General features: G+C 47.7%; 5 protein-coding genes and 1 long non-coding RNA gene across 13 annotated transcripts; 3 read left to right on the top strand and 3 right to left on the bottom strand.

Moving 5' to 3' along the window:
• The first annotated feature begins 21,303 nt into the window (after positions 1-21,303).
• LOC141172951 (mucin-5B-like) lies at positions 21,304-23,872 on the top strand. Its single transcript, XM_073657566.1, has 4 exons — positions 21,304-21,397; positions 21,942-22,005; positions 22,192-22,230; positions 23,413-23,872. Exons 2-4 carry the CDS (start codon positions 21,969-21,971, stop codon positions 23,778-23,780), a joined length of 444 nt encoding a protein of 147 aa, XP_073513667.1. The 5' UTR covers positions 21,304-21,397; positions 21,942-21,968; the 3' UTR covers positions 23,781-23,872.
• A 77,793-nt stretch (positions 23,873-101,665) lies between these two features.
• On the top strand, positions 101,666-118,461 carry LOC141171959 (inducible metalloproteinase inhibitor protein-like). 2 transcript variants are annotated; one of them, XM_073655691.1, is made up of 5 exons: positions 101,666-101,737; positions 111,678-111,741; positions 112,335-112,373; positions 117,789-117,836; positions 117,915-118,461. In XM_073655691.1, exons 1-5 carry the CDS (start codon positions 101,669-101,671, stop codon positions 118,274-118,276), a joined length of 582 nt encoding a protein of 193 aa, XP_073511792.1. In that variant the 5' UTR covers positions 101,666-101,668; the 3' UTR covers positions 118,277-118,461. The 2 variants fall into 2 exon arrangements, with proteins under 2 accessions (XP_073511792.1, XP_073511793.1); XM_073655692.1 differs by lacking the exon at positions 112,335-112,373.
• A 9,976-nt stretch (positions 118,462-128,437) lies between these two features.
• On the bottom strand, positions 128,438-134,254 carry LOC141172949 (serine protease inhibitor swm-1-like). The gene is made up of 4 exons (XM_073657565.1): positions 134,172-134,254; positions 131,582-131,645; positions 131,348-131,386; positions 128,438-130,654 (listed from the first exon to the last, which is right to left on the bottom strand). The coding sequence occupies exons 2-4, from the start codon at positions 131,616-131,618 to the stop codon at positions 130,293-130,295; spliced, it is 438 nt and encodes a 145-aa protein (XP_073513666.1). The 5' UTR covers positions 131,619-131,645; positions 134,172-134,254; the 3' UTR covers positions 128,438-130,292.
• Positions 134,255-137,500: 3,246 nt separating this feature from the next.
• Positions 137,501-149,106, bottom strand: LOC141172948 (uncharacterized). The gene is made up of 4 exons (XR_012252557.1): positions 148,986-149,106; positions 147,097-147,158; positions 139,424-139,465; positions 137,501-137,843 (listed from the first exon to the last, which is right to left on the bottom strand). It is a non-coding gene; the product is annotated as an uncharacterized lncRNA (long non-coding RNA).
• Positions 149,107-170,988: 21,882 nt separating this feature from the next.
• On the top strand, positions 170,989-173,737 carry LOC141172947 (inducible metalloproteinase inhibitor protein-like). Its single transcript, XM_073657564.1, has 3 exons — positions 170,989-171,139; positions 171,288-171,329; positions 173,329-173,737. Exons 1-3 carry the CDS (start codon positions 171,103-171,105, stop codon positions 173,685-173,687), a joined length of 438 nt encoding a protein of 145 aa, XP_073513665.1. The 5' UTR covers positions 170,989-171,102; the 3' UTR covers positions 173,688-173,737.
• A 19,817-nt stretch (positions 173,738-193,554) lies between these two features.
• LOC141171957 (chymotrypsin inhibitor-like) lies at positions 193,555-543,205 on the bottom strand. 7 transcript variants are annotated; one of them, XM_073655688.1, is made up of 5 exons: positions 542,846-543,205; positions 468,355-468,505; positions 196,971-197,034; positions 195,841-195,879; positions 193,555-194,018 (listed from the first exon to the last, which is right to left on the bottom strand). In XM_073655688.1, the coding sequence occupies exons 3-5, from the start codon at positions 197,005-197,007 to the stop codon at positions 193,651-193,653; spliced, it is 444 nt and encodes a 147-aa protein (XP_073511789.1). In that variant the 5' UTR covers positions 197,008-197,034; positions 468,355-468,505; positions 542,846-543,205; the 3' UTR covers positions 193,555-193,650. The 7 variants fall into 7 exon arrangements, 5 of the variants coding, with proteins under 5 accessions (XP_073511789.1, XP_073511787.1, XP_073511788.1 ...); XM_073655686.1 differs by lacking the exon at positions 542,846-543,205 and adding an exon at positions 484,521-484,899; XM_073655687.1 differs by lacking the exons at positions 468,355-468,505; positions 542,846-543,205 and adding an exon at positions 197,584-197,725.
• Positions 543,206-576,716: the final 33,511 nt, after the last annotated feature.

The following is a 576,716-nucleotide window of genomic DNA, read 5'->3' as shown; positions in this document are numbered from 1 at the left end:
ACATACATTACATTACTGATCCTGAGTTACATCCTGTATTAAACTCCAGAGCTGCACTCACTATACTGCTGGTGCAGTCACTGTGTACATACATTACTGATCCTGAGTTACCTCCTGTATTATACTCCAGAGCTGCACTCACTATTCTGCTGGTGCAGTCACTGTGTACATACATTACATTACTGATCCTGAGTTACATCCTGTATTATACTCCAGAGCTGCACTCACTATTCTGCTGGTGCAGTCATTGTGTACATACATTACATTACTGATCCTGAGTTGCATCATGTATTATACTCCAGAGCTGCACTCACTATTCTGCTGGTGCAGTCACTGTGTACACACATTACATTACTGATCTTGAGTTACATCCTGTATTATACTCCAGAGCTGCACTCACTATTCTGCTGGTGCAGTCACTGTGTACATACATTACATTACTGATCCTGAGTTACATCCTGTATTATACCCCAGAGCTGCACTCACTATTCTGCTGGTGCAGTTACTGTGTACATCCATTACATTACTGATCCTGAGTTACATCCTGTATTATATTCCAGAGCTGCACTCACTATTCTGCTGGTGCAGTTACTGTGTACATCCATTACATTACTGATCCTGAGTTACATCCTGTATTATACTCCAGAGCTGCACTCACTATTCTGCTGGTGCAGTCACTGTGTACATACATTACATTACTGATCCTGAGTTACATCCTGTATTATACTCCAGAGCTGCACTCACTATTCTGCTGGTGCAGTCATTGTGTACATACATTACATTACTGATCCTGAGTTGCATCATGTATTATACTCCAGAGCTGCACTCACTATTCTGCTGGTGCAGTCATTGTTTACATACATTACATTACTGATCCTGAGTTACATCCTGTATTATACTCCAGAGCTGCACTCACTATTGTGCTTGTGCAGTCACTGTGTACATACATTACATTACTGATCCTGAGTTACATCCTGTATTATACTCCAGAGCTGCACTCACTATTCTGCTGGTGCAGTCACTGTGTACATACATTACATTACTGATCCTGAGTTACATCCTGTATTATACTCCAGAGCTGCACTCACTATTCTGCTGGTGCAGTCACTGTGTACATACATTACATTACTGATCCTGAGTTACATCCTGTATTATACTCCAGAGCTGCAATCACTGTTCTGCTGGTGCAGTCACTGTGTACATACATTACATTACTGATCCTGAGTTACATCCTGTATTATACTCCAGAGCTGCACTCACTATTCTGCTGGTGCAGTCACTGTGTACATACATTACATTACTGATCCTGAGTTACATCCTGTATTATACTCCAGAGCTGCACTCACTATTCTGCTGGTGCAGTCACTGTGTACATACATTACATTACTGATCCTGAGTTACAACCTATATTATACTCCAGAGCTGCACTCACTATTCTGCTGGTGCAGTCACTGTTTACATACATTACATTACTGATCCTGAGTTACATCCTGTATTATACTCCAGAGCTGCACTCACTATTCTGCTGGTGCAGTCACTGTGTACATACATTACATTACTGATCCTGAGTTACATCCTGTATTATACTCCAGAGCTGCACTCACTATTCTGCTGGTGCAGTCACTGTGTACATACATTACATTACTGATCCTGAGTTACATCCTGTATTATACTCCAGAGCTGCACTCACTATTCTGCTGGTGCAGTCACTGTGTACATATATTACATTACTGATCCTGAGTTACATCCTGTATTATACCCCAGAGCTGCGCTCACTATTCTGCTGGTGCAGTCACTGTTTACATACATTACATTACTGATCCTGAGTTACATCCTGTATTAAACTCCAGAGCTGCACTCACTATACTGCTGGTGCAGTCACTGTGTACATACATTACATTACTGATCCTGAGTTACCTCCTGTATTATACTCCAGAGCTGCACTCACTATTCTGCTGGTGCAGTCACTGTGTACATACATTACATTACTGATCCTGAGTTACATCCTGTATTATACTCCAGAGCTGCACTCACTATTCTGCTGGTGCAGTCACTGTGTACATACATTACATTACTGATCCTGAGTTACATCCTGTATTATACTCCAGAGCTGCACTCACTATTCTGCTGGTGCAGTCACTGTGTACATACATTACATTACTGATCCTGAGTTACATCCTGTATTATACTCCAGAGCTGCACTCACTATTCTGCTGGTGCAGTCACTGTTTACATACATTACATTACTGATCCTGAGTTACATCCTGTATTAAACTCCAGAGCTGCACTCACTATACTGCTGGTGCAGTCACTGTGTACATACATTACTGATCCTGAGTTACCTCCTGTATTATACTCCAGAGCTGCACTCACTATTCTGCTGGTGCAGTCACTGTGTACATACATTACTGATCCTGAGTTACATCCTGTATTATACTCCAGAGCTGCAGTCACTATTCTGCTGGTGCAGTCACTGTGTACATACATTACTGATCCTGAGTTACATCCTGTATTATACTCCAGAGCTGCACTCACTATTCTGCTGGTGCAGTCACTGTTTACATACATTACATTACTGATCCTGAGTTACATCCTGTATTATACTCCAGAGCTGCACTCACTATTCTGCTGGTGCAGTCACTGTCTACATACATTACATTACTGATCCTGAGTTACATCCTGTATTATACTCCAGAGCCGCACTCACTATTCTGCTGGTGCAGTCACTGTGTACATACATTACATTACTGATCCTGAGTTACATCCTGTATTATACTCCAGAGCTGCACTCACTATTCTGCTGGTGCAGTCACTGTTTACATACATTACATTACTGATCCTGAGTTACATCCTGTATTATACTCCAGAGCTGCACTCACTATTCTGCTAGTGCAGTCACTGTTTACATACATTACATTACTGATCCTGAGTTACATCCTGTATTATACTCCAGAGCTGCACTCACTATACTGCTGGTGCAGTCACTGTGTACAGTCATTACATTACTGATCCTGAGTTACATCCTGTATTATACTCCAGAGCTGCACTCACTATTCTGCTGGTGCAGTCACTGTGTACATACATTACATTACTGATCCTGAGTTACATCCTGTATTATACTCCAGAGCTGCACTCACTATATTGCTGGTGCAGTCACTGTGTACATACATTACATTACTGATCCTGAGTTACATCCTGTATTATACTCCAGAGCTGCACTCACTATTCTGCTGGTGCAGTCACTGTGTACATACATTACATTACTGATGCTAGGTTACCTCCTGTATTACACTCCAGAGCTGCAATCACTATTCTGCTGGTGCAGTCACTGTGTACATACATTACATTACTGATGCTGAGTTACATCCTGTATTATACCCCAGAGCTGCACTCACTATTCTGCTCTTACAGTCACTGTGTACATACATTACATTACTGATCCTGAGTTACATCCTGTATTATACTCCAGAGCTGCACTCACTATTCTGCTGGTGCAGTCACTGTGTACATACATTACATTACTGATCCTGAGTTACATCCGCTATTATACTCCAGAGCTGCGCTCACTATTCTGCTGGTGCAGTCACTGTGTACATACATTACATTACTGATCCTGAGTTACATCCTGTATTATACTCCAGAGCTGCACTCACTATTCTGCTGGTGCAGTCACTGTGTACATACATTACTGATCCTGAGTTACATCCTGTATTATACTCCAGAGCCGCACTCACTATTCTGCTGGTGCTGTCACTGTGTACATACATTACTGATCCTGAGTTACATCCTGTATTATACTCCAGAGCTGCACTCACTATTCTGCTGGTGCAGTCACTGTGTACATACATCACATTACTGATCCCGAGTTACATCCTGTATTATACTCCAGAGCTGCACTCACTCTTCTGCTGGTGCAGTCACTGTGTACATACATTACTGATCCGAGTTACCTCCTGTATTATACTCCAGAGCTGCACTCACTATTCTGCTGGTGCAGTCACTGTGTACATACATTACATTACAGATCCTGAGTTACATCCTGTATTATACTCCAGAGCTGCACGCACTATTCTGCTGGTGCAGTCACTGTGTACATACATTACATTACTGATCCTGAGTTACATCCTGTATTATACTCCAGAGCTGCACTCACTATTCTGCTGGTGCAGTCACTGTGTACATACATTACATTACTGATCCTGAGATACATCCTGTATTATACCCCAGAGCTGCACTCACTATTCTGCTGATGCAGTCACTGTGTACATACATTACATTACTGATTCTGAGTTACATCCTGTATTATACTCCAGAGCTGCACTCACTATTCTGCTGGTGCAGTCATTGTGTACATACATTACATTACTGATCCTGAGTTACATCCTGTACTATACTCCAGAGGTGCACTCACTATTCTGCTGGTGCAGTCACTGTGTACATACATTACATTACTGATCCTGAGTTACATCCTGTATTATTCTCCACAGCTGCACTCACTATTCTGCTGGTGCAGTCACTGTGTACATACATTACATTACTGATCCTGAGTCACATCCTGTATTATACTCCACAGCTGCACTCACTATTCTGCTGGTGCAGTCACTGTGTACATACATTACATTACTGATCCTGAGTTACATCCTGTATTATACTCCAGAGCTGCACTCACTATTCTGCTGGTGCAGTCACTGTGTACATACATTACATTACTGATCCTGAGTTACATCCTGTATTATACTCCAGAGCTGCACTCACTATTCTGCTGGTGCAGTCACTGTGTACATACATTTCATTACTGATCCTGAGATACATCCTGTATTATACCCCAGAGCTGCACTCACTATTCTGCTGATGCAGTCACTGTGTACATACATTACATTACTGATCCTGAGTTACATCCTGTATTATACTCCAGAGCTGCACTCACTAATCTGCTGGTGCAGTCATTGTGTACATACATTACATTACTGATCCTGAGTTACATCCTGTATTATAATCCAGAGCTGCACTCACTATTCTGCTAGTACAGTCACTGTGTACATACATTACATTACTGATCCTGAGTTACATCCTGTATTATACTCCAGACCTGCACTCACTATTCTGCTGGTGCAGTCACTGTGTACGTACATTACATTACTGATCCTGAGTTATATCCTGTATTATACTGCAGAGCTGCACTCACTATTCTGCTGGTGCAGTCACTGTGTACATACTTTACATTACTGATCCTGAGTTACATCCTGTATTATACTCCAGAGCTGCACCCACTAGTCTGCTGGTGCAGTCATTGTGTACATACATTACATTACTGATCCTGAGTTACATCCTGTATTATACTCCAGAGCTGCACTCACTATTCTGCTGGTGCAGTCATTGTGTACACACATTACATTACTGATCCTGAGTTACATCCTGTATTATACTCCAGAGCTGCACTCACTATTCTGCTGGTGCAGTCACTGTGTACATACATTACATTACTGATCCTGAGTTACATCCTGTATTATACTCCAGTGCTGCACTCACTATTCTGCTGGTGCAGTCACTGTGTACATACATTACATTACTGATCCTGAGTTACATCCTGTATTATACTTCAGAGCTGCACTCACTATTCTGCTGGTACAGTCACTGTGTACATACATTACATGACTGATCCTGAGTTACATCCTGTATTATACTCCTGAGCTGCACTCACTATTCTGCTGGTGCAGTCACTGTGTACATAATTTACATTACTGATCCTGAGTTACATCCTGTATTATACTCCAGAGCTGCACTCACTATTCTGCTGGTGCAGTCACTGTGTACATATATTGCATTACTGCTCCTGAGTTACATCCTGTATTATACTCCAGAGGTGCACTCACTATTCTGCTGGTGCAGTCACTGTGTACATACATTACATTACTGATCCTGAGTTACATCCTGTATTATACCCCAGAGCTGCAGTCACTATTCTGCTGGTGCAGTCACTGTGTACATACATTACATTACTGATCCTGAGTTACATCCTGTATTATACTCCAGAGCTGCACTCACTATTCTGCTGGTACAGTCACTGTGTACATACATTACATTACTGATCCTGAGTTACATCCTGTATTATACTCCAGAGCTGCACTCACTATTGTGCTTGTGCAGTCACTGTGTACATACATTACATTACTGATCCTGAGTTACATCCTGTATTATACTCCAGAGCTGCACTCACTATTCTGCTGGTGCAGTCACTGTGTACATACATCACTTTACTGATCCTGAGTTACATCCTGTATTATACTCCAGAGCTGCACTCACTATTCTGCTGGTGCAGTCACTGTGTACATACATTACAATACTGATCCTGAGTTATATCCTGTATTATACTCCAGAGCTGCACTCACTATTCTGCTGGTGCTGTCACTGTGTACATATATTACATTACTGCTCCTGAGTTACATCCTGTATTATACTCCAGAGCTGCACTCACTATTCTGCTGGTGCAGTCACTGTGTACATACATTACATTACTGATCCTGAGTTACATCCTGTATTATACTCCAGAGCTGCACTCACTATTCTGCTGGTGCAGTCACTGTGTACATACATTACATTACTGATCCTGAGTTACATTCTGTATTATACTCCAGAGCTGCACTCACTATTCTGCTGGTGCAGTCACTGTGTACATACATTACATTACTGATCCTGAGTTACATCCTGTATTATACTCCAGAGCTGCACTCACTATTCTGCTGGTGCAGTCACTGTGTACATACATTACATTACTGATCCTGAGCTACATCCTGTATTATACTCCAGAGCTGCACTCACCATTCTGCTGGTGCAGTCACTGTGTACATACATCACATTACTGATCCTGAGTTACATCCTGTATTATACTCCAGAGATGCACTCACTATTCTGCTGGTGCAGTCACTGTGTACATACATTGCATTACTGATCCTGAGTTACATCCTGTATTATACTCCAGAGCTGCACTCACTATTCTGCTGGTGCAGTCACTGTGTACATACATCACATTACTGATCCTGAGTTACATCCTGTATTATACTCCAGAGCTGCACTCACTATTCTGCTGGTGCAGTCACTGTGTACATACATTACATTACTGATCCTGAGTTACCTCCTGTATTATACTCCAGAGCTGCACTCACTATTCTGCTGGTGCAGTCACTGTGTACATACATTACATTACTGATCCTGAGTTATATCCTGTATTATACTCCAGAGCTGCACTCACTATTCTGCTGGTGCTGTCACTGTGTACTTATATTACATTACTGCTCCTGAGTTACATCCTGTATTATACTCCAGAGCTGCACTCACTATTCTGCTGGTGCAGTCACTGTGTACATAGATTACATTACTGATCCTGAGTTACATCCTGTATTATACTCCAGAGCTGCACTCACTGTTCTGCTGGTGCAGTCACTGTGTACATACATTACATTACTGATCCTGAGTTACATCCTGTATTATACTCCAGAGCTGCACTCACTATTCTGCTGGTGCAGTCACTGTGTACATACATTACATTACTGATCCTGAGTTACATCCTGTATTATACTCCAGAGCTGCACTCACTATTCTGCTGGTGCAGTCACTGTGTACATACATTACATTACTGATCCTGAGTTACAACCTGTATTATACTCCAGAGCTGCACTCACTATTCTGCTGGTGCAGTCACTGTTTACATACATTACATTACTGATCCTGAGTTACATCCTGTATTATACTCCAGAGCTGCACTCACGATTCTGCTGGTGCAGTCACTGTGTACATACATTACATTACTGATCCTGAGTTACATCCTGTATTATACTCCAGAGCTGCACTCACTATTCTGCTGGTGCAGTCACTGTGTACATACATTACATTACTGATCCTGAGTTACATCCTGTATTATACTCCAGAGCTGCACTCACTATTCAGCTGGTGCAGTCACTGTGTACATACATTACATTACTGATCCTGAGTTACATCCTGTATTATACTCCAGAGCTGCACTCACTATTCTGCTGGTGCAGTCACTGTTTACTTACATTACATTACTGATCCTGAGTTACATCCTGTATTAAACTCCAGAGCTGCACTCACTATACTGCTGGTGCAGTCACTGTGTACATACATTACATTACTGATCCTGAGTTACATCCTGTATTATACTCCAGAGCTGCACTCACTATTCTGCTGGTGCAGTCACTGTGTACATACATTACTGATCCTGAGTTACATCCTGTATTATACTCCAGAGCTGCACTCACTATTCTGCTGGTGCAGTCACTGTTTACATACATTACATTACTGATCCTGAGTTACATCCTGTATTATACTCCAGAGCTGCACTCACTATTCTGCTGGTGCAGTCACTGTTTACATACATTACATTACTGATCCTGAGTTAAATCCTGTGTTATACTCCAGAGCTGCACTCACTATTCTGCTGGTGCAGTCACTGTGTACATACATTACATTACTGATCCTGAGTTACATCCTGTATTATACTCCAGAGCTGCACTCACTATTCTGCTGGTGCAGTCACTGTTTACATACATTACATTACTGATCCTGAGTTACATCCTGTATTATACTCCAGAGCTGCACTCACTATTCTGCTGGTGCAGTCACTGTGTACATACATTACATTACTGATCCTGAGTTACATCCTGTATTATACTCCAGAGCTGCACTCACTATTCTGCTGGTGCAGTCACTGTTTACATACATTACATTACTGATCCTGAGTTACATCCTGTATTATACTCCAGAGCTGCACTCACTATTCTGCTGGTGCAGTCACTGTTTACATACATTACATTACTGATCCTGAGTTACATCCTGTATTATACTCCAGAGCTGCACTCACTATACTGCTGGTGCAGTCACTGTGTACAGTCATTACATTACTGATCCTGAGTTACATCTTGTATTATACTCCAGAGCTGCACTCACTATTCTGCTGGTGCAGTCACTGTGTACATACATTACTGATCCTGAGTTACATCCTGTATTATACTCCAGAGCTGCACTCACTATACTGCTGGTGCAGTCACTGTGTACATACATTACATTACTGATCCTGAGTTACATCCTGTATTATACTCCAGAGCTGCACTCACTATTCTGCTGGTGCAGTCACTGTGTACATACATTACATTACTGATGCTGAGTTACCTCCTGTATTACACTCCAGAGCTGCACTCACTATTCTGCTGGTGCAGTCACTGTGTACATACATTACATTACTGATCCTGAGTTACATCCTGTATTATATTCCAGAGCTGCACTCACTATTCTGCTGGTGCAGTCACTGTGTACATAGATTACATTACTGATCCTGAGTTACATCCTGTATTATACTCCAGAGCTGCACTTACTATTCTGCTGGTGCAGTCACTGTGTACATAGATTACATTACTGATCCTGAGTTACATCCTGTATTATACTCCAGAGCTGCACTCACTCTTCTGCTGGTGCAGTCACTGTGTACATACATTACATTACTGATCCTGAGTTACATCCTGTATTATACTCCAGAGCTGCAGTCACTATTCTGCTGGTGCAGTCACTGTGTACATACATTACTGATCCTGAGTAGTGTTGAGCCACCCCCGTAGTGTTCGAGTTCGGTTCGGTTCGTCGAACACCCGTGTGTTCGCCGAACTGTTCGTCGAACACCTTCGAACACCGTTAAAACCAATGGCAGGCAAACAAAAACACATAGAAACACATAGAAAACACCTTCAAAGGTGTCCAAAAGCTGACAAACTGCTCAGAAGACACAACTAACACATGGAAAAGTGACAAGTACATATAGTCATGCGAAAAGAAAAGAGGTGGAGGAGTAAAAGGAGGGGGAGACACAGATATAGGCATGTCATGCCCTTCTAAAATCCAAAAAGTGAGAAGCCGAGATGGCCAGTCCGCTCCTGCCCGTGCCACCTCCGTGTCGCCGGGTTTGTGCCAGAGCCGCGGTGAACCCTGACGGCCAGCCCCCCTCTCCCAATACTGGTGCCTGTCCGCTGGTGGGTCGAGAGAGCCCCCCTGTGGTGGAGGCAGCTCTAAGCTTTTTAATTTAAATTGTCTCTCTAATTTGAATGAATACACTTTAAATCCATTTACAAGGATCTATTGGAGGGCAAGTCTCATGCCAGCAGCCGCGTAATTCCAGCTCCAGTAGCGTCCACTAAAGCTGCTGCAGTTAAAAAGCTTTTATAAGGATCGAGCTCGGCTGTCCACCGCAAGGCATCCTAGTGCCAGTCCCAGCCCCTATGCCTTGGGGTGCCTCCTGATGCTCTTCACTAAGTATCCCGTGGTCCCGAAGCATTTCCTTTGAAAAAATTAAGTGTCCAAACTACAGGTGGTGTAGCTTGCTTAACAGCCGGGATAATCCGCTGACTAGCAGACACTGCTACTAGGCACAAAGTATTTCCTGGGCTAGATGCAGTTAAAAATTTGTAAGTAGATACTCTCGTTGGATGCTGAGAAAGCATTCCATAGAGTCTCCTGGCACGCCATATATGATTCTCTTAAAAAGCTTGGGGTAGGGGTCTAGGGGACCCTTTTATAGCCAAAATCACGGCCCTGTATCACAATACGTCACCTAGGCTGAAGATAAATGGAACTGTAGCACTGAGGGCTCGGTTGCTACAGACGTATTGCACCTCACCCAGAGGTGTGATATCTCACTCTCAGATAAGGATGGAGTGTGGATCAGGACCCGACACCTGCATGCATTACACCACATTGCCGTGGGGCAGGGCGACCAATATGCCCCTGAGATGGGCACGACAGTCCCTGTCCCTGGCTGGAGTGGGGGGAGGGAACACTGAGGAAGGGGAACCCTGCAGTGCAGGAGCAGGGAGGAAGCAGTTCCTGGGTGCATTGAGAAGGGAGTATAAAAGGTGGGCACCATCTTAGTTCAGTGCAGAGAAGTCTGAGCAGAAGTGGCAGGGAGCAGGGGCTCTGCATGAGCTCTGCTCCGGAGGCGGGCCTAGTAACAGAGGCCCAGGCCTGCAAGAGGGAGAAGGAAGGAAGAGGAGCGGAGAAGGCTCCAGGAACGAGGAATGAAGGGATCCCAGGGGTGCGGACGGGCGAGTCGCCACCGCACGCCCGAATCCACCTGCGTGGAGGGGTCAGGCCAAAGGGGGAGACCGGTCCCCGAACTAGTGGAGGCAGGAAACGACCCTCAGCTAGAAACCGGAGGCTCTGACATTTTATGTGGCGCAGCCCCTCGCTACACCCGCTAGGAATGCACCACATAGGGTCAGGGAAACTGGCGCCAAGTTTACCAAGAGGAGGCCCGAGGCAGCCGGACAGAAGTGTTGGTAAGAAAGGCCAGACAAAGGACACACAAAGGGGGTCCTGTGAAGCGCTCCAAAGTTATCTGGGAGTTGTCTGAGCCCCTCACCTGGTGAGCACAGTACGACGTGGGCAGCCGTTACCTGCAGACGTGGTCTGGATAATAAGAACTGTGAGTAAAGGCCCTGAACTGCATCACTGACTCCGTGTCGTTACTGCTGCTGCCCTGCACCATCACCCCCATCCTCCGCATACACTGCCCTGAGGCTATACTCCTCCCGTGGGGAGTTATGCTACGCTCTGCTGCACCCACAACACCAGCCTTAGCGGTCTGCCCTGTAGCGGCGGTTCACTCTGACCGCAATCCACGGGTGGCGTAGTCGGACATTTAAACATCAAAACCACATAAATAGTTCCGCCACTGGTTTGACCACCCTGAGCCACGGAAGCGGATCGCCGCCACGAAGACTACAACCACCAGCATCCACCAAAAAGGGTCCGGCTCCGGGTGTCCCAAGGCCCAGGGGGTGCGTCAGAACATTTTCATCACCTTTCACAATCACCAATGGGACAAGGCAGTGATGTCCTCTGTCCCCTCTCTTATACATCCTAGTGACGGAGCACCTGCTCTCATCAATTCGCCATAACCCCAATATTAGGTGGATTGAGGTGGGAGGCACCGAGTACAAGTGCTCTCTATTTGCTGATGATGTCCTAGTATATATCACTCAATCACATATATCCATCCCTGCTGTTATGGCTGAAATAGATCACTTTGTTACATGGTAAAATTTTAAAATCAATGCAGCGAAGTCTGAGGCCCTCGATGTCTCCCTCCCTAAATCCATATAGGATTCCATCCAGTCCAACTTTCCCTTTGCCTGGCCCTCACAGGGTATCAAATACTTAGGAATTCCTATTCATAGAGACCTCTCCCATCTATGTTATCTTAATTTTGGGCCCTTTATTGAACAATTCCATACAGACCACGGTTGGCAAGTTAGAACTGTAAGATTCACTACGTGAACCACTGGTGTTTTGTGGAAAAGCACATGTACACCGCGTTCCAAATTATTATGCAAAAAGTGTTTAGGAGTGATAAGGGAAGAATTTGTTTGTTTGTCAGTTAAACTCATTGATGGTGATGTGTGTCAGGGCTCTTTATATCACTGTAAGCAATTGCAGACACCTGTGCTAATTAGTTTGGCAGGTGTGTCCAATGAAAGGCAAGACTACTTAAGAAGGCTCTCTCACATTATTAAGCAGCCTACATTTTCTGCCAAAATGGGAAAGAAAAAGGATGTGTCGGCTGCTGAGAAGCAACAAATTGTGGAGTGTTTAGGTCAAGGCATGACTACAATCAACATTGTGCGATGATCAGGATGAAGTGTCTTGGCAATCAAGAAGTATGTAGCTGATTCACAGTACACACGTGTGCGTGCTGATAAGGGCAAATTGAGGACTCTTTCCTACAGGCAATTACGTCAGGTTGAAAGAGCAGCGGCAAAAAAGCCTTGTCATAGCAGCAGACAAGTTTTTGAAGCTGCTTGTGCCTCCAACGTCCCCCGAACAACAAGATGCAGGGTCCTTCAGAGGTTTGCAGCTGTGCATACACCATCCTGTCGACCTCCTCTATCCACTTCACACAAGCAGAAACGGCTCCAGTGGGCCAAACATTACATGAAGACTGATTTCAAAACTGTTTTGTTCACGGATGAGTGCCGTGCAGCGCTCGATCGTCCAGATGAATGGAGTGGAGGATGGCTGGTTGATGGACACCCCACGCAAACACGGCTACAGCGCCAACAAGGAGGAGGTGGAGTAATGTTTTGGGCTGGAATCATGGGGAGAGAGATTGTCGGCCCCTTTAGGATCCCTGAAGGCGCTAAAGATGAACTCCATAATGTATGTGGATTTTCTCAAACAGCACTTCCTGCCATGGTTCAAGAAGAAGAACCGTGTATTTCACAGCAAGATCATTTTTCTGCATGATAATGCACCATCTCATGCTGCACATAAAACATCTGCATCTCTGGCTGATATGGGCATAAAAGGGGACAAGCTTATGGTGTGACCCCCATGCTCCCCTGACCTCTACCCCATTCCGAACCTTTGGAGCATCATTAAAAGGAGTGTCTATGATGGCGGGAGGCAGTTCACATCTAAGCAACAGCTCTGGGAGGGTATTCTGTCCTCATGCAAAACAATTGAAGCAGAAACCATCCAAAACCTGACAAATTCAATGGACGAGAGAGTTCAGAAGCTCCTTTCGAACAAGGTGTCCTATGTGAAAATGTCACATCACCTAGAAAAAAGTTTTGAGTTGAAAACTGTTTGATTTCAGTTTCTAACAACCTGCTAATGCTTATAATTTCAAAAATGACCATTTTTTTGGTCTTTATTAAAATGAAAAGGTTGATCGAAAAGTTTGGGGGATCTAAGAGTGTGGCAACCCAGTAGTCATGATTACTTCGAATTCTGACAATATGAGGGTCATGCTGCAGGTAGTGCAGCAAGAAGGCACTTATGTGTCTTGCGCATCTCGGAGCCCCAAAATTATTTTCCGGGCTAGATGCAGCTAAAAATTATTTTTAATTTTAAATCTGGTGAAGCTTATTATAGATGGCCTAATAGGATCAGTGCTGCACACTGCTACAAAGCCCAAATTATTTTCCAGTCAAGATACAGATAAACATGATTAGTAATTTGAAAGCTTAAAACGGTTGGTAGGGTGATTTTAACCAATCATCAAGCTTTTACTCTCCCCAGGATGACACAGGGGTAGAAAAGTCGTTTCGGATCCATGATTTGTTCATCTTTATGAACGTGAGTCTGTCTACATTATCAGTGGAGAGCCGCGTGCGCTTATCTGTCAACACACCACCAGCAGCGCTGAACACACGTTCAGACAGAACGCTGGCTGCGGGGCATGACAAGATCTCCAAGGCGTAAGTGGCTAGCTCCGGCCATTTATCCAGATTGGAAGCCCAAAAAGAGCAAGGGTCCAGTGACACAGTCGTGGCTTCAATGTTTACTTGGAGATACTCCTGTACCATCGTCTCTAGGCGTTGACTATGTGTCAGACTTCTTGTCTCCTGTGGCCTTGCAAAGGATGGGCTAAAAAAGTGGTGAAATGATTCCGCAAAATTGATGTTACCAGCAGATACTGTGGTTCTGTTACGGTTTGAGTGCTGAACACTTGACGGTCCCACGGTTGGCAAGTTGGAACTGTGAGATTCACTACGTGCACCACTGGTATTTTGTGGAAAAGCACATGTAAGATTCTGCAACAGTCTCTGCTGATACTCCTGCATGCGTGCATCCCTTTCTATGGCAGGAATAATTTCTGCAAATTTACTTTTGTACCGGGGATCTAACAGTGTGGCAACCCAGTAGTCAGGATTATTTCTAATTCTCACAATTCGAGGGTCATGTTGCAGGTAGTGCAGCAAGAAGGCACTCATGTGTGTTGCGCATCCAGGAGCACCAAGTCCCTGTTGTGTTGGTGGCGAGGTAACAATCATGCTTCCTTCCTCTGTCCTCTCCCCCCAACCTCGCACAACAGAAATGTGATCAAGGTCTCCCTCATCTGATGAGTCTTCCATCAGTTCGTCCTCCACTTCTTCCTGGGCTCCTGCACCTTCCTCACTAGTTTGGCTGCTACCATGCGCCCTGGTAAAACCATCTCCCCCACCCTCACATGCCTGCCGCCTTGGTGCTGCCGACCGTCTGGACCTTGCAGATGTTAGCCCTTCCGCATACAACTCCTCCTCCTCTACTTCCTCCACCTCCTCTTGTGCCACCACCTGACTCCGAATTCTGTTTAACATGTGCTCCAGCATGTAAATCACCGGAATAGTCATGCTGATAATGGCATCGTCAGCACTAAACATCTTCGTCGCCATTTCAAAACTGTGCAGAAGGGTGCATAGGTCCCTGATCTGAGACCACTCCTCCAGCGTGATTTGCCCCACCTCTGAATCTCGTTGGCCCAGGCTATACGTCAGAACGTATTGCACCAGGGCTTGTCGGTGCTGCCACAGTCGCTGCAACATGTGCAGAGTTGAATTCCACCGGGTAGGCACATCGCATTTTAGCCGGTGAAGTGGCAGGCCCAACGACTTCTGTAGAGATGTAAGTCGCTGAGCTGTGGGATGCGAACGGCGGAAGTGAGCACACAGCGACCGTGCCCTCTGCAGAAGGCCATCTAGTCTGGGATAGTGGGCTAAAAATTGCTGGACAACCAGGTTCAACACGTGAGCCATACAAGGCACGTGTGTGACATTGCCCCGGCGAAGGGCCGCACCCAGGTTTGCAGCATTGTCGCACACGGCCTTCCCTGGTTTCAGGTCCAGTGGAGACAACCATTCATGAAATTGGTTCTCCAGAGCTGACCACAACTCCTCAGCTGTGTGACTCACATTTCCCAGACATTTCAATGTAAAAACCGCCTGATGACGTTGAGCCCTACTGCCAGCATAGTAAGGAGGTGTGCAGGATCCCTTCTGCGCAGTTAGAAAGCTTGTGGCATGACCAGACAGGCTTTGGGTGCAGGTGGAAGACCGAGAGGAGGTTGAGGAGGCAGAAGCAGTGGAGGAAAAATGACATAAAGAGGATTGACGCACAACTCGTGGGGACGGCAAGACTTGGACAGCAGCCCCTTGTCCTGCTGTCACCACAGTTACCCAGTGCCCAGTCAGCGACATGTAACGCCCCTGTCCATGCCTACTCGTCCAAGTGTCTGTGGTGAAATGCACCCTGTCACACACAGAGTTTCTCAAAGAAGCGGTGATGTTGTGTGCGACATGCTGGTGGAGCGCAGGCACACCTTTCTTTGAGAAGTAGTGCCGACTGGGCATCTGGTACTGGGGCACTGCGACGGACATAAGGTCTCGAAAATCCTCTGTGTCCACCAGGCGGAAAGGCAGCATTTCTGTAGCCAAGAGCTTGCAGATGGTGAAATTCAACCTCTTAGCTTTCTCATGGCTAGGAGGAAATGGTCTTTTACTTGTCCACATCTGAGGGACCGAGGGCTGGCTATTGTGCTTAGTCGGGGTTGATAAGGGTGTCCCCGGCAAACTGCCGGTCTGTGAGGAAGATGCAGGCGGACATGTTAGGTTGCCTTGATCCAAAGGTGGTGCTATCGATGTCGGACAGCGCTCAAGACCAGCTGGTGTTACCACCTCCAAAGAAAATGATGACCTGCCAATCACGCTGGCTGTTGCGGGTAAAGAGGTGGCAGGTCTGCGCCCCAAAACAGGTGTGACTGCTGTCCCCCCAGTCACAGAGGATGAAGAGGCCGCGGATGCACAAGATATGGCAGACGGTGGTTGGCCCGGCCGGCTAGACCGCATTGTAGCACACTGAGCTTCCCACTGCAACTTATGCTTCATGTCCATGTGCCGGTTCATGCATGAAGTACTCAAACTATGTATTTTTTGGCCTCTACTTAGCTTTTGCTGACAAATGTTACAGATAACACGAGTTGGGTCATCTTTATCGATCTGAAAAAATGCCCAGGCTATGCAAGGCTTAGCACCCATGCGACCTGAAGAGCCACCACGACTTGTGGTGAGAGGCAGAGTTGTGTTTGAGGATGCAGTTGTTGACGTGCTTCCAGTACTACGTCTCTGTCCAGGAAGGCGCAACCTGACCTCGTCGTCACTAGCATCTTCCTCCACCTCCTCTGCTGACCTCATCTCTTGGCTGACTGTGGGTTGACAGTAAGTGGGATCTCCGACCTCATCATCATCACCCTGTGCGTTATCACACCCGTCGTCCTCAGAGCCAACCTGTTCCTGCCCTGACAAAAAACTAAAGTTGTCGCTCCAATCAGGTATTTGAGTCTTATCATCGTCTTCCTCATTGTCTCCACCAACAGGAGTTACAGTTTGGGAATGAGGGTCTACATTATGGTCAGAACCTTCTGCGTCTGGTCCTGGATCCGACTCATAAAGATTCTGGGCATCAGTGCAGATCATTTCCTCGTCTGGATTCACAGAAGCGCTGGAGTCGACCTCTGATTCCCAGGCTATAGTATGAGTAAACAGCTCTGCAGACTCAACCATCTGTTCTACCTCATACTCAGACGGGCAGCTGGAGATTTGGGAGCTGTGAGGAAGCAAGTGCGATTTGGGTGACACCTTTGAGGACTGGAGTATTTGTGATGTTGAAGTTGATGTGGAGGAGAGCCCACTTAAAGGAGCACTTGATATCCGTTGAAGCACCTGCTGTTTTTGTGCCTCATCTGGAATTTGTAGCGATTGGCGTGGCCGTAAGAAAGGGATCTTATCACATTGTCCGCTAAAAGAAGTAGACATTTTAGTTTGGCTGGAAGATGGTCTTTCTTCTGCACCTACCCCACGGACACAACCTTTTTTCCCCTTCCCAACACGCCTATTCCCCTTTCCACCAGCAGCAGGCCTTTTTCCACTCATTTTGGTGGTTAACTAATTCACAACTCTGGAGTTGTTTGCACAAAAAAACAATGGATGGTAACCGAGCAGAGCTGAGTGGCCAAACTGTGGTATTAGGCCAAAACTATTGGCTGGGTTAGATGCAGAAAAAAATTATTTTTAATTTGCAACCTGATGGAGGTCAGTATAGATGGACTAATAGACCAAGTCCCACACACCGCTAGAAGCCCAAATATTTTTTCAGAGCTAGATGCAGAAAATTTTTTTATTCAATTTGCAACCTGATGGAGGTCAGTATAGATGGACTAATAGACCAAGTCCCACACACTGCTAGAAGCCCAAATATTTTTTCAGAGCTAGATGCAGAAAAAAATTATTTTTAATTTGCAACCTGATGGAGGTCAGTATAGATGGACTAATAGACCAAGTCCCACACACTGCTAGAAGCCCAAATATTTTTTCAGAGCTAGATGCAGAAAAAAATTATTTTTAATTTGCAACCTGATGGAGGTCAGTATAGATGGAATAATAGACCAAGTCCCACACACCGCTAGAAGCCCAAATATTTTTTCAGAGCTAGATGCAGAAAAAAATTATATTCAATTTGCAACCTGCTGGACGTCAGTATAGAAGGACTAATAGAACAAGTCCCACACACTGCTAGAAGCCCAAATATTTTTTCAGAGCTAAATGAAGAAAAAAATTATTTTTAATTTGCAACCTGATGGAGGTCAGTATAGATGGACTAATAGACCAAGTCCCACACACCGCTAGAAGCCCAAATATTTTTTCAGAGCTAGATGCAGAAATTTTTTTATTCAATTTGCAACCTGATGGAGGTCAGTATAGATGGACTAATAGACCAAGTCCCACACACTGCTAGAAGCCCAAATATTTTTTCAGAGCTAGATGCAGAAAAAAATTATTTTTAATTTGCAACCTGATGGAGGTCAGTATAGATGGACTAATAGACCAAGTCCCACACACTGCTAGAAGCCCAAATATTTTTTCAGAGCTAGATGCAGAAAAAAATTATTTTTAATTTGCAACCTGATGGAGGTCAGTATAGATGGACTAATAGACCAAGTCCCACACACCGCTAGAAGCCCAAATATTTTTTCAGAGCTAGATGCAGAAAAAAATTATATTCAGTTTGCAACCTGATGGAGGTCAGTATAGATGGACTAATAGAATGATGCTATGCCCAAAAGATTTTACTTCACTAGGTGCAGTAAAAAAATTGGTATTCTATACACAGGTGGTATATCTTGCAACACAGATAGGCTACTCCACTGACTAACACACTCTGCAATAGGCCAAAAAGGATTAGCTTTGCTAGATTCAGCCAAATGCTGTGAAAAAAACTTGCACAGCACTGGGACAGACCTGCCTGGCAAAAACTGATAGGAACTGATGTAACCTAGTCCTGAAAAGGACTCCAATTACAATTAGTCTTTACTCCCACAATCTATCTATTTAAGAGCACAGACCTGCCTGATAAAAGTCGTAGGAAATGCTGTAACCTAGTCCTTAAAAGGACTGCAATCACAACTATTCCCTACTCCCAAGCTATCTGTATATTTGTGCGAAAATTGGCTTGAAATTAACAAGGTATAGCGCACACAGCAACAGCGGTGCCGTCTAACACGCAGCTGCAGCAGTGAGAAAATGGTGGCGACGGGGAAAATGGCTTGGTCTTATAGGGCAAGGACATGTGACATACACTGCCAATCACACATGCCCTTGCTTGTGTGAAAAAAAGCACTTCGCTCCGTGTGTGCGCTGCTGATAGGCTGACAGATTGCACCTCCCCACTGCAAATGCGGGAAAGAGAAAAAAAAATGGAGATCTTCATTGTTCCTGCAGAGATCCATCCCCTGCCCCTCCCCCCGCCCCGCTGTACACTCAAACTGCGTATTAACATTAATTTTCATCATTACTGAGAAAAAATCCAGTTATGATTTTGGTGCACGAACAGTTATCGAACATAACCTCGAACAGCCGAATTTTTCTCAAATTGTTCGTGTTTGCCGACCGGCTCGAACACCGCCCAAAACAGCTCGAATTTGAGATTGGCGAACAGTTCGAGTAGAACAACGCTCATCTCTAATCCTGAGTTACATCCTGTATTATACTCCAGAGCTGCACTCACTATTCTGCTGGTGCTGTCACTGTGTACATACATTACTGATCCTGAGTTACATCCTGTATTATACTCCAGAGCTGCACTCACTATTCTGCTGGTGCAGTCACTGTGTACATACATCACATTACTGATCCTGAGTTACATCCTATATTATACTCCAGAGCTGCACACACTCTTCTGCTTGTGTAGTTACTGTGTACATACATTACTGATCCTGAGTTACCTCCTGTATTATACTCCAGAGCTGCACTGACTATTCTGCTTGTGCAGTCACTGTGTACATATATTACATTACTGATCCTGAGTTACATCCTGTATTATACTCCAGAGCTGCACTCACTCTTCTGCTGGTGCAGTCACTGTGTACATACATTACTGATCCTGAGTTACCTCCTGTATTATACTCCAGAGCTGCACTCACTATTCTGCTGGTGCAGTCACTGTGTACATACATTACATTACTTATCCTGAGTTACATCCTGTATTATACTCCAGAGCTGCACTCACTATTCTGCTGGTGCAGTCACTGTGTACATACATTACATTACTGATCCTGAGTTACCTCCTGTATTATACTCCAGAGCTGTGCTCACTATTCTGCTGGTGCAGTCACTGTGTACATACATTACATTACTGATCCTGAGTTACCTCCTGTATTATACTCCAGAGCTGCACTCACTATTCTGCTGGTGCAGTCACTGTGTACATACATTACATTACTGATCCTGAGTTACATCCTGTATTATACTCCAGAGCTGCACTCACTATTCTTCTGGTGCAGTCGCTGTGTACATACATTACATTACTGATCCTGAGTTACATCCTGTATTATACTCCAGAGCTGCACTCACTATTCTGCTGGTGCAGTCACTGTGTACATACATTACATTACTGACCCTGAGTTACATCCTGTATTATACTCCAGAGCTGCACTCACTATTCTGCTGGTGCAGTCACTTTGTACATACATTACATTACTGATCCTGAGTTACCTCCTGCATTATACTCCAGAGTTGCACTCACTATTCTGCTGGGGCAGTCACTGTGTACATACATTACATTACTGATCCTGAGTTACATCCTGTATTATACTCCAGAGCTGCACTCACTATTCTGCTGGTGCAGTCACTGTGTACATATATTACATTACTGATCCTGAGTTACCTCCTGTATTATACTCCAGAGCTGCACTCACTATTCTGCTGGTGCAGTCACTGTGTACATACATTACTGATCCTGTAGTATGGCCGCTCTCCTGTGTATTAGTCGGGGTGTACTCGGCCTTTGCTGCTCTCTCAGTATTAGGACACGTTATCTGTATGAAGTTGCAGAATGTTCTGATCCTTTCTGTAGTTTTTCTGGTTTGCTGTTGGCACAGTCACTAGTTGCACATTGTCAGGTGATGACACTGTACACAGCTCGCTGATCACACCCTGTGCACTCCTCCCCTCTTACTGTATATAAGATGCTGCACTTGTAGAATCCTCCATCTCCAGCAGACCGTGTGCTGCGCATCCTCCAGGTTTGTACCAAGACTGCTGCTCTTCTCCAGAGGAAAGATAGAATAATATTATCCCAATACAAGAGACCAGCGCTAAATCTATAGGATACCCGTCAGGAGATGGTGCTCTCCTATTATCCATAGCATCCACTGGGAACCACAGTGAGGATATCGGGGGCTGGAGATCCCCTTATAATGGATCTGTCTCTTATTTCCTCACTATATCAAAGGGTTTATCCCATAAAATGTATGGACACCATGGAGGAAGAGTCAGAAGCTGGAGGCCTCTGCAAAGATCTCCTCTTCCTTGGTGCTCTCCATTTATGTAATCAGCTGGCATGTAATACCACATTTCTCCTCTAGTGGCCGCTGTAGGGAATTGAATGGCTGCACCTCCATCAATCAGATGATTATAGTGATGGCTTCATTCTGAGACGGCTTTTGGCAAAATGAACGAGTCTCTAAGTCTTATCTCAAACATTTATTGATTTTCCCAATATAACAAGAGAAAAAACTCAATATCTGATGTTTTCTGTCTGTAATCCATGAAATTGATAATTTACAGAAAAACAGTGGAACATCATCGCTAAACATGGGGCGAACATCTGCCGTGCTGCTGGCATCCCTGAGTGAGTGGCATGCATTATATATCTGTATACTGTGCTGTTACATTGTATTATACGATATATATATATATTAGGAGGGGGCATACAGTTTATCTAGTTGGACTACTAACACTATCATCCCATTTTCCTTGGCTCTTTTCATTGTATATTTTGCACAATAAATTATTTTATTATTTATTCATTCTTCAGCTCTTCTCGTCATGGTGATCGCTGTACAATCTGCAGCCAGTAAGTATTTGATATTCTCTATGATATACATGATGTTCTACATTGTATCATGATGATTATTATATAAGGGTTTGATTTTGTCTAATCTTCCAGGGAGCTTCCCATTAGCCACAGTGACAACTCGTTCTTAGAGGTGTTGTCACTTCCCTTCCCCCACTTGTTCTCTTTTTTTGTAGGAAGGATTTAGATAAATCTCTTATCTACAAGTGGAATCTTGAAATGGAACACTGAAGAGAAAACTGATACATTGTGTCAAGTCCATTGTGAAGGGTGAAGTTTTTGCTTCCTTCTTTGTATCCTGTGCCAGGCTCCACCCTTCAGGCCATTAGGTGGCATAACACATTGTATCAGTTTTACTTGCAGTGTTATTTTTAATTTAAAATCATCATTCCTAAACAGATATTTTATTGCCAAAGGGGTTGTCAATATTTGGAGACAGTATATACTATACTTTTTACTTGAAATTAATTTTTGCAGTTAGGTTTTATTAAACATTTTGCACCATTTTGATTTTACAGCTTCTCCCATTAAAAGATTTATGGATTAAATATGTGTGAATGTATATGTGTTGTAGAGTAGGTGGGTTAATATACTCACTGACTGCCGTCTTCTCCGGTGTCCAGTGCCGCTCTGGTCGTCTTCTGAGTCGCGTAACTAAAGTTCCAGCTCCGGATCACACTGCGCTCCATGTATGAGCTGGAAGCCGTGAACGAGGCTCCATAGATTTACATTGTAATAGTGACCTCCGGGTCACACGTGGAGCCCTGTATGATCCGGCAAGTTGGAAAAGCGAAGAAGAATAGGACCAGAGCGGCAATAGATGCTGGAGAAGACTGTGATGGTGAGTATACCAATACACCTATACTGCACTACATGTCACATTCACGCAGGTTTAACCCATAAAACTATAAATAGGAGGGCTGCTTTAAGTTTAAAAAAGTTCCAAAAGTTGGAGGACCACTTTAATGACATCATAGTGATCGCAGTTCAGCCTCTTCTCCTGCAGAGCTGATCCTTATTCACAGACCCACAAATATTTATGTAACAATGTTTATTATTAGCAAAGAAAAGACAAAACTTCAACTTTTGGTTTAGGACTTATTATTGTTTTTGTTTCTGTAAGAAGAAGCACCGTACAATCACTAACATGCTCCTTATTGTTCACATCTCTTATTTTTTTAGTAATCAGATGTGTCGCCGGACGAGAATATAATGATTGTAGCCAAGCAATCTGTCAACAGACCTGTGATAACATGAATGCTGGATGTTCTGATAAGTGTGTGCCTGGATGTATCTGCAAGAAGGGAACTGTACAAAATGCCGAGGGTGAATGTGTGAAGAAGGAAGACTGCTGCAGTGGGAACACCGTGTACGACGATTGTGGCAATAATTATGGCAAGACCTGCGAGGATGCGGCACACCCCAACTCTCCAGCAATGTGCGCAGCTGTCTGTTCTTCCGGCTGCTTCTGCAAACCCGGTTACGTGCTCAATAACAGCGGGGAATGTGTCCTTCCTGAGGACTGCCCCAAAAGTAGCAACACTAATTAAATCTGCACCTTTATATCTTTGTAACAACTGATACATTTAAAGTGACTTTGATTTTTAAGGAGGCGTCTTATAAAAATAAAGTGATTGGCTAACGTCGTTGTATTTATCTGTATTATCAGGACCTAGACATACAGAGATCTCTGACCAATCTCTGACCAATCAGATCACTGTCAATCTAAACTGATGTATAAATTATCTATTGATCTGGTTATATTTCATGTCTCATTTAACACTTTGGGATGGCTTTGTAAGGTTTAGTAATCATTGCCTATAACACGAGCAGGGAGGAGTGCAGCTATAATCCGGGGGGCTTTAGATTTTGGGATTTCGGCTCACTTCTTATATCTTTCCTTGCTGTAGTAAAAGAGTGACATTGGTTGTACTCTATTATTAGCCAATCACACAGTCTCTGACAATGTCCTCCAAGAGGCCTTATGGTCCATAATGGGACCCAGCTACAGCACCCTCCAAAAGTCACCCAAGTGCCCCTCTGAAGAATCAACCACAGTTTCCACCTCAAGAGACAGTCATTATACCACACCAGAAAAGCCTGATATGGCGCTCCCAACAGGACCAAGTCACCGCGCCTCATTACAACCCAGTCATATTGTTTTCCATAGAAAGTAATCATATTAGTACTGGTTGTGCATAGAAAAGCCCAATAGATGGATAATTTCATGGGTGAACCTGCCTCACTTCAGGGTTTGTCCCTTGGTTGCATTTCAGGCGCCCACCTCCCGGCTTCTTGTTTGCTGAGTTGCAGTGCTTCTTGATTGACAGTTCACACAAACAGCATCATTGCACCACTGGCCCAAACTGTGCGCTCTCCGATACTTTGCCTCTACAGAGCGGTGCAGGGATTCTTGCTTACAATCTCAGTAGAGGAGAGCTTGTAAGCACTGCCAGTACTGGCCAGTATACTTGGTAATGAGGAGAAAACTATAAAAATTATCTTAACTATTCAATTAGACACATTTTTGAAGAAGGTAATAACCCTTTAAAGTTGGTGGTGGCAACAAACCCTCTCCAGACTTGATTTCCATTCCATAAAGCTGCCATGTTTGGGAAAAAGTTACAACAAACTTTCATGGTCCTCGGTCAACTGATTGGTCACATCTCCCCTATTATTGGCCAGTTACAATCACCAAATGGTCATCATGGACCATTTAGTTCTTGATGCCCCATGTGCCCTCCCTTTAATATGTCCCTGTATGAGTAATATTCATAACACTTTTCTGTAGATATGGGTGAGGGCAGGATGATCTGTTCTGCTTACTCTTCATTGCAAGTCATCCAGAGCCATGTGGAAGTCTGCGGAGCACCATGGTCCTAGAAGGTCCTGGTATGTGACGCCTCCACCTTTATTCCACTATTGCCTTGTGAGGCTTATTGAGCATTTTGGATGCTCAGTCGGTTCCACATTCACTGATGTGACAGATGATCTTGGCCATGTTTTTGGCACAACTATTGGTGATTATTTGTTTCTTGGCAATTTACATAGGACTGCTGTATAATCTGCTCGGCAGGGAGCAGGCTCTGTTCCTAAACTCGCTCCATACACCTGCACCTTGACACTAATGTACAATTGTACATGTATTTCAGGGTGCTTGAAGTGGTTAACATATGAGATTATTAACATTGAGACAAATGGATTCTGGAGGCGCTCCCGTGGAAGAAAGAGTAACCAAAAAAATTGTTGAATCTTCGAAATATGGTGGAATCAAATGGAGGATATTCCACAAGGGTTTAATACACATAAGGAACATGGATATACAAAAAAGGGGAGGGAGAAGGGGGTCTTTAAAAAAGGATCAGACAACATGTTTCTGTTCATAGAGCCTTCACCAGGTGTGTATGGGACCTTAGCTTTGACTGAACTCTTATACCCAGCATCTATACTTGAAGATGGGGTCACCCTCAGAGGTAACACCCAACTCACGTCTACTCCTTCTCTCTGTTATGGAGTCTGGAGTCTAGTTGATCAATATACAGTACAGACGAAAAGTTTGGACACCCCTTCTCATTTATAGATTTTTCTGTATTTTCATGACTATGAAAATTGTACATTTGACGCGCCCCCTGGGCCGTGTGGGGAACCTGGAACCGGGCCTTTTGTGGGATGCTGGGGGTTGTAGTCTCCGCGTGGCGGTAACCCGGTCCGTGGCTCAGGGTGGTCAAACCAAATGGCAGTCTATATGTTGAATGTCCGACTACGCCACCCGTGGATTGCTGTCAGAGTAAACCGCCGCTGCAGGGCAGACCGCTGAGGCTGGTGTTGTGGGTGCAGCAGAGTGTAGTACAACTCCCCACGGGAGGAGTATAGTCTCAGGGCAGAAAGTAGGGATGTTGGTGGTGATGGTGCGCGGGAGCAGCAGTAACCACATGGAGTTTGTCATGGAATTCTGGGTCTTTACTGTTGGTGGTATTAAAGGACCCGTCCAGAATACAGGTTAATAATGGAGGCCTGGTCAGTCTGAGAGCAACTGGGAAATCCCGCTGGTCAGGGGAAGTTTGTAGGCCTACCGTGCTGACTTCACTCTTTCTTGGCTATCCTGCTGTAGTGTAGTGGTAGCCCACGTCCCTGAGTGTACCGTGTTGTTCTCACCCGTATGACTGGCGACTCAGGCCTTCCGTGCTTCTCACCCCTCCAGGGCAGTAGTGGTCCCTTTCGTGTGGCTGAGCCTCCGTGCTTCCTTGGGCCAGAGGACCTGAAGTCCCCTGCATGGTGGTTTTCTGCTGCTGGCCTTATAACCCTCACAGCCTCGGACTCCAGTGTCCGGCTTAGTAAGTCTCTGGTCAGGATGAGCTCTTCTAGCTCCCCTCCTGGCCTCGTGTTCCTCCTCTGCCTACAGGGACTCCTCAGCCTGCTGCTGACCTGTCCCTATCTCTGGAACTAGACTGAAACTTGTCTCTGGCTTCACTGGACTGTCTAACCCCACCTCAGATCCAGTTTATAAAGGGCAGGTTTCTCCCCTCCCTGGACTGAGGCAGGAGGTGCTGCATGCTAATTGTCCCCAACCAGGGAACCTCCCACCTGCTCTCAGACATGACATTGCTGCCACTGTGGCAACCAGGCCTCGGGGTGCCACATTCCCCCCTAGTGAAATTTAGTACTCCGGGACTAAACATATTTTGAGAAAACACAAATACAGGGTATAAGCAATAACATAAACATATATACAAGTACATTTCATTTTTTTTATAGGTCACGGCGCTTCCATGACCGGGTGTCCATGTCACCCAACAAGGTGAAGTCTTGAACGATGCGGGGACCTGTCCCCACAAACCCCAAGTTCCTGGCCCTGGGCATGGTGGCAAGGCTGAAGCTATCTACTTTGGACCACAAGGGGGCTACGCCGGACAGGTTTTTCTTCTGTGGCCATCTTCACAAGAGGGCACCAGGTGCAACTATCTACAAGGTAGTTCCGGTTATTCACTGTCCATAACCTGTTAGTCCATGAACCCTGTCGGGTAACTAGAAAAACATAATTAGTAACCAGTCAACAAACATAAAACATTTTCATCTTTTGCATTAAACAGGTAAATACATTACATTTTAAATTCTCCAGCGAGCTGGTACTTGACTTCTAGTACTCCTGGTGGACCTACGTAACCCACTGTTTGGTGGTACTCTATTTGGGTCCCCTGACTCCACCATTTTGTACTGGGTGTGCTTGTGTCTGCACTAGAGGTGTTTGCAGATGTCACGGGTAGGTTGGGCAGCTTTCTGCGTACTCTTTGGCTCACCACGGGCATGGCAGGTTCACTACTAGCAGAGGGTTGATTCTCCTGAGCTGCTGGTCCGGAATCTTCTGCCTCCGGGGCCACTTGCTCTTCCAACACTACTGGCTCTTCTGCGGGCTCTTGAGGGGTTGGCTGGAGGAAGGTAAGGACAGGTACCACTATGGCGTTGTTGATTTGTGTCCAGGGCGGGGGAAATTCTCCGAGCACTGTACTGACCATTTCTTCCCTTTCCTCTGCGGGTTGAGGGCTACCTTGGTCTTCATCAGCACTTTGCAGCTGCTCGGGACACCTCTTCAGGTGGTCTCTGGAGACAGTGGCTGTGGTCTCTCCTCTATCCTTACTGATAACACACACTTTTGAGTTTTCATGGCTCGAGGGCAGTACGGTGTACGGGTCTTTCTCCCACTGGTCATCCAACTTGTGGAGCCATCTCTTCCTCTTCAAGACCTGCTCTCCAGGTGCCAGGGGAGCATCAGGAGCATACTGGTTGTAATTCCTCTCTTGCCTCTCTCTTGCCTGAGACAGACTTCGCTCCACACTCTCCTGTACTTTCCGGTACTGCTGCTGCCGTTCTGTGTCCCAGTCTGCTTCTGGTGAGGTGTCCTCAGGTGTCAGGACTCCCATCTCCAGGTCAATTGGCAGATTACCAGGTCTTGCTCTCATTAGGTAAGCTGGGGTGCAGTTGGTAGAACCCACTGGGATATGGTTGTACAAGTCCACTAGATCCGGTAGTTTCTCAGGCCACAGGCTGCGTTCCTCCAGGGGCAACGTCTTGAGCAGGTCCAGTACTACCTGGTTCATTTTCTCACACATCCAGTTGTTTTGGGGGTGGTAAGGTGTTGTCCTTATCTTCCTGCAGCCATACAGGTTGCAGAATTCCTGGAAGACTTCAGCCTCGAACGTTGGACCTTGATCAGTCAACACTTGCTCTGGATACCCGTGTGGGCGGCAGAAATGCTGCTGAAAGGCTCTGGTGGCCGTCTGAGCTGTTAAGTCTTTGACAGGGACCACCACTAGGAACCGGGAGTAGTGATCTACGATTGTGAGGGCGTAGACGTATCCCGATCTGTTTGGAGCCAGCTTTACGTGGTCCAGGGCCACCAGCTCAAGGGGCTGCTTTGTGATGATGGGCTGCAGTGGAGTCTTCTGGCTGGCGCGGTCCTTCCTCCTTAGGTTGCACGGGCCACAGTCTCTGCACCATCTCTCTATATCCCCTCTCATGCCTACCCAGAAGAACCGCTCACGCAACAGGAACTCCAGCTTCTTCCATCCAAAATGCCCGGCGCCGTCATGGTATGCTTCTAGGACCATAGCCGCATCCCGCCTTGGGACCACTACCTGCCAGATCAGCTCATGTGTTCGAGAGTTGACGGTTCTGCGGCACAGCCTCCCCTCGTAGAGAAACAGCTTGCTCCTCTCTTTCCACAGCTGTTTGGCATCTTCTGGAGCATCCGGATCAAGGTGAGCATCAGCCTGGGTCAGCATCTCTTTTACCAGGCGGACTGCGGGGTCACTATCTTATGTCTCTGCCCAGCCGTGGTGGGGTAAGGGATTGAACGTAGCGGTAGCAGAGAACCTCTCCTTTATGCAGTGGGAACACTGGTTGATCCCATGACGGTGGAATGCAGGGAGTTCAATTTCTTCCAGTTCTTCTGGATCCTCTCCCCCGTCCTGCAAGTGAGGCATTCTGAACAATGCATCTGCGTTGGCATTTGCACGCCCGGTCCGGTATTTGATGGTAAATTCATAATTGGACAGCCGGGCCATCCATCTCTGCTCCAGGGCACCAAGTCTTGCAGTGTCCAGGTGTGTCAACGGGTTGTTGTCCGTGTACACCATGAACTTAGAAGAAGCCAGGTAATGCTTGAAGCGTTCGGTGACTGCCCACACCACTGCCAGGAACTCTAGCTTGAAGGAGCTATAATTCTCAGGGTTTCTCTCTGTGGGTCTCAGCTTTCTGCTAGCATACGCAATTACCCTTTCTCTACCCTGCTGGATCTGGGACAGTACGGCTCCTAGCCCCACGTTACTGGCATCGGTGTGGAGGAAAAAAGGCTGGCCGTAATCAGGGTAGGCCAGGATCTCATCCCCTGTGAGGGCCATCTCCAGCTGGCGGAAAGACTCCTCCTCCCGCTTGTCCCACTTAAAGGGCGGCTTCTGACTTTTAGTCTTTGACTGACCTAACAGGAGGTCCTGCATAGGGGCTGCCATTTTGGTGAACCCGGAGATGAACCTTCGGTAGTAGCCTACCAACCCGAGGAACTGCCGCACTTCCTTTATGCTGGAGGGTCTTGGCCAGTCCTTAATCACCGTGATCTTGTCAGGGTCTGGGGCTACTCCGTCAGCACTCACCACGTGTCCCAGGTACTGTACTTTCGGCTTCAGTAGATGACACTTGGAGGGTTTTACCTTTAGGCCGAAGCCTGCCAGGGCATCGAACACCTCTGCCAGGTGCTTTAGATGGTCCTCATAGGTCTTGGAATACACGATGACATCGTCCAGGTAGAGTAGGACCGTCTCGAAATTTCTGTGCCCCAGACAGCACTCCATCAGCCTCTGGAAGGTCCCTGGTGAGTTGCAGAGTCCGAACGGCATACAGTTGAATTCACTGAGACCCATCGGGGTGGTGAAGGCGGTCTTCTCCTTGTCTGACTCTGCTACAGGAACCTGCCAGTACCCGCTAGTGAGATCCAAAGTAGAGAAGAAGTTAGCAGATTTTAATGCAGCCAAAGACTCCTCTATCCTAGGTAACGGGTACACATCTTTGTGTGTTATTCTGTTGACCTTTCTATAATCTACACACATCCTCATCGTGACATCTTTCTTTTTTACAAGAAATAGAGGAGCTGCCCAGGGGCTACAGCTATCCCTGATCACTCCAGCCTCCTTCATCTCTCGCAACATACCCTTGGCATTCTGATAGTGTGCAGGGGGTACAGGCCGGTATCTCTCTTTTATGGGTGGATGGTCTCCTGTGGGGATTTGGTGTTCTACCCCCTTTACTTGCCCAAAGTCTAGCGGGTGTTTACTAAAGACTCTTTCGTACTCCTGAATCACCCGGTAGACTCCCTGTTGGTGTGAGGGATTGGAGTCGGTGCCCACATGCAGTTTCTGACACCAGTCCTCCATTTGTTTCTTGGAGCCGTTAACCTCCTCTGGTTGAGATGGAGGCAAGGGTTCCACGGCCTTTACAGAGTTCTGGTTAATGGTGAACAATTGGGCTAGAGTGGCATACCGGGGCAAGTGTACTTCTCTTTCCCCAATATTTAGGATGCGGACTGGTACCCTCCAATGGCGGACATCAACCACCCCCCCGTGCTGTCAAAATGGTGGGCCTACTGTCTGAGTAAACGGGTTCTACCGTAGCTTGGTAGTCTCTACCTCTTAACCAGATTGCAGACCGGCCCCAGATCATCATTTCACTTTTTGGGGGCATGGCGATAGGGAATGGGTCACTCATCCTAACGCTTCCAATCTCACCACCAGACAGTTCTACCTGTTGCCGCTTCATCAGGGCTCTGAACTCCTTTTGTAAGACACGCTGCTGGCTGGAGCTGGCATTCATTGCAACCTGCTGTAATATAACAATTATCTCTGAAAGACAATTTTCAATTACGTTAGTACCCAAGGTTATTTTAGGGTGACTTTCACGACGGTTAATGTCCACAATTATCAGTCCTTGCGCCGGCAGTTCGACTTTACCAATTTTGATGGTCACTTCCTTGAACCCCACCTGCGGCATGGGCTGACCATTGCTGGCGCTGATGCTCAAATCACTATCTGGGTAGCGGGTAATATCCGTGTCATCCCAGTACTGCTTGAAAAGTACATAGGGGATGGTGGTTACCTGTGACCCGGTGTCCAACAGTGCACTCATGGGAATGCCATCCAGTACCACAGGCAAGACAGGTCATCCCCCCACATACTTGTCACGCCAGTTTGACGGGCCTGATGATCTTACACCTGGGGGTTGGCCCTCTGCCCCAGGTTTCGCCGGTTTAAATTATAGTACCTCGCAATATGTCCTGGCTGGCTGCAGCGGCGGCAGATGGCTGCAGCGGCGGCATCCTGGTCGTAGGAGTCCGTTGGCTTCCCTCTGGATGGCGGGATCCTCTTCTGTCGGCGCCACGGGACGTCCTCTGGACTGGTAGCCAGCTGGATCTTTCCTGGAGAGGATACCTGTAACGACTGCACAGTCCTGGTTAGTGCTGCAATGCTTTTAGTCAGTTCTTGGACCTGATGGTGTAGGTCTGTAGATGGGGTACTATTCTGTGCGTTGGCTCCTGCAGATTCTGTAGACTGGGGCGCCGCCTCTTGGTGATAAGTGATAGCAGGGCGCATGGAGGCTGCAACACCACCGGGTACGGGTTCTCGGAGTACCCGGATGGCTCTGTCCTTAAACTGTGCAAAGTCTAACCCAGGGTTCTTCAGGGCCATCAGGCGTAACTGAGTTCGGTGGGTGCTGGACAGCAGACCCTCAATGAATTGTTCAGTCAGCAGTTCATCTGCATTCCTCACACTATCAGGGTCTGCCTGCTTGATTGCTCTCAGGGCCTCTTGCAAGTTCAAAGCATAGTCTCTTATAGTGTCTTGGGCCCGCTGCTTGCACCCATAAAATCTCATTTTGATCTCTGCTGAGGTGCGGGTATCAAAAGTGTCCTTTAGACTGGCTAAAATCTCCTTCACGGTCCCCTTGTCCCTGAGTGACCAGGACTTTACTTCTCGTTGGGCAGCGCTGGTTAACTGGCCTATCAGTATGGTCACTGTTTGTTCCTCAGTCAGGGGGTACACCTTGAATAGGCTATATGGTCTCTCCTTAAAGTCGCTCAGGGTATGAGACTACCCTGAGTACTGGGGCAACCAGGCCGCTCCGGGGATATAAGGAATCGTGAACGGCATTACTGTGGCAGCGGCCGCGCTGGCGGTGACAGTTCCCTCCGCTTCCGTCATTCTCTTCCCCCCTAGTCAACCGTGGCCTACCTTCCGTTGCTTTTCTTCTGTAGGCCGCGGCTCAGCAGGCGATTGTCGGGGTTGAGGACCTTGCGTTGCGTCCTGGTGACGTCAGCGTCCGCTCGGCTCCTTTCAGGACCTCCGCAGCGTCCGTGCGTAAGGCGGGGCTCCAGTTCTCGCGCACTTTCGTCATCCACGCCCCTCTTCTTCCCGAGCGGCGTCCCAGAGATGGCGCCCGATGGCGGGAAAATGGCTGCGGATGGCGGGAAATGGCTGCGGATGGCGGGAAACTCCATGAAGGTAAGTTTTACAGTCTTTCCTCAGGCACGCAGTACCCGTTGGTGGCGGGCACGAAATCCTGCCGACTACGCCAAAGATGACGCGCCCCCTGGGCCGTGTGGGGAACCCGGAACCGGGCCTTTTGTGTGATGCTGGGGGTTGTAGTCTCCGTGTGGCGGTGACCCGGTCCGTGGCTCAGGGTGGTCAAACCAAATGCAGTCTATATGTTGAATGTCCGACTACGCCACCCGTGGATTGCGGTCAGAGTGAACCTCCGCTGCAGGGCAGACCGCTGAGGCTGGTGTTGTGGGTGCAGCAGAGTGTAGTACAACTCCCCACGGGAGGAGTATAGCCTCAGGGCAGAAAGTAGGGATGTTGGTGGTGATGGTGCGCGGGAGCAGCAGTAACCACACGGAGTCTGTCATGCAAGTCAGGGTCTTTACTGTTGGTGGTATTAAAGGACCCGTCTGGAATACAGGTTTACAATGGAGGCCTGGTCAGTCTGAGAGCAACTGGGAAATCCCGCTGGTCAGGGGGAGTTTGTAGGCCTACCGTGCTGACTTCACTCTTTCTTGGCTATCCTGCTGTAGTGTAGTGGTAGCCCACGTCCCTGAGTGTACCGTGTTGTTCTCACCCGTATGACTGGCGACTCGGGCCTTCCGTGCTTCTCACCCCTCCAGGGCAGTAGTGGTCCCTCTCGTGTGGCTGAGCCTCCGGGCTTCCTTGGGCCAGAGGACCTGAAGTCTCCTGCTTGGTGGTTTTCTGCTGCTGGGCTTGTAACCCTCACAGCCTCGGACTCCAGTGTCCGGCTTAGTAAGTCCCTGGTCAGGATGAGCTCTTCTAGCTCCCCTCCTGGCCTCGTGTTCCTCCTCTGCCTATAGGGACTCCTCAGCCTGCTGCTGACCTGTCCCTATCTCTGGAACTAGACTGGAACTTGTCTCTGGCTTCACTGGACTGTCTAACCCCGCCCCAGATCCAGTTTATAAAGGGCAGGTTTCTCCCCTCCCTGGACTGAGGCAGGAGGTGCTGCATGCTAATTGTCCCCAACCAGTGAACCTCCCACCTGCTCTCAGACATGACTTTGCTGCCACTGTGGCAACCAGACCTCGGGGTGCCACATATTCACACTGAAGGCATCAAAACTATGAATTAACACATGTGGAATTATATACTTAACAAAAAAGTGTGAAACAAATGAAAATATGTCTTATATTCTAGGTTCTTCATAGTAGCCACTAGTGTTGAGCGAGCACTAAAATGCTCGGTTGCTCGAAGCTCGGGCCGAGCTCGACGTGATACTCGGGTGCTTGACCCGAGCAACGAGCCCAATGTTAGTCTATGGGAGACCCGAGCAATTTTGCAGCGGCACTCCCGGCAGTCTGTAGAAAGCCTAAAAACTGCCCAAAACGATTGTGACAATGCTCAAAAGACATGGGGACAGCATGAGCATCGCCCCAGGAAGCATTTATGACCCCCAGGTCACTGCTGTCAACAACGTGGTCAGAGGTAGAGATGAGCGGTGTTCGAATCGAACTGTTCGCCAATCTCAAATTCAAGCTGTTTTGGGCGGTGTTCCAGCCGTTCGACGAACCCGAACGATTTGAAAAAAATCTGGCTGTTCGAGGTTATGTTCGATAACTGTTCGTGCACCCAAATCGTAACTGGATTTTTTCACAGTAATGCTGATAATCAATGTTAATACACAGTTTAAGTGTACAGCGGGGTGGGGGGAGGGGCATGGGATGGATCTCTGCAGAAATAATGAAGATCTCCATTTTTTTTTCTCTTTCCCGCATTTACAGTGGGGAGGTGCAGTCTGTCAGCCTATCAGCAGCGCACACACGGAGCGAAGTGCTTTTTTTCACACAAGCAAGGGCATTTGTCATTGGCTGTGTATGTCACATGTCCTTGCCCTATAAGACCCAGCCATTTTCCCCGTTGCCACCATTTTCTCACTGCTGCAGCTGAGTGTTAGACGGCACTGCTGTTGCTGTTAGTGCTATATTGTGTATCTGAATTGCAAGCGAATTTTCTCTTAAATAGACGGAAAGGTTTAGGGAGTAGGGACTAGTTTGTAATTGCAGCCCTTTTGAGGGCTAGGTTACAGCAGTTCCTAGCACTTTTAGCAGGCAGGTCGGTGCTCTTAAATCGACAGATAGGTTGGGAGTAGTGACTAGTTGTAATTCCAGCCCTTTTGAGGGCTAGGTTACATCAGTTCCTATCACTTTTTGCCAGGCAGGTCTGTTTTAGTGCTGTGCAAGTGTTTTCACAGCATTTGGCTAAATCTAGCTAAGCAAATCCTTTTGGGCCTCTTGCAGTGTGTGTTAGTCAGTGGAGTGGCCTATCTGTGTTGCAAGCTACACCAACTGTGTATGTAATACAAATTTTTTACTGCACCTAGCCAAGTAAAACCTTTTGGGCCTGTAGCAGTGTGTGGTACTCATTGTATTAGGCCATCTATACCAAGCTCCACCTGCTTTGAAATTAATAATAATTTTTAGATGCATCTTGCCTGTAAAATAATTTTGGGCATAGTAGCAGTGTGTGGTACTCAATCTATTAGGCCATCTATACCAAGCTCCACCAGCTTTGAAATTAATAATAATTTTTAGCTGCATCTTGCCTGTAAAATAATTTTGGGCATATTAGCAGTGTGTGGTACTCATTCTATTAGGCCATCTATACTAAGCTCCACCAGCTTTCAAATTACTAATAATTTTTAGCTGCATCTTGCCTGGAAAATAATTTTGGGCATAGTAGTAGTGTGTGGTACTCATTGTATTAGGCCATCTATACCAAGCTCCACCAGCTTTGAAATTAATAATAATTTTTAGCTGCATCTTGCCTGTAAAATAATTTTGGGCATATTAGCAGTGTGTGGTACTCATTGTATTAGGCCATTTATACCAAGCTCCACCAGTTTTGAAATTAATAATACTTTTTAGCTGCATCTTGCCTGGAAAATAATTTTGGGCATAGTAGTAGTGTGTGGTACTCATTGTATTAAGCCATCTATACCAAGCTCCACCAGTTTTGAAATTAATAATAATTTTTAGCTGCATCTTGCCTGTAAAATAATTTTGGGCATAGTAGTAGTGTGGAGTACTCATTGTATTAGGCCATCTATACCAAGCTCCACCAGCTTTCAAATTACTAATAATTTTTAGCTGCATCTTGCCTGAAAAATAATTTTGGGCATTGTAGCAGTGTGTGGTACTCATTCTATTAGGCCATCTATACCAAGCTCCACCAGCTTTCAAATTACTAATAATTTTTAGCTGCATCTTGCCTGGAAAATAATTTTGGGCATAGTAGTAGTGTGTGGTACTCATTGTATTAGGCCATCTATACCAAGCTCCACCAGTTTTGAAATTAATAATAATTTTTAGCTGCATCTTGCCTGGAAAATAATTTTGGGCATAGTAGTAGTGTGTGGTACTCATTGTATTAGGCCATCTATACCAAGCTCCACCAGCTTTGAAATTAATAATAATTTTTAGCTGCATCTTGCCTGGAAAATAATTTTGGGCATAGTAGTAGTGTGGAGTACTCATTGTATTAGGCCATCTATACCAAGCTCCACCAGCTTTCAAATTACTAATAATTTTTAGCTGCATCTTGCCTGGAAAATAATTTTGGGTATATTAGCAGTGTGTGGTACTCATTCTATTAGGCCATCTATACCAAGCTCCACCAGCTTTGAAATTAATAATAATTTTTAGCTGCATCTTGCCTGTAAAATAATTTTGGGCATATTAGCAGTGTGTGGTACTCATTCTATTAGGCCATCTATACCAAGCTCCACCAGCTTTGAAATTAATAATAATTTTTAGCTGCATCTAGCCCGGAAAATAATTTTTCTTCCCAATAGTGGTAGCAATAGAAATATGGGGCGCGCGCCTGGCTAACAAAAATATACGCTTCATAACAAAAAACACCAGCCTAGAGCACTGCATTAATAAGATGGCATCATCGTCTCTCCCAGTGCTAGGCCTACTACGCCAGCTAGCATTCCTGTGCCTAAAACACAATGTATGGGTCCGCGCTAGCCACGATGCTGAGGGGTCTAAAGCTGCTGCTAACGCTTTATAACAATACAATTGGCAGATTTTCACAGAGCTCCTCCCCAACGCCCACCCATCGGGCAACAGTTGCCCACCCTCCCTATGGGATCTAGTGGCGAATAGTTGATGCCATTAATCAGAGCGTCATTTGCCCCGTCGACGTGGCAAGCATACGGTAAGGCATGGGAAGAGTGGACACGACTAGTAGCAGGCAGACGGGTTTACCAATGTGAACAAGCCAGATTACAAGTCACCATAGAATTTCTCCACCAGCTAATGATGAGGGGCATATCAGGGGCGTCAGCGCAGCGGTGTCTGACCGGAGTAGCATTTCACTTCCAACTACTGAATTGGGGAGATGTGACAAAGAGATTCATCATCAGACAATACATAAAAGGGTGGAAAAGGGGTCAGCCAAGTCAGGAGTGTAGACGTCCCGTCCCGTGTTACTAAAACTGATTTCTCACATCATATCCCTAACACCATTAACATGACACTCACAATTTGAAGCAACACTACTGTCTACTGCATTTGCGATCGCCTTCTTCAGGGCGCTATGCATAAGCGAATTAGTCCCTCAATCCAAAATTACCACCAGTGGAGGCTTATTACACCAGGACGTAGTCATAGCCAATAATGCAATACGTCTACGCATACGCCAATCGAAAACGGTTCCAGGGGCACTTGGGTACTTCTACAACCCACAAACGGTACACTGAGTCGGGTAACAATAGCAAAAACATATATAATCATCAGATCACAAAGTAATTTCTTCCTATCACACATTGATGGAATGCCATTATCAAGATACCAGTTCCAAGCTATATTTAATAAATGCATAACATCGGCAGGGAACCACCCCAAAGATTACGGGACACACTCATTCCGCATAGGCGCGGCCACGGAAGCAGCAAGAGCAGGACTGTCAGAAACGGAAGTTCAGAGGATAGGGAGATGGCGATCCACGTGTTTGGCGAGATACATAAGACCGGACTTGTTATCCTATCGTGGTTTGTTTCTTTTACAGGTGACGATAAGCCAACAGTGTGGGTGATAGGCCACTCATATATATATTGGGCAGAAAAAAGGGCGAAAGTCCGCCCAGGTGGGAGGAAATTAGAGTTTCATAACAAATATTTCAACTGGAGAGGTAGTAGAGGCCTGCTATGGCCACAGGTACTAATGGAGGTAATCAAGGTAGGGAGAGAGGCAAGAGGTCCGGTCATCTTAGTTATAAAGGCCGGGGGAAATGATCTAGGTCATCACAAGAGTGCATAACTAATGGCAATAATGAAACTAGACTCTGAGCGCTTCAGAGAATTTTTCACAAAACTAACTATAGTATGGTCAGAGATTGTGCCGATAGTGGTATAGCAAGGTGCGCGACACATCACGGCCATCGAACGGACAAGGCGGGTAATAAATATTCGGATGGCAAAATTTAGAAGAGACAGAGGTGGTGTAGTGATACAACACCGACAACTGGAAGGAGATAAAGCAGGCCTCATACGGCCCGACGGTGTTCACTTAATGGATATTGGACTGGACATATTCCTGTCAGGATTCCAGGACGGAGTGGAAGAAGCGTTAAGAGTGATGGATGGGGGTCAGAGTCCTGCATACGAGTACGCAGGATCCTCCGTGGCCTGGAAATAGAAAGGACATGTTGGAGAGTTACACTTGTTGGCCAACTTGCCGGTGTGGAGACGCAGGGCATGCTGCAACAAGTTGAATTATTTTAGAAATAAAATGCCTTTCTAATGGAATGAGTATAAAGAGTTAATAAAGCTGTGACCGATCCTCACCCATCCAGTTGTAAGAGTTACATTACTGTATTGTCAAGGAAAGGGGTGCGGTAGGGGGGCTCAGCGTCTGGGTTTGGTTGGGGGTCCCCACAGTCTGCCTAGGCTATATGCATTTAAAAATTCTTATTAGATACACAGGCGGTGCAGCTTGCTTTGCAGCTGGGCTACTACGCCCAAAGTATTGCCTAGGCTAGATGCAGTTAAAAATTCTATGCTGACTAGCAGACACTGAAGCTCTGAGTAAACAGCTCTTCAGACTCAACCATCTGTGTTACCCCAAGCCATAGTGTATGTAGTTTCTTACAGTTAAAAGGGGGGGGGGGGGCGACCCAACCCACCTGGAATTAGAGATGCCAACGTCACGTAAAACACAGCAAGGGGACTCCAAAAAGAGTCTCCATTTTTTCCAAAAATTGTGGCACAGACACCACTTAAGTGGCATCAATTGCCCCAGAGTTGCTTAAAACGGTTGGTGAGGTGATTTTACCAAATCCTCAAGCTTTTAGTCTCCCCAGGATGACACAGGGGTAGAAAAGTCCTTGCGGATCCATGATTTGTTCATCTTTATGAACGTGAGTCTGTCTACATTCTCAGTGGACAGCCGCGTGCGCTTATCTATCAGCACACCACCAGCAGCGCTGAACACTAGTGTTGAGCGATACCTTCCGATATCGGGAAATATCGGATCGGATTGGATCGGACCGATACCGAAAAAGTATCGGATATCGCCGATTCCGATACCGGAAACCAATGCAAGTCAATGGCACAGAAATATCGGAATGAAAATAAATCCTTTCTTTCCTTGTAGGTTAATTCTACATGAAGGAAAACAACTAAGAATAATGTAGAATGTATTGGGGGAGGTGGGGGAGACAATAAAGGCATAGAGGTTTAGCCCAATCAAATGGAATAGCAGGAATTTATATTTTTTTTAAGACGTTCTGAGTTACGGAAATATTGACTATGTTAAGTATTTTTATATTTTGTCAGATATTTATGTTTCACTACTTCCATGCTCTTCACCTTCTTTTTTACTTCTCCCACACTTTCTCCTTCATCATCCTCAGCATCAGCATCTTTTTCATCCACTTCTTTTTCACCTTCTTCATCTTCTTCTTCTTCACCTTCTTCGTATTATTCTTTTTTTTTACATTCTTCATATTCTACTTCTTCATCTTCTTCATATTCTTCTTCTTCATCATATTCTTATTTGTGACAGGTATTCCTGTAGTTGTTATCTTTAAAAGTTTGGACATTACACCTTTCGTTCTGCCCGTCACAAAAGATTTACAACAGGATTTGTCCGCGTTCAGTTTGGCCTGCAGCAGCAGGTCTTTTCCAGGGGCACCACGAGGAGGAACGGACTCACCCCCATACACTGCTTAGTCATATTCTGCTTATAATTTAGATATTATCTTTTGCTCTGATTTTTAGTCTTATGCTTAATGTTCTTCCGCTTTTTGTTCAGCAGCTTCTTGTACTTCTGCTTCTTGGTTTTCTGTCTCTTGTTCTTCTGTATCTTGGTGGTTGTCTTCTCTTCTTTGTCCTCTTGGTCAATTTCTTCAGGGTCATCTTCTTGGTCTTCTTCGGGGTGGTCTTCAGGGTCGTCGTCTTCGGGGGTCCTCATCTTCGGGTCCTCGTCTTCTTCGGGGTCCTCGTCTTCTTCGGGTTGGTCTTCAGGGTCGTCGTCTTCGGGGGTCCTCGTCTTCGGGGTGCTCGTCTTCTTCGGTGTGGTCTTCAGAGTCCTCGTCTTCTTCGGGGTGGTCTTCAGGGTCCTCGTCTTCTTCGGGGTGGTCTTCAGGGTCCTCGTCTTCAGGGTCCTCGTCTTCGGGGTCCTCGTCTTCTTCGGGTTGGTCTTTAGGGTCCTCGTCTTCAGGGTCCTCGTCAGGGAGATCCAGAGTGATTACCAAGAACCATTTCAAAAAGCTTGAACTTGGAAATGTAGCAGAAGGTACAAGAAGGCTGAGGAAATACCGAGGACCAGCTGACGGTACTGGAACCCGGATGGGTAGCAGAAGGTACAAGAGCCAATGGAACTACCGAGGACCAGCTGATGGTACTGGAACTCGGTTACTAAGCAGGAGGTACCTGTGCCAGAAAGCACTACCAAGGACCAGCAGACGTTGGTGGAACTTGGATACCGAGAAGGAGGCACCTAATCCAAAGGCACTGCCGAGAACCAGCTGACGGTACTGGAACCTGGATGGGTAGCAGAAGGTACAAGAGCCAATGGAACTACCGAGGACCAGCTGATGGTACTGGAACTCGGTTACTAAGCAGGAGGTACCTGTGCCAGAAAGCACTACCAAGGACCAGCAGACGTTGGTGGAACTTGGATACCGAGAAGGAGTCACCTAATCCAAAGGCACTGCCGAGAACCAGCTGACGGTACTGTAACCCGGAGGGGTAGCAGAAGGTACCCATGTAAAAAAAAGTTTCAAGGCCACGAGCCGGCTGCAGTTACCAAAACCCACAGTCCTACAGGGGGTGCTTGTCCTATTGGCACTATGGAACCAGCCTTCATTGCCAGATCCCGCAGCCCACATAGGAGTCACCTAAACTTCAGGCACCATAGAGTCGGCTAACCCGACCGCAACACGACAGGACAACGCATTGGAGGCAAAGTGACATTGACACTACCCGGAAACAGCTGGCGTGCTGGAACCAGGCTGGGCAGGAGGGTGTACCCGTGAGAAAGACACTGCCGAGAACCAGCTGACGGTACTGGAACCAGGATGGGTAGTAGAAGGTACAAGAGCAAATCGAACTACCGAGGACCAGCTGACGGTACTGGAACCCGAATGGGTAGCAGAAGGTACAAGAGCCAATGGAACTACCGAGGACCAGCTGACGGTACTGGAACTCGGTTACTAAGCAGGAGGTACCTGTGCCAGAAAGCACTACCAAGGACCAGCAGACATTGGTGGAACTTGGATACCGAGAAGGAGGCACCTAATCCAAAGGCACTGCCGAGAACCAGCTGACGGTACTGGAACCCGGATGGGTAGCAGAAGGTACCAATGTAAAAAAAAGTTTCAAGGCCGCGAGCCGGCCGCAGTTACCAAAACCCACAGTCCTACAGGGGGTGCTTGTCCTATTGGCACTATGGAACCAGCCTTCATTGCCAGATCCCGCAGCCCACATAGGAGTCACCTAAACTGCAGGCACCATAGAGTCGGCTAACCCGACCGCAACACGACAGGACAACGCACTGGAGGCAAAGTGATGTTGACACTACCCGGAAACAGCTGGCGTGCTGGAACCAGGCTGGGCAGGAGGGAGTACCCGTGCGAAAGACACTGCTGGGAAACAGCTGGTGGTGCTGGAACCCAGGGTAAATACTAAAAACAGAGGAGCCAGAGGTGTATTTGGAGCAACTTTAAAATCTGTAGTAGTGAGAATGTGGACAGAGCAGGAGAAATTGCCATCCGCACAGCAGGGGACACACAGCTGGGGATCAGCTGACGTTACTGAACCCCAATATCACTGGAGCAAGTGTTGACTGTTCAGACGGCACTTCCGAGCGCCAACTGGCGGTGTTGGAGCTCAGGCATAATACTGAAAACAGAGGAGCCAGAGGTGTAATTGGAGCAACTTTAAAATCTGTAGTAGTGAGAATGTGGACAGAGCAGGAGAAATTGCCATCCGCACAGCAGGGGAACAGCTGACGTTACTGAACCCCAATAACACGGCAGCAAGTGTTGACTGTGCAGACGGCACTTCCGAGCGCCAACTGGCGGTGTTGGAGCTCAGGGATAATACTGAAAACAGAGGAGCCAGAGGTGTAATTGGAGCAACTTTAAAATCTGTAGTAGTGAGAAGGTGGACAGAGCAGGAGAAATTGCCGTCCGCACAGCAGGGGAACAGCTGACGTTACTGAACCCCAATAACACGGCAGCAAGTGTTGACTGTGCAGACGGCACTTCCGAGCGCCAACTGGCGGTGTTGGAGCTCAGGGATTACAGTTCAGGTGGTAGAAACATGAACACAACAGGAGACCTGGATACTGTTGCCAACCAATTATTTATTCTGGAAGAGGACTGGCAAATTCATGAGAGATCCAGGCCTTGTTCATTTTGAGAAAAGTAAGCCGGTCAACGTTATCGGAGGATAGTCGCATGCGACGGTCTGTTAGTACACCACCTGGGGCACTAAAGACGCGTTCCGATAATACACTAGCAGCAGGGCAAGCTAGCACCTCCAATGCATACTGACTAAGCTCTGGCCATGTATCCAGCTTACAGACCCAAAACTTGAAGGGAGAAGAGCCGTCTGGGAGCACACTAAGAGGGCAAGACATGTAGTCTGTCACCATCTGACGGAAACGTTGCCTCCTGCTGACTGGAGCCGTCTGTGATGGTGTAGACATTTGTGGCGGCGGGGACACAAAACTTTGCCACATTTCAGCCATACTGGTCTTGCCTTGTACTGAGGCGCTGCTTCTGCTCCCTCTTTGTGCAGAGCTTCCTCCACTGCCTCGACGCACTGAGCTGCTTTGTAAAGCACTAGCAGCACTGCTCTCGGTTGGAATGGAGAACATGATGGAATGCACCAGTGCGTCTTGGTACTCCCGCATTTTACGCTCCCGGTTCAACGGTGTTATGAGGCTTTGTAAGTTGTCCCGGTAGCGAGGATCTAGGAGGGTGGACACCCAATAATCAGCTGTGTTGAGAATGTGGGCGATGCGGCTGTCGTTTCTCAGGCACTGCAGCATGAAATCAACCATGTGCTGGAGACTGCCAACTGGCCAAGAAACGCTGTCCCCTGCTTGAGGCATGATCTCTGCCTGCTCTGCATCACCCCACCCTCGCTCTAGATACTGACTACTAGAGCATTGTGTACCTCCCTCCTCTGGACAGATGTCTTCCTCATCCATTGGCTCCTCCTCATCCTCCTCACAAAGTGTGCCCTGCCTAGGCCTTTGTGAGGAACCACGTTGCGCAGACTGTAGAGAAGCAGATGGCATTTGTGACTCCTCATCCTCCACCTCTTCCAAAACCTCGTCCCTTAGTGCTTGCAGTGTTTTTTCAAGCAGGCAGATAAGGGGGATAGTCATGCTGACTAGTGCATCATCTGCACTCGCCATCCGCGTGGAATAATCGAAGGCACGCAAAACATGGCAAATGCCCTTCATAGAGGCCCACTCAGTGGTGGTGAAGTGTGAATGGCGCGCACTGCGACTTGTTTGCGCCTGCTGCAGCTGGTACTTCATTACTGCTGCCTGCTGCTCACACAACCTCTCCAACATATGTAACGTTGAATTCCACCTGGTGGGTAGGTCACATATGATGCGATGTTCCGGAAGACATAATCGGCGCTACAGAGCTGCAATGCGTGATCTTGCGCTGCTGGAATGCCGCAAGTGAGCGCACTCTATGCAGACCTTGTGAAGCAGTTCATCAAGGTCCGGATAGTCCCTCAAAAAACTCTGCACGACCAAGTTGAGCACATGTGCTAGACATGGGATGTGAGTGAGGTTGCCTAGGCCCAGAGCTGCCACCAGATTTCGGCCATTGTCACACACTACCATGCCTGGCTGGAGATTCGCTGTCACAAACCACACGTCGCTCTGCTGCTTGATGGCATTCCAGAGCTCCTGCACTGTGTGGCTTCGATTCCCCAAATAAATTAATTTTAATACGGCCTGTTGACGTTTGGCCACGGCTGTGCTCATATCGGTCATCATAACAGGTAACCGTTCACGGGTCGATGTGGAGGTAGACCGTGATGGCTCCTGCAGTGCTGATTCAGAGGAACTGGAGTATGAGGAGGAGTCAATGTGTACAGACTGGATTCCTGCAATCCTTGGAGTTGGCAGAACACGTACAGCGCCACTCTCAAGATCTGTACCCGGCTCCACAACATTTACCCAATGGGCAGTGAGGGAAAGGTATCGTCCCTGTCCATGCTTACTGGTCCACGCATCGGTGGTCAGGTGGACCTTGCTACTGACGGCGTTTTGTAGCGCATGTTTAATTTTTCCCTCCACATGCTGTTGCAGGGCAGGGACGGCTTGCCTGCTGAAATAAAAGCGGCTGGGCACGTTGTATTGTGGGACTGCCAATGCCATAAAGTTACGGAAGGTGTCAGTCTCCACCAGCCTGAATGATAGCATTTCAAGGGCCAGTAGTTTAGCAATGCCAGCATTCAGAGCCTGTGCTCGGGCGTAGTTTGCCGAGTATGGGCGCCTTTTCTCCCATGCCTGTGCTAACGATGGCTGCAGACTGGCCTGGGAGTGTGGGGATGACTGGGAAAGTGGTGCTGTGGGTGGAATTACACTGTGTCTCTGTACAACAGTGCCAGAGATTCTTCCATGGCGATCCTGTGAGGAAGCCGAACCAGCTGTGTGTGAGCTGGAGGAAGAGGCTACAACACGAGCTGAAGAGGTGGTAGGTGGCGCTGTAGGTTGGCCTAGGTCTTCAGTGTGTTTTTGTAACTCCACCACGTGCTTGGTCCGCACATGTTTCCAAATATTTGTGGTATTGAGGTTGCTGACACTTTTCCCTCTTTTCACCTTCTGATTACACAGCTTGCATTTGACAAAGCAAATGTCATCTGCAACTGTGTCAAAAAAGGACCAGGCACTGCAAGTCTTCGGAGCGCCCGCTTTGGATTTTGGAAGAGCCATGCTCCTAATGGGTGCCGAAGTGGAGGCTACAGGCAAACAAGTCTGCCCCCTCCCTCTCCCTCCTTTTTGGGCTGTTCGGGGAATCTCTTCCTCAGAGCTGCTCCCACCACCTTCCTGTCCCTCACGCCATGATGGGTCAAGGACCTCATCATCTACACCACCCTCTTCAAACAACTGCTTCTCATGGGTAGTCTCAACAGCACAGTACGCACCAGAAAGTGGCACCCGAGTCTCATCATCAGATGCGTACTGAGGTGTGCTGCTGACCATAGGCACTGGCCCACCCGCCTCTTCAGATTCAGAGAGACAAAACGGTTGCGCATCACTGCATACTACCTCTTCTTCAAATTCTCGAATTCTGCTTGGCTGGCCCCCTCTTTCCAAGCCAAGAGAATCAGATAACAGAAGTAGAGATGGCTCCTGTCCAGGGCTCTCTGACTGCCTGGGCAATTTGGCAGGTGGTGAAGAAACAGATGGGTGCTCTTCAGTGCTCAGGACCTGAGAGGATCTGGAACTAATTGAAGTCGATGCGTTAGCTGCCATCCATCCGACAGCGGCTTCAATTTGGTCCTCCCGCAGCAGTGGGGTACGGCTAGCTCCTACAAAGCTGCGTATAAAGGACTGTTCCCTGGTAAAACTGGGGGATGCTGAGTCCCTGGTGCCCGCAGCAGGCACAGAATCCCCATGTCCTCTCCCTGCAGGCACAGAATCCTCATGTCCTCTCCCTGCAGAAACTCCACGCCCACGCCCACGACCACGACCACATGCCTTACTCCCTGCCTTCTTCATCTTGGTAGACTGATTAAGATAGGCAGAAAAGTACTAAGGGCTTAGTGTGCTTATTCCTGAACAGCTGCTAACAGGTATAAGAAACACTAATTTTATAAAGTGTGGACTAGACTTTAATATGAGCTAATGTGGCCTACACAACTGTAAAGTGGAGTGTTTGGTGAACTTTATTTAGGTTTTTTTTGTCACAAAAAGACACTGGATGTGCCCAAAGATGTAATACCGATAGTTTCACAAACTTTTTGTAGCTATTACAATGTAGGAAGGTAACCTACAATGCAATAGATGAGGCTACAAAAAATAGGCTAATACTAATCTGGCTGGGGCTGCAGGGCCCAATGCTGCAGAAAGGCTCCTCTAACTACTCCTATATAGTGTGTTTGGAACCAATTTAGCTGAATACGGATGGAACCACCACACTAATAGGAGAAATCAGGAAAAATTATGAATTGGCAAAAAAGGACAATGTATGAGGCAGTGACACACACTGAGTGCACTACAACCAGACGTGGCTGAAGCACACACTACAGGGTGAGCTGCACTCACACACCAGACCTTGCAGACATGCGTGAACAGGGCAGATGCAGAGCACTGTGCACTAGCGCTGCAAGACCAAAAAAAATTCTCTATCTACTCCTATATAGTGTGTTTGGAACCAATTTAGCTGAATACGGATGGAACCACCACACTAATAGGAGATATCAGGAAAAATTATTAATTGGCAAAAAAGGACAATGTATGAGGCAGTGACACACACTGAGTGCACTACAACAAGACGTGGCTGAAGCACACACTACAGGGTGAGCTGCACTCACACACCAGACCTTGCAGACAGCGGTGAACAGCTCAGAGAACTGTGCACTAGCGCTGCAAGGCACAGCGATTTATAAAGTAGCTTGGGTAAAGCAGAATAGACCAAATAGGTAGCTAAAACTGTCCGTCAGAACTACAGCGTCCTATCCCTAACTGAATTCACAGCAGAGTGAGCTCAAAATGGCGGCGGCGGCTTTTATAGTGCATCATGACATCATTTCAGCAGCCAATCACAGCCATGCCATTAGTTAAGATGACTACATGCCTAACAGGATATGCCCACACTTCTTAGGATCCTCATTGGCTGAATAAAATGAAAATGGCTCATTGCATTATGGGAACTTCCGATTCCGGTATACGATATTCCAAAAGTATCGGAATTCCGATACCGCGAATATCGGCCGATACCCGATATTTCAGTATCGGAATGCTCAACACTACTGAACACACATTCAGAGAGAACGCTGGCAGCAGGGCATGACAAGATCTCCAAGGCGTAAGTGGCTAGCTCCGGACATTTTTCCAGATTGGAAGCCCAAAAAGAGCAAGGGTCCAGTGACACAGTCATGGCTTCGATGTTCATTTGGAGATACTCCTGTACCATCCTCTCTAGGCGTTGACTATGTGTCAGACTTCTTGTCTCCTGTGGCCTTGCAAAAGATGGTCTAAAAAAGTGGTGAAACGATTCCACAAAATTGCTGTTACCAGCAGATACTGTGTTACTGTTACGGTTTGAGTGATGAAGACTCGACAGTCCCACGGTTTGCAAGTTAGAACTGTGAGACTCACTACGTGCACCACTGGTGTTTTGTGGAAAAGCACATGTAAGATTCTGCAACAGTCTCTGCTGATACTCCTGCATGTGTGAATCCCTTTCTATGGCAGGAATTTTTTCGGCAAATTTACTTTTGTACCGGGGATCTAAGAGTGTGGCAACCCAGTAGTCGGGATTACTTTGAATTCTGACAATCCAAGGGTCATGTTGCAGGTAGTGCAGCAAGAAGGCACTCATATGTCTTGCGCATCCAGGAGGACCAAGTCCTTGTTGTGTTGGTAGCGAGGTAAGAATCATGCTTCCTTCCTCTGCCCTCTCCCCCCAACCTCACACAACAGAAATGTGATCAAGGTCTCCCTCATCTGATGAGTCTTACATGCCCATCGCCAGTTCGTCCTCCACTTCTTCCTCAGCTCCTGCATCTTCCTCAACAGTTTGACTGTTACCATGCGCCCTGGTTAATCCTTCTCCCCCACCCTTCCATGCCTGCCGCCTTGGTGCTGCCGACCGTCTGGACCTTGGAGATGTTATCCCTTCCGCTTATGACTCCTCCTCTACTTCCTCCACCTCCTCTTGTGCCACCACCTGACTCTGAATTCTGTTTAACGTGTGCTCCAGCATGTAAATCACCTGAATAGTCATGCAGATAACTGGCATCGTCAGCACTAAACATCTTCGTCGCCATTTCAAAACTGTGCAGAAGGGTGTGTGGCTCCCCTGAGGGTTCAGTCGCCACAGAGGTATTGCATCTCACCCAGAGGTGTGGTATCTCACCCTCAGGTAAGGAAGGAGTATGGCTCGGGACCCACACCTGCATCCAACACATACCCGCAGTGGGGGTAGGGCGAGATTGCTCCTAAGGGAGAGCACAGTCCCAGGTCCCTAGCTGGCGGGAGGATCCTATGTAGTGGGTGTGGGTGGAGAAAACAGCTTAGGGGAGCACATGACAGGGAGAGTATAAATAGGAAGCCATTTTAGAAAGAGCAAGCCAGTCAGAGGAGGAAAAGTGACAGGAGCAGAGTCTCTGCATGAGCTCTGCTCCGGAGGCGGGCCTAGACTGGGAGGCCCAGGACTGAAGGAGAGAAGAGAGGAGTGGGAGCAGGAAGGCTCCCGGAACCAAAGTGACTCTAGGGGTACGGGCTGTGCAGAAGGCCACCCGTACGCCCGCTGCTACCAGGAGGTAGAGGGGTCAGGCCAGATAAGGGGAACCAGTCCCTCAACTAGTGGAGAAACAGCAAGGCTCAACTAGAAACCAGAGGCTGCAGCATTTCATGTACTGCAGGCCAAAGTCCACACCAGTCTCACTAAGAAGGTAGCCACATAGGACCCAGGGGACGGAACACACGTCGCCCGCCAAGGCCCGGGGATACCGGATAGAAGTGTCACTGGGTGTGAGGTGCAGGGAGAAGGCCAGAGAAAGGACACACAAAAGGGGGTCCTGCTAAGTACTCCGGAGCTATCTGGGGGTGGACTGAGCCCCTCACTTAGTACGCACAGCACGACGGGGGAGATTGCTCTGGTACCTGTAATCTGGACTGCAACAACTGTGAGTAAAGATCTTGGGACTGCATCACACGGACTCTGTGTTCATTACTGACTCCCTGCACTACAACCACCATCATCCACCCACACTGCCCTGAAGCTACACTCTTCCTGTGGGGAGTATTAATACCATTGCTGCAAAACCACCGGCTTCAGAGGACTGTTCCGCAGCGGCGGCCCCTTTGGCCGCACTCCATAGGTGGCATAGTCGGACATTATAATACCCATATATACAAATTACCCTTGGATTGACCGCTCTGGGTCACGGACCGGGTCACCGCCACAGTGACTACAACCCCCAGCGTCTACCGGCCCGGCTCCGGGTACCCCACGGCCCAGGGGGCGCGTCAACTTCATAGGTCCCTGATCTGAGACCACTCTTGCAGCGTGATTTGCCCCACCTCTGGATCTCGTTGGCCCAGGCTATACATCAGAACATATTGCACCAGGGCTTGTCGGTGCTGCCACAGTCGCTGCAACATGTGCAGAGTTGAATTCCACGGTGTCGCACATCACATTTCAGCCGGTGAACTGGCAGGCCCAACGACTTCTGTAGAGATGTAAGTCGTTGAGCTGTGGTATGCGAACGGCGGAAGTGAGCACACAGCAACCGTGCCCTCTGAAGAAGGCCATCTAGTCCGGGATAGTGGGCTAAAAATTGCTGGACAACCAGGTTCAACACGTGAGCCATACAAGACACGTGTGACATTGCGAAGGGCCGCACCCAGGTTTGCAGCATTGTCGCACACAGCCTTCCCTGGTTGCAGGTCCAGTGGAGACAACCATTCATGAAACTGGGTCTCCAGAGCTGACCACAACTTCTCAGCTGTGTGACTCACATTTCCCAGACATTTCAAAGTAAACACCGCCTGATGCCGTTGAGCCCTGCTGCCAGCATAGTAAGGAGGTGTGCAGGATTCCTTCTGCGCAGTTAGAAAGCGGGTGGCATTACCAGACAGGCTTTGGGTGCAGGTGGAGGACCGAGAGGAGGCAGAAGCAGTGGAGGAACTTCTAGATAAAGAGGATTGATGTACAACTCGTGGGGACGGCAAGACTTGGACAGCAGCCCCTTGTCCTGCTGTCACCATAGTTACCCAGTGCCCAGTCAGCGACATGTAACGCCCCTGTCCATGCCTACTCGTCCAAGTGTCTGTGGTGAAATGCACCCTGTCACACACAGAGTTTCTCAAAGAAGCGGTGATGTTGTGTGCGACATGCTGGTGTAGCGCAGGCACACCTTTCTTTGAGAAGTAGTGCCGACTGGATATCTGGTATTGGGGCACTGCGACGGACATAAGGTCTCGAAAATCCTCTGTGTCCACCAGGCGGAAAGGCAGCATTTCTGTAGCCAACAGCTTGCAGATGGTGAAATTCAACCTCTTAGCTTTGTCATGGCTAGGAGGAAATGGTCTTTTACTTGTCCACATCTGAGGGACCGAGGGCTGGCTGTTGTGCTTAGACGGGGTTGAGTAGGGTGTCCCCGGCAAACTGCCGGTCTATGAGGAAGATGCAGGCGGAAAAGTTAGGTTGCCTTGATCCAAAGGTGGTACTCTCGATGTCGGAGAGCACTCAACACCAGCTGGTGTTTCCACTTCCAAATGAAATGATGACCTGCCAATCACACTGGCTGTTGCGGGTAAAGAGGTGGCAGGTCTGCATCCAAAAACATGTGTGACTGCTGTCCCCCCAGTCACAGAGGATGAAGAGGCCGCGGATGCACAAGATGGGGCAGACGGTGGTTGGCCCTGCCCGCTAGGCCGCATTGTAGCACAATAAGCTTCCCACTGCAACTTATGCTTCATATCCATGTGACGGTTCATGCATGAAGTACTCAAACTATAGATTTTTGGGCCTCTACTTAGCTTTTGGTGACAAATATTACAGATAACACGAGTTGGATCATCCTTATCGATCTCAAAAAATGCCCAGGCTATGCAAGGCTTAGAGCCCATGCGACCTGAAGAGCCACTACGACTTGTGGTCAGAGGCAGAGTTGTGGTTGAGGATGCAGTTGTTGACATGCTTCCAGTACTCCGTCTCTGTCCAGGAAGGCGCAACCTAACTTCGTCGTCAATAGCATCTGTGACGCCCAGCTGCGCTTGGTATCACAGATCCTAGAAGAGTGCATTGATGGAATCCTCCACAAGAGGCCCCCATAAACATTCACACATCTCCACCTTCCACCTCAGACCAGCAGAGGGAGCCCGTTAGGGATATAAATAGGGAAGGTGGAGCTAGGCAGTTCAGTTCCTCTGAAGAGTTCCTGCAGTAGAGAAGCCTAAGAGAGGTCAGTCTGCAGTGGAGCTCAGTCTAATCTAGAGAACTCAGTTAATAGTTCAGCAGTGGAGCACGAGGATCCTGCTAGCTAGATTCAGGGAGTCCAGTTAGAGCTTAAGGTGTGCCGGTGCCATAAGATCATCATTGTCTCCACCAACAGGAGTTACAGTTTGGGAACGAGGGTCTACATTATGCTCAGAACCTTCTTCATCTGGTCCTGGATCCAACTCATAAAGATTCTGGGCATCAGTACAGATCATTTCCTCGTCTGGATTAACAGAAGCTCTGGAGCAGACCTCCGTTTCACAGGCTATAGTATGAGTAAACAGCTGTGCAGACTCAACCATCTGTGTTACCCCATACTCAGACGGGCAGCTGGAGACTTGGGAGCTGTGAGGAAGCAAGTGCGATTGTGGTGACACCTCTGAGGACTGGAGTATTTGTGATGTTGAAGTTTAGGTGGAGGAGAGCCCACTTGAAGAAGCACCTGCTGTTTTTGTGCCTCATCTGGAATTTGTAGCGATGGGCGTGTCCGTAAGAATGGGATTGTATCGCATTGTACACGAAAATAAGTAGACATCTTAGTTTGGCTGGAAGATGGTCTTTCTTCTGCAGATGTTACCCCCCCACCTCGGGGGGGCTTGACCCACCAGCGGACAGGCACCAGTATTGGGAGAGGGGGGCTGGCCGTCAGGGTCCACCGCGGCTCTGGCACAAACCCGGCGACACGGAGGTCACATGGGCAGGAACGGACTGGCCGTGTCGGCTTGGCACTCCAGCGTAGTCCCTCTGCCCGCTCGCACCCGTAACCTCAAAGGGATGCGCAAGTGGCTTTTCTTGCCAGGGCTGTTCCCCGCCCAGCAGGAACGTGGGGGAGCTCAGGTCGGCCTTCCACTGTACTCCCTTACCTCCCTCGCCCTCTTTCCTTCTTCCGTTCTCCATCTAACCCCTCGGCTCTGTGGTGTCCACTCTCTCTCCAGCTCTCTCCTTCTCACAGGTGGACTACCGCGTGTATTCACATTGTGGCGAATCTTTTGGGCCCAGGCATAAGAAGTTGTCGAGGTAATGGATAATATGTGCCCCCTTAGAAACGTCCATTACAACCCATTCGAGGAAGCAACTAAACGCCTCAAATAGTGAGCAGGATCTGGAGCACCCCATGGGCAAGCAGCGATCTATATATTATGCTCCTTCCCAGAAGCAGCCCAATAGGTGGACACTATTCGGAGGCACAGGTAGTAAGTAACCGGAATGCCACATCAATGTCTGTTTTGGCCATTAGGGTGACCCTTCCCAACTTCTTGATCCGCCTGATTGCCTTGTCAAAGGATGTACAGTATATACTACTGTACTTGGTTCCGCGTCGATGTTGTCGTTTACGGACCTGCCCCTTGGATATGACAAATGGTGGATTAGTCCGAATGTATTGGGTAAGTTTATGGCACAACTCACAATGGGGATACCACTACGTCTTGTAAGGAAAGTGTTCTGAATGGAACCGCCATTCTACCTAAAGATATTTCTTTTTTTAATTTTCTTGTCACGACGTCTGGGTGTTGGTAGGCTGATTTTAGATTTTTACTCCAGCCTTTCTTGATTTTAGAAGGGCATGACATGCCTATATCTGTGTCTCCCCCTCCTTTTACTCCTCCACCTCTTTTCTTTTCGCATGACTATATGTACTTGTCACTTTTCCATGTGTTAGTTGTGTCTTCTGAGCAGTTTTTCAGCTTTTGGACACCTTTGAAGTGTTTTCTATGTGTTTTCTATGTGTTTCTATGTGTTTTTGTTTGCCTGCCATTGGTTTTAACGGTATTCGAAGGTGTTCAACGAACAGTTCGACGAACAGTTCGGCGAACATATGGGTGTTCGACAAACCGAACCGAACTCGAACACTACGGGGGTGGCTCAACACTAGTCAGAGATATTAAGCCACTTTTACGGGCTCACAATAAAACGTTCAAAAACTAAACTGAAACGGTTTTCCTGTGAAATATGTTAAGGAACATCCTTTCCAGGGTAAAGACTTGTGTATAAGGTAAAATAAATAACCCCCCAAAAAAATACTCCTCCACACCTTGGGCTATGTTCACAAGTAGCATTTTTTATGCGTTTTTGCACTTTTGTTTTGCTGTGTGTGTGACACATGCATACAGTGCTGAAAAGACATGGAAACAGCATGGGGAAGACCCCTGGAAGCATCTCTGACACCCAGGTCACTGCCTAAAAGTGTTCCCATCAGAAGTGATCCTTGCCGCATCAGAAGATGTAGACTTGCAACTATCCCCGTGCAAGTCCTTGTCTCAGGGCTGTGTTCAATTGTACCTCCCCCATTCCTTGTGACGCGCCCCCTGGGCCGTGTGTGGGGGAATACCCAGAGCCGGGTCTCTGTGTAATGCTGGGGGTTGTAGTCTCCGTGGCGGCGACCCGGTCCCGTGGCTCAGGGTGGTCAAACCAGTGGCGGATCTGTTTATTTGGTTTTGCAATGTTTAAATGTCCGACTACGCCACCCGTGGATTGCGGTCACTGAGAACCGCCGCTGCGGGGCAGACCGCTGAGGCTGATGTTGTGTGCGCAGCAGAGGGTAGTATAACTCCCCATGGGAGCAGTATAGCCTCAGGGCAGTGTGTGTAGATGGTGAGGGTTGTGGTGCATAGGCGCAGCAGAAATGATCCAAAGTCCGTGCAGTGCTGTTCAGGGTCTTTACTGTTGGAAATGAAGAAGGCCCTGCCGGGAGTACTGGCTAACATTAGAGGCCTGGTCAGTCTGTGAGCGAACAAGAGTCCCCCTGGCCAGGTGGAGGTGTAGGCCTTCCCGTGTGACTGCACTCTTCGTGGCTACCCTGCTGTAGTCGTGTAGTAGCCCCACGTCCCTGAGTGTACCGTGTGGTGCTCACCCGTATGGCTGGTGAGTTGGGGCCTTTGGTTCCTTCCGCTCCTCGATGGCGGTGCCGGTCCCTTGCATGTGACTGAGCCTCCGGGCTTTCTATGGCCAGAGGACCTGAAATCCCCTGCCAGGTGGTTACTGCTGCTGGATGTAGAAATCCCCACAGCCTCGGACTCCGGTGTCCGGTTCTCTGCGTCTTTCTTCCAGGACGAGCTCTGCTCCAGTCCCTGGTCTTCAGCTCCTGGCTCCTACAGAGCTCCTTGCTGCTTCTCTGTCCCTTCCTCTGGAACTAACTCAACTAACCCCGCCCCAGATCCAGTTTATAAAGGGCAGGTTCCTCCCCTCCCTGGACTGGGGCAGGAGGTGTGGAAAGCAATATTGCTCCTGACAAGGAAAACCTATGCTCGCTCTCAGACATGGTATTTCTACCACTGTGGCAACCAGACCCCTGGAGTGCCACATTCCCCCTAGTAAATTTTAGTACTCCGGGACTAAACACATTTTATGAAAACATAACATAACAGGGTATAAGCAATAACACAACATATATACAAGTTAGTTAATTCAGGTTGCAGAATTCCTGGAAGACTTCAGCCTCGAACGCTGGACCTTGATCAGTCAACACTTGCTCTGGATACCCGTGTGGGCGGCAAAAATGCTGCTGAAAGGCTCTGGTGGCCGTCTGAGCTGTTAAGTCTTTGACAGGGACCACCACCAGCAACCGGGAGTAGTGGTCTATGATGGTGAGGGCGTAGACGTACCCGGACCTACTTGGAGCCAGCTTCACATGGTCCAGGGCTACCAGTTCTAGTGGCTGCTTGGTGATGATGGACTGCAGGGGAGTCTTCTGGCTGGCACGATCCTTTCTTCTCAGGTTGCACGGGCCGCAGTCTCTGCACCATCTCTCAATGGCCCCTCTCATGCCTACCCAGAAGAACCGTTCACGCAACAGGAACTCCAACTTCTTCCATCCAAAGTGCCATGCTTTGTCGTGGTATGCCTCCAGGACCATAGCCGCGTCTCATCTGGGGACCACTACCTGCCAGGTGAGCTCATGTGTCCGGGAGTTGACAATTCTCCGGCACAGCTTCCCCTTGTAGATAAACAGTTTACTCTTCTCCTTCCACAGCTGTTTAGTTTCTTCCGGAGTGTCTGGGTCAAGGCGGGCATCAGCCTGTGTCAGCATCTCTTTTACCAGGTGGACGGCTGGGTCACTGTCTTGCGTCTCCGCCCAGCTGTGGTGGGGTAAGGGATTGAACTTGGCAGAGTGCCTGTCCCTTACACGGTGGGAACATTGGGTAATCCCACAACGGTGGAACGAAGGGAGTTCGATCTCTTCCAGTTTTTCTGGATCTTCCCCTCCGTCCGGCAAGTTCGGCATCCTGGACAGGGCGTCTGCGTTGGCATTTGTGCGTCCCGCCCGGTATTTGATGGTGAACTCATAGTTGGATAGGCGGGACATCCATCTCTGCTCCAGGGCACCAAGATTTGCAGTGTCCAGGTGTGTCAACGGGTTGTTGTTGGTGTACACGGTGAACTTGGAAGAGGCAAGGTAATGTTAAAAGCGCTCGGTCACTGCCCATACCACCGCGAGGAACTCTAGCTTGAAGGAGCTGTAATTTTCAGGATTCCTTTCCGTGGGCCGGAGCTTCCTCCTGGCATAAGCGATTACCCGTTCTCTGCCCTGTTGGATCTGGGACAGCACTGCCCCTAGCCCGATGCTGCTCTCGTCTGTGTGGAGAATAAAAGGCTGGCCATAATCAGGGTACGCCAGGATTTCATCCCCCGTGAGGGCCATCTTCAGCTGGCGGAAAGACTCATCCTCCAGCTTGTCCCATTTGAAGGGCGGCTTCTGGTTTTTGGCCTTCCTGGACTGGCCTATCAGGAGGTCCTGCATAGGAGCTGCCATTTTGGTGAAACCGGGGATGAATCTTCGGTAGTAGCCTACCAACCCGAGGAACTGCCGCACTTCCTTTATGCTGGAGGGTCTTGGCCAGTCCTTAATCACTGTGATCTTATCAGGGTCTGGAGCTACTCCATCAGCACTCACCACATGTCCCAGGTACTGTACCTTTGGTTTCAGTAGATGACACTTGGAGGGTTTCACCTTTAGGCTGTAGCCTGCCAGGGCGTCAAACACCTCTGCCAGGTGTTTCAGATGGTCCTCGTATGTTTTGGAATACACGATGAAATCGTCCAGGTATAGCAGGACCGTCTCGAAATTCCTGTGCCCCAGACAGCACTCCATCAACCACTGGAAGGTTCCTAGCGCGTTGCAGAGCCCGAACGGCATACAGTTGAATTCGCTGAGACCCATCGAGGTGGTGAACGCGGTCTTCTCCTTGTCGGCCTCTGCTACAGGAACCTGCCAGTACCCGCTAGTAAGATCCAAAGTGGAGAAGAAGTTAGCAGACTTTAATGCAGCTAAAGATTCCTCTATCCTACGTAACGGGTACACATCTTTGTGTGTGATACGGTTGACCTTCCTGTAATCTACGCACATTCTCATAGTGCCATCTTTCTTTTTCACAAGAACTAGTGGAGCTGCCCAGGGGCTACAGCTGTCCCTGATTACCCCAGCCTCCTTTATGTCCCGCAACATTCCCTTGGCATTCTGATAGTGTGCAGGGGGTACAGGTTGGTATCTTTCCTTTATGGGTCGATGGTCTCCTGTGGGGATGTGGTGTTCTACCCCCTTTACTTGCCCAAAGTCTAGCGGGTGTTTGCTAAAGACTCTTTCGTACTCCTGCACCACCCGGCAGACTCCCTGTTTTTGGTGTGTCGGAGTGGAGTCGGTGCCCACATGCAGCTTCTGACACCAGTCCTCCATTTGTTTCTTGGAGCCGTCACCCTCCTCTGGTTGAGATGGAGGCAAGGGTTCCACGGCCTTTACAGAGTTTTGGTTAACGGTGAACAATTTGGCTAGAGTGGCATACCGGGGCAAGTACACTTCTCTTTCCCCAATGTTTAGGACGCGGACGGGTACCCTCCCATGGCATACATCGACCACCCCCCGTGCTGTCAAAATGGTGGGCCTACTGTCTGAGTAGACGGGTTCTACCATGGCTTGGTAGTCCTTTCCTCTTAACCCAATTGCAGTCCGGCACCAGATCATCATCTCACTTTTTGGGGGCATGGCGATAGGGAACGGGTCACTCATACTTTCACTACCAATCTCACCACCAGACAGTTCTACCTGTTGCCTTTTCATCAGGGCTCTGATCTCTTTTTGTAGGACACGCTGCTGGCTGGAGCTGGCATTCATCGCAACCTGCTGTAATATGAGAATTATCTCTGCAAGACAATTTTCAATAACATTAGAACCCAAGGTTATCTTAGGGTGGCTTTCACGACGATCAACGTCCACAATAATCAGTCCTTGCGCTGGCAGTTCAACTTTACCGATTTTGATGGTCACCTCCTTGAATCCCACCTGCGGCACGGGCTGACCATTGCTTGCGATGATGCTCAAATTATCATCTGGGTAGCGGATAATATCTGAGTCATTCCAATACCGCTTAAAGAGCACATAGGGGATGGTGGTTACCTGTGACCCGGTGTCCAGTAATGCACTCATAGGAATGCCATCCAGCACCACAGGCAAGACCGGTCGTCCCCCTACGTACTTATCACGCCAGCTCGATGGGCCTGATGGTCTTATGCCTGGGAGGTTGGCCCTCTTCCCGAGGTTCTGCCCGTTTGAATGACAGTACCTTGCCATATGTCCTGGCTGGTTGCAGCGGCGGCAGATGGGTTGTCCGTCCTGGTCATAGCGGTCGCTGGGCTTTCTTCTTGACGATGGAATCCTCCTCCGTCGGCTCCAAGGAACGTCCTCTGGACTGGAAGCCAGCTGTATCTTTCCTGGGGAAGACACCTGTAAAGACTGCACAGTTCTGGTTAGCGCGGCAACGCTTTTGGTCAGTTCTTGGACCTGATGGTGCAGGTCTGCAGCCGGGTCTTTATCCAAAGCCTGTGCATCAGCTCTCACAGGCTCTGCAGACAAGGGCGCCGCCTCCTTGTGATAGGTGATAGCAGGGCGCCTATGGGTTACAGCGCCACCTAGTGTCAGTTCTCGGAGCACCCGGATGGCCCTGTCTTTAAACTGCGCAAAGTCCAAATCAGGGTTCTGCAAGGCCATTACACGCAACTGGGTTCGGTGGGCGCTGGACTGTAGACCTTCAATGAACCGTTCAGTCAATAGCTTATCCTCATTCCGCACGCTGTCAGGGTCTGCCTGCTTAATGGCTCTCAGGGCTTCCTGCAAATTCAAAGCATAGTACCGTATACTATCTTGTGCCCGCTGCTTGCATCCATAAAATTTTAGTTTGATCTCTGCTGAGGTGCGGGTATCAAAAGTGTCCTTTAGATGGGCCAGTATTTCCTTTACAGTCCCCTTTTCCCTGGCTGACCAGGACTTCACTTCTCTTTGGGCTGCACCGATTAACTGGCCTGTCAGGATGCTCACTTTTTGTTCCTCGGACAGGGGGTATACATTGAATAGGCTATACAGTCTCTCTTTAAAGTCGCTCAGGGTATGCGACTCCCCTGAGTACTGGGGTAACCATGCCGCTCCGGGGATATACGGCATCGTGAACGGCATCACTGCGGCAGCAGCCGCGCTGGCGGTGGGAGCTCCCTCCATTCCTGGTGTCTTCCTCCCCCCTAGTTAACCGTGGCCTACCTTCCGTTGCTTCTTCTCCGTAGGCCGCGGCTCCGCCGGCGATCGTCGGGGTCGAGGAACTTGCGTCGCGTGCTGGTGACGTCGGCGTCCGCTGGGCTCCTTCCAGGACCTTGCGCAGCGTCAGTGCGTAAGGCGGGGCTTCAGCTCTCGCGCGCTTTTGGCGTCCACGCCCCTCTTCTTCCCGCGTGGCGTCCCAGAAATGGCGCCCAATGGCGAGAAAATGGCGGCGGATGGCGGGAAAACGGCTGTGGATGGCGGGAAACTTCACCATGGTAAATATCACAGTCTTTCTTCAGGCACGCGGTATCCGGTGGTTGCGGGCACGAAATCCTGCCGACTTCGCCAAAGTTGACGCGCCCCCTGGGCCCTGTGTGGGGGAATACCCAGAGCCGGGTCTCTGTGTAATGCTGGGGGTTGTAGTCTCCGTGGCGGCGACCCGGTCCCGTGGCTCAGGGTGGTCAAACCAGTGGCAGATCTGTTTATTTGGTTTTGCAATGTTTAAATGTCCGACTACGCCACCCGTGGATTGCGGTCACTGAGAACCGCCGCTGCGGAGCAGACCGCTGAGGCTGATGTTGTGTGCGCAGCAGAGGGTAGTATAACTCCCCATGGGATGAGTATAGCCTCAGGGCAGCGTGTGTAGATGGTGAAGGTTGTGGTGCATAGGCGCAGCAGAAATGACTCAAAGCCCGTGCAGTGCAGTTCAGGGTCTTTATTATTGGAAATGAAGAAGGCCCTGCCGGGAGTACTGGCTAACATTAGAGGCCTGGTCAGTCTGTGAGCGAACAAGAGTCCCCCTGGCCAGGTGGAGGTGTAGGCCTTCCCGTCTGACTGCACTCTTCGTGGCTACCCTGCTGTAGTCATGTAGTAGCCCCACGTCCCTGAGTGTACCGTGTGGTGCTCACCCGTATGGCTGGTGACTTGGGCCCTTTGGTTCCTTACGCTCCTCGATGGCGGTGCCGGTCCCTTGTGTGTGACTGAGCCTCCGGGCTTTCTATGGCCAGAGGACCTGAAATCCCCTGCCAGGTGATTTCTGCTGCTGGATGTAGATATCCCCACAGCCTCGGACTCTGGTGTCCGGTTCTCTGCGTCTTTCTGCCAGAACGAGCTCTGCTCCAGTCCCTGGTCTTCAGCTCCTGGCTCCTACAGAGCTCCTTGCTGCTTCTCTGTCCCTTCCTCTGGAACTAACTCGACTAACCCCGCCCCAGATCCAGTTTATAAAGGGCAGGTTCCTCCCCTCCCTGGACTGGGGCAGGAGGTGTGGCATGCAATATTGCTCCTGACTAGGAAAACTCATGCTCGCTCTCAGACATGGTATTTCTACCACTGTGGCAACCAGACCCCTGGGGTGCCACACTTGCATTGCAAGCGCAAATGTGCAGCCAACCACCCACCCGCAGGCTGCAATACTATACTGCTAGCTTGCACTTGAAATGGGGCCTTTTAGTTTGGAGGAGGCCGTAGCTGGCCACTACCTCATGGCTGCGTCGGCGGCACTTGAAATGGGGCCTTTTAGTTTGGAGGAGGCCGTAGCTGGCCACTACCTCATGGCTGCGTCGGCGGCAAGGTCTCCATACTCAATCCCCAGCCACCACTATTTGTCCCAGGAACCTTCCCCACACTTTTCTTAGCCTGGCCGGCTTTAGGGCAGCATTGGACGAACCCACCAGACAACCAGAGACTCCTCCGGTGGGCCCTGGCTTCTCCATCAGGGGAGTTGAGAGTGCCAAGGTGAGGAGCATGATGATGATGATAGAAGTTAGCATCTGCTTTGTTTTCTTGGAATGAAGCGTAAGTGTGCAGCCTGCCACCCACCCACCCCCAGGCTGCAATACCATACTGCTAGCTTGCACTTGAAATGGGGCCTTTTAGTTTGGAGGAGGCTGAAGCTGGCCACTAAGTCATGGCTGCTTCGGCGGCGAGGTCTCCATACTCAGTCCCCAGCCGCCACTATTTGTCTTGGGAACCTTCCCCACACTTTTCTTAGCCTGGCCTGCTTTAGGGCAGCATTGGACGAGCTCACCAGACAACCAGACTCCTCCGGTGGACCCTGGCTTCTCCATCAGGGGAGTTGAGAGTGCCAAGGTGAGGAGCATGATGATGATGATAGAAGTTAGCATCTGCTTTGTTTTCTTGGAATGCAAGCGTAAGTGCGCAGCCTGCCACCCACCCACCCCCAGGCTGCAATACCATACTGCTAGCTTGCTTGCACTTGAAATGAGGCCTTTTAGGCTTGTGGAGACAGATGCCGGCCACCATGTCATGGCTGCTTCGGCGGCCTGGTATCCATACTCAGTCCCGAGCCGCACCTATTTGTCCCGGTGCGCCTTATACACAAGCGCGCATACCAAAACATTACCTGTGCCCTCCCCAGTGCATTTAGTGGGAAGGACAGCCTATTCCGCTGTAGTGTGTGCACGCCAACCCCATGTTCATGGCACATGCGAAGACGCCTCCCGCCCTGCACCTGTCGTTGCAGACTTGCAACTATCCCCGTTCAAGTCCTTGTCCCAGGGCAGTGTTCAATTGTACCTCCCCCATTCCTTGCAATGCCAGCGCAAGTATGCAGCCTGCCACCCACCCACCCCCAGGCTTCAATACAATACTGCTTGTTTGATTGCACTTGAAATTGGGCCTTTTAGGCATGTGGAGGCGGAATCTGGCCACCACATCATGGCTGCGTCGGCGGCCTGGTATCCATGCTCATTAACCAGCCGCCTGGCGGCAGGGTGTCCACGCTTGGTCCCCAGCTGCCAGGGGGCGGCCGGGTGTCCATACTTGGTCCCCAGCCGCCCCACGGCCGGGTGCCCACACACGGTCCCCAGCCGCCTGGGGGCGGCCGGGTGTCAATAAACGGTCCCCAGCCACCCCTATTTGTCCCGGTGCGCCTTATACACAAGCGCGCATACCAAAACATTAACTGTGCCCTCCCCAATGCATTTAGTGGGAAGGACAGCCTAACCACAAACACGTGGACAAGTGAATGTTGCCAGGGATAGTCCACTGGGTTATTGTGGAAGCCGGGACACAGTTGGACACTGGGATGCAAGACGTCCTCCAGACATAGAGGATTGCGGGTCCTGGGTCAATCAGGCTTGAACACAGAGTTCAGAAGGTAGATAGCAGCAGTGGTCGGCCTCCTACACAACGAGTAAATTATTCATGATCATGAGGCCATCCATCTCCTTAGCTTTCTGTTCCTTGGAATGCAAGCGCATGTATGTAGTAGCGGCTAGGCCTGATGTGGTCAGCGTTTTGGTGCATATCCTACCTCCTCCGAGGATTGCTGGATGTTTTCCTGCTACTATCCCAGTTCTATGACTCCTGTTAAAACAAAGCTTCAGGAGATGAATGATGGATGAGGTGGTGGCAAAGGAGAAAGAGCAGGAGGAACAGGGACCATTCACATCAATATCAGGAAAGGCCACCACACATGTCTTGTAGGATATGTTTTTTACCAAAAGGAGCGGTTCGGCTACACAGTTATAGGGCATACAGTGAGTGCAATGCCTACCAAAAATTTCAAGGCACTCCAATGCCCCTTGGAAGTGACATGGAGGTCAGAGGGCCTTAACTAAACTGTTTTTTCCAATTATAGCAACTGGGTCTCCTGTACACAGTTGGCCTAAGCAGTGAATGAAAGGCTTTCCAAAAATTATGAGGAACTGCAATGCCCCTTGAAACAGAGGTTGATTACAGCGTGCTAAAAACCTTCTACCCATTATTGGGGAGTGGGTCTCCCTTAGTGTTCGCCTATGCATTGAAGAGCAAAAGCTGACTAAAATTAGGAGGAAATGCAATGCTCATTGGAAGAGTCGTGGAGGTTAGAGGAAATTAAAAACAACATTTCAATGGCCCCTTGGAAGAGCTGTGGAGTTCAGAGTGGTTTAACAATATGGGTTTAATGCCCCTTGGAAGAGATGTGGAGTTCAGAGTGGTTTAACAATATGGGTTTAATGCCCCTTGGAAGAGACGTGGAGGTCCCAGTGGAATAAAAAGACAATATCAATGCCCCTTGGAAGAGTGGTGGAGGTCCCAGTGGAATAAAAAGACAACATCAATGCCCCTTGGAAGAGTGGTGGAGGTTACAGTGGAATAAAAAGACAATATCAATGCTCCATGGAAGAGTGGTGGAGGTCGCAGTGGAATAAAAAGACAATATCAATGACCATTGGAAGAGACGTGGAAGTCACAGTAGCTTAACAAGACGGTTTTAATGCCCCTTGGAAGAGACGTGGTGGTCACAGTAGCTTAACAAGATGGTTTTAATGCCCCTTAGAAAAGACGTGGAGGCCTCAGTGGAATAAAAAGACAATATCAATGCCCATGGAAGAGACCTGGAGGTCCCAGTGGAATAAAAAGACAATATCAATGACCCTTGGAAGAGACGTGGAAGTAACAGTAGCTTAACAAGGCGATTTTAATGCATCTTACAAGAGCCATGCAGTACAGCATATTAAAAACATTATTCCCAATATTGGGGAGTGGGTCTCCCATAGTCTTTGCCTATGCCTTCGAAGCAAAAGCTGCCAAAAATTAGGACGGAGGAACTTGCTGCAATGCCCCTTACAAGAGCCATGCAGTACAGCATATTAAAAACATTATTCTTATTATTGGGGAGTGGGTCTCCCATAGTCTTTGCCTATGCCTTCCAAGCAAAAGCTGCCAAAAATTAGGATGGAGGAACTTGCAATGCCCCTTACAAGAGCCATGCAGTACAGCATATTAAAAACATTATTCCCATTATTGGGGAGTGGGTCTCCCATAGTCTTTGCCTATGCCTTCCAAGCAAAAGCTGCCAAAAATTAGGACGGAAGAACTTGCAATGCTGGCAACACGGACCACGGTCACCCTGGTGGTATAGTCGTGGTAGAGGCTGAGGATAAGGAGAAGAGCAAAAAACAGCCGAAATGAGGAAGCGTATTCCCATGTGTGGGTGTGAAGCGGTGCATGGGAATACACCTCCCGAAATAACACAGTGGATTTGACTTTATGTTACTCTGCTGTCATTTGGTGGTGATGAGAAGTCTGGCCCAATCCAGCTCTTGTTCATTTTGATAAGGGTCAGCTTGTCAGCATTGTCAGTTGACAGGCGAGTGCGCTTATCAGTTTTAATTCCCCCAGCGGCACTAAAAACATGCTCCGATAACACGCTATCGGCAGGGGAGGCCAGGACCTCCAAGGCGTACAGAGCAAGTTCATTCCAAGTGTCCAGCTTGGATACCCAATAATTAAAGGCACAGAGGAATCACGGAGGACGCTGGTACAGGCCTGTAAGCTGGGCGGGTCTCAGAAAACTGTCCCAGAACGTTGGCAGTGTTCCCCTGCCTCTGCTGGATTGGAGTTGCGTCTGTATCGCCTGTACGCCTTGGTTGGGCAACAAACTGTGACCTCTGCCGTTAGCGTGTTCAGATGGGAACTTTTTTAACAGTTCTGCAGCAAGGGCCTTCTGGTACTGCCCCATTTTTGTAGACCTCTCCACCTCAGAAATTAGAGAGTGAAAGTTCTCCTTGTAGCGGGGGTCTAAAAGTGTCACCAACCAGTAATGACTGTCACCCAACATTTTGACAACGTGAGGGTCACGGTTATGGCAGCGTAACATAAAGTCAGCCATGCGTGCCAGACTGGTAATGGGCAAGACTACCGTGTCCTCACCAAGATGACGACTGACCATACACTCCTCCTCCCCCCTGATCTCAGGCATCTCACGCAGAACCGACGGTATGACAGTTGTACAGGTACTACCGTCTACAGCGCATGATACCAGCTCCTGTTCTTCCTCCTCCTCCTCCTCTCCCTCATTGTCCCCCAATGCACGTTGGGATGAGATGAGGCTGGGCTGTGTGTAATCGCCCGCTACGGCTTCTTTATCCATCTCATCATACTCTGGCTGCAATGCCTCCTCTTTAATTCTCTGCAGAGAGCATTTTAAAAGACAGACAAGTGGGATGCTGATGCTAATGATGGCGTCATCACCACTCACCATCTTGGTGGACTCCTCAAAGTTTGTCAGGATGGTACATATGTCAGACATCCAGGTCCACTCCTGAGGTCTTATGTGTGGAGTCTGACCTGAATATTGACGGCCTTGTTGCAGCTGGTACTCCACAACTGCTCTCTTCTGCTCACAAATCCTTTGCAACATGTGGAGGGTAGAATTCCAACGTGTGGGGACATCACACACCAGTCGGTGTGCCAGAAGCTGCAAACGCTGCTGCAACACAGCAAGGGTGGCGGAAGCTGTAGCCGACTTCCGAAAATGAGCTGACAGGCGGAGTACTTTGACGAGCAGATCTGGCAACTCGGGGTACAATTTAAGAAACCGCTGAACCACGAGGTTAAGCACATGAGCCAGGCATGGTACGTGTGTGATCTCGCCTCGCCTCAGAGTCGCCATCAGGTTATGGCCATTGTCACACACGACCATTCCTGGATGTAGGTTCAGCGGTCTCAGCCACAGATCTGCCTGCTCTTTCACAGCTGTCCACAACTCACAAGCAGTGTGAGGTTTATCACCTAAGCTTATGATTTTCAGCACAGCCTGTTGCCACTTGGCTGAGAAAGTACTGCAGTACTTCCAGCTTGTAACTGATGTGGTGATATCTGAGATGGAGGCAGAACATGAAGAGGAGGAGGAGGATGATGCGCAGGAGCTGTACACTGTGGGGGCAACTTTGACTGACATAGGGCCCGCAATCCTCGGTGTGGGGAGGATGTGTGCCATTCCAAGGTCCGACTGGGACCCGGCTTCCACTATGTTTACCCAGTGTGCCGTCAGGGAGATGTACCGTCTCTGGCCACAAGCACTTGTCCACGTGTCCGTTGTCAGGTGGACTCTCCCAGTAACTGCGTTGCTGAGGTGACGGCAGATGTTTTGGGACACGTACTTGTGTAGTGCGGGGATGGCACACCAGGCAAAATAGTGTCGGCTGGGGACTGAGTACCGAGGGATGGGCAACGCTATTAGGTTGCAGAAGGATTCCGTCTCCACCTGCCTAAAAGGCAGCATTTCCAACTCAAGCAGTCATGAAATGTGCGAATCTAGGACTGTGGCCTGTGGGGCATTGGCTGCGAATTTGCACTTTCGTTCAAAGGTCTAGGATATGGACCATTGAGCGCTGCAGTGGGACGTGGACGTGGACGTTGATGCTGTTTCTTGAGAAACTGCCATAACAAGTGAAGACTGAGAGGAGGGGAAATCTTTGCATGCAGTATAGACAGGAGATTGCTTTGCACGCACAACAGGGGGTTCTCTTACATGCACAACAGCGGTAGAAGCAGTGGTGACACCCGCTGATACTGGTCGTGGACCCTGGGGTTCGCCCCACAAAGTCTGGTGCTTTGCTGACATGTGCCTGATCATGCTGGTGGTGGTCAGGCTGGTAGTTTTGTCACCCCTGCTGATGCTGGCCTGGCAGGTGCTACAAATGGCCTTTTTGGGGTTATCAGCAGAGTCTTTAAAAAAATTCCAGACTCTGGAAGACCTACCGATTGTACTGGCAACGTCCCTCGTGTTGGTGTTATGGGGAACAGTTGCCTGCCTTCTGTCTGCGACCACCACACTGCTTCTTCCTGCCTGTTGGGGTACTCTACCTCTCTCCCCCTGTGTGCTGCTGGCCTCGCTCTGCATGTCCTCCTGCCACGTTAGGTCAGTTACTAGATCATCCACCACCTCCTCCTCTTCCAGTTCCGCACCATGGTTCTCCTCCTCACTTCATGGCAATTGTGTCTCGTCATCGTCCACCTCTTGTGACAAATTGCCAGCATAGCCTTCCTGTGGCCGTGGCTGTTCAAATATTTGGCCATCGCTACATGGGATCTCCTCTTCCACCAAACAGATATATTTGTGTCTGAACAGTCAGCGAGACACTCAAACTGCTTTTTTTTATGGAAAAAAGACAAAAAGGTGGATAACACCCAGATTTGAACCGCGGAAGAGGAAAACCACAGTTCTATTTCTCTGGCCTACACCAGAATCTTTTAAACAGATATATTTGTGTCTGAACAGTCAGCGAGACACTCAAACTGTTTTTTTTTATGTAAAAAAGGCAAAAAGGTGGATTACACCCAGATTTGAACCGTGGAAGAGGAAAAACTGTTATGATCTGCAACATAAACTAGGGAAAGATGGGGAGAGCTGTCCCTACAATAAGACTAAGCTGAGTCCCTACGTTGTAGCGGGCAACCTGTTCCTTGGCTAGTCTGAACGGAGACCTATAGAGAAAGGGAGTGGTCCCTAAAAGAACTAAGGACAGGGACAAAAAAAATGACACCTCCTAACAGAAGTTGTTGCAGAGCAAAAGATAGACTGACAAAAGTACTAGAGGTCCCAGAGGACCAAGCAAACTAGAGATAGATAGGCACAAAAGCACCTGGCTAGAGAGACAGTCAAAACAACACTGAAGTCCAGCAAAGCCAGAAGGGCGGAGCTGGAATATATAGGAAGATGGTCACGTGACCACAAACACAAGAAAGAAACAAAAACAAACAGGAGGGTTCTAACAGTACCCCCTCTTTTATGAGGATCCTCCGGATCCTCCAGGCCCAGGACTATCAGGAAATCTCCTGTGGAAAGCTCTGACAAGTCTAGGGGCAGAGACATCATCCGCCTTTACCCAGGATTTATCCTCGGGACAGAAACCTTTCCAAGCGACGAGATACTGCAATCTCCCTCTATGCTCTCTGTAATTCAGGAAACGAGAAATTTCATATTCGCCGTCTTCCACCACAGGAGGAACTGTGACAGTGGCCTCCCTATCAGATACATCAGCCTTTTTCAACAAGGAAACATGAAACACAGGATTAATCTTACAGGAGGAGGGAACCTCCAACCTAACAGCAGACTGGTTAACCACCTGAAGCACCTTAAATGGCCCCACATACTTCGGACCCAATTTTTTAGAGGGAATCCTCAACCGCAGATTCTTTGAGGACAACCAAACCATGTCACCCACAGTAAACAAAACCTCTTTACGTTTCCTGTTAAAATACTTCTTGGACTTCTTGTTAGCCTCTTGAAGTTTACAACGTATATCAGTCCAAACTCTCTCCAAATCACCGGAAAAATTCTCCTCCTCCGGCACCGCCGACCCCAATTTGGAGAACGAACCAAAAGGCGGATGTCTCCCAGTACAACAAAAAAAAGGAGAACACCCAGCAGAGGAGGATGTATGGTTGTTAAGAGCAAATTCTGCGAGTGGCAGAAACTCAGACCACCCCTCTTGTCTGCCACAAAACAACGCAAAAACTGTTCAACATCATGGTTCTTTCTTTTAGTCTGTCCATTAGACTAAGGATGATAATCAGACGAAAATGACAAATGGACTCCCAACCTGTCACAAAAAGCACGCCAAAAGCGAGCCACAAACTGAGGTCCCCTATCAGAAACAATGTCGGTGGGAGCCTGACAATTTCCTTAACAAATGCCTTAGCGAGAGTCTTAGCGCACGGTAGCTTAATGAATGGAACCAAATGACACATCTTGCTAAAACGGTCCACGACCACCCAGATGACAGTGAAACCCTCGGATACAGGAAGATCAGTAATAAAATCCATTGCCAGATGCGTCCAAGATGCACTAGGAACCTCCAGAGGGCAAAGCAACCCCGCAGCAGGGGTATGTGAAGCCTTTGACCTAGCACACACAGTACATTGACGCACCCACTTGATGACTTCCTTCTGCCACCCAGGCCACCAAAAACTGCGACTTATAAGTCTCTTAGTCTCAGAAATTCCTGGATGACCTGCCAACCGATACTCATGATACTCCGCAAACAAATCTCTCCTAAAGGTTCTAGGCACAAACAACCTCCCATGAGGAGTGTTAGATGGGGCATCCTCTTAGGCTTTCAGAATCCCATCTTCCAAAACGGAGTCCAATGCTGCTACCACAACTCCTTCCTGTAAAATGCTCTCCTCCTCCTCGGCACCAACCATGGGAGAAAAGCTGCGAGATAAAGCATCAGCTTTAACATTCTTAGTACCAGGGATATAGGTAACAGAAAAATTAAACCGAGAAAAAAAAAGTGCCCACCTAGCTTGACGGGCATTCAAGCGTTTGGCAGCATCCAGATAGATCAAATTCTTATGATCTGTGAAAACCTGAATGGGAAATTTAGCAACTTCCAAGAAATGATGCCAATGTTCAAACGCGAGTTTAATAGCCAGCAATTCCCGATTACCAACATCGTAATTAAGTTCGGTTTCAGAAAATGTTTTAAAAAAAAAAAGCACAGGGATGTACTCCATCCTTGTTCTCCTGAGACAAAACTGCACCGACCCCCACCGAAGAAGCATCAACCTCGACCAAAAAAGGCTTGGTCTCATCAGGCTGCATAAGGATGGGGGCAGAACTGAACCTCTCCTTGAGATACACAAAAGCTTCAATGGCCTCAGTAGTCCACTGGACCGTATTCGCACCTTTCCTGGTGAGATCGGTCAGCGGCTTAATAATTATAGAAAAATTCTTAATGAATTTCCTGTAATAATTGGCGAAACCCAAAAATCTCTGTATCGATTTCAAACCAATAGGCCTAGGCCATTCCTGCACAGCCTGAACCTTCACCGGGTCCATCTCAAAGCCCTCGCTGGAGATAATGTAGCCCAAAAAACGAATTCTCTGCACAGCGAACTCACATTTCTCCAGCTTAGCAAAAAGTGAATTATCACTCAATAACTGCAACACCTCACGTACGCTCCGCCAATGGGACTCCAGATCTGGTGAATAAATCAGAATGTCATCCAAATACACAACCACGTTCTTACCAATCAAAGGTCTCAGGATGTCATTAATAAGGTTCTGAAAAAACGCGGGTGCATTGGTAAGACCAAAAGGCATCACCAGATTCTCAAAATGACCTACCGGAGTGTTAAAAGCAGTTTTCCATTCATCACCCTCCTTCATTCGTAACAAATTGTATGCCCCCCGGAGATCAATTTTAGAGAACCACTTGGCCCCCACTAACTGGTTAAACAAGTCAGGAATTAACGGCAATGGGTAGGAATTGCGTACGGTAATCTTGTTAATTTCACGAAAGTCCAGCATGGACGTAAACCGCCGTCTTTTTTTTAACAAAGAAAAATCCAACGCCCACAGGCGACTTAGAACGTCTAATGTGACCAGCAGCCAAGCTCATCTGTATATACTCCTCCAAGGCCTTTCTTTCAGAGATAGTCAGATTAAATAAGCGACTCTTGGGAAGAGTAGTTCCAGGAACAAACTCAATGGTGCAATCATAGTCCCTATGAGGAGGTAAAACTTGTGACTCCTCCTCTGAAAAAACCTTCCAAAAATCCTGAAAAGGTATAGGCAATTCCCCTTTTTCCACAGCCGCAATGCGACCATTACAACATTTATCATAGCACTTAGGACTCCAACACTTAATCTCATTAGTAGATCAGTCCAGTAAAGGATAGTGCAGTTTTAACCAAGGCAAACCCAAAATGACTGGAGAGGGCAAATTATTTAATACCGCCAAATCCAAATTTTCTTGGTGAATGCAATTGATAGTGAGGGGAAATGCAGCAACCTTGTGAGTAATACATTTCAAAGGAGTGTTATCAATTGCAATCACAGAAATAGGTGATGACAAAGGTTTGGATTCCAATTTAAGTTTTTCCAAAAAACCCTTATCAATCACATTAAGTGATGAACCACAATCCACAAATACCTGAAATTCAATCAAATCTTCCTGCAATGTGGTACTCCCTGAAAGAAATACTCCCTTAGAGCTCAAACAAGCAATACGGGCGTAACTGACCTTTTTTTTTTTTTTACTTAAACGAAGCTCACAGTTCTTAATCAAATGGTCAGGTTTACCACAATAAAAACACAATCCCTTGGAAAACCTGCAGTCTCTTTCCTGAGAGCGGAGTGACATCGCCTCTACCTCCATCGGTTCTCCGCCATCCGAGCAGACCCTCTGGGGACTAGGAGCTGCCATTGCAGGAATTTTTTCATCATTAACCCTGGCACACAGTCTCCTGTCCACACGTATGGCTAATTGCATGGCTTCTTGCAAGGTCTCAGGTGCAGGAAATGCAATCAGCAGATCTTTAACTCTTTCACTTAGACCAGCAAGAAAAAAACATTTTAACGCCGAATCATTCCATTTCACTTCTGAGGACGACCTTCTGAAGTGTCTACAATAATTTTCAACATCACCTGACCCCTGATTCAAACGCCTCAGTTCTGTCTCAGCAGATGAGACTCGATCAGGATCGTCATGCAATAGCCCCATAGCAGAAAAAAAATCCTCCACTGACCTAAAACACGGATCATTAGGTTGGAGAGAAAAGGCCCATCCCTGTGGTTCCTTGCGCAAAAGTGACATGATAAACCCAATGCGCTGTGATTCATTCCCAGTGGACCTTGGTCTCAAACGAAAATATAATAAACAAGCATTTTTAAATGAAAAAAAATCTTGTTGTTTACCATAAAAAATATCAGGGAGTCCTACCTTGGGTTCGACAAAATACGCTCCAGAACAGCTACTCACGTGTTGCCGGAGCTCGGACACCTCCAGAGACAATCCCTGGAGGCGTTGAGCCAAATCTTGAACAGAAACCATCCTGATCCCCGGATTTCTTTCCTTAAAGTTTTTGTTTTGCTTGGGCTGGACTTACTGTTATGATCTGCAACATAAACTAGGGAAAGATGGGGAGAGCTGTCCCTACAATAAGACTAAGCTGAGTCCCTACGTTGTAGCGGGCAACCTGTTCCTTGTGAACAGACCCGCCTTCGTTCTCGGCTAGTCTGAACGGAGACCTATAGAGAAAGGGAGGGGTCCCTAAAAGAACTAAGGACTGGGACAAAAAATGGGACACCTCCTAACAGAAGTTGTTGCAGAGCAAAAGATAGACTGACAAAAGTACTAGAGGTCCCAGAGGACCAAGCAAACTAGAGATAGATAGGCACAAAAGCACCTGGCTAGAGAGACAGTCAAAACAACACTGAAGTCCAGCAAAGCCAGAAGGGCGGAGCTGGAATATATAGGAAGATGGTCACGTGACCGTAAACACAAGAAAGAAACAAAAACAAACAGGAGGGTTCTAACAAAACCACAGTTCTAGTTCTCTGGCCTACACTAGAATCTTTAAACAGATATATTTGTGTCTGAACAGTCAGCAAGACACTCAAACTGTTTTTTTTTATGGAAAAAAGGCAAAAAGGTGGATAACACCCAGATTTGAACCGTGGAAGAGGAAAACCACAGTTCTAATTTCCTGGCATATACCAGACTTTTTTAAATAGATATATTTGTGTCTGAAAAGTCAGGGAGACACTCAAACAGTTTTTTTTTATGGAAAAAAGGCAAAAAAGTGGATAATACAGAGATTTGAACCATGGAACTGCAAAGCTACAGTTCTCGTTATCTGGCCGAAACCAGACTCTTTAAACAGATATATTTGTGTCTGAACACTCACAGACACTCAATTTTTTTTTTGGGGGGGGAAATACCAAAGGTTAATAAGACGGGTATTTGTACAGTCTGACTGAGGGAAAAAAAAAAAAGAGAATTTAGATGAAAAAAAAAGGATTTTTCCTGGCCCCTGAGACCGGGGGATAAGTCTAGCAATTTGAGCAGCAGCAGCACACAGGACTGCAATGCAGTGTTTGTTGGTATAACCACTGCATCTCCTATACAGCCTGCCTGCCTGCCTGATATCTGGCATGGATATTAGTCCTCAGAAGTACTGTCTGTTTGTTTGATTTTGCAGGCTTTAGAGACCCTACACTACCTATTTCACAGTATAAATCTCTCCCTAGCTCAGAAGCACTCTCCCTACACTGTCTGATCTGGAGCGACAGTGTCCAAGATGGCGGCGCCCGGTTTTAAATACTCAAGGTGACGCTGTCCGGCCAGCCAGACTTAGCCGCAGGTCTCAGGGGCCAGGAAAAATCCTTTTTTTTTCATCTAAATCCTCTTTTTTTTTTTTTCCTCAGTCAGACTGTACAAATACCCGTCTTATTTACCTTTTGATATCCCCCCCCCCAAAAAAAAAATTGAGTATGTCTGTGAGTGTTCAGACACAAATATATCTGTTTAAAATATTCTGGAGTAGGCTAGAGAAATAGAACTGTGGCTTTCCTTTTCCAAGGTTCAAATCTAGGGTGTTATAAAACTTTTTGCCTTTTTTCCATAAAAAAAAAACAGTTTGAGTGTCTCGCTGACAGTACAGACACAAATACAGTGGAGACCAAAAGTTTGGACACACTTTCTCATTTAATTTTTTTTCTGTATTTTTATGACTATGAAAATTGTACATTCACACTGAAGGCATCAAAACTATGAATTAACACATGTGGAATTATATACTTAACAAAAAAGTGTGAAACAACTGAAAATATGTCTTATATTCCAGGTAGCCACCTTTTGATTTGATGACTGCTTTGCACACTCTTGGCATTCTCTTGATGAGCTTCAAGAGGTAGTCACCGGAAATGGTGTTCCAACAATCTTGAAGGAGTTCCCAGAGATGCTTAGCACTTGCTGTCCCTTTTGCCTTCACTCTGCGGTCCAGCTCAACCTAAACCATCTCGATTGGGTTCAGGTCTGGTGACTGTGGAGGCCAGGTCATCTGGCGTAGCACCCAGTCGCTCTCCTTCTTGGTCAAATAGCCCTTACACAGCCTGGAGGTGTGTTTGGGGTCATTGTCCTGTTGAAAAATAAATGATGGTCCAACTAAACGCAAACCAGATGGAATAGCATGCCGATGCAAGATGCTGTGGTAGCCATGCTGGTTCAGTATGCCTTCACTTTTGAATAAATCCCCAACAGTGTCACCGCAAAGCACCCCCATACCATCACACCTCCCTCCTCCATGCTTCACGGTGGGAACCAGGCATGTAGAGTCCATCCGTTCACCTTTTCTGCGTCGCACAAAGACACGGTGGTTGGAACCAAAGATCTCAAATTTGGACTCATCAGACCAAAGCACAGATTTCCACTGGTCTAATGTTTATTCCTTGTGTTCTTTAGCCCAAAAACGTCTCTTCTGCTTGTTGCCTGTCCTTAGCAGTGGTTTCCTAGCAGCTATTTTACCATGAAGGCCTGCTGCACAAAGTCTCCTCTTAACAGTTGTTGAAGAGATGTGTCTGCTGCTAGAACTCTGTGTGGCATTGACCTGGTCTCTAATCTGAGCTGCTGTTAACCTGCTATTTCTGAGGCTGGTGACTCGGATGAACTTATCCTCAGAAGCAGAGCTGACTCTTGGTCTTACTTTCCTGGGGCGGTCCTCATGTGAGCCAGTTTGTTTGTAGCGCTTGATGGTTTTTGCAACTGCACTTGGGGACACTTTCAAAGTTTGCCCAATTTTTCGGACTGACAGACCTTCGTTTCTTAAAGTAATGATGGCCACTCGTTTTTCTATACTTAGCTGCTTTTTTCTTGCCATAATACAAATTCTAACAGTCTATTCAGTAGGACTATCAGCTGTGTATCCACCTGACTTCTGCACAACACAACTGATGGTCCCAACCCCATTTATAAGGCAAGAAATCCCACTTATTAAACCTGACAGGGCACACCTGTGAAGTGAAAACCATTTCCGGTGACTACCTCTTGAAGCTCATCAAGATAATGCCAACAGTGTGCAAAGCAGTCATCAAAGCAAAAGGTGGCTACTTTGAAGAACCTAGAATATAAGACATATTTTCAGTTGTTTCACACTTTTTTGCTAAGTATATAATTCCACATGTGGTAATTCATAGTTTTGATGCCTTCAGTGTGAATGTACAATTTTCATAGTCATGAAAATACAAAAATAATCTTTAAATGAGAAGGTGTGTCCAAACTTTTGGTCTGTACTGTATATCTGTTTAAAGATTCTGGTGTAGGCCAGAGAAATAGAACTGTGGTTTTCCTCTTCCACGGTTCTAATCTCCTTTTTATTACCCTTTTGCCATTGATAGTGCAAGTGTCAGCTATTTTACTTCATTTAAAATGGACATATTCTATTCAAAAAGCTGTTAAATTTATTAGTACATATTAGTAAAAAAGACAAGATATACATTAAAAAAGTAGCACAAATACATAAATAATGAGCCAAAGCAAGGATGCCAGCGCTGACACACAACAAATAGATATATACAAGAGATGGAAAAATCTGTATATATATATATATATATATATATATATATATATATATACATAAGTTGCAAACCTCAACCCACCCGTAACTCACTACGTTGCTGTGCTGTGCCTCTGGCTGGAGCTCCTCCCCCTGCTGCTCTGGCTGTGATGCTGTGGAGATTCCTGTCCACGTGATTCGTTGTGTGCGGCCTTCAGCTATGGGCTGCAGAGGGGTGGCTCATCTACTTTTGTTACGTGAGAGGTTTCCCCCTCACGTGACTTGGGAGGTGTGGGTCTGCGACTACGTGGTGCAAGGGGCGTTTTTTCTATGCCCCTGTGAGTTAGAAGAATCCCCAAACACATGACTTGAGGCGTGTGTTTCTACACCACGTGGGATAGGTCTCTCAGTGAAGGGGCTGTGGTACGTACTTCCTGGATGGGAGCGGCATCATAGAGGCACACGTGACCCAATGTATTTGTATTGTGGTGTCTGATTGGCCACTCGTGTAGCTGTGGTTTGTTTTGTCCTCATGTATTGGTCATTGGTTAATACTTAAGGAATACCAGTCTTAGATTCAGTATAACCCCCAAAAAAAGGCACAGCGCCGAAACGCGCGTAGGGTTGTGGATGCCTGCGCTGACATAACACTACAATAGGTGAGTCATGTGTGGCACCCCAGGGGTCTGGTTTCCACAGTAACAGCAATGTTATGTCTGAGAGCAGGTGGGAGGTCTCTTGGTCAGGGATCCTATGCATGCCACACCTCCTGCCCAGTCCTGGGAGGGGAAGAACTTCCCCTATATAAACCTGGGGCTGAGGCAGGGTTAGTGAGTAGAGAAGAAGTAGAGACAGAGAAGAGAAGCCGATATAGGAAAAGAACATCAGGAGCTCTGTGGGAGCAGTGCTACAAGGAGTCAGGGGCTGGCAGCTGCAGAGCTCGCCCTGACTGAGAAGTTATCACCGGACCCGGAGTCCGAGGCTGTGGGGACTAACTCCTATCCAGCAGCAGAAACCGACCGGCAGGGGATTTCAGGTCCCCTGGCCAAGAAACCCGAAGGCACGGTCACACGCGTGGGACCAGCACCGCCGTCGTGGAGCGGAAGCCACTAGAAGGCCCGGAGTCACCGGCCATACGGGTGAGCACCACACGGTACACTCAGGGACGTGGGCTACTTATACCCGCCTCTAGCAAGGTAGCCAGAAGAGTACAGTTAGTTGGGAGGCCTACAACTCCGCCTGGCCAGGGGAGATCCCATCTGCTCAAGGACTGACCAGGCCCCAATCGCTAGCCAGTACTCCGGGAGGGTCTATCTTTGTCACCAGTAAAGACCCTGAACTACACCGTACCATCTCCGAGTGGTTCCTGCTACCCCCATCATCCACGTCGGCTGCCCTGAGGCCATACCCCTCCCGTTGGGGGTTATACTATCACGCTGCACAATCCTACCACCGGCCTCAGCGGTCTGTCCTGCAGCAGCAGCTCCTTAGCTGCACTCAACGGGTGGCGTAGTCGTCCAACATCTACCGCTAATACAGCGCCACTTAGTCTGACTCCCTGGGCACGGACCGGGTCACCGCCACGAGACTACAACCCTCAACAGATCCGGCTCCAGGTAAGCTCCCGCGTGCGCAACGCTGCGCGACACAGGCCCAGGGGCGCGTCAACTTTTGGCGTAGTCGGCAGGATTTCGTGCCCGCAACCACCGGGTACTGCGTGCCTGAAAAAGACTGTTCAAACTTAACTGTGGTGAAGATTCCCGCCATCCGGCGCCATCTTCGGCCTTCTTCCCGCCATCCGTGGAGTTTTCCCGCCATTGGACGCCATCTTGAGGACGCCGCGCGGGAAGAAGAGGGGCGTGGACTCCGAAAGCGCGCGAGAACTGAAGCCCCGCCTCACGTCCGGACGTTGCGTAAGGTCCTGGAAGGAGCCCAGCAGACGCCGACGTCACAGGAGCGCGACGGAAGGTCCTCAACCCTGACGATCCACTGCGGAGCCGCGGCCTACGGAAGAGGATCATCGCAAGGTAGGCCACGGTCCACTAGGGGGGAGAAGGATGTCGGATACGGAGGAGAGCTTCACCGCTTCAACCCCCGCCAGCGCCACCGCTGTTGCGGTCATGCCTTTCACCATGCCCTATATCCCGGGGGCAGCCTGGCTACCCCAGTACAGCTTTTTTTAGAGAAAAGCTGGATAGCCTCTTCCAGGTGTACCCCCTCACAGAGGAGCAAAAAGTGAGCATCCTGGTGGCCCAATTAACCGGGGCAGCCCAAAGGGAGGTAAAGTCCTGGCCACCTGGGAGGAGGACTGTCGCAGAGATACTAACCCGGCTGAGGGACACCTTTGATACCCGCACCTCGGCCGAGATCAAGCTTAGATTCTACGGGTGCAAACAGCGGGCACATGAGAGTATAAGGGACTATGCCCTGAACCTACAAGAGGCCCTGAGAGCCATTAAGCAGACCGACCCTGACGGCGTGGGAGACGAGGACAGGCTGTTGACTGAACAATTTATAGAGGGTTTATATTGCAATGCCCACCGAACCCAGTTGCGGGCAATGGCCTTACAGGACCCTCATCTGGGATTTGCACAGTTCAAGGACAGAGCCATCCGGGTGTTCCGAGAACCGGCACCAGGTGGCGTTGTGACCCACAGACGCCCCACTACCACTTACCACCAGGAGGCGGCGCCCTTGTCGGCAGGGCCTGTGGGAGCTGATGCGCAGGCTTTGAACAATGACCCGGCTCCAGACCTGCACCATCAGGTCCAAGAGCTAGCTAAAAGCGTTGCTGCGCTAACCCGAACTGTGCAGTCTTTACAGGTTTCCACTCCAGGGAAGATCCAGCTGGCATCCGGACCGGAGGACATCCCGTGGCGTCGACCAAGGAGGACCCCACCGGCCAGAGGAAGACCCAGCGACCGATACAACGAGGACGGACGACCCATCTGCCGCCGCTGCAATCAACCCGGACATATGGCAAGGTACTGTCCTTTAAACTGGCACAACCTGGGGTAGAGGGCAAACCCCCAGGAAAAAGATCACCAGGCCCATCGAACTGGCGCGACAAATATGTGGGAGGACGTCCAGTCTTACCTGTGGTACTGGATGGCATTCCTATGAGTGCCCTACTGGACACCGGGTCACAGGTCACCACCATCCCGTACGTGCTCTTCAAGCAGTACTGGAATGACTCGGATATCACCCGCTACCCTGACGACGACTTGAGTATCATCGCCAGCAATGGTCAGCCCGTGCCACAGATTGGATTTAAAGAGGTGACCATTAAAATCGGTAGAGTCGAACTGGCAGCACAGGGACTGATCATTGTAGACATTGACAAACACGAGAGTCACCCAAAGATAACTCTAGGAACTAATGTAATTGAAAATTGTCTTGCAGAGGTGATTTTCCTTTTACAGCAGGTTGCCAAGAACGCCAGCTCCGGCCAGCAGCGAGTGCTCCAGAAAGAGATCCGGGCACTGATGCGACGGCAACAGATAGAACTCTCCGGTGGTGAGATTGGTAGCGTAAGAATGTGTGACCCTTTCCCTATTGCCATGCCCCCAAAAAGTGAAATGATTTGGTGCCGGGCAGCTATTGGTCTGAGAGGTAGAGATTACCAGGCAATGGTAGAACCAGTTTACTCAGACAGTAGGCCCACCATTTTGACAGCACGGGGGGTGGTCAATGTACGCCATGGGAGGGTGCCCGTTCGCATAATAAATATCGGGAAGAGGGAAGTGTACTTGCCCCGGTATGCCACGCTAGCCAAATTGTATACCATCAATCAAAATTCCATACAGTCCGTAGAACCCTTGCCTCCATCTTCTCCGGAGGAAGGTAACGGCTCTAAGAAAACAATGGAGGACTGGTGTCAGCAACTACATTTGGGTACTGACTCCACTCCCTCACACCAGAAACAGGGAGTCTATCGGGTGGTTCAAGAGTACGAGAGAGTGTTTAGTAAACACCCGTTGGACTTCGGGCGAGTCAAGGGGGTAGAACACCACATCCCCACGGGAGACCATCCTCCCATAAAAGAGAGGTATCGACCCGTACCCCCTGCACACTACCAACACGCCAAGGGGATGCTTAGAGACATGAAGGAGGCTGGGGTGATCAGGGATAGCTGTAGCCCCTGGGCAGCTCCACTAGTCTTAGTCAAAAAGAAAGACAACACCATGAGGATGTGTGTAGATTACCGGAAAATCAACCGTATCACACACAAGGATGCGTACCCCTTACCAAGGATAGAGGAGTCTTTGGCTGCTTTAAGATCTGCTAACTTCTTCTCTACCTTGGATCTCACTAGCGGGTACTGGCAGGTTCCTGTAGCAGAGGCGGACCGGGAGAAGACCGCATTCACCACCCCGATGGGACTTAGCGAGTTTACCTGCATGCCGTTCGGACTCTGCAACGCACCGGGAACCTTCCAACGATTAATGGAGTGCTGTCTGGGCCACAGAAACTTCGAGACAGTCCTGTTGTACCTGGACGATGTCATCGTATATTCCAAGACGTATGAGGACCACCTGAAACACCTGGCGGAAGTGTTCGAAGCTCTGGCAAGCTACGGCCTAAAGGTGAAACCCTCCAAGTATCACCTCCTGAAACCAAAGGTGCAGTACCTGGGACACGTGGTGAGCGCTGACGGAGTGGCTCCTGACCCTGATAAGATCACCGCAATTAAGGAATGGCCAAGTCCCTCCAGTGTAAAGGAAGTGCGGCAGTTCCTCGGGTTGGTAGGCTATTACCGCAGATTCATCCCCGGTTTCACCAAAAAGGCGGCTCCTATGCAGGACCTCCTGATAGGCCAGTCCCGGAAGGCCAAGAACCAGAAGCCGCCCTTCAAATGGGAGAAGTTAGAAGAAGAGTCCTTCCGCCAGTTGAAGATGGCCCTCACGGGGGATGAAATCCTGGCGTACCCTGATTACAGCCAGCCCTTTATCCTCTACACCGACGTAAGTAACATCGGGCTAGGAGCCGTACTGTCCCAGATCCAGCAGGGGAAAGAACGAGTAATCGCTTACGCCAGCCGAAAATTGCGACTCACCGAAAGAAACCCTGAGAATTACAGCTCATTTAAGCTAGAGTTCCTGGCAGTAGTGTGGGCAGTCACCGAACGCTTTAAGCACTACCTCGCTTCTTCCCGGTTCACCGTGTACACGGATAACAACCCGTTGACACACCTGGACACGGCAAGACTCGGTGCCCTAGAGCAGAGATGGATGGCCCGTCTGTCCAACTACGAGTTCACAATCAAATACCGGGCAGGACGCTCCAATACCAACGCGGACGCCCTGTCCAGGATGCCAAACCTACCGGATGTAGGAGAAGATCCAGAGGGACTGGAAGAAGTCGAACTCCCCGCGTTCCACCGTCATGGGACTATCCAGTATTCCCACCGGGTAAGGAGTAAGCAAGCCGCTACGTTTAACCCCTTGCCTCACTACAACTGGGCGGAAACGCAAGACAGCGACCCTGCCGTCCGACTGGTGAAGGAGATGCTGACTCGGCCAGAGGCTCACCTTGACCCAGACGCTCCGGAGGAAGCCAAGCAACTGTGGGCTGAGAAGAGTCGACTGTTCCTTTACAAGGGGAAGTTGTGCCGCAGAATGGTTAACTCCCGGACGCATGAACTAATCTGGCAAGTAGTGGTGCCACGAAGAGACGCAGCCATGGTGATGGAGGTATACCACGACGGGGCTGAACATTTCGGATGGAAGAAGCTGGAGTTTCTGCTGCGCGGGCGGTTCCACTGGGTAGGCATGAGGGGAACCATCGAGAGGTGGTGCAGAGACTGTGGCCCGTGCAACCTAAGAAGGAAGGACCGTGCCAGCCAGAAGACTCCCCTGCAGTCCATCGTCACCCGGCAGCCGTTGGAACTGGTAGCCTTGGATCATGTAAAACTGACCCCAAGCAGAAGTGGCTACGTCTACGCGTTAACCATCGTGGATCATTACTCCCGGTTCTTGGTTGTCGTCCCCGTCAAGGACTTAACGGCTCAAACAGCAGCTAGAGCCTTCCAGCAGCACTTCTGCCGTCCACACGGGTACCCGGACCAAGTGCTGATGGACCAGGGACCTGCCTTTGAAGCGGAGGTCTTCCAGGAATTCTGCAATCTGTATGGCTGCCGGAAGATAAGGACGACACCCTATCATCCGCAAACTAATGGACTTTGTGAGAAAATGAACCAGGTGGTAATGGATCTTCTGAAAACGTTGCCCCTGGAAGAACGCAGTCTGTGGCCTGAGAAGCTGCCCGATCTGGTGGACCTATACAACCACATCCCGGTAGGTTCCACCAACTGTACCCCGGCTTACCTAATGAGGGCGAGACCTGGTAAGTTACCTGTTGACCTGGAAATGGGAGTCCTGACACCCGAGGACACTTCACCAGAAGCAGACTGGGACACAGAGAGGCAGCAGCAGTACCGGAAAGTACAGGAGAGCGTGGAGCGAAGTCTCTGTCAGGCTAGGGAAAGACAAGAGAAAACTTACAACCAGTATGCTCCCGCTGTTCCCCTGGTACCCGGAGAGCAGGTCTTGAAGAGGAAAAGACGGCTCCACAAGTTGGACGACCAGTGGGAGAAGGACCCGTACACCGTACTGCCCTCAAGCCACGAGAACCCGAAGGTCTGTACCATCAGTAAAGACGGAGGGGAGACCATAGCCATTGTATCCCGGGATCACCTGAAGAAGTGTCCTGAACAGCTACGGAACCCTGAAGAGGAACAAGAAGACCATCGACCCGTAGAGGAAAGGGAAGACATGGTTAGTACTGTGCTCGGAGACTTCCCTCGGTCTTGGACTCAAGTCAATGGTGCAGTTGTGGTACCCGTACTCACCTTCCTCCAACCAGCATCCCAAGCACCTACGGAGCAACAGGTAGAGCTGGAAGAACAGCCGGTCCAGGAGGCAGAAGACCCCACACCAGCAGACCAGGAGGATCAACCCTCTGCTTATAGTGAGCCTGCCATACCCCTAGTGAGCCAAAGGGCCCGTAGACAGCTGCCCAGTTTACCCTTGACAGCTCCTACACCCTGTAGTTCAGGGCCAGACAGTCAGCTCCGTAGGTCCACTAGGGCCACTAGAGGCCAGTTACCCGCACGTTGGAGGATTTGAAGTGTATAAATTGTTTTATTTGTGGTTACCTGTTTTTCTTGTGGCTTGTGTATAATTATGTGTTTCTAGTTATTTATAGGAGTCTTTGGTGGATTTACCGGGAATCATTTGTACATAGTTGGAGCGTAACCCAGGACGGACTAAAGACTGTTAAGGACTCGGGGCAGGACAGACCCCTACCTGGTTATGTCTCCCTGTTTTGGTGAAATGGACACCTTGCTTTTCTTCAGAGACTGCACCCGGTTTCGGACATGCCGTGACCACCTTTATGTGTTTTTCTTATTGTATTATTTTTGTTATACCCTGTTATGTCTTTCTAAAAAAAAAAAAATATATATGTTTAGTCCCGGAGTACTAAATTTTACTAGGGGGGAATGTGGCACCCCAGGGGTCTGGTTTCCACAGTAACAGCAATGTTATGTCTGAGAGCAGGTGGGAGGTCTCTTGGTCAGGGATCCTATGCATGCCACACCTCCTGCCCAGTCCTGGGAGGGGAAGAACTTCCCCTATATAAACCTGGGGCTGAGGCAGGGTTAGTGAGTAGAGAAGAAGTAGAGACAGAGAAGAGAAGCCGATATAGGAAAAGAACATCAGGAGCTCTGTGGGAGCAGTGCTACAAGGAGTCAGGGGCTGGCAGCTGCAGAGCTCGCCCTGACTGAGAAGTTATCACCGGACCCGGAGTCCGAGGCTGTGGGGACTAACTCCTATCCAGCAGCAGAAACCGACCGGCAGGGGATTTCAGGTCCCCTGGCCAAGAAACCCGAAGGCACGGTCACACGCGTGGGACCAGCACCGCCGTCGTGGAGCGGAAGCCACTAGAAGGCCCCGAGTCACCGGCCATACGGGTGAGCACCACACGGTACACTCAGGGACGTGGGCTACTTATACCCGCCTCTAGCAAGGTAGCCAGAAGAGTACAGTTAGTTGGGAGGCCTACAACTCCGCCTGGCCAGGGGAGATCCCATCTGCTCAAGGACTGACCAGGCCCCAATCGCTAGCCAGTACTCCGGGAGGGTCTATCTTTGTCACCAGTAAAGACCCTGAACTACACCGTACCGTCTCCGAGTGGTTCCTGCTACCCCCATCATCCACGTCGGCTGCCCTGAGGCCATACCCCTCCCGTTGGGGGTTATACTATCACGCTGCACAATCCTACCACCGGCCTCAGCGGTCTGTCCTGCAGCAGCAGCTCCTTAGCTGCACTCAACGGGTGGCGTAGTCGTCCAACATCTACCGCTAATACAGCGCCACTTAGTCTGACTCCCTGGGCACGGACCGGGTCACCGCCACGAGACTACAACCCTCAACAGATCCGGCTCCGGGTAAGCTCCCGCGTGCGCAACGCTGCGCGACACAGGCCCAGGGGCGCGTCACATGCTCTACCCCCACCTAGTTATTACGTAGGACCTTAGGTGTCTAACAAATTTGACCTCTTTGCAGCGGTCTTCATATATTTTAGGGCTTAGTTTGAAGCCATTTGTTTTTTCTATTGGTAGTTGGATAGTTTGACGCCTTGGTATATATGCTCGTAGTTGGGATGGGGAGATGTGAGTTATATATTTATACCTATACCTACTTCCTTTATATTCTCTTTTTGGATGTGCACTGTGCACTTTTACATTGATAGCTCTAGCTTTGTGAATATACTGTACGGGTGGGTTGAGGTTTGCGACTTATATATATATATATATATATATATATATATATATATATATACATATTTTTCCATCTGTTGTATATATCTATTTGTTGTGTGTCAGCGCTGGCATCCTTGCTTTGGCTCATTATTTATGTATTTGTGCTACTTTTTTAATGTATATCTTGTCTTTTTTACTAATATGTACAAATAAATTTAACAGCTTTTTGAATAGAATATGTTCGTTTACGTCATCTTTGTCTATATGAATTGTCGCTTGAGACATTGAACAGAGTTTATGGTCATAATTTTGATTACCTGCTATTATATGACCTCAAAGGTCAATTAATCCGTTTCATTTAAAATGGGCAAGGTGCGTGGCAAGGGACATGGAACTGGACTTTCTGGTGATGGTGCGTGCAGAGGACGGGGCCGTGGCCAAGGTGAAAATGTGCCACAACCAACAGCCACATCTTCTCGCTTCCAGTTCTTGACCGAATTACTAGGGAAACACACAACAGCACCACTATTGCGAGCTGATCAGTGTGAACAGGTTATTAATTGGATAGCAGATAATACTTCCAGTCATCTGGGCACCACCACCTCCAGTCTGTCTTCCACACGGTCAAGTGTTAGTAGCCGTGAGTCTCGACCGCATACTCCTCTTCACCCTGATGCTCCTTCCTCCCACCATGCCGAGTGTTGTCAGACAGCAACTGATCCCACAGTTAGACACTCTGAAGAGCTGTTCACTGCTCCATTTCCATATTTGGGCCCCTCCCCTGCTCCGCTTGAAGTGGTGGAAGAGGAGATCCCATGTAGCGATGGCCAAATATTTGAACAGCCACGGCCACAGGAAGGCGACGCTGGCAACTTGTCACAAGAGGTGGACGATGACGAGACACAATTGCCACGAAGTGAGGAGGAGGACCGTGGTGCGGAAGTGGAAGAGGAGAAGGTGGTGAATGATCTAGTAACTGACCCAACGTGGCAGGAGGACACGCAGAGCGAGGCCAGCAGCACACAGGGGGAGGGAGGCAGAGAATCCCAACAGGTAGAAAGTAGCAGTGTGGTGGCCGCAGACAGAAGGTTGGCAACCGTTCCCCGTAACACCAACACGAGGGACGTTGCCAGTACAATCGGTAGGTCTTCCAGAGTCTGGAATTTTTTTAAAGACTCTGCTGATAACCCCAAAAAGGCCATTTGTAGCACCTGCCAGGCCAGCATCAGCAGGGGTGACAAAACTACCAGCCTGACCACCACCAGCATGATCAGGCACATGTCAGCAAAGCACCCGACTTTGTGGGGCGAACCCCAGGGTCCACGACCAGTATCAGCGGGTGTCACCACTGGTTCTTCTGCTGTTGTGCGTGTAAGAGAACCCCCTGTTGTGCGTGCAAGGCAATCCCCTGTCCATACTGCATGTAAAGATGCCCCCTCCTCTCAGTCTTCACTTGTTATGGCAGTTTCTCAAGAAACAGCATCAACGTCCACGTCCCACCGCAGCGTTCAATTGTCCATATCCCAGACCTTTAAATGAAAGCGCAAATTCGCAGCCAACACCCCACAGGCCACAGTCCTAAATTCGCACATTTCACGACTGCTTGCGTTGGAAATGCTGCCTTTTAGGCTGGTGGAGACGGAATCCTTCCGCAACCTTATGGTGGTGGCCGTCCCCCAGTACTCGGTCCCCAGCTGACACTATTTTGCCCAGTGTGCCATCCCCGCACTACACAAGCACGTGTCCCAAAACATCTGCCGTGCCCTCAACAACGCAGTTACTGGGAGAGTCCACCTGACAACGGACACTTGGACAAGTGCTTGTGGCCAGGGACGGTACATCTCCCTGACGGCACACTGGGTATACATAGTGGAAGCCGGGACCCAGTTGGACCTTGGGACGGAACACATCCTCCCCACACCGAGGATTTCGGGCCCTATGTCAGTCAAAGTTGCCCGCACAGTGTACAGCTCCTGCGCATCATCCTCCTCCTCATGTTCAACCTCCATCTCAGATATCACCACATCAGTTACAAGCTGGAAGTACTGCAGTACTGCCTCAGCCAAGCGGCAGCAGGCTGTGCTGAAACTCATAAGCTTAAGTGATAAACCTCACACTGCTTGTGAGTTGTGGACAGCTGTGAAAGAGCAGGCAGATCTGTGGCTGAGACCGCTGAACCTACATCCAGGCATGGTCGTGTGTGACAATGGCTGTAACCTGGTGGCGGCTCTGAGGCAAGGCGAGATCACACACATACCATGCCTGGCTTATGTGCTTAACCTCGTGGTTCCGCGGTTTCTTAAATCGTACCCCGAGTTGCCAGATCTGCTCGTCAAAGTACGCCGCCTGTCAGCTCTTTTTCGGAAGTCGGCTACAGCTTCTGCCGCCCTTGCTGTGTTGCAGCAGCGTTTGCAGCTTAAGGCACACCGACTGGTGTGTGATGTCCCCACACGTTGGAATTCTACCCTCCACATGTGGAAAAGGATTTGTGAGCAGAAGAGAGCAGTTGTGGAGTACCAGACCTCAGGAGTGGACCTGGATGTCTGACATATGTACCATCCTGACAAACTTTGAGGAGTCCACCAAGATGGTGAGTGGCGATGACGCCATCATTAGCGTCAGCATCCCACTTGTCTGTCTTTTGCAACGCTCTCTGCAGAGAATTAAAGAGGAGGCATTGCAGCCAGAGTATGATGAGATGGATCAAGAAGTCGTAGCGGGCAATTACACACAGCCCAGCCTCATCTCATCCCAATGTGCATTGGGGGACAATGAGGGAAAGGAGGAGGAAGAACAGGAGCTGGTATCATGCGCTGTAGACGGTAGTACCTGTACAACTGTCATACCGTCGGTCCAGCGTGGGTGGCCTGGGGACAGGGGGGAGGAGGAGGAGAGCATGGTCAGTCGTCATCTTGGTGAGGACACTTAAGTCTTGCCCGTTACCAGTCTGGCACGCATGGCTGACTTTATGTTACGCTGCCTTAACCGTGACCCTCACGTTGTCAAAATGTTGGGTGACAGTCATTACTGGTTGGTGACACTTTTAGACCCCCGCTACAAGAAGAACTTTCACTCTCTTATTCCTGAGATGGAGAGGTCTACAAAAATGGGGCAGTACCAGAAGGCCCTTGCTGCAGAACTGTTAAAAAAATTCCCATCTGAACAAGCTAGCGGCAGAGGTCACAGTTCAATGCCCAACCAAGGTGTACAGGCGAGAGAGACGCAACTCTAATCCAGCAGAGGCAGTGGAACACTGTAAACGTTCTGGGACAGTTTTCTGACACCTGGCCAGCTTAAAGGCCCTAAGGCGCGGGGTACTCTCACAAGGAGTGGAAAGTTTCAAAAGATGGTGAGGGAGTAACTTGCCGACCGTACCAGCGTCCTCCGTGATTCCTCTGTGCCTTTAAATTATTGGGTATCCAAGCTGGACACTTGGAATGAACTCGCTCTTTACGCCTTGGAGGTCCTGGCCTGCACTGCCGGTAGTGTCCTATCGGAGCGTGTTTTTAGTGCCGCTGGGGGAATTATAACTGATAAGTGCACTCGCCTGTCAACTGACAATGCTGACAAGCTGACCCTTATCAAAATCAACAAGGGCTGGATTCGGCCAGACTTCTCATCACCACCAAATGACAGCAGAGTTACATAAAGTCAAATCCACTGTGTTATTTCGGGAGGTGTATTCCCATGCACCGCTTCACACCCACACATGAGTATACGCTTCTTCATTTCGGCTGTTTTTTGCTTTTCTCCGTATCCTCAACCTCCACCACCACTATACCACCAGGGTGACCGTGGTCCGTGTTGCCAGCATTGCAAGTTCCTCCGTCCTAATTTTTGGCAGCTTTTGCCTGGAAGGCATAGGCAAAGACTATGGGAGACCCACTCCCCAATAATGGGAATAATGTTTTTAATATGCTGTACTGCATGGCTCTTGTAAGGGGCATTGCAAGTTCCTCCATCCTAATTTTTAGCAGCTTTTGCTTGGAAGGCATAGGCAAAGACTATGGGAGACCCACTCCCCAATAATGGGAATAATGTTTTTAATATGCTGTACTGCATGACTCTTGTAAGGGGCATTAAAATCGCCTTGTTAAGCTACTGTGACCTCCACGTCTCTTCCAAGGGTCATTGATATTGTCTTTTTATTCCACTAGGACCTCCACGTCTCTTCCAAGGGGCATTGATATTGTCTTTTTATTCCACTGTGACCTCCACGTCTCTTCCAAGGGGCATTAAAACCGTCTTGTTAAACCACTCTGAACTCCACATCTCTTCCAAGGGGCATTAACATTGTCTTGTTAAGCTACTGTGACCTCCACGTCTCTTCCAAGGGTCATTGATATTGTCTTTTTATTCCACTGTGACCTCCATGTCTCTTTCAAGGGGCATTTAAACCGTCTTGTTAAACCACTCTGAACTCCACGTCTCTTCCAAGGGACATTAAAACCGTCTTGTTAAGCTACTGTGACCTCCACGTCTCTTCCAATGGTCATTGATATCGTCTTTTTATTCCACTGGGACCTTCACGTCTCTTACAAGGGGCATTGATATTGTCTTTTTATTCCACTGTGACCTCCACGTCTCTTCCAAGGGGCATTAAAACCGTCTTGTTAAGCTACTGTGACCTCCACGTCTCATCCAAGGGGCATTAAAACCGTCTTGTTAAACCACTCTGAACTCCACATCTCTTCCAAGGGGCATTAAAATTGTCTTGTCAAGCTACTTTGACCTCCACGTCTCTTCCAAGGGTCATTGATATTGTCTTTTTATTCCACTGGGACCTCCACTACTCTTCCAAGGGGCATTGATATTGTCTTTTTATTCCACTGTGACCTCCACCACTCTTCCAAGGGGCATTGATATTGTCTTTTTTTTCCACTGTAACCTCCACCACTCTTCCAAGGGGCATTGATTTTGTCTTTTTATTCCACTGGGACCTCCACCACTATTCCAAGGGGTATTGATATTGTCTTTTTATTCCACTGGGACCTCCACGTCTCTTTCAAGGGGCATTTAAACCGTCTTGTTAAACCACTCTGAACTTCACGTCTCTTCCAAGGGGCATTAAAACCGTCTTGTTAAGCTACTGTGACCTCCACGTCTCTTCCAAGGGTCATTGACATTGTCTTTTTATTCCACTGGGACCTCCACCACTCTTCCAAGGGGCATTGATATTGTCTTTTCATTCCACTGCGACCTCCACCACTCTTCCAAGGGGCATTGATATTGTTTTTTTATTCCACTGTAACCTCCACCACTCTTCCAAGGGGCATTGATATTGTCTTTTTATTCCACTGGGACCTCCACCACTCTTCCAAGGGGCATTGATATTGTCTTTTTATTCCACTGGGACTTCCATGTCTCTTCCAAGGGGCATTAAAACCGTCTTGTTAAACCACTCTGAACTCCACGACTATTCCAAGGGGCATTAATACCATCTTGTTAAGCTACTGTGACCTCCATGTCTCTTCCAAGGGTCATTGATATCGTCTTTTTATTCCACTGGGACCTCCACGTCTCTTCGAAGGGGCATTGATATTGTCTTTTTATTCAACTGTGACCTCCACGTCTCTTCCAAGGGGCATTAAAACCGTCTTGTTAAGCTACTGTGACCTCCACGTCTCTTCCAAGGGGCATTAAACTGTTTTGTTAAACCACTCTGAACTCCACGTCTTTTCCAAGGGGCATTAAAACCGTCTTGTTAAGCTACTTTGACCACCACGTCTCTTTCAACGGGCAATAAAACCATCTTTTTAAACCACCCTGAACTCCACAGCTCTTCCAAGGGGCATTGAAATGTTGTTTTTAATTACCTCTAACCTCCACGACTCTTCCAACGGGCATTGCATTTCCTCCTAATTTTAGTCAGGTTTTGCTTTTCAATGCATAGGCGAACACTAAGGGAGACCCTCTCCCCAATAATGGGTAGAAGGTTTTTAGTACGCTGTAATCCACGTCTGTTTCAAGGGGCATTGCAGTTCCTCATAATTTTTGGAAAGCCTTCCATTCACTGCTTAGGCCAACAGTGTACAGGAGACCCAGTTGCTATAAATGGAAAAAACGGTTTAGTTAAGGCCCTCTGACCTCCATGTCACTTCCAAGGGGCATTGGAGTGCCTCTAAATTTTTGGTAGGCATTGCACTCACTGTATGCCCTATAACTGTGTAGCCGAACTGTCCCTGGCCACATTCACTTGTCCACGTGTTTCTGGTTAGGCTGTACTTCCCACTAAATGCACTGGGGAGGGCACAGGTAATGTTTTTGTATGCGCGCTTGTGTGTAAGGTGCACCGGCACAAATAGGGGCGATTGGGGACCGTTTATTGACACCCGGCCGCCCCCAGGCGGCTGGGGACCGTGTGTGGGCTCCCTGCCGCGAGGCGGCTGGGCACCGAGTATGGATACCAGGCCGCCGACGCAGCCATGACGTGGTGGCCAGATTCCGCCTCCACATGCGTAAAAGGCCCAATTCAAGTGCAAGCAAGCAAGCAGTATGGTATTGCAGCCTGGGGGTGGGTGGGTGGCAGGCTGCATACTTGCGCTTGCATTGCAAGGAATGGGGGAGGTACAATTAAACACTGCCATGCGACAAGGACTTGAATGGGGATAGTTGCAAGACTGCAACGACAGGTGCAGGGCGGGAGGCATCTTCGCATGTGTCATGAACATGGGGTTGGCGTGCACACACTACAGCAGAATAGGCTGTCCTTCCCACTAAATGCACTGGGGAGGGCACAGGTAATGTTTTGGTATGCGCGCTTGTGTATAAGGCGCACCGGGACAAATAGGGGTGGCTGGGGACCGAATATGGAGACCCGGTTGAGGACTTAGTATGGATACCAGGCCGCCGACGCAGCCATGACATGGTGGCCGGCGTCTGCCTCCACAATCCTAAAAGGCCTCATTTCAAGTGCAAGCAAGCTAGCAGTATGGTATTGCAGCCTGGGGGTGGATGGGTGGCAGGCTGCACACTTACGCTTGCATTCCAAGAAAACAAAGCAGATGCTAACTTCTATCATCATCATCATGCTCCTCACCTTGGCACTCTCAACTCCCCTGATGGAGAAGCCAGGGCCCATCGGAGGAGTCTCTGGTTGTGGTGTGCTCGTCCAATGCTGCACTAAACCAGGCCAGGCTAAGAAAAGTGTGGGAAAGGTTCCCGGGACAAATAGTGGTGGCTGGGGACTGAGTATGGAGACCTTGCCGCCGACGCAGCCATGAGGTAGTGGCCAACTTTGGCCTCCTCCAAATTAAAAGGCCCCATTTCAATTGCAAGCCAGCAGTATAGTATTGCAGCCTGCGGGCTGGTGGGTGGTTGGCTGCATATTTGCGGTTGCATTGCAAGGAATGGGGAAGGTACAATTGATCACTGCCCTGGGACAAGGACTTGCACGGGGATAGTTGCAGATCTGCATCTTCTGATGCGGCAAGTATCACTTCTGATGGGCACACTTTTAGGCAGTGACCTGGGTGTGAGAGATGCTTCCAGGGGTCTTTCCCATGCTGTTCCCATGTCTTTTCAGCACTGTATGCATGTGTCAAACAGCACATGGCCAGATAAGGTAGTAAAATGTTAAAATGACATTTCCCGGTGAATGCATTTGTCACGGTTGAAAGCAATACAAAAGTGCAAAAACGCATAAAAATGATACTTGTGAACATAGTCCAAGGTGTGGAGGAGTATTTTTGTTTTTGTTCATTTATTTTACCTTATACACAAGTCTTTACCCTGGAAAGGAAGTTCCTTAACATATTTCACAGGAAAACAGTTTCAGTTTAGTTTTTGAACGTTTTATTGTGAGTCCGTAAAAAGTGGCTTAATACGCTGACCACGTTGGTGACAGCAGTGACCTGGGGGTCATAAATGCTTCTTGGGGTGATCCCCATGCTGTCCCCATGTCATTTGAGCACTGTCACTATCGTTTTGGGCACTTTTTAGGCTTTCTACAGACTGCCGGGGGTGCCGCCGCAAAAATGCTCGGGTCTCCCATAGACTAACATTGGGATCATTGCTCGGGTCGAGTATCACGGTGAGCTCGGCCCGAGCTTCGAGCACCCGAGCATTTTAGTGCTCACTCAACACTAGTAGCCACCTTTTGCTTTGATGACTGCTTTGCACACTCTTGGCATTCTCTTGATGAGCTTCAAGAGGTAGTCACCGGAAATGGTCTTCCAACAATCTTGAAGGAGTTCCAAGAGATGCTTAGCACTTGTTGGCCCTTTTGCCTTCACTCTGCGGTCCAGCTCACCCTAAACCATCTCGATTGGGTTCAGGTCTGGTGACTGTGGAGGCCAGGTCATCTGGCATAGCACCCCATCACTCTCATTCTTGGTTAAATAGCCCTTATACAGCCTGGAGGTGTGTTTGGGGTCATGGTCCTGTTGAAAAATAAATGATGGTCCAGCTAAACGCAAACCGGATGGAATAGCATGCCGATGCAAGTTGCTGTGGTAGCCATGCTGGTTCAGTATGCCTTCAATTTTGAATAAATCCCCAACAGTGTCACCAGCAAAGCACCCACACACCATCACATCTCCTCCATGCTTCACGGTGGGAACCAGGCATGTAGAGTCCATCCATTCACCTTTTCTGTGTCGCACAAAGACACGGTGGTTGGAACCAAAGATCTCAAATTTGGACTCATCAGACCAAAGCACAGATTTCCACTGGTCTAATGTCCATTCCTTGTGTTTTTTAGCCCAAACAAGTCTCCTCTTAACAGTTGTTGAAGAGATGTGTCTGCTGCTAGAACTCTGTGTGGAATTGACCTGGTCTCTAATCTGAGCTGCTGTTAACCTGCGATTTCTGAGGCTGGTGACTCGGATAAACTTATCCTCAGAAGCAGAGGTGACTCTTGGTCTTCCTTTCCTGGGGCGGTCCTCATGTGAGCCAGTTTCTTTGTAGCGCTTGATGGTTTTTGCAACTGCACTTGAGGACACTTTCAAAGTTTTCCCAATTTTTCGGACTGACTGACCTTCACTTCTTGAAGTAATGATGGCCACTCATTTTTCTTTACTTAGCTGCTTTTTTCTTGCCATAATACAAATTCTAACAGTCTATTCAGTAGGACTATCAGCTGTGTATCCACCAGACTTGTGCACACCACAACTGATGGTGCCAACCCCATTTATAAGGCAAGAAATCCCACTTATTAAACCTGACAGGGCACACCTGTGAAGTGAAAACCATTTCCGGTGACTACCTCTTGAAGCTCATCAAGAGAATGCCAAGAGTGTGCAAAGCAGTCATCAAAGCAAAAGGTGGCTACTTTGAAGAACCTAGAATATAAGACATATTTTCAGTTGTTTCACACTTTTTTGTTAAGTATATAATTCCACATGTGTTAATTCATAGTTTTGATGCCTTCAGTGTGAATGTACAATTTTCATAGTCAAGAAAATACAGAAAAATCTTTAAATGAGAAGGTGTGTCCAAACCTTTGGTCTGTACTGTATGTGGACTTCTATATACATATATTTCTTACCAATAAGGTCAGATGCCTTTGTTCAAATTTTAAAAATCATCACCTAGATGTGAGCTGGAAGCCTATGTTAACAAAATGACTATTTTGTCAAAATCTGTGATTATCTACTATGTGGAGTTTCTACCAGAAATCTAAAAATCAATTTAGAGAGGTATTAAATTAATGTGATGGGGAGCAACAAAAAAAAAGTTTGGGAAAAAAATAAATAAAAAAAAATTTGGAAAAAAAAGATAAAAAAAAAAAACAAAAAACAAAACAAGTCCCAGACCAGACACAGATGCTCCTAAAGTGCTCTGGTTTGGGGGCCGTTCATATGTGCAAATCATTCCATCTGAGAATTAACATTATCATTGTAGTGGCAAGTAACATTAATACAACGATTATTGGTTTTTATCCCCCCCTACAATTTACCCATTTACATACAATTCATCACCAGTACATACAAATATTTTAATCAATGTAGATCCAAAATTCATGAGACAATCGAAATTACACCATCAAATCACTTAACTTCATTTTTATTAACACATGCCCCAATTATTATACAGCAGATGCTCCTGCATCATATTATATACGAGATACAATACATACATATATATATATATATATATATATATACAGTACAGACCAAAAGTTTGGACACACCTTCTCATTTAAAGATTTTTCTGTATTTTCATGACTATGCAAATTGTACATTCACACTGAAGTCATCAAAACTATGAATTAACACATGTGGAATTATATACTTAACAAAAAAGTGTGAAACAACTGAAAATATGTCTTATATTCTAGGTTCTTCAAAGTAGCCACCGTTTGCTTTGATGACTGCTTTGTACACTCTTGGCATTCTCTTGATGAGCTTCAAGAGGTAGTCACCGGAAATGGTTTTCACTTCACAGGTGTGCCCGGTCAGGTTTAATAAGTGGGATTTCTTGCCTTATATATGGGTTTGGGACGATCAGTTGTGTCGTGTAGAAATCTGGTGGATACACAGCTGATAGTCCTACTGAATAGACTGTTAGAATTTGTATTATGGCAAGAAAAAAGCAACTAAGTAAAGAAAAACGAGTGGCCATCATTACTGTAAGAAATGAAGGTCAGTCAGTCCGAAAAATTGGGCAAACTTTGAAAGTGTCCCCAAGTGCAGTTGCAAAAACCATCAAGCGCTACAAAGAAACTGGCTCACATGAGGACCGCCCCAGGATAGGAAGACCAAGAGTCACCTCTGCTTCTGAGGATAAGTTTCTCCGAGTCCACAGCCTCAGAAATCGTAGGTTAACAGCAGCTCAGATTAGAGACCAGGTCAATGCCACACAGAGTTCTAGCAGCAGACACATCTCTACAACAACTGTTAAGAGGAGACTTTGTGCAGCAGGCCTTCCTGGTAAAATAGCTGCTAGGAAACCACTGCTAAGGACAGGCAACAAGCAGAAGAGACTTGTTTGGGCTAAAGAACACAAGGAATGGACATTAGACCAGAGGAAATCTGTGCCTTGGTCTGATGAGTCCAAGTTTGAGATCTTTGGTTCCAACCACCGTGTCTTTGTGCGACGCAGAAAAGGTGAATGGATGGACTCTACATGCCTGGTTCCCACCGTGAAGCATGGAGGAGGAGGTGTGATGGTGTGGGGGTGCTTTGCTGGTGACACTGTTGGGGATTTATTCAAAATTGAAGGCATACTGAACCAGCATGGCTACCACAGCATCTTGCAGCGGCATGCTATTCCATCCGGTTTGCGTTTAGTTGGACCATCATTTATTTTTCAACAGGACAATGACCCCAAACACACCTCCAGGCTGTGTAAGGGCTATTTGACCAAGAAGGAGAGTGATGGGGTGCTACGCCAGATGACCTGGCCTCCACAGTTACCAGACCTGAACCCAATCGAGATGGATTGGGGTGAGCTGGACCACAGAGTGAAGGCAAAAGGGCAAACAAATGCTAAGCATCTCTGGGAACTCCTTCAAGATTGTTGGAAGACCATTTCCGGTGACGACCTCTTGAAGCTCATCAAGAGAATGCCAAGAGTGTAGAAAGCAGTCATCAAAGCAAAAGGTGGCTACTTTGAAGAACCTAGAATATAAGACATATTTTCAGTTGCTTCACACTTTTTTGTTAAGTATATAATTCCACATGTGTTAATTCATAGTTTTGATGCCTTCAGTGTGAATGTACAATTTTCATAGTCATGAAAATACAGAAAAATCTTTAAATGAGAAGGTGTGTCCAAACTTTTGGTCTGTACTGTATATATATATATATATATATATATATATATATATATAGAGAGAGAGAGAGAGAGAGAGAGAGAGAGAGGGAAAAACCCAAAGAAAAAATATAAGCAATTTAACAAATCACACTACAATTTGTATCACAATAACACTCACCGCTCCGGTTTGGGTTCGTTCCATGAACTGCGGAGGAGGGGTGAGACTTCAGGAGCGTGCATGCTTCCATGTGTCTGGTCTGGGACTTTATTTGTTTGTTGTTTTTTTAAAAAAAAAAAATTCTCCAAAAATTTTTCTTTCTTGCTCCCCATCACATCAATTAAATGCCTCCCTAAATCAATCCATGACTTTGATATTGATGACATCAACAGTCAATTCAGGAACTCAACAACTAGCAACAAATCTCATGCAGACAATGTTAGGAAAGTTTTAATAAGTTCCTGAAAAGTTCCAAAGTTGCTTCTGTATCATCCACGCAATGTTAGGAAAGTTCCAAAAAGTTTCTGAAAAGTTCCAATGTTGCTTCTGTATCACCAGCGCAATGTTAGGAAAGTTCCAATAAGTTCCAATGTTGCTTCTGTATCACCAGCGTAATGTTAGGAAAGTTCCAATAAGTTCCTGAAAAGTTCCAATGTTGCTTCTGTATCACCATAGCAATGTTAGGAAAGTTCCAATAAGTTCCAATGTTGCTTCTGTATCACCAGCGCAATGTTAGGAAAGTTCTAATAAGTTCCTGAAAAGTTCCAATGTTGCTTCTGTATTACCAGAGCAATGTTAGGAAAGTTCCAATAAGTTCCAATGTTGCTTCTGTATCATCAGCGTAATGTTAGGAAAGTTCTAATAAGTTCCTGAAAAGTTCCAATGTTGCTTCTGTATCACCAGTGCAATGTTAGGAAAGTTCTAATAAGTTTCTGAAAAGTTCCAATGTTGTTTCTGTTTTACCAGCGCAATGTTTTGAAAGTTCCAATAAGTTTCTGAAAAGTTCCAATGTTGCTTCTGTATCACCAGCGCAATGTTAGGAAAGTGCCATTAAGTTTCTGAAAAGTTCCAATGTTGCTTCTGTATCCACCAGCAACCGGAAGCTGACATTTTTTTGGCAAATGGAGCAATTCCATAGTGACTCGCTCTTCCTGAGCGATGGGGTTACTCGGAGTTGGGTCAGTGTAGATGTTGCGGGGGATGCAGTCGTGGCCTCGACCCGTTCCGTGCCCTGGGCTGTCACATTAAAATAATGGGCTTTTTGGATGAGTGGTTGTTCGACTACGCCACCTGTGGTTTCTGGTGAAGGCCACCAGCGCTGCAACTGTCCTCTGAGGCTGGTGTTCTGGCAGCACAGTTGGTACTACTCCCCACAGGCGGAGTAGGCCTCAAGGCAGTGTTTGGTAAACTAAGTGGAAGTATGGTGGGTGCAGTGCCACGCAGGAATAAACAAGCGGAGGCGGTGAATGAAGTCATCTGGGTCTTTACTCACTTTAGATGAATTTTCAGGCGCAAAGCTTCTCTCTGCTACACACGGCGTACTGCGGCCTGCGGGAAGGGGGTTCAGCACTTCCCAGGTAGATCAGGAGCACCTGTCGAGACCCCGCTGGTGTGTGTTCCTCTTCTTGGTAAGTTCTGCCACTGAGTCTTCTCCTGACTGTGTGTGGTATGAACGTGGTGTAAGGCCGGGTCCCACTGGATAAACGCAGTTTAAGAGATACAGGTGGCAACTCCGCTCCGTCCGTATCCCCTTGGGATCCACTAAGCCTCCAGGCTTTTCTGACTGTGACATGAAGTGACAAAGTCAGATATCGGGGGCAGGTTACCCCTTTTGCAGCAGGAATCCCTCTGACTAGGCCAGAGTGAAGAATACAGGTGGCGACTCCACTCCATCCGTATCCCCCTGGGATCCTTTTGCCTGTGGAGCCTATCTCCTCTGCTCCCCTCCTAGGCCTTCTTAGAACGGGACCCTGACCGGGCAGAGACACTGGTTAACTCTGACCCGCTCCTCATCTCAAGGCCTGAGAACGAGGACCGTGAATCTTCAGCCAGCTACAGACTCTTGCTGGACCCTGACAGAAGACCACAATCAAAAGACCTTGAACTTAAGATGGCCGTAGATTAAATATGAATCAATAAGTGCTTCCTAAAAGTGTGTCCTCCACCCTCACCCACTACATGGTTCCCCCTATCTTTGGTTCCCCCCATCTCCTCTATCCCCGACCGAGGCAGCACCCTGGTGCCTTTAGGCCCCCTACAGGACAGGAGTGGTGTAGTGTTGAGTGTGAAGTGGGGCCCTGAGTGATGCTCCAGAGGAGATACCACACCTCTATCTGAGGTGCAGTACCCCTGTGGCGACTGAACCCTCAGGGGCGCCACATTCCCGCCCTGTGAAACACAGCACATCCGCGGGCTGCAATAGAGTAAAGAGTGGTACGGACATTCAAATTTTTAAAGTTTTTGTGAACATGAAACAATATTCCCTTTATGGGAGGTTTGGATACTTTATCATTGCATGATATATATATATAGTATAAATATAGAAAACATCAAAGAGACATTATGCATGTAGACAGGTCGGTAGAAAACATTGAAGAAAAGTGTCAGTTCAGCAGCATGAGGTAAGCATGAGGGACCTGTCCCAAACCCCCATCGTAGGCCCTGGCTGCAGGGCATGAAGATCCTGGGTTGGACTTCCAGTAGAGCCACACCAGACAGGTTTTGCTTCTGAGGTCTGAGGTAGAAGTGGTTTTGCATAAAACCAATAGGGAGCACCTAAATATGTGCAATATATACAAAGTTAGTCTGTCTACTGCTTAGCGTCCGCAGGGACAAATGTCTCTTTCAACTGAATCCGGGTGTAAAAAGGAACATAACATCAAATATCAGTTCAAACAAAAGTTCACACAACAGGGAGATGCATCTCCCGGGGCTGCTCAAAAGTGGTATCCCCACCGGGGAAATGGCTCATCCTTACCCACGGAGCTTGACCGGTCCTCTACAGCTAGGTGCGTGGGGGCATCCTCCTTGAACACCCTGTGGACGTCCAGGGCATACCACACACGCTCCCCGTGGTGGCGGGTGTAGGAAACCAAATCGCCCGGGTAGAAGTTCCGGCCAGGGTGGCCCTGCTCCAGCTGCGGCTCGACGTCCCGCCGGTTGACGAACATGTCCCGTTTGAACTGTGGGTTGCGGATGAAGCCCCATCCTGCCATCTGGTGGAAGCGCACGAAAATGCCTTCTTCCCAGGGGCTTGGACGGGTGGCCTACGCCTGCCGGGCCTGTGTTTTGGCAGCCTTGGCACGCACCTCCAAGCGCTCACAGTGGATCCTCCTGTCTCGCCGCTCCATCTCGAACTGGAGGAGCTCTTTTCTGCAAGTCTCCTCCCGCCCTACGTGCTTCGGCCTGGGTCTCCCGGGGGAAGCCCATCAGGTCGCCTTCCCGGTTGTTCCAGGCAAACTCTTGACATGTGACCGGAGGTGCGGGTAGCGGCAGTAACAGGGGCTTCTGCAGGCCCTCTGTTGGTGCGGACCAGTCCGGGTTGGGGCAGGTTTTCACCCAGGTAAGCGCAGGGTTCCCCGGATCGGGAGTCGGGAGGCATAGCAGGTCTCCGACAGTGGCGGTGGCTCGGGTCTCGGCCTCCGGAGCCAGGAGTTGCTCCCATACGATGGCGCCCGGGGATAGGGGTGCCGGCAGGATATCTAGGAGGGCTTCGTTGCGTCCCGCGCCCGGGATAGGGGTTTCAGCCTTACCCGCACTTGGGCTGCACGTGGCCTCCTGGGCTTCCTCCACCTGGGCTGGTGCCTCACTTGTCAGGTGTGACGAGCTCCGGCGGCGGGCCTTGATCCTCCGGAACACCTTTTCTCTCCACTCTGCGGCGGCCAGTCGCTGGGCCTCTTCGACCCTCCGGGTCAATTCCTGCGTTTCACCACGGAGGAACTTGGCCTCCTCCGCGGTCAGGTGGATTCCCTCCATAGTGAGGGAGGTAGCAGCAGGTGGGCCAGCGACGGAGGACATCTCCTTTGCTGCTTCCATCTTTGCTGCTGGGTGCAGTCTGTTTCTCCTCCTTCTTTTGGGGCGGCTCCAGGGCAGCTGGCTGACGGGCACTCCTTGGGACGTCCCATCCATCTTGACTGACACTACTATGCGGACTGTCTCTGCTGGAGGGGGCGGTCGGCACTTTTGGCGCCATTGGGGAGCCAGGCCCACGATGGGAGGACTTTGGTTGCTGTTGTTTTTGCACATAATGGCGTCCGTTCTTCTTGGGCGGGCGCCACATTGAGTGTGTAACGACAGTCTTTTGTGAAAAAGGCGCGCAGTACCCGACGGCAATGGGGATTATCTTCTTCCGTTGCTGCGGGCACGCAATCCTGCCGATTACGCCAAGTTGGTGACTTGCCCTCCCTGAGCGATGGGGTTACTCGGAGCCGGGTCAGTGTAGATGTTGCGGGGGATGCAGTCGTGGCCTCTACCCGTTCCGTGCCCAGGGCTGTCACATTAAAATAATGGGCTTTTTGGATGAGTGGTTGTTCGACTACGCCACCTGTGGTTTCTGGTGAAGGCCACCAGTGCTGCAACAGTCCTCTGAGGCTGGTGTTCTGGCAGCACAGTTGGTACTACTCCCCACAGGCGGAGTAGGCCTCAGGGCAGTGTTTGGTAAACTAAGTGGAAGTATGGTGGGTGCAGTGCCGCGCAGGAATAAACAAGCGGAGGCGGTGAATGAAGTCATCCGGGTCTTTACTCACTTTAGATGAACTTTCAGCCGCAAAGCTTCTCTCTGCTACACACGGCGTACTGCGGCCACCGGGAAGGGGGTTCAGCACTTCCCAGGTAGATCAGGAGCACCTGTCGAGACCCCGCTGGTGTGTGTTCCTCTTCTTGGTAAGTTCTCCCACTGAGTCTTCTCCTGACTGTGTGTGGTATGAACGTGGTATAAGGCCGGGTCCCACTGAATAAGCGCAGCTTAAGAGATACAGGTGGCGACTCCGCTCCGTCCGTATCCCCCTGGGATCCACTAAGCCTCCGGGCTTTTCTGACTGAGACGTGAAGTGACAAAGTCAGATATCGGGGGCAGGTTACCCCTTTAGTAGCAGGACACCCTCTGACTAGGCCAGAGTGAAGAATACAGGTGGCGACTCCGCTCCGTCCGTATCCCCTGGGATCCTTTTGCCTGTGGAGCCTATCTCCTCTGCTCCCCTCCTAGGCCTTCTTAGAATGGGACCCTGACCGGGCAGAGACACTGGTTAACTCTGACCCGCTCCTCGTCTCAAGGCCAGAGAACGAGGACCGTGAATCTTCAGCCAGCTACAGACTCCTGCTAGACCCTGACAGAAGACCACAATCAAAAGACCTTGAACTTAAGATGGCCGTAGATTAAATATGAATCAATAAGTGCTTCCTAAAACTGTGTCCTCCACCCTCACCCACTACATGGTTCCCCCTATCTTTGGTTCCCCCCATCTCCTCTATCTCGGACCGGGGCAGCACTCTGGTGCATTTAGGCCCCCTACAGGACAGGAGTGGTGTAGTGTTGAGTGTGAAGTGGGGCCCTGAGTGATGCTCCATCCTTACCTGGAAGAGGAGATACCACACCTCAAACCGAGGTGCAGTACCCCTGTGGCGACTGAACCCTCAGGGGCGCCACAATAGCGATTCCCATTGGCATCCTTCCAGGTGACTGGACCTCTATCTCCTCACTAAAGCGTTTCGCCCTACATACACTTCTTTAGGCTAGATATTTCCTACTCAGAAATGGTTATGTTGTCGTATTGGGTTGTCTACATTTTTATAGAGTTTACTCATATTATTGAGACCCTTGGTGATCAGGAAGGCGGGATTCTAGGAAGAGTGGTGCAAATAATGAACGCACTCTTAACTTTTGTTATTGAGATATATGTGTATATAAATATTTATGTATATTATATTATGTATATGACGTGCGGTCTGACGTGCTAAATTCAGAGTAAGGAATGATGTTATTTGAATAAAATGTCATAATTGTCCAATATTATAAATATTTATGATGTTTCTCTAATACTTCGTTGACACATTCACCTGCAGATTATCAGGTGACACCCAAGATCCATAATGACCCACTATTAGATCACACCCAGAACACACATAGCATGTATATAAGATGGTGCACTTGTAGGATTCCTGCATCAGTAGAAGACCTTACTCCGTGCATTATCCTGGTATGTACCAAACCTTCTACCATAATCCAAATGAAATAGAATCTTATTGTCCCAATACAAGGACATGTCCGAAACACGTAGAACAGGGATAACCCCCATAGCTATCATCTCAATGGGGCCTTACTTTGGGACTGGTTTACACAATCCCATGTAAAGTCTGAACAACCCAGTGTGTGGGTGGATCAGAAAGTCCTTGCAAAGAAATGAGGAATTGTCAGTTGTTATCTTAAGTTTTCTTATGGGAATGTCCCTCTCAGTAATATCTATATAATAGAAGTGGATGGTGGCACTTTCTTCAGATGGATTGTGTTTGCGTATAGCAAGAGTGTATAAAGCGTGGGTGTATACGTTCACCTCTAATGGATGACTTCTGCGTCTCTTCCTATGCTGGTTACAAAGATGGTTTCAAACTGAAAACTGGTTTGTGTATCTGTATTGCAACTGGATTCATCACATTCTCTTAATTATCCTTTGATGACAGCGCACTTCTAGAATTTTATACCTGGTATCATGAATACCTCTCAGTAATATAGGCTGGATGTGAGATCTGTGTGTACCTCCCAGTAAAATAGGCTCGAAGTCAGGTGTGTGTCTCTCCCAGTTATATAGTCTGGATGAGATGTCTGTGTCTTCTTAGTAATATAGGCTGGATGTCAGGTCTGTGTATATCCCCCAGTAATATAGGCTGGATTTGAGGTCTGTGTATATCCCCCAGTAATATAGGTTGGAAGTGAGCTCTGTATGTCTCTCCCAGTAATGTAGGCTGGATGTGAGCTCTGTGCATTCCCCCCAGTAATATAGGCTGGATGTGAGATCTGTATATCCCTCCCAGTAATACAGGCTGGATGTTAGATCTGTATATCCTTCCCAGTAATTTAGGCTGGATGCGAGATCTTTATATCCCTCCCAGTAATATAGGCTGGATGTGAGATCTTTATATCCCTCCCAGTAATATAGGCTGGATGTTAGATCTGTATATCCCTCCCAGTAATATAGGCTGGATGTGAGATCTTTATATCCCTCCCAGTAATATAGGCTGGATGTTAGATCTGTATATCCCTCCCAGTAATATAGGCTGGATGTGAGCTCTGTGTGTCTCTCCCAGTAATATAGGCTGGATGTGAGGTCTGTGTGTCTCTCCCAGTAATATAGGCTGGAAGTGAGGTCTGTGTTTCTGTCCCAGTAATATAGGCTGGATTTGAGCTCTGTGTTTCTATCCCAGTAATATAGGCTGGATGTGAGGTCTGTGTATCTATCCCAGTAATATAGGTTGGATATCAGGTCTGTGTGTCTCTCCCAGTAATATAGGCTGGTTGTGAGCTCTGTGTGTCCTCACTGTAATATAGGCTGGATGTGAGGTCTGTGTATCTTCCAGGAATATTGGCTGGATGTGAGCTCTGTGTTTCTATCCCAGTAATATAGGCTGGATGTGAGCTCTGTGTTTCTATCCCAGTAATATAGGTTGGATGTGAGCTCTGTGTTTCTATCCCAGTAATATAGGCTGGATGTGAGCTCTGTGTTTCTATCCCAGTAATATAGGCTGGATGTGAGCTCTGTGTCTCTATCCCAGTAATATAGGTTGGATGTGAGCTCTGTGTTTCTATCCCAGTAATATAGGTTGGATGTGAGCTCTGTGTCTCTCCCAGTAATATAGGCTGGATGTGAGGTCTGTGTATCTTCCAGTAATATTGGCTGGATGTGAGGTCTCTGTGTCTCTCCCAGTAATATAGGCTGGATGTGAGCTCTGTGTTTCTATCCCAGTAATATAGGTTGGATGTGAGCTCTGTGTCTCTCCCAGTAATATAAGCTGGATGTGAGGTCTGTGTATCTTCCAGTAATATAGGCTGGATGTGAGCTCTGTGTGTCCTCTCAGTCATATAGGCTGGATGTGAGTTCTGTGTGTTCTCTCAGTAATATAGGCTGGATGTGAGGTCTGTGTGTCTCTCCCAGTAATATTGGCTAGATATGAGCTCTGTGTGTCTCTCCCAGTAATATAAGCTGGATGTGAGATCTGTGTGTCTCTCCCAGTTATATAGTCTGGATGAGATGTCTGTGTCTTCTTAGTATTATAGACTGGATGTCAGGTCTGTGTATATCCCCCAGTAATATAGGCTGGATTTGAGGTCTGTGTATATCCCCCAGTAATATAGGTTGGAAGTGAGCTCTGTGTGTCTCTCCCAGTAATGTAGGCTGGATGTGAGCTCTGTGCATTCCCATCAGTAATATAGGCTGAATGTGAGATCTGTATATCTCTCCCAGTAATACAGGCTGGATGTTAGATCTGTATATCCCTCCCAGTAATTTAGGCTGGATTTGAGATCTTTATATCCCTCCCAGTAATATAGGCTGGATGTGAGATCTTTATATCCCTCCCTGTAATATAGGCTGAATGTTAGATCTGTATATCCCTCCCAGTAATATAGGCTGGATGTGAGATCTTTATATCCCTCCCAGTAATATAGGCTGGATGTTAGATCTGTACATCCCTCCCAGTAATATAGGCTGGATGTGAGCTCTGTGTGTCTCTCCCAGTAATATAGGCTGGATGTGAGGTCTGTGTGTCTCTCCCAGTAATATAGGCTGGAAGTGCGGTCTGTGTTTCTGTCCCACTAATATAGGCTGGATTTGAGCTCTGTGTTTCTATCCCAGTAATATAGGCTGGATGTGAGGTCTGTGTTTCTATCCCAGTAATATGGTTTGATATCAGGTCTGTGTGTCTCTCCCAGTAATATAGGCTGGTTGTGAGCTCTGTGTGTCCTCACTGTAATATAGGCTGGATGTGAGGTCTGTGTATCTTCCAGTAATATTGGCTGGATGTGAGCTCTGTGTTTCTATCCCAGTAATATAGGCTGGATGTGAGCTCTGTGTTTCTATCCCAGTAATATAGGCTGGATGTGAGCTCTGTGTTTCTATCCCAGTAATATAGGCTGGATGTGAGCTCTGTGTTTCTATCCCAGTAATATAGGTTGGATGTGAGCTCTGTGTTTCTATCCCTGTAATATAGGTTGGATGTGAGCTCTGTGTCTCTCCCAGTAATATAAGCTGGATGTGAGGTCTGTGTATCTTCCAGTAATATTGGCTGGATGTGAGGTCTCTGTGTCTCTCCCAGTAATATAGACTGGATGTGAGCACTGTGTTCCTATCCCAGTAATATAGGTTGGATGTGAGCTCTGTGTCTCTCCCAGTAATATAAGCTGGATGTGAGGTCTGTGTATCTTCCAGTAATATAGGCTGGATGTGAGCTCTGTGTGTCCTCTCATTCATATAGGTTGGATGTGAGCTCTGTGTGTCCTCTCAGTAATATAGGCTGGATGTGAGGTCTGTGTGTCTCTCCCAGTAATATTGGCTAGATATGAGCTCTGTGTGTCTCTCCCAGTAATATAAGCTGGATGTGAGATCTGTGTGTCTCTCCCAGTAATATAGGCTGGATGGGAGATCTGTGTGTCTCCCAGTAATATAGGATGTATGTGATCTTTGTGTGTCTCCCAGTAATATAGGCTGGATGTGAGATCTGTGGGTCCTCTCAATGATATAGTGTTATGCACACGCCCGGGCTGAGCGGCGTGTGCGTGTGATTGTAGTGATTCCACTGGACCGTGCCGGAGAGTGAATGCCTGGAGGGGCGTAACTAGGTATTCACCCGATCCGACCAGGGTCGCACGACGGCATACGACGCCAGTGCACCAAGGAGGAACCGAGCAGAGGGACCAGGTGCTACTCCAGGACAGACCCCGGACACGGCTGTTGACCCACACAGGGGAATACAGGAACAGGCTGGTAGGCTGGCACACAGACTGGAGGGTATAGGCAGGCACGACTGGTATGCAGGCAGGCGGGTATGCAGGCAGGGGGGTAAAGGCAAGCACAGCTAGAGTGCAGACAGGGAGGCACTAGCAGGTAGGAACACAGGCGGGATAGGGCCCAGTACACACTGGGACTCAGGAACATTACAGGCAGAGGGGTACAGGCAGGGCAGGACAGGACTGCCGGAGCAGCGGGCAGAAGCAGGGCAGGACAGGACTGCCGGAGCAGCAGGCAGAAGCAGGGCAGGACAGGACTGCCGGAGCAGCGGGCAGAAGCAGGGCAGGACAGGACTGCCGGAGCAGCGGGCAGAAGCAGGGCAGGACAGGACTGCCGGAGCAGCGGGCAGAAGCAGGGCAGGACAGGACTGCCGGAGCAGCGGACAGAAGCAGGGCAGGACAGGACTCTGTTCACACGGAACAGACAGGAAGGGAAAGACAGAGCCAGATACTCACACAGTACTTGCAGGGACAACAAGCAGGAGTTAGGTACGAGTTCAGACTCTGCAGAAAAAGGAAGGGAACGGACATAGAGGCAAAACAGGTAAAGGACAGGAGAAAGTTCAGACTGGAACTGAGTGTACGGAGGAGACCGACACTGCAGAGGAATACAGGAGCAGGTCTGGGAATACGGCCCCCAGAGAGGCGGAACGAACAGGCAAGGAGCGTGTTCAGACAGGACAGACCAGACACAGGAGCGGGTCTAGGAAATCGGCCACTAGAAGGCGGAACGAACAGGCAAGGAGCGTGTTCAGACAGGACAGACAAGAGAACACAGAAAGGACTCAGTTCAGACACGGGAACTAATACCGCAAAGCAGGAGACATACAGGACTTAGTTCAGACACGGGTACTAATACCGCAAAGCAGGAGACATACAGGACACAGTTCAGACACGGGAGCTGATACCGCAAAGCAGGAGACATACAGGACTCAGTTCAGACACGGGAACTGATACAAAAAGCGGGAGACATACAGGACTCAGTTCAGACACGGGAACTGATACAAAAAGCAGGAGACATACAGGACTTAGTTCAGACACGGGAACTAATACCGCAAAGCAGGAGAAATACAGGACTCAGTTCAGACACGGGAACTGATACAAAAAGCAGGAGACATACAGGACTAAGTTCAGACAGGCCTGGAAATACAGCCTCCAGGAAAGGCAGACAAGGAAACAAAGACGGGACCTGGCACCTTCAGAGTGCAAGCACACACTGAAGGAAAACACTATGCTCAGGCAGGGATAGAAGGGAGCTGCTGAGCTATATACCAAGTGTCAGACAGCAATAGGCTGAGGACGCACAAGGGGTGTGACCCACAGCAGGTACAAAAAGCAGGAAGTGATCGGGCGCCGCCCTTAAGCAGCAGAGACAGACACAAACAGACAGCATGGAGGGAAGCCAGAGAGACATTCTGGACAGGAGATCAAGTGCGCGCTCCTGCACAGTGGGAAATGGACCACTATGCAAGGACGCCGCCAGGTATGTTACAGTACCTCCCCCCTTACGCCCCCTCTTCTTCAGGCCTGCCAGAATCTTCCGCAGGGAATTCGAGGACCAGTCGTTCACTGGGTTGGAGGGGGACAGAGACTTGAGGGTAATCTCTGCTTCGAGGTACATCTTGTCAAGCTCACAGGAAAAAATAGACGGGTTATCAGGTACATAATGAGGAAAAGTCACTGTCTCTTTGTTATCTGGTGGTACCCCGGAGGATTCAGGAAACAACTGGAGGTCCTCCGCCGGGTCAGAAGAGTGCAGAGGCTCAGAGAAAACAACTGCTTCAGAGTACACTAGGTCGGACTCACTGGAGGAAGCAGGCGAGGTATCGGGTACCGAGTATAGGAAAGTCTCTGTCCATTCACCACCAGGTGGCACCCCGAAGGGTTCTGAACACAACTGGAGGTCCTCCGCCTGGTCGGAGGGGTGTAGAGACTCGGGAGTAACCTCTGCTTCGGAGTACACTAGGTTGGACTCACTGGAGGAAGCAGGCGAGGTATCGGGTACCGAGTATAGGAAAGTCTCTGTCCATTCACCACCAGGTGGCACCCCGAAGGGTTCTGAACACAACTGGAGGTCCTCCGCCTGGTCGGAGGGGTGTAGAGACTCGGGAGTAACCTCTGCTTCGGAGTACACTAGGTTGGACTCACTGGAGGAAGCGAGCGAGGTATCAGGTACAGAGTATAGGAGAGTCTCTGTCCTTTCGCTACCAGGTAGCACCCCGAAGGGTTCAGGAGACAACTGGAGATCCTCCGCCTGGTCGGAGGGGTGTAGAGACTCGGAGGTAACTACCACTTTGGGGTACCCATTGTCAGGCTCACAGGACGAAGCGGACAAAGTATTGAGTACCGGGTGTAGAGAAGTCTCTCTCCATTTGTCATCGAGTGGTATCCCGGAGGATTCAGGAGGCAACAGGGGATCCTCCGCCAGGTAGTAGAGGTGCACAGACTCAGAGGTAACCACAGCTTTGGAGCATCCTTGGACATGCACACCGGTTAAAGAGAGAGAAGCATCTGATGCCGGGTGCAGGAAGTTCTCCTGTGTGGAGTCTGGATGGGCAGAAGTCTCTTCGGGCAGGAGAACTGGTGCACTACCCACGCACATTACCCATTGGGGTTTCTCCGGGATACAGGGAGATGAAGCTTCAGTAGGGACTTCAAGGTTGGGGTCAGGAGGTCTCAGGGAGGACAGACCCTGGCGTGACGGCTTGCCTCTACGTCTAGCACGTCTGGACTGCCTCTTGAGGTTGAGAGAAGTATTCCGGAAAGCGTAGTCACCCTGTGAGGATTCTGGGTGGGCAGTAGTCTCATTGGGCTGGAGGACTATTGCGCTACCCACACACATTACCCATCGGGGCTGCTCCAGGATATTGGGAGGTGAAGCTTCAGCAGGAGCCTCCGGGTTAGGATCATCGAAGACCATTAGAAAGGCCACCAGGAAGGCCATTAGGTCCCGGAGGATCGGATCCTGTGTTTCATATAGGGGGTTGATCCATTCCAAGGCATCACCCGCCAGGTAAGACATAATAAAGGCCACTTTAGCCCAATCGGAAGGAAAATAGAGAGGGTAGGCCTTAAAGTGTAGCATGCATTGCTCCACAAATGCACGACACTGTCTTGGATCCCCATAGTAACGTGGCGGATCCGCAGGAACGAGAGCTGATAGATCCATCTGGACGGTGCGTAATTTCGCCTGGAACTCAGCTAAGAGAAAAAAAAAAATTTATTTATTTTATTTTAATGCATATATTCGCTGGAAAACTTCTCAGAGAGCGAAGGCCGTGGGGCTCAACGGGAACCATGGCCTGAGCATGCTGTTATGCACACGCCCGGGCTGAGCGGCGTGTGCGTGTGATTGTAGTGATTCCACTGGACCGTGCCGGAGAGTGAATGCCTGGAGGGGCGTAACTAGGTATTCACCCGATCCGACCAGGGTCGCACGACGGCATACGACGCCAGTGCACCAAGGAGGAACCGAGCAGAGGGACCAGGTGCTACTCCAGGACAGACCCCGGACACGGCTGTTGACCCACACAGGGGAATACAGGAACAGGCTGGTAGGCTGGCACACAGACTGGAGGGTATAGGCAGGCACGACTGGTATGCAGGCAGGCGGGTATGCAGGCAGGGGGGTAAAGGCAAGCACAGCTAGAGTGCAGACAGGGAGGCACTAGCAGGTAGGAACACAGGCGGGATAGGGCCCAGTACACACTGGGACTCAGGAACATTACAGGCAGAGGGGTACAGGCAGGGCAGGACAGGACTGCCGGAGCAGCGGGCAGAAGCAGGGCAGGACAGGACTGCCGGAGCAGCGGGCAGAAGCAGGGCAGGACAGGACTGCCGGAGCAGCGGGCAGAAGCAGGGCAGGACAGGACTGCCGGAGCAGCGGGCAGAAGCAGGGCAGGACAGGACTGCCGGAGCAGCGGGCAGAAGCAGGGCAGGACAGGACTGCCGGAGCAGCGGACAGAAGCAGGGCAGGACAGGACTCTGTTCACACGGAACAGACAGGAAGGGAAAGACAGAGCCAGATACTCACACAGTACTTGCAGGGACAACAAGCAGGAGTTAGGTACGAGTTCAGACTCTGCAGAAAAAGGAAGGGAACGGACATAGAGGCAAAACAGGTAAAGGACAGGAGAAAGTTCAGACTGGAACTGAGTGTACGGAGGAGACCGACACTGCAGAGGAATACAGGAGCGGGTCTGGGAATACGGCCCCCAGAGAGGCGGAACGAACAGGCAAGGAGCGTGTTCAGACAGGACAGACCAGACACAGGAGCGGGTCTAGGAAATCGGCCACTAGAAGGCGGAACGAACAGGCAAGGAGCGTGTTCAGACAGGACAGACAAGAGAACACAGAAAGGACTCAGTTCAGACACGGGAACTAATACCGCAAAGCAGGAGACATACAGGACTTAGTTCAGACACGGGTACTAATACCGCAAAGCAGGAGACATACAGGACACAGTTCAGACACGGGAGCTGATACCGCAAAGCAGGAGACATACAGGACTCAGTTCAGACACGGGAACTGATACAAAAAGCGGGAGACATACAGGACTCAGTTCAGACACGGGAACTGATACAAAAAGCAGGAGACATACAGGACTTAGTTCAGACACGGGAACTAATACCGCAAAGCAGGAGAAATACAGGACTCAGTTCAGACACGGGAACTGATACAAAAAGCAGGAGACATACAGGACTAAGTTCAGACAGGCCTGGAAATACAGCCTCCAGGAAAGGCAGACAAGGAAACAAAGACGGGACCTGGCACCTTCAGAGTGCAAGCACACACTGAAGGAAAACACTATGCTCAGGCAGGGATAGAAGGGAGCTGCTGAGCTATATACCAAGTGTCAGACAGCAATAGGCTGAGGACGCACAAGGGGTGTGACCCACAGCAGGTACAAAAAGCAGGAAGTGATCGGGCGCCGCCCTTAAGCAGCAGAGACAGACACAAACAGACAGCATGGAGGGAAGCCAGAGAGACATTCTGGACAGGAGATCAAGTGCGCGCTCCTGCACAGTGGGAAATGGACCACTATGCAAGGACGCCGCCAGGTATGTTACATATAGGCTGGATGTGAGCTTCGTGTATCTCTCCCAGCAATATAGGCTGGATGTGAGGTCTGTGTGTCTCTTCCAGTAATTTAGGCTGGATGTGAGCTGTGTGTGTCCTCCCAGTAATATAGGCTGGATGTAAGCCCTGTGTGTCTCTCCCAGTAATATAGGCTGGATGTGAGGTCTGTGTGTCTCTCCCAGTAACATAGGCTGGATGTGAGGTCTGTGTGTCTCTCCCAGTAATATATGTAAAGAGAGGAGAGAACAAGGCGCAATGGGTGACTCAGTATTGCAATTGTTAGAGGGGTGTGAGGATGGCTACTAACCTTATGAAGTTGTGCACCTCTGCACAACCCCAGTGTAAAGCTCCACAAGCTCCGCTCTGTTGGTGGCTGTCATCTATTTCCAGCGGCGTTCACAGATCCTGATCTCTCGGTGGTGGATCACGTGGTCAGGTTAGTTGCATGTAACGCCGAGATGGACGCCCAGCTTCACCAACACCCCCGGCAGCGTTCCGGAGGGGTTAGGGCAGCGCAGCTTGGAAAACCAGGGTAGTGATTCTAATTAAATTCCTCCCACAGGTGAAAGAACAATAAGTTAAAGGCAGCTCTACCGCACCCCAACAGGGGGAAAGGGACAATAAATGGATATGAATAGCGGTACCAGAGCGCCAATAACAGGGCAAAAATATTAAAAGGACTGATTTATTAATATACACACAACGCGTTTCGGTGGACACAGCCACCTTCATCAGGTCTGTGTATCTACCAGTAATATAGGCTGGATCTGAGGTCTGTGTGTCTTTCCCAGTAATATAAGCTGGATGTGAGGTGTGTCCCTCTCTCTCAGTAATATAGGCTGGATATGATCTCTGTGTGTGTCTCTCATAGTAATTTAGGCTGAATGTGAGGTCTGTGTGTCTCTCCCAGTATTATAGGCTGGATGTGAAGTCTGTGTGTCTCTCCCAGTAACATGGGCTGGATGTGAGGTCTATGTGTCTATCCCAGTAATATAGGCTGGATGTGAGATCTGTGTTGAATTAATTCTCTCCATCTAATCAAATCAATTCATAATTTATAGGAAAAAGGAGGAACATCATCGCTAAACATGGTGCAAACATCTGTGGTTCTGCTGTCCTCCTTGAGTGAGTAGCATGTACAATTATTTCAGACTCTTGCAGCTTGCGCTCCCCTTTCACAGCAGGAAGTCTCAGCACAATCTCAGGAACACACAGTCAGCTGCATGGAACGAAAACCTTGCTTTTACATGTTTCTGAAGCAAAGGAAGGTTCTACAGTGCAAGCTGGTGCCTAAAAGTAATATCACAAATTCCAAGGTGCAACTCACAAATGAAATTGATGACGCTAACCCCATTGTAACACCCTATAGTAATAACCGGTAGCTCAGTACTGTAATGATAACATAGATCTTCCCATAAGAGACTATAGCTCCAAAGGTTAGGGGGAATGTCTCATCTGGATCCTGATGGGCAATGGCCCGGTCAATGCTCCGGAGTGAATGATATAGTCTGTTGTCTCATAGCTCCTCCCAAATTAACATTGCAACGCTGTGGATACTTAGCTAAGGTTAAATTAGGTTTCTTGGAGTTGGAGACCCCCATTTCAGGCAGTACAGCCATCATTTCAGCTGACACCATTATCCCCTAGTTTCTCTTATTATTTAGCTCTTGTTGAATTTTCATGATACAGACCAAGAGTTTTCAGTCTTTATTTTGCAGGCGTGCTCCTCAAGGTGATAACAGCAGGATCAGCAGCCGGTCAGTATGAAGACGACTACATTGTATCCTATCGTTGTTCTAGGCGATGTTCTAAATTGTTTCAGTTCAGATACTGTATAGGTGTTGGGGTTTACCTAATCCATATGGAGGTTTTGTATACTGGACTCTGCAGTCTGTTAGAACGTAGCAGATCGGCGTAAATAACAACAGATGATCGGAATAGTTGTCACATCCCTTCCCCCAGTCACCAATGGGGTTTTGTAGGACTTATATGTAGATGAACAACCAAGGGTAGGAAACGCTTGGAGTCTAGAAATGCAAAACTCTAAAGAAAAACCCCTATGAGACCATATTGGTGGTCACCAATGTAAGAGGAATGTAAGAGGGTGACCAGGACGGTCATGTGCCTCTTCCCTCTTTTTGCACATGCTGGGTTGAAGGTCGATGTGCATGTCGGGATGAAGGACTTTTGCCCCTGTATGTAAGGGCAACTTCTAAAGTGGGCCAAAATGGCTGATCTTAATAAAAAAACTTAAACTCTGTGTTCCGGGGTCCCAAACGAGTGGGACCGAGGTAAAGGTTGACCAACGAAAGGAACTGATTGAAATGTATTATTCTGGAGTGAATTTTATATAAACATGTGAGTTAAATGTTTTAAATTGCATTGATGTTTTTACAGGTGTTGTCATGGTCGGGACGACCATGTTTTAGGAGGGAGGAATGTAAAAGGGTGACCAGGACGGTCATGCCCCTCTTCCCTCTTTCTGCACATATTGCTGTACTCTGTGTTTATATATGAGTATGTATGTGACTTAATATCTGATGTGTTAGTTACAGGGTCAGTATAGGTTAGATATAGATAGAGTATTAGATTAGGAATTGGGTACAGTGCAGTGGTGGACACAATAGTTTAGGATAGAAACAGTTAATGTGTTTAGCAATAGCTCCAGTGTAGGAGGAGCCAGGGTATTTAACAGGAGTTTAGTGACTGCAGCAGGGTAGTTACTGGGAAGTTTGCCCAGCAACCGACGGAGACGGTTAATGATTGGTCCAGTTGAAAAAGCTGAGTCAGAGCAGTTGTTGCTGTTGGTAACGTTAAGTCTGTGCTGGAGGAAGGCTGAGGAGAAGTTCAGGGCCCTGGGGGCTGAAGGTCAATAGAAATACAGGCAGATGATTGGAAAAGAGTTAGACAGCTTGGGGAACGATAAAGCGGACAAATCTGAGGAAAATTCCCTAAACGTCCGAGGTCTACGGCCTGTAGAAGGACTGATGGAGCCAGCCTTCACTATTCCCAAGGAGGGGAGAATGGACGGGGACATACCTGAGGAGAGTAGGATCGTGTTCTGGGAAGCTGTGGTATCGGGGAAACAAACTCTGAGGACAGGACAGGAAGGGACAGAAGAGAGGATGAAAACTGTAACGGAGATGTTTAAAAATACTTTATCTGTGACTAAAACTGAACAAACGGAGTTTCGGAAAGTTATGTTATATAAAAGAGAGACAGAGTCTGTGTATGACAATGATTATTTGCCTGCAACAACTGAACTCCTGAAGAAAACGGAGATTTCCCAGGAAACTGTAAGTGTTGTACACTACATGCAAATCACCAGACAACTCGGACATTATCTTTTATTTGTGGGCGGACAGGGTGAGAATGTAAATGCACAACAACTGCAGTCCCTCGCCACTACTACCACCCTGTACCCCTTACAAAATTGGTGTAGTCGGCAGGATTCAGAGTCCTCGCATATAGAGAGCGGAGAAACCCCTGAAACAGTTAAAATGGTGGCCATTAGAAGTCCCAAAATGATGGCCATTAGAAGTCCCAAAATGGTGGCCGTTGGAAATTCTAAAATGGTGGATGATGGTGCAGAGGCTGGCGATAGCTCCGCCCATTGTGGATGTTCTAAACTTAAAAAGGCACGAAAATCTGTCTGGCTTGTGCAGTGGCCTGTGCCCAGAAGACCACCCATCGTGAGTGGTGCCCGCCCCCGGTGGGCACAATGCAAGAAAAAGAAACCCACCGATTGCTGCGACTCAATGGAGAACGGGAGGGGACTCCTAACAAACGGGCAGGTGAGACGGAAGAATTCCCACCCCAGATAAGACAGAGTGGTAGAGGAGTGCGCTTGAAGCAGAGCGGGCTGGTGCCATTGCTGGTGAGAATGATAGGGAAGGAGCCGCAAGTCATGGAGCGGTTTGAAGTGACTAGAGAGATTAAGGCTGCAGTATAAAGTATGGCGGCCGCAGGGAGATCCCTAAGTGAAGCGGTCACTTTAAAAAAAAATGTGTGTCTTGTTGAATTTGTTGCACCAGGAAAATGAGACTATTCAGCGTCTCTGTGGGCAGGAGCCCTGAGTGAAAACGGGGAACCTCCGGTATTGGCCAGTCCGGCCCCAGTTGAAAGAGAAAAATCTTTCTTGTTTGTTTTCCCTCCCCTCCAAGTTCTTGCGCCTGTTGCACATTCCCCTGTTGGGTTATGGGACTGAACCCTGATAGGGTTAAACATCCCTCATTAAATGGACCGTGTGCAACTGCTCTAATGGACTGTGTCCTTGTTTTACATTGCAATAGGAGCTACTGAGCAACACTTAGGTCTTAAAGGGACCGTACCCAGCAAGAAGGAGGGAGGGGGAAAACTGTCAGGACAATCCGAGGATTGTGGCGGGTCACTGCTCCTGGACTGTCGGAGCCAATATAAGTTGGCCAGTGGGCCATTGTATTTTAAAACAAAAGGACTTCCTGTGTTTGGTAAACCCGGGTCAGGATTTGTTGGCCAACGGGCCTGTGATGGACATTTTTTTGTGGGTCCAAGGAGCAAAGGGACCAGGGTCAGCAAGGGGACCCGATGTTCATGCCGGGTTGAAGGACTTTTGCCCCGTGTGTAAGGGCAACTTCTAAAGTGGGCCAAAATGGCTGGTCTTAATAAAAAGACTTGAACTCTGTGTTCCGGGGTCCCAACTGAGTGGGACCGAGGTCAAGGTTGACCAACGAGAGGAACTGATTAAAATGTATTAATCTGTTCTGCATTTTATATAAACATGTGAGTTAAATGTTTTAAATGTGCATTGATGTTTTTTCAGGTGTTGTCATAGTCGGGCCGACCATGTTTTAAGAGGGAGGAATGTAAGAGGGTGACCAGGATGGTCATGCGCCTCTTCCCTCTTTCTGCACATATTGCTGTACTCTGTGTTTATATATAAGTATGTATGTGACCTAATGTCTCATGTGTTAGTTATAGGGTCAGTATAGGTTAGACATAGATAGAGTATTAGATTAGGAATGGAGTACAGTGCAGTATTGGACACAATAGTTTAGGATAGAAACAGTTAATGTGTTTAGCAACAGCTCCAGTGTAGGAGGAGCCAAGGTAGATAAAAGGAGTTTAGTGACTGCAGAAGGGTAGTAACTGGGAAGTTTGCCCAGCAACCGACAGAGACGGTTGATGATTGGTCCAGTTGAAAAAGCGGGATGAGTTTGGGCCAAAGGAGAGCAACGGTTACTCCTGTCAGGAAACAGTTGAGTCAGAGCAGTTGTTGCTGTTGGCAATGTTAAGTCTGTGCTGGAGGAAGACTGAGGAGAAGTTCAGGGCTATGGGGGCTGAAGGTCAATAGAAATACAGGCAGATGATTGGAAAAGAGTTAGACAGCTTGGGGAATGATAAAGCGGACAACACTGAGGAAAATTCCCTAAACTTCCGAGGTCTACGACCTGTAGAAGGACTGATGGAGCCAGCCTTCACTATTCCCAAGGAGTGAAGAACGGACAGGGACATACCTGAGGAGAGTAGAACTGTGTTCTGGGAAGCTGTGGTATCGGGGAAACAAACTCTGAGGACAGGACAGGAAGGGACAGAAGAGAGGATGAAAACTGTAACGGAGATGTCCAAAAAGTATCTGTGACTAAAACTGAACAAATGGAGTTTAGTAAAGTTATGTTATATAAAAGAGAGACAGAGTCTGTGTATGACAATGATTATTTTCCTGCAACTACTGAACTCCTGAAGAAAAAGGAAATTTCCCGGGAAACTGTAAGTGTTGTACACTGCATGCAAATCACCAGACAACCAGGACATTATCTATTATATGTGGGAGGACAGGGAGAGAATGTAAATGCACAACAACTACCGTCTCTCGCCACTACTACCACCCTGTACCCCTTACAATCAACATAGTCCCCACAACAACAGTTAATAGTATGATGATGCTAGTATATTGAGACACTTCCCCTCTAGGCTGAGAACCAAACACTTTCTACATTCTATACCTCAATGTTGACTCCAAGTGGGTTCTCCATCCTAACAAGGGTGACCCCACATCACCTCCTGACCATGGTCTCTATTCAGTGGATATAATTTGTCTCCAACATGTTTCGCCCATACATGCTTCTTCATGGAGACCAATTTGTAGAATCTCATTTGTCAGCATTTAACTGATCAGTGGCCAATTTTCAACTTTGGTGGATACTTAGGGACTTGAAATAGCGACTGGGTTCAAAATTCAATGTGCTTGTGTGTGAGAGGTATAGACTGTAGAGATAGTTGATTTCCCAGCCTCTTTATTACAAGGCAATTAAATTAGGCACATATGAACCAACACTAAGGACAGTGCTCCTTTTATCTGTGTCTCGTCTATTTAGCGTTAAACGTTTTATTTTGACTGCCACTGATGAAGCTGAGTGAAACGTGCATTGGGGCACCAGGGCTGCACCACAACCAGATTTGTAAGTCTTTTCAACAATCATGTCTGACCTTTTATTTTCCATTGAAACTTAGATTTTAGGAATTAATATACTACAACAGTCGTATGGTACAAAAAGGAAACAAACGACGATCAATAGTTCAAAGGAATCAAAGTATCAAAATGTATTAAATAATTGTATATAGAACAAGGGGAAACAGGGATATACATATGAGGAATGAACATGTAGAAAGGCGCGCTGGGAAGGAGCAATGCCAAGCATGATAAGTATATCATATAGAATCAATCATCATAATAATCTTACATGACAGATTATCCCAATATGTCTCCAAGTGGAGAGAGCTGTCTAAAGTGCATGTGCATATTAAGTAATGGTAAAATATAATGATGGTACGTACTGAAGTATAAAATACCTTATGTGGACACAGGGGCTCCAAGCCACCAGTGAGCCAGCCCCGACGCGCATTTTGGACCTGCCTTTGTCAGGGGGCAAGGACACATTCATACAGTGCAAACTGGGAATGTGTCAGCAGCCCTCCATTGAGTCACTGTCTTTTTATAAAAAAAATTGTTATTATATGTTTTCTTTATACTAGAAAAGCTTGTTTTCTTTGTGAGACATTTTTGTTGTATCTCCTTTTCCTTTTGATTTAATTATATTTAATTTAATGCATTGTATATCTTGTTGGCATCATTTTGGTGGAATATGAAACGGTTTTAAATGTATCAAATAAATGTTATGTTTTAATTGCAGTGCTTCCATTACTATATGATAATACGGCAATATCGTGCTCACCCTCAGGCAAGTGTTTATTTATTTAAGAAAGCAGACATGTTTTCCTAATCTTGAAGAGTTTTTTAACTTTTAGTTCTTTTGCAGCCCCCTGTAAAGTAGGCGAGGAATACTCTGATTGTGGGGTCCCTTGTCAACCAGCCTGCGATAACTTCATGAGTGCTTCATGTATTACTTTGTGTATGCCGGGTTGTGTCTGCATAGAAGGCACTAGAAGAAATGACAATGGTGAATGTGTAGAGCCGGGAGCCTGCTGCAGAGGGAACACCACCTACGCTGAATGTGGCAATGACTGTCCCAACACCTGTGCACATATGCTTCAGCCAAACCCAACCTGCCCTGAAATTTGTTTTATGGGCTGCTTCTGCAAACCTGGATACGTGCGCATGACTGACAGCAAGCAATGTGTCCTTCCTCAGGACTGCCCCAAAATCGATTGCCTCAATTAAACCTTTCCACGTATATCTTATCAAAACCTGATACATTTAAAGTAATCTCGTCCAATCGTATTGAGGCGTCTGACGAATATAAAGTGATTGGCTCATGTGCTTCTTGTTCTTGACTTTTTTGTTTATTTAGAATCTTTGACTGTAACAAAATACACAGATCTGAGAACAGACGATCCATCAAGATACATTCTGTCTTGTTTATGATAAAGTTTTCTTGTTCTAATGTAGATTTGTCCTGATCCTGTTCCCACCTCCAGAGTGGCCTTCACTGGACCTATTTATAACACCCCTCCCCCAAAGATTCAGCCACTGTGCCACCCTTAAAGGGGTTGTCCAGTGCACAAAAAGTTATAAAAGTGATAACTTGCTGATCGGTGGGAACACCGCCCCTTTAAGACCTTGTTTTCCATAGGAAGTAGTCACCAAGCCCAAATGATATCACCCAGAAGTCAACTGATGAATCATTGGATGGATCAAGTTTCCAATTATTAGAGCCGAGGTAAGATTGATGTAGGTCCTCATCCCACCACAAAGAACAACATCCCTTTAGTAACCACATATGGGAAAAGATACTGCAAATGTGCATAGTTCTCTCCACTGAAGTCAATGGGAATTATGGAGACAGCGATTGTCACTCACCTTTGTGGTCACTTTTCCCTTCTTACCATGAGGGAAGGTGGTTGGGGGATGCCCCATGAGCCCTCGCAATTATGTGGTCCTACATCATGCTTCTGCTTGCTACACTTGTTACACTGCTAATGTCAGGAGGCATTTAGTTCTTTAACCGAACATGCTCAGGTGCTTTCCGAGTATCTTCGGCGTGCTCGTACAGTATATTATGTTCGAGTCCTTGCATCTGCATGATTTATGGCTATTATGCAGCCTCAACACATGTCAGGATTCCCTAACAAACAGGCAATTCTTGCATGTGTTGTGGCTGTCCAGCCTTACTGTAAATCATGCAGACGCAGGGACTCGAACATAATATACGAGCACGACGAAGATATTCGGAAAGCAGCCGAGTGTGCTCGGTTAAAGGGTTTAACGAGCACACTCGCTCATTACTAGTTTGGATGGATACTGTCACGAAAGTGGCTCAGGGCTTAGTGGAGTGAGGTACTCCTTGGGAAAATGGACAGAACTGCAGCAAGCTGTACCTTCCAGGACTGACAGATGACCCAACACAAATTTTGCTTTTTATTAGCTCAAGGTTACGCCCAAATACTTCCCCTCGGTGAGCTCATGTGGCGGCTGATTGTGGACTGTGCTAGGTCTTTTAGAATTTTATGAGATCCCCAACTTACAGGATATCTTCGCCCTTGAAGGTCCCAGGCGGTAGATATTGTTGTCAAGTTTCTTATGCCGATTTTACCTTTATATAGAGATGAAACAAGACATGGTAGCATCATTCATTGGTCCGTTATCAAGTTGGAAGTGTTAGGCCGGCCTTATGGTGATGTGAGTGAATGAATTATGTTCATCCCTTATATATCTCCTATAAATATCGGATCGATGTAAACCCCGTTATTCATCACTGACCACTGGCTTCAAAATGTCTGGGAGCTGTGCTTTGATCAGAAGCTCTTTGGTTTTGAAGTGTACTCCACCTCTGAATACATGAATCTCAGTATTGATGTCTTTTTCCCAGAACAAAGCTCTTGATGTAATAACCTGGTCACTGCAGGAGGCCCCTACATCAAAAGGATGCTGAAGTGTCAGCTTTTTCTCTTTTCCCCAGTTATAATTATTCCCATATGTTCAATGTGAGGGTGAGATGTCTGTATGGATTTTTATTTTTCTCTATGACAGACACAAGAGGTACAAGAGATTCCAACATTTCTGGATACATCAGCAGCAGATCCCCCGTCAGTGTATTGGCCTTGAATATTTCCCATATGACTAAGGACAAATGTTCTGCATTGTTTTAAATGGGTTTATTCATGAAACTGTTTAGAAAAGTAGTAAATAAACTTTGTTTCCATTTTGCTCTTTTTTTAGTTCTCTTTTTACTATAGAGAAGTAATTCAGCACCATGAGGAGTGGACAGCGCAGCAGGAAGAATTCAGGAGGACGGATGGCATCCCCCCACATGTGAGGGGTGTAGAAGCTGGAGACATAAGGAAGGATTTGTCATTCACTGACAGCAAACATGGAGCTCGAAAATAGTGAGAATGAGAGGCACAAGGTCTAGTAGAAAGGTGCAACCATCCTGACAAATATACTGCAGGATGCAGCAGGTCCCCACGATAAAAGGTGGAGGCAGCACAGCAACAAAGTACTGATAAAACAATAGCGCACTGAGCTTTTTATTGAAATGATTAGACTATATTGGCATAAAACTGGAGAATTCCTTTAAGTTTTTTCTATACGACAGTAAACGGGAATCACATAAACAAAAAGTATTGACTCCTTTATCTTCCTCGCTTTCATTACAGACATGAACATTACACTATTTTAACAAAGGAATGTCCCAAACTTTATATAATAACCCACTAGGGGAAAAAATACGGAGGTAGTTTCTTCAACTGAATTGACATTACCATGTACCCGGTTTTCAAAAATGTCCTTTTTAACCCAGTAAGAAGAAATATAACCCAAGTGTTGGTATAAAAAAATTATTTTTTTATTAGATGTATTTAAAAAAAAATACTATTAAAATCAGAAAAGGGAGAGACACAAAATGCCAATGAAAATACATGCTAGCAGGATGTACAACTCGGAGAATAGATCTCATCCATTCCTTTATTTCCCTTCCAATGTAAGGACTGAAATACATCATGAATATGTCATATCAAATATCCAATGTTTTTCAGCAAAAATGTTATACGTAAATATTGTGATAATGAACTCGATATATCACACATGGTATTGTGGAGCTACACAAATCAAGAATCATTCATGAGATTTCACATAAAATAGAATTTACTATACTGGTCAAAAACTATCGATATATACAGTGGGGAAAATAAGTATTTGATACTCTGCTGATTTTGCAGTTTTCCCACCTGCAAAGAATGTTAGAGACAGAATCTCAAAATAAAAAACAGAAAATCACATTGTATGATTTTTACATAATTAATTAGCATTTTACTGCATGAAATAAGTATTTGGTACAATAGAAAAACAGAACTTAATATTTGGTCCAGAAACCTTTGTTTGCAATTACAGAGGTGAGACGTTTCCTGTAGTTCTTGACCAAGTTTGCACACACTGCGCAGGGATTTTGGCCCCCTTCTCCATACCGATCTTCTCCAGATCTTTCAGGCAGGGCCGGCGTCAACACCTGGCAAGTGCAGGGGCCCTGGACCATCAGAGGGGCCAACTCACTGTTGAAGGCTGTGCTGCATCCCCGGCATCTGTGCACGACTCTCTGGCGCTGCTTGATTGCCGGCACTTCACCAGACAAGGCCACGCGCAGTGAGCTGTGCGGCTGTGTCTGGTAGTAGTGACACGGCAGGGGTGACAATGTGCCTTTAATTGTGCTTGTGTGTTGCCCCTGCCGCGTCATTACTAGGAGACACAGACGCACAGTGCACAGCGCGCGACCATCTCTGGTGCAGTGACGGCAATCAACCAGCTCCAGAGGGTCCTACACAGATGCCAGGGAAGCGGCCCCGACAGCGAGTTGGCCCCACTGATGGTCCAGGGCCATGTCTGTGACACGCCACCGGCCATGCACAGCCACATGTGTGAGGAGCTTCTGGACGGGACACAGGCCAGGGGCAGGTGAACGAGCTTCCCCAATCCCCGTATTAAAAATATTTGTAATGTGTATGTGTGTGTCTGTGCATGTATGATGTGAATATCAGTGTATATGACTGTGCATACAGTATGTGCATATATATATATATATATATATATATATATATACAGTACAGACCAAAAGTTTGGACACACCTTCTCATTTAAAGATTTTTTTGTATTTTCATGACTATGAAAATTGTACATTCACACTGAAGGCATCAAAACTATGAATTAACACATGTGGAGTTATATACTTAACAAAAAAGTGTGAAACAACTGAAAATATGTCTTATATTCTAGGTTCTTCAAAGTAGCCACATTTTGCTTTGATGACTGCTTTGCACACTCTTGGCATTCTCTTGATGAGCTTCAAGAGGTAGTCACCGGAAATGATTTTCACTTCACAGGTGTGCCCTGTCAGGTTTATTAAGAGGCATTTCTTGCCTCATAAATGGGATTGTGGATACACAGCTGATAGTCCTACTGAATAGACTGTTAAAATTTGTATTATGGCAAGAAAAAAGCAGCTAAGTAAAGAAAAACGAGTGGCCATCATTACTTTAAGAAATGAAGGTCAGTCAGTGCGAAAAATTGGGAAAACTTTGAAAGTGTCCCCAAGTGAAGTTGCAAAAACCATCAAGCGCTGCAAAGAAACTGGCTCACATGAGGAAAGGAAGACCAAGAGTCACCTCTGCTTCTGAGGATAAGTTTATCCGAGTCACCAGCCTCAGAAATCGCAGGTTAACAGCAGCTCAGATTAGAGACCAGGTCAATGTCACACAGAGTTCTAGCAGCAGATACATCTCTTCAACAACTGTTAAGAGGAGAATTGTGCAGCAGGCCTTCATGGTAAAATAGCTGCTAGGAAACCACTGCTAAGGACAGGCAACAAGCAGAAGAGACTTGTTTGGGCTAAAGAACACAAGGAATGGACATTAGACCAGTGGAAATCTGTGCTTTGGTCTGATGAGTCCAAATTTGAGATCTTTGGTTCCAACCACCGTGTCTTTGTGCGACGCAGAAAAGGTGAACGGATGGACTCTACATGCCTGGTTCCCACCGTGAAGCATGGAGGAGGAGGTGTGATGGTGTAGGGGTGCTTTGCTGGTGACACTATTGGGGATTTATTCAAAATTGAAGGCATACTGAACCAGCATGGCTACCACAGCATCTTGCGGCAGCATGCTATTCCATCCAGTTTGCGTTTAGTTGGACCATCATTTATTTTTCAACAGGACAATGACTCCAAACACACCTCCAGGCTGTGTAAGGGCTATTTGACCAAGAGAGAGAGTGATTGGGTGCTACGCCAGATGACCTGGCCTCCACAGTCACCAGACCTGAACCCAATCGAGATGGTTTGGAGTGAAATGGACCGCAGAGTGAAGGCAAAAGGGCCAACAAGTGCTAAGCATCTCTGGGAACTCCTTCAAGATTCTTGGAAGACCATTTCCGGTGACTACCTCTTGAAGCTCATCAAGAGAATGCCAAGAGTGTGCAAAGCAGTCATCAAAGCAAAAGGTGGCTACTTTGAAGAACCTAGAATATAAGACATATTTTCAGTTGTTTCACACTTTTTTGTTAAGTATATAATTCCACATGTGTTAATTCATAGTTTTGATGCCTTCAGTGTGAATGTACAATTTTCATAGTCATGAAAATACAGAAAAATCTTTAAATGAGAAGGTGTGTCCAAACTTTTGGTCTGTACTGTATATGCTGTGTATATCCATTTCATATGTGTTTTTAAGAACTTGTGTTCAATATGTACATTTATCTGAATGTATTTGTGTATGTGCGGGTCAGTGTATTGTATGTGTGCATATCTGTGTGCGTGTGCATGTGTGTATGTGTGTGCATGCCTGCATGTGTGCATACTGTGTGTGCATGTGCATGTCTGCATACTGTGTGTGCATGTCTGCATACTGTGTGTGCGTGTGTGCATGTCTGCGTACTGTTTGCGTGTGTACATGAATGTCTGTGTACTATGTGTGTGTGTGCATGTCTGCATACCATGTGTGTGTGCATGTCTGCGTACTGTGTGATTGTGTGTGCATGTCTGCGTACCATGTGTGTGTGTATGTCTGCGTACCGTTTGTGCGTGAATGTCTGTGTGCTATGTGCATGTGTGCATGTCAGCACACTGTGTGTGTGCATGTCTGCGTACCATGTGTGTGTGCATGTCTGCGTACCATGTCTGTGTGCATGTCTGCGTACTGTGTGATTGTGTGTGCATGTCTGCGTACTGTGTGTGTGCGTGCATGTCTGCATACTGTGTGTGCGTGTGTGCATGTCTGCGTACTGTTTGCGTGTGTGCATGAATGTCTGTGTACTATGTGTGTGTGTGTGCATATCTGCATACCATGTGTGTGTGCATGTCTGCGTACTGTGTGATTGTGTGTGCATGTCTGCGTACCATGTGTGTGTGTATGTCTGCGTACCGTTTGTGCGTGAATGTCTGTGTGCTATGTGCATGTGTGCATGTCTGCATACCATGTGTGTGTGCATGTCTGCGTACCATGTGTGTGTGCATGTCTGCGTACTGTGTGATTGTGTGTGCATGTCTGCGTACTGTGTGTGTGCATGCATGTTTGCATATGTGAAGGATGAGGTGGCAGGCTGGGACCTGTGTTGTATACCTATATTTCTCCGCCGTATCTGTACCCCATGAATCGTGGTATTGTAAAAGGACCTGACTACTAACGGCGGGGGAAAGACTCCGTTTTCATACAGTGATGCTACTGACAGGACAGATGAGCTTCGAAAGATAATGGTGGTAAAACAATAACAAGATTTATTGTAACAAAACTCGCCCGTTTGTATGGGGAAGAAAAGTGAATAAAATAAACAGTAACATTTTTAATCCGACAACTCGTACAAAAGAATTGTGTTTTATTTTTCTTACCAGGAGAACAGCCACATATCCCTGGTCCCAGTAAGGGGATGTCTTCCCTTGGGCCAATAATGCCACCCCTCTCCCCTAAATGTGTCCGGATTTAAACAGGACTAGTTCCTAAGGGGAAGCCGTAATATGTGTCTTTTCTCCTGGTTCACAATCTTAATACTATTCCCAATCAATAAACTTTCTAGGATCCCAATATGACCAAACTCAGCTGTACAGCTAGGCGTATTACAGCCCAAGTTCACCTAACAAGAATAACATATAAAATAAACAACCATATTCAATTCCTATTTACAAGAACACAGAAGACTAGTCATTCAGATTGGTCTCAACACCTAGCTGACCCTAACTAACTCGTTGGACCGGTCAGGGAGAATTTAAAATAAGAAGAAGAACATGAGGTACCTCATCCTTGTTTAAAACATAGGGTGCTTTAGCCTCCGCGGGCGCCGTGTCACACTTCATAAGATGGCCGGCTCTTTTCAAGGTTATCCCACTGTTGAACTTCCCCGCTTTCTTCACCGAACAGAAATAGAGGATTATTGTCCCAGACGTCACCAATCACAGGAGCACGAAACCGCTGCACTCCAATCGGGAACCTGAAGACGGCCCTGCTTTCATGTTTCGGGGCTGTTGCTGGGCAACATTGAGTTTCAGCTCTCTCCAAAGATTTTCTATTGGGTTCAGATCTGGAGACTGGCTAGACCACTCCAGGACCTTGAAATACTTCTTAAGGAGCCACTCCTTAGTTGCCCTGGCTGTGTGTTTTGGGTCATTGTCATGCTAGAAGACCCAGCCATGACCCATCTTCAATGCTCTTACTGAGGGAAGGAGGTTGTTGGCCAAAATCTTGAGATACATGACCCCATCCATCCTCCCTTCAAAACGGTGCTGTCGTCCTGTCCCCTTTGCAGAAAACCACCCCCAACGTATGATGTTACCCCCACCATGCTTCACGGTTGGGATGGTGTTCTTGGGATTGTACTCATCCTTCTTCCTCCAAGCACAGCGAGTGGAGTTGAAAACAAAAAGTTCAATTTTGGTTTCATCCTTGCACTCTTTGGTCAATGACACAGAGCTGCAACCTAATGCACCCACACACCTTACATTATTTGCACTCAGACTGTCTAGTGCTGAGCCGATCTTAAGACCCCAGCAGCAAAAGCTGCTGCTGGCAGTCTTTAGTGTCTGAGAGTAGGTGTTCTACACACACACACTATTATCTTGTTCCCACCGCTCTGCTACCAAAGGTGAAGGATCCACACCTCGCCACCCCGCCTGACGTCACTATTACATCAGATGGATCACGTGATACTGATCCGCACTTTGCACCAACGTGATGTTCCGCAGACCTTGGGGACACATAAGGTCAGATTGGTACAGTTTTACACAGACACCCCCTGTCCACATGAGCCCAGGGAGGCACTGGGAGTGAGAGGATGTGGCCCAAGTAATCAATGACGTGGCACCATATTCCCTCAAACCCCTGACAGGCTGAGAGGCCCCTTTCAGTAGTCCCAGTGGAACAAAACCTTATCAGCCCGGTAGAACTATTCCGTCCATTAACGGAATTATATTGGGCCAGAAACCAGCCCCGGGAGCATGGGAATTGAATCAAGAAATGGATGTGCGGATTTGTGGATCAAGATAAAATAGCAGCCTAAGGTTAAATTATAGATTTAATCACTTAAGGGCACACTAGACAATACACATATATGATGGTCAGATATGCAAACACAAATAGTAGTGGTATAAGAGTATGCAGATATGAAGAATCAGTTACCAGTCAGATGAAAGGCCTGGCTTGTGGGTGAGGGCTGCTGCATGGGAGGCTTGTGGTCCCCTCTGTTGCTTGACTACTCCCTACACGATGTGTTGTCGCGATCTTCCAGAGAAAAAAACACTAGTCCAAGATCTGCAGGAGCATTTATCCCCTCAAGGTCACTCCCCTCCTGCCCCCTGGGCTGAACATGAGTCACCTCCCTGTGTCCCTGGCAGATAATAACTTCAAAACTTCATATGAGTCATAACTTCTTAATGGATATTCCTAGGGAGGTGGTTCTGGTGTCATGGGATCCAGCCGGGCCCATGCTATGGGTGGAGACTAAACACATCTATACTATCTCTTTCCTACTAGCTATTCTAGGTATCTCCCCACCCTTTGATGCCCGAACGGATCAAGACACTGAACGGCATGTGGTACGGTGTGAGGATCTCGGAAATATATACGATGTACGGTTAGGACATAGAGTATTTCCATAACTCAATATGGAATTACTATCTGTCTGAACAAAGCTGACCACGTGGCTTGGATCCACAGGGGGTCTTCCTGTAGGAGCATTCTTCTAGCTAGCTGGTGGGGGTGTAAATTCTTTGTTTGAAGCTGGCCAGGTGTCTTGTTTCAACTACACATGCTTACAGAAAGTTGTAAGCTGCAATTACATCCCCCCATCCTTCACAATGACCAATTGGTGATCGTAACTAGCCAATAATGGGAAACGTGACCAATCAGGCAACTGAGGACCATGAAAGTTTGTTGTAACGTTATCTCAAACATGGCAGCTTTAAGGGATGGAAACCAAGTCTGGAGAGGGTAAAGTGCCACCACCAACTTCTTAAAAAATGTGTCTAATTGAATAGCAAGGATGCTTTTTATTGTTTTCTGCTCATTGCCAATGACACTGGCCGGTACAGGCAGTGCTTAAAAACTCTCTTCTACTGAGATTGTAAGAAGGAATCCCTGCACCGGTCTGCAGAGGCAAAGCATCAGAGAGCACAGAGTTTGGGCCAGTGGTGCAATGATGCTGTTTGTGTGAACTGTCAATCAAGAAAGAGCGCACTGTAGCTCAGCAATCAAGAAGCATAAAGATGGGCTCTTGAAGTGCAACCAAGGGACAAACCCTGATGTGAGGCAGGTTCACCCATGAAACTATCCATCTGTAAGGCTTTTCTATGGATCACCCTGACTAATATGATTACTTTCTAAGTAAAACACTATAACTGGCCTGTAATGAGGCGTGGTGACTCATTGCTGTTGGGAGCACCATAGCAGGCTTTTCTGGTGTGGTATAATGACTGTCTCTTGTGGTGGAACCTGTGGCTGATTCTTCAGAAGGACTCTGGGGCTGACTTTTGGAGGGTGCTGTAGCTGGGTCCCTTATAGACCATCTGGCTGCCTCTTGGAGGACATTGTTGAGGACATTATCGAGGGCCATGTGATTGGCTTTAAATAGAATACTACCACGGTCACTCTTCTACTACAGGAAGAAAAGATATAAGAAGTGAGCCGAAATCCCAAAATCTGGTCTGGAGCCCACCGGATTATAGCTGTACCCCTCCCTGCTCGTGTTATAGGCAATGATTACTGAACCTTACGCAGCGATCCCAAAATGTTAAATAAGAGATGAAATATAACCAGATCAATAGATAATTTATACATCAGTTTAGATTGACGGTGATCTGGTTGGTCAGAGATTGGTCACAGATCTGTGTATGATAATAAAGATAAAAACAGCGACGTTGGACAATCACTTTATTTTTATAAGACGCCTCCTTAAAAATCAGACAAAGTCACTTTAAATGTATAAGTAGTTATTGTAATGCACACGCCCGGGTTGAGCGGCGTGTGCGAGTGATTCCACTGGACCGTGCCGGAGAGTGAATGCCTGGAGGGGCGTAACCAGGTATTCACCCGATCCGACCAGGGTCGCACGATGGCATACAACGCCAGTGCACCAAGGAGGAACCGAGCAGAGGGACCAGGTGCTACTCCAGGACAGACCCCGGACACGGCTGTTGACCCACACAGGGGAACACAGGAACAGACTGGTTAGGCTGGCGCACTGACTGGTGGGTATAGGCAGGCACGACTGGTATGCAGGCAGGCGGGTATGCTGGCAGGGGGGTACAGGCAAGCACAGCTAGAGTGCAGACAGGGAGGCACTAGCAGGTAGGAACACAGGCGGGATAGGACCCAGTACACACTGGGACTCAGGAACAATACAGGCAGAGAGGTACAGGCAAGCACAGCTAGAGTGCAGACAAGGAGGCACTAGCAGGTAGGGACACTGGCGGGATAGGACCCAGTACACACTGGGACTCTGGAACAGAACCACAGATGTGGCGGACAAACACAGCAGAGTAAGGCCGCCCAGAGAGGTGAGTGAGAGCAGGGCAGGACGAGACCGCCCGGAGCGGTGAGCAAGAGCAGGGCAGGACGAGACCGCCTGGAGCGGTGAGCAAGAGCAGGGCAGGACGAGACCACCTGGAGCGGTGAGCAAGAGCAGGGCAGGACGAGACCGCCTGGAGCGGTGAGCAAGAGCAGGGCAGGCTAGAACCGCCGGAGCGGTGAGCAAAGGAGTCAGAGCAGGCTAGAACCGCCGGAGCGGTGAGCAAAGGAGTCAAAGCAGGCTAGAACCGCCAGAGCGGTGAGCAAAGGAGTCAAAGCAGGCTAGAACCGCCGGAGCAGTGAGCAAAGGAGTCAGAGCAGGCAAGGCTGAGCAGGGGGGACAGGGCTCTGTTCACACGGAACAGACAGGAAGGGAAAGGCAGAGCCAGATACCCACAGGGTACTTGCAGTGAAGTAGCGAGTGGACCACAAACTCACAAACGGGAGTACAGAGACAACAAGCAGGAGTTAGGTACGAGTTCAGACTCTGCAGAAAAAGGAAGGGAACGGACATAGAGGCAAAACAGGTAAAGGATAGGAGAGAGTTCAGACTGGAACTGAGTGTACGGAGGAGACCGACACTGCAGCGGAATACAGGAGCGGGTCTGGGAATACGGCCCCCAGAGAGGCAGGACGAACAGGCAAGGAGCGTGTTCAGACAGGACAGACAAGATACAGGAGCGGGTCTAGGTAATCGGCCCCTAGAAGGCGGGAGGAACAGGCTAGGAGCGTGTTCAGACAGGTCAGACAAGATACAGGAGCGGGTCTAGGTAATCGGCCCCTAGAAGGCAGGAGGAACAGGCTAGGAGCGTGTTCAGACAGGCCTGGAAATACAGCCTCCAGGATAGGCAGACAAGAGAACACAGAACGGGACCTGGCACCTTTAGAGTGCAAGCACACACTGAATGAAGCACAATGCTCAGGCAGGGATTGATTGGGGCTGCTGAGCTATATACCAGGTGACAGACAGCAATAGGCTGAGGACGCACAAGGGGTGTGACCCACAGCAGGTACAAAAAGCAGGAAGTGATCGGGCGCCGCCCTTAAGCAGCAGAAACAGACACAAACAGACAGCATGGAGGGAAGCCAGAGAGACATTCTGGACTGGAGATCAAGTGCGCGCTCTTGCACAGTGGGAGATGGACCACTATGCAAGGACGCCGCCAGGTATGTTACAGTTATAAAGACATAAAGGGGCAAATTTAATAGGTTTTACTATTTTTGGGGCAGTGCTTGGGACGGACACATTCCTTGCTGTTAGGCAGGCGCACGTATCCGGGTTTGCAGAAGCAGCCGGAAGAACAATATGCTGGGCACACTACTGAATCCGCTTTGTAGTAATCCTCACAGGTGTTGGTACAGTCATTCCTACATTCATGGTACTCGGTGTTCCCAGTGCAGCAGTCTTTCACCTTCACACATTTACCCTTGTCATTTTTCATGGTGCCCTTCTTGCAAAAACATCCGGGCTTACACACAGTAGCACAGATAGGACTCCTGTTATTGCATGTTGGCGGACAGGGGCTCCCACAAGTCTTATATTCCTCGCCTGCTTTACATTCAGCTGAAAAAATAAGAGATGAGAACAATAAGAAGCATTTTAGTGGTTGTACGGTGCTTCCTCTCATAGAAAAAAAACAATAAGTCCTAAACTAAAGGCTGTAGAAAGCTTTTATCTGTCTTTTATAGCTTCTCTCAGCTGATGTATGACCAGAGACCACATCAAAATTAAGTGTGCAATGAAACAAAGAACAAAGCAGTGCAAAATGTTTAATAAAACTTGAATGCAAAAAATGTTTCTCCAGTAAAAAATATATATTCTATCTCTAAATGGGGACAACCCCTTTAACAATAAAATAACTTTTAGGAATGATGATTTTAAATGAAAAATAACACTGCAAGTAAAACTGATACAATGTGTTATGCCACCTAATGGCCTGAAGGGTGGAGCACGGTACAGGATACAAAAAAGGAAAGAAAACTTTGACTTTCACAATGGACATGACACAATGTATCAGTTTTCTCTTCAGTGTTCCATTTCAAGATTCCACTTATAGATAAGAGATTTATCTAAGTCCTTCCTACAAAATAAGAGAACAAGTGGGAGAAGGGATGTGACAACACCTCTAAGAACGAGTTGTCACTGTGGCTAATGGGAAGCTCCCTGGAAGATTAGACAAAATCAAACCCTTATATAATAATCATCATGATACCATGTAGAACATCATGTATATCATAAAGAATATCAAATACTTACTGGCTGCTGATTGTACAGTGATAATCACGACGAGAAGAGCTGAAAAATAGCAAATAAATAAACAAATAATAAAATAAATAATAATAATATTTCTAGTGCAAAATATACAATCATAACATTTAAAAGTGTTTGCAGTCCAGCTACATAAACTTTATGCCCCCTCCTAATTTATATATATTTAGTATAATACAATGTAACAGCACCGTATACAGATATATATTGCATGCCACTCACTCAGGGATGCCAGCAGCACGGCAGATGTTCGTCCCATGTTTAGTGATGATGTTCCACTGTTTTTCTGTAAATTATCAATTTCATGGATTACAGACAGAAAACATAAGATATTGAGTTTTTTCTCTTGCTATATTGGGAAAATCAATAAATGTTTGAGATAAGACTTAAAGACTTGTCCATTTTGGCAAAGGGCATCTGAAAATGAAGCCATCACTATAATCATCTGGTTGATGGAGGTGCAGCCATTCAATTCCCTACAGTGGCCACTAGAGGAGAAATGTGGTATTACATGCCAGCTGTTTAAATAAATTGAGAGCACCAAGGAAGGGGAGATCTTTGCAGAGGCCTCCAGCTTCTGACTCTTTCTCTATGGAAAAAAGAGAGGGGTCGCTCACTGGTCTATTCGGGTGCTCTGAAGAAAAAAGTAATCTAAACTGCAAAAAGAACTTCGGCACTCCATACATGAATATATAAGAAATATTGTCTCTAGACTAATGTCACTTTGAAAAATGAAGGTTTTTTGCGCATAATTTGGGCAATTTTTGTGTGCCCATCAACCACGACAAGGTCACCTTTGTATGATGGGTAACTATGCTACGCTACCACTGGATATGCCACTCTTGGGCTGTAAGCCTGTATGAACAATATGTCTCTGCTTGGGCTTTTAAACTACAATGTATGGGCTGGTAGAGCTAGTTAAAACCACCTGTGACTGAATGGGAGGGACACATAGTCAGAAAAAAAACCTTCATTTTTCAAAGTGACATTAGTCTAGATACAATATTTCTTATATATTCATGTATGGAGTGCCGAAGTTCTTTTTGCAGTTTAGATTACTTTTTTCTTCAGAGCACCCGTACCATTGAGCGACCCCTCTCTTTCTTCTATTAATCAATTTTGGGATCCCGCTCCTGGAGCATTGCAGCAGGTACATGTTCACACTATTAGAAGTTTGACAGCCTTTTTTCTGACCATGTGTCCCTCCCATTCAGTCACAGGTGGTTTTAACTAGCTCTACCAGCCCATACATTGTAGGTTCAAAGCCCAAGCAGGGACATATTGTTCATACAGGCTTACAGCCCAAGAGTGGCATATCCAGTGGTAGCATAGCGCAGTTACCCATCATACGAAGGTGACCTTGTCGTGGTTGATGGGCATACATAAATTGGCCAAACTATGAGCAAAAAACCTTCATTTTTCAAAGTGACATTAGTCTAGATACAATATTTCTTATATATTCATGTATGGAGTGCCGAAGTTCTTTTGGCAGTTCTTTCTCTATGGCGTCCATACATTTTATGGGGTGGGATAAACCCTTTAATACAGTAAGGAACTAAGAGACAGATATATTATAAGGGGAACTCCAGACCCCGATATCCTCATTGTGGTTTGCAATGGATGATATGGATAATAGTAGAGCGCCATCTCCTGATGGCTATCTATAGGTTTAGCACTGGTCCCTTGTATTGGGATAATATTATTCTCTCTGTCATAGAAAATGTTAAGAATTTCTCTCTCCCTCTGGAACCCCTCTCACTTTTCCCCCCTCCCCTCTACCATCTGTCAGAGTAGAAGAGCTTGCAATCTGCTGAACTGTCTCTATGAAAATCGCAGCACACACAAGAGGTGGCAAACTCAATTATGTATCCTAATTACCATAAGAATGTAGCTCATAGTAGCAGAGAACTGTAATGAGTAGACACCTGGCTAAATAGGAAACAGCTCGTTAAAACCTCAAAGGAAATCTATCTCTCCACAATAGCCAGAACATTCTCATTTGCACATGTTTGAAATCTGCAGTCTCGTAGGCACCGACATGAAATATGGAATATCGTAAGTTCTATAATTCCGATTGTGAGGGAACACATATTTTAACGGCAGGGTTAGCTAAGGAACAATATGTATATTTTTCCGTATCTGTACGCCCTGCCAGTGAGCTATAACACAAAAGTACAAAAATAACAGACAGCAGCCATGTCATGCCTGGTCTCTAAAGACAGTTAAATTTGTAATAAAAAATATGGCATCACTTGCTAAATTCTGCAATCAACCAGTGAGAAGTTATCGTTGAAGTTAGAGATTTAATAAAATCATGAAGGGCGGAGACCAGCCCACATGAGGTCATCACAAAAGAGTGTGTGGGCAGGGTTCCCCCTTCGGCATAAAAGATCCAGCTGAGCCTGGATCTATACTCATGCCGGGAGATACATATTTTGTAATCACGGGTCCCATTCGATAACGGTCCATTGGAGCGCCTCCCCTCCAGCTAAACTGAATCGCCTCTGCGATCTGTCTAGTAAGTTTTTCTGTTAATCCCTTTTTATTTTGTGTAACAGTATATTCTGTATTGTATTATCCCTCTTTATAAAACCTTTGTATATTTTTTCATAAACACTGCCGCCCTTTGGATTATATATTCCATGAGTTGGAATCCGGAGGTATGTACACCATATGCTCACTGCTCATGCATGTGCCAAACCCCTAACAAAGTGACGGCAGTGGTGGGATATTGTATAGTCCCGCCAGTGTTGTTCCTGACATACCTGACACTATCTTTCCTCTGGATAAGAGCAGCAGTCTTGGTACATACCTTGAGGATGCACAGCACACAGTCTGCTGGAGATGGAGGATTCTACAAGTGCAACATCTTATATACAGTAAGAGGTGAGGAGTGCACAGGGTGTGATCAGTGAGCTGTGTACAGTGTCATCACCTGACAATGTGTAACTAGTGAATGTGCCAACAGCAAACCAGAAAAACTACAGAAAGTTTTGCAAGATGAGAAGATTCTGCAACTTTATGCAAATAACGTTTCCTCATTTATTCTAATATTGAAAGAGCAGCAAAGGCCGAGTGCACCCCCGACTAATATACAGAAGAACGGACATAAGAAAACTTCATAAAACAGGAGGTAATGCGGGATCAGTCATGTAATGTATGTACACAGTGATTGCACCAGCAGATTAGTGAGTCAGTGTATTGGCCTTGAATATTTCCCAAAGGACTAAGGATAAATGTTCTGCATTGATATCAAGGGGTTTATTCATAAAACTGTTTAGAAAAGTAGTTGTGAAGACCTGGGGTCTTCCGTGGGCGTAAAGCTACTCAGACAACACATGGTGAGGGTAAAACAGCATGGCAATACTTTATTGAACCACAAAGCGGACAATCAACACACAGAACAGTCTCTGCAAATACTCAAGATGGTACAACATTACACAGTCTCACCCTTCCTTCTCCGCCCACCTGGGATAGAACAGCTGCGACTTTGGAGACTTTCAGGTCCAACTACCTCAACCAGTGGTCCCCACTTCTGGTGGGCCCCCACAGAGAGAAGATAGTGGCAAGCTTAGGAAGCTAGCAGTCCATTGAGGTACAAGTGACGCGCCCCCTGGGCCATGTTGTTAGGGATACCCGGAGCCGGATCAGATGGGGGTTGTAGTCTCCGAGTGGCTGTGACCCGGTCCGTGCCCAGGGTGTCAAGCTCAGTGTGTGGCAGTCCTTACAGATGTTATTAGTTCTTTGTGTCGACCTCGCCACCCGTTGATTTGCGGTCAAAAGGCCGCCGCTGCAGCAGGGTCCGCTGAGGCTGTTGGTATGTGTGCAGCTTTGGTAGTATAACCCCCAACGGGAGGGGTATAGCCTCAGGGGGTCAGCCGTGGAGGATGGTGATTGTGAAGGTGCAGCAAGGAGACTCAGAGGCATAAAATGCAGTTCCAGGGTTTTACTTACTGGTGTTGCTCGGGTCACTGTGTACAGCAGTGACCACCCAAGCCGTGCTGCGTCCACCAGGTCCTGGACTCGGTCAACTCCCAGGCAACTCCGGAGTGTGGTCCTGAGCTCCCTTTCTGACTTGTCCTCCTCTCCGGCCTTCCCCACCAGGGATCCACCTAAGTCCGGCTCCCTCGGGCCTCCTGTTGGTAAACCCTTGTCTCTGGGTTCCCTGACCCTATTCTTGGTTTGCCTTCCGGTGGATTTAGTGGGTGGTCGTGGCAGATCCTGCCCACGACCTCCGGTTCCTGGCTAAGGTGTGCTGTAGCCTCTGCCAGCTTGGGATCCGGTACCCTTTTGCCGACCCTTCACCCTTTTGTCCTTATTTTGGGATCTTGGGGTCCCCTCTGCGCCTCTGGGTCTCTCTTCCTTCTCCTCTGCTCTGCTTCTCAGGCTCTCAGACAGACTGTCTGACTGGCTGACTGACAACCGACTGACGTCTCACAGACTGACCCTGATCTAAGATGGTGCCCACCTTATATACTCCCTCTATGTGTGAGCTCAGGTGACCAGCACCCAATGAGCTCCTAGCTTTACCCAGGCTGCTCCCCCTATCTGCCCCTACACTACTGGGATGTTCCACCCCCCTCCCACTCCAGCCAGGAACAGACACTGTCGTACCTGCACATTTCTCTAGTGGGAGTACCATCGGTCTGTTCCCCGGAAATGGGATGTGTGTAGTGCATGCAGCTAACTGAGCTCAGTTCCACACTCCATCCTTACCCGGGAGTGGAATATCACACCTCTGGGTTGAGGTGCAATACCCCTGTAGCAGCCGAATCCTCAGGGTGCTACACAAGGCCAGGGGATCCAAGGGTCCGACCCTGGTCTCTCTGAGAGTTTCCATGGGGCCAGGTGACCGTCGGGTCCCTCCTGGCAACTCCAAATGTCTCCATGAGTTCTAAGTAACCGGTGGGTCCCTCCTGGCATTACCAAAACAACATATCCATGGGGCCAGGTGATCTCTCCTGGTCTCCCCAAAAATATCCAAGCTCTCTCTGATGGTTAAATGGAGCAAATCCGTATCTTTCCAGTCAGGGCCGATACCCTTAGACTAGAATCATTTAGAATGCAAATCTCTGTGTCTTTGGATGTCATGCAATCCATCTACTGTCCTGAAGGATGTCTCTCATTCTCCTTCTAAAGTCTTTCTGATGTTCCTTCGGTTTATGTCCCAAGTCTGACACCTACAGAAACATATCTCCTTTTTAAGTACACATCCACAGGTCAAGGTTTTTTTTAGAGGGCAGCCTCACATGGCTCAGCTATCATTGTTTTAGCTAATCTATTTACATAGTTGGTATCACAGGGGCTATTGTAAATAAACCTCTAGACTTTTAGTACAATTTGTCATTAGCATTGTAAATATGATTGTTTCCAAAGGAATATAATTCAACATTCAGGGTTATACAAATACTGGTCTGTTCTTATTGACCAGACACAAATACACAAAGATAATAGGGTATTTCTCTTGGATTAACAAATCTAAACGTCTGGCTTATTAAGATTTTACTCTGTATCGTCACAGTAATTTTATCAGTACTTTGTTTCCACTTTGCTCCTATTTTCAGTTCTCTTTTTCCCATAGAGAAGTAATTCAGCACCATGAGGAGCGCAGCAGGAAGAATTCAGGAGGACCGGTGGCATCCCCCCCCCCGATGTGAGGGGTGCAGAAGCTGGAGACATAAGGAAGGATTTGTCATTCACTGACAGCAAACATGGAGCTTGAAAATAGTGAAAATGAGAGGCACAAGGTCTAGCAGAAAGGTGCAACCATCCTGACAAATATACTGCAGGATGCAGCAGGTCCCCACGATAAAAGGTGGAGGCAGCACAGCAACAAAGTACTGATAAAACAATAACTCACTGAGCTTTTTATTGCAATGATTAGACTATATTGGCATAAAACTGGAGAATTCCTTTAAGTTTTTTCTATATGACATTAAGCAGGAATCACATAAGCAACAAGTACTGACTCCTATATCTTCTTTGTCCTCATCGCAGACATGTAAATTACACTGTATATTTAGTATGTAAGTGCATCAAAATGATGTTTTCTGATGCCAAAATCCACACAAGACCTTAAAGCAAAGCTGTCAATCAAACATAAAATCCCAACTCACTTCTTATATTTAATGCAGACTCCAGTACAGGGAAACTGATAATTTTATTATTTTAGATGCAAGGCAACTTTTTACAATACTCGACAACCTTCCTTGAGGCTGCAGAAGACACGAGTGCTATGAAGCCACGAGCGATCATCTACTCCTGTACAGTATATTTCGAGAAACGGGTTGGGAATCATCTCCTTGAATAGCAGAAGACCTCTCTTTTGTCGTTGGCTTAGTAATAGCACAGATTGCCCAGAATTACACTTCAGGCTCAAAGGGTATACAGACATCAAGACACTGGGTTCCCTTGGGCGGATTACAGGGGCGACAGAGAGGTCTGCAGGATGTTCCATTGCAAGTGTCTTCCACTATGGGATTTGCTAGAGACAAAGTAGACATATTATAGAACAAGCGGCGGCAGAATACAGCATATATGATCTATATGATCCCTGGAGACTGTGATTTCTACGTGATTTTTTGAAGGGACATGGATTAAGGTGTTCATCAGAGAATAAAACCTTCATGATTCCCAGGTTGAACAGTAAACGGGGTTTGCAGGGTTACAACAGCCATATAGTGCATTTGTTATAGAAGTATGGGGCTGTAACATTTGAGATTTTCAAATATTGTAATAAAATATAACAAAATATTACTTGAACAGGGGAAAAACTTCATAAATATCATAGCAATAAATCTAAGTGGGAATTATATTCCTGAAAGCCCCTCAAATTTGATTACACTTTATGTATATATTACTTGATAAATTATCTAATGCTGGTTACTAGAGCCACCACTAGGGGGAGCTAGCTGCATACAGATGTGTATAGCTATTACAAGCTGGATATCTCAAAGCAGTGAGCTCCCCCTAGTGGTGATAAATTATATAATTCTGGTTAATGGAGCCACCACTAGAGGGAGCCAACTGCATGTAAATGTGTACAGCTAATACAGATGGATATCCCAAAGCAGTGAGCTCCCCCTAGTGGTGATAAATGTTCTATTTCTGGTTACTAGAGCCACCACTAGGGGGATATAACTGCATACAGATGTGTACAGCTAATACAAGCTGGATATCCCAAAGCAGTGAGCTCCCCCTAATCGTTATAAATTATATCATTCTGGTTACTAGAGTCACCACTAGGGGGAGCTAATTGCATACAGATGTGTCAGCTAATACAAGCTGGATATCCCAAAGCAGTGAGCTCCCCCTAATGGTGATAATGGATCTAATTCTGATAAGTGGAGCCACCATTAGGGGAAGCTAACTGCATACAGATGTGTACAGCTAATACCAGCTGGATATCCCAAAGCAATGAGCTCCCCCTAGTGGTGATAAATGATTTAATGCTGCTTACTAGAGTCAACACGGGGGGGAACCAAATGCATGCAGATGTGTACAGATAATGCAAGCTGGATATCCCAAAGCAGTGAGCTCCCCGTAGTGGTGATAAATGATCTAATTCTGGTTACTAGAGTCACCACTAGGGGGAGCGAATTGCATGTAGATGTGTCAGCTAATACAAGCTGGATATATCAAAGCAGTGATCTCCCCCTAGTGGTGACTGTAGATTCCTGCTCTGACACTGTCTAGTATCTAGTAATGATGTGCCCCCTATAACCATGGAATTTAAAGCAATTGTTCAACTTTCCCTGTGGCTTTTTCACTTGCCCACACTTATCTACAGGGTTTAGGTCCCACCTAGCTGCCATATCTTTGCTGTCAGGACTTCAGAATTACTTGGTAGAAATCCTTAGAGCTTGGTCATATCATATAGATACATTAGTCACTGCAAATTCTCAAGAACAGCAAGATTAGGAGTTGTAGTTATTGATTGTGTACGTTAATAAAAAGGGTTTTCCATCATAGACATTGAAGGTATGCAGATATAATAAAGGTCTAAAGCACAATGCAAAAAATCCAATTGTATCATGGTGGGTTTAATTAAAAGGTAGAATTTACCTGTTGTGACATCAAACACCTGGAAACACAAAACAGTGATGACTGTATGGAAGAAAAAAGAAAAGTCAAGAAATTAATGAAAATAACAATCCATATTCTATAAAACAAAGTTTATAAAATAAAAGCTAAAAATTAGCCCTTAATTGTCAGTTGTCTCTAAGCTGGTGGGTGGACACTAGCTGCTATGAAGTCTCCCATATACAGCACACACAGACTTGAGGGACACAGGGGAATGGAGGGAACAGAGGGATCTGGTAATGATGGAGGAGTCTGGATTGTCAGAGAAGTCAGGAGAGGACACAGGGGTTTGGAGGGGTCAGAGCAGTCTGGGGGAGACAGAAGGGTCTAGAAGAGACAGAGGAGTTTGGAGGAGACAGAGGGCTCTGGAAAGGATTGAGGATTCTGGAAGGTTTAGAGAAGTTAGAAGGGGACAAAGGGGTCTGAAAGGGACAGAGGGGTCTGGATGGGACAGAGGGGTGTGGAATGCACAGAGCAGAATGGAGAGAACAGAGAGATCTGGTAAGGATGGAGGAGTCTGGAATGGTCAAAGACGTTAGGAGAAGACACTGGGGTCTGGACGGGACATGTGGGTCTGAAGCAGACAGAAAGGTCAGGAAGGGACAGAGGAGTCTGGATGGGACAGATTGCAATGGATGAAACAGAGGCATCTGGAAAGGATGGATGAGTCTGGAAGATTCAGAGAAATTAGGAGAAGACACAGGGATCTGGAAAGGACAGAAGATCTAGAAGGAACAGAGGAGTTTGGAAGGGACAGAGGCGTCTGGAAGGGACAGAGTGATCTGAAGGGGGGAAAGAGAAGTCTGGAGAGGGTGGAGGAATCAGTAGTGGATAAAGGGGTCTGGAGAGAATGGTGATGTCCAGAGGGGGAAAAGCATTTCGAGGGGCAGATGTATCTGGAGGGGACAGATAATGCTCGGCTGAACCAAGCAAGTATGTGAATGGGAAAGATGCAGAAATAGCTGATGGCTAGTGATGAGCGAGCATGCTTGCTACTGCTCGGTGCTCGCCCAAGCATCTCACTGCTTGAGATGCTCGGCGCTCGCCGAGTATTTCTGGGGTTGCTTGGCGGAAGCTCGGGTCTCCTCCCTGCATGTTTGGTGCTCTTTAGAGCGCCAATCAACATGCAGGGATTGCCTACCACTCACTGTAATGCCGTAGCACTGATATCTCTCCATATGCAGAGATATCAGTGCAAGGCAGGCAGGCAGGGTATATAGCAGACTGCAGTGCACATAGCAAGAGGGTCCATTCCAGTTCTGTCTGCTGATGCTTTTACAGATATTTGTAGAAATAGCCCCAGGTATCATGGGCCAGGAATATTTTTTTTTTATCTTAATCCTGATTATTTACTTAAAAAGCAATCCAAATAACACCGTTTATCTGCATCATTTTCTTGTTAGCACTGCAGAATACAGCCAGGTCCTTTCCATATTACAGCACTAAACATCCAGCTATTTGAAATTGTGGTTTTTCCGCCACATGGATCACATATAATTGCGCTGAAAATTCTGCCATTTCTGACCTCCATTGAAATTTTGTTGCAGTGTGTCAGTGAACTTATTGACACAAGATCGGCGCTGTTAAAACTAGTTACCTAAAGGCGAGCTATTTAAAACTGTGGTTTTCCGTCACATGTATCACATACAAGTGCGCTCCAAATTCAGCCATTTCTGGCCTCCATTGAAATTTTGTTGCAGTGTGTCAGTGAACTTATAGACACGAGGTCGGCGCTGTTAAAAATAGTTACCTACAGGCCAGCTATTTAAAACTGTGGTTTGTCCGTCACACAGATCATACATAATTGCGCTGAAAATATTGCCATTTATGGCCTCCATTTAAATTTTGTTGCAGTGTGTCAGTGGACTTATTGATATGAAGTCGGCACTGTTAAAAATAGTTACCTACAGGCCAGCTATTCAAAATTGTGGTTTGTCAGTCACACGGATCACGTATAATTGCGCTGAAAATTCTGCCATTTCTGTCTTCCATTAAAATTTTGTTTCAGTGTGTCAGTGAAGTTATTGCCACCACTTTGCTGTTAAAAATAGTTACCTACAGGGCAGCTATTTAAAACTGTGGTTTGTCCATCATACGGATCACATATAAGTTTGCTCCAAATTCAGCCATTTGTAGTGAGCATGGAAGATATTGTCCTCCACTTAAAATGGGCAAGGCATGTGGCAAGGGACAGGGGAACTGAACGTGATGGTGGTGGTGCATGCAGAGGCCAAGGACAAGGCCGCGGGCAAGCTGAAATTGTGCTACAACAAACACCCACATCTTCTCGCTCGACCTTCCTGTGCCAATTAATAGGGGACCGCAGAGCACCACTATTGAACACAGAACAGTGTGAAAAGGTTATTGGTTGGATAGCAGATAATGCTTCCAGTCACTTAGCCACCACCACCACCACCCTGTCTTCCGCATGGTCAAGTCTCAGTAGCCGTGAGTATGGACTGCATATTCCTCATCCTGATCCTCCTTCCTCCCACCATGCAGAGGGCCCAGAGACAACTGATCCCACAATTGGACACTCCGAAGAGCTGTTCACTTTTCCATTTATAGATTTGGGCCTCTCTTCTGGTCCATTTGAAGGGGAGCAAGAGGAGATCGCATGAAGCCATGCCCAAATATTTGAGCAACCATGGTCATACGAAGGCGCCGATGCGAAAGTGTCACAAGAGGTGGACGATGATGAGACACAATTGCCAGAAAGTCAGGAGGAGGACCAGGGTGCGGAAGTGGAAGAGGTGGTGGATGATATAGTAACTGACCCAACCTGGCAGGAGGATGTGCAGAGTGAGCACAGCAGCACACAGGGGGAGGGAGGCAGAGCACCCCAACAGGCAGGAAGAAGCAGTGTGGTGGCCGCAGACAGAAGGAGGGCAACCGTTCCCGGTAACACCAACACGACGGAAGTTGTCAGTACAACTGTTAGGTCTTCCCGAGTCTGGTTGTTTTTTAAAGACTCTGCCAATAACCACAAAAAGGTCATTTGCACCTTTTACCAGGCCAGCATCAGCAGGGGTAGCAAAACTACCAGCCTGACCACCACCGGCATGATCAGGCACATGGCAGCAAAGCACCCGACTTTGTGGGCCGAATCCCAGGGTCCAGGAACAGTGTCTGTGGGTGACACCACTTCTTCTTCCGCTGTTGTGCGTGAAAGCCAATCCCCTGTCCATAGTGCATGCGAAGATGCCTACTGCCCTGCACCTGTCATTGCACACTCTCAACTAGCACCATCAGCACGTTCTTGTTCCAGCACAGCGTTCAGTTGTCCATATCCCAGTCCTTGGAACGCAAGCGCAAATACTCAGTCAATGCCACACAGGCCACACTACTAAATTCCCACATTTTGCAACTGCTTTTGCTCGAAATGTTGCCTTTTAGGCTCGAGGAGACGGAAGCTTTCCGCAACCTGATGGCGCCGGACATCCCTCAGTACTCGGTCCCCAGCCGTCACTATTTCTCCCTGTGTGCCGTCTCCGCATTACACAAGCATATGTCCCACATCATTAGCCGTGCTCTCAACAATGCAGTTACAGGGAAAGTCCACCTAATCACGAACACGTGGACAAGTGCTTGTGGGCAGGGACGATACATGTCGCTGACGGCACACTGGGTTATCATAGTCGGACCTTGGGACGGACACATCCTCCCAAAGCCAAGGAATGTGGGCCCTAGGTCAATCAGGGTTGCCCCCACAGTCTACAGCTCCTGCACCTCAGCCTCCTCCTCCTCTTCAGCCTCCATCTCTGAAATTACCACTTCAGTTACAAGCTGGAAGCACTGCAGCACTGCCTCGGCCAAGCGGCAACAGGCTGTGCTGAACTAATACGTTTAGGTGAGAAAACGCACACAGCTGAAGAGTTGTGGACAGCTCTGAAAGAGCAGGCAGATCTGTGGCTGACATAATTGAACCTACAGCCAGGCATGGTCGTGTGTGACAATGGCCAAAACCTGGTAGCAGCTCTGAGGAGAGGCGAGCTTACACATGTACCATATCTGGCCCATGTGCTTAACCTTGTGGTTCAGCGGTTTCTCAAAAGCTACCGGGAGCTGCCGGATCTGCTTTTTAAAGTACGCCGCCTGTATGCCCATTTTAGAAAGTCACCTACAATTTCCGCCGCCCTTGTCGTGCTTCAGCAGGGTTTGCAGCTTCCGGCTCACAGACTGGTGTGTGATGTCCCCACGCATTGGAACTCTACACTGCAGATGTTGGCAAGGATTTGTGAGCTGAAGAGGGCAGTTGTTGAGTACCAGCATCAACAAGGCCATCGGTATTCAGTTCAGACTTCACACATAAGACCTCAGGAGTGGACATGGATGTCAGACATATGTACCATCCTCCAAAACTTTGATGACTCCACCAAGATGGTGAGCGGCAATGATGCAATAATTAGCACGCTCTCTGCTCAAAATCAAGAGGATGCATTGCAGGCGGAGCACGATGAGATGGAGCAAGAAACCATACAGGGTGATTACACACAGCCCAGCCTCATCTCATCCCAACGTGGATTTGGTGACAATGAGGAAGAGGAGGAGGAGAAAGAACAGAAGTCAGTTTCGTGCGCTATAGACGGGACTACCTGCACAACTGTCATACCTTCTGTTCAGCGTGGATGGCCTGAGTACAGGGAGGAGAAGGAGAGCATGGTCAGTCATCCTCTTGGTTAAGACACGGAAGTCTTGCCTGTTAGTAGTCTGGCATGCATGGCTGAGTTTATGTTACACTGCCTTTCCCGTGACCCTCGCATTCTCAAAATTTTGGGTGACAGTCATTACTGGTTGGTGACACTTCTAGACTCATGCTACAAGGAGAACTTTATATCTCTTATTCCTGAGGTGGACAGGTCTACAAAAATGGGGCTGTACCAGAAGGCCCTTGTTGCGGAACTATTAAAAAAATTCCCATCTGAAAATGCTGGCGGCAGAGGTCACATTTCGCTGGGCAACCAAGGAGTACAGAGGAGAGAGACACAACTCTAATCCAGCAGAGGCAGGGGAACACTGTCAAAGTTCTGGGAGAGTTTTCTTAGACCCTCCCATCGCACAGGCCATGAGACGTGGGGTACTCTCACAAGGAGTGCTAAGTTTGGGAAGATGCTGAGGGAGTACCTTGCCAACCGTACCAACGATTGCTCTGTGGCTTATAATTATTGGGTATCCAAGCTGGACACATGGAATGAACTAGCTCTCTACGCCTTGGAGGTCCTGGCCTGCCCTGCCACTAGCATTTTATCAGAGCGGGTTTTTAGTGCCGCTGGTGGAATTATAACTGAAAAGCGCATCCGCTGTCAACTGAAAATGCTGACAGGCTGACTCTTATAAAAATGAACAAGGGCTGGATTGGGCCAGACTTCTCAACACCACCGAATGATAGCAGCGTAACATAAACTCCAATCCAGTGTCTTTTTTGGGAGGTGTATTCCCATGCACCTTTTCACACCCACACATGAGTATACGCTTCCTGATTTAGGATATTTTCTCTTGTCCTCCTCCTTTTCCTCATCCTCATCCTCCACCACCATATCATCAGGGTGACCGTGGTCCGTGATGCAACACCCACATAATTTTTTTAAAGGGTGTTTATGATGCCCGTAAAAGAAAAATTATACAGTATGTTCATGTATACCCCCAGGGGTAAATGTTTGTCAGCCCATACACTTAGTGCATGGGCATTACAAGTATAGGAGACTCGCTCCTTTCTAATGGGAACATTTTTTTATGAGACCCTCCTCCACGTCTTTTCCAAGATGCATTGCAGTGCCTTCCAATTTTTGGCAGCCCTTGCACTCACTGCATTGGCCAACACTATGGTAAACCCACTTCCTAATAATGGGAACATTTTTTCATGAGGCCATCTACGTCTCTTCCAAGGGGCATTGTAGTACCTCCAAATTTTCGGCAGCCCTTGCATTCACTGCATAGACAAACAGTATGGGAAACCCACTTCAAAATAATGGGAACTTTGTTTTCAGGAGGCCCTCCTCTAAGTCTCTTCAAAGGGGTATTGGGGTGCATCCAAATTTTCAAAGGGGTATTGGGGAGCGTCCAAATTTTGGCCAGCCCTGCCACTCACTGCATATGCAATAACAGTATAGGAGACCCACTCTTTAGTAATGTGAAGAACAAAGCATAGCCGGCTGATGGCTCGCTAAGAATAGTGAGCGCCGACTACTGGCCCTTTAAGAATAGTAAAGGCCGCCTGATGGCTCTATAAAAATAGGCTTTGTGACTTTCAGAGTCCCTCTATCATAAATTAAACAGGATGTGTCTGATGATATCTCACACACCACATGGCCAGATAATGTTGTAAAATGTTAAAATGACATTTCCCAGTGAATGCATTTGTCACGGTTGAAAGCAATGCAAAAGTGAAAGGATGTTCCTTAACATTTTTCCCCAGGAAAATCCATTTTGGTTTTGTTTTTGTATGTTTTATTGTGAGTCCGTAAAAGTGGCGTAATACTCTGACAACATTGTTCACAGCAGTGACCTGGGAGTCAGAAATGTTTCCAGGGGTCTTCCCCATGCTGTCCCCATATCATTTGAGCACTGTTCCCATCGATTTGGGAAATTTTTAGGCCCTCTGCAGACCGCCGGGGGGAGCCGCCTGAAAAATGCTCGACTTTCCCATAGACTTACATTAGGCTCGTTGCTCGGGTCGAGCACCCAAGTATTCCAATGTGCTCGATCCGAGCAACGAGTACCCGAGCATTTTAGTGCTCGTCCATCATTACTGATGACCAAATGCTATGAAAAGTGTATAGGCACTTTAAGAATATACAGTATATAGTGATACATTATATCTATGTCATCTGATATCACAATTATCATGACTGTTTTCTATACATCATTAATTTTCTGCAAAAGCAGAAAAAAACGACGATTATCAGTCCCAAGTAGTGAAAAAATACAAATTGTTTTATTGATGAAAAAATCAGGGTGGGTGGTGAGAGGGGAGACCAACATGTGATGGTGAAAAGACAAGGACACACAGCACAGGAGTATGAAGAAGATATATACAATGTATAACAGCATATGTACATGGATATAATTCGTAGTCATATGCCCTCCAGTCCAATAGATTAAACAGGTGTTAAGCCATCTGCTTGGCGCTAATAATTATATCATGCAAAGTTGCATTAGGCACTGAAAAGTAAGCAGTGTATTACCTAATGGTGGCACCGATATATGCAGGGGCTCCTGAATGCAAGTGCATCCGCCCCGACGCACTTATGGACCAGCCTTCATCAGGGCTGATCCGAAACAAAGGCTTCCCCTCTGACGAAGGCTGATTCAAAACGCGCGTCGAGGCAGACTCACTTGCATTCAGGAGCCCCTGCATATATCAATGCCACCATTAGATAATACACTATTTTTTCAATAATTGGGACAGATGATCGTCGTTTTTTCTTGCTTTTCCTTGTATCCCTTCATGACGATTTGTCCCCATTTTCCATAAGTCCGACTATTGGTATAGCAAGCCTGATATGATCCAATAATTACTTTATTTCTATTTTACATATTTCATGCCAGACATGCTAATTATTTCGATGAGTTATTTATATCATTCATTTCCTGTAAGGACGCTGATTATGTCGCAAGACTGATCCACTTAAGTGTACAAATGAGTTAGCACTCACCCAAAGCCGCAGTGATTGTACGCCGGAGATCCATTGTTACAATGTGACTTCTCCCCTTATTCCTAATGAAAGGGAAATGTAACACAAGCAGCCAATCAGACCAGAAATAATTACATAGGACCAAGAGATTGGACTTTAATTACTGAGCACAATTATCCAGACTGAGCAATCCTAGGAACTAGATATTCCAGATAAACAGGAAGAGCAAAGAGGCTGTCAATCACCCGACAAACAAACAAAATGTTCCTTCATTGTTTGGTTTTCCTAAAAGAATATTGTTGTCAGCGTCACATATTGTACTAAATGCTACAAGATAAAAGTCTAATTAGATCTCTAGCTTGTTCTTTGACCTGAGCTCTAGTTAAAGGGACCAAAAAATAACCCCGGGTCACTGGTACAAAGTATTTCACGTATTAGAAACAAAAAAATCAGAAGGCAAAAATATTAGAGGATCCAAAAAGGACAAACCGTTTCCATTGCTTACGTCTCTAGGACTTTGGCTCCAGAGCTTTTGATAGTTCTGTATGAAGTATATATGGGGCAATTTGTGAAGGGATTTTTATGATTGGGGAAATGTTTCTACCAAACACTGATGTAAGAAGAAGAAAGTTCTTAAAAGATTTCTAAACATATCCCGCTGACTTTGTCTGATCATTAAAGTATGAAACTTCCTATGTGAATCAGAATTAATGCTCCAAAAATGTTGCTAATTTAAAGTTTACAGATTTGTTCAAAACTTTTGCCAAATTCAAAATCATTTTGAATTCCCAAGGGTCAGACTTTTTAAAAGTCATTAACATATAATTATAGACTCATAATAGTGAGCCCTGTGCCCTCTAGTAATGGGGAGGCTTAAATAAACATTTGACTTTTACACAACAATCGGAGAAAACATTTCCATTAACATTACAATATTCTTCCTATCGTTCTAAATAGATTCCATAGAACTCAGACGAATTTTAGAATCTAATATTGATCCCTTCAATGGGGTCTAAAATATGTAGTAATATTATGTTTGTGTTTAATAATATCCGAGACTTTAAATCTTCGCTGTATCACTCATTCTTAAAAACAGTGTAACAGAAGGGGGAAGAATTATCCTACAAGTCGTCCTAAATCATTTCTAATACAGTAATGCAAATTTTTATCAGGCAGGGCTCAAAATGTAATTTTCTTCTACTAAAACTGTGGGGAAAAAAAGCATAAAATCTAAAGGTTATTCAATAAAAAAAAATGTTTGATAAATAAAAGTTGTTCAAATGTTATTTAATAAATATCATAAATGTTCTATTTATTATTTCAGTTTCTCACACATACATTTATACACATATCTATACACATATTTTTTTTTTCAACACTTAAGAGATTGACTTTCTTACAATACAGTTTACACTGTGCAGTGATATCTATATATATAGATAAAGACATATATATATATGTATATATATATATATATATATATATATAAATATACAGTATATATATATGTATATTATTTTTTATTTATTTATTTATTTTTGATGGTTTTCCTACAAGATAGTTTGGAGCATGAGAGAAAATAAAAGTGAAGTATATACTTGAAAAAAATATATATATATATCTTAATTGTGCATGAAATAAATAAGACCGGACTTATATGTCGGTGCCTATCTTATCTCTGCCTTGTAGTGATATATATATATATATATATATATATATATATATATTTATTTATTTTTTATTTTTTATTTTTTCTGCTAGTTTTCCTGCAATATAGTTTGAAGCATGAGAGAAAATAAAAGTAAAGTATATGTAATACTCTATATATATATATATATATATATATATATATATATATTAATAAATATAAAATGATTAATTGTGCATGAAATAAATAAGACGTGACCTACCTGCCGATGTTCGACTTATCTCTGCTCGCACAAGACTACAATACAAAGAATCCTTGTTTTAGGAATTCAGAAGCCAAACCCAGCACAAACCTGTGAGGTGCAAAAAAATAACACAACAGAGAACCTGGCACAATAGTGAGAGGAGTAGTCCGAACATAGAGGAAAAAAATTGAAATTCAATGTATTTATAATCATTATCATTGCTTTGTGATTTCAGAGCAGAGGGACATTCTAATATGGGTTTTGGGACTAAGTAAAGGACATTAGGACATTAAAGCCACCATTCACAATAGGTGATGTCACAGCACACCTCCTCCTCCTCCTATACAATGACTGATAACACCTCTATATACAAGTAAATAACACAGGATCCACAATTCACAATAGGTGATATCACAGCTCACCTCCTCCTTCAGTACTATGACTGATAACACCTCTATATACAGTAGATAACACAAGATCCACCATTCACAATAGGGGATGTCACAGCTCACCTCCTCCTCTTCCTGTACAATGACTGATAACACCTCTTTATACATTAGATAACACAGGATCCACCATTCACAATAGGTGATGTCACAGCTCACCTCCTCCTCCTGTACACTGACTGATAACACCTCTATATACAGTAAATAACACAGGATCCACCATTCACAATAGGTGATGTCACAGCTCACCTCCTCCTCCTGTACAATGACTGATAACACCTCTATATACAGTAGATAACACAGGATCCACCATTCACAATAGGTGATGTCACAGCTCACCTCCTCCTCCTCCTGTACAATGACTGATAACACCTCTATATACAGTAGATAACACAGGATTCACCATTCACAATAGGTGATGTCACAGCTCACCTCCTCCTCCTCCTATACAATGACTGATAACACCTCTGTATACAGTAAATAACACAGGATCCACCATTCACAATAGGTGATATCACAGCTCACCTCCTCCTCCTGTATAATGACTAATAACACCTCTATATACAATAGATAACACATGATGCACCATTCACAATAGGGGATGTCACAGCTCACCTCCTCCTCCTCCTGTACAATGACTGATAACACCTCTATATACAGTAGATAACACAGGATTCACCATTCACAATAGGTAATGTTACAGCTCACCTCCTCCTCCTGTACAATGACTGATACCACCTCTATATACAATAAATAACACAGGATCCACCATTCACAATAGGTGATGTCACAGCTCACCTCCTCCTCCTGTACAATGACTGATAACACCTCTATATACAGTAGATAACACAGGATCCACCATTCACAATAGGTGATGTCACAGCTCACCTCCTCCTCCTCCTGTACAATGACTGATAACACCTCTATATACAGTAGATAACACAGGATCCACCAGTCACAATAGGTGATGTCACAGCTCACCTTCTCCTCCTCCTCCTTTACAATGACTGATAACACCTCTATATACAGTAGATAACACAGGATCCACTATTCACAATAGGTGATGTCACAGCTCACCTCCTCCTCCTGTACAATGACTGATAACACCTCTATATACAGTAGATAACACAGGATCCACCATTCACACTAGGTGATGTCACAGCTCACCTCCTCCTCCTGTACAATGACTGATAACACCTCTATATACAGTAGATAACACAGTATCCACCATTCACAATAGGTGATGTCACAGCTCACCTCCTCCTCCTGTACAATGACTGATAACACCTCTATATACAGTAGATAACACAGTATCCACCATTCACAATAGGTGACGTCACAGCTCACCTCTTCCTCCTAACTGATAACCCCTCTATACAGGGCCGGCTCCAGGTTTTTGTGGGCCCTGGGCGAAAGAGTCTCAGTGGGCCCCTTTAACACATACTACGCTTAATGATGCACAGATACCGCAGAAATATATATATATAGTACAATGCCGAAGATTTCACTTCTTACATTACATGAGTGATATCTATTGTAAAACACAGGATCCACCAATCACAATAGGTGATGTCACAGCTTACCTCTTCCCTCTCCTGTACAATGACTGATCACACCTCTATATACAGTAGATAACACAGGATCCACCATTCACAATAGGTGATGTCACAGCTCACCTCCTCCTCCTCCTGTATAATGACTGATAAGAGAACTCACCACCTCCTCCTCCTGTATAATGACTGATACTAGATATGAGAGAACCAATTCATTTTTCATCAAATTGGCACCAAAGATTTAGGAATCCGCTACTCCTGGCGTCTGTGATTGTCTGCAGCGCTGAGGTCTTGTTGACAGACCGGCAGCTAATCAGTGAGCTCAGCTGCTCTGAATGCAGTTAAACTGGGCACAGCAGCTGACCTCAGTGATTGGCTGCAGTACTATCAATATGACATCAGCGCTGTAGACAATAACAGACACCAAGAACAGCGGCAGAGACCCAGCACTGGACCCAATGAGGGTGAGTAAAGGACTTTTTCTAAGAACCAACTGTAGCTGGGGAGAGGGTATTTTTCCAAAACCAGAAAACTTCATTAACCACAGAGCAGTCAGTAGAAGTAGCAGCTTGTCAGGAAAGAGAAGCTGAGAGGGTGGCTTCTGTAAAAGAAGCATAAAGAGACTATATAGTTAACTGCCAGAAGGGGAAGGAGACTGATTCAGCCCATAGCTCACTTACAGCAGCCAAAATACATGGACAGTGCTGCAAAAAAAGCTGCAGCCGGTCAATAATTTCATCTGTGAGTGACATTGTGCCTCCAAAATGACTATATACTTCAGGATCGCTTACCTCTACATCCCCTATAGATATATCCCTGCCTGGGTGGTATAGGCAGAAGTTAAGATATAAACCCAAAATTTGAGCTTGGTTTAAGCTGGTATACATGCAGCACATAAGTGCATGTTTCACAATGGCCATAAATCAGAAAAACCTACAAGAGGCAAAATGAAAATAAACCCTGCTGTAAATAACAGTAGCACTGTTTTTGATCAAAATAGTATGAAAGCTATCCCACCACGACAAGGTGAACCCGTTCGGGATAGAACCTACTCTGTCTAATATTAAAAACCTTACCATGTGTCAAAGTTCATCTTGTCGTGGTGGGATAGCTTTCATACTATTTTGATCAAAAACTGTTACTAAGAACCCTATTTTATTTAAATGCACTTGCTTTTTATTTATTTACAGCATGGTTTATTTTCATTTTGCTTCTTGTAGGTTTTTCAGAAGTTAAGATATAACTATAATGATGAAGAAAATTTAGACTAAAAACTGTTAAGCCCAGATCCATTATGTTTTCTGCTTTTCTTTTTTATTAAAAGTTTTTTTTTTAGCCATTTTTTTATGTTTTCACCAAATTATTAATGCTTTTACACCATTTTTTTGCAATTTTTTCACTTCTCCTTATTTGTTAGATTTGCTCATCCTTGAAGATTTTTTGGAAATGCGGATTATAAAATAAGTCTATTCATTTATTGAGCAGTTTAGGACTAATGCAGGAGATTTTAAAACTTATTGAAAGGTTGGTGTAACATTTTAAATAAAGTGAAAGAGCAAAAAAAAAAAGAAAGGAGTTTTGCATTTGCATCAAAGTCGTGAAACATTTTGCACCATTTATTATAATAATAATTTGGTGCGAAATCTACCAGTGCGGAAAAAAAAAGAAAAAAGAAAGTTAACACAAAATAAAAATTGACTTAAATGATCTAAAGAACAAAATAAAAATGATGAATCGGTGAATGAATGTATCTTTGCTCTGTCTAATAGATAAAGGTCCTGATTTGAGGATCCCATCCTCTACCAGTGTCCTAATAGGGTCCGGAGAAAAACATTTTTGGAAACTGCAATGTTGGCGATGTCAGCACTGGCAATTCTTGTCTTCTCCGTGTTGTGCATCTTCAAGGATGAAGTAAAGTACCTTGGGGATATCACCTGTTAAATTTGGCAATGGAACTCCTCTAGAAAAATAAGCTTCCTATGTATGAAACGTTTTGTTCTAAACTTTCTCTTGCTACATTATTTGTTTTTTTTTGGTTCTAAAAACTGCACCGACTCGTCATGTTGGCCGTACTGCATTCCTAAGTGCTCCAGTTTCCTTCCGGAACATGTTCCTAGTCCTGATGCCTGTAAACCAAGTTGGCTATGTATATAATAGTAGGGGACATTGTGTTCTACATCAAGATTGCAAAAGAGAACGGCTCTGTCATCGAGAAGATAAGGCTTTCAAAGACCGGAGTTGATCAATTATGTCTTTGTTACATTGTCTTTACCATGTATCAGTCAATTATTGTATTTAAAGGGTATAACATTTTTTTCAAAAACGTCCTTTTAGATAATAGTGGAGTCTCTGAATCAGCTGGAAGTATTCTTCTCTGGAAAACTGCAATAACGGGTTTTCCACAATGTACATTTATCACGTTTCTACAGGATCCGATTATTGCACAACACCGGTTCATTTACATAGGGGACTCCGGATTATGTTTTTGGGATCGTAAGGGGTCTCAGTATTCAGACTTCTTGAGATTCCAGTAGGTAAGTGATAGATGTCTTTAGTGGAAATTAGTGTTGAGAGATCATGCTCGACACTGCTCGGTACTCGCCCGAGCATCTCACTACTCGGGATGTTCGGCGAGCACAGAGCATTTCCGGGTTACTCGGGCGGGAGCTCGGGTTCCCTCCCTGCATGTTTGGCGCTCTTTGCAGAGCCAATGAACATGCAGGGATTGTCAGCCAGTCACTGTAATGCTGCAGCCATGTTGGTTGTGGGCATTACAGTGATTGGCTGGCCGCACAGCGTCACCTCGAGTATTTAAAACCGGGCGCCGCTATCTTGGACACAGTCGCTCCGGATCAGACAGTGTAGGGAAAGCGCTGCTGAGCTAGGGAGAGATTTAGGCTGCGTTCACACATTGCGTATTTTCGCGCGCTTTTTCAAAATACGCAATGTGCCTTGTGTCTGCCAGCAAAGTGAATGGGAAATTCACTTTGCCGTTCAGACACTGTGTGATTTTACGCAGCGCAAAAGCGCAGCTGCGTAAAGAATTGACATGTCAATTCTTTACACAGCTGCGTCCTGCGCTTTCTCCTATTGTACCCATTATAAGCGATGGAATTTACGCAGCGGTGTTCACACACTGCGTAATTCCAGCGCTTTTTTATGGAGGCGCAGGAGAAACTATGGATACTCACCTATCCGATGGATGGGAGACGCGTCCGGTTCGGTCCCGCGCTTCCAGCATCTGCCGGTGAAGCGATCAGCTGTAAGCTAAACGGCTTGTAACCAGCTTCCGGTCAGCTGATTTACAAGCCGGTCACGTCACAGTCAGCTGATCGCTTCACGGCAGAAGCTGGAAGCCGCGGGACCGGACCGGACGGCTTTCCCATCCATCGGATAGGTGAGTATCCATAGTTTTTTTCTTTTAAAGCAGTGTATGTACTGCAGCCAGAAGCTGTCTGTGCATACACTGCTAGGGGGACACTCACACACACGACACATAGACGCACAGTACACACAGGACACACACACATACATTACACATGTCACACTTCATTTCACACTGCGTTTTTTGCTGCGCTTTTTTACGCAGTGTGTGAATGGAGGTGCTTTTTTTACCTATGTAAAAAAAACGCAGGTAAAAAAAGCAGGAAAATACGCAGCGTAAAAAAACGCAGGGAAATACACAAAGTGTGAACACAGCCTTATACTGTGAAATAGTTAGTGTAGGGTCTGTAAAGGCTGCCAAATCAAACAAACAGTCCTTCTCAGGACTAATATCCATCCCAAATATCAGGCAGGCAGGCTGTATAGGAGACGCAGTGGTTATGACGCGCCCCCTGGGCCAGTGCTGTTAGGGATACCCGGAGCCGGATCAGATGGGGGTTGTAGTCTCCGAGTGGCTGTGACCCGGTCCGTGCCCAGGGTGTCAAACTCAGTGTGTGGCAGTCCTACAGATGTTATTAGAGTTCTTTATGTCGACTACGCCACCCGTTGAATTGCGGTCAATACGGCCGCCGCTGCAGCAGGGTCCACTGAGGCTGGTGATGTGTGTGCAGCTCAGGTAGTATAACCCCCAACGGGAGGGGTATAGCCTCAGGGGGTCAGTTGCAGAGGATGGGGGTTGTGGTGGTGCAGCGAGGATGGAAATGAGACTCAGAGTCGGGCTGTGCAGTTCAGGGTTTGTTTACTTACTGCAGTTGTTCTGGTCACTCCGGCCTTAAATGACCACCCGAGCCGTGCTGCGTCCACCAGGTCCTGGACTCAGCCAACCCCCAGGTGATTCTGGAGCGTGGTCCTGAGCTCCCTTTCTGTCCTGTCCTCTTCTCTGGCCTTCCCCACCAGGGATCCACCTATGTCCGGCTCCCTCGGGCCTCTTGGTGGTAAACCCTTGTCTCTGGGTTCCCTGACCCTATTCCTGGTCTGCCTTCCGGGTGGATTTAGTGGGTGATCGTGGCAGATCGATCCTGCCCACGACCTCCGGTTCCTGTCTAAGGTGTGCTGTAGCCTCTGCCAGCTTGGGATCCGGTACCCTGTTGCCAACTCTTCACCCTCTGGTCTAATTTGGGCTCTTGGAGTTCCTTCTTTCTCCCCCTCTGGGTCTTTCTTTCTCCTCTCTCTCTCTCTTGGCCTTGGAGCTGCTCTTCTCCTCTGCTCTGACAGACTGACCTCACTCTGCAAAAGACCGACGTCTCACTCTGCAAAAGACCCTGTCCTAAGATGGTGCCCACCTTATATACTCCCTCTGTGTGTGAGCTCAGGTGACCAGCACCCAATGAGCTCCTAGCATTACCCAGACTGCTCCCCCTATCTGCCCCTACACTACTGGGATGTTCCACCCCCCCTCCCACTCCAGCCAAGGACAGACTCGGTCGTACCTGCACATTATTAAGTGGGAGTACCATTGGTCTGTCCTCCGGAAATGGGATGTGTGTAGTGCATGCAGCTAACTGAGCTCAGTTCCACACTCCATCCTTACCCGGGAGTGGAATACCACACCTCTGGCTTGAGGTGTAATACCCCTGTAGCAGCCGAATCCTCAGGGTGCTACATTCCCCCCTGGTAAATCACAGCACGTCCTCGGGCTGTAAGATATAAACATCCACAAACATACATTTTTTTTTTTTTTTTTCATAAAACATAAACATATAAAACGTATAAAACATCATCAGCAGCAATAAACTTTTCATATAAACATTCTGGTTTCTGGTTCCTCCGGTCACGGTGCAACTTGTGACCGGGTAAAGTGCGACAGTCTCTCTTGGAATAAAACAGTTCCCTATAAAACTGGTAGGGGGCGCTTTAGGAAGCGCAACTATATACAAGGGAAATATGGCCGCTCTCAGTCCTCGGCCAGGTATTAGGGAGGATTGACCGCTCTCAGTCCTCGGTCAGTGGGAATAGGGACACACGGGGTTAACAGTTCAATCTTGGCTGGTCCCAACGGGGACTATATTTTAACTAGAACAGTTCTTATACCCCAACGGACAACTTTATACAGTCTCTCTCTACCGTACTTCAACGACGGCGTCCTCCTGCTCTTTCTTGTTGGTTGGTTTCAGTTTCAGACCCGTCCGGGTCCTCTTGCTCCTCCTCCGTCAGGCGATGCACATGGAGGGCGTAGGGTCCTTTGGCACACTTGTGCCGGGTGAAGGTGACCTCGTCCCCTACGTACAGGTCACGACCTCTGTGTCCCTCCGGCAGATGGCTTTCTACGTCTCTGCGGGTTACAAAGACGTCGCCGGGGGTATGATGGTCTCTGATAAAGCCCCATCCGTGCTGCATATTGAACTTTATCACAGTCCCGGTGGAAGGGGGACCATGTGCTGCACGGGGATTCCTCCTGGTCCGGCTCTTCTGCTCCGCGCTCCTTATCTGCATCTGCTGTTCCCGGACCCGCCTCTCTCTCCGCTCCCTCTCGAAGACCTCGAGCTGCTGCCGGCAGCACTCTGCACGCTCTGCTGCGGCCGCCCGAGTCTCCTGAGTGAACCCCATGAGGTCTTCTCCGGTGGGGTCCCACTCAAACTGCGCCTCTTCCAGCGGGGGTGAGGTCCTCTTTACAGGCTTCGGAGCCGGAATCAGGGGCTCGCACATGGGCCTTGCTCTCTGGAGATCTAGCTGAATGTACTCCTGGGGCCAGATGAAGGGCTGCCCATCCGGGCACGTATGCTGGGCGAATAGATCTTCACCCAGGTGCGGCACTCGAGATGTTGAGGGCGCGTTGATGGTAGCGGCGCCCGGGTTGACCAGGCCTTGCGACCAGGCCTGGGGCACCTTAAAGGCAAAGGGCACCGTAAGAACGGCGGCGCCCTGGGTTATTCGGCCCTGCGACCAGGCCGGTGGCTCCGCGGAGGTAGGGGGCGCTGTTGGTATTGCGGCGCCCGGAGGTACTAGGCCTTGCGACCAGGCCGGTGGTATTTCCTGCTTGGCCAGCTCGAGGTCGAGGCGTGTGACGTCACAGGGGTCGCGGCCGCAGTTTCCGGTTGAGGCCTAGTCGGCGGCGGTGACGATGCAGCGATGGGCACGGCAGGGGGAATTTCGGGCTCTGCAACGGGGAGCTGGGGCAGGCACGCGGTTTCCCGGCTCGGGGTATAGACGTCCCCTTTACCTGCCTCCTTTCGTTCGGCTCCCTTCTCAGCGCCGTCTCCGGCCTTCAGTCCTCCTGCGCCATCCTCAGAGGCGGTCTGTCTCCTCGTCTCGGGTGGCGTGCTCCGCTGACGGATTTCGGTCTGCTGGGCCATCTCTCGGCTCCACTCCGCCAACGTCTCTCGCTGTACCCGGGCCATCCTCCGTGCGAGGCCCTCCAGCGCGGTCTGTGCACACTCCCGGTCTCGGGGGAGCTGTGCTAGGATCTCCAGCAGGCCTTCTGGAGTGGCGACCTGCAACAGGCTCCTGACCACTGGGTCGGTGCTGCCTGACTCTCCCTCCATCTCCGGGTAGGCTCTCTCTGGACTCTCTTCCAGACGTCTTGTCTCCGGGTGCGCTCTCTCCAGACTGCTCCAGGCGACACCCATCTTTGTTCTCTTGTTCTGTCTCCGCCCACATCGAGGGTGGTCCCGGGGCAACTTCAGTTCCAGGGGCAGTTCTCTCACGCTGATGGACACTTCCAGCATCACAGTCTCTGTTGGTGGGCGCGGTTTCCGCTTTTGGCGCCATTCTTCGACCTGGCCCACGATGGGAGGTGGCCTCTTGCCACCCTCTGGCACGCCCATAATGGCGTCCGCTCTTCCAAGGCGGGAAATCTTTGGAAATGGCGGGAATCGTCTCCCAGTGGCGGGAAACTCCATGGATGGCGGGAAAAAGCTGCAAATGGCGGACAACCGGCGGGAAACGACCTGTGATGGGGCCCGATGGCGGGGACCCTCCGGAACCGGCGGGAGACTTCTTTTTAAGGTAACGGTGAACTTCTCTTCAGGCACGCAGTACCCGGTTGTTGCGGGCACGTTATCCTGCCGACTACGCCAAAGTTGACGCGCCCCCTGGGCCAGTGCTGTTAGGGATACCCGGAGCCGGATCAGATGGGGGTTGTAGTCTCCGAGTGGCTGTGACCCGGTCCGTGCCCAGGGTGTCAAACTCAGTGTGTGGCAGTCCTACAGATGTTATTAGAGTTCTTTATGTCGACTACGCCACCCGTTGAATTGCGGTCAATACGGCCGCCGCTGCAGCAGGGTCCACTGAGGCTGGTGATGTGTGTGCAGCTCAGGTAGTATAACCCCCAACGGGAGGGGTATAGCCTCAGGGGGTCAGTTGCAGAGGATGGGGGTTGTGGTGGTGCAGCGAGGATGGAAATGAGACTCAGAGTCGGGCTGTGCAGTTCAGGGTTTGTTTACTTACTGCAGTTGTTCTGGTCACTCCGGCCTTAAGTGACCACCCGAGCCGTGCTGCGTCCACCAGGTCCTGGACTCAGCCAACCCCCAGGTGATTCTGGAGCGTGGTCCTGAGCTCCCTTTCTGTCCTGTCCTCTTCTCTGGCCTTCCCCACCAGGGATCCACCTATGTCCGGCTCCCTCGGGCCTCTTGGTGGTAAACCCTTGTCTCTGGGTTCCCTGACCCTATTCCTGGTCTGCCTTCCGGGTGGATTTAGTGGGTGATCGTGGCAGATCGATCCTGCCCACGACCTCCGGTTCCTGGCTAAGGTGTGCTGTAGCCTCTGCCAGCTTGGGATCCGGTACCCTGTTGCCAACTCTTCACCCTCTGGTCTAATTTGGGCTCTTGGAGTTCCTTCTTTCTCCCCCTCTGGGTCTTTCTTTCTCCTCTCTCTCTCTCTTGGCCTTGGAGCTGCTCTTCTCCTCTGCTCTGACAGACTGACCTCACTCTGCAAAAGACCGACGTCTCACTCTGCAAAAGACCCTGTCCTAAGATGGTGCCCACCTTATATACTCCCTCTATGTGTGAGCTCAGGTGACCAGCACCCAATGAGCTCCTAGCATTACCCAGACTGCTCCCCCTATCTGCCCCTACACTACTGGGATGTTCCACCCCCCCTCCCACTCCAGCCAAGGACAGACTCGGTCGTACCTGCACATTATTAAGTGGGAGTACCATTGGTCTGTCCTCCGGAAATGGGATGTGTGTAGTGCATGCAGCTAACTGAGCTCAGTTCCACACTCCATCCTTACCCGGGAGTGGAATACCACACCTCTGGCTTGAGGTGTAATACCCCGTAGCAGCCGAATCCTCAGGGTGCTACAGTTATACCAGCAAAATCTCTATTATTCAGCTTTTGGTATTTTTTCCGTAAAGAAAAACAGTAATAGTTTCTTCCTGATTGTTCAGATTGTTTAAAAGAGTCAGGTGTAGGCCAGAGAGATAGAACTGTGGTTTTCCTCTTCCACGGTTCTAATCTACTTTTTATTACCCTTTTTCCATTGATAGTGCGAGTGTAAGCTATTTTACTTCCTTTACAATGGGCAAGACGCGTGGCAAGGGACGTGGAACTGGACGTTCTGGTGATGGTGCATGCAGAGGAACAGCCACGGCCACAGGAAGTCGACGCTGGCAATTTGTCACAAGAGGTGGACGATGACGAGACACAATTGCCAGGAAGTGAGGAGGAGGATCGTGGTGCGCAAGTGAAATAGAAGGAGGTGGTGGATGATCTAGTAACTGACCCAAAGTGGCAGGAGGACACGCAGAGCGAGGCCAGCAGCACACAGGGGGAGGGAGGCAAAGTACCCCAACAGGCTGGAAGAAGCAGTGTGGTGGCCGCACACAGAAGGCAGGCAACAGTTCCCCGTAACACCAACACGAGGGACATTGCCAGTACAACCTGTAGGTCTTCCAGACTCTGGAATTTTTTTAAAGACTCTGCTGATAACCCCAAAAGGGCCATTTGTACCACCTGCCATGCCAGCATCAGCAGGGGTGACAAAACTACCATCCTGACCACCACCAGCATGATCAGGCACACGGCAGCAAAGCACCCGACTTTGTGGGGCAAACCCCAGGGTCCACGACCTGTGTCAGCGAGTGTCACCACAGCTTCTTCCGCTGTTGTGTGTGCAATAGAACCCCCTGTTGTGTGTGCAAGGCAATCCCCTGTCCATACTGCATGCAAAGATGCCTGCTCCTCTCAGTCTTCACTTGTTATGGCAGTTTCTCAAGAAACAGCATCAACGTCCACGTCCACGTCCCACCGCTGCGTTCAATTGTCCATATCCCAGACCTTTGAACGAAAGCGGAAATTCGCAGCTAACGCCCCACAGGCCACAGTCCTAAATTCACACATTTCACGACTGCTTGTGTTGGAAATGCTCCCTTTCAGGCTGGTGGAGACGGAATCCTTCCACAACCTTATGGCGGTGGCCATCCCTCGGTACTCGGTCCCCAGCCGACACTATTATGCCCGGTGTGCCATCTCCGCACTACACAAGCACGTGTCCCAAAACATCTGCCATGCCCTCAACAATGTAGTTACTGGGAGAGTCCACCAGACAACGGACACGTGGACAAGTGCTTGTGGCCAGTGATGGTACATCTCCCTGATGGCACACTGGGTAAACATAGTGGAAGCCGGGACCCAGTCGGACCTTGGGACGGAACACATCCTCCCCACACTGAGGATTGCGGGCCCTATGTCAGTCAGAGTTGCCCCCACAGTGTACAGCTCCTGCGCATCATCCTCCTCCTCCTCATGTTCAGACTACTGCTGTGAAAGAGCAGGCAGATCTGTGGCTGAGACCGCTGAACCACCATCCAGGCATGGTCGTGTGTGACAATGGCCGTAACCTGGTGGTGGCTCTGAGGCGAGGCGAGATCACACACGTACCATGCCTGGCTCATGTGCTTAACCTCGTGGTTCAGCGGTTTCTTAAATCGTACCCCGAGTTGCCAGATCTGCTCGTCAAAGTACGCCACCTGTCAGCTCATTTTCGCAAGTCGGTTACAGCTTCTGCCACTCTTCCTGCATGCAGCAGCGTTTGCAGCTTCCGGCACACCGACTGGTGTGTGATGTCCCCACACGTTGGAACGCTACCCTCCACATTTTGCAAAGGATTTGTGAGCAGAAGAGAGCAGTTGTGGAGTACCAGCTGCAACAAGGCCGTCGATATTCACGTCAGACTCCACACAAAAGACCTCAGGAGTGGACCTGGATGTCTGACATATGTACCATCTTGACAAACTTTGAGGAGTCCACCAAGATGGTGAGTGACGCCATCATTAGCATCAGCATTCCACTTGTATGTCTTTTGCAACGGTCTCTGCAGAGAATTAAAGAGGAGGCATTACAGCCAGAGTATGATGAGATGTATCAAGAAGCCATAGCGGTCGATTACACACAGCCCAGCCTCATCTCATCCCAACATGCATTGGGAGACAATGAGGGAGAGGAGGAGGAGGAGGAGGAAGAGGAAGAACAGGAGTTTGTATCATGCGCTATCGACGGTAGTAACTGTACAACTGTCATACCGTTGGTTCACCGTGGGTGGCCTGAGGACAGGGGGGAGGAGGAGGAGGAGGAGGAGGATGAGAGCATGGTCAGTTGTCATCTTGGTGAGGACACAGAAGTCTTGCCCGTTATCAGTCTGGCGCGCATGGCTGACTTTATGTTACGCTGCCTTAACCGTGAACCTCGCGTTGTCAAAATGTTGGGTGACAGTCATTACTGGTTGGTGACACTTTTAGACCCCCGCTACAAGGAGAACTTTCACTATCTTATTCCTGAGGTGGAGAGTTCTACAATGGGGCAGTACCAGAAGGTCCTTGCTGTAGAACTGTTAAAAAATTTCCCATCTGAACACACTAGCGGCAGAGGTCACAGTTCGTTGCCCAACCAAGGCGTACAGGCAAGAGAGACGCAACTCCAATCCAGCAGAGGCAGGGAAACACTATCAACATTCTGGGACAGTTTTCTCAGACCCTCCCTTGGGACAGACCGTGAGGCGCGGGGTACTCTCACAAGGAGTGGAAAGTTTCAAAAGATGGTGAGGGAGTACCTTGCCGACCGTACCAGCATCCTCCATGATTCCTCTATGCCTTTTAATTATTGGGTATCCAAGCTGAACACTTGGAATGAACTCACTCTGTACGCCTTGGAGGTCCTGGCCAGCCCTGCCGCTAGCGTGTTATCGGAGCATGTTTTTAGTGCCGCTGGGCGAATTATAACTGATAAGCGCACTCGCCTGTCAACAGACAATGCTGACAAGCTGACCTTTATCAAAATGAACAAGGGCTGGATTGGGCGAGACTTCTCATCACCACCAAATGAGAGCAGAGTAACATAAAGTCAAATCCACTGTGTTATTTCAGGAGGTGTATTCACATGCACCGCTTCACACCCACACATGGGTATACGCTTCCTCATTTCAGCTGTTTTATGTTCTTCTCCTTATCCTCAGCCTGCACCACCACTATACCACCAGGGTGACCGTGGTCCGTGTTGCCATTATTGAAAGTTCCTCCGTCCTTATTTTTGTCAGCTTTTGCTTGGAAGGCATAAGCAAAGACTGTGGGAGACCCACTCCCCAATAATGGGAATAATATTTTTAAGATGCTGCACGGTATGGCTCTTGTAAGGGGCATTAAAATCTTGTTAAGCTACTGTGACCTCCACCACTTTTCCAAGGGGCATTAAAACCATCTTGTTAAGCTACATCAACCTCCACCACTTTTCCAAGGGGCATTAAATCCGTCTTGTTAAGCTACTGTGACATCTACTACTTTTCCAAGGGGCATTAAAACCGTCTTGTTAAGCTACTGCGACCTCCACGTCTCTTACGAGGGGCATTAAAACCGTCTTGTTAAGCTACTGGGACCTCCACGTCTCTTCCAAGGGGCATTAAAATTGTCTTGTTAAGCTGCTGCGACCTCCACCACTTTTTCAAGGGGCATTAAAACCATATTGTTAAGCTACTGCGACCTCCACATCTCTTCCGAGGGGCATTAAAACCGTCTTGTTAAGCTACTGGGATCTCCACGTCCCTTTTGAGTGGCATTAAAAGCATCTTGTTAAGCTACTGGAACCTCCACGTCCCCTCTGAGTGGCATTAAAAGCGTCTTGTTAAACGACTCTGAACTCCACAGCTCTTCCAAGGGGCATTGAAATATTGTTTTTAAATAACTCTAACCTCCACGACTCTTCGAACGGGCATTGCATTTCCTCCTAATTTTTGGCAGCTTTTGCTTGGAAGGCATAGGCAAAGACTATGGGAGACCCACTCCCTAATAATGGGAATAATGTTTTTAAGATGCTGTACTGTATAGCTCTTGTAAGGGGCATTAAAACCGTCTTCTTAAGCTACTGTGACCTCCACCTCTTTGTCAAGGGGCATTAAAAGCATCTTGTTAAGCTACTGTGACCTCCACCACTTTTCCAAGGGGCATTAAAACTGTCTTGTTAAGCTACTGCGACCTCCACGTCTCTTCCAAGGGGCATTAAAACCATCTTGTTAAGCTACTGGGACCCCCACGTCTCTTCCAAGGTGCATTAAAATTGTCTTGTTAAGCTACTGCGACCTCCACCACTTTTCCAAGGGGCATTAAAACCATCTTGTTAAGCTGCTGCGACCTCCACGTCTCTTCCAAGGGGCATTAAAACCATCTTGTTAAGCTACTGTGACCTCCACCACTCTTCCAAGGGACATTAAAACCGTCTTGTTAAGCTACTGCGACCTCCGTGTCTCTTCCGAGGGGCATTAAAACCGTCTTGATAAGCTACTGGGACCTCCACGTCTCTTCCAAGGGGCATTAAAACCGTTTTGTTAAGCTACTGCGACCTCCACCGCTTTTCCAAGGGGCATTAAAACCGTCTTGTTAAGCTGCTGCGACCTCCACCACTTTTCCAAGGGGCATTAAAACCGGCTTGTTAAGCTACTGCAACCTCCACCACATTTCCAAGGGGCATTAAAACCGTCTTGTGAAGCTACTGCGACCCCTACGTCTCTTCCGCGGTGTATTAAAACAGTCTTGTTAAGCTACTGGGCCCTCCACGTCCCTTCCGAGGGGCATTAAAAGCATCTTGTTAAACCCCTCTGAACTCCACAGCTCTTCCAAGGGGCATTGAAATGTTGTTTTTAATTAACTCTAACCTCCACAACTCTTCGAACGGGCATTGCATTTCCTCCTAATTTTTGGCAGTTTTTGCTTGGAAGGCATAGGCAAAGACTATGGGAGACCCACTCCCTAATAATGGGAATAATGTTTATAAGATGCTGTACTGTATAGCTCTTGTAAGGGGCATAAAAACCGTCTTGTTAAGCTACTGCGACCTCCACCACTTTTCCAAGGGGCATTAAAAGCATCTTGTTAAGCTACTATGACCTCCTCCACTTTTCCAAGGGACATTAAAACTGTCTTGTTAAGCTACTGCGACCTCCACGTCTCTTCCAAGGGGCATTGCATTTCCTCGTAATTTTAGTGAGCTTTTGCTTTTCAATGCATTGGCCAACACTAATGGAGACCCACTCCCCAATAATGGATAGAAGGTTTTTAGTACGCTGTAATCCACGTCTGTTTCAAGGGGCATTGCAGTTCCTCATAATTTTTGGAAAGCCTTCCATTCACTGCTTAGGCCAATTGTGCACAGGAGACCCAGTTGCTATAAATGGAAAAAATGGTTTAGTTAAGGCCCTCTGACCATCATTTCACTTCCAAGGGGCATTGGAGTGCCTCGAAATTTTTGGTAGGCATTGCACTCACTGTATGCCCTATAACTGTGTAGCCGAACTACGCCTTTTGGTACAGAAACATATCCTACAAGACATGTGTGGTTGACTGGCCTGATATTGATGTGAATGGTCCCTGTTCCTCCTGCTCTTTCTCCTTTGCCACCACCTTATCCATCATTTATCACCTGAAGCTTTGTTTTAACAGGAGTCATAGAACTGGGATAGTAGCAGGAAAACATCCAGTAATCCTCGGAGGAGGTAGGATATGTGCCAAAACATTGACCACCTCAGGCCTAGCCGCTACTACATACATGTGCTTGCATTCCCAGAAAACAAAGCATATGCTAACTTCTATCATCATCATGCTCCTCACCTTGGCACTCTCAACTCCCCTGATGGAGAAGCCAGGGCCCACCGGAGGAGTCTGGTTCTCTGGTGGGCTTGTCCAATGCTGCCCTAAAGCAAGCCAGGCTAAGAAAAGTGTGTGGGAAGGTTACAGGAGAAATAGGGGTGGCTGGGGACCGTGTGTGGACACCCGGCCGCAGGGCGGCTGGGGACCGAGTATGGACACGCGGCCACCCCCTGGCGGCTGGGGACTGAGCGTGGACACCCGACCTCCGTGCGGCTGGGGACTGAGTATGCATACCTCGCTGCCGAAGCAGCCATGAGGTAGTGGCCAGCTTCGGCCTCCTCCAAACTAAAAGGTCCCATTTCAAGTGAAACCTAGCAGTATGGTATTGCAGCCTGCGGGTGGGTGGTTGGTTGGCTGCATATTTGCACTTGCATTGCAAGGAATGGGGGAGGTACAATTGAACACTGCCCTGGGACAAGGACTTGCACAGGGATAGTTGCAAGTCTGCATTTTCTGATGCGGCAAGGTTCACTTCTGATGGGCACACTTTTAGGCTGTGACCTGTGTGTCAGAGATGCTTCCAGGGATCTTCCCCATGCTGTTCCCATGTCTTTTCAGCACTGTATGCATGTGTCACACAGCACATGGCCAGATAAGATTGTAAAATGTTAAAATGACATTTCCCGGTGAATGCATTTGTCACGGTTGAAAGCAATATAAAAGTGCAAAAATGCATAAAAAATGCTACTTGTGAACTTTGCCCAAGGTTTGGAGGAGTATTTTTTGGGGGGTTATTTATTTACCTTATACACAAGTCTTTTTCCCTGGAAAGGAACTTCCTTAACATATTTCACAGGAAAGCAGTTTCAGTTTCGTTTTTGAACGTTTTATTGTGAGCCCTTAAAAGTGGCTTAATACCTCTGACCACATTGTTGACAGCAGTGACCTGGGGGTCAGAAATGCTTCCTGGGGTGATCCCCATGCTGTCCCCATGTCATTTGAACACTGTCACTATCATTTTGGGCACTTGTTAGGCTTTTATAAGACTGCCGGGGGTGCCGCCGCAAAAATGCTCTGGTCTCCCATAGACTAGCATTGGGCTTGTTGCTCGGGTCGAGCACCCGAGTATCACGGAGAGCTCGGCCCGAGCTTCAAACGCCCGAGCATTTTAGTGCTCGCTCAACACTAGTCGAAATCCTCCTCTAGTAGATATTTACTGATTTTCATGATCACCATTGAATCTCAGAACTGCAGCATAACCTGGAATGGAGAGTTGCAGTTTTCCAAAAGCAAAAGACACAGAATGGGAACCAACTGATGAACTTGACGTAGGAGGACTCAGGGCTAGAAACTGGACAATCTCTAATACTAGATTTATCTATTCTTTATTCTTCTTGTGATATACAATACAAAGTTATATTGTGATACCATGTTAGCCATAAAAATCGATGTAAATACTTTTATGTACAAAAATGACAAAAGTATTCTTGAAGTGATACCTTTATTGGCTAACCAGTAGAAAATATATATGTGCAAGCTTTCAGAGTACAGATGCTCCTTCGTCAGGCAATATTACAAATTAATTTATAAGACAAGGGGCAAAATATTTAAGAGATGTTAAAGTACGACATTTGTTCATGAGGAGAAGGGGATGATGCCTTCTAATGATATGTCCAAGAGATGTCTGTGGGAATGCTTAATTATTTGGAGACCATTAGGTGGAGGTGTGCATTGACTCCATGTAGTGAGTCATAAACCCAGGAGTTAGATTGAGCCCTGTTGTCAGTGAATTGAAAATTCTTATCAATTTGAATTCCCAGATTTTTCTCTCTCTGTCGTCTTTGAAGTGACCTTTTAGTACTAAAACTTTTAGATCTTTCATACAGTGTCCTGGGCCAAAGAAATGTTTTCCGAATTAACAAAATGCATAGTAAATTAACAAAAGACAAATGTAAATCCTATCAGTATCTGGTGACCGCCCGTCTCTTCCATCTTCAATATCTGGTGACCGCCTGTCGCCTCCATCATCAGTATATGGTGACTGCCCATCACCTCCATCATCAGTATCTGGTGACCGCCCGTCACCTCCATATTCACTATCTGGGGACCGCCCGTCGCCTCCATCTTCAGTATCTGGTGACCGCCTGTCGCCTCCATCATCAGTATATGGTGACGGCCCATCACCTCCATCATCAGTATCTGGTGACCTCCAGTGCCCTCCATCATCAGTATCTGGTGACTGCCCATTACCTCCATCATCAGTATCTGGTGACTGCCTGTCGTCTCCATCATTAGTATCTGGTGAGTGCCTGTTGCCTCCAACATCAGTATCTGGTGACCGCCCGTCGCCTCCATCATTAGTATCTGGTGACCGCCCGTTGACTCCATCATCAGTATATGGTGCCCGCCCATCACCTCCATCATCAGTATCTGATGACCTCCAGTGCCCTCCATCATCAGTATCTGGTGACCGCCCATCACCTCCATCATCAGTATCAGGTGACCGCCAGTTGCCTCCATCTTCAGTATCTGGTGACCGCCTGTCGCCTCCATCATCAGTATATGGTGACGGCCCATCACCTCCATCATCAGTATCTGGTGACCTCCAGTGCCCTCCATCATCAGTATCTAGTGACTGCCCATCACCTCCATCATCAGTATCTGGTGACCTCCCGTCACCTCCATCATCAGTATCTGGTGACCGCCCGTCGCCTCCATCATTAGTATCTGGTGACGGCCCATCACCTCCATCATCAGTATCTGGTGACCTCCAGTGCCCACCATCATCAGTATCTAGTGACTGCCCATCACCTCCATCATCAGTATCTGGTGACTTCCCGTCACCTCCATCATCAGTATCTGGTGACCGCCCGTCGCCTCCATCATTAGTATCTGGGGAGTGCCTGTTGTCTCCATCATCAGTATCTGGTGACCGCCCATCGCATCCATCATTAGTATCTGGTGACCTCCAGTGCCCTCCATCATCAGTATTTGGTGACCGCCCATCACCTCCATCATCAGTATCTGGTGACCTCCAGTGCCCTCCATCATCAGTATCTGGTGACTGCCCATCACCTCCATCATCTGTATCTGGTGACCTCACGTCGCCTCCATCATCAGTATCTGGTGATCTCCCGTCGCCTTCATCATCAGTATCTGGTGACCTCCCGTCGCCTCCATCATCAGTATCTAGTGACTGCCTGTCACCTCCATCACTTCTTCTCATCACTTGTCCTCTGGTTATGGAGGATGTCAGCAGAAGGTTGTGCCAAACATCTTGGAGACCTGACCCCAGATCTTCTGTGTATGAGGCTTGTGCAGATCCTTCTGTCTCTTCATGTGATCCCAGACAGATTGGATGATGTGAGATCAGGGCTCTGTGGGGCCAGATCATCACCTCCAGGACTCCTCGTTCTTCTTAATGACATTGGCTGGATGATGGGGGTCATTGTCCAGCTGCAGAATAGATTTGATGAAGAAATGAATGTCACAAAAATCTTATATTGCCAGATTTAATTTTTTTGCAATTTGATTTATACATATCCAGTCACCATTTTGCTAAATTCAAAATTTTTAGTAAGTGGTTAAAAAAATAAAAAAACAAGAAAAAAACCCTCATCCGGTCTTCAATTGTCGACTTTGGTCCACTCACTGGGCCTCCTTTGAAGTCTTCTGGTGCGCTTCATCTTTGAAGTCTCCTGTGCTTATTAGGTTATGATGTCCTGCAGCTCAGTCAGTGCAAGAGATGCCAAAGATTCTGGACCCTGGAAGATGCTGAAGATGGTCCAGTGAAGACAGCACAACATGTGACTGGACTGAAGAAGATGACCACACTGCAGAGGGTCTATGCAGCAGGACAGGTGAGGGCTGGGTGAGTATAATTGTTTTTTTTACCAATTTTTATTTTGCTCCAGAGTCTGGAGAGAGCATAATATTTTGAGTGAACTATAGGTTTTCAATTTCTCCAGATTCGTTCATCATTAAAGACAACTTCTAATTATATTCCTAATGATAATTATAATTATAGTCCTACTAACTCTGGAAAGCTTCCAGAACAGAATATCTATGTTGTAATCGAGTCTAGTCAACCATGTCAATCAGTATTTCTCAACTCTCATCCTCAATCAAGCACAACAGATAACCTTAAAGGAGGTCACATGGAAATGGGGGTGCTAGTAAGAAAATCCTGAATTTACTGTATGGCCTGTGGACATTCCTCTAAGACAGGCGTGCACAACATTTTTTCATCCAAGGGCCCCATTGCCATGCTGAACAAATTCCAAAGGCCACAAAAAACTTAAAGAGGTACTTATATGAATACATCACCAGAACCACCATCAGTACATTAATACATCCCAGAACCAAGTTTTGAGTATTTGAGGAGGATTTGGAACGTTTCTGCAGCACCAGAACCACCATCTGTACTTGAATGTATCATCAAAACAACCATCAGTACATGAATGCAGCTCCAGAACCACTTTCAGTACATGAATGCAGAGTCAGAAACACCATTAATACATGAATGCAGTGACAGGCCCACCTTCAGTACATGAATGATGTGTCAGACCCACCTTCAGTACATGAATACAGTGACAGAACCACCATCAGTACATGAATGCAGTGACAGAGCCAAGATCAGTACATGAATGCAGTACATGAATAACGACCATCTGTACATGAATGTACATATTATGGAAAGACGCAAATACTTTTGAATATAGGAAGTACGGAGGTGATATCTCCCTTTTTCCTGCTGGCTGCAGCAAACCTTTTGGTGGGCCGCATGAGTCCCTGGGGCCCTATGTTGTGCAGGCCAGCTGTACAAGATGTCTAAATAAATGAGGAGATACCTGGACCTCAGTAATGGAGGACATCCCTGTGCTCCAGGACTAGGATAGACCCTCAATGATATCAGTTTACTGTCTTCATGAATGCCGAATCGGACCCCTTGGTCATCTGTATTGGATGAAGGGGTCTGTTAGGCTGTTAGGCTTTGGAGGACATTTTACAGGGTCAGTTTTGACCTTAGGAAAACTGTAAAGAACATAGGCAAACTAGCTCTACATTTATCAACCTCAAGGCGGGGGAGATGCCTCTGTCCAATGTGACCCCATCACCCAAGGTCCCACATTTACCAAGAGCAAAGTCTGCTACTAATAAAGATGAGCGGCATCCCCTGAATGAGATCAAGTGGAAGTCCTGGAGCTTTATAGACACTTTTGTCCTAGTTTTTCAGTCCCTCGGGCTGTGGACTTGGTGTTCACAGCTGTTTCCTGTTTAGCAGAAGTCTCCGCAGGTTGGGTAATACGTTTATATAGGGAAAACTGCAGACTATAAAGTCAATAATATGCAAGGTCGAGGTGTAACCACGAGGAGTGACGCCAGTGAAAGGTGTAATTATTGGGAGTTTCCGCAAGAGGATGGCACAACCTGAGATATTGGGAAACTGCACATGATGACGACATACAGACAATGAGTCACTTCTGTCATTAATATTCCAGGACTCCATTGACATTGTGCTATGACGCAAGCAAAAATAAAACACACATTAGCAAAATGTACAATCTGCCCACACCCACCCAGCCTGTGATATATAAACGGCCGGTCTGTGGGGTAACATCAGTGCTACCACACCTGGCAGATCACACAGGTACCAGCTTCTACAGAAACTCCGGGAGTGAAGATGTCGCCTGCCTCTACTCTGCTGCTGTCATTGCTGGGTGAGCTTTTATTACGCCTCCTATTTCTCCCTTTGGTGTTTGATGGAGTTTTTCTACTTAGCGTTAGATGTGAATAGTGAAGAACTTATCATGTGACAACTATGGGGGTAAACCAGACTTCTGATTTCTGTTGATTTGTGTTTTGCAGGTGCAGCCTTCATCCTGATCAGCGCACAAGACCCTCCAAAAAGTGAGTGTTATCCATTGTAATACCCCAATATTTTAGACTTTTATAAATGGTCTGGAACTTTTTTTCCAAAATACCTTTATATTTACTCCTTGACATTAGTATATTGAGCCAAGTACTGCTCAAATAGGATTTTCCAGTTCTCCTGTGGGCCAGTCCAAGCCTGGTTGGAACCATGTGACACAGGAGCCGCAGTGATACTTTGTCCATAGTAATGTTGTCCATTGGTTCCCACGGGACATTATATCACTGTAGATGGAAAATTTCACCTAACTTAAATGATGGAGTCGCTGCTCCCTCTGGTGTATCAAAGGCATAAACATAGAGCGTCCGCAGCAAATCTGCAGAGCAATGTGGGATTGTAATTAACTTCACTTAAGAAAGGAACAAGTTTTATTCTTCTTTTATATTATTTACATTGCAGTCGAAGGACTGAGTAGGGGAATCCATAAATAACGGTAGAACTTGGGGTCCTTTCATACTTGAAGATACTTTGCTTTAATCAAACTCCCATATATATAGCAAGCCTATAATGTTTGCTAGGGTATGTGTATGCAAATTGCCTCTTCAGAGAGAACTTAAAGTCTAGTATCACCTACTGGAAGTAGCAATCAATGTCGACCCTTGCCACATGACTTAGGATAAAAGCCAAACTAGAATCTCAATTTGCAGACACGTATTTCGGGATTGTTGCACCTCCTCAGTGCAAAGCAAGAGATATAATTTGGTTATATGAGATGCCTCAGGCTGGAGTCTAAGGGACAACATATCTCCTTGTGAAAATTGCTATTTCCAGTTGAAGGAACTAGGGTTCAACTCCTCTTTCTCTCTGAAGAGACAATTTGCATATTTAATTTCCTGGAAGAGCATTACATGGCCTATAAGTCTCCTTACACTGGCATGTCAGGCATATCACTCTACAAAAGGAGAAATATTACCCCTTAAGTTATGTGTACACATCTTTTCCAGAGTTTTTCACCCATTCTAATAACTTTAAGAAAAGTATTTTACACTGCTTTTTTTCCTCTCAACAATGCAGTAGAAATGTTTGCAGCAAATACTTAACATGTGCACATAACCTTAGACTGAGTACAATCTTCTCAGTAGGTACTCTCACATGTCGGACCAACCTGCCCCATTGGGTGGCCAGACGGTCTCACTGCTGTGGCAACCGCTCCAGAATAATATCAGTGTCTCCTGGTCTCCGTGGCTGGGCTGATATCCATTTATGAGCCACCTCTTCACAGTGTTGACCTGTTTTTCTCACCACTGTTTGGCCCTCCATTCTTCTCTGGTTCCTTCCACCTTTCAATGAGTCACATTCTCATCACCTTGACGATAGCCCATCGCCATCTTCTTCTTGGTCAACATGAAGTTGGGACCCTCTAATTCTTCCATCAATGAGTCAGATTCTCACCAATTTGATGATAGCCCTTCGCCATCTTCTTCTTGGTCAACTTGAAGTTAGGACCCTCTAATTCTTCAATCGATGAGTCCCATTCTCACCAATTTGACAATATTCCTTCTCCGTCTTCCTTCGCCGTCTTTCTCATGGTCAACATGAATTTGGGACCCTCTAATTCTTCCATCTCCTTATTGGTGGGACCCATTATAGCTTTTACCAAATTATAAGATGGGTTATCATCTGTTACTTGTTGAGTTGGGCCACCAACACTGCTCGAAGTCCACCAACAGTGTCTCGGTGCACCAGAGGATTGTTGTCAGTCCATAGCATAAGCTTTGCTCCCATCATGATGTTCACAAACTTTTCATTAACCCACCACCCCTCTGCCAACTATACGACCAACGAGCAATTTTTTAACCACAAAGCCACTATAGAACCCCGGAGCCACAATGTATCACTGAATGAGCCATTATATCATGTCATGGGGTTGTCAGAAAGTCCTGCCTCTCCTATGCTCAGATCACTTATGTTTCCATTTTATAAAGTTTTCTTTTCATTCATTCCCTGACTCAATATAACATTATTCTAATTTTGCAGCCACTGTTAGAAATTGTGGACCTGAAAAAGAATATAAAGACTGTGGAAGCGCCTGCCCCGCAAACTGCACCCACCCCAATGGAGGTGCTTGTACGAAGAACTGTAAAAGTGGCTGCTTCTGCAAGGATGGTTACGTGGAGCTGGGGGAGTCTTGCGTAGAGAAGAAAAAATGTGAGGCCTGCACCGGGAACACGACATATGTGGCATGTGGCAGCCCGTGTCCCGGGACCTGCAACATAAGGTATAAGTGCACCCCCAAATGTAACGAAGGCTGCTTCTGTAAGGAAGGCTACGTGTTACTGGACGATAAGTCAAAATGTGTGCTTCAGATGGATTGTCCTAAATTCACACAACCCTAGATTGCTTGATTTTTTGTTTCTTTCTAACAATAATAAAAGATTCACAATAATTTTCTATGTCTTTTTGTCCCTCTATTATAAGATCGTCAGATACAATGAATATACTGTATAGAACTATCAGATAGGGAGAGAAACAGAGCAAATATAATAGTATCAGATACAGTACATAACATATAGTACTTATGTTCCTCTATTCCTTGCACATATAAAGGGTGAGAGAAATCCATATGTGTGGAGCTTCTATGGTGGTTGTAAGGCAGGTAAACACTCTTGGCTTTGCGGCCCACCAGGGGATTCTCCGATTCTCCGGTGGGTAGGTTTGACCAAGCTGAGCTGTCTCTAATCTCCATCCTAAAATCTGCTATGTGTGAACATTTCCTCTTCTCCTCTGTAATACCAGTAACATGTATTTACTAGAGATGAGAAAATTGCTCTGTGATGAATCGAGTTCACTTAGAATTTTACAGAAAATTCAGGTTCACTCAGAAGGCTTCACATAACATCGTGACGTGCCATCACCTGCAACGTCGTGCTCGGAATGCATTAAAGATGATGGAAGACAAAGTCAGAATAAACATCGAAATGGGGGCGCTACTGAGAAAATCCTCAACATGTGACTTTATGGAGATCTCTCTAGGAAAGCGGTCCCCAACCTTTTTTACCTTGACAGCAACATTCAGCTCAGAAGGATGGTCGCGAGCCATATCCAGAGAGCCCTCCACTCCCACAGTAGTGACACCCAGAGCCCATATTATCAGTATAATGACAGCCAAAGCTTCCTCACAGATATCACACCAAGGCAGAATACTTACATCCAGGAACCTAATTCTCATTTAATAGTCTTACATCAAGCACTCCAGCCATGCTAACACATCCAGCTTCAAGCATCCCCTCTATCTGGCAGTGTCATCCTATGTCCAGTTTAGACTTACTTAATTAATCTCTTCAACCGCAAGACAACTACATGTGTGTCACCCCAGGCCTGGATGCCACAAACAATAATCTGTGTCTGAGAGCAGGAGGGAGGTTCCCTGTCCCAGGCCAGTAGGGGGAGCTGGCTGCCCTATAAAAGCTGGAACTGAGGGCAGGGTTAGAGAGACCAGAACCCACTTCTGAAGTGACCAGAAGGGTTCCTTAGAGGAAGGGACAGGTCAGCAGCAGCTGAGGAGTCCGTGAGGCAGAGGAGAGACTGTGAGTCAGGGACAGAGGCGACGAGAGCCGGTCCTGGCTGAGAGAATCACACAACTGGACATTGGGGTCCGAGGCCGTCAGGGTTATAAGCCCAGCAGCAGAGAACCAACCCATGAGGGATTTCAGGTCCCTTGGCCTAAGAAACCTGGAGCCTCCGCCACACTGGCTTGCTCTGAACTGCCTCATCACTCGGATGGCCTTGACTCCATGTGGGGTCTAAGGACCTCATCATCGCCCATCGCATCATCGCACCCCTCCAGTCTGTTCTTAACTCTGCTGCCCGACTAATCCACCTCTCTCCTCGCTACTTCTCCACTTTTCCCCTCTGCAAATCCATTCATTGTCTCCCAATTGTCTCCCAATTCCACAACGTATCCACTTCAAGCTGCTAACACTGACCTACAAAGACATCCATAATCTGTCTCCCCCATATATCTCTGAAACTAATATCTTGATATCTCGCACCACGTAATCTCTGGTCCTCCCAAGACCTCCTTCTCTCCTTCACAATCGTATGTTCCTCATCCAATCGCCTGCAAGACCTCTCCCAAGTATCTTCTAGAATTCTGTGCCCCAACACATCTGATTATCCCCTACATTCTGAACTTTCAAGCGGAATTTGTAAACCCATCTCTTCAGAACATCTTACACCCTGCAAGGACCCTTCTGTCACCTCACCACCACCAGAGCTGTCGTCTCACCACCACCAGAGCTGTTGCCTCACCGACACCAGAACTGCCTCCTCACCAATACCAGAGCTGCCACCTTACCAACACCAGAGCTGTTGCCTCACCACCACCAGAGCTGCCTCCTCCCTGACACCAGAGCTGCCACCTCACCAACATTGGAGCTGCTACCTTATCGATACCAGAGTTGCCACCTCACCAACACCAGAGCTGTCGCCTCACCAATACCAGAGCTGTCGCCCCACTACCAGCAGAGCTGTCACCTCACCGACACCAGAGCTGTCGCCTCACCAACACCAAAGTTGCCACCTCATCAACACCAGAGCTGTCACCTCACAACCACCAGAGCTGTCGCCTCACCACCACCAGAACTGTCGCCTCACCACCACCAGAACTGTTGCCTCACCACCCCCAGATCAACTGCAACCCCCAACCTACTGTCTCCTTCCCCATCATCCTGTAGAATGTAAGCCCACATGTGCAGGGTCCTCTTCCCTCTGTACCTGTCTGTCACTATTAGTTTGTTCACTGTAATTTGTATTTGTATTTTGTATGTAACCCCTACTCATGTACAGCACTATGGAATCAATAATGCTCTAAAAATAAATACTAATAATCCCCTGCAGGATGTTCCACCCAGTCCTCAACCTGCCCTCCTTGCTAGACTACACACAGAAGAAAGCTGCACCTGTGTTTCACCATCATCATCAGAGATGTGCTGCGGTGGTCCGCTATGTGCACTAACCCTCCCCCATACTCATCCTCAAACAGAACAAGTGGATGGGCATCATTGCACTCAATCTCTTCCACTTGTGGGGCAGGGCCAGGTAGATAGCCCACGGAACCACAGCCGGGAGAGTCATCAAAAAGCAGAAGTGACTGCTGCATGGCCTGGGTGTCACCACCAACTTTAAAGGGTTATTACCTTTTTCAAAAATGTGTCTAATTGAATAGATACGATAATGTTTATTGTTTTCTGCTCATTACCAAGGATACTGGCCAGTACTGGCAGTGCTTACAAACTCTTCTCTACTGAGATTGTAAGCAGGAATCCCTGCACCACTCTGTAGAAGCAAAGTATCGGAGAGCGCACAGTTTGGGCCAGTGGTGCAATGATGCTGTTTGTGTGAACTGTCAATCAAGAAGGAGCGCACTGCAACTCAGCAAACAAGAAGCATGGAGCTGGGCGCCTGAAATGCAACCAAGGGACAAACCCTGAGGTTCACCCATGAAACCATTCTTCTATAAGGCTTTGCTTTGAATATCCAGGACTAATTTGATTACTTTCTATGGGAAACACTATGACTGGGTTGTAATGAGGCGCGGTGACTTGTTACTGTTGGTAGCACCATAGCAGGCTTTTCTGGTGTGGTATAATGACTGACTCTTGAGGTGAAATCTGTGGCTGGTTCAGGGGGGCTCTGGGGCTGACTTTGGAGGATGCTGTAGATGGGTCCCATTATGGACCATCTGGCTGCCTCTTGGAGAACATTGTCAGGGGCCGTGTGATTAGCTCTTAATAGGGTACTACTAGAGATGAGCGTTGTTCTACTCGAACTGTTCGCCAATCTCAAATTCGAGCTGTTTTGGGCGGTGTTCGAGCCGTTCGGCGAACACGAACAATTTGAGAAAAATTCGGCTGTTCGAGGTTATGTTCGATAACTGTTCGTGCACCAAAATCATAACTGGATTTTTTCTCAGTAATGATGAAAATTAATGTTAATACGCAGTTTGAGTGTACAGCGGGGTGGGGGGAGGGGCAGGGGATGGATCTCTGCAGGAACAATGAAGATCTCCATTTTTTTTTCTCTTTCCCGCATTTACAGTGGGGAGGTGCAATCTGTCAGCCTATCAGCAGCGCACACACGGAGCGAAGTGCTTTTTTTCACATAAGCAAGGGCATGTGTCATTGGCAGTGTATGTCACATGTCCTTGCCCTATAAGACCAAGCCATTTTCCCCGTCGCCACCATTTTCTCACTGCTGCAGCTGCGTGTTAGACGGCACCGCTGTTGCTGTGTGCGCTATACCTTGTTAATTTCAAGCCAATTTTCGCACAAATATACAGATAGCTTGGGAGTAGGGAATAGTTGTGATTGCAGTCCTTTTAAGGACTAGGTTACAGCATTTCCTACGACTTTTATCAGGGACGTCTGTGCTCTTAAATAGATAGATTGTGGGAGTAAAGACTAATTGTAATTGCAGTCCTTTTCAGGGCTAGGTTACATCAGTTCCTATCAGTTTTTGCCAGGCAGGTCTGTGCCAGTGCTGTGCAAGTTTTTTTCACAGCATTTGGCTGAATCTAGCAAAGCTAATCCTTTTTGGCCTATTGCAGAGTGTGTTAGTCAGTGGAGTAGCCTATCTGTGTTGCAAGATATACCACCTGTGTATAGAATACCAATTTTTTTACTGCACCTAGTGAAGTAAAATCTTTTGGGCATAGCATCATTCTATTAGTCCATCTATACTGACCTCCATCAGGTTGCAAACTGAATATAATTTTTTTCTGCATCTAGCTCTGAAAAAATATTTGGCCTTCTAGCAGTGTGTCGGACTTTCTCTATTAGTCCATTTATACTGACCTCCATCAGGTTGCAAATTAAAAATAATTTTTATCTGCATCTACAGTACCTCTGAAAAAATATTTGGGCTTCTAGCTGTGTGTGGGACTTGTTGTATTAGCCCATCTATACTGACCTCCATCAGGTTGCAAACTGAATATATTTTTTTCTGCATCTACCTCTGAAAAAATATTGGGCTTCTAGCTGTGTGTGGGACTTGTTGTATTAGTCCATCTATACTGACCTCCATCAGGTTGCAAACTGAATATATTTTTTTCTGCATCTACCTCTGAAAAAATATTGGGCTTCTAGCTGTGTGTGGGTCTGGTTCTATTAATCCATCTATACAGACCTCCATCAGGTTGCAAACTAAATATAATTTTTTTCTGCATCTAGCTCTGAAAAAATATTTGGCCTTCTAGTAGTGTGTGGGACTTTCTCCGTTAGTCCATCTATACTGACCTCCATCAGGTTGCAAACTGAATCTAATTTTTTTCTGCATCTAGCTCTGAAAAAATATTTGGCCTTCTAGCAGTGTCGGACTTTCTCTATTAGTTCATCTATACTGACCTCCATCAGGTTGCAAATTAAAACTAATTTTTATCTGCATCTACAGTACCTCTGAAAAAATATTTGGGCTTCTAGCTGTGTGTGGGACTTGTTGTATTAGTCCATCTATACTGACCTCCATCAGGTTGCAAACTGAATATATTTTTTTCTGCATCTACCTCTGAAAAAATATTGGGCTTCTAGCTGTGTGTGGGACTTGTTGTATTAGTCCATCTATACTGACCTCCATCAGGTTGCAAACTGAATATATTTTTTTCTGCATCTACCTCTGAAAAAATATTGGGCTTCTAGCTGTGTGTGGGTCTTGTTCTATTAATCCATCTATACAGACCTCCATCAGGTTGCAAACTGAATATAATTTTTTTCTGCATCTAGCTCTGAAAAAATATTTGGCCTTCTAGTAGTGTGTGGGACTTTCTCTGTTAGTCCATCTATACTGACCTCCATCAGGTTACAAACTGAATATATTTTTTTCTGCATCTACCTCTGAAAAAATATTTGGCCTTCTAGCTGTGTGTGGGTCTTGTTCTATTAATCCATCTATACTGACCTCCATCAGGTTGCAAACTGAATATAATTTTTTTCTGCATCTAGCTCTGAAAAAATATTTGGCCTTCTAGTAGTGTGTCGGACTTTCTCTATTAGTCCATCTATACTGACCTCCATCAGGTTGCAAATTAAAAATAATTTTTATCTGCATCTACAGAACCTCTGAAAAAATATTTGGGCTTCTAGCTGTGTGTGGGACTTGTTGTATTAGTCCATCTATACTGACCTCCATCAGGTTGCAAACTGAATATATTTTTTTCTGCATCTACCTCTGAAAAAATATTGGGCTTCTAGCTGTGTGTGGGTCTTGTTCTATTAATCCATCTATACAGACCTCCATCAGGTTGCAAACTGAATATAATTTTTTTCTGCATCTAGCTCTGAAAAAATATTTGGCCTTCTAGCAATGTGTGGGACTTTCTCTATTAGTCCATCTATACTGACCTCCATCAGGTTGCAAACTGAATCTAATTTTTTTCTGCATCTAGCTCTGAAAAAATATTTGGCCTTCTAGCAGTGTGTCGGACTTTCTCTATTAGTCAATCTATACTGACCTCCATCGGTTGCAAATTAAAAATAATTTTTATCTGCATCTACAGTACCTCTGAAAAAATATTTGGGCTTCTAGCTGTGTGTGGGACTTGTTGTATTAGTCCATCTATACTGACCTCCATCAGGTTGCAAACTGAATATATTTTTTTCTGCATCTACCTCTGAAAAAATATTGGGCTTCTAGCTGTGTGTGGGTCTTGTTCTGTTAATCCATCTATACAGACCTCCATCAGGTTGCAAACTGAATATAATTTTTTTCTGCATCTACCTCTGAAAAAATATTGGGCTTCTAGCTGTGTGTGGGACTTGTTGTATTAGTCCATCTATACTGACCTCCATCAGGTTGCAAACTGAATATATTTTTTTCTGCATCTACCTCTGAAAAAATATTGGGCTTCTAGCTGTGTGTGGGTCTTGTTCTATTAATCCATCTATACAGACCTCCATCAGGTTGCAAACTGAATATAATTTTTTTCTGCATCTACCTCTGAAAAAATATTGGGCTTCTAGCTGTGTGTGGGACTTGTTGTATTAGTCCATCTATACTGACCTCCATCAGGTTGCAAACTGAATATATTTTTTTCTGCATCTACCTCTGAAAAAATATTGGGCTTCTAGCTGTGTGTGGGACTTGTTCTATTAATCCATCTATACAGACCTCCATCAGGTTGCAAACTGAATATATTTTTTTCTGCATCTACCTCTGAAAAAATATTGGGCTTCTAGCTGTGTGTGGGACTTGTTGTATTAGTCCATCTATACTGACCTCCATCAGGTTGCAAACTGAATATATTTTTTTCTGCATCTACCTCTGAAAAAATATTGGGCTTCTAGCTGTGTGTGGGTCTTGTTCTATTAATCCATCTATACAGACCTCCATCAGGTTGCAAACTGAATATAATTTTTTTCTGCATCTAGCTCTGAAAAAATATTTGGCCTTCTAGCAGTGTGTGGGACTTTCTCTATTAGTCCATCTATACTGACCTCCATCAGGTTGCAAACTGAATCTATTTTTTTTCTGCATCTAGCTCTGAAAAAATATTTGGCCTTCTAGCAGTGTGTGGGACTTTCTCTATTAGTCCATCTATACTGACCTCCATCAGGTTGCAAACTGAATCTAATTTTTTTCTGCATCTAGCTCTGAAAAAATATTTGGCCTTCTAGCAGTGTGTCGGACTTTCTCTATTAGTCCATCTATACTGACCTCCATCAGGTTGCAAATTAAAAATAATTTTTATCTGCATCTACAGTACCTCTGAAAAAATATTTGGGCTTCAAGCTGTGTGTGGGACTTGTTGTATTAGTCCATCTATACTGACCTCCATCAGGTTGCAAACTGAATATATTTTTTTCTGCATCTACCTCTGAAAAAATATTGGGCTTCTAGCTGTGTGTGGGTCTTGTTCTATTAATCCATCTATACAGACCTCCATCAGGTTGCAAACTGAATATAATTTTTTTCTGCATCTAGCTCTGAAAAAATATTTGGCCTTCTAGCAGTGTGTGGGACTTTCTCTATTAGTCCATCTATACTGACCTCCATCAGGTTGCAAACTGAATCTATTTTTTTTCTGCATCTAGCTCTGAAAAAATATTTGGCCTTCTAGCAGTGTGTCGGACTTTCTCTATTAGTCCATCTATACTGACCTCCATCAGGTTGCAAATTAAAAATAATTTTTATCTGCATCTACAGTACCTCTGAAAAAATATTTGGGCTTCAAGCTGTGTGTGGGACTTGTTGTATTAGTCCATCTATACTGACCTCCATCAGGTTGCAAACTGAATATATTTTTTTCTGCATCTACCTCTGAAAAAATATTGGGCTTCTAGCTGTGTGTGGGTCTTGTTCTATTAATCCATCTATACAGACCTCCATCAGGTTGCAAACTGAATATAATTTTTTTCTGCATCTAGCTCTGAAAAAATATTTGGCCTTCTAGCAGTGTGTGGGACTTTCTCTATTAGTCCATCTATACTGACCTCCATCAGGTTGCAAACTGAATCTAATTTTTTTCTGCATCTAGCTCTGAAAAAATATTTGGCCTTCTAGCAGTGTGTCGGACTTTCTCTATTAGTCAATCTATACTGACCTCCATCGGTTGCAAATTAAAAATATTTTTTATTTGCATCTACAGTACCTCTGAAAAAATATTTGGGCTTCTAGCTGTGTGTGGGACTTGTTGTATTAGTCCATCTATACAGACCTCCATCAGGTTGCAAACTGAATATAATTTTTTTCTGCATCTACCTCTGAAAAAATATTGGGCTTCTAGCTGTGTGTGGGACTTGTTGTATTAGTCCATCTATACTGACCTCCATCAGGTTGCAAACTGAATATATTTTTTTCTGCATCTACCTCTGAAAAAATATTGGGCTTCTAGCTGTGTGTGGGTCTTGTTCTATTAATCCATCTATACAGACCTCCATCAGGTTGCAAACTGAATATAATTTTTTTCTGCATCTACCTCTGAAAAAATATTGGGCTTCTAGCTGTGTGTGGGACTTGTTGTATTAGTCCATCTATACTGACCTCCATCAGGTTGCAAACTGAATATATTTTTTTCTGCATCTACCTCTGAAAAAATATTGGGCTTCTAGCTGTGTGTGGGACTTGTTCTATTAATCCATCTATACAGACCTCCATCAGGTTGCAAACTGAATATATTTTTTTCTGCATCTACCTCTGAAAAAATATTGGGCTTCTAGCTGTGTGTGGGACTTGTTGTATTAGTCCATCTATACTGACCTCCATCAGGTTGCAAACTGAATATATTTTTTTCTGCATCTACCTCTGAAAAAATATTGGGCTTCTAGCTGTGTGTGGGTCTTGTTCTATTAATCCATCTATACAGACCTCCATCAGGTTGCAAACTGAATATAATTTTTTTCTGCATCTAGCTCTGAAAAAATATTTGGCCTTCTAGCAGTGTGTGGGACTTTCTCTATTAGTCCATCTATACTGACCTCCATCAGGTTGCAAACTGAATCTAATTTTTTTCTGCATCTAGCTCTGAAAAAATATTTGGCCTTCTAGCAGTGTGTCGGACTTTCTCTATTAGTCCATCTATACTGACCTCCATCAGGTTGCAAATTAAAAATAATTTTTATCTGCATCTACAGTACCTCTGAAAAAATATTTGGGCTTCAAGCTGTGTGTGGGACTTGTTGTATTAGTCCATCTATACTGACCTCCATCAGGTTGCAAACTGAATATATTTTTTTCTGCATCTACCTCTGAAAAAATATTGGGCTTCTAGCTGTGTGTGGGTCTTGTTCTATTAATCCATCTATACAGACCTCCATCAGGTTGCAAACTGAATATATTTTTTTTCTGCATCTACCTCTGAAAAAATATTGGGCTTCTAGCTGTGTGTGGGACTTGTTGTATTAGTCCATCTATACTGACCTCCATCAGGTTGCAAACTGATTATATTTTTTTCTGCATCTACCTCTGAAAAAATATTGGGCTTCTAGCTGTGTGTGGGTCTTGTTCTGTTAATCCATCTATACAGACCTCCATCAGGTTGCAAACTGAATATAATTTTTTTCTGCATCTACCTCTGAAAAAATATTGGGCTTCTAGCTGTGTGTGGGACTTGTTGTATTAGTCCATCTATACTGACCTCCATCAGGTTGCAAACTGAATATATTTTTTTCTGCATCTACCTCTGAAAAAATATTGGGCTTCTAGCTGTGTGTGGGTCTTGTTGTATTAGTCCATCTATACAGACCTCCATCAGGTTGCAAACTGAATATAATTTTTTTCTGCATCTACCTCTGAAAAAATATTGGGCTTCTAGCTGTGTGTGGGACTTGTTGTATTAGTCCATCTATACTGACCTCCATCAGGTTGCAAACTGAATATATTTTTTTCTGCATCTACCTCTGAAAAAATATTGGGCTTCTAGCTGTGTGTGGGACTTGTTCTATTAATCCATCTATACAGACCTCCATCAGGTTGCAAACTGAATATATTTTTTTCTGCATCTACCTCTGAAAAAATATTGGGCTTCTAGCTGTGTGTGGGACTTGTTGTATTAGTCCATCTATACTGACCTCCATCAGGTTGCAAACTGAATATATTTTTTTCTGCATCTACCTCTGAAAAAATATTGGGCTTCTAGCTGTGTGTCGGTCTTGTTCTATTAATCCATCTATACAGACCTCCATCAGGTTGCAAACTGAATATAATTTTTTTCTGCATCTAGCTCTGAAAAAATATTTGGCCTTCTAGCAGTGTGTGGGACTTTCTCTATTAGTCCATCTATACTGACCTCCATCAGGTTGCAAACTGAATCTAATGTTTTTCTGCATCTAGCTCTGAAAAAATATTTGGCCTTCTAGCAGTGTGTCGGACTTTCTCTATTAGTTCATCTATACTGACCTCCATCAGGTTGCAAATTAAAAATAATTTTTATCTGCATCTACAGTACCTCTGAAAAAATATTTGGGCTTCTAGCTGTGTGTGGGACTTGTTGTATTAGTCCATCTATACTGACCTCCATCAGGTTGCAAACTGAATATATTTTTTTCTGCATCTACCTCTGAAAAAATATTGGGCTTCTAGCTGTGTGTGGGTCTTGTTCTATTAATCCATCTATACAGACCTCCATCAGGTTGCAAACTGAATATATTTTTTTTCTGCATCTACCTCTGAAAAAATATTGGGCTTCTAGCTGTGTGTGGGACTTGTTGTATTAGTCCATCTATACTGACCTCCATCAGGTTGCAAACTGAATATATTTTTTTCTGCATCTACCTCTGAAAAAATATTGGGCTTCTAGCTGTGTGTGGGTCTTGTTCTATTAATCCATCTATACAGACCTCCATCAGGTTGCAAACTGAATATAATTTTTTTCTGCATCTACCTCTGAAAAAATATTGGACTTCTAGCTGTGTGTGGGACTTGTTGTATTAGTCCATCTATACTGACCTCCATCAGGTTGCAAACTGAATATATTTTTTTCTGCATCTACCTCTGAAACAATATTGGGCTTCTAGCTGTGTGTGGGACTTGTTCTATTAATCCATCTATACAGACCTCCATCAGGTTGCAAACTGAATATATTTTTTTCTGCATCTACCTCTGTAAAAATATTGGGCTTCTAGCTGTGTGTGGGACTTTCTCTATTAGTCCATCTATACTGACCTCCATCAGGTTGCAAATTGAATATAATTTTTTTCTGCATCTAACCCAGCCAATAGTTTTGGCCTAATACCACAGTTTGGCCACTCAGCTCTGCTCGGTTACCATCCATTGTTTTTTTGTGCAAACAACTCCAGAGTTGTGAATTAGTTAACCACCAAAATGAGTGGAAAAAGGCCTGCTGCTGGTGGAAAGGGGAATAGGCGTGTTGGGAAGGGGAAAAAAGGTTGTGTCCGTGGGGTAGGTGTTAAAACAACAGTAACATCTGCAGAAGAAAGACCATCTTCCAGCCAAACTAAAATGTCTACTTCTTTTAGCGGACAATGTGATAAGATCCCTTTCTTACGGCCACGCCAATCGCTACAAATTCCAGATGAGGCACAAAAACAGCAGGTGCTTCAACGGATATCAAGTGCTCCTTTAAGTGGGCTCTCCTCCACATCAACTTCAACATCACAAATACTCCAGTCCTCAAAGGTGTCACCCAAATCGCACTTGCTTCCTCACAGCTCCCAAATCTCCAGCTGCCCGTCTGAGTATGAGGTAGAACAGATGGTTGAGTCTGCAGAGCTGTTTACTCATACTATAGCCTGGGAATCAGAGGTCGACTCCAGCGCTTCTGTGAATCCAGACGAGGAAATGATCTGCACTGATGCCCAGAATCTTTATGAGTCGGATCCAGGACCAGACGCAGAAGGTTCTGACCATAATGTAGACCCTCATTCCCAAACTGTAACTCCTGTTGGTGGAGACAATGAGGAAGACGATGATAAGACTCAAATACCTGATTGGAGCGACAACTTTAGTTTTTTGTCAGGGCAGGAACAGGTTGGCTCTGAGGACGACGGGTGTGATAACACACAGGGTGATGATGATGAGGTTGGAGATCCCACTTACTGTCAACCCACAGTCAGCCAAGAGATGAGGTCAGCAGAGGAGGTGGAGGAAGATGCTAGTGACGACGAGGTCAGGTTGCGCCTTCCTGGACAGAGACGTAGTACTGGAAGCACGTCAAGAACTGCATCCTCAAACACAACTCTGCCTCTCACCACAAGTCGTGGTGGCTCTTCAGGTCGCATGGGTGCTAAGCCTCGCATAGCCTGGGCATTTTTTCAGATCGATAAAGATGACCCAACTCGTGTTATCTGTAACATTTGTCAGCAAAAGCTAAGTAGAGGCCAAAAAATACATAGTTTGAGTACTTCATGCATGAACCGGCACATGGACATGAAGCATAAGTTGCAGTGGGAAGCTCAGTGTGCTACAATGCGGCCTAGCCGGCCGGGCCAACCACCGTCTGCCATATCTTGTGCATCCGCGGCCTCTTCATCCTCTGTGACTGGGGGGACAGCAGTCACAGCTGTTTTGGGGCGCAGACCTGCCACCTCTTTACCCGCAACAGCCAGCGTGATTGGCAGGTCATCATTTTCTTTGGAGGTGGTAACACCAGCTGGTGTTGAGCGCTGTCCGACATCGATAGCACCACCTTTGGATCAAGGCAACCTAACATGTCCGCCTGCATCTTCCTCACAGACCGGCAGTTTGCCGGGGACACCCTTATCAACCCCGTCTAAGCACAATAGCCAGCCCTCGGTCCCTCAGATGTGGACAAGTAAAAGACCATTTCCTCCTAGCCATGAGAAAGCTAAGAGGTTGAATTTCACCATCTGCAAGCTCTTGGCTACAGAAATGCTGCCTTTCCGCCTGGTGGACACAGAGGATTTTCGAGACCTTATGTCCGTCGCAGTGCCCCAGTACCAGATGCCCAGTCGGCACTACTTCTCAAAGAAAGGTGTGCCTGCGCTCCACCAGCATGTCGCACACAACATCACCACTTCTTTGAGAAACTCTGTGTGTGACAGGGTGCATTTCACCACAGACACTTGGACGAGTAGGCATGGACAGGGGCGTTACATGTCGCTGACTGGGCACTGGGTAACTATGGTGACAGCAGGACAAGGGGCTGCTGTCCAAGTCTTGCCGTCCCCACGAGTTGTGCGTCAATCCTCTTTATGTCAAAGTTCCTCCACTGCTTCTGCCTCCTCAACCTCCTCTCGGTCTTCCACCTGCACCCAAAGCCTGTCTGGTCATGCCACAAGCTTTCTAACTGCGCAGAAGGGATCCTGCACACCTCCTTACTATGCTGGCAGTAGGGCTCAACGTCATCAGGCGGTTTTTACATTGAAATGTCTGGGAAATGTGAGTCACACAGCTGAGGAGTTGTGGTCAGCTCTGGAGAACCAATTTCATGAATGGTTGTCTCCACTGGACCTGAAACCAGGGAAGGCCGTGTGCGACAATGCTGCAAACCTGGGTGCGGCCCTTCGCCGGGGCAATGTCACACACGTGCCTTGTATGGCTCCCGTGTTGAACCTGGTTGTCCAGCAATTTTTAGCCCACTATCCCAGACTAGATGGCCTTCTGCAGAGGGCACGGTCGCTGTGTGCTCACTTCCGCCGTTCGCATCCCGCAGCTCAGCGACTTACATCTCTACAGAAGTCGTTGGGCCTGCCACTTCACCGGCTAAAATGCGATGTGCCTTCCCGGTGGAATTCAACTCTGCACATGTTGCAGCGACTGTGGCAGCACCGACAAGCCCTGGTGCAATACGTTCTGACGTATAGCCTGGGCCAACGAGATTCAGAGGTGGGGCAAATCACGCTGGAGGAGTGGTCTCAGATCAGGGACCTATGCACCCTTCTGCACAGTTTTGAAATGGCGACGAAGATGTTTAGTGCTGACAATGCCATTATCAGCATGACTATTCCGGTGATTTACATGCTGGAGCACATGTTAAACAGAATTCGGAGTCAGGTGGTGGCACAAGAGGAGGTGGAGGAAGTAGAGGAGGAGGAGTTGTATGCGGAAGGGCTAACATCTGCAAGGTCCAGAAGGTCGGCAGCACCAAGGCGGCAGGCATGTGAGGGTGGGGGAGATGGTTTTACCAGGGCGCATGGTAGCAGCCAAACTAGTGAGGAAGGTGCAGGAGCCCAGGAAGAAGTGGAGGACGAACTGATGGAAGACTCATCAGATGAGGGAGACCTTGATCACATTTCTGTTGTGCGAGGTTGAGGGGAGAGGACAGAGGACGGAAGCATGATTGTTACCTCGCCACCAACACAACAGGGACTTGGTGCTCCTGGATGCGCAACACACATGAGTGCCTTCTTGCTGCACTACCTGCAACATGACCCTCGAATTGTGAGAATTAGAAATAATCCTGACTACTGGGTTGCCACACTGTTAGATCCCCGGTACAAAAGTAAATTTGCAGAAATTATTCCTGCCATAGAAAGGGATGCACGCATGCAGGAGTATCAGCAGAGACTGTTGCAGAATCTTACATGTGCTTTTCCACAAAATACCAGTGGTGCACGTAGTGAATCTCACAGTTCCAACTTGCCAACCGTGGGACCGTCAAGTTTTCAGCACTCAAAACGTAACAGAATCACAGTATCTGCTGGTAACATCAATTTTGCGGAATCATTTCACCACTTTTTTAGCCCATCCTTTGCAAGGCCACAGGAGACAAGAAGTCTGACACATAGTCAACGCCTAGAGACGATGGTACAGGAGTATCTCCAAGTAAACATTGAAGCCACGACTGTGTCACTGGACCCTTGCTCTTTTTGGGCTTCCAATCTGGATAAATGGCCGGAGCTAGCCACTTACGCCTTGGAGATCTTGTCATGCCCCGCAGCCAGCGTTCTGTCTGAACGTGTGTTCAGCGCTGCTGGTGGTGTGCTGACAGATAAGTGCACGCGGCTCTCCACTGATAATGTAGACAGACTCACGTTCATAAAGATGAACAAATCATGGATCCGAAACGACTTTTCTACCCCTGTGTCATCCTGGGGAGAGTAAAAGCTTGATGATTGGTTAAAATCACCCTACCAACCGTTTTAAGCTTTCAAATTACTAATCATGTTTATCTGTATCTTGACTGGAAAATAATTTGGGCTTTGTAGCAGTGTGCAGCACTGATCCTATTAGGCCATCTATAATAAGCTCCACCAGATTTAAAATTAAAAATAATTTTTAGCTGCATCTAGCCCGGAAAATAATTTTGGGGCTCCGAGATGCGCAAGACACATAAGTGCCTTCTTGCTGCACTACCTGCAGCATGACCCTCATATTGTCAGAATTCGAAGTAATCATGACTACTGGGTTGCCACACTCTTAGATCCCCCAAACTTTTCGATCAACCTTTTCATTTTAATAAAGACCAAAAAAATGGTCATTTTTGAAATTATAAGCATTAGCAGGTTGTTAGAAACTGAAATCAAACAGTTTTCAACTCAAAACTTTATTCTAGGTGATGTTACATTTTCACATAGGACCCCTTGTTCAAAAGGAGCTTCTGAACTCTCTCGTCCATTGAATTTGTCAGGTTTTGGATGGTTTCTGCTTCAATTGTTTTGCATAAGGACAGAATACCCTCCCAGAGCTGTTGCTTAGATGTGAACTGCCTCCCGCCATCATAGACACTCCTTTTAATGATGCTCCAAAGGTTCTGAATGGGGTAGAGGTCAGGGGAGCATGGGGGTCACACCATAAGTTTGTCCCCTTTTATGCCCATATCAGCCAGAGATGCAGATGTTTTATGTGCAGCATGAGATGGTGCATTATCATGCAGAAAAATGATCTTGCTGTGAAATACACGGTTCTTCTTCTTGAATCATGGCAGGAAGTGCTGTTTGAGAAAATCCACATACATTATGGAGTTCATCTTTAGCGCCTTCAGGGATCCTAAAGGGGCCGACAATCTCTCTCCCCATGATTCCAGCCCAAAACATTACTCCACCTCCTCCTTGTTGGCGCTGTAGCCGTGTTTGCGTGGGGTGTCCATCAACCAGCCATCCTCCACTCCATCCATCTGGACCATCGAGCGCTGCACGGCACTCATCTGTGAACAAAACAGTTTTGAAATCAGTCTTCATGTAATGTTTGGCCCACTGGAGCCGTTTCTGCTTGTGTGAAGTGGATAGAGGAGGTCGACAGGATGGCGTATGCACAGCTGCAAACCTCTGAAGGACCCTGCATCTTGTTGTTCGGGGGACGTTGGAGGCACAAGCAGCTTCAAAAACTTGTCTGCTGCTATGACAAGGCTTTTTTGCCGCTGCTCTTTCAACCTGACGTAATTGCCTGTAGGAAAGAGTCCTCAATTTGCCCTTATCAGCACGCACACGTGTGTACTGTGAATCAGCTACATACTTCTTGATTGCCAAGACACTTCATCCTGATCATCGCACAATGTTGATTGTAGTCATGCCTTGACCTAAACACTCCACAATTTGTTGCTTCTCAGCAGCCGACACATCCTTTTTCTTTCCCATTTTGGCAGAAAATGTAGGCTGCTTAATAATGTGAGAGAGCCTTCTTAAGTAGTCTTGCCTTTCATTGGACACACCTGCCAAACTAATTAGCACAGGTGTCTGCAATTGCTTACAGTGATATAAAGAGCCCTGACACACATCACCATCAATGAGTTTAACTGACAAACAAACAAATTCTTCCCTTATCACTCCTAAACACTTTTTGAATAATAATTTGGAACGCAGTGTACATGTGCTTTTCCACAAAACACCAGTGGTTCACGTAGTGAATCTTACAGTTCTAACTTGCCAACCGTGGTCTGTATGGAGTTGTTCAATAAAGGGCCCAAAATTAAGATAACATAGATGGGAGAGGTCTCTATGAATAGGAATTCCTAAGTATTTGATACCCTGTGAGGGCCAGGCAAAGGGAAAGTTGGACTGGATGGAATCCTATATGGATTTGGGGAGGGAGACATCGAGGGCCTCAGACTTCGCTGCATTGATTTTAAAATTTTACCATGTAACAAAGTGATCTATTTCAGCCATAACAGCAGGGATGGATATATGTGATTGAGTGATATATACTAGGACATCATCAGCAAATAGAGAGCACTTGTACTAGGTGCCTCCCACCTCAATCCACCTAATATTGGGGTTATGGCGAATTGATGAGAGCAGGTGCTCCGTAACTAGGATGTATAAGAGAGGGGACAGAGGACATCCCTGCCTTGTCCCATTGGTGATTGTGAAAGGTGATGAAAATGTTCTGACGCACCCCCTGGGCCTTGGGACACCCGGAGCCGGACCCTTTTTGGTGGATGCTGGTGGTTGTAGTCTTCGTGGCGGCGACCCGGTTCCGTGGCTCAGGGCGGTCAAACCAGTGGCGGAACTATTTATGTGGTTTTGATGTTTAAATGTCCGACTACGCCACCCGTGGATTGCGGTCAGAGTGAACCGCCGCTACAGGGCAGACCGCTGAGGCTGGTGTTGTGGGTGCAGCAGAGCGTAGCATAACTCCCCACGGGAGGAGTATAGCCTCAGGGCAGTGTATGCGGAGGATGGGGGTGATGGTGCAGGGCAGCAGCAGTAACGACACGGAGTCAGTGATGCAGTCCAGGGCCTTTACTCACAGTTCTTATTATCCAGACCACGTCTGCAGGTAACGGCTGCCCACGTCGTACTGTGCTCACCAGGTGAGGGGCTCAGACAACTCCCAGATAACTTTGGAGCACTTCACAGGACCCCCTTTGTGTGTCCTTTGTCTGGCCTTTCTTACCAACACTTCTGTCCGGCTGCCTCGGGCCTCCTCTTGGTAAACTTGGCGCCAGTTTCCCTGACCCTACGTGGTGCCTTCCTAGCGGGTGTAGCGAGGGGCTGCGCCACATAAAATGTCACAGCCTCCGGTTTCTAGCTGAGGGTCGTTTCCTGCCTCCACTAGTTCGGGGACCGGTCTCCCCCTTTGGCCTGACCCCTCCACGCAGGTGGATTCGGGCGTGCGGTGGCGACTCGCCCGTCCGCACCCCTGGGATCCCTTCATTCCTCGTTCCTGGAGCCTTCTCCGCTCCTCTTCCTTCCTTCTCCCTCTTCCAGGCCTGGGCCTCTGTTACTAGGCCCGCCTCCGGAGCAGAGCTCATGCAGAGCCCCTGCTCCCTGCCACTTCTGCTCAGACTTCTCTGCACTGAACTAAGATGGTGCCCACCTTTTATACTCCCTTCTCAATGCACCCAGGAACTGCTTCCTCCCTGCTCCTGCACTACAGGGTTCCCCTTCCTCAGTGTTCCCTCCCCCCACTCCAGCCAGGGACAGGGACTGTCGTGCCCATCTCAGGGGCATATTGGTCGCCCTGCCCCACGGCAATGTGGTGTAATGCATGCAGGTGTCGGGTCCTGATCCACACTCCATCCTTACCTGAGAGTGAGATATCACACCTCTGGGTGAGGTGCAATACGTCTGTAGCAACCGAACCCTCAGGGTGCTACAGTTCCATTTATCTTCAGCCTAGGTGACGTATTGCGATACAGGGCCGTGATTTTGGCTATAAAAGGGTCCCCTAGACCCCTACCCCAAGCTTTTTAAGAGAATCATATATGGCGTGCCAGGAGACTCTATGGAATGCTTTCTCAGCATCCAACGAGAGTATCTAATTACAAATTTTTAACTGCATCTAGCCCAGGAAATACTTTGTGCCTAGTAGCAGTGTCTGCTAGTCAGCGGATTATCCCGGCTGTTAAGCAAGCTACACCACCTGTAGTTTAGACACTTAATTTTTTCAAAGGAAATGCTTCGGGACCATGGGATACTTAGTGAAGAGCATCAGGAGGCACCCCAAGGCATAGGGGCTGGGACTGGCAGTAGGATGCCTTGCGGTGGACAGCCGAGCTCGATCCTTATAAAAGCTTTTTAACTGCAGCAGCTTTAGTGGACGCTACTGGAGCTGGAATTACCGCGGCTGCTGGCATGAGACTTGCCCTCCAATAGATCCTTGTAAATGGATTTAAAGTGTATTCATTCAAATTAGAGAGACAATTTAAATTAAAAAGCTTAGAGCTGCCTCCACCACAGGGGGGCTCGCTCGACCCACCAGCGGACAGGCACCAGTATTGGGAGAGGGGCGCTGGCCGTCAGGGTTCACCGCGGATCTGGCACAAACCCGGCGACACGGAGGTGGCACGGGCAGGAGCGGACTGGCCGTGTCGGCTTCTCACTTTTTGGATTTTAGAAGGGCATGACATGCCTATATCTGTGTCTCCCCCTCCTTTTACTCCTCCACCTCTTTTATTTTCGCATGACTATATGTACTTGTCACTTTTCCATGTGTTAGTTATGTCTTCTGAGCAGTTTGTCAGCTTTTGGACACCTTTGAAGGTGTTTTCTATGTGTTTCTATGTGTTTTTGTTTGCCTGCCATTGGTTTTAACGGTGTTCGAAGGTGTTCGACGAACAGTTCGACGAACAGTTCGGCGAACACACGGGTGTTCGACGAACCGAACCGAACTCGAACACTACGGGGGTGGCTCAGCACTAGGTACTACCACTGTCACTCTTCTATTACAGGAAGGAAAGATATAAGAAGTGAGCCGAAATCCCAAAATCTGATTATAAATGCACCCCTCCCTCCTAGAGTTGTATGCAATGATTATTGAACCTTACACAGCGATCCCAATACGAGGTGAAATATAATCAGATCAATAGATTATTTAGACATCAGTTTAGATTGACGGTGATCTCAATGGTCAGAGATTGGTCAGAGATCTGTGTATGTCGAGGTCCTGCTAATACAGATAAATACAACGACGTGAGACAATCACTTTATTTTTATAAGACGCCTCCTTAAAAATCCGACAAAGTCACTTTTAATGTATCAGTTGTTACAAATACATAAAGGGGCAGATTTAATAGGTTTTACTATTTTTGGGGCAGTGCTTGGGACGGACACATTCCTTGCTGTTAGGCAGGCGCACGTATCCGGGTTTGCAGAAGCAGCCGGAATAACAGTTAAGTGTGCACAATACTGGATACGGGTTGGAGGATGCGACATCCTTACAGGTGTTGGGACAGTCATTGCCACATTCGTTGTACACGGTGTTCCCACTGCAGCAGTCTTTCACTGGCACACATTTCCCATTGGCGTTTTGTACGGTGCCCTTCTTGCAGAAACATCCGGCCTTACACACAGCAGGACATACACGATTTAAGCTATCACAGGTCGGCGGACAGGGGCTCCCGCACTCATTATATTCTTCGTCTGCTTTACATTTGACTGCAAAAAAATAAGAGATGAGAACAATAAGGAGCATGTTAGTGATTGTACGGTGATTCTTCTCATTGAAAAAAAAAAAATCATACGTCCTAAACTAAAAGCTGCAGGAAGCCCAAACATGTATGAAGTGCAGCCTTTATCTCCAGGTTTTGTTTTGTCTTTTCATTGTCAATAATAAACATTGTTACATAAATATTTGTGGGTCTGTGAATAAGGATCAGCTCTGCAGGAGAAGAGGCTGAACTGCGCTCACTATGATGTCATTAAAGGGGTCCTCCAACTTTTAGGACTTTTTTAACTTAAAGAAGACCTCCTATTATAGTTTTATGGGTTAAACCTGCATGAATGTAATATGTAGTGCAGTATAGGTGTATTGGTATACTCACCGATCGCAGTCTTCTCTGGTGTCCAGTGCCACTCTGGTCCTGTTATGGGTCACTTTTCCAACTTGCCGGATCATTCAGGCTCCATGTGTGACCCGGAAGTCACTATTACAGTGTAAATCTATGGAGCCTTGTTCACGGCTTCCAGCTCATACATGGAGCGCAGTGTGATCCGGTGAGCTGGGACTTTAGTTTTGTGACTCAGACGACCAGAACAGCACTGGACACCGGAGAAGATGGCAATCAGTGAGTATATTAACACACCTACTCTACACTACATATACATTCACACATATTTAGTCCATAAAAATTTTAATAGGAGTGCTTCTTTAATTACATGTAGTCGGGACTAAAATTAATTTTGGCAATTGGGTTTCACAAATAATTTTGCACTGTTTGCTTTCTCTAGCGTCAGTATTGCATTGTCTATTATTGGCTGCAGAAGTAGTTAACTGAGCTGAAAGTCAGGCAGTTCACGATGATATTCCCTGTCTTAAGCCATTCACCTAGCTAAATCAGATCTCATACTTTGCACTGACGAGGGGCAACGCCCCAAAACACCATGTCTGCAAATTGAAATTTTGGTTTGGCGTTTATCCTAAGTCATGTACCAAGGCTCATTAAAGGGTTGATATTGACTTTTAGGATCACTACTTCCAATAGGTGGCGCTAGAGTTTTAGTTCTCTTCCTCTCTGAAGAGACAATTAGCATATTTAAATTCCCAGAGGAACATGCATGGCTTATAAGTTTCCTCACTCTGAGATGCCAGGCTTGGCTTCTCACTCTCCACAAGGAGAAACGTTACCACTTAGATTCCTGACTGGGAGTTTGTATTTCTTTTATCTCTTTTTTTTTAGCTTCTCTCAGATGATTTATGACCACAGACCACATCAAAATTGAGTGTGCAATGAAACAAAGAGCCTGTAAAAGCAAAACAGACTAAAATGTTTAATAAAACTCGATTTCAATAAATGTTTTCCAAGTTAATAATATATGTATACTGTCTCCAAATGGGGACAACCCCTTTAACAATAAAATATCTGTTTAGAAATGATGATTTTTAATTTCAAATAACACTCCAAGTAAAACTGATACAATGTGTTATGCCACCTAATGGTCTGAAGGGTGGAGCCTGGTACAGGATACAAAGAAGGAAAGAAAACTTCACCCTTCACAATGGACATGACACAATGTATCAGTTTTCTCTTCAATGTTCCATTTCAAGATTCCACTTATAGATAGGAGATTTATCTAAATCCTTCCTACAAAAAAAGAGAACAAGTGGGGGAAGGGATGTGACAAGACCTCTAAGAACAAGTTGTCACTGTGGCTAATGGGAAGCTCCCTGGAAGATTAGACAAAATCAAACCCTAATAAAATAATCATCATGATACAATGTAGAACATCATGTATATCATGGAAAATATCAAATACTTACTGGCTGCTGATTGTGCAGTGATCACCATGAGGAGCAGAGCTGCAAAAAAAAATAAAAAATAATAAAAGTAATAATTATAATAATAATATTTCTAGTGCAAAATATACAATAAAAAGAGCCAAGAAAAATGGGATTGTAAGAGAAAGACCTAGCAACCTTCTTCGACAAACTTTCGCCAGCTAACTTTTGAAGCTAATGAGATGCTGTTCTGGGATCTCTCCACACAATGGAGATGTAGAATGATATCAGTGCCATTAGCAGGTGTGGATGGGGACAAAAAGGTTAATGGAAGCATCTGCGGGGCTCTGTGAGAGTAAATAAGTGGTGTTATATGGTAGTAAGTAGTGAATGTGACCGTGATATTGAAACAAGGACGATACAGTTGTCAGTATGTGAAGAGTTTTGTGAGTACTGGCATTACCTAAAAGGGACATGGGGATTTATGGAATGTAATGGGGTTTGGTGTAATACTCAGAAATATTGTCATGTCTTCTTATCACTTTCTTGTTGTTTAAAATACATATTTTTCTCTGAGTATGAAGTTATCATGTATACGCCCTTTTGCGAAGTATGTAGTTCCTTTGTATAAAAATCCCCTGATACTTTTGTTCGGAGCCACATCATCGCCAGACCACGGCCAGAAATCCCAGGGTTGCTCTCCTTATCTGGACACCTGTGAGTACCTGTGTACTTTGTCTCACTGACTTCTGTAAACTGTTCTGTTGCGCATCTCTGAATAAACTTTAGCCTCTGCTTCAAGGAGAATTGTCTGTAGTGTCTTCTCAGCTCTTCCAGCTCTCAGTAAGGACTTTCTTATAGGATCTAATGGTGTTTGCAGTCCAAAAAGATAAACCTCCTAATATATATAAATATATATATATATATAAATATATATATTAGGAGGTATATAAATATATATATAAATATATATAAATATATATCTTAAGAGGTTTATCTTTTTGGACTGCAAACACCATTAGATCCTATAAGAAAGTCCTTACTGAGAGCTGGAAGAGCTGAGAAGACACTATAGACAGTTCTCTATCTTATAGTATAGTATAATACAATATATGTATAGTATAATACAATGTAACCCAACAGTATACAGATATATAATGCATGCCACTCACTCAGGGATGCCAGCAGCACGGCAGATGTTCTCCGCATGTTTAGCGATGATGTCCCACTGTTTTTCTGTAAATTATCAATTTCATGGATTACGGACAGAAAACATCAGATATTGAGTTTTTTCTCTTGCTATATTGGGAAAATCAATAAATCTTTGAGATAAGACTTAAAGACTCGTTCATTGTGCCAAAAGCCGTCTCAGAATGAAGACATCACTATAATCATCTGATTGATGGAGGTGCAGCCATTCAATTCCCTACAGCGGCCACTAGAGGAGAAATGTGGTATTACATGCCAGCTGATTACATAAATGGAGAGCACCAAGGAAGAGGAGATCTTTGCAGAGGCCTCCAGCTTCTGACTCTTCCTCCATGGCGTCCATACATTTTATGGGATGGGATAAACCCTTCAATACAGTAAGGAAAAAATAAACAGATCCAATATAAGGGGAACTCCAGCCCCTGATATCCTCACTGTGGTTCCCAGTGGATGCTATGGATGATAGGAGAGCGCCATCTCCTGACGGGTATCCTATAGATTTAGCGCTGGTCTCTTGTATTGGGATAATATTATTCTATCTTTCCTCTGGATATGAGCATAAGTTTTGGTACAAACCTGGAGGATGCACAGCGGATGGTCTCTTGGTTATGTAATATTCTACAAGTGCAGCATCTTATATACAGTAAGAGGTTAGGAGTGCACAGGGTGTGATCTCTGACTTGTGTATAGTGTCATCACCTGACAATGTGCAACTAGTGAATGTGTCAAAAGCAAATCAGAAAAACAACAAAAAGGATTGCAAGATCAGAACATTATGCAACTTTAAGCAGATAACTATTCCTGGCTTATTCTAATATTGAAAGAGTATTACAGCAACAAATGCTGAATACACCCTTTCGTAAAAAAATATGTGTCATAGAAGGATATTCTCTCCCCTCCCTCCTTTTTCCTCCTTCACAGAGTAGCAGTACGAGAAAAGAGCTGGCAATCTGAGCTGCTTTTATGTGAATTACACGGTTTAACATATGGGAAATGAATAAGACTGCAGTGTATAGATTGGAGACAAAGAGAAGTGAACCATCCTAATTAACATGCAGGCAGACCCTTTGTGAAATTACGGACCTCGGCAGTGCCCAGGTGACTGAACGAAGATGTATATTGAGCATGGACAGTTACAGATTGGACAAATAGTTAAGACAGGAAAAGACTTTTTAAGTTTTGAGATAATTAAAGTGAATATCTCACACCCTTTTGAGATAGCTATTGTTCTTCACAGATGCACATTCTTTTCATCTGAATATCTTTGCCAGATGCCTGGGCACCGGAAAGAAATTATGAATATTGGAGCTTGTATAAATCCGATAGCGATAGGACATACATTTTTTTTACTTCAGGGTTAATCGGGGAAGAGTATGCATGTTTTCTTATAACTGTGACACCTGCCTATAAGCCCCACATCCATAGTATCAGATAACTGACAGCAGCCATGTCCTGTTTGGTCTCTGGGTAAAGGTAAAATTCCCAAGAAAAATATGGCGGCAATCTTGAACTTCTGCTATCATCCAGAGAGGAGTCATCGCATAAATTCATGAAATCCTGAAGGGCTGAGGACAGCCTACAACCAGGCACACGTGAGGTCATCACATGGAAGAGGGGGTAGATGTTGGTGTAACTCAGGTGCTCATAAAAAATCAAGGCAAATTATGATCGGTGTTCAATACTGAGGAAAATAAAGTCAGTTTAAGCTTGATCCCATTAACCAGACATTTTCAACCGGATTGCTTACCTATGCTAGCTGACTTGTCTCTGTGAGCGGCATAGTAAGTTTCTTTTATTTTATCCTTTTATTTTATGTAATTGTGTATTCTGTATTGTTTTATCCCCTTTGTAAAATCTTTTGTATATTTTTCATAAACACTGCCTCATTTTGGATTAAATATAAAATGTAATAGTTCTGTTCCTTTTTTTTCTGTAAACCGCACCTCAATGCCATACACTACCTACCAGGTTGTAGGTCCGAACACGGTCTTTTTCCGGAAGTCCGTTGTACTATTTGGGTTTGGATGCTGAGTAAAGTTTGTTGAAAGGATTCAGCACAGCCAATCAACAAGCTTTTAGGCTGTGGGCACTTTCAGAAGCATCACAGCCATGCCAAGCATTGGCATGGCTGTGATTGGCCGGCGCACCTCGGGACTCAACCTGTATAAAAGCCGGATCACGATGGGTGCCGCCGCCATTATGCTCTGATTAGTGTAGGGACAGGACACTGTAGGAGTGCTCCGCAAAAAAAAAGCCTCTGTGTGTGTACTCTGCACCTATCTCTGTGGGAGTACTCTGCAAGAAAGCCTCTGTGGGGTTACTCTGCACCCGTTTCTGTGGGAGTACTCTGCAAAAAAACCTCTGTGTGTGTACTCTGCACCTATCTCTGTGGGAGTACTCTGCAAAACAGCCTCTGTGTGTGTACTCTGCAAAAAAAGCCTCTGTGTCTGTACTCTGCACCCGTCTCTGTAGGAGTACTCTGCAAAAATACCTCTGTGGGGGTACTCTGCAAAAAAGCCTCTGTATGTGTACTCTGCATCCATCTCTGTGAGAGTACTCTGCAAAAAAGCCTCTGTGGGGGTTCCCTGCAAAAAAAAGCCTCTGTGTGTGTACTCTGCACCCATCTCTGTGAGAGTACTCTGCAAAAAAGCCTCTGTGTCTGTACTCAACATCCATCTCTTTAGAGTACTCTACAATTAAGCCTCTGTGTCTGTACTCTGCACCCATCATTGTGCGAGTACTTTGCAAAAAAGCCTCTGTGTGTGTACTCTGCATCCGTCTGTGTTGAAGTATTCTGCAAAAAAGCCTCTGTGGGGTTACTCTGCATCCATTTCTGTGGCAGTATTCTGCATTAAAACCTCTGTATGTGTACTCTGCACCCATCTCTGTGGAAGTACTCTGAAAAAAAAGCCTCTATTTGGGTACTCTGCACCTTTCTCTGTGGAGGTACTCTGCAAAAAAGCCTTTGTGTGTACTCTGTACCCATCTCTATGGGAGTACTCTACAAAAAAGCCTCTGTGGGGGTACTCTTCCCCCCTCTCTGTGGGAGCACTCTGCCAAAAAACCTCTGTGTGTTCTCTGCACCCATCTCTGTGGGAGTTCTCTGCAAAAAAGCCTCTATGGGGTACTCTGTATCTTTCTCTGTGGAGGTACCTTGCAAAAAAAGCCTCTGTGTGTACTCTGCACCTATCTCTGTGCGAGTACTCTGCAAAAAAGCCTCTGTGTGTGTACTCTGCACACGACTCTGTGGGAGTACTTTGCAATAAAGCCTCTGTGTGTACTCTGCACCTGTCTCTGTCGGAGTACTCTGCAAAACAGCCTCTGTGCGTGTGCTCTGTAAAAATCTCTGTGGGAGTACTCTGCAAAAAAGCCTCTGTCGGGTTAGTTTGCATCCGTCTTTGTTGAAGTTTTCTGCAAAAAAGCCTCTATGGGAGTACTCTGCTCCCATCTCTGTGGGAGTACTCTGCCAAAAAACCTCTGTGTTCTCTGCACCCATCTCTGTGGAAGTACTCTGCATAAAAACCTCTATGAAGTACTCTGCACCTTTCTCTGTGGAGGTACTCTGCAAAAAAGCCTCTATGTGTACTCTGCACCCGTCTCTGTGGGAGTCCTCTGCAAAAAACGCCTCTGTGGGGTTACTCTGCATCTGATTCTATGGGAGTACTCTGCAAAACAAGCCTGTGTGGGGTTACTCTGCACCCATCTCTATGGGAGTTTTCTGCATAAAAACCTCTGTATGTGTACTCTGCACCCATCTCTGTGGAAGTACTCTGCAAAAAAGCCTCCATGAGGGTACTCTGCACCTTTCTCTCTGGAGGTACTCTTCAAAAAAGCCTCTGTGTGTACTCGGCACGCATCTCTGTGATAGTACTTTGCAAAAAAGCCTCTATGGGGGTACTCTGCACCTTTCTCTGTGGGAGTACTCTGTAAAAAAGCTTCTGTATGTACTCTGCACCCGTCTCTGTGGGAGTACTCTGCAAAAAAGCATCTGTGTGGGTACTCTGCACCCATCTCTGTGGGAGTATTCTGCAAAAAAGCCTCTGTGTGGGTACTCTACACTAATCTCTGTGGGAGTATTCTGAAAAATAGCCTCTGTGGGGGTACTCTGCACCCATCTGTGTGGGATTGGTCTGCAAAAAAGCCTCTATGGGGGTACTCTGCACCTTTCGCTGTGGGAGTACTCTGCAAAAAAGCCTCTGTGTGTACTCTGCACCCAACTCTGTGGGAGCACTCTGCAAAAAAGCCTATGTTGGTGTATTCGGTAAAAAAGCTTCTGTGTGTGTTTTCTGCACCTGTCTATGTGAGAGTACTCTGCAAAACAGCCTCTGTATGTGTACTCTGCACTTGTCTCTGTGTGAGTACTCTGAAAACAGTCTGTGAGGGTGTTCTCTACAAAACAGCCTCTGTGGGGTATTCTACAAAACGGTCTCATTGGGAGGGTATATGTGGCACCCCAGGAGTCCGGTTGCCACAGTGGCATTGCCTCCCTCACAAGGGGTGATGCCATGCCTGAGAGCAAGGAGGGGTCCCCTAATTAAGATTTGCTAGCATGCAACACTTTCCTGGCTCCAGACCAGCAAGGGGAGCTCCTCCCCTTAGCAACTGGGATCTGGAGGGGGGGTTAGTGTGGGAAGAGCAGAGAAGAGTTGAAATCAGGACGTCGACGAGGAAAGACCTGAGGAGTGAAGCTGCACGGCAGTTCACCCCATAGGGAAGCGCAGAAGAACCGGACACCGGAGTCCGAGATTGTGGGGCACCGAAAGCCCAGCAGCAGAAACCGGAGGGCAGGAGACTGCAGGTCTCTTGGCCCCATCAGACTCCCAGAGGCTCCGCAGCACGATAGGGCCCAGCACCGCCACATGGGAGCGACACTCCAGGAAGGCCCGAGCTGCCTGCCATACGGGTGAGCACAAAGACGTTTTACTCAGGGACGAGGGCCGCAGCATATCTATACGCAGGAGAGCCAAAGAGGTAGCGCAAAGGGAAGGCCTACAACTCCACCAGGCTAGGTGGATCCCCCAACTTGCTTCCAGGCCGCCCGGACCTCTACTACCAGCTAGTACCTGTGCCCCTGTCTGCCTAACCACCGCAAGTAAAGATAAGAGGAAACCGCCATTAAGTTGTGGACTGATTATTAACTGCGCCATCCTCTGCACTGCACTGCACCGCACCGCACCATCTCTAAAATTACTACTTCCTGCCCTGGAGTTGAGCTCCGCCTGTGGAGAGCTGAACCAACTCTGCTGCACTAACATTGGCTATAGAGGTTCTGCTCCGCAGCGGCGGCTCCATATAGCCGCATACCACAAGTGGCGTCACGAACTGTATATAAAAACTATAAATCCCCTCTAAATATCCCCTTTTATTGACCGCCCTGGGTCATGGACCGGGTCACCGCCACTGTGACATCTCCCCTAGCAATGACCGGCCCGGCACCGAGTACCCCACGGCCCAGGGGGCGCGTCAACTTGGCTTCACAAACAGGATTCACGAAGCCTGGTATAACCGGGTCCTGTGTGCCATAGACTTTACTGAACTGTGTTATCATGTCATTTGCCATCAGCCGAGGGGAAGCAGGAGGCTCCAATCCAGAACCGCCGGGTGACAGATCCTTCTACCTGCAGAGCAGCATACTGGTACGTCAGCAGACGCCGAGGACCTGGCTGAGGTTCACTAGGGTGGAGGAAGATGCCCAACCGAGGAGAGGATTCAGCCGCGGCCGCCGCCACTGTAGTGCCGTTATCAATGCCGTATATACCAGGGGTGCCGTGGTTGCCCCAGTACTCAAAGGAGTCGCACACCCTGAACGACTTTGAGGAGAGGCTGCACAATTTGTTTTAAGTGTACCCCCTGGCGGAGGAGCAAAAAGTCAGCATCCTCATAGGACAGCTAATCGGTGCAGCCCAGAGAGAGGTGATGTCCTGGCTGGGCAGGGACTAAGGCACTGTCAAGGAAATACTGGCCCAGTTGAAGGATACCTTTGACACCCGCACCGCAGCAGAAATTAAAATGAAGTTCTACGGGTGCAAACAAAGGGTGCAGGACAGTGTACGGGACTATGCTATAAACCTGCAGGAGGCGCTGCGGGCAATTAAACAGGTAGACCCCGACAGTGTGCGAGACGAGGACAGATTGCTAACTGAGCAGTTTATTGAGGGGCTCCTGTCTAACGCTCACCGGACACAGCTGCGCATTATGGCTCTGCAAAACCCTGATCTGGACTTTGCGCAATTTAAAGACCGAGACATCCGGGTGCTGCAAGAACAAACCCCAGGCGGCACTGCATCCCTCCGGCATCCAGCTATAACATACCCCCAGGGGGTGGCGTCCTTTCCCCCAGCACCTGTGGAGGCTGACATGCAGACTCTAGACAATGACCCATCTGCAGACCTGCGCCTTCAGGTCTAGGAGCTGACCAAAATTGTGGCTACACTAACTAAAACCGTGCAGGCCATGCAAGTGTCTCCAAAGGAAAAGATCCAGCTGGCTTCCAGTCCAGATGACGTCCCGTGGCGACGACAGAAAAGAATTCCACGGACCAGAGGGAGGAACAGCGATCGCTACAACCAGGACGGACAACCCATCTGCCGCCGCTGTCAAAAGGCGGGGCACTACGCAAGATTCTGTAATTTAAACGAGCAACCCCTGGGGCAGAGGGCCAACCCCCAGGAGTAAGACGAGCAGGCCCACAAAGCTGGCGAGACAAGTACGTGGGAGGACGACCAGTCCTACTTGTAATGCTTGATGGCATCCTGATGAACGCACTGCTGGACACTGGGTCCCAGGTGACAACGATGCCATATATCCTTTATAAACAATACTGGACTGATTCAGACATTACCCGCCATCCAGATGAACATCTTAGTATCTATGTCAGCAATGGTCAGCCTTTGCCTCAGGTGGGGTATAAAGAGGTGACCATAAAAGTTGGACAAGTAGAATTGCCATCACAAGGAATGATTATTGTTGATATTGATCGCCGAGAAAGTCATCCTATGATAACTATAGGCACCAATGTGATAGAGAATTATCTTGGGGAAATTTCTTTTGTTGCAACAGGTCGCAGAGACTGCCAGTTCCAGTCAGCAGCGGGTTCTGCAGAAGGAGATCAGAGCCCTGATGAAAAGACAACAGGTAGAGCTGTGTGGTGGAGAAGTCGGCAGTGTCAGGATGAGTGACCCATTCGTCATTGCAATGCCCCCTAGGAGTGAAATGTTGATATGGTGTCGAGCAGCAATTGGTCTCAGGGGTCAAGATTATCAGGCCCTGGTAGAACACGTGTACTCTGATAGTAGGCCCACCATCTTGACAGCCAGGGGGGTAGTCGATGTCCGCAAGGGGAGAGTACCGATACGCATCCTGAATTGTGGGGCGAAAGAGGTCCATTTACACCGGTATGCTACCCTTGCTAAGCTGTTCACTGTCAGCAGCAATGCAATAAAGGCAGTGGAACCCTTCCCTCCATCCAAACCGGCGGAGGATAACGGCTCCAAGGGGCAGATGGAGGATTGGTGTCAGAAGCTACAAGTAGGCACTGACTCCACCCCTTTGCACCAAAAGCATGGAGTATACCAGGTGGTCCAAGAATATGAGCGAGTCTTCAGCAAACACCCACTAGACTTTGGGCAGGTAAAAGTTGTCCAACATCATATCCCCACGGGAGATCATCCGCCTATTAAAGAGAGGTACCGGCCTGTACCCCCAGCTCACTATCAATGTGCCAAAGGAATGTTACGGGAGATGAAGGAGGCTGGAGTGATCAGAGATAGTTGTAGCCCCTGGGCAGATCCATTAGTTCTCGTTAGAAAGAAGGATGGTACAGTGAGGATGTGTGTTGATTACAGGCAGATTAACCGCATTACATATAGGGACGCCTACCCATTACCCAGAATTGAAGAATCATTAGCAGCACTGAGATCAGCTAACTATTTCTCCACTTTGGATCTCACCAGTGGGTACTGGCAGGTTCCTGTGGCAGAGGCGGACAGAGAAAAGACCCCGTTAACAACACCAATGGGCCTCAGCGAGTTCAACTGCATGCCAATCGGGCTCTGCAACGCCCCAGGAACCTTCCAGCGGTTAATGGAGTGTTGCCTAGGACACAAAAACTTTGAAACCGTCCTGCTGTACCTAGATGATGTAATTGTCTACTCGAAGACATATGAAGACCACCTGGAGCACCTGGCCGAGGTGTTCGAAGCCCTTTCTGGTTATGGCCTGAAAGTAAAGCCGTCCAAGTGCCACCTGTTAAAGCCCAAGGTGCAGTACCTAGGTCATGTGGTAAGCGCCGAAGGTGTAGCACCAGACCCTGAAAAAGTCACCGTGATCAAGGACTTGCCAAGACCCTCCACTCTCAAGGAAGTACTGCAGTTCCTCGGGCTGGTGAGCTACTAAAGGAGATTCATCAAGGGTTTCACCAAGATAGCGGCACCCATGCAGGACCTCTTAGTGGGCCAGTCCAAGAAGGCCAAGAACCCGAAACCTCCGTTCAAATGGGGTAAACCGGAAGACGAGTCTTTCATTCGACTGAAAATGGCTCTTACTGGAGACGAAGTCCTGGCCTACCCCGACTATGGCCAACCCTTTATACTCCATAAGGATGCCAGCAACGTGGGATTGGGAGCGGTGTTGTCCTAGGTACAGCAGGACAGAGAGAGAGTGATTGCCTACGCAAGCAGGAAGCTCCGTCCTACGCAAAGAATCCCCGACAACTATAGTTCCTTCAAGTTGGAGTTTTTAGCCATAGTCTGGGCTGTAACAGAGCGCTTCAAACACGACCTCACCTCCTCCAGCATTACAGTCTTCACAGACAACAACCCGCTGATGCACCTGGAGACTGCAAAGCTTGGTGCCCTAGAGCAACGATGGATGGCCCGACTGTCTAACTACGAGTTTACCATCAAGTATCGGGCGGGGCATAAGAACACCAATGCTGATGCGCTGTCCAGGATGCCCAACTTGCCAGATGGGGGAGAAGACTGGAAGAGCTGGAGGAAATAGAGCTACCTGCTTAACATCGACCCAGTGCTCCCATTGTGTGAGGGACAAGCGCTCTGCCAACAGAGAGGCCAGGTTCAACCCATTGCCCCACCATGGATGGGCAGAGACGCAGGATAGCGACCCAGCTGTCCGCCTGGTAAAGGAGTTGCTGACACAAGCTAACTCGCACCCTGATCCAGATTCTCCACAGGAGACCCAGCAGTTGTGGAAGGAGAAGGGCAAACTGTTCATCTACGAGGGAAAGCTGTGTCGAAGAAGTATCAACTCCCGGACACATGAACTGGTCTGGCAGGTGGTAGTCCCGTGCCCCGGTCTGCCTAACCACCGAAAGTAAAGATAAGAAGAAACCGCCATTAAGTTGTGGACTGATTATTAGCTGCGCCATCCTCTGCACTGCACTGCACCGCACCGCACCATCTCTAAAATTACTACTTCCTGCCCTGGAGTTGAGCTCTGCCTGTGGAGAGCTGAACCAACTCTGCTGCACTAACATCGGCTCCAGAAGTTCTGCACCGCAATGGCGGCAGCTCCATATAGCTGCATACCACAGGTGGCGTCATGAACTGTATATAAAAACTATAAATCCTCTGTAAATATCCCCTTTTATTGACCGCCCTGGGTCACGGACCGGGCCACCGCCACTGTGACATCTCCCCCAGCAACAACCGGCCCGGCATCGAGTACCCCACGGCCCAGGGGGCGCATCATATGCGACTGCTTTACTTCTGTATTCAGCCAAAGGTACATACAAGTCCTGTGGGATTCACGCCTGGTCCATTTTAATGAATGTTTTGTTCCCCACGTTGGCTGTGGACAGGTAGATGTGCCTGTCTGTGATCATCCCCCCTGCCGTTATAAACACGCGCTCCGACAGTACATTTGCCACAGGGCAGGCCAGCACCTCCAAGGCATAAAGGGCAAGCTCAGGCCATATGTTCAATTTGGAGACCCAGAAGTTAAATGGGGCAGACCCATCAGTTAGTATGTGGAGACTTGTAAACAGGTAGTCTTCCACTATGTTGTTGCACTCGCAACGCTGCCTCCTGCTAATACATACCGTATCAGATCGTGGTGCCAGATATTGTGGCGTGCTGAGGAAGGTCTTCCACATTTTGGCCATGCTAACCCTCCCTCCTGGGGTGGTGAAGGTGCCCAAGCTGTGTTGGCGACTTCTTCCGCCTTGTGCTTCCACTGAACCTTCTTTGTCCATGTGGCGTCTACAACCTCATTATTCCCCATCATATCATCAACCTCTCCAGTCTGTCCTTAACTCTGATTCCTGACTAATCCACCTTTCTCCTCACTACTCCTCCGCTTCTCTCCTCTGCAAATCCCTTCGTTGGCTCCCAATTCCACAATGTATCCACATCAAGCTACTAATACTGACCCACAAAGCCATCCATAATCTGTTTCCCCTTATATCTCTGAACTAATCTCTCGATATCGCTCACCACATAATCTCTTGTGTTCCCAATAGAGATGAGCGTTGTTCTACTCGAACTGTTCGCCAATCTCAAATTCGAGCTGTTTTGGGCGGTGTTCGAGCCGTTCGGCGAACACGAACAATTTGAGAAAAATTTGGCTGTTCGAGGTTATGTTCGATAACTGTTCGTGCACCAAAATCATAACTGGATTTTTTCTCAGTAATGATGAAAATTAATGTTAATACGCAGTTTGAGTGTACAGCGGGGTGGGGGGAGGGGCAGGGGATGGATCTCTGCAGGAACAATGAAGATCTCCATTTTTTTTTCTCTTTCCCGCATTTGCAGTGGGGAGGTGCAATCTGTCAGCCTATCAGCAGCGCACACACGGAGCGAAGTGCTTTTTTTCACACAAGCAAAGGCATGTGTCATTGGCAGTGTATGTAACATGTCCTTGCCCTATAAGACCAAGCCATTTTCCCCGTCGCCACCATTTTCTCACTGCTGCAGCTGCGTGTTAGACGGCACCGCTGTTGCTGTGTGCGCTATACCTTGTTAATTTCAAGCCAATTTTCGCACAAATATACAGATAGCTTGGGAGTAGGGAATAGTTGTGATTGCAGTCCTTTTAAGGACTAGGTTACAGCATTTCCTACGACTTTTATCAGGGAGGTCTGTGCTCTTAAATAGATAGGTTGTGGGAGTAAAGACTAATTGTAATTGGAGTCCTTTTCAGGACTAGGTTACATGAGTTCCTATCAGTTTTTGCCAGGCAGGTCTGTGCCAGTGCTGTGCAAGTTTTTTTCACAGCATTTGGCTGAATCTAGCAAAGCTAATCCTTTTTGGCCTATTGCAGAGTGTGTTAGTCAGTGGAGTAGCCTATCTGTGTTGCAAGATATAACACCTGTGTATAGAATACCAATTTTTTTACTGCACCTAGTGAAGTAAAATCTTTTGGGCATAGCATCATTCTATTAGTCCATCTATACTGACCTCCATCAGGTTGCAAACTGAATATAATTTTTTTCTGCATCTAGCTCTGAAAAAATATTTGGGCTTCTAGCTGTGTGTGGGACTTGGTCTATTAGTCCATCTATACTGACCTCCATCAGGTTGCAAATTAAAAATAATTTTTTTCTTCATTTAGCTCTGAAAAAATATTTGGGCTTCTAGCAGTGTGTGGGACTTGTTCTATTAGTCCTTCTATACTGACCTCCAGCAGGTTGCAAATTGAATATAATTTTTTTCTGCATCTAGCTCTGAAAAAATAGTTGGGCTTCTAGCGGTGTGTGGGACTTGGTCTATTAGTCCATCTATACTGACCTCCATCAGGTTGCAAATTAAAAATAATTTTTTTCTGCATCTAGCTCTGAAAAAATATTTGGGCTTCTAGCAGTGTGTGGGACTTGGTCTATTAGTCCATCTATACTGACCTCCATCAGGTTGCAAATTAAAAATATTTTTTTTCTGCATCTAGCTCTGAAAAAATATTTGGGCTTCTAGCAGTGTGTGGGACTTGGTCTATTAGTCCATCTATACTGACCTCCATCAGGTTGCAAATTAAAAATATTTTTTTTCTGCATCTAGCTCTGAAAAAATATTTGGGCTTCTAGCAGTGTGTGGGACTTGTTCTATTAGTCCTTCTATACTCACCTCCAGCAGGTTGCAAATTGAATATAATTTTTTTCTGCATCTAGCTCTGAAAAAATAGTTGGGCTTCTAGCGGTGTGTGGGACTTGGTCTATTAGTCCATCTATACTGACCTCCATCAGGTTGCAAATTAAAAATAATTTTTTTCTGCATCTAGCTCTGAAAAAATATTTGGGCTTCTAGCAGTGTGTGGGACTTGTTCTATTAGTCCTTCTATACTGACCTCCATCAGGTTGCAAATTCAAAATAATTTTTTTCTGCATCTAACCCAGCCAATAGTTTTGGCCTAATACCATAGTTTGGCCACTCAGCTCTGCTCGGTTACCATCCATTGTTTTTTTGTGCAAACAACTCCAGAGTTGTGAATTAGTTAACCACCAAAATGAGTGGAAAAAGGCCTGCTGCTGGTGGAAAGGGGAATAGGCGTGTTGGGAAGGGGAAAAAAGGTTGTGTCCGTGGGGTAGGTGTTAAAGCAACAGTAACATCTGCAGAAGAAAGACCATCTTCCAGCCAAACTAAAATGTCTACTTCTTTTAGCGGACAATGTGATAAGATCCCTTTCTTACGGCCACGCCAATCGCTACAAATTCCAGATGAGGCACAAAAACAGCAGGTGCTTCAACGGATATCAAGTGCTCCTTTAAGTGGGCTCTCCTCCACATCAACTTCAACATCACAAATACTCCAGTCCTCAAAGGTGTCACCCAAATCGCACTTGCTTCCTCACAGCTCCCAAATCTCCAGCTGCCCGTCTGAGTATGAGGTAGAACAGATGGTTGAGTCTGCAGAGCTGTTTACTCATACTATAGCCTGGGAATCAGAGGTCGACTCCAGCGCTTCTGTGAATCCAGACGAGCAAATGATCTGCACTGATGCCCAGAATCTTTATGAGTCGGATCCAGGACCAGACGCAGAAGGTTCTGACCATAATGTAGACCCTCATTCCCAAACTGTAAATCCTGTTGGTGGAGACAATGAGGAAGACGATGATAAGACTCAAATACCTGATTGGAGCGACAACTTTAGTTTTTTGTCAGGGCAGGAACAGGTTGGCTCTGAGGACGACGGGTGTGATAACGCACAGGGTGATGATGATGAGGTCGGAGATCCCACTTACTGTCAACCCACAGTCAGCCAAGAGATGAGGTCAGCAGAGGAGGTGGAGGAAGATGCTAGTGACGACGAGGTCAGGTTGCGCCTTCCTGGACAGAGACGTAGTACTGGAAGCACGTCAACAACTGCATCCTCAAACACAACTCTGCCTCTCACCACAAGTCGTGGTGGCTCTTCAGGTCGCATGGGTGCTAAGCCTTGCATAGCCTGGGCATTTTTTCAGATCGATAAAGATGACCCAACTCGTGTTATCTGTAACATTTGTCAGCAAAAGCTAAGTAGAGGCCAAAAAATACATAGTTTGAGTACTTCATGCATGAACCGGCACATGGACATGAAGCATAAGTTGCAGTGGGAAGCTCAGTGTGCTACAATGCGGTCTAGCCGGCCGGGCCAACCACCGTCTGCCATATCTTGTGCATCCGCGGCCTCTTCATCCTCTGTGACTGGGGGGACAGCAGTCACACCTGTTTTGGGGCGCAGACCTGCCACCTCTTTACCCGCAACAGCCAGCGTGATTGGCAGGTCATCATTTTCTTTGGAGGTGGTAACACCAGCTGGTGTTGAGCGCTGTCCGACATCGATAGCACCACCTTTGGATCAAGGCAACCTAACATGTCCGCCTGCATCTTCCTCACAGACCGGCAGTTTGCCGGGGACACCCTTATCAACCCCGTCTAAGCACAATAGCCAGCCCTCGGTCCCTCAGATGTGGACAAGTAAAAGACCATTTCCTCCTAGCCATGAGAAAGCTAAGAGGTTGAATTTCACCATCTGCAAGCTCTTGGCTACAGAAATGCTGCCTTTCCGCCTGGTGGACACAGAGGATTTTCGAGACCTTATGTCCGTCGCAGTGCCCCAGTACCAGATGCCCAGTCGGCACTACTTCTCAAAGAAAGGTGTGCCTGCGCTCCACCAGCATGTCGCACACAACATCACCGCTTCTTTGAGAAACTCTGTGTGTGACAGGGTGCATTTCACCACAGACACTTGGACGAGTAGGCATGGACAGGGGCGTTACATGTCGCTGACTGGGCACTGGGTAACTATGGTGACAGCAGGACAAGGGGCTGCTGTCCAAGTCTTGCCGTCCCCACGAGTTGTGCGTCAATCCTCTTTATGTCAAAGTTCCTCCACTGCTTCTGCCTCCTCAACCTCCTCTCGGTCTTCCACCTGCACCCAAAGCCTGTCTGGTCATGCCACAAGCTTTCTAACTGCGCAGAAGGGATCCTGCACACCTCCTTACTATGCTGGCAGTAGGGCTCAACGTCATCAGGCGGTTTTTACATTGAAATGTCTGGGAAATGTGAGTCACACAGCTGAGGAGTTGTGGTCAGCTCTGGAGAACCAATTTCATGAATGGTTGTCTCCACTGGACCTGAAACCAGGGAAGGCCGTGTGCGACAATGCTGCAAACCTGGGTGCGGCCCTTCGCCGGGGCAATGTCACACACGTGCCTTGTATGGCTCACGTGTTGAACCTGGTTGTCCAGCAATTTTTAGCCCACTATCCCAGACTAGATGGCCTTCTGCAGAGGGCACGGTCGCTGTGTGCTCACTTCCGCCGTTCGCATCCCGCAGCTCAGCGACTTACATCTCTACAGAAGTCGTTGGGCCTGCCACTTCACCGGCTAAAATGCGATGTGCCTACCCGGTGGAATTCAACTCTGCACATGTTGCAGCGACTGTGGCAGCACCGACAAGCCCTGGTGCAATACGTTCTGACGTATAGCCTGGGCCAACGAGATTCAGAGGTGGGGCAAATCACGCTGGAGGAGTGGTCTCAGATCAGGGACCTATGCACCCTTCTGCACAGTTTTGAAATGGCGACGAAGATGTTTAGTGCTGACGATGCCATTATCAGCATGACTATTCCGGTGATTTACATGCTGGAGCACATGTTAAACAGAATTCGGAGTCAGGTGGTGGCACAAGAGGAGGTGGAGGAAGTAGAGGAGGAGGAGTTGTATGCGGAAGGGCTAATGTAGCACCCTGAGGGCTCGGCTGCTACAGGGGTATTGCACCTCAACCCAGAGGTGTGATATTCCACTCCCGGGTAAGGATGGAGTGTGGAACTGAGCTCAGTAGGCTGCATGCACTACATACATCCCATTTCCGGGGGACAGATCGACGGTACTCCCACCAAAATATGTGCAGGTACGATAGTGTCTGTTCCTGGCTGGAGTGGGAGGGGGGTGGAACATCCCAGTAGTGTAGGGGCAGATAGGGGGAGCAGTCTGGGTAATGCTAGGAGCTCATTGGGTGCTGGTCACCTGAGCTCACACATAGAGGGAGTATATAAGGTGGGCACCATCTTAGGACAGGGTCAGTCTGTCAGAGTTTAGTCAGAGGAGCAGAGCAGAGAAGCTCAGCCAGAAGGGCTGACAGGGAGTTGTGGTTCCGGCTGGGCCCAGCTCCAAGGCCAAGAGAGAGAGAGGAGTCAGAAGGACCCAGAGAAAACAAGCAGGAACCCCAAGACCCCAGAATACAAACAACAGGGTGAAGGGTTGGCACCTAGGGTACCGGATCCCAAGCTGGCAGAGAGAAAAGCACACCTTAGCCAGAGACCGGAGGTCGTGGGCAGGATCTGCCACGACCCTCACCAAATCCACCAGGAAGGCAGACCAAGTATAGGGTCAGGGAACCCAGAGGAGGTGTACCCACCAAGAGACCCGAGGGAGCCGGACATAGGTGGATCCCTGGTGAGAACGGCCAGAAGAGAGGGAAAGTCAGACAGGAGCTCAGGACCACGCTCCAGAACTGCCTGGGGGTTAGCCGAGTCCAGGACCTGGTGGACGCAGCACGGCTCGGGTGGTCGCTTCAGGCCAGAGTGACCATAAGAACACCCGTAAGTAAAAACCCCTGAACTGCACAGCCCGACTCTGAGTCTTCTTGCTGATTCATCCTGCACCTTCACAACCACCATCCTCTACATCTGACCCCCTGAGGCTATACCCCTCCCGTTGGGGGTTATACTACCAAAGCTGCACACATACCAACAGCCTCAGCGGACCCTGCTGCAGCGGCGGCCTTTTGACCGCAAATCAACGGGTGGCGTAGTCGACATAAAAGAACATCTAGTAACATCTATAAGGACTGCCACACACTGAGCTTGACACCCTGGGCATGGACCGGGTCACCGCCACTCGGAGACTACAACCCCCATCTGATCCGGCTCCGGGTATCCCCCAAACAACACTGGCCCAGGGGGCGCGTCAACTTTGGCGTAGTCGGCAGGATAACGTGCCCGCAACAACCGGGTACTGCGTGCCTGAAGAAAAGTTCACCGTTACCTCAAAAAGAAGTCTCCCGCCGGTTCCGGAGGGTCCCCGCCAACGGATCCCATCACAGGTCGTTTCCCGCCGGTTGTCCGCCATTTGCAGCTTTTTCCCGCCATCCATGGAGTTTCCCGCCACTGGGAAACGATTCCCGCCATTTCCAAAGATTTCCCGCCTTGGAAGAGCGGACGCCATTATGGGCGTGCCAGAGGGTGGCAAGAGGTCACCTCCCATCGTGGGCCAGGTCAAGGAATGGCGCCAAAAGTGGAAACCGCCCCCATCAACGGAGACTGTGATGATTGATATGTCCATCAGCGTGAGAGAACTGCCCCTGGAACTGACAATCACAAAGTTGCCCCGGGACCACCTTCAATGTGGGCGGAGACAGAACAAGAGAGCAAAGATGGGTGTCGCCTGGAGGAGTCTGGAGAGAGCGCACCCGGAGACAAGACGTCTGGAAGAGAGTCCAGAGAGAGCCTACCCGGAGATGGAGGGAGAGTCAGGCAGCACCGACCCAGTGGTCAGGAGCCTGTTGCAGGTCGCCACTCCAGAAGGCCTGCTGGAGATCCTAGCACAGCTCCCCCGAGACCGGGAGTGTGCACAGACCGCGCTGGAGGGCCTCGCACGGAGGATGGCCCGGGTGCAGCGGGAGACGTTGGCGGAGTGGAGCCGAGAGATGGCCCAGCAGACCGGCACCCGTCAGCGGAGCACGCCACCTGAGACGAGGAGACAGACCGCCTCTGAGGATGGCGCAGGAGGAATGAAGGCAGGAGACGGCGCCGAGAAGGGAGCTGAACGGACGGAGGCAGGTAAAGGGGACGTCTCTACCCCGAGCCGGGAAACCGCGTGCCTGCCCCAGCTCCCCGTCGCAGAGCCCGAAATTCCCCCTGCCGTGCCCGTCGCTGCATCGTCACTGCCGCAGACTAGGCCTCAACCGGAAGCCGCGGCCGCGACCCCTGTGACGTCACGCGCTTCGACCCTGAGCGCGGCAAAGCAGGAAATACCACCGGCCTGGTCGCAAGGCCTAGTACCCCCGGGCGCCGCAATTCCAACAGCGCCCCCTACCTCCGCGGAGCCACCGGCCTGGTCGCAGGGCCGAATAACCCAGGGCGCCGCCGTTCTTACGGTGCCCTTTGCCTTTAAGGTGCCCCAGGCCTGGTCGCAAGGCCTGGTTAACCCGGGCGCCACTACCATCAACGCGCCCTCAACATCTAGAGTGCCGCACCTGGGTGAAAATCTATTTGCCCAGCATACGTGCCCAGATGGGCAGCCCTTCATATGGCCCCAGGAGTACATTCAGCTGGAACTCCAGAGAGCAAGGCCCATGTGCGAGCCCCTGATTCCGGCTCCGAAGCCCGTAAAGAGGACCTCGCCCCCACTGGAGGAGATCCAGTTCGAGTGGGACCCCACCGGAGAAGACCTTATGGGGTTCACTCAGGAGACTCGGGCGGCCGCAGCGGAGCGTGCAGAGTGCTGCCGGCAGCAGCTCGAGGTCTTCGAGAGGGAGCGGAGAGAGAGGCGGGTCCGGGAACAGCAAATGCAGATAAGGAGCGCGGAGCAGAAGAGCCGGACCAGGAGGAATCCCCGTGCAGCTCATGGTCCCCCTTCCACCGGGACTGTGATAAAATTCAACATGCAGCATGGGTGGGGCTTCATTAGAGACCATCATACCCCCGGCGACGTCTTTGTGACCCGCAGAGACGTAGAAAGCCATCTGCCGGAGGGACACAGAGGTCGTGACCTGTATGTAGGGGACGAGGTCACCTTCACTCGGCACAAGTGTGCCAAAGGACCCTACGCCCTCCATGTACATCGCCTGACGGAGGAGGAGCTGCGGTGTGAGGAGGAGCAAGAGGACCCGGACGGGTCTGAAGAATCTAAATAAGGAGCAGGAGGACGCCGTCGTTGAAGTACGGTAGAGAGAGACTGTACATAGTTACCCGTCAGGGTATAAGAACTGTTCTAGTTAAAATATAGTCCCCGTTGGGACCAGCAGATTGAACTGAAACCCGTGTGTCCCTATTCCCACTGACCGAGGACTGAGAGCGGTCATTCCTCCCTAATACCTGGCCGAGGACTGAGAGCGGCCATATTCCCCTTGTATATAGTTGCGCTTCCTAAAGCGCCCCCTACTGGTTTTATGGGAAAACTATTTTTCTTCAAGAGACTGTCGCACTTTACCCGGTCACAAGTTGCACCGTGACCGGAGGAACCAGAGACAGGAATGTTTACAAGAATGTTATTTATGAAAACGTTTTATTGCTGATGATATATATGATGTTTTATATGTTTATATGTTGATGTTTATGAAAAAAAAAAATTGTATGTTTGGATGTTTTGTATCTTACAACCCGAGGACGTGCTGTGGTTTACCAGGGGGGAATGTAGCACCCTGAGGGCTCGGCTGCTACAGGGGTATTGCACCTCAACCCAGAGGTGTGATATTCCACTCCCGGGTAAGGATGGAGTGTGGAACTGAGCTCAGTAGGCTGCATGCACTACATACATCCCATTTCCGGGGGACAGATCGACGGTACTCCCACCAAAATATGTGCAGGTACGATAGTGTCTGTTCCTGGCTGGAGTGGGAGGGGGGTGGAACATCCCAGTAGTGTAGGGGCAGATAGGGGGAGCAGTCTGGGTAATGCTAGGAGCTCATTGGGTGCTGGTCACCTGAGCTGACACATAGAGGGAGTATATAAGGTGGGCACCATCTTAGGACAGGGTCAGTCTGTCAGAGTTTAGTCAGAGGAGCAGAGCAGAGAAGCTCAGCCAGAAGGGCTGACAGGGAGTTGTGGTTCTGGCTGGGCCCAGCTCCAAGGCCAAGAGAGAGAGAGGAGTCAGAAGGACCCAGAGAAAACAAGCAGGAACCCCAAGACCCCAGAATACAAACAACAGGGTGAAGGGTTGGCACCTAGGGTACCGGATCCCAAGCTGGCAGAGAGAAAAGCACACCTTAGCCAGAGACCGGAGGTCGTGGGCAGGATCTGCCACGACCCTCACCAAATCCACCAGGAAGGCAGACCAAGTATAGGGTCAGGGAACCCAGAGGAGGTGTACCCACCAAGAGACCCGAGGGAGCCGGACATAGGTGGATCCCTGGTGAGAACGGCCAGAAGAGAGGGAAAGTCAGACAGGAGCTCAGGACCACGCTCCAGAACTGCCTGGGGGTTAGCCGAGTCCAGGACCTGGTGGACGCAGCACGGCTCGGGTGGTCGCTTCAGGCCAGAGTGACCATAAGAACACCCGTAAGTAAAAACCCCTGAACTGCACAGCCCGACTCTGAGTCTTCTTGCTGATTCATCCTGCACCTTCACAACCACCATCCTCTACATCTGACCCCCTGAGGCTATACCCCTCCCGTTGGGGGTTATACTACCAAAGCTGCACACATACCAACAGCCTCAGCGGACCCTGCTGCAGCGGCGGCCTTTTGACCGCAAATCAACGGGTGGCGTAGTCGACATAAAAGAACATCTAGTAACATCTATAAGGACTGCCACACACTGAGCTTGACACCCTGGGCATGGACCGGGTCACCGCCACTCGGAGACTACAACCCCCATCTGATCCGGCTCCGGGTATCCCCCAAACAACACTGGCCCAGGGGGCGCGTCACTAACATCTGCAAGGTCCAGACGGTCGGCAGCACCAAGGCGGCAGGCATGTGAGGGTGGGGGAGATGGTTTTACCAGGGCGCATGGTAGCAGCCAAACTAGTGAGGAAGGTGCAGGAGCCCAGGAAGAAGTGGAGGACGAACTGATGGAAGACTCATCAGATGAGGGAGACCTTGATCACATTTCTGTTGTGCGAGGTTGGGGGGAGAGGACAGAGGAAGGAAGCATGATTGTTACCTCGCCACCAACACAACAGGGACTTGGTGCTCCTGGATGCGCAACACACATGAGTGCCTTCTTGCTGCACTACCTGCAACATGACCCTCGAATTGTGAGAATTAGAAATAATCCTGACTACTGGGTTGCCACACTGTTAGATCCCCGGTACAAAAGTAAATTTGCAGAAATTATTCCTGCCATAGAAAGGGATGCACGCATGCAGGAGTATCAGCAGAGACTGTTGCAGAATCTTACATGTGCTTTTCCACAAAATACCAGTGGTGCACGTAGTGAATCTCACAGTTCCAACTTGCCAACCGTGGGACCGTCAAGTGTTCAGCACTCAAACCGTAACAGAACCACAGTATCTGCTGGTAACATCAATTTTGCGGAATCATTTCACCACTTTTTTAGCCCATCCTTTGCAAGGCCACAGGAGACAAGAAGTCTGACACATAGTCAACGCCTAGAGACGATGGTACAGGAGTATCTCCAAGTAAACATTGAAGCCACGACTGTGTCACTGGACCCTTGCTCTTTTTGGGCTTCCAATCTGGATAAATGGCCGGAGCTAGCCACTTACGCCTTGGAGATCTTGTCATGCCCCGCAGCCAGCGTTCTGTCTGAACGTGTGTTCAGCGCTGCTGGTGGTGTGCTGACAGATAAGCGCACGCGGCTCTCCACTGATAATGTAGACAGACTCACGTTCATAAAGATGAACAAATCATGGATCCGAAACGACTTTTCTACCCCTGTGTCATCCTGGGGAGAGTAAAAGCTTGATGATTGGTTAAAATCACCCTACCAACCGTTTTAAGCTTTCAAATTACTAATCATGTTTATCTGTATCTTGACTGGAAAATAATTTGGGCTTTGTAGCAGTGTGCAGCACTGATCCTATTAGGCCATCTATACTAAAGCTTCACCAGATTTAAAATTAAAAATAATTTTTAGCTGCATCTAGCCCGGAAAATAATTTTGGGGCTCCGAGATGCGCAAGGCACATAAGTGCCTTCTTGCTGCACTACCTGCAGCATGACCCTCATATTGTCAGAATTCGAAGTAATCATGACTACTGGGTTGCCACACTCTTAGATCCCCCAAACTTTTCGATCAACCTTTTCATTTTAATAAAGACCAAAAAAATGGTCATTTTTGAAATTATAAGCATTAGCAGGTTGTTAGAAACTGAAATCAAACAGTTTTCAACTCAAAACTTTATTCTAGGTGATGTTACATTTTCACATAGGACCCCTTGTTCGAAAGGAGCTTCTGAACTCTCTCGTCCATTGAATTTGTCAGGTTTTGGATGGTTTCTGCTTCAATTGTTTTGCATGAGGACAGAATACCCTCCCAGAGCTGTTGCTTAGATGTGAACTGCCTCCCGCCATCATAGACACTCCTTTTAATGATGCTCCAAAGGTTCTGAATGGGGTACAGGTCAGGGGAGCATGGGGGTCACACCATAAGTTTGTCCCCTTTTATGCCCATATCAGCCAGAGATGCAGATGTTTTATGTGCAGCATGAGATGGTGCATTATCATGCAGAAAAATGATCTTGCTGTGAAATACACGGTTCTTCTTCTTGAACCATGGCAGGAAGTGCTGTTTGAGAAAATCCACATACATTATGGAGTTCATCTTTAGCGCCTTCAGGGATCCTAAAGGGGCCGACAATCTCTCTCCCCATGATTCCAGCCCAAAACATTACTCCACCTCCTCCTTGTTGGCGCTGTAGCCGTGTTTGCGTGGGGTGTCCATCAACCAGCCATCCTCCACTCCATCCATCTGGACCATCGAGCGCTGCACGGCACTCATCCGTGAACAAAACAGTTTTGAAATCAGTCTTCATGTAATGTTTGGCCCACTGGAGCCGTTTCTGCTTGTGTGAAGTGGATAGAGGAGGTCGACAGGATGGCGCATGCACAGCTGCAAACCTCTGAAGGACCCTGCATCTTGTTGTTCGGGGGACGTTGGAGGCACAAGCAGCTTCAAAAAGTTGTCTGCTGCTATGACAAGGCTTTTTTGCCGCTGCTCTTTCAACCTGACGTAATTGCCTGTAGGAAAGAGTCCTCAATTTGCCCTTATCAGCACGCACACGTGTGTACTGTGAATCAGCTACATACTTCTTGATTGCCTAGACACTTCATCCTGATCATCGCACAATGTTGATTGTAGTCATGCCTTGACCTAAACACTCCACAATTTGTTGCTTCTCAGCAGCCGACACATCCTTTTTCTTTCCCATTTTGGCAGAAAATGTAGGCTGCTTAATAATGTGAGAGAGCCTTCTTAAGTAGTCTTGCCTTTCATTGGACACACCTGCCAAACTAATTAGCACAGGTGTCTGCAATTGCTTACAGTGATATAAAGAGCCCTGACACACATCACCATCAATGAGTTTAACTGACAAACAAACAAATTCTTCCCTTATCACTCCTAAACACTTTTTGTATAATAATTTGGAACGCAGTGTACATGTGCTTTTCCACAAAACACCAGTGGTTCACGTAGTGAATCTTACAGTTCTAACTTGCCAACCGTGGTCTGTATGGAGTTGTTCAATAAAGGGCCCAAAATTAAGATAACATAGATGGGAGAGGTCTCTATGAATAGGAATTCCTAAGTATTTGATACCCTGTGAGGGCCAGGCAAAGGGAAAGTTGGACTGGATGGAATCCTATATGGATTTGGGGAGGGAGACATCGAGGGCCTCAGACTTCGCTGCATTGATTTTAAAATTTTACCATGTAACAAAGTGATCTATTTCAGCCATAACAGCATGGATGGATATATGTGATTGAGTGATATATACTAGGACATCATCAGCAAATAGAGAGCACTTGTACTCGGTGCCTCCCACCTCAATCCACCTAATATTGGGGTTATGGCGAATTGATGAGAGCAGGTGCTCCATCACTAGGATGTATAAGAGAGGGGACAGAGGACATCACTGCCTTGTCCCATTGGTGATTGTGAAAGGTGATGAAAATGTTCTGACGCACCCCCTGGGCCTTGGGACACCCGGAGCCGGACCCTTTTTGGTGGATGCTGGTGGTTGTAGTCTTCGTGGCGGCGACCCAGTTCCGTGGCTCAGGGCGGTCAAACCAGTGGCGGAACTATTTATGTGGTTTTCATGTTTAAATGTCCGACTACGCCACCCGTGGATTGCGGTCAGAGTGAACCGCCGCTACAGGGCAGACCACTGAGGCTGGTGTTGTGGGTGCAGCAGAGCGTAGCATAACTCCCCACAGGAGGAGTATAGCCTCAGGGCAGTGTATGCAGAGGATGGGGGTGATGGTGCAGGGCAGCAGCAGTAACGACACGGAGTCAGTGATGCAGTTCAGGGCCTTTACTCACAGTTCTTATTATCCAGACCACGTCTGCAGGTAACGGCTGCCCACGTCGTACTGTGCTCACCAGGTGAGGGGCTCAGACAACTCCCAGATAACTTTGGAGCACTTCACAGGACCCCCTTTGTGTGTCCTTTGTCTGGCCTTTCTTACCAACACTTCTGTCCGGCTGCCTCGGGCCTCCTCTTGGTAAACTTGGCGCCAGTTTCCCTGACCCTATGTGGTGCCTTCCTAGCGGGTGTAGCGAGGGGCTGCGCCACATAAAATGTCAGAGCCTCTGGTTTCTAGCTGAGGGTCGTTTCCTGCCTCCACTAGTTCGGGGACCGGTCTCCCCCTTTGGCCTGACCCCTCCACGCAGGTGGATTCGGGCGTGCGGTGGCGACTCGCCCGTCCGCACCCCTGGGATCCCTTCATTCCTCGTTCCTGGAGCCTTCTCCGCTCCTCTTCCTTCCTTCTCCCTCTTCCAGGCCTGGGCCTCTGTTACTAGGCCCACCTCCGGAGCAGAGCTCATGCAGAGCCCCTGCTCCCTGCCACTTCTGCTCAGACTTCTCTGCACTGAACTAAGATGGTGCCCACCTTTTATACTCCCTTCTCAATGCACCCAGGAACTGCTTCCTCCCTGCTCCTGCACTACAGGGTTCCCCTTCCTCAGTGTTCCCTCCCCCACTCCAGCCAGGGACAGGGACTGTCGTGCCCATCTCAGGGGCATATTGGTCGCCCTGCCCCACGGCAATGTGGTGTAATGCATGCAGGTGTCGGGTCCTGATCCACACTCCATCCTTACCTGAGAGTGAGATATCACACCTCTGGGTGAGGTGCAATACGTCTGTAGCAACCGAGCCCTCAGGGTGCTACAGTTCCATTTATCTTCAGCCTAGGTGACGTATTGCGATACAGGGCCGTGATTTTGGCTATAAAAGGGTCCCCTAGACCCCTACCCCAAGCTTTTTAAGAGAATCATATATGGCGTGCCAGGAGACTCTATGGAATGCTTTCTCAGCATCCAACGAGAGTATCTAATTACAAATTTTTAACTGCATCTAGCCCAGGAAATACTTTGTGCCTAGTAGCAGTGTCTGCTAGTGAGCGGATTATCCCGGCTGTTAAGCAAGCTGCACCACCTGTAGTTTAGACACTTAATTTTTTCAAAGGAAATGCTTCGGGACCATGGGATACTTAGTGAAGAGCATCAGGAGGCACCCCAAGGCATAGGGGCTGGGACTGGCAGTAGGATGCCTTGCGGTGGACAGCCGAGCTCGATCCTTATAAAAGCTTTTTAACTGCAGCAGCTTTAGTGGACGCTACTGGAGCTGGAATTACGCGGCTGCTGGCATGAGACTTGCCCTCCAATAGATCCTTGTAAATGGATTTAAAGTGTATTCATTCAAATTAGAGAGACAATTTAAATTAAAAAGCTTAGAGCTGCCTCCACCACAGGGGGGCTCGCTCGACCCACCAGCGGACAGGCACCAGTATTGGGAGAGGGGGGCTGGCCGTCAGGGTTCACCGCGGCTCTGGCACAAACCCGGCGACACGGAGGTGGCACGGGCAGGAGCGGACTGGCCGTGTCAGCTTCTCACTTTTTGGATTTTAGAAGGGCATGACATGCCTATATCTGTGTCTCCCCCTCCTTTTACTCCTCCACCTCTTTTATTTTCGCATGACTATATGTACTTGTCACTTTTCCATGTGTTAGTTATGTCTTCTGAGCAGTTTGTCAGCTTTTGGACACCTTTGAAGGTGTTTTCTATGTGTTTCTATGTGTTTTTGTTTGCCTGCCATTGGTTTTAACGGTGTTCGAAGGTGTTCGACGAACAGTTCGACGAACAGTTCGGCGAACACACGGGTGTTCGACGAACCGAACCGAACTCGAACACTACGGGGGTGGCTCAACACTAGTTCCCAAGACCTCCTTCTCTCCTTCACAATTGTACATTCTTCATCCAATCGCCTGCAAGACTTCTCCCAAGTACCCCTCATCCTCTTGAGTTCTGTGCCTCAACACGTTTGATTATCCCCTACATTCAGAACTTTCAAGCGGAATTTGAAAACCCATCCCTTCAGAACAGTTTACAGCCTGCAATGACCCCGCTGCCACCTCACCAACACCGGAGCCGCCGCCTCACCAACCCTGAAGCTGGTGAAACTCCAAATCCTACCGTCTCCTTCCCCATTATCCTGTAGAATGTAAGGACGCAGGGGCATGGTCCTCTTCCCTCTGTACCTGTCTGTCACTATTAGGGTTCATACTCATCTGCGAGAAAAAAGGACCAGCGCAATCCGATAAAATATGACTAATGTTATTATAATTTAGTAGATTTACCTGCAGTCCTATGTAAATTGCCAAGTAACAAATCACCAATAAATGGGCCAAAAACATGGCTAAGATCATCTGTCACATCAGTGAATGTGGAACCAACTGAGCCTCCAAAATGCTCAATAAACCTCACAAGGCAATAGTGGAATAAAGCCGGAGGCGTCACATACCAGGACCTTCTAGGACTATGGTGCACCTACATGGCTCTGTGTAACGGGTCTGGGAGGCGGAACCTCTGAGCTACTATACAAGGGGGCGGTCCTTGTAAGGGAGCGGGTGGCGACCAGGGTAGACGGGCAGGCAGGCACAGCAGGTAACCGGGACAGTCTCTGGGTGAACGGGCAGGAGGTCACGGCAAGTGACCGGGGCAGTCTCTGGGTAAAGGGTAGGTACGACCTGTGATGGCTGAGCCTCCCAGTAGGCTAGCAGGCAGATGGTAGATGTATGCTCCCAGGTGAGCAAGCGAGAGTCTCTGGATAAACGGGTGGTCACAGCATGTGACGGCGGATCCTCCAGGTAGGCTGACAGGCTGGTAGCAGATTAGCGCTCCCAGGTGAGCGGACAAGAGTCTCTGGAATAGCAGATGGTCACAGCACGTGACGGCAGAGCCTCCAGGTAGGCCAACAGACAGGCAGCAGATGAGCGCTCCCAGGTGAGCGGGCGAGAGTCTCTGGAATAGCAGATGGTCACAGCACGTGACGGCAGAGCCTCCAGGTAGGCCAACAGACAGGCAGCAGATGAGCGCTCCAAGGTGAGCGGGCAGAAGTCTCTGGACAGGCAGGTGGTCACAGCACGTGACGGCGGAGCCTGCAGGCAGACTAGCAGGCAGGTAGTAGATGAGCGCTCCCAGGTGAGCGAGCAAGCTGGTCCATAGACAGACTGTCAGAGTTGGAAGGCAGACCGTCGGACCTCAGGCTAGCAAGCAGGTAAGCGGAATATCAGGCAGGAAACAGACAGCAAACTGGCAGGAATCTGGCAGGTAACTGGCAACGGGACCTGAGGGCTGAAGCAGAGTAGTGAACAGTGCAACAACATTGCTCGGGCACCTCCATTTTGGAGGAGGTGCCTAATATATGGTGAAGTCCTCCGGCCATTGGCCGGGGACTCCTTAGGACAGCGCGCGCGGCCCCTTTCAGAGGGAGGGAGCGCGCGCGCGCGCCCTAAGCACAGTGGCCGGCAAGGAGCGCGCGGTGCCAGCAGAGCGGGAGGAGGACGCCGGGCTTGGAGCAGAGGGGTGAGGGGAACAGCGTCCCTGCCTAGCAGAGGGCAGGGACGCCGGCGCTACAGTAGCCCCCCCTTTAGGCCCCCCTTTTTTAGGCCAGAGAGAAATTTAGCTAGGATGAGAGGGGCATGGATGTTCTCCCGGGGCTCCCGTTCAGGACCAAACCCCTTCCAATCTACTAGAAAATAGGTCTTCCCTCTTACCCTTTTGGTGGCCAGAATGTTCTCCACCTCAAATTCGTTTTCAGCGGAAACCGGAGCAGGAGGCGTACCTGTAGACTTGGAAAAAGAGTTAAGTACCACAGGTTTGAGGAGAGATACATGGAAGGAGTTAGGGATCCGCAAGTTGGCCGGGAGTTTCAATTTATAGGACACCGGGTTGATCTGACTGATGACCTCCAGAGGACCGATGAACCGAGGCCCTAACTTATAGGAAGGAATCTTGAGCCGGACATACTTGGACGAGAGCCAGACCTTATCCCCTGGACGGAATTGAGGAGGATCCAGATGTTTTTTGTCAGCATGTCTTTTCATACGCTCGGATGACAGAAGGAGTGCGGACCGGGTACTCTCCCATATGGAGGAAAATTTGTTAACAAGAGATTCCGCAGCCGGATTGTCCACTGAGGTGGAGACGGGAAATGGGATCCGAGGATGCTGACCGAAGACTACAAAAAACGGGGATTTGTAGGAAGATTCGCTCTCGTGATTGTTGTAAGAAAATTCGGCCCATGGCAGGAGATCCACCCAGTCAGAATGGTGGGCATTAACGAAGTGCCGGAGGTAACTGGTCAGGATCTGATTGATCCGCTCCACTTGACCATTGGACTGTGGGTGGTAAGCAGAGGAGAAGTCCAGGGTGACGTCTAGCAATTTACAAGTGGCTCTCCAGAAACGTGAGGTGAACTGTACCCCACGATCCGACACGATGTGACGGGGCAGGCCATGAAGACGGAAGATGTGGCGGATAAAGTCTTTAGCCAGCTCGGGTGCAGACGGGAGGCCTGGCAGGGGGATAAAGTGAGCCATCTTGGAAAAGCGGTCAGCGACCACCCAAATGACCGTACAACCGGCAGAGACGGGGAGGTCAGTTATGAAGTCCATAGCTATATGCTGCCAGGGGGCAGCGGGTACAGGAAGCGGAAGGAGGCGACCGGCAGGCAGGTGTCTCGGAACTTTGTTGCGGGCACAGGAGGCACAGGCAGAAACAAAGTCTATTACGTCCTTGTGCAGGGTAGGCCACCAGTAGTGCCGGGTAATAAGCTGGAGGGTCTTTTTCTGACCGGTGTGGCCAGCTAGTTTAGACGAATGACCCCAGTGTAGGATCTTCTCCCGATTGGGTACCGATACGAACGTCTTACCGGGAGGGAGACGATTTAGGCTCACGGGAGCCACCTGCATTACTCTGGCGGGATCGATGATATGTTTAGGTTCCTCCTCGAGATCAGACACCAGAAAGGATGGGGACAAGGCGTCCGCCTTGATGTTCTTGTCAGCCGGGCGAAAATGTAGAACAAAATCAAAGCGAGCAAAAAACAAGGACCACCGGGCTTGGCGCGGGTTAAGTCTCTGGGCATGCTGGAGGTAAGCCAAGTTTTTGTGGTCAGTGTAAATTATAACCGGATGAAGAGCCCCCTCGAGTAGGTAACGCCACTCCTCCAATTCCAGCTTAATGGCCAATAACTCTCGGTCTCCTATGGAATAATTGCGCTCAGAAGAGGAGAAGAGTTTGGAGAAGAAGCCGCAAGTTACCATCCTCCCGGAAGATGATTTTTGAGTAAGTACCGCTCCGGCTCCAGAGGAGGAGGCGTCAACCTCCAGGAAGAACTGCTTGTTGCCGTCCGGGCGATGCAGCACCGGGGCGGAAGAGAAGGCCTGTTTTAAGGAAAGAAAGGCCTCCTCTGCTTCGGGCGTCCACTCTTTGGGATTAGTGCCCTTACGGGTGAGCGCGGAAATTGGGGCAGTCCGGGAAGAGAAGTGCGGTATGAAGAGACGGTAGTAGTTGGCGAAGCCCAGGAACCGCTGAATGGCCTTCAACCCCTCCGGTCGGGGCCATTTCTCGATTGCAGACAGTTTCTCTGGATCCATTCGTAGGCCGGTCTGAGAAATAATGTAGCCCAAAAACGGAAGCGAGGTCTGCTCAAAGAGGCACTTCTCATATTTAGCGAAGAGATGATTTTGCCTGAGCCTGAGCAGAACCTGACGAACGTCCCTCCGGTGAGTCTGGAGATCCGGAGAGAAGACCAAGATGTCGTCCAGGTACACCACTACACAGGAGTAGAGAAGGTCCCGGAAGATGTCATTGACCAACTCTTGAAAGACGGCAGGAGCATTACAGAGACCAAAGGGCATTACCAGATATTCATAGTGGCCGTCCCGGGTGTTGAATGCAGTCTTCCATTCGTCCCCTTGACGGATACGGACCAGGTTCTACGCCCCACGGAGGTCCAGTTTGGTGAAGATTCTAGCCCCCCTCAGACGATCAAATAATTCTGGAATGAGCGGAAGGGGGTACTTATTCTTCACCGTGATCTGGTTAAGGCCTCTATAGTCTATACAGGGACCTAGAGAGCCGTCCTTCTTTTTTACGAAAAAGAAGCCTGCTCCCGCCGGGGAGGTAGATTTCCGGATGAATCCCCTGGCCAAATTCTCCTCGATATATTCGGACATCGACCGGGTCTCAGCAGCGGACAATGGGTAAATACGCCCACGGGGAGGCGTAGTACCGGGTAACAGGTCGATAGGACAGTCGTATGGTCTATGAGGGGGTAATGTCTCTGCCTCCTTTTTATTAAAGACATCAGCAAATGACCAATAGGGAATCGGAAGTCCAGGTAGATTAGTTGGGGTAGGAGAAGGACGGACGGGATGAACGGAAACCAAACAAGTCTTATGGCAGTCCTGTCCCCAGCGAAGGACCTCTCCGGTCTGCCAGTCAAGCACGGGTGCATGTTTCTGGAGCCAAGGTAGGCCTAGTAAGAGGGCGTGAGAGAGTCCAGGCAGAACAAGAAAGGAGATGCTCTCAGAATGCAGCATTCCCACCTGCAGAGTAATGGATTCGGTGATGAGTTGGATGGGACGTGGTAAGAGGCCCCCATCCACAGCAGCGACAGATAAGGGTACATCCAGAGGTTTGGTGGGAATGCGGTATTTTTCTACCAGGGACTGTGAAATAAGATTCCCGGCTGCTCCAGAGTCAAGTTGGGCTAGTTCGAAATGACGATTCTCCCCGCAGATAATAGAGACTGACAGCAGCAGAGATGGAGAGGATTTATTCTTGTCTAGGTCGACCTCTCTGAGCGAACCTAGACACAGGCGTTTCCCGACCTCTCCGGGCAGGTACGGATCCGGTGCTCCTTACTGCCACAGTAGAAGCAGCTCCCCTCGGCACGGCGTAAGTCCTGACGGGTTTTGACCATCTTGGTCTGGTCGACCTGCATAGGCTCAGGAGAGTGTACCTGGGGAGAAACGGAGGGAGTGACGGATTTCTGAAAAGAAGGAGCTAGACGTGGAAACCTCCTCTCACGGGTGACTTCTTTGGCACGCTCCTGGAATCGTAGGTCAATCCTGGTGGCAAGAGTTATTAGGTCATCGAGAGTGGTAGGAATGTCTCGACCGGCAAGTTCATCTTTAATACGGCCGGACAGACCCTCCCAGAAGACAGATACCAGAGCGTCGTTATCCCAGGCCAGCTCCGAGGCAAGGGTACGGAACTGTATGGCATATTGGCCCACTGTGAGACTTCCCTGACGGAGACGTAGCAGAGACGATGCAGATGAGGTCTTCCGTCCGGGTTCGTCGAAGACTTTCCGGAAAGCCGTGAGAAAGGCAGGCAAGTCAGACACCAGGGGGTCTCCTCTCTCCCATAAAGGATTTAGCCAGGCCAGAGCTTCCCCAGTGAGATGGGACATGATGAAGGCTACTTTGGCCCGGTCGGAGTTAAACTGGTGGGACAGGAGTTCAAAGTGCAGGGTGCACTGGTTTATGAAGCCCCGAGCCTGAGCGGAGTCGCCTCTGAAGCGAGGAGGTGCAGAAAGCCGGGGTCCGGAGTAGGATACCACGGTATTGGTGGGCAGCGGGGCTGCCGGGTTGCGAGTCATGACACTGGCGGTGGTTGCAGGTGGAGCAGTCAGAGTGTCCAGGCGAGAATTGACATTTCGCCGGTGACCCAGGATGGACTCCTGTTGGGACCTCTGACGGGACAGTTCATGACATAGGTCCGAGAGCGAGGGAGCTTGGGCGCCACCGGGTTCCATGGCCCGAGCAAACTGTAACGGGTCTGGGAGGCGGAACCTCTGAGCTACTATACAAGGGGGCGGTCCTTGTAAGGGAGCGGGTGGCGACCAGGGTAGACGGGCAGGCAGGCACAGCAGGTAACCGGGACAGTCTCTGGGTGAACGGGCAGGAGGTCACGGCAAGTGACCGGGGCAGTCTCTGGGTAAAGGGTAGGTACGACCTGTGATGGCTGAGCCTCCCGGTAGGCTAGCAGGCAGATGGTAGATGTATGCTCCCAGGTGAGCAAGCGAGAGTCTCTGGATAAACGGGTGGTCACAGCATGTGACGGCGGATCCTCCAGGTAGGCTGACAGGCTGGTAGCAGATGAGCGCTCCCAGGTGAGCGGGCGAGAGTCTCTGGAATAGCAGATGGTCACAGCACGTGACGGCAGAGCCTCCAGGTAGGCCAACAGACAGGCAGCAGATGAGCGCTCCAAGGTGAGCGGGCGAGAGTCTCTGGAATAGCAGATGGTCACAGCACGTGACGGCAGAGCCTCCAGGTAGGCCAACAGACAGGCAGCAGATGAGCGCTCCAAGGTGAGCGGGCAGAAGTCTCTGGACAGGCAGGTGGTCACAGCACGTGACGGCGGAGCCTCCAGGCAGACTAGCAGGCAGGTAGTAGATGAGCGCTCCCAGGTGAGCGGGCAAGCTGGTCCATAGACAGACTGTCAGAGTTGGAAGGCAGACCGTCGGACCTCAGGCTAGCAAGCAGGTAAGCGGAATATCAGGCAGGAAACAGACAGCAAACTGGCAGGAATCTGGCAGGTAACTGGCAACGGGACCTGAGGGCTGAAGCAGAGTAGTGAACAGTGCAACAACATTGCTCGGGCACCTCCATTTTGGAGGAGGTGCCTAATATATGGTGAAGTCCTCCGGCCATTGGCCGGGGACTCCTTAGGACGGCGCGCGCGGCCCCTTTCAGAGGGAGGGAGCGCGCGCGCCCTAAGCACAGTGGCCGGGAAGGAGCGCGCGGTGCCAGCAGAGCGGGAGGAGGACGCCGGGCTCGGAGCAGAGGGGTGAGGGAAAGAGCGTCCCTGCCTAGCAGAGGGCAGGGACGCCGGCGCTACACTCTGGATGACTTGCAATGAAGAGTGAGCAGAACAGATCATCCTGCCCTCACCCATATGTACAGAAAAGTGTTAGGAATATTACTCAAACAGGGACACATTAAAGGGAGGGCATATGGGGCATCAAGAACTAAATGGTCCATGATGACCATTTGGTGATCGTAACTGGCCAATAATAGGGGAAATGTGACCGATCAGGCGATTGAGGATCATGAAAGTGACGCGCCCCTGGGCCTGAGTCGCGCAGCGTTGCGCACGCGGGAGCCTACCCGGAGTCGGATCAGATGGGGGTAGTAGTCTCGTGGCGGTGACCCGGTCCGTGCCCAGGGAGTCAGACTAAGTGGCAGTCTATTAGCAGTAGATGGTGGATGACTACGCCACCCGTTGAATGCAGCTATGGAGCTGCCGCTGCAGGGCAGACCGCTGAGGCCGGTGGAAGGATGGTGCAGCGTGGATGGTATAACCCCCAACGGGAGGGGTATGGCCTCAGGGCAGCCGACGTGGATGATGGGGGTAGCAGGAACCACTCAGAGACGATGCGGTGTAGTTCAGGGTCTTTACTGGTGACAAAGATAGACCCTCCCGGAGTACTTGCTAGCAATCGGGGCCTGGTCAGTCCTTGAGCAGATGGGATCTCCCCTGGCCAGGCGGAGTTGTAGGCCTTGTCAACTAACTGTACTCTTCTGGCTACCTTGCTAGAGGCGGGTAAAAGTAGCCCACGTCCCTGAGTGTACCATGTGGTGCTCACCCGTATGGCCGGTGACTCGGGGCCTTCTAATGGCTTCCGCTCCACGATGGCGGTGCTGGTCCCACGCGTGTGACCGTGCCTTCGGGTTTCTGGGCCAGAGGACCTGCAATCCCCTGCCGGTCGGTTTCTGCTGCTGGGTAGAGATTAGTCCCCACAGCCTCGGACTCCGGGTCCGGTGATACTTCTCAGTCAGGGCGAGCTCTGCAGCTGCCAGCCCCTGACTCCTTGTAGCCCTGTTCCCACAGAGCTCCTGATGTCCTTTTCCTATATCTGCTTCTCTGTCTCTACTTCTTCTCTACTCACTAACCCTGCCTCAGCCCTAGGTTTATATAGGGGAAGTTCTTCCCCTCCCAGGACTGGGCAGGAGGTGTGGCAAGCATAGGATCCCTGACCAAGAGACCTCCCACCTGCTCTCAGACATAACATTGCTGTTACTGTGGAAACCAGACCCCTGAGGTGCCACATTCCCCCCTAGTGAAATTTAGTACTCCGGGACTAAACATATTTTAGAAAAACATAACAAGATATAACAATAACAATACAATAAAGAAACACATAAAGGTGGTCACGGCATGTCCGTAACCGGGTGCAGTCTTTGAAGAAAGCAAGGTTTCCATTTCACCAAAACAGGGAGATGTAACCAGGTAGGGGTCTGTCCTGCCCCGAGTCCTTAACAGTCTTTAGTCCGTCCTGGGTTACGCTCCAACTATGTACAAAGGATTCCCGGTAAATCCACCAAGGACTCCTATAAATAACTAGAAACACATAATTATACACAAGCAACAAGAAAAACAGGTAACCACAAATAAAACAATTTATACATTTCAAATCCTCCAACGTGCGGGTAACTGGCCTCTAGTGGCCCTAGTGGACCTACGGAGCTGACTGTCTGGCCCTGAACTACAGGGTGTAGGAGCTGTCAAGGGTAAACTGGGCAGCTGTCTACCGGCTCTTTGGCTCACTAGGGGTACGGCAGGCTCACTATAAGCAGAGGGTTGATCCTCCTGTTCTGCTTGTGTGGAGTCTTCTGCCTCCTGGACCGGCTGTTCTTCCAGCTCTACGTGTTGCTCCGTAGGTGCTTGGGATGCTGGTTGGAGGAAGGTGAGTACGGGTACCACAACTGCGCCATTGACTTGAGTCCAAGACCGAGGGAAGTCTCCGAGCACAGTACTAACCATGTCTTCCCTTTCCTCTACGGGTCGAGGGTCTTCTTCTTCCTCTTCAGGGTTCCGTAGCTGTTCGGGACACTTCTTCAGGTGATCCCGGGATACAATGGTTGTGGTTTCCCTTCCGTCTTTACTGATGGTACAGACCTTTGGGTTGTCGTGGCTTGAGGGCAGTACGGTGTACGGGTCCTTCTCCCACTGGTCGTCCAACTTGTGGAGCCGTCTTTTTCTCTTCAAGACCTGCTCTCCGGGTACCAGGGGAACAGCGGGAGCATACTGGTTGTAAGTTTTCTCTTGTCTTTCCCTAGCCTGACAGAGACTTCGCTCCACGCTCTCCTGTACTCTCCGGTACTGCTGCTGCCTCTCTGTGTCCCAGTCTGCTTCTGGTGAAGTGTCCTCGGGTGTCAGGACTCCCATTTCCAGGTCAACAGGTAACTTACCTGGTCTCGCCCTAATTAGGTAAGCCGGGGTACAGTTGGTGGAACCTACCGGGATGTGGTTGTATAGGTCCACCAGATCGGGCAGCTTCTCAGGCCACAGACTGCGTTCTTCCAGGGGCAACGTTTTCAGAAGATCCATTACCACCTGGTTCATTTTCTCACAAAGTCCATTAGTTTGCGGATGATAGGGTGTCGTCCTTATCTTCCAGCAGCCATACAGAGTGCAGAATTCTTGGAAGACCTCCGCTTCAAAGGCAGGTCCCTGGTCTGTCAACACTTGGTCCGGGTACCCGTGTGGACGGCAGAAATGCTGCTGGAAGGCTCTAGCTGCTGTTCGAGCTGTTAAGTCCTTGACGGGGACGACAACCAAGAACCGGGAGTAGTGATCCACGATGGTTAGTGCGTAGACGTAGCCACTTCTGCTTGGGGTCAGTTTTACATGATCTAAGGCTACCAGTTCCAACGGCTGCCGGGTGACGATGGACTGCAGGGGAGTCTTCTGGCTGGCACGGTCCTTCCTTCTTAGGTTGCACGGGTCACAGTCTCTGCACCACCTCTCGATGGTTCCCCTCATGCCTACCCAGTGGAACCGCTCGCGCAGCAGGAACTCCAGCTTCTTCCATCCGAAGTGTCCAGCCCCGTCGTGGTATGCCTCCATCACCATGGCTGCGTCTCTTCGTGGCACCACTACTTGCCAGATTAGTTCATGCGTCCGGGAGTTAACCATTCTGCGGCACAACTTCCCCTTGTAAAGGAACAGTCGACTCTTCTCAGCCCACAGTTGCTTGGCTTCCTCCGGAGCGTCTGGGTCAAGGCGAGCCTCTGGCCGAGTCAGCATCTCCTTCACCAGCCGGACGGCAGGGTTACTATCTTGCGTTTCCGCCCAGTTGTAGTGAGGCAAGGGGTTAAGCTTAGCGCCTTGCTTACTCCTTACCCGATGGGAATACTGGATAGTCCCATGACGGTGAAACGCGGGGAGTTCGACTTCTTCCAGTCCCTCTGGATCTTCTCCTACGTCCGGTAGGTTTGGCATCCTGGACAGGGCGTTCGCGTTGGTATTGGAGCGTCCTGCCCGGTATTTGATGGTGAACTCGTAGTTGGACAGGCGGGTCATCCATCTCTGCTCTAGGGCACCGAGTCTTGCCGTGTCCAGGTGTGTCAACGGGTTGTTATCCGTGTACACGACGAACCGGGAAGAAGCGAGGTAGTGCTTAAAGCGTTCGGTGACTGCCCACACCACTGCCAGGAACTCTAGCTTAAATGAGCTGTAATTCTCAGGGTTTCTTTCGGTGGGTCGCAGTTTTCGGCTGGCGTAAGCGATTACTCGCTCTTTCCCCTGCTGGATCTGGGACAGCACGGCTCCTAGCCCGATGTTACTTGCGTCGGTGTAGAGGATAAAGGGCTGGCTGTAATCCGGGTACGCCAGGATTTCATCCCCCGTGAGGGCCATCTTCAGCTGGCGGAAGGACTCTTCTTCCAACTTCTCCCATCTGAAGGGCGGCTTCTGGTTCTTGGCCTTCCGGGACTGGCCTATCAGGAGGTCCTGCATAGGAGCTGCCTTTTTGGTGAAACCGGGGATGAACCTGCGGTAGTAGCCTACCAACCCGAGGAACTGCCGCACTTCCTTTACACTGGAGGGACTTGGCCATTCGTTAATTGCGGTGATCTTATCAGGGTCGGGAGCCACTCCGTCAGCGCTCACCACGTGTCCCAGGTACTGCACCTTTGGTTTCAGGAGGTGACACTTGGAGGGTTTCACCTTTAGGCCGTAGCTTGCCAGAGCTTCGAACACTTCCGCCAGGTGTTTCAGGTGGTCCTCATAAGTCTTAGAATATACGATGACATCGTCCAGGTACAACAGGACCGTCTCGAAGTTTCTGTGGCCCAGACAGCACTCCATTAATCGTTGGAAGGTTCCTGGTGCGTTGCAGAGTCCGAACGGCATGCAGGTAAACTCGCTAAGTCCCATCGGGGTGGTGAATGCGGTCTTCTCCCGGTCCGCCTCTGCTACAGGAACCTGCCAGTACCCACTAGTGAGATCCAAGGTAGAGAAGAAGTTAGCAGATCTTAAAGCAGCCAAAGACTCCTCTATCCTTGGTAAGGGGTACGCATCCTTGTGTGTGATACGGTTGATTTTCCGGTAATCTACACACATCCTCATGGTGTTGTCTTTCTTTTTGACTAAGACTAGTGGAGCTGCCCAGGGGCTACAGCTATCCCTGATCACCCCAGCCTTCTTCATGTCTCTAAGCATCCCCTTGGCGTGTTGGTAGTGTGCAGGGGGTACGGGTCGATACCTCTCTTTTATGGGAGGATGGTCTCCCGTGGGGATGTGGTGTTCTACCCCCTTGACTCGCCCGAAGTCTAACGGGTGTTTACTAAACACTCTCTCGTACTCTTGAACCACCCGATAGACTCCCTGTTTCTGGTGTGAGGGAGTGGAGTCAGTACCCAAATGTAGTTGCTGACACCAGTCCTCCATTGTTTTCTTAGAGCCGTTACCTTCCTCCGGGTGAGATGGAGGCAAGGGTTCCACAGATTGTATAGCATTTTGGTTAATGGTATATAATTTGGCTAGCGTGGCATACCGGGGCAGGTACACTTCTCTCTTCCCGATATTGATTATGCGAACGGGCACCCTCCCATGGCGTACATTAACCACCCCCCGTGCTGTCAAGATGGTGGGCCTACTGTCTGAGTAAACTGGTTCTACCATTGCCTGGTAATCTCTACCTCTCAGACCAATAGCTGCCCGGCACCAAATCATCATTTCACTTTTTGGGGGCATGGCAATAGGGAAAGGGTCACACATTCTCACGCTACCAATCTCACCGCCGGAGAGTTCCACCTGTTGCCGTCGCATCAGTGCCCGGATCTCTTTTTGGAGCACTCACTGCTCGCCGGAGCTGGCGTTCTTGGCAACCTGCTGTAAAAGGAAAATCACCTCTGCAAGACAATTTTCAATTACATTAGTTCCTAGAGTTATCTTTGGGTGACTCTCGTGTTTGTCAATGTCTACAATGATCAGTCCCTGTGCTGCCAGTTCAACTCTACCAATTTTAATGGTCACCTCTTTAAATCCGATCTGTGGCACGGGCTGACCATTGCTGGCGATGATACTCAAGTCGTCGTCAGGGTAGCGGGTAATATCCGAGTCATTTCAGTACTGCTTGAAGAGCACGTACGGGATGGTGGTGACCTGTGACCCGGTGTCCAGTAGGGCACTCATAGGAATGCCATCCAGTACCACGGGTAAGACTGGACGTCTTCCCACATATTTGTCGCGCCAGTTCGATGGGCCTGGTGATCTTTTTCCTGGGGGTTGGCCCTCTACCCCAGGTTGTGCCAGTTTAAAGGACAGTACCTTGCCATATGTCCGGGTTGATTGCAGCGGCGGCAGATGGGTCGTCCGTCCTCGTTGTATCGGTCGCTGGATCTTCCTCTGGCCGGTGGGAACCTCCTTGGTCGACGCCACGGGATGTCCTCCGGTCCGGATGCCAGCTGGATCTTCCCTAGAGTGGAAACCTGTAAAGACTGCACAGTTCGGGTTAGCGCAGCAACACTTTTAGCGAGCTCTTGGACCTGATGGTGCAGGTCTGGAGCCGGGTCATTGTTCAAAGCCTGCGCATCAGCTCCCACAGGCCCTGCCGACAAGGGCGCCGCCTCCTGGTGGTAAGTGGGGCGTCTGTGGGTCACAACTAGTGTTGAGCCACCCCCGTAGTGTTCGAGTTCGGTTCGGTTCGTCGAACACCCGTGTGTTCGCCGAACTGTTCGTCGAACTGTTCGTCGAACACCTTCGAACACCGTTAAAACCAATGGCAGGCAAACAAAAACACATAGAAACACATAGAAAACACCTTCAAAGGTGTCCAAAAGCTGACAAACTGCTCAGAAGACATAACTAACACATGGAAAAGTGACAAGTACATATAGTCATGCGAAAATAAAAGAGGTGGAGGAGTAAAAGAGGGGGAGACACAGATATAGGCATGTCATGCCCTTCAAAAATCCAAAAAGTGAGAAGCCGACACGGCCAGTCCGCTCCTGCCCGTGCCACCTCCGTGTCGCCGGGTTTGTGCCAGAGCCGCGGTGAACCCTGACGGCCAGCCCCCCTCTCCCAATACTGGTGCCTGTCCGCTGGTGGGTCGAGCGAGCCCCCCTGTGGTGGAGGCAGCTCTAATCTTTTTAATTTAAATTGTCTCTCTAATTTGAATGAATACACTTTAAATCCATTTACAAGGATCTATTGGAGGGCAAGTCTCATGCCAGCAGCAGGGGAAATTCCAGCTCCAGTAGCGTCCACTAAAGCTGCTGCAGTTAAAAAGCTTTTATAAGGATCGAGCTCGGCTGTCCACCGCAAGGCATCCTACTGCCAGTCCCAGCCCCTATGCCTTGGGGTGCCTCCTGATGCTCTTCACTAAGTATCCCATGGTCCCGAAGCATTTCCTTTGAAAAAATTAAGTGTCTAAACTACAGGTGGTGCAGCTTGCTTAACAGCCGGGATAATCCGCTCACTAGCAGACACTGCTACTAGGCACAAAGTATTTCCTGGGCTAGATGCAGTTAAAAATTTGTAATTAGATACTCTCGTTGGATGCTGAGAAAGCATTCCATAGAGTCTCCTGGCACGCCATATATGATTCTCTTAAAAAGCTTGGGGTAGGGGTCTAGGGGACCCTTTTATAGCCAAAATCACGGCCCTGTATCGCAATACGTCACCTAGGCTGAAGATAAATGGAACTGTAGCACCCTGAGGGCTCGGTTGCTACAGACGTATTGCACCTCACCCAGAGGTGTGATATCTCACTCTCAGGTAAGGATGGAGTGTGGATCAGGACCCGACACCTGCATGCATTACACCACATTGCCGTGGGGCAGGGCGACCAATATGCCCCTGAGATGGGCACGACAGTCCCTGTCCCTGGCTGGAGTGGGGGGAGGGAACACTGAGGAAGGGGAACCCTGTAGTGCAGGAGCAGGGAGGAAGCAGTTTCTGGGTGCATTGAGAAGGGAGTATAAAAGGTGGGCACCATCTTAGTTCAGTGCAGAGAAGTCTGAGCAGAAGTGGCAGGGAGCAGGGGCTCTGCATGAGCTCTGCTCCGGAGGCGGGCCTAGTAACAGAGGCCCAGGCCTGGAAGAGGGAGAAGGAAGGAAGAGGAGCGGAGAAGGCTCCAGGAACGAGGAATGAAGGGATCCCAGGGGTGCGGACGGGCGAGTCGCCACCGCACGCCCGAATCCACCTGCGTGGAGGGGTCAGGCCAAAGGGGGAGACCGGTCCCCGAACTAGTGGAGGCAGGAAACGACCCTCAGCTAGAAACCGGAGGCTCTGACATTTTATGTGGCGCAGCCCCTCGCTACACCCGCTAGGAAGGCACCACATAGGGTCAGGGAAACTGGCGCCAAGTTTACCAAGAGGAGGCCCGAGGCAGCCGGACAGAAGTGTTGGTAAGAAAGGCCAGACAAAGGACACACAAAGGGGGTCCTGTGAAGTGCTCCAAAGTTATCTGGGAGTTGTCTGAGCCCCTCACCTGGTGAGCACAGTACGACGTGGGCAGCCGTTACCTGCAGACGTGGTCTGGATAATAAGAACTGTGAGTAAAGGCCCTGAACTGCATCACTGACTCCGTGTCGTTACTGCTGCTGCCCTGCACCATCACCCCCATCCTCCGCATACACTGCCCTGAGGCTATACTCCTCCCGTGGGGAGTTATGCTACGCTCTGCTGCACCCACAACACCAGCCTCAGTGGTCTGCCCTGTAGCGGCGGTTCACTCTGACCGCAATCCACGGGTGGCGTAGTCGGACATTTAAACATGAAAACCACATAAATAGTTCCGCCACTGGTTTGACCGCCCTGAGCCACGGAACTGGGTCGCCGCCACGAAGACTACAACCACCAGCATCCACCAAAAAGGGTCCGGCTCCGGGTGTCCCAAGGCCCAGGGGGTGCGTCAGAACATTTTCATCACCTTTCACAATCACCAATGGGACAAGGCAGGGATGTCCTCTGTCCCCTCTCTTATACATCCTAGTGACGGAGCACCTGCTCTCATCAATTCGCCATAACCCCAATATTAGGTGGATTGAGGTGGGAGGCACCGAGTACAAGTGCTCTCTATTTGCTGATGATGTCCTAGTATATATCACTCAATCACATATATCCATCCGTGCTGTTATGGCTGAAATAGATCACTTTGTTACATGGTAAAATTTTAAAATCAATGCAGCGAAGTCTGAGGCCCTCGATGTCTCCCTCCCCAAATCCATATAGGATTCCATCCAGTCCAACTTTCCCTTTGCCTGGCCCTCACAGGGTATCAAATACTTAGGAATTCCTATTCATAGAGACCTCTCCCATCTATGTTATCTTAATTTTGGGCCCTTTATTGAACAACTCCATACAGACCACGGTTGGCAAGTTAGAACTGTAAGATTCACTACGTGAACCACTGGTGTTTTGTGGAAAAGCACATGTACACTGCGTTCCAAATTATTATACAAAAAGTGTTTAGGAGTGATAAGGGAAGAATTTGTTTGTTTGTCAGTTAAACTCATTGATGGTGATGTGTGTCAGGGCTCTTTATATCACTGTAAGCAATTGCAGACACCTGTGCTAATTAGTTTGGCAGGTGTGTCCAATGAAAGGCAAGACTACTTAAGAAGGCTCTCTCACATTATTAAGCAGCCTACATTTTCTGCCAAAATGGGAAAGAAAAAGGATGTGTCGGCTGCTGAGAAGCAACAAATTGTGGAGTGTTTAGGTCAAGGCATGACTACAATCAACATTGTGCGATGATCAGGATGAAGTGTCTTGGCAATCAAGAAGTATGTAGCTGATTCACAGTACACACGTGTGCGTGCTGATAAGGGCAAATTGAGGACTCTTTCCTACAGGCAATTACGTCAGGTTGAAAGAGCAGCGGCAAAAAAGCCTTGTCATAGCAGCAGACAAGTTTTTGAAGCTGCTTGTGCCTCCAACGTCCCCCGAACAACAAGATGCAGGGTCCTTCAGAGGTTTGCAGCTGTGCATGCGCCATCCTGTCGACCTCCTCTATCTACTTCACACAAGCAGAAACGGCTCCAGTGGGCCAAACATTACATGAAGACTGATTTCAAAACTGTTTTGTTCACGGATGAGTGCCGTGCAGCGCTCGATGGTCCAGATGGATGGAGTGGAGGATGGCTGGTTGATGGACACCCCACGCAAACACGGCTACAGCGCCAACAAGGAGGAGGTGGAGTAATGTTTTGGGCTGGAATCATGGGGAGAGAGATTGTCGGCCCCTTTAGGATCCCTGAAGGCGCTAAAGATGAACTCCATAATGTATGTGGATTTTCTCAAACAGCACTTCCTGCCATGGTTCAAGAAGAAGAACCGTGTATTTCACAGCAAGATCATTTTTCTGCATGATAATGCACCATCTCATGCTGCACATAAAACATCTGCATCTCTGGCTGATATGGGCATAAAAGGGGACAAACTTATGGTGTGACCCCCATGCTCCCCTGACCTCTACCCCATTCAGAACCTTTGGAGCATCATTAAAAGGAGTGTCTATGATGGCGGGAGGCAGTTCACATCTAAGCAACAGCTCTGGGAGGGTATTCTGTCCTCATGCAAAACAATTGAAGCAGAAACCATCCAAAACCTGACAAATTCAATGGACGAGAGAGTTCAGAAGCTCCTTTCGAACAAGGGGTCCTATGTGAAAATGTAACATCACCTAGAATAAAGTTTTGAGTTGAAAACTGTTTGATTTCAGTTTCTAACAACCTGCTAATGCTTATAATTTCAAAAATGACCATTTTTTTGGTCTTTATTAAAATGAAAAGGTTGATCGAAAAGTTTGGGGGATCTAAGAGTGTGGCAACCCAGTAGTCATGATTACTTCGAATTCTGACAATATGAGGGTCATGCTGCAGGTAGTGCAGCAAGAAGGCACTTATGTGCCTTGCGCATCTCGGAGCCCCAAAATTATTTTCCGGGCTAGATGCAGCTAAAAATTATTTTTAATTTTAAATCTGGTGAAGCTTTAGTATAGATGGCCTAATAGGATCAGTGCTGCACACTGCTACAAAGCCCAAATTATTTTCCAGTCAAGGTACAGATAAACATGATTAGTAATTTGAAAGCTTAAAACGGTTGGTAGGGTGATTTTAACCAATCATCAAGCTTTTACTCTCCCCAGGATGACACAGGGGTAGAAAAGTCGTTTCGGATCCATGATTTGTTCATCTTTATGAACGTGAGTCTGTCTACATTATCAGTGGAGAGCCGCGTGTGCTTATCTGTCAGCACACCACCAGCAGCGCTGAACACACGTTCAGACAGAACGCTGGCTGCGGGGCATGACAAGATCTCCAAGGCGTAAGTGGCTAGCTCCGGCCATTTATCCAGATTGGAAGCCCAAAAAGAGCAAGGGTCCAGTGACACAGTCGTGGCTTCAATGTTTACTTGGAGATACTCCTGTACCATCGTCTCTAGGCGTTGACTATGTGTCAGACTTCTTGTCTCCTGTGGCCTTGCAAAGGATGGGCTAAAAAAGTGGTGAAATGATTCCGCAAAATTGATGTTACCAGCAGATACTGTGGTTCTGTTACGGTTTGAGTGCTGAACACTTGACGGTCCCACGGTTGGCAAGTTGGAACTGTGAGATTCACTACGTGCACCACTGGTATTTTGTGGAAAAGCACATGTAAGATTCTGCAACAGTCTCTGCTGATACTCCTGCATGCGTGCATCCCTTTCTATGGCAGGAATAATTTCTGCAAATTTACTTTTGTACCGGGGATCTAACAGTGTGGCAACCCAGTAGTCAGGATTATTTCTAATTCTCACAATTCGAGGGTCATGTTGCAGGTAGTGCAGCAAGAAGGCACTCATGTGTGTTGCGCATCCAGGAGCACCAAGTCCCTGTTGTGTTGGTGGCGAGGTAACAATCATGCTTCCTTCCTCTGTCCTCTCCCCCCAACCTCGCACAACAGAAATGTGATCAAGGTCTCCCTCATCTGATGAGTCTTCCATCAGTTCGTCCTCCACTTCTTCCTGGGCTCCTGCACCTTCCTCACTAGTTTGGCTGCTACAATGCGCCCTGGTAAAACCATCTCCCCCACCCTCACATGCCTGCCGCCTTGGTGCTGCCGACCGTCTGGACCTTGCAGATGTTAGCCCTTCCGCATACAACTCCTCCTCCTCTACTTCCTCCACCTCCTCTTGTGCCACCACCTGACTCCGAATTCTGTTTAACATGTGCTCCAGCATGTAAATCACCGGAATAGTCATGCTGATAATGGCATCGTCAGCACTAAACATCTTCGTCGCCATTTCAAAACTGTGCAGAAGGGTGCATAGGTCCCTGATCTGAGACCACTCCTCCAGCGTGATTTGCCCCACCTCTGAATCTCGTTGGCCCAGGCTATACGTCAGAACGTATTGCACCAGGGCTTGTCGGTGCTGCCACAGTCGCTGCAACATGTGCAGAGTTGAATTCCACCGGGTAGACACATCGCAATTTAGCCGGTGAAGTGGCAGGCCCAACGACTTCTGTAGAGATGTAAGTCGCTGAGCTGCGGGATGCGAACGGCGGAAGTGAGCACACAGCGACCGTGCCCTCTGCAGAAGGCCATCTAGTCTGGGATAGTGGGCTAAAAATTGCTGGACAACCAGGTTCAACACGTGAGCCATACAAGGCACGTGTGTGACATTGCCCCGGCGAAGGGCCGCACCCAGGTTTGCAGCATTGTCGCACACGGCCTTCCCTGGTTTCAGGTCCAGTGGAGACAACCATTCATGAAATTGGTTCTCCAGAGCTGACCACAACTCCTCAGCTGTGTGACTCACATTTCCTAGACATTTCAATGTAAAAACCGCCTGATGACGTTGAGCCCTACTGCCAGCATAGTAAGGAGGTGTGCAGGATCCCTTCTGCGCAGTTAGAAAGCTTGTGGCATGACCAGACAGGCTTTGGGTGCAGGTGGAAGACCGAGAGGAGGTTGAGGAGGCAGAAGCAGTGGAGGAACTTTGACATAAAGAGGATTGACGCACAACTCGTGGGGACGGCAAGACTTGGACAGCAGCCCCTTGTCCTGCTGTCACCATAGTTACCCAGTGCCCAGTCAGCGACATGTAACGCCCCTGTCCATGCCTACTCGTCCAAGTGTCTGTGGTGAAATGCACCCTGTCACACACAGAGTTTCTCAAAGAAGCGGTGATGTTGTGTGCGACATGCTGGTGGAGCGCAGGCACACCTTTCTTTGAGAAGTAGTGCCGACTGGGCATCTGGTACTGGGGCACTGCGACGGACATAAGGTCTCGAAAATCCTCTGTGTCCACCAGGCGGAAAGGCAGCATTTCTGTAGCCAAGAGCTTGCAGATGGTGAAATTCAACCTCTTAGCTTTCTCATGGCTAGGAGGAAATGGTCTTTTACTTGTCCACATCTGAGGGACCGAGGGCTGGCTATTGTGCTTAGACGGGGTTGATAAGGGTGTCCCCGGCAAACTGCCGGTCTGTGAGGAAGATGCAGGCGGACATGTTAGGTTGCCTTGATCCAAAGGTGGTGCTATCGATGTCGGACAGCGCTCAACACCAGCTGGTGTTACCACCTCCAAAGAAAATGATGACCTGCCAATCACGCTGGCTGTTGCGGGTAAAGAGGTGGCAGGTCTGCGCCCCAAAACAGGTGTGACTGCTGTCCCCCCAGTCACAGAGGATGAAGAGGCCGCGGATGCACAAGATATGGCAGACGGTGATTGGCCCGGCCGGCTAGGCCACATTGTAGCACACTGAGCTTCCCACTGCAACTTATGCTTCATGTCCATGTGCCGGTTCATGCATGAAGTACTCAAACTATGTATTTTTTGGCCTCTACTTAGCTTTTGCTGACAAATGTTACAGATAACACGAGTTGGGTCATCTTTATCGATCTGAAAAAATGCCCAGGCTATGCAAGGCTTAGCACCCATGCGACCTGAAGAGCCACCACGACTTGTGGTGAGAGGCAGAGTTGTGTTTGAGGATGCAGTTGTTGACGTGCTTCCAGTACTACGTCTCTGTCCAGGAAGGCGCAACCTGACCTCGTCGTCACTAGCATCTTCCTCCACCTCCTCTGCTGACCTCATCTCTTGGCTGACTGTGGGTTGACAGTAAGTGGGATCTCCGACCTCATCATCATCACCCTGTGCGTTATCACACCCGTCGTCCTCAGAGCCAACCTGTTCCTGCCCTGACAAAAAACTAAAGTTGTCGCTCCAATCAGGTATTTGAGTCTTATCATCGTCTTCCTCATTGTCTCCACCAACAGGAGTTACAGTTTGGGAATGAGGGTCTACATTATGGTCAGAACCTTCTGCGTCTGGTCCTGGATCCGACTCATAAAGATTCTGGGCATCAGTGCAGATCATTTCCTCGTCTGGATTCACAGAAGCGCTGGAGTCAACCTCTGATTCCCAGGCTATAGTATGAGTAAACAGCTCTGCAGACTCAACCATCTGTTCTACCTCATACTCAGACGGGCAGCTGGAGATTTGGGAGCTGTGAGGAAGCAAGTGCGATTTGGGTGACACCTTTGAGGACTGGAGTATTTGTGATGTTGAAGTTGATGTGGAGGAGAGCCCACTTAAAGGAGCACTTGATATCCGTTGAAGCACCTGCTGTTTTTGTGCCTCATCTGGAATTTGTAGCGATTGGCGTGGCCGTAAGAAAGGGATCTTATCACATTGTCCGCTAAAAGAAGTAGACATTTTAGTTTGGCTGGAAGATGGTCTTTCTTCTGCAGATGTTACTGTTGCTTTAACACCTACCCCACGGACACAACCTTTTTTCCCCTTCCCAACACGCCTATTCCCCTTTCCACCAGCAGCAGGCCTTTTTCCACTCATTTTGGTGGTTAACTAATTCACAACTCTGGAGTTGTTTGCACAAAAAAACAATGGATGGTAACCGAGCAGAGCTGAGTGGCCAAACTGTGGTATTAGGCCAAAACTATTGGCTGGGTTAGATGCAGAAAAAAATTATTTTGAATTTGCAACCTGATGGAGGTCAGTATAGATGGACTAATAGACCAAGTCCCACACACTGCTAGAAGCCCAAATATTTTTTCAGAGCTAGATGCAGAAAAAAATTATTTTTAATTTGCAACCTGATGGAGGTCAGTATAGATGGACTAATAGACCAAGTCCCACACACCGCTAGAAGCCCAAATATTTTTTCAGAGTTAGATGCAGAAAAAAATTATTTTTAATTTGCAACCTGATGGAGGTCAGTATAGATGGACTAATAGACCAAGTCCCACACACCGCTAGAAGCCCAACTATTTTTTCAGAGCTAGATGCAGAAAAAAATTATATTCAATTTGCAACCTGCTGGAGGTCAGTATAGAAGGACTAATAGAACAAGTCCCACACACTGCTAGAAGCCCAAATATTTTTTCAGAGCTAGATGCAGAAAAAAATTATTTTTAATTTGCAACCTGATGGAGGTCAGTATAGATGGACTAATAGACCAAGTCCCACACACCGCTAGAAGCCCAACTATTTTTTCAGAGCTAGATGCAGAAAAAAATTATATTCAATTTGCAACCTGCTGGAGGTCAGTATAGAAGGACTAATAGAACAAGTCCCACACACTGCTAGAAGCCCAAATATTTTTTCAGAGCTAAATGAAGAAAAAAAATATTTTTAATTTGCAACCTGATGGAGGTCAGTATAGATGGACTAATAGACCAAGTCCCACACAATGCTAGAAGCCCAAATATTTTTTCAGAGCTAGATGCAGAAAAAAATTATTTTTAATTTGCAACCTGATGGAGGTCAGTATAGATGGACTAATAGACCAAGTCCCACACACCGCTAGAAGCCCAAATATTTTTTCAGAGCTAGATGCAGAAAAAAATTATTTTTAATTTGCAACCTGATGGAGGTCAGTATAGATGGACTAATAGACCAAGTCCCACACACCGCTAGAAGCCCAACTATTTTTTCAGAGCTAGATGCAGAAAAAAATTATATTCAATTTGCAACCTGCTGGAGGTCAGTATAGAAGGACTAATAGAACAAGTCCCACACACTGCTAGAAGCCCAAATATTTTTTCAGAGCTAGATGCAGAAAAAAATTATTTTTAATTTGCAACCTGATGGAGGTCAGTATAGATGGACTAATAGACCAAGTCCCACACACTGCTAGAAGCCCAAATATTTTTTCAGAGCTAGATGCAGAAAAAAATTATTTTTAATTTGCAACCTGATGGAGGTCAGTATAGATGGACTAATAGACCAAGTCCCACACACTGCTAGAAGCCCAAATATTTTTTCAGAGCTAGATGCAGAAAAAAATTATTTTTAATTTGCAACCTGATGGAGGTCAGTATAGATGGACTAATAGACCAAGTCCCACACACCGCTAGAAGCCCAAATATTTTTTCAGAGCTAGATGCAGAAAAAAATTATATTCAGTTTGCAACCTGATGCAGGTCAGTATAGATGGACTAATAGAATGATGCTATGCCCAAAAGATTTTACTTCACTAGGTGCAGTAAAAAAATTGGTATTCTATACACAGGTGGTATATCTTGCAACACAGATAGGCTACTCCACTGACTAACACACTCTGCAATAGGCCAAAAAGGATTAGCTTTGCTAGATTCAGCCAAATGCTGTGAAAAAAACTTGCACAGCACTGGCACAGACCTGCCTGGCAAAAACTGATAGGAACTCATGTAACCTAGTCCTGAAAAGGACTCCAATTACAATTAGTCTTTACTCCCACAACCTATCTATTTAAGAGCACAGACCTCCCTGATAAAAGTCGTAGGAAATGCTGTAACCTAGTCCTTAAAAGGACTGCAATCACAACTATTCCCTACTCCCAAGCTATCTGTAGATTTGTGCGAAAATTGGCTTGAAATTAACAAGGTATAGCGCACACAGCAACAGCGGTGCCGTCTAACACGCAGCTGCAGCAGTGAGAAAATGGTGGCGACGGGGAAAATGGCTTGGTCTTATAGGGCAAGGACATGTGACATACACTGCCAATGACACATGCCCTTGCTTGTGTGAAAAAAAGCACTTCGCTCCGTGTGTGCGCTGCTGATAGGCTGACAGATTGCACCTCCCCACTGCAAATGCGAGAAAGAGAAAAAAAAATGGAGATCTTCATTGTTCCTGCAGAGATCCATCCCCTGCCCCTCCCCCCACCCCGCTGTACACTCGAACTGCGTATTAACATTAATTTTCATCATTACTGAGAAAAAATCCAGTTATGATTTTGGTGCACGAACAGTTATCGAACATAACCTCGAACAGCCGAATTTTTCTCAAATTGTTCGTGTTCGCCGAACGGCTCGAACACCGCCCAAAACAGCTCGAATTTGAGATTGGCGAACAGTTCGAGTAGAACAACGCTCATCTCTAGTCACAACGCCACCTGGTGCCGGTTCTCGAAGCACCCGGATGGCTCTGTCCTTGAACTGTGCAAATCCCAGATGAGGGTCCTGTAAGGCCATTGCCCACAACTGGGTTCGGTGGGCATTGCAATATAAACCCTCTATAAATTGTTCAGTCAACAGCCTGTCCTCGTCTCCCACGCCGTCAGGGTCGGTCTGCTTAATAGCTCTCAGGGCTTCTTTTAGGTTTAATGCATAGTCCCTTATACTCTCATGTGCCCGCTGTTTGCACCCGTAGAATCTGAGCTTGATCTCGGCTGAGGTGCGGGTATCAAAGGTGTCCCTCAGCCGGGCCAGTATCCCTGCGACAGTCCTCCCCCCAGGTGGCCAGGACTTTACCTCCCTTTGGGCTGCCCCGGTTAATTGGGCCACCAGAATGCTCACTTTTTGCTCTTCTGTAAGGGGGTACACCTGGAAGAGGCTATCCAGCTTTTCTCTAAAGTCCTGCAGGGTATGTGACTCCCCTGAGTACTGGGGTAGCCAGGCTGCCCCCGGGATATAGGGCATGGTGAAAGGCATGACCGCAACAGCGGTGGCGCTGGCGGGGGTTGGAGCGGTGAAGCTCTCCTCCGTATCCGACATCCTTCTCCCCCCTAGTGGACCGTGGCCTACCTTGCGATGATCCTCTTCCGTAGGCCGCGGCTCCGCAGTGGATCGTCAGGGTTGAGGACCTTCCGTCGCGCTCCTGTGACGTCGGCGTCTGCTGGGCTCCTTCCAGGACCTTACGCAACGTCCGGACGTGAGGCGGGGCTTCAGTTCTCGCGCGCTTTCGGAGTCCACGCCCCTCTTCTTCCCGCGCGGCGTCTTCAAGATGGCGGCCAACGGCGGGAAAACTCCACGGATGGCGGGAAGAAGGCTGAAGATGGCGCCGGATGGCGGGAAAACCTCACGGATGGCGGGAAGAAGGCTGAAGATGGCGCCGGATGGCGGGAATCTTCACGGATGGTAAGTTTTAAAAGTCTCTTTTTCAGGCACGCAGTACCCGGTGGTTGCGGGCACGAAATCCTGCCGACTACGCCAAAAGTTGACGCGCCCCTGGGCCTGAGTCGCGCAGCGTTGCGCACGCGGGAGCCTACCCGGAGCCGGATCAGATGGGGGTAGTAGTCTCGTGGCGGTGACCCGGTCCGTGCCCAGGGAGTCAGACTAAGTGGCAGTCTATTAGCAGTAGATGGTGGATGACTACGCCACCCGTTGATTGCAGCTATGGAGCTGCCGCTGCAGGGCAGACCGCTGAGGCCGGTGGAAGGAATGTGCAGCGTGGATGGTATAACCCCCAACGGGAGGGGTATGGCCTCAGGGCAGCCGACGTGGATGATGGGGGTAGCAGGAACCACTCAGAGACGATGCGGTGTAGTTCAGGGTCTTTACTGGTGACAAAGATAGACCCTCCCGGAGTACTTGCTAGCAATCGGGGCCTGGTCAGTCCTTGAGCAGATGGGATCTCCCCTGGCCAGGCGGAGTTGTAGGCCTTCCCAACTAACTGTACTCTTCTGGCTACCTTGCTAGAGGCGGGTAAAAGTAGCCCACGTCCCTGAGTGTACCGTGTGGTGCTCACCCGTATGGCCGGTGACTCGGGGCCTTCTAATGGCTTCCGCTCCACGATGGCGGTGCTGGTCCCACGCGTGTGACCGTGCCTTCGGGTTTCTGGGCCAGAGGACCTGCAATCCCCTGCCGGTCGGTTTCTGCTGCTGGGTAGAGATTAGTCCCCACAGCCTCGGACTCCGGGTCCGGTGATACTTCTCAGTCAGGGCGAGCTCTGCAGCTGCCAGCCCCTGACTCCTTGTAGCCCTGTTCCCACAGAGCTCCTGATGTCCTTTTCCTATATCTGCTTCTCTGTCTCTACTTCTTCTCTACTCACTAACCCTGCCTCAGCCCTAGGTTTATATAGGGGAAGTTCTTCCCCTCCCAGGACTGGGCAGGAGGTGTGGCAAGCATAGGATCCCTGACCAAGAGACCTCCCACCTGCTCTCAGACATAACATTGCTGTTACTGTGGAAACCAGACCCCTGGGGTGCCACAAAAGTTTGTTGTAATGTTATCCCAAACATGGCAGCTTTATGGGATGGAAACCAAGTCTGGAGAGGGCTAGGTGACACCACCAACTTTAAAGGGTTATTACCTTCTTCAAAAATGTGTCTACTGTAATTGAATAGTTACTATAATGTTTATTGTTTTCGGCTTACTGCCAAGGATATTGGCCAGTACAGGCAGTGCTTATGTGGCGCCCCTGAGGGTTCGGTAGCCACAGAGGTATTGCACCTCATCCAGAGGTGTGGTATCTCACTCTCAGGTAAGGAAGGAGTATGGCTAAGGACCCTAACACTACATTCACTACACCACATTTCCGGGGGACAGGGTGACAATGCTCCTAAGGGAGAGCACAACTGTCCCTGATCCCTGGCTGGAGTGGGGAGGAACCCTCTAGAGAGGGGGTACTAGGTAGTGGATGGGTGGAGGACGTAGATCCTGGGAGCACTGGAGTAGGAGCATATAAAATAAAGTAGCCATCTTAGATCAGGGCTCAGTTCGTTCAGTCAGAGGAGAGTGCAGGAGCAGAGGCTCTGTATGAGCTCTGCTCCACAGGCAGGCCTAGTCAAGAGGCCTGAGCCTGAAGGAGAAAGGAGAGGAAAGAGGGAGCAGGAAGGCTCCAGGAAAGGAACCGAAGGGACCCCAGGGGTACGGGCCGTGCAGCTGCCACCCGTACACCCGCCGTTGCCAGGAGGTAGGGGGGTCAGGCCAGAAGAAAGGGAACCGGATCTCTCAACCAGCTGAGACTACAGGGCTCAAATGGGAACCGGAGGCTGCAGCACTTTAAGTCAGCAGGCTGCCCACACCAGCCACCAGGAAGGTAGCCACATAGGGCCAGGGGACGGAACACACGTCGCCCGCCAATGCCCGAGGACACTGGACAGAGGTGCTGCTGGGTCTGAGGTACAAGAAGAGAGACCAGAGAAAGGTACACAGAACGGGGTCCTGAAAAGTGCTCTGGAGATACCTGAGGGTGGACTGAGCCCATCACTGAGTACGCAGAGCACGACGTGGGACGTTATGATCTGCAGTGTAACTTGGAAACTGATAACCGTGAGTAAAGACCCTGGGACTGCATCACCTTGTCTCTGCGTTTCTTATCGCGCCAGCACTCACTGCACTGGGACGCTCCGAACAACCACCATCATTCACCTGCGCTGCCCTGAAGCTATACTCTTCCTGTGGGGAGTTATACTACACTTGCTGCACATACCACCAGCTTCAGTGGACTGCTCCGCAGCGGCGGTTCACCATAACCGCAATCCACAGGTGGCGTAGTCAGACTATATAACCTATACACATAGACTACCACTGGTTTGACCGCCCTGGGTCACGGACCGGGTCACCGCCACGGCGACTACTACCCCCAGCATCTACGAGGCCTGGCTCCGGGTATCCCCACGGCCCTGGGGGCGCGTCACTTACAAACTCTCCTCTACTGAGATTGTAAGCAGGAATCCCTGCACCACTTTGTAGAGGCAAAGCATCGGAGAGTGCACAGTTTGGGCCAGTGGTGCAATGATGCTGTTTGTGTGAACTGTCAATCAAGAAAGAGCGCACTGCAACTCAGCAAACAAGAAGCCGGGAGGTGGGCTCCTTGCAACCAAAGGACAAACCGTGATGTGAGGGAGATTCACCCATGAAATTATCCATCTATTAGGCTTTTCTATGGACCACTAGGACTAATGATTACTATGTTGTCACTATAAAAATAAAAATTATTATTATTTCTATGTAAAACACTATGACTGGGTTGTAATGATGCGCGGTGACTTGTTCCTGTTGGGAGCATCATAGTAGGCTTTTCTGGTGTGGTATAATGACTGTCTTTTGTGGTAGAAACTGTGGCTGATTCAGAGGGGCTCTAGGGCTGACTTTTGTAGGGTGCTGTAGCCGTGTCCCATTATGGACCATTTGGCTGCCTCTTGGAGGACATTGTCGGGGACTGTGTGATTGGCTAATAATAGAGTACAACCACTGTTACTCTTCTACTACAGCAGAGAAAGATATAAGAAGTGAGCCGAAATCCCAAAATCTGCTCTTGAGCCCACCGGATTATAGATGCACCCCTCCCTGCTCGTGTCATAGTTAATGATTACTGAACCTTACACAGCGATCCCAAAGTGGTAAATAAGACATGAAATATAACCGATCAATAGATCATTAAGACATCAATTTAGATTGACGGTGATCTGATTGGTCAGAGATTGGTCAGAGATCTGTGTATATCGAGGTCCTGATATACAGATAAATACAATAATGTTAGCCAGTCACTTTATTTTTATGAGACACCTCCTTAAAAATCAGACAAAGTCACTTTAAATGTATCAGTTGTTACAAATACATAAAGGAGCAGATTTAATAGGTTTTACTACTTTTGGGGCAGTGCCTGGGAAGGACACATTCCTTGCTGTTAGGCAGGCGCTTGTATTTGGGTTTTCAGAAGCAGCCGGAAGAACAGTGAGCTGTGCACACTACTGGAGTCGGGTTGCAGCGTGCCGCACAGGTGTTGCGACCGTCATTGCCACATTGGGAGTACACGGTGTTCCCTCTGCAGAAAACTTCCACCCTTACACCTTCATCCTTGTTGTTCCTTATGGTGCCCTTCTTGCAGGAAATATCTGGGCACTTGTGAGGGTAGTGAAGATGGCATCCCACTCCTCTGATATTTCTGTTGGTTGTATGTATTTTACATGCATGTTACTGATATGTATTTAACGGTTATTTCCCTGTGGCCTGCAGTGTTGACCGGAGGCCACAAGGTGATGCTGTCTTCCTTTTCACTCTTGTATAGAATGTAATTGAAAGGTGAAATCTGCTTAGTAACACACACAGAGGCAGCAGACACAAAGACAGTTTGAGGGTTAATTTGAAATACAGCCCATAGAGGGAGGGGGTTCTGTGGATTCTGGGATAAGGGAATCCATTTTAGTCAGTCTAGAAGAGGAAGAGAAAGAGGGAAGACAGATTGTTCCTATTGTGGAACTACAAGGCTCATGAGGGAAGGATCTAGTCACAGAGACAGCAGGATGACACAGGCAAGTGGGGGAACCCTGCAAGAGAGAAGCTTACAAGTCCAGAAAGTGTACTGTCCAGCGAGAAAGGGGACCTTAGGACGAGGTAGCACCCTGATGTTGGTACTGAAGGTACTGTCCAGTGTGAAAGGGACCTTGGACAAGGTATCACCCTGCTGTGGGTACTGAAACAGGAAGCACATCTCTACGAGTGGCCCCTGGGACTGATATAAGCAAGGACACAGGGAATCAGGACATAGTGACACATGTGGACTCGTATGACTCTACCCCTAAGGAAAATGCAGGCATTTAAGATCTCTACTGTGCTGTACCTGTTGCAGGAATCAAAGTGCACACTGCATCTCTGAAAATGAAGCCTGTATACTGTGTAGCAAGAGATGAAGAATGCATAACCCCTTTCTCCATGTTCAAATGTTTGACTGTGCATAAAAAGAACACCGGCACTGCGATCAGGGGACAATGTTGAGAGTAATAGTATGCTCCCGCTGTCTCCAACTATAAAAATAAGAATAAAATGTAAAAAATTCCTTATACTCACTTGTTCTAAGTGTCCCCTGCTGTAATCCATGCAACCGCTCACGCCGAGAAACCTGGGAGAATGATGCGCTGCAGCAAGCAGGCCCTGCTGAGCTCAGTGAGTGACAGGACACCACTCACTGAGCACAGCTCTCGGGAGACATACAAGAGACAGTTGATAATTGGTCCAGCTGAAAGTGAGAGGGTTTTTGGGCCAGAAAAGAGCAATGGTTTTCCTGTTTTTGTTTTGTCAGTTAGTCAGAAATGGAGAGAGATGTAAATGGAGTTGGAGATAGTTCTGTTTAAAGAAAGATAAGAAACAATACAGGAGGAGTTCAGGGCCAGTGGGCTGAAAGTCACTCAGGACATCAGGAAAATGGAAGGAAAAGGAGGCAGCATAACGAGAACGGCAGCGACCAATTTCAGTGAAATATTCTTTAATGTCCGAGGCCTATGGCCTGGAAAAGGTATGGAGAAGCCCGCCTTGCTTTCGTTCTCGAGGGGAATAATGGACGGGGATTCACAGACAGAAGTTAGGTCAGTGGTGTGGGAGGCTGCGGAGCAATGTGAAATATCCCAGGGGCAAGAATGCCAGGAGAGAAAGGGATAAGCAAGGCATCAGAAACTGTTACCGCTGTAACATGTTGTAGGATGTCCATGACTAAAATGAAACTGAACGTTTTAAGTAAAGTTGACCTGTTGAAAACGGAATCAAGTGTCTGGTGTGAACTGTGTGATTGAAACCGGGACTGTGGAGCAGACGGAGCCCTCAGGAGAAAACGTGAGTGTTATGCAATACACACAGGTCACATGAAAGACCGGACTTTATCTTTTATTTGTAGGGTGCCAGTGTGTGTGAGGACAACAGCAGCCCCTTGTCACCACTACCACCCTGTGCCCCTCACAGTGCAATGATGCTGGTGGTGTTAACTGTCAATCAAGAAGAAGCGCACTGCAACTCAGCAAACAAGAAGCATGGAGGTGGGCTCCTGAAATGCAACCAAGGGACAAAACCTGATGTGAGGCAGGTTCACCCATAAACTATCTATCTATTTAGCTTTTCTATGGCCCACCAGGACTAATATTATTACCATGTTGGCACTATAAAAATAAAAATAATTATTATTTTTTCTATGGGAAACACTTTGACTGGGTTGTAATGATGCGTGGTGACTTGTTCCTATTGGGAGCCCCATAGCAGGCTTTCTGTGGCATAATGACTGTCTCTTGAGGTGGAAACTGTGGCTAATTCTTCAGAGGGGCTCTGGGGTTGACTTTTGGAGGCTGCTGTAGATGGGTCCCATTATGGACCATCTGGCTGCCTCTTGGAGGACATTGTCAGGGACTTTGTGATTGGCTTTAAATAGGGTACTACCACTGTTACTCTTCCACAACAGCAAGGAAAGATAAGATGTGAGCTGAAATCCCCAAATCTGCTCTGGAACCCAACGGATTATAGGTGCACCCCTCCCTGATTGTGTTCTAGGCAATAATTACTAAACCTTACCCAGCGATCCCAAAGTGTTAAATAAGAGATGAAATATAATCAGATCAATAGATCATTTCGACATCAGTTTAGATAGCAATGGCCCAGAATGCACCCCTTGAAAAAGGGCTAAAAGAGAGGGCAACATGACGTGTATAGCTGCTAGGCCGTAATAATGGGTAGTTATGGGTTAAATGATTCAAGAGTAGGGTTCCTAGGGGAGGATTAGAGGTTAACTGTTTTAAAATAAGCTTACCTGATTGGCTGGGGGGATGGTTCTGTGGGGACCAGATAAAAAGGAGGTGCTTTTGGGGGATGGTCATTCCACGTGTGGAGCTGTGGGGTTGAAACGTCGCATCCCAAGTTTTAGAGGATGGAGCCGTTGCTGCAAAAACTCTGGTCCTTGGCTGAATCCCATGGCCAGCAATGATTGCAAGGCCAGCTTGCTACTTGGAGCGAGGAGCAGCCTGTTGGAGGGGGTGCTGCGGCCGCAGCACCTCATGTGCGGACGAGAAGATCCCAGCCTCCGGAGAGGCTTTTCCGAGACGTGATCCCCTGGACCAGGCGCATCCGGCCGGCGCAAGCCTCCCACCGCTCTGGGAGGAATCCACAGCGTCTTGCCGGCCAGGATGCGATGGTGAGCAGGGCTGCCGGCTCCACCCATTCACCGTCACGTTGCGAGAGTTGCGTGACGCCATGGGGGTCTTGTGACCGGGTTGCGAACCCAGAAGTGCGGCCTGCGCAGAAGTGCAGGGCCCGGACAGCATCGGCACACAGCGGGGAGGTTCTGCCTCCTCTGACAGCCACCACATCATGGCGCAGAGCAACACCATAGGCACAGAGGCACAGGAGGCAAGTTTCACGAGGAGATGACAGAATGGGCTGCATGGAGAGCGGGTCCAGGAGAGGGCAGATCACTGCCAGGGATGCGGGCTGCAGGCGTGCAGCTGAAGCCTCTCCTTCTACCAGTCAACACCAGGCCGGCAGCAGGAGGTCAAGGTCCAGCGACGGGTCGACCACGCCAGGGCTGCTTGGCAGGGCCCCCAAGCCTGAATCTGGATTGGAGGAAGAGGGCCAAATTTCGTCTGGCGGTGAGGCGAGTGATGGAGATCACTGCAGAGGATATGCAGCGGCTGTTCTGAGGCTTCCTCATAGTCAGCCTGTATTGCATGTGTGAGGGGTGCAGGGTGGTAGTAGTGGCGAGGAACGGCTGTTGTGGTATATGCTCACCCTGACCGCCCACAAATAAAAGATAATGTCCGTTTTGTATTGTGATTTGCATGTAGTGCACAACACTCACAATCCCTTGTTGTCCCTCCATCTTCTTTAGGAGTCCAGAAATTGAAGGCAAGCAATCACTGTCACACACAGTCTCTTTTATATAAAAGCAATTTTACTTAACTCTTGTCGCCATTCAGTTTTAGACACAGATACAGTCTTTTTGGACATCACCGTTACAGTTTCAGCTTCCTCTACTGTCCCTTCCTGTCCTATCCCCGGTACTACAGCTTCCGGTCCTACTCTCCTCAGGTATGTCGCCGTCCGTTCTCCCCTCCTTGGGAATAGTGAAGGTTGGCTCCATCAGTCCTTCTACAGGCCTCGGACATTTAGAGAATTTTCCTCAGAGTTGTCCGCTTTATCATTCCCCAAGCTGCCTAACCCTTTTCCATCATCTGTCTGTATCTCTATTGAACTTCTGCCCCCAGGGCCCTGAACTTCTCCTCAGTCTTCCTCCAGCACAGACTTAACATTACCAACAGCAACTACAGCTCTGTATCCAATTCCTAATCTAATATACCATCCACTCCTAACATATACTGTCCCTGTAACTAACATTAGACAATAGACATTTACATATTCATACTGTATATAAACACAGAGTAGAACAATACATTCACAAAAGGGAAAGAGGCCCATGACCGTCCCGGTCACCCTCTTACACATGCACCTCGGATGAATGTGTCTGATGATGTACCAAGTGTTAGGGGTATGAATGGTAGTATGTCGGATGCTGGTCCAGTGTCGGGAGATCGCTTGAAAGTTGCGGATATGATGGCTGAATTTATTAGTATGTTTAGGAGTTTTTTGCCCCAAGGTGCGGGGCCTGGTGGAGTGTGGCAGGGTAATGTTGATAGTGTTGCGTCAGCAAATCAGCAGGTTACAGCTAGCGGAGCGGTTCCTGCATAGGTTGCAGAGGCAGTGGGTGCCGTTAGAGGATCAGCCGTCCCATACCGGTGGTGGACGCGGTCTGGTTGGATGACAGGGACAGAGGCAGAGTCTACGTGTGTTTTGATGGCCCCTTGAGGGCCCATTTGATGCAGGAGGTAAGGGAAAAAATATGGAAAGATGAGTATGTGGATATATTTTCTCTGTTACCGCTCGAGAAGTTCAATTTGAATAAGGTAAAACCGGATGAAAGTAAGAAAGATGAGGAGGAGCGAAAGCGTTATCATCTTATTCCTCGTACTTTTCATAATTGGTTACAGGCGTTTACTACCTTGGTGAGTGTGATTGGGGAGAAGGCACCTGAAAATTGTTCGGTTTTATTCTGTTGTCTGGATTCGATTGGGGAAGCGTACCGTATCTATGGTGGAACGGCTTGGCTCTGCTACGATGAGCAGTTTAGGCAGAGGAAGGCTGTCCGCTCGACGCTAAGGTGGGATCATAAGGACATTAGTCTGTGGATGCGTCTGATGGCTGCACCTAAGTCGTCCTCACAGTCCTTTCCTGTGGAGCCTGGGGAGCGGCTAACATGGCGGCATTCTCGGCGAATCTTCGGAAGGGACTGTGTTGGCAATTCAACGAGCGGGAATGTCGTTTTGGTTCGTCTTGTAAATATAAGCACAAGTGCTCAAGTTGTGGTGGGTCCCACAGTAACTCAAAGGGAGAGGAAAGGCTTGTGAGCCTGCAGCAAAGAGGGATGACATCAGTGAGAATACATCTGGTGTTTCCATTTCTAGACAGGTACCCGAATAAGGAGGCAGCGGCTCTGTTGACTGAGGGTTTCAGTTTTAGAATCCCGTCATCTGTTGAACCTTGTATAGTGCGGCCTAAGAATTTATGGTCAGCCCAAACGCATGTGACTCGCCCCCTGGGCCGTGGGGCACTCGGGACCGGTCTTCAGGGCAATGCTGGGAGTAGTAGTGGCGACCCGGTCCCGTGGCTCAGGGTGGTCAGACCAGAGGTAGTCTACTATGATGTGATGTAGGTAATGTCCGACTACGCCACCCGTGGATTGCGGTTATTATGAACCGCCGCTGCAAGGCAGACCGCTGAGGCTGATGGTGTTTGCAGCTGAGGTAGTGTTACTCCCCACGGGAAGAGTGCAGCCCCAGGGCAGTGTAGTGGATGGTGGGGGTGATGGTGCAGGGAGTCCCAGTACCTTTAGTGCTGGCGAAGCAAAAAGCACAAAGACAATGTGTTGCAGTCCAGGGTCTTTTACTCACAGTTCGTATATTCCCAGTCACTTCTGTCAGCAATGACCGCCCGAGCCGTGCTGCGTCCACCAGGTGAGGGGCTCGGTCAACCCCCAGGCAGTTCAGGAATATGGCACAGGACCCCCTTCCATCTTTTCTCTGGCCTGCCCCACCAGTGACCAACTTTTGTCCAGCTACCGCGGATCTGCGCGGGTAAACGTGGGCCCCGTTCCCCGCTGTCCTATATGGTGCCTTCCTTGCAGGTTTGGTGAGGTGTCGCACCAATAAATGATCACGACCTCCGGTCTTTGGCTGTGGGTAGTTTCTCCTCCACCAACTTGGGATGCGGTACCCTTAATCTGCCTGACCCTTCACCCGGTATTCTCATGGGCTCTTAGGGTCCCTTCCGCCTTCTTGTTTCTGAGCCCTTCTACACTTTGGGTACTTCTCTTTTCTTTGCTGTTCCTTTCTGTTTCTGTTCCTTTCTGTTTCTGTTCCTTTCTTCTGGCTCCGGCCTTCACCCTAGGCCTGCCTCGTGGAGCTGGGCCCAGACTGAGCCACAGCTCCCTGTCAGCCCTCTCTGGCTGAACTCCTTCTCTCACTGAACTCAACAACCCAGAACTAAGATGGTGCCCACCTTATATACCCTCCCCTAGTGTGTGAGCTCAGGTGACCAGCAACCAATGAGCTCCTATCTATGCTCAGAAACCGTCCCCTTCTGCTCCTACATCATTGGGTTTTCCTCCCCCCTCCCCACTCCAGCCAGGGACATGGTCTGTCGTGCCTGCATTACTGTATAAATGGGAGCACCGTTGAGCTGTCCTCCGGAAATGTGGTGTGTGTGATGCATGCAGCTAACTGGGCCCTGGTCCATACTCCATCCTTACCCGGGAGTGGAATATCACACCTCTGGCCGAGGTGCAATACCCCTGTAGCGGCCGAACCCTCGGGGCGCTACACATGCGACAGTTGTTACCGAAAAATTGGAGAAGGCAGTTTGTGGAGCCACCTTTGCCTTGCTTACATGTTTCCTTGTTGGGAGTTGTGCCCAAGAAGGAGCCCAACAGGTTTAGGTTGATACATCACCTGTCACACCCGCCTTGCAGTTCGGTAAATGATGGTATTGATCCTGAGGTAGTTTCCGTTTCGTATGTTTCGTTTGACAGGGCGGTTTACTGGATTCACCGTATAGGTAGGGGGTCCCTAATGGCCAAGACAGATATTGAGGCCGCTTTTCATTTGCTTCCAGTGCAAGCAAAGAGTTATTATCTTTTGGGTTGCCATTGGGATGGTAAATATTACGTGGACTGTTGTTTGCCAATGGTTTGCTCGATTTCCTTGAGAGTACTTTGAAAAGTTCGGCTGCTTCGTTGAATGGATCGTGAGGGAGGAGTCTGGTTTGGATTCCGTCCTGCATTATCTGGATGATTTTCTGTGTATAGGGCCAGCTGGGTCCTCGTTTGTTCGGTGCTTTTGAGATCGGTGCAGCAAGACATAAGACAGAAGGCCCGTCAACGTTTTTGAAGTTTTTAGGCATTCAGTTGGATTCTGTTAAGATGGAATACAGGTTACCAGCGGAGAAATTGTGTGACCTGAAGAACTGTGTACAGGAAGCCTTGCAGGCCAGGAAGCTATGCTTGTGGCAATAGCAATTGCTTCTAGGGAAGCTTAATTTCGCTTGCAGGATTACTACCCATGGGTAGAGTTTTTTCACGAAGGTTGTCCCAGGCCACGGCTGGCGTAAAACACTTGTTGCATTTTGTGAGACTGAATGCAGAACACAAGGTTGATTTAGCTGTGTGTGCTAATTTTCTTCATTTGTACAATGGCAGATCGGTTTACTTGGATCAGGAAGAGTCAAATTCGGATTTAGTGTTGTATACTGATGCAGCTGCTTTTTGGAGCTTTTTTCAATACCAGATGGTGCATGGGTGAGTGGCCTGGGACATGGAAGGATGCTGGTTTGACGAAGAACTTGGCTTTGCTAGAGATGTTTTCAATTATGGTGGCTCTGGAGGTATGGGGAGCGGAACTGAGAAATAAAAAAGTGTGTTTTTTTTGCGATAATATGAGTGTGGTCCAGTGTATTAACAGCTTGTCAGCAGATTCCTCGATGGTTTTGTCCCTGTTGTGACATCTGGTGCTCCGGTGTCTGGATTTTAATGTATGGTTCCGTGGCGCGCATGTGCCAGGAGTACAGAATTCTATTGCTGATGCTTTGTCTTGCTTCCAGTAGGACCGGTTTTGGGAGCTGGCGCCGGACTCGGAGCAGTTGCCCCGGTGGTTGTGGGATCTGGTTTTGGTACCGTATTGAATCTGGTTAGGAGTTCTGTTACCCCGAGTACTTGACATAAGTATGTTTCGGCATGGCGAGTATGGCAGGAGTTGCTGGTTTCAGTTGGTAAACGGGTGATGGAAGACGATCACCCCTATTTGTAACTTTTCATGATTGGGAGTGATTTTCAGCAAGGTTTGTCTTTTTCTGTGGTGTCTGGCAGGTTAGCCGGATTGGATTTCTTTTTCAAACTTCTAGGATGGAGGGATTTTACTAAGAATTTTTTGGTGCGTCAGGCTATGAAAGTGTTTCGCAGGAATTGTGCTACGAGGGATTGGCAGCGACCGATGTCATTTAAAATCCTGGGTCAGTTATTTCAATGTTTGGGAAAGGTTTGTAAGTCTGAGCATGAATGTTGTTTGTTTGGGATGGCTTTTGTGTTGGCATTTTTTTGGGCATTTAGAGTGAGAGAGTTGGTGAGTACGAATGTCAAGAGTCATGGGAGTTTGTTGCTACAGGATGTGTCATGTTCAGTTGAGGCAGTTCATTGTTCTTTGAGGCGTTCTAAGAAGGATGTGGATGGTAGATGTTGTATGGTGGAGTTATGTGGGGTGAATGGGATGTTTGAATGCCCTGTTAGATGGGTATCTTCATTTATGGAAATGAGAGGTTCTGCACCTGGATCATTTTTGATGCATCAGGATGGGTAGGCGTTATCGGTGTATCAGTTCATTGCCATCTTTCTTGCCTATGTGTGGCCTGGATGGTTCAGAGTTTGGTTCCCATTCTTTTCGGATTGGGTCAGCCACAGAGGCAGCCCTATGTGGATTAGGGGTTCAGGCAGTAAAAAAGATAGGTGGATGGAAATCAGCCAGGTTCACGGCTTATATTAGACCACTCATGCTGTGAAGTAGTTTTTGTTTTAGCAGTGAGCAATTATCGTAGTAAGATTTTGTTGTTATCAACTCTAGTTTTCGTTGCAGGAAACCCTGTTCTGGTATGGGTGTTAGGACATTCCTATGTCTACTGGGGAGCTATTCGGGCGGATATGAGACCATCGGGCCGCCCGTTGGGCTTGGCAAAGGAGGAAGCGCTTGTTCATTGGATCGGGATCAGGGGTTTATGCCTGAATTGCACTTTCACATTAGTTTGGATAGGTCCCCCAGATGTTTTAGTTCTTCACGCAGGGGGCAATGATCTTGGGCATCGCGTGAGTTGATCCGGGATATAAAATATGATTGTCCCAGATTTTTGATGATGTGCCCAAGGGATGGGGACGACTCGGTACCCGGGCCTTTGCCTGGTTTGGGGATGTCGCGGTGGTTGGCTCCCGGGCCCTTACCCTGGGGTCACTCTTGAAAAAGGGGATTGGAACTTGGATAGAAATAAAAAATAAAGTAAACAGTTTGTGACGCCACCTGTGGTACCTGGTAAGGATTACCAGCGCTGCTGCAGACCTCCGGGGGGTGATGGGATGGCAGCTGGGATGTTTCTGCTCCCCACAGGCGGAGTGGGCCCCCGGGGCAGTGTGGAGTTTGATGGTGGGTGGTGATGCTGGGGCTTGTAGTGCAGGCGGGATGGCGCAGCAGGAGTAACTGACAGAGACAGGGGATTCGCTTCAATACTTTACTGGTGCTGATGTCAGGTACGGTCCAGGGTACTCAGTAGGATGGGTGTGTGTCACCCCAGGCCTGGATGCCACAAACAATAATCTGTGTCTGAGAGCAGGAGGGAGGTTCCCTAGTTAGGGACCATTAGCATGCAGCACCTCCTGTCCCTGGCCAGTAGGGGGAGCTGGCTGCCCTATAAAAGCTGGAACTGGGGCAGGGTTAGAGAGACCAGAACCAACTTCTGAAGTGACCAGAAGGGTTCTCAGAGAAAAGGGACAGGTCAGTAGCAGCTGAGGAGTCCGTGAAGCAGAGGAGAGAGTGCGAGCCAGGGACAAAGGCGACGAAAGTCGGTCCTGGCTGAGAGAATCACACAACCGGACATTGGGGTCCGAGGCTGTCAGGGTTATAAGCCCAGCAGCAGAGAACCAACCTGCGAGGGATTTCAGGTCCCTTGGCCTAAGAAGCCTGGAGGCTCCGCCACACAGAGGGACCAGTACAGCGAGGAGAAAGCAAAAGGTACCCAAGGCCCGAGTCGCAAGCCATACAGGCGAGAAGTACACGGCCATGTCAGGGACGTGGGCTATTACACTGCGAAGAGGGGGATAGTCAGAAAGAGCATAGAGAGAACGGTAGGCCTACACACTCACCCTGACCAGTGGGGTTCCCCGAATGCTCTCAGACACCCAGGCCCATTCCTAACCGGTACTACTGTTGGGTCATTAATAATATCTACAATAAAGACCCTGAACTGTTTGAAGCGGACTCTGAACTCTTACTATTGCGGCCTGCACTATCACTCCCAACATCCACCTACACTACCCTGGGGCTACACTCCTCCCGTGGGGAGTTATCCTACCTCTGTGCTGCACACCAACACCAGCCCCAGTGGCCTGCCCTGCAGCGGCGGTTATCCCTGACCGCAATCCACGGGTGGCGTAGTCGGACATTTAAAGCACTGATTGATAGACTGCCACAATTTGGTCTGACCACCCTGAGCCACGGGATCGGGTTGCCACTACTACCCCCAGCATCATACAGAAGCCTGGTTCCGGGTACCCCACGGCCCAGGGGGCGAGTCAGGTGCACTTCAGGACTTCTCCCCAGTGAGCGGATATAAGGCCTCCTGGTCCGTTTCTGCCTCTCTGTATGCTCCTGGGCAGCCTGTAACTGGGCCTAGCTTATGTGTCATGCTGTTCCTTCACCTGTCGCTTGGTAGTAGGACCTTCTGCTGGCAACCACTATCCCTGGTCGCCAGGGCCTTCGTGGTTCCTGGTCCTGTAATGGGTCTAGATTCAGGTCTGCCAGGGACTTGTAGTCCTCCTGGAATGCTGGTAGTCCCTACTGGGTATAAAGGACCCTGTAGGCGCGGACCCGGTGTCTGGTTTGTATCTTCGGGGTGAGCCTTGGATGCTCCTCTGCCCTTTCAACTCCTCTCTCCTCTCCTCTTTGCCATCGGCCACACTCGGGCCCTCAGAGCTCAGCAGCAGACGTGCTGCGTCTTCGCTGCTCTCAGCGTCAGCACGCTCCCAGACTCTCTGACTCTGTCTGACTGACTGACTGCCTGGCTCCACCCTCCTTATATATTTCCCTAACGGGCTCCCTCTGGTGGTATGAGGTGGAAGGGTGGAGGTGTTTGTATGTAGTGAGGGCCTCTTGTGGAGAAGTCCGTCCATGCACCCTGGGTCCTGTGGTACCTGTGAACAGCAGTGTGCCACATTCCCCCCTAGTACAATTCAGTACTCCTGGACTGAAGCATTTTGCAAAACAGGTTAACCTTAGAACGCATACCTGGGGCCTCACTGCCCGCCCTGTTAATTGTTTTCTATTTTCTGCAAGATTACTTTAGTTAGAATTTTGAAACTCTAGGTATTCCTCAGGTATATAGTTGTTTGTCATTTTTGTTTGAGTTATTCCATGTTATTTGCGTCCTTCTCCTACCCCAGCCAATCTACCCAGCCTACCGGTTCCCTATTGGTCTTTTTCGGACGTCTTTAATAAAAGAGAAGCAGAGACATTACCCCCTCATAGACCATACGACTGCCCAATTGACCTGATGCCCGGCGCTACTCCTCCCCATGGGCGTATTTACCCTCTGTCCGCTGCTGAGACCCGGTCCATGTCTGAATATATTGAGGAGAATCTGGCCCGGGGATTTATCCGGAAATCTACCTCCCCGGCGGGAGCAGGCTTCTTCTTCGTCAAAAAGAAGGACGGCTCACTCCGTCCCTGTATAGACTATAGAGGCCTAAACCAGATCACAGTGAAGAATAAATACCCCCTTCCGCTCATTCCTGAATTATTTGACCGTCTGAGGGGGGCTAGAATCTTCACCAAGCTGGACCTCCATGGGGCGTATAACCTGGTCCGTATCCGTCAGGGGGATGAATGGAAGACGGCATTCAACACCCGGGACGGCCTCTATGAATACCTTGTAATGCCCTTCGGTCTCTGTAACGCTCCCGCCGTTTTTCAAGAGTTGGTCAATGACATCTTCCGGGACCTTCTCTACTCCTGCATGGTGGTGTACCTGGACGACATCTTGGTCTTCTCTCCGGATCTTCTCACTCACCGGAGGGACGTTCGTCAGGTCCAGCTCAGGCTCAGGCAGAACCACCTCTACGGTAAATATGAGAAGTGCCTCTTCGAGAAGACCTCGCTTCCGTTTCTGGGCTACATAATCTCTCAGACCGGCCTACAAATGGACCCTGAGAAACTGTCTGCCATCCAGAAGTGGCCTCGACCTGAGGGGTTGAAGGCTATTCAGCGGTTCCTGGGCTTCTCCAACTACTACCGCCTCTTCATTCCGCACTTCTCTTCCCGGACTGCCCCTATCTCGGCGCTCACCCGTAAGGGCGCTAATTCCAGAGAATGGCCGCCCGAAGTAGAGGAGGCCTTCCTTTCCTTAAAACAGGCTTTCTCCTCCGCCCCTGTGCTTCATCGTCCGGACGGCAACAAACAATTCTTCCTAGAAGTCGACGCTTCCTCCTCCGGAACCGGAGCGGTACTTACCCAAAAGTCGTCTTCCGGAAGAATGGTAACCTGCGGCTTCTTCTCCAAACTCGTCTCTTCTGAGCACAATTATTCTATAGGAGACTGAGAATTGTTGGCCATTAAGCTGGCACTGGAGGAGTGGCGTTACCTGCTCGAGGGGGCTCTTCACCCGGTAATAATTTACATGGACCACAAGAACTTGGCTTACCTCCAGAGTGCCCGGAGACTTAACACGCGCCAAGCCCGGTGGTCCTTGTTCTTCGCCCGCTTTAATTTCATTCTTCATTTTCGCCTGGCTGACAAAAACATCAAAGCTGATGCCTTATCCCGATCCTTTTTGGTCTCTGATCTTGAGGAGGAGCCTAAACACATCATCGACCCCGTCAAAGTGATGCAGGTGGCCCCCGTGAATCTGGATCGTCTTCCACCCGGTAAGACGTTTGTATCTGTACCTGATCGTGAGAGGGTTCTACACTGGGGACACTCGTCCAAGCTAGCTGGCCACGCTGGGCAGAAAAAGACCCTCCAGCTTATTACCCGGCATTACTGGTGGCCTACCCTGCACAAGGACGTAATAGACTTTGTTTCAGCCTGTGTGTCCTGCGCCCGCAACAAGGTTCCGAGACATCTGCCAGCCGGTCGTCTCCTTCCTCTTCCTGTACCTGCTGCCCCGTGGCAGCATATAGCTATGGACTTTATAACGGACCTCCCAGTCTCTGCCGGTTGTACGGTCATATGGGTGGTCGCTGACCGCTTTTCCAAAATGGCTCACTTTATTCCCCTGCCGGGTCTTCTGTCTGCATCAGAGTTAGCCAAAGACTTTATCCATCATGTCTTCGTTCTTCATGGTCTTCCTCTCCACATCGTATCCGACCGAGGGGTTCAGTTCACCTCTCGTTTTTGGCGAGCCATGTGTAAACTGCTGGGGGTCACCTTGGACTTTTCTTCTGCTTATCACCCACAGTCCAATGGCCAAGTAGAACAGATCAACCAAATTTTAACCAGTTACCTCCGGCACTTTGTTAATGCTCACCATTCCGACTGGGTGGATCTTTTACCGTGGGCCGAATTTTCTTACAATAATCACGAGAGCGAATCTTCCTCCAAATCCTCGTTTTTTGTAGTCTTCGGTCAGCATCCTCGGATCCCGTTTCCCGTCTCCACCTCGGTGGACAATCCGGCTGCGGAATCTCTCGTTAACGAATTTTCCTCCATTTGGGAAAGTACCAGATCCGCACTTCTTCAGTCATCCGAGTGGATGAATAAACAGGCTGACAAAAGACGTCTGGATCCACCACAATTCCGTCCTGGAGATAAGGTTTGGCTCTCGTCCAAATATGTCCGATTCAAGATTCCTTCCTACAAGTTAGGGCCTCGGCCCACTGGAAGTTATCAAACAAATCAACCCAGTGGCCTATAAATTGAAACTCCCGGCCAATTTGCGGATTCCTAACTCCTTCCATGTATCTCTACTCAAACCCGTGGTACTTAACTCTTTCTCCAAGTCTACAGGTACGCCTCCTGCTCCGGTTTCCGCTGAAAACGAGTTTGAGGTAGAGAACATTCTGGCCACCAAAAGGGTAAGAGGAAAGACCTTTTTTCTAGTGGATTGGAAGGGGTTTGGTCCTGAGGAGAGTACATGGGAGCCCCGGGAGAACATCCATGCCCCTCTCATCCTTGATAAATTTCTCTCTGGCCTAAAAAAGGGGGGCCTAAAGGGGGGGGGTACTGTAGCGTCGGCGTCCCTGCCTCCTGCTAGGCAGGGACGCCATTCCCCTCACCTCTCCGCTCCGTGCCCGGTGGCTTCCTCCCGCTCTGCTGGCAGTGCGCGCTGCTTCCCGGCCTCTGTGCTTAGGGCGCGCGCGCGCTCCCCCTCTCTTAAAAGGGCCGCGCGCGCCGTCCTAAGGAGTCCCCGGCCAATGGCCGGAGGACCTCACCATATATAAGGCACCTCCTCCAAAATGGAGGTGCCCGAGCAATGCTGTTGCAAAGCCTTTCAACTCTGCTTCAGTCCTCAGGTTCCGTTACCAGATACCTGCCAGTTACCTGCCAGATTCCTGCTTGATACCTGCCTGATACTTGTCTATCTGCTTGCATTCCAGCAGTCCGACAGTCTGCCTACCAGCCCTGCCAGTCTGTCTATGGATCAGCCTGCCCGCTCACCTGGGAGCGCTCACCTGCTACCTGCCTGCTAGCCTACCTGGAGGCTTAGCCGTCACTTGCTGTGACCACCTGCCTGTCCAGAGACTCTTGCCCGCTCACCTGGGAGCGCTCACCTGCTACCTGCCTGCTAGACTACCTGGAGGCTCTGCCGTCACGTGCCGTGACCACCTGCCTGTCCAGAGACTCTTGCCCGCTCACCTGGGAGCGTCCACCTGCTACCTGCCTGCTAGCCTACATGGAGGATTAGCCGTCACTTGCTGTGACCACCTGCCTATCCAGAGACTCTTGCCCGCTCACCTGGGAGCGTCCACCTGCTACCTGCCTGCTTGCCTACCTGGAGGCTTAGCCGTCACTTGCTGTGACCACCTGCCTGTCCAGAGACTCTTGCCCGCTCACCTGGGAGTGCCCACCTGCTACCTGCCTGCTAGCCTACCTGGAGGCTCTGCCGTCACTTGCCGTGACCTCCTGCCCTTCTACCCAGAGACTGTCCCCGTCACCTGCCGTGACCTCCTGCCCTTCTACTCAGAGACTGTCCCCGTCACCTGCCGTGACCTCCTGCTCTTCTACCCAGAGACTGTCCCCGTCACTAGCCGTGACTACCTGCCCGCCTTCCCTGGGAGCCACCCGCTTCCTTACAAGGACTGTATAGTTTTTGTTCTGTGGTCATTTAAGGGGGCTCTCTGATAAGTGCAAATATTTACAGGAACAGTTTTTGGCTGCTCACAGTCCTCAGCCTACAAGTCTTTTGTACCCTGACGGGTAACTAAATGCACACATATTATTGACAGTTTATACAATAAATAATAGGCAATACCCAACTGGGTAACTAATTACAATTTAGGCACTTCATGCTTATTCCCTAAACCGGGCAGGGATTTGTCCTTGTGTGCTGCGTGTGGACCTTCGTAGCACTGGGGTGTCACTAGTGTCTGTGCGTACCCATTCTGTTAATCTAGCTGGTATACGTGCTGGTAGATTATAGAACTGCCTTAATCTCTCTATGGGACTGGCAAGTACACTGTCCACTGGGCCTTCAGGCTCTGTTTCAACGGGTGATCCTCCTCTTACTGGGGACTCTTCCTGTTCCTGAGCAGGTTCTTCTAGAGCGCTCACAGGTTCTTCTTGTGGCTGATAGAAGTATATTACGGGTATAATCACTGCTCCATCAAGCTGAGGCCAGTCCGCAGGGAAATCTCCTAGAACTGTGTGAAGCACGTCTTCCTTGGGTTCTTCTGGTGCTATAGGAGGCACTTCTTCTTCCACTGTCTTCAGTAGACTTGGGCACACTTTCAGGTGGTCTCTTGAGACTGTTGCAGTTGTTTTACCTCCATCTTTGCTAATCAGGCAGGTTTTACTGTTATCAAACTTGGAGTTCAACACTGTGTAGGGCTCTCTTTCCCACTGGTCATCGAGCTTGTGAACTTCTCTTCCGCTTTAGCACTATCTCTCCAGGTGCCAATGGTTCTGCTGGTGCATGTTTATTGTACTGTTCTTCCTGTCTTTCCCTTACTGTGTTCAGACTGTCTTCGACACAGGCCTGTACTCTCCTGTACTGCTCTTGCCGATTTGTATCCCAGTCTTCAGTGCACATATCTGCTTCTGGTTCTACCACTCCGAGTTCCAGGTCCATGGGCAACTTTCGGGTCTTGCTCTCATGAGGTAATCTGGAGTACAATTAGTAGAACTCACAGGTATGTGATTGTACAGATCTACCAGGTCAGGTAGTTTGCCTGGCCACTGGTTCCTTTCTTCCAAGGGTAAGGTTTTCAGCAGGTCTATGACGATGTTGTTCATCTTCTCACACAAACCATTGGTCTGAGGGTGATACGGCGTAGTCCTGATCTTTTTGCATCCGTACAGATGACAGAATTCTTTAAACAGCTCAGCTTCAAAGGCAGGGCCTTGATCCGTCAGCACTTTGTCCAGGTATCCATGGGGCATGCAGAAGTATGCTTGGAACATTCTTTCTGCAGTTTCTGCTGTCAGATCCTTGACAGGGGCTACCACCAGGAACCGGGAATAATGATCCACCATGGTCAGTGCATAGGAATAGCCTGACCTGCTGGGTGACAGCTTGACGTGATCCAGAGCGACAATCTCTAGGGGCTGGGTTGTTATGATAAACTGCAAGGGTGCTTTCTGGCTGCCGTAGTCTTTTCTTCTGAGGCTACAGGGCCCACAATTCCGGAACCACCTCTCTATGGAACTCCGCATTCCAACCCAATAGAACCGGTCCTTCAGCAGGGTTTCCAGCTTCTTCCATCCAAAGTGACCTGCTTGATCGTGGTAGGCCTCTAACACCATCTGGATATCTGTCCTAGGTACAACAATCTGCCACACCATTTCATGGGTCTTGGGGTTGAGATATCTTCTGCACACCTTCTCTCTGTAGATGAACAGCCGGCTTCTTTCATTCCACAGGTGTTTGGCTTGTGGGGGAGCATCCTTCTCCAGGTGAGAACCTTCCTGGGTGATCAGTCTTTTGATGAGGCTGAGAACCAGGTCACTGTCCTGGGTCTCCTTCCAACTGTGGTGGGGTAGAGGATTCAGCGTCCTTCCATGACGTCTTCTGGTGGCGTGTTGCTCGTGAACCACTCCGCTTTGATGGAAAGCAGGTAATTCAACTTCTTCTATATCATCCACTTCATCCTCGGTGTCTGACTGGTGAGGCATCCTTGACAGGGCATCAGCATTGGTTTTCTTGTGACCTGCCCGATACTTGATGGTGAACTGATAATTTGACAGTCTGGCCACCCAACGCTATTCCATGGCTCCCAACCTGGCTGTTTCCAGGTGTGTCAAGGGATTGTTGTCAGTAAAATCTGTAAACTTAGTTGAGGTTAGGTAATGCTTGAATCGTTCAGTGATAGCCCAGACCAAGGCCAGGAACTCCAGCTTGAAGGAGCTGTAATTCTCCGGGTTCCTCTCAGTAGGGCAAAGCTTCCTACTGGCATACGCAATTACCTTCTCTCTCTTCCATTTTGCTTCTGGGACAACACAGCTCCCAGTCCCTCGTTGCTGGCGTCGGTGTACAGAAGGAAAGGCTGGCTGTAGTCAGGGTAAGCCAGGATTTCTTCACCAGTCAGAATTTCCTTCATTACTGCAAAGGATTCAGCCTGCTCTTTGCCCCACTGGAATGGGGGACTCTTTCCTCTTTTGGACTGTCCTACCAGGAGGTCTTGTAGAGGTGGTACCTTTTTGGTATAGTCCTTTATGAACCTCCTGTATTACCCGACCAGTCCCAGGAATTGCCGTACCTCTTTGATCCTTCTCGGTTCAGGCCACTTCTGGATGGCAGTGACCTTCTCCGTGTCTTGTGCTACTCCCTCCGAGCTGACTACGTGCCCCAGGTACTGAACCTTCTGCTTGAGCAAGTGGCATTTAGAAGGCTTTAGTTTCATCCCATACCAGGACAATGCTTCAAATACCTCCGCCAGGTGCTTCAGATGGTCCTCATACGTCCTCGAGTACACGATAACGTCATCCAGGTACAGCAGCACTGTCTCGAAGTTCCGATGTCCCAAGCAACACTCCATCAGCCTCTTCAACGTTCCTGGTGCATTGCAGAGTCCAAAAGGCATACTGTTGAACTCGCACAGTCCCATCGGGGTGGTGAAGGCCGTCTTCTCCCGGTCTTTCTCAGTAACAGAGACTTGCCAGTACCCGCTAGTGAGATCCAGTGTAGAGAAGTTGTTAGCAGATTTTAGTGCAGCCAGGGATTCCTCTATACAGGGCAAAGGGTATGCATCTTTATGTGTTATGCGATTAATTTGTCTATAATCTACACACATCCTCATGCTACCGTCCTTTTTCCTGACCAGGACCAGGGGAGCTGCCCAAGGGCTACAGCTATCCCTTACTACCCCTGCCTTTTTCATGTCACGCAACATTTCCTTGGCTTTTTGATAATGTGCTGGTGGTATGGGTCGGTAACGCTCCTTAATGGGTGGATGGTTACCGGTGGGTATGTGGTGTTGCACCCCTTTAACCCTTCCATAGTCAAGTGGGTGTTTACTAAGCACTTGTTCATATTCCTGAACCACTCTGTAGACACTGTGTTTCTGATGGACAGGAGTGGCGTCAGTCCCAACATGGAGCTGTTGATGTAGCGCCCCGAGGGCTCGGCCGCTACAGGGGTATTGCACCTCAGACCAGAGGTGTGATATTCCACTCCCAGGTAAGGATGGAGTATGGACAGGGCTCAGTTAGCTGCATGCAGCACACACACCCCATTTCCGAGGGACAGCTCAACGGTGCTCCCACTAGACAGAAGTGCAGGCACGACCGACCATGTCCCTGCCTGGAGTGGGGAAGGGGGGTGGAACACCCAGTGCTGTAGGGGCAGATAGGGGGTGGTTCCTGAGCGTAGGTAGGAGCCCATTGGTTGCTGGTCACCTGGGCTCATGGCTAGAAGGAGGTATAAAAGGTGGGCACCATTTTAGATCTAGGTTGAGTCCAGAGGGGAGAAGACAGGGAGTAGAGACTCTGTAGGAGCTCTACTCCGGGAGGGCCTAGTGAGAGGCCGAGGAGGAGGTGAAGGGGAGCTGTGGTGCCACCTGAGCCCAGCTCCACGAGAAAGGGAGGAGAAGAAAGAACAGGAAAGACGGAGGAGAGACAGAGAAACAGAAGGGCTCAGGAACAAGAAGGTGGAAGGGACCCTAAGAACCCACGAGAATCCAGGGTGAAGGGTCAGGCAGATTAAGGGTACCAGATCCCAAGTTGGTGGAGGAGAAACTACCCTCAGCCAAAGACCGGTCATCGTGATCATATATTGGTGCGACACCTCATCAAACCTGCTAGGAAGGCACCATATAGGACAGCGGAGGACGGGGCCCACGTTTAACCGCACAGGTCCGCGGCAGCTGGACAAAAGTGGGTCACTGGTGAGGCAGGCCAGAGAAAGGATAGAAGGGGGTCCTGTGCCATGCTCCTGAGCTGCCTGGAAGTTGACCAAGCCCCACACCTGGTGGACGCAGCACGGCTCGGGCAGTCATTGCCAGCTGAAGTGACTTGGAAACTAACTGTGAGTAAAGACCCTGGACTGTAATTTGTTGTCCGTGTGCTCCTTCGCGCCTCCAGCACTATCAGTACCGAGACTCTCACTACCATCACTCCCACCATCCACTGCACTGCCCTGGGGCCGCACTCTTCCCGTGGGGAGTCTCATCACCTCAGCTGCACCCATCATCAGCCCCAGCAGACTGCCTTGCAGCGGCGGTTCCTAATAACCGCAATCCACGGGTGGCGTAGTCGGACATTACCTAACGCACGTAGCAGACTACCATTGGGCTGACCACCCTGAGCCGTGGGACCGGGCCGCCACTACTACCCCCATCGTCTCCCTATCGCCCGGATCCGCGTGCCCCACGGCCCAGGGGGCGAGTCAGCTTTGGCGTAGTCGGCAGGATCGTGACCAACCCGCCACAAACGGGTATTGCGTGCCTGAAGAAAATTGCACATGTACCTTAAAAAGAAGTTTCCCGCCGTCCGGAGTTGTTTCCCGCCATCCGGAGCCGATTCCCGCCATCAGACGCCATCTTGGACCGTTTCCCGCCATCTTCATCCATTTTTCCCGCCCTGGCAGAATGGACGCCATTATGTGTGCACCAAAAGACGGCAGGAAGCCACCTCCCATCGTGGGCCAGGTCCCAGAATGGCGCCAAAGAAGCAGCCCACCCCCAACAGCCATGAGAGCGGCTGTGGAGATGTCCGTAAATGTGGGGGGGCTGCCCCTGAGAGTGATTGTCAGCAGAATGCCCCAGGACCACCCCCTCTGGGGGCGGAAAGAGAAGAAAACTGTGGGGCAGGGCGCGGTCTGGATCAGTCTGGCCAGGCCGCACCCGGAGATGGAGAGGGAAATCAGTTCCGGTACCCTGGCAAAGGGCCTGCTGCAAGCTACACCATCATGCAGCCTCACCGAGCTGTTAGCCCATCTCCCCAAGGAGGACCCCGAATATACACGGGCGGCGTTGGAAGAGCTGGACCGGAGGATGGTCCGGGCGCAGCAGGACGTGATCGCCGGATGGAAGAAGGAAGTGGCCCGGCGGGCTGTGATCCTGCAGCCGAAGGCGCCATCGACAAGCAGCACACCAGCCACTGAGGGCAGTGAAGGCAGAGCGGAGGCCAAGGACGACGCCGCGGAGTAGGCCGCGACAGCAGAGGCAGGTAACGGAGACGCCCCTGCACCGAATCCTAAGGCCGCCGACCTGCCCCTGCACCCCGTCGCGGAGCCCAACGCACCGGGACCCGCCGTCGACACTGCGCCCCCACCGCCATCAACCGGCCCCCAGGCCGTCGACGCTGCCAGAGAGCCCCGCCCCACGCCGTGCCCTCTGACCCCGGGCGTGCTCAGCCAACCGCCATCGCAGGCCCGGCCGCAAGGCCCTCCGCCCCCGGGCGCCGCCGCCCCGACGGAACCCCCTGCACCTGCTGTACCACCCTTGGGAGCAACCAGGAAACGACCAACACTGGCCTGGTCGCAAGGTCACGTGCCCCCGGGCGCCGCCAACCCACTTGCGCCCCCTGCTGCTGCAGTACCACCACTGGGCGCGGATCTCTTCGCCCAACACAACACTCCGGATGGGCTGCCTTTCATCTGGCCCCCCGAATTTGTCAACCCCTGCTTCCGGAGGAGCCCGCCCACGGAGGTCGAAGTACCCTCTGAGCCCCTCATACCTGCTCCGGCGCCTCAGGAAATCCCCCAGCTGCCATTGGAAGATGCCCAGTTTGAATGGGACCCCACAGGGGAGGACCTGATGGGGTTCACGAAAGAAACACGAGCGGGCGCAGCCGAGCGGCGGGAGGCCTGCCGCCAACAGCTGGAGATGTTTGAGAAGGAGCAGCGAGAGCGGCGGGTGAAGCAAGAGAAGCTGCAGGTCCAGAGCGCGGAGCAGAAAATGAAGGCGCGGCGAGATCCCCGAACTGCCCGCAGACCCCGAGTCACCGGGACTGTGGTGAAGTTCCAGATGGAGCGCGGCTGGGGTTTCATCCGAGACCCTGAGACCATCAGTGACGTGTTTGTGACAAGGAGGGATGTAGAGAGCCACCTGCCAGAAGGTCATCGAGGGCGGGATCTCTATCCAGGAGACGTGGTGTCCTACACCCGACACAAAGGCGTGAAGGGATGGTACGCCCTCCACGTCCACAGAGTAGTAGAGGAGGAGGAACAGCACTACTCGGACGCTGAGTACCAGGAGGGCCCGGACGGGCCCGAAGATCAGTATGAGGAGGAAGGAGGAGCATCACGAAGACACCGTTACCAGTGAACGGTCAAGTGGAGTTGTAAATAGTTACCCGTAAGGGTGCAAAGGAACTGTGTGGGACTGTTTCCAATTGAAGTGTGGTCCCCGTTGGGACTGATATAGGACTGTTTAAAAATTGCCCTATCCCCTAAGTAACCTGGCTGAGGACTGAGAGCAGCCATCCCTCTTCCCCTAACAGGCTGAGGACTGTGAGCAGCCATTCCCCTATCCCCACCGGCCAAGGACTGGGAACGGCCAATCCATTGTATATAGTTGCGCTTCTTAAAGCGCCCCCTACTGGTTTTATAAAAAGACTGCAACGTCTACCTCAAGACAAATTTACTGGACTGTTGCACTTAGAAGAAGAATGAACACCTGGTTGCAAGTTGCACCGCGGCCATGATCCAAGAACCCAAGAATGTGCTTTACTTAAAAATGTTTTACATGAGAAAGTTTTATATGCTGCTAGATGATAATGCAAATGTTTTATAAGATGTTTTATACAAAAGAGTTCCAGAAGTATTAGTACGTGTTTTATAATAGTGTAACAAGAAAAGAAAAGTGTGTCCCATAAAGGGAGTTGAACAATGTCGTCCGTTTCTAAATGTGAAAAGTTTTAAAAAGTTTTGCATGTCCTGTAATTAACTGTTTTTGCTCTTTTCCAGCCCGAGGACGTGCTGTGCTTTACCAGGGGGGAATGTAGCACCCCGAGTGCTCGGCCGCTACAGGGGTATTGCACCTCGGACCAGAGGTGTGGTATTCCACTCCCAGGTAAGGATGGAGTATGGACAGGGCTCAGTTAGCTGCATGCAGCACACACACCCCATTTCCGAGGGACAGCTCAACGGTGCTCCCACTAGACAGAAGTGCAGGCACGACCGACCATGTCCCTGCCTGGAGTGGGGAAGGGGGGTGGAACACCCAGTGCTGTAGGGGCAGATAGGGGGCGGTTCCTGAGCGTAGGTAGGAGCCCATTGGTTGCTGGTCACCTGGGCTCATGGCTAGAAGGAGGTATAAAAGGTGGGCACCATTTTAGATCTAGGTTGAGTCCAGAGGGGAGAAGACAGGGAGTAGAGGCTCTGTAGGAGCTCTACTCCGGGAGGGCCTAGTGAGAGGCCGAGGAGGAGGTGAAGGGGAGCTGTGGTGCCACCTGAGCCCAGCTCCACGAGAAAGGGAGGAGAAGAAAGAACAGGAAAGACAGAGGAGAGACAGAGAAACAGAAGGGCTCAGGAACAAGAAGGTGGAAGGGACCCTAAGAACCCACGAGAATCCAGGGTGAAGGGTCAGGCAGATTAAGGGTACCGGATCCCAAGTTGGTGGAGGAGAAACTACCCTCAGCCAAAGACCGGTCGTCGTGATCATATATTGGTGCACACCTCATCAAACCTGCTAGGAAGGCACCATATAGGACAGCGGAGGACGGGGCCCACGTTTAACCGCACAGGTCCGCGGCAGCTGGACAAAAGTGGGTCACTGGTGAGGCAGGCCAGAGAAAAGATAGAAGGGGGTCCTGTGCCATGCCCCTGAACTGCCTGGGAGTTGACCGAGCCCCACACCTGGTGGACGCAGCACGGCTCGGGCAGTCATTGCCAGCTGAAGTGACTTGGAAACTAACTGTGAGTAAAGACCCTGGACTGTAATTTGTTGTCCGTGTGCTCCTTCGCGCCTCTAGCACTATCAGTACCGAGACTCTCACTACCATCACTCTCACCATCCACTGCACTGCCCTGGGGCCGCACTCTTCCCGTGGGGAGTCTCATCACCTCAGCTGCACCCATCATCAGCCCCAGCGGACTGCCTTGCAGCGGCGGTTCCTAATAACCGCAATCCACGGGTGGCGTAGTCGGACATTACCTAAAGCACGTAGCAGACTACCATTGGGCTGACCACCCTGAGCCGCGGGACCGGGCCGCCACTACTACCCCCATCGTCTCCCTATCGCCCGGATCCGCGTGCCCCACGGCCCAGGGGGCGAGTCATTGACACCAATCCTCCAGCTGAGCTTCGGAGTCATTGTCCTCCACTGTATCTGGTGGGGACAAGGATTCCACTGTGTGTATGGCATCATCATTCACAGTATACAATATAGCAACAGAGGCATACCTTGGCAATTTGACTTCCTCCTCCCCACAATTTAGGAGTCGTACGGGTACCCTCCCATTGCGTACGTCAACTACCCCTCTAGCAGTTAGGAGTGTAGGTCTGTGCTCTGAGCTAATGGGCTCTTCTACCGCCTGGTAGTTCTGTCCCTTGAGACCTATTGCTGCCCTACACCAAATCAGCATCTCACTCATTGGGGGAATCACAATGGGCATTGGGTCTGTCACCCGTACATTACCAATCTCACCACCTGTTAGCTTTACCTGTTGCTGGTACAGGAGGGCTCGAATCACTCTCTAGAGTACCTTCCTCTGCCCTCGTTTGGCAGTGTCAGCAATCTGTTGGAGCAAAAACAACACTTCTCCCAAACAGTTACCAACAATATTTGTACCAAGTATCATATACAAGTCTGTATCACCAGGGTTAGATTCTATGACAATTAGTCCTTGGTCCTTTAGTTCCACTCTCCCCACCTTCACTGTCACGTCCTTAACCCCTACTAGGTTAAGAGGAAGGCCGTTAGAGGCATACACAGAGAGGTTCGGGGCTGGCGGGTGGAGTTCATCTATGGACCAGTACCTTTTGTAGAGGACATCAGGTATGATGGTTACCTGTGAGCCGGTGTCCAGTAATGCAGGTGTTGCTATGCCGTCCAGCACGAAGGACAGGAAAGGCCTTCCTCCTACGAACCGGTGGTACCAGCTTGATGGGCCTTGGTTGATTTACTCCTGGGTGTCGGCCCTCGGCCCCAGAGTTTGCCCGTTTAAAGACAGTTCCGCGCGGTGTGGCCTGCCTTGTGGCAACAGTAGCAGATAAGTCTCCTGGAGGGCGATGTTGGTCGTTGGTCCTCCCACGGGGTGGCGTTGTTCTCCTATGGGGTGGCGTTGTCCTCCTTCTTCTCCTCATCCAGGGGATATCCTCAGGACTGTCGGTGAGTAGGATCCTTCCGGCTCAGGCTCCGTCTGTAGCTGCAGGGTGCTCAGGACAGTGGCCAGGGTTTTACTTAGCTGACGCACTTAAGAGCGCACGCTGTCCAGCTCGCTAGGGGGCACTGTTTGCATCTTTGTTTCAGCCGTTAATGAAGGAGCAGTGGGTGCTGCGGGCACTGGGGTGGCCCCACCCTGGTAGTGCTGGATAGCAGTATCTAATGGTTCCAGGGGCTGCAGACCCTTAATAGCCATGTCCTTTAGGGTGTCAAAGGTGGCATTTGGATGATCTAAGGCCCACCACCGTACAGTTCTGCTCTCCTCCTGGGACCTCAACCCCCGGATGAATTGTTCTGTCAGCATTTTATTCTCATCTTGTATGCTGGCTGGACTAACCTGTTTCAGGGCCCGCAAGGCTTCCTGTAAGCGCCAGGCATAGTCCCGAATACTGTCCTCAGGTTTCTTGGTACAGTGGTAGAACCTGATCCGGAGATCTGCGGTTTTCAAAGACAGTTTGCAGTCTCTTAAAGATAATGGATACTGATTCCTGGTCTGCGGCTGGCCAGGTTTCAACTTCCTGCTCTGCGGCACCAGTCAATTGTCCCAGCACAACAGCGGCTCTCTGCTTACCAGTTATTGAGTACATGTCTAGTACACCGCATATCTTTCTCTTGAACCCAGTCTCTCCTATCCTTTACCTGTTTTGCCTCTATGTCCGTTCCCTTCCTTTTTCTGCAGAGTCTGAACTCGTACCTAACTCCTGCTTGTTGTCTCTGTACTCCCGTTTGTGAGTTTGTGGTCCACTCGCTACTTCACTGCAAGTACCCTGTGGGTATCTGGCTCTGCCTTTCTCTTCCTGTCTGTTCCGTGTGAACAGAGCCCTGTCCCCCCTGCTCCTAGCCTGCTCTGACTCCTTTGCTTACCGCTCCGACGGTTCTAGCCAGCTCTGACTCCTTTGCTCGCTGCTCCGGCAGCCTTGCTCCGCTCTGACCCTTTTGCTCACTGCTCTGGCAGTCTCGCTCCGCTCTTATCCTTTTGCTCACTGCTCCGGCAGTCTTGCTCCACTCTTGCTCACCGCTGCAGGCGGCCCCGTCCTGCTTTACTCTTGCTCACTGCTCCGGCAGTCTCGCTCAGCTCTGACCCTTTGTTCACCGCTCCTGGTGGCCTTGTCCTGCTCTACTCTTGCTCACCGCTCAAGGTGGCCTTGTCCTGCCCTGTTCTCGCTCACCTCTCTGGGCGGCCTCACTCTGCTGTGTTTGTCCGCCACATCTGTGGTTCTGTTCCTGAGTCCCAGTGTGTACTGGGTCCTATCCCGCCAGTGTCCCTACCTGCTAGTGCCCCCCTGTCTGCACTCTAGCTGTGCTTGCCTGTACCCCTCTGCCTGTATTGTTCCTCAGTACCAGTGTGTACTGGGTCCTATCCCGCCTGTGTTCCTACCTGCTAGTGCCTCCCTGTCTGCACTCTAGCTGTGCTTGCCTGTACCCCCCTGCCTGCATACCCGCCTGCCTGCATACCAGTCGTGCCTGCCTATACCCACCAGTCTGTGTGCCAGCCTACCAGTCTGTTCCTGTATTCCCCTGTGTGGGTCAACAGCCGTGTCCGGGGTCTGTCCTGGAGTAGCACCTGGTCCCTCTGCTCGGTTCCTCCTTGGTGCACTGGCGTCGTATGCCGTCGTGCGACCCTGGTCGGATCGGGTGAATACATAGTTACGCCCCTCCAGGCATTCACTCTCCGTCACGGTCCAGTGGAATCACTACAATCACACGCACACGCCGCTCAGCCCGGGCGTGTGCATTACAAATCGCATGGTGCAAAAAAATATGATAAATAATAAAGGGTATTTAGTTAACATAATTTTGATCAAAACAATGTAAAGGCCATCCCACCACGTCACAGCAACCCTTATGGGACAGTCCTAACTCTAATATTAAAACCTTACCAGTTCTCAAGTGACATACATATGGATAAGCGCAGAGAAACTGAACCCCTAGTAGAAGCATAGACCTGAGAGGCAGAATGAACCTTTCAGCTCAGACAAAGGGCTGCCACACCCTTATATGCACTTAAGCACACTAAACTACAAAGAAAAAACATGGGAGTCTGAACTGAAACGTAAATTGATGTGCATGCAAAATGTAAATGCATGTTCACATAAGGCCACTAGACAGAGAAAAAACAAAGACAAGAAAAATACCCAAATAACTGGAAGTAAATGGATAAATCGCAGGGTGCAAAAAAATATGATAAATAATAAAGGATATTTAGTTAACAAAATTTTGATCAAAATAATGTAAAAGCCATCCCGCAACGTCACGGCAACCCTTATGGGACAGTCCTAACTCTAATATTAAAACCTTACCAGTTGTCAAGTGTAGTGTTGAGCGAGCACTAAAATGCTCTGGTGCTCCAAGCTCGGGCCGAGCTCACCGTGATACTCGGCTGCTCGACCCGAGCAACGAGCCCAATGTTAGTCTATGAGAGACCCGAGCATTTTTGCCGTGGCACCCCCGGCAATCTGTAGAAAGCCTAAAAAGTGCCCAAAATGATAGTGACAGTGTTCAAATGACATGGGGACAGCATGGGGATCGCCCCCAAGGTCACTGCTGTCAACAACGTGGTCAGAGGTATTAAGCCACTTTTACGGGCTCACAATAAAACGTTCAAAAACGAAACTGAAACGGTTTTCCTGTGAAATATGTTAAGGAACATCCTTTCCCGGGTAAAGACTTGTGTATAAGGTAAAATAATTAACCAAAAACAAAAATACTCCTCCAAAACCTTGGGCTATGTTCACAAGTAGCATTTTTTATGCGTTTTTGCACTTTTGTATTGCTTTCAACCGTGACAAATGCATTCACCGGGAAATGTCATTTTAACATTTTACAACCTTATCTGGCCATGTGCTGTGTGACACATGCATTCAGTGCTGAAAAGACATGGGAACAGCATGGGGAAGACCCCTGGAAGCATCTCTGACACCCAGGTCACTGCCTAAAAGTATGCCCATCAGAAGTGATCCTTGCCGCATCAGAAGATGCAGACTTGCAACTATCCCCGTTCAAGTCCTTGTCCCAGGGCAGTGTTCAATTGTACCTCCCTCATTCCTTGCAATACAAGCGCAAGTATGCAGCCTGCCACCCACCCACTCGCAGGCTGCAATACCATACTGATAGCTTGCTTGCACTTGAAATTGGGCCTTTTAGGCATGTGGAGGCGGAATCTGGCCACCACGTCATGGCTGTGTCCACGGCCTGGCATCCATACTCAGTCCCCAGCCGCTGGGCGGCTGGGTGTCCACGCTTGGTCCCCAGCCGCCAGGGGGCTGCTGGGTGTCCATAATCGATCCCCAGCCGCCACGTGGCCGGGTGCCCACACGCGGTCCCCCGCCACCTGGGGGCGGCCGGGTGTCCATAAACGGTCCCCAGCTTCCCCTATTTGAAGGACAGCCTAACCACAAACACGTGGACAAGTGAATGTGGCAAGGGATGGTCCATCTTACTGACAACTTCACACTGGGTTAATATTGTGCAAGCTGGGACACAGGTGGACACTGGGATGCAACACGTCCTCCAGACATAGAGGAGAGGATTGTGGGTCCTGCGTCAATCAGGCTTCAACACAAAGTTCAGAAGGTAGACAGCAGCAAAGGTCGGCCTCCTACATTAGTAAATTATTCATGATCATGAGGCCATCCCTCTCCTTAGCTTTCTGTTCCTTGGAATGCAAGCGCATGTATGTAGTAGCGGCTAGGCCTGAGGTGGTCAGCGTTTTGGTGCATATCCTACCTACTCCGAGGATTGCTGGATGTTTTCCTGCTACTATCCCAGTTCTATGACTCCCGTTAAAACAAAGCTTCAGGTGATGAATGATGGATGAGGTGGTGGCAAAGGAGAAAGAGCAGGAGAAACAGTTACCATTCACATCAATATCAGGCTAGTCAACCACACTTGTCTTGTAGGATATGTTTCTGTACCAAAAGGAGCAGTTCGGTTACAGAGTTATAGGGCATACAGTGAGTGCAATGCCTACCAAAAACTTCGAGGCACTCCAATGCCCATTGGAAGTGACATGGAGGTCAGAGGGCCTTAACTAAACCGTTTTTTCCATTTATAGCAACTGGGTCTCATGTACATTGTTGGCCTAAGCAGTGAATGGAAGGCTTTCCAAAAATTATGAGGAATTGCAATGCCCCTTGAAAAAGACGTGGATTACAGCATACTAAAAACCTTCTACCCATAATTGGGGAATGGGTCTCGCTTACTGTTCGCCTATGCATTGAAAAGCAAAAGCTGACTAAAATTAGGAGGAAATGCAATGCCCGTTGGAAGAATCATGGAGGTTAGAGGTAATTAAAAACAACATTTCAATACCCCTTGGAAGAGCTGTAGAGTTCAGAGTGGTTTAACAAGACGGTTTTAATGCCGCTTCAAAGAGACATGAAGGTCAGAGTAGCTTATCAAGAAAGTTTTAATGCCCCTTGGAAGAGTGGTGGAGGTCGCAGTGGAATAAAAAGACAATATCAATGCCCCAGGGAAGAGTGGTGGAGGTCACAGTAGCTTAACAAGACAGTTTTAATGTCCCTTGGAAGAGCTGTGGAGTTCAGAGTAGTTTAACAAGACGGTTTTAATGCCCCTTGGAAGAGTGGTGGATGTTGCAGTGTAATAAAAAGACAACATCAATGCCACTTGGAAGAGTGGTGGAGGTCACAGTAGCTTAACAAGACAGTTTTAATGACCCATGGAAGGGTGCTAGAGGTCGGAGTTGCTTAAAAAGACTGTTTTAATGCCCCTTGGAAGAGATGTGGAGGTCACAGTAGCTTAGCAAGACAGTTTTAATGCCCCTTGGAAGAGTGGTGGAAGTCGCAGTGGAAAAAAAGACAATATCAATGCCCCTTGGAAGAGTGGTGGAGGTCACAGTAGCTTAGCAAGACTGTTTTAATGTACCTTGGAAGAGCTGTGGAGTTCAGAGTGGTTTAACAAGATGGTTTTAATGCCCATTGGAAGAGTGGTGGAGTTCAGAGTGGTTTAAAAAGACAGTTTTAATGCCCCTTGGAAGAGACGTGGAGGTCACATTAGCTTAACAAGACAGTTTTAATGCCCCATGGAAGAGTGGTGGAGGTCGCAGTGGAGTAAAAGACAACATTAATGCCTCTTGGAAGAGAGATGGAGGTCACAGTAGCTTAACAAGATGGTTTTAATGCCCCTTGGAAGAGCTGTGGAGTTCAGAGTGGTCTAACAACACGGTTTTAATGCCCCTTGGAAGAGACGTGGACGTCACAGTAGCTTAACAAGACAGTTTTAATGCCCCTTGGAAGAGTGGTGGAGGTCGCAGTGGAATAAAAAGACAATATCAATGCCCCTTGGAAGAGTGGTGGAGGTCGCAGTGGAATAAAAAGACAATATCAATGCCCTTTGGAAGAGTGGTGGAGGTCACAGTAGATTAACAAGACGGTTTTAATGCCCCTTGGAAGAGTGGTGGAGGTGACAGTAGCTTAACAAGAAGGTTTTAATGCCCCTTTGAAGAGTGGTAGAGGTCACAGTAGCTTAACAAGATGGTTTTTATGCCCCTTCTAAGAGCTCTGGAGTTCAGAGTGGTTTAACAATACGGTTTGAATGCCCCTTGGAAAAGACGTGGAGGTCACAGTAGCTTAACAAGACAGTTTTAATGCCCCTTGGAAGGGAGGTGGAAGTCGCAGTGGAATAAAAAGACAATATCAAAGCCCCTTGGAAGAGTGGTGGAGGTCACAGTAGCTTAACAAGATGGTTTTAATGCCCCTTGAAAGAGCTGTGGAGTTCAGAGTGGTTTAAAAAGACGGATTTAATGCCCCTTGGAAGAGACGTGGAAGTCACAGTAGCTTAACAAGACAATTTTAATGCCCCTTGGAAGAGTGGTGGAGGTCGCAGTGGAATAAAAAGACAATATCAATGCCCCTTGGAAGAGTGGTGGAAGTCACAGTAGCTTAACAAGACGGTTTTAATGCCCCTTGGAAGAGTGGTGCAGGTCACAGTAGCTTAACAAGATGGTTTTAATGCCCCTTGGAAGAGACGTGGAGGTCACAGTTAGAGATGAGCGTTGTTCTACTCGAACTGTTCGCCAATCTCAAATTCGAGCTGTTTTGGGCGGTGTTCGAGCCGTTCGGCGAACACGAACAATTTGAGAAAAATTCGGCTGTTCGAGGTTATGTTCGATAACTGTTCGTGCACCAAAATCATAACTGGATTTTTTCTCAGTAATGATGAAAATTAATGTTAATACGCAGTTTGAGTGTACAGCGGGGTGGGGGGAGGGGCAGGGGATGGATCTCTGCAGGAACAATGAAGATCTCCATTTTTTTTTCTCTTTCCCGCATTTGCAGTGGGGAGGTGCAATCTGTCAGCCTATCAGCAGCGCACACACGGAGCGAAGTGCTTTTTTTCACACAAGCAAGGGCATGTGTCATTGGCAGTGTATGTCACATGTCCTTGCCCTATAAGACCAAGCCATTTTCCCCGTCGCCACCATTTTCTCACTGCTGCAGCTGCGTGTTAGACGGCACCGCTGTTGCTGTGTGCGCTATACCTTGTTAATTTCAAGCCAATTTTCGCACAAATCTACAGATAGCTTGGGAGTAGGGAATAGTTGTGATTGCAGTCCTTTTAAGGACTAGGTTACAGCATTTCCTACGACTTTTATCAGGCAGGTCTGTGCTCTTAAATAGATAGATTGTGGGAGTAAAGACTAATTGTAATTGGAGTCCTTTTCAGGACTTGGTTACATCAGTTCCTATCAGTTTTTGCCAGGCAGGTCTGTGCCAGTGCTGTGCAAGTTTTTTTCACAGCATTTGGCTGAATCTAGCAAAGCTAATCCTTTTTGGCCTATTGCAGAGTGTGTTAGTCAGTGGAGTAGCCTATCTGTGTTGCAAGATATACCACCTGTGTATAGAATACCAATTTTTTTACTGCACCTAGTGAAGTAAAATCTTTTCGGCATAACATCATTCTATTACTCCATCTATACTGACCTCCATCAGGTTGCAAATTGAATATAATTTTTTTCTGCATCTAGCTCTGAAAAAATATTGGGCTTCTAGCTGTGTGTGGGACTTGTTCTATTAATTCATCTATACAGACCTCCATCAGGTTGCAAACTGAATATATTTTTTTCTGCATCTACCTCTGAAAAAATATTGGGCTTCTAGCTGTGTGTGGGACTTGTTCTATTAATCCATCTATACAGACCTCCATCAGGTTGCAAACTGAATATATTTTTTTCTGCATCTACCTCTGAAAAAATATTGGGCTTCTAGCTGTGTGTGGGACTTGTTGTATTAGTCCATCTATACTGACCTCCATCAGGTTGCAAACTGAATATATTTTTTTCTACATCTACCTCTGAAAAAATATTGGGCTTCTAGCTGTGTGTGGGACTTGTTGTATTAGTCCATCTATACTGACCTCCATCAGGTTGCAAACTGAATATATTTTTTTCTGCATCTACCTCTGAAAAAATATTGGGCTTCTAGCTGTGTGTGGGACTTGTTCTATTAATCCATCTATACAGACCTCCATCAGGTTGCAAACTGAATATATTTTTTTCTGCATCTACCTCTGAAAAAATATTGGGCTTCTAGCTGTGTGTGGGTCTTGTTCTCTTAATCCATCTATACAGACCTCCATCAGGTTGCAAACTGAATATATTTTTTTCTGCATCTACCTCTGAAAAAATATTTGGCTTCTAGCTGTGTGTGGGACTTGTTCTATTAATCCATCTATACAGACCTCCATCAGGTTGCAAACTGAACATATTTTTTTCTGCATCTACCTCTGAAAAAATATTGGGCTTCTAGCTGTGTGTGGGACTTGTTGTATTAGTCCATCTATACTGACCTCCATCAGGTTGCAAACTGAATATATTTTTTTCTGCATCTACCTCTGAAAAAATATTGGGCTTCTAGCTGTGTGTGGGACTTGTTCTATTAATCCATCTATACAGACCTCCATCAGGTTGCAAATTGAATATAATTTTTTTCTGCATCTAACCCAGCCAATAGTTTTGGCCTAATACCACAGTTTGGCCACTCAGCTCTGCTCGGTTCCCATCCATTGTTTTTTTGTGCAAACAACTCCAGAGTTGTGAATTAGTTAACCACCAAAATGAGTGGAAAAAGGCCTGCTGCTGGTGGAAAGGGGAATAGGCGTGTTGGGAAGGGGAAAAAAGGTTGTGTCCGTGGGGTAGGTGTTAAAGCAACAGTAACATCTGCAGAAGAAAGACCATCTTCCAGCCAAACTAAAATGTCTACTTCTTTTAGCGGACAATGTGATAAGATCCCTTTCTTACGGCCACGCCAATCGCTACAAATTCCAGATGAGGCACAAAAACAGCAGGTGCTTCAACGGATATCAAGTGCTCCTTTAAGTGGGCTCTCCTCCACATCAACTTCAACATCACAAATACTCCAGTCCTCAAAGGTGTCACCCCAATCGCACTTGCTTCCTCACAGCTCCCAAATCTCCAGCTGCCCGTCTGAGTATGAGGTAGAACAGATGGTTGAGTCTGCAGAGCTGTTTACTCATACTATAGCCTGGGAATCAGAGGTCGACTCCAGCGCTTCTGTGAATCCAGACGAGGAAATGATCTGCACTGATGCCCAGAATCTTTATGAGTCGGATCCAGGACCAGACGCAGAAGGTTCTGACCATAATGTAGACCCTCATTCCCAAACTGTAACTCCTGTTGGTGGAGACAATGAGGAAGATGATGATAAGACTCAAATACCTGATTGGAGCGACAACTTTAGTTTTTTGTCAGGGCAGGAACAGGTTGGCTCTGAGGACGACGGGTGTGATAACGCACAGGGTGATGATGATGAGGTTGGAGATCCCACTTACTGTCAACCCACAGTCAGCCAAGAGATGAGGTCAGCAGAGGAGGTGGAGGAAGATGCTAGTGACGACGAGGTCAGGTTGCGCCTTCCTGGACAGAGACGTAGTACTGGAAGCACGTCAACAACTGCATCCTCAAACACAACTCTGCCTCTCACCACAAGTCGTGGTGGCTCTTCAGGTCGCATGGGTGCTAAGCCTTGCATAGCCTGGGCATTTTTTCAGATCGATAAAGATGACCCAACTCGTGTTATCTGTAACATTTGTCAGCAAAAGCTAAGTAGAGGCCAAAAAATACATAGTTTGAGTACTTCATGCATGAACCGGCACATGGACATGAAGCATAAGTTGCAGTGGGAAGCTCAGTGTGCTACAATGCGGCCTAGCCGGCCGGGCCAACCACCGTCTGCCATATCTTGTGCATCCGCGGCCTCTTCATCCTCTGTGACTGGGGGGACAGCAGTCACACCTGTTTTGGGGCGCAGACCTGCCACCTCTTTACCCGCAACAGCCAGCGTGATTGGCAGGTCATCATTTTCTTTGGAGGTGGTAACACCAGCTGGTGTTGAGCGCTGTCCGACATCGATAGCACCACCTTTGGATCAAGGCAACCTAACATGTCCGCCTGCATCTTCCTCACAGACCGGCAGTTTGCCGGGGACACCCTTATCAACCCCGTCTAAGCACAATAGCCAGCCCTCGGTCCCTCAGATGTGAACAAGTAAAAGACCATTTCCTCCTAGCCATGAGAAAGCTAAGAGGTTGAATTTCACCATCTGCAAGCTCTTGGCTACAGAAATGCTGCCTTTCCGCCTGGTGGACACAGAGGATTTTCGAGACCTTATGTCCGTCGCAGTGCCCCAGTACCAGATGCCCAGTCGGCACTACTTCTCAAAGAAAGGTGTGCCTGCGCTCCACCAGCATGTCGCACACAACATCACCGCTTCTTTGAGAAACTCTGTGTGTGACAGGGTGCATTTCACCACAGACACTTGGACGAGTAGGCATGGACAGGGGCATTACATGTCGCTGACTGGGCACTGGGTAACTATGGTGACAGCAGGACAAGGGGCTGCTGTCCAAGTCTTGCCGTCCCCACGAGTTGTGCGTCAATCCTCTTTATGTCAAAGTTCCTCCACTGCTTCTGCCTCCTCAACCTCCTCTCGGTCTTCCACCTGCACCCAAAGCCTGTCTGGTCATGCCACAAGCTTTCTAACTGCGCAGAAGGGATCCTGCACACCTCCTTACTATGCTGGCAGTAGGGCTCAACGTCATCAGGCGGTTTTTACATTGAAATGTCTGGGAAATGTGAGTCACACAGCTGAGGAGTTGTGGTCAGCTCTGGAGAACCAATTTCATGAATGGTTGTCTCCACTGGACCTGAAACCAGGGAAGGCCGTGTGCGACAATGCTGCAAACCTGGGTGCGGCCCTTCGCCGGGGCAATGTCACACACGTGCCTTGTATGGCTCACGTGTTGAACCTGGTTGTCCAGCAATTTTTAGCCCACTATCCCAGACTAGATGGCCTTCTGCAGAGGGCACGGTCGCTGTGTGCTCACTTCCGCCGTTCGCATCCCGCAGCTCAGCGACTTACATCTCTACAGAAGTCGTTGGGCCTGCCACTTCACCGGCTAAAATGCGATGTGCCTACCCGGTGGAATTCAACTCTGCACATGTTGCAGCGACTGTGGCAGCACCGACAAGCCCTGGTGCAATACGTTCTGACGTATAGCCTGGGCCAACGAGATTCAGAGGTGGGGCAAATCACGCTGGAGGAGTGGTCTCAGATCAGGGACCTATGCACCCTTCTGCACAGTTTTGAAATGGCGACGAAGATGTTTAGTGCTGACGATGCCATTATCAGCATGACTATTCCGGTGATTTACATGCTGGAGCACATGTTAAACAGAATTCGGAGTCAGGTGGTGGCACAAGAGGAGGTGGAGGAAGTAGAGGAGGAGGAGTTGTATGCGGAAGGGCTAACATCTGCAAGGTCCAGACGGTCGGCAGCACCAAGGCAGCAGGCATGTGAGGGTGGGGGAGATGGTTTTACCAGGGCGCATGGTAGCAGCCAAACTAGTGAGGAAGGTGCAGGAGCCCAGGAAGAAGTGGAGGACGAACTGATGGAAGACTCATCAGATGAGGGAGACCTTGATCACATTTCTGTTGTGCGAGGTTGGGGGGAGAGGACAGAGGAAGGAAGCATGATTGTTACCTCGCCACCAACACAACAGGGACTTGGTGCTCCTGGATGCGCAACACACATGAGTGCCTTCTTGCTGCACTACCTGCAACATGACCCTCGAATTGTGAGAATTAGAAATAATCCTGACTACTGGGTTGCCACACTGTTAGATCCCCGGTACAAAAGTAAATTTGCAGAAATTATTCCTGCCATAGAAAGGGATGCATGCATGCAGGAGTATCAGCAGAGACTGTTGCAGAATCTTACATGTGCTTTTCCACAAAATACCAGTGGTGCACGTAGTGAATCTCACAGTTCCAACTTGCCAACCGTGGGACCGTCAAGTGTTCAGCACTCAAACCGTAACAGAACCACAGTATCTGCTGGTAACATCAATTTTGCGGAATCATTTCACCACTTTTTTAGCCCATCCTTTGCAAGGCCACAGGAGACAAGAAGTCTGACACATAGTCAACGCCTAGAGACGATGGTACAGGAGTATCTCCAAGTAAACATTGAAGTCACGACTGTGTCACTGGACCCTTGCTCTTTTTTTGCTTCCAATCTGGATAAATGTCCGGAGCTAGCCACTTACGCCTTGGAGATCTTGTCATGCCCCGCAGCCAGCGTTCTGTCTGAACGTGTGTTCAGCGCTGCTGGTGGTGTGCTGACAGATAAGCGCACGCGGCTCTCCACTGATAATGTAGACAGACTCACGTTCATAAAGATGAACAAATCATGGATCCGAAACGACTTTTCTACCCCTGTGTCATCCTGGGGAGAGTAAAAGCTTGATGATTGGTTAAAATCACCCTACCAACCGTTTTAAGCTTTCAAATTACTAATCATGTTTATCTGTATCTTGGCTGGAAAATAATTTGGGCTTTGTAGCAGTGTGCAGCACTGATCCTATTAGGCCATCTATACTAAAGCTTCACCAGATTTAAAATTAATAATAATTTTTAGCTGCATCTAGCCCGGAAAATAATTTTGGGGCTCCGAGATGCGCAAGACACATAAGTGCCTTCTTGCTGCACTACCTGCAGCATGACTCTCATATTGTCAGAATTCGAAGTAATCATGACTACTGGGTTGCCACACTCTTAGATCCCCCAAACTTTTCGATCAACCTCTTCATTTTAATAAAGACCAAAAAAATGGTCATTTTTGAAATTATAAGCATTAGCAGGTTGTTAGAAACTGAAATCAAACAGTTTTCAACTCAAAACTTTATTCTAGGTGATGTTACATTTTCACATAGGACCCCTTGTTCGAAAGGAGCTTCTGAACTCTCTCGTCCATTGAATTTGTCAGGTTTTGGATGGTTTCTGCTTCAATTGTTTTGCATGAGGACAGAATACCCTCCCAGAGCTGTTGCTTAGATGTGAACTGCCTCCCGCCATCATAGACACTCCTTTTAATGATGCTCCAAAGGTTCTGAATGGGGTACAGGTCAGGGGAGCATGGGGGTCACACCATAAGTTTGTCCCCTTTTATGCCCATATCAGCCAGAGATGCAGATGTTTTATGTGCAGCATGAGATGGTGCATTATCATGCAGAAAAATGATCTTGCTGTGAAATACACGGTTCTTCTTCTTGAACCATGGCAGGAAGTGCTGTTTGAGAAAATCCACATACATTATGGAGTTCATCTTTAGCGCCTTCAGGGATCCTAAAGGGGCCGACAATCTCTCTCCCCATGATTCCAGCCCAAAACATTACTCCACCTCCTCCTTGTTGGCGCTGTAGCCGTGTTTGCGTGGGGTGTCCATCAACCAGCCATCCTCCACTCCATCCATCTGGACCATCGAGCGCTGCACGGCACTCATCCGTGAACAAACAGTTTTGAAATCAGTCTTCATGTAATGTTTGGCCCACTGGAGCCATTTCTGCTTGTGTGAAGTGGATAGAGGAGGTCGACAGGATGGCGTATGCACAGCTGCAAACCTCTGAAGGACCCTGCATCTTGTTGTTCGGGGGACGTTGGAGGCACAAGCAGCTTCAAAAACTTGTCTGCTGCTATGACAAGGCTTTTTTGCCGCTGCTCTTTCAACCTGACGTAATTGCCTGTAGGAAAGAGTCCTCAATTTGCCCTTATCAGCACGCACACGTGTGTACTGTGAATCAGCTACATACTTCTTGATTGCCAAGACACTTCATCCTGATCATCGCACAATGTTGATTGTAGTCATGCCTTGACCTAAACACTCCACAATTTGTTGCTTCTCAGCAGCCGACACATCCTTTTTCTTTCCCATTTTGGCAGAAAATGTAGGCTGCTTAATAATGTGAGACAGCCTTCTTAAGTAGTCTTGCCTTTCATTGGACACACCTGCCAAACTAATTAGCACAGGTGTCTGCAATTGCTTACAGTGATATAAAGAGCCCTGACACACATCACCATCAATGAGTTTAACTGACAAACAAACAAATTCTTCCCTTATCACTCCTAAACACTTTTTGCATAATAATTTGGAACACAGTGTACATGTGCTTTTCCACAAAACACCAGTGGTTCACGTAGTGAATCTTACAGTTCTAACTTGCCAACCGTGGTCTGTATGGAGTTGTTCAATAAAGGGCCCAAAATTAAGATAACATAGATGGGAGAGGTCTCTATGAATAGGAATTCCTAAGTATTTGATACCCTGTGAGGGCCAGGCAAAGGGAAAGTTGGACTGGATGGAATCCTATATGGATTTGGGGAGGGAGACATCGAGGGCCTCAGACTTCGCTGCATTGATTTTAAAATTTGACCATGTAACAAAGTGATCTATTTCAGCCATAACAGCATGGATGGATATATGTGATTGAGTGATATATACTAGGACATCATCAGCAAATAGAGAGCACTTGTACTCGGTGCCTCCCACCTCAATCCACCTAATATTGGGGTTATGGCGAATTGATGAGAGCAGGTGCTCCGTCACTAGGATGTATAAGAGAGGGGACAGAGGACATCCCTGCCTTGTCCCATTGGTGATTGTGAAAGGTGATGAAAATGTTCTGATGCACCCCCTGGGCCTTGGGACACCCGGAGCCGGACCCTTTTTGTTGGATGCTGGTGGTTGTAGTCTTCGTTGCGGCGACCCGGTTCCGTGGCTCAGGGTGGTCAAACCAGTGGCGGAACTATTTATGTGGTTTTGATGTTTAAATGTCCGACTACGCCACCCGTGGATTGCGGTCAGAGTGAACCGCCGCTGCAGGGCAGACTGCTGAGGCTGGTGTTGTGGGTGCAGCAGAGCGTAGCATAACTCCCCACGGGAGGAGTATAGCCTCAGGGCAGTGTATGTGGGTGATGGTGCAGGGCAGCAGCAGTAACGACACGGAGTCAGTGATGCAGTCCAGGGCCTTTACTCACAGTTCTTATTATCCAGACCACGTCTGCAGGTAACGGCTGCCCACGTCGTACTGTGCTCACCAGGTGAGGGGCTCAGACAACTCCCAGATAACTTTGGAGCGCTTCACAGGACCCCCTTTGTGTGTCCTTTGTCTGGCCTTTCTTACCAACCCTTCTGTCCGGCTGCCTCGGGCCTCCTCTTGGTAAACTTGGCGCCAGTTTCCCTGACCCTATGTGGTGCCTTCCTAGCGGGTGTAGCGAGGGGCTGCGCCACATAAAATGTCACAGCCTCCGGTTTCTAGCTGAGGGTCGTTTCCTGCCTCCACTAGTTTCGGGGACCGGTCTCCCCCTTTGGCCTGACCCCTCCACGCAGGTGGATTCGGGCATGCGGTGGCGACTCGCCCGTCCGCACCCCTGGGATCCCTTCATTCCTCATTCCTGGAGCCTTCTCCGCTCCTCTTCCTTCCTTCTCCCTCTTCCAGGCCTGGGCCTCTGTTACTAGGCCCGCCTCCGGAGCAGAGCTCATGCAGAGCCCCTGCTCCCTGCCACTTCTGCTCAGACTTCTCTGCACTGAACTAAGATGGTGCCCACCTTTTATACTCCCTTCTCAATGCACCCAGGAACTGCTTCCTCCCTGCTCCTGCACTACAGGGTTCCCCTTCCTCAGTGTTCCCTCCCCCCACTCCAGCCAGGGACAGGGACTGTCGTGCCCATCTCAGAGGCATATTGGTCGCCCTGCCCCACGGCAATGTGGTGTAATGCATGCAGGTGTCGGGTCCTGATCCACACTCCATCCTTACCTGAGAGTGAGATATCACACCTCTGGGTGAGGTGCAATACCTCTGTAGCAACCGAGCCCTCAGGGTGCTACAGTTCCATTTATCTTCAGCCTAGGTGACGTATTGTGATACAGGGCCGTGATTTTGGCTATAAAAGGGTCCCCTAGACCCCTACCCCAAGCTTTTTAAGAGAATCATATATGGCGTGCCAGGAGACTCTATGGAATGCTTTCTCAGCATCCAACGAGAGTATCTAATTACAAATTTTTAACTGCATCTAGCCCAGGAAATACTTTGTGCCTAGTAGCAGTGTCTGCTAGTCAGCGGATTATCCCGGCTGTTAAGCAAGCTACACCACCTGTAGTTTAGACACTTAATTTTTTCAAAGGAAATGCTTCGGGACCATGGGATACTCAGTGAAGAGCATCAGGAGGCACCCCAAGGCATAGGGGCTGGGACTGGCAGTAGGAAGCCTTGCGGTGGACAGCCGAGCTCGATCCTTATAAAAGCTTTTTAACTGCAGCAGCTTTAGTGGACGCTACTGGAGCTGGAATTACGCGGCTGCTGGCATGAGACTTGCCCTCCAATAGATCCTTGTAAATGGATTTAAAGTGTATTCATTCAAATTAGAGAGACAATTTAAATTAAAAAGCTTAGAGCTGCCTCCACCACAGGGGGGCTCGTTCTACCCACCAGCGGACAGGCACCAGTATTGGGAGAGGGGGGCTGGCCATCAGGGTTCACCGCGGCTCTGGCACAAACCCGGCGACACGGAGGTGGCACTGGCAGGAGCGGACTGGCCGTGTCGGCTTCTCACTTTTTGGATTTTAGAAGGGCATGACATGCCTATATCTGTGTCTCCCCGTCCTTTTACTCCTCTACCTCTTTTATTTTCGCATGACTATATGTACTTGTCACTTTTCCATGTGTTAGTTATGTCTTCTGAGCAGTTTGTCAGCTTTTGGACACCTTAGAAGGTGTTTTCTATGTGTTTCTATGTGTTTTTGTTTGCCTGCCATTGGTTTTAATGGTGTTCGAAGGTGTTCGACGAACAGTTCGACGAACAGTTCGGCGAACACACGGGTGTTCGACGAACCGAACCGAACTCGAACACTACGGGGGTGGCTCAACACTAGTCACAGTAGCTTAACAAGACAGTTTTAATGCCCCTTGGAAAAGTGTTGGAGGTCGCAGTGGAATAAAAAGACAATATTAATGCCCCTTGGAAGAGACGTGGAGGTCACACTAGCTTAACAAGACAGTTTTAATGCCCCTTGCAAGAGTGGTGGAGGTCGCAGTGGAATAAAAAGACAATATCAATGCCCCTTGGAAGAGTGGTGGAGGTCACAGTAGCTTAACAAGATGGTTTAATGCCCCTTGGAAGAGTGGTGGAGGTCACAGTAGCTTAACAAGGCAGTCTTAATGCCCCTTGGAGGAGTGGGGGAGGTCGCAGAGAATAGAAAGACAATATCAATGCCCCTTGGAAGAGTGGTGGAGGTCACAGTAGCTTAACAAGACGGTTTTAATGCCCCTTGGAAGAGACGTGGAGGTCACAATAGCTTAACAAGACAGTTTAAATGCCCTTTTCAAGAGTGATGGAGGTCGCAGTGGAATAAAAAGACAATATCAATGCCCATTGGAAAAGTGGTGGAGGTCACAGTAGCTTAACAAGATGGTTTTAATGCCCCTTGGAAGAGCTGTGGAGTTCAGAGTGGTTTAACAAAACGGTTTTAATGCACGTTGGAGGAGTGGTGGAGGTCACAGTACCTTAATAAGATGGTTTTAATGTTCCTTGGAAGAACTGTGGAGTTCAGAATGGTTAATAAGACTGTTTTAATGCCCCTTGGAAGAGACGTGGAGATCACAGTAGCTTAACAAGACGGTTTGAATGCCTCTTGGAAGAGTGGTGGAGGTCGCAGTGAAATAAAAAGACAATATCAATGCCCCATGGAAGAGTGCTGGAGGTCACAGTAGCTTAAGAAGATGTTTTAATGCCCCTTGGAAGAGTGGTGGAGGTCACAGTAGCTTAACAAGACAGTTTTATTGCCCCTTGGAAGAGTGCTGGAGGTCCAGTGGAATAAAAGTCAATATCAATGCCCCTTGGAAGAGTGGTGAAGGTCACAGTAGCTTAACAAGATGGCTGTAATGCCCCTTGGAAGAGCTGTTGAGTTCAGAGTGGTTTAACAAGACGATTTTAATGCCCCTGGGAAGAGACTTGGAGGTCACAGTAGCTTAACAAGAATTTTTTAATGCCCCTTGGAAGAGTGGTAGAGGTCGCAGTGGAATAAAAAGACAATATCAATTTCCTTTGGAAGAGTGGTGGATGTCACAGTAGCTTAAAAAGACGGTTTTAATGGCCATTGTAAGAGCTGTGGAGTTCAGAGTGGTTTAACAATACGGTTTTAATGCCCGTTTGAAGAGTTGTGGAGGTCACAGTAGCTTAACAAGACGATTTCAATGCCCCTTGGAAGAGCTGTGGAATTCAGAGTGGTTTAACAAGACGGTTTTAATGCCCCTTGGAAGAGACTTGGAGATTGAAAGTAGCTTAACAATACAGTATTAATGCCTCTTGGAAAAGTGGTGGAGGTCGTAGTTGAATAAAAAGATAAAATATCAATGCCCCATGGAAGAGTGCTGGAGGTCACAGTAGCTTAGCAAGACAGTTTTTATGCCCAATGCAAGAGACGTGGAGGTCACAGTAGCTTAACAAGACAGTTTTATTGCCCCTTGGAAGAGTGGTGGAGGTCACAGTGGATTAAAAAGACAATATCAATGCCCATTGGAAGAGACATGGAGGTCACGTTAGCCTAACAAGACAGTTTTAATGCCCCTTGGAAGAGGGTTGGAGGTCACAGTAGCTTAACAAGACAGTTTTAATGCCCCTTGAAAGAGTGGTGGAAGTCGCAATGGAATAAAAAGACAATATCAATGCTCCTTGGAAGAGTGGTGGAGGTCACAGTAGCTTAACAATATTGTTTTATTCCCCCTTGGAAGAGCTGTGGAGTTTAGAGTTGTTTAACAAATCGGTTTTAATGCCCCTTAGAAAAGTGCTGGAGGTCACAGTGGAATAAAAAGACAATATCAATGCCCCTTGGAAGAGTGGTGAAGTTCACAGTAGCTTAAAAAGACAGTTTTAATGCCCCTTGGAAGAGACGTGGAGGTCACAGTAGCTTAACAAGACAGTTTTAATGCCCCTTGGAAGGGTGGTGGAGGTCACAGTGATATAAAAAGACAATATCAATGCCCCTTGGAAGAGTGGTGGAGGTCACAGAAGCTTAAAAAGACAATTTTAATGCCCCTTGGAAGAGCTGTTTAGTTCAGAGTGGTTTAACAAGAAGATTTTAATGCCCCTGGGAAGAGACGTGGAGGTCACAGTAGCTTAACAAGATGGTTTTAATGTCCCTTGGAAGAGTGGTGGAGGTCGCAGTGGAATAAAAAGACATTATCAATGCCCCTTGGAAGAGTGGTGGAGGTCTCAGTAGCTTAAAAAGACGGTTTTAATGCCCCTTGGAAGACACGTGGAGGTCACAGTAGCTTTACAAGACAGTTTTAATGCCCCTTGGAAGAGTGGTGGAGGTCACAGTAGCTTAACAAGACGGTTTTAATGCCCCTTGGAAGAGCTGTGGAGTTCAGAGTGGTTTAACAATACGGTTTTAATGCCTGTTGGAAGAGTGGTGGAGGTCACAGTAGCTTAACAAGACGGTTTTAATGCCCCTTTGAAGAGCTGTGGAGTACAGAGTTGTTTAATAAGATGGTTTTAATGCCTCTTGAAAGAGACGTGGAGGTCACAGAAGCCTAACAAGACAATTTTAATGCCCCTTGGAAGAGGGTTGGAGGTCACAGTAGCTTAACAAGACAGTTTTAATGCCCCTTGAAAGAGTGGTGGAAGTCACAGTAGCTTAACAACATTGTTTTATTGCCCCTTGGAAGAGCTGTGGAGTTTACAGTAGTTTAACATGTCAGTTTTAATGCCCCTTGGAAGAGTGGTGGAGGTCACAGTGGAATAAAAAGACAATATCAATGCCCCTTGGAAGAGTGGTGGAGGTCACAGAAGCTTAAAAAGACAATTTTAATGCCCCTTGGAAGAGCTGTGGAATTCAGAGTGGTTTAAAAAGTTGGTTTTAATGCCCCTTGGAAGAGACGTGAAGGTCACAGTAGCTTAACAAGACAGTTTTAATGCCATTTGGAAGAGTAATGGAGGTCGCAGTGGAATAAAAAGACAATATCAATGCCCCTTGGAAGAGTGGTGGAGTTCACAGTAGCTTAAAAAGACAGTTTTAATGCCCCTTGGAAGAGACGTGGAGATCACAGTAGCTTAACAAGACAGTTTTAATGCCTCTTGCAAGAGTGGTGGAGGTCGCAGTGAAATAAAAAGACAATATCAATGCCCCATGGAAGAGTTCTGGAGGTCACATTAGCTTAACAAGATGATTTAATGCCCCTTGGAAGAGTGGTGGAGGTCACAGTAGCTTAACAAGACAGTTTTATTGCCCCTTGGAAGAGTGCTGGAGGTTCAGTGGAATAAAAAGACAATATCAATGCCCCTTGGAAGAGTGGTGAAGGTCACAGTAGCTTAACAAGACGGTCGTAATGCCCCTTGGAAGAGCTGTTGTGTTCAGATTGGTTTAACAAGACGATTTTAATGCCCCTGGGAAGAGACTTGGAGGTCACAGTAGGTTAACAAGAATTTTTTAATGCCCCTTGGAAGAGTGGTGGAGGTCGCAGTGGAATAAAAAGACAATATCAATTTCCCTTGGAAGAGTGATGGATGTCACAGTAGCTTAAAAAGACGATTTTAATGCCCCTTGTAAGAGCTGTGGAGTTCAGAGTGGTTTAGCAATATGGTTTTAATGCCCGTTTGAAGAGTGGTGGAGGTCACAGTAGCTTAACAAGACGGTTTAAATGCCCTTGGAAGAGCTGTGGAATTCAGAGCGGTTTAACAAGATGGTTTTAATGCCCCATGGAAGAGACGTGGAGATCAAAGTAGCTTAACAAGACAGTATTAATGTCTCTTGGAAGAGTGGTGGAGGTCACAGTTGAATAAGAAGACAATATCAATGCCCCATGGAAGAATGCTAGAGGTCACAGTAGCTTAGCAAGACAGTTTTAATGCCCCTTGCAAGAGACGTGGAGGTCACAGTAGCTTAACAAGACAATTTTATTGCCCCTTGGAAGAGTGGTGGAGGTCACAGTGGAATAAAAAGACAATATCAATGCCCCTTGGAAGAGACGTGGAGGTCACAGTAGCCTAACAAGACAATTTTAATGCCCCTTGGAAGAGGGTTGGAGGTCACAGTAGCTTAGCAAGACAGTTTTAATGCCCCTTGAAAGAGTGGTGGAGGTCACAGTAGCTTAACAACATTGTTTTATTGCCCCTTGGAAGAGCTGTGGAGTTTACAGTTGATTAACAAGTCAGTTTTAATGCCCTTTGGAAGACTGGTGGAGGTCACAGTGGAATAAAAAGACAATATCAATGCACCTTGGAAGAGTGGTGGAGGTCACAGAAGCTTAAAAAGACAATTTTAATGCCCCTTGGAAGAGCTGCGGAATTCAGAGTGGTATAAAAAGACGTTTTTAATGCCCCTTGGAAGAGACGTGAAGGTCACAGTAGCTTAACAAGACAGTTTTAATGCCATTTGGAAGAGTAATGGAGGTAGCAGTGGAATAAAAAGACAATATCAATGCCCCTTGGAAGAGTGGTGGAGTTCACAGTAGCTTAAAAAGACAGTTTTAATGCCCCTTGGAAGAGACGTGGAGGTCACAGTAGCTTAACAAGACAGTTTTATTGCCCCATAGAAGAGTGATGGAAGTCGCAGTGGATTAAAAACACAATATCAATGCCCTTTGGAAGAGACGTGGAGGTCACAGTAGCTTAACAAGGCAGTTTTATTGCCCCTTGGATGAGTGCTGGAGGTCGCAGTGGAATAAAAAGACAATATCAATGCCCCTTGGAAGAGTGGTGGAGGTCACAGTAGCTTAACAAGATGGTTTTGATGCCCCTTGGAAGAGCTGTCGAGTTCAGAGTGGTTTAACAAGACGATTTTAATGCCCCTGGGAAGAGACTTGGAGGTCACAGTAACTTAACAAGATTGTTTTAATGTCCCTTGGAAGAGTGGTGGAGGTCACAGTGGAATAAAAAGACGATATCAATGCCCCTTGGAGGAGTGGTGGAGGTTACAGTAGCTTAACAAGACAGTCATAATGCCCCTTGGAAGAGACGTGGAGGTCACAGTAGCTTAACAAGACAGTTTTAATGCCCCTTGGAAGAGTGGTGGAGGTCACAGTAGCTTAATAAGATGGTTTTAATGCCGCTTGGAAGAGCAGTGGAGTTCAGAGTGGTTTAACAATACGGTTTTACTGCCCGTTGTAAGAGTGGTGGACGTAACAGTAGCTTAACAAGACGGTTTTAATGCCCCTTGGAAGATCTGTGTCAGAGTGGTTTAACAAGACGGTTTTAATGCCCCTTGGAAGAGACGTGGAGATCAAAGTAGCTTAACAAGACAGCATTAATGCCTCTTGGAAGAGTGGTGGAGGTTGCAGTGGAATAAAAAGACAATATCAATGCCCCATGGAAGAGTGCTGGAGGTCACAGTAGCTTAACAAGACAGTTTTACTGCCCCTTGGAATAGAGATTGACGTCACAGTAGCTTAACAAGACAGTTTTATTACCCCATAGAAGAGTGGTGGAAGTCGCAGTGGAATAAAAACACAATATCAATGCCCTTAGGAAGAGACGTGGAGGTCACAGTAGCCTAACAAGACAGTTTTCATGCCCTTGGAAGTGGGTGGAGGTCACAGTAGCTTAACAAGACAGTTTTAATGCCCCTTGAAAGATTGGTGGAGGTCGCAGTGTTATAAAAAGACAATATCAATTCCCCTTGGAAGAGTGGTGGAGGTCAAAGTTGCTTAACAAGTTTGTTTTAATGCCCTTTGGAAGAGCTGTGGAGTTCAGAGTGGTTTAACATGACGGTTTTAATGCCCCCTGGAAGAGATGTCGAGGTTACAGTAGGTAAACAAGACAGTTTTAATGCCCCTTGGAAGAGTGGTGGAGGTCGCAGTCAAATAAAAAGACAATATCAATAACCCATGGAAGAGTGCTAGAGGTCACAGTAGCTTAACAAGACAGTTTTAATGCCCCTTGAAAGATTGGTGGAGGTCGCAGTGTTATAAAAAGACAATATCAATTCCCCTTGGAAGAGTGGTGGAGGTCACAGTAGCTTAACAAGACGGTTTCAATGCCCTTGGAAGAGCTGTGGAATTCAGAGTGATTTAACAAGACGGTTTTAATGCCCCATGGAAGAGATATGGAGATCAAAGTAGCTTAGCAAGACAGTATTAATGTCTCTTGGAAGAGTGGTGGAGGTCGCAGTTGAATAAGAAGACAATATCAATGCCCCATGGAAGAGTGCTAGAGGTCACAGTAGCTTAGCAAGACAGTTTTAATGCCCCTTGCAAGAGCTGTTTAGTTCAGAGTGGTTTAACATGACGGTTTTAATGCCCCCTGGAAGAGATGTGGAGGTTACAGTAGGTAAACAAGACAGTTTTAATGCCCCTTGGAAGAGTAATGGAGGTCACACTGGAATAAAAAGACAATATCAATGCCCCTTGCAAGAGTGGTGGAGTTCAAAGTAGCTTAAGAAGTCAGTTTTAATGCCTCTTGGAAGAGACGTGGAGGTCACAGTAGCTTAACAAGACAGTTTTAATGCCCCTTGGAAGGGTGGTGGAGGTCACAGTGGAATAAAAAGACAATATCAATGCCCCTTGGAAGAGTGGTGGAGGTCACAGAAGCTTAAAAAGACAATTTTAATGCCCCTTTCAAGAGCTGTTTAGTTCAGAGTGGTTTAACAAGACGATTTTAATGCCCCTGGGAAGAATGGTGGAGGTCGCAGTGGAATAAAAAGACAATATCAATGCCCCTTGGAAGAGTGGTGGAGGTCTCAGTAGCTTAAAAAGACGGTTTTAATGCCCCTTGGAAGAGACGTGGAGGTCAAAGTAGCTTTACAAGACAGTTTTAATGCCCCTTGGAAGAGTGGTGGAGGTCACAGTAGCTTAACAAGACGGTTTTAATGCCCCTTGGAAGAGCTGTGGAGTTCAGAGTGGTTTAACAATACGGTTTTAATGCCCGTTGGAAGAGTGGTGGAGGTCACAGTAGCTTAACAAGACGGTTTTAATGCCCCTTTGAAGAGCTGTGGAGTTCAGAGTTGTTTAATAAGATGGTTTTAATCCCTCTTGGAAGAGACGTGGAGATCACAGTAGCTTAACAAGACAGTTTTAATGCCTCTTGCAAGAGTGGTGGAGGTCGCAGTGAAATAAAAAGACAATATCAATGCCCCATGGAAGAGTGCTGGAGGTCACATTAGCTTAACAAGATGTTTTAATGCCCCTTGGAAGAGTGGTGGAGGTCACAGTAGCTTAACAAGACAGTTTTATTGCCTTTTGGAAGATTGCTGGAGGTCCAGTGGAATAAAAAGACAATATCAATGCCCCTTGGAAGAGTGGTGAAGGTCACAGTAGCTTAATAAGACTGTTTTAATGCCTCTTGGAAGAGTGGTGGAGGTCGCAGTGGAATAAAAAGACAATATCAATGCTCCATGGAAGAGTGCTGGAGGTCACAGTAGCTTAACAAGACAGTTTTAATGTCCCTTGGAAGAGACGTGGAGGTCACAGTAGATTAACAAGACAGTTTTATTGCCCCTTGGACGAGTGCTGGGGTCGCAGTGGAATAAAAAGACAATATCAAAGCCCCTTGAAAGAGTGGTGGAGGTCACAGTAGCTTAACAAGATGGTTTTAATACCCCTTGGAAGAGCTATCGAGTTCAGAGTGGTTTAACAAGACGATTTAATGCCCCTGGGAAGAGACGGGGAGGTCACAGTAACTTAACAAGATGGTTTTAATGCCCCTTGGAAGAGTGGTGGAGGTCACAGTGGAATAAAAAGACAATATCAATGCCGCTTGGAAGAGTGATGGAAGTCACAGTAGCTTAAAAAAACAGTTTTAATGCCCCTTGGAAGAGACGTGAAGGTCAAAGTAGCTTAACAAGACAGTATTAATGCCCCTTGGAAAAGTGGTGGAGGTCGCAGTGGAATAAAAAGACAATATCAATGCCCCTTGGAGGAGTGGTGGAGGTTACAGTAGCTTAACAAGATGGTTTTAATGCCCCTTGGAAGAGACGTGGAGGTCACAGTAGCTTAACAAGACAGTTTTAATGTCCCATGGAAGAGTAGTGGAGGTCACAGTAGCTTAACAAGATGATTTTAATGCCCATTGGAAGAGCTGTGGAGTTCAGAGTGGTTTAACAATACGGTTTTAATGCCCGCTGGAAGAGTGGTGGACGTCACAGTAGCTTAACAAGATGGTTTTAATGCCCCTTGGAAGAGCAGTGTAGTTCAGAGTGGTTTAACAAGACGGTTTTAATGCCCCTTGGAAGAAACGTGGAGATCAAAGTAGCTTAACAAGACAGTATTAATGCCTCTTCGAAGAGTGGTGGAGGTCGCAGTGGAATAAAAAGCCAATTTCAATGCCCCATGGAAGAGTGCTGGAGGTCACAGTAGCTTAACAAGACAGTTTTAATGTCCCTTGGAATAGACGTGAAGGTCACAGTAGCTTAACAAGACAGTTTTATTGCCCCATAGAAGAGTGGTGGAAGTCGCAGTGGAATAGAAAGACAATATCAATGCCCTTTGGAAGAGACGTGGAGGTCACAGTAGTCTAACAAGACAGTTTTAATGCCCCTTGAAAGTGGGGTGGAGGTCACAGTAGCTTAAAAAGACAGCTTTAATGCCCCTTGGAAGAGTGGTGGAGGTCAAAGTTGCTTAACAAGTCTGTTTTAATGCCCGTTGGAAGAGCTGTGGAGTTCAGAGTTGTTTAACATGACGGTTTTCATGCCCCCTGAAAGAGATGTGGAGGTTACAGTACGTAAACAAGACAGTTTTAAAGCCCCTTGGAAGAGTGGTGGAGGTCGCAATGAAATAAAAAGACAATATCAATGCCCCTAGGAAGAGTGGTGGAGGTCACAGAAGCTTAACAAGACGGTTTTAATGCCCCTTGGAAGAGCTGTGGAGTTCAGAGTGCTTTAACAAGATGGTTTTAATGCCCCTTGGAAGACTGGTGGAGTTAAGAGTGGTTTAACAAGATTGTTTTAATGCTCATTGGAAGAGACGTGGAGGTCACAGAAGCTTAACAAGACAGTTTTAATGCCCGTTGGAAGAGTGGTGGAGGTCACAGTGGAATAAAAAGTCAATATCAATGCCCCTTGGAAGAAAGGTGGAGGTTACAGTAGCTTAACAAGACGGTTTTAATGCCCCTTGGAAGAGCTGTAGAGTTCAGAGTGGTCTAACAAGACAGTTTTAATGCCCCTTGGAAAAGACGTGGACGTCACAGTAGCCTAACAAGACAGTTTTTATGCCCCTTCGAAGAGTGGTGGAGGTCGCAGTGGAATAAAAACACAATATCAATACCCCTTGGAACAGTGGTGGAGGTCGCAGTGGAATAAAAAGCCAATATCAATGCCCCTTGGAAGAGTGGTGGAAGTCACAGTAGCTTAACAAGACAGTTTTAATGCCCACTGGAAGAGTGATGGAGATTGCAGTGGAAAAAAAAGACAATATAAATGCCCCTTGGAAGAGATGTGAAGGTCAAAGTAGCTTAACAAGACAGTTTTAATACCCCTTGAAAGAGTGGTGGAGTTCGCAGTGGAATAAAAATACAATATCAATGCCCCTTGGAGGAGTGGTGGAGGTTACAGTAGCTTAACAAGACGGTCATAATGCCCCTTGGAAGAGACGTGGAGGTCACAGTAGCTTAACAAGGCAGTTTTAATGCCCCTTGGAAGAGTGGTGGAGGTCACGGTAGCTTAATAAGACGGTTTTAATGCCCCCTTGGAAGAGCAGTGGAGTTCAGAGTGGTTTAACAATACTGTTTTACTGCCTGTTGGAAGAGTGGTGGAGATCAAAGTAGCTTAACAAGACAGTATTAATGCCTCTTGGAAGAGTGGTGGAGGTCGCAGTGGAATAAAAAGACAATATCAATGCCCCATGGAAGAGTGCTGGAGGTCACAGTAGCTTAACAAGACAGTTTTAATGCCCCTTGGAATAGACGTGAAGGTCACAGTAGCTTAACAAGACAGTTTTATTGCCCCGTAGAAGAGTGATGGAAGTCGCAGTGGAATAAAAACACAATATCAATGCCCTTTGGAAGAGACGTGGAGGTCACAGTAGCTTAACAAGGCAGTTTTATTGCCCCTTGGATGAGTGCTGGAGGTCGCAGTGGAATAAAAAGACAATATCAATGCCCCTTGGAAGAGTGGTGGAGGTCACAGCAGCTTAACAAGATGGTTTTGATGCCCCTTGGAAGAGCTGTTGAGTTCAGAGTGGTTTAACAAGACGATTTTAATGCCCCTGGGAAGAGACGGGGAGGTCACAGTAACTTAACAAGATGGTTTTAATGCCCCTTGGAAGAGTGGTGGAGGTCACAGTGGAATAAAAAGACAATATCAATGCCCCTTGGAGGAGTGGTGGAGGTTACAGTAGCTTAACAAGACGGTCATAATGCCCCTTGGAAGAGACGTGGAGGTCACAGTAGCTTAACAAGACAGTTTTAATGCCCCTTGGAAGAGTGGTGGAGGTCACAGTAGCTTAATAAGACGTTTTTAATGCCCCTTGGAAGATTAGTGGAGTTCAGAGAGGTTTAACAATACGGTTTTACTGCCCGTTGTAAGAGTGGTGGACGTCATAGTAGCTTAACAAGACGGTTTTAATGCCCCTTGGAAGATCTGTGTCAGAGTGGTTTAACAAGACGGTTTTAATGCCCCTTGGAAGAGACGTGGAGATCAAATTAGCTTAACAAGACAGTATTAATGCCTCTTGGAAGAGTGGTGGAGGTTGCAGTGGAATAAAAAGACAATATCAATGCCCCATGGAAGAGTGCTGGAGGTCACAGTAGCTTAACAAGACAGTTTTAATGCCCCTTGGAATAGACTTGGAGGTCACAGTAGCTTAACAAGACAGTTTTATTGCCCCATAGAAGAGTGGTGGAAGTCGCAGTGGAATAAAAACACAATATCAATGCCCTTAGGAAGAGACGTGGAGGTCACAGTACCCTAACAAGACAGTTTTCATGCCCCTTGGAAGTGGGTGGAGGTCACAGTAGCTTAACAAGACAGTTTTAATGCCCCTTGAAAGATTGGTGGAGTTCGCAGTGTTATAAAAAGACAATATCAATGCCCCTTGGAAGAGTGGTGGAGGTCAAAGTTGCTTAACAAGTTTGTTTTAATGCCCGTTACAAGAGCTGTGGAGTTCAGAGTGGTTTAACATGACGATTTTAATGCCCCCTGGAAGAGATGTGGAGGTTACAGTAGGTTAACAAGACAGTTTTAATGCCCCTTGGAAGAGTGGTGGAGGTCGTAGTCAAATAAAAAGACAATATCAATACCCCTAGGAAGAGTGGTGGAGGTCACAGTACCTTAACAAGATGGTTTTATTGCCCCTTGGAAGAGCTGTAGAGTTCAGAGTGCTTTAACAAGATGGTTTTAATGCCCCTTGGAAGACTGCTGGAGTTCAGAGTGGTTTAACAAGATTGATTTAATGCCCCATGGAAGAGACGTGGAGGTCACAGTAGCTTAACAAGACAGTTTTAACGCCCGATGGAAGAGTGGTGGAGGTCACAGTGGAATAAGAGGCCAATATCAATGCCCCTTGGAAGAGAGGTGGAGGTTACAGTAGCTTAACAAGACGGTTTTAATGCCCCTTGGAAGAGCTGTAGAGTTCAGAGTGGTCTAACAAGACAGTTTTAATGCCCCTTGGAAAAGACGTGGACGTCACAGTAGCCTAACAAGACAGTTTTTATGCCCCTTGGAAGAGTGGTGGAGGTCGTAGTGGAATAAAAACACAATATCAATACCCTTTGGAACAGTGGTGGAGGTCGCAGTGGAATAAAAAGACAATATCATTGCCCCTTGGAAGAACAGTGAAGGTCACAGTAGCTTAACAAGTCGGTTTTAATACCCCTTGGAAGACTGGTGGAGTTCACAGTCGCTTAACAAGAAGGTTTTAATGCCCCTTTGAAGAGTGTTGGAGGTCACAGTAGCATAACAAGATGGTTTTAATGCCCCTTTGAAGAGCTGTGGAGTTCAGAGTGGTTTAACAAGACGACTTTAATGCCCCTTGGAAAAGAAGTGGAGGTCACAGTAGCTTAACAAGACAGTTTAATGCCCCTTGGAAGAGTGTTGGAGGTTGCAGTATAATAAAAAGACAATATCAATGCCCCTTGGAAGAGTGGTGGAGGTCACAGTAGCTTAACAAGATGGTTTTAATGCCTCTTAAAAGAGCTGTGGAGTTCAGAGTGGTTTAAAAAGACGGTTTTAATGCCCCTTGGAAGAGACGTGGAAGTCACAGTAGCTTAACAAGATGGTTTTAATACCCCTTGGAAGAGTGGTGGAGGACACAGTAGCTTAACAGGATGGTTTTATTGCCCCTTGGAAGAGAAGTGGAAGTCACAGTAGCTTAACAAGACAGTTTTAATGCCCTTTGGAAGAGTGGTGGAGGTCGCAGTGGAATAAAAAGACAATATTAATGACCCTTGGAAGAGACGTGGAGGTCACAGTAGCTTAACAAGACAGTTCTAATGCCCCTTGGAAGAGTGGTGGAGGTCGCTTTGGAATAAAAAGACAATATCAATGCCCCTTGGAAAAGACATGGAGGTCACAGTAGCTTAACAAGATGGTTTTAATACCCCTTGGAAGAGTGGTGGAGGTCGCAGTGGAATAAAAAGACAATATCAATGCCCCTTGTAAGAGTGGTGGAGGTCGCAGTAGAATAAAAAGACAATATCAATGCCCATTGGAAGAGTGGTATAGGTCACAGTAGCTTAACAAGACGGTTTTAATGCCCCTTGGAAGAGTGGTGGAGGTCACAGTAGCTTAACAAGTAGGTTTTAATGCCCATTTGAAGAGTGGTGGAGGTCGCAGTGGAATAAAAAGACAATATCAATGCCCCTTGGAAGAGTGGTGGAGGTCACAGTAGCTTAACATGATGGTTTTAATGCCCCTTAGAAGAGACGTTTAGGTCTCAGTAGCTTAAAAAGATGGTTTTAATGCCCCTTGGAAGAAATCTGGAGGTCACAGTAGCTTAACAAGACAGTTTTAATGCCCATTGGAAGAGTGGTGGAGGTCACAGTAGCTTAACAAGTAGGTTTTAATTCCCCTTGAAAGAGTGATGGAGGTCGCAGTGGAATAAAAAGACAATATCAATGCCCCTTGGAAGAGTGGTGGGGGTCACAGTAGCTTAAAAAGACGGATTTAATGCCCCTTGGAATAGCTGTTGAGTTCAGAGTGGTTTAACAAGACGGTTTTAATGCCCCTTGGAAGAGACGTGGAGGTCACAGTAGCTTAACAAGACAGTATTAATGCCCCTTGGAAGAGTGGTGGAGGTCGCAGTGGAATAAAAAGACAATAAGAATGCCCCTTGGAAGAGTGGTGGAGGTCATAGTAGCTTAATAAGGCGGTTTTAATGCCCCTTGGAAAAGACGTGGAGGTCACAGTAGCTTAACAAGACAGTTTTAATGCCCCTTGGAGGAGATGTGGAGGTTGCAGTGGAATGAAAAGACAATAACAATGCCCCTTGGAAGAGTGGTGGAGGTCACAGTAGCTTAAAACAATGGTTTTAATGCCCCTTGGAAGAGACATTTAGGTCTCAGTAGCTTAACAAGGTGGTTTTAATGCCCCTTGGAAGAAATGTGGAGGTCACAGTAGCTTCACAAGACGGTTTTAATGCCCCTTGGAAGAGCTGTGGAGTTCAGAGTGGTTTAACAGGACGACTTTAATGCCCCTTGGAAAAGAAGTGGAGGTCACAGTAGCTTAACAAGACAGTTTAATGCCCCTTGGAAGATTGTTGGAGGTTGCAGTATAATAAAAAGACAATATCAATGCCCCTTGGAAGAGTGGTGGAGGTCACATTAGCTTAACACGATGGTTTTAATGCCCCTTAGAAGAGACGTTTAGGTCTCAGTAGCTTAACAAGATGGTTTTAATGCCCCTTGGAAGAAATGTGGAGGTCACAGTTGCTTAACAAGTCTGTTTTAATGCCCGTTGGAAGAGCTGTGGAGTTCAGAGTGGTTTAACTTGACGGTTTTCATGCCCCCTGAAAGAGATGTGGAGGTTACAGTACGTAAACAAGACAGTTTTAAAGCCCCTTGGAAGAGTGGTGGAGGTCGCAATGAAATAAAAAGACAATATCAATGCCCCTAGGAAGAGTGGTGGAGGTCACAGAAGCTTAACAAGACGGTTTTAATGCCCCTTGGAAGAGCTGTGGAGTTCAGAGTGCTTTAACAAGATGGTTTTAATGCCCCTTGGAAGACTGGTGGAGTTAAGAGTGGTTTAACAAGATTGTTTTAATGCTCATTGGAAGAGACGTGGAGGTCACAGAAGCTTAACAAGACAGTTTTAATGCCCGTTGGAAGAGTGGTGGAGGTCACAGTGGAATAAAAAGCCAATATCAATGCCCCTTGGAAGAAAGGTGGAGGTTACAGTAGCTTAACAAGACGGTTTTAATGCCCCTTGGAAGAGCTGTAGAGTTCAGAGTGGTCTAACAAGACAGTTTTAATGCCCCTTGGAAAAGACGTGGACGTCACAGTAGCCTAACAAGACAGTTTTTATGCCCCTTCGAAGAGTGGTGGAGGTCGCAGTGGAATAAAAACACAATATCAATACCCCTTGGAACAGTGGTGGAGGTCGCAGTGGAATAAAAAGCCAATATCAATGCCCCTTGGAAGAGTGGTGGAAGTCACAGTAGCTTAAAAAAACAGTTTTAATGCCCCTTGGAAGAGACGTAGAGGTCACAGTATCTTAACAAGACAGTTTTAATGCCCACTGGAAGAGTGATGGAGATTGCAGTGGAAAAAAAAGACAATATAAATGCCCCTTGGAAGAGATGTGAAGGTCAAAGTAGCTTAACAAGACAGTTTTAATACCCCTTGAAAGAGTGGTGGAGTTCGCAGTGGAATAAAAATACAATATCAATGCCCCTTGGAGGAGTGGTGGAGGTTACAGTAGCTTAACAAGACGGTCATAATGCCCCTTGGAAGAGACGTGGAGGTCACAGTAGCTTAACAAGGCAGTTTTAATGCCCCTTGGAAGAGTGGTGGAGGTCACGGTAGCTTAATAAGACGGTTTTAATGCCCCCTTGGAAGAGCAGTGGAGTTCAGAGTGGTTTAACAATACTGTTTTACTGCCTGTTGGAAGAGTGGTGGAGATCAAAGTAGCTTAACAAGACAGTATTAATGCCTCTTGGAAGAGTGGTGGAGGTCGCAGTGGAATAAAAAGACAATATCAATGCCCCATGGAAGAGTGCTGGAGGTCACAGTAGCTTAACAAGACAGTTTTAATGCCCCTTGGAATAGACGTGGAGGTCACAGTAGCTTAACAAGACAGTTTTATTGCCCCGTAGAAGAGTGATGGAAGTCGCAGTGGAATAAAAACACAATATCAATGCCCTTTGGAAGAGACGTGGAGGTCACAGTAGCTTAACAAGGCAGTTTTATTGCCCCTTGGATGAGTGCTGGAGGTCGCAGTGGAATAAAAAGACAATATCAATGCCCCTTGGAAGAGTGGTGGAGGTCACAGCAGCTTAACAAGATGGTTTTGATGCCCCTTGGAAGAGCTGTTGAGTTCAGAGTGGTTTAACAAGACGATTTTAATGCCCCTGGGAAGAGACGGGGAGGTCACAGTAACTTAACAAGATGGTTTTAATGCCCCTTGGAAGAGTGGTGGAGGTCACAGTGGAATAAAAAGACAATATCAATGCCCCTTGGAGGAGTGGTGGAGGTTACAGTAGCTTAACAAGACGGTCATAATGCCCCTTGGAAGAGACGTGGAGGTCACAGTAGCTTAACAAGACAGTTTTAATGCCCCTTGGAAGAGTGGTGGAGGTCACAGTAGCTTAATAAGACGTTTTTAATGCCCCTTGGAAGATTAGTGGAGTTCAGAGAGGTTTAACAATACGGTTTTACTGCCCATTGTAAGAGTGGTGGACGTCATAGTAGCTTAACAAGACGGTTTTAATGCCCCTTGGAAGATCTGTGTCAGAGTGGTTTAACAAGACGGTTTTAATGCCCCTTGGAAGAGACGTGGAGATCAAATTAGCTTAACAAGACAGTATTAATGCCTCTTGGAAGAGTGGTGGAGGTTGCAGTGGAATAAAAAGACAATATCAATGCCCCATGGAAGAGTGCTGGAGGTCACAGTAGCTTAACAAGACAGTTTTAATGCCCCTTGGAATAGACTTGGAGGTCACAGTAGCTTAACAAGACAGTTTTATTGCCCCATAGAAGAGTGGTGGAAGTCGCAGTGGAATAAAAACACAATATCAATGCCCTTAGGAAGAGACGTGGAGGTCACAGTACCCTAACAAGACAGTTTTCATGCCCCTTGGAAGTGGGTGGAGGTCACAGTAGCTTAACAAGACAGTTTTAATGCCCCTTGAAAGATTGGTGGAGTTCGCAGTGTTATAAAAAGACAATATCAATGCCCCTTGGAAGAGTGGTGGAGGTCAAAGTTGCTTAACAAGTTTGTTTTAATGCCCGTTACAAGAGCTGTGGAGTTCAGAGTGGTTTAACATGACGATTTTAATGCCCCCTGGAAGAGATGTGGAGGTTACAGTAGGTTAACAAGACAGTTTTAATGCCCCTTGGAAGAGTGGTGGAGGTCGTAGTCAAATAAAAAGACAATATCAATACCCCTAGGAAGAGTGGTGGAGGTCACAGTACCTTAACAAGATGGTTTTATTGCCCCTTGGAAGAGCTGTAGAGTTCAGAGTGCTTTAACAAGATGGTTTTAATGCCCCTTGGAAGACTGCTGGAGTTCAGAGTGGTTTAACAAGATTGATTTAATGCCCCATGGAAGAGACGTGGAGGTCACAGTAGCTTAACAAGACAGTTTTAACGCCCGATGGAAGAGTGGTGGAGGTCACAGTGGAATAAGAGGCCAATATCAATGCCCCTTGGAAGAGAGGTGGAGGTTACAGTAGCTTAACAAGACGGTTTTAATGCCCCTTGGAAGAGCTGTAGAGTTCAGAGTGGTCTAACAAGACAGTTTTAATGCCCCTTGGAAAAGACGTGGACGTCACAGTAGCCTAACAAGACAGTTTTTATGCCCCTTGGAAGAGTGGTGGAGGTCGTAGTGGAATAAAAACACAATATCAATACCCTTTGGAACAGTGGTGGAGGTCGCAGTGGAATAAAAAGACAATATCAATGCCCCTTGGAAGAACAGTGAAGGTCACAGTAGCTTAACAAGTCGGTTTTAATACCCCTTGGAAGACTGGTGGAGTTCACAGTCGCTTAACAAGAAGGTTTTAATGCCCCTTTGAAGAGTGTTGGAGGTCACAGTAGCATAACAAGATGGTTTTAATGCCCCTTTGAAGAGCTGTGGAGTTCAGAGTGGTTTAACAAGACGACTTTAATGCCCCTTGGAAAAGAAGTGGAGGTCACAGTAGCTTAACAAGACAGTTTAATGCCCCTTGGAAGAGTGTTGGAGGTTGCAGTATAATAAAAAGACAATATCAATGCCCCTTGGAAGAGTGGTGGAGGTCACAGTAGCTTAACAAGATGGTTTTAATGCCTCTTAAAAGAGCTGTGGAGTTCAGAGTGGTTTAAAAAGACGGTTTTAATGCCCCTTGGAAGAGACGTGGAAGTCACAGTAGCTTAACAAGATGGTTTTAATACCCCTTGGAAGAGTGGTGGAGGACACAGTAGCTTAACAGGATGGTTTTATTGCCCCTTGGAAGAGAAGTGGAAGTCACAGTAGCTTAACAAGACAGTTTTAATGCCCTTTGGAAGAGTGGTGGAGGTCGCAGTGGAATAAAAAGACAATATTAATGACCCTTGGAAGAGACGTGGAGGTCACAGTAGCTTAACAAGACAGTTCTAATGCCCCTTGGAAGAGTGGTGGAGGTCGCTTTGGAATAAAAAGACAATATCAATGCCCCTTGGAAAAGACATGGAGGTCACAGTAGCTTAACAAGATGGTTTTAATACCCCTTGGAAGAGTGGTGGAGGTCGCAGTGGAATAAAAAGACAATATCAATGCCCCTTGTAAGAGTGGTGGAGGTCGCAGTGGAATAAAAAGACAATATCAATGCCCATTGGAAGAGTGGTATAGGTCACAGTAGCTTAACAAGACGGTTTTAATGCCCCTTGGAAGAGTGGTGGAGGTCACAGTAGCTTAACAAGTAGGTTTTAATGCCCATTTGAAGAGTGGTGGAGGTCGCAGTGGAATAAAAAGACAATATCAATGCCCCTTGGAAGAGTGGTGGAGGTCACAGTAGCTTAAAACAATGGTTTTAATGCCCCTTGGAAGAGACATTTAGGTCTCAGTAGCTTAACAAGGTGGTTTTAATGCCCCTTGGAAGAAATGTGGAGGTCACAGTAGCTTCACAAGACGGTTTTAATGCCCCTTGGAAGAGCTGTGGAGTTCAGAGTGGTTTAACAGGACGACTTTAATGCCCCTTGGAAAAGAAGTGCAGGTCACAGTAGCTTAACAAGACAGTTTAATGCCCCTTGGAAGATTGTTGGAGGTTGCAGTATAATAAAAAGACAATATCAATGCCCCTTGGAAGAGTGGTGGAGGTCACATTAGCTTAACACGATGGTTTTAATGCCCCTTAGAAGAGACGTTTAGGTCTCAGTAGCTTAACAAGATGGTTTTAATGCCCCTTGGAAGAAATGTGGAGGTCACAGTAGCTTAACAAGACAGTTTTAATGCCCATTGGAAGAGTGGTGGAGGTCACAGTAGCTTAACAAGTAGGTTTTAATTCCCCTTGAAAGACTGATGGAGGTCGCAGTGGAATAAAAAGACAATATCAATGCCCCTTGGAAGAGTGGTGGGGGTCACAGTAGCTTAAAAAGACGAATTTAATGCCCCTTGGAATAGCTGTGGAGTTCAGAGTGGTTTAACAAGACGGTTTTAATGCCCCTTGGAATAGACGTGGAGGTCACAGTAGCTTAACAAGACAGTATTAATGCCCCTTGGAAGAGTGGTGGAGGTCGCAGTGGAATAAAAAGACAATAAGAATGCCCCTTGGAAGAGTGGTGGAGGTCATAGTATCTTAATAAGACGGTTTTAATGCCCCTTGGAAAAGACGTGGAGGTCACAGTAGCTTAACAAGACAGTTTTAATGCCCCTTGGAGGAGATGTGGAGGTTGCAGTGGAATAAAAAGACAATAACAATGCCCCTTGGAAGAGTGGTGGAGGTCACAGTAGCTTAACACTATGGTTTTAATGCCCCTTGGAAGAGACATTTAGGTCTCAGTAGCTTAACAAGGTGGTTTTAATGCCCCTTGGAAGAAATGTGGAGGTCACAGTAGCTTCACAAGACAGTTTTAATGCCCGTTGGAAGAGTAGTGGAGGTCACAGTAGCTTAGCAAGACGGTTTTAATGCCCCTTGGAAGAGCTGTGGAATTCAGAGTGGTTTATCAAGACGGTTTTAATGCCCCTTGGATGAGATGTGGAGATCACAGTAACTTAACAAGACAGTTTTAATGCCTCTTGGAAGAGTGGTGGAGGTCGCAGTGGAATAAAAAGACAATATCAATGCCCCATGGAAGAGTGCTGGAGGTCACAGTAGCTTAACAAGACAGTTTTAATGCCCCTTGGAAGAGACGTGGAGGTCACAGTAGCATAACAAGGCAGTTTTATTGCCCCTTGGACGAGTGCTGGAGGTCGCAGTGGAATAAAAAGACAATATCAATGTCCCTTGGAAGAGTGGTGGAGGTCACAGTAGCTTAACAAGATGGTTTTAATGCCCTTTGGAAGAGTGGTGGAGGTCACAGTGGAATTAAAAGACAATATCAATGCCCCTTGGAAGAGATGGTGGAGGTCACAGTTGCTTAAAAAAACGGTTTTAATGCCCCTTGGAAGAGACGTGTAGGACAAAGTAGCTTAACAATGCAGTTTTAATGCCCCTTTGAAGAGTGGTGGAGGTCGCAGTGGAATAAAAAGACAATATCAATGCCCCTTGGAGGAGTGGTGGAGGATACAGTAGCTTAACAAGACGGTTTTAATGCCCCTAGGGAGAGACGTGGAGGTCACAGTAGCTTAACAAGACAGTTTTAATGCCTCTTGGAAGAGTGGTGGAGGTCACAGTAGCTTAACAAGACGGTTTTAATGCCCCTTGGAAGAGCTGTGGAGTTCAGAGTGGTTTAACAATACGGTTTTAATGCCTGTCAGGCAAAAGGTATTTTTGCCCGAGTTTTAAAAATGAGAGATGTTTTAAAAAAGAAAACCCCCACCCCCTATCCGTTTGTAAGAGAAGACATAGAACTCACTTTTGCTTTCCCCCAAACCAGGAATCTTTATGACCCGCCATAAAACCTCAGTCCTGGGCAAGCACTGGTACAAACCGGAAATCCCTCCAAAAAATCCCATTGTTTAATTGTACAAACGTTTTATGTCAATTTTAATCACGCACAGGTCTGACAGAAACATCGGAACCACTTTTTTTTGAATGCTTACCTTTTTCCCATTACAATAGTATAACTTGCATAACTGAGGAATGACCAGGAACTGAGATAATGGATTCTGAGCTTCTGAGCGTCATAGCAATTTCATATTTAATATCTATCTTCATGAATATTGGTGACGGTCAAGATGATGTCTCCCTCTTGGATGTGGGACCCCCCCACACCAAGATATGAAATCTAAAGGATTTTTTAAGTCTTCTGCAGCTGGGTGGGCTCGCAAAGCCGAGCCCCCTTGTAAGGTAAATAAGGGGTGTCTCCCAGAGTTTTGGCTGCTTGCTAAAAACCAGATCGGCCATTTTTCAAGTCATTCTTCTCAGGGACGTCGAACGCACGCACGTCACGCGGTGTAAGAAGAATCACCTCTAATTTCCGGGGAGCCGTCACCCCCCACAGAATCTGAAACCATCACCTTGTGAAGCAGGTTTTGCTATTACTTATTCCTTTTATTTTAATAACTGTTGATGCATACATGTAAATTGTCTCCTTTATAATATCTTGTATATATTTTGTAAACACTGCCCACCTTTGGGAGTAAATCATAATTATTTACCAGTTTCTTTCTTCTTGTCCTATATCGAGCAAACACGTTCCTCACCCGCTAATTCACGTTACCTACCAGGTACCCGATCCACCTGTTAAGCGATCGGTGGTGGCAGTATACCAGTATTTATGTGATATTGTGGTTTGAGGGTGGCTGGACGGAGGTATATATACGTTCCTGGAAGGAACTGGTGGTATATATACGCCCTGTCACATCACGTGCCGCAATAGTCGACATAAATTAGAGCAGCTGCACCCGTGCTTATCCTCGGTCAATACCGTGTTTGACCAGCAGGATAAGGGGGCGCCAGAGAGCTGCAAGGTCGGACCCAAGTGGGTGTTGTGTTCATGACAAATTGGTGGCAAGCGGTGGGATCATAGGACATTAGTGATCTGGTTTGAGCAATCATTCCTCTCACTAAAAGCTTGCACGGTTCTTACCTGGACCCTGCACAAAAGTTTTGAAAATCGAACTCAGTGTTTATTAGATCTGAGACAATACTGTATGTGTAGCAGTTACCCCGACCCTTCTTCGGTTTTTCTTTTCTATTCTTATTTTGGTGATCATGGTCGTAGTTGGGGAGCCCTGGTACCGCCAGCAGAAAAAGGACACTCTGATTGGAATATGTATAACCAGAGGCATTGACCCCCACGGCAAAAGCAGAGAACAAATGGCTGCTGCACTGGCGCAACTGGAGACCGAGCAATCCCTTCTCCAGACCTCAGCAGGGCCAGAGGTCAGCCGAGATATGGACAGTATTGCTGCAGGGGTCCCACCTGTAGACGCACGCCGCGTCAGCGACCAGGGCAGCGTGGACCCCTATCTGCAGATGGCTCTACAGCAACTTCCTGCAGAGGATCATGAAGCACGGCTGAAAGTAATTCAACAGCACCAGGAGGCCGAGAGAGCCGAGCGAGCCGAGATAGCCGAGCAAGAGGCCGAGAGAGCCCAGCGAGAGGCCGAGCCAGAGGCCGAGAGAGCCCAGCGAGAGGCTGCCGAGCGGCGAGCGGAGGCCCAAGCTCAGAGGGCCCATGAACTGCAGATGGCCCAACTCGGGATCCCAGCATCCACCTCACGGAATGGTGAGACCAACAATGCAACCCTGTTTAAGCCCCGTCCAGAGCATTTTCCTGTGATGGAAAAGGACGGCGACCTCGACACCTTTCTGAGGGGTTTTGAAAAGACTTGCAGACAATACCAGCTGCCTGAGGAACAGTGGGCGCGATATTTAACTGCAGGGCTGCGAGGCAAAGCTCTGGATGTGTTTGTGGCTCTTCCTCCGAGCCTCGATGGGAACTATGATGCCATTAAGCAGGCCCTAATCCAGAGGTTCCAACTGACCCCTGAGGAGTACCGTAAAAAGTTCCGGAGCCTCCAGCGTGGACCGCACGACAGTTACAGCGATGTGGTACATGGGCTCCGGACCAACTTTGAGCAGTGGATCCAAGGACTGTCAGCGACCACCTTTGAGCAGCTAAAGGATCTGATGGTGAAAGACCAGTTCCTGCATCTGTGTCCGACTGAGGTACGGCAGTTCGTGATGGATCGAGAGCCACCAGATGCCAATAAAGCAGCACAGATCGCAGACACCTACGAGGCCAACCGGAGACCAGAGGTGCGGAAGCCGGTCGTCGCCAGCTGGAAAGGGGGTAAGCCATCAACCACCATCCCTGCCCCTGCCAGCCGACTTTCCGGAGGCTTTTTCCCCATTACCAATGCCCGGCCTTCATCTGATGCCCGCAGGTGTTATTTCTGCAACCAGACTGGTCATCTCAGCGCCACTTGCCCAGAGAAGCAGAGGAAGAACCCCCCATCCAAGGCCCCAGGGCCTAATGCCTCAGTTCTTTTGGTGGGTGGGCCGGTTGGGAGGGCCTGTGAAAACTTTCAGTCTGTCAGGGTGGGGGACACTCTCACTGTAGGCCTCAAGGACACTGGGGCCGAACGAACCCTCATCCGACCCGAACTGGTGTCCACTGAAGAGCTTATTCCGGGAAAGACCCTGACTGTCACCGGGATTGGGGGCGTCCGATGCCCCTTGCCCATGGCCCGGGTTTTTATTGATTGGGGTGCGGGGAGTGGGGTGAAGGAAGTGGGAGTATCCAAAAACCTACCTGCAAATGTTTTGTTGGGAACTGATTTGGGGAGGTTGCTTGCTTATTATGTCCCTAACACCCCTCCCCGATCTGATACGGTTGGTAAGGTTAATGCTGATACTGTGAATGTCAATGCTTTACATGATGATGATGATGATGATGATGATGACGATGTATTGGAAGGTGCTGGAGAACTCAGCCATGTCACTCTGCGGGGTGATGTTGCTGAGGATCCCCTAGCAGGAGCAAAGGTCGGTGCCAAGGGTAATGGGGAGAGGCACGAGGATCATAACGCAGGTGGTGCTGTGCCAGTGACCAGTGTCACCACAGAAGATGACGTGGCTGATAGTCGCTGCCCCATACGTAGCACTGTGCCTGAGGTAATGGGGGATGATGGAGAAGTAGTTCTCATGGCCTCTTAGGCTAATGAGACGGTGTTATTCCCCGGGGAGACGGCCTATATAGCCGCTGTTACCCGCAGTCAGAGTGCCCAGAACACAAGTAACGCCCTGCCTTCTGGACCCTCCTCGGACAGAGGAATAACACGATCAGGTATGGACCCAGAGCCGGTCCCAGAGGGTCCCAGTGAGGACGTGGCCTTAACCTCACTTCTGGCTTCCTCCAGCCAGGAGTTTCAGGCAGCTCTGCACTCAGATGCTAGCCTGGAGACGTTAAGGAGCCTCGCTGAGAAGCCCACCTCCGAGTCTGATAAGGAGAGGGTATTCTGGGACCAAGGGAGGTTGTACCGGGAGACAGTTCCCTGTACACCCCAACAGGAGTGGCTGAGGGAAAGACAGCTGGTCGTCCCCTACCAGTTCAGGGACGAGTTGTTGCGGATCGCCCATGAAATTCCACTCGCTGGACACTTGGGGGTCAGCAAAACCAAGGCCCGGCTGTCTCACCACTTTTATTGGCCCAAAATGAGGACAGATGTGGTGAACTACTGTCGCTCCTGTACCACGTGTCAAAGAGTGGGAAAGTCAGGGCCGGCCCCCAAAGCCCCCCTGGTCTCTTTGCCAGTGATAGAGGAGCCTTTCCAGAGGATTGCTGTGGACATTGTGGGACCACTGGCCATGCCCAGCAGCTCTGGAAAACGTTTCATCCTTACCGTGGTAGACTATGCTGCCCGGTATCCGGAGGCAGTAGCCCTGTCCTCAATTAGGGCGGATAAGGTGGCGGACGCCCTCTTGGCCATCTTTTCGCGAGTAGGATTTAATGGAGGCTCTATGTAAGAAAATGCAGGTGCAGCATTTGGTATCGAGCACGTATCACTCACAGACCAATGGTTTGTGTGAGCGATTCAACGGTACCCTCAAACAGATGTTAAAAATGCTGGTTGAAACCCAGGGTCACGACTGGGAGCATTACCTCCCACACCTGCTATTTGCTTACAGAGAGGTTCCACAGGCCTCAACGGGGTTCTCCCCCTTTGAGCTCCTGTATGGCAGGCAAGTCCGAGGACCCCTTGGTTTGATAAGGGAATTCTGGGAAGAAGAGCCGAGCTCTCCAGGAGTGTCCATCGTGGAGTATGTCATGCGCTTCCGTGACAAGATGCAGACCTTGACGCAGTTGGTGCATGACAACATGGCGCAAGCCCAGGCTGACCAGAAGCATTGGTACAACCAGAACGCCCGAGAACGGACCTACCAGGTGGGTCAGAAGGTGTGGGTGCTGGTCCCCGTACCAAAGGACAAGCTTCAGGCGGCCTGGGAAGGCCCGTACGTCATTCACCAACAGCTCAACCTGGTCACCTACTTGATCACACTTGACCACGAGCGGGGTAGGCGGAAGGCGTTTCACGTTAATATGATGAAGGCTCATCAAGAACGTGGAACCTGGGTCCTACCAGTCTGCAACCTGCCCGAGGATGGGGAGGATGACCCCCTCTTGGACATGCTCGCCCAAGCGAAGGCCAGCGGGTCCCTAGAGGATGTAGAGCTAAGCGACTTGCTATCCGCAGACCAGAGGTCTCAGATGCAAGCAGTGCTGAAACCCTTCCAAGCAGTGTTCACCAACCTGCCTGGCAGGACTGAAGTGGCGGTCCATGAAGTGGACACCGGGATTCATGCCCCACTCCGGCGGACAACCTATCGAATCTCCGACGAGGTGCAGCATGTCATGCGCCAGGAGGTCGAGGAGATGCTGCAGTTGGGGGTGATTAAGCGGTCCAAGAGCGCGTGGGCCTCACCTGTAGTCCTGGTGCCAAAGAAGGACCGGACCACCCCGTTCTGTGTGGACTACAGGGGGCTCAACGCTATCACCGCCTCTGACGCACAACCAATGCCACGCATTGAGGAGCTGCTGGAGCGGTTAGCCAGCGCGAGCTATCTCTCCATTATGGATTTGAGTCGGGGATATTGGCAGATTCCCTTGAGCCCCGGGGCCCAGGAGAAGTCCGCTTTTATCACCCCCTTCGGATTGTATGAATCCACGGTCATGCCTTTCGGCATGAAAAATGCCCCTTCCACGTTCCAGCGAATGGTCAACCACCTGCTCCAGGGACTGGAGAGGTACGCAGTGGCGTACCTGGATGACATTGCCATCTTCAGTCCCACCTGGGAGGATCACCTCGAGCATCTGCAGCAGGTGCTCGGGCGCATTCACCAGGCGGGCTTGACCATTAAGCCGGGAAAGTGCCAGATAGGCATGAACGAGGTCCACTACCTGGGGCACCGGGTAGGTGGGGGAACTCTAAAGCCAGAGCCTGGGAAGGTGGACGCTATCGTGTCCTGGCCCACCCCCAGGACCAAGAAGCAGGTGCAGTCCTTCTTGGGCACCGCAGGGTACTATAGACGATTTGTACAGGACTATAGTAGCCTTGCGAAGCCCTTGACAGACCTCACCAGGAAGAGCCTACCCCATTCCGTCAAATGGACGGATGAATGTGAGGTGGCCTTTAGGGCTTTGAAGACTGCCCTGAGCAGCTCTCCTGTACTAAAGGCGGTCGACGGCACACGGCCACTCTTAGTACAGACCGACGCCAGTGAGTTTGGCCTCGGTGCTGTACTCAGCCAGGTCGACTCGGGGAACCAAGAACACCCCATGTTGTACCTAAGCCGGAAACTGCTGCCGAGGGAAGTGGCCTATTCCACCATAGAGAAGAAGTGCCTGGCCATTGTATGGGCCCTCAACCGCTTACAGCCTTACTTGTACGGGCGGCCCTTCACTGTCGTGACTGACCACAACCCCCTCAGTTGGCTGCACACCATGTCAGGTGCCAACGGAAGGTTGTTATGCTGGAGCCTCACCCTCCAGCAGTACGACTTTACCGTTCAACACAGCAAGGGAAGCGAGCATGGCAATGCCGATGGGTTGCCCCGGCGAGGGGAGCCTCCAGACATACGCTTGGAGGAGTACCAGAAGGTCCTACCTTCATAGCGCAGTCTAAAAGGGGGAGGTGTCAGGCAAAAGGTATTTTTGCCCGAGTTTTAAAAATGAGAGATGTTTTAAAAAAGAAAACCCCCACCCCCTATCCGTTTGTAAGAGAAGACATAGAACTCACTTTTGCTTTCCCCCAAACCAGGAATCTTTATCACCCGCCATAAAACCTCACTCCAGAGCAAGCACTGGTACAAACCGGAAAATCCCTCCAAAAAATCCCATTGTTTAATTGTACAAACGTTTTATATCAATTTTAATCACGCACAGGTCTGCCAGAAACATCGGGACCACTTTTTTTTGAATGCTTACCTTTTTCCCATTACAATAGTATAACTTGCATAACTGAGGAATGACCAGGAACTGAGATAATGGATTCTGAGCTTCTGAGCGTCATAGCAATTTCATATTTAATATCTATCTTCATGAATATTGGTGACGGTCAAGATGATGTCTCCCTCTTGGATGTGGGACCCACCCACACCAAGATATGAAATGTGAAGGATTTTTTAAGTCTTCCGCAGCTGGGTGGGCTCGCAAAGCCGAGCCCCCTTGTAAGGTAAATAAGGGGTGTCTCCCAGAGTTTTGGCTGCTTGCTAAAAACCAAATCGGCCATTTTTCAAGTCATTCTTCTCAGGGACGTCAAACGCACGCACATCACGCGGTGTAAGAAGAATCACCTCTAATTTCCGGGGAGCCGTCCCCCCCACAGAATCTGAAACCATCACCTTGTGAAGCAGGTTTTGCTATTACTTATCCCTTTTATTTTATTTTTATTTTATGCATACATGTAAATTGTCTCCTTTATAATATCTTGTATATATTTTGTAAACACTGCCCCCCTTTGGGAGTAAATCATAATTATTTACCAGTTTCTTTCTTCTTGTCCTATGTCGAGCAAACACGTTTCTCACCCGCTAATTCACATTACCTACCAGGTACCCGATCCACCTGTTAAGCGATCAGTGGTGGCAGTATACCAGTATTTATGTGATATTGTGGTTTGAGGGTGGCTGGACGGAGGTATATATACGTTCCTGGAAGGAACTGGTGGTATATATACGCCCTGTCACATCACGTGCCGCAATAGTAGACATAAATTAGAGCAGCTGCACCCGTGCTTATCCTCGGTCAATACCGTGTTTAACCAGAAGGATAAGGGGGCGCCAGAGAGCTGCAAGGTCGGACCCAAGTGGGTGTTGTGTTCATGACAATGCCCATTGGAGGAGTGGTGGAGGTCACAGTAGCTTTACAAGACAGTATTAATGCCCCCTGGAAGAGTGGTGGAGGTCGCAGTATAATAAATAGACAATATCAATGCCCCTTGGAAGAGTGGTGGAGGTCACAGCAGCTTAACAAGATGGTTTTAATGCCTCTTGAATGAGCTGTGGAGTTCAAAGTGGTTTAAAAAGATGGTTTTAATGCCCCTTGGAAGAGACATGGAAGTCACAGTAGCTTAACAAGACAGTTTTAATGCCCCTTGGAAGAGTGGTGGAGGTTGCAGTGGAATAAAAAGACAATATTAATGCCCCTTGGAAGAGACGTGGAGGTCACAGTATCTTAACAAGACAATTTTAATGCCCCTTGGAAGAGTGGTGGAGGTCGCAGTGGAATAAAAAGACAATATCAATGCCCCGTGGAAGAGACATGGAAGTCACAGTAGCTTAACAAGATGGTTTTAATGCCCCTTGGAAAAGTGATGGAGGTCGCAGTGGAATAAAAAGACAATATCAATGCTTCTTGGAAGAGTGGTGGAGGTCACAGCAGCTTAACAAGATGCTTTTAATGCCCCTTGGAAGAGTGGTGGAGGTCGCAGTGGAATAAAAAGACAATATCAATGCCCCTTGTAAGAGTGGTGAAGGTCGCAGTGGAATAAAAAGACAATATCAATGTCCCTTGGAAGAGTGGTGTAGGTCACAGTAGCTTAACAAGACGGTTTTAATGCCCCTTGGAAGAGTGGTGGAGGTCACAGTAGCTTAACAAGTACGTTTTAATGCCCCTTGGAAGAGCTGTGTAGTTCAGAGTGGTTTAACAAAACGGTTTTAATGCCCCTTGGAAGAGACGTGGAGATCAAAGTAGCTTAACAAGACAGTATTAATGCCTCTTGGAAGAGTGGTGGAGGTCGCAGTGGAATAAAAAGACAATATCAATGCCCCATGGAAGAGTGCTGGAGGTCACAGTAGCTTAACAAGACAGTTTTAATGCCCCTTGGAATAGACGTGGAGGTTACAGTAGCTTAACAGGACAGTTTTATTGCCCCATAGAAGAGTGGTGGAAGTCGCAGTGGAAAAAAAAGACAATATCTATGCCCCTTGGAAGAAACGTGGAGGTCACAGTAGCTTAACAAGACAGTTTTAATGCCGCTTGGAAGTGGGGTGGAGGTCACAGTAGCTTAACAAGACAGTTTTAATGCCCTTTGAAAGAGTGGTGGAGCTCGCAGTGGAATAAAAAGACAATATCAATGCCCCTTGGAAGAGTGGTGGAGGTCAAAGTTGCTTAACAATTCTCTTTTAATGCCCGTTGGAAGAGCTGTGGAGTTCAGAGTAGTTTAATAAGGTGGTTTTAATGCCCCCTGGAAGAGATGTGGAGGTTACAGTAGCTTAACAGGACAGTTTTAATGCCCCTTGGAAGAGTGGTGGAGGTCGCAGTCAATTAAAAAGACAATGTCAATGCCCCTAGGAAGAGTGGTGGAGGTCACAGTAGCTTAACAAGACGGTTTTAATGCCCGTTGGAAGAGCTGTGGAGTTCAGAGTGCTTTAAGAAGATGGTTTTAAGGCCCCTTGGAAGAGACGTGGAGGTCACAGTAGCTTAACAAGAAAGTTTTAATGCCCGTTGGAAGAGTGGTGGAGGTCGCAGTGGAATAAAAAGACAATATCAATGCGCCTTGGAAGAGAGGTGGAGGTCACAGTAGCTTAACAAGACGGTTTTAATGCCCCTTGGAAGAGCTGTAGAGTTCAGAGTGGTCTAACAAGACAGTTTTAATGCCCCTTGGAAAAGACGTTGGACGTCACAGTAGCCTAACAAGACAGTTTTAATGCCCCTTGGAAGAGTGGTGGAGGTCGCAGTGGAATAAAAACACAATATCAATACCCCTTGGAACAGTGGTGGAGGTCTCAGTGGAATAAAAAGACAATATCAATGCCCCTTGGATGAGTGGTGAAGGTCACAGTAGCTTATCAAGTCAGTTTTAATACCCCTTGGAAGAGTGGTGGAGTTCACAGTAGCTTAACAAGAAGGTTTTAATGCCCCTTTGAAGAGTGGTGGAGGTCACAGTAGCTTAACAAGATGGTTTTAATGCCCCTTTGAAGAGCTGTGGAGTTCAGAGTGGTTAACAAGACGGCTTTAATGCCCCTTGGAAAAGAAGTGGAGGTCACAGTAGCTTAACAGGACAGTTTAATGCCCCCTGGAAGAGTGGTGGAGGTCGCAGTATAATAAATAGACAATATCAATGCCCCTTGGAAGAGTGGTGGAGGTCACAGCAGCTTAACAAGATGGTTTTAATGCCTCTTGAATGAGCTGTGGAGTTCAAAGTGGTTTAAAAAGATGGTTTTAATGCCCCTTGGAAGAGACATGGAAGTCACAGTAGCTTAACAAGACAGTTTTAATGCCCCTTGGAAGAGTGGTGGAGGTTGCAGTGGAATAAAAAGACAATATTAATGCCCCTTGGAAGAGACGTGGAGGTCACAGTATCTTAACAAGACAATTTTAATGCCCCTTGGAAGAGTGGTGGAGGTCGCAGTGGAATAAAAAGACAATATCAATGCCCCGTGGAAGAGACATGGAAGTCACAGTAGCTTAACAAGATGGTTTTAATGCCCCTTGGAAAAGTGATGGAGGTCGCAGTGGAATAAAAAGACAATATCAATGCTTCTTGGAAGAGTGGTGGAGGTCACAGCAGCTTAACAAGATGCTTTTAATGCCCCTTGGAAGAGTGGTGGAGGTCGCAGTGGAATAAAAAGACAATATCAATGCCCCTTGTAAGAGTGGTGAAGGTCGCAGTGGAATAAAAAGACAATATCAATGTCCCTTGGAAGAGTGGTGTAGGTCACAGTAGCTTAACAAGACGGTTTTAATGCCCCTTGGAAGAGTGGTGGAGGTCACAGTAGCTTAACAAGTACGTTTTAATGCCCCTTTGAAGAGTGGTGGAGGTCACAGTGGAATAAAAATACAATATCAATACCCCTTGGAAGAGTGGTGGAGGTTACAGTAGCCTAACAAGATGGTTTTAATGCCACTTGGAAGAGACGTTTAGGTCTCAGTAGCTTAACAAGACGGTTTTAATGCCCCTTAGAAGAAACGTGGAGGTCACAGTAGCTTAACAATACAGTTTTAATGCCTCTTGGAAGAGTGGTGGAGGCCACAGTAGCTTAACAAGTAGGTTTTAATTCCACTTTACAGACTGGTGGATGTCACAGTAGCTTAATAAGACGGTTTTAATGCCACTTGGAAGAGCTGTGGAGTTCACAGTGGTTTAAGAAGACGGTTTTAATGCCCCTTGGAAGAGACGTGGAGGTCACAGTAGCTTAACAAGACAGTATTAATGCCCATTGGAAGAGTGGTGGAGGTCGCAGTGGAATAAAAAGACAATATGAATGCCCCTTGAAAGAGTGGTGGAGGTCACAGTAGCTTAATAAGACGGTTTTAATGCCCCTTGGAAGAGACATAGAGGTCACAGTAGCTTAACAAGACAGTTTTAGTGCCCCTTGGAAGAGTGGAGGAGATCACAGTAGCTTAAGAAGATGGTTTTAATGCCCCTTGGAAGAGACGTGGAGGTCACAGTAGCTTAACAAGACAGTTTTAATGCCCTTTGGAAGAGCTGTGGTGTTGAGAGTTGTTTAACAAGACGGTTTTAATGCCCCTTGGAAAAGTGTTGGAGTTCACAGTAGCTTAACAAGAAGGTTTTAATGCCCCTTGGAAGACCTGTGGAGTACAGAGTGGTTTAACAAGACGGTTTTAATGCCCCTTGGAAGAGTGGTGGAGGTCACAGTGAACTAAAAAGACAATATCAATGCCCCTTGGAAGACTGGTGGAGGTCACAGTAGCTTAACAAGATGGCTTTAATGCCCCTTGGAAGAGTGGTGGAGGTCACAGTTGCTTAACAACATGGTTTTATTGCCCCTTGGAAGAGACATGGAGGTCACAGTAGCTTAACAAGACAGTTTTAATGACCCTTGGAGGAGTGGTGGAGGTCGCAGTGGAATAAAAAGACAATAACAATTCCCCTTGGAAGAGTAGTGGAGGTCAGTTGCTTAACAACATGGTTTTATTGCCCCTTTGAAGAGACGTGGAGATCAAAGTAGCTTAGCAAGACAGTATTAATGCCTCTTGGAAGAGTGGTGGAGGTCGCAGTGGAATAAAAAGACAATATCAAAGCCCCATGGAAGAGTGCTGAAAATCACAGTAGCTTAACAAGACAGTTTTAATGCCCCTTGGAAGAGATGTGGAGGTCACAGTAGCTTAACAAGACAGTTTTATTGCCCTTTGCAAGAGTGGTGGAGATCGCAATTGAATAAAAAGACAATATCAATGCCCCTTGGAAGAGACGTGGAGGTCACAATAGCCTAACAAGACATTTTTAATGCCCCTTGGAAGAGGTGTGGAGGTCACAGTAGCTTAACAAGACAGTTTTAATGCCCCTTGAAAGAGTGGTGGAGGATGCAGTGGAATAAAAAGACAATATCAATGCCCCTTGGAAGAGTGGTGGAGGTCACAGTAGCTTAACAAAACAGTTTTAATGCCACTTGGAAGAGTGGTGGAGGTCACAGTAGCTTAACAACATGGTTTTGTTGCCCCTTGGAAGAGCTGTGGAGTTTAGAGTTGTTAAAAAGTCGGTTTTAATGCCCCTTGGAAGAGATGTGGAGGTCACAGTAGCTTAACCCTAGAACGCATGACCATAAAAAATCTACGATTTCACATTCCTGGGGCCTTTTAGGCCCGTGTGTAAATAACATGGAAAAACTCAAACAAAAATGACAAACAACTATATACCTGAGGAATACCTAGAGTTTCAAAATTCTAACTAAAGTAATCTTGCAGAAAATATAAAAAAAATTAACAGGGCGGGCCTGCGAGGCCCCAGGTATGCGTTATAGGGTTAAAAAGACAGTTTTAATGCTCCTTGGAAGAGTGGTGGAGGTCACAGTTGCTTAACAAGACTGTTTTAATGCCCCTTGGAAGAGTGGTGGAGGTCACAGTAGCTTAACAAGACGGTTTTAATGCCCCTTCGAAGAGTGGTGGAGGTCACAGTAGCTTAACAACATGGTTTTATTGCCCCTTGGAAGAGCTGTGGAGTTTAGAGTTGTTTAACAAGTCGGTTTTAATGCCCCTTGGAAGAGATGTGGAGGTCACAGTAGCTTAACCCTAGAACGCATGACCATAAAAATCTACAATTTCACATACCTGGGGCCTTTTAGGCCCGTGTGCAAATAACATGGAAAAACTCAGGCAACAATGACAAACAACAATATACCTGAGGAAAACCTAGCGTTTCAAAATTCTAACTAAAGTAATCTTGCAGAAAATAGAAAAAAAATTAACAGGGCGGGCCTGCGAGGCCCCAGGTATGCGTTCTAGGGTTAACAATACAGTTTTATTGCCCCTTGGAAGAGTGGTGGAGGTGATCGTGGAATAAAAAGACAATATCAATGCCCCTTGGAAGAGTGATGGAAGTCACAATAGCTTAAAAATACAATTTTAATGCACCTTGGAAGAGCTGTGGAGCTCAAAGTGGTTTAAAAAGACGGATTTAATGCCCCTTGGAAGAGTGGTGGAGGTCACAGTAGCTTAACAAGACGGTTTTATTGCCCCTTGGAAGAGCTGTGGATTTCAGAGTGGTTTAAAAAGACGGTTTTAATGCCCCTTGGAAGAGATGTGGAGGTCACAGTAGCTTAACCCTAGAACGCATGACCATAAAAAATCTACGATTTCACATTCCTGGGGCCTTTTAGGCCCGTGTGTAAATAACATGGAAAAACTCAAACAAAAATGACAAACAACTATATACCTGAGGAATACCTAGAGTTTCAAAATTCTAACTAAAGTAATCTTGCAGAAAATATAAAAAAAATTAACAGGGCAGGCCTGCGAGGCCCCAGGTATGCGTTATAGGGTTAAAAAGACAGTTCTAATGCTCCTTGGAAGAGTGGTGCAGGTCGCAGTGGAATAAAAAGACAATATCAATGCCCCTTGGAAGAGTGGTGGAGGTCACAGTAGCTTAAAAAGACAATTTTAATGCACCTTGGAAGAGCTGTGGAGTTCAGAGTGGTTTAAAAAGACGTTTTTAATGCCCCTTGGAAGAGACGTGGAGGTCACAGTAGCTTAACAAGACAGTTTTAATGCCCCTTGGAATAGACGTGGAGGTTACAGTAGCTTAACAGGACAGTTTTATTGCCCCATAGAAGAGTGGTGGAAGTCGCAGTGGAAAAAAAAGACAATATCTATGCCCCTTGGAAGAAACGTGGAGGTCACAGTAGCTTAACAAGACAGTTTTAATGCCGCTTGGAAGTGGGGTGGAGGTCACAGTAGCTTAACAAGACAGTTTTAATGCCCTTTGAAAGAGTGGTGGAGCTCGCAGTGGAATAAAAAGACAATATCAATGCCCCTTGGAAGAGTGGTGGAGGTCAAAGTTGCTTAACAATTCTCTTTTAATGCCCGTTGGAAGAGCTGTGGAGTTCAGAGTAGTTTAATAAGGTGGTTTTAATGCCCCCTGGAAGAGATGTGGAGGTTACAGTAGCTTAACAGGACAGTTTTAATGCCCCTTGGAAGAGTGGTGGAGGTCGCAGTCAATTAAAAAGACAATGTCAATGCCCCTAGGAAGAGTGGTGGAGGTCACAGTAGCTTAACAAGACGGTTTTAATGCCCGTTGGAAGAGCTGTGGAGTTCAGAGTGCTTTAAGAAGATGGTTTTAAGGCCCCTTGGAAGAGACGTGGAGGTCACAGTAGCTTAACAAGAAAGTTTTAATGCCCGTTGGAAGAGTGGTGGAGGTCGCAGTGGAATAAAAAGACAATATCAATGCGCCTTGGAAGAGAGGTGGAGGTCACAGTAGCTTAACAAGACGGTTTTAATGCCCCTTGGAAGAGCTGTAGAGTTCAGAGTGGTCTAACAAGACAGTTTTAATGCCCCTTGGAAAAGACGTTGGACGTCACAGTAGCCTAACAAGACAGTTTTAATGCCCCTTGGAAGAGTGGTGGAGGTCGCAGTGGAATAAAAACACAATATCAATACCCCTTGGAACAGTGGTGGAGGTCTCAGTGGAATAAAAAGACAATATCAATGCCCCTTGGATGAGTGGTGAAGGTCACAGTAGCTTATCAAGTCAGTTTTAATACCCCTTGGAAGAGTGGTGGAGTTCACAGTAGCTTAACAAGAAGGTTTTAATGCCCCTTTGAAGAGTGGTGGAGGTCACAGTAGCTTAACAAGATGGTTTTAATGCCCCTTTGAAGAGCTGTGGAGTTCAGAGTGGTTAACAAGACGGCTTTAATGCCCCTTGGAAAAGAAGTGGAGGTCACAGTAGCTTAACAGGACAGTTTAATGCCCCCTGGAAGAGTGGTGGAGGTCGCAGTATAATAAATAGACAATATCAATGCCCCTTGGAAGAGTGGTGGAGGTCACAGCAGCTTAACAAGATGGTTTTAATGCCTCTTGAATGAGCTGTGGAGTTCAAAGTGGTTTAAAAAGATGGTTTTAATGCCCCTTGGAAGAGACATGGAAGTCACAGTAGCTTAACAAGACAGTTTTAATGCCCCTTGGAAGAGTGGTGGAGGTTGCAGTGGAATAAAAAGACAATATTAATGCCCCTTGGAAGAGACGTGGAGGTCACAGTATCTTAACAAGACAATTTTAATGCCCCTTGGAAGAGTGGTGGAGGTCGCAGTGGAATAAAAAGACAATATCAATGCCCCGTGGAAGAGACATGGAAGTCACAGTAGCTTAACAAGATGGTTTTAATGCCCCTTGGAAAAGTGATGGAGGTCGCAGTGGAATAAAAAGACAATATCAATGCTTCTTGGAAGAGTGGTGGAGGTCACAGCAGCTTAACAAGATGCTTTTAATGCCCCTTGGAAGAGTGGTGGAGGTCGCAGTGGAATAAAAAGACAATATCAATGCCCCTTGTAAGAGTGGTGAAGGTCGCAGTGGAATAAAAAGACAATATCAATGTCCCTTGGAAGAGTGGTGTAGGTCACAGTAGCTTAACAAGACGGTTTTAATGCCCCTTGGAAGAGTGGTGGAGGTCACAGTAGCTTAACAAGTACGTTTTAATGCCCCTTTGAAGAGTGGTGGAGGTCACAGTGGAATAAAAATACAATATCAATACCCCTTGGAAGAGTGGTGGAGGTTACAGTAGCCTAACAAGATGGTTTTAATGCCACTTGGAAGAGACGTTTAGGTCTCAGTAGCTTAACAAGACGGTTTTAATGCCCCTTAGAAGAAACGTGGAGGTCACAGTAGCTTAACAATACAGTTTTAATGCCTCTTGGAAGAGTGGTGGAGGCCACAGTAGCTTAACAAGTAGGTTTTAATTCCACTTTACAGACTGGTGGATGTCACAGTAGCTTAATAAGACGGTTTTAATGCCACTTGGAAGAGCTGTGGAGTTCACAGTGGTTTAAGAAGACGGTTTTAATGCCCCTTGGAAGAGACGTGGAGGTCACAGTAGCTTAACAAGACAGTATTAATGCCCATTGGAAGAGTGGTGGAGGTCGCAGTGGAATAAAAAGACAATATGAATGCCCCTTGAAAGAGTGGTGGAGGTCACAGTAGCTTAATAAGACGGTTTTAATGCCCCTTGGAAGAGACATAGAGGTCACAGTAGCTTAACAAGACAGTTTTAGTGCCCCTTGGAAGAGTGGAGGAGATCACAGTAGCTTAAGAAGATGGTTTTAATGCCCCTTGGAAGAGACGTGGAGGTCACAGTAGCTTAACAAGACAGTTTTAATGCCCTTTGGAAGAGCTGTGGTGTTGAGAGTTGTTTAACAAGACGGTTTTAATGCCCCTTGGAAAAGTGTTGGAGTTCACAGTAGCTTAACAAGAAGGTTTTAATGCCCCTTGGAAGACCTGTGGAGTACAGAGTGGTTTAACAAGACGGTTTTAATGCCCCTTGGAAGAGTGGTGGAGGTCACAGTGAACTAAAAAGACAATATCAATGCCCCTTGGAAGACTGGTGGAGGTCACAGTAGCTTAACAAGATGGCTTTAATGCCCCTTGGAAGAGTGGTGGAGGTCACAGTTGCTTAACAACATGGTTTTATTGCCCCTTGGAAGAGACATGGAGGTCACAGTAGCTTAACAAGACAGTTTTAATGACCCTTGGAGGAGTGGTGGAGGTCGCAGTGGAATAAAAAGACAATAACAATTCCCCTTGGAAGAGTAGTGGAGGTCAGTTGCTTAACAACATGGTTTTATTGCCCCTTTGAAGAGACGTGGAGATCAAAGTAGCTTAGCAAGACAGTATTAATGCCTCTTGGAAGAGTGGTGGAGGTCGCAGTGGAATAAAAAGACAATATCAAAGCCCCATGGAAGAGTGCTGAAAATCACAGTAGCTTAACAAGACAGTTTTAATGCCCCTTGGAAGAGATGTGGAGGTCACAGTAGCTTAACAAGACAGTTTTATTGCCCTTTGCAAGAGTGGTGGAGATCGCAATTGAATAAAAAGACAATATCAATGCCCCTTGGAAGAGACGTGGAGGTCACAATAGCCTAACAAGACATTTTTAATGCCCCTTGGAAGAGGTGTGGAGGTCACAGTAGCTTAACAAGACAGTTTTAATGCCCCTTGAAAGAGTGGTGGAGGATGCAGTGGAATAAAAAGACAATATCAATGCCCCTTGGAAGAGTGGTGGAGGTCACAGTAGCTTAACAAAACAGTTTTAATGCCACTTGGAAGAGTGGTGGAGGTCACAGTAGCTTAACAACATGGTTTTGTTGCCCCTTGGAAGAGCTGTGGAGTTTAGAGTTGTTAAAAAGTCGGTTTTAATGCCCCTTGGAAGAGATGTGGAGGTCACAGTAGCTTAACCCTAGAACGCATGACCATAAAAAATCTACGATTTCACATTCCTGGGGCCTTTTAGGCCCGTGTGTAAATAACATGGAAAAACTCAAACAAAAATGACAAACAACTATATACCTGAGGAATACCTAGAGTTTCAAAATTCTAACTAAAGTAATCTTGCAGAAAATATAAAAAAAATTAACAGGGCGGGCCTGCGAGGCCCCAGGTATGCGTTATAGGGTTAAAAAGACAGTTTTAATGCTCCTTGGAAGAGTGGTGGAGGTCACAGTTGCTTAACAAGACTGTTTTAATGCCCCTTGGAAGAGTGGTGGAGGTCACAGTAGCTTAACAAGACGGTTTTAATGCCCCTTCGAAGAGTGGTGGAGGTCACAGTAGCTTAACAACATGGTTTTATTGCCCCTTGGAAGAGCTGTGGAGTTTAGAGTTGTTTAACAAGTCGGTTTTAATGCCCCTTGGAAGAGATGTGGAGGTCACAGTAGCTTAACCCTAGAACGCATGACCATAAAAATCTACAATTTCACATACCTGGGGCCTTTTAGGCCCGTGTGCAAATAACATGGAAAAACTCAGGCAACAATGACAAACAACAATATACCTGAGGAAAACCTAGCGTTTCAAAATTCTAACTAAAGTAATCTTGCAGAAAATAGAAAAAAAATTAACAGGGCGGGCCTGCGAGGCCCCAGGTATGCGTTCTAGGGTTAACAATACAGTTTTATTGCCCCTTGGAAGAGTGGTGGAGGTGATCGTGGAATAAAAAGACAATATCAATGCCCCTTGGAAGAGTGATGGAAGTCACAATAGCTTAAAAATACAATTTTAATGCACCTTGGAAGAGCTGTGGAGCTCAAAGTGGTTTAAAAAGACGGATTTAATGCCCCTTGGAAGAGTGGTGGAGGTCACAGTAGCTTAACAAGACGGTTTTATTGCCCCTTGGAAGAGCTGTGGATTTCAGAGTGGTTTAAAAAGACGGTTTTAATGCCCCTTGGAAGAGATGTGGAGGTCACAGTAGCTTAACCCTAGAACGCATGACCATAAAAAATCTACGATTTCACATTCCTGGGGCCTTTTAGGCCCGTGTGTAAATAACATGGAAAAACTCAAACAAAAATGACAAACAACTATATACCTGAGGAATACCTAGAGTTTCAAAATTCTAACTAAAGTAATCTTGCAGAAAATATAAAAAAAATTAACAGGGCAGGCCTGCGAGGCCCCAGGTATGCGTTATAGGGTTAAAAAGACAGTTCTAATGCTCCTTGGAAGAGTGGTGCAGGTCGCAGTGGAATAAAAAGACAATATCAATGCCCCTTGGAAGAGTGGTGGAGGTCACAGTAGCTTAAAAAGACAATTTTAATGCACCTTGGAAGAGCTGTGGAGTTCAGAGTGGTTTAAAAAGACGTTTTTAATGCCCCTTGGAAGAGACGTGGAGGTCACAGTAGCTTAACAAGACAGTTTTAATGCCCCTTGGAAGAGTAATAGAGGTCGCAGTGGAATAAAAAGACAATATCAATGCCCCTTGTAAGAATGGTGGAGGTCACAGTAGCTTAAAAAGACGATTTTAATGCCCCTTGGAAGAGACGTGGAGGTCACAGTAGCTTAACAAGACGGTTTTAATGCCCCTTGGAAGAGCTGTGGATTTCAGAGTGGTTTAAAAAGACGGTTTAATGCCCCTTGGAAGAGCTGTGGACTGAGTTCAGAGTTGTTTAACAAGACGGTTTTAATGCCCCTTGGAAGAGACGTGGAGGTCACAGTAGCTTAACAAGACAGTTTAATGCCCCTTGGAAGAGTGGTGGAGGTCGCAGTGGAATAAAAAGACAATATCAATACCCCTTGGAAGACTGCTGGAGGTCACAGTAGCTTAACAAGACGGTTTTAATGTCCCTTGGAAGAGTGGTGGAGGTCGCAGTGGAATAAAAAGACAATATCAATGCCCCTTGGAAGAGTGGTGGAGGTCACAGTAGCTTAACAAGACGCCTTTAATGCCCCTTGGAAGAGCTGTCGAGTTCAGAGTGGTTTAACAAGACGATTTTAATGCCCCTGGGAAGAGACGTGGAGGTCACAGTAGCTTAACAAGATGGTTTTAATGCCTCGTGGAAGAGCTGTGGACTTCAGAGTCGTTTAACAAGACGGTTTTAATGCCCCTTGGAAGAGATGGGGAGGTCACAGTAGCTTAACAAGACAGTTTTCATGCCCCTTGGAAGAGTGGTGGAGATCACAGTAGAATAAAAAGACAATATCAATGCCCCTTGGAGGAGTGTTGGAGGTCACAGTAGCTTAACAAGACGGTTTTAATGCCCCTTGGAAGAGCTGTGGAGTTCAGAGTACTTTATCAAGATGGTTTTAATGCCCCTTGGAAGACTGGTGGAGTTCAGAGTGGTTTAACAAGATGGTTTTAATGCCCCTTGGAAGAGACTTTGAGGTCACAGTAGCTTAACAAGACAGTTTTAATGCCCGTTGGAAGAGTGGTGGATGTCACAATGGAATGAAAAGCCAATATCAATGCCCCTTGGAAGAGAGATGTAGCATCGGCGTCTCTGCCCCGTTCTAGGCAGAGACGCCGTCCCTCTCACCTCCCCGCTCCTGGCGCGGCGTCCTCCAGTGCTGCTCTCCCCGCTGCTTCCGGCACGCGCTCCTTCCCCGGCAGTGTGCTTAGGGCGCGCGCGCTCCCCCTCTCTTAAATGGACCGCGCGCGCCGTCCTAAGGAGTCCCCGGCCAATTGCCGGAGGACCTCCCATATAAAAGGCACCTCCTCCAAAATGGAGGTGCCCGAGCAATGTTGTAGCACTGTTCACTACTCTGCTTCAGCCCTCAGGTCCCGTTGCCAGTTACCTGCCAGATACCTGCCAGTCTGCTGTCTAATTCCTGCCTGATATCCTGCTACCTGCCTGCTAGCCTGAGGTCCGACGGTCTGCCTTCCAACTCCTGTCAGTCTGTCTAAGGACCAGCTTGCCCGCTCACCTGGGAGCGCACATCTTCTACCTGCCTGCTTGCCTGAGGTCCGACGGTCTGCCTTCCAACTCCTGTCAGTCTGTCTAAGGACCAGCTTGCCCGCTCACCTGGGAGCGCACATCTGCTATCTGCCTGCTAGCCTACCTGGAGGCTCCGCCGTCACATGCTGTGACCACCCGCCTGTCCAGAGACTCCTGCCCGCTCACCTGGGAGCGCTCATCTGCTACCTGTCTGTTGGTTCTCCTGGAGGCTCCGCCGTCACATGCTGTGACCACCCGTTCATCCAGAGACTCTCGCCTGCTCACCTGGGAGCTCAAGTCTATCATCTGCCGCCACAGGTCGTACCAATCCTTTACCCAGAGACTGCCCCGGTCACTTGCCGTGACCTCCTGCCCGTTCATCCAGAGACTGCCCCGGTCACTTGCCGTGACCTCCTGCCCGTTCATCCAGAGACTGCCCCGGTCACTTGCCGTGACCTCCTGCCCGTTCATCCAGAGACTGCCCGGGTCACTTGCCGTGACCTCCTGCCCGTTCATTCAGAGACTGTCCCGCTCACCTGCTGTGACTGCCTGCCCGTCTAACCTGGTCGCCACCCGCTCCCTTACAAGGACCGCCCCCTTGTATAGTAGCTCAGAGGTTCCGCCTCCCAGACCCGTTACAAGAGATGGAGGTCACAGTAGCTAAACAAGACATTTTTAATGCCCCTTGGAAGAGCTGTAGAGTTCAGAGTGGTCTAACAAGACAGTTTTAATGCCCCTTGGAAAAGACGTGGATGTCACAGTAGCCTAACAAGACAGTTTTAATGCCCCTTGGAGGAGTAGTGGAGGTCGCAATGGAATAAAAACACAATATCAATACCCCTTGGAAGAGCAGTGAAGGTCACAGTAGCTTAACAAGTCGGTTTTAATACCCCTTGGAAGAGTGGTGGAGTTCACAGTATCTTAAAAAGAAGGTTTTAATGCCCCTTTGAAGAGCTGTGGAGTTCAGAGTGGTTTAACAAGACGGCTTTAATGCCCCTTGGAAAAGAAGTGGAGGTCACAGTAGCTTAACAAGACAGTTTAATGCCCCTTGGAAGAGTGGTGGAGGTCGCAGTAGAATAAAAAGACAATATCAATACCCCTTTGAAGAGTGGTGGAGGTTATAGTAGCTTAACAAGATGGTTTTAATGCCTCTTGAAAGAGCTGTGGAGTTCAGAGTGGTTTAAAAAGACGGTTTTAATGCCCCTTGGAAGAGACGTGGAAGTCACAGTAGCTTAACAAGACAGTTTTAATGCTCCTTGGAAAAGTGGTGGAGGTCGCAGTGGAAAAAAAAGACAATATCAATGCCATTTGGAAGAGTGGTGGATGTCACAGTAGCTTAACAAGACGGTTTTAATACCTCTTGGAAGAGTGGTGGAGGTCACAGTAGCTTAACAAGACAGTTTTAATGCCCCTTGGAAGAGACGTGGAAGTCACAGTGGCTTAACAAGACAGTTTTAATGCCCTTTGGAAGAGTGGTGGAGGTCGCAGTGGAATAAAAAGACAATATTAATGCCTTTGTAAGAGACGTGGAGGTCACAGTGGCTTAACAAGACAGTTTTAATGCCCCTTGGAAAAGTGGTGGAGGTCGCAGTGGAATAAAAAGACAATATCAATGCCCCTTGGAAGAGACATGTAGGTCACAGTAGCTTAACAAGATGGTTTTAATGCCCCTTGGAAGAGTCGTGGAGGTCGCAGTGGAATAAAAAGACGATATCAATGCCCCTTGGAAGAGTGGTGGAGGTCACAGTAGCTTAACAAGATGGTTTAATGCCCCTTGGAAGAGTGGTGGAGGTCACAGTGGAATAAGAAGATAATATCAATGCCCCTTGGAAGAGTGGTGGCGGTCGCAGTGAAATAAAAAGACAATATCAATGCCCCTTGGAAGAGTGGTGTAGGTAACAGTAGCTTAACAAGACGGTTTTAATGCCCCTTGGAGGAGTGGTGGAGGTCACAGTAGCTCAACAAGTAGGTTTTAATGCCCCTTTGAAAAGTGGTGGAGGTCGCAGTGGAATAAAAATACAATATCAATGCCCCTTGAAAAAGTGGTGGAGGTCACAGTAGCTTAGCAAGATGGTTTTAATGCCCCTTGGATGAGGCGTTTAGGTCTCAGTAGCTTAACAAGAGGGCATTAATGCCCCTTGGATGAAACGTGGAGGTCACATTAGCTTAACAAGTAGGTTTTAATTCCCCTTGGAATACTGGTGGAGGTCGCAGTGGAATAAAAAGACAATATCAATGCTCCTTGGAAGAGTGGTGGAGGTCGCAGTAGCTTAATAAGACGGTTTTTATGCCCCTTGGAAGAGCTGTGGAGTTCAGAGTGGTTTAACAAGACAGTTTAAATGCCCCTTGGAAGAGACGTGGAGGTCACAGTAGCTTAACAAGACAGTATTAATGCCCCTTGGAAGAGTGGTGGAGGTCGCAGTGGAATAAAAAGACAATATGAATGCCCCTTGGATGAGTGGTGGAGGTCACAGTAGCTTAATAAGACGGTTTTAATGCCCCTTGGAAGAGTCGTGGAGGTCACAGTAGCTTAACAAGACAGTTTTAGTGCCCCTTGGAAGAGTGGATGAGATCAGAGTAGCTTAACAAGATGGTTTTAGTGCCCCTTGGAAGAGACGTGGAGGTCACAGTAGCTTAAGAATACAGTTTTAATGCCCTTTGGAAGAGCTGTGGAGTTGAGAGTGGTTTAACAAGACGGTGTTAAGGCCCATTGGAAAAGTGGTGGAGTTCACAGTAGCTTAACAAGAGGGTTTTAATGCCCCTTGGAAGATCTGTGGAGTTCAGAGTGGTTTAACAAGACAGTTTTAATGCCCCTTGGAAGAGTAGTTGAGGTCACAGTGGAATAAAAAGACAATATCAATGCCCCTTGGAAGACTGGTGGAGGTCACAGTAGCTTAACAAGACGGCTTTAATGCCCCTTGGAAGAGTTTTGGAGGTCACAGTAGCTTAACAAGATGGTTTTATTGCCCCTTGGAAGAGACGTTTAGGTCACCATAAAAATCTACAATTTCACATACCTGGGGCCTTTTAGGCCCGTGTGCAAATAACATGGAAAAACTCAGGCAACAATGACAAACAACAATATACCTGAGGAAAACCTAGCGTTTCAAAATTCTAACTAAAGTAATCTTGCAGAAAATAGAAAAAAAATTAACAGGGCGGGCCTGCGAGGCCCCAGGTATGCGTTCTAGGGTTAACAATACAGTTTTAATGCCCCTTGGAAGAGTGGTGGAGGTGATCGTGGAATAAAAAGACAATATCAATGCCCCTTGGAAGAGTGATGGAAGTCACAATAGCTTAAAAATACAATTTTAATGCACCTTGGAAGAGCTGTGGAGCTCAAAGTGGTTTAAAAAGACGGATTTAATGCCCCTTGGAAGAGTGGTGGAGGTCACAGTAGCTTAACAAGACGGTTTTATTGCCCCTTGGAAGAGCTGTGGATTTCAGAGTGTTTTAAAAAGACGGTTTTAATGCCCCTTGGAAGAGACGTGGAGGTCACAGTAGCTTAACAAGATGGTTTCAATGCCCCTTGGAAGTGTGGTGGAGGTCACAGTGGAATAAAAATACAATATCGATGCCTCTTGGAAGAGTGGTGATGGACACAGTAGCTTAAAAAAACGGTTTTAGTGCCCTTTGGAAGAGATGTGGTGGTCACAGTAGCTTAACAAGACAGTTTTAATGCCCCTTGGAGGAGTGGTGGAGGTCACAGTAGCTTAACAAGATGATTTTAATGACCCCTTGGAAGAGACGTGGAGGTCACAGTAGCTTAACAAGACAGTTTTAGTGCCCCTTGGAAGAGTGGATGAGATCAGAGTAGCTTAACAAGATGGTTTTAGTGCCCCTTGGAAGAGACGTGGAGGTCACAGTAGCTTAAGAATACAGTTTTAATGCCCTTTGGAAGAGCTGTGGAGTTGAGAGTGGTTTAACAAGACGGTGTTAAGGCCCATTGGAAAAGTGGTGGAGTTCACAGTAGCTTAACAAGAGGGTTTTAATGCCCCTTGGAAGATCTGTGGAGTTCAGAGTGGTTTAACAAGACAGTTTTAATGCCCCTTGGAAGAGTAGTTGAGGTCACAGTGGAATAAAAAGACAATATCAATGCCCCTTGGAAGACTGGTTGAGGTCACAGTAGCTTAACAAGACGGCTTTAATGCCCCTTGGAAGAGTTTTGGAGGTCACAGTAGCTTAACAAGATGGTTTTATTGCCCCTTGGAAGAGACGTGGAGGTCACAGTAGCTTAACAAGACAGTTTTTATGCCCCTTGGAAGAAACGTGGAAATCAAAGTAGATTAACAAGACAGTATTAATGCCTTTTGGAAGAGTGGTGAAGGTCTCAGTGGAATAAAAAGACAATATCAATGCCCCATGGAAGAGTGCTGGAGGTCACAGTAGCTTAACAAGACAGTTTTAATGCCCTTTGGAAGAGACATGGAGGTCACAGTAGCTTAACAAGACTGTTTTATTGACCCTTGGAAGAGTGGTGGAGGTCGCAGTGGAATGAAAAGACAATATCAATGCCCTTTGGAAGAGACGTGGAGGTCACAGTAGCCTAACAAGACAGTTTTAATGCCCCTTGGAAGAGGGGTGGAGGTCACAGTAGCTTAATAAGACAGTTTTAAAGCCACTTGAAAGAGTGGTGGAGGACGCAGTGGAATAAAAAGACAATATGAATGCCCCTTGGAAGAGTGGTGGAGGTCACAGTTGCTTAACAAGACTGTTTTAATGCCCCTTGGAAGAGTGGTGGAGGTCACAGTAGCTTAACAAGACGGTTTTAATGCCCCTTCGAAGAGTGGTGGAGGTCACAGTAACTTAACAACATGGTTTTATTGCCCCTTGGAAGAGCTGTGGAGTTTAGAGTTGTTTAACAAGTCGGTTTTAATGCCCCTTGGAAGAGATGTGGAGGTCACAGTAGCTTAACCCTAGAACGCATAACCATAAAAATATACAATTTCACATACCTGGGGCCTTTTAGGCCCGTGTGCAAATAACATGGAAAAACTCAGGCAACAATGACAAACAACAATATACCTGAGGAAAACCTAGCGTTTCAAAATTCTAACTAAAGTAATCTTGCAGAAAATAGAAAAAAAATTAACAGGGCGGGCCTGCGAGGCCCCAGGTATGCGTTCTAGGGTTAACAATACAGTTTTAATGCCCCTTGGAAGAGTGGTGGAGGTGATCGTGGAATAAAAAGACAATAACAATGCCCCTTGGAAGAGTGATGGAAGTCACAATAGCTTAAAAATACAATTTTAATGCACCTTGGAAGAGCTGTGGAGCTCAAAGTGGTTTAAAAAGACGGATTTAATGCCCCTTGGAAGAGTGGTGAAGGTCACAGTAGCTTAACAAGACGGTTTTATTGCCCCTTGGAAGAGCTGTGGATTTCAGAGTGGTTTAAAAAGACGGTTTTAATGCCCCTTGGAAGAGACGTGGAGGTCACAGTAGCTTAACAAGATGGTTTCAATGCCCCTTGGAAGTGTGGTGGAGGTCACAGTGGAATAAAAATACAATATCGATGCCTCTTGGAAGAGTGGTGATGGACACAGTAGCTTAAAAAAATGGTTTTAGTGCCCTTTGGAAGAGATGTGGTGGTCACAGTAGCTTAACAAGACAGTTTTAATGCCCCTTGGAGGAGTGGTGGAGGTCACAGTAGCTTACCAAGATGATTTTAATGACCCCTTGGAAGAGACGTGAGGTCACATTAGCTTAACAAGACTCTTTTAATGCCTCTTGGAAAAGTGGTATAGGTCACAGTACCTTAACAAGATGGTTTTAATGCCCCGTGGAAGAGCTGTGGCGTTCAGAGTGGTTTAACAAGACAGTTTTAATGCCCCTTGGAAGAGACTTGGAGATCAAAGTAGCTTAACAAGACAGTATTAATGCCTCTTGGAAGAGTGGTGGAGGTCGCAGTGGAATAAAAAGACATTATCAATGCCCCATGGAAGAGAGCTGGAGGTCACAGTAGCTTAACAAGACAGTTTTATTGCCCCTTGGAAGAGTGGTGGAGGTCTCAGTGGAATAAAAAGACAATATCAATGCCCCTTGGAAGAGAAGTGGAGGTCACAGTAGCCTAAAAAGACAGTTTTAATGCCACTTGGAAGAGGGGTGGTGGTCACAGTAGCTTAACAAGACAGTTTTATTGCCCCTTGGAAGAGTGGTGGAGGTCTCAGTGGAATAAAAAGACAATATCAATGCCCCTTGGAAGAGAAGTGGAGGTCACAGTAGCCTAAAAAGACAGTTTTAATGCCCCTTGGAAGAGGGGTGGTGGTCACAGTAGCTTAACAAGACAGTTTTAATTCCCCTTGAAAGAGTGGTGGAGGTTGCAGTGGAATAAAAAGACAATATCAATGCCCCTTCTAAGAGTGGTGGAGGTCAAAGTTGCTTAACAAGTCTGTATTAATGCCCCTTGGTAGAGCTGTGGAGTTCAGATTGATTTAACAAGCGGATTTAATGCCCCCTGGAAGAGATGTGGAGGTCACAGTCAAATAAAAAGACAATATCAATGCACCTTGTAAGAGTGGTGGAGGTCACAGTAGCTTAACAAGACGGCTTTAATGTCCCTTGGAAGAGCTGTGGAATTCAGAGTGGTTTAACAAGATGGTTTTAATGCCACTTGGAAAACTGGTGGAGTTCAGAGTGGTTTAACAAGATGGTTTTAATGCCAATTGGAAGAGACGTGCAGGTAACAGTAGCTTAACAAGACAATTTTAATGCCCCTTGGAAGAGTGGTGGAGGTCGCAGTGGAATAAAAAGACAATACTAATGCCCCTTGGTAGAGACGTGGAGGTCACAGAAGCTTAACAAGACAGTTTTAATGCCCCTTGGAAGAGTGGTGGAGGTCGCAGTGGAATAAAAAGACTATATCAATGCCCCTTGTAAGAGACGTGGAGGTCACAGTAGCTTAACAAGATGGTTTTAATGCCCCTTAGACGAGTGGTGGAGGTCACAGTAGCTTAACAAGATGGTTTTAATGCCCCTTGGAAGAGATGTGGAGGTCACAGTAGCTTAACAAGACAGTTTTAGTGCCCCTTGGAGGAGTGGTGTAGGTCGTAGTGGAATAAACAGACATTAACATTGCCCCTTGGAAGAGACGAGGAGGTCACAGTAGCTTAACAAGACGGTTTTAATGCCCCTTGGAAAAGGGGTGGAGTTCACAGTAGCTTAACATGAAGGTTTTAATGCCCCTTGGAAGACCTGTGGAGTTCAGATTGGTTAAACAAGACGGTTTTAATGCCCCTTGGAAGAGTGGTGGAGGTCACAGTGGAATTAAAAGACAATATCAATGCCCCTTGGAAGACTGGTGGAGGTCACAGTAGCTTAACAAGATGTCTTTAATGACCCTTGGAAGAGTGGTGGAGATCACAGTTGCTTAACAAGATGGTTTTATTGCCCATTGGAAGAGATGTGTAGGTCACAGTAGCTTAACAAGACAGTTTTAATGCCCCTTGGAGGAGTGGTGGAGGTCGCAGTGGAATAAACAGACATTAACATTGCCCCTTGGAAGAGACGTGGAGGTCACAGTAGCTTAACAAGACAGTTTTAATGCCCCTTGGAAGAGTGGTGGAAGTCGCAGTAGAATAAAAAGACAATACCAATGCCCCTTGGAAGAGTAGTGGAGTTCGCAGTGGAATAAAAAGACAATATCAATGCCCCTTGGAAGAGTGGTGGAGGTCACAGTAGCTTAACAAGACAGTTTTAATGCCTCTTGGAAGAGCTGTGGAGTTCAGAGTGGTTTAACAAGATGGTTTTAATGCCCCTTGGAAGAGTGGTGGAGTTCAGAGTGGTTTTACAAGATTTTTTTATTGCCCCTTGGAAGATACATGTAGGTAGCTTAACAAGACAATTTTAATGCCCCTTGTAAGAGCTGTGGATTTCAGAGTGGTTTAAATAGACGGTTTTAATGCAACTTGGAAAACACTTGGAGGTCACAGTAGCACAACAAGACAATTTTAATGCCCCTTGGAAGAATGGTGGAAGTCGCAGTGAAATAAAAAGACAATATCAATGCCCCTTGGAAAAGTGGTGGAGGTCACAGTAGCTTAACAAGACAGTTTTAATGCCCCATGGAATAGTGGTGGAGGTCACAGTAGCTTAACAAGACGGTTTTAATGCCTATTGGAAGAGCTGTGGAGTTCAGAGTGGTTTAACAAGATGGTTTTAAGGCCACTTGGAAGAGTGGTGGAGTTCAGAGTGGTTTTACAAGATTTTTTTATTGCCCCTTGGAAGATACGTGGAGGTCACAGTAGCTTAACAAGACAGTTTTAATGCCCCTTGGAAGAGTGGTGGAAGTCGCAGTGGAATAAAAAGACAATATCAATGCCCCTGGGAAAAGTGGTGGAGGTCACAGTAGCTTAATAAGACTATTTTATTGCCCCTTTGAAGAGATGTGGAGGTCACAGTAGCTTAACAAGACGGTTTTAATGCCCCTTGGAAGAGTGGTGGAGGTCGCAGTGGAATAAAAAGACAATATCAATGCCCCTTGGAAGAGTGGTGGAGATCACAGTAGCTTAACAAGACAGTTTTAATGCCCCTTGGAGGAGTGGTGGAGGTTGCAGTGGAATTAAAAGACATTAACATTGCCCCTTGGAAGAGACGTGTAGGTCACAGTAGCTTAACAAGACATGTTTAATGCCCCTTGGAAGAGTGGTGGAAGTCGCAGTAGAATAAAAAGACAACATCAATGCCCCTTGGAAGAGTGGTGGAGGTCGCAGTAGAATAAAAAGACAAGATCAATGCCCCTTGGAAGAGTGGTGGAGGTCACAGTAGCTTAGCAGTACGGTTTTAATGCCCTTTAGAAGAGTGGTGGAGGTCACAGTAGCTTAACAAGACGGTTTAAATGCCCCTTTGAAGAGTGGTGGTGGTCACAGTAGCTTAACAAGATGGTTTTAATGCCCCTTGGAAGAGCTGTGGATTTCAGAGTGGTTTAAATAGACGGTTCTAATGCCCCTTGGAAATCACTTGGAGGTCACAGTAGCACAAGAAGACAATTTTAATGCCCCTTGGAAGAGTGGTGGAGGTTGCAGTGGAATAGAAAGAAAATATCAATGCTCCTTGAAGAGAGCAGCAGTTCACAGTAGCTTAACAAGACGTTTTTAATGCCCCTTGGAAGAGCTTTGTAGTTCAGAGTGGTTTAACAAAACGGTTTTAATGCCCCTTAGAAGAGACCTGGAGGTCACAGTAGCTTAACAAGACAGTTTTAATGCCACTTGGAAGAGTGTTGAAGGACATAGTGGAATACAAAGACAATACCAATGCCCCTAGGAAGAGTGGTGGAGTTCGCAGTGGAATAAAAAGACAATATCAATGCCACTTGTAAAAGTGGTGGAGGTCGCAGTAGCTTAACAAGACGGTTTTAATGCCTCTTGGAAGAACTGTGGCGTTCAGAGTGGTTTAACAAGATGGTTTTAATGCCCCTTGGAAGATACGTGTAGGTAGCTTAACAAGACAATTTTAATGCCCCTTGGAAGAGCTGTGGATTTCAGAGTGGTTTAAATAGACGGTTTTAATGTCCCTTGGAAAACACTTGGAGGTCACAGTAGCACAACAAGACAATTTTAATGCCCCTTGGAAGAGTGGTGGAAGTCGCAGTGAAATAAAAAGACAATATCAATGCCCCTTGGAAAAGTGGTGGAGGTCACAGTAGCATAACAAGACAGTTTTAATGCGCCTTGCAAGAGCTGTGCGGTTCAGAGTGGTTTAACAATACGGTTTTAATGCCCCTTGGAAGAGTGGTGGAGGTCGCAGTGCAATAAAAAGACAATATCAACGCCCCTTGCAAGAGTGGTGGAGGTCACAGTAGATTAACAAGACAGATTTAATGCCCCTTGGGAGATACGTGGAGGTCACAGTAGCTTAACAAGACAGTTTTAATGCCCCTTGGAAGAGTGGTGCAGGTCACAGTAGCTTAACAAGACGGTTTTAATGCCCCTTGGAAGAGCTATGGAGTTCAGAGTGGTTTAACAAAATGGTTTTAATGCCCCTTGGAAGAGACTTGGAGGTCACAGTAGCTTAACAAGACAGTTTTAATGCCCCTTGGAAGAGTGTTGCAGGTCACAGTAGCTTAACAAGACGGTTTTAATGCCCCTTGGAAGAGCTATGAAGTTCAGATTTGTTTAACAAAATGGTTTTAATGCCCCTTGGAAGAGACGTGGAGGTCACAGTAGCTTAACAAGACAGTTTTAATGCCACTTGGAAGAGTGGTGGAGTTCGCAGTGGAATAAAAAGACAATATCAATGCTCCTTGGAACAGTGGTGGAGATGACAGTAGCTTAACAAGGTGGTTTTAATGCCCCTTGGAAGAGCTGTGGAGTTCAGAGTGTTTAAACAAGACGGTTTTAATGTCCCTTGGAAGAGTGGTGAAGTTCAGAGTGGTTTAACAAGACAGTTTTAATGCCCCTTGGAAAAGTGGTGGAAGTCGCAGTTGAATAAAAAGACAATATCAATGCCCCTTGGGAAAAGTGGTGGAGGTCACAGTAGCTTAATAAGACTATTTTAATGGCCCTTTGAAGAGACGTGGAGGTCACAGTAGCTTAACAAGACGTTTTTAATGCCCTTTTGAAGAGTGGTGGAGGTCGCAGTGGAATAAAAAGACAATATCAATGCCCCTTTTAAGAGTGGTGGAGATCACAGTATCTTCCAAGCAAAAGCTTCCAAAAATTAGGAGTAAGTGCAGTGCCCGTTCGAAGACTCGTGGAGGTCCCAGTAGCTTAACAAGATGGTTTTAATGCCCCTTGGAAAAGACGTGGAGGTCAGAGTAGCTTAACAAGACAGTTGTAATGCACACGCCCGGGCTGAGCGGCGTGTGCGTGTGATTCCACTGGACCGTGCCGGAGAGTGAATGCCTGGAGGGGCGTAACTAGGTATTCACCCGATCCGACCAGGGTCGCACGACGGCATACGACGCCAGTGCACCAAGGAGGAACCGAGCAGAGGGTCCAGGTGCTACTCCAGGACAGATCCCGGACACGGCTTTTGACCCACACAGGGTAATACAGTAACAGACAGGTTAGGCTGGCACACAGACTGGTGGGTATAGGCAGGCACAACTGGTATGCAGGCAGGCGGGTATGCAGGCAGGGGGGTACAGGCAAGCACGGCTAGAGTGCAGACAGGGAGGCACTAGCAGGTAGGAACACAGGCGGGATAGGACCCAGTACACACTGGGACTCAGGAACAGAACCTCAGATGTGGCGGACAAACACAGCAGAGTAAGGCCGCCCAGAGTGGTGAGCGAGAGCAGGGCAAGATGAGACCGCCTAGAGCGGTGAGCGAGAGTAGAGCAGGACGAGGCCGCCTGGAGCGGTGAGCGAGAGTAGAGCAGGACGAGGCCGCCTGGAGCGGTGAGCAAGAGTAGAGCAGGACGAGGCCACCTGGAGTGGTGAGCAAGAGTAGTCAGAGCAGAGCGAGACTGCCGGAGCAGTGAGAAAAGGGTCAGAGCAGAGCGAGACTGCCGGAACAGTGAGCAAAGGGTCAGAGCAGAGCGAGACTGCCGGAGCAGTGAGAAAAGGTTCAGAACGGAGCAAGACTGCCGGAGCAGTGAGCAAAGGGTCAAAATGGATCAAGACTGCCGGAGCAGTGAGCAAAGGGTCAGAGCGGAGCAAGACTGCCGGAGCAGTGAGCAAAGAGTCAGAGCGGAGCAAGACTGCCAGAGCAGTGAGCAAAGGGTCAGAGCGGAGCAAGACTGCCGGAGCAGTGAGCAAGGCAGAGCAGGCTAGAACCGACGGAGCAGTGAGCAAGGCAGAGCAGGCTAGAACCGCCAGAGCGGTGAGCAAGGCAGAGCAGGCTAGAACCGCCGGAGCGGTGAGCAAGGCAGAGCAGGCTAGAATCGCCGGAGCGGTGAGCAAGGCAGAGCAGGGGGGACAGGGCTCACAGCAGGCAAGGAGCTTGTTCAGACAGGCCTGGAAATGCAGCCTCCAGGATAGGCAGACAAGCAAAAGGGTCAGAGCGGAGCAAGACTGCCGGAGCAGTGAGCAAAGGGTCAGAGCGGAGCAAGACTGCCGGAGCAGTGAGCAAAGGGTCAGAGCGGAGCAAGACTGCCGGAGCAGTGAGCAAAGAGTCAGAGTGGAGCAAGACTGCCGGAGCAGTGAGCAAGGCAGAGCAGGCTAGAACCGCCAGAGCGGTGAGCAAAGCAGAGCAGGCTAGAACCGCCGGAGCGGTGAGCAAGGCAGAGCAGGATAGAACCGCCGGAGCGGTGAGCAAGGCAGAGCAGGATAGAACCGCCGGAGCGGTGAGCAAGGCAGAGCAGGCTAGAACCGCCGGAGCGTTGAGCAAGGCAGAGCAGGGGGGACAGGGCTCTGTTCACACGGAACAGACAGGAAGGGAAAGGCAGAACCAGATACCCACAGAGTACTTGCAGTGAAGTAGCGAGTGAACCGCAAACTCACAAACGGGAGTACAGTGACAACGAGCAGGAGTTAGGTACGAGTTCAGACTCTGCAGAAAAAGGAAAGGTACGGACATAGAGAAACACAGGAAACAGGCTAGAAGAGTGTACAGACAAGAACAGACACAGTAGCAAGATACAGGAGCGGGTCTAGGTATGCAGCCCCTAGAAGGCGGGAGGAACAGGCCAGGAGCGTGTTCAGAGAGGACAGACAAGATACAGGAGCGGGTCTAGGTATGCGGCCCCTAGAAGGCGAAACGAACAGGCAAGGAGCTTGTTCAGACAGGCCTGGAAATGCAGCCTCCAGGATAGGCAGACAAGCAAACACCGAAGGGGACCTGGCACATTCAGAGTGAAAGAGCACACTGAATGAAACACAATGCTCAGGCATGGGTTAATTGGACCAGCTGGTTTAAATACCAGGTGACAGACAGCAATAGGCTGAGGATGCACAAGGGGTGTGCCTGCAGCAGGTACAAAAAGCAGGAAGTGATCGGGCGCCGCCCTTAAGCAGCAGAAATAAAAGCAAACAGACAGCATGGAGGGAAGCCAGAGAGACATTCTGGATTGGAGATCAAGTGCGCGCTCTTGCACAGTGGGAGATAGACCACTATGCAAGGATGCCGCCAGGTATGTTACAACAGTTTTAATACCCCTTGGAATATCTGTTGAGTTGAAAGTGGTTTAGCAAGACGTTTTTAATGCCCCTTGGACAAGGGGTGTAGTTCACAGTAGCTTAACAATAAGGTTTTAATGCCCCTTGGAAGACCTGTGGAGTTCAGAGTGGTTTAACAAGACGGTTTTAATGCCCCTTGGAAGAGTGGTGGAGGTCACAGTGGAATAAAAAGACAATATCAATGCCCCTTGGAAGACTCGTGGAGGTCACAGTAGCTTAACAAGACGGCTTTAATGCCCCTTGGAAGAGACGTGGAGGTGACAGTAGCTTAACAAGACAGTTTTAATGCACCTTGGAGGAGTGGTGGACTTCGCAGTGGAATAAAAAGACAATATCAATATCCCTTGGAAGAGTGGTGGAGGTCGCAGTAGAATAAAAAGACAATATCAATGCCCTTTGGAAGAGTGGTGGAGGTCACAGTAGCTTAGCAATACAGTTTTAATGCCCCTTAGAAGAGTGGTGGAGGTCACAGTAGCTTAACAAGACGGTTTAAATGCACATTTGAAAAGTGGTGGAGGTCACAGTAGCTTAACAAGATGGTTTTAATGCCCCTTGGAAGAGCTGTGGATTTCAGAGTGGTTTAAAAAGACGGTTTTAATTCCCCTTGGAAAACACTTGGAGATCACGGTAGCACAACAAGACAATTTTAATGCCCCTTGGAAGAGTGGTGGAGGTCGCAGTGGAATAAAAAGAAAATATCAATGCTCCTTGAAAAGAGCTGGAGTTCACAGTAGCTTAACAAGACGGTTTTAATGCCCCTTGGAAGAGCTTTGTAGTTCAGAGTGGTTTAACAAAACGGTTTTAATGCCCCTTGGAAGAGACCTGGAGGTCACAGTAGCTTAACAAGACATTTTTAATGACATTTGGAAGAATGGTGAAAGACATAGTCGAATAAAAAGACAATACCAATGCCCCTTGGAAGAGTGGTGGAAGTAGTAGTGGAATAAAAAGACAATAACAATGCCCCTTGGAAAAGTGGTGGAGGTCACAGTAGCTTAACAAGACGGCTTTAATGCACCTTTCAAGAGCTGTGGGGTTCAGAGTGGTTTAACAAGACGGTTTTAATGCCCCTTAGAAGAGTGGTGGAGGTCGCAGTGCAATAAAAAGACAATATCAACGCCCCTTGCAAGAGTTGTGGACGTCACAGTAGCGTAACAAGACAGATTTAATGCCCGTTGGGAGATACTTGGAGGTCGCAGTAGCTTAACAAGACAGTTTTAATGCCCCTTGGAAGAGTGGTGGAGGTCACAGTAGCTTAACAAGAAGGTTTTCATGCCCCTTGGAAGAGCTATGGTGTACAGAGTGGTTTAACAAGACGGTTTTCATATCCGTTGGAAGAGTGGTGGAGGTCACAGAAGCTCAAAAATACGGTTTTAATGCCCCTTGGAAGAGCTCTGGGGTTCAGTGTGGTTTAACAAGACAGATTTAATGCCCCTTGGAATAGACGGGGAGATCATAGTAGCTTAACAAGACAGTTTTATTGCCCCTTGGAAGAGTGGTGGAGGTCGCAGTGGAATAAAAAGACAATACCAATGTCCCATGGAAGAGTGCTGGAGGAGACAGCAACTTAACAAGACGGTTTTAATGCCCCTTGGAAGAGACGTGTAGGTCACAGTAGCTTAACAAAAAAGTTTCAATGCCCCTCGGAAGAGTGGTGGAGGTCGCAGTCGAATAAAAAGATAATATCAATGCCCCTCGGAAGAGAGGTGGAGATCAAAGTAGCTTAACAAGACGTTTTTTTGCCTCTTGGAAGAGCTGTGGAGTTCAGAGTGGTTTAATTAGACTGTTTTAATGCCCTTTGGAAGAGTGGTGGAGTTCAGAGTGGTCTAACAAGATGTTTTTAATGCACCTTGGAAGAGACGCTTAGGTCACCGTAGCTTAACAAGACAGTTTAGTTGCCTCTTGGAAGAGTGGTGGAGGTCGCAGTGCAATAAAAAGACAATATCAATGCCCCTTGGAAGAGTGGTGGAGGTCGCAGTGGAATAAAAAGACAAAATCAATGCCCCTTATAAGAGTGGTGGAGGTCACAGTAGCTTAACAAGATAGTTCTAATGCCCCTTGGAAGAGCTGTGGAGTTCAGCGTGGTTTAACAAGACAGTTTTAATGCCCCTTGGAAGAGACGTGGAGGTCTCAGTAGCTTAACAAGACAGTTTTAATGCCCCTTGGAAGAGTGGTGGAGGTCGCAGTGGAATAAAAAGACAATACCAATGTCCCATGGAAGAGTGCTGGAGGTGACAGCAACTTAACAAGACGGTTTTAATGCCCCTTGGAAGAGACGTGTAGGTCACAGTAGCTTAACAAAAAAGTTTTAATGCCCCTCGGAAGAGTGGTGGAGGTCGCAGTCGAATAAAAAGACAATATCAATGCCCCTTGGAAGAGAGGTGGAGATCAAAGTAGCTTAACAAGACGTTTTTTTTGACTCTTGGAAGAGCTGTGGAGTTCAGAGTGGTTTAATTAGACTGTTTTAATGCCATTTGGAAGAGTGGTGGAGTTCAGAGTGGTCTAACAAGATGTTTTTAATGCACCTTGGAAGAGACGCTTAGGTCACCGTAGCTTAACAAGACAGTTTAGTTGCCTCTTGGAAGAGTGGTGGAGGTCGCAGTGCAATAAAAAGACAATATCAATGCCCCTTGGAAGAGTGGTGGAGGTCGCAGTGGAATAAAAAGGCAAAATCAATGCCCCTTATAAGAGTGGTGGAGGTCACAGTAGCTTAACAAGATAGTTCTAATGCCCCTTGGAAGAGCTGTGGACTTCAGAGTGGTTTAACAAGACAGTATTAATGCCCCTTGGAAGAGTGGTGGAGGTCGCAATGGAATAAAAAGACAATATTAATGCCCCTTGGAAGAGACATGGAGATCACAGTAGCTTAACAAGACAGTTTTAATGCCCCTTGGAAGAGTGGTGGAGGTCACAGTGGAATAAAAAGACAATATCAATGCCCCTTGGAAGAGTGGTGGAGGTCACAGTAGCTTAACAAGACGGTTTTAATGCCCCTTGGAAGAGACGTGGAGGTCACAGTAGCTTAACAAGACAGTTTTAATACACCTTGGAAGAGCTGTGGAGTTCAGAATGTTTTAACAAGATGGTTTTAATACCCCTTGGAAGAGACGTGGAGATCACAGTAGTTTAACAAGACAGTTTTAATGCCCCTTGGAAAAGTGGTGGAGGTCGCAGGGGAATAAAAATACAATATCAATGCCCCATGGAAGAGTGCTGGAGGTGATAGTAGCTTAACAAGCCGGTTTTAATGCCCCTTGAAAGAGACGTGGAGGTCACAGTAGCTTAACAATACAGTTTTAATGCCCCTTGGAAGAGTGGTGGAGGTCACAGTGGAATAAAAAGACAATATCAATGCCACTTGGAAGAGTGGTGGAGGTCACAGTAGCTTAACAAGACGGTTTTAATGCCCCTTGGAAGAGACGTGGAGGTCACAGTAGCTTAACAAGACAGTTTTAATACACCTTGGAAGAGCTGTGGAGTTCAGAATGTTTTAACAAGATGGTATTAATACCCCTTGGAAGAGACGTGGAGATCACAGTAGTTTAACAAGACAGTTTTAATGCCCCTTGGAAAAGTGGTGGAGGTCGCAGGGGAATAAAAATACAATATCAATGCCCCATGGAAGAGTGCTGGAGGTGATAGTAGCTTAACAAGCCGGTTTTAATGCCCCTTGAAAGAGACGTGGAGGTCACAGTAGCTTAACAATACAGTTTTAATGCCCCTTGGAAGAGTGGTGGAGATCGCAGTGGAATGAAAAGACAATTTCAGTGCCCCTTGGAAGAGTGGTTGAGGTCACAGTAGCTTTACAAGACGGTTTTAATGCCTTTTGGAAGAGCTGTGGAGTTCATAGTGGTTTAGCAAGATGGGTTTAATGCCCCTTGGAAGAGTAGTGGAATTCAGAGTTGTTTAACAAGACGTTTTTAATGCCCCTTGGAAGAGACGTGGAGGTCACAGTAGCTTAACAAGACAGTTTTCATGCCACCTGGAAGAGTGGTGGAGGTCACAGTGGAATAAAAAGACAATATCAATGCCCCTGGGAAGAGTGGTGGAGGTCACAGTAGCTTAACAATATGTTTATAATGCCCCTTGGAAGAGCTGTGGAGTTCAGAGTGGTTTAACAAAATGGTTTTAATGCCCGTTGGAAGAGTGGTGGGGGTCACAGTAGCTTAACTAGATGGTTTTAATGCCCCGTGGAAGAGCTGTGGAGTTCAGAGTGATTTAAAAAGATGGTTTTAATGCCCCTTGGAAGACTGGTGGAGTTCAGAGTGGTTTAACAAGACAGCTTTAATTCCCCTTGGAAGAGTGGTGGAGGTCGCTGTGGATTAAAAAGACAATATTAATGACCCTTGGAAGAGACGTGGAGGTCACAGTAGCTTAACAAGACAATTTTAATTCCCCTTGGAAGAGTGGTGGAGGTCGCAGTGGAATAAAAAGACTATATCAATGCCACTTGGAAGAGACGTGGACGTCACAGTAGTTTAACAAGACAGATTTAATGCCCGCTGGGAGATACGTGGAGGTCACAGTAGCTTAACAAGACAGTTTTAATGCCCCTTGGAAGAGTGGTGGAGGTCACAGTAGCTTAACAAGAAGGTTTTCATGCCCCTTGGAAGAGCTATGGTGTACAGAGTGGTTTAACAAGACGGTTTTCATATCCGTTGGAAGAGTGATTTAGGTCACAGAAGCTCAAAAAGACGGTTTTAATGCCCCTTGGAAGAGCTCTGGGGTTCAGTGTGGTTTAACAAGACGGTTTTAATGCCCCTTGGAATAGACGGGGAGATTATAGTAGCTTAAAAAGACAGTTTTATTGCCCCTTGGAAGAGATGTGTAGGTCACAGTAGCTTAACAAAAAAGTTTTAATGCCCCTCGGAAGAGTGGTGGAGGTCGCAGCCGAATAAAAAGACAATATCAATGCCCCTTGGAAAAGAGGTGGAGATCAAAGTAGCTTAACAAGACGTTTTTTTTGCCTCTTGGAAGATCTGTGGAGTTCAGAGTGGTTTAATTAGACTGTTTTAATGCCCTTTGGAAGAGTGGTGGAGTTCAGAGTGGTCTAACAAGATGTTTTTAATGCACCTTGGAAGAGACGCTTAGGTCACCGTAGCTTAACAAGACAGTTTAGTTGCCTCTTGGAAGAGTGGTGGAGGTCGCAGTGCAATAAAAAGACAATATCAATGCCCCTTGGAAGAGTGGTGGAGGTCGCATTGGAATAAAAAGACAAAATCAATGCCCCTTATAAGAGTGGTGGAGGTCACAGTAGCTTAACAAGATAGTTCTAATGCCCCTTGGAAGAGCTGTGCAGTTCAGAGTGGTTTAACAAGACAGTTTTAATGCCCCTTGGAAGAGACGTGGAGGTCTCAGTAGCTTAACAAGACAGTTTTAATGCCCCTTGGAAGAGTGGTGGAGGTCGCAATGGAATAAAAAGACAATATTAATGCCCCTTGGAAGAGACATGGAGATCACAGTAGCTTAACAAGACAGTTTTAATGCCCCTTGGAAGAGTGGTGGAGGTCGCAGTGGAATAAAAATACAATATCAATGCCCCTTGGAAGAGTGGTGGAGGTCACAGTAGCTTAACAAGACGGTTTTATTGCGCCTTGGAAGACACGTGGAGGTCACAGTAGCTTAACAAGACAGTTTTAATACCCCTTGGAAGAGCTGTGGAGTACAGAATGTTTTAATAAGATGGTTTTAATACGCCTTGGAAGAGACGTGGAGATCACAGTAGTTTAACAAGACAGTTTTAATGCCCCTTGGAAAAGTGGTGGAGGTCGCAGTGGAATAAAAATACAATATCAATGCCCCATGGAAGAGTGCTGGAGGTGATAGTAGCTTAACAAGCCGGTTTTAATGCCCCTTGAAAGAGACGTGGAGGACACAGTAGCTTAACAATACAGCTTTAATGCCCCTTGGAAGAGTGGTGGAGATCGCAGTGGAATGAAAAGACAATTTCAGTGCCCCTTTGAAGAGTGGTCGAGGTCACAGTAGCTTTACAAGACGGTTTTAATGCCTTTTGGAAGAGCTGTGGAGTTCATAGAGGTTTAGCAAGATGGGTTTAATGCCCCTTGGAAGTGTAGTGGAATTCAGAGTTGTTTAACAAGACGTTTTTAATGCCCCTTGGAAGAGACGTGGAGGTCACAGTAGCTTAACAAGACAGTTTTCATGCCACCTGGAAGAGTGGTGGAGGTCACAGTGGAATAAAAAGACAATATCAATGCCCCTGGAAAGAGTGGTGGAGGTCACAGTAGCTTAACAATATGTTTATAATGCCCCTTGGAAGAGCTGTGGAGTTCAGAGTGGTTTAACAAAATGGTTTTAATGCCCATTGGAAGAGTGGTGGGGGTCACAGTAGCTTAACTAGATGGTTTTAATGCCCCGTGGAAGAGCTGTGGAGTTCAGAGTGATTTAAAAAGATGGTTTTAATGCCCCTTGGAAGACTGGTGGTGTTCAGAGTGGTTTAACAAGACAGTTTTAATTCCCCTTGGAAGAGTGGTGGAGGTCGCAGTGGAATAAAAAGACAATATTAATGACCCTTGGAAGAGACGTGGAGGTCACAGTAACTTAACAAGACAATTTTAATTCCCCTTGGAAGAGTGGTGGAGGTCGCAGTGGAATAAAAAGACTATATCAATGCCACTTGGAAGAGACGTGGAGGTCACAGTAGCTTAACAAGATGGTTTTAATGCCCCTTGGAAGAGTGGTGGAGGTCGCAGTGGAATAAAAAGACAATATCAATGCCCCTTGGAGAGTGGTAGAGGTCACAGTAGCTTAACAAGATGGTTTTAATGCCCCTTGGAAGATTGGTGGAGGTCAAAGTGGAATAAAAAGACAATATCAATGCCCCTTGGAAGAGAGGTGGAGATCAAAGTAGCTTAACAAGACGTTTTTTTTGACTCTTGGAAGAGCTGTGGAGTTCAGAGTGGTTTAATTAGACTGTTTTAATGCCCTTTGGAAGAGTGGTGGAGTTCAGAGTGGTCTAACAAGATGTTTTTAATGCACCTTGGAAGAGACGCTTAGGTCACCATAGCTTAACAAGACAGTTTAGTTGCCTCTTGGAAGAGTGGTGGAGGTCGCAGTGCAATAAAAAGACAATATCAATGCCCCTTGGAAGAGTGGTGGAGGTCGCAGTGGATTAAAAAGACAATATTAATGACCCTTGGAAGAGACGTGGAGGTCACAGTAGCTTAACAAGACAATTTTAATTCCCCTTGGAAGAGTGGTGGAGGTCGCAGTGGAATAAAAAGACTATATCAATGCCACTTGGAAGAGACGTGGACGTCACAGTAGTTTAACAAGACAGATTTAATGCCCGCTGGGAGATACGTGGAGGTCACAGTAGCTTAACAAGACAGTTTTAATGCCCCTTGGAAGAGTGGTGGAGGTCACAGTAGCTTAACAAGAAGGTTTTCATGCCCCTTGGAAGAGCTATGGTGTACAGAGTGGTTTAACAAGACGGTTTTCATATCCGTTGGAAGAGTGATTTAGGTCACAGAAGCTCAAAAAGACGGTTTTAATGCCCCTTGGAAGAGCTCTGGGGTTCAGTGTGGTTTAACAAGACGGTTTTAATGCCCCTTGGAATAGACGGGGAGATTATAGTAGCTTAACAAGACAGTTTTATTGCCCCTTGGAAGAGATGTGTAGGTCACAGTAGCTTAACAAAAAAGTTTTAATGCCCCTCGGAAGAGTGGTGGAGGTCGCAGCCGAATAAAAAGACAATATCAATGCCCCTTGGAAAAGAGGTGGAGATCAAAGTAGCTTAACAAGAAGGTTTTCATGCCCCTTGGAAGAGTTATGGTGTACAGAGTGGTTTAACAAGACCGTTTTCATATCCGTTGGAAGAGTGATTTAGGTCACAGAAGCTCAAAAAGACGGTTTTAATGCCCCTTGGAAGAGCTCTGGTATTCAGTGTGGTTTACCAAGACGGTTTTAATGCCCCTTGGAATAGACGGGGAGATCATAGTAGCTTAACAAGACAGTTTTATTGCCCCTTGGAAGAGTGGTGGAGGTCGCAGTGGAATAAAAAGACAATACCAATGTCCCATGGAAGAGTGCTGGAGGTGACAGCAACTTAACAAGACGGTTTTAATGCCCCTTGGAAGAGATGTGTAAGTCACAGTAGCTTAACAAAAAAGTTTTAATGCCTCTCGGAAGAGTGGTGGAGGTCGCAGCCGAATAAAAAGACAATATCAATGCCCCTTGGAAGAGAGGTGGAGATCAAAGTAGCTTAACAAGACTTTTTTTTGCCTCTTGGAAGAGCTGTGGAGTTCAGAGTGGTTTAATTAGACTGTTTTAATGCCCTTTGGAAGAGTGGTGGAGTTCAGAGTGGTCTAACAAGATGTTTTTAATGCACCTTGGAAGAGACGCTTAGGTCACCGTAGCTTAACAAGACAGTTTAGTTGCCTCTTGGAAGAGTGGTGGAGGTCGCAGTGCAATAAAAAGACAATATCAATGCCCCTTGGAAGAGTGGTGGAGGTCGCAGTGGAATAAAAAGACAAAATCAATGCCCCTTATAAGAGTGGTGGAGGTCACAGTAGCTTAACAAGATAGTTCTAATGCCCCTTGGAAGAGCTGTGGAGTTCAGAGTGGTTTAACAAGACAGTTTTAATGCCCCTTGGAAGAGAGGTGGAGGTCTCAGTAGCTTAACAAGACAGTTTTAATGCCCCTTGGAAGAGTGGTGGAGGTCGCAATGGAATAAAAAGACAATATTAATGCCCTTTGGAAGAGACATGGAGATCACAGTAGCTTAACAAGACAGTTTTAATGCCCCTTGGAAGAGTGGTGGAGGTCGCAGTGGAATAACAAGACAATATCAATGCCCCTTGGAAGAGTGGTGGAGGTCACAGTAGCTTAACAAGACGGTTTTAATGCTCCTTGGAAGAGACGTGGAGGTCACAGTAGCTTAACAAGACAGTTTTAATACCCCTTGGAAGAGCTGTGGAGTTCAGAATGTTTTAACAAGATGGTTTTAATACACCTTGGAAGAGACGTGGAGATCGCAGTAGTTTAACAAGACAGTTTTAATGCCCCTTGGAAAAGTGGTGGAGGTCGCAGTGGAATAAAAATACAATATCAATGCCCCATGGAAGAGTGCTGGAGGTGATAGTAGCTTAACAAGCCGGTTTTAATGCCCCTTGAAAGAAACGTGGAGGACAAAGTAGCTTAACAATACAGCTTTAATGCCCCTTGGAAGAGTGGTGGAGATCGCAGTGGAATGAAAAGGCAATTTCAGTGCCCCTTGGAAGAGTGGTCGAGGTCACAGTAGCTTTACAAGACGGTTTTAATGCCTTTTGGAAGAGCTGTGGAGTTCATAGAGGTTTAGCAAGATGGGTTTAATGCCCCTTGGAAGTGTAGTGGAATTCAGAGTTGTTTAACAAGACGTTTTTAATGCCCCTTGGAAGAGACGTGGAGGTCACAGTAGCTTAACAAGACAGTTTTCATGCCACCTGGAAGAGTGGTGGAGGTCACAGTGGAATAAAAAGACAATATCAATGCCCCTGGAAAGAGTGGTGGAGGTCACAGTAGCTTAACAATATGTTTATAATGCCCCTTTGAAGAGCTGTGGAGTTCAGAGTGGTTTAACAAAATGGTTTTAATGCCCGTTGGAAGAGTGGTGGGGGTCACAGTAGCTTAACTAGATGGTTTTAATGCCCCTTGGAAGAGCTGTGGAGTTCAGAGTGATTTAAAAAGATGGTTTTAATGCCCCTTGGAAGACTGGTGGAGTTCAGAGTGGTTTAACAAGACAGTTTTAATTCCCCTTGGAAGAGTGGTGGAGGTCGCAGTGGAATAAAAAGACAATATTAATGACCCTTGGAAGAGACGTGGAGGTCACAGTAACTTAACAAGACAATTTTAATTCCCCTTGGAAGAGTGGTGGAGGTCGCAGTGGAATAAAAAGACTATATCAATGCCACTTGGAAGAGACGTGGAGGTCACAGTAGCTTAACAAGATGGTTTTAATGCCCCTTGGAAGAGTGGTGGAAGTCGCAGTGGAATAAAAAGACAATATCAATGCCCCTTGGAAGAGTTGTAGAGGTCACAGTAGCTTAACAAGATGGTTTTAATGCCCCTTGGAAGATTGGTGGAGGTAAAAGTGGAATAAAAAGACAATATCAATGCCCCTTGGAAGAGTGGTGGAGGTCGCAGTGGAATAAAGATACAATATCAATGCCCTTTGGAAAAGTGGTGGAGGTCACAGTAGCTTAACAAGATGGTTTTAATGCCCCTTGGAAGAGTGGTGGAGGTCACAGTAGCTTAACAAGTACATTTTAGTGCCCCTTGAAAGAGTGGTGGAGGTCGCAGTGGAATAAAAAGACAATATCAATGCCCCTTGGAAGAGTGGTGGAGGTCACAGTAGCTTAACAAGACGGTTTTAATGCCCCTTGGAAGAGACGTGGAGGTCACAGTAGCTTAACAAGACAGTTTTAATACCCCTTGGAAGAGCTGTGGAGTTCAGAATGTTTTAACAAGATGGTTTTAATACCCCTTGGAAGAGACGTGGAGATCACAGTAGTTTAACAAGACAGTTTTAATGCCCCTTGGAAAAGTGGTGGAGGTCGCAGGGGAATAAAAATAAAATATCAATGCCCCATGGAAGAGTGCTGGAGGTGATAGTAGCTTAACAAGCCGGTTTTAATGCCCCTTGAAAGAGACGTGGAGGTCACAGTAGCTTAACAATACAGTTTTAATGTCCCTTGGAAGAGTGGTGGAGGTCACAGTGGAATAAAAAGACAATATCAATGCCCCTTGGAAGAGTGGTGGAGGTCACGGTAGCTTAACAAGATGGTTTTAATGCCCCTTGGAAGAGTGGTGGAAGTCGCAGTGGAATAAAAAGACAATATCAATGCCCCTTGGAAGAGTGGTAGAGGTCACAGTAGCTTAACAAGATGGTTTTAATGCCCCTTGGAAGATTGGTGGAGGTCAAAGTGGAATAAAAAGACAATATCAATGCCCCTTGGAAGAGTGGTGGAGGTCGCAGTGGAATAAAGATACAATATCAATGCCCTTTGGAAAAGTGGTGGAGGTCACAGTAGCTTAACAATACAGTTTTAATGCCCCTTGGAAGAGTGGTGGAGATCGCAGTGGAATGAAAAGACTATTTCAGTGCCCCTTGGAAGAGTGGTCGAGGTCACAGCAGCTTTACAAGACGGTTTTAATGCCTTTTGGAAGAGCTGTGGAGTTCATAGTGGTTTAGCAAGTTGGGTTTAATGCCCCTTGGAAGAGTAGTGGAATTCAGAGTTGTTTAACAAGACGTTTTTAATGCCCCTTGGAAGAGACGTGGAGGTCACAGTAGCTTAACAAGACAGTTTTCATGCCACCTGGAAGAGTGGTGGAGGTCACAGTGGAATAAAAAGACAATATCAATGCCCCTGGGAAGAGTGGTGGAGGTCACAGTAGCTTAACAATATGTTTATAATGCCCCTTGGAAGAGCTGTGGAGTTCAGAGTGGTTTAACAAAATGGTTTTAATGCCCGTTGGAAGAGTGGTGGGGGTCACAGTAGCTTAACTAGATGGTTTTAATGCCCCGTGGAAGAGCTGTGGAGTTCAGAGTGATTTAAAAAATGGTTTTAATGCCCCTTGGAAGACTGGTGGAGTTCAGAGTGGTTTAACAAGACAGCTTTAATTCCCCTTGGAAGAGTGGTGGAGGTCGCAGTGGAATAAAAAGACAATATTAATGACCCTTGGAAGAGACGTGGAGGTCACAGTAGCTTAACAAGACAATTTTAATTCCCCTTGGAAGAGTGGTGGAGGTCGCAGTGGAATAAAAAGACTATATCAATGCCACTTGGAAGAGACGTGGACGTCACAGTAGCTTAACAAGACAGATTTAATGCCCGCTGGGAGATAAGTGGAGGTCACAGTAGCTTAACAAGACAGTTTTATTGCCCCTTGGAAGAGTGGTGGAGGTCACAGTAGCTTAACAAGAAGGTTTTCATGCCCCTTGGAAGAGCTATGGTGTACAGAGTGGTTTAACAAGACGGTTTTCATATCCGTTGGAAGAGTGATTTAGGTCACAGAAGCTCAAAAAGACGGTTTTAATGCCCCTTGGAAGAGCTCTGGGATTCAGTGTGGTTTACCAAGACGATTTTAATGCCCTTTGGAATAGACGGGGAGATCATAGTAGCTTAACAAGACAGTTTTATTGCCCCTTGGAAGAGTGGTGGAGGTCGCAGTGGAATAAAAAGACAATACCAATGTCCCATGGAAGAGTGCTGGAGGTGACAGCAACTTAACAAGACGGTTTTAATGCCCCTTGGAAGAGATGTGTAGGTCACAGTAGCTTAACAAAAAAGTTTTAATGCCTCTAGGAAGAGTGGTGGAGGTCGCAGCCGAATAAAAAGACAATATCAATGCCCCTTGGAAGAGAGGTGGAGATCAAAGTAGCTTAACAAGACTTTTTTTTGCCTCTTGGAAGAGCTGTGGAGTTCAGAGTGGTTTAATTAGACTGTTTTAATGCCCTTTGGAAGAGTGGTGGAGTTCAGAGTGGTCTAACAAGATGTTTTTAATGCACCTTGGAAGAGACGCTTAGGTCACCGTAGCTTAACAAGACAGTTTAGTTGCCTCTTGGAAGAGTGGTGGAGGTCGCAGTGCAATAAAAAGACAATATCAATGGCCCTTGGAAGAGTGGTGGAGGTCGCAGTGGAATAAAAAGACAAAATCAATGCCCCTTATAAGAGTGGTGGAGGTCACAGTAGCTTAACAAGATAGTTCTAATGCCCCTTGGAAGAGCTGTGGAGTTCAGAGTGGTTTAACAAGACAGTTTTAATGCCCCTTGGAAGAGAGGTGGAGGTCTCAGTAGTTTAACAAGACAGTTTTAATGCCCCTTGGAAGAGTGGTGGAGGTCGCAATGGAATAAAAAGACAATATTAATGAACCTTGGAAGAGACATGGAGATCACAGTAGCTTAACAAGACAGTTTTAATGCCCCTTGGAAGAGTGGTGGAGGTCGCAGTGGAATAAAAAGACAATATCAATGCCCCTTGGAAGAGTGGTGGAGGTCACAGTAGCTTAACAAGACAGTTTTAATGCGCCTTGGAAGAGACGTGGAGGTCACAGTAGCTTAACAAGACAGTTTTAATACCCCTTGGAAGAGCTGTGGAGTTCAGAATGTTTTAACAAGATGGTTTTAATACACCTTGGAAGAGACGTGGAGATCGCAGTAGTTTAACAAGACAGTTTTAATGCCCCTTGGAAAACTGATGGAGGTCGCAGTGGAATAAAAATACAATATCAATGCCCCATGGAAGAGTGCTGGAGGTGATAGTAGCTTAACAAGCCGGTTTTAATGCCCCTTGAAAGAGACGTGGAGGACACAGTAGCTTAACAATACAGCTTTAATGCCCCTTGGAAGAGTGGTGGAGATCGCAGTGGAATGAAAAGACAATTTCAGTGCCCCTTGGAAGAGTGGTCGAGGTCACAGTAGCTTTACAAGACGGTTTTAATGCCTTTTGGAAGAGCTGTGGAGTTCATAGTGGTTTAGCAAGATGGGTTTAATGCCCCTTGGAAGAGTAGTGGAATTCAGAGTTGTTTAACAAGACGTTTTTAATGCCCCTTGGAAGAGACGTGGAGGTCACAGTAGCTTAACAAGACAGTTTTCATGCCACCTGAAAGAGTGTTGGAGGTCACAGTGGAATAAAAAGACAATATCAATGCCCCTGGGAAGAGTGGTGGAGGTCACAGTAGCTTAACAATATGTTTATAATGCCCCTTGGAAGAGCTGTGGAGTTCAGAGTGGTTTAACAAAATGGTTTTAATGCCCCTTGGAAGAGTGGTGGGGGTCACAGTAGCTTAACTAGATGGTTTTAATGCCCCGTGGAAGAGCTGTGGAGTTCAGAGTGATTTAAAAAGATGGTTTTAATGCCCCTTGGAAGACTGGTGGAGTTCAGAGTGGTTTAACAAGACAGTTTTAATTCCCCTTGGAAGAGTGGTGGAGGTCGCAGTGGAATAAAAAGACAATATTAATGACCCTTGGAAGAGACGTGGAGGTCACAGTAACTTAACAAGACAATTTTAATTCCCCTTGGAAGAGTGGTGGAGGTCGCAGTGGAATAAAAAGACTATATCAATGCCACTTGGAAGAGACGTGGCGGTCACAGTAGCTTAACAAGATGGTTTTAATGCCCCTTGGAAGAGTGGTGGAGGTCGCAGTGGAATAAAAAGACAATACCAATGCCCCTTGGAAGAGTGGTAGAGGTCACAGTAGCTTAACAAGATGGTTTTAATGCCCCTTGGAAGATTGGTGGAGGTCACAGTGGAATAAAAAGACAATATCAATGCCCCTTGGAAGAGTGCTGGAGGTCGCAGTGGAATAAAGATACAATATCAATGCCCTTTGGAAAAGTGGTGGAGGTCACAGTAGCTTAACAAGATGGTTTTAATGCCTCTTGGAAGAGTGGTGGAGGTCACAGTAGCTTAACAAGTACATTTTAGTGCCCCTTGAAAGAGTGGTGGTGGTCGCAGTGGAATAAAAAGACAACATCAATGCCCCTTGGAAGAGTGTTGGAGGTCACAGTAGCTTAACAAGATGGTTTTAATGTCCCTTGGAAGAGAGATTTAGGTCTCAGTAGCTTATCTAGACGGTTTTAATGCCCCTTGGATGAAACGTGGAGGTCACAGTAGCTTAACAAGACAATTTTAATTCCCCTTGGAAGAGTGGTGGAGGTTGCAGTGGAATAAAAAGACTATATCAATGCCCCTTGGAAGAGTGGTGGACGTCGCAGTGGAATAAAAAGACTATATCAATGCCCCTTGGAAGAGACGTTGAGGTCACAGTAGCTTAACAAGATGGTTTTAATGCCCCTTGGAAGAGTGCTGGAGGTCGCAGTGAAATAAAAAGACAATATCAATACCCCTTGGAAGAGTGGTGGAGGTCACAGCAGCTTAACAAGATGGTTTTAATGCCTCTTAGAAGAGTGATGGAGGTCACAGTGGAATAAGAAGACAATATCATTGCCCCTTGGAAGAGTGGTGGAGGTCGCAGTGGAATAAAATGACAATATCAATGCCCCTTGGAAGAGTGATGGCGGTCACAGTAGCTTAACAAGACGGTTTTAATGCCCCTTGGAAGAGTGGTGGAGGTCACAGTAGCTTAAAAAGTAGGTTTTAGTGCCCCTTGGAAGAGTGGTGGAGGTCTCAGTGGAATAAAAAGACAATACCAATGCCCCTTGGAATAGTGGTGGAGGTCACAGTAGCTTAACAAGATGGTTTTAATGCCCCTTGGAAGAGAGGTTTAGGTCTCAGTAGCTTAACTAGACGGTTTTAATGCCCCTTGGAAGAAACGTGGCGGTAACAGTTGCTTAACAAGACAATTTTAATTCCCCTTGGAAGACTGGTGGAGGTCGCAGTGGAATAAAAAGACAATATCAATGCCCCTTGGAAGAGTGGTGGAGGTCACAGTAGCTTAACAAGACGGTTTTATTGCCCCTTGGAATAGCTGTGGAGTTCAGAGTGGTTTAACAAGATGGTTTTAATGCCCCTTGGAAGAGTGGTGGAGGTCGCAGTGGAATAAAAAGACAATATCAATGCCCCTTGGAAGAGTGGTGGAGATCACAGTAGCTTAACAAGATGGTTTTAATGCCCCTTGGAAGAGACGTGGAGGTCACAGTAGCTTAACAAGACAGTTTAATTCCCATTGGAAGTGCTGTGGAGTTGAGAGTGGTTTAACAAGATGGTTTTAATGCCCCTTGGAAAAGTGGTGGAGTTCTCAGTAGCTTAACAAGAAGGTTTTAATGCACCTTGGAAGACCTGTGGAGTTCAGAGTGGTTTAACAAGATGGTTTAAATGCCCCTTGGAAGAGAGGTGGAGGTCACAGTGGAATAAAAAGACAATATGTATGCCACTTGGAACACTGGTGGAGGTCACAGTAGCATAACAAGACGTCTTTAATGCCCCTTGGAAGGGTGGTGGAGGTCACAGTAGCTTAACAAGATGGTTTTAATGCCCCTTGGAAGAGACGTGGAGGTCACAGTAGCTTAACAAGACGGTTTTAATGCCCCTTGGAAGAGTGGTGGAGGTCGCAGTGTAATAAAAAGACAATATCAATGCCCCTTGGAAGAGTTATGAAGGTCACAGTAGATTAACAAGATTGTTTTAATGCCACTTGGAAGAGACATAGAGGTCACAGTAGCTTAATAAGACAGTTGTAATGCCCCTTGGAAGAGCTGTGGAGTTTAGAGTGGTTTAAAAAAACGGTTTTAATACCCCTTGGAAGAGTGGTGGAGTTCACAGTAGCTTAACAAGACGGTTTTAATGCCCCTTGGAAGTCCTGTTTAGTTCATAGTGGTTTAACAATACGTTTTTAATGCCCCTTGGAAGAGAGGTGGAGGTCACAGTGGAATAAAAAGACAATATGAATGCCCCTTGGAACACTGGTGGAGGTCACAGTACCTTGGAAGAGTGGTGGAGGTCAGTAGCTTAACAGGATGGTTTTAATGCCCCTTGGAAGTGCTGTGGAGTTCAGAGTGGTTTAAAAAGATGGCTTTAATGCCCCTTGGAAGAGTGGTGGAGTTCACAGTAGCTTAACAAGACTGTTTTTATCCCTTTTGGAAGACCTGTGGAGTTCAGAGTGGTTTTAACAAGACTGTTTTAATGCCCCTTGGAAGACTGGTGGAGTTCAGAGTGGTTTAACAAGACGTTTTTAATGCTCCTTTGAAGAGACGTGGAGGTCACAGTAGCCTAACAAAAAAATTTTAATGCCCCTTGGAAGAGTGGTGGAGGTCGCAGTGGAATAAAAAAACAATATCAATGCCCCTGGGAAGAGTGGTGAAGGTCACAGTAGCGTAATAAGTTTGTTTTTATGCCCCTTTGAATAGTGGTGGAGGTCACAGTAGCTTAACAAGACGGTTCTAATGCCCCTTAGAAGAGACGTGGAGGTCACAGTAGCTTAACAAGACAATTTTATTGCCCCTTGGAAGAGTAGTGAAGGTCGCAGTGGAAAAAAAGGACAATATCAATCCCATTGCAAGAGTGGTGGAGTTCACAGTAGCTTAACAAGAAGGTTTTAATGCCCCTTGGGAAAAACGTGGACAGCAGAGTAGCTTAATAAGACAATTTTAATGCCCCTTGGAAGAGTGGTGGAAGTCACAGTCGAATAAAAAGACAACATCAATGCACCTTGAAAGAGACGTGGAGGTCACAGTAGCCTAACAAGACAGTTTTAATGGCACTTGGTGAAGGGTGGAGGTCACAGTAGCTTAACAAGACAGTTTTAATGCCCCTTGGAAGAGATGGGGAGGTTACAGTAGCTTAACTAGACAGTTTTAATGCTTCTTGGAAGAGTGGTGGAGGTCGCAGTGGATTCAAAATACAATATCAATGCCCGTTAGAAGAGTGGTGGAGGTCGCAGTGGAATAAAAAGACAATATCAATGCCCCTTGGATGAGTGGTGGAGGTCACAGTAGCTTAACAAGATGGTTTTAATGCCCCTTAGAAAAGACGTGGGGGTCACAGTACCTTAACAAGACGGTTTTAATTCCCATTGGAAGAGACGTGGAGGTCACAGTAGATTAACAAGACAGTTTTAATGCCCTTTGGAAGAGTGATTGAGGTTGCAGTGGAACAAAAAGACAATATCAATGCCCTTGGAAAAAAGGTGGAGGTCACAGTAGCTTAACAAGACGGTTTTAATCCCTTTTGGAAGAGCTGTGGAGTTCAGAGTGATTTTAAGAAGACGGTTTTAACGCCCCTTGGAAGAGAGGTGGAGTTCAGAGTGGTATAACGAGACGTTTTTAATGCCCCTTGGAAGAGACGTGGAGATCACAGTAGCCTAACAAGACAATTTTAATGCCCCTTGGAGGAGTGGTGGAGGTCGCAGTGGAATAAAAAGACAATATCAATACCCCTTGGAAGAGTGGTGGAGGTCACAGTAGCTTAACAAGACGGTTTTATTGCCACTTGGGAGAAACGTGGAGAGCAGAGTAGCTTAACAAGACGATATTAATTCCCCTTGGAAGAGTGGTGGAAGTCACAGTGGAATAAAAAGACAACATCAATGCCCCTTGGAAGAGATGTGGAGGTCACAGTAGCCTAACAAGACGTCTTTAATGCCCCTTGGAAGAGAGGGGGAGGTCGCAGTAGCTTAACAAGATGGTTTTAATGCCCCTTGGAATAGACGTGGAGGTCACAGTAGCTTAACAAGACAGTATTAATGCCCCTTGGAAGAGTGGTGGAGGTCACTGTGGAATAAAAAGACAACAACAATGCCCCTTGGAAGAGTGGTGGATGTCAGTAACTTAACAAGACAGTTTTAATGATCCTTGGAAGTGCTCTGAAGTTCAGAGTTGTTTAAAAAGATGGCTCTAATGCCCCTTGGAAGAGACGTGGAGGTCACAGCAGCTTAACAAGACAGTTTTAAAGCCCCTTGGAAGAGTGGTGGTGGTCGCAGTGGAATAAAGAGAAAATATCAATGCCCCTTGGAAGAGACGTGGAGGTCACAGTAGCTAAACAAGATGGTTTTAATGCCCCTTGGAAGAGCTGAGGAGTTCAGAGTGGTTTAACAAGACAGTTTTAATGCCCCTTGGAAGAGAGGTGGAGGTCTCAGTAGCTTAACAAGGCAGTTTTAATGCCCCTTGGAAGAGTGGTGGAGGTCGCAGTGGAATAAAGAGAAAATATCAATGCCCCTTGGAAGAGACGTGGAGGTCACAGTAGCTAAACAAGATGGTTTTAATGCCCCTTGGAAGAGCTGAGGAGTTCAGAGTGGTTTAACAAGACAGTTTTAATGCCCCTTGGATGAGACGTGGAGATCACAGTAGCTTAACAAGACAGTTTTAATGCCCCTTGGAAGAGCTGTGGAGTTCAGAGTGGTTTAACAAAACTGTGTTAATGCCCCTTGGAAGAGACGTGGAGGTCACGGTGGCTTAACAAGACGGTTTTAATGCCCCTTGTAAGAGTGGTGGAGGTAGCAGTGGAATAAAAAGACAATATCAATGCCCGTTGGAAGACTGGTGGAGGTCACAGTAGCTTAACAAGACGGTTTTAATGCCCCTTCGAAGAGACGTGGAGGTCACAGTAGCTTAACAAGACAGTTTTAATACCCTTGGAAGAGCTGTTGAGTTCAGAATGTTTTAACAAGACTGTTTTAATGCCCGGTGGAAGAGACGTGGAGCTCACAGTAGCTTAACAAAACAGTTTTAATGCCCCTTGGAAGAGTGGTGGAGGTCGCAGTGGAATAAAAATACAATATCAATGACCCATGGAAGAGTGCTGGAGGTCACAGTAGCTTAACAAGCCAGTTTTAATGCCCCTTGAAAGAGACGTAGAAGTCACAGTAGCTTAACAAGACAGTTTTAATGCCCCTTGGAAGAGTCGTGGAGATCGCAGTGGATTAAAAAGACAATATCAATGCCCCTTGGAAGAGTGATGGAGGTCACAGTACCTTTACAAGACGGTTTTAATGCCTCTTGGAAGAGCTGTGGAGTTCCTAGTGGTTTAGCAAGACCGTTTTAATGTTCCTTGGAAGAGTGGTGGATTTTAGAGTTGTTTAACATGACGTTTTTAATGCCCCTTGGAAGAGACGTGGAGATCGCTGTGGATTAAAAAGACAATATCAATGCCTCTTGGAAGAGTGGTGGAGGTCACAGTAGCTTAACATGATGGTTTTAATGCCCCTTGGGAGAGCTGTGTAGTTCAGAGTGGTTTAACAAGACGGTTTTAATGCCCCTTGGAAAAGATGTGGAGGACACAGTAGCTTAACAAGACAGTTTTAATGCCCCTTGGAAGAGTGGTTGATGTCGCTGTTGAATAAAAAGACAATATCAATGCCCCTTTGAAGAGACGTGGAGGTCACAGTAGCTTAACAAGATGGTTTTAATGCCCCTTAGAAGAGTGTTGGAGGTCGCAGTGGAATAAAAATACAATATCAATGCCCCTTGGAAGAGTGGTGGAGGTCACAGTGGAATAAAAAGACAATAACAATGCCCATTGGAAGAGTGGTGGAGGTCACAGTAGCTTAACAAGATGGTTTTAATGCCCCTTGGAAAAGACATGCGGGTCACAGTAGCTTAACAAGAATGTTTTAATTCCCCTTGGAAGAGACGTGGAGGTCACAATAGCTTAACAAGACAATTTTAATGCCGCTTGGAAGACTGGTGGAGGTTGCAGTGTAATAAAAAGACAATATCAATGCCCCTTGAATGATTGGTGGAGATCACAGTAGCTTAATAAGATGGTTTTAATGCCTCTTGGAAGAGCTGTGGAGTTCAGACCGGTTTAGCAAGACGGTTTTAATGCCCCTTGGAAGAGTGGTGGATTTCAGAGTTGTTTAACAAGACTTTTTAATGCCGCTTGGAAGAGACGTGGAGGTCACAGTAGCTTAACAAGACAGTGTTGATGCCCCTTGGAAGAGTGGTGGAGGTCACAGTAGCTTAACAAGATGGTTTTAATGCCCCTTGGAAGAGTGGTGGAGGTCACAGTGGAATAAAAATTCAATATCAATGCCCCTTGGTAGAGAGGTGGAGGTCGCAGTGGAATGAAAAGACAATATCAATGCACCTTGGAAGAGTGGTGGAGGTCACAGTAGCTTAACAAGATGGTTTTAATACACCTTGGAAAAGACGTGGAGGTCACAATAGCTTAACAAGACAATTTTAATGCCCCTTGGAAGAGTGGTGGAGGTGGCAGTGGAATAAAAAGACAATATTAATGCCCCTTTGAAGAGTGGTGGAGTTCACAGTAGCTTAATAATATGGTTTTAATGCCCCTTGTAAGAGATGTGGAGGTCACAGTAGCTTAACAATAAGGTTTTAATGGCCCTTGGAAGAGTGGTGGATGTCGCAGTGGAATAAAAAGACAATATCAATGCCACTTGGAAGAGTGGTGAAGGTCACAGTAGCTTAAAAAGCTGGTTTTAATGCCACTTGAAAGATTCATGGAGGTCACAGTAGCTTAACAAGACAGTTTTATTGCCCCTTGGAAGAGCTGTGGAGTTGAGAGTGCTTTAACAAGACGGTTTTAATGCCCCTTGAAAGAGTGGTGGAGTCCACAGTAGCTTAACAAGACGGTTTTAATGTCCCTTGGAAAAGAGGGGAAGGTCACAGTGGAATAAAAAGACAATATGAATGCCCCTTTGAACACTTGTGGAGGTCACAGTAGCTTAACAAGACGGCTTTAATGCCCCTTTGAAGTGTGGTGAAGGTCACAGTAGCTTAACAAGATGGTTTTAATGCCCCTTGGAAGAGCTGTGGAGTCCAGACTGGTTTAGCAAGACGGTTTTAATGCCCCTTGGAAGAGTGGTGGATTTCAGAGTTGTTTAACAAGACTTTTTAATGCCGCTTGGAAGAGACGTGGAGGACACAGTAGCTTAACAAGACAGTGTTAATGTCCCTTGGAAGTGTGGTGGAGGACACAGTAGCTTAACAAGATGGTTTTAATGCCCCTTGGGAGAGCTGTGGAGTTCAGAGTGGTTTAACAAGATGGTTTTAATGCCCCTTGGAAAAGATGTAGAGGTCACAGTAGCTTAACAAGATGGTTTTAATGCACCTTGGAAGAGTGGTGGAGGTCGCAGTGGAATAAAAATTCAATATCAATGCCCCTTGGTAGAGTGCTGGAGGTCACAGTAGCTTAACAAGCCGGTTTTAATGCCCCTTGAAAGAGACGTAGAAGTCACAGTAGCTTAACAAGACAGTTTTAATGCCCCTTGGAAGAGTGGTGGAGATCGCAGTGGATTAAAAAGACAATATCAATGCCCCTTGGAAGAGTGGTGGAGGTCACAGTAGCTTTACAAGACGGTTTTAATGCCTCTTGGAAGAGCTGTGGAGTTCCTAGTGGTTTAGCAAGACCGTTTTAATGTTCCTTGGAAGAGTGGTGGATTTCAGAGTTGTTTAACATGACGTTTTTAATGTCCCTTGGAAGAGACGTGGAGATCGCAGTGGATTAAAAAGACAATATCAATGCCCCTTGGAAGAGTGGTGGAGGTCACAGTAGCTTAACAAGATGGTTTTAATGCCCCTTGGGAGAGCTGTGTAGTTCAGAGTGGTTTAACAAGACGGTTTTAATGCCCCTTGGAAAAGATGTGGAGGACACAGTAGCTTAACAAGACAGTTTTAATGCTCCTTGGAAGAGTGGTGGATGTCGCTGTTGAATAAAAAGACAATATCAATGCCCCTTTGAAGAGATGTGGAGGTCACAGTAGCTTAACAAGATGGTTTTAATGCCCCTTAGAAGAGTGTTGGAGGTTGCAGTGGAATAAAAATACAATATCAATGCCACTTGGAAGAGTGGTGGAGGTCACAGTGGAATAAAAAGACAATATCAATGCCCCTTGGAAGAGTGGTGGAGGTCACAGTAGCTTAACAAGATGGTTTTAATGCCCCTTGGAAAAGACGTGCGGGTCACAGTAGCTTAACAAGAATGTTTTTATTCCCCTTGGAAGAGACGTGGAGGTCACAATAGCTTAACAAGACAATTTTAATGCCGCTTGGAAGACTGGTGGAGGTTGCAGTGTAATAAAAAGACAATATCAATGCCCCTTGAATGATTGGTGGAGATCACAGTAGCTTAATAAGATGGTTTTAATGCATCTTGGAAGAGCCGTGGAGTTCAGACTGGTTTAGCAAGACGGTTTTAATGCCCCTTGGAAGAGTGGTGGATTTCAGAGTTGTTTAAAAAGACTTTTTAATGCCGCTTGGAAGAGACGTGGAGGTCACAGTAGCTTAACAAGACAGTGTTAATGCCCCTTGGAAGTGTGGTGGAGGTCACAGTAGCTTAACAAGATGGTTTTAATGCCGCTTGGGAGAGCTGTGGAGTTCAGAGTGGTTTAACAAGATGGTTTTAATGCCCCTTGGAAAAGATGTAGAGGTCACAGTAGCTTAACAAGATGGTTTTAATGCCCCTTGGAAGAGTGGTGGAGGTCGCAGTGGAATAAAAATTCAATATCAATGCCCCTTGGTAGAGTGTTGAAGGTCGCAGTGGAATAAAAAGACAATATCAATGCACCTTGGAAGAGTGGTGGAGGTCACAGTAGCTTAACAAGATGGTTTTAATACACCTTGGAAAAGACGTGGAGGTCACAATAGCTTAAAAAGACAATTTTAATGTCCCTTGGAAGAGTGGTGGAGGTGGCAGTGGAATGAAAAGACAATATTAATGCCCTTTGGAAGAGTGGTGGAAGTCACAGTAGCTTAATAATATGGTTTTAATGTCCCTTGGAAGAGTGGTGGAGGTCACAGTAGCTTAAAAGGACAGTTTTAATGCACCTTGGAAAAGACGTGGAGGTCACAGTAGCTTAACAAGACAGTTTTAATGCCCCTTTGAATAGTGGTGGAGGTCACAGTAGCTTAACAAGACGGTTTTAATGCCCCTTAGGAGATACGTGGAGGTCACAGTAGATTAACAAGACAATTTTAATGCCCATTGGAAGAGTAGTGGAGGTCGCAGTGGAAAAAAAAGACAATATCAATCCCGTTGCAAAAGTGGTGGAGTTCACAGTAGCTTAACAAGAAGGATTTAATGCCCCTTGGGTGAAACGTGGACAGCATAGTAGCTTAATAAGACTATCTTAATTCCCCTTGGAAGAGTGGTGGAAGTCACAGTGGAATAAAAAGACAACATCAATGCCACTTGGAAAAGTGGTGGAGGTCACAGTAGCTTAACAAGACGGTTTTAATGACCCTTGGAAGAGCTATGGAATTCAGAGTGGTTTAAAAGGATGGTTTTAATGCACCTTGGAAGAGACATGTAGGTCACAGTAGCATAATGCCCCTTGGAAGAGTGGTGGAGGTCGCAGTGGAACAAAAAGACAATATCAGTGCCCCATGGAAGAGTGCTGGAGGTCACAGTAGCTTAATAAGATGGTTTTAATGCCCCTTGGAAGAGACGTGGAGGTCACAGTAGCTTAACATGACAATTTTAATGCCCTTTGGAAGAGTGATTGAGGTTGCAGTGGAACAAAAAGACAATATCAATGCCCTTGGAAAAAAGGTGGAGGTCACTGTAGCTTAACAAGACGGTTTTAATCCCTTTTGGAAGAGCTGTGGAGTTCAGAGTGATTTTAAGAAGACGGTTTTAACGCCCCTTGGAAGAGTGGTGGAGTTCAGAGTGGTTTAACGAGACGTTTTTAATGCCCCTTGGAAGAAACGTGGAGATCACAGTAGTCTAACAAGACAATTTTAATGCCCCTTGGAGGAGTGGTGGAGGTCGCAGTGGAATAAAAAGACAATATCAATGCCCCTTGGAAGAGTGGTGGAGGTCACAGTAGCTTAACAAGATGGTTTTATTGCCCCTTGGGAGAAACGTGGAGAGCAGAGTAGCTAAACAAGACGATATTAATGCCCCTTGGAAGAGTGGTGGAAGTCACAGTGGAATAAAAAGACAACATCAATGCCCCTTGGAAGAGATGTGGAGGTCACAGTAGCCTAACAAGACAGTTTTAATGCCACTTGGAGAGGGATGGAGGTCACAGTAGCTTAACAAGACAGTTTTAATGCCCCTTGGAAGAGATGTGGAGGTTACAGTAGCCTAACAATACAATTATAATGATTCTTGAAAGAGTTGTGGAGGTCGCAATGGAATAAAAAGACAATATCAATTCCCCTTGGAAGAGTGGTGGGGATCACAGTAGCTGAACAAGACAGCTTTAATGCACCTTGGAAGAGCTGTGGAGTTCTGAGTGGTTTAACAAGACGATTTTAATTCCCCTGGGAAGAGACGTGGAGGTCACAGTAGCATAGCAGAACAATTTTAATGCCCGTTGGAAGAGTGGTGGAGGTCGCAGTGTAATAAAAAGACAATATCAATGCCCCTTAGTACAGTGGTGGAATTCACAGTAGCTTAACAAGACGGTTTTAATGCCCCTTGGAAGAGACGTGGAGGTCACAGTAGCTTAACAACACAGTTTAAGGCCTCTTGTAAAAGTGGTGGAGGTCGCAGTGAAATAAGAAGACAATATCAATGCCCCTTGTATGAGTGGTGGAGGTCACAGTAGCTTAATAAGATGGTTTTAATGCCCCTTAGAAAAGACGTGGGGGTCACAGTACCTTAATAACACGGTTTTAATTCCCATTGGAAGAGACGTGGAGGTCATAGTAGATTAACAAGACAGTTTTAATGCCCCTTGGAAGAGATGTGGAGGTTACAGTAGCTTAACAAGACAGTTTTAATGTTTATTGGAAGAGTTGTGGAGGTCGGAATGGAATAAAAATACTATATCAATGCCCCTTGGAAGAGTGGTGGAGGTCACAGTAGCTTAACAAGACGGCTTTAATGCCCCTTGGAAGAGCTGTGAAGTTCAGAGTGGTTTAACAAGATGATATTAATGCCCCTGGGAAGAGAAGTGGAGGTTACAGTAGCTTAACAAGACAGTTTTAATGCCCCTTGAAAGAGTGTTGAAGGTCGCAGTGGAATATAAAGGCAATATCAATGCCCTTTGGAAGAGTGTTGGACGTCACAGTAGCTTAACAAGACGGTTTTAATGCCAATTGGAAGAGTGCTGGAGGTCACAGTGGAATAAAAAGACAATATCAATGTCCCTTGGAAGAGGGGTGGAGGTCACAGTAGCTTAACAAGACGGTTTTAATGTCCCTTGGAAGAGTGGTGGAGGTCACAGTAGCTTAAAAGGACAGTTTTAATGCACCTTGGAAGAGACGTGGAGGTCACAGTAGCTTAACAAGAGAGTTTTAATGCCCCTTGGAATTGTGTTGGAGGTCACAGTAGCTTAACAAGACGGTTTTAATGCCCCTTGGAAGAGATGTGAAGTTCAGAGTGGTTTAACAAGACGGTTTTAATGTCCGTTGGAGGAGTGGTGGCGGTCACAGTAGCTTAACAAGACGGTTTTAATGCCCATTGGAAAAGCTGTGGAGTACAGAGTGATTTAACAAGACGGTTTTAATGCCCCTTGGGGAGACGTGAAGATCACAGTAGCTTAACAAGACAGTTTTAATGCCACTTGGAAGAGTGCTGGAGGTCACAGTGGAATAAAAAGACAATATCAATGCCCCGTGGAAGAGGGGTGGAGGTCACAGTAGCTTAAAAAGACGGTTTTAATGTCCCTTGGAAGAGTGGTGGAGGTCACAGTAGCTTAACAAGACGGTTTTAATGCCCTTTGGAAGAGCTGTGGAGTACAGAGTGGTTTAACAAGACGGTTTTAATGTCCCTTGGAAGAGTGGTGGAGGTCACAGTAGCTTAACAAGACGGTTTTAATGCCCTTTGGAAGAGCTGTGGAGTACAGAGTGGTTTAACAAGACGGTTTTAATGCCCCTTGGAAGAGACGTGGAGATCACAGTAGCTTAACAAGACAGTTTTAAAGCCACTTGGAAGAGTGGTCGAGGACGCATTGAAATAAAAAGAAAATGTCAATGCCCCTTGGAAGAGTGGTGGAGGTCACAGTAGCTTAACAAGACGGTTTTATTGCCCCTTGGGAGAAACGTGGAGAGCAGAGTAGCTTAACAAGACGATATTAATGCCCCTTGGAAGAGTGGTGGAAGTCACAGTGGAATAAAAAGACAACATCAATTCCACTTGGAAGAGATGTGGAGGTCACAGTAGCCTAACAAGACAGTTTTAATGCCACTTGGAGAGGGGTGGAGGTCACAGTAGCTTAACAAGACGGTTTTAATGCCCTTTGGAAGAGCTGTGGAGTACAGAGTGGTTTAACAAGACGGTTTTAATGCCCCTTGGAAGAGACGTCTAGATCACAGTAGCTTAACAAGACAGTTTTAAAGCCACTTGGAAGAGTGGTCGAGGACGCATTGAAATAAAAAGAAAATGTCAATGCCCCTTGGAAGAGTGGTGGAGGTCACAGCAGCTTAACAAGACGGTTTTAATGCCTCTTGGAACAGCTGTGCAGTTCAGAGTGGTTTAACAAGACGGTTTTAATGCCCCTTGGAAGAGTGGTGGAGTTCAAAGTGGTTTAACAATATGTTTTTATTGCCCCTTGGAAGAGACGTGGAGGACACAGTAGCTTAACAAGACAGTTTTATTGCCCCTGGGAACAGTGGTGGAGGTCGCAGTGGAATAAAAAGACAATATGAATGCTCCTTGGAAGAGTGGTGAAGGTCACAGTAGCTTATCAAGATGTTTTTAATGAGCCTTGGAAGAGCTGTGGAGTTCAGAGTGGTTTAACAAGACGGTTTTAATGCCCCTTATAATAGACATGGAGGTCACAGTAGCTTAACAAGACAGTTTAAAAGCCACTTGAAAAAGTGGTGGAGGTCGCAGTGGAATAAAAAGACAATACCAATGCCCCTTGGAAGAGTGGTGGAGGTCACAGTAGCTTAACCAGACAATTTTAATGCCCCTTTGGAAGAGACGTGGAGGTCACAGTAGCTTAACATGACAATTTTAATGCCCTTTGGAAGAGTGATTGAGGTTGCAGTGGAACAAAAAGACAATATCAATGCCCTTGGAAAAAAGGTGGAGGTCACAGTAGCTTAACAAGACGGTTTTAATCCCTTTTGGAAGAGCTGTGGAGTTCAGAGTGATTTTAAGAAGACGGTTTTAACGCCCCTTGGAAGAGTGGTGGAGTTCAGAGTGGTTTAACGAGACGTTTTTAATGCCCCTTGGAAGAGACGTGGAGATCACAGTAGCCTAACAAGACAATTTTAATGCCCCTTGGAGGAGTGGTGGAGGTCGCAGTGGAATAAAAATACAATATCAATGCCCCTTGGAAGAGTGGTGGAGGTCACAGTAGCTTAACAAGACGGTTTTATTGCCCCTTGGGAGAAACGTGGAGAGCAGAGTAGCTTAACAAGACGATATTAATGCCCCTTGGAAGAGTGGTGGAAGTCACAGTGGAATAAAAAGACAACATCAATTCCACTTGGAAGAGATGTGGAGGTCACAGTAGCCTAACAAGACAGTTTTAATGCCACTTGGAGAGGGGTGGAGGTCACAGTAGCTTAACAAGACAGTTTTAATGCCCCTTGGAAGAGGTGTGGAGGTTACAGTAGCCTAACAATACAATTATAATGATTCTTGAAAGAGTGGTCGAGGACGCATTGGAATAAAATGAAAATGTCAATGCCCCTTGGAAGAGTGGTGGAGGTCACAGCAGCTTAACAAGACGGTTTTAATGCCTCTTGGAACAGCTGTGCAGTTCAGAGTGGTTTAACAAGACAGTTTTAATACCCCTTGGAAGAGTGGTGGAGTTCAGAGTGGTTTAACAATATGTTTTTATTTCCCCTTTGAAGAGACGTGGAGGACACAGTAGCTTAACAAGACAGTTTTATTGTCCCTGGGAACAGTGGTGGAGGTCGCAGTGGAATAAAAAGACAATATGAATGCTCCTTGGAAGAGTGGTGAAGGTCACAGTAGCTTATCAAGATGTTTTTAATAAGCCTTGGAAGAGCTGTGGAGTTCAGAGTGGTTTAACAATACGGTTTCAATGCCCCTTATAATAGACATGGAGGTCACAGTAGCTTAACAAGACAGTTTAAAAGCCACTTGAAAAAGTGGTGGAGGTCGCAGTGGAATAAAAAGACAATACCAATGCCCCTTGGAAGAGTGGTGGAGGTCACAGTAGCTTAACCTGACAATTTTAATGCCCCTTGGAAGAGACATGGAGGTCGCACTTCAATGAAAAGACAATATCAATGCCCCTTGGATGAGTGGTGAAGGTCACAGTAGCTTAACTAGACGGTTTTAATGCCCCTTGGAAGAGCTGTGGATTTCAGAGAGTTTAAAAAGACGGTTTAAATGCCCCTTGGCAGAGACATGGAGGTCACACTAGCTTAACAAGACAGTTTTAATGCCCCTTGGAAGAGGGGTGGAGGTCGCAGTGGAATAAAAAGACAATATCAATGCCCCTTGGAAGAGTGGTGGAGGTCACAGTAGCTTAACAAGACGGTTTTAGTGCCCCTTGGAAGAGCTTTGGAGTTCAGAGTGGTTTAACAAGACAAATTTAATGCCCCTGGGAAGAGAAATGGAGATTACAGTAGCTTAAAAACATAGTATTAATGCCCCTTGGAAGAGTGGTAGAGGTCTCAGTGGAATAAAAAGACAATATCAATGCTCCTTGGAAGAGTGGTGGAGGTCACAGCAGCTTAAATAGACGGTTTTAATGCCCCTTGGAAGAGCTGTGGAGTACAGAGTGTTTTAAAAAGATGGTTTTAATGCCCCTTGGTATAGATGCGGAGGCCACAGTAGCTTAACAAGACAGATTTAATGTCCCTTGGAAGAGTGTTGGAGGTCGCCTTGGAATAAAAAGACAATATCAATGCCCCTTGGAAGAGTGGTGGAGGTCACAGTAGCTTAACAAAACGGTTTTAATGAGTCTTGGAAGATCTGTGGAGTTCAGAGTGGTTTAACAAGATGGTTTTAATGCCCAATATAATAGACATGGAGGTCACAGTAGCTTAACAAGACAGTTTTAATGCCCCTTGGAAGAGTGGTGGAGGTCGCAGTGGAATAAAAAAACAATATCAATGCCCCTTGGAAGAGTGGTGGAGGTCACAGTAGCTTAACAAGACGGTTTTAATGCCCCTTGGAAGAGCTGTGGAATTCAGAGTAGTTTAACAAGACGGTTTTAATGCCCCTTGGAAGAGACATGGAGGTCACAGAAGCTTAATAAGACAGTTTTAATGCCCCTTGGAAGAGTGGTCGAGGTCTCAGTGGAATAAAAAGACAATATCAATGCTCCTTGGAAGAGTGGTGGAGTTCACAGTAGCTTATCAAGATGGTTTTAATGCCTATTGGAACAGCTGTGGAGTTAAGAGTGGTTTAACAAGACCGTTTTAATACCCCTTGGAAGAGTGGTGGAGTTCAGAGTGGTTTAACAATATGTTTTTATTGCCCCTTGGAAGAGACGTGGAGTTCACAGTAGCTTAACAAGACAGTTTTAATGCCCCTTGGAAGAGTGGTGGAGGTCACAGTGGAATAAAAAGACAATATCAATGCTCATTGAAAGAGTGGTGGAGGTCACAGTAGCTTAACAAGACGGTTTTAATGAGTTTTGGAAGAGCTGTGGAGTTCGGAGTGGTTTAACAAGACTGTTTTAATGCCTCTTATAATAGACATTGAGGTCACAGTAGCTTAACAAGACAGTTTTAATGCGCCTTGGAAGAGTGGTGGAGGTCGCATTGGAATAAAAAAACAATATCAATGCCCCTTGGAAGAATGGTGGAGGTCACATTAGCTTAACAAGACGCTTTTAATGCCCCTTGGTAGAGACGTGGAGGTCACAGTAGCATAACAACACAATTTTGATGCCCCTTGGAAGAGTGGTGGAGGTCGCAGTGTAATAAAAAGACAATATCAATGCCCCTTAGAACAATGGTGGAGGTCACAGTAGCTTAACAAGACAGTTTTAATGCCCCTTGGAAGAGACATGGAGGTCACAGTAGCTTAACAAGACAGTTTAATGCCCCTTGGAAAAGTGATGGAGGTCGCAGTGGAATAAGAAGACAATATCAATGCCCCTTGAAAGAGTGATGGATGTCACAGTAGCTTAACATGATGGTTTTAATGCCCCTTGGAAGAGCTGTGGAGTTCAGAGTGGTTTAACAAGACGATTTAAATGCCCCTGGGAAGAGACATGGAGGTTACAGTAGCTTAACAACATAGTATTAATGCCCCTTGGAAGAGTGGTGGAGGCCGCAGTGGAATGAAAAGACAATATCAATGCCCCTTGGAAGAGTGGTGGAGGTCACAGTAGCTTAACAAGACGGTTTTAATGCCCCTTGGAAGAGACGTGGAGGTCGCAGTGGAATAAATAGACAATATCAATGCCCCTTGGAAGAGTGGTGGAGGTCACAGTAGCTTAACAAAACGGTTTTATTGAGTCTTGGAAGAGCTGTGGAGTTCAGAATGGTTTAACAAGGTGGTTTTAATGCCCAATATAATAGACATGGAGGTCAGAGTACCTTAACAAGACAGTTTTAATGTCCCTTGGAAGAGTGGTGGAGGTCGTAGTGGAATAAAAAGACAATATCAATGCCCCTTGGAAGAGTGGTGGAGGTCACAGTACCTTAACAAGATGGTTTTAATGCCCCTCGGAAGAGCTGTGGATTTCAGAGTGGTTTAAAAAGACGGTTTTAATGCACCTTGGTGGAGACGTGGAGGTCACATTAGCATAACAAGACAATTTTATTGCCCATTGGAAGAGTGGTGGAGGTCGCAGTGGAATAAAAAGACAATATCAATTCCCCTTAGAACAGTGGTGGAGGTCACAGTAGCTTATCAAGACGGTTTTAATGCCCCTTGGAAGAGAGGTGGAGGTCACAGTAGCTTAACAAGACAGTTTAATGCCCCTTTGAAAAGTGGTGGAGGTCGCAGTGGAATAAGAAGACAATATCAATGCCCCTTGGAAGAGTGGTGGAAGTCACAGTACCTTAACAAGACGTTTTTAATGCCCCTTGGAAGAGCTGTGGAGTTCAGAGTGGTTTAACAAGACGATTTTAATTCCCCTGGGAAGAGACGTGGAGGTCACAGTAGCATAGCAGAACAATTTTAATGCCCGTTGGAAGAGTGGTGGAGGTCGCAGTGTAATAAAAAGACAATATCAATGCCCCTTAGTACAGTGGTGGAGTTCACAGTAGCTTAACAAGACGGTTTTAATGCCCCTTGGAAGAGACGTGGAGGTCACAGTAGCTTAACAACACAGTTTAAGGCCTCTTGTAATAGTGGTGGAGGTCACAGTGAAATAAGAAGACAATATCAATGCCCCTTGGATGAGTGGTGGAGGTCACAGTAGCTTAACAAGATGGTTTTAATGCCCCTTAGAAAAGACGTGGGGGTCACAGTACCTTAATAAGACGGTTTTAATTCCCATTGGAAGAGACGTGGAGGTCATAGTAGATTAACAAGACAGTTTTAATGCCCCTTGGAAGAGATGTGGAGGTTACAGTAGCTTAACAAGACAGTTTTAATGTTTCTTGGAAGAGTTGTGGAGGTCGGAATGGAATAAAAAGACTATATCAATGCCCCTTGGAAGAGTGGTGGAGGTCACAGTAGCTTAACAAGACGGCTTTAATGCCCCTTGGAAGAGCTGTGAAGTTCAGAGTGGTTTAACAAGATGATATTAATGCCCCTGGGAAGAGACGTGGAGGTTACAGTAGCTTAACAAGACAGTTTTAATGCCCCTTGAAAGAGTGTTGAAGGTCGCAGTGGAATATAAAGACAATATCAATGCCCTTTGGAAGAGTGTTGGACGTCACAGTAGCTTAACAAGACGGTTTTAATGTCACTTGAAAGAGTGCTGGAGGTCACAGTGGAATAAAAAGACAATATCAATGCCCCTTGGAAGAGGGGTGGAGGTCACAGTAGCTTAACAAGACGGTTTTAATGTCCCTTGGAAGAGTGGTGGAGGTTACAGTAGCTTAAAAGGACATTTTAATGCACCTTGGAAGAGACGTGGAGGTCACACTAGCTTAACAAGAGAGTTTAAATGCCCCTTGGAATTGTGTTGGAGGTCACAGTAGCTTAACAAGACGGTTTTAATGCCCCTTGGAAGAGATGTGAAGTTCAGAGTGGTTTAACAAGACAGTTTTAATGTCCGTTGGAGGAGTGGTGGTGGTCACAGTAGCTTAACAAGACGGGTTTAATGCCCATTGGAAAAGCTGTGGAGTACAGAGTGATTTAACAAGACGGTTTTAATGCCCCTTGGAGACACGTGAAGATCACAGTAGCTTAACAAGACGGTTTTAATGTCCCTTGGAAGAGTGGTGGAGGTCACAGTAGCTTAACAAGACGGTTTTAGTGCCCTTTGGAAGAGCTGTGGAGTACAGAGTTTTTTAACAAGTCGGTTTTAATGCCCCTTGGAAGAGACGTGGAGATCACAGTAGCTTAAAAAGACAGTTTTAAAGCCCCTTGGAAGAGTGGTAGAGGTCTCAGTGGAATAAAAAGACAATATCAATGCCCCTTGGAAGAGTGGTGGAGGTCACAGCAGCTTAAATAGACGGTTTTAATGCCCCTTGGAAGAGCTGTGGAGTACAGAGTGTTTTAAAAAGACGGTTTTAATGCCCCTTGGTATAGATGCGGAGGTCAAAGTAGCTTAACAAGACAGATTTAATGTCCCTTGGAAGAGTGGTGGAGGTCACAGTAGCTTAACAAAACGGTTTTAATGAGTCTTGGAAGATCTGTGGATTTCAGAGTGGTTTAACAAGACGGTTTTAATGCCCAATATAATAGACATGGAGGTCACAGTAGCTTAACAAGACAGTTTTAATGCCCCTTGGAAGAGTGGTGGAGGTCGCAGTGGAATAAAAAAACAATATCAATGCCCCTTGGAAGAGTGGTGGAGGTCACAGTAGCTTAACAAGACGGTTTTAATGCCCCTTGGAAGAGCTGTGGAATTCAGAGTAGTTTAACAAGACGGTTTTAATGCCCCTTGGAAGAGACATGTAGGTCACAGTAGCTTAATAAGACAGTTTTAATTCCCCTTGGAAGAGTGGTGGAGGTCGCAGTGGAATAAAAAGACAATATCAATGCCCCTTGGAAGAGTGGTGGAGGTCACAGTAGCTTAACAAGATGGTTTAATGCCTATTGGAACAGCTGTGGAGTTAAGAGTGGTTTAACAAGACCGTTTTAATACCCCTTGGAAGAGTGGTGGAGTTCAGAGTGGTTTAACAATATGTTTTTATTGCCCCTTGGAAGAGACGTGGAGTTCACAGTAGCTTAACAAGACAGTTTTTATGCCCCTTGGAAGAGTGGTGGAGGTCACAGTGGAATAAAAAGACAATATCAATGCTCATTGGAAGAGTGGTGGAGGTCACAGTAGCTTAACAAGACGGTTTTAATGAGTTTTGGAAGAGCTGTGGAGTTCGGAGTGGTTTAACAAGACTGTTTTAATGCCTCTTATAATAGACATTGAGGTCACAGTAGCTTAACAAGACAGTTTTATTGTGCCTTGGAAGAGTGGTGGAGGTCGCATTGGAATAAAAAAACAATATCAATGCCCCTTGGAAGAATGGTGGAGGTCACATTAGCTTAACAAGACGCTTTTAATGCCCCTTGGTAGAGACGTGGAGGTCACAGTAGCTTAACAAGACAGTTTCATGCCCCTTGGAAAAGTGATGGAGGTCGCAATGGAATAAGAAGACAATATCAATGCCCCTTGAAAGAGTGGTGGATGTCACAGTAACTTAACATGATGGTTTTAATGCCCCTTGGAAGAGCTGTGGAGTTCAGAGTGGTTTAACAAGACGATTTTAATGCCCCTGGGAAGAGACATGGAGGTTACAGTAGCTTAACAACATAGTATTAATGCCCCTTGGAAGAGTGGTGGAGGTCGCAGTGGAATGAAAAGACAATATCAATGCCCCTTGGAAGAGTGGTGGAGGTCACAGTAGCTTAACAAGACGGTTTTAATGCCCCTTGGAAGAGCTGTGGATTTCAGAGTGGTTTAAAAAGACGGTTTTAATGCCCCTTGGTGGAGACGTGGAGGTCACATTAGATTAGCATAACAAGACAATTTTAATGTCCATTGAAAGAGTCGTGGAGGTCGCAGTGGAATAAAAAGACAATATCAATTCCCCTTAGAACAGTGGTGGAGGTCACAGTAGCTTATCAAGACGGTTTTAATGCCCCTTGGAAGAGAGGTGGAGGTCACAGTAGCTTAACAAGACAGTTTAATGACCCTTTGAAAAGTGGTGGAGGTCGCAGTGGAATAAGAAGACAATATCAATGCCCCTTGGAAGAGTGGTAGAAGTCACAGTACCTTAACAAGACATTTTTAATGCCCCTTGGAAGAGCTGTGGAGTTCAGAGTGTTTTAACAAGACGATTTTAATGCCCCTGGGAAGAGACATGGAGGTTACTGTAGCTTAAAAACAAAGTATTAATGCCCCTTGGAAGAGTGGTGGAGGTCACAGAAGCTTAACTAGACGATTTTAATGCCCCTTGGAGGAGACGTGGAGGTCACAGCAGCTTAACAAGACAGATTTAATGTCCCTTGGAAGAGTGGTGGAAGTCGCAGTGGAATAAAACGACAATATCAATGCCCCTTGGAAGAGTGGTGGAGGTCAGAGTAGCCTAACAAGATGGTTTTAATGACTATTGGAACAGCTGTGGAGTTAAGAGTGGTTTAAAAAGACCTTTTTAATACCCCTTGGAAGAGTGGTGGAGTTCAGAGTGGTTTAACAATATGTTTTTATTGCCCCTTGAAAGAGACGCGGAGGTCACAGTAGCTTAACAAACAGTTTTATTGCCCCTGGGAAGAGTGGTGGAGGTCGCAGTGGAATAAAAAGACAATATCAATGCTCATTGGAAGAGTGGTGGAGGTCACAGTAGCTTAACAAGATGGTTTTAATGAGTCTTGGAAGAGCTGTGGAGTTCGAAGTGGTTTATCAAGACTGTTTTAATGCCTCTTATAATAGACATTGAGGTCACAGTAGCTTAACAAGACAGTTTTAATGCGCCTTGGAAGAGGGGTGGAGGTCGCAGTGGAATAAAAAAACAATATCAATGCCACTTGGAAGAATGGTGGAGGTCACATTAGCTTAACACGACGCTTTTAATGCCCCTTGGTAGAGACATGGACGTCACAGTAGTATAACAACACAATTTTAATGCCCCTTGGAAGAGTGGTGGAGGTCGCAGTGTAATAAAAAGACAATATCAATGCCCCTTAGAACAGTGGTGGAGGTCACAGTAGCTTAACAAGACAGTTTAATGCCCCTTGGAAAAGTGATGGAGGTCGCAGTGGAATAAGAAGACAATATCAATGCCCCTTGGAAGAGTGTTGAATATCACAGTACCTTAACATGATGGTTTTAATGCCCCTTGGAAGAGCTGTGGAGTTCAGAGTGGTTTAACAAGACGATTTTAATGCCCCTGGGAAGAGACATGGAGGTTACAGTAGCTTATCAACATAGTATTAATGCCCCCTGGAAGAGTGGTGGAGGTCGCAGTGGAATGAAAAGACAATATCAATGCCCCTTGGAAGAGTGGTGGAGGTCACAGTAGCTTAACAAGATGGTTTTAATGCCCCTTGGAAGAGACGTGGAGGTCGCAGTGGAATAAAAAGACAATATCAATGCCCCTTGGAAAAGTGGTGGAGGTCACAGTATCTTAACTAGACGGTTTTTATGCCCCTTGGATGAGCTGTGGAGTACAGAGTGTTTTAAAAAGACAGTTTTAATGCCTCTTGAAAGAGACGTGGAGGTCACAGTAGCTTAACAAGACAGTTTTAATGTCCCTTGGAAGAGTGGTGGAGGTCGCAGTGGAATAAAAAGACAATATCAATGCCCCTTGGAAGACTGGTGGAGGTCACAGTAGTTTAACAAGACGGTTTTAATGCCCCTTGGAAGAGACGTGGAGGTCAAAGTGCCTTAACAATACAGTTTTAATTCCCCTTGAAAGAGTAATAGAGGTCGCAGTGGAATAAAAAGACAATATCAATGCCCCTTGGAAGAGTGGTAGAGGTCACAGTAGCTTAACAAGACAGTTTTAATGCCCCTTCGAAGAGTGATGGAGGTCACAGTAGCTTAACAGGATGGTTTTAATGCCCCTTGGAAGAGTTGTGTAGTTCAGAGTGGTTTAACAAGACTGTTTTAATGCCATTTAAAAGAAACGTGGACGTCACAGTAGCTTAACAAGACAGTTTTAACGCCCCTTGGAAGAGTGGTGGAGGTCGCAGTGTAATAAAAAAACAATATCAATGCCCCTTGGATGAGTGGTGGAGGTCACAGTAGCTTAACAAGACAGTTTTAATGCCCCTTGGAAAAGTGGTGGAGGTCGCAGTGCAATAAAAAGACAATATCAATGCCCCTTCAAAAAGTGGTGGAGGTCACAGTAGCTTAACAAGACAGTTTTATTGCCCCTTGGAAGAGACGTGGAGGTCACAGTAGCTTAACAAGACAGTTTTAACGCTCCTTGGAAGAGTGGTGGAGGTCACAGTAGCTTAACAAGACGGTTTTATTGCCCCTTGGAAGAGCTGTGGAGTTCAGAGTGGTTTAAAAAGACAGTTTTATGCCCGTTGACAGAGTGGTGGAGGTCATAGTAGCTTAACAAGATGGTTTTAATGCCCCTTGGAAGAGCTGTGGAGTTCAGAGTAGTTTAACAAGACAGTTTTAATGCCCCTTGGAAGAGTGGTGGAGGTCGCAGTGGAATAAAAAGACAATATCAATGCCCCATGGAAGAGTGCTGAAGGTCACAGTAGCTTAACAAGACGGTTTTAATGCCCCTTGGAAGAGCTGTGGAGTTCAGAGTGGTTTAAAAAGACGGTTTTTATGCCTGTTGACAGAGTGGTGGAGGTCATAGTAACTTAACAAGATGGTTTTAATGCCCCATGGAAGAGCTGTGGAGTTCAGAGTAGTTTTACCAAGACAGTTTTAATGCCCCTTTGGAGAGTGATGGAGTTCAGAGTGGTTTAACAAGATGTTTTTAAAGCCCCTACGAAGAGTGGTGGAGGTCACAGTATCGTAACAAGCTTTTCTTTATGCCCCTTTGAATAGTGGTGGAGGTCACAGTAGCTTAACAAGACGGTTTTAATGCCACTTGGAAGAGACGTGGAGGTCACAGTAGGATAATAAGACAATTTTAATTCCCCTTGGAAGAGTGGTGGAGGTCGCAGTGGAAAAAAAAACAATTTCAAAGCCCCTTGTAAGAGTGGTGGAGGTCACAGTTGCTTAACAAGGCGGTTTTAACGCCCCTTGGAAGAGCTGTTTAATTCAGAGTGGTTTAAAAAGACGGTTTTAATGCCCCTTGGATGAGACGTTTAGATCACAGTAGCATAACAAGACAATTGTAATGCCCCTTGGAAGAGTGGTGCAGGTCGCAATGGAATAAGAAAACAATATCAATGCGCCTTGGAAGAGTGGTGGAGGTCACAGTTGCTTAACAAAGATGTTTTAATGCCCCTTGGAAACGTGGTGGAGGTCGCATTGGAATAAAAAGACAATATCAATGCACCTTGGAAAAGTGGTGGAGGTCACAGTGGCTTAACAAGACGGTTTTAACGCCCCTAGGAAGAGACGTGGTCTTCACAGTAGCTTAACAAGACAATTTTAAAGCCCCTTGAAAGAGTAGTGGAGGTCGCAGTGGAATAAAAAGACAATATCACTGCCCCTTGGAAGAGTGGTGGGGGTCACAGTAGCTTAACAAGGCGGTTTAAATGACTCTTGGAAGAGCTGTGGAATTCAGAGTGGTTTAACAAAATGGATTTAATGCCCCTTGGAAAAGACGTGGATGTCATAGTGGAATAAAAAGACAATATCAATGCCCCTTGGAAGAGTGGTGGAGGTCACAGTAGAGTAACAATCTTGTCTTTATGCCCCTTTGAATAGTGGTGCAGGTCACAGTAGCTTAACAAGACGGTTTTAATGCCCCTTGGAAGAGACGTGGAGGTCACAGTAGCTTAACAAGACAATTTTAATGCCCCTTGGAAGAGGAGTGGAAGTCGCAGTGGAAAAAAATGACAATATCAATGCCCCTTGGAAGAGTGGTGGAGGTCACAGTAGCTTAACAAGACAGTTTTAATGCCCCTTGGGAGAAACGTGGAGAGTAGAATAGCTTAACAAGACGATTTTAATGCCCCTTGGAAGGGTGGTGGAGGTCACAGTGGAAAAAAAAGACAACATCAATACCCCTTGAAAGAGACGTGGAGGTCACAGTAGCCTAACAAGACAGTTTTAATGCTACTTGGAGAGGGGTGGAGGTCACAGTACCTTGACAAGACAGTTTTAATGCCCCTTGGAAGAGTGGTGGAGGTCGCAGTGTAATAAAAAGACAATATCAATGCCCCTTAGAACAGTGGTGGAGGTCACAGTAGCTAAACAAGACAGTTTTAATGCCCCTTGGAAGAGACGTGGAGGTCACAGTAGCTTAACAAGTCAGTTTAATGCCCCTTGGAAAAGTGGTGGAGGTCGAAGTCGAATAAGAAGACAATATCAATGCCCCTTGAAAGAGTGGTGGAGGTCACAGTATCTTAACAAGATGGTTTTAGTGCCCCATGGAAGAGTTGTGGAGTTCAGAGTGGTTTAGCAAGACTATTTTAATGCCCCTGGGAAGAGACGTGGAGGTTACAGTAGCTTAACAACATAGTATTAATGGCCCTTGGAAGAGTGATGGAGGTCGCAGTGGAATAAACAGACAATATCAATGCCCCTTGGAAGAGTGGTGGAGGTCACAGTAGCCTAACAAGATGGTTTTAATGCCCCTTGGAAGAGACGTGGAGGTCGCAGTGGAATAAGAAGACAATATTAATGCCCCTTGGAAGACTGGTGGAGGTCACAGTAGCGTAACAAGACAGTTTTAATGCCCCTTGCAAGAGACGTGGAGGTCACAGTAGCTTAACAAGACAGTTTAATGCCCCTTGGAAAAGAGGTGGAGGTCGCAGTGGAATAAAAAGACAATATCATTGCCCCTTGAAGAGTGGTAGAGGTCACAGCAGCTTAACAAGTCGGTTTTAATGCCTCTTGGAACAGCTGTGGAGTTCAGAGTTGGTTAGCAATATGTTTTTATTGCCCCCTGGAAGAGACGTGGAGGTCACAGTAGCTTAACAAAACAGTTTTAATGCCTCTGGGAAGAGTGGTGGAGGTCGCAGTGGAATAAAAAGACAATATCAATGCTCCTTGGAAGAGTGATGGAGGTCATAGTAGCTTAATAAAACGGATTTAATGAGTCTTGGAAATGCTGTGGAGTTCAGAGTGCTTTAACAAGACGGTTTTAATGCCCCTTATAATAGACATGGAGGTCACAGTAGCTTAACAAGACAGTTTTAATGCCCCTTGGAATAGTGGTGGAGGTCGCAGTGGAATAAAAAAATAATATCAATGCCCCTTGGAAAAGTGGTGGAGGTCACAGTAGCTTAACAAGATGGTTTTAATGCCCCTTGGAAGAGCTGTGGATTTTAAAGTGGTTTAAAAAGACGGTTTTAATGCCCCTTGGTAGAGACATGGAGGTCACAGTAGAATAACAAGACAATTTTAATGCCCATTGGAAGAGTGGTGAAGGTCGCAGTGGAATAAAAATACAATATCAATGCACCTTAGAACAGTGGTGGAGGTCACAGTAGCTTAACAAGACGGTTTTAATGCCCCTTGGAAGAGACGTGGAGGTCACAGTAGCTTAAGAAGACAGTTTAATACCCCTTGGAAAAGTGGTGGAGGTCGCAGTGGATTATGAAGACAATATCAATGCCCCTTGGAAGAGTGGTGAAGGTCACAGTAGCTTAACAAGACGGTTTTAATGCCCCTTGGAAGAGCTGTGGAGTTCAGAGTGGTTTAACAAGACGACTTTAATGCCCCTGTGAAGAGACATGGAGGTTAAAGTAGCTTAAAAACAAAGTATTAATGCCCCTTGGAAGAGTGGTGGAGGTCACCGTAGCTTAACAAGACAGTTTTAATGCCTATTGGAACAGCTGTGGAGTTCAGAGTGGTTTAACAATACGGTTTTAATACCCGTTGGAAGAGTGGTGGAGTTCAGAGTGGTTTAACAATATGTTTTTATTGCCCCTTGGAAGAGACTTGGAGGTCGCAGTAGCTTAACAAGACAGTTTTAATGCCACTGGGAAGAGTGGTGGAGGTCGCAGTGGAATAAAAAGACGGTTTTAATGAGTCTTGGAGGAGCTGTGGAGTTCAGAGTGGTTTAACAAGACGGTTTTAATGCCTTTTATAATCGACATGGAGGTCACAGTCGCTTAACAATACAGTTTTAATACCCCTTGGAAGAGTGGTGGAGGTCGCAGTGGAATAAAAAAACAATATCAATGCCCCTTGGAAGAGTGGTGGAGGTCACAGTAGCTTAACAAGAGGGTTTTAATGCCCCTTGGAAGAGCTGTGGATTTCAGAGTGGTTTAAAAAGACGGTTTTAATGCCCCTTGATAGAGACGTGTAGGTCACAATAGCATAACAAGACAATTTTAATGTCCCTTGGAAGAGTAGTGGAGGTCGCAGTGTAATAAAAAGACAATATCAATGCCCCTTAGAACAGTGGTGGAGGTCACAGTAGCTTAACAAGACAGTTTTAATGCCCCTTGGAAGTGATGTGGAGGTGACAGTAGCTTAACAAGGATGTTTTAATGCCCCTTGGAAAAGAGGTGGAGGTCGCAGTCGAATAAAAAGACAATATCAATGCCCCTTGGAAGAGTGGTGGAGGTCACAGTCGCTTATCAAGATGGTTTTAACGCCCCTAGAAAGTGACGTGGAGGTCACAGTAGCTTAACAAGACGGTTTAAATGCCTCTTGGAAGAGCTGTGGAATTTAGAGTGGCTTAACAAGACGGTTTTAATGCCTCTTGGAAGAGACGTGGAGGTCACAGTAGCTTAACAAGACAGTATTTATGCCCCGTGGAAGAGTGGTGGAGGCCACAGTGGAATAAAAAGACAATATCAATGCCCCTTGGAAGAGTGGTAGAAGTCACAGTAGCGTAACATGCTTGTCTTTATGCCACTATGAATAGTGTTAGAGGTCACAGTAGCTTAACAAGATGGTTTTAATGCCCCTTGGAAGAGTGGTGGAGGTTACAGTAGCTTAACAAGACTGTTTTATTGCTCCTTGGGAGAAACGTGGAGAGCAGAGTAGCTTAACAAGACAATTTTAATGCCCCTTGGAAGAGTGGTGGAGGTCACAGTGGAATAAAAAGACAACATCAATGCACCTTGGAAGACACGTGAAGGTTACAGTAGCCTAACAAGGCAGTTTTAATGCCGCTTGGAGAGGGGTGGAGGTCACAGTACCTTAACAAGACAGTTTTAATGCCCCTTGGAAGACTGGTGGAGGTCACAGTCAAATAAAAAGACAATATCAATGCCCCTTGGAAGAGTGGTGGAGGTCACAGTTGCTTAACAAGACGGTTTTAATGCCACTTAGAAGAGCTGTGGAGTTCAGAGTGGTTTAACAAGATGGTTTTAATGCCCCTTGGAAGAGTGTTGGAGTTCAGAGTGGCTTAACAATGTGTTATTATTGCCCCTTGGAAGAGACGTGGAGATCACAGTAGCTTAACAAGACAGGTTTAATGCCCTTTGGAAGAGTGGTCGAGGTCTCATTGGAATAAAAAGACAATATCAATGCCCCATGGAAGAGTGCTGGAGGTCACAGTAGCTTAACAAGATGGTTTTTTTTGCCTATTAGAAGAGTGGTGGAGGTCGCAGTGGAATATAAAGACATTATCAATGCCCCTTGGAAGACTGGTGGAGGTCACAGAAGCTTAACAAGACGCTTTTAATGCCTCTTGGAACAGCTGTGGAGTTCAGAGTGGTTTAACAAGACGGTTTTAATATCCCTTGGAAGAGTGGTAGAGTTCAGAGTGGTTTAACAATGTGTTATTATTGCCCCTTGGAAGAGACGTGGAGGTCACAGTAGCTTAACAAGACAGTTTTAAGGCCCCTGGGAAGAATGGTGGAGGTCGCAGTGGATTATGAAGACAATATCAATGCCCCTTGGAAGAGTGGTGAAGGTCACAGTAGCTTAACAAGACGGTTTTAATGCCCCTTGGAAGAGCTGTGGAGTTCAGAGTGGTTTAACAAGACGACTTTAATGCCCCTGTGAAGAGACATGGAGGTCAAAGTAGCTTAAAAACAAAGTATTAATGCCCCTTGGAAGAGTGGTGGAGGTCACCGTAGCTTAACAAGACAGTTTTAATGCCTATTGGAACAGCTGTGGAGTTCAGAGTGGTTTAACAATACGGTTTTAATACCCGTTGGAAGAGTGGTGGAGTTCAGAGTGGTTTAACAATATGTTTTTATTGCCCCTTGGAAGAGACTTGGAGGTCGCAGTAGCTTAACAAGACAGTTTTAATGCCACTGGGAAGAGTGGTGGAGGTCGCAGTGGAATAAAAAGACGGTTTTAATGAGTCTTGGAGGAGCTGTGGAGTTCAGAGTGGTTTAACAAGACGGTTTTAATGCCTTTTATAATCGACATGGAGGTCACAGTCGCTTAACAATACAGTTTTAATACCCCTTGGAAGAGTGGTGGAGGTCGCAGTGGAATAAAAAAACAATATCAATGCCCCTTGGAAGAGTGGTGGAGGTCACAGTAGCTTAACAAGAGGGTGTTAATGCCCCTTGGAAGAGCTGTGGATTTCAGAGTGGTTTAAAAAGACGGTTTTAATGCCCCTTGATAGAGACGTGTAGGTCACAATAGCATAACAAGACAATTTTAATGTCCCTTGGAAGAGTAGTGGAGGTCGCAGTGTAATAAAAAGACAATATCAATGCCCCTTGGAAGAGTGGTAGAAGTCACAGTAGCGTAACATGCTTGTCTTTATGCCACTATGAATAGTGTTAGAGGTCACAGTAGCTTAACAAGATGGTTTTAATGCCCCTTGGAAGAGTGGTGGAGGTTACAGTAGCTTAACAAGACTGTTTTATTGCTCCTTGGGAGAAACGTGGAGAGCAGAGTAGCTTAACAAGACAATTTTAATGCCCCTTGGAAGAGTGGTGGAGGTCACAGTGGAATAAAAAGACAACATCAATGCACCTTGGAAGACACGTGAAGGTTACAGTAGCCTAACAAGGCAGTTTTAATGCCACTTGGAGAGGGGTGGAGGTCACAGTACCTTAACAAGACAGTTTTAATGCCCCTTGGAAGACTGGTGGAGGTCACAGTCGAATAAAAAGACAATATCAATGCCCCTTGGAAGAGTGGTGGAGGTCACAGTTGCTTAACAAGACGGTTTTAATGCCACTTAGAAGAGCTGTGGAGTTCAGAGTGGTTTAACAAGATGGTTTTAATGCCCCTTGGAAGAGTGTTGGAGTTCAGAGTGGCTTAACAATGTGTTATTATTGCCCCTTGGAAGAGACGTGGAGATCACAGTAGCTTAACAAGACAGGTTTAATGCCCTTTGGAAGAGTGGTCGAGGTCTCATTGGAATAAAAAGACAATATCAATGCCCCATGGAAGAGTGCTGGAGGTCACAGTAGCTTAACAAGATGGTTTTTTTTGCCTATTAGAAGAGTGGTGGAGGTCGCAGTGGAATATAAAGACATTATCAATGCCCCTTGGAAGACTGGTGGAGGTCACAGAAGCTTAACAAGACGCTTTTAATGCCTCTTGGAACAGCTGTGGAGTTCAGAGTGGTTTAACAAGACGGTTTTAATATCCCTTGGAGGAGTGGTAGAGTTCAGAGTGGTTTAACAATGTGTTATTATTGCCCCTTGGAAGAGACGTGGAGGTCACAGTAGCTTAACAAGACAGTTTTAATGCCCCTGGGAAGAATGGTGGAGGTCGCAGTGGATTATGAAGACAATATCAATGCCCCTTGGAAGAGTGGTGAAGGTCACAGTAGCTTAACAAGACGGTTTTAATGCCCCTTGGAAGAGCTGTGGAGTTCAGAGTGGTTTAACAAGACGACTTTAATGCCCCTGTGAAGAGACATGGAGGTTAAAGTAGCTTAAAAACAAAGTATTAATGCCCCTTGGAAGAGTGGTGGAGGTCACCGTAGCTTAACAAGACAGTTTTAATGCCTATTGGAACAGCTGTGGAGTTCAGAGTGGTTTAACAATACAGTTTTAATACCCGTTGGAAGAGTGGTGGAGTTCAGAGTGGTTTAACAATATGTTTTTATTGCCCCTTGGAAGAGACTTGGAGGTCGCAGTAGCTTAACAAGACAGTTTTAATGCCACTGGGAAGAGTGGTGGAGGTCGCAGTGGAATAAAAAGACGGTTTTAATGAGTCTTGGAGGAGCTGTGGAGTTCAGAGTGGTTTAACAAGACGGTTTTAATGCCTTTTATAATCGACATGGAGGTCACAGTCGCTTAACAATACAGTTTTAATACCCCTTGGAAGAGTGGTGGAGGTCGCAGTGGAATAAAAAAACAATATCAATGCCCCTTGGAAGAGTGGTGGAGGTCACAGTAGCTTAACAAGAGGGTTTTAATGCCCCTTGGAAGAGCTGTGGATTTCAGAGTGGTTTAAAAAGACGGTTTTAATGCCCCTTGATAGAGACGTGTAGGTCACAATAGCATAACAAGACAATTTTAATGTCCCTTGGAAGAGTAGTGGAGGTCGCAGTGTAATAAAAAGACAATATCAATGCCCCTTAGAACAGTGGTGGAGGTCACAGTAGCTTAACAAGACAGTTTTAATGCCCCTTGGAAGTGATGTGGAGGTGACAGTAGCTTAACAAGGATGTTTTAATGCCCCTTGGAAAAGAGGTGGAGGTCGCAGTCGAATAAAAAGACAATATCAATGCCCCTTGGAAGAGTGGTGGAGGTCACAGTCGCTTATCAAGATGGTTTTAACGCCCCTAGAAAGTGACGTGGAGGTCACAGTAGCTTAACAAGACGGTTTAAATGCCTCTTGGAAGAGCTGTGGAATTTAGAGTGGCTTAACAAGACGGTTTTAATGCCTCTTGGAAGAGACGTGGAGGTCACAGTAGCTTAACAAGACAGTATTTATGCCCCGTGGAAGAGTGGTGGAGGCCACAGTGGAATAAAAAGACAATATCAATGCCCCTTGGAAGAGTGGTAGAAGTCACAGTAGCGTAACATGCTTGTCTTTATGCCACTATGAATAGTGTTAGAGGTCACAGTAGCTTAACAAGATGGTTTTAATGCCCCTTGGAAGAGTGGTGGAGGTTACAGTAGCTTAACAAGACTGTTTTATTGCTCCTTGGGAGAAACGTGGAGAGCAGAGTAGCTTAACAAGACAATTTTAATGCCCCTTGGAAGAGTGGTGGAGGTCACAGTGGAATAAAAAGACAACATCAATGCACCTTGGAAGACACGTGAAGGTTACAGTAGCCTAACAAGGCAGTTTTAATGCCACTTGGAGAGGGGTGGAGGTCACAGTACCTTAACAAGACAGTTTTAATGCCCCTTGGAAGACTGGTGGAGGTCACAGTCGAATAAAAAGACAATATCAATGCCCCTTGGAAGAGTGGTGGAGGTCACAGTTGCTTAACAAGACGGTTATAATGCCACTTAGAAGAGCTGTGGAGTTCAGAGTGGTTTAACAAGATGGTTTTAATGCCCCTTGGAAGAGTGTTGGAGTTCAGAGTGGCTTAACAATGTGTTATTATTGCCCCTTGGAAGAGACGTGGAGATCACAGTAGCTTAACAAGACAGGTTTAATGCCCTTTGGAAGAGTGGTCGAGGTCTCATTGGAATAAAAAGACAATATCAATGCCCCATGGAAGAGTGCTGGAGGTCACAGTAGCTTAACAAGATGTTTTTTTTTGCCTATTAGAAGAGTGGTGGAGGTCGCAGTGGAATATAAAGACATTATCAATGCCCCTTGGAAGACTGGTGGAGGTCACAGAAGCTTAACAAGACGCTTTTAATGCCTCTTGGAACAGCTGTGGAGTTCAGAGTGGTTTAACAAGACGGTTTTAATATCCCTTGGAAGAGTGGTAGAGTTCAGAGTGGTTTAACAATGTGTTATTATTGCCCCTTGGAAGAGACGTGGAGGTCACAGTAGCTTAACAAGACAGTTTTAATGCCCCTGGGAAGAATGGTGGAGGTCGCAGTGGAATAAAAAGACAATATCAATGCTCCTTGGATGAATGGTGGAGGTCAAGTAGCTTAAAAAGACGGTTTTAATGAGTCTTGGAAGAGCTGTGGAGTTCAGAGTGGTTTAACAAGACGGTTTTAATGCCCCTTATAATAGACATAGAGGTCACAGTCGCTTAACAAGACAGTTTTAATGCCCCTTGGAAAAGTGGTGGAGGTCGCAGTGGAATAAAAAAAACAATATCAATGTCCCTTGGAAGAGTGGTGGAGGTCACAGTAGCTTAACAAGATGGTTTTAATACCCCTTGGAAGAGCTGTGGATTTCAGAGTGTTTTAAAAAACGGTTTTGATACCCCTTGGTAGAGACGTGGGGGTCACAGTAGCATAACAGGACAATTTTAATGCCCCTTGGAAGAGTGGTGGAGGTCGCAGTGTAATAAAAAGACAACATCAATGCCCCTTAGAACAGTGGTGGAGGTCACAGTAGCTTAACAAGACGGTTTTAATGCCCCTTGGAAGTGATGTGGAGGTGACAGTAGCTTAACAAGACAGTTTAATGCCCTTTGCAAAAGTGGTGGAGGTCGCAGTGGAATAAGAAGACAATATCAATGCCCCTTGGAAGAGTGGTCGAGGTCACAGTTGCTTAACAAGATGGTTTTAATGCCCCTTGGAAGAGCTCTGGAGTTCAGAGTGCTTTAACAAGACGATTTTAATGCCCCTGGGAAGAGACATGGAGGTTACAGTAGCTTAACAACATAGTATTAATGCCCCTTGGAAGAATGATGGAGGTCGCAGTGGAATAAAAAGACAATATCAATGCCCCTTGGAATAGTGGTGGAGTTCACAGTAGCTTAACAAGACGATTTTAATGCCCCTTGGAAGAGACGTGGAGGTCGCAGTGGAATAACAAGACAATATCAATACCCCTTGGAAGACTGGTGGAGGTCACAGTAGCTTAACAAGATGGTTTTAATGCCCCTAGGAAGAGACATGGAGGTCACAGTACCTTAACAAGACAGTTTTAATGCCCCTTGAAAAAGTAATGGAGGTTGCAGTGGAATAAAAAGACAATATCAATGCCGCTTGGAAAAGTGGTAAAGGTCACAGTAGTTTAACAAGGCTGTTTTAATGCCCCTTGTAAGAGTGGTGGAGGTCACAGTAGCTTAACAGGATGGTTTTAATGCCCCTTGGAAGAGCTGTGTAGTTCAGAGTGGTTTTACAAGACGGTTTTAGTGCCCCTTAAAAGAAACATGGAGGTCACAGTAGCTTAACAAGACGGATTTAATCCCCCTTGGAAGAGACGTGGAGGTCACAGTATCTTAACAAGACAGTTTTAATACCCCTTGAAAAAGTAATGGAGGTCGCAGTGGAATAAAAAAACGATATCAATGCCCCATGGAAGAGTGCTGGAGGTCACATTAGCTTAACAAGATGGTTTTAATGCCCCTTGGAAGAGACGTGGAGGTCACAGTAGCTTAACATGACAATTTTAATGCCCCTTCGAAGAGTGGTGGAGGTCGCAGTGGAACAAAAAGACAATATCAATGCCCCGTGGAAGAGTGGTGGAGGTCACAGTAGCTTATCAAGACGGTTTTAATCCCTTTTGGAAGAGCTGTGGAGTTCAGAGTGGTTTTACCAAGGCGCTTTTAATGCCCCTTGGGAGAGTGGTGGAGTTCAGAGTGGTTTAACAAGACGTTTTTAATGCCCCTTGGATGAGACGTGGAGGTCACAGTAGCCTAACAAGACAATTTTAATGCCCCTTGGAAGAGTGTTGGAGGTCGCAGTGAAATAAAAAGACAATATCAATGCCCCTTGGAAGAGTGGTGGAGGTCACAGTAGCGTAACAAGACGGATTAAATGCCTCTTGGAACAGCTGTGGAATTCAGAGTGGCTTAAAAAGTCGGTTTTAATGCCCCTTGGAAGAGACGTGGAGGTCACAGTGACTTAACAAGATGGTTTTAATGCCCCTTGGAAGAGCTGTGGATTTCAGAGTGGTTTAACAAGACGGTGTAATGCCTGATGGAAGAGTGGTGGAGGTCTTAGTAGCTTAACAAGATGGTTTTAATGCCCCTTGGAAAAGCTGTGGAGTTCAGAGTTGTTTAACAAGACAGTTTTAATGCCCCTTGGAAGAGACGTGGAGATCACAGTAGCATAACAAGACAGATTTAATGCCTCTTGAAAGAGTGGTGGTCGCAGTGGAATAAAAAGACAATATCAATGCCCCATGGTAGAGTGCTGGAGGTCACAGTAGCTTAACAAGATGGTTTTAATGCCCCTTGGAAGAGACGTGGAGGTCATAGTAGCTTAACATGACAGTTTTAATGCCACTTGGAAGAGTGGTGGAGGTCGCAGTGGAACAAAAAGCAAATATTAATGCCCCTTGGAAGAGTGGTGGATGTCAAAGTAGCTTAACAAGCCGGTTTTAATCCCTTTTGGAAGAGCTGTGGAGTTCAGAGTGGTTTTAACAAGATGATATTAATGCCCCTTGGAAGAGTGGTGGAGTTCAGAATGCTTTAACAAGACGTTTTTAATGCCCCTTGGAAGAGATGTGGAGGTCACAGTAGCTTAACAAGACAGTTTTAATGCCCCTTGTAAGAGCTTTGGAATTCAGAGTTGTTATGCACACGCCCGGGCTAAGCGGCGTGTGCGTGTGATTGGTAGTGATTCCACTGGACCGTGCCGGAGAGTGAATGCCTGGAGGGGCGTGACTAAGTATTCACCCGATCCGACCAGGGTCGCACGACGGCATACGACGCCAGTGCACCAAGGAGGAACCGAGCAGAGGGACCAGGTGCTACTCCAGGACAGACCCCGGACACGGCTGTTGACCCACACAGGGGAATACAGGAACAGGCTGGTAGGCTGGCACACAGACTGGTGGGTATAGGCAGGCACGACTGGTATGCAGGCAGGCGGGTATGCAGGCAGGGGGGTAAAGGCAAGCACAGCTAGAGTGCAGACAGGGAGGCACTAGCAGGTAGGAACACAGGCGGGATAGGACCCAGTACACACCGGGACTCAGGAACAATACAGGCAGAGGGTTACAGGCAAGCACAGCTAGAGTGCAGACAAGGCTGAGCAGGGAGGACAGGGCTCTGTTCACACGGAACAGACAGGAAGGGAAAGACAGAGCCAGATACTCACACAGTACTTGCAGAGACAACAAGCAGGAGTTAGGTACGAGTTCAGACTCTGCAGAAAAAGGAAGGGAACGGACATAGAGGCAAAACAGGTAAAGGACAGGAGAGAGTACAGAGACAACTGGCAGGAGTTAGGTACGAGTTCAGACTCTGCAGAAAAAGGAAGGGAACGGACATAGAGGCAAAAACAGGTAAAGGATAGGAGAGAGCTCAGACTGGAACTGAGTGTACGGAGGAGACCGACACTGCAGCGGGATACAGGAGCGGGTCTGGGAATACGGCCCCCAGAGAGGCGGAACGAACAGGCAAGGAGCGTGTTCAGACAGGACAGACCAGACGCAGGAGCGGGTCTAGGAAATCGGCCACTAGAAGGCGAGAGGAACAGGGTAGGAGCGTGTTCAGACACGGGAGCTGATACCGCAAAGCAGGAGACATACAGGACACAGTTCAGACACGGGAGCTGATACCGCAAAGCAGGAGACATACAGGACTCAGTTCAGACACGGGAACTGATACAAAAAGCAGGAGACAAGAGACGGGACCTGGCACCTTCAGAGTGCAAGCACACACTGAAGGAAACACTATGCTCAGGCAGGGATAGAAGGGAGCTGCTGAGCTATATACCAAGTGACAGACAGCAATAGGCTGAGGACGCACAAGGGTGTGACCCACAGCAGGTACAAAAGGCAGGAAGTGATCGGGCGCCGCCCTTAAGCAGCAGAAACAGACACAAACAGACAGCATGGAGGGAAGCCAGAGAGACATTCTGGACAGGAGATCAAGTGCGCCCTCTTGCACAGTGGGAGATGGACCACCATGCAAGGACGCCGCCAGGTATGTTACAGTACCTCCCCCCTTACGCCCCCTCTTCTTCAGGCCTGCCAGAATCTTCCTCAGGGAATTCGAGGACCAGTCGTTCACTGGGTTGGAGGGGGACAGAGACTTAAGGGTAATCTCTGCTTCGAGGTACATCTTGTCAAGCTCACAGGAAGAAATAGACGGGTTATCAGGTACATAATGAGGAAAAGTCACTGTCTCTTTGTTATCTGGTGGTATCCCGGAGGATTCAGGAAACAACTGGAGGTCCTCCGCCGGGTCAGAAGAGTGCAGAGGCTCAGAGAAAACAACTGCTTCAGAGTACACTAGGTCGGACTCACTGGAGGAAGCAGGCGAGGTATCGGGTACCGAGTATAGGAAAGTCTCTGTCCATTCACCACCAGGTGGCACCCCGAAGGGTTCTGGAGACAGCTGGCGGTCCTCCGCCTGGTCAGAGGGGTGTAGAGACTCACGGATAACCTCTGCTTCAGAGTACACTAGGTCGGACTCACTGGACGAAGCAAGCGAGGTATCAGATCCAGGATATAGGAAAGTCTCTGTCCATTCACCACCAGGTGGCACCCCGAAGGATTCTGAACACAACTGGAGGTCCTCCGCCTGGTCGGAGGGGTGTAGAGACTCAGGAGTAACCTCTGCTTCGGAGTACACTAGGTTGGACTCACTGGACGAAGCGAGCGAGGTATCAGGTACAGAGTATAGGAGAGTCTCTGTCCTTTCGCTACCAGGTAGCACCCCGAAGGGTTCAGGAGACAACTGGAGATCCTCCGCCTGGTCGGAGGGGTGTAGAGACTCGGAGGTAACTACCACTTTGGGGTACCCATTGTCAGGCTCACAGGACGAAGCGGACAAAGTATTGAGTACCGGGTGTAGAGAAGTCTCTCTCCATTTGTCATCGAGTGGTATCCCGGAGGGTTCAGGAGGCAACAGGGGATCCTCCGCCAGGTAGTAGAGGTGCACAGACTCTGAGGTAACCACAGCTTTGGAGCATCCTTGGACATGCACACCGGTTAAAGAGAAAGAAGCATCTGATGCCGGGTGCAGGAAGTTCTCCTGTGTGGAGTCTGGATGGGCAGAAGTCTCTTCGGCCAGGAGAACTGGTGCACTACCCACGCACATTACCCATTGGGGTTTCTCCGGGATACAGGGAGATGAAGCTTCAGTAGGGACTTCAAGGTTGGGGTCAGGAGGTCTCAGGGAGGACAGACCCTGGCGTGACGGCTTGCCTCTAAGTCTAGCACGTCTGGGCTGCCTCTTGAGGTTGAGAGAAGTATTCCGGAAAGCGTAGTCACCCTGTGAGGATTCTGGGTGGGCAGTAGTCTCATTGGGCTGGAGGACTATTGCGCTACCCACACACATTACCCGTCGGGGCTGCTCCGGGATATTGGGAAGTGAAGCTTCAGCAGGGGCTTCAGAGTTAGGGTCCTCGAAGACCATACGAAAGGCCACCAGGAAGGCCTGCAGGTCAAGGATGACAGGATCCCATGCTTCCCATAGGGGGGTGACCCATTTCAAGGCATCACCCGCTAGGTAGTCAATCATAAAGGCCACTTTAGCCCAATCGGAAGGAAAATAGAGAGGGTAGGCCTTAAAGTGTAGCATGCATTGCTCCACAAATGCACGACACTGTCTTGGATCCCCATAGTAACGTGGCGGATCCGCAGGAACGAGGGCTGATAGATCCATCTGGACGGGTGCGTAATTCGCCTGGAACTCAGCTAAAGGGGGAAAAAAATTTATTTATTTATTTTAATGCATGTATTCGCTGGAAAAACTTCTCAAAGAGCGAAGGCCGTGGGGCTCAACGGGAACCATGGCCTGAGCATGCTGTTATGCACACGCCCGGGCTAAGCGGCGTGTGCGTGTGATTGGTAGTGATTCCACTGGACCGTGCCGGAGAGTGAATGCCTGGAGGGGCGTGACTAAGTATTCACCCGATCCGACCAGGGTCGCACGACGGCATACGACGCCAGTGCACCAAGGAGGAACCGAGCAGAGGGACCAGGTGCTACTCCAGGACAGACCCCGGACACGGCTGTTGACCCACACAGGGGAATACAGGAACAGGCTGGTAGGCTGGCACACAGACTGGTGGGTATAGGCAGGCACGACTGGTATGCAGGCAGGCGGGTATGCAGGCAGGGGGGTAAAGGCAAGCACAGCTAGAGTGCAGACAGGGAGGCACTAGCAGGTAGGAACACAGGCGGGATAGGACCCAGTACACACCGGGACTCAGGAACAATACAGGCAGAGGGTTACAGGCAAGCACAGCTAGAGTGCAGACAAGGCTGAGCAGGGAGGACAGGGCTCTGTTCACACGGAACAGACAGGAAGGGAAAGACAGAGCCAGATACTCACACAGTACTTGCAGAGACAACAAGCAGGAGTTAGGTACGAGTTCAGACTCTGCAGAAAAAGGAAGGGAACGGACATAGAGGCAAAACAGGTAAAGGACAGGAGAGAGTACAGAGACAACTGGCAGGAGTTAGGTACGAGTTCAGACTCTGCAGAAAAAGGAAGGGAACGGACATAGAGGCAAAAACAGGTAAAGGATAGGAGAGAGCTCAGACTGGAACTGAGTGTACGGAGGAGACCGACACTGCAGCGGGATACAGGAGCGGGTCTGGGAATACGGCCCCCAGAGAGGCGGAACGAACAGGCAAGGAGCGTGTTCAGACAGGACAGACCAGACGCAGGAGCGGGTCTAGGAAATCGGCCACTAGAAGGCGAGAGGAACAGGGTAGGAGCGTGTTCAGACACGGGAGCTGATACCGCAAAGCAGGAGACATACAGGACACAGTTCAGACACGGGAGCTGATACCGCAAAGCAGGAGACATACAGGACTCAGTTCAGACACGGGAACTGATACAAAAAGCAGGAGACAAGAGACGGGACCTGGCACCTTCAGAGTGCAAGCACACACTGAAGGAAACACTATGCTCAGGCAGGGATAGAAGGGAGCTGCTGAGCTATATACCAAGTGACAGACAGCAATAGGCTGAGGACGCACAAGGGTGTGACCCACAGCAGGTACAAAAGGCAGGAAGTGATCGGGCGCCGCCCTTAAGCAGCAGAAACAGACACAAACAGACAGCATGGAGGGAAGCCAGAGAGACATTCTGGACAGGAGATCAAGTGCGCCCTCTTGCACAGTGGGAGATGGACCACCATGCAAGGACGCCGCCAGGTATGTTACAGTACCTCCCCCCTTACGCCCCCTCTTCTTCAGGCCTGCCAGAATCTTCCTCAGGGAATTCGAGGACCAGTCGTTCACTGGGTTGGAGGGGGACAGAGACTTAAGGGTAATCTCTGCTTCGAGGTACATCTTGTCAAGCTCACAGGAAGAAATAGACGGGTTATCAGGTACATAATGAGGAAAAGTCACTGTCTCTTTGTTATCTGGTGGTATCCCGGAGGATTCAGGAAACAACTGGAGGTCCTCCGCCGGGTCAGAAGAGTGCAGAGGCTCAGAGAAAACAACTGCTTCAGAGTACACTAGGTCGGACTCACTGGAGGAAGCAGGCGAGGTATCGGGTACCGAGTATAGGAAAGTCTCTGTCCATTCACCACCAGGTGGCACCCCGAAGGGTTCTGGAGACAGCTGGCGGTCCTCCGCCTGGTCAGAGGGGTGTAGAGACTCACGGATAACCTCTGCTTCAGAGTACACTAGGTCGGACTCACTGGACGAAGCAAGCGAGGTATCAGATCCAGGATATAGGAAAGTCTCTGTCCATTCACCACCAGGTGGCACCCCGAAGGATTCTGAACACAACTGGAGGTCCTCCGCCTGGTCGGAGGGGTGTAGAGACTCAGGAGTAACCTCTGCTTCGGAGTACACTAGGTTGGACTCACTGGACGAAGCGAGCGAGGTATCAGGTACAGAGTATAGGAGAGTCTCTGTCCTTTCGCTACCAGGTAGCACCCCGAAGGGTTCAGGAGACAACTGGAGATCCTCCGCCTGGTCGGAGGGGTGTAGAGACTCGGAGGTAACTACCACTTTGGGGTACCCATTGTCAGGCTCACAGGACGAAGCGGACAAAGTATTGAGTACCGGGTGTAGAGAAGTCTCTCTCCATTTGTCATCGAGTGGTATCCCGGAGGGTTCAGGAGGCAACAGGGGATCCTCCGCCAGGTAGTAGAGGTGCACAGACTCTGAGGTAACCACAGCTTTGGAGCATCCTTGGACATGCACACCGGTTAAAGAGAAAGAAGCATCTGATGCCGGGTGCAGGAAGTTCTCCTGTGTGGAGTCTGGATGGGCAGAAGTCTCTTCGGCCAGGAGAACTGGTGCACTACCCACGCACATTACCCATTGGGGTTTCTCCGGGATACAGGGAGATGAAGCTTCAGTAGGGACTTCAAGGTTGGGGTCAGGAGGTCTCAGGGAGGACAGACCCTGGCGTGACGGCTTGCCTCTAAGTCTAGCACGTCTGGGCTGCCTCTTGAGGTTGAGAGAAGTATTCCGGAAAGCGTAGTCACCCTGTGAGGATTCTGGGTGGGCAGTAGTCTCATTGGGCTGGAGGACTATTGCGCTACCCACACACATTACCCGTCGGGGCTGCTCCGGGATATTGGGAAGTGAAGCTTCAGCAGGGGCTTCAGAGTTAGGGTCCTCGAAGACCATACGAAAGGCCACCAGGAAGGCCTGCAGGTCAAGGATGACAGGATCCCATGCTTCCCATAGGGGGGTGACCCATTTCAAGGCATCACCCGCTAGGTAGTCAATCATAAAGGCCACTTTAGCCCAATCGGAAGGAAAATAGAGAGGGTAGGCCTTAAAGTGTAGCATGCATTGCTCCACAAATGCACGACACTGTCTTGGATCCCCATAGTAACGTGGCGGATCCGCAGGAACGAGGGCTGATAGATCCATCTGGACGGGTGCGTAATTCGCCTGGAACTCAGCTAAAGGGGGAAAAAAATTTATTTATTTATTTTAATGCATGTATTCGCTGGAAAAACTTCTCAAAGAGCGAAGGCCGTGGGGCTCAACGGGAACCATGGCCTGAGCATGCTGTTATGCACACGCCCGGGCTAAGCGGCGTGTGCGTGTGATTGGTAGTGATTCCACTGGACCGTGCCGGAGAGTGAATGCCTGGAGGGGCGTGACTAAGTATTCACCCGATCCGACCAGGGTCGCACGACGGCATACGACGCCAGTGCACCAAGGAGGAACCGAGCAGAGGGACCAGGTGCTACTCCAGGACAGACCCCGGACACGGCTGTTGACCCACACAGGGGAATACAGGAACAGGCTGGTAGGCTGGCACACAGACTGGTGGGTATAGGCAGGCACGACTGGTATGCAGGCAGGCGGGTATGCAGGCAGGGGGGTAAAGGCAAGCACAGCTAGAGTGCAGACAGGGAGGCACTAGCAGGTAGGAACACAGGCGGGATAGGACCCAGTACACACCGGGACTCAGGAACAATACAGGCAGAGGGTTACAGGCAAGCACAGCTAGAGTGCAGACAAGGCTGAGCAGGGAGGACAGGGCTCTGTTCACACGGAACAGACAGGAAGGGAAAGACAGAGCCAGATACTCACACAGTACTTGCAGAGACAACAAGCAGGAGTTAGGTACGAGTTCAGACTCTGCAGAAAAAGGAAGGGAACGGACATAGAGGCAAAACAGGTAAAGGACAGGAGAGAGTACAGAGACAACTGGCAGGAGTTAGGTACGAGTTCAGACTCTGCAGAAAAAGGAAGGGAACGGACATAGAGGCAAAAACAGGTAAAGGATAGGAGAGAGCTCAGACTGGAACTGAGTGTACGGAGGAGACCGACACTGCAGCGGGATACAGGAGCGGGTCTGGGAATACGGCCCCCAGAGAGGCGGAACGAACAGGCAAGGAGCGTGTTCAGACAGGACAGACCAGACGCAGGAGCGGGTCTAGGAAATCGGCCACTAGAAGGCGAGAGGAACAGGGTAGGAGCGTGTTCAGACACGGGAGCTGATACCGCAAAGCAGGAGACATACAGGACACAGTTCAGACACGGGAGCTGATACCGCAAAGCAGGAGACATACAGGACTCAGTTCAGACACGGGAACTGATACAAAAAGCAGGAGACAAGAGACGGGACCTGGCACCTTCAGAGTGCAAGCACACACTGAAGGAAACACTATGCTCAGGCAGGGATAGAAGGGAGCTGCTGAGCTATATACCAAGTGACAGACAGCAATAGGCTGAGGACGCACAAGGGTGTGACCCACAGCAGGTACAAAAGGCAGGAAGTGATCGGGCGCCGCCCTTAAGCAGCAGAAACAGACACAAACAGACAGCATGGAGGGAAGCCAGAGAGACATTCTGGACAGGAGATCAAGTGCGCCCTCTTGCACAGTGGGAGATGGACCACCATGCAAGGACGCCGCCAGGTATGTTACAAGAGTGCTTTAACAAGACAGTTTTAATGCCCATTGGAAGAGACGAGGAAGTCACAGTGTAAACAAGACAGTTTTAATGCCCCTTGGAAGAGTGGTGGAGGTCGCAGTGGAATAAAAAGACAACATCAATGCCCCTTGGAGGAGTGGTGGAGGTCACAGTAGCGTAACAAGTTTGTTTTTATGCCCCTTTGAATAGTGGTGGAGGTCACAGTAGCTTAACAAGACAGTTTTAATACCCCTTGGGAGAAACGTGGAGAGCAGAGTAGCTTATCAAGACGATTTTAATGCCCCTTTGAAGAGTGGTGTAGGTCACAGTGGAATAAAAAGACAACATCAATGCCCCTTGGAAGAGACATGGAGGTCACAGAAGCCTAACAACACAGTTTTAATGCCACTTGGCGAGGGGTGGAGATCACAGTAGCTTAACAAGACAGTTTTAATGCCCCTTGGAAGATTGGTGGAGGTCACAGTGGAATAAAAAGGCAACATCAATGCCCCTTGAAAGAGTGGTGGAGGTCACAGTTGCTTAACAAGACGGTTTTAATGCCCCTTGGTTAAGATGTCGAGGTTACAGTAGCTTAACAAGACAGTTTTAATGCTTCTTGGAAGAGTGGTGGAGGTCGCAGTGGAATAAAAAGGCAATATCAATGCCCCTTGGAAGAGTGGTGGACGTCAGAGTAGCTTAACAAAATGGCTTGAATGCCCCTTGGAAGAGCTGTGGAGTTCAGAGTGGTTTAACAAGATGATTTTAATGCCCCTGGGAAGAGACGTGGAGGTCACAGTAGCTTAACAAGACAGTTTTAATGCCCCTTGGAAGAGTGGTAAAGGTCGCAGTGGAATAAAAAGACAATGTCAATACCCTTTGGAAAAGTGGTGGAGGTCACAGTAGCTTAACAAGATGGTTTTAATGCCACTTGGAAGAGTGCTGGAGGTCACAGTGGAATAAAAATACAATTTCAATGCCCCTTGGAAGAGGGGTCGAGGTCACAGTAGCTTAACAAGACGGTTCTAATGTCCCTTGGAAGAATGGTGGAGGTCACAGTAGCTTAACAGGACAGTTTTAATGCCCCTTGGAAGAGACGTGGAGGTCACAGTAGCTTAACAAAACAGTTTTAATGCCCCTTGGAATAGTGTTTGAGGTCACAGTAGCTTAACAAGACGGTTTTAATGCCCCTTGAAGAGATGTGGAGTTCAGAGTGGTTTAACAAGACGTTTTTAATGTCCGTTGGAGGAGTGGTGGCGGTCACAGTAGCTTAACAGGACGGTTTTAAAGCCCCTTGGAAGAGCTGTGGAGTACAGAGTGGTTTAACAGACGGTTTTAATACCCCTTGGAAGAGACGTGGAGATCACACAAGCTTAACAAGACAGTTTTAATGCCCCTTGGAAGAGTGGTCGAGGTCGCATTGGAATAAAAAGACAATATCAATGCCCCATGGAAGAGTGCTGGAGGTCACAGTAGCTTAACAAGACGGTTTTATTGCCCCTTGGAAGAGTGGTGGAGGTCGCAGTGGAATAAAAACACAATATCAATGTGCCTTGGAAGAGTGGTGGAGGTCACAGCAGCTTAACAATACGGTTTTAATGCCTCTTGGAACAGCTGTGGAGTTCACAGTGGTTTAACAAAACAGTTTTAATACCCCTTGGAAGAGTGGTGGAGTTCAGAGTTGTTTAACAATATGTTTTTATTGCCCCTTGGAAGAGACGTGGAGGTCACAGTAGCTTAACAAGACAGTTTTAATGCCCCTTGGAAGAGTGGTGGAGGTTGCAGTGAAATAAAAAAAACTATATCAATGCCCCTTGGAAGAGTGGTGGAGGTCACAGTAGCTTAACAAGATGGTTTTAATGCCCTTTGGAAGAGCTGTGGATTACAGAGTGGTTTAAAAAGACGGTTTTATTGCCCCTTGGTAGAGACGTGGAGGTCACAGTAGCATATCAAGACAATTTTAATGCCCTTTGGAAGAGTGGTGGAGATCACAGTAGCTTAACAAGACGGTTTTAATGCCCCTTGGAAAAGTGCTGGTGGTCACAGTAGCTTAACAATACAGTTTTAATGCCCCTTGGAAGAGATGTGGAGGTCACAGTTGCTTAACAAGACGGTTTTAATTTCTCTTGGAAAAAACGTGGAGGTCACAGTAGCTTAACAAGACAATTTTAATGCCCCTTGGAAGAGTGGTGGAGGTCGCAGTGTAATAAAAAGACAATATCAATGCCCCTTGGAAGAGTGGTGGAGGACACAGTAGCTTAACAAGATGGTTTTAATGCCCTTTGGAAGAGCTGTGGAGTTCAGAGTGGTTTAACAAGACGGTTTTAAAGCCCCTTGGAAGAGACGTTGAGGTCACAGTAGCTTAACAAAACAGTATTAATGCCCCTTGGAAGAGTGGTCGAGGTCGCAGTGGAATGAAAAGACAATATCAATGCCCGTTGGAAGAGTGGTGGAGGTCACAGTAGCTTAACAAGACGGTTTTAATGCCCCTTGAAGAGACGTGGAGGTCACAGTAGCTTAACAAGACGGTTTTAATGCCTCTTGGAAGAGTGGTGGAGGTCGCAGTGGAAAAAAAAGACAACATCAATGCCTCTTGGAAGAGACGTGGAGGTCACAGTAGACTAATAAACAGTTTTAATGACCCTTGGAAGAGGGGTGGAGGTCACAGTAGCTTAACAATACAGTTTTATTGCCCCTTGGAAGAGTGGTGGAGGTCGCAGTGGAGTAAAAAGACAATATCAATGCACCTTGGAAAAGTGGTGGAGGTCACAGTAGCTTAACAAGACGGTTTTAATGCCTCTTGGAAGAGATGTGTAGGTTACAGAAGCTTATCATGACAGTTTTAATGCCCCTGGAAGAGTGGTGGAGGTCGCAGTGGAGTAAAAAGACAATATCAATGCACCTTGGAAAAGTGGTGGAGGTCACAGTAGCTTAACAAGACGGTTTTAATGCCTCTTGGAAGAGTTGTTTAGTTCAGAGTGGTTTGACAAGACGGTTTTAATGCCCCTTGGAAGAGTGGTGAAGGTCACAGTAGCTTAACAAGGCGGTTTTAAAGCCCCTTGGAAGAGCTGTGGAGTTCAGAGTGGTTTAACAATACGGTTTTAATGCCCCTTTTTAGAGACGTGGAGGTCAAAGTACCTTAACAAGACAGTTTTAATGCCCCTTGGAAGAGTGGTGGAGGTCGCAGTGGAAAAAAAAGACAATATCAATGCCCCTTGGAAGAGTGGTAGAGGTCACAGTAGCTTAACAAGATAGTTTTAATGCCCCTTGGAAGAGACATAGAGGTCACAGTAGCATAACAAGACGGTTTTAATGCTCCATTGAAGAGACTTGGAGGTCACAGTAGCTTAACAAGACAATTTGAATGCCCCTTGGAAGACTGGTGGAGGTCGCAGTGGAATAAAAAGTCAATATCAATGCCCCTTGGAAGAGTGGTGGACGTCACAGTAGCTTAACAAGACAGTTTTAATGCCCTTGGAAGAGTGGTGGAGGTCACAGTAGTTTAATAAGACGGTTTTAATGCCCCTTGGAAGAGACGTGGAGGTCACAGTAGCTTAACAAGACAGTTTTAATGCCCCTTGGAAGATTGGTGGAGGTCGTAGTGGAATAAAAAGACAATATCAATGCCCCTTGGAAGAGTGATGGAGGTCACAGTAGCTTAACAAGATTTTTTTAATGCCCCTTGGAAGTGTGGTGGAGGTCACAGTAGCTTAACAAGACGGTTTTAATGCCCCTTGGAAGAGCTGTGGATTTTAGAGTGGTTTAACAAGACGGTTTTCATGCCCCTTACAAGAGCCATGCAGTACAGCATATTAAAAACATTATTTCCATTATTGGGGAGTGAGTCTTTGCCTATGCCTTCCAAGCAAAAGCTGCCAAAAATTAGGATGGAGGAAATTGCAATGCTGGCAACACGGACCACGGTCACCCTGGTGGTATAGTGGTGGTGGAGGCTGAGGATAAGGAGAAGAGCAAAATACAGCTGAAATGAGGAAGCGCATACCCATGTGTGGGTGTGAAGCGGTGCATGGGAATACACCTCCTGAAATAACACAGTGGATTTGACTTTATGTTACTCCTCTGTCATTTGGTGGTGATGAGAAGTCTGGCCCAATCCAGCCCTTGTTCATTTTGATAAGGATCAACTTATCAGCATTGTCAGTTGAAAGGTGAGTGCGCTTATCAGTTATCAGTTATAATAGGCAAGGTACTCCCTCACCATCTTTTGAAGCTTTCCACTCCTTGTGAGAGTACCCCGCGCCTCAGGGCCTGTAATCTGTGCTGGTCTCAGAAAACTGTCCCAGAACGTTGACAGTGTTCCCCTGCCTCTGCTGGATTGGAGTTGCGTCTCTCTCGCCTGTTTGCCTTGGTTGGGCAACACACTGTGACCTCTGCCGCTAGAGTGTACAGATGGGAATTTTTTTAACAGTTCTGCAGCAAGGGCCTTCTGGTACTGCCCCATTTTTGTAGACCTCTCCACTTCAGGAATAAGAGAGTGAAAGTTCTCCTTGTAGCGGGGGTCTAAAAGTGTCACCAACCAGTAATGACTGTCACCCAACATTTTGACAATGCGAGGGTCACGGTTAAGGCAGCGTAACATAAAGTCAGCCATACGTGCCAGACTGGTAACGGTCAAGACTTCCGTGTCCTCACCAAGATGACAACTGACCATGCTCTCCTACTCCTCCTCCTCCTCCCCCCTGTCCTGAGGCCACCCAGCCTGAACCGACGGTATGACAGTTGTACAGGTACTACCATCTACAGCGCATGATACCAGCTCCTGTTCTTCCTCCTCCTCCTCCTCATCTCACTCATTGTCCCCCAATGCACATTGGGATGAGATGAGGCTGGGCTGTGTGTAATAGCATGTTTTGAATTCTTGATCCATCTCATCATACTCTCGCTGCAATGCCTCATCTTTAATTCTCTGCAGAGAGCGTTGCAAAAGACAGACAAGTGGGATGCTGACTCTAATGATGGCGTCATCGCCACTCACCATCTTGGTGGACTCCTCAAAGTTTGTCAGGATTGTACATATGTCAGACATCCAGGTCCACTCCTGAGGTCTTATGTGTGGAGTCTGACCTGAATATCGACGGCCTTGTTGCAGCTGGTACTCCACAACTGTTCTCTTCTGCTCACAAATCCTTTGCAACATGTGGAGGGTAGAGTTCCAATGTGTGGGGACATCACACACCAGTCGGTGTGCCGGAAGCTGCAAATGCTGCTGCAGCACAGCAAGGGCGGCGGAAGCTGTAGCCGACTTTCGAAAATGAGCTGACAGGCAGCGTACTTTGACGAGCAGATCTGGCAACTCGGGGTACGATTTAAGAAACCGCTGAACCACAAGGTTAAGCACATGAGCCAGGCATGGTACGTGTGTGATCTCGCCTCGCCTCAGAGCCGCTACCAGGTTGCGACCATTGTCACACACAACCATGCCTGGATGTAGGTTCAGCTGTCTCAGCCACAGATCTGCCTGCTCTTTCACAACTGTCCACAACTCACAAGCAGTGTGAGGTTTATCACCTAAGCTTATGAGTTTCAGCACAGCCTGTTGCCACTTGGCTGAGGCAGTACTGCAGTGCTTCCAGCGTGTAACTGATGTGGTGATATCTAAGATGGAGGCTGAACATGAGGAGGAGGAGGAGGATGATGCGCAGGAGCTGTACACTGTGGGGGCAACTCTCACTGACATAGGGCCTGCAATCCTCGGTGTGGGGAGGATGTGTTCCATCCCAAGATCTGACTGGGTCCCGGCTTCCACTATGTTTACCCAGTGTGCCGTCAGGGAGATGTACCGTCCCTGGCCACAAGCACTTGTCCACGTGTCCGTTGTCAGGTGGACTCTCCCAGTAACTGCGTTGTTGAGGTCACGGCAGATGTTTTCGGACACGTGCTTGTGTAGTGCGGGGATGGCACACCGGGCAAAATAGTGTCGGCTGGGGACCGACTGCCGAGGGACGGTCACCGCCATAAGGTTGCGGAAGGATTCTGTCTCCACCAGCCTGAAAGGCAGCATTTCCAACGCAAGCAGTCGTGAAATGTGCGAATTTAGGCCTGTTGGGCGTTGGCTGCGAATTTGCGCTTTCGTTCAAAGGCCTGGGATATGGACAATTGAACACTGCGGTGGGACGTGGACATTAAAGCTGTTTCTTGAGAAACTGCCATAACAAGTGAAGACTGAGAGGAGGGGGCATCTTTGCATGCATTATGCACAGGGGATTGCCTTGCACGCACAACAGGGGGTTCTCTTACACGCACAACAGCGGAAGAAGCAGTGGTGACACCCTCTGACACTGGTTGTGGACCCTGGGGTTCGCCCCACAAAGTCAGGTGCTTTGCTGACATGTAACTGATCATGCTGGTGGTGGTCAGGCTGGTAGTTTTGTCACCCCTGCTGATGCTGGCATGGCAGGTGGTACAAATGGCCTTTTTGGGGTTATCAGCAGAGTCTTTAAAAAAATTCCAGACTCTGGAAGACCTACCAGTTGTACTGGCAGCGTCCCTTGTGTTGGTGTTACGGGGAACTGTTGCCCGCCTTCTGTGTGCGGCCACCACACTGCTTCTTCCTGCCTGTTGGAGTACTCTGCCTCCCCCCCCGTGTGCTGCTGTCCTCACTCTGCGTGTCCTCCTGCCACTTTGGATCAGTTACTAGATCATCCACCACCTCCTCGTCTTCCACTTGCGCACCACGATCCTCCTCCTCACTTCGTGGCAATTGTGTCTTATCATCGTCCACCTCTTGTGACAAATTGCCAGCGTTGACTTCCTGTGGCCATGGATGTGCAAATATTTTGGCATCGCTACATGGGATCTCCTCTTCCACCACTTCAAGCGGAGCAGGCGAGGGGCACAAATATGGCAATGGACCAGTTAACAGCTCTTCAGAGTGTCCAAGTGTGGGATCAGTTGCTGTCTGACGACACTCTGCATGGTGGGAGGAAGGAGCATCAGGGTGAGGAGGAGTATGCGGTCGAGACTCACGGCTACTAAAACTTGACCGTGTGGAAGACAGACCGGAGGTGGTGGTGCCCAGGTAACTGGAAGTATTATCTGCTATCCAATTAATAACCTGTTCACACTGATCAGTTCACAATACTGGTGTTGTAGTGTGCTTCCCTAGTAATTCGGTCAAGAAGTGGGAGCGAGAAGATGTGGCTGTTGGTTGTGGCACAATTTCACCTTGGCCACGGCCCCGTCCTCTAGACGCACCATCACCAGAACGTCCAGTTCCACGTCCCTTGCCACGCGCCTTGCCCATTGTAAATTAAGTAAAATAGCTTACACTCGCACTATCAATGTAAAAAGTGTAATGAAAATGAGTTTAGAACCGTGGAAGAGGAAAACCACAGTTCTAGTTATCTGTCCTACTCCAGAATCTTTTAAACAGATATATTTGTGTCTGAACACAGAGCGAGACACTCAATTTTTTCTTTTTTTATGTAAAAAAGCCAAAAGGTGGATAATACAGAGATTTGAACCGTGGAACTGCAAAACCACAGTTATAGTTTTGTGGCCTACACTAGAATCTTTTAAACAGATATATTTGTGTCTGAACAGTCAGGGAGACACTATTACTGTTTTTTTACGTAAAAAAGGCCAAAAGCTGGATAATACTGAGATTTGAGCTGTGGAACTGCAAAACCACAGTTATAGTTATGTGGCCTACACCAGAATCTTTTAAACAGATATATTTGTGTCTGAACCGTCAGGGAGACACTATTACTGTTTTTTTTTATGGAAAATAGGCCAAAAGCTGGATAATACTGAGATTTGAACCGTGGAACTGCGAAACCACAGTTATAGGTATGTGGCCTACACCAGAATCTTTTAAACAGATATATTTGTGTCTGAACCGTCAGGGAGACACTATTACTGTTTTTTTTAATGGAAAAAAGGCCAAAAGCTGGATAATACAGAGATTTGAACCGTGGAACTGCAAAACCACAGTTCTAGTTATCTGTCCTACACCAGAATCTTTTAAACAGATATATTTGGGTCTGAACAGTCAGGGAGACACTATTACTGTTTTTTTTTTATGGAAAAAATGCCAAAAGCTGGATAATACAGAGATTTGAACTGTGGAACTGCAAAATCACAGTTCTAGTTATGTGGCCTACACCAGAATCTTTTAAACAGATATTTTGGTGTCTGAACAGTCACAGACACACTCAATTTTTTTTTTTGGGAGAGGGGAATACCAAAAGGTGAATAAGACGCGTATTTGTACAGTCTGACTGAGGAAAAAAAAATACAGCATTTAGATGAAAAAAAAAGGATTTTTCCTGGCCCCTGAGACCGGGGGATAAGTCTAGCAATTTGACCAGCAGGAGCACACAGGACTGTAATGCAGTGTTTGTTGGAATAACCACTGCGTCTCCTATACAGCCTGCCTGCCTGCCTGCCTGATATCTGGGATAGATTTTAGTCCTGAGGAGGACTGTTTGTTTGATTTGGCAGGCTTTAAAGACAATACACTACCTAATTTGCACTTTATATCTCTCCCTAATTCAGCAGCGCTGTCCCTACACTGTCTGATCCCGGGCGACTGTGTCCAAGATGGCGGCGCCCGGTTTTAAATACTCGAGGTGACGCTGTGCGGCCAGCCAATCACTGTAATGCTCACAAACAACATGGCTGCAGCATTACAGTGACTGGCTGGCAATCCCTGCATGTTCATTGGCTCTGTAAAGAGCGCCAAACATGCAGGGCGGGGACCTGAGCTCCCACCCGAGTAACCCGGAAATGCTCGTGCTCGCCGAACATCCTGAGTAGTGAGATGCTCGGGCGAGTAACGAGCAGTGTCGAGCATGCTCGCTCAACACTAGTCAAGTAACATACATATGGATAAGGGCAGAGAGACTGAACCCCTAGTAGTAGCATAGACCTGAGAGGCAGAATGAACCTTTCAGCTCAGACAAAGGGCGGCCACATCCTTATATGCACTTAAGCACACTAAACTACAAAGAAAAAAACTGGGAATCTGAACTGAAACGTAAATTGATGTGCATGCAAAATGTAAATGCATGTTCACATAAGGCCACTAGACAGAGAAAAAACAAAGACAAGCAAAATACCCAAATAACTGGAAGTAAATGGATAAATCGCACGGTGCAAAAAAATATGATAAATAATAAAGGATATTTAGTTAATATAATTTTGATCAAAATAATGTAAAAGCCATCCCACCACGTCACAGCAACCCTTATGGGACAGTCCTAATTCTAATATTAAAACCTTACCAGTTGTCAAGTGACATACATATGGATAAGGGCAGAGAGACTGAACCCCTAGTAGAAGCATAGACCTGAGAGGCAGAATGAACCTTTCAGCTCAGACAAAGGGCGGCCACACCCTTATATGCACTTAAGCACACTAAACTACAAAAAAAAAAACTGGGAGTCTGAACTGAAACGTAAATTGATGTGCATGCAAAATGTAAATGCATGTTCACATAAGGCCACTAGACAGAGAAAAAGCAAAGACAAGCAAAATACCCAAATAACTGGAAGTAAATGGTGCAAAAAAAAAATGATAAATAATAAAGGGTATTTAGTTAACATAATTTTGATCAAAATAATGTAAAAGCCACCCCACCACGTCACAGCAACCCTTATGGGACAGTCCTAACTCTAATATTAAAACCTTACTGTAGTGCCGGCGTCCCTGCCCTCTGCTAGGCAGGGACGCTGTTCCCCTCACCGCTCTGCTCCGTGCCCGGCGTCCCTCTCCCGCTCTGCTGGCAGCGCGCGCTCCTTCCCGGCCACTGTGCTTAGGGCGCGCGCGCGCGCTCTCCCTCCCTCTTAAAGGGGCCGCGCGTGCCGTCCTAAGGAGTCCCCGGCCAATGGCCGGAGGACTTTACCATATATAAGGCACCTCCTCCAAAATGGAGGTGCCCGAGCAATGTTGTTGCACCGTTCTACTCTGCTTCAGCCCTCAGGTCCCGTTGCCAGTTACCTGCCAGTTACCTGCCAGATTCCTGCCAGCTTGCTGTCCTAATCCTGCCTGATTTCCTGTTACCTGCCTGCCTGCCTGTGGTCCGACGGTCTGCTTTACAACTCCGGTCAGTCTGTCTAAGGACCAACTTGCCCGCTCACCTGGGAGCGCACATCAGCTACCTGCCTGCTTGCCTGAGGTCCGACGGTCTGCCTTACAACTCCGGTCAGTCTGTCTATGGACCAGCTTGCCCGCTCACCTGGGAGCGCACATCTGTTACCTGCCTGCTAGCCTGCCTGGAGGCTCCGCCGTCACGTGCTGTGACCACCAGCTATTCCAGAGACTCTTGCCCGCTCACCTGGGAGCGCTCCTCCGCTACCTGCCTGCTTGCCTGCCCGGAGGCTCCGCCGTCACGTGCTGTGACCACCAGCTATTCCAGAGACTCTTTCCCGCTCACCTGGGAGCGCTTCTCCGCTACCTGCCTGCTTGCCTACCTGGAGGCTCCGCCGTCACGTGCTGTGACCACCAGCTATTCCAGAGACTCTTGCCTGCTCACCTGGGAGCGCTTCTCCGCTATCTGCCTGCTTGCCTACCTGGAGGCTCCGCCGTCACGTGCTGTGCCCACCTGCTATTCCAGAGACTCTCGCTTGCTCACCTGGGAGCACACATCCTCCATCTGCCTTGCTAACCTACCTGGAGGTTCAGCCATCACAGGTCGTACCTACCCTTTATCCAGAGACTGCCCCGGTCACTTGCCGTGACCTCCTGCCCGTACACCCAGAGACTGTCCCGGTCACCTGCTGTGACTGCCTGCCTGGTCGCCACCCGCTCCCTTACAAGGACCGCCCCCTTGTATAGTAGCTCTGAGGTTCCGCCTCCCAGACCCGTTACAGTTTGCTCGGGCCATGAAACCCGGTGGCACCCAAGCTCCCTCGCTCTCGGACCTATGTCATGAACTGTCCCGTCAAAGGTCCCAACAGGAGTCCATCCTGGGTCACCTGCGGAATGTCAATACTCGCCTGGACACTCTGACTGCTCCACCAACAACCTCCGCCAGTGCCATGTCTCGCAATCCGGCAGCTCCGCTGTCCACTAACACCATGATATCCTACCCCGGACCTCGGCTTTCTGCACCTCCTCGCTTCGGAGGCGACTCAGCCCAGGCTCGGGGCTTCATAAATCAGTGCACCCTGCACTTTGAACTATTGTCCCACCAGTTTAACTCCGACCGAGCCAAAATTGCATTCATCATGTCCCATCTCACCGGGGAGGCCCTGGCCTGGCTAAATCCTCTATGGGAGAGAGGAGACCCCCTGGTGTCCAACTTGCCTGCTTTTCTCACTGCTTTCCGGAAAGTCTTCGACGAACCCGGACGGAAGACCTCATCCGCATCATCGTTGCTACGCCTCCGTCAGGAAAGTCTCACCGTGGGCCAATATGCCATACGGTTCCGTACCCTTGCCTCGGAGCTGGCCTGGGATAACGACGCTCTGGTTTCCGTCTTCTGGGAGGGTCTGTCCGGCCGTATTAAAGATGAACTTGCCGGTCGGGACATTCCTACCACTCTCGATGACTTAATAACTCTTGCCACCCGGATTGACCTACGGTTCCAGGAGCGTGCCAGAGAGGTCACCCATGAGAGGAGGTTACCACGTCTAGCTCCTACTTTTCAGAAACCCGTCACTCCTTCTGTCTCTAACCAGGTACACCCTCCTGAGCCTATGCAGGTCGACCAGACCAAGATGGTCAAGACCCGTCAGGACTTACGCCGTGCCGAGGGGACCTGCTTCTACTGTGGCAGTAAGGAGCACCGGATCCGTGCCTGCCCGGAGAGGTCGGGAAACGCCTGTGTCTAGGTTCGCTCAGAGAGGTCCACCTAGACAAGAATAAATCCTCTCCATCCCTGCTGTTGTCAGTTTCAATCGTCTACGGGGAGAACCGTTATTTCGAACTAGCCCAACTGGACTCTGGAGCAGCCGGGAATCTTATTTCACAGTCCCTGGTAGAGAAATACCGCATCCCCACCAAACCTCTGGCTGTACCCTTGTCTGTTGCTGCCGTGGATGGGGGGCTCTAGCCGCGCCCCATCCAACTCATCACCGAATCCATTACTCTGCAGGTGGGAATGCTGCATTCTGAAAGTATCTCCTTCCATGTTCTGCCTGGACTCTCTCACGCCCTCTTGCTAGGCCTACCTTGGCTCCAGAGACATGCACCCGTTCTTGACTGGCAGACCGGAGAAGTCCTTCGCTGGGGACAGGGCTGCCATAAGACCTGTCTGGTTCCCGTTCATCCCGTCCGTCCTTCTCCTACCCCAGCTAATCTACCTGGACTTCCGATTCCGTATTGGTCTTATGCTGATGTCTTTAATAAAAAGGAGGCAGAGACACTACCCCCTCATAGACCATACGACTGCCCTATCGACCTGTTACCTGGTACTTCTCCTCCCCGTGGGCGTATTTATCCATTATCCGCTGCTGAGACCCGGTCGATGTCCGAATATATTGAGGAGAATCTGGCCAGGGGATTCATCCGGAAATCTACCTCCCCGGCGGGAGCAGGCTTCTTTTTCGTCAAAAAGAAGGACGGCTCTCTCCGTCCCTGTATAGACTATAGAGGCCTTAACCAGATCACGGTGAAGAATAAGTACCCCCTTCCGCTCATTCCGGAGTTATTTGATCGTCTGAGGGGGGCTAGAATCTTCACCAAACTGGACCTCCGTGGGGCGTACAACCTGGTTCGTATCCGTCAGGGGGATGAATGGAAGACGGCATTCAACACCCGGGACGGCCACCATGAATATCTGGTAATGCCCTTTGGCCTCTGTAACGCTCCTGCCGTCTTTCAAGAGTTGGTCAATGACATCTTCCGGGACCTTCTCTACTCCTGCGTAGTGGTGCACCTGGACGACATCTTGGTCTTCTCTCCGGATCTCCAGACTCACCGGAGGGATGTTCGTCAGGTCCTGCTCAGGCTCAGGCAGAACCATCTCTACGCTAAATATGAGAAGTGCCTCTTTGAGCAGACCTCGCTTCCGTTTCTGGGCTACATTATCTCTCAGACCGGCCTACAAATGGATCCTGAGAAACTGTCTGCCATCGAGAAATGGCCCCGACCAGAGGGGTTGAAGGCTATTCAACGGTTCCTGGGCTTCGCCAACTATTACCGCCTCTTCATCCCGCACTTCTCTTCCCGGACTGCCCCAATTTCCGCGCTCACCCGTAAGGGTACTAATCCCAAAGAGTGGCCGCCCGAAGCAGAGGAGGCCTTTCTTTCCCTAAAACAGGCCTTCTCTTCCGCCCCGGTGCTGCATCGCCCGGACGGCAACAAGCAGTTCTTCCTGGAAGTTGACGCCTCCTCCTCTGGAGCCGGAGCGGTACTTACTCAAAAATCATCTTCCGGGAGAATGGTAACTTGTGGCTTCTTCTCCAAACTCTTCTCCTCTTCTGAGCGCAACTATTCCATAGGAGACCGAGAGTTATTGGCCATCAAGCTGGCGTTGGAGGAGTGGCGTTACCTACTCGAGGGGGCTCTTCATCCGGTAATAATTTACACTGACCACAAGAACTTGGCTTACCTCCAGCATGCCCAGAGACTTAACCCGCGCCAAGCCCGGTGGTCCTTGTTTTTTGCTCGCTTTGATTTTGTTCTTCATTTTCGCCCGGCTGACAAAAACGTCAAAGCAGACGCCTTGTCCCGATCCTTTCTGGTGTCCGATCTCGAGGAAGAACCTAAACATATCATCGATCCCGCCAGAGTAATGCAGGTGGCTCCCGTGAGTCTAAATCGTCTCCCTCCCAGTAAGACGTTTGTTTCAGTACCTGATCGGGAGAAGATCCTACACTGGGGTCATTCGTCTAAACTAGCTGGCCACGCCGGTCAGAAAAAGACCCTCCAGCTTATTGCCCGGCACTATTGGTGGCCTACCCTGCACAAGGACATAATAGACTTTGTTTCTGCCTGTGTGTCCTGCGCCGCAACAAAGTCCCGAGACATCTGCCAGCCGGACGCCTCCTTCCGCTTCCTGTACCTGCTGCCCCCTGGCAGCATATAGCAATGGACTTTATAACTGATCTCCCCGTCTCTGCCGGTTGTACGGTCATTTGGGTGGTCGCTGACCGCTTTTCCAAGATGGCTCACTTTATTCCCCTGCCAGGCCTTCCGTCTGCACCCGAGCTGGCTAAAGACTTTATCCGCCACATCTTCCGTCTTCATGGCCTGCCCCTCCACATCGTGTCGGATCGTGGGGTACAGTTCACCTCACGTTTCTGGAGAGCCACTTGTAAACTACTAGACGTCACCCTGGACTTCTCTTCCACTTACCACCCACAGTCCAATGGTCAAGTGGAGCGGATCAATCAGAACCTGACCAGTTACCTCCGGCACTTCGTTAATGCCCACCATTCTGACTGGGTGGATCTCCTACCATGGGCCGAGTTCTCTTATAATAATCACGAGAGCGAATCCTCCTCCAAATCCCCGTTTTTTGTAGTCTTTGGTCAGCATCCTCGGATTCCTTTTCCTGTCTCCACCTCTGTGGACAACCCGGCTGCGGAATCTCTCGTTAGCAAATTTTCCTCCATATGGGAGAGTACCCGGTCCGCACTCCTTCTGTCATCCGAGCGTATGAAAAGACACGCTGACAAAAAACGCCTGGATCCTCCACAATTTCGTCCAGGAGATAAAGTCTGGCTCTCATCTAAATATGTTCGACTCAAGATACCTTCTTACAAGTTAGGGCCTCGGTTCATCGGTCCTCTGGAGGTCATCAGTCAGATCAACCCGGTGGCCTATAAATTGAAACTCCCGGCCAACTTACGGATCCCTAACTCCTTCCATGTATCTCTCCTCAAACCCGTGGTGCTTAACTCTTTCTCCAAGTCTACAGGTACGCCTCCTGCTCTGGTTTCTGCTGAGGACGAGTTTGAGGTAGAGAACATTCTTGCCACCAAAAGGGTAAGAGGAAAGACCTTTTTTCTGGTAGATTGGAAGGGGTTTGGTCCTGAGGAGAGAACGTGGGAGCCCCGGGAGAACATCCATGCCCCTCTCATCCTAGCTAAATTTCTATCTGGTCTAAAAAAGGGGGGGCCTAAAGGGGGGGGTACTGTAGTGCCGGCGTCCCTGCCCTCTGCTAGGCAGGGACGCTGTTCCCCTCACCGCTCTGCTCCGTGCCCGGCGTCCCTCTCCCGCTCTGCTGGCAGCGCGCGCTCCTTCCCGGCCACTGTGCTTAGGGCGCGCGCGCGCGCTCTCCCTCCCTCTTAAAGGGGCCGCGCGCGCCGTCCTAAGGAGTCCCCGGCCAATGGCCGGAGGACTTTACCATATATAAGGCACCTCCTCCAAAATGGAGGTGTCCGAGCAATGTTGTTGCACCGTTCTACTCTCCTTCAGCCCTCAGGTCCCGTTGCCAGTTACCTGCCAGTTACCTGCCAGATTCCTGCCAGCTTGCTGTCCTAATCCTGCCTGATTTCCTGTTACCTGCCTGCCTGCCTGTGGTCCGACGGTCTGCTTTACAACTCCGGTCAGTCTGTCTAAGGACCAACTTGCCCGCTCACCTGGGAGCGCACATCAGCTACCTGCCTGCTTGCCTGAGGTCCAACGGTCTGCCTTACGACTCCGGTCAGTCTGTCTATGGACCAGCTTGCCCGCTCACCTGGGAGCGCACATCTGTTACCTGCCTGCTAGCCTGCCTGGAGGCTCCGCCGTCACGTGCTGTGACCACCAGCTATTCCAGAGACTCTTGCCCGCTCACCTGGGAGCGCTCCTCCGCTACCTGCCTGCTTGCCTGCCCGGAGGCTCCGCCGTCACGTGCTGTGACCACCAGCTATTCCAGAGACTCTTGCCCGCTCACCTGGGAGCGCTTCTCCGCTACCTGCCTGCTTGCCTACCTGGAGGCTCCGCCGTCACGTGCTGTGCCCACCTGCTATTCCAGAGACTCTCGCTTGCTCATCTGGGAGCACACATCCTCCATCTGCCTTGCTAACCTACCTGGAGGTTCAGCCATCACAGGTCGTACTTACCCTTTATCCAGAGACTGCCCCGGTCACTTGCCGTGACCTCCTGCCCGTACACCCAGAGACTGTCCCGGTCACCTGCTGTGACTGCCTGCCTGGTCGCCACCCGCTCCCTTACAAGGACCGCCCCCTTGTATAGTAGCTCTGAGGGTCCGCCTCCCAGACCCGTTACACTTACCAGTTGTCAAATGACATACAGTACAGACCAAAAGTTTGGACACACCTTCTCATTTAAAGATTTTTCATTACTATGAAAATTGTACATTCACACTGAAGGCATCAAAACTATGAATTAACACATGTGGAATTATATACTTAACAAAAAAGTGTGAAACAACTGAAAATATGTCTTATATTCTAGGTTCTTCAAAGTAGCCACCTTTTGCTTTGATGACTGCTTTGCACACTCTTGGCATTCTCTTGATGAGCTTCAAGAGATAGTCACCAGAAATGGTCTTCCAACAATCTTGAAGTAGTTCCCAGAGATGCTTAGCACTTCTTGGCCCTTTTGCCTTCACTCTGCGGTCCAGCTCACCCCAAACCATTTCGATTGAGTTCAGGTCTGGTGACTATGGAGGCCAGGTCATCTGGCGTAGCACCCCATCATTCTCCTTTTTGGTCAAATAGCCCTTGCAGAGCCTGGAGGTGTGTTTGGGGTCATTGTCCTGTTGAAAAATAAATGATGGTCCAACTAAACGCAAACCGGATGGAATAGCATGCCGCTGCAAGATGCTGTGGTAGCCATGCTGGTTCAGTATGCCTTCAATTTTGAATAAATCCCCAACAGTGTCACCACCAAAGCACCCCCACACCATCACACCTTCTCCTCCATGCTTCACGGTGGGAACCAGGCATGTAGAGTCCATCCGTTCACATTTTCTGTGTCGCACAAAGACGCCTAGTAGAAGCATAGACCTGAGTGGCAGAATGAACCTTTTTTAATATTAGAGTTATGACTGTCCCATAAGGGTTGTCGTGACATGGCGCGATGGCTTTTACATTATTTTGATCAAAATTATGTTAACTAAATACCCTTTATTATTTATCTTTTTTTTTTTGCATCCATTTACGACCAGTTATTTGGGTATTTTGCTTGTCTTTGTTTTTTCTCTGTCTAGTGGCCTTAGGTGAACATGCATTTACATTTTGCATGCACATCAATTTACGTTTCAGTTCAGACTCCCAGGTTTTTTCTTTGTAGTTTAGTGTGCTCAAGTGCATATAAGGGTGTGGCCGCCCTTTGTCTGAGCTGAAAGGTTCATTCTGCCTCTCAGGTCTATGCTTCTACTAGGGGTTCAGTCTCTCTGCCCTTATCCATATATATGTCACTAGACAACTGGTAAAGTTTTAATATTAGAGTTAGGACAGTCCCATAAGGGTTGCCGTGACGTGGCGGGTTGGCTTTTACATTATTTTGATCAAAATTATGTTAACTAAATACCCTTTATTATTTGTCATATTTTTTTGCACCGTGCGATTTATCCATTTACTTCCAGTTATTTGGGTATTTTGCTTGTCTTTGTTTTTTCTCTGTCTAGTGGCCTTATGTGAACATGCATTTACATTGTGCATGCACATCAATTTACGTTTCAGTTCAGACACCCAGGTTTTTTCTAACAAATGCACTACGTAGATCGACCCGGAGTACTAAAGGTCAGCTCCCTGACCACTGGAGGAACTAAAGTGTATGTTATATATAGTTGTAACCGTTAAATAATCTTGGATATATATAGTTGTTAAATTTATGGACAATCGGACTACAGGACTAGGCGTGGTCAGGACAATATTGAAAATAGTTAGTAAGTGGCCGTGAAAATAAACCGCCTGGGGACGATACACAAAGTGAGTTGATGCGGTTCCCACCGGCCAAATTTCAGTAAAGACTAAGCGCCGCAGTGACTGCTATACGTTTTTGTTGGGTTTTTGTAATTTTTGACTTTGTAACCTATTTGTAATGTGAATTGTTATTGTTCATTGTTAATTCAAAAAGGTATCCTCAGTCCGGGAGTACTGAAGTTAACTAGGTGGGAATGTGGCACCCCAGGGGTCCGGTTGCCACAGTGGCATTGCCTCCCTCACAATGGGTGATGCCATGCCTGGAAGCAAGCAGGGGTCCCCTAGTCAGGTATACTAGCATGCAACACTTTCCTGGCTCCAGACCAGCAAGGGGAGTTCCTCCCCTTAGCAACTTGGATCTGGAGGTGGGGTTAGTTAGAGTTAGTGAGAGGAGTTGAAGACAGGACAGCGAAGAGGAAAGACCTGGGGAGTGGAGCTGCACGGCAGCTCACCCCAGAGAGGAGCGCAGAAGAACCCGACACCGGAGTCCGAGGTTGTGGGGCACTGAAGGCCCAGCAGCAGAAACCGGAGAGCAGGAGACTGCAGGTCTACTGGCCCCATCAGACGCCCGGAAGCTCAGCAGCACATAGGGCCCAGCACCGCCACGTGGGAGCGACACTCCAGGAAGGCCCGAGCTGCCCGCCATACGGGTGAGCACAAAGACATTTTACTCAGGGATGAGGGCCACAGCACAGCTATAAGCAGCAGGGCCAAAGGGATTAGCGCAAAGGGAAGGCCTCCAACTTCACCTGGCGAGGTGGATTCCCAACTTGCTTCCAGGCCGCCCGGTCCTCTACTACCAGCTAGTACCCCTTCCCCGGTCTGCCTAACCACCGCAAGTAAAGATAAGAGGAAACCGCCATTAAGTTCTGGACTGGTTATTAACTGCGCCATCCCCTGCACTACACTGCACAACAACATCTATAACATCACCATTCCTTGCCCTGGAGCTAAGCTCTGCCTGTGGAGAGCTGAACCAACTCTGCTGTGTCATCATCACCTCCAGAGGATCTGCACCGCAGCAGCGGCTCCATATAGCCGCATACCACAGGTGGCGTCACGAACATTATATATAGAAACTCTATTCCCTTTTCTTTAAAACCCCTTTTATTGACCTGTGGGTCACGGACCGGATCACCGCCACTGTGACATCCCCCAGCATCAACCGGCCCGGCTACCGAGTACCCCACGGCCCAGGGGGCGCATCACACGCAGGGGTGGACCTACCGCCCGTGCAGCCCGTTCATTGAATGGGGTCCCCGAGGCAGAGGGGGCCCCTCCAGCCTCCAGCAGGGCCGCCATCAGGGCATGACTGTCCTGACTCCAGTATGGGGCCCAGCCGGTCGGGGCCTCCTCGGAGCCCCGTTGGGGCCCCCCTCTTGTGCATCTCCTCATGGGGCCCCCGCAGGGCCGGCGTCAGCACCCGGCGCAACCGGGCAAATGCCGGGGCCCTGAGCAGGCGGGGGGGCCCTCACCGTCGGGCACCCCACGCGCTATGAGACCCGAGAGCAGAGGATAGCGATGTCAGCGCCCGCTCCCCCCAACTTGCTCAGGGCCCCGGCACCCAGCCCAATACTTACCCCTCCCCGTGCCTCCGCAGCAGCTCCTGCATCCTCCGCGGCTGCTGCAATGTGACGTCTCAGGCCAGAGGGCGCGGTGACGTCTTTACACCGTGCTCTCTCCTGAGCAGTCACAGCGCAGAGCGGGATGAGGCTGGCGACGCTGGAGTCTGGAGCAGCGGCAGCAGGTGAGGCGTGAGGTGAGTATTTGATTTTTTTTATTGTATGGAGGCCTGTGGCAGTATAAGGGAGGGGGGTGAGGTGGGGATGTGTGACATCCTGCATGGGGCATTATAAGGGGGGTGACATCCTGCATGGGACATTATAAGGAAGGGTGTGTGTGACATCCTGCATGGGGCATTATAAGGGAGGGGGGTATGTGTGACATCCTGCATGGGGCATTATAAGGGAGGGGATGTGTGTGACATCCTGCATGGGGCATTATAAGGGAGGGGGGTGTGTGACATCCTGCATGGGGCATTATAAGGAAGGGGTGATGTCATCCTGCATGGGGCATTATAAGGGGGGTGACATCCTATATAGGGGGGAACAGCCTGCATGGGGCATTATGTGGGGGGAACAACCTGCGTGGGGCATTATGTGGGGGGAACAGCCTGCGTGGGGCATTATGTGTGGGGAAAAGCCTGCATGGAGCGATATATGGGGGCCAGTATTCTATATGGAGCGTTATTTGGGGGTCAGTATCCTGCATGGAGCTTTATATGGGGGACCAGTATCCTGCATGGAGCGTTATATGGGGGCCAGTATTCCGTATGGAGCGTTATATGGGGGCCAGTATCCTGTATGGAGTGTTATATGGGGGCTAGTATTCCGTATGGAGCGTTATATGGGGGCCAGTATTCTCTATGGAGAATTTTATGGGGGCCAGTATTCTGTACGGAGCATTATATGGGGGCCAGTATCCTGTATGGAGCGTTATATGGGGGCCAGTATTCTGTATGGAGCATTATATGGGGGCCAGTATTCTGTATGGAGCATTATATGGGGGCCAGTATCCTGTATGGAGCTTTATATGGGAGCCAGTATTCTGTATGGAGCGTTATATGGAGGCCAGTATCCTGTATGGAGAGTTATATGGGGACCAGTATCCTGTATGGAGAATTTTATGGGGGCCAGTATTCTGTATGGAGCATTTTAAGGGGGCCAGTCTCCTGTATGGAGCATTTTATGTGGGCCAGTATTCTGTATGGAGCATTTTATGGTGGCCAGTATACCGTGTGGAGCGATTCGCTGGTTTCTGAGCTATTGTGGAATTTACAATAGATATCACTCATGTAATGTAGGAAGTGAAATCTTTGCATTGTATTATATATATATTTCTCTTCGGTATCTGTGCATCATGAATCATGGTATGTGTTAAAGGGGCCACTGAGACTCTTTCGCCCGGGGCCCATAAAAACCTGGAGTCGGCCCTTGGCCCCCGGCCCCATGCTGAGCGCTAAGCGCCGGGACATATCAGCGCTGCTTTCCTCTGTGTAGCAGTGCAGCACTGCTGCGGCAGCGCCTTCATGATTCCCTTGACTTCCGGTCATGTGACGGCGCCGTCACATGGCCGGAAGTCAGGAGAATCTGGTGGCAGCGACGTGGACGAGCGCCAGGATTCTGCAGGGATCGCATGGGGTTAAGTATAACAAGTTTTATTTTTTTTAAATACAATTAATTAACTAGGAGTGGGGGGAATCAGAGATGCACGGGGGGATGAGAGATGCACGGGGGGGATGAGATGCACATGGGGGGGATGAGATGCACATGGGGGGGTTATGTTTACATAACTTTGTTGCCCTATGAAGGGCAGTGGGGGCGCCCAAAAATTTCTTGCACAGGGGCCCACTACAGTCTGTGTCCGCCACTGGTGATGTTCCTGGACACATGCTGGTTCAAGGCGCAGACACCATACTGGGAGATATAGTGGCGGCTGGGGACAGAGTACCGAAGGACCAAATTTCTACACCTGTACCAGGCCAATTTTTGTTTTTATTTCAAAAGTAATTCCACACATACCAAGTTCTACAGTATATATGACAATAGTCAATTTTTGGAACAAAAATATTTTGTGAACTGTAACAAGCCAAGCGGCTTTAAAAATTTTAAATCACCGTAATTTTGCACAAACCACATTAAACTGTATGGATGACTAATTGAATCCAGAAAAAAGTTTGAAAGTATACTTGATGTACTCCTACACTCATAAAGACTTTACAGAAAGTGCACAGTCAGGAAAAAATTATAAAGAGGGTCATCCAGGGAACCTTAGACCCCTGAAAGGAACAACTGGATGGACTCATTCAAATATTTTTAAACTGTAGTTGCTGTACTCATGCACTTATAAAAGCTTTGCACAAAGTGCAAAGCCAGGAAAAATTATAAGGAGGGTAAAACAGTAATCTTTTTCAGGTGTCCGCTTCTTCTCCTTCCTCAGGAGACTGGGGGGACTACCTCTACCTGCTTCCAGGAGCCTGATTCCCAGTTGCATTGATTGTAAGTGACCCATCTTCAGGTAGTACCAGAGGCCTAACATGTACAAATGGGCGACAGCCCCCTGTGTTCCTTGCACCATCGCCTGCTCCCGCATAGGAGGTGTTGAACTCCAAGGACAGGCCAATGTCTAGATGTTGGTAGCTCCATCTCGAGCCGCCTCAAGGAGCCTCTCCCAGGTCTGTTTATTTATTAAGAAAGTTTTTTTCTGCTCCCTTCATTCAGGGATCACACTTACAGCATACCAGCGATGTTGACCCTCCATTTTGAGAAAAGTGACCCTAGTTCCAGCTGTCCGCTCTTGCAGCCTTCTGCCCTCTGGTTGAACAAGATGTGACGAGGTGTTCCAAACGTTTTGCTCCTGCCTCCTCCTCTGTCGTGCCAGCTTGGTCTTGCTCCAATATCCTTCCGGTCACTTCCTCGGGAGTATTGTTAGGATTCTGCCATATTTTTCGCCTTGTCGCCCACTAAGCATGTTACACTGTATGGATGAGTAATTGAATCTAGAAATATTTTTCAATGCTTTTTTGTAGTTTTACATACCACTGTTATGTAACATTAACCACGTTCAACTGTATGGATGACGACTAATTGAATCTAGAAAAAAAAAATTTACGTATTTAAAAAATGTAGTTGATGTACTTCTACACTCATGAAGTCTTTGCAGAACATGGAAAGCAAGGAAAAAATTCTAAGGATGGTTGACACACATGAAGGTGGCTCACATGGTTCTTGGACCCACTGCGCCACAAACCAGACTTACCATGGAAGGGCGTAACTAAGCAGCTACCTTGGGGTTCATGGGAGCCTTTAGTGGTGATGTCAGGCTAGTACAGCAGGTAGCTGGCAGATGCCACGCCAGGGCAGCATCTGGCTGTAGCAGCTGACCCCAAGGATCAGAGACGATAATTTGGATAGAGAGTCCTAGACAGGACAGGATGGCCACTTGAGACAGGAACAGACTGTGCAGTTTCTGGATAGCAGACAAGACAGCCACTGGGACAGGTACAGACACACAGGTCTCGGGAAACTGTTCAGGTACAGCCGATATGGCCATGGGGTACAGATACCGCCTCAGCTGGAGTGGTGAGTACTTTGGAGTCCCCGCATGGAGGGAGGAGGGAAACCATGCTGGGGCGCCGGCCACAGATGGTACAACAGCCATCCATAGACCCCTGAAAGACAACAATTGTCGAGTACATTTTGAAAGTGTACTTCATGTACACCTTCACTCATTAAGGCTTTGCACAAAGTACGAAACCAGGAAAAAATTATAAGAAGGGTAATACAGTAATCCTTTTCAGCTGTCCGCCTCTTCTTCTTCTTCCTCGAGAGGCTGGGGGGCTGCCTCCACCTGCTTATTGAAGCTCGATTCCAAGGTGCCTGGGCTGTAAGTGACCCAGCTTCAGGTAGTGCTGGAGCCACCGACATGTAGAAATGGGCAACGGCTCCCTGTTTCACCTGCACCATCACCTGCTCCTGCATAGAAGGTTTTGAACCCCAAGGACAGTACGATCTCTCTGGGGTGGTAGTTACCCCATCTCAGGCCACCTCAAAGAGCTTCTTCTAGGCTCGATCATTCCTTAAGAAGGGTTCATCCTGCTCCCTTCCTTCTCGGATCACACCCACCACATACCAGCAATGTTGCCCCTCCATTTTGAGGAACGTGACCATGGTTCCAGCCGTCAGCCCTTGCAGCCTTCGAGGCAAGTGTTCCGTCTCTACTGCCCAATGGTTGAATGACATGTGATGACTAGTGTTGAGCGATACCTTCCGATATCGGGAAATATCGGATCAGATTGGATCGGACCGATACACAAAAAGTATCGCGGATATCGCCGATTCCGATACCGGAAATCAATGCAAGTCAATGGGACAGAAATATCGGAATAAAAATAAACCCTTTCTTTCCTTGTAGGTTAATTCTACATGAAGGAAAACAACTAAGAATAATGTAGAATGTATTGGGGGAGGTGGAGGAGACAATAAAGGCATAGAGGTTTAGCCCAATCAAATGGAATAGCAGGAATTAATATATTTTTTAAGACGTTCTGAGTTACAGAAATATTGACTATGTTAAGTTTTTTTATATTTTGTCAGATATTTATGTTTCACTACTTCCATGCTCTTCACCTTTTTTTTTACTTCTCCCACACTTTCTGCTTCATCATCCTCAGCATCAGCATCTTTTTCATCAACTTCTTCTTCACCTTCTTTGTATTATTCTTTTTTTTTACATTCTTCATATTCTTCTTATTCAACTATTATTCTTCTTCATATTCTACTTCTTCATCTTCTTCATATTCTTCTTCTTCATCATATTCTTATTTGTGACAGGCATTCCTGTAGTTGTTATCTATAAAAGTTTGAACATTACACCATTTGTTCTGCCCGTCACAAAAGATTTACAACAGGATTTGTCCGCGTTCAGTTTGGCCTGCAGCAGGTCTTTTCCAGGGGCACCACGAGGAGGAACGGACTCACCCCCATACACTGCTTAGTCATCTTCTGCTTATAATTTAGATAATATCTTTTGCTCTGATTTTTAGTCTTATGCTTAATGTTCTTCCGCTTTTTGTTCTGCAGCTTCTTGTACTTCTGCTTCTTGGTTTTCTGTCCCTTGTTCTTCTGTATCTTGGTGGTTGTCTTCTTGTTCTTTGTCCTCTTGGTCAACTTCTTCAGGGTCATCTTCTTGGTCTTCTTCAGGGTGGTCTTCAGGGTCGTCGTCTTCAGGGTCGTCGTCTTCGGGGTCCTCGTCTTCTTCGGGGTGGTCTTCAGGGTCCTCGTGTTCAGGGTCGTCGTCTTCGGGGTCCTCATCTTCTTTGGGGTGGTCTTCAGGGTCGTCGTCTTCATGGTCCTCATCTTCAGGGTCCTCGTCTTCTTCGGGGTGGTCTTCAGGGTCGTCGTCTTAGGGGTCGTCGTCTTCCGGATCCTCGTTTTCTGAGGAACTGCCAAGAACCAGCTGATGGTACTGGAACCCGGATGGGTAGCAGAAGGTACAAGAGCCAATGGAACTACCGAGGACCAGCTGACGGTACTGGAACCCGGATGGGTAGCAGAAGGTACAAGAGCCAATGGAACTACCGAGGACCAGCTGATGGTACTGGAACCCGGATGGGTAGCAGAAGGTACCTATGTAAAAAAAAGTTGCAAGGCCACGAGTCAGCCACAGTTACCGAAACCCACAGTCCTACAGGGGGTGCTTGTCTTATTGGCAGTATGGAACAAGCCTTCATTGCCAGATCCCGCAGCCCACATAGGAGTCACCTAAACTGCAGGCACCATAGAGTTGGCTAAGCCGACTGCAACACGACAGGACAACACATTGGAGGCAAAGTGACGTTGACACTACCCGGAAACAGCTGGTGTGCTGGAACCAGGCTGTGCAGGAGGGAGTACCCGTGCCAAAGACACTTCTGAGAACCAGCTGACGGTACTGGAACCCGGATGGGTAGCAGAAGGTACAAGAGCCAATGGAACTACCAAGGACCAGCTGACGGTACTGGAACTCAGTTACTAAGCAGGAGGTACCTGTGCCAGAAAGCACTACCAAGGACCAGCAGACGTTGGTGGAACTTGGATACCAAGAAGGAGGCACCTAAGGCAAAGGCACTGCCGAAAACCAGCTGACGTTACTGGAACCCGGATGGGTAGCAGAAGGTACAAGAGCCAATGGAACTACCGAGGACCAGCTGACGGTACTGGAACCCGGATGGGTAGCAGAAGCTACCTATGTAAAAAAAAGTTGCAAGGCCGCGAGCCGGCTGCAGTTACCGAAACCCACAGTCCTACAGGGGGTGCTTGTCTTATTGGCACTATGGAACCAGCCTTCATTGCCAGATCCCGCAGCCCACATAGGAGTCACCTAAACTGCAGGCACCATAGAGTTGGCTAACCCGACCGCAACACGACAGGACAACGCATTGGAGGCAAAGTGACGTTGACACTACCCAGAAACAGCTGGCGTGCTGGAACCAGGCTGGGCAGGAGGGAGTACCCGTGCCAAAGACACTGCTGGGAAACAGCTGGCGGTGCTGGAACCCAGGGTAAATACTAAAAACATAGGAGCCAGAGGTGTAATTGGAGCAAGTTTTAAATCAGTAGTACAGTGGATGTGGACAAAGCAGGAGAATTTGCCGGACACACAGCTGGGGATCAGCTGACGTTACTGAACCCCAATAACACTGGAGCAAGTGTTGACTGTGCAGACAGCACTTCTGAGCGCCAACTGGCGGTGTTGGAGCTCAGGGATAATACTGAAAACAGAGGAGCCAGAGGTGTAATTGGAGCAACTTTAAAATCTGTAGTAGTGTGAATGTGGACAGAGCAGGAGAAATTGCCGTACGCACAGCAGGGGAACAGCTGACGTTACTGAACCCCAATAACACGGCAGCAAGTGTTGACTGTGCAGACAGCACTTCTGAGTGCCAACTGGCGGTGTTGGAGCTCAGGAATAATACTGAAAACAGAGCAGCCAGAGGTGTAATTGGAGCAACTTTAAAATCTGTAGTAGTGTGAATGTGGACAGAGCAGGAGAAATTGCCGTACGCACAGCAGGGGAACAGCTGATGTTACTGAACCCCAATAACACTGGAGCAAGCGTTGACTGTGCAGACTTCACTTCTGAGCAGCAACTAGCGGTATTGGAGCCCAGGGTAAATACTAAAAACAGAGGAGCCAGAGGTGTAATTGGAGCAAGTTTTAAATCAGTAGTACAGTGGATGTGGACAGAGCAGGAGAATTTTCCGGACACACAGCTGGGGATCAGCTGACGTTACTGAACCCCAATAACACTGGAGCCAGCGTTGACTGTGCAGACGGCACTTCTGAGCAGCAACTGGTGGTGTTGGAGCTCAGGGATTACAGTTCAGGTGGTAGAAACATGAACACAGCAGTAGACCTGGATACTGTTGCCAATCAATTATTTATTCTGGAAGAGGACTGGCAGATTCATGCGAGATCCAGGCCTTGTTCATTTTGAGAAAAGTAAGCCGGTCAACGTTATCGGACGATAGTCGCATGCGATGGTCTGTTAGTACACCACCTGCGGCAATAAAGACGCGTTCCAATAATACACTAGCAGCAGGGCAAGCTAGCACCTCCAATGCATACTGGCTAAGCTCTGGCCATGTATCCAGCTTACAGACCCAAAACTTGAAGGGAGAAGAGCCGTCTGGGAGTACACTGAGAGGGCAAGACATGTAGTCTGTCACCATCTGACGGAAACGTTGCCTCCTGCTGACTGGAGCCGTCTGTGATGGTGTAGACATTTGTGGCGGCGGGAACACAAAACTTTGCCACATTTGGGCCATACTGGTCTTGCCTTGTGCTGAGGTGCTGCTTCTGCTCCCTCTTTGTGCAGAGCTTCCTCCACTGCCTCGACGCACTGAGCTGCTTTGCAAAGCACTAGCAGCACTGCTCTCGGTTGGAATGGAGAACATGATGGAATGCACCAGTGCGTCTTGGTACTCCCACATTTTACGCTCCCGGTTCAACGGTGTTATGAGGCTTTGTAAGTTGTCCCAGTAGCGCGGATCTAGGAGGGTGGACACCCAATAATCAGCCGTGTTGAGAATGTGGGCGATGCGGCGGTCGTTTCTCAGGCACTGCAGCATGAAATCAACCATGTGCTGCAGACTGCCAACTGGCCAAGAAACGCTGTCCCCTGCTTGAGGCGTGATCTCTGCCTGCTCTGCATCACCCCACCCTCGCTCTAGATACTGACTACCTCCCTCCTCTGGACAAATGTCTTCTTCCTCCATTGACTCCTCCTCATCCTCCTCACAAAGTGTCCCCTGCCTAGGCCTTTGTGAGGAACCACGCTGCGCAGACTGTAGAGAAGCAGATGGCATTCGTGACTCCTCATCCTCCACCTCTTCCAAAACCTCGTCCCTTAGTGCTTGCAGTGTTTTTTCAAGCAGGCAGATAAGGGGGATAGTCATGCTGACTAGTGCATCATCTGCACTCGCCATCCGCGTGGAATAATCGAAGGCACGCAAAACGTGGCAAATGTCCTTCATAGAGGCCCACTCAGTGGTGGTGAAGTGTGAACGGCGCGCACTGCGACTTGTTTGCGCCTGCTGCAGCTGGTACTCCATTACTGCTGCCTGCTGCTCACACAACCTCTCCAACATATGTAACGTTGAATTCCACCTGGTGGGTAGGTCACATATGATGCGATGTTCCGCAAGACGTAATCGGCGCTGCAGAGCTGCAATGCGCGATCTTGCGTTGCTGGAACGCCGCAAGTGAGCACACTCTATGCGGACCTTGTGAAGCAGTGCATCAAGATCCGGATAGTCCCTCAAAAAACTCTGCACGACCAAGTTGAGCACATGTGCCAGACATGGGATGTGAGTGAGGTTGCCTAGGCCCAGAGCTGCCACCAGATTTCGGCCATTGTCACACACTACCATGCCTGGCTGGAGATTCGCTGGCACAAACCACACGTCGCTCTGCTGCTTGATGGCATTCCAGAGCTCCTGCGCTGTGTGGCTTCGATTCCCCAAAGAAATTAATTTTAATATGGCCTGTTGACGTTTGGCCACGGCTGTGCTCATATCGGTCATCATAACAGGTAACCGTTCACGGGTCGATGTGGAGGTAGACCGTGACGGCTCCTGCAGCGCTGATTCAGAGGAACTGGAGTATGAGGAGGAGTCAATGTGTACGGACTGGATTCCTGCAATCCTTGGAGTTGGCAAAACACGTACAGCGCCACTCTCAAGATCTGTACCCAGCTCCACAACATTTACCCAATGGGCAGTGAGGGAAAGGTATCGTCCCTGTCCATGCTTACTGGTCCACGCATCGGTGGTCAGGTGGACCTTGCTACTGACCGCGTTTTGTAGCGCATGTTTAATTTTTCCCTCCACATGCTGTTGCAGGGCAGGGACGGCTTGCCTGCTGAAATAAAAGCGGCTGGGCACATTGTATTGTGGGACTGCCAATGCCATAAAGTTACGGAAGGTGTCAGTCTCCACCAGCCTGAATGATAGCATTTCAAGGGCCAGTAGTTTAGCAATGCCAGCATTCAGAGCCTGTGCTCGGGGGTGGTTTGCCGAGTATGGGCGCCTTTTCTCCCATGCCTGTGCTAACGATGGCTGTAGACTGGCCTGGGAGTGTGAGGATGACAGGGAAAGTGGTGCTGTGGGTGGAATTACACTGTGTCTCTGTACAACAGTGCCAGAGATTCTTCCATGGCGATCCTGTGAGGAAGCCGAACCAGCTGTGTGTGAGCTGGAGGAAGAGGCTACAACACGAGCTGAAGAGGTGGTAGGTGGCGCTGTAGGTTGGCCTAGGTCTTCAGTGTGTTTTTGTAACTCCACCACGTGGTTGGTCCGCACATGTTTCCACATATTTGTGGTATTGAGGTTGCTGACACTTTTCCCTCTTTTCACCTTCTGATTACACAGCTTGCATTTGACAAAGCAAATGTCATCTGCAACTGTGTCAAAAAAGGACCAGGCACTGCAAGTCTTGGGAGCGCCCGCTTTGGATTTTGGAAGAGCCATGCTCCTAATGGGTGCCGAAGTGGAGGCTACAGGCAACCAAGTCTGCCCCCTCCCTCTCCCTCCTTTTTGGGCTGTTCGGGGAATCTCTTCCTCAGAGCTGCTCCCACCACCTTCCTGTCCCTCACGCCATGATGGGTCAAGGACCTCATCATCTACACCACCCTCTTCAAACAACTGCTTCTCCTGGGTAGTCTCGACAGCACAGTACGCACCAGAAAGTGGCACCTGAGTCTCATCATCAGATGCGTAGTGAGGTGTGCTGCTGACCATAGGCACTGGCCCACCCGCCTCTTCAGATTCAGAGAGACAAAACAGTTGCGCATCACTGCATACTACCTCTTCTTCAAATTCTCGAATTCTGCTTGGCTGGCCCCCTCTTGCCAAGTCAAGAGATTCAGAGAACAGAAGAAGAGATGGCTCCTGTTCAGGGCTCTCTGACTGCCTGGGCAATTTGGCAGGTGGTGAAGAGACAGATGGGTGCTCTTCAGTGCTCAGGACCTGAGAGGTTCTGGAACTAATTGAAGTCGATGCGTTAGCTGCCATCCATCCGACAACGGCTTCAATTTGGTCCTCCCGCAGCAGTGGGGTACGGCTAGCTCCTACAAAGCTGCGCATAAAGGACTGTTCCCTGGTAAAACTGTGGGATGCTGAGTCACTGGTGCCCGCAGCAGGCACAGAATCCCCACGTCCTCTCCCTGCAGGCACAGAATCCTCACGTCCTCTCCCTACAGAAACTCGACGCCCACGACCACGACCACATGCCTTACTCCCTGCCTTCTTCATCTTGGTAGACTGATAAAGATAGGCAGAAAAGTACTAAGGGCTTAGTGTGCTTATTCCTGAACAGCTGCTAACAGGTATAAGAAACACTAATTTTATAAAGTGTGGACTAGACTTTAATATGAGCTAATGTGGCCTACACAACTGTAAAGTGGAGTGTTTGGTGAACTTTATTTAGGTTTTTTTTGTCACAAAAAGACACTGGATGTGCCCAAAGATGTAATACCGATAGTATCACAAACTTTTTGTAGCTATTACAATGTAGGAAGGTAACCTACAATGCAATAGATGAGGCTACAAAAAATAGGCTAATACTAATCTGGCTGGAGCTGCAGGGCACAATGCTGCAGAAAGGCTCCTCTATCTACTCCTACCACACTAATAGGAGAAATCAGGAAAAATGATCAATTAGCAAAAAAGGACAATGTATGAGGCAGTGACGCACGCTGAGCGCACTACAACCAGACGTGGCTGAAGCACACACTACAGGGTGAGCTGCACTCACACACACAGACCTTGCAGACAGCGGTGAACAGTACAGATGCAGAGCACTGTGCACTAGCGCTGCAAGACCAAAAAATTTCTCTATCTACTCCTATATAGTGTGTTTGGAACCAATTTAGCTGAATACGGATGGAACACCACACTAATAGGAGATATCAGGAAAAATTATCAATTAGCAGAAAAGGACAATGTATGAGGCAGTGACGCACGCTGAGCGCACTACAACCAGACTTGGCTGAAGCACACACTACAGCGTGAGCTGCACTCACACACACAGACCTTGCAGACAGCGGTGAACAGCTCAGAGAACTGTGCACTAGCGCTGCAAGGCACAGCGATTTATAAAGTAGCTTGGGTAAAGCAGAATAGAGCAAATAGGTAGCTAAAACTGTCCCTCAGAACAACAGCGTCCTATCCCTAACTGAATTCACAGCAGAGTGAGCTCAAAATGGCGGCGGCGGCTTTTATAGTGCATCATGACATCATTTCAGCAGCCAATCACAGCCATGCCATTAGTTAACATGCCTACATGCCTAACAGGATGTGCCCACACTTCTTAGGATCCTCATTGGCTGAGTAAAATGAAACTGGCTCATTGCATTATGGGAACTTCCGATTCCGGTATACGATATTCTAAAAGTATCGGAATTAAGTATCGGAATTCCGATACTGCGAATATCGGCCGATACCCGATATTTCAGTATCGGAATGCTCAACACTAGTGATGACGTGTCCCATACTCTTCTATAGACCCCCTTCTCCGCTGTCAGTCATACGTAACGACTATTCTCCAGGATGCCAACTATCGGTACCTTGTGGTTAGCGGACCCAATAGCATTTCTCCAGAACTGGTCCTGGCTCGCCTCCTTGTCTGTTCCGACCAGCCTAGGCCCCGTAGTCCATTCACCAGTTCCAGAACCCTGGCTCTCCCATCCGCAGTCCTTAAGAACCCCAGCAATAAAGACTGCGGCCTGGATTCCGGACTTGGTGGTTCCATGAAAGTGGCTGGATCCAGACTACAGGCTCCTGTCACCTCTTTTGTCGCGCCAGCTTCCTCTGGCTCCAATATTCCTCCGGTCACTCCCTCGGGAGTCTTGCCATTTTTGTCGCTTACTGAGCATGTTACACTGTATGCACGATTAATTGAATACAATGTGAAACTTTTTTGGAGGGTTATACATCACAGAAATGTACCCCTGAGCATGGAATACTCTATGGATGAGTAAGCAAACACAGAAAAATATTTCAACATGTTTTTGGAGTGTTATATAACACCAAAATGTACCACAAAGCATGTAATGTTTGATGGATGGCAATATATTACAATTTTTCACACAAAAAGCAGTCATCTACTGCCGCAGCTATATATTTAACAACGAACTGCAAAGCCCTAATCCCTGCCTAGAGACTGTATTCTGTCCCTCTTCCTGCTCCTGCAACTCTCTCTCCCTTCCTACACTACATGCAGAATGTATGTGATACAAACTGCTAAGCACAGGATTAGCCCTGACGAGGGCTGTTAGTATGATGGTTCAGCTTCAGCACGAGTATCAATCTTTATACTGTGCACACACGCCTGTACAAGCTCTCTCTCCATCCAATACAAACTGTCACAGACCTGTGTAACGGCATCAGTGTACTGAGCCGAGCGCCGCCTGCTCTTTTATAATGTCTGATGATGTCAGACGGCCAGCCAATCACAGTAATGTCACTACCAAGATGGCTACGGCTTTACAGTGATTGGCAGGCAATCCCCGCTTGCTTATTGGCTGCGTACCAGCAGCTAAACATGCCGAGCAATGAGCACATCCGAGCACCCAGATACTCGAGTGATAACTGAGTATCATTGATCATGTTTGCTCATCCCTAATTATTACCTTTTTCAAAAATGAGTCTTATTGAATAGTTATGATCACTTTTATTGTTTTCTGCTCATTGCCAAGGGTACTGGCAGTGCTTACAAGCTCTTCTCTACTAAGATTGCAAGCAGGAATCCCTGCACCACTCTGCAGAGGCCAAGCATCGGAAAGCGCACAGTTTGGGCCATTGGTGCAATGATGCTGTTTGTGTGAACTGTCAATCAAGAAGGAGCGCACTGCAACTCAGCAAACAAGAAGCATGGAGGTGAGCTCCTGAAATGCAACCAAGGGACAAACCCTGATGTGAGGCTTGTTCCTGTTAGGAGCGCCATAGCAGGCTTTCCTGGTGTGATATAATGACTGTCTCTTGTGGTGGAAACAATGGCTGGTTCCTCAGAGGGGCACTGGGGCTGACTTTTGGAGGGTGTTGGGTCCCATTATGGACCATCTGGCTGCCTCTTGAAGGACATTGTTGGGGACTGTGTGATTGGCTATTACTAGGGTACAACCACTGTCACTCTTCTACTACAGCAAGGAAAGATATAAAAAGTGATCCGAAATCCCAAAATGTGAAGCCCACCGTATTAGAGATGCACCCCTCCCTGTTCCTGTTGTAGACGATGAATACTAAACCTTACACAGTGATCCCAAAGTAATTTCAGTGTTCCTACATGAAAGATAATTTAGAGATAAATTTAGATTGATGGTGATCTGATTGGTAAGAGATTGGTCAGAGATCTTTTTTATGTCGAGGTCGTGATAATAAAGATAAAAACAATGATGTTAGCCAATCACTTTATTTTTATAAGACGACTTTTTAAAAATCCTATAAATGTATCAGCTGTTACAAAGACATGAAGAGGCAGATTTAGGGGCATTGCTCGGGAAGGACACATTTTTTGCTGTTATCCAGTCGCATGTATCCGGGTTTGCAGAAGCAGCCGGGAGAACAGTAAGTTGGGCAGATTACTGGAGAGTTGAAGCGTGCCGCAGCCTCATAGGTGTTGGGACAGTCATTGCCACATTCATGGTACTCGGTGTTCCCACTTCAGCAGTCTTTCACTGGCACACATTTCCCATTGGCGTTTCGTACGGTGCCCTTCTTGCAGAAACATCCAGTCTTACACATAGCAGGACATGGAACTGGAGTACCCCTGTTAGCGCAGGTAACGGGACAGGCGGTCCCACAAGTGCTATATTCCTCGTTTGTGTCACAAGTGGCTGCAAAAAAATAAGAGATGTGAACAATAAGGAGCATGTTAGTGATTGTACGGTGCTTCCTCTCATAGAAAAAAACAATAATAAGTCCTAAACTAAAAGCAGTAGAAAGCCCAAACATGTATGAAGTGCAGCCTTTACCTCTAGGTTTTGTTTTGTCTTTTCTTTGTCAATAATAAACATTGTTACATAAATATTTGTGGGTCTGTGAATAAGGATCAGCTCTGCAGGAGAAGAGGCTGAACTGCGCTCACTATGATGTCATTAAAGGGGTCCTCCAACTTTTGGGACTTTTTTATAACTTAAAGCAGCCCTCCTATTTATAGTTTTATGGGTTAAACCTGTGTAACATGTAGTGCAGTATAGGTGTATTGGTATACTCACCGATCGCAGTCTTCTCTGGTGTCCAGTGCCTCTCTGGTGTCCAGTGCCGCTCTGGTCCTATTCTTGGTCACATTTCCTACTTGCTGAATCATTCAGGCTCAATGTGTGACCCAGTAGTCACCATTACAATGTAAATCTATGGAGCCTCGTTCACGGCTTCCAGCTCATACATGGAGCGCAGTGTGATCCGGAGCTGGAGCTTTAGTTACGCGACTCAGAAGACGACCACTGGACACCGGAGAAGACGGCAATCAATGACTATATTAACACATCCACTGTACAATACATATAAATTCACATATATTTATTCCATAAATTTTTTAATAGTAGTGCCTGTAAAAGCAAAATGGTGCAAAAAGTTTAATACAACCCGATTGAAAAAAATATTTTCAAGTAAAAAATATATATCCTGTCTCCAAATGTGGACAAGCCCTGTGACAATAAAATATCTGTTTAGGAATGATGATTTTTTAATCTAAAATAACACATCAAGTAAAAGTGATACAATGTGTTATGCCACCTAATGACCTGAAGGTGGAGCCTGGCACAGGATACAAAGAAGGAAGGAAAACTCACAATGGACATGACACAATGTATCAGTTTTCTCTTCAGTGTTCCAATTCAAGATTCCACTTATAGATAAGAGATTTATCTAAATCCTTCCTACAAAAAAAGAGAACAAGTGGGGGAAGGGATGTGACAACACCTGTAAGAACGAGTTGTCACTGTGGCTAATGGGAAGCTCCCTGGAAGATTAGACAAAATCAAACCCTAATATAATAATCGTTATGATACAATGTAGAACATCATGTATATCATAAAGAATATCAAATACTTACTGGCTCCTGATTGTGCAACGATCACCATGACGAGAAGAGCTGATGAATAAATAAATAAATAATACAAGTAATAATAATAACAACAAAAATACAGTGCTAATAATAATTTTAGTGCAAAATATACAATAAAAAGAGCCAAGGAAAATCTCATGTAATAGTGTTTGTAGTCCAATTACATAAACTGTATGCCCCACTCCTAATATGTATATATATATATAATTGTCTTATCCAGTCTGTCTGTCTGTCCTTCTTTCCAGGAAATCCCGCGTCGCTGATTGGTCCGGCTGCGGCCAATCAGCGACGCGGGATTTCAGAACAAGATGGCGGCCGTTAGCGGCTCAGCTGCCGCACGGAGGTCAGCGGCGATGCAGCCGGGAGATGACCGGCTGCTCGCAGCAGAAGTACCCCGACCGGCGGCCTAGGCGGCGCCGCTCCCCCGTCCTCCCTTCACACTTGCCATCGGGAGATCAGCGGCCCTAGCCGCTGACCTCCCGACGGTAGCCGCATGGAGGTCAGCGGCGATGCCGCCGGCCGCGACCAATCAGCAATATTGGCGTCAAATTTACACTCTTGCCCTTACACGCTCACCCGCACACCCACTGACGCTCACATTCTCACCCTCACCCACTCACGCTCACACCGTCACCCTCACACGCTAATCCTCACATGCTCACCCTCACCCACTCACGCTCACACCGTCACCCTCACACGCTAATCCTCACATGCTCACCCTCACGCACTCACCCTCACACGCTCACCCTCAGATGCTCACCCTCAGACGTTCACCCTCAGACGCTCACCCTCAGATGCTCACCCTCAGACGCTCATCCTCAGACGCTCACGCTCACCTGCTCACCCTCACACGCTCACTCTCACACGCTCACCCTCACATGCTGACCCTCACACGCTCACCCTCACATGCGGACCCTCACACGCTCACCCCCTCACATGCTCACCCTCATACGCTCACCCTCAATCTCAGACGCTCACACGCTCACCCTCAAACTCTCAGACGCTCACCCTCAGATGCACACCCTCAGACGCTCACCCTCACACGCTCACCCTCACACGCTCACCCTCACACCCTCAGACGCTCACCCTCAGACGCTCACCCTCACACGCTCACCCTCATACGCTCCCACGCTCACCCTCACACGCTCCCACACTCACCCTTACAGGCTCACTCTCACACGCTCACCCTCACACGTGCACACCCTCACACGCTCACACCCTCACACGCTCACCTTCACCCTCAGATGCTCCCCCTCAGACGCTCACACACTCACCCTCAGACGCTCACCCTCAGACGCTCACCCTCACACGCTCCTACGCTCACCCTCACACGCTCACCCTCAAACGCACACCCTCACACGCTCACCCTCACACGCTCACCCTCACATGCTCACACCCTCACCCGCTCGCCCTCATTCGCTCACCCTCACACGCTCACCCTCACACGCTCACCCTCACAAGCTCACACCCTCTCACACTCATACCCTCTCACGCTCACACCCTCACACGCTCACCCTCAATCTCAGACGCTCACACGCTCACCCTCAAACTCTCAGACGCTCACCCTCAGATGCACACCCTCAGACGCTCACCCTCACACGCTCACCCTCACACGCTCACCCTCACACCCTCAGACGCTCACCCTCAGACGCTCACCCTCAGACGCTCACCCTCAGATGCTCACCCTCACACGCTCACCCTCATACGCTCCCACGCTCACCCTCACACGCTCCCACGCTCACCCTTACAGGCTCACTCTCACACGCTCACCCTCACACGTGCACACCCTCACACGCTCACACCCTCACACGCTCACCTTCACCCTCAGATGCTCCCCCTCAGACGCTCAGACGCTCACCCTCACACGCTCCTACGCTCACCCTCACACGCTCACCCTCAAACGCTCACCCTCACACGCTCACCCTCACACGCTCACCCTCACATGCTCACACCCTCACCCGCTCACCCTCATTCGCTCACCCTCACACGCTCACCCTCACACGCTCACCCTCACAAGCTCACACCCTCTCACACTCATACCCTCTCACGCTCACACCCTCACACGCTCACCCTCACACGCTCACCCTCACATGCTCACCCTCACACGCTCATCCTCCCACCCTCTCACGCTCACCCTCATCTGCTCACCCTTACCCGCTCACTCTCACCCGCTCAACCTCCCACCCTCTCACCCTCACACGCTCACCCTCACATGCTCACCTTCACATGCTCACCTTCACACGCTCACCCTCACCCGCTCACCCTTGCCCGCTCACCCTCACACGCTCATCCTCACACGCTCGCCCTCACATGCTCACCCTCACCCTCACACGCTCACCCTCACTCTCTCACCCTCACTCTCTCACGCACACCCTCACATGCTCACCCTCACACGCTCACCCTCACTCTCACATGCTCACCCTCACCCGCTCACCCTCACCCGCTCACCCTCACACGCTCACCCTCACATGCACACCCTCACACGCTCACCCTCACACGCTCACTCTCACATACTCACCCTCACACGCACATCCTCACACGCACACGATCACCCTCACACGCTCATGATAACCCTCACACGCTCACCATCACCCGCTCACCCTCACATGCTCACCCTCTCACGCACATCCTCACACGCACATGTTCAACCTCACACGCTCACCCTCACACACTCACCCTCACATGCTCACGCTCACACGCTCACCCTCACACGCTCACTCTCTCACGCTCACCCTCTCACGCTCACCCTCTCACCCTCACCATCTCACCCTCACCAGCTCACCCGCTCAGACGCACACCCTCAGATGCTCACTCCCTCACACGCTCACTCTCACACGCTCACCCTCACATGCTCAACGTCACCCCCTCACACACACACCCTCAGACGCTCTCACCCTCACACGCTCACTCTCACATGCTCACCCTCACCCACTCACACGCACACCCACAGACGCTCACACTCTCACACGCTCACCCTCACACCCTCACCCTCACACGATCACCCTCACATGCTCACTCTCACCCGCTCACCCTCACACGCTCACCCTCACACGCACACCCTCACACGCACACGATCACCCTCACGCTCACACGCTCACCCTCACACGCACACCCTCACACGCACACCCTCACATGCACACCCTCACATGCACACCCTCACACGCTCACCCTCACACGATCACCATCACACGCTCACACGCTCACCCTCACCCGCTCACCCTCACACGCACACCCTCACACGCACACCCTTGCACGCACACCCTCACTCTCACCCTCACATGCTCACCCTCACCCGATCACCCTCACACGCTCACCCTCACATGCTCACCCTCACACGCTCACCCTCACATGCTCACCCTCACTCTCACACCATCACCCTCACACGCTCACTCTCACCCGCTCACCCTCACATGCTCACCCTCACACGCACACCCTCACACGCACACCCTCACATGCTCACCCTCACACGCACACCCTCACACGCACACTTTCACATGCTCACCCTCACCTTCACATACTCACCTTCACACGCTCACCCTCTCATGCTCACCGTCTCACACTCACCCTCACACTCTCACCCTCACCAGCTCACCCTCACGCTCACCATCAGACACTCTCACCCTCACACGCTCACATGCTCACCCTCACACGCCACCCTCACCCACACACCCACAGACGCTCAGACGCTCACCCTCACCCACACACCCTCAGACGCTCACACCGTCACCCTCACATGCTCATCCTCACATGCTCACCCTCACACGCTCACGACCACACGCTCACCCCCACACACTCACCCTCTCACGCTCACCCTCATCCTCACACGCTCACCCTCACACACTCACTCTCACATGCTCACCCTCACACGCTCACCCTCACACGCTCACCCTCACACGCTCACCCTCACACACTCACGACCACACGCTCACCCTCACCTGCTCACCCTCACCTGCTCACACTCACACGCTCACACGCTCACCCTCACACACTCCCACGCTCACCCTCACACGCTCTCACACTCACTCTCACACACACACACGCACATGCTCACCCTCACACGCTCACCCTCACACGCTCACCCTCACACGCACACCCTCACGTGCTCACGCTTACCCTCACATGCTCACCCTCACACGGTCACCCTCACATGCTCACACGCTCACCCTCACACGCACACCTCCACACGCTCACCATCACTCGCACACCCTTACCCGCTCACCCTCACACGCTCACCCTCACCCGCTCACCCTGTGCTAGCCGGTCATCTCCCTCACACGCTCACCCGCTCACCCTGTGCTAGCCGGTCATCTCCCGGCTGCTCGCAGCAGAAGTACCCCGACCGGCGGCCTCGCTCCCCGGTCCTCCGAAATTCATTAGGAGCCCAGGGGGAATACATTGGGGGGTTAATTTAAAGTATTACACAACCCATTTAAATACTGCTTCGCTGATTAGTCGCGCACAGTCGGCTGCATACATATTCTAGAATACCCGATGAGTTAGAATCGGGCCACCATCTAGTATATATATATATATAGCATAATACAATGTAACCCAACAGTATACAGATATATAATGCATGCCACTCACTCAGGGATGCCAGCAGCACGGCAGATGTTCTCCCCATGTTTAGCGATGATGTTCCACTGTTTTTCTGTTAATTATCAATTTCATGGATTACAGAGAGAAAACATCAGATATTGAGGTTTTTTTTTGTTATATTGGGAAAATCAATAAATGTTTGAGATAAGACTTAAGAGACTAGTTAATTTTGCAAAAAGCCGTCTCAGAATGAAGCCATCACTATAATCAACTGATTGATGGAGGTGCAGCCATTCACAGCGGCCACTAGAGGACAATTGCGGTATTACATGCCAGCTGTTTACATAAATGGAGAGCACCAAGGAAGAGGAGATCTTTGCAGACGCCTTCAGCTTCTGACTCATCATGAAGACCCGGGGTCTTCCGTGGGTGTAATACTACTCAGACAACACAGTGTGCAGGTGAAACAGTGTGGCAATACTTTATTGAACCACAAAAGAGGCAATAAACACACAGAACAGTCCCAGCTAATACCCAATATGGTACAACATTACACAGTCTCACCCTTCCTTATCTGCCCTCCTGGGATAGAACAGCTGCGACTTTTGGACTTCTAGGGCCAACTATCTCAACCAGTTGCCCCCCCCCCCTTCTGGCAGGCCCTCACAGAGAGAAGGTAGTGGCAAGCTTAGGAAGCTAGCAGTCCATCGAGTTACAAGGCCAGGAGACCCGAGGGTCCCACCCTGGCCTCTCCGAGAGTTTCCATGGGGCCAGATGACCAGCTGGTCCCAATCTGGCTTCTCCGAATGTCTCCATGGGATCCAGGCGACCGGAGGGTCCCACCTGGCAACCCCAAACAACATATCCATGGGGCCAGGTGACTTCTTCGTCCTCTCCTGGTCTCCGTAAATGTATCCATGGTCTCTCTGATGGTCAATGGAGCAGATCCATATCTTTCCAGTCAGGGCCATATACTCTTAGGCCGGAATCATGCAGAATCCAAATCTGTGTCTCTTTGGATGGTGCCACCATGCAATTCATCTGATGTCCTGAATGATATCTCTCATTCTCCTTCTAAAGCCTTTATGATTCTCTGTTTCAAGTCTGACTGCACCAGAAGCATATCTCCTTTTTTAAGTACACATCCAAAGGTAAGGGGTTAGGGAGGGCATTACTCACAGAGCTCAGGTATCATTGTTTGAGCTAATCTATTTACATAAAGTGGATACAGAAAGTATTCAGACCCCTTTAAATTTTTCACTTTTTGTTTCATTGCAGCCATTTGGTAAATTCTAAAAAGTTCATTTTTTTCTCATTAAAGTACACTCTGCAGCCCATCTTGACTGAAAAAAACAGAAATGTGGAAATTTTTGCAAATTTATTCAAAAAGAAAACTGAAATATCACATAGTCATAAGTATTCAGACCCTTTGCTCAGACACTCATATTTAAGTCACATTCTGTCCATTTCCTTGTGATCCTCCTTGAGATGGTTCTACTCCTTCATTGGAGTCCAGCTGTGTTTAATTAAACTGATAGGACTTGATTTGGAAAGTCACACACCTCTCTATATAAGACTTCACAGCTCACAATTAGAGATGAGCGTTGTTCTATTCGAACTGTTCGCCAATCTCAAATTCGAGCTGTTTTGGGCGGTGTTCGAGCCGTTCGGCGAACACAAACAATTTGAGAAAAATTCGGCTGTTCGAGGTTATGTTCGATAACTGTTCGTGCACCAAAATCATAACTGGATTTTTTCTCAGTAATGATGAAAATTAATGTTAATACGCAGTTTGAGTGTACAGCGGGGTGGGGGGAGGGGCAGGGGATGGATCTCTGCAGGAACAATGAAGATCTCCATTTTTTTTTTCTCTTTCCCGCATTTGCAGTGGGGAGGTGCAATCTGTCAGCCTATCAGCAGCGCACACACGGAGCGAAGTGCTTTTTTTCACACAAGCAAGGGCATGTGTCATTGGCAGTGTATGTCACATGTCCTTGCCCTATAAGACCAAGCCATTTTCCCCGTCGCCACCATTTTCTCACTGCTGCAGCTGCGTGTTAGACGGCACCGCTGTTGCTGTGTGCGCTATACCTTGTTAATTTCAAGCCAATTTTCGCACAAATCTACAGATAGCTTGGGAGTAGGGAATAGTTGTGATTGCAGTCCTTTTAAGGACTAGGTTACAGCATTTCCTACGACTTTTATCAGGCAGGTCTGTGCTCTTAAATAGATAGATTGTGGGAGTAAAGACTAATTGTAATTGGAGTCCTTTTCAGGACTAGGTTACATCAGTTCCTATCAGTTTTTGCCAGGCAGGTCTGTGCCAGTGCTGTGCAAGTTTTTTTCACAGCATTTGGCTGAATCTAGCAAAGCTAATCCTTTTTGGCCTATTGCAGAGTGTGTTAGTCAGTGGAGTAGCCTATCTGTGCTGCAAGATATACCACCTGTGTATAGAATACCAATTTTTTTACTGCACCTAGTGAAGTAAAATCTTTTGGGCATAGCATCATTCTATTAGTCCATCTATACTGACCTCCATCAGGTTGCAAACTGAATATAATTTTTTTCTGCATCTAGCTGTGAAAAAATATTGGACTTCTAGCAGTGTGTGGGACTTGTTCTATTAGTCCATCTATACTGACCTCCATCAGGTTGCAAATTGAATATAATTTTTTTCTGCATCTAGCTGTGAAAAAATATTGGGCTTCTAGCTGTGTGTGGGACTTGTTGTATTAGTCCATCTATACTGACCTCCATCAGGTTGCAAACTGCATATATTTTTTTCTTCATCTACCTCTGAAAAAATATTGGGCTTCTAGCTGTGTGTGGGACTTGTTCTATTAATCCATCTATACAGACCTCCATCAGGTTGCAAACTGAATATATTTTTTTCTGCATCTACCTCTGAAAAAATATTGGGCTTCTAGCTGTGTGTGGGACTTGTTGTATGAGTCCATCTATACTAACCTCCATCAGGTTGCAAACTGAATATATTTTTTTCTGCATCTACCTCTGAAAAAATATTGGGCTTCTAGCTGTGTGTGGGACTTGTTGTATTAGTCCATCTATACAGACCTCCATCAGGTTGCAAACTGAATATATTTTTTTCTGCATCTACCTCTGAAAAAATATTGGGCTTCTAGCTGTGTGTGGGACATGTTGTATTAGTCCATCTATACTGACCTCCATCAGGTTGCAAACTGAATATATTTTTTTCTGCATCTACCTCTGAAAAAATATTGGGCTTCTAGCTGTGTGTGGGACTTGTTGTATTAGTCCATCTATACAGACCTCCATCAGGTTGCAAACTGAATATATTTTTTTCTGCATCTACCTCTGAAAAAATATTGGGCTTCTAGCTGTGTGTGGGACTTGTTGTATTAGTCCATCTATACTGACCTCCATCAGGTTGCAAACTGAATATATTTTTTTCTGCATCTACCTCTGAAAAAATATTGGGCTTCTAGCAGTGTGTGGGACTTGTTCTATTAATCCATCTATACTGACCTCCATCAGGTTGCAAATTGAATATAATTTTTTTCTGCATCTAACCCAGCCAATAGTTTTGGCCTAATACCACAGTTTGGCCACTCAGCTCTGCTCGGTTACCATCCATTGTTTTTTTGTGCAAACAACTTCAGAGTTGTTAATTAGTTAACCACCAAAATGAGTGGAAAAAGGCCTGCTGCTGGTGGAAAGGGGAATAGGCGTGTTGGGAAGGGGAAAAAAGGTTGTGTCCGTGGGGTAGGCGTTAAAGCAACAGTAACATCTGCAGAAGAAAGACCATCTTCCAGCCAAACTAAAATGTCTACTTCTTTTAGCGGACAATGTGATAAGATCCCTTTCTTACGGCCACGCCAATCGCTACAAATTCCAGATGAGGCACAAAAACAGCAGGTGCTTCAACGGATATTAAGTGCTCCTTTAAATGGGCTCTCCTCCACATCAACTTCAACATCACAAATACTCCAGTCCTCAAAGTTGTCACCCCAATCGCACTTGCTTCCTCACAGCTCCCAAATCTCCAGCTGCCCGTCTGAGTATGAGGTAGAACAGATGGTTGAGTCTGCAGAGCTGTTTACTTATACTATAGCCTGGGAATCAGAGGTCGACTCCAGCGCTTCTGTGAATCCAGACGAGGAAATGATCTGCACTGATGCCCAGAATCTTTATGAGTCGGATCCAGGACCAGACGCAGAAGGTTCTGACCATAATGTAGACCCTCATTCCCAAACTGTAACTCCTGTTGGTGGAGACAATGAGGAAGACGATGATAAGATTCAAATACCTGATTGGAGCGACAACTTTAGTTTTTTGTCAGGGCAGGAACAGGTTGGCTCTGAGGACGACGGGTGTGATAACGCACAGGGTGATGATGATGAGGTTGGAGATCCCACTTACTGTCAACCCACAGTCAGCCTAGAGATGAGGTCAGCAGAGGAGGTGGAGGAAGATGCTAGTGACGACGAGGCCAGGTTGCGCCTTCCTGGACAGAGATGTAGTACTGGAAGCACGTCAACAACTGCATCCTCAAACACAACTCTGCCTCTCACCACAAGTCGTGGTGGCTCTTCAGGTCGCATGGGTGCTAAGCCTTGCATAGCCTGGGCATTTTTTCAGATCGATAAAGATGACCCAACTCGTGTTATCTGTAACATTTGTCAGCAAAAGCTAAGTAGAGGCCAAAAAATACATACTTTGAGTACTTCATGCATGAACCGGCACATGGACATGAAGCATAAGTTGCAGTGGGAAGCTCAGTGTGCTACAATGCGGCCTAGCCGGCCGGGCCAACCACCGTCTGCCATATCTTGTGCATCCGCGGCCTCTTCATCCTCTGTGACTGGGGGGACAGCAGTCACACCTGTTTTGGGGCGCAGACCTGCCACCTCTTTACCCGCAACAGCCAGCGTGATTGGCAGGTCATCATTTTCTTTGGAGGTGGTAACACCAGCTGGTGTTGAGCGCTGTCCGACATCGATAGCACCACCTTTGGATCAAGGCAACCTAACATGTCCGCCTGCATCTTCCTCACAGACCGGCAGTTTGCCGGGGACACCCTTATCAACCCCGTCTAAGCACAATAGCCAGCCCTCGGTCCCTCAGATGTGGACAAGTAAAAGACCATTTCCTCCTAGCCATGAGAAAGCTAAGAGGTTGAATTTCACCATCTGCAAGTTCTTGGCTACAGAAATGCTGCCTTTCCGCCTGGTGGACACAGAGGATTTTCGAGACCTTATGTCCGTCGCAGTGCCCCAGTACCAGATGCCCAGTCGGCACTACTTCTCAAAGAAAGGTGTGCCTGCGCTCCACCAGCATGTCGCACACAACATCACCGCTTCTTTGAGAAACTCTGTGTGTGACAGGGTGCATTTTACCACAGACACTTGGACGAGTAGGCATGGACAGGGGCATTACATGTCGCTGACTGGGCACTGGGTAACTATGGTGACAGCAGGACAAGGGGCTGCTGTCCAAGTCTTGCCGTCCCCACGAGTTGTGCGTCAATCCTCTTTATGTCAAAGTTCCTCCACTGCTTCTGCCTCCTCAACCTCCTCTCGGTCTTCCACCTGCACCCAAAGCCTGTCTGGTCATGCCACAAGCTTTCTAACTGCGCAGAAGGGATCCTGCACACCTCCTTACTATGCTGGCAGTAGGGCTCAACGTCATCAGGAGGTTTTTACATTGAAATGTCTGGGAAATGTGAGTCACACAGCTGAGGAGTTGTGGTCAGCTCTGGAGAACCAATTTTATGAATGGTTGTCTCCACTGGACCTGAAACCAGGGAAGGCCGTGTGCGACAATGCTGCAAACCTGGGTGCGGCCCTTCGCAGGGGCAATGTCACACACGTGCCTTGTATGGCTCACGTGTTGAACCTGGTTGTGCAGCAAATTTTAGCCCACTATCCCAGACTAGATGGCCTTCTGTAGAGGGCACGGTCGCTGTGTGCTCACTTTCGCCGTTCGCATCCCGCAGCTCAGCGACTTACATCTCTACAGAAGTCGTTGGGCCTGCCACTTCACCGGCTAAAATGCGATGTGCCTACCCGGTGGAATTCAACTCTGCACATGTTGCAGCGACTGTGGCAGCACCAACAAGCCCTGGTGCAATACGTTCTGACGTATAGCCTGGGCCAACGAGATCCAGAGGTGGGGCAAATCACGCTGGAGGAGTGGTCTCAGATCAGGGACCTATGCACCCTTCTGCACAGTTTTGAAATGGCGACGAAGATGTTTAGTGCTGACGATGCCATTATCAGCATGACTATTCCGGTGATTTACATGCTGGAGCACATGTTAAACATAATTCGGAGTCAGGTGGTGGCACAAGAGGAGGTGGAGGAAGTAGAGGAGGAGGAGTTGTATGCGGAAGGGCTAACATCTGCAAGGTCCAGACGGTCGGCAGCACCAAGGCGGCAGGCATGTGAGGGTGGGGGAGATGGTTTTACCAGGGCGCATGGTAGCAGCCAAACTAGTGAGGAAGGTGCAGGAGCCCAGGAAGAAGTGGAGGACGAACTGATGGAAGACTCATGAGATGAGGGAGACCTTGATCACATTTCTGTTGTGCGAGGTTGGGGGGAGAGGACAGAGGAAGGAAGCATGATTGTTACCTCGCCACCAACACAACAGGGACTTGGTGCTCCTGGATGCGCAACACACATGAGTGCCTTCTTGCTGCACTACCTGCAACATGACCCTCGAATTGTGAGAATTAGAAATAATCCTGACTACTGGGTTGCCACACTGTTAGATCCCCGGCACAAAAGTAAATTTGCAGAAATTATTCCTGCCATAGAAAGGGATGCACGCATGCAGGAGTATCAGCAGAGACTGTTGCAGAATCTTACATATGCTTTTCCACAAAATACCAGTGGTGCACGTAGTGAATCTCACAGTTCCAACTTGCCAACCGTGGGACCGTCAAGTGTTCAGCACTCAAACCGTAACAGAACCACAGTATCTGCTGGTAACATCAATTTTGCGGAATCATTTCACCACTTTTTTAGCCCATCCTTTGCAAGGCCACAGGAGACAAGAAGTATGACACATAGTCAACGCCTAGAGACGATGGTACAGGAGTATCTCAAAGTAAACATTGAAGCCACGACTGTGTCACTGGACCCTTGCTCTTTTTGGGCTTCCAATCTGGATAAATGGCCGGAGCTAGCCACTTACGCCTTGGAGATCTTGTCATGCCCCGCAGCCAGCGTTCTGTCTGAACGTGTGTTCAGCGCTGCTGGTGGTGTGCTGACAGATAAGCGCACGCGACTCTCCACTGATAATGTAGACAGACTCACGTTCATAAAGATGAACAAATCATGGATCCGAAACGACTTTTCTACCCCTGTGTCATCCTGGGGAGAGTAAAAGCTTGATGATTGGTTAAAATCACCCTACCAACCGTTTTAAGCTTTCAAATTACTAATCATGTTTATCTGTATCTTGGCTGGAAAATAATTTGGGCTTTGTAGCAGTGTGCAGCACTGATTCTATTAGGCCATCTATAATAAGCTCCACCAGATTTAAAATTACTAATCATGTTTATCTGTATCTTGACTGGAAAATAATTTGGGCTTTGTAGCAGTGTGCAGCACCGATCCTATTAGGCCATCTATACTAAAGCTTCACCAGATTTAAAATTAATAATAATTTTTAGCTGCATCTAGCCTGGAAAATAATTTTGGGGCTCCGAGATGCGCAAGACACATAAGTGCCTTCTTGCTGCACTACCTGCAGCATGACCCTCATATTGTCAGAATTCAAAGTAATCATGACTACTGGGTTGCCACACTCTTAGATCCCCCAAACTTTTCGATCAACCTTTTCATTTTAATAAAGACCAAAAAAATGGTCATTTTTGAAATTATAAGCATTAGCAGGTTGTTAGAAACTGAAATCAAACAGTTTTCAACTCAAAACTTTATTCTAGGTGATGTTACATTTTCACATAGGACCCCTTGTTCGAAAGGAGCTTCTGAACTCTCTCGTCCATTGAATTTGTCAGGTTTTGGATGGTTTCTGCTTCAATTGTTTTGCATGAGGACAGAATACCCTCCCAGAGCTGTTGCTTAGATGTGAACTGCCTCCCGCCATCATAGACACTCCTTTTAATGATGCTCCAAAGGTTCTGAATGGGGTAGAGGTCAGGGGAGCATGGGGGTCACACCATAAGTTTGTCCCCTTTTATGCCCATATCAGCCAGAGATGCAGATGTTTTATGTGCAGCATGAGATGGTGCATTATCATGCAGAAAAATGATCTTGCTGTGAAATACACGGTTCTTCTTCTTGAACCATGGCAGGAAGTGCTGTTTGAGAAAATCCACATACATTATGGAGTTCATCTTTAGCACCTTCAGGGATCCTAAAGGGGCCGACAATCTCTCTCCCCATGATTCCAGCCCAAAACATTACTCCACCTCCTCCTTGTTGGCGCTGTAGCCGTGTTTGCGTGGGGTGTCCATCAACCAGCCATCCTCCACTCCATCCATCTGGACCATCGAGCACTGCACGGCACTCATCCGTGAACAAAACAGTTTTGAAATCAGTCTTCATGTAATGTTTGGCCCACTGGAGCCGTTTCTGCTTGTGTGAAGTGGATAGAGGAGGTTGACAGGATGGCGTATGCACAGCTGCAAACCTCTGAAGGACCCTGCATCTTGTTGTTCGGGGGACGTTGGAGGCACAAGCAGCTTCAAAAACTTGTCTGCTGCTATGACAAGGCTTTTTTGCCGCTGCTCTTTTAACCTGACGTAATTGCCTGTAGGAAAGAGTCCTCAATTTGCCCTTATCAGCACGCACACGTGTGTACTGTGAATCAGCTACATACTTCTTGATTGCCAAGACACTTCATCCTGATCATCGCACAATGTTGATTGTAGTCATGCCTTGACCTAAACACTCCACAATTTGTTGCTTCTCAGCAGCCGACACATCCTTTTTCTTTCCCATTTTGGCAGAAAATGTAGGCTGCTTAATAATGTGAGAGAGCCTTCTTAAGTAGTCTTGCCTTTCATTGGACACACCTGCCAAACTAATTAGCACAGGTGTCTGCAATTGCTTACAGTGATATAAAGAGCCCTGACACACATCACCATCAATGAGTTTAACTGACAAACAAACAAATTCTTCCCTTATCACTCCTAAACACTTTTTGCATAATAATTTGGAACGCGGTGTACATGTGCTTTTCCACAAAACACCAGCGGTTCACGTAGTGAATCTTACAGTTCTAACTTGCCAACCGTGGTCTGTATGGAATTGTTCAATAAAGGGCCCAAAATTAAGATAACATAGATGGGAGAGGTCTCTATGAATAGGAATTCCTAAGTATTTGATACCCTGTGAGGGCCAGGCAAAGGGAAAGTTGGACTGGATGGAATCCTATATGGATTTGGGGAGGGAGACATCGAGGGCCTCAGACTTCGCTGCATTGATTTTAAAATTTGACCATGTAACAAAGTGATCTATTTCAGCCATAACAGCAGGGATGGATATATGTGATTGAGTGATATATACTAGGACATCATCAGCGAATAGAGAGCACTTGTACTCGGTGCCTCCCACCTCAATCCACCTAATATTGGGGTTATGGCGAATTGATGAGAGCAGGTGCTCCGTCACTAGGATGTATAAGAGAGGGGACAGAGAACATCCCTGCCTTGTCCCATTGGTGATTGTGAAAGGTGATGAAAATGTTCTGACGCGCCCCCTGGGCCTTGGGACACCCGGAGCCGGACCCTTTTTGGTGGATGCTGGTGGTTGTAGTCTCCGTGGCGGCGACCCGGTTCCGTGGCTCAGGGCGGTCAAACCAGTGGCGGAACTATTTATGTGGTTTTGATGTTTAAATGTCCGACTACGCCACCCGTGGATTGCGGTCAGAGTGAACCGCCGCTCCAGGGCAGACCGCTGAGGCTGGTGTTGTGGGTGCAGCAGAGCGTAGCATAACTCCCCACGGGAGGAGTATAGCCTCAGGGCAGTGTATGCGGAGGATGGGGGTGATGGTGCAGGGCAGCAGCAGTAATGACACGGAGTCAGTGATGCAGTCCAGGGCCTTTACTCACAGTTCTTATTATCCAGACCACGTCTGCAGGTAACGGCTGCCCACGTCGTACTGTGCTCACCAGGTGAGGGGCTCAGACAACTCCCAGATAACTTTGGAGTGCTTCACAGGACCCCCTTTGTGTGTCCTTTGTCTGGCCTTTCTTACCAACCCTTCTGTCCGGCTGCCTCGGGCCTCCTCTTGGTAAACTTGGCGCCAGTTTCCCTGACCCTATGTGGTGCCTTCCTAGCGGGTGTAGCGAGGGGCTGCGCCACATAAAATGTCACAGCCTCCTGTTTCTAGCTGAGGGTCGTTTCCTGCCTCCACTAGTTTCGGGGACCGGTCTCCCCCTTTGGCCTGACCCCTCCACGCAGGTGGATTCGGGCGTGCGGTGGCGACTCGCCCGTCCGCACCCCTGAGATCCCTTCGTTCCTCGTTCCTGGAGCCTTCTCCGCTCCTCTTCCTTCCTTCTCCCTCCTCCAGGCCTGGGCCTCTGTTACTAGGCCCGCCTCCGGAGCAGAGCTCATGCAGAGCCCCTGCTCCCTGCCACTTCTGCTCAGACTTCTCTGCACTGAACTAAGATGGTGCCCACCTTTTATACTCCCTTCTCAATGCACCCAGGAACTGCTTCCTCCCTGCTCCTGTACTACAGGGTTCCCCTTCCTCAGTGTTCCCTCCCCCCACTCCAGCCAGGGACAGGGACTGTCGTGCCCATCTCAGGGGCATATTGGTCGCCCTGCCCCACGGCAATGTGGTGTAATGCATGCAGGTGTCGGGTCCTGATCCACACTACATCCTTACCTGAGAGTGAGATATCACACCTCTGGGTGAGGTGCATTACCTCTGTAGCAACCGAGCCCTCAGGGTGCTACAGTTCCATTTATCTTCAGCCTAGGTGACATATTGCGATACAGGGCCGTGATTTTGGCTATAAAAGGGTCCCCTAGACCCCTACCCCAAGCTTTTTAAGAGAATCATATATGGCGTGCCAGGAGACTCTATGGAATGCTTTCTCAGCATCCAACGAGAGTATCTAATTACAAATTTTTAACTGCATCTAGCCCAGGAAATACTTTGTGCCTAGTAGCAGGGTCTGCTAGTCAGCGGATTATCCCGGCTGTTAAGCAAGCTACACCACCTGTAGTTTGGACACTTCATTTTTTCAAAGGAAATGCTTCGGGACCACGGGATACTCAGTGAAGAGCATCAGGAGGCACCCCAAGGCATAGGGGCTGGGACTGGCAGTAGGATGCCTTGCGGTGGACAGCCGAGCTCGATCCTTATAAAAGCTTTTTAACTGCAGCAGCTTTAGTGGACGCTACTGGAGCTGGAATTACACGGATGCTGGCATGAGACTTGCCCTCCAATAGATCCTTGTAAATGGATTTAAAGTGTATTTATTCAAATTAGAGAGACAATTTAAATTAAAAAGCTTAGAGCTGCCTCCACCACAGGGGGGCTCGCTCGACCCACCAGCGGACAGGCACCAGTATTGGGAGAGGGGGGCTGGCCGTCAGGGTTCACCGCGGCTCTGGCACAAACCCGGCGACACGGAGGTGGCACGGGCAGGAGCGGACTGAACGTGTCGGCTTCTCACTTTTTGGATTTTAGAAGGGCATGACATGCCTATATCTGTGTCTCCCCCTCCTTTTACTCCTCCACCTCTTTTCTTTTCGCATGACTATATGTACTTGTCACTTTTCCATGTGTTAGTTGTGTCTTCTGAGCAGTTTGTCAGCTTTTGGACACCTTTGAAGGTGTTTTCTATGTGTTTCTATGTGTTTTTGCTTGCCTGCCATTGGTTTTAACGGTGTTCGACGAACAGTTCGACAAACAGTTCGGCGAACACACGGGTGTTCGACGAACCGAACCGAACTCAAACACTACGGGGGTGGCTCAACACTACTCACAATGCATGTCAGACCAAATAAGCTCAAAGAAACTGCCCAAGGAGCTCAGAGACAGAATTGTGGCAAGGCACAGATCTGGCCAAGGTTACAAAAGAATTTCTGCATTACTCAAGGTTTCTAAGAGCACAGTGGCCTCCATAATCCTTAAATGGAAGAAGTTTGGGGGCACCAGAAGTCTTCCTAGACCTGGCCGTCCAGCCTAACTGAGCAATCGTGGAAGAAGAGCCTTGGTGAGAGAGGTAAAGAAGAACCCCAAGATCACTGTGGCTGAGCTCCAGCGATGCAGTAGGTAGATGGGAGAAAGTTCCACATAGTCAACTATCACTGCAGCCCTCCACCAGTAGGGGCTTTATGGCAGAGTGGCCCAACGGAAGCCTCTACTCAGTGCAAGACATATGAAAGCCCGCATAGAGTTTGCTCAAAAACACATGAAGGACTCCCAGACTATGAGAAATAAGATTCTCTGGTCTGATGAGACGAAGTTAGAACTTTTTGGTGATAATTCTAAGCGGTATGTGTGGAGAAAACCAGGCACTGCTCATCACCTGCCCAATACAATCCCAACAGTCAAACATGGTGGTGGCAGTATCATGCTATGGGGGTGTTTTTCAGCTGCAGGGACAGGACGACTGGTTGCTATTGAAGGAAACATGAATGTGGCCAAGTACAGAGATATCCCAGATGAAAACCTCTTCCAGAGTGCTCTGGACCTCAGACTTGGCCGAAGGTTCACCTTCCAACAAGACAATGACCCTAAGCACACAGCTAAAATAACAAAGGAGTGGCTTCAGAATGACTCTGTGACTATTCTTGACTGGCTCAGCCAGAGCCCTGCCCTAAACCCAATTGAGCATCTCTGTAGAGACCTGAAAATGGCTGTCCACCAACGTTCACCATCCAACCTGACGGAACTGGAGAGGATCTGCAAGGAAGAATGGCAGAGGATCCCCAAATCCAGGTGTGAAAAACTTGTTGCATCATTCCCAAGAAGACTCATGGCTGTACTAGCTCAAAAGGGGGCTTCTACTCAACACTGAGCAAAGGGTCTGAATACTTATGACCATGTGATATTTCAGTTTTTCTTTTCTAATAAATTTGCAAAAATTTCTACATTTCTGTTTTTTTCAGACAAGATGGGGTGCAGAGTGTACTGTACTGAGAAAAAAATGAACTTTTTAGAATTTACCAAATGGCTGCAATGAAACAAAGAGTGAAACATGTAAAGATATTGGAGAGAAGAGTGCCAGCTCACCTGTACTTGCAGCACATCTCAAGGTTGGAGTACGGAAACAGTCCTGACCCAAATGTGAACTTTGAAAGTATTCAGACCCCTTTACATTTTTTAGAAAAAAATTGTAGATTTTCCAGCTCCAGATAAAAACATTGAATCAATATCAATATTGATAAAGGACGCAGGATAGCATCCATAACTCGTAAAGCAACCCTCCCTTCCTCTTCACAAGTGAGTATGTCTTTTTAAATTGATTGAATAAATGTAAATGTTTTTATCTGGACCTGGAAAATCTACATTTTTTTTCTAAAAAATTTAAAGGGGTCTGAATACTCTCCGTACCCACTGTAGGTTGGTATCACAGGGGGCTCTTGTAAATAAACATATAGCTAGCTTGTGTATAGTGTGTTATCACCTGACGATGTGCAACTGGTGAATGTGCCAAAAGCAAACCAAAAAAACTACAGAAAGGATCAGAAGATTCTGCAACTTCATGCAGATAACGTGTCCTAAGGCTATGTGCCCACGATGCAGAAATGAAGCAGAAAATTTCTGCAGCATTTCTGCATCTCCCTGGCAGAAAAAACGCACGCAGATTGTACATGCAGATTGTACATGCGGATTGTACATGCGGATTGTACATGCAGATTGTGCATGCGTTTTTCCTGCAGAATACATGCGGATTCACATGCGTACCCACATGCGTTAACGCATGCGGATTGACAAGCGCTTTCCAGGCGATTTTAGCATCACTTGGAAAGTGCTTGACAACTAAGTCACACTATATAAATCCATGCAACCGGCAACCGGCATGGATTTATATAGTGTGACCGTAAAAATAAAAAAATAAAGCTATACTTACCCCCGATGCCGCCGCGTGTGCTGTCGCGCTCCTTCCTGGTTCCTTCCTGGCTTGCCGGCATCTCGCGAGACAGCCTGCGGTCACATGGCAACGACGTCATCTCAGGTCCTGGAAGGAGAAGCGCTGCAGGGGCCGCCGGACAGGTGAATATAAACTTTCTTTGTTATTTTATTCTTTTTTTTTTTAGGTACAATGGTACCCAGGTCTGGATGAGAGTCTCCTCTCCTCCAGAACTGGGTACCATCCGCACATAGAGACGCATAGAAGACGCTTGTACAAATGTACAGTCACGGATTATATGTTTCTCAATGAAAGTCAATGGCGGCGATTACACAAAATAAATGAACATGCTGCGGATTTATGAGCGGTGCAGAAACGCTGCAGAAAAATCAGCAGCATGTGCATTGACATTGGGGACCATGGGGTGCGGATTACCATGCGTCTTTGATGCGTTTCCGCTGCGGAAATTCCACAGCGGAAACGCATGAAAAACGCATCGTGTGCATGCAGCCTAATACTGAAAGACCAGCAAAGGCCGAATACAACCCCGACTAATACACAGGAGAGCTTCATACTACAGGATCAGTAATGTATGTGTGGCACCCCAGGGGTCTGGTTTCCACACTAATAGCAATATTATGTCTGAGAGCAGGTGGGAGGTCTCTTGGTCAGGAATCCTATGCATGCCACACCTCCTGCCCAGTCCTGGGAGGGGAAGAACTTCCCCTATATAAAACTGGGGCTGAGGCAGGGTAAGAGAGAAAGAGTAGAGAGAGAAGAGGAGAAGCAGCTATAGGAAAGAGAGATCAGGAGCTCTGAGGAAGTCGTGCTAAAAGGAATCAGGGGCTGGCAGCTGTAGAGCTCGCCCTGATTGAAGAGTTACCACCGGACCCGGAGTCCGAGGCTGTGGTGACTAATCCTTACCCAGCAGCAGAAACCGACCGGCAGGGGATTTCACGTCCTCTGGCCCAGAAACCCGAAGGCACGGTCACACGCGTGGGACCAGCACCGCCGTCGTGGAGCGGAAGCCACTAGAAGGCCCCGAGTCACCGGCCATACGGGTGAGCACCACACGGTACACTCAGGGACGTGGGCTACTTTTACCTGCCTCTAGCAAGGTAGCCAGAAGAGTACAATTAGTTGGGGAGGCCTACAACTCCGCCTGGCCAGGGGAGATCCCATCTGCTCAAGGACTGACCAGGCCCCGACCGCTAGCCAGTACTCCGGGAGGGTCTATCTTTGTCATCAGTAAAGACCCTGAACTACACCGCATCGTCTCTGAGTGGTTCCTGCTACCCCCATCATCCACGTCGGCTGCCCTGAGGCCATACCCCTCCCGTTGGGGGTTATACCATCCACGCTGCACCATCCTTCCACCGGCCTCAGCGGTCTGCCCTGCAGCGGCAGCTCCATAGCTTCATTCAACGGGTGGCGTAGTCGTCCAACATCTACTGCTAATACTCACCCACACAGTTTGACTCCCTGGGCACGGACCGGGTCACCACCACGAGACTACTACCCCCCAACAGGACCGGCTCCGGGTAGTCCCCGCGTGCGCAACGATACACCACGTAGGCCCAGGGGCGCATCATATGTATACAGTGACTGCACCAGCAGAAGAGTGAGCGCAGCTCTGGAGTATAATACAGGATGTAACTCAGGATCAGTAATGTATGTATACAGTGACTGCACCAGCAGAAGAGTGAGCGCAGCTCTGGAGTATAATACAGGATGTAACTCAGGATCAGTAATGTAATGTATGTACACAGTGACTGCACCAACAGAATAGTGAGTGCAGCTCTGGAGTATAATACAGGATGTAACTCAGGATCAGTAATGTAATGTATGTACACAGTGACTGCACAAGCATCATAGTGAGTGCAGCTCTGGAGTATATTACAGGATGTAACTCAGGATCAGTAATGTAATGTATGTACACAGTGACTGCACCAGCAGAATAGTGAGTGCAGCTCTGGGATATAATACAAGAGGTAACTCAGGATCAGTAAGGTAATGTATGTACACAGTGACTGCACCGGCAGAATAGTGAGTGCAGCTCTGGAGTATAATACAGGATGTAACTCAGGATCAGTAATGTAATGTATGTACACAGTGACTGCACCAGCAGAATAGTGAGTGCAGCTCTGGAGTATAATACAGGATGTAACTCAGGATCAGTAATGTAATGTATGTACACAGTGACTGCACCAGCAGAAGAGTGAGTGCAGCTCTGGAGTATAATACAGGATGTAACTCAGGATCAGTAATGTAATGTATGTACACAGTGACTGCACCAGCAGAATAGTGAGTGCAGCTCTGGAGTATAATACAGGATGTAACTCAGGATCAGTAATGTAATGTATGTACACAGTGACTGCACCAGCAGAATAGTGAGTGCAGCTCTGGAGTATAATACAGGATGTAACTCAGGATCAGTAATGTAATGTATGTACACAGTGACTGCACCAGCAGAAGAGTGAGTGCAGCTCTGGAGTATAATACAGGATGTAACTCAGGATCAGTAATGTAATGTATGTACAGTTTGACTCCCTGGGCACGGACCGGGTCACCGCCATGAGACTACTACCCCCCAACAGGACCGGCTCCGGGTAGTCCCCGCGTGCGCAACGCTACACCACGTAGGCCCAGGGGCGCGTCAACTTTGGCGTAGTCGGCAGGATCTCGTGCCCGCAACCACCGGGTACTGCGTGCCTGAAAAAGACTGTTCAAACTTACCAGTGGTGAAGATTCCCGCCATCCGTGGAGGTTTCCCGCCATCCGGTGCCATCTTCTACCTTCTTCCCGCCATCCGCGAAGTTTTCCCGCCATCCGGCGCCATCTTCTGCCTTCTTCCCGCCATCCGTGGAGTTTTCCCGCCGTTGGACGCCATCTTGAAGACGCCGCGCGGGAAGAAGAGGGGCGTGGACTCCGAAAGCGCGCGAGAACTGAAGCCCCGCCTCACGTCCGGACGTTGCGTAAGGTCCTGGAAGGAGCCCAGCAGACGCCGACGTCACAGGAGCGCGACGGAAGGTCCTCAACCCTGACGATCCACTGCGGAGCCGCGGCCTACGGAAGAGGATCATCGCAAGGTAGGCCACGGTCCACTAGGGGGGAGGAAGATGTCGGATACGGAGGAGAGCTTCACTGCCTCAACCCCCGCCAGCGCCACCGCTGCTGCAGTCATGCCTTTCACCATGCCCTATATCCCGGGAGCAGCCTGGCTACCCCAGTACTCAGGGGAGTCACATACCCTGAATGACTTTAGAGAAAAGCTGGATAGCCTCTTCCAGGTGTACCCCCTCACAGAAGAGCAAAAAGTGAGCATCCTGGTGGCCCAACTAACCGGGGCAGCCCAAAGGGAGGTAAAGTCCTGGCCACCTGGGAGGAGGACTGTCGCAGGGATACTAACCCGGCTGAGGGACACCTTTGATACCCGCACCTCAGCCGAGATTAAGCTTAGATTCTATGGGTGCAAGCAGCGAGCACATGAGAGTATAAGGGACTATGCACTAAACCTACAAGAGGCCCTGAGAGCCATTAAGCAGACCGACCCTGACAGCGTGGGAAACGAGGACAGGCTGTTGACCGAACAATTTATAGAGGGACTATATTGCAATGTCCACCGAACCCAGTTGCGGGCCATAGCCTTACAGGATCCTCATCTGGACTTTGCACAGTTCAAGGACAGAGCCATCCGGGTGCTCCGAGAACCGGCACCGGATGGCGTTGTGACCCACAGGCGCCCAGCTATCACTTACCACCAGGAGGCGGCGCCCTTGTCGGCAGGGCCTGTGGGGGCTGATGCGCAGGCTTTGAACAATGACCCGGCTCCAGACCTGCACCATCAGGTCCAAGAGCTAGCTAAAAGCGTTGCTGCGCTAACCCGAACTGTGCAGTCTTTACAGGTTTCCACTCCAGGGAAGATCCAGCTGGCATCCGGACCGGAGGACATCCCGTGGCGTCGACCAAGGAGGACCCCACCGGCCAGAGGAAGACCCAGCGACCGATACAACGAGGACGGACAACCTGTTAGAACCTTGCTGTTAGGTTTTTTTTCCTTTGCTGGTCACATGACCTTGTTGGCCTATTTAATCCTGCTCCGCCCTTCTGGCTTTGCTGGACTTCATTGTATATCTTTTTTCTAGCTAGCCTGTGCTCTGTATCTAACTCTGTTAGTTTGCTTGGTCTACGGACCTCTATGTTCTATCTATTTTGTTTGTTCGTCTGTCTGCTACTATTTCTGTTAGGAGGTGTCCCATATTCCTCCCAGTCCTTAGTACTTGTAGGGATTCCCTCCCCAAATCTATAGGTCTCCGTACAGACTAGATTAGGACTTTAGCAGGTCTGATCGCAGGATCAGGTTCCCTGTTACATAGTAGGGATTCAGTTGAGTCTTATAGTAGGGACAGATCTCCTCTCTTTCCTTAGCTTTGGTAGCAGAACATAACAGTAAGTCCAGCCAGTAAATTCTCTAAGGAAAGATTTTTTTTTGTTCCATCATGGTGTCGGTTCAGGATTTGGCTAAACACCTGCAGGGACTCTCTCTGGAAGTGGCCGAGCTCCGTCAGCACGTGAGTAACTGTCCTGGAGCACATTTCTTGGAGCCTAAGGTATGTTTGCCGGATTTATTTTTTGGTGAACATCGAGAATTTTTTTCATTTAAAAATGCTTGCTTATTGTATTTTCGTTTGAGACCCAAGTCCTCTGGGGATGAATCCCAGCGCGTAGGGTTCATAATGTCACTTTTGCGCAAAGAGCCTCAGGAGTGGGCCTTTTCTTTGCAACCTAGTGATACATGCTTCAGATCAGTGGATAGTTTTTTTTCTGCTTTAGGACTATTATATGATGATCCTGACCGTGTCGCATCAGCTGAGACTGAGTTGAGACGTTTAAAACAAGGATCAGGTAATATGGAAAAATATTGTACACATTTTCGTCGTTGGTCCACTCAAACAGGGTGGAACGATTCTGCTCTGAAAAGTCTATTTCTTGCTGGGCTCAGTGAAAAGGTTAAAGACCTGCTAATTGCTTATCCTACACCTGAGGATTTGCAACAGGCTATGCAATTAGCTATACGGGTGGATAGGAGACTGCGTGCAAGGGTTAATGAGAGCAAATCCTCTGCTATGTCAGTTTCTGGTTATGATAATGTGTGTACTAACAGTGGTGAACCGATGGAGATTGGATCGGTGGCACCTCGCTCTCAAGAAAAACACCGTCGTTTTTCAGAAGGCTTGTGTTTCTATTGCGGGAAATCTGGTCATTTGATTAAAGGCTGTGAGCTTCGTATGAAGAAAGAAAAAAAAATGGTCAGTCACGCCCGTATTGCCTGTTTAAATTCCAAGGGTATATTTTTAGCTGCTTCCACGATTGCTCAGGAAAAATTAATGGAATTTCGGGTGTTTGTTGATTGCGGGTCTACACTGAATGTTATTGATGGGGGATTCGTGGAAAAACTCAATTTAAAACCTGAACCTTTATCATCCCCCATTGCTGTGGTTTCTGTGGATGGCTCCCCTTTGAAGAATATTACTCTCAAGGTCAGTGAATTTCCTCTCACTATTAATGGTGTTCACCATGAGAAATTGGATTTGGTAGTGTTGAATAACTTGCCTTCTCCAGTAATATTGGGATTGCCGTGGTTAAAATTTCACAATCCTGTACTGGATTGGTCTACCAGTGAAATTAAATCCTGGAGCCATAAATGTTATGACAAGTGTTGTAACGGGCGTATTGCAGCTTTGGATAGGGGAGAATTACCTGTTCCTATTCAGGATTTTTGGAGAGTTTTTTCTGAGAAAGAATCGCAGGTTTTGCCTCCCCATAGAGACTATGATTGTTCTATTGAATTTGTCCCTGGAGCGACTCTTCCTAAAAGTCGTTTATTTAACCTTACTATTCCTGAGAGGAAGGCTTTGGAGGAATACATACAGACAAGTTTGGCCGCCGGTCACATTAGGCCCTCTAAGTCTCCTGTGGCGGTTGGATTTTTTTTTTGTAAAAAAAAAGGACGGCGGTTTACGTCCTTGTCTGGATTTTCGTGAGATTAACAAAATTACGGTACGCAATCCTTACCCACTGCCATTGATTCCTGATCTGTTTAACCAGTTATTGGGGGCCAAGTGGTTCTCTAAAATTGACCTTAAGGGGGCATACAATCTGTTGCGCATGAAGGAGGGTGACGAATGGAAGACTGCTTTTAACACTCCTGTGGGTCATTTTGAGAATCTGGTTATGCCTTTTGGTCTTACTAATGCTCCTGCATTTTTTCAGAATCTGATTAATGACATCCTTAGACCTTTGATCGGTAAAAATGTGGTTGTGTATTTGGATGACATTTTGATTTATTCGCCAGATCTGGAGTCTCATTGGCGGAGCGTACGTGAGGTATTACAGTTATTAATGGACAATTCGCTTTTTGCTAAGCTGGAGAAATGTGAGTTCGCTGTACAGAGAATTAGTTTTTTGGGCTACATTATCTCCAGCAAAGGTTTTGAGATGGATCCGGTTAAGGTTCAGGCTGTGCAGGAATGGCCTAGGCCTATTGGTTTGAAATCGATACAGAGGTTTTTGGGTTTCGCCAATTACTATAGAAAATTCATAAAAAATTTTTCTAGTATTGTCAAACCTCTGACTGATCTCACTAGGAAAGGTGCTGATGCGGTTCAGTGGTCTTCTGAGGCCATTGAAGCTTTTGTGTATCTCAAGGAGAGGTTCACCTCTGCTCCCATCCTTATGCAGCCTGATGTTACTAGGCCGTTTTTGGTTGAGGTTGATGCTTCCTCTGTGGGGGTTGGCGCAGTATTGTCTCAGGATAACGGGGATGGATTACATCCCTGTGCATTTTTTTCAAAAAAATTTTCGGAGACTGAATTGAATTACGATATTGGTAATAGGGAATTATTGGCTATTAAACTCGCATTTGAACACTGGCGCCACTTCTTGGAAGGTGCGGAATTTCCCGTTCAGGTTCTTACGGATCATAAAAATCTGATATATCTTGACGCTGCCAAGCGCCTGAATGCCCGTCAGGCTAGGTGGGCACTGTTTTTCTCGCGGTTTAATTTCTCCGTTACTTACATCCCTGGTACTAAGAATGTTAAGGCGGATGCCTTGTCTCGCAGTTTTTCTCCCATAGTCGGTGCTGAGAAAGAGGAAAACATTTTACAAGAAGGTGTTGTGATAGCTGCTTTAGACTCCGTTTTGGAAGATGAGATTCTTAAAGCTCAGGAGAATGCCCCATCTAACACTCCTCATGGGAGGTTGTTTGTGCCTGGGACCTTTAGGAGAGATTTGTTTGTTGAGTGTCACGAATCTCGGTTGGCAGGTCATCCCGGAATCTCTGAGACCAAGAGACTGGTGGGTCGCAGTTTTTGGTGGCCTGGATGGCAGAAGGAAGTCATTAAGTGGGTGCGCCAATGTACTATATGTGCTAGATCTAAGTCCTCACATACTCCTGCTGCGGGGTTGCTTTGTCCTTTGGAGGTCCCCAGTGCTCCTTGGACACATTTGGCTATGGACTTTATAACTGACCTTCCCTCCTCTGAGGGTTTTACTGTCATCTGGGTGGTCGTGGACCGTTTTAGCAAAATGTGTCATTGGTTCCCTTCGTCAAACTGCCCTGCGCTAAAACTCTCGCTAAGGCCTTTGTCAAGGAAATTGTCAGACTTCATGGCGTTCCTACTGACATTGTTTCTGATAGGGGTCCTCAGTTCGTGGCTCGTTTTTGGCGTGCCTTTTGTGACAGGTTGGGAATTCATTTGTCGTTTTCGTCCGGATATCATCCTGAATCTAATGGCCAGACAGAAAGGAAAAACCAGGATGTTGAGCAGTTCTTGCGTTGTTTTGTGGCAGACAATCAAGAGGGGTGGTCTGAGTTTCTGCCACTTGCCGAATTTGCTCTGAACAATCATACATCTTCTTCTGCTGGTTGTTCGCCTTTTTTTTGTTGTTCTGGGAGACATCCGTCGTTTGGGTCGTTCTCCAAGTTGGGATCTGCCGTGCCTGAGGAGGAGAATTTTTCCAGTGATTTGGAAAGAGTTTGGACGGATGTGCGTGGTAATCTTCAGGAGGCCAACAGAAAATCTAAAGACTACTTTGATAGGAAACGACAGGAGGTTTTGTTCGCTGTTGGTGACATGGTTTGGTTGTCCTCTAGGAATCTGCGGTTGAGGATTCCTTCTAAGAAATTGGGTCCCAAGTTTGTAGGGCCCTTTAAGGTGCTTCAGGTTGTCAACCAATCTGCTGTTAGGTTGGAGGTTCCTACCTCCTGGAGAATTAATCCGGTCTTTCATGTCTCTCTGTTAAAAAAAGCTGTTGTGTCGGATGGTGACGCCTCTGCCTCTGTTCCTCCGGTGGTGGAGGACGGGGAATATGAAATTTCTCGCATCCTTGACTCTAGACGGTATAGAGGTAGTTTGCAGTATCTTGTGGCCTGGAAAGGTTTCGGACCCGAGGATAACTCTTGGGTGAGGTCAGATGATGTTTCCGCATCCAGACTTATCAGAGCGTTTCACAGGAGATTTCCTGATAAGCCTGGTCCTAGGGGATCCGGAGGATCCTCTTAGAAGGGGGGGTACTGTTAGAACCTTGCTGTTAGGTTTTTTTTCCTTTGCTGGTCACATGACCTTGTTGGCCTATTTAATCCTGCTCCGCCCTTCTGGCTTTGCTGGACTTCATTGTATATCTTTTTTCTAGCTAGCCTGTGTTCTGTATCTAACTCTGTTAGTTTGCTTGGTCTACGGACCTCTATGTTCTATCTATTTTGTTTGTTCGTCTGTCTGCTACTATTTCTGTTAGGAGGTGTCCCATATTCCTCCCAGTCCTTAGTACTTGTAGGGATTCCCTCCCCAAATCTATAGGTCTCCGTACAGACTAGATTAGGACTTTAGCAGGTCTGATCGCAGGATCAGGTTCCCTGTTACATCGTAGGGATTCAGTTGAGTCTTATAGTAGGGACAGATCTCCTCTCTTTCCTTAGCTTTGGTAGCAGAACATAACACAACCCATCTGCCGCCGCTGCAATCAACCCGGACATATGGCAAGGTACTGTCCTTTAAACTGGCACAACCTGGGGTAGAGGGCCAACCCCCAGGAAAAAGATCACCAGGCCCATCGAACTGGCGCGACAAATATGTGGGAGGACGTCCAGTCTTGCCTGTGGTACTGGATGGCATCCCTATGAGTGCCCTACTGGACACCGGGTCACAGGTCACCACCATCCCGTACGTGCTCTTCAAGCAGTACTGGAATGACTCGGATATAACCCGCTATCCAGACGACGACTTGAGTATCATCGCCAGTAATGGTCAGCCCGTGCCACAGATCGGATTTAAAGAGATGACCATTAAAATCGGTAGAGTCGAACTGGCAGCACAGGGACTGATCATTGTAGACATTGACAAGCGCGAGAGTCACCCAAAGATAACTCTAGGAACTAATGTGATTGAAAATTGTCTTGCAGAGGTGATTTTCATTTTACAGCAGGTTGCCAAGAACGCCAGCTCCGGCCAGCAGCGAGTGCTCCAGAAAGAGATCCGGGCACTGATGCGACGGCAACAGGTGGGACTCTCCGGTGGTGAGATTGGTAGCGTAAGAATGTGTGACCCTTTCCCTATTGCCATGCCCCCGAAAAGTGAAATGATGATTTGGTGCCGGGCAGCTATTGGTCTGAGAGGTAGAGATTACCAGGCCATGGTAGAACCAGTCTACTCAGACAGTAGGCCCACCATTTTGACAGCCCGGGGGGTAGTTGATGTACGCCATGGGAGGGTGCCCGTTCGCATAATAAATATCGGGAAAAGGGAAGTATACCTGCCCCGGTATGCTACGCTAGCCAAATTATATACTATCAACCAAAATTCTATACAGTCTGTGGAACACTTGCCTCCATCTCACCCGGAGGAAGGTAACGGCTCTAAGAAAATAATGGAGGATTGGTGTCAGCAACTACATTTGGGTACTGACTCCACTCCCTCCCACCAGAAACAGGGAGTCTACCGGGTGGTTCAAGAGTACGAGAGAGTGTTTAGTAAACACCCGTTAGACTTCGGGCGAGTCAAGGGGGTAGAACACCACATCCCCACGGGAGACCATCCTCCCATAAAAGAGAGGTATCGACCCGTACCCCCTGCACACTACCAACACGCCAAGGGGATGCTTAGAGACATGAAGGAGGCTGGGGTAATCAGGGATAGCTGTAGCCCCTGGGCAGTTCCACTAGTCTTGGTCAAAAAGAAGGACAACACCATGAGAATGTGTGTAGATTACCGGAAAATTAACCGTATCACACACAAAGATGCGTACCCCTTACCAAGAATAGAGGAGTCTTTGGCTGCTTTAAAATCTGCTAACTTCTTCTCCACCTTGGATCTCACTAGCGGGTACTGGCAGGTTCCTGTAGCAGAGGCGGACCGGGAGAAGACCGCATTCACCACCCCGATGGGACTTAGCGAGTTTACCTGCATGCCGTTCGGACTCTGCAACGCACCAGGAACCTTCCAGCGATTGATGGAATGCTGTCTGGGACACCGAAACTTTGAGACGGTCCTGTTATACCTGGACGATGTCATCGTCTATTCCAAGACCTACGAGGACCACCTGAAACACCTGGCGGAAGTGTTCGAAGCTCTGGCAAGTTACGGCCTAAAGGTGAAACCCTCCAAGTGTCACCTCCTGAAGCCAAAGGTGCAGTACCTGGGACACGTGGTGAGTGCTGACGGAGTTGCTCCCGACCCTGATAAGATCACCGCAATTAAGGAATGGCCAAGCCCCTCCAGCGTAAAGGAAGTGAGGCAGTTCCTCGGGTTGGTAGGCTACTACCGAAGGTTCATTCCCGGTTTCACCAAAAAGGCAGCTCCTATGCAGGACCTCCTGATAGGCCAGTCTAGGAAGGCCAAGAACCAGAAGCCACCCTTCAGATGGGAGAAGCTGGAAGAAGAGCCCTTCCGCCAGCTGAAGATGGCCCCCACGGGGGATGAAATCCTGGCGTACCCTGATTATAGCCAGCCCTTTATCCTCTACACCGACGCCAGTAACATCGGGCTAGGAGCCGTACTGTCCCAGATCCAGCAGGGGAAAGAACGGGTAATTGCTTACGCCAGCCGAAAACTGCGACCCACCGAAAGAAACCCTGAGAATTACAGCTCATTTAAGCTAGAGTTCCTGGCAGTGGTGTGGGCAGTCACCGAACGCTTTAAGCACTACCTCGCTTCTTCCCGGTTCACCGTGTACACGGATAACAACCCGTTGACACACCTGGACACTGCAAGACTCGGTGCCCTAGAGCAGAGATGGATGGCCCGCTTGTCCAACTATGAGTTTACAATCAAATACCGGGCAGGACGCTCCAATACCAACGCGGACGCCCTGTCCAGGATGCCAAACCTACCGGACGTAGGGGAAGATTCAGAGGGACTGGAAGAAGTTGAACTCCCCGCGTTCCACCGTCATGGGACTATCCAGTATTCCCACCGTGTAAGGAGTAAGCAATCCGCTACGTTCAACCCCTTACCTCATTACAACTGGGCGGAGACGCAAGACAGTGACCCTGCCATCCGACTGGTAAAGGAGATGCTGACTCGGCCAGATGCACGCCTTGACCCAGACGCTCCGGAGGAAGCCAAGCAACTGTGGGCTGAGAAGAGTCGACTGTTCCTTTACAAGGGGAAGTTGTGCCGCAGAATGGTTAACTCCCGGACGCATGAACTAATCTGGCAAGTAGTGGTGCCAAGAAGAGATGCAGCTATGGTGATGGAGGCATACCACGACGGAGCTGGGCACTTCGGATGGAAGAAGCTGGAGTTCCTGCTGCGCGGGCGGTTCCATTGGGTAGGCATGAGAGGAACCATCGAGAGGTGGTGCAGAGACTGTGGCCCATGCAACCTAAGAAGGAGGGACCGTGCCAGCCAGAAGACTCCCCTGCAGTCCATCATCACCAGACAGCCGTTGGAACTGGTAGCCTTGGATCATGTAAAACTGACCCCAAGCAGAAGTGGCTACGTCTACGCGTTAACCATCGTGGATCACTACTCCCGGTTCTTGGTTGTCGTCCCCGTCAAGGACTTAACGGCTCAAACAGCAGCTAGAGCCTTCCAGCAGCACTTCTGCCGTCCGCACGGATACCCGGAGCAGGTGCTGACGGACCAGGGGCCTGCCTTTGAAGCGGAGGTCTTCCAGGAGTTCTGCACCCTGTATGGCTGCCGGAAGATAAGAACAACACCCTATCACCCGCAAACTAATGGACTTTGTGAGAAAATGAACCAGGTGGTGATAGATCTTCTGAAAACATTGCCCCTGGAAGAACGCAGTCTGTGGCCTGAGAAGCTGCCCGACCTGGTGGACCTATACAACCACATCCCTGTAGGTTCCACCAACTGTACCCCGGCTTACCTAATGAGGGCAAGACCTGGTAAGCTTCCTGTTGATCTGGAGATGGGAGTCCTGACACCCGAGGACACTTCACCAGAAGCAGACTGGGACACAGAGAGGCAGCAGCAGTACCGGAAAGTACAGGAGAGCGTGGAGCGAAGTCTCTGTCAAGCTAGGGAAAGACAAGAGAAAACTTACAACCAGTATGCTCCCGCTGTTCCCCTGGTGCCCGGAGAGCAGGTCTTGAAGAGGAAAAGACGGCTCCACAAGTTGGACGACCAGTGGGAGAAGGACCCATACACCGTACTGCCCTCAAGCCACGACAACCCAAAGATCTGTACAATCAGTAAAGACGGAGGGGAAACCACAGCCATTGTATCCCGGGATCACCTGAAGAAGTGTCCCGAACAGCTACGGAACCCTGAAGAGGAACAAGAAGACCCTCGACCCGTAGAGGAAAGGGAAGATATGGTTAGTACTGTGCTCGGAGACTTCCCTCGGTCTTGGACTCAAGTCAATGGTGCTGTTGTGGTACCCGTCCTCACGTTCCTCCAACCAGCATCCCAAGTGCCTACGGAGACACAGGTAGAGCTGGAAGAACAGCCGGTCCAGGAGGCAGAAGACCCCACACAAGCAGACCAGGAAAATCAACCCTCTGCTTATAGTGAGCCTGCCATACCCCTAGTGAGCCAAAGAGTCCGTAGACGGCTGCCCAGTTTACCCTTGACAGCTCCTATACCCTGTAGCTCAGGACCAGTCAGCCAGCTCCGTAGGTCCACTAGGGTCACTAGAGGCCAGTTGCCCATACGGTGGAGGATCTAAATGTTCAAGCTATTTTATTAATGTTTACCTGTTTATTGTTGCTTGTGTATAATTATGTGTTTCTAGTTATTTATAGGAGTCTTTGGTGGATTTACCGGGAATCCTTTGTGCATATAGTTGGAGCGTAACCCAGGACGGACTAAAAGACTGTTAAGGACTCGGGGCAGGACAGACCCCTACCTGGTTACGTCTCCCTGTTTTGGTGAAATGGACACCCTTGTTTTCCTCAAAAGTTACACCCGGTTGCGGACAGGCCGTGACCACCTTATGTGTTGTCTCTATCAGAATGTTATTGTTTATACCTTGTTATGTTTACAAAAGTATGTTTAGTCCCGGAGTACTAAATTTCACTAGGGGGGAATGTGGCACCCCAGGGGTCTGGTTTCCACAGTAATAGCAATATTATGTCTGAGAGCAGGTGGGAGGTCTCTTGGTCAGGAATCCTATGCATGCCACACCTCCTGCCCAGTCCTGGGAGGGGAAGAACTTCCCCTATATAAAACTGGGGCTGAGGCAGGGTAAGAGAGAAAGAGTAGAGAGAGAAGAGGAGAAGCAGCTATAGGAAAGAGAGATCAGGAGCTCTGAGGAAGTCGTGCTAAAAGGAATCAGGGGCTGGCAGCTGTAGAGCTCGCCCTGATTGAAGAGTTACCACCGGACCCGGAGTCCGAGGCTGTGGGGACTAATCCTTACCCAGCAGCAGAAACCGACCGGCAGGGGATTTCAGGTCCTCTGGCCCAGAAACCCGAAGGCACGGTCACACGCGTGGGACCAGCACCGCCGTCGTGGAGCGGAAGCCACTAGAAGGCCCCGAGTCACCGGCCATACGGGTGAGCACCACACGGTACACTCAGGGACGTGGGCTACTTTTACCCGCCTCTAGCAAGGTAGCCAGAAGAGTACAATTAGTTGGGGAGGCCTACAACTCCGCCTGGCCAGGGGAGATCCCATCTGCTCAAGGACTGACCAGGCCCCGACCGCTAGCCAGTACTCCGGGAGGGTCTATCTTTGTCACCAGTAAAGACCCTGAACTACACCGCATCGTCTCTGAGTGGTTCCTGCTACCCCCATCATCCACGTCGGCTGCCCTGAGGCCATACCCCTCCCGTTGGGGGTTATACCATCCACGCTGCACCATCCTTCCACCGGCCTCAGCGGTCTGCCCTGCAGCGGCAGCTCCATAGCTGCATTCAACGGGTGGCGTAGTCGTCCAACATCTACTGCTAATACTCAGCCACACAGTTTGACTCCCTGGGCACGGACCGGGTCACCGCCACGAGACTACTACCCCCCAACAGGACCGGCTCCGGGTAGTCCCCGCGTGCGCAACGTTACACCACGTAGGCCCAGGGGCGCGTCATATGTATACAGTGACTGCACCAGCAGAAGAGTGAGCGCAGCTCTGGAGTATAATACAGGATGTAACTCAGGATCAGTAATGTATGTATACAGTGATTGCACCAGCAGAAGAGTGAGCGCAGCTCTGGAGTATAATACAGGATGTAACTCAGGATCAGTAATGTAATGTATGTACACAGTGACTGCACCAACAGAATAGTGAGTGCAGCTCTGGGATATAATACAAGAGGTAACTCAGGATCAGTAAGGTAATGTATGTACACAGTGACTGCACCGGCAAAATAGTGAGTGCAGCTCTGGAGTATAATACAGGATGTAACTCAGGATCAGTAATGTAATGTATGTACACAGTGACTACAACAGCAGAATAGTGAGTGCAGCTCTGGAGTATAATACAGGATGTAACTCAGGATCAGTAATGTAATGTATGTACACAGTGACTGCACCAGCAGAATAGTGAGTGCAGCTCTGGAGTATAATACAGGATGTAACTCAGGATCAGTAATGTAATGTATGTACACAGTGACTGCACCAGCAGAATAGTGAGTGCAGCTCTGGAGTATAATACAGGAGGTAACTCAGGATCAGTAATGTAATGTATGTACACAGTGACTGTACCAGCAGAATAGTGAGTGCAGCTCTGGGGTATAATACAGGATGTAACTCAGGATCAGTAATGTAATGTATGTACACAGTGACTGCACCAGCAGAATAGTGAGTGCAGCTCTGGAGTATAATACAGGATGTAACTCAGGATCAGTAATGTAATGTATGTACACTGTGACTGCACCAGCAGAATAGTGAGTGCAGCTCTGGAGTATAATACAGGAGGTAACTCAGGATCAGTAATGTAATGTATGTACACAGTGACTGCACCAGCAGAATAGTGAGTGCAGCTCTGGAGTATAATACAGGATGTAACTCAGGATCAGTAATGTAATGTATGTACACTGTGACTGCACCAGCAGAATAGTGAGTGCAGCTCTGGAGTATAATGCAGAATGTAACTCAGGATCAGTAATGTAATGTATGTACTCAGTGACTGCACCAGAAGAATAGTGAGTGCAGCTCTGGGGTATAATACAGGATGTAGCTCGGGATTAGTAATGTAATGTATGTACACAGTGACTGCACCAGCAGAATAGTGAGTGCAGCTCTGGGGTATAATACAGGATGTAACTCAGGATCAGTAATGTAATATATGTACACAGTGACTGCACCAGCAGAATAGTGAATGCAGCTCTGGAGTATAATACAGGATGTAACTCAGGATCAGTAATGTAATGTATGTACACAGTGACTGCACCAGCAGAATAGTGAGTGCAGCTCTGGGGTATAATACAGGACGTAGCTCGGGATTAGTAATATAATGTATGTACACAGTGACTGCACCAGCAGAATACTGAGTGCAGCTCTGGGGTATAATACAGGATGTAACTCAGGATCAGTAATGTAATGTATGTACACAGTGACTGCACCAGCAGAATAGTGAGTGCAGCTCTGGAGTATAATACAGGATATAACTCAGGATCAGTAATGTAATGTATCTACACAGTGACTGCACCAGCAGAATAGTGAGTGCAGCTCTGGAGTATAATAGAGGATGTAACTCAGGATCAGTAATGTAATGTATCTACACAGTGACTGCACCAGCAGAATAGTGAGTGCTGCTCTGGAGTATAATACAGGATGTAACTCAGGATCAGTAATGTAATATATGTACACAGTGACTGCACCAGCAGAATAGTGAGTGCAGCTCTGGAGTATAATACAGGATGTAACTCAGGATCAGTAATGTAATGTATGTACACAGTGACTGCACCAGCAGAATAGTGAGTGCAGCTCTGGAGTATAATACAGGATGTAACTCAGGATCAGTAATGTAATGTTTGTACACAGTGACTGCACCAGCAGAATAGTGAGTGCAGCTCTGGAGTATAATACAGGATGTAACTCAGGATCAGTAATGTAATGTATGTACACAGTGACTGCACAAGCAGAATAGTGAGTGCAGCTCTGGAGTATAATACAGGATGTAACTCAGGATCAGTAATGTAATGTATGTACACAGTGACTGCACAAGCAGAATAGTGAGTGCAGCTCTGGAGTATAATACAGGATGTAACTCAGGATCAGTAATGTAATGTATGTACACAGTGACTGCACCAGCAGAATAGTGAGTGCATCTCTGGAGTATAATTCAGGATGTAACTCAGGATCAGTAATGTAATGTATGTACACAGTGACTGCACAAGCAGAATAGTGAGTGCAGCTCTGGAGTATAATACAGGATGTAACTCAGGATCAGTAATCTAATGTATGTACACAGTGACTGCACAAGCGGAATAGTGAGTGCAGCTCTGGAGTATAATACAGGATATAACTCAGGATCAGTAATGTAATGTATGTACACAGTGACTGCACCAGCAGAATAGTGAGTGCAGCTCTGGAGTATAATACAGGATGTAACTCAGGATCAGTAATGTAATGTATGTACACAGTGACTGCACCAGCAGAATAGTGAGTGCAGCTCTGGAGTATATTACAGTATGTAACTCAGGATCAGTAATGTAATGTATGTACACAGTGACTGCACCAGAAGAATAGAGAGTGCAGCTCTGGAGTATAATACAGGATGTAACTCAGGATCAGTAAAGTAATGTATGTACACAGTGACTGCACCAGCTGAATAGTGAGTGCAGCTCTGGAGTATAATACAGGATGTAACTCAGGATCAGTAATGTAATGTTTGTACACAGTGACTGCACCAGGAGAATAGTGAGTGCAGCTCTGGAGTATAATACAGGATGTAACTCAGGATCAGTAATGTAATGTATGTACACAGTGACTCCAGCAGAATAGTGAGTGCAGCTCTGGAGTATAATAAAGATGTAACTCAGGATCAGTAATGTAATGTATGTACACAGTGACTCCAGCAGAATAGTGAATGCAGCTCTGGACTATAATACAGGGTGTAACTCAGGATCAGTAATGTAATGTATGTACACAGTGACTCCAGCAGAATAGTGAGTGCAGCTCTGGAGTATAATACAGGATGTAACTCAGGATCAGTAATGTAATGTATGTACACAGTGACTCCAGCAGAATAGTGAGTGCAGCTCTGGAGTATAATACAGGATATAACTCAGGATCAGTAATGTAATGTATGTACACAGTGACTCCAGCAGAATAGTGAGTGCAGCTCTGGAGTATAATACAGGATGTAACTCAGGATCAGTAATGTAATGTACATACACAGTGACTCCAGCAGAATAGTGAATGCAGCTCTGGAGTATAATACAGGATGTAACTCAGGATCAGTAATGTAATGTATGTACACAGTGACTGCACCAGCAGAATAGTGAGTGCAGCTCTGGAGTATAATACAGGATGTAACTCAGGATCATTAATGTAATGTATGTACACAGTGACTGCACCAGCAGAATAGTGAGTGCAGCTCTGGAGTATAATACAGGATGTAACTCAGGATCAGTAATGTAATGTATGTACACATTGACTGTACCAGCAGAATAGTGAGTGCTGCTCTGGAGTATAATACAGGATGTAACTCAGGATCAGTAATGTAATATATGTACACAGTGACTGCACCAGCAGAATAGTGAGTGCAGCTCTGGAGTATAATACAGGATGTAACTCAGGATCAGTAATGTAATGTTTGTACACAGTGACTGCACCAGCAGAATAGTGAGTGCAGCTCTGGAGTATAATACAGGATGTAACTCAGGATCAGTAATGTAATGTATGTACACAGTGACTGCACAAGCAGAATAGTGAGTGCAGCTCTGGAGTATAATACAGGATGTAACTCAGGATCAGTAATGTAATGTATGTACACAGTGACTGCACAAGCAGAATAGTGAGTGCAGCTCTGGAGTATAATACAGGATGTAACTCAGGATCAGTAATGTAATGTATGTACACAGTGACTGCACCAGCAGAATAGTGAGTGCAGCTCTGGAGTATAATTCAGGATGTAACTCAGGATCAGTAATGTAATGTATGTACACAGTGACTGCACAAGCAGAATAGTGAGTGCAGCTCTGGAGTATAATACAGGATGTAACTCAGGATCAGTAATGTAATGTATGTACACAGTGACTGCACAAGCAGAATAGTGAGTGCAGCTCTGGAGTATAATACAGGATGTAACTCAGGATCAGTAATGTAATGTATGTACACAGTGACTGCACCAGCAGGATAGTGAGTGCAGCTCTGGAGTATAATACAGGATGTAACTCAGGATCAGTAATGTAATGTATGTACACAGTGACTGCACCAGCAGAATAGTGAGTGCAGCTCTGGAGTATATTACAGTATGTAACTCAGGATCAGTAATGTAATGTATGTACACAGTGACTGCACCAGAAGAATAGAGAGTGCAGCTCTGGAGTATAATACAGGATGTAACTCAGGATCAGTAAAGTAATGTATGTACACAGTGACTGCACCAGCTGAATAGTGAGTGCAGCTCTGGAGTATAATACAGGATGTAACTCAGGATCAGTAATGTAATGTTTGTACACAGTGACTGCACCAGGAGAATAGTGAGTGCAGCTCTGGAGTATAATACAGGATGTAACTCAGGATCAGTAATGTAATGTATGTACACAGTGACTCCAGCAGAATAGTGAGTGCAGCTCTGGAGTATAATAAAGATGTAACTCAGGATCAGTAATGTAATGTATGTACACAGTGACTCCAGCAGAATAGTGAATGCAGCTCTGGACTATAATACAGGGTGTAACTCAGGATCAGTAATGTAATGTATGTACACAGTGACTCCAGCAGAATAGTGAGTGCAGCTCTGGAGTATAATACAGGATGTAACTCAGGATCAGTAATGTAATGTATGTACACAGTGACTCCAGCAGAATAGTGAGTGCAGCTCTGGAGTATAATACAGGATATAACTCAGGATCAGTAATGTAATGTATGTACACAGTGACTCCAGCAGAATAGTGAGTGCAGCTCTGGAGTATAATACAGGATGTAACTCAGGATCAGTAATGTAATGTACGTACACAGTGACTCCAGCAGAATAGTGAATGCAGCTCTGGAGTATAATACAGGATGTAACTCACGATCAGTAATGTAATGTATGTACACAGTGACTGCACCAGCAGAATAGTGAGTGCAGCTCTGGAGTATAATACAGGATGTAACTCAGGATCATTAATGTAATGTATGTACACAGTGACTGCACCAGCAGAATAGTGAGTGCAGCTCTGGAGTATAATACAGGATGTAACTCAGGATCAGTAATGTAATGTATGTACACATTTACTGTACCAGCAGAATAGTGAGGGCAGCTCTGGAGTATAATATAGGTTGTAACTCAGGATCAGTAATGTAATGTATGTACACAGTGACTGCACCAGCAGCATAGTGAGTGCAGCTCTGGGGTATAATACAGGAGGTACCTCAGGATCAGTAATGTAATGTATGTACACAGTGACTGCACCAGCCGAATACTGAGTGCAGCTCTGGAGTATAATACAGGATGTAACTCAGGATCAGTAATGTAATGTATGTACACAGTGACTGCACCAGCAGAAGAGTGAGTGCAGCTCTGGAGTGTAACACAGGATGTAACTCAGGATCAGTAATGTAATGTATGTACACAGTGACTGCACCAGCAGAATAGTGAGTGCAGCTCTGGAGTATAATACAGGATGTAACTCAGGATCAGTAATGTAATGTATGTACACAGCGACTGCACCTGCAGAATAGTGAGTGCAGCTCTGGGGTATAATACAGGATGTAGCTCGGGATTAGTAATCTAATGTATGTACACAGTGACTGCACCAGCAGAATAGTGAGTGCAGCTCTGGGGTATAATACAGGATGTAACTCAGGATCAGTAATGTAATATATGTACACAGTGACTGCACCAGCAGAATAGTGAATGCAGCTCTGGAGTATAATACAGGATGTAACTCAGGATCAGTAATGTAATGTATGTACACAGCGACTGCACCTGCAGAATAGTGAGTGCAGCTCTGGGGTATAATACAGGATGTAGCTCGGGATTAGTAATCTAATGTATGTACACAGTGACTTCACCAGCAGAATAGTGAGTGCAGCTCTGGGGTATAATACAGGATGTAACTCAGGATCAGTAATGTAATGTATGTACACAGTGACTGCACCAGCAGAATAGTGAGTGCAGCTCTGGAGTATAATACAGGATATAACTCAGGATCAGTAATGTAATGTATCTACACAGTGACTGCACCAGCAGAATAGTGAGTGCAGCTCTGGAGTATAATACAGGATGTAACTCTGGATCAGTAATGTAATGTATCTACACAGTGACTGCACCAGCAGAATAGTGAGTGCTGCTCTGGAGTATAATACAGGATGTAACTCAGGATCAGTAATGTAATATATGTACACAGTGACTGCACCAGCAGAATAGTGAGTGCAGCTCTGGAGTATAATACAGGATGTAACTCAGGATCAGTAATGTAATGTATGTACACAGTGACTGCACCAGCAGAATAGTAAATGCAGCTCTGGAGTATAATACAGGATGTAACTCAGGATCAGTAATGTAATGTTTGTACACAGTGACTGCACCAGCAGAATAGTGAGTGCAGCTCTGGAGCATAATACAGGATGTAACTCAGGATCAGTAATGTAATGTATGTACACAGTGACTGCACAAGCAGAATAGTGAGTGCAGCTCTGGAGTATAATACAGGATGTAACTCAGGATCAGTAATGTAATGTATGTACACAGTGACTGCACAAGCAGAATAGTGAGTGCAGCTCTGGAGTATAATACAGGATGTAACTCAGGATCAGTAATGTAATGTATGTACACAGTGACTGCACCAGCAGAATAGTGAGTGCAGCTCTGTAGTATAATACAGGATGTAACTCAGGATCAGTAATGTAATGTATGTACACAGTGACTGCACAAGCAGAATAGTGAGTGCAGCTCTGGAGTATAATACAGGATGTAACTCACGATCAGTAATGTAATGTATGTACACAGTGACTGCACAAGCAGAATAGTGAGTGCAGCTCTGGAGTATAATACAGGATGTAACTCAGGATCAGTAATGTAATGTATGTACACAGTGACTGCACCAGCAGAATAGTGAGTGCAGCTCTGGAGTATAATACAGGATGTAACTCAGGATCAGTAATGTAATGTATGTACACAGTGACTGCACCAGCAGAATAGTGAGTGCAGCTCTGGAGTATATTACAGGATGTAACTCAGGATCAGTAATGTAATGTATGTACACAGTGACTGCACCAGAAGAATAGAGAGTGCAGCTCTGGAGTATAATACAGGATGTAACTCAGGATCAGGAAAGTAATGTATGTACACAGTGACTGCACCAGCTGAATAATGAGTGCAGCTCTGGAGTATAATACAGGATGTAACTCGGGATCAGTAATGTAATGTTTGTACACAGTGACTGCACCAGGAGAATAGTGAGTGCAGCTCTGGAGTATAATACAGGATGTAACTCAGGATCACTAATGTAATGTATGTACACAGTGACTCCAGCAGAATAGTGAGTGCAGCTCTGGAGTATAATAAAGATGTAACTCAGGATCAGTAATGTAATGTATTTACACAGTGACTCCAGCAGAATAGTGAATGCAGCTCTGGACTATAATACAGGGTGTAACTCAGGATCAGTAATGTAATGTATGTACACAGTGACTCCAGCAGAATAGTGAGTGCAGCTCTGGAGTATAATACAGGATGTAACTCAGGATCAGTAATGTAATGTATGTACACAGTGACTCCAGCAGAATAGTGAGTGCAGCTCTGGAGTATAATACAGGATATAACTCAGAATCAGTAATGTAATGTACGTACACAGTGACTCCAGCAGAATAGTGAATGCAGCTCTGGAGTATAATACAGGATGTAACTCAGGATCAGTAATGTAATGTATGTACACAGTGACTGCACCAGCAGAATAGTGAGTGCAGCTCTGGAGTATAATACAGGATGTAACTCAGGATCAGTAATGTAATGTATGTACACAGTGACTGCACCAGCAGAATAGTGAGTGCAGCTCTGGAGTATAATACAGGATGTAACTCAGGATCAGTAATGTAATGTATGTACACAGTGACTGCACCAGCAGAATAGTGAGTACAGCTCTGGAGTATAATACAGGATGTAACTCAGGATCAGTAATGTAATGTATGTACACAGTGACTGCACCAGCAGAATAGTGAGTGCAGCTCTGGAGTATAATTCAGGTTCAGTAATGTAATGTATGTACACAGTGACTGCACCAGCAGAATAGTGAGTGCAGCTCTGGGGTATAATACAGGATGTAACTCAGGATCAGTAATGTAATGTATGTACACAGTGACTACAACAGCAGAATAGTGAGTGCAGCTCTGGAGTATAATACAGGATGTAACTCAGGATCAGTAATGTAATGTATGTACACAGTGACTGCACCAGCAGAATAGTGAGTGCAGCTCTGGAGTATAATACAGGATGTAACTCAGGATCAGTAATGTAATGTATGTACACAGTGACTGCACCAGCAGAATAGTGAGTGCAGCTCTGGAGTATAATACAGGATGTAACTCAGGATCAGTAATGTAATGTATGTACACAGTGACTGCACCAGCAGAATAGTGAGTGCAGCTCTGGAGTATAATACAGGAGGTAACTCAGGATCAGTAATGTAATGTATGTACACAGTGACTGTACCAGCAGAATAGTGAGTGCAGCTCTGGGGTATAATACAGGATGTAACTCAGGATCAGTAATGTAATGTATGTACACAGTGACTGCACCAGCAGAATAGTGAGTGCAGCTCTGGAGTATAATACAGGATGTAACTCAGGATCAGTAATGTAATGTATGTACACTGTGACTGCTCCAGCAGAATAGTGAGTGCAGCTCTGGAGTATAATACAGGAGGTAACTCAGGATCAGTAATGTAATGTATGTTCACAGTGACTGCACCAGCAGAATAGTGAGTGCTACTCTGGAGTATAATACAGGATGTAACTCAGGATCAGTAATGTAATGTATGTACACAGTGACTGTACCAGCAGAATAGTGAGTGCAGCTCTGGGGTATAATACAGGATGTAACTCAGGATCATTAATGTAATGTATGTACACAGTGACTGCACCAGCAGAATAGTGATTGCAGCTCTGGGGTATAATACAGGATGTAACTCAGGATCAGTAATGTAATGTATGTACACAGTGACTACACCAGCAGAATAGTGAGTACAGCTCTGGAGTATATTACAGGAGGTAACTCAGGATCAGTAATGTAATGTATGTACACAGTGACTACACCAGCAGAATAGTAAGTGCAGCTCTGGAGTATAATACAGGATGTAACTCAGGATCAGTAATGTAATGTATGTACACAGTGACTACACCAGCAGAATAGTAAGTGCAGCTCTGGAGTATAATACAGGATGTAACTCAGGATCAGTACAGGATCAGTAATGTAATGTATGTACACAGTGACTACACCAGCAGAATAGTGAGTACAGCTCTGAGGTATAATACAAGAGGTAACTCAGGATCAGTGATGTAATGTATGTACACAGTGACTCCACCAGCAGAATAGTGAGTGCAGCTCTGGAATATAATACAGGATGTAACTCAGGATCAGTAATGTAATGTATGTATACAGTGACTCCACCAGCAGAATAGTGAGTGCAGCTCTGGTGTATAATACAGGATGTAACTCAGGATCAGTAATGTAATGTATGTACACTGTGACTGCACCAGCAGAATAGTGAGTGCAGCTCTGGTGTATAATACAGGATGTAACTCAGGATCAGTAAAGTAATGTATGTACACAGTGACTGCACCAGCTGAATAGTGAGTGCAGCTCTGGAGTATAATACAGGATGTAACTCAGGATCAGTAATGTAATGTTTGTACACAGTGACTGCACCAGGAGAATAGTGAGTGCAGCTCTGGAGTATAATACAGGATGTAACTCAGGATCAGTAATGTAATGTATGTACACAGTGACTGCACCAGCAGAATAGTGAGTGCAGCTCTGGAGTATAATACAGGATGTAACTCAGGATCAGTAATGTAATGTATGTACACAGTGACTCCAGCAGAATAGTGAGTGCAGCTCTGGAGTATAATAAAGATGTAACTCAGGATCAGTAATGTAATGTATGTACACAGTGACTCCAGCAGAATAGTGAATGCAGCTCTGGACTATAATACAGGGTGTAACTCAGGATCAGTAATGTAATGTATGTACACAGTGACTCCAGCAGAATAGTGAGTGCAGCTCTGGAGTATAATACAGGATGTAACTCAGGATCAGTAATGTAATGTATGTACACAGTGACTCCAGCAGAATAGTGAGTGCAGCTCTGGAGTATAATACAGGATATAACTCAGGATCAGTAATGTAATGTATGTACACATTGACTCCAGCAGAATAGTGAGTGCAGCTCTGGAGTATAATACAGGATGTAACTCAGGATCAGTAATGTAATGTACGTACACAGTGACTCCAGCAGAATAGTGAATGCAGCTCTGGAGTATAATACAGGATGTAACTCAGGATCAGTAATGTAATGTATGTACACAGTGACTGCACCAGCAGAAAAGTGAGTGCAGCTCTGGAGTATAATACAGGATGTAACTCAGGATCAGTAATGTAATGTATGTACACAGTGACTGCACCACCAGAATAGTGAGTGCAGCTCTGGAGTATAATACAGGATGTAACTCAGGATCAGTAATGTAATGAATGTACACAGTGACTGCACCAGCAGAATAGTGAGTAGAGCTCTGGAGTATAATACAGGATGTAACTCAGGATCAGTAATGTAATGTATGTACACAGTGACTGCACCAGCAGAATAGTGAGTGCAGCTCTGGAGTATAATTCAGGTTCAGTAATGTAATGTATGTACACAGTGACTGCACCAGCAGAATAGTGAGTGCAGCTCTGGGGTATAATACAGGATGTAACTCAGGATCAGTAATGTAATGTATGTACACAGTGACTACACCAGCAGAATAGTGAGTACAGCTCTGGAGTATAATACAGGATGTAACTCAGGATCAGTAATGTAATGTATGAACACAGTGACTGCACCAGCAGAATAGTGAGTGCAGCTCTGGAGTATAATACAGGATGTAACTCAGGATCAGTAATGTAATGTATGTACACAGTGACTGCACCAGCAGAATAGTGAGTGCAGCTCTGGAGTATAATACAGGATGTAACTCAGGATCAGTAATGTAATGTATGTACACAGTGACTGCACCAGCAGAATAGTGAGTACAGCTCTGGAGTATAATACAGGATGTAACTCAGGATCCGTAATGTAATGTATGTACACAGTGACTGCACCAGCAGAATAGTGAGTGCAGCTCTGGAGTATAATTCAGGTTCAGTAATGTAATGTATGTACACAGTGACTGCACCAGCAGAATAGTGATTGCAGCTCTGGGGTATAATACAGGATGTAACTCAGGATCAGTAATGTAATGTATGTACACAGTGACTACACCAGCAGAATAGTGAGTACAGCTCTGGAGTATAATACAGGATGTAACTCAGGATCAGTAATGTAATGTATGTACACAGTGACTGCACCAGCAGAATAGTGAGTGCAGCTCTGGAGTATAATACAGGATGTAACTCAGGATCAGTAATGTAATGTATGTACACAGTGACTGCACCAGCAGAATAGTGAGTACAGCTCTGGAGTATAATACAGGATGTAACTCAGGATCAGTAATGTAATGTATGTACACAGTGATTGCACCAGCAGAATAGTGAGTGCAGCTCTGGAGTATAATTCAGGATCAGTAATGTAATGTATGTACACAGTGACTGCACCAGCAGAATAGTGAGTGCAGCTCTGGGGTATAATACAGGATGTAACTCAGGATCAGTAATGTAATGTATGTACACAGTGACTACACCAGCAGAATAGTGAGTACAGCTCTGGAGTATAATGCAGGAGGTAACTCAGGATCAGTAATGTAATGTATGTACACAGTAACTGCACCAGCAGAATAGTGAGTGCAGCTCTGGAGTATAATACAGGATCAGTAATGTATGTACACAGTGACTGCACCAGCAGAATAGTGAATGCAGCTCTGGGTTATAATACAGGATCAGTAATGTAATGTATGTACACAGTGACTCCACCAGCAGAATAGTGAGTGATGCTCTGGAGTATAATACAGGATCAGTAATGTAATGTATGTACACAGTGACTCTACCAGAAGAATAGTGAGTGCAGCTCTGGAGTATAATATAGGATGTAACTCAGGATCAGTAATGTAATGTAGGTACACAGTGACTGCACCAGCAGAATAGTGAGTGCAGCTCTGGAGTATAATGCAGGATGTAACTCAGGATCAGTAATGTAATGTATGTACACAGTGACTACACCAGCAGAATAGTGAGTACAGCTCTGGAGTATAATACAGGAGGTAACTCAGGATCAGTAATGTAATGTATGTAATGTATGTACACAGTGACAGCACCAGCAGAATAGTGAGTGCAGCTCTGGAGTATAAAGCAGGATGTAACTCAGGATCAGTAATGTAATGTATGTACACAGTGACTACACCAGCAGAATAGTAAGTGCAGCTCTGGAGTATAATACAGGATGTAACTCAGGATCAGTACAGGATCAGTAATGTAATGTATGTACACAGTGACTACACCAGCAGAATAGTGAGTACAGCTCTGAGGTATAATACAAGAGGTAACTCAGGATCAGTAATGTAATGTATGTACACAGTGACTCCACCAGCAGAATAGTGAGTGCAGCTCTGGAGTATAATACAGGATGTAACTCAGGATCAGTAATGTAATGTATGTATACAGTGACTCCACCAGCAGAATAGTGAGTGCAGCTCTGGTGTATAATACAGGATGTAACTCAGGATCAGTAATGTAATGTATGTACACAGTGACTGCACCAGCAGAATAGTGAGTGCAGCTCTGGTGTATAATACAGGATGTAACTCAGGATCAGTAATGTAATGTATGTACACAGTGACTACACCAGCAGAATAGTGAGTGCAGCTCTGGAGTATAATACAGGATGTAACTCAGGATCAGTAATGTAATGTATGTACACAGTGACTACACCAGCAGAATAGTAAGTGCAGCTCTGGAGTATAATACAGGATGTAACTCAGGATCAGTACAGGATCAGTAATGTAATGTATGTACACAGTGACTACACCAGCAGAATAGTGAGTACAGCTCTGAGGTATAATACAAGAGGTAACTCAGGATCAGTAATGTAATGTATGTACACAGTGACTCCACCAGCAGAATAGTGAGTGCAGCTCTGGAGTATAATACAGGATGTAACTCAGGATCAGTAATGTAATGTATGTACACAGTGACTGCACCAGCAGAATAGTGAGTGCAGCTCTGGTGTATAATACAGGATGTAACTCAGGATCAGTAATGTAATGTATGTACACAGTGACTACACCAGCAGAATAGTGAGTGCAGCTCTGGAGTATAATACAGGAGGTAACTCAGGATCAGTAATGTAATGTATGTACACAGTGACTGTACCAGCAGAATAGTGAGTGCAGCTCTGGAGTATAATACAGGATATAACTCAGGATCAGTAATGTAATGTATGTACACAGTGACTGCGCCAGCAGAATAGTGAGTGCAGCTCTGGAGTATAATACAGGATGTAACTCAGGATCAGTACAGGATATCCCATGCTTGTGTCTACAAATTTCTTAAAATAGAGAAATTAAATTATTACAAAAGCATAATTTGTTTTGCTGCAGTTGTGATCGTCTTATATAAGTTTATTCCTATTTAGGTGCGGTCATAGACATTTACATTAGAAACTTATTGCGACACACATCAGATTATATATGATTACATTATAATAATAGACCGCGCACTATAATACTACGTGTTGTATAATGGTGATCTGATAAGTAAAGTACAAAGCCGACATCATTGCGGATTCATCTATTGTAATTCTATATCTTACGAGATGAGATGCAGAGAGATCCCGCAGGTGATGACGATCTCCAAGGACGCAGAAGAGCTGTAGATAAATGATGTGACGAGCAATGGATTATATGTCCTGCTGCTTGTAGGTGGGCAGTGCCAAGGACGGGCAGCGCAGCAATCTGGTAGGGCACCGGCCTTGTTTCTGGGTTGGGCACCTGAGCAGAATTGATTCTTTCTTTATGTTGACGTTGTTACTTTCTATCCTATTGGAGCTGATGTACATAATGCACCTACTTATTTGCTCTGTGCAGATTTATTAACGCCCCAGGCGTGATGATTATTATCTGTGAATGAAGCCAAGTGTCTCCTGTCTCCTCAGCCGTTCCTGCTCAGGATTTCCAGGTGCTGAATATTTGTTCTTCTTGTTCCTGTATCCGGATCCGGCTGTGTATACTTGTGTATCAGATTATCTATGTCTTCTTAGTATTTGGTGCCTGATAACTTCCAAACGTTCCCTGTCTGACCATCATGAACATCTTGATACCTGGTTACCACCTTATAGTAGAAAAAGGAAGAGAAAATATCTACATCCGCTCACCAATCCCAAGGTAGATAATCAGCTTCACAAGTGCGGTGCACGGACAAAAAGTGTGCGCCTATTCCCAAATAATAGCACAAGATTAGAGGTTCCAGCTTTAAAACTTAATTTTAGTGTAACTGCTGTAAAAAGTATAAAGATTGAACTAAAATAATCCAGAAACACTTTTCTTATGCATTTCGACACCCATATAGGGCTCTCAATCATAGCACTGTAACAGCAAGTAGCTTAAGGGGTTTGTCCAGTGTTATCACGAAAATCTGCAGCCATTCTATGTGACTTATGTGACATAAGTTTGAAAGTTTTCTCTGCGGATGTTGGAACCTCCAAACTTCTCCTACATTTACTACCTCACAGTGCCTGTCCTCTGTAACTTCAGGGTTCTCTTCACTAGGACTGAGCTGGGAGGCTTTCAAGACCTTCTCTGTGTCTCTTCTCTGTCCGGCAGTGTAGGACTCTTTTCACTCTGAAGTGGCCACATTCTCTTCCTCTCTTGGCATTCTGGTTCTCCAATCCCAGATCCTTGGTCACCAATCAGTATTTCCTCTGTCCCCTCCATCGCCACAATCAAAAGGTACTTGGAGATGGACCGGGCACAGTTCTGGATGAGAAGTGCCGATGTCTGATGCTGATAGTTTCTTCTTGGCATCCACTGCACTCAACGTGCCCTATTCAAGGATTACATGTGTAATTTATAATAATTTGCAGAAAAATATAGGGTAAAGCAGAGACCAGAAAGTTCTAGATGATTCCCAGCATTGATGTCAAACCAGGACATGGAGGTTCAGCGGTGAGAGACACAGATCTCTCTGCTTCGTTATTCCTTTCAATAACTCTAACGTGGTGTAACTTTGGTCTGCTAGACAAATTAGCTTCAGCAGAGCCTGTTGCCGCTTCACTAAGGCAGTACTGCAGAGCTTCCAGCTTCCGGCTGATGTGGACGACATGCTCTGAAATAGAACATCAGAGATGGAGGATGAGGAGGAGCAGGAGGGGGTGCATGAACTGGTGTAGGAGGTGGAGGAAACCCTGATCAATGTTTGGCCAGCATTCCTCGATGTCGGGAGCACATGTGCCGTGCCAGGATGGGATTGAGACCCAGCATCCACAATGTTCACCCAGTGTGCCATCAAGAAAATGTAGCATCCCTGGCCACAAGCGATTGTCCACGTGTCGGTCGTTAATTGGACAATCCCAGTAAGTGCATTGGTAAGGGCACTGGTGATGTTCCTGGACATGTGATGGTACAGGGAGCGGACGCCATACTGGGAGAAATAGTGGCGGCTGAGGGCAGAGTACGAAAGGACCAAATTTCTACACCTGTACCAGGAAAATTTTTGTTTTTATTTCAAACTAACAAAATTCCACACAAACCAAGTTGTACAGTATATATGGCAATAGTTAATTTTTGGAACAAAAATATTTTGTCAACTATAACAGGCCAGGCGGCTTTAAAAATTTTAAACCACCGTAATTTTGCACAAAGCACGTTAAACTGTATGGATGACTAATTGAATCCAGAAAAAAAAATTGAACGTAAATATTTTGAAAGTATAGTTGATGTACTCCTACAATCATAAAGACTTTACAGAAAGTGCAAAGTCAGGAAAAACTTATAAGGAGGGTAATACGGTATTCCTCTTCAGGTGTCCGCTTCTTCTTCCACTTCCTCGGGAGACTGGGAGAACTGCCTCCACCTGCTTCCTGGAGCCTAATTCCCAGTTGCCTGGGCTGTAAGTGACCCAGCTTCAGGTACTGCCAGAGCCCCCGACAAAATGTATCCCCTGCACCATCACCTGCTCACGCATAGGAGGTGGGGAACCCCAAGGACAGGCCAATGTCTAGATGGTGGTAGCCCCATCTCAAGCCGCCTCAAGGAGTCTCTCCCAGGTCCGTTCATTTCTTAAGAAGGGTTTTTCCTGCTCCCTTCCTTCAAGGATCACACTCACCGCATACCAGCGATGTTGACCCTCCATTTTGAAGAATGTGACCCTGGTTTCAGCTGTCAGCTCTTACAGCCTTCGAAGCAACTGTTCTGTCTCTACTGCCCTCTGGTTGATCGAGATGTGATGATGGGTCCCAAACTCTTCTATGGACCCCCATCTTCGCTGCCGGTCGTCTGTACGATTTCCCCCCCGGGATGCCAACTATTGGTACCTTGTGGCTAGTGGTCCCACATTTCTCCAGCCCTGGTCCTGGCTCGCCTCCTTATCTCTTCCGACCAGCCAAGACCCCGCAGTCTGCTCACCAGTTACTGGATCCTGGCTCCCCTGTCCACAGTCCACAAGAACCCCAGCGATGAAGGCTGCGGCCTGGGTTCAGGCCTTGGTTCTGGGAAAGCAGACATTTCTGGACCACAAGCTCCTGCCATCTTTGCTGTTGCGCCAGCTTGGTCTGGCTCCGATATGCCTCTGGTCACTTCCTCGGTAGTCTTGTAGGGATTCTGCCATATTTGTCGCTTTGTCACCCACTATGCATGTTACACTGTTTGGATGACTAATTGAATGCAGAAAAAAAAATTATTGGAAATATTTTGAAAGCGTAGTTGATGTACTCGTACACTCATAAAGGCTTTGCAGAATGTTTAAAGCAAGGAAAAAATTATAAGGATGGTTGCCACACACGAAGATGGCGCACATGGTTCGTGGACCCACTGTGCCACGAACCAGACTTTCCATGGAGGGGTGTAACTAAGCAGCTACCTCGGTGTTCACTGGAGTCTTTAGTGGTGAGGTCATGTGGCATGTAGCTGCCAGGTACCACACCAGGGTGGCATCTGGTTGCAGCTGACCCTGAGGATCAGAGACAATAATTTGGATAGAGAGTCCTAGACAGTACAGGACAGCATCTTGGGACAATAACAGACTATGCAGTTTCTGGATAGCAGACAAGACAGCCACTGGGACAGGTACAGACACACATCTCATGAAACTGTTCAGGTACTGCCGATACGGCCACAACGTACAGATACCGAAGCCGCAGCTGGAGCAGTGAGTACTTCGGTGCCCCTGCATGGAGGAAGGAGGGGAACCATGCCAAGTTTTTGGTCTCACCCACTACAACAGTCATCCATAGACCTCTGAAAGGCAACAACTGTTGGGCCTCATTCAAACTCATAAAGGCTTTGCACAAAATACAAAGTCAGGAAAAAATTATAAGGAGGGTAACACAGTAATCCCCTTCAGGTGTCCGTTTCTTCTTCTCCTTCCTAGGGAGGCTGGGGGGAATGCCTCCACCTGCTTCCTGGAGCCCGATTCCCAGGTGCCTGGGCTGCTGTAAGTGACCTGGCTTTCAGTCGTGACGGAGCCACCGACATGTAGAAATGGGCAACAGCCCCCTCTGTCACCTGAACCATCACCTGCTCCCGCATAGGCAGTGAAGAATCCCAAGGACAGTACGATCTCTTGGGGGTGGTAGTAGCCCCGTCTCGAGCCGCCTCAAGGAGCCTCTTCCAGGCCCGTTCCTTCCTAAAGAAGGGTTCATCCTGCTCCCTTCCTTCTCGGATCACACCCACTGCATACCAGCGATGTTGCCCCTCCATTTTGTGGATTGTGACCCTGGTTCCAACCATCAGCTCTTGCAGCCTTCGAGACAAGTGTTCCGTCTCTTCTGCACTCTGGTTGAATGAGATGTGATAGCAGGTCTCAAACTCTTAGATGGTCAACTTCTCCAATGCCGGTCGTCTGTAACGACCTACACCTGGGATGCCAACTGTCGGTACCTTGTGGTTAGCGGGCCCAATAGCATTTTTCCAGACCGTGTCCTGGCTCGCCTCCTTGTCTCTTCCGACCAGCCTAGACCCCGCAGTCCGCTCACAAATTCCTGGATCCTGGCTCTCCTGTCCACAGTCCGTAAGAACCCCAGCGGTGAAGGCTGAGACCTGTTTCAGGATTTGGTGGTTCTGGGAAAACGGTCTAATCTAGACAACAGGCTCTTGCCAATTTTGCTGTTGCGCCAGTTTCCTCTGGCTCTAATATTCCTCCGGTCACTCCCTCGGGATTCTTTTTAAAGGGACCAAAAGTAATTGGACAATTGACTCCAAGGCTATTTCATGGACAGGTGTGGGCAATCCCTTCGTTATGTCATTCTCAATTAAGCAGATAAAAGGCCTGGAGTTGATTTGAGGTGTGGTGCTTGCATTTGGAAGGTTTTGCTGTGAAGTAAACATGCGGTCAAAGGAGCTCCCCATGCAGGTGAAACAAGCCATCCTTAAGCTGCAAAAACAGAAAAAAACCATCCGAGAAATTGCTACAATATTAAGAGTGGCAAAATCTACAGTTTGGTACATCCTGAGAAAGAAAGAAAGCACAGGTGAACTCATCAATGCAAAAAGACCTGGGCGCCCACGGAAGACAACAGTGGTGGATGATCGCAGAATAATCTCCATGGTGAAGAGAAACCCCTTCACAACAGCCAACCAAGTGAACAACACTCTCCAGGAGGTAGGCGTATCAATATCCAAATCTACCACAAAGAGAAGACTGCATGAAAGTAAATACAGAGGGTTCACTGCACGGTGCAAGCCACTCATAAGCATCAAGAAGAAAAAGGCTAGACTGGACTTTGCTAAAAAACATCTAAAAAAGCCAGCACAGTTCTGGAAGAACATTCTTTGGACAGATGAAACCAACATCAACCTCTACCAGAATGATGGAAAGAGAAAAGTATGGCGAAGGCGTGGTACAGCTCATGATCCAAAGCACACCACATCATCTGTAAAACACGGCAGAGGCAGTGTGATGGCTTGGGCATGCATGGCTGCCAGTGGCACTGGGTCACTAGTGTTTATTGATGATGTGACACAGGACAGAAGCAGCCGAATGAATTCTGATGTATTCAGAGCCATACTGTGTGCTCAGATCCAGCCAAATGCAGCCAAACTGATTGGTCGTCGTTTCATACTACAGATGGACAATGACCCAAAACATAAAGCCAATGCAACCCAGGAGTTTATTAAAGCAAAGAAGTGGAATATTCTTGAATGGCCAAGTCAGTCACCTGATCTCAACCCAATTGAGCATGCATTTCACTTGTTAAAGATTAAACTTCAGACAGAAAGGCCCACAAACAAACAGCTACTGAAAACCATCACAGTGAAGGCCTGGCAGAGCATCAAAAAGGAGGAAACACAGCGTCTGGTGATGTCCATGAGTTCAAGACTTCAGGCAGTCATTGCCAACATAGGGTTTTCAACCAAGTAGCAGAAATGAACATTTTATTTACAATTATTTAATCTGTCCAATTACTTTTGGTCCCTTTAAAAACAGGGTGGCACATGTTAAGGAGCTGAAACTCCTAAACCCTTCATCCAATTTTAATGTGGATACCCTCAAATGAAAGCTGAAAGTCTGAACTTCAACTACATCTGAATTGTTTTGTTTAAAATTCATTGTGGTAATATCTAGAACCAAAATTAGAAAAATGTTGTCTCTGTCCAATTATATATGGACCTAACTGTATATGCCAAAGAAATGTACCACAACGCAAGTAATACTCGATGGATCACAATATATTAAATTTCTTCACACAAAAAAAAAATCTACTGCTGCAGCTATATATTTAGCAACGGACTGCAAAGCACTAATCCCTGCCTAGAGACTGTATTCAGCTACTGTCCCTGCTCCTGCAACACTCTCTCCCTGCATTAAATGCAGAATGTATGCTATACAAAGAGCAAAGTACAGGATTAGCCCTGACAAGCCTGTTAGTATGTTGGTTCAGCTTCAGCACCAGTATCAATCGTTTAACTGTGCACACACGCCTGGACACGCGCTCTCTCCTTCCGATACAAAATGTCACAGAGCTGTTGAATTGCGTCAGTGTGCAGAGCGTGGTGGCACCTGTTCTTTTATAATCCCTGATGATGTCATACGGCCAGCCAATCACAGTAATGTCACTACCAAGATGGCTACGGCTTTACAGTGACTGGCAGGCGATCCCTGCATGCTTATTGGCTGTGTAACAAGCGCCAAACATGCGGCACAGGGATTCAAGCAGAATAGTTAGAATATTAATTGTTTTCTGCTCATTGCCAAGGATACTGGACAGTACGGGCAGTGCTTACAAATTCTTCTCTACTGATACTGTAAGCAGGAATCCCTGCACCTCTTTGCAGAGTCAAAGTATCGGAGAGCGCACAGTTTGGGCCAGTGGTGCAATGATGCTGTTTGTGTGAACTGTCAATCAAGAAGGAGCGCACTGTAACTCAGCAAACAAGAAGCATGGAGGTGGGCTCCTGAATGCAACCAAGGGACAAACCATAATGTGAGGCAGGTTCACCCATGAAACTATCCATCTATTAGGCTTTTTTGTGGATTACCAGGACTAATATGATAATGTGGTGCCCGTGTCTATAGCGCCACAAAATTCCTGCATCTGTAATATAATTCATATGTATTTCCAGCAATGGTGATGGATAAGTTCTCTGCTGTTTTCATTGCATACACATATTGTTACCCGATCCCTTACTGAAGGACTGTACACTTTTGACTAAACCAGGAAGTTGTGCACGATCCCTTAGAGAGGGGAGGAGGTGCTTCAGTGTGAGTTGTAGTGGGTGAGGGAAACAAGTAGCATCATGGAGGTCCTGGATGCTGAGACATGCTCTCTCTGCAAGGTCAAGCTGCACAAGGCAGGGTCCAGTCCCTGGAGCACAGAGACTTCCAGAGTCTGTGATAAACTGTGAGTCTGCTCGGTCTTCATATAACAAGCAGTGAAGTGTTTACCCAGGAGCTCAGCAACCGCATGGAGTCAAAGACACTGCTGCAAGAGAAAGTAAGTGTTCTGACAGGATTCATGTTGCCTGCTCGCTGGAAGGGATCACAGATTCAGTAACTGTTTACCTTGGACCCCTGGGGATCCATTGAATCGTCTACCAGAGGTATAAGTAGAAAAACCTACAAGAAGCAAAATGAAAATAAACCCTGCTGTAAATAAATTAAAAGCAAGTGCATTTAAATAAAATAGGGTTCTTAGTAACACTGTTTTTGATCAAAAATAGTATGAAAGCTATCCCACCAACGACAAGGTGAACCCATTCGGGAAAGAACCTACTCTGTCTAATATTAAAAACCTTACCATGTGTCAAAGTTGACCTCTGTGTGAATAAGGGCAGACTGAGGCTCCGGTCCCAAAGTGGGAACACAAGCCAAGGGAACCTTTTAAATGTATTATCCAGCTCTAGGAAGGAAGGCCACACCCAGGTTTGCACAGAATGCAAAATATACAAAGAAAAAACACAAAATTTGAGCTTGGTTTAAGCTGGTATACATGCAACACATAAGTGCATGTTTCACAATGGCCATAAATCAGAAAAACCTACAAGAAGCAAAATGAAAATAAACCCTGCTGTAAATAAATAAAAAGCAAGTGCATCTAAATAAAATAGGTATAATTAGCAGCAGGGAGGCTGCACAACCGTACAGCAGAGAGTCTGAACCCTCACCATGCAGGTCTGTCCAAACCTCTGTATGTGAATTGTACAGAAGCTATTGGAGCTGTGTGCTGAATCCCAGTAAAAGGTACAAACTAGTTATCACCCTGTCTGAAGCTGGTTATTTTCTGCTGCGCCATTCCTGCTCCCTCTCCCCTGGGAGCCAGTCCTGGTTGGGAAGGGTTAACCACCTGCCACTGCTCATCACCACCTAACTCCCAGGGTTCCTCATCAGTGCCCGGCCATACCAGGCCCAACATCCCAACTGGCGTCACAAAGCTTTTTATTATTTTATTCTTAAACCCTACAATTGATAAAGACTTATATGCACCCCTGGTCTGTCCATACCAGCACTCGGATCGCCGTGCACCAGTACCACCACCGCAGCGGCCCTGCCGGGTCGGTACAGTCTCTTTCCTGGCGTCACAAACAGGATCCTGTGTGCCTAAGGACCCTAACTCTTCTGAGGAACCGTTGTTTTGTTTCACATCCCTGCAAAAGTAAAGAGGTTCTGGTTATCAGCTGTGCATGCAGTGGCGGGACTCGTGGTGGGTGGAGCACTGCTAGCTCACACCGCTCAAGGTCCAGCTACCCGGGATCCCACTAGAAAGTGCATCAATGGAGTAAAGACCTAAATCAAAAGGAGAGGTGACTCACACCCCTGCAGGGGTTAACAAGTTCAGAAATGTCAAGTCCCAGCAACCCTAGTGGGGCCGCCGCTGCGGCTCCCATATTGCCGCTAACTATGCTTTATATACCGGTGCATCTCACAAAATTAGAATATCATCAAAAAGTTAATTTATTTCAGTTCTTCAATCCAAAAAGTGAAACTCCTATATTATATAGAGTCATTACACACAGAGGGATCTATTTCACGTGTTTATTTCTGTTAATGTTGATGATTATGGCTTACAGCCAATGAAAACACAAAAGTCATTATCTCAGTAAATTAGAATAATTAACAAAAACACCTGCAAAGGCTTCCTAAGCATTTAAAAAGGTCCCTTAGTCTGTTTCAGTAGGCTCCACAATCATGGGGAAGACTGCTGACTTGACAGATGTCCAGAAGGCAGTCATTGACACACTCCACAAGGTCCCAGAGTCTGGAGGAAGAGTGGAGAGGCCACAATCCAAGCTGCTGGAGGTCTAGTGTGAAGCTTCCACAATCAGTGATGGTTTGAGGAGCCATGTCATCTGCTGGTGTAGGTCCATTGTGCTTTATCAAGATCAAAGTCAGCTCAGCCGTCTACCAGGACACTTTAGAGCACTTCATGCTTCTCTCTGCCGACAAGCTTTATGGAGATGGAAATGTCATTCTCCAGCAGGACTTGGCCCCTGTCCACACTGCCAAAAGTACCAATACCTGGTTTACACACAACAGTATCACTGTGCTTGATTGACAGCAAACTCGCCTGACCTTAACCCCATAGAGAATCTATTATAGAGAATCTATGGGGTATTGTCAAGAGGAAGATGAGAGACCCCAGAGCCAACAATGCAGACGAGCTGAAGGCTGCTATCACAGCAACCTGGGCCTCCATAACACTTCAGCAGTGCCACAGGCTGATCGCCTCCATGCCACATTGCCGCATTGATGCAGTAATTGATGCCTAAGGAGCCCCGGCCAAGCATTGAGTGCATTTACTGAACATACATTTCAGTAGGACATTTCAAATTTTAAAATCATTTTTCAAGCTGTTGTTATAAAGTATTCTAATTTACTGAGATAATGACTTTTGTGTTTTCATTGGCTGTAAGCCATAATCATCAACATTAACAGGAATAAACACTTGAAATAGATCACTCTGTTTGTAATGACTCTATATGATACAGGTGCTTCTCATGAATTAGAATATCATCAACAAGTTAATTTATTTCACTTTTTCAATCCAAAAAGTGAAACTCATATATTATATAGAGGGCAGGTAAAGGGCATCCAACATAATATCCCCACCGCAGATCATCCACCTATCAAAGAAAGATACCGTCCCATACCTTCCGCTCATTATCAGTGTGCAAAAAGTATGCTAAAAGAAATTAAACAAGCAGGGGTAATCAGGGACAGCTGCAGTCCTTGGGCAGCTCCGCTGGTGATAGTTAGAAAAAAAGACGGTACAATGCGCATGTGCGTAGATTACAGAAAGGTTAACAAAATCACCCACAAAGACCGCTTACCCCCTACTGCGCATAGAGGAGTCTCTCGCAGCTTTAAAATTGGCTAGGTACGTCTCCACTCTAGACCTAACCAGCGAGTACTGGCAGGTTCCCGTGGCTGAGGCTGACAAAGAAAAGACTGCTTTCACTACTACTATGGGGCTATGTGAATTTAACTGTATGCCGTTTGGATTGTGTAATGCACACGGGACATTTCAGAGACTTATAGATTGTTGCCTTGGACATAAGAACTTTGAGATGGTGCTACTGTACTTGGATGATGTCATTGCATATTCCAGGACCTATGAAGAACACCTGCAACACCTGGCAGAGGTCTTTGAGGCGTTATCCAACTTCGGTTTAAAGGTAAAACCATCTAAATGCCATCTACTGAAGCCCAAAGTACAGTATTTAGTTCATGTCATTGGCGCAAAGGGAGTCGCACTAGACCCAGATAAAGTGACTGTTATCAGAGACTGGCATTTACCCATCACCATTAGAGAGGTCCGACAATTCATGGGGCTAGTGGGCTTCTATAGACGCTTTATTAAGGACTTTACTAAATTGGCAGCCCCCTACAAGACCTCCTGGTGGGCCAGTCCAAAAAGACAAGGAATAAGAGTCCACCAGTAGAGTGGGATGCTAGATTGGATGAGTCATTCAAGAGACTAAAGCAAGCACTCACCAGATGAGAAATTTTGGCATATCCAGACTATGATATGCCATTTATCCTCCACACCGATGCAAGCAACATTGGTCTAGGGGCTGTCCTATCTCAAGAACAGCATGTTAAAGAGAAAGTCATTGCCTATGTGAGTCGGAAGCTTCGTCCTACTGAGAGGAACTCTGCCAATTATATCTCCTTCAAACTAGAATTCTTGGCGATCGTTTGGGCAGCGACCGAGAGGTTTAAACACTATTTGGCCTCCTCCAAATTTACTATCTACACGGACAACAATCCCTTGACACATCTGGATACCGCCAGGCTCGGTGCCTTGGAAGAAAGATGGATGGCTCGGTTATAAACTACGAGTTTGTCATTGAATACAGAGCTGGTGTCAAAAATGCAAACGCAGATGCCTTGTCCCGCATGCCGAATCCCCTTTACTCAGAAGATGATCTGGCAGGCCTGGAGGAGATAGAGATGCCAGCATTCCACAGCTGTGATGTCTTCCAGGGCTCCAACCGTGTAACAGGGAGGAATCTAGCTGTCAAAGAAGTGTCCCTTAATCCGCCACCCCACCATGGTTGGGAAGAGACACAGAGCTGTGACTCGGCTATATGCATTGTCAGAGAACTCCTTGGTGCAGCAAATTCATCTCCAGCTCCCGATGCACCTGCAGACACCCAATAATTGTGGAAGGAGAGAAAGAATCTGTTGACTTATGAAGGCAAATTGGTCCAAAGAGCTATTTATCCACATACGCATTACCTGATATGGCAGATGGTGGTCCCAAGAAGAGCCCATGGTCCTAGAAGCTTATCACAATCAAGCTGGACACTTTGGGTGGAAAAAGCTAGAAGTCCTCCTCCGCGACCGTTTTTTCTGGCTTGGCATGAGACGGTCCATCGAAGAGTGGTGCAGAGAGTGCGGCCCATGTAATCTTAGAAGGAAGAATCCCACCAGTCAAAAGGCTCCCTTGCAGCCAGCCCATCATCACTAAGCAACCTCTGGAGTTAGTGGCCCTAGGCCATGTGCAACTATCGCAAGCCGATCAAGGTATAACTATGCTCTAACAATAGTCGACCATTATTCTCGCTTCCTAGTGGTCATTCCCGTGAAAGACCAAACAGCAAGAACCGCTGCAAAGGCATTCCAAGAGTATTTCTGTAGACCTCATGGATACCCAGAACAAGTGCTGACAGACAGAGGTCCAGCCTTTGAAGCAGAAGTCTTCCAGGAATTTTGCTCCATATACGGCTGTAGAAAGATCAGAACCATGCCATACCACCCACAAGGCAATGATCTATGCGAAGAATTTAATCATCTGGTCATCAATTTATTACAAATCCTACCATTGGAAGAAAAGAACCAATTGCCTGATTTGATAGAAATGTACAATCATATCCGAACCAGCTCAACAGGATATGCCCCAGCTTACCTGATGCATGCACAGCCAGGTGAACTCCCCATTGAACAATCACTCTCATCCCCTCTCACTGGAGGAGCGACTGCCTAGCATTAAAACTGCACAAGATGAAACTTGCAATAGGATGCAATTCACACACACTCGGGCACCGTGCCTGGTCAGCATCCTATTACATGCCCCTCCTATTCGATTAGGCGGGATGCCCGGCACCATATCCGTGCATCGCAGAGGTGCAAAGCCCCCACTCACAAGGTCACCATTATTGGGCCTGGCTGCGCCCTGGCAGATAAAAAAGTGTAAAAATATCATATGAGGTATTAGTTAATATTTTGGCCAAAATACGTAAGCTCGCAACCCAAACGTCAAGGGTCCTCACGATTTTGCGAGTTCCTACTCTATCAAGCAGCATAGCCAGAACAATAAACAGAATTTTTAAAAAAAGACACTGATTGGAGCACAGAAAGACAACTGCAGTATAAAAAGGTTCAGCAATGTGTAGAACAGAGTCTTGCTCAAGCTAGACAAAGACAGGAGAGGGACTTTAATAAACATGCGCTGGAAACCCCCTATCACAAGGTGAACAAGTGTTGAAGAAAAAGAGAAGAAACCGCAAGTTGCATGACCAGTGGGAGGCCCAGCCTTACAATATTCTACCATCTAATCATGACAACAGCAAAGTGTGTACCATCTTGTCACGCCAGGTGTGAGTGCTACACAGAGGGGAAAGGGAAAGGGAGCCTAGACACTAGGGAAAGGGGGAAGTGGTGACCTCTTAAGCTTGACTCGCGTCATCCTGTCTTCCCCTAACGACCCTATACAGCCTCCGCAGCTGTCGCCGATCACGTGCCTCACCCTTCTAAACCTGGTGTAAGGCTACAACTGGGGATGGAAGGAGATGACTGCTAGTCAACCTCTGCTAGAACTCTAAAGACATGAGGGAAAGACAGAAAGGGGAATAACGGCTTCGCTTTAGATGTACTCCAACAGTGCACACGGCCTCAAGACTCCAGAGAGGATTTGGTACTGCTTCAGCCAAGGTTCAATTACAAATGAGTATAACCAGTGACGCCAACCTGGACACACCAGGTATATATACACCTGGGCCAGGGGGGGGGAGTCGCTGGGTCCTAAAGACAGCTTCCTATTTAGGCAGCAGTCTGCAATGCCAAATGTCGAGATCTACTGCAAGCCACTGCAGGGCGACTGTCTGTCACTTCTGACACACCCGTGACAGTAACCCCCCCTATGAGTGGCCTCCGGACACTCAGGACCGGGTTTCTCAGGAAAAGAGGTGTGACAAAAGGGAACCAATCTGGGAGTGTTCACCTCTGATGCTGAAACCCACATCCTCTCCTCTGGACCATATGCTTTCCAGTGTACCTGGTATTGTAGCGAACGACATTGGAGACAAGAATCTACAATCCTCGAATTCTCGAACTCCAGATTACCATCAACCATTACTGGGGGTGGCGGTAGAAGCGAGGGCTCAAAAGGTTCTACGTACCTTTTGAGTAAGGACCTGTGGAATACATTGTGGACCTTAAGAGACCAAGGAAGTTCAAGACGAAACACTGCTGGATTAATGACGGCGGTTATTTTGTAGGGACCAATAAACCTAGGTCCCAGCTTCCAAGAAGGAACTTTCAATCTTATGTTCTTGGTAGACAACCACACAAAGTCATTCACATTCACAAGCATTTTCTGTCAGCCATATGTTTATACCTGTCACCCATGGTTTTTAAATTACACAGAACACCCTACCATACCGAGGAGAGTGACGAAGCAAACCGTTCCTCCTCAGGAACTCCTGAAGCTCCTCCCCCACTGAAGGTACAAAACTGTGGATGATAACCATATGCACCGAAGAACGGTCTCCTTCCAGTGGATTCTTGACGATGATTATTGATGGCAAATTCTGCCAGTGGTAAGTAGGATGCCCAATCCCCCTGATTTTCGGAGACGAAACACCTGAGGTATGTCTCCAAGTTCTGATTTACACGCTCGGTCTGACCATTCGACTCAGGGTGGAAGGCAGAGGAAAAGGACAGCTGCACCCCCAGTCAAGAACAGAATGCCTTCCAGAACTTGGAAACAAACTGGGTCCCCCGATCAGACACCACATCGGAGGGAACCCCATGAAGCTTCACAATCTCATTTATGAACGACCTGAGCCAGTGTCTTAGTATTGGGAAGTGCAGGTAAAGCGACAAAGTGAATCATTTTACTGAACCTATCTACTACCACCAAAACTACCGTTTTGCCTGCAGAAACTGGTAGGTCAGTAATGAAATCCATGGACAAGTGTGTCTATGGCCTGCTAGGGATGGGTAGCTGAAGAAGAGTACAAGATGGAAGGGTATGCGAAACCTTAGAATGCGCACAAATTCTACAAGCAGCTACATGTTAAATTACGTCCCGATGCAACCCCGGCCACCAAAAACCATGAGAGAGGAGGTCCGCAGTTGCCTTACCACCTGGATGTCCTGCAAGCACAGAGTTATGATGTTCCTTGATGACTTTACGGCGCAGATCAGGTGGTACAAATATCTTTCCTGAAGGTCAGGAGGCAGGGGCATCCCCCTGAGCCTCCAACACCTCACTCTCCAGTAGAGGATAAAGAGCCAAAATGACTACCCCTTTCTGTAATATCGGGGCAGGGTTCTCATGGTCACCACCACCAAGGAAGCTCCAGGACAAAGCATCAGCCTTGACATTTTTGATCCCAGGATTAAAAGTGACAACAAAATTGAACCTAGTAGAAAACAGGGACCATCTGGCTTGCCTGGGGTTGAGACATTTAGCTGACTGAAGATATGACAGGTTCTTATGGTCAGTAATAACAGTAATAGGATGGACAGCCCCCTCCAACCAGTGGCGGCTTTCCTCGAATGCCAATTTGATCGCCAAAAGTTCCCTATTACCCATGTCATAATTTCTCTCAGCTGAAGACAATTTTTTAGAAAAGAAGGTGCATGGACGCCATTTACCAGGGAACGAACCCTGAGACAACACAGCCCCAACCTCGACATCCGAAGCATCAACCTCCACAATAAAGGGTTTGGAAACATCGGGTTGACTGAGTATAGGTGCAGTGGCAAAATGATTCTTTAAGGAAGAAAAAACCTGGAGGGAAGCATACGACCATTTGGAAAAATCAGACCCCTTCTTAGTCATGTCAGTAAGGGGTTTCACTACAACAGACTAATTTTGGATGAATTTCCTGTAAAAATGAGTAAAGCCCAGAAAACGTAGGGCCTTCAGGTTCTCGGGACGTTCCCAGTCAAGGACTGCACGGATCTTCTCCGGATCCATCCGAAAACCTGAGCATGACAAGAAGTACCCCAAAAACTGCACCTCCTGAACAACGAAAACACATTTCTCTAGTTTGGCATAGAATTTGTTATCCCTTAATATCTGGAGCACCTGCTTAACATGCCCCCGATGTGTCTCAAAATCATATGAATAAACAAAAATGTCATCCAGATAGACCATCACAAACCTCCCCACCAAATGATGAAAAATATAATTTATGAAATTCTGGAATACCGCAGGTGCATTGGTCAAGTCAATAGGCATAACCAGACTCTCGAAATGACCTTTCAGGGTATTGAACATTGTCTTCCATTCGTCCCCTTCTCTGATTCTAACCAGATTATAGGCTCCCCTGAAATCCAACTTGGAGAATACCTTAGCTCCCACAACCTGGCTGAAAAAATCAGGATTCAGAGGAAGAGGGTATGGATCACGGGTGGTAATGTGATTTAATTCCTGGCAATCTAAACATAGACGTAGACCGCCATCTTTTTTCTTCACAAACAAGAACCCTGCCACCACGGGCGAAGATAAGGGTCTGATATGTTCCTTTTCCAGACTTTCCGCAATGAAATCTTTCATGGCTTGTCTCTCAGGGCTATAAAGATTATACAGTCTGGACTTCGGTAGTTTAGTTCCGGGGGTCAGGTAAATAGGACAGTCATAAGCACGATGGGGAGGCAAATCCCGACACCCCCCTCTCAGAAAAAATGTCTGTCCTCAAAGCCAGACAGAAAAGGTAATATTTCCATAGAGACAGTAGCAAGGGAAATATCCAGACAGTTCTCATGGCAGTAATCTCCCCATTCAGTAATCTCCCCAGTTTGCCAATCCACCAATGGATTATGTTTAACAAGCCAGGGGATACCTAAAACAATAGGAGTAGGGAGATTCTCCAAAACATAGCAAGGGATGATTTCACAATGAACTGACTCCAACATCAGTTTAACATTATGTATAATCTGAGTAAATGCTTTCTGTGCAAGTGGTGCCGAGTCAATGGCAAAGATGGGAATAGGTTCAGCTAAAGCACAGCAAGCAATACCATGAGTTTTCACAAACTCAGCATCAACCATGCTGACTCCAGCTCCACTATCAACAAACACAGAAATGTTTTCAATTTTGCTCTCTAGCACCACCTCAGCTGTCAGGACAATGCGGGAACTGCAGTTTGGCAACAAATGCACCCCTTGTTTATCCAACTCCCTACTATGGAGAGTTAATAAAGTCTCCTTTTGTTTAATAATTGAAGGACAGGTCCCAACAAAGTGTCCCTTTTTCCCACAAAAAAATATATGCCTTTTTTCTTGCGAATCTCCGGGGAGATGTATGATGTAGAGACACCCCCTGTTGAGGAGAGCCATAGGATCAAATGCTTAATTAACCTCAAGACATAGGAGATTGAGAGAAAAGACCCACAAAGTGTATTATTTCACCTTACTTAAGCTTGATTAGATCAAATGATGGCTGCCATTTCCTGTTTCATCACACCATGCTCTGTTATGCAAGATGGCAACTGGACCTATGACTACATCCTGTTGTACATGTGGCAAAGGTGAAGACTTTATTTATGACTACATCCTGTCGTACAAGGAAGTTCTGGGAGGAAGCTGAATTCTAAAGAAGGACTAACCAATCACAGAGCGACACATCGCTTGGACCACTCCCCCTGATGACCTCGTGGACCACACACCCTGATGACCTCATGGACCGCGTCCCCTGTTGACCTCATGGACCAACCCACCCTGTTGACCCAATGGATCACGCACCCTGATGACCTCATGGACCAACCCACCCTGATGACATCATGGATCTACCCATGGACAAACCAATCAATACATATGGCTACTCCCATTCTGGGGCTAACTGAGCCAATATAAAGAGTTTATATAAATCTATGTTCGAGTTGAATAAAGGATACTTGGAGCTGTGCCATAGCTGATCAAGGAGAGCTTACATCCGACTGTGTGTGTCTGATGTTATTCTTTCTTGCATGCACTTAATCATATCCATTAGGCCAGGAGCAACTAGTGAACATACCAAAGTGTTCACCCTAACATTTTTGGCGCCCAACGTGGGGCTAGCAGTGGGAGAAGCCCTACACCCTTAGGACCGGCGAGTGGAATGGCAGGACGCACTGAATACCCCGAGCCAGGAGACTGATCACCTCCTTAACAAAACACGGTAAGTCTGCTGATTTTTATAATCTGTAGTCTTGTCCTGTGTTCCTCGGGGTATCCTGTGCAGATTGCCTGACTGTGTCCGGTTTTCGAGGTATCTGTAAGACGGCAGAAGGGTCTCTCTGCTGCTGACCATTTAATTGCGGAAGGACCGTCACATGCTCCGTTGCCTGCTGCCTGTTATGTGTCGTGTTGAGGGGAGATTGACTGGTATTTAAGGGGAGCGAGTGGGTTTTCGAGCGGTGTCTGGAGAAGTAAAGGATAATGTCTGTGGTACAGTTCACATTTGTCGCGTGGCCTAGAGTGAGTGACTCGGTCTGGTACCGGCACAGAGCCTGGAGTGAGTGACACGGCCCGGAGCCTAGTAAATTGAGTTTCGGCAATTAACCTAGAGTGAGTGACTCGGTATGGGGTCTGGTAATTGGATTAATAAGAGTTGTTTTATTTTTTTATACGGATATCAGACAGGGACCACGTGGCAGGACGGAGACAGATAGAAAGTGTGTGCTGCAGACTCAGTTTTCCTTTAGAATCTCAGGTTTGAGTCATTCTCCCCCATCTTATTGTTTGCTTTGTGTTTATCTTGGTCTATATAGAGAAACATGGAGAAATTAATGTAGTTTTGTCGTATTGGCACTAAGCCAAATTCAGATGGTAAGTTGGACCCGTGTGCATTAGTCGCGACTTGTGAAGGGAAAAGTCATGTTAAACAATGTAAAAAGCTTATGAAGTTGTGTGGAATGCCAGAAAGGGGGAGGTTACAACCCCTGGAATGGAAGACTGTCTTAAAGGAGAGAAAAGGTACTCTAGAAGATAATGGATTGTTGTCTACTGCTAGGGCATGGGAAAGAGTCTCTGAAAGTTTGTATAGAGAAAATTGGGTAGAAGAGGAAAGGAAAAAGGACAAAGTTTTTAATTATGTGTATTACAAAAATGTATCCTGTGAGCGGCCACAGCCATATAATGGTGGTGATGGTGGCACATTGCCATGTGCTGTTTCTGGTGGTGGCCATTTTGTGGATGGCACATATGCTCCTTCTGGCGGCAGCCATTTTGTGGATGGCAAATGTGCTCCTTCTGGCGGCAGCCATTTTATGGCTGGCACATGTGCTCCTTCTGGCGGCAGCTATTTTGTGGATGGCACATGTGCTCCTTCTGGCGGCAGCCATTTTGTGGATGGCAAATGTGCTCCTTCTGGCGGTGGCCAATTTGTGGATGGCACATGTGCTGCCTCCAGTGGCAGCCATCTTGGAACGTTGCCCCAGATCATACAAACTGAGCCATATCAGCATGTAACTGACATAGATCTGGCTAAATCGAGTGAGGCACAATCCAGGAATATACACACGATTTTCGGTGGTGAACATACTAGGCAAATGCTACACACCACAAGACCAGATCCTTTTTACTCAGTAATGACCACTAATGCAGGGGCGGACACAGACTGTAGTGGGCCCCTGTGCAAGAAATTTTTGGGGGCCCCCCCCTGCCCTTCATAAGGCAACAAAGTTATGTAAACATAACCCCCCCATGTGCTTCTCTCATCCCCCCCATGTGCTTCTCTCATCCCCCCCATGTGCAGCTCTCATCCCCCCCATGTGCAGCTCTCATCCCCCCCATGTGCAGCTCTCATCCCCCCATGTGCAGCTCTCATCCCCCCCGTGCATCTCTCATCTCCCCCCGTGCATCTCTCATCCCCCCCATGTGCAGCTCACCCCCCGTGCATCTCTCATCCCCCCCATGTGCATCTCTCATCCCCCCCCATGTGCATCTCTCATCCCCCCCATGTGCATCTCTCATCCCCCCCATATGCATCTCTCATCCCCCCCATGTGCATCTCTCATCCCCCCCATGTGCATCTCTCATCACCCCCCATGTGCATCTCTCATCACCCCCCCATGTGCATCTCTCATCCCCCCCATGTGCATCTCTCATCCCCCCATGTGCATCTCTCACCCCCCATGTGCATCTCTCATCCCCCTGTGCATCTCTCATCCCCCCCATGCATCTCTCACCCCCCTGTGCATCTCTCATCCCCCCTGTGCATGTCTGATTCCCCCCACTCCTAGTTAATTAATTGTATTTAAATAAAATAAAACTTGTTATACTTACCCCCATGCGATCCCTGCAGAATCCTGGCGCTCGTCCACGTCGCTGCCACCAGGTTCTCCTGACGTTCGGCCATGTGACGGCGCCACATGCATAGCCAGCAGCTTTTGTTTTGGCCAAAAGATTTTTAAAGCCGCCACCACGATAAGGTAGACTCTTCTGGCCGGGCCCTACTCTAACCTATTAAAATTTTCTTAAAATATCCAATACTCTTTTTAGATATATTTTTATTTAGTTTTCTTTAAGGGAATGTGTCATATACATTTTTTTTTAAAATGACCAATAATACCACATACAGGGAATACCGCCACACTATGACCAGACCACATATTACCACAACATAGTGACCGAATAATGCCACACAGAAGGGAGAAAAACTACCACACCATGACCAGACCACATATTACCACCACAGTACTAATATTACCACCACATTACTAATATTACCATAAGTGTCATTATACACGGGAGCTCTATACATGGTATGTATAATGTAAATGTCCAGGTAATCTAGTGATCACCAGTGGCATTATACACAGGAGCTCTGTATACAGTGTCAGTGTACAGGTAATATAGTGATCACCAGTGACATTATACACAGGAGCTCTGTATATAGTGTACAGGTAATACAGTGATCACCAGTGACATTATACACAGGAGCTCTGTATATAGTGTATAGTGTACAGGTAATACAGTGATCACCAGTGACATTATACACAGGAGCTCTGTATATAGTGTACAGGTAATACAGTGATCACCAGTGACATTATACACAGGAGCCCGGTACATAGTATATAGTGTAAGTGTACATGTAATACACTGACTCACTGCTGACGTCTCTAGGTGAAGTCCTTCAGCTACGCTTTTCTCCTTCATCCAGCACAGACCGCCATCACGTCTTCCAGCCAGGACTCGTCTCTGCATAAAATAACACAGTTATCTAGAGCACATTCCCCAACTTCTACATTACGCAGCTGAATACAGACGTGCATCCACCATCAATATATGGTTAGTTATTATACAACCTACCATTCCAAATATAAATTGTAATCCACCACGGTGCCCCCATTAACTGTAAATAGGCACTTAATATATAATTTAATTAGAACCTCTACTCTTTCCGCCAATTTGTTACCAGTTACACTCCTGCATCCGCAACGCCCCCTACTCTATACTTCCTGCTCCCCGCATTCATTATTTACATGCACCCCCTGCCCCAATTCATTATATCATGTCTGTGCTCTCCCCACCCCATCATCATTTACTCTCCCCCACCCCACATTCATTATGTGCAGCTCATTATCCCCCTACTCCCAATTCCCCCATGTGTAGCTCATTTTCTCCCAATTCCCCCATGTGCAGCTCTCATCCCCCCATGTGCAGCTCTCATCCCCCCATGTGCAGCTCTCACCCCCCCATGTGCAGCTCTCACCCCTCCATGTGCAGCTCTCATCTCCCCCCATGTGCAGCTCTCATCCCCCCATGTGCAGCTCTCACCCCCCCATGTGCAGCTCTCACCCCTCCATGTGCAGCTCTCATCCCCCCATGTGCACATCTCTCATCCCCCCCATGTGCACATCTCTCACCCCCCCATGTGCACATCTCTCATCCCCCCCATGTGCACATCTCTCACCCCCCCACATGTACACAGCTCTCATCCCCCTCCCCCACATGTGCACATCTCTTATCCCCCTCCCCCACATGTGCACATCTCTTATCCCCCTCCCCCACATGTGCACCTCTCTCATCCCCCTCCCCCACATGTGCACCTCTCTCATCCCCCTCCCCCACATGTGCACCTCTCTCATCCCCCTCCCCCACATGTGCACCTCTCTCATCCCCCTCCACCACATGTGCACCTCTCTCATCCCCCTCCACCACATGTGCATCTCTCATCCCCCTCATCACATGTGCATCTCTCACCCCCCCCCACATGTGCATCTCTCATCCCCCCCCACATGTGCATCTCTCATTCCCCCCCACATGTGCATCTATCATCCCCCCCCACATGTGCATCTCTCACCCCCCCACATGTGCATCTCTCACCCCCCCACATGTGCATCTCTCATCTCCCCCCCACATGTGCATCTCTCATCTCCCCCCCACATGTGCATCTCTCACCCCCCCACATGTGCATCTCTCATCTCCCCCCCACACATGTGCATCTCTCATCTCCCCCCCCACACATGTGCACCTCTCATCTCCCCCCCCACACATGTGCATCTCTCATCTCCCCCCGACACATGTGCATCTCTCATCTCCCCCCGACACATGTGCATCTCTCATCTCCCCCCGACACATGTGCATCTCTCATCTCCCCCCCACACATGTGCATCTCTCATCTCCCCCCCCACACATGTGCATCTCTCATCTCCCCCCCCACACATGTGCACCTCTCATCTCCCCCCCCACACATGTGCATCTCTCATCTCCCCCGACACATGTGCATCTCTCATCTCCCCCCCACACATGTGCATCTCTCATCTCCCCCCCCACACATGTGCACCTCTCATCTCCCCCCCCACACATGTGCATCTCTCATCTCCCCCCCACATGTGCATCTCTCATCTCCCCCCCACATGTGCATCTCTCACCCCCCCACATGTGCATCTCTCATCTCCCCCCCACACATGTGCATCTCTCATCTCCCCCCCCACACATGTGCATCTCTCATCCCCCCCCCACACATGTGCACCTCTCATCTCCCCCCCCACACATGTGCATCTCTCATCTCCCCCCCACACATGTGCATCTCTCATCTCCCCCCGACACATGTGCATCTCTCATCCCCCCCCACATGTGCATCTCTCACCCCCCCACATGTGCATCTCTCATCTCCCCCCCACATGTGCATCTCTCATCTCCCCCCCACATGTGCATCTCTCACCCCCCCACATGTGCATCTCTCATCTCCCCCCCACATGTGCATCTCTCATCTCCCCCCCACATGTGCATCTCTCACCCCCCCACATGTGCATCTCTCACCCCCCCACATGTGCATCTCTCATCTCCCCCCCACACATGTGCATCTCTCATCTCCCCCCCCACACATGTGCATCTCTAATCTCCCCCCCACATGTGCATCTCTCATCTCCCCCCCACATGTGCATCTCTCACCCCCCCACATGTGCATCTCTCATCTCCCCCCCACACATGTGCATCTCTCATCTCCCCCCCCACACATGTGCATCTCTCATCCCCCCCCCCACACATGTGCACCTCTCATCTCCCCCCCCCCACATGTGCATCTCTCATCTCCCCCCACTTCTAGTTAATTGCATTAAAAAAAAAATAAAACTTGTTATACTTACCCCCATGCGATCCCTGCAGAATCCTGGCGCTCGTCCAAATCGCTGACACCAGGTTCTCCTGACTTCCGGCCATGTGACGGCGCCGTCACATGACCGGAAGTCAGGGGAGTCATGAAGGCGCTGCCGCAGCAGCGCAGCGCAGCTCTGAGATGTCCCGGACCCGGCGCTTAGCATGAGGCCGGGGGCCCCATGAGGAGAGAGACGCACACGAGGGGGCCCCTACCGGCTGGGCCCCATACTGGAGTCAGGGCAGTCATGCCCTGATGGCGGCCCTGCTGGAGGCTGGAGGGGCCCCCTCTCCCTCGGGGCCCCCGTTCAATGAACCGGCTGCACGGGCGGTAGTTCCGCCCCTGCACTAATGGCCAGTACTATGCTCCTTCGGGAAGTGAACAGGCTTTACCCATGTTCCCTGTCACAACGGTGTCCAGTGGGCCATCGACCCTTTCACCTAACATTCCCGTCGTGAGCCCTGCTATTCTCCCACCTGGATCATCCCCAGCACCGACCATTTCCACTGTCACTTCCACTGGCAACTCAGCCGCACGTCCACATGAGTTACTTCAAGCAGCGACCTCTCCTCCCAACACTTCCGCTACAACAGCACTCTCACGCTGTCTACTTAATTCTATTCCCAGTACCTCACAGCCCCTCTCGCAGCCGAGTGCACACCTGTATGGAATAGTGGCCACTGAATCAAGGAGGGGCTCAATCTGGTGGGGGGACACCAACATCACAGGAAGCACAAAGGGGAGGGAATGTTGGCAACCCATTTTTGAAAAAGAACTTCCTGAGGGACCCTTGTTAGTGGTGGGTAAGAGTGACATAATGACAATGGAAACGGACGCTATTGTTAATGCTGCCAACCCTCGGTTAGAAGCGTGGCTAGAGCTATAGTGGAAGCAGGAGGGGCGAATATTCAAACTGACAGTCGAATCATTGTTGAGTCGTGTGGTCAGATAGCTGTAGGGGACATAGCAGTGACTAAATCTGGCACTCTTCCTTGTAGAATAATCATACATGCTGTAATCCCTACTTTTGACCCTATTCATCCAGATGTCAGTGCTCGACAACTACGCGTTGCAATAACTCGTATCTTAGAGTATGCGAATATTAGTGAGCAGATTGAGACCTTGACAATTCCTGCCATTGGTGTTGGCATCTTTGGGTTCCCTGTTCATGCTTGTGCAAGGGAGATTGTTGGAATTATAATGAACAAGTGTAGCCCCCCAAGCATTTGCAGCCTCTCTGAAATCAAGTTAATTAGTAATGAGGGCAGGACTGTTAAAGCTTTTAAGACTGCCTGCATCACTTGGACTCCACCCCATGATATAGAAGCTGCACAAATAGAGCCCCTCATTCCAGGACTGTTACCTCCTCCTGCTCCTCATACACAAGTAATTACACCTGTACTTCCGATGCCATCTCTATTCCCGCCTAAGGTGCCACTACCAACCGTGCCAATGCCCACATCTGAGGAGCCCACCCTTTATGTCAAGTTTACACCCCAGCAAGCTGCTACTCTGCTGACCCAACTCCCAGATCCAGAAAAACAGCCGATGCCTTTCTATAAAAGCATGCTTCAAATCCAAAGGAATTACTCAGCCACATGGCAAGTTCTAATTTCCCTGGCAAATCTTAAAGCAGGCGATGCATATTGGCCTGTTATGGTCACTACATTTAATGATGCCTCACTTGTCAGTGACACCGCATGGGACTCTGGTGTTCAGTTCTGCCAACAACTTACAACATGGGCCTCGGATAAATTGGCTAATCAGTCAACATCTTTCAAGGACGTCATGCAAGAACCAGGGGAATCGGTGGAGAGATATCATGCTCGTCTAACTCAAATGTTTAATGACCTTGGCTTCAGTAACCAAATAAAAGTTCAATGGACACTGCTCATTTCCTCTTTTGTTGAGGGCCTTCGGGAAGCTCTGAGGAAGTAATTTCACGCAATTATACCTGAATATGCTACATTGGATCCTAAGGATGTCTTAACAATAGCTAAGGGTTTCAAAAAAAGACTCCCTGAGAAATCTATGACAACCTCAATCAAAAAGACCCATATTCTATGGACTGATGTGCAACACCAAACCCAGAAACCTCCATTATCTCGTACCAAAGATGTCTGTTTCAATTGTGGTAATCCGGGTAACCAAAGATGGGATTGTAGGGCCCTTCTTCAAGGATGCAGATTCAGAAACCACAATGAGGATAATCGCAGATTCAACTAACCTCGACGCAATGACCAATACTACGAACGACCACCACAAGCTCGGATACATCCAGATACCAATCACACCGCTGCTCTGATGGATCTAAATATCCGATAGGACAAGGGCAAGCCCGTGTCCACTACTTTGGCTTCTATATCTGATCCAATAGCCAAAGTAACTATCAATGTTCAAGTCAAACCCTTACCGTTCCTTGTGGACCTGCCTTTTCCCGATTTGATATCCTCTGAAGCCGTAACATGCGTGGGAGTAGATGGCAAGCCTACTTCTAACAAGCTCACCCTCAGAATACAGGTTGGACTATACGAAGATGTGTTTATGCATTTTGTGGTGTCCCCCACTTGTCCTACTAACCTTCTGGGAGCAGACCTTCTTCAAAAGTTAAGAGCGACCATCGCCTATTCATCAGATGGTCTCACCATCACCATCACTGACCCGCTCGATCCGAGTGAAGAGTGTCAACTTCAAGCCGCACCTCTGCTTATGATGATGTACAAAGCTGCTAACACCACCTCAAGTGTTCCACCAGAAGTGATGTCACAAGTCCCATCTACTCTATGGTCTACTGGCCCTGAAGATACTGGACGTCTTGCTGTACCTCCGGTACAGGTCATTCTTAAACCTGGAGCTCAACTCCCTAGGGTGCCCCAATACCCACTCAAATCTGCCCAGAAAGAGACTTTAGGCACTCAAATCAAGGCTCTCCTGGAAAATGGGGCACTAGTCAAATGTAACTCTCTCTGTAACACGCCCTTGTTTCCAGTAAAGAAGAGGACATTAAAAGGAGAAGCCCCGAAGTACCGTATGGTTCAAGATCTCCGAGCTGTTAACGCGGCAACTGTACTAGAAAGTCCCATTGTGCCCAATCCACATACATTGTCAGAAATACAATCAGATGCAAATCATTTCACTGTCATTGATCTGGCCAATGCTTTCTTTAGCGTACCACTACATCCAGAAGATTGGTACCTGTTTGCCTTCACTTACAGAGGATCACAATACACAATACACCTGGACGGTCTTACCACAAGGAGCACAGAACTCACCAAGTCATTTCTCTCAGTCCCTTGCCTCTTGTTTATGGCCGTGGAGAGAGACTAACCATCAAGTTGTCTTTCTTCAGTATGTGGATGATCTCCTACTATGTTGTCTGGATCAGGCGACAGCTGAAGAGTCGAGTCTCAGTCTTCTCCTTCATCTTGCACAACAAAACTGCAAGGTGTCCCTCAACAAAATTCAGTGGTGTCAGCCCAAAGTTGTGTTTTTAGGCCACTGTCTCTCTCCAAACCTGAAACACCTAACGGGTGAAAGGAAACTTGCTATTGAGACCATTCCTCTACCAAAAGGACCTAAGCAATTACAAGCTTTCTTAGGACATATTACATATTGTCGCCAATGGATTCCAGATGCATCAAAGCTGATGCAACCATTGTACGATGACCTCAAGACGTCAGCTTTTCCACTACGTTCCAAATCTGTGGAAGCCTTCTACTCTCTTAAGCAGACCATACAGTCTGCACCAGCCCTTGGAATCCCAAATTATCAGCTACCTTTTTACTTGTTCGTAAGTGAAGTGGCAGGACATGCTTCCGGAGTCCTAGCACAGAAACATGGGGGAAGAACAAGACCTATCGGCTATTACTCTGCCCACCTGGACTCGGTGTCTCAAGCTTCCCCGACTTGTCTCAGAGCCGTACATGCTGCACATATGCTTTTGGACAAAACTTCTGATATCATCTTAGGACATCCGGTTCTCTTAATGGCTCCACACGACATAAAAGCTATTCTTGACCAAACTCAACCTAAACACCTGTCACTGCAGTGTCATATGAGACTCCAATGTTCCCTCTTGATTCCGGATAATGTCACTCTTGTCTGCTGCACCATCCTCAACCCGTCCACGCTACTTCCTCTTTCCAGGGGGGATGTAGATGATGATACTGATGCTTTCGGTGAAGACGCCTTTACACACTCAGGGGATCATGATTGTCTCGAACAGATGCAGGAAGAAGCAGCCAGAGGATACCTCACATCCAGTGGAACTCCTGTAAAGCATGCTGCTGCCATACAAGAACTTGTGGGCGCTCTAGATCTACCTTCGAAGGTTGCGGTGATCAAGATCAAAGCTCACGGTAGATTGGATTCTCTAGAAGCAAGAGGGAACTTCTTTGCTGACAAAACAGCAAAAACTTATGCTGTGGATTAATTTAGGAAAGAGAAAGCAGTGGTGTACGTGTCTCAAGACACTGAAGGTGGGCCTCAAGGCCCTTTTATGAAGTTTATCCATTTACATCAAGACAAGACACCGGATGATGAAAAGAAGTCGTGGCAAGAAGCAGGAGCTAAAAAGGATGAAGATGGAGTCTGGAGAAAGAGCAAAAAGATCTGTCTTAATTCTATTCCCAGTACCCCAGTACTGTATCACCTATAGAGGCAAGAATCAGATGAATGACTTGATTTGGAAGACTTATATGGCACCTGGAATTTATACTGTCACCCAAAAATATTGCAAGTCCTGCTTTGTGTGTGTAACATGCAATCTAGCACCGCCTCAGAAAGTTACTCAGAAACATTTGGCTAAACCACTCTATCCCTTTCAAAGAATTCAAATCGATCATATTCAAATGCAAAAATTAGGGAAGTACAAGAATGTACTGGTAGTGACTGACATGTTCTCGGGATGGCCTGAAGCCTATCCAGTAACCAACATGACTGCCAGAGTGACTGTTATGAGACTGATGACTGAGGTAGTGTGCAGATATGGAATCCCAGAGGTAATTGAGAGTGACCAAGGACCCACATTCATTGCAGCACTGACTAAGGAACTATGGACATTGGTTGCGGCCAATTTGGGTTAACATACTCCGTATCACCCCCAGAGCAGTGGTAAAGTAGAAAGGCTAAATGACACCTTGAAAAACAAAATACTGAAAGCCAGTCAGGAGGTCAAACTTCCTTGGACAGACATTTTGCCCATTGCCTTATATTCAGTCAGAAATACTCCGAGGGGTCCCACTAAACTCACACCATATGAGATTCTTTTTGGGGGCCTCCAAGGTTGGGTCAATATTTTCCACAACAGCTAGCCTTAGGAAGTGATACTCTTGTAAATTATGTCATTGCCCTTACTAAAGAATTGTCAGTAACACATGCACGAGTTTTATCATCCATTCCAAATCCAGATTTCAATGAAGGAACTCACACTTTCCAACCTGGTGACTACGTGCTGGTAAAGAAGTTCTCCAGAAAGACATCCCTGGAGTTGAGATTTGAGGGTCCCTACCAAGTGCTCCTGACCACTCCTACTTCAGTCAAACTTGAAGGAAGACCAATGTGGATACACGCCTCCCACTGCAAGAAGTTCGTGCCTCCATCAGAACCTTCTACATAATGTTGCATATCCTTTACTTTGTGTGTTGTGCCATTCTGTACTCATTTGTAGGAGCACAACAGGTCGCAATCACCCAAGCAAGGGGGGTGATCACATTCTGGTATAACACCACAGCACATGTTGCTTCTTTCAAATTTCTTTTATTGTGATGTAGTACAGTGTAATACTCAATGGGTTTCCTCACCCTCCGCAATGAGTCAACCGGCACAGCTGAGATCAGGGCAACAATATATATGTGTTATGGGAGATGGATGGAGACAAACTTGTAGTTCATGGAGAGCGGTCGGGTGGAACACTGGTGAAGATTGGAGGTATAGACCAAACACAGCCTTAAATAAACAAGATCCACAGGTTAAATCCCTACTCCCTAGGATGACACTTTCTCGTACAAAAGTTCTTGAGCCTTGTGATACCATCGGCCAATGTAATCCTTTAGCCCTCAACCTGGAGAACCCTCAACCTGGCGATAAGGGCACCTATCTGCTGGGTACACATGTATATGGTGTGTGTGCGCCATTTGTGCCCAGCAGGGTATGTTCAAATTAGCAGACATAAAAGAAATGTCAACGAAAGATAATAATACACACTCAAACTCCATAATGTTCCGTATCCAAAAATTTAACAAAATGATAGCCGTTGCAAATCCCACATTTGAAGATATTCTTACCGTTGAAATGGGGTACACTGAGACCAACTTATGGCTGAAGTGGATGAAATATACAGCCAATCAATATAATAAATCCAATTGCTTTGTCTGTGGAGGAGCGAGACCCCACTTGGGATCTGTCCCTCTAGACTTACCACCAGATGTTGAAAAATGTTTTCTGAGTCTGTTCACTAACAAATCCCTTGAAGGAATTAATTGCAAAAACTGGAAAAAGAAGTACCCCATAGTCACAGAAACACCTAACCCGGGTCAAGGCATTACCATATACCCGGGAAATACAGCTGTTATACCAGTACTGAAGGGAGCACATTTTTGGGTAATTTCACAAAGGGATATTGCAGCAGAAATAGTAATGCTGCAACCAGAGGAGACCTGATCAACCAAACCCAGTCTATTTCTGATGTTTTCTGGATATGTGGAGACATGAAGATCAGAACTCATTTAGAAGGAGAATGGATAGGAGAAAGTACACTAGCCAAAGCCATAATGCCCTTCTACATAGCAGCAGAAGGTAGGGAAGCCCTAACTTCAGAAGATCTCCACAGAACAAAAAGGGAAATCATTTCGGAACCAAAAAGCAGTTTCGACCCCCACATTTATATTGATGCTATTGGGGTTTCCAAGGGGGGTACCGGATGAATTTAAAGCCAGAGATCAAGTCAAAGCAGGTTTCAAATCATTTATCTTACCCCTAGTGACCATAAATAAAAATGTAGACTGGATTAATTACATCTATTATAATCAAGAGAGATTTGTCAATTACACTAGAGAAGCTCTTCAAGGTTTAGCTGACCAACTAGGCCCTACATCGATGATGGTGTTTCAAAACAGAATGGCCCTTGACATGATATTAGCAGAAAAAGGAGGTGTTTGTGACTCACCCCCTGGGCCAGTGCTGTAGTGCGGCGCGCGTGCGAGCGGGGGATACCCGGAGCCGGATCCGATGGGGGATAGTGGTCTCCGAGTGGCGGGGACCCGGTCCGTGCCCAGGGTGTCAAACTAAATGGCAGTCTATGGCAGTAGATGTTGTTTAAGTGTCGACTACGCCACCCGTTGATTTGCGGCCGCAAGGCCGCCGCTGCAGAACAGTCCACTGAGGCCGGTGGTATGTGTGCAGCAATGGTGGCATAACCCCCAACGGGAGAGGTGTGGCCTCAGGGCAGCTGGTGCGGGTGAAGGGAGTGATAGAAAGGGCGTCCCGGTACCTTTAGTGCTGGTAGTACGATGGAACACAGAGACTGATGGCAGTTTTCAATGCTTTACTCACAGATGTTATCAGTGTCAGTCCTGCAGGTGATGACGACCCGAGCCGTGCTGCGTCCACCAGGTACGGGGCTCGACCAACCCCCAGGCAGTTCCAGAGTGTGACCTTGAACTCCTTTCTCCGTTCCTTTCTCTGGCCGTCCCCACTAGGGACCCACCCATGTCCAGCTTCCTCGGGCCTTCTGGTGGCGAAACCTATCTCCGGTTTCCCTGACCCTATGTGGCGTGCCTTCGTGGTGAGTGTAGTGAGTGGTCGCGCCAAGACGTGGCCACGACCTCCGGTTCCTGGCTGAGGATAAGTGGCCTCCACCAGTTCGGGATCCGGTACCCTGATCTGCCAACCCTTCACCCGTTTTAGCTCACTCGTGGGATCTCAGGGTTCCCTCTTCCTTCATGTCTCTGGGCCTTTCTCCAGGTTCCATTCCTTCCTTGTTCCTTGTTCCTTTCCTCTTGTCTTTCTCTCTCTTGCTCCCTTCAGGAGCAGCACCCAGACAGGGCTGCTGCTCCCTGTCACTACTCTTCTCCTCTTCTTCTGTCTGACTGCACTCACTCCTAAGATGGTGCCCACCTTTTATACTCCCTCTGACACCCGAGCCCAGGTGACTAGCCACCAATGGGCTCCTTCCTATGCCCAGAGTCCCTCCCCTCTCTGCTCCTGCACCACTGGGATATTCCTCCCCCCCTCCCACTCCAGCCAGGGACAGACGCTGTCGTACCTGCACATCTATCTGGTGGGAGTACCGTTGATCTGTCCCCCGGAAATGGGATGTATGTGGTGCATGCAGCTAACAGAGTTCCAGTCCACACTCCATCCTTACCCGGGAGTGGAATACCACACCTCTGGTTCGAGGTGCAATACCCCTGTAGCAGCCGAGCCCTCGGGGTGCTACATTCCCCCCTGGTAAACCACAGCACGTCCTCGGGCTGAAATAGAGTAAAAACAATTTTTAAAGTGTACGTACACATAAAATACATCAACTTTCATCCATCCCTTTATGGGAGGTTTTCTCAACAGCTGGCTAATGCCACCGGAACTCTTTTACAAAAACACTATGTAAAACTTTGGCATCATATCAAATTTCACATTAAGGCATTCTCAAATAAAACATTCTTGAATTCTCGGGTTCTTGGGATCTTGGGATCTGGCCGCTCTCAGTCCTCGGTCAGGTTAGGGATTAGGGCAAAAATAGGCAACAGTTCTCTTTCTGTCCCAACGGGGACCACACTCTTAGTGGAAACAGTCCCACAACAGTCCTTATACCCGGTCGGGTAACTATTTACATCTCCTCTTTTACCGTTTACGATTAACGGTGTGCTCCACACGCTCCTTTCTCTTCCTCAGGTTCGGACCCGTCCACTGTGCCCCTCCGGTAGGTGGGACTCTACGTCGCTCCTGTTTACAAACACCTGGCCTATGGTCTTCGGGTCTTGAATGATGCCCCAGCCACATGCCATGTGAAACTTAACAACAGTCCCGGTGACTCGGGGACCGTGAGCTGTACGGGGGGGGGGGGTCCTGGCGGGTCCTTGTCTTCTGCTCCACGTTTTTAATGTGGAGCCACTCCTCCTTCACTTTCCTCTCTCTCCGCTCCCGCTCAAAAGTTGCCAGTTGTTGGCGGCAGGTCTCATAGCGCCGGGCGGCGCCCGCCCGGGTCTCCTGAGTGAACCCCATCAGGTCTTCTCCAGTGGGGTCCCCCTCGAATTGGGCGTCCTCCAGCGGGGTGAAGAGAGGTCCATGGGCTCCGGAGCTGGGATTAGCGGTTCATCTGGGGCCCTTGCTCCTACGGGATGACTCTTCCTGGAGCGGGGGTTGGTGTACTCAGGCGGCCAGACGAATGGTGTCCCATCCGGGCAGGTGTGCTGCTCATACAGGTCTTTCCCCAATGATGGCACGACTGGGGGCCCCGGCTGGGGTGCAGCGCCCGCGGGCACTCGGCCTTTTAACCAGGCCGGTGACTTTCTGATCGTACCCGGTGTTGGGGAGCACGGTTCAGGGCTAGGCTCCGCTGCAGAGCTTGCTGCTGGAGGGCTGACTACTGATGGTGGAGGTACGGTGGGCGGTGCGGCACCCAGAGCTTCGGGTCCCGCGGCGGGAGGTAGGGGCAGGTCCGCGGCCTCAGGGCCCGGAGTAACGGCGTCCCCCTTACTTGTCGTTGCGGCCTCCCCCGCGGCGTCGTCCTCGGCCTCCGATCCGCTTCTGCTGCCTCTCGGGATCGACGCGGTGCTGGATGGTGGCTGCACCTCCGGTTGGCAGGTCAGCGTGCGCCGGGTCAACTCCTCCTTCCACCCGGCGAGCACGTCTCGTTGCGCCCAGATCATCCTCCTGTTCAGCTCTTCCAGCGCGGCCTGCGCGTACTCCGGTTCTTCCTTCTGGAGCACCGCTAGCAGCTCTGCAATCTGGTATGGCGGCTGTGGCGGTGAAGCTCTCCTCCGTATCCGACATCCTCCTCCCCCCTAGTGGACCGTGGCCTACCTGGCGATGATCCTCTTCCGTAGGCCGCGGCTCCGCAGTGGATCGTCAGGGTTGAGGACCTTCCGTCGCGCTCCTGTGACGTCGGCGTCACTGAGCTCCTTCCAGGACCTTACGCAACGTCCGGACGTGAGGCGGGGCTTCAGTTCTCGCGGGCTCTCGGAGTCCACACCCCTCTTCTTCCCGCGCGGCGTTCTCAAGATGGCGCCCAATGGCGGGAAAACTCCACGGATGGCGGGAAGAAGGCAGAAGATGGCGTCGGATGGCGGGAATCGGCTCCGGATGGCGGGAAACTTCACCACAGGTAAGTAAAAAGTCTCTTTTTCAGGCACGCAGTACCCGGTGGTTACGGGCACGAGATCCTGCCGACTACGCCAAAGTTGACTCACCCCCTGGGCCAGTGCTGTAGTGCGGCGCGCGTGCGCGCGGGGGATACCCGGAGCCGGATCCGATGGGGGGTAGTGGTCTCCGAGTGGCGGGGACCCGGTCCGTGCCCAGGGTGTCAAACTAAATGGCAGTCTATGGCAGTAGATGTTGTTTAAGTGTCGACTACGCCACCCGTTGATTTGCGGCCGCAAGGCCGCCGCTGCAGAACAGTCCGCTGAGGCCGGTGGTATGTGTGCAGCAATGGTGGCATAACCCCCAACGGGAGAGGTGTGGCCTCAGGGCAGCTGGTGCGGGTGAAGGGAGTGATAGAAAGGGCGTCCCGGTACCTTTAGTGCTGGTAGTACGATGGAACACAGAGACTGATGGCAGTTTTCAATGCTTTACTCACAGATGTTATCAGTGTCAGTCCTGCAGGTGATGACGACCCGAGCCGTGCTGCGTCCACCAGGTACGGGGCTCGACCAACCCCCAGGCAGTTCCAGAGTGTGACCTTGAACTCCTTTCTCCGTTCCTTTCTCTGGCCGTCCCCACTAGGGACCCACCCATGTCCAGCTTCCTCGGGCCTTCTGGTGGCGAAACCTATCTCCGGTTTCCCTGACCCTATGTGGCGTGCCTTCGTGGCGAGTGTAGTGAGTGGTCGCGCCAAGACGTGGCCACGACCTCCGGTTCCTGGCTGAGGATAAGTGGCCTCCACCAGTTCGGGATCCGGTACCCTGATCTGCCAACCCTTCACCCGTTTTAGCTCACTCGTGGGATCTCAGGGTTCCCTCTTCCTTCATGTCTCTGGGCCTTTCTCCAGGTTCCATTCCTTCCTTGTTCCTTGTTCCTTTCCTCTTGTCTTTCTCTCTCTTGCTCCCTTCAGGAGCAGCACCCAGACAGGGCTGCTGCTCCCTGTCACTACTCTTCTCCTCTTCTTCTGTCTGACTGCACTCACTCCTAAGATGGTGCCCACCTTTTATACTCCCTCTGACACCCGAGCCCAGGTGACTAGCCACCAATGGGCTCCTTCCTATGCCCAGAGTCCCTCCCCTCTCTGCTCCTGCACCACTGGGATATTCCTCCCCCCCTCCCACTCCAGCCAGGGACAGACGCTGTCGTACCTGCACATCTATCTGGTGGGAGTACCGTTGATCTGTCCCCCGGAAATGGGATGTATGTGGTGCATGCAGCTAACAGAGTTTCAGTCCACACTCCATCCTTACCCGGGAGTGGAATACCACACCTCTGGTTCGAGGTGCAATACCCCTGTAGCAGCCGAGCCCTCGGGGTGCTACATTTGCAAAATGGTGAAATCTGCATGTTGTACCTATATTCCAGATAATACAGGTCCCACCGGGAAGGTTACAGTATCCATAAAAAAGATGAATTCTCTACAAAAAGAATTAAAAAGGAATTCAGGTGCAGAAGATCCTTGGGACCAATACTTTTCGTGGATGAATGGATGGCAGAGGTGGCTCGCTCAGATAGGCGTTGTTATCCTTGTCGTCTTAATTATTGCAGCTATTATTGTTTGTTGTGTTTTTCCTTGTGTAAGGAAGATGATCGAGAAAGGAGTAGAAACATCAGTGCCCACTTTCCTAGCTCAAGAGGTTAGTTATTCTGCAGATATAGAACAGCTAGGCCCCCTTCAGTCTTTTACAGTCCCCAACTAGGCAGCCAGAGTAGATGTATGCGAGTTTGTGTTTGTTGTGTTAATTTCCTTCGGATATACTTCTGATATGGCATGAAATGTTGACTAGCGATGCACAAACCATTATGCTATTATCAAGGTGATTAGGTTCATCTATAAAAGGGAAATGTAACCAAAGAATCCCTGGTGGTATAATACGGACCAGAGACAAGAAGATCCATTAGTGTTGTGATACAATTGTGGGTATCCAGGTAGGGAACTGAGGTGAAGCAGGTAGGAAAGTCCCGAGGACGCGGGTAGCGTGCTCCTATATACCTACTGAAATACCCATAATTGGTCACACATTCTCTGATGTCCATAGCATCCATATTGCCATGAAGCCTCTGATGTCATAGTGACACTTAACACTGATGAGGGATGGAACCACAGTAGGGACAGAAGGTTAATAAAGTATTTAGGGGGGACTGTTGAGGCGAGCCATAGGATCAAATACTTAATTAACCTCAAGACATAGGAGATTGAGAGAAAAGACCCACAAAGTGTATTATTTCACCTTACATAAGCTTGTTTAGATCAAAAGATGGCTGCCCTTTCCTGTTTCATCACACCATGCTCTGTTACGCAAGATGGCAACTGGACCTATGACTACATCCTGTTGTACATGTGGCAAAGGTGGAGAATTTATTTATGACTACATCCTGTTGTACAAGGAAGTTCTGGGAGGAAGCTGAATTCTATAGAAGGACTAACCAATCACAGAGCGACACATCGCTTGGAGTCACCCACCCTGATGACCTCATGGACCACACACCCTGATGACCTCATGGACCACTCCCCCTGATGACCTCATGGACCACACACCCTGATGACCTCATGAACCATGCCCCCTGATGACCTAATGGACCAACCCACCCTAATGACCTCATGGATCACGCCCCCTGATGACCTCATGAACCACGCCCCCTGATGACCTCATGGACCAACCCACCCTGATGACCTTATGGATCTACCCATGGACTAACCAATCAATACATCTGGTTACTCCCATTCTGGGGCTAACCGAGCCCTTATAGAGAGTTTATATAAATCTATGTTCGAGTTGAATAAAGGACACTTAGAGCTGTGCCATAGCTGATCACAGAAAGCTAACATCCGACTGTGTGTGTCTGATGTTATTCTTTCTTGCATGCACTTGATCATATCCATTAGGCCAGGAGCAGGGAACTAATGAACATACCGAAGTGTTCACCCTAACACCCCTAACTGCATAGGTTCCTCCACCTCCCCCAGTACTGGTTCACCCCCAGACCGCTCCCATGGCAAAGGTACACAACCCTGACAAGAAGGCCCTGGAGAAGAAGGTCGCACCCATCTATCCCAAAGGCGACTATCCAGACGTATGACCAAAGACATGGCAGCCTCCAAGGACTGAGGGGATTCATATACAGCCAAGGCATCTTTCAACCTTTCAGTTAGCCCCTCACAAAATTGACTTTTAAGGGCTGAGTCATTCCATTTGGAATCCGTTGTCCATCTACGGAACTCCGAACTGTATTTTTCCACTGACCGAATCCCCTACTGTAAGCGACATAGCCTAGACTCAGCCAAGGCGACTCGGTCATGGTCATCATAGATGAGGGCAAGAGATCCAAAAAACCCCTCCACAGATTTGAGACAAACCGAGTCCTGCGGTAATGAAAACGCCCAAGAATGAGGATCGCCCTGTGAGAGATCACAATACCAACCCATTGCTCCTCATTACCAGAGGAGTAGGGTCAAAGTTTAAAATACAATTTGCAGGCCTCCTTGAATACAAATAACTTGTCCCTACCTCCTGAAAACCTGTCCAGGAGGGCAACCTTGGGTTCAGGCTGGAAAGGTCTACCAGCAGAGACCCCCACATTGGCAGCTTGTAACCACTGATACTGCTTCTGAGCCTCACAGCGGAGGTCATTCACCTCCAGAGACAGATAGTGGAACTACTCTGCGAGCTCTGCTACAGATCCCATACTAAAGGGAGTAAGGAAAAAAAAGGTACACACCCAAAAACACACAGAGAAAACAAAATGTGATTTTTTTTTTTCCAAAACGTGCATGGCCGGTTATAATGTCACACCAGGGTGTGAGTGCAACACAGAGGGGAAAGGGAAAGGGAAACTAGATACTAGGGAAAGGGGGGAGTGGTGACCTCCTAATCTTGACTAGCGTCACCCTGTCTTCCCCTAATGTCCCTATACAGCCTCCGCAGCTGTCACCGATCACGTGCCTGACCCTACTAACCCTGATGTAAGGCTACAACTGGGGGTGGAAGGAGATGAGCGCTAGTCAACCTCCACTAGAACTCTAAAGACATGAGGGAAAGACAGAAAGTGGAATAACAGCTTAGCTTTAGATGAACTCCAACAGTGCACATGGCCTAAAGACTCCAGAGAGGACGTGGTGCTGCTTCAGCCAAGGTTCAGCTACAAATTAGTATAATTGGCGACGCCCACCTGGACACACCAGGTATATAGACACCCGGGCCAGGGGGAGGGAGTTGCTGGGTCCTAAAGACAGCCTCCCATCTAGGCAGCAGTCTGTAATGCCAAACATCGAGCTCTCCTGCATGCTACTGCAGGGCGACTGTCTGTCACTTCTGACACACCCGTGACACATCTCCAAAGACAGTGGAAAAACATGTACTACTGTATCCCGAGATAATCTGAAAGTATGTCCAGCCCAATTGCGTGAAAGAATTGAAACTAAGGAAGTTTCTCAGGAGATAGAAGAGACTGACACAAAGATTCGCACCATTCTAGGTGAATTCCACCATTCTTCTCTTCTGCAGTTTTATTGCCTCATGTTGTCTTAAGCTAGTTGATTGATTTCTAACGAGTTAAATCTGTGTAGATCTAAGCAGATACGTCCCTATATATTGAGACATAGTCAAGGGGCAGCATTTATGCGGAGGCATTTATGCATATAGCATTTATGCATACTTTTGGAAAGTCCCATTGGTTTTCAAAGTCCCTCCACAGTTAGACATGGCAGTTGCACAGGGCAGGAGACAGGTAAGACATGCAAGACAATTAAACAAACTTGCTGCCAGACCATCTGTTTTGCAACCAGTGTTCACCATTTGTATTTGTGCCATTTATATTCTGGCTGCTACAATCATCCACATTCACCGTTCTCCCACATACTCGACACACTTCATCCATATTAACCCCTCTCTCCACTTTTCTAGAGGGGAATCTGGCGCCCGTGTCTATAGCGCCACAAAATGCCTGCATGTGTGATATAATTCATATGTATTGCCAGCAATGGTGAGGTATAAGTTCTCTGCTGTTTTCATTGCATACACATATTGTTACCAGGAAGTTGTGCACGATCCCTTAGAGAGGGGAGGAGGTGCTTCAGTGTGAGTTGTAGTGGGTGAGAGAAACAAGTAGCATCATGGAGGTCCTGGATGCTGAGACATGCTCTCTCTGCTAGGACAAGCTGCACAACGCAGGGTCCTCCAGTCGCCAGAGCACAGAGACTTCCAGAGTCTGTGATAAACTGTGAGTCTGCTCGGTCTTCATATAACGAGCAGTGAAGTGTTTACCCAGGAGCTCAGCAACCGCATGGAGTCAAAGACACTGCTGCAAGAGAAAGTGAGTGTTCTGACCGGATTCATGTTGCCTGCTCGCTGAAAGGGATCACAGATCCAGTAACTGTTTACCCTGGACCTCTGGGGATCCAAGGAATCGTCTACCAGAGGTATAATTAGCAGCAGGAAGGCTAAACAACCTCACAACAGATAATATGAACCCTCACCATGCAGGTCTGTCCAAACCCCTGTATGTGAACTGTACAGAAGCTTTTTGGAGCTGTGTGCTGAATCCCAGTAAAAGGTACAAACTAGTTATCATCCTGTCTAAAGCTAATTATTTTCTGCTGCGCCATTCCTGCTCCCTCTCCCCTGGGAGCCAGTCCTGGTTGGGAAGGGTTAATCATCTGGCACTGCTCATCACCATCTAACTCTCAGGGGCCCTCATCAGTGCCCGGCCATACCAGGCCGAACATCCCAACTGACATCACCAACTTTTTTATTATTTTATGAACTCCCACAATTGATGAAGACTGACGCACTCCCCCGATCGGACCATACCAGAACTCGGACTGCCGTGCACCAGTACCGTGACTGCAGCGGCCCGGCTGGGGCGGCACAATTGCTTTCTATGGAAAACACTATGCCTGGGTTGTAATGAAGTGACTCGTTCCTGTTGGGAGCGCCATAGCAGGCTTTCTGATGTGGTATAATGACTGACTCTTGTGGTGGAACCAGTGGCTGGTTCCTCAAAGGGGCACTTGGGTGACTTTTGGTGGGTGATGTAGCTGGGTCCCATTATGGACCATCTGGCTGCCTCTTGGAGAACATTGTGAGGGACTGTGTGATTGGCTATTAATAGGGTACTACTGTTACTCTTCTACTACAGCAAGGAAAGATATAATAAGTGACCCAAAATCTGAAGCTCACCAGATTATAGGTGCTCGTGTTATAGACAATGATTACTGAATCTTACATAGCGATCCCAAAGTGTTAAATACCAGATTAAATATAACCAGATCAATAGATAATCTAAACTGATGTCTAAATTGATGGTGATCTGATTGGTCAGAGATTGGTCGGAGACCTGTGTATGCCGAGGTCCTGGTACAGATAAAAACGACGACGTGAGACAATCACTTTATTTTTATAAGACGCCTCCTTAAAAATCAGACAACATCACTTTAAATGTATCAGTTGTTACAAAGATATAAAGGGGCAGATTTAGGGGCAGTCCTCGGGAAGGACACATGTGTTGCTCTTAGTGAGCTTGTATCCCGGTTTGCAGAAGCAGCCGGAAGAACAGTTAGCTGTGCACGCTACAGGGTTGGAGGATGCTGCAGCCTCACAGGTGTTGGGACAGTCATTGCCACATTCGTCGTACACGGTGTTCCCACTGCAGCAGTCTTCCTTCTTCACACATTCACCCTTGTTGTTTCTTAAGGTGCCCTTCTTGCAGATACATCCAGGCACACACATAAAAGTACATGCAACTGGATCACTCATTTGATTGCAGTCCGGCTGACAGTGGCTATTACACGGACTATATTCCTCGCCTTCATTACAATCGGCTGCAAAGAATAAAGAGATGAGAACAATAAGGAGCATGTTAGTGATTGTACGGTGCTTCCTCTCATAGGAAAAAAACAATAATAAGTCCTAAACCAAAAGCTGCAGGAAGCCCAAACATGTATGAAGTGCAGCCTTTATCTCCAGGTTTTGTTTTGTCTTTTCATTGTCAATAATAAACATTGTTACATAAATATTTGTGGGTCTGTGAATAAGGATCAGCTCTGCAGGAGAAGAGGCTGAACTGCGCTCACTGTGATGTCATTAAAGGCAGGGGCGTACATAGAAATCACAGGGTCCAATTGCGGAAGTTCTAATTGGGTACCCACCCCCCCAAAGAAAAAAAAAAATAATAATTGTCGGGGTCACAGAAGAGCAGATCTCACAACTTTGCAGCCTTTACATAGTAATTATCCTGCTGACGAAGTCCTTGATTCCTATTTCATTGCCCCTATAAAGTATGATGCCAACAACAGTGCTCCCCAAACACAGTAAGATACCCCCATGGTGAATTCCACCTCATGCACAGTATAATGACCCTACTATACCCCACCTCACACTTGGGGTATAGTATGGTCACCTCAAGTATGGAGACCCCAACACAGTATGATCCCCCACACAGCCCACCACACAGTACAATGAACCCCACAAAGGCCTCCAAATATTATAATGGCCCCAAATAGCCTTCCATACAGTATAATTCACCCCTCATATTCCTCCATAGAGTATAATCCTCTCCCCATGGTCCTGCATACAATATAATGTGCTCAACATGAACCTCCATATAGTGTAATGCACAGCCGATGATCCTCCATACAGTATAAAGCACTCCCCATAGTACTCCATGCAGTATAATACACTCCCCATAGTCCTCCATACAGTATAATGCACTCCCCATAGTCCTCCATACAGTATAATGCACTCCCCATAGTCCTCCATACAGTATAATGCACTCCCCATAGTCCTCCATACAGTATAGTGCACTCCCCATAGTCCTCCATATAGTATAATGCACTCCCCATAGTCCTCCATATAGTATAATGCACTCGCCATAGGCCTAAATACAATATAATGCACCCCCATGATCCTCCATACAATATATTGCACCCCAATGGTCCTCCATACAATACAATACAGCTCCCATAGTCCTCCATGCAGTATAATGCACTCCCCATAGTCCTCCATGCAGTATAATGCACTCCCCATAGTCCTCCACACAGTATAATGCACTCCCCATAGTCCTCCATATAGTATAATGCACTCCCCATAGTCCTCCATATAGTATAATGCACTCCCCATAGGCCTAAATACAATATAATGCACTCCCCATAGTCCTCCATACAGTATAATGCACTCCCCATAGTCCTCCATATAGTATAATGCACTCCCCAAAGTCCTACATATAGTATAATGCACTCCCCAAAGTCCTACATACAGTATAATGCACGCCCCATAATCCTCCATACAGTATCATGCACTCCCCATAGTCCTCCATACAGTATAATACACTCCCCATAGGCCTAAATACAATATAATGCACCTCCATGGTCCTCCATACAATATATTGCACCCCAATGGTCCTCCATACAATGCAATACAGCTCCCATAGTCCTCCATGCAGTATAATACAGCTCCCATAGTCCTCCATGCTCTATTATAGCCATCAGTCACTAATTTAAAAAAAATTAATGCAATACTCACCTCTCCTCGTTCCACCCGATGCTCCGGTCTTCTGAGCGTGTGATGTGAAGCGCCAGTCATCTCAGAACAGCGGGTGCAGTCTAATGACGTCATCGCTGCTCTGATATGTCAGGTGCCGAGGCAGAATGATGGAGATGGAAGCGTCTGCTGACGCTCTCTCCTCCATCATCATTGCTCGCACTGATGGCTGGTGGGGAGCAATGATGATTGAGGAGGAAAATCAGCAGACGCTTCCATCTCCATCATTCTGTGTGGACGGGCGATGAAGGGCGGAGTGCAGGCGCCTGGTGCGGATGCTCACACAAGGCCCCGCCTCATAGCAGTGGCATGGCCTGCCGCCATTGGCGTTAAGCCACTGATTAACGGGGTCCTCCAACTTTTGGGACTTTTTTTTTTACTTAAAGTAGCCCTCCTATTTATAGTTTTATGGGTTAAACCTGCGTGAATGTAATATGTAGTGCAGTATAGGTGTATTGCTATACTCACCGATCGCAGTCTTCTAAGGTTTCCAGTGCCGCTCTGGTCCTGTTATGGGTCACTTTTCCTACTTGCCGGATCATTCAGGCTCCATGTGTGACCCGGAAGTCACTATTACAATGTAAATCTATGGAGCCTTGTTCACGGCTTCCAGCTCATACATGGAGCGCAGTGTGATCCGGAGCTGGAACTTTAGTTACGCGACTCAGAAGACGACCAGAGCGGCACTGGACACCGGAGAAGACGGCAATCAGTGAGTATATTAACACACCTACTCTACAACACATATACATTCACACATATTTAATCCATAAAAATTTTAGTGGGAGACGCTGTAAAAGCAAAATGGAGCAAAATGTTTAATAAAACCCAATTGAAAAATGATTTTCAAGTAAAACTTACGGTATACTGTCTCCAAATATTGACAACCCCTTTGACAGTAAAATATCTGTTTAGAAATGATGATTTTTTAATCAAAAATAACACCTAAAGTAAAACTAATACAATGTGTTATGCCACTTAATGGCCTAAAGGTGGAACCTGGCACAGGATACAAAGAAGGAAGGAAAACATCACAATGGACATGACACAATGTATCAGTTTTCTCCTCAGTGCTCCAATTCAAGATTCCACTTGTAGATAAGAGATTTATCTAAGTCCTTCCTACAAAAAAAGAGAACAAGTGGGGGGAAGGGATGTGACAACACCTGTAAGAACGAGTTGTCACTGTGGCTAATGGGAAGCTCCCTGGAAGATTAGACAAAATCAAACCCTTATATAATAATCATCATGATACAATGTAGAACATCATGTATATCATAAAGAATATCAAATACTTACTGGCTCCTCATTGTACAGCGATCACCATGACGAGAAGAGCTGAAAAATAGCAAATAAATAATAATTTTAGTAATAAAATTAATTATACAAGTAATAATAATAATATTTCTAGTGCAAAATATACAATAAAAAGAGACAAGGAGAATGGGATCTAATGGTGTTTGTAGTCCAACTAGATAAACTATATGCCCCCTCCTAATATATATAGTATAATACAATGTAACACCGCAGTATACAGATATATAATGCATGCCACTCACTCAGGGATGCCAGCAGCACGGCAGATGTTCGCCCCATGTTTAGCGATGATGTTCCACTGTTTTTCTGTAAATTATCAATTTCATGGATTACAGACAGAAAACATCAGATATTGAGTTTTTTCTCTTGTTATATTGGGAAAATCAATAAATGTTTGAGATAAGACTTAGAGACTCGTTCATTTTGCCAAAAGCCGTCTCAGAATGAAGCCATCACTATAATCATCTGATTGATGGAGGTGCAGCCATTCAATTCCCTACAGCGGCCACTAGAGGAGAAATGTGGTATTACATGCCAGCTGATTACATAAATGGAGAGCACCAAGGAAGAGGAGATCTTTGCAGAGGCCTCCAGCTTCTGACTCTTCCTCCATGGTGTCCATACATTTTATGGGATAAACCCTTTGATATAGTGAGGAAATAAGAGACAGATCCATTATAAGGGGATCTCCAGCCCCCGATATCCTCACTGTGGTTCCCAGTGGATGCTATGGATAATAGGAGAGCGCCATCTCCTGACGGGTATCCTATAGATTTAGCGCTGGTCTCTTGTATTGGGATAATATTATTCTATCTTTCCTCTGGAGAAGAGCAGCAGTCTTGGTACAAACCTGGAGGATGCGCAGCACACGGTCTGCTGGAGATGGAGGATTCTACAAGTGCAGCATCTTATATACAGTAAGAGGGGAGGAGTGCACAGGGTGTGATCAGCGAGCTGTGTACAGTGTCATCACCTGACAATGTGCAACTAGTGACTGTGCCAACAGCAAACCAGAAAAACTACAGAAAGGATCAGAACATTCTGCAACTTCATACAGATAACGTGTCCTAATACTGAGAGAGCAGCAAAGGCCGAGTACACCCCGACTAATACACAGGAGAGCGGCCATAACAAGAGAGCTTCATACTACAGGATCAGTAATGTATGTACACAGTGACTGCACCAGCAGAATAGTGAGTGCAGCTCTGGAGTATAATGCAGGATGTAACTCAGGATCAGTAATGTAATGTATGTACACAGTGACTGCACCAGCAGAATAGTGAGTGCAGCTCTGAAGTATAATACAGAATGTAACTCAGGATCAGTAACGTAATGTATGTACACAGTGACTGCACCAGCAGAATAGTGAGTGCAGCTCTGGAGTATAATACAGGATGTAACTCAGGATCAGTAATGTAATGTATGTACACTGTGACTGCACCAGCAGAATAGTGAGTGCAGCTCTGGAGTATAATACAGGAGGTAACTCAGGATCAATAATGTAATGTATGTACACAGTGACTGCATCAGCAGCATACTGGGTGCAGCTCTGATTAGCTGCTAGTCAGTGTGCTGATTACGGGTGTGGTGGCTGCAGATCCTGCTGTGAGCTCCTGATCTCTGAGAACCAACACCTCTCCACCTGGGGACCTGCTCTCTCTCTTTCCCGGAGGGAGAGCTGGTTTCTGGGATGAGTGAAGGAGCCAAGCCCCAGGCTTCTGCTTCCCGAACCAGGCCGGCGGGGGGCAGAAGAAACCAGCAACCGGCCTGCACATCAGAGGACTCGGGGGTGAGACGCTGCACCAGGAGTCGCAGCAATGTGGCTCCTACTCCTCCCGGGATTGTGGAGACCCCTAGAAGCCGCAAGGCTTCCAGCATGGAGGTAAAGCCTGACAGCGGCGTGCATGATGGTGCTCCTTCCGGAGGAAAGCGGAGTGCTCACGGAGGTGAGGCCGACCTCCCTGATGGGGGTTGGGCGCTGCAGGGACCCCGGGAGTCTGTGTCCACCTATGCCTCCCGGGTCATGATCCGCCTCCGTGAGTATGAAGATGCCAGTAAGCTCATCAGGAGGCTCCGGGAGGAGCTGCGCTGCACAAGCGCCAAAGCTGCGGGGGCCTCCAAACAGAGCAAGGCTAAACTCCAGGCCGAGGTAAAGCGACTGACCAGCGAGATTCACCTGCTGGAACTGAGGAAAGCTGACATCAGGGAGCAGAGTGGTCATTTCAAAGAAAAACTAATAAATGAAGACCGCTTTAGAGAAATGGCTGATACCAGAGAGCAAAGGCAGATGGGGCTGCAGCCTGAGAGCCAGGTGGATGATGAGAGTGATGATGACCAGCAGGAAGCCCCACCTGGCAGCCTGCAAAGTCACCCGCAGGCCACGTGCAGCGAGCTCCCTGCAGGACAGGCGACAGTGACATCCGGTCGCAGTTCTGCCAGCTCTGGGGAGGACAGTGACAGCAGCGGCCAGGGAGGGGCCCTAATGGCGGAGATTAAGCTCCTGGAGTCCCCAGTGTGCCTCCAAAACTTCCATCTTGGTGACGATCTACCAGAAGAGGCACCTGGGGGCCACAAAAAGGCAAAGAAGACCAAGCCAAAGCTGCAGGAGGCGGTAAGATACGTATATGCCCCCCTCCCTGTACCCCCTGAGTCGGCGGCAGGCTTAGCTCGCTGTATAAGCCCCGCTGCCCAGCCCAGCCCGGGTTCTGCTGTGGATCCGGTGCAAAGGCGCGGGGAGATTACAGAGCGCGGTAGTGAGGCGCAGAGCTCCGTCTCTGCTTGTAGTAGCGGGGACGCAGCAGGAGGTGCATCAGCCGAGAGGCTGGACAGTGAGGGCGGCCCGGCGGCGGGCGTTCCATCAGGCCACGATGCTGTGGTGCGCTCCTCAGTGGGAAGGGGGAGCAGCCCGTTGTCGGGGGCAGCTCCGGTAACCTCGGCACCTCTGAATGCTGTTGCCGCTGATCACTTAGTTGAGAAGCGACGGCAGTGTGAGGGGGCTGTCGGGGCTGAGCGTTCCGGTCCTCCCACGAAAATGCTATTTTGTGTTGGCGTCGCTGGTCCGGAAGATCCTGATGCTAAAGATCAGCGGCGCCTAACAGCATCTAAAGATCAGCGGCACATTATTCCGAATGCCAAACAGCGGAAATTACCGACCAATGATGTGGAGGGCACACATAAGACCGGGGGTGAGGTCGCCTCTAGTTCTATGGAGGTGACTGAACCCCTTGTGCCTGATGCGGAGGTCAAAATGTCATCCGCCATTGTTACTGGTCCAGCAGGAATGAATGTGGTGGTGGGGGTGAATGAGGCTAATTCATTGTCTAGTTGTGTGGTTGCTGGTTTGGTGGAGGGTGAGATGGAGGTGGGTAATGGTGTTGCTGTTCGGGCTGATGTGGTCACTGGTCCGGTTGCCCCCCCGGGGGTGGCAACACCTGTCCAGAGTTATGCCAGTGTCACCTCCGGGGCAAATAGAGCATCCTCCTTGTCTCCGGGCTTTGGGGACGGCATGTTGCAACGGCGCCTTCTGGAGGCTCTAAAGAAGGAGGAGAGATCACTAATGGTAGAGGGTCGAGAGGTTGATCTATCCTTCTGGATAGAGAGGCATGGCCTCGGGGCCTTCCGAGAGCAAAAAGAGGGGGATACAGTGTGGTCCCTCCCAACAGCCGGGCCAGGCAGTGTGCGTAGGAATGTGGTCCGTCTTCGGTGGAGGGGCAGTGATGCATGTCCTCCAAGGTCTAAAGTTGTGGAGCTCCTGCTGAGGATGGGCTTCAAGGCGATTGACTTCTACGCCTTGATACATCCCTATTCCACGCCTGAGTTTGATATCAGCTTTGTTCGGCTGGAGGGGCTTGAGCTCTTCTGGGCGAATTATGAGCTGGCAAAAAATGAGCCCGGCTGGCGAGACTTTGCCGTTCAGGCAGTGTCTCGCCAAAACCAGATCAAGAAAGTGACCGTGATGACTCGTAACGAGTCGCTTTCTTGCTATGACATCATGACGTGGCTTGGTCGGTATGGAGAGGTGGTGGAGATGCCAAAGAAAAACCGCGACGAGTTTGGTATCTGGTCAGGGGCCTGGACGTTTATGGTAAAACTTAAGCGTTCAGGTGGTACGGTTGCCCACATTCCATCGTCTGCCTTCCTGGGTAGGGATCGTATCCTGGTCTTCTACCAGGGGCAACCGAAGCTCTGTCACAGGTGCGGCGACCCCACACACTTCAGTGCAAGCTGCACCGTGCAGAAATGCGCGTTGTGTGGGGGTGTCGGCCATCTTGCCGTCTCTTGTGTGGAGATTAGGTGCCACCTGTGTGGTGAGTTGGGTCACCCATTCAGCCGTTGTCCTCGCTCCTTCGCTAATGCAGTCGAGACCCCGGTGGGAGTAAGCCGTGAGGCCGATTCTGCTGGGGAGGGGACTAGCAGGGGTGGGGGAGCCGAGGGGCCAGGGAAGAAAAGCAATAAAAAGATGCCTGCCCAGCTGAGGCGTCTAGACAAGCGCAGACAGGAGAGGGAGCGGGGCGAGCCCCAGACTACCAGGGCAGCCCCTGTCCTGAATGCCAGTATTGCTGCTGAGGCCCCGAGGGATGATGAGTTGGATGAGGAGGTCAGGAGGATCCACAGGGAGGAAACCGCCTCTGCTTCAGAATCCTCCCATTATGAAAGTATGGATGAGGATAATAAGCGGTGGCTAGAGCACAAGCGTAAGCTCGGCACCAAAAAGAAGAAAAAGAAGGGAGATAAAACATCTTCTCCCGCTCTGACCAAGGTACCTAAGGAAGGTAAAACTGACTCCCCTCTGGTTGGTCTTTCTAACCGGTTCCAAGCCCTTGATAACATCTCTTCCTCTGAGGGGGAGGCCGAGGGTGAGGTTCCGGCTTCAGCGGAGCTTACAGGGGGTGCCGAGTCTCCTTCTCCTGGGGATGCAGGGTCCTTGGGGGGAGGGACTGGCCCAGAGTCCGGAGACGAGGACGAGAAAAGAAGGAAAAATGTGGGAATGGACACCTCTGTGTCATTAAAGAGGGGGAAGGATTCCTCCTCTGAGGCAGAGGGTAAGGGGAGTGGGAAGAAGAAAGCCATCTAACTCAATCACCAATGATGGCGGTACCCACTCCGTTGACGCTGGCTTCCATTAATGTCGCCAGCATTAAGTCAAATATGGCTAGATTTGCGGCCTTTGATTTTCTCAGCCGGCTTGAAGCTGACATTTTCTTTTTGCAAGAGACCAGGCTGCCAAATATGGCAGAGGTGTTTATAGCTAAGAGGGAGTGGAGACTCGGGCCCTCCTATTGGTCTCTTGCGGCCGAGCCGTATAGCGGAGTGGCTGTCCTTTTTACCGCACCAGTAGAATGCCGACGGGTTATTGAGTTAGAAATGGGGAGGTGCCTGATATTAGATGTCCTCATGAAGGGACAGGAGCTTCGGCTCATTAACATTTATGGTCCCCAATCTAAGTGGGACCGGAAGTGTCTCTTTACGAGGATCAAGCCCTACCTTTTTACGAGTCGGCAGGTCGTCTTTGGAGGGGACTTCAACACTGTCACGAGGCCCCGGGATAGAGGAGGTTCCAGAGACAAGCTGACTTATGATAGCGTCGCCCTTAATAGTATAGCTAGTGAGGCTCGCCTGGTGGATGTCCACATCCGGCACACCGCAGGCCACGAGGGGTTCACCTATCATAGAGGTAACTGTAGGTCCAGGATAGACAGGTTTTATTTAAAGGAGGAAGCCGTCTCTTCAGCAGTATCTGTTGTTGAGGTGGAGTTCTCCGATCACTGTATGATTTTGTTTTCCCTGAATGTTACAGAGAACCCCCGGATGGGAAGAGGCTTTTGGAGGCTCAATTCGTCTCTCTTGGAAGAAGCAGAGATAAGACAGTCCTTTGAGGATTTTCTTCAGAGCCAGGTACCCTTACTGGATCTTTGTAGTAGTAAGTCAGAGTGGTGGGAGATGTTCAAGAAAAGGGTGGCGAGATTCTTCCGCCAGCTCTCGAGCCTCAGGAGCCTGGACAGGTATCGCCTGTATCAGAGCCTGAGGAGGAAACTCGAGCATCTTGTCTCAACTGGAGGTAGCCGCGAGGAGATCTCCAGAGTGAAATCTTTGCTAATGAGGTGTCAGTATGATAGACACGCATCTTTGGTTTTTGAGAGGGATTACGGGAAGTACCTTACGCCCGACCCTTACAGAAACTGCAAGATGTCAGTGAATAGTAAAGTTGTTACAGGACTGGTTGACACTGCAGGGTCCCTGAAAAGATTCAGATCAGGGATCCTGGAGGTCATCAGATCCTTCTACTCGCACCTCTTGGGGAAGAGGGATCTGGATTGGGATGAGATGTCGGCTTTTCTGGCTGAAGCCGTCCCCGAACCAGGGGTAGACCCCTCTCTTGGCGTTTTGACAGAGATGATCAGGGAAGAGGAAGTTAAGTTGGCGATTGAAGGGCTTGCCCTGAAGAAATCTCCCGGTCCGGATGGCTTAACATCTGAATTCTATAAGACCTTTAAGGACGCCTTGGTTCCCCTCTTGACTGAGGTATTCAATGAGTGTCTTTCCTCGGGCACTCTGCCAAAGTCAATGAGGAGGTCTGCCCTGATCATCTTGTCAAAGGGTAAGGACCCATCTTGCATTGAGAATTGGCGTCCCATAGCGCTTCTCAATGCAGACAGGAAGGTTTTGGCAAAGGTGCTGTTTAATCGGCTGGTGAAATTTGCACCCCAGCTCCTTTCGGGGGCCCAGCATTGCTCTGTTCCGGGCCGCAGTACAATTAGTGCTGTACTCTGTGTCCGAGAGGCGGTGGAGCAGGGTAGGGCTGGCCACTGGAAGGGGTACATGCTGTCATTGGACCAGGCAAAAGCGTTTGATCGGGTTAATCATGAGTACCTCTGGTCTGTCCTTCTGAGGTATGGCCTGCCGGGGGGGTTCGTTGATTGGCTTAAGACCTTGTACGCTGGGGCAGAGAGTTTCCCGCTTGTGAACGGTTGGATTGGCAGCTCTTTTGAGGTTGGGTGTGGTGTTCGCCAGGGTTGTCCCTTGAGCCCGCTACTGTACGCGTTTTCGATTGACCCACTTCTTAGGAGGGTGGAGCGTGGACCGTTAGCTGGGATCGGGATGGACCGGGCAGCACCGGAAGCCACTCTGAGAGTGGTGGCGTATGCCGATGACGTCACCGTTTTTGTTTCCTCTGATGGGGAGGTAGAATGGCTGATGTCAGAGGTAAATCGCTACTCGGAGGCATCCGGGTCTAAGATCAACCGGGATAAGTGTGAGAGTCTCTGGCTGGGAGGAGGAGATCCTGGTTTTGATCTCCCGGACACCCTTCCAGAACCCAAAGTCTCTGCAAAAGTTCTTGGCATCGAATTTGGCCAGGGGGATTACCCCAAACAAAATTGGGACAGCAGGCTAGAGATCGCCACTCAGAAGGTGAACCAATGGAAGGGTTGGTCTTTGACCCTAAGGGAAAGGGTAAACCTGATCAAAACTTACCTGCTCCCTTTGCTGATCTATCTGGGCAGTGTGTGCATCTTGCCAGAGCCTCTCTGGACTCGGGTCTACAGTTTGTTCTTTCAACTGTTATGGGGGAATAGACTGAACCTGGTCAAGAGGGAGGTTACTTACCGTACGAGGAGACTAGGAGGGTTGGGTATGGTCAACCCTGTGGTATTCCTTGTGAATACCTTCATTAAGATCAATATTGCAAACCTCTGGAAAGAGAGGGCTCCTCCGTGGGTATTCTCCTGTAAGGGATGGTTTCAGCCTTTCTTCAAGGAATGGGAGACAGGAGGGCAAGTGAAGGATCTCCGCACACCGCATGGACATCTCCCGGCTTACGCTACCGTGGTTCTGAAGGTAATTCGCCGGTGGGGTCTGGGAATGTGGGAGGTCAGGACTCTGCCAAGGAAGCTCCTTGACAAAAGGGTTCTGTTGACCCATCTTCAGAGGCCTCTGGCGCTCAGGGATTGCCCAAGTCGGGATCTTGGGGTGGGTCTGCATCTTTTGAATTCTATCAGGATCCCCTCGAAGGTTTGGGACTTGGCTTGGCGCTGCTTCCATGGGAAACTGTGTGTGAGGGACAATCTGAAGTGTAGGAGCTCTGAGGACAGGAACTGTCCTCGGGAGCATTGTGGTACCATGCTTGAAAGCATGGACCACTTCCTGCTTCGTTGTCCCTTTAACATAGAGGTGTACAACAGGGTGGGCGCCTCCATTGGCTGGGCCCGGCTGGCCGGTCTCTCTTATGCGGAATGGGCCTATGGAGCATTCGGGGACCTGGGTGGTCGGGACCGCTGCACCTTATTTCTAGTTAGCGCAGTGGTTAGGTATCACACGTGGAACGCACGGTGCTTAGTATCGACGCAGCGGAAAATCCTCCCAGTGGACGATGTGTTTAGGACCATACTCGGTGACCTGGTGAAGGTGCGTTCTCTGGAGTATGAGAGACTGGGTACACGGAGGGCCGCTCTCCTCTGGAGGGGCTTTTCTTTTAGTGTGCCCTAGTCTGGTCATCTGCTCTCCTGGTGGTGGGCTGCTGCTGACACCATAGATTTTTGTTTTATTGATCAGTAGACAGTGATGTAGGGCTGCAGGCGCAGAACTTGGGCTTTGTCAGTTGTGGTTATTGTATTGTTTGTTTCTGTATATATTGTATATATGGGTTTGGGTGTAGGTGTTAGGTTGGGTGGAGGGAAAAGGGGGGAGGTGGGTTCATCTTGTGGGACACTGGTTATTTGGGTGAAAAACTGGCACTGCCTGATCTGGCCTATGGACGTTGGACATGGACTGAGGCATGAGGCGCAGGACCAGCTCTCAGGTCAGTGCCGGGGAGGGACTGGTGGGCTCGAGTGTGGGGGGTTTTGTTTTGTCTTGTATATATTTGTATAGTTAGTATTTATTTTATTTTATTTATTAAAAAAAAAAAAAAAATGTATATATTAGTTTGTATATAATTTGTCGGTTATTGTTTATTATATTGTTATTATTTGTTGGGTAACCGGACCAGATGTCACGGTGTAGGTGGTTATTATTGTGTATATATGTATAATATGTGTGTGAGGAGAGAGGGAGCGGCTGGACCAGTTCATTACATTGTTTATTTTCTGGTTATTAATTTTGTTATGTTTCTGTTATTATTATTGTTATGTTTTTCATTTTTATAATAAAAGATCTACAGGATGTAACTCAGGATCAGTAATGTAATGTATGTACACAGTGACTGCACCAGCAGAGTAGTGAGTGCAGCTCTGGAGTATAATACAGGATGTAACTCAGGATCAGAAATGTATTGTATGTACACAATGACTGCACCAGCAGAATAGTGAGTGCAGCTCTGGGGTATAATACAGGAGGTAACTCAGGATCAGTAATGTAATGTATGTACACAATGACTGCACCAGCAGAATAGTGAGTGCAGCTCTGGAGTATAATACTGGATGTAACTCAGGATCAGTAATGTAATGTATGTACACAATGACTGCACCAGCAGAATAGTGAGTGCAGCTCTGGGGTATAATACAGGAGGTAACTCAGGATCAGTAATGTAATGTATGTACACAATGACTGCACCAGCAGAATAGTGAGTGCAGCTCTGGAGTATAATACTGGATGTAACTCAGGATCAGTAATGTAATATATGTACACAGTGACTGCACCAGCAGAATAGTGAGTGCAGCTCTGGAGTATAATACAGGATATAACTCAGGATCAGTAATGTAATGTATGTACACAGTGACTGCACCAGCAGAATAGTGAGTGCAGCTCTGGAGTATAATACAGGAGGTAACTCAGGATCAGTAATGTAATGTATGTACACAGTGACTCCAGCAGAATAGTGAGTGCAGCTCTGGGGTATAATACAGGAGGTAACTCAAGATCAGTAATGTAATGTATGTACACAGTGACTGCACCAGCAGAATAGTGAGTGCAGCTCTGGAGGATAATACAGGATCAGTAATGTAATGTATGTACACAGTGACTGCACCAGCAGAATAGTGAGTGCAGCTCTGGAGTATAATACAGGATATAACTCAGGATCAGTAATGTAATGCATGTACACAGTGACTGCAACAGCAGAATAGTGAGTGCAGCTCTGGAGTATAATACAGGATGTAACTCAGGATCAGTAATGTAATGCATGTACACGGTGACTGCACCAGCAGAATAGTGAGTGCAGCTCTGGAGTGTAATACAGGATGTAACTCAGGATCAGTAATGTAATGTATGTACACAGTGACTGCACCAGCAGAATAGTGAGTGCAGCTCTGGAGTATAATACAGGAGGTAACTCAGGATCAGTAATGTAATGTATGTACACAGTGACTCCAGCAGAATAGTGAGTGCAGCTCTGGGGTATAATACAGGAGGTAACTCAAGATCAGTAATGTAATGTATGTACACAGTGACTGCACCAGCAGAATAGTGAGCGCAGCTCTGGAGTATAATACAGGATGTAACTCAGGATCAGTAATGTAATGTGTGTACACAGTGACTGCACCAGCAGAATAGTGAGTGCAGCTCTGGAGGATAATACAGGATCAGTAATGTAATGTATGTACACAGTGACTGCACCAGCAGACTAGTGAGTGCAGCTCTGGAGTATAATACAGGATATAACTCAGGATCAGTAATGTAATGCATGTACACAGTGACTGCACCAGCAGAATAGTGAGTGCAGCTCTGGAGTATAATACAGGATGTAACTCAGGATCAGTAATGTAATGCATGTACACGGTGACTGCACCAGCAGAATAGTGAGTGCAGCTCTGGAGTATAATACAGGATGTAACTCAGGATCAGTAATGTAATGTATGTACACAGTGACTGCACCAGCAGAATAGTGAGTGCAGCTCTGGAGTATAATACAGGAGGTAACTCAGGATCAGTAATGTAATGTATGTACACGGTGACTGCACCAGCAGAATAGTGAGTGCAGCTCTGGAGTATAATACAGGATGTAACTGAGGATCAGTAATGTAATGTATGTACACAGTGACTGCACCAGCAGAATAGTGAGTGCAGCTCTGGAGTATAATACAGGATGTAACTCAGGATCAGTAATGTAATGTATGTACACAGTGACTTCACCAGCAGAATAGTGAGTGCAGCTCTGGAGTATAATACAGGATGTAACTCAGGATCAGTAATGTAATGTATGTACACAGTGACTGCACCAGCAGAATAGTGAGTGCAGCTCTGGAGTATAATACAGGATGTAACTCAGGATCAGTAATGTAATGTATATACACAGTGACTGCACCAGCAGAATAGTGAGTGCAGCTCTGGGGTATAATACAGGATGGAACTCAGAATCAGTAATGTAATGTATGTACACAGTGACTGCACCAGCAGAATAGTGAGTGCAGCTCTGGGGTATAATACAAGATGTAACTCAGGATCAGTAATGTAATGTTTGTACACAGTGATTGCACCAGCAGAATAGTGAGTGCAGCTCTGGAGTACAATACAGGATGTAACTCAGGATCAGTAATGTAATGTATGTACACAGTGACTGCACCAGCAGAATAGTGAGTGCAGCTCTGGAGTATAATACAGGAGGTAACTCAGGATCTGTAATGTAATGTATATACACAGTGACTGCACCAGCAGAATAGTGAGTGCAGCTCTGGAGTATAATACAGGATGTAACTCAGGATCAGTAATGTAATGTATGTACACAGTGACTGCACCAGCAGAATAGTGAGTGCAGCTCTTGAGTATAATACAGGATGTAACTCAGGATCTGTAATGTAATGTATATACACAGTGACTGCACCAGCAGAATAGTGAGTGCAGCTCTGGAGTATAATACAGGATGTAACTCAGGATCAGTAATGTAATGTATGTACACAGTGACTGCACCAGCAGAATAGTGAGTGCATCTCTGGAGTATAATACAGGATGTAACTCAGGATCAGTAATGTAATGTATGTACACAGTGCCTGCACCAGCAGAATAGTGAGTGCAGCTCTGGAGGATAATACAGGATGTAACTCAGGATCAGTAATGTAATGTATGGACACAGTGACTGCACCAGCAGAATAGTGAGTGCAGCTCTGGGGTATAATACAGGATGTAACTCAGGATCAGTAATGTAATGTATGTACACAGTGACTGCACCAGCAGAATAGTGAGTGCAGCTCTGGAGTATAATACAGGATGTAATTCAGGATCAGTAATGTAATGTATGTACACAGTGACTGCACCAGCAGAATAGTGAGTGCAGCTCTGGAGTATAATACAGGATGTAACTCAGGTTCAGTAATGTAATGTATGTACACAGTGACTGCACCAGCAGAATAGTGAGTGCAGCTCTGGAGTATAATACAGGAGGTAACTCAGGATCAGTAATGTAATGTATGTACACAGTGACTGCACCAGCAGAATAGTGAGTGCAGCTCTGGAGTATAATACAGGAGGTAACTCAGGATCAGTAATGTAATGTATGTACACAGTGACTCCACCAGCAGAATAGTGAGTGCAGCTCTGGAGTATAATACAGGATGTAACTCAGGATCAGTAATGTAATGTATGTACACAGTGACTGCACCAGCAGAATAGTGAGTGCAGCTCTGGAGTATAATACAGGATGTAACTCAGGATCAGTAATGTAATGTATGTACACAGTGACTGCACCAGCAGAATAGCGAGTGAAGCTCTGGAGTATAATACAGGACGTAACTCAGGATCAGTAATGTAATGTATGTAAACAGTGACTGCACCAGCAGAATAGTGAGTGCAGTTCTGGAGTATAATACAGGATGTAACTCAGGATCCGTACGGGATCAGTAATGTCTGTACACAGTGACTGCACCAGCAGAATAGTGAGTGCAGCTCTGGAGTATAATACAGGATGTAACTTAGGATCAGTAATGTAATATATGTACACAATGACTCCACCAGCAGAATAGTGAGTGCAGCTCTGGAGTATAATACAGGATATAACTCAGGATCAGTAATGTAATGTATGTACACAGTGACTGCACAAGCAGAATAGTGAGTGCAGCTCTGGAGTATAATACAGGATGTAACTCAGGATCAGTAATGTAATGTATGTACACAGTGACTGCACCAGCAGAATAGTGAGTGCAGCTCTGGAACATAGTACAGGATGTAACTCAGGATCAGTAATGTAATATATATACACAATGACTCCACCAGCAGAATAGTGAGTGCAGCTCTGGAGTATAATACAGGATATAACTCAGGATCAGTAATGTAATGTATGTACACAGTGACTGCACAAGCAGAATAGTGAGTGCAGCTCTGGAGTATAATACAGGATGTAACTCAGGATCAGTAATGTAATGTATGTACACAGTGACTGCACCAGCAGAATAGTGAGTGCAGCTCTGGAGTATAATACAGGATGTAACTCAGGATCAGTAATGTAATGTATGTACACAGTGACTGCACCAGCAGAATAGTGAGCGCAGCTCTGGAGTATAATACAGGATGTAACTCAGGATCAGTAATGTAATGTATGTACACAGTGACTGCACCAGCAGAATAGTGAGTGCAGCTCTGGAGTATAATACAGGAGGTAACTCAGGATCAGTAATGTAATGTATGTATACAGTGACTCCACCAGCAGAATAGTGAGTGCAGCTCTGGAGTATAATACAGGATGTAACTCAGGATCAGTAATGTAATGTATGTACACAGTGACTGCACCAGCAGAATAGTGAGTGCAGCTCTGGAGAATAATACAGGATGTAACTCAGGATCAGTAATGTAATGTATGTACACAGTGACTGCACCAGCAGAATAGCGAGTGAAGCTCTGGAGTATAATACAGGACGTAACTCAGGATCAGTAATGTAATGTATGTAAACAGTGACTGCACCAGCAGAATAGTGAGTGCAGCTCTGGAGTATAATACAGGATGTAACTCAGGATCCGTACGGGATCAGTAATGTGTGTACACAGTGACTGCACCAGCAGAATAGTGAGTGCAGCTCTGGAGTATAATACAGGATGTAACTTAGGATCAGTAATGTAATATATGTACACAATGACTCCACCAGCAGAATAGTGAGTGCAGCTCTGGAGTATAATACAGGATATAACTCAGGATCAGTAATGTAATGTATGTACACAGTGACTGCACAAGCAGAATAGTGAGTGCAGCTCTGGAGTATAATACAGGATGTAACTCAGGATCAGTAATGTAATGTATGTACACAGTGACTGCACCAGCAGAATAGTGAGTGCAGCTCTGGAACATAGTACAGGATGTAACTCAGGATCAGTAATGTAATATATATACACAATGACTCCACCAGCAGAATAGTGAGTGCAGCTCTGGAGTATAATACAGGATATAACTCAGGATCAGTAATGTAATGTATGTACACAGTGACTGCACAAGCAGAATAGTGAGTGCAGCTCTGGAGTATAATACAGGATGTAACTCAGGATCAGTAATGTAATGTATGTACACAGTGACTGCACCAGCAGAATAGTGAGTGCAGCTCTGGAGTATAATACAGGATGTAACTCAGGATCAGTAATGTAATGTATGTACACAGTGACTGCACCAGCAGAATAGTGAGCGCAGCTCTGGAGTATAATACAGGATGTAACTCAGGATCAGTAATGTAATGTATGTACACAGTGACTGCACCAGCAGAATAGTGAGTGCAGCTCTGGAGTGTAATACAGGATGTAAGTCAGGATCAGTACAGGATATCCCATGCTTGTGTCTACAAATTTCTTAAAATAGAGAAATTAATTTATTACCAAAGCATAACTTGTTTTGCTGCAGTTGTGATCGTCTTATATAAGTTTATTCCTATTTATGTGCGGTCATAGACATTTACATAAGATACTTATTGCAACACACATCAGATTATATATGATTACATCCTAATAATAGACCGCGCACCATATTATTATATGTTCTATAATGGTGATCTGATAAGTAAAGTACAAAGCCGACATCATTGCGGATTCATCTATTGTAATTCTATATCTTACAAGATGAGATGCAGAGAGATTCCGCAGGTGATGACGATCTCCAAGGACGCAGAAGAGCTGTAGATAAATGATGTGACGAGCAATGGATTATATGTCCTGCTGCTTGTAGGTGGGCAGTGCCAAGGACGGGCAGCGCAGCAATCTGGTAGGGCACCGGCCTTGTTTCTGGGTTGGGCACCTGAGCACAATTGTTTCTTTCTGTTGAGGTTATTACTTTCTATCCTATTGGAGCTGATGTACATAATGCACCTACTTATTTGCTCTGTGCAGATTTATTAACGCCCCAGGCGTGATGATTATTATCTGTGAATGAAGCCAAGTGTCTCCTGTCTCCTCAGCCGTTCCTGCTCAGGATTTCCAGGTGCTGAATATTTGTTCTTCTTGTTCCTGTATCCGGATCCGGCTGTGTATATTTATGTATCAGATTATCTATGTCTTCTTAGTATTTGGTGCCTGATAACTTCCAAACGTTCCCTGTCTGACCATCATGAACATCTTGATACCTGGTTACCACCTTATAGTAGAAAAAAGATGAGAAAATATCTACATCCGCTCACCAATCCCAAGGTAGATAATCAGCTTCACAAGTGCGGTGCACGGACAAAAAGTGTGCGCCTGTTCCCAAATAATAGTACAAGATTAGAGGTTCCAGCTTTAAAACTTAATTTTAGTGTAACTGCTGTAAAAAGTATAAAGATTGAACTAAAGTCATCCAGAAACACTTTTCCTATGCTTTTCGACACCCACATAGGGCTCTCAATCATAGCACTGTAAGAATCTGATTAAATAACTTAAAGGGTTTGTTCGGTGCTATCTTGAAAATCTGCGGTCATTCTATGTGACTGCAGACTTGTGAATCTTCTCATCGTGCACAGCGCACGCTTTGGAGATTCGCCGTTGTCAGTGGCGAGACCGAGCGCTCATGCGACCACAAGTATGTGATATGCAAACTCCTGGCCACATTCCGACTAGACGTCTGCAGCCTCCCTCAATTTACTTTCAGTGACATTACCGCTCAATCTCGCCTCTGGCACCGGAGAATCCTCACAGTGTGCTGCACGAGATGTGAGGATTTCGTGATAAACCTGGATTATTCCTTCAAACTTTCTCTTGGAGTTCTATGATTAAGAAACCTGTTTGCGTTCGAAATGCGTAGTTTTCTCTGCGGATGTTGGAACCTCCAATCTTTTCCGACATTTACTACCTTACAGTGCCTGTCCTCTGTAACTTCAGGGTTCTCTTCACTAGGACTGAGCTGGGAGGCTTTCAAGACCTTCTCTGTGTCTCTTCTCTGTCCGGCAGTGTAGGACTCTTTTCACTCTGAAGTGGCCACATTCTCTTTCTCTCTTGGCCTTGTGGTTCTCTGATCCCAGATCCTTGGTCAACAATTCCATATTTACTCTGTCCCCTGCATCCCCACTAGGTTGCAGAAGCACACAGAATCAAGAGGTACTGGGAGATGTAGTCAGGTGCAGTTCTGGATGAGAAGTGCCGATACCTGCTGTTGCTAGTTTCTTTTTGGTATCCACTGTACTCAATGTGCCCCATTCAGGGATTACATTCAGGGCCGCCATCAGGGCATTACTGCCCTTACTGGCGTATGGGGCCTGGTGAGGAGAGGGGCCCTGTCCGGGTCTCCCTCCTCACCGGGCCACAGGGGCAGGATTCGGCCGTTCGTTCAGTAACTGAACGTGCGTCCTCGTACACACATTCAGTTGAAATCTATTGCCGTGCCGGACCCGCTTCCTGCACTGCAATAGGAGCCGCCAGCCAATCAGAGGCCGGCAGCAGACATCCGCATGCACTCCGCCGGCGTATGACGTCACTGTCATGCGCCGGCACATCCGCAGCTCAAATGGTTGAGGAGTAGGACACAGATGGACCGCGGCCAGGCAAGGAGAACCTTTTTTTTCCTTTTGGTACTGCAATCCACAATATTAAGAAACATATGTGGGGGCAGCATAGAGACATATGAGGGGGCATGATGGAGACATAAGGGGGGGGAGGCTGGATGGAGACATGTGGGGGGTGGGATGGAGACATATGGGGCCAGAATGGGAGGACATATATGGGCCAGGATGGGAGGACATATAGGGCCAGGATGGGAGGACAGATGGGGCCAGGATAGGAAAACATATGGGGCCAGGATGGGAGGACAGATGGGGCCAGGATTGGAGAACATATGGGAGCATGATGGAGACACATCCTGCTCCCATATGATGGAGTACACTGTGTGGTAAAGCGACTTGCTCGGCTCTCACAGAGGCTGACACAGGCCACACGTCTCAAGTTAACTTCCTGCTGGTTTATTGTATGGCATAAACTCCAGCAGGGTTCCACAAAACAAACAAGTACTCTCCGGGATAAGGGGAAAACAAAAGATAAAGTATAGCAGAGTCCATAAACAAGCAAGGCTTCACCCGCTCCGAGTAGCACAGTGAAGTCCCTACAAACACCAGTCCTTTGGTGTTTGCTCTCTGGCTTCACCACACATAGCCTGGAAACTTCACTCTCCAGACCAGACGACAGAAAAAAAATAGTGACTGAGCATTGGTACTGCATTCTGCAATATTGAGAGACATATGTTGGGGTAGCATGGAGACATATGAGGGGGCATGATGGAGACATATGGGGGGGGTAGGATGTAGACATGTGGGGGGGGCAGGATGGAGACATATGGAGCCAGGATGGGAGGACATATATGGGGCCAGGATGAGATGACATATAGGCCCAGGATGGCAGGACAGATGGTTCCGGGATGGGAAAACATGGGGCTAGGATGGGAGGACAGATGGAGCCAGGATTGGCGAATATATGGGAGCATGATGGAGACACATGGGGGTCTGGATGGGAGAACATATGGGGGTGGGACAGGATGGAGACATATTGGGCTAGGATGGAAGGACCATATATGGGGCCAGGATCGGAGGACATATGGGGCCAGGATGGGAGAACATATATGGGCCAGGATTGGAGAACATATGGGAGCAGGATGGGGACACATATGGGGGTCCAGATGGGAGGACATATGGGGGGGGCAGGATGGAGACATATGGGGCTAGGATGGAAGGACATATATGGGGCCAGGATGGGAGGACATATGGGGCCAGGATGGGAGAACATATGAGGGCAGGATGGAGACACATGGGGCCAGGGTGGGAAAACATATGGGGCCATGATGAGAAAACATATATGGGCCAGGATGGGAGAACATATGGGAGCAGGATGGGGACACATGGGGCCAAAAATGAGACACATGGGGGTCTGGATGGGAGGACATATGGGGGCAGGATGGAGACATATTGGGGGCAGGATGAAGACATATTGGGGGGCAGGATGGAGACATATGGGGGCAAGATGGAGACATATTAGGGCAGGATGGATACTTATTGGGTGCAAGATGGAGACATATGGGGGGCAGGATGGAGACATATGGGGCCAGGATGGGAGGACATATATGGGACCAGGATGGGAAGACATATATGGGGCCAGGATGGGAGACCTTATGGGGGCACGATGGAGACACAAGGGGCCATGATGGGAGGACATATTGAAAGCAGGATGGAGACATATAGTGCCCGGAAGGGAGGACATATGGGGCCATGATGGGAGGACATATGGGAGCAGGATGGAGACACATGGGGCCAGGAATGAGACATATGGGGGCCGGGATGGGAGGACATATGGGAGCAGGATGGGAGGACATATGGGGCCAGGATGGGAGACCTTATGGGGGCAGGATGGAGACACATGGGGCATGATGGGAGGGCATATTGAAAGCAGGATGGAGACATATGGGGCCAGGAAAGGAGGACATATGGGGCCTTGATGGGAGGACATATTGAAAGCAGGATGGAGGCATATGGGGCCAGGAAGGGAGGACATATGGGGCCATGATGGGAGGACATATGGGAGCAGGATGGAGACACATGGGGCCAGGAATGAGACATATGGGGCCAGGATGGGAGGACATATATGGGACCAGGATGGGAAGACATATATGGGGCCAGGATGGGAGACCTTATGGGGGCACGATGGAGACACAAGGGGCCATGATGGGAGGACATATTGAAAGCAGGATGGAGACATATGGTGCCCGGAAGGGAGGACATATGGGGCCATGATGGGAGGACATATGGGAGCAGGATGGAGACACATGGGGCCAGGAATGAGACATATGGGGACCGGGATGGGAGGACATATGGGAGCAGGATGGGAGGACATATGGGGCCAGGATGGGAGACCTTATGGGGGCAGGATGGAGACACATGGGGCATGATGGGAGGGCATATTGAAAGCAGGATGGAGACATATGGGGCCAGGAAAGGAGGACATATGGGGCCTTGATGGGAGGACATATTGAAAGCAGGATGGAGACATATGGGGCCAGGAAGGGAGGACATATGGGGCCATGATGGGAGGACATATGGGAGCAAGATGGAGACACATGGGGCCAGGAATGAGACATATGGGGCCAGGATGGGAGGACATATATGGGACCAGGATGGGAAGACATATATGGGGCCAGGATGGGAGACCTTATGGGGGCACGATGGAGACACAAGGGGCCATGATGGGAGGACATATTGAAAGCAGGATGGAGACATATGGTGCCCGGAAGGGAGGACATATGGGGCCATGATGGGAGGACATATGGGAGCAGGATGGAGACACATGGGGCCAGGAATGAGACATATGGGGGCCGGGATGGGAGGACATATGGGAGCAGGATGGGAGGACATATGGGGCCAGGATGGGAGACCTTATGGGGGCAGGATGGAGACACATGGGGCATGATGGGAGGGCATATTGAAAGCAGGATGGAGACATATGGGGCCAGGAAAGGAGGACATATGGGGCCTTGATGGGAGGACATATTGAAAGCAGGATGGAGACATATGGGGCCAGGAAGGGAGGACATATGGGGCCATGATGGGAGGACATATGGGAGCAGGATGGAGACACATGGGGCCAGGAATGAGACATATGGGGGCCAGGATGGGAGGACATATGGGAGCAGGATGGAGACATATGGGGCCAGGATGGGAGGACATATATAGGGCCAGGATGGGAGGACATGTGGGGCCAAGATGCAAGAACTTATGGGGGCAGGATGGAGACACATGGGGCCATGATGGAAGGATGTATAGGAGGCCGGTTGCAGACATATGGGGCCAGGATGGGAGGACATATATGGGGCCAGGATGGGAGGACATATGGGGCCATGATGGGAGAACATATGGAAGGCAGGATGGAGACACATGGGGCCGTGATGGGAGGACATATGGGAGCAGGATGGAGATACATAGGACCATGATGGAAGGACATATGGGAGGCAGGATGCAGACATATGGGGCCAGGATGGGAGGACATATACGAGGCCAGGATGGGAGGACATATGGAGCCATGATGGGAGAACATATGGAAGGCAGGATGGAGACACATGGGGCCATGATGGGAGGACATACAGTACAGACCAAAAGTTTGGACACACCTTCTCATTTAAAGATTTTTCTGTATTTTCTTGACTATGAAAATTGTACATTCACACTGAAGGAATCAAAACTATGAGTTAACACATGTGGAATTATATACTTAACAAAAAAGTGTGAAACAACTGAAAATAAGTCTTATATTCTAGGTTCTTCAAAGTAGCCACCTTTTGCTTTGATGATTGGTTTGCACACTCTTGTCATTCTCTTGATGAGCTTCAAGAGGTAGTCACTGGAAATGGTCTTCCAACAATCTTGAAGGAGTTCCCAGAGATACTTAGCACTTGTTGGCCCTTTAGCCTTCACTCTGCGGTCCAGCTCACCCCAAACCATCTCGATTGGGTTCAGGTCTGGTGACTGTGGAGGCCAGTTCATCTGGCGTAGCACCCCATCACTCTCCCTCTTGGTCAAATAGCCCTTACACAGCCTGGAGGTGTGTTTGGGGTCATTGTCCTGTTGAAAAATAAATGATGGTCCAACTAAACGCAAACCTGATGGAATAGCATGCCGCTGCAAGATGCTGTAGTATTTACCACACAAGCATGGGCTACATGGGCCCAGCTTAAAGGAAGATTAAATACAAATTCTTAAAATAGATTATTTTTATTTCAAAATTTAAAAAAAAAAATTTTAATTAAAAAACAGGTGCCTTCAGATTTCATCAATTCAAACCTCAATACTGGCTACAATTTCATACAATAATACATCATAAAGACATGCCTAAAAATCCATGGTGCCTATATTGCACTCCCTCCCTGGCCATAAAGTGCTGTAGATAATTAGATCCAATCCGCTCTAATCCAAACGTAAAGTGCAGGTGCATAAGAGAGATTTCTCTCCCTATATTTAAGAAAGTTGACTATACTTATAAGTATGAGTGCATTGATACAATTACCAAGTGGTATGTAAAAGACAAAAACAGCACCTAATGAAGTTATTAATGGAGAGCTATATATATCGAGTCAAGTTAGCCATAGGCATGAACTGCAAAAGATAGTACTAACTTGTGACTATTGATAACAGTGTACAGCCTGTAGAGGTGTTTGAAAAAATCTGCCCCGGCGACGCCGTTTCACCATATGCTTCTTCAAAGGGGGCGTGACGCCGGGCCCATGTAGCCCGTGCTTGTGTGGTAAATATCCTATTGGGAGGTGTAATTGTTGACCTTTTTGATATACAAGATGCTGTGGTAGCCATGCTGGTTCACTATGCCTTCAATTTTGAATAAATCCCCAACAGTGTCACCAGCAAAGCACCCCCACACCATCACACCTGCTCCTCCATGCTTCACGGAGGGAACCAGGCATGTAGAGTCCATCCGTTCACCTTTTCTGCGTCGCACAAAGACACGGTGGTTGGAACCAAAGATCTCAAATTTGGACTCATCAGACCAAAGCACAGATTTCCACTGGTCTAATGCCCATTCCTTGTGTTCTTTAGCCCAAACAAGTCTCTTCTGCTTGTTGCCTGTCCTTAGCAGTGGTTTCCTAGCAGCTATTTTACCATGAAGGCCTGCTGCACAAAGTCTCCTCTTAACAGTTGTTGTAGAGATGTGTCTGCTGCTAGAACTCTGTGTGGCATTGACCTGGTCTCTAATCTGAGCTGCTGTTAACCTGCGATTTCTGAGGATGGTGACTCAGATAAACTTATCCTCAGAAGCAGAGGTGACTCTTGGTCTTCCTTTCCTGGGGCGGTCCTCATGTGAGCCAGTTTCTTTGTAGCGCTTGATGGTTTTTGCAACTGCACTTGGGGACACTTTCAAAGTTTTTCCAATTTTTCGGACTGACTGACCTTCATTTCTTAAAGTAATGATGGCCACTCGTTTTTCTTTACTTAGCTGCTTTTTTCTTGCCATAATACAAATTCTAACAGTCTGTTCAGTAGGACTATCAGCTGTGTATCCACCTGACTTCTGCACAACACAATTGATGGTCCCAACCCCATTTATAAGGCAAGAAATCCCACTTATTAAACCTGACAGGACACACCTGTGAAGTGAAAACCATTTCCATTGACTACCTCTTGAAGCTCATCAAGAGAATGCCAAGAGTGTGCAAAGCAGTCATCAAAGCAAAAGGTGGCTACTTTGAAGAACCTAGAATATAAGACATATTTTCAGTTGTTTCACACTTTTTTGTTAAGTATATAATTCCACATGTGTTAATTCATAGTTTTGATGCCTTCAGTGTGAATGTACAATTTTCATAGTCATGAAAATACAGAAAAATCTTTAAATGAGAAGGTGTGTCCAAACTTTTGGTCTATACTGTATAGGAAGCAGGATGAAGACATATGGTGCTAGGATGGGAGAACATATGGGAGCAGGAAGGGAGGACATATGGGGCAAGGATGGCGGAACATATGGGAGCAGGATGGAGACACATGGGGGCCTTGATGGGAAGACATATGGGAGCAAGATGTAGATATATGGGGGGGCAGGATGGAGACATATGGGGGGCAGGATGGAGACATATGGGGGGCAGGGTGGAGACATATGGGGCCAGATGGGAGGACATATATGGGGTCAGGGTGGAGACATATGGGGCCAGGATGGGAGGACATATGAGGCCAGGAAGGGAGGACATATGGGGTGAGGATTTGAGAGCATATGGGAGCAGAATGGAGACACATGGAGTCAGGAATGAGAGACGTGGGGGCCATGATGAGAGAACATATGGCAGCAGGATTGAGACACATGGGGCCATGATGGGAGGACATATGGGAGTAGAATGAAGACACATGGGGCCAGGAATGAGACACATGGGGGCCAGGATGGGAGGACATATGGGAGCAGGATGGAGACACATGGGGTTATGATGGGAGGACATATAGGAGCAGGATGGAGACACATGGGGCCAGTAATGAGACACATGGGGGACAGGATGGAGGACATTATTACAGAAATGTGCCAGGAAGGAGGGCATTATTACTGTAGGGGCTAATTAAGGGATATTATTACTGCTGTGATGTATTTTATTTTTGAGGATACTGTTTTCAGTGGGGGGTCCTGTTACTGTGCAGGGCGACACTGTCGCTTTTTTTCTTCATCTTGCGTAGTGTAGAAGCTGGGGGAATATTGGGGAATATGCTTTAGATAACTTTGTTATTTTCTGCAGAGACGAGTTCTGGCTGGAAGAAGTGATGGTGGTTTGCGCTGGATGAAGAAGAAAAAAACGAAGATGAATATCTTCAACATGAGACGTCAGTGGTGAATCAGTGTGTTATCTGTACACTTACACTATACACTATATACAGTAGTATATACAGAGCTCCTGTGTATAATGTCACCGGTGATCAGTGTATTACCTATATGCTAACACTATATACACAGCTCCTGTGTATAATGTCACTGGTGATCACTGTATTACCTGTACACTAACACGATATACAGATCTCCTGTGTATAATGTCACTGGTGATCCCTGTATTACCTGTACACTGACACTATATACAGAGCTCCTGTGTATGTCACTGGTGATCCCTGTATTATCTGTACAATATACACTATATACAGAGCTCCTGTGTTTAATGTCACTGGCAATCCCTGTATTATCTGTACACTATACACTATATACAGAGCTCCTGTGTATAATGTCAACGGTGATCACTGTATCACCTGTACACTGACACTATATACAGAGCCCTGTGTATAATGTCACTGGTGAGTCACTATTACCTGTACACTGTGTGGTAAAGTGACTTGCTCGGCTCTCACAGAGGTAGACACAGGACACACATCTCGGGTTAACTTCCTGCTGGTTTATTATATGGCATAAACTCCAGCAGGGTTCCACAAAACAAACAAGTACTCTCCGGGATAAGGGGAAAACAAAAGATAAAGTATACCAGAGTCCATAAACAAGCGAGGCTTTGCCCACTCTGAGTAGCACTGTGAAGTCCCACCAAACACTAGTCCTTCGGTGTTTGCTCTCTGTCTTCACCACACATAGCCTGGAGACTTCACTCTCCAGACCAGACTACAGAAAAAAAATAGTGACTGAGCATTTAAGCTTGCTCGGCCACAAACTAGTGTGGTGGTATTTGACCCTTGCATGTGGTATTATTCGGTCACTATGTGTTGGTAATATATGGTCTGGTTATGGTGTGACGATATTTGTCCCTTGTATATGGTATTATTCAGTCACTATGTTGGGGTAATATGTCGTCTGGTCATGGTGTGGCGGTATTTGCCCCTGTATTATTCGGTCACTATGTGGTGGTAATATGTGGTTCAGACATGGTGTGACAGTATTTGTCCCTGTATGTGGTATTATTCGGTCACTATCTGGTTGTAAATTGTGGTCCGGCCATGGTGTGACAGTATTTGTCCCTTGTATGTGGTATTATTGGTCATTTTGAAGAATATATGTGACTCATTCTCTTAAAGAAAAATATGCCTAAAAAGAGTATTGGGTATTTTAAACAACTGTTAATAGGCTAGAGTAGAGTAGGGCCCTGCCAAGAGAGTCTATCTTGTCTATGGCGGTTTAAAAAATCTTTTGGCCAAAACAAAAGCTGCTGGCTATGTATGTGATATGATGTTCCATGGGAACTGTTAATGTGTGAGTAGTGAGGACATGGTGCAGAAGTGGAGTTTTTCCAAGAGTGGGCGGTGGGGCTGTGGAAGGTTTGAGGGGTGGACGCGGAGCTGGGGTGGAGCCTGGGTGGAGTCTCAAGGGGGCCTGAAAATTTTGCCAGTATGGGGCCCTGAAATTCCTGGTGGCAGCCCTGATTACATGTGTATTTATAACAATTTGCAGAAAAGAAGTATGGGCTAAAACAGAGACCAAAAGATTCTAGATGATTCCCAGCATTGATGTCACACCAGTATGTAGCAGTCTTTGGGAAAGTAACATATATGAAAAAAAAAGAAACATCCCTCATCTTATAATTCATCTCCATGAAGGAAAGTCTCTTTGCCCTGCCTGCGTTTCCCTACACGGACATTCCTAAGTGAAGTACTTACAGAAATAGAGGAAAGCTCTATTACTGTAGTAACTATTCTCAATATTAAGTTGAGACATAGTCTTGTGGAAGAAGCCTTCACCTAATCCTCACCAGGGAGGAGACAAACACAAACATCCACGTCATGGAGCTTGATATCCTATTCTGGATTTCAGTCCTTGTTGTTAGTCTCACCAGATGAGGTGGATCCTCCAAGCCCAAGGTCTGGGTGGGCACACAGACCAAGGGCATTGGTAAAGCATACAGGTGAGCCACGTAGGACATGGATAGCTGGGATAATGGAGACCATAGTCAGGCGGGAGACATCCAGGAGACCATGGACAGGTAGCAGAGATAGTGGAAACCGCAGGTGGGCAGGAGAAGTCAGGAGACCACGGACAGGCAGCTGGTATGCTGGAAGCCAAAGGCAGGGGATGTCCAGGAGACCACAGAAAGGCAGCTGGGAGGCTGGAAACTGCAGACAGACGGGAGACATCCAGGAGACTGCAGGCAGGCAGCTGGGATGCTGGAAACCGCAGGCAGGCGGGAGACATCCAGAAGACTGCAGGCAGGCAGCTGGGAAGGTCAAAGAGCTTAGAACAACTCAGAGTCTTAGCACTGAAGTCTTAATACCATAGACACAGGCACATGCTCACAAGAGATCACGCCAGGCCACCTGTAAAGCACGACGTGAAGCACAACAGAGTCTAGCGAACCAGAGTGGGGGAGCACAGATCCAGGACAGGTGTGTAACACTTGTACTGTTATCCCTGATTGTGGGGCGCCAGTCACACAGATACATGTGATGCACAGTATCTGGCTTATAGCTTATTGATGACACCCATACTATTAGATCAGGCGGGCTTCCCAGCACTATATAAGTGCACCTCACCGGACAGACCAATTTACCCAACCAACACTAAAGGGCCCAGCTGCATCATGGGAAAATAATGGAAAAAATGTGCAATAAAAACATATACTGTAAAATGATGTATAAAAGCTCAAGTACTACTATTGCAAACTGAGGACAGCAACTCCATGCACGGGTTTAAAAAGGGCCTGTGATTTCGTCAAAAGTGGTCAGTTTTTGCTGTTATTTTGTTCCCATTGCTCCCTTGACTATTCTCTTTTTTTTTTTTTTTTAAATCTGCCATATGGTTCCTGTGATTTTTATTTATTGCTGATTTTTATGGTCTTTACCCTCTGAAGGATTCCTTGGGGGCATGTCTTTAGGCTCCTCTGTATAATTACCCTGCCCCCTAGGAACAGACCATACAAATTACCATTAGATTAAAAAGCTCCCTATCTCTGTAACCGTAAAGTGGATTTTAAATAAACGAAATATTAAAAACTCAGAGGAACAGCAAGGATAAAATATGAACAAAAACTGGACAATATTGACCTGTTAACTGGTCATTTTTAGAGGTAAAGATCAGGGGATACTTTAGACGCTACACTCCAGTTTACCCAACATACTATGGCTTAGAAAAGCCGTACGTGACAAGAGCAGTGGCAGAGCCTCAGGCACAACCATTGTGTTCAAAGCCAGGATCCGGATCTCCTGTGTGCTCAGCTGTTCCTGCTCCAGACTTCCTGGTGATGAGTATTTCATCATTATCTGTTTCATGTCTCCTCAACTCTGCATTTAACCCTCTCTAAGTCTTTAATAACCTTTTTTCCCCATTTTGGACCACAAAGCTTCTCCCGTGCTTCTCCTTCCTTCTGGAATGCTCTCCCATAGTGCATTCAAATCTCTCCGAGTCTTTGAGCCTTCACTTGCGACCTCCACTTTTCCATCTATGGCGATTGTCAAGTCAATGGGATGGCATTGAGGGCCGCTAAGCAAGAAAAATTTAGATGGGGCTGCAGTTTTTTACCTGTATACAGAGGATCAGTGAATTTTCTGGCTGGGGTTAAACCTGCACTGAATATAAAGTGATGTAACATCATACCGATATACCACTTCACTGCAGAGTGAAGAGGGAAACACAGGTCTGTAGGATCTGACTACGAAATGTTCGTTTGTAGTCTGTAACCACCGTGATGTAAAAGTCTGCATTAAAGCTGGGTATGCAAAACGATCAGATAGACTACTTGCAAAGTTGCTTCACATACAGGTTTCTTTCTCTAGACAGATGTCATTGGCTTCCTTCATATAGCCATCTTTACTACAACTTCCACTTTCCTCATATAGTTTGTTAGGTCAGCAGAATATAGGGTAAACCAGAAAAGAAGAAAAAAATCACAGTATAATACATATATGCAAATAAGTTCATCTGTGAGGTTAAAGGGGTGTTTAAGACATCTGTTGTCTGCATGTGGCTTTCAGTACCTCTGCTACAATTTCTCAGTCCTCCAGTACCTCTGCTATCTGTCTGCGGTCTCCAGCATGTCTCCTGTCTGCCTGCGGTTTCCAGTACCTCTGCTACCATTTTCCGGTCTTCCAGTACCTCTGCAACCTGTCTCCGGTCTCCAGGATATCTCCTGTCTGCCTGTGGTTTCCAGTACCTCTGCTACCATTTTCCGGCCTTCCAGTACCTCTGCTACCATTTTCCGATCTTCCAGTACCTCTGCTACCTGTCTGCGGTCTCCAGGATGTCTCCTGTCTGAATGCGGCTTCCAGTACCTCTGCTACCATTTTCCGGTTTTCCAGTACCTCCAGGATGTCTCCTGTCTGCCTGTGGTTTCCAGTACCTCTGCTACCATTTTCCGATCTTCCAGTACCTCTGCTACCTGTCTGCAGTCTCCAGGATGTCTCCTGTCTGCCTGTGGTTTCCAGTACCCCTGCTACCTTGTGGAAAAGTACATCTTTAACCCATATACTTTAAAAACTCCATGAAGAATGAATAGAAAAAAGAAAATCATGTGGATTTAATTATATTTTTCTATTCATCCTTTATGGTGTTTTTAAATAATATGTATTAAAGATGAACTTTTAAATTGCTTCCTGGGATTGCTGAATTTTTACTTTCTTATTTGCATTACTCCACCTGGTAACCAGCTAGGTTAATCATCCTTGCATCCATTGCTGAATTGTGGATCCTGGAACTTATTTATTCCTGGGAGAGCTGATAAGTATTTTTTTCTTCTTTTTTTTCCACATCTGCTACCTGCCTGCTGTCTTCAAGACATCTCCTTTCTGCCTGCAGCATCCAGTACCTCTGCTACCTGCTTCCACTTTTCCTTTCTACCCTGTAGTTTACAGGACCTCTGCTACCCATCTGCAATCTCCAGGACCTCTGCTATCTATCTGTAGTCTCCAGAACCTTTGCTACTTGTCTGCGGTCTCCAAGATGTCTCCTGTCATCCTGTGGCTTCCAGGACTTCTGCTATATGCTTCCAGTTCTCCTGTCTGCCTTGCAGCTTCCAGTATCTCTGCTACCTGTCTGCGGTCTCCAGGACCTCATCAATCTGTCTGCGATCTCCGGGACCTCTGCTACCGGTCTGCAGTCTCCAGGATGTCTCCTGTCCGCTTGTGGTTTCCAGGACCTCTGCTAGCTGTTTCTAGTTCTCGTGTCTGCCTTTCAGCTTCCAGTACATCTGCTACCTGTCTGCGGTCTCCAGGACCTCTGTTACCTGTCTGCGGTCTCCAGGACCTCTGCTGCCTGTCTGCAGTCTCCAGGACATCTGCTATCAGTCTGCAGTCTCCAGGACCACAGTTACCTGTCAGTGGTCTCCAGGACCACTGCTACCTGTTTGTGGTCTCCAGGACCTCTGCTACCAGTCTGCGGTCTCCAGGACATCCGCTACCAATCTGCAGTCTCCAGGACCTCTGCTACCTGTCTGTGGTCTCCAGGACCTCAGCTACCTGTCTGTGGTCTCCAGGACCTCTGCTACCTGTCTGCGGTCTCCATGACCTCTGCTACCTGTCTGTGGTCTCCAGGACCACTGCTATCTGTTTCCTGTGTGCCTGAACTGCCTGCTCTAGTGATGCCCGTAGCCCATCTGCCCAGTGGAACCTTGGACTTTGAGGATCCACCTCACCTAGTGAGCCTAGCAAAAGTGAGGGCAAGTTCACGTCCTGTAGATGAACTAAAAAAACTGAGTCAAATGTAATAAAAAAAAAAAAGTTTTTATAAATGTTAAAAAAAAATTAAATATAAATCACACTAGATCTTTTGATGCCTGTGAACATATATAGTGTAAGCGATCCCAGGATCAAATCTCCTAGGGCAACTAAAAACAAATAAGTCAAACATAATTAAAAAAAAGTTTAAAAAACTGTTAAAAAATAAATAAATACAATTTCAACCCCCTCCCCTTTCTCATTCAAAACTAACCTAAACGTTTTCATGTATGCCTATGGTATTGTAAAACAGCCTTAGGTTCACATACCCTAAGAGACCTAAAAAAAAAATAAGTTAGATGTAAAAAAAAAAAAGTTTTGAAAATATAAAATAAATAAGATTCAATTGACAATTGACCTCCGTCGACCTGAGTTAACTGCTCATAAAGGTTTATGGTATTGTAAAGCAATAACAGGTACAAATTTCCTACAGAATGCAGAAAAAAAATGAAATAAAAAAAAAAAGTTTTAAAGATTAAAAAAATTAAAAAAAATTCAAATCACAAGCGGCCCGACCTCTGGGTGTTCCTAACCGAGTTAACTGATTCATATATATCTATGGTTTTCTAGTATAAAGCACAAGCGATCGGTGGTTCAAATGCCCCAGAGGAACTGAAAAATAAAAAAAGAAATGCAATTTAAAAAGTTTTAAAAATCTTTAAGAAAATCAATAAATTAAAATTTAAAATTTAAATCACATTTATCCTGACTTTTGGATCTTCCGACCAGAGATAGCTGCTCCATATACACTAGGTCTATGGTGTGTAGTGTATGGTCAGAGCCGTATTTGTTCTTCATGCTGCCCTAAGAACTCTAAGTCAAGATGCGCCCTACTGATAAGTCAGACTAAAAGTGCCCATACCCTTTAGATAGTACTTAAAGTCCCACATAAACACCAGTGTAGCGCCGGCGTCCCTGCCCTCTGCTAGGCAGGGACGCTGTTCCCCTCACCCCTCTGCTCCGAGCCCGGCGTCCTCCTCCCGCTCTGCTGGCAGCGCGCGCTCCTTCCCGGCCACTGTGCTTAGGGCGCGCGCGCTCCCTCCCTCTTAAAGGGGCCGCGCGCGCCGTCCTAAGGAGTCCCCGGCCAATGGCCGGAGGACTTCACCATATATAAGGCACCTCCTCCAAAATGGAGGTGCCCGAGCAATGTTGTTGCACTGTTCACTACTCTGCTTCAGCCCTCAGGTCCCGTTGCCAGTTACCTGCCAGATTCCTGCCAGTTGCTGTCTGATTCCTGCCTGATATTCCGCTTACCTGCCTGCTAGCCTGAGGTCCGACGGTCTGCCTACCGACTCCTGTCAGTCTGTCTAAGGACCAGCTTGCCCGCTCACCTGGGAGCGCTCTTCTGCTACCTGCCTGCTAGCCTGAGGTCCGACGGTCTGCCCTCCAACTCCTGTCAGTCTGTCTATGGACCAGCTTGCCCGCTCACCTGGGAGCGCACATCTGCTACCTGCCTGCTAGCCTACCTGGAGGCTCCGCCGTCACGTGCTGTGACCACCTGACATTCCAGCGACTCCTGCCCGCTCACCTGGGAGCGCACACCTGCTACCTGCCTGCTAGCCTACCTGGAGGCTCCGCCGTCACGTGCTGTGACCACCTGCCATTCCAGAGACTCCTGCCCGCTCACCTGGGAGCGCACACCTGTTACCTGCCTGCTAGCCTACCTGGAGGCTCCGCCGTCACGTGCTGTGACCACCTGCCATTCCAGAGACTCTCGCTTGCTCACCTGGGAGCACACATCTACCATCTGCCTGCTAGCCTACCTGGAGGCTCTGCCATCACAGGTCGTACCTACCCTTTACCCAGAGACTGCCCCGGTCACTTGCCGTGACCTCCTGCCCGTTCATCCAGAGACTGCCCCGGTCACTTGCCGTGACCTCCTGCCCGTTCATCCAGAGAATGCCCCGGTCACTTGCCGTGACCTCCTGCCCGTTCATCCAGAGACTGCCCCGGTCACTTGCCGTGACCTCCAGCCCGTTCACTCAGAGACTGTCCCGGTCACCTGCTGTGACTGCCTGCCCGTCTTCCCTGGTTGCCACCTGCTCCCTTACAAGGACCGCCCCCTTGTATAGTAGCTCAGAGGTTCCGCCTCCCAGACCCGTTACAGTTTGCTCGGGCCATGGAACCCGGTGGCACCCAAGCTCCCTCACTCTCGGACCTGTGTCATGAACTGTCCCGTCAGAGGTCCCAACAGGAGTCCATCCTGGGTCACCTGCGGAATGTCAATTCTCGCCTGGACACTCTGACTGCTCCACCATCAACCACCGCCAGTGCCATGACTCGCAATCCGGCAGCTCCGCTGCCCACCAATACTGTGGTATCCTACCCCGGACCCCGGCTTTCTGCACCTCCTCGCTTCGGAGGCGACTCCGCTTAGGCTCGGGGCTTTATAAATCAGTGCACCCTGCACTTTGAACTCCTGTCCCACCAGTTTAACTCCGACCGGGCCAAAATTGCCTTCATCATGTCCCATCTCACCGGGGAGGCCCTGACCTGGCTAAATCCTCTATGGGAGAGAGGAGACCCCCTGGTGTCCGACTTGCCTGCCTTTCTCACGGCTTTCCGGAAAGTCTTCGACGAACCTGGACGGAAGACCTCATCCGCATCATCTCTGCTACGCCTCCGTCAGGGAAGTCTCACCGTGGGCCAATATGCCATACGGTTCCGTACCCTTGCCTCGGAGCTGGCCTGGGATAACGACGCTCTGGTATCTGTCTTCTGGGAGGGTCTGTCCGGCCGTATTAAAGATGAACTTGCCGGTCGAGACATTCATACCACTCTCGATGACCTAATAACTCTTGCCACCAGGATTGACCTACGATTCCAGGAGCGTGCCAAAGAAGTCACCCGTGAGAGGAGGTTTCCACGTCTAGCTCCTTCTTTTCAGAAATCCGTCACTCCCTCCGTTTCTCCCCAGGTACACTCTCCTGATCCTATGCAGGTCGACCAGACCAAGATGGTAAAAACCCGTCAGGACTTACGCCGTGCCGAGGGGAGCTGCTTCTACTGTGGCAGTAAGGAGCACCGGATCCGTACCTGCCCGGAGAGGTCGGGAAACGCCTGTGTCTAGGTTCGCTCAGAGAGGTCGACCTAGACAAGAATAAATCCTCTCCATCTCTGCTGCTGTCAGTCTCAATTATCTGCGGGGAGAATCGTTTTTTCGAACTAGCCCAACTTGACTCTGGAGCGGCCGGGAATCTTATTTCACAGGCCCTGGTAGAAAAATACCGCATTCCAAACCTCTGGCTATACCATTATCTGTCGCTGCTGTGGATGGGGGCCTCTTACCACGTCCCATCCAACTCATCACCGAATCCGTAACTCTGCAGGTGGGAATGCTGCATTCTGAGAGCATCTCTTTTCATGTTCTGCCTGGACTCTCTCACGCCCTCTTACTAGGTCTACCTTGGCTCCAGAGACATGCACCTGTGCTTGACTGGCAGACCGGAGAAGTCCTTCGCTGGGGACAGGACTGTCATAAGACTTGTTTGGTTCCTGTTCATCCCGCCCGTCCTTCTCCTACCCCAACTAATCTACCTGGACTTACGATTCCCTATTGGTCATTTGCTGATGTCTTTAATAAAAAGGAGGCAGAGACATTACCCCCTCATAGACCATACGACTGTCCTATCGACCTGTTACCCGGTGCTACGCCTCCCCGTGGGCGTATTTACCCATTGTCCGCTGCTGAGACCCGGTCGATGTCCGAATATATTGAGGAGAATTTGGCCAGGGGATTCATCCGGAAATCTACCTCCCCGGCGGGAGCAGGCTTCTTTTTCGTAAAAAAGAAGGACGGCTCTCTCCGTCCCTGTATAGACTATAGAGGCCTTAACCAGATCACGGTGAAGAATAAGTACCCCCTTCCGCTCATTCCAGAATTATTTGATCGTCTGAGGGGGGCTAGAATCTTCACCAAACTGGACCTCCGTGGGGCGTACAACCTGGTCCGTATCCGTCAAGGGGATGAATGGAAGACTGCATTCAACACCCGGGACGGCCACTATGAATATCTGGTAATGCCCTTTGGTCTCTGTAACGCTCCTGCCGTCTTTCAAGAGTTGGTCAATGACATCTTCCGGGACCTTCTCTACTCCTGCGTAGTGGTGTACCTGGACGACATCTTGGTCTTCTCTCCGGATCTCCAGACTCACCGGAGAGACGTTCGTCAGGTCCTGCTCAGGCTCAGGCAGAATCACCTCTTCGCTAAACATGAGAAGTGCCTCTTTGAGCAGACCTCGCTTCCGTTTTTGGGCTACATTATTTCTCAGACCGGCCTACGAATGGATCCAGAGAAACTGTCTGCCATCGAGAAATGGCCCCGACCGGAGGGGTTGAAGGCCATTCAGCGGTTCCTGGGCTTCGCCAACTACTACCGCCTCTTCATACCGCACTTCTCTTCCCGGACTGCCCCAATTTCCGCGCTCACCCGTAAGGGCACTAATCCCAGAGAGTGGCCGCCCGAAGCAGAGGAGGCCTTTCTTTCCTTAAAACAGGCCTTCTCTTCCGCCCCGGTGCTGCATCGCCCAGATGGCAACAAGCAGTTCTTCCTGGAGGTTGACGCCTCCTCCTCTGGAGCCGGAGCGGTACTTACCCAAAAATCATCTTCCGGGAGAATGGTAACTTGTGGCTTCTTCTCCAAACTCTTCTCCTCTTCTGAGCGCAACTATTCCATCGGAGATCGAGAGTTATTGGCCATCAAGCTGGCATTGGAGGAGTGGCGTTACCTGCTCGAAGGGGCTCTTCACCCGGTAATAATTTACACTGACCACAAGAACTTGGCTTACCTCCAGCATGCCCAGAGACTTAACCCGCGCCAAGCTCGGTGGTCCTTGTATTTTGCTCGCTTTGATTTTATTCTTCATTTTTGCCCGGCTGACAAAAACATCAAGGCGGATGCCTTATCCCGATCCTTTCTGGTGTCTGATCTCGAGGAAGAACCGAAACACATCATCGATCCCGCCAGAGTAATGCAGCTGGCTCCCGTGAGTCTAAATCGTCTCCCTCCCGGTAAGACGTTCGTATCAGTACCTGATCGGGAGAAGATCCTACACTGGGGTCACTCGTCTAAACTAGCTGGCCACGCCGGTCAGAAAAAGACCCTCCAGCTTATTACCCGGCACTACTGGTGGCCTACCCTGCACAAGGACGTAATAGACTTTGTTTCTGCCTGTGTGTCCTGCGCCCGCAACAAGGTTCCGAGACATCTGCCAGCCAGTCGCCTCCTTCCGCTCCCAGTACCTGCTGCCCCCTGGCAGCATATAGCAATGGACTTTATAACTGATCTCCCCGTCTCTGCCGGTTGTACGGTCATTTGGGTGGTCGCTGACTGCTTTTCCAAGATGGCTCATTTCGTTCCCCTGCCAGGCCTCCCGTCTGCACCCGAGCTGGCTAAAGACTTTATCCGCCACATCTTCCGTCTTCATGGTCTGCCCCTCCACATCGTGTCGGATCGTGGGGTACAGTTCACCTCACGCTTCTGGAAAGCCACTTGTAAACTGCTAGACGTCACCCTGGACTTCTCCTCCGCTTACCACCCACAGTCTAATGGTCAAGTGGAGCGGATCAATCAGAACCTGACCAGTTACCTCCGGCACTTCGTTAATGCCCACCATTCAGACTGGGTGGATCTCCTGCTATGGGCCGAATTTTCTTACAACAATCACGAGAGCGAATCTTCCTCCAAATCCCCGTTTTTTGTAGTCTTCGGTCAGCATCCTCGGATCCCATTTCCCGTCTCCACCTCGGTGGACAATCTGGCTGCGGAATCTCTTGTTAACAAATTTTCCTCCATATGGGAGAGTACCCGATCCGCACTCCTTCTGTCATCCGAGCGTATGAAAAGACATGCTGACAAAAAACGTCTGGATCCTCCTCAATTCCGTCCAGGGGATAAGGTCTGGCTCTCGTCCAAGTATGTCCGGCTCAAGATTCCTTCCTATGTTAGGGCCTCGGTTCATCGGTCCTCTGGAGGTCATCAGTCAGATCAACCCGGTGGCCTATAAATTGAAACTCCCGGCCAACTTGCGGATCCCTAACTCCTTCCATGTATCTCTCCTCAAACCTGTGGTACTTAACTCTTTTTCCAAGTCTACAGGTACGCCTCCTGCTCCGGTTTCCGCTGAAAACGAATTTGAGGTAGAGAACATTCTGGCCACCAAAAGGGTAAGAGGGAAGACCTTTTTTCTAGTAGATTGGAAGGGGTTTGGTCCTGAGGAGAGAACGTGGGAGCCCCGGGAGAACATCCATGCCCCTCTCATCCTAGCTAAATTTCTCTCTGGCCTAAAAAAGGGGGGGCCTAAAGGGGGGGATACTGTAGCGCCGGCGTCCCTGCCCTCTGCTAGGCAGGGACGCTGTTCCCCTCACCCCTCTGCTCCGAGCCCGGCGTCCTCCTCCTGCTCTGCTAAGGAGTCCCCGGCCAATGGCCGGAGGACTTCACCATATATAAGGCACCTCCTCCAAAATGGAGGTGCCCGAGCAATGTTGTTGCACTGTTCACTACTCTGCTTCAGCCCTCAGGTCCCATTGCCAGTTACCTGCCAGATTCCTGCCAGTTGCTGTCTGATTCCTGCCTGATATTCCGCTTACCTGCCTGCTAGCCTGAGGTCCGACGGTCTGCCTACCGACTCCTGTCAGTCTGTCTAAGGACCAGCTTGCCCGCTCACCTGGGAGCGCTCTTCTGCTACCTGCCTGCTAGCCTGAGGTCCAACGGTCTGCCCTCCAACTCCTGTCAGTCTGTCTATGGACCAGCTTGCCCGCTCACCTGGGAGCGCACATCTGCTACCTGCCTGCTAGCCTACCTGGAGGCTCCGCCGTCACGTGCTGTGACCACCTGCCATTCCAGAGACTCCTGCCCGCTCACCTGGGAGCGCACACCTGCTACCTGCCTGCTAGCCTACCTGGAGGCTCCGCCGTCACGTGCTGTGACCACCTGCCATTCCAGAGACTCCTGCCCGCTCACCTGGGAGCGCACACCTGTTACCTGCCTGCTAGCCTACCTGGAGGCTCCGCCGTCACGTGCTGTGACCACCTGCCATTCCAGAGACTCTCGCTTGCTCACCTGGGAGCACACATCTACCATCTGCCTGCTAGCCTACCTGGAGGCTCTGCCATCACAGGTCGTACCTACCCTTTACCCAGAGACTGCCCCGGTCACTTGCCGTGACCTCCTGCCCGTTCATCCAGAGACTGCCCCGGTCACTTGCCGTGACCTCCTGCCCGTTCATCCAGAGACTGCCCCGGTCACTTGCCGTGACCTCCTGCCCGTTCATCCAGAGACTGCCCCAGTCACTTGCCGTGACCTCCAGCCCGTTCACTCAGAGACTGTCCCGGTCACCTGCTGTGACTGCCTGCCCGTCTTCCCTGGTTGCCACCCGCTCCCTTACAAGGACCGCCCCCTTGTATAGTAGCTCAGAGGTTCCGCCTCCCAGACCCGTTACAACCAGGCTAATGTCGGCTAAATGCCTATCTAAACTATTAATATGGGCATACAGGTCATAGACTGCTGAGGACGGCAATCCCTGTATGCCTCATATCAGACGTCTTGCTGCTGATAAATTATCTTCTTCTCATCCTTTTCATCTTCATCTGGTCCCGATTCTATAGCTCGTCACTGCAGACGCCCTGTTCTCTAGTCTTCTGCAGCACATCTTGACCCAGATCCCTTAAAAATAAAAAGTGTCATAATAATAATAGCTGCCCATTCTGTGCCCTAAATAAATAATTGCTCTTAACTGTGCTCTCTGCCCAAAAAAGTGACCGCCACACTGTCCCTCTTATGGTACATGGCCTCCTCTCCTATAAAATATGGACTCCATGCTGTCTCCCCTTATATATTATAATGCCACCCCATCCCTCCCCATGAACTATGGCCGCCACACTGGCTTTCCTTATGAACAATAACTGTCAAACCATCATCCCATAAAACTATGTCCTATACTCTGTCCACCCTACACACTGTACTTGCATTATAAAATATAGCCTCCAAACTGTCCCCATCTTCATTGCCTCTCCCCACACTGTGCCCCTTCCATACTGTGCCCCTTCCCCACATTGTACTCCCTCCATACTGTGCCCCCTCCCCACACTGTACTCCATACTGTGCCCCTCCCCACACTGTACTCATCCATACAGTGCCCCCTCTCCACACTGTACTCCTCTATACTGTGCCCCCTCCCCACACTGTACTCCTCCATACAGTGTCCCCTCCCCACACTGTACTCCTCCATACTGTGCCCCCTTAACACATTGTACTCCCTCCATATTGTGGCCTCAATAAATACCACTCCCGCTCACTGTCTCCAGTAAATATTACTTGTATCTTCAGCTCACTAAGGAGTAGTGTTGAGCGAGCACTAAAATGCTCGGGTGCTCGAAGCTCGGGCCGAACTCACCGTGATACTCGGGTGCTCGACCCGAGCAACGAGCCCAATGTTAGTCTATGGGAGACCCGGCAGTCTTTTGAAAGCCTAACAAGTGCCCAAAACGATAGTGACAGTGCTCAAATGACATGGGGACAGCATGGGGATAGCCCCAGGAAGCATTTCTGACCCCCAGGTCACTGCTGTCAACAACATGGTCAGAGGTATTAAGCCACTTTTACGGGCTCACAATAAAACGTTCAAAAACGAAACTGAAACGGTTTTCCTGTGAAATATGTTAAGGAAGTTCCTTTCCAGGGTAAAGTCTTGTGTATAAGGTAAAATAAATAGCTCCCCCAAAAAATACTCCTCCACACCTTGGGCTATGTTCACAAGTAGCATTTTTTATGCGTTTTTGCACTTTTATATTGCTTTCAACCGTGACAAATGCATTCACCGGGATATGCCATTTTAACATTTTACAATCTTATCTGGCCATGTGCTGTGTGACACATGCATACAGTGCTGAAAAGACATGGGAACAGCATAGGGAAGACCCCTGGAAGCATCTCTGACACCCAGGTCACTGCCTAAAAGTGTGCCCATCAGAAGTGATCCTTGCCGCATCAGAAGATGCAGACTTGCCACTATCCCCGTGCAAGTCCTTGTTCCAGGGCAGTGTTCAATTGTACCTCCCCCATTCCTTGCAATGCAAGTGTAAATATGCAGCCAGCCAACCAACGACCCACCCACCCGCAGGCTGCAATACCATACTGCTAGCTTTCACTTGAAATGGGGCCTTTTAGTTTGGAGGAGGCCGAAGCTGGCCACTACCTCATGGCTGCTTCGGCAGCGAGGTATCCATACTCAGTCCCCAGCCGCACGGCGGCCGGGTGTCCACGCTCGGTCCCCAGCCGCCCCGCAGCCGGGTGTCCACACACGGTCCCCAGCCGCCTGGGGGCGGCCGGGTGTCCATAAACGGTCCCCAGCCATCCCCAACCATAAATGGTCCTCCTGTTACCTTCCCACACACTTTTCTTTGCCTGGTCTGCTTTAGGGCAGCATTGGACGAGCCCACCAGAGAAGTTAGAAGTTAGCATCTGCTTTGTTTTCTTGGAATGCAAGCGTAAGTGTGCAACCTGCCACCCACCCACCCCCAGGCTGCAATACCATACTGCTAGCTTGGTTGCACTTGAAATTGGGCCTTTTAGGCATGTGGAGGCAGACGCCAGCCACCATGTCATGGCTGCCTCGGCGGCCTGGTATCCATACTCAGTCTCCAGCCGCCCGGCGGCCGGGTGTCCATTCTCGATCCCCAGCCGCCCCTCGCCCGGGTGTCCACACACAGTCACCAGCCACCTGGGGGCGGCAGGGTGTCCATAAACGGTCCCCAGCCGCCCCTATTTCTTCTGTTACCTTCCCACACACTTTTCTTAGCCAGGCCTGATTTAGGGCAGCATTGGACGAGCCCACCAGAGAAACAGACTCCTCCGGTGGGCCCTGGCTTCTCCATCAGGGGAGTTGAGAGTGCCAAGGTGAGGAGCATGATGATGATAGAAGTTAGCATCTGCTTTGTTTTTTTGGAGTGCAAGCGTAAGTGTGCAGCCTGCCACCCACCCCCAGGCTGCAATACCTTACTGCTAGCTTGCTTGCAATTGAAATTGGGCCATTTAGGCATGTGGAGGCAGACGCCGGCCACCATGTCATGGCTGCGTCGGCGGCCTGGTATCCATACTCAGTCCTCAGCCGCCCGGCGGCCGCGTGTCCACGCTCGATCCCCAGTCGCCAGGGAGCGATCGGGCGTCCATGCTCGGTCCCCAGCCACCCCGCGGCCAGGTGTCCACACACAGTCCCCAGCCGCCTGGGGGCAGTCGGGTGTCCATAAATGGTCCCCAGCTGCCCCTATTTCTCCTGTTACCTTCCCACACACTTTTCTTAGCCTGGCCTGCTTTAGGGCAGCATTGGACGAGCCCACCAGAGAACCAGACTCCTCCGGTGGGTCCTGGCTTCTCCATCAGGGGAGTTGAGAGTGCCAAGGTGAGGAGCATGATGATGATAGAAGTTAGCATCTGCTTTGTTTTCTTGGAATGCATGTGTAAGTGTGCAACCTGCCACCCACCCACCTCCAGGCTGCAATACCATACTGCTAGCTTGCTTGCACTTGAAATTGGGCCTTTTAGGAATGTGGAGGCAGACGCCGGCCACCATGTCATGGCTGCGTCGGCGGCCTGGTATCCATACTCAGTCCCCAGCCGCCCGGCGGCCGGGTGTCCAAGCTCGGTCCCCAGCCGCCAGGGGGGCGACCGGGTGTCCATACTCGGTCCCCAGCTGCCCTGCGGCCAGGTGTCCACACACAGTCCCCAGCCGCCTGGGGGCAGTCGGGTGTCCATAAATGGTCCCCAGCTGCCCCTATTTCTCCTGTTACCTTCCCACACACTTTTCTTAGCCTGGCCTGCTTTAGGGCAGCATTGGACGAGCCCACCAAAGAACCAGACTCCTCCGGTGGGTCCTGGCTTCTCCATCATGGGAGTTGAGAGTGCCAAGGTGAGGAGCATGATGATGATAGAAGTTAGCATCTGCTTTGTTTTCTTGGAATGCATGTGTAAGTGTGCAACCTGCCACCCACCCACCCCCAGGCTGCAATACCATACTGCTAGCTTGCTTGCACTTGAAATTGGGCCGTTTAGGAATGTGGAGGCAGACGCCGGCCACCATGTCATGGCTGCTTCGGCGGCCTGGTATCCATACTCAGTCCCCAGCCGCCCGGCGGCCGGGTGTCCACGCTCGATCCTCAGCCGCCAGGGGGGCGACCGGGTGTCCACACACGGTCCCCAGCCGCTTCGGGGCTGCCGGGTGTCCATAAACGGTCCCCAGCCGCCCCTATTTCTCCTGTTACCTTCCCACACACTTTTCTTAGCCTGGCCTGCTTTAGGGCAGCATTGGATGAGCCCACCAGAGAACCAGACTCCTCCGGTGGGCCCTGGCTTCTCCATCAGGGGAGTTGAGAGTGCCAAAGTGAGGAGCATGATGATGATGATAGAACTTAGCATCTGCTTTGTTTTCTTGGAATGCAAGCGCATGTATGTAGTAGCGGCTAGGCCTGAGGTGGTCAGAGTTCTGGCACATATCCTACCTCCTCCGAGGATTGCTGGATGTTTTCCTGCTACTATCCCAGTTCTATGACTCCCGTTAAAACAAAGCTTCAGGTGATAAATGATGGATAAGGTGGTGGCAAAGGAGAAAGAGCAGGAGGAACAGGGACCATTCACATCAATATCAGGCCAGTCAACCACACATGTCTTGTAGGATATGTTTCTGTACCAAAAGGAGCAGTTCGGCTACACAGTTATAGGGCATACAGTGAGGGCAATACCTACCAAAAATTTAGAGGCACTCCAATGCCCCTTGGAAGTGACATGGAGGTCAGAGGGCCTTAACTAAACCGTTTTTTCCATTTATAGCAACTGGGTCTCCTGTACACTGTTGGCCTAAGCAGTGAATGGAAGGCTTTCCAAAAATTATGAGGAACTGCAATGCCCCTTTAAACAGACGTGGATTACAGCGTACTAAAAACCTTCTACCCATTATTGGGGAGTGGGTCTCCCTTAGTGTTCGCCTATGCATTGAAAAGCAAAAGCTGACTAAAATTAGGCGGAAATGCAATGCCCGTTGGAAGAGTCGTGGAGGTCGCAGTAGCTTAACAAGACAGTTTTAATGCCCCTTGGAAGAGACGTGGAGGTCGCAGTAGCTTAACAAGACAGTTTTAATTCCCCTTGGAAAAGATGTGGAGGTCACAGTAGCTTAACAAGACGGTTTTAATGCCCCTTGGAAAAGTGGTGGAGGTCACAGTAGCTTAACAAGACGGTTTGAATGCCCCTTGGAAAGTGGTGGAGGTCGCAGTAGCTTAACAAGACGGTTTTAATGCCCCTTACAAGAGCCATACAGTACAGCATCTTGAAAACATTATTCCCATTATTGGGGAGTGGGTCTCCCATAGTCTTTGCTTATGCCTTCCAAGCAAAAGCTGCCAAAAATTAGGACGGAGGAACTTGCAATGCCCCTTACAAGAGCCATGCAGTACAGCATATTAAAAACATTATTCCCGTTATTGGGGAGTGGGTCTCCCATAGTCTTTGCCTTTGCCTTCCAAGCTAAAGCTGCCAAAAATTAGGATGGAGGAACTTGCAATGCCCCTTACAAGAGCCATGCAGTACAGCATATTACAAACGTTATTCCCATTATTGGGGAGTGGGTCTCCCATAGTCTTTGCCTATGCCTTCCAAGCAAAAGCTGCCAAAAATTAGGACGGAGGAACTTGCAATGCCCCTTACAAGAGTCATGCAGTACAGCATATTAAAAACATTATTCCCATTATTGGGGAGTGGGTCTCCCATAGTCTTTACTTATGCCTTCCAAGCAAAAGCTGCCAAAAATTAGGATGGAGGAACTTGCAATGCACCTTACAAGATCCATGCAGTACAGCATATTACAAACATTATTCCCATTATTGGGGAGTGGGTCTCGTATAGTCTTTGCTTATGCCTTCCAAGCCAAGGCTGCCAAAAATTAGGAGGAAATACAATGCTCGTTCGAAGAGTCCTGGAGGTTAGAGTTAATTAAAAACAACATTTCAATGCCCCTTGGAAGAGCTGTGGAGTTCAGAGTGGTTTAACAAGACGCTTTTAATGCCCCTCGGAAGAGACGTGGAGGTCCCAGTAGCTTAACAAGACGGTTTTAATGCCCCTTGGAAGAGACGTGGAGGTCGCAGTAGCTTAATAAGATGGTTTTAATGCCCCTTGGAAAAGTGGAGGAGGTCACAGTAGCTTAACAAGAAGGTTTTAATGCCCCTTGGAAAAGTGGTGGAGGTCACAGTAGCTTAACAAGAAGGTTTTAATGCCCCTTGGAAAAGAGGTGGAGGTCGCAGTAGCTTAACAAGACGGTTTTAATGCCCCTTAGAAGAGATGTGGAGGTCCCAGTAGCTTAACAAGACGGTTTTAATGCCCCTCGGAAGAGACGTGAAGGTCGCAGTAGCTTAATAAGATGGTTTTAATGCCCCTTGGAAAAGTGGTGGAGGTCACAGTAGCTTAACAAAACCATTTTAATGCCCCTCGGAAGATATGTGGAGGTCGCAGTAGCTTAAAAAGACAGTTTTAATGCCCCTTGGAAAAGGGGTGGAGGTCACAGTAGCTTAACAAGACGGTTTTAATGCCCCTTGGAAAAGAGGTGGAGGTCGCAGTAGCTTAACAAGACGGTTTTAATGCCCCTTGGAAGAGACGTGGAGGTCCCAGTAGCTTAACAAGACGGTTTTAATGCCCCTCGGAAGAGACATGGAGGTCGCAGTAGCTTAATAAGACGGTTTTAATGCCCCTCGGAAGAGACGTGGAGGTCGCAGTAGCTTAACAAGATGGTTTTTATGCCCCCCGGAAGAGCCATACAGTACAGCATCTTAAAAATATTATTCCCATTATTGGGGAGTGGGTCTCACACAGTCTTTGCTTATGCCTTCCAAGCAAAAGCTGACAAAAATAAGGATGGAGGAACTTTCAATAATGGCAGCACGGACCACGGTCACCCTGGTGGTATATTGGTGGTGAAGGCTGAGGATAAGGAGAAGAACATACAACAGCCGAAATGAGGAAGCGTATACTCATGTGTGGGTGTGAAGCGGTGCATGTGAATACACCTCCCGAAATAACACAGTGGATTTGACTTTATGTTACTCAGCTGCCATTTGGTGGTGATGAGAAGTCTGGCTCAATCCAGCCCTTGTTCATTTTGATAAGGGTCAGCTTGTCAGCATTGTCAGTTGACAGGCGAGTGCGCTTATTAGTTATAATTCCCCCAGCGGCACTAAAAACACGCTCCGATAACACGCTAGCGGCAGGGCAGGCCAGGATCTCCAAGGCATACAGAGCGAGTTCATTCCAAGTGTCCTGCTTGGATACCCAATAATTAAAAGGCACAGAGGAATCACGGAGGATGCTGGTACGGTCGGCAAGGTACTTATTCACCATCTTTTGAAACTTTCCACTCCTTGTGAGAGTACCCCGCGCCTCAGGGTCTGTCCGAAGGGAGGGTCTGAGAAAACTGTCCCAGAACGTTGACAGTGTTCCCCTCCCTCTGCTGCATTGGAGTTGTGTCTCTCTCGCATGTACGCCTTGGTTGGGCAACGAACTGTGACCTCTGCCGCTAGCGTGTTCAGATAGGAATTTTTTTAACAGCTCTGCTGCAAGGGCCTTCTGGTACTGCCCCATTTTTGTAGACCTCTCCACCTCAGGAATAAGAGAGTGAAAGTTCTCCTTGTAGCGGGGGTCTAAAAGTGTCACCAACCAGTAATGACTGTCACCCAACATTTTGACAACGCGAGGGTCACGGTTAAGGCAGCGTAACATAAAGTCAGCCATGCGTGCCAGACTGGTAAAGGGCAAGACTTCCGTGTCCTCACCAAGATGACGACTGACCATGCTCTCCTCCTCCACCCTGTCCTCAGGCCATCCACGCTGAACAGACGGTATGACAGTTGTACAGGTACTACCGTCTATAGCGCATCATACAAGCTCCTGTACTTCCTCCTCCTACTCCTCCTCTCTCTCATTGTCTCCCAATGCACGTTGGGATGAGATGAGGCTGGTCTGTGTGTAATCGCCCGCTACGGCTTCTTGATCCATCTCATCATACTCTGGCTGCAATGCCTCCTCTTTAATTCTCTGCAGAGAGCGTTGCAAAAGACAGACATGTGGAATGCTGACGCTAATGATGGCGTCATCGCCACTCAGCATCTTGGTGGACTCCTCAAAGTTTGTCAAGATGGTACATATGTCAGACATCCAGGTCCACTCCTGAGGTCTTATGTGTGGAGTATGACCTGAATATCGACGGCCTTGTTGCAGCTGGTACTCCACAACTGCTCTCTTCTGCTCACAAATCCTTTGCAACATGTGGAGGGTAGAGTTCCAACGTGTGGGGACATCACACACCAGCAAGGGCGGCGGAAGCTGTAGCCGACTTGCGAAAATGAGCTGACAGGCGGCGTACTTTGACGAGCAGATCTGGCAACTCGGGGTACGATTTAAGAAACCGCTGAACCACGGGGTTAAGCACATGAGCCAGGCATGGTATGTGTGTGATCTCGCCTCGCCTCAGAGCCGCCACCAGGTTACAGCCTTTGTCACACACGACCATGCCTAGATGTAGGTTCAGCGGTCTCAGCCACAGATCTGCCTGCTCTTTCACAGCTGTCCACAACTCACCTAAGCTTATGAGCTTCAGCACAGCCTGTTGCCGCTTGGCGGAGGCAGTGCTGCAGTGCTTCCAGCTTGTAACTGATGTGGTGATATCTGAGATGGAGGCTGAACATGAGGAGGAGGATAATGCGCAGGAGCTGTACACTGTGGGGGCAACTCTGACTGACATAGGGCCCGCAATCCTCGGTGTGGGGAGGATGTGTTCCGTCCCAAGGTCCGACTGGGTCCCGGCTTCCACTATGTTTACCCAGTGTGCCGTCAGGGAGATGTACTGTCCCTAGCCACAAGCACTTGTCCACGTGTCCGTTGTCAGGTGGACTCTCCCAGTAACTGCGTTGTTGAGGGCACGGCAGATGTTTTGGGACACGTACTTGTGTAGTGCGGGGATGGCACACCGGGCAAAATAGTGTCGGCTGGGGACTGAGTACCGAGGGACGGCCACCGCCATAAGGTTGCGGGAGGATTCCGTCTCCACCAGCCTAAAAGGCAGCATTTCCAATGCAAGCAGTCGTGAAATGTGCGAATTTAGGACTGTGGCCTGTGGGGCGTTAGCTGCGAATTTCCGCTTTCGTTCAAAGGTCTGGGATATGGACAATTGAACGCTGCGGTGGGACGTGGACGTTGATGCTGTTTCTTGAGAAACTGCCATAACAAGTGAAGACTGAGAGGAGGGGGCATCTTTGCATGCAGTATGGACAGGGGATTGCCTTGCACACACAACAGGGGGTTCTATTGCATGCACAACAGCGGAAGAAGCAGTGGTGACACCCGCTGACACTGGTTGTGGACCCTGGGGTTCACCCCACAAAGTCGGGTGCTTTGCTGCCATGTGCCTGATCATGCTGGTGGTGGTCAGGCTGGTAGTTTTGTCACCCCTGCTGATGCTGGCATGGCAGGTGGTACAAATGGCCTGTTTGGGGTTATCAGCAGAGTCTTTAAAAAAATTCCAGACTCTGGAAGACCTACAGGTTGTACTGGCTACGTCCCTCATGTTGGTATTACGGGGAACTGTTGCCTGCCTTCTGTGTGCGGCCACCACACTGCTTCTTCCTGCCTGTTGGGGTACTCTGCCTCCCTCACCCTGTGTGCTGCTGGCCTCGCTCTGCATGTCCTCCTGCCACGTTAGGTCAGTTACTAGATCATCCACCGCCTCCTCCTCTTCCACTTGCGCACCACGATCCTCCTCCTCACTTCCTGGCAATTGTGTCTCGTCATCGTCCACCTCTTGTAACAAATTGCCAGCGTCGACTTCCTGTGGCCGTGGCTGTTCAAATATTTGGGCATCGCTACATGGGATCTCCTCTTCCACCACTTCAAGCGGAGCAGGCGAGGGGCACAAATCTGGAAATGGACCAGTGAACAGCTCTTCAGAGTGTCCAAGTGTGGGATCAGTTGCTGTCTGACAACAGTCGGCATGGTGGAAAGAAGGAGCATCAGGGTGATGAGGAGTATGAGGTCGAGACTCACGGCTACTAAGGTTTGACCATGTGGAAGACAGACCGGAGGTGGTGGTGCCCAGGTATCTGGAAGTATTATCTGCTATCCAATTAATAACCTGTTCACACTGATCAGTTCACAATACTGGTGTTGTTCTGTGCTTCCCTAGTAATTCGGTCAAGAAGTGGGAGCGAGAAGATGTGGCTGTTGGTTGTGGCATATTTTCACCTTGGCCACAGCCCCGTCCTCTGCAAGCACCATGACCAGAACGTCCAGTTCCACGTCCCTTGCCAAGCGCCTTGCCCATTTTAAATGAAGTAAAATAGCTTACATTCGCACTATCAATGGAAAAAGGGTAATAAAAAGTAGATTGGAACCGTGGAAGAGGAAAACCACAGTTCTATTTCTCTGGCCTACTCCCGACTCTTTTAAACAATCTGAACAATCAGGGAGAAACTATTACTGTTTTTCTTTATGGGAAAAATACCAAAAGCTGAATAATAGAGATTTTTTTAACGTGGAATGGCAAAACCATAGTTATTGTTTACTGGGGTATACCAGACAATTTTAAATAGATATATTTGCGGCTGAACAGTGAGCGACACACTCAAACTGTTTTTTTTAGGTAAAAATGGCCCAAAAGTGGATAATACAGAGGTTTGAACCGTGGAACTGCAAAACCACACTTCTATTTCTCTGGCCTTCACCAGACTATTTTCAACAGATATATTTGTGTCCAAAAAATCAGGAGACACTATTACTGTTTTTCTTCATGGCAAAAAATGGCAAAAGCAGGATAATACAGAGATTTGACCCGTGGATCTGCAAAACCACACTTCTATTTCTCGGGCCTATACCAGACTATTTTCAACAGATATATTTGTGTCTGAACAATCAGGGAGACACTATTACAGTTTTTTTTTTACGGCAAAAAATGCCAAAAGCAGGATAATAGAGATTTTTTACCGTGGAAAAGCAAAACCACAGTTATAATTTACTGGTGTATACCAGACTTTTTTCAATATATATACTTGCAGCTGAACAGTGAGCGACACACTCAAACTGTTTTTTTTAGGTAAAATTGGACCAAAAGTGGATAATACAGAGGTTTGAACCGTGGAACTGCTAAACCACACTTCTGTTTCTCTGTCCTACACCAGAATATTTTAATCAGATATATTTGTGTCTGAACTGTCACATACACACTTTTTTTTTGGGGGGGGGGACACACCAAAAGGTTAATAAGATGGGTATTTGTACAGTGTGAAGGAGGAAAAAAAAAGAGGATTTAGATAAAAAAAAAAAGGATTTTTCATGGCCCCCGAGGACCTGGAGCTAATCCAGCAATTTCAGCAACAGGAGCAGCACACAGGACTGTAATGCAGCGTTTGCTGGTATAACCACTGCGTCTCCTATACAGCCTGCCTGATATCTGGGATGGATATTAGTCCTGAGAAGGACTGTTTGTTTGATCTGGCAGCCTTTACAGACCCTACACTAACTATTTCGCAGTATATATCTCTACCTAACTCAGCAGCACTCTCCCTACACTGGCTGATCCGGAGCGACTGTGTCCAAGATGGCGGCGCCCGGTTTTAAATACTCAAGGTGACGCTGTGCGGCCAGTCAATCACTGTAATGCCCACAACCAACATGGATGCGGCATTACAGTGACTGGCTGGCAATCCCTGCATGTTCATTGGTTCTGTAAAGAACGCCAAACATGCAGGGCGGAGACCCGAGCTCCCGCCCGAGTAACCCGGAAATGCTCGGTGCTCGCCGAATATCCCGAGTAGCGTGATGCTCGGGCGAGTACCGAGCAGTGTCGAGCATGCTCGCTCATCACTACTAAAGAGTGCTTACCTTCCCCTTCTTTGTGGTGCTCGATCACATACAGTCCACAACCCATGTACCACGCACAAACAGCATGCATCCCCCATGTAACCGCCACATACAGCTTGCACCCCCATGTGCCCTCTAAATACAGTTTGCAATCCCATGTCTCCCGCACATACGGCCTGCACCCCCATGTAACTCCACATACAACTTGCACCCCCATGTAACCCCCACATACTGCCAGCACTTACATGTAACCCCCACATACAGCCTGCACCCCTATATAACCCCCTACATACAGCTTGCACTCCCCCACATACTTCCTGCACTCCCATGTAACCTCCACATATAGGGTTCACCCCATATGTACCCTCCACATACAGCCTGCACCCTCACATATATTTTATTTACTTATTATGCATTGCTTATACAGCGTCATCATTTTCCGCAGCACTTAGGGATAGACATTATCATCACTGTACCCATTGGGGCT

The sequence above is a fragment of the Phyllobates terribilis genome, unplaced genomic scaffold (assembly GCF_046119375.1).
Source record: "Phyllobates terribilis strain yellow unplaced genomic scaffold, ASM4611937v1 Scaffold_12__6_contigs__length_324123572, whole genome shotgun sequence".
NCBI classification, from domain to species: Eukaryota; Metazoa; Chordata; class Amphibia; order Anura; family Dendrobatidae; genus Phyllobates; species Phyllobates terribilis.
This window is presented reverse-complemented; position numbering and strand designations above follow the sequence as displayed.

Bases quoted from the DNA above. Each gene is read 5' to 3' on its own strand.
- LOC141172951 (XM_073657566.1), top strand. From the start codon at position 21,969: ATGGGGCGAACATCTGCCGTGCTGCTGGCATCCCTGA. The intron at 22,006-22,191 runs GTGAGTGGCATG...TTCATTCTTCAG, and splicing joins CGTGCTGCTGGCATCCCTGA to CTCTTCTCGTCATGGTGATC. The intron at 22,231-23,412 runs GTAAGTATTTGA...TTATTTTTTTAG, and splicing joins CGCTGTACAATCTGCAGCCA to TAATCAGATGTGTCGCCGGA.
- LOC141171959 (XM_073655691.1), top strand. From the start codon at position 101,669: ATGTATATAAGATGGTGCACTTGTAGGATTCCTGCATCAGTAGAAGAC. The intron at 111,742-112,334 runs GTGAGTAGCATG...TTTATTTTGCAG, and splicing joins GGTTCTGCTGTCCTCCTTGA to GCGTGCTCCTCAAGGTGATA. The intron at 117,837-117,914 runs GCAAGTGTTTAT...GTTCTTTTGCAG, and splicing joins AATATCGTGCTCACCCTCAG to CCCCCTGTAAAGTAGGCGAG.
- LOC141172949 (XM_073657565.1), bottom strand. From the start codon at position 131,618: ATGGGACGAACATCTGCCGTGCTGCTGGCATCCCTGA. The intron at 131,387-131,581 runs GTGAGTGGCATG...GCTATTTTTCAG, and splicing joins CGTGCTGCTGGCATCCCTGA to CTCTTCTCGTCGTGATTATC. The intron at 130,655-131,347 runs GTAAGTATTTGA...TTATTTTTTCAG, and splicing joins CACTGTACAATCAGCAGCCA to CTGAATGTAAAGCAGGCGAG.
- LOC141172947 (XM_073657564.1), top strand. From the start codon at position 171,103: ATGTCGCCTGCCTCTACTCTGCTGCTGTCATTGCTGG. The intron at 171,140-171,287 runs GTGAGCTTTTAT...TGTGTTTTGCAG, and splicing joins TCTGCTGCTGTCATTGCTGG to GTGCAGCCTTCATCCTGATC. The intron at 171,330-173,328 runs GTGAGTGTTATC...CTAATTTTGCAG, and splicing joins CGCACAAGACCCTCCAAAAA to CCACTGTTAGAAATTGTGGA.
- LOC141171957 (XM_073655688.1), bottom strand. From the start codon at position 197,007: ATGCGGAGAACATCTGCCGTGCTGCTGGCATCCCTGA. The intron at 195,880-196,970 runs GTGAGTGGCATG...TTTTTTTTGCAG, and splicing joins CGTGCTGCTGGCATCCCTGA to CTCTGCTCCTCATGGTGATC. The intron at 194,019-195,840 runs GTAAGTATTTGA...ATTTTTTTGCAG, and splicing joins CACTGCACAATCAGCAGCCA to TCAAATGTAAAGCAGACGAA.